The 421,122-nt window shown below is 31.5% G+C and overlaps 1 protein-coding gene across 1 annotated transcript; it reads left to right on the forward strand.

Moving 5' to 3' along the window:
• Window positions 1–102,505: 102,505 nt before the first annotated feature.
• Liprin-gamma (liprin protein kazrin) lies at window positions 102,506–419,011 on the forward strand. Its single transcript, XM_075381547.1, has 18 exons — window positions 102,506–102,594; window positions 183,051–183,095; window positions 239,683–239,825; window positions 253,873–254,386; window positions 260,973–261,278; window positions 271,026–271,153; window positions 280,552–280,701; window positions 287,450–287,699; window positions 308,413–308,503; window positions 311,906–312,081; window positions 316,781–316,980; window positions 322,040–322,228; window positions 328,822–328,980; window positions 329,380–329,503; window positions 333,388–333,532; window positions 397,554–397,788; window positions 411,086–411,298; window positions 418,105–419,011. The coding sequence occupies exons 3-18, from the start codon at window positions 239,790–239,792 to the stop codon at window positions 418,108–418,110; spliced, it is 2,922 nt and encodes a 973-aa protein (XP_075237662.1). The 5' UTR covers window positions 102,506–102,594; window positions 183,051–183,095; window positions 239,683–239,789; the 3' UTR covers window positions 418,111–419,011.
• The last annotated feature ends 2,111 nt before the right edge of the window (window positions 419,012–421,122 follow it).

Below are 421,122 nucleotides of genomic sequence, written 5' to 3' on the forward strand. Positions count from 1 at the left end.
TATAAAAATGAATATTTTAAATGTACACCAAAATACATATAACACAGAATGATAGGGATAATTTATTTTTATGTTAACAAATTTAATGTTAAAGAAAAACAAAAGAGGTAATTCAGAATAAAATAGAATTGGAAAAGAAAAAAGAGAAGCGAGAATATGTAAAATAAACTGTACTATTTACTTTAAAGCATAAATTTTCTAAATAAATCAGTTATCTATAAGCTGTATGAGGTATGTTATTGCATAGTAACTTTAAATGTTCTTACAGAACAGTAAGACAGTTCTGATGTCCAGGATTTTTCAGAAAAATATTATTTTTAAAGTTAAAGAAAAATCCATAATTTTTTCTTTTGAAAAAAACAATCTTTAGTGTTTCATTACTATACAGTCTTTTAAATCTTACATAACTACAACTGTGCGAATAATAGAACTGAATATATGATACTATTGTTGTTCAGAGTTCAATAATTCAAAAAAATCAGTTTTCTAAACATCTGAATCCCGCCTCCAGGACCACTGTTAGGTATTGCTTAAGAGGTTGAAATGAAATGACAATTTTGCAGCATCTAAAAATGCTATATCTGACCGGGATCTGTAGATGAAAGGCCAAGATGCTACCACTTGCACCCCAGAGGCTGGCTGAATCCTACTGTTTAAAAATTTTTTACTTTTTTCCTAATTGGTATTAGAATAATTTTTTTGAAAATCAAAAAAATTATTCTAATACCAATTTTCTATTTTTTTTTTTTTAAATTAACATCTAGATAATGATGAAGAACACTACTCGGGAACAGAGATAATATTGATGGTAATTTTAACCAATAAATTTTTGCTCTTGTTATTTTTAATACAATGATGATATTCAAAGTTTTCATAGGAATTAACTTTTGACTGTTTCCATGATGGGTATTGGTTAATATGAAAAAAAATTATAGTTAATTAAATTTTTTTAGGTTCAATTTTTTAAACTTTAATACATTTTCAGCATAAGTTATACTGTTTTGAATTATTGTTAAAATCATCATTTGGTTTTACATTTTTTATTAAAAGTTATATTTGTCCAGAACATGATAACAGTTTAATTTTTTTTACTTCATTTCATTTCTAATTTTTTTTTTTTACTTGATGACAGTTTTATTATTTCCTTATTCCTCGCTTTTCCATTCTTCTTGTTTTCTCCAGCCTTCTCAAAATCCACATCTCAAAAGTCTCAATCCAGTCCCTTTCCCTCATTCTCATTATCCATGCCTACCATACAGACCATACATAGTGTTTGGCTAACCTCTTTCTTAAGTTATAAGTTCAGATTTTTACTACATAGTAATCTTCTTTTCTTATTTATGTCTTCCTTTGTCATTGATATCCTTCCTTTTATTTCCATTGCGCCGTTGCAGTCCTCTCCACAAATACCTGTAAGTTTTTTTACTTTTTCTATTCTTGATTCACTTATATATATATGTATGTATTTATGTTATGGTAAATATGATTAATCACATCCAGTGTTGGGAGAATGTAATAAATATATAGTAATTTATTAAATATACATACTGGTCATTTTACATATTAAAATAACAATTCAACTATAAGCAGTAAGTACTAAATTTATTTTTTAAATAAATCAAAAAATTACTGTTAATTATATGAGGTTAGCAAGCGTAGGTTATGTTTGGTTAGATATGTTACTTCCGTATATGAATTGTACATATATCAATATAACTATTTTTTCGTTTAACCTCTGGCTCCACCGTTCGGTATTGCTTCAGAGGATGAGATGAATGATTTGTAGCATGTGTGAAAATGCCATGTCTGACCAGGATTCGAACCCGGGACCTTTGAATGAAAGACCGAGACGCTACCATTCGCACCACAGAGACTGGCTATATCAATATAACCTAACCAAACATAACCTATGCTAGCTTCGCTCACTAACCTCATCCAATTAACGTTAAATATACAAATTATATATATATATATATTCTCCAAGATTGGAGGTGATTAATCAAATTCACCTGTAATTACGTGTAATCACCAGATTAATCAAATTTACTGTAACATATATATATATATATATATATATATATATATTACATGTTTACATATAGGTAACAGCTGCAGGATAAACCATACTCCATTCTCTTTTGTTTCTGTTAAAAGTTGAATATATCTTTCATATCTAAATATTTTTATGTACATGGACCAGTCTCTTTAGGTATTATATGAAAATCAGAAAAATAATTTATCTTACTCTTTTTATACATTTTTTCATGTAGCTGAACAAATTTTTAAATGTAAAATATCAGTATCTATCAAAACATGAATAAAATTTAAGTTCTGATATTTTTTTGTTATGAGAATGTTTTTCGTTGTGTATTATTTACATTTGAAAAAAGAAATTATATAATTCTACAATTTATAAGTAAAAGGTTTAATTTTTTTATGAAGTAGTAATATTTTGCACATTAGTAACATTTTTGTTAAATTGATTCAATTTTATCTATCGAAAATATTTGTATAATTTTCGTTAATTTCACACAATAAAATTAAGAAATTTCTTAACCATAATAATCAAAGTAGTAAATTTCTATAATATTAAATATATTTATTAAAATTTGCAGAGGTTTTTTGTTTAAATTTATTAGGTTATTTTTACATATAAATTAGTAAAATTATATAATTATTAAGCTTATTAAAATTGGGAAATTTATAAGATGTAAAATGAAATTATGCGTCAAAAAATTGTTGTTAAAGCAGTAAAATTTTAATGATTAAAATTTGCTTAATTAAATTTGTTTTTTTTTTTTTTTTGAATAAGCAAGAAAACCATTAGGAAACAGTTAACAAATGATAATTGTTTGGTGCGAAGTCTGATATACCTAAACGTTCTACGTGAATGTTTGGTAGAACTTTTACGTATGCCACTGAATAGTGTGCAAATTGATATTATCATTAATTAGACATATAGACGATTGTGTTATAATTTGTTTTTTAAATTGTAGCCTAATCGTATCTATCTTCATAGAGGCTTTTACCTGTCCTGGATGGTTTTAATAATTTTTCATTGTGTTAAATTTTTCATTCATGTTAAGTTTTTTTTGCTTATTCACATCATTATAAATAGAAATAAGTTGTTATTGCATGATAAATTGTAGTAGTACTTTACTTTTCATATAAAGGAACTAAGTATATAAACTACATCGAAATTAGCTGGATATGGTATTGAAAAGCAATTTTAAATATAAACTATTATTTACTGATTTTTGATAATATAATACTGCCATATAAAAAAAAGCATTACCAACTGCAAAAAAATAATTTCTTTTAAATTTTTATTGGTTATTGTGTCATTAATTCTTTAAACTTCCTCAAGCTGTATAATTCTTTATAATATTAAACAATTCTTATCATTAAGACTGATTTTTGAATTAATTATGGTTTTTTCGTTTATTCACAATTTTTTTTATGATCTTTATAAGTAATAATTTCCAATTGACTTATCTTTTATTATTCCATGACAATAACATACATGTGACATTTTCTTCATTATTGCAATATAGATTATGAATTCCACATTTTATTGTTAATTACCTATATATATATAATGTTATTAGTGTGCAATAATGAAAACATATAAAATAATTTTCAAGTTTTTTATTATAATTGAAAAATATTCAATCAGTTTTTATTGTTTTTCTTTAATTTTGTTGTTAAATGTCGTTTGTTTATTATAACGTTTCATTTGTTATTTAAAAAACGAAATATTTAAAGATTTGTTAATGTAATTTTTTTCTAATTATGAACAATTAATTGTTAACGTTTTTTTCTTAAATGTTAAGCTTTTAGTAGTGTTTTTATATTATCCATAATAATTTAATGTTTAATTCCATTTAATACGCTTAATATTAATAACATTTAATTTATGGCCTAATGTACTTAAATTAACAAGTTTTTAACTATTTTTTATTTTTTTTTTAAATTCTGTGTTAAAAATATTTATTAATTATCTCATAAGAAGTGCCTGGATCAAGCATGGTAGTATTAATGGGTCTAAATGGTGTGGAAGTGTATTAGTTATTTTAAAATACTAACAGTTTTGAAAAAATAAATTATGTAATATAATATTCAGTGATAAAAAAAATTAAAACCGTTGTTAATTTTTCTGTAGAATTAATTGTCTAGTCTTTGAAACTTATCTATTTGTTCAGTTCATTTCTCTTTTACAGTATTATTGTAAGATTAATAAAAAAAAAATTAAATATTGTAAAATTTGGTTATATAAATTCGATTTCTTTGATAATTTGAACAAATTAAAAAGATAAAATTGTTCAAATTAATAATATGGATGACTAGAATTTAATAAACCAGTGTTTGATGAAATTAACCCTTTTAGTGCCTACCTTTTTAGTTATTATCTTACAAAAATTGTTAGAGATGTTTTTATTTGAAATACATGTTAACACAAGATAAATTTTAAGTTATGGTTTTAAACTTTATATTAATTTATACAGAATAGACCAAAGAATGCACATATTTTATTGGATATACAACTGTTTTTAAAAATATATATATATAAAAAATGAAAATTCTACTTAGGGAAAAGTTAGTTTATTTTTTTTCATTTTCAGCCCCTTCAGAGTGCTAGAAAAAAATATTTACGCTGTATTAACAACTCCATTAGAAAGAAAAATATGTTTTTTATCTATACAAAACTTTTCAGTTTGATATGAATTATAAGTAAATTTTTAAACTAAACAATCAATGGTCTGAAAGTATTATCACTTACAAGTGAATGCGATCTAAATTGTCTACTCATTTTATTAAAAATACATGAACATATAAATAAGTTTTTTAGTGTAATAAAAAAAAAAAACAAACAAAATGCATAGTTGAAATAAACAGAACACAAATGACAGCTTGATTGTAAACAAACAAGCAAGGCCAAGACAAATTACTGAGCTGTCAACACAACAGGTTTGCCAACACTGGGTTTAATTATGTTTAATTTAACTAAACTAAATGAAATTAAATTTATTTTTTACAAAAAAGATTTTTCTACAACATAAGATATTTCTAAACAGTTAGTTGGTATATTTTTAATTTTATAAAGAAACATGTTTGAAACGTTTGTTCAAATAGACACTAGCAATTTTCGCATAATTTACAGATGTCTATTTGATTAGATATTGGCATTAAAAAGGTTAAGGTATATGGTAATACTAAGGTATATATGCCTTCTTGTTTTAAAATATATATATAAATACAGAAATCAATGAATTTGCTAAAGTAGTAAAAATTTAAGGAATATTTTAACTAATAAGTTTTTATTTTGTATTGAAGAACATCAAATTTCATAATAAAATGTTATTAAAAATCATTGCAGATGTCATGTAGGCTAAATTTTATAAATTACTTTTTAAACTTAAAAATACCGTATATTATAAATGTTATTTAATTTGTTTTATTTCCCTTTAAATATTAAAACATATAATAATTATAGAAATATTAAAAGTATTGTAGATAACTTGTTGAAAACAAGAAAAGATATGCAAAAGAAGAAGTAAAATATACCTTTTGAATTCACATGTAGACTATAAGAAGAATATTAAAATTTTAACGAATAATAAAGGGATATTATTAGATCTTATTGTGTTGACTCTACTGTTAAACAGTTAAATAATTGTGGTAGTTTAATTATATAAACTTTTGACCATGTAACATGGTCATTTTTTTTTATTTGTGTTTGTATATCTACTTGTTTAGTTAAAAGAAAAAGATTTATTTGATGTTGGATGTATCTATGAAATAGATAACCCACTGGGGGGTAGTCTTAGTCTAGTGGTTAAATTCATTATAGCAAAATCAGCTGATTTTCGAATTCAAGAGTTCTAAGGTCCAAGTCCTTGTAAAGACAGTTGCTTTTATATGGATCTGAATGCTAGACTGTGGTTACTAATGTTCTTTGATGGTTGGGTTTCAATTAACTACACATCTCAGTAGTGGTCAGCACAAGTCTGTTCAAGACTACACATTTCCTGGTGCATTTACACTTAACACGCCAGACTGTGAATAGATGTCTTGGTATCTCTGCAGAGTACTGTTGACATCATTCACTGTGCTGTTACTCTGTAACCTGGTAAATGAAATAAAATACATTCAATATAAATATAATTTTTTTCTTCTTGAATTTGCCATCTTCTTGAACAAACTTTATTTTTCCTTTTAGATTTTGATCTTCTATCAACTCTGTCATCAAATTTTTTAATCTTTCTCTGTTTACTTTTATGATTCTTTGTTGTTTTCTCTTTCATCTTGCACCACTTTAAATCGTTTAAAACTCATGTATTGTGTGACAATCATCTTCATGAATCTGATTGACAGTTTTGATTGGGTAGGCGGTGTGAGAACGGCAATTATTATACACTATATCTACTGTACTAATTAAAAGTATCTTTACATACTAGCTAATAGTTTTATAAAATATAATTATACAATAATTAATATGTTTTCACAAACGCACTGCTACTCGCTGAAGGTCATTATATTCTATGACATCACGCTTACTATTACTTACTACCCAAATTCACAGAGCATATAATAGATCAGAGTCATATAATTCTTCTTTTTTTTTTTGAAAATTCCCTGTAAAATTTATTATTCGGATCTCTTGGACCAGTGGTTCCCAAACTTTTCCGAGCCGCAGCAACCTTTTTCAATTAAAATTTTTCCATGGCGCCCTACACTAAGTAAAAGTATGACTACTCGTAAGTAAGATATAAAAATAAATACAACTCGTGTATCTTCATTATTTTTTTAACGTTAATTTAATGTTAAATTAATAATTATAAATGTCTTGGTTCAATTAATTATGAAGCTTTTACAATATTTCGCAGCACCCATGTGAAGAGGCTGTGGCTCCCTGGGGCGCCACAGCACACAGTTTAGGAATCACTGTCTTGGACAATCCTTTTCTATCTCTAGAAGTTAATTGTTTTTACTTTTGAGTTTATCAAAGAAATTGAAAATTTTCATTTAGTCGCTTTTAACGGCCATAAAATATTATTCTCTGTTTTTTAATTGTGTTGATTATGATTTTAATAAATTTACTCGTTTGATCTTAAAAACATTCTTATTATTTTCGCACTGTGGGGCCTAATATTTTTGTTTGAAACTAAACTATTTTCTGTTCTTTGGTTATTTAATGTTGAATTTTCTGTCACGTAAAGACTTTTAATTTTATTAATGATAAAAATATTTTACTTAAATTTTCATGCCCAGGTGATTTCATTATTTTTTATAATATTATCATACAAAAACCAGTAGTTTTCGTTGTAAAATTTTTAATTGGAATTAAAAAGAAAAATCAACAATTTATATATAAAATTTACTTTTAATTTATATTCTAATCAATTACTGAAAATTTCAGTGGTAGCCTTGTATCTTATAGAAGAAATGTATGTAGTAGTGAATTATTTAAATTGATTGGATTTAACTAAATATATATTTTTTGTAGGGTTATCTTATGGGGTAATTAGTAGTAGTGTAATAAATTTTACTGAGGCAAAGGAAATATTTTTAAATCGTGTGACTAATTAGGAAAATATACATATTTTTTTTATTATTTATTGATAAGTATAGACAGAAAGTTACCGACCTATGCTTTAAAAATTATTTTAATTTTATATTTATTTTAATATACATTAATTATCAAAGTAATGAGTACTATTACTTAATATGCAAATCTACAGTGCTCTACATCGCACACTACTTTATTTTGAAAATCTCTATCTAAAATTTCTTCTTTTCTTATTTTTTTTTTAAAGTAATTTTTAGATGTTGATAAATCAACGTAACTCCCCTAGCATTTCTGTTCTAGATGAAGTTCATTCTGAAAATATTTAGTGGTTGTATCAATAACCACCTTAGATAAATACTAAATTTTTAATTATCTTAAATTTGCATGCTTTGAACTTCAGTTTGGTTTCATTAATAAATTTAAGATTGAATTTCGATGTATTGAATTTTATGAGAAGTAGGAATTTGCTAATAATTATGCGACTTGTTCAAACTATTAATTCTGGTATTTATTTTTTTCCAAAATTTTCCCTTAAGTGCCATAAAAAATTATTATTAAATTTATCTTTTTGTATAAATTCTTCACGTTTAATTATTTAATATTTATGAAAGTAATTTAAATTCTCATTTGACTATATCTTTTTTTATTTTTGTAATGTGTGATCGGTACTTTACTCTTTTGATAACACATTTTTAAGTAATATTTTTTAAGCTACTTTCAAAACGATTAGCGGAAAACTTAAAAATCGATAATCTTTTTTGACCTCCCCCAAAAAAAAAAAAAAAAAAAAATGTATGATCATTGTATTAATGTAATGTTATTTTTAAGTTGTACCAATAAATTGAACTGATGTTGCATAGAAATTATTGTATAAATGTTACAAGATAATATCTGCTATTCTATTAAATGATTCTTATTAATAATATTTTTTTTGTTTAATTTTTTTAATATTTTACTTATGTAATATTTCAGATGTTACTTATCTTTAATGGTGTCTTACAAATTGTATATAAACCTCCCCAACACAAATAATTTGCTTAATTGCATTATTTGGTAACTTTTTGAATATGCTGCTCCTATTATTCAAATTATTGTTATAAAATAACATTTTATATATATATATATATATTAAATTCTCTTTTTTCAATAATTAATTGTTATATAACTTATTTTATTAGAAAATTTATGTGCCATCTCATTCTGTGTAATAATTAAAAAATTGACACTTTAGATAGTTTATTATATAATTAAATCATAATAAAATCGTGCCTCAGAATTTTATGTATATTCTATTGAAACATTTAAACATTTTTTCATTATTTTTTTTATATTTTTTCCGTGCATGAAATGATATTTTTTGGAAACATTATGTAATTTAAAGATTTTATTTTGTACACAATTTTATATACATATATATATATACTTATTGGAGAGGTATCATTTTCATCTTTATTTTTTCCATTAACATTTTATATATATATATATATATATTGTATAAAATACATGCTCAATTATTATTTATTAACAATGAAAAATGTTGTAAATATTTTTTTTTATTATTATTATTTTAAATTTAATCTGTATTATAATAAAATAAGGCAATATTGAGTAATGTGGTCAATTTTTGAAATAAGATATAATTTTCCTGTTTATATATATATATATTCACTCTTCTATTTTGAAAATTGTTTGTAAAGAAAATTTTATTGGTTGTTTATAATTAAAAATTAAGGAAAAACATTAAATATAATATCGTAAATTTAAAATATTTTTTTTTCTCTAATGAATATTCTATAAATTAGTACAGTTAATTAAAAAAAAAAATTAAAGTAGTTGGACAGATATTCTGAAAATCGGCTCATGTATAAGATTTAATGAGAGGTTTTATATACATCTTTTTTTTTTTTAATACCGAACAGTTTATGTAATATTTTAAATGGCATCAATTGCTATGATCATTAATGCAGTTGACTATAACCAGTGTTTTTAACTTTTATGATCGACTAGAATCAATGAATTGAATGATTTTCTTTCAGCTGTTGGCATTTTATTGTTAGCAATTTTGAGAATGCTATTGATTGAGATGTTCTAGGTGTTATGAAATTATCAAGGGGTCGTCCTAGGCTCTTACTCAGGACCCGTATTATTTTTTCCTTTTTTTATTGTAATAAAAAAAGGTAATTAAAGTATTATTAATGTAATAAATAGGTAATTTAGTTAAAGTACATATGTATGATGAAATTACTAGATAATTTTGCTTTTTTCTGTAGTGCATGATGTAAAGTATCTTGATATAATACCATTAATTTTTTTTTAACCTCTGGGACCACCGTTTGGTATCGCTTCAGAGGATGAGATGAATGACAAGTAGCATATGAAAATGCTATGCCTGACCCGGATTCAAACCCGGTCAGTAGTACCATATTGAGTGAAATAGGGATATCGTAGAATATTTTATAGTTTTAACCCAGTGACAACTCAAGAAGAAAGTTTTATTTATTTTTATAGTTACTTAAAATCATTTTTGATTATATACAATAATAATAAAAAATGATCATATTATTAGAACATGTATTGATTTATTTTTTTTTTGCTTAATAAATTAATTTAGAGAAGCTTGTACATGGGAATATAGAAATGGAATTTTATAGCATATGAAAAATGCTATCCCTGACCATGGAATTCAAACCAGAGATCCCTAGATGAAAGGCCGAGACACTACCGCTATGCCATGGATATCAGTATATTTAAAAAAAAATTTATCATCTACCTTAGATTTTCATTAATTTAAATGATTTTTGGCATTTAAAAGATAATATTTTAAAAAGGGGTTTTTCTTTAATTGTTTTAATTTATTTTATAATCAAATTAGTTGTTTTTTTAAAATAAAATATAATATTTAAAGAAATACTTTTTTTTGGTTATTTTGTTATCACCTTAAATATATGAAATGAGCTTTTTTATCACAGAATGAAATTTATACTTTTTATGTAATACATAAACATTAATTGTGGTTTTGGGTTTTTTTTTCATAATACAAAAAACTGCATTTTTATTACACTTGTTTAAATTAATTTTGTCTTTTTGAAATCTTATTAGTAGATACAATAATCTGAATTAAAATTAATGATAATACATTTTAATTTTTTATTAGTGGAAAAATATCCATTCTGAATATCTGTTTAGATTTCAATATTATATTTAAATTTTATTAAATGGAAACAGATTGTATAATTTGTTCAATTTTTACTAATAATGTATGTTGGTTATTTTTTTTGTATTGTTTTAAAAGAAATTAAATTACTAATTAAAATAAAATAATTTGCTAATTATGTTTAGAGCCAGCCCTAGTGTTTTTAATGCCGTAGGCAAACCCCCAAAATTCCCCCCAAGCTTAAAAAGAAAAAAAAAACAGAATTATAAAAGAACTATGTTTACCAAAAATGACATATAATTGAATTAAAGACAAAATACTATTACAGATTTACAGAAAATTGTTTTATTAAAAAAACAAAATTTACATTTTTAACGAGCAAACGACAGCGAACTTACAACCTAAAACTGGTTCCTACTATTTTCAGAGATAATTTAAATATTCTTTTAAAACAATATACAAAACTAGTAATTGTACTAATAAATAGTTAATAATATTATTTTCTAGATTCAAGTAATCAAAATACTTTTTGTGGGTTGTGTTTATTTTTTTTGCGCTCTAGTTTAGGCTCCTAAATTTTGCCACCTTTGACAGTTCCCCTACCTTGCCTACTGCCTAGGACCGGCCCTGATGATGATACATTTATAATTTAAAAAAATAATAAATAAGAATATAGTAAGTGGGGATATCATTTTTTTTTTAATTAATATTTAATTGTTTTTTTTTTTTTAAGGAAGGGATAAAATTTCTAAAAAGATAAAACTTTGCTATAATTAAAAAAATAATAATATTTAATAATAAAATACAAGACGTGTTTCGAAAGTAAATACTATTTATGGAAGTGTTTTAATTATCATTTTATATATACCTATTAATATTTTTAATGTTTTTATTAAATTGTCACTGTTATATTAATAGTAAATAATATTTTTGTTTTATTTTCTAGTTTGAGATAAATCAGGTAACCATTTGACTGTAAAATACAATTTGTTTTTTACATTTTAAAAAACAAATCGAGTAAAATTTATTGCAAGGTAATTGGATTATATTTTTGTATAAAGGTTTTGTAAAAAGGTTCGTTAAAAGGTATTTATTGAATGTAAGAAATTCTTCTATATAATGGATAACAGATGATTGCGGTCAACTGGTTGGGATGAACAGCAGTTTTGTTTCTTAGTTTGTTTTTTCTTGAAATTTAAGAGTGATATACTTTCAGATTATATGAGATATCAGATGTTTTAATAATTATACTACTGGATATTGAAATTCTTTTTGTGTTGCATTTTACAAGCAGTTTTGTATTTTTTATGATGAATTGAAATTTTTACCTCATGAAAAATATTGCCTTGTTAAATAATTTTAATTAAATGATTTATACTTAATTAAATAGCAATATAATAATTAGTATTTTGTTAGTTTACTTTCATATTTAGTATAGTATTAATTTAAATAATTTATTTTTATGGTAATCTTACACAATAATTATTATTAATTATGACGTATTACAAAGAGCTGTGTTATTGTGCTTTTAAGATTAAGTTTTATTTAATAACTGTTATTGATTGGGGATATTTTTTGTATATAGTTTATTCTAAAAGTTCATGAACTTTTTATTTTTTTTTTATAGTTGTTATAATGAATAATAGAACACTTCTTTTTCTTTGTCTTTCAGGGTATAGGCACATCTGTTCCTTTTTCAGAAAATGTCACCAAGTTTTCCATAGTCTTCCCACCTCTTTTTGGTCTACAGGTTTGCATCTTCATATCTTCTTGGGTAATCTTTCATCCTGCGTTCTTTACAGATGCACAACCATCTTTTTATGGTAGAAACTATCCAGTCTCGGAACAATTTTTCACAGATCTCAGAAACAACATTTCTGATCCTTAAATTCTACTCTTATCCTTTTTACTAGACATTCTCATCTCTGAAGCATATAATAAAACCATTATTTTTATAAAATCTTCGTGATTTTTGTCCTAGTCTTCTTCGTCAATGTTCACCAGATTGTTCCACATATTGACTGGAAATTGTTCAGTTTATAGTCTGTATGTAATGTCGCAACCGAGGTAACAGAAACAAGATACTTGTTCTATTATTAACTTGTAAATATTTTTGTACGGACTGAGGTCTTGTGTGCATAAATATTCATGTTGTAATCTGTATATACCTCTTTGAAGCTCATATCTGTTGCTGTACAATAACTTGGTTGCCAGCATTCAAGACAAAATAATAGTAATTTTAGTAACTAATACTTTGATATAGGTTATGTAATCTTGTTGATTGATTGACTATATTCAAAATTTATTCTGTTATCTATTTTCTTAGAAAATTATGATCAAAAACACATAACTCATAGACTGGTTGGCATTAAATGGGTAATACATACTGATGTTCTTCAAAGTTAAATTTTGGTTTTTGTGTATTCAGTTATGGAATACTGCTCTTCAGTTAAATTTTTCATGAGAATGATTACTGGTAGGATTTCTTCTGTACATGTGCTTCCCAGTTCTCTGTAATGTTACTAGAATTAACTGTTATAGAGTTAGATTAAGACCCAGTTACTGCAGTAAAAAACCTCAGTTTTTAAGTTCTTAAATCTAGGAAGTGTCCACAACAACTTGCTAATGAAGTCACTGAACAAGAAGTTAGTATTGATAAATTAGAAGTCTTGGATGGCGGACAGCTGCATTCTGGATTTATTCCAGATCAAAGTACCATACTTCCTTGTTCTAGGTTTTTTTTTTATTTCCGAGAGGTTTATTATCTTGTTAAAGGATTTCATTTGAGGCTATTAGAGCTTTTTTTTTTGCAGTGTTGTACAAATTAATTTGAACAAGAGTATACTTTCAAAAATAATTAAATTTATTACATATAAAGAATATACGGTGTTTATTACAGTATTTTTTGGTAGTATTAATTTGTGCTTCTCACTCTTTAATAACCATTTCAATTCTTTTAGGCATTTAATCTATAAGTTTTTTTACATATTCTTAAATTTCTTAATCGTGAAACCGATTAAGTATTACTGTGATTATTTATCACAGCGCAAATCATCTTGTCATTGGTAGTGCAGTCAATTTTTCTCAGCTTTTTCTTCACAATTGCTCACAAATTTTTAATTGGGTTCAGGTCTGATGAATTTCTAGGACAGTCCAATCACTGAATCTCTTTTTGAGCTATGAAAAGCTTAACTTTCTTTGATGATTGGCAGGAGGCCAAAGCATTTTCAACTCCCAAGTAAATCTGCAACTTTTTGAAGTTCTTGTAGAGCCATATTTTCCAGTACTGGAATGTATTTTTTAATGTTCATCATCCCAGAGAAGGGTACTAAAGTTTTAGGTTCAAAGTAGCTGAAGTATACCCTAAACATCTTTTTTAAAGGATGCTTTACAACTTGTTTGATGTGTTTTGGTGAAAACCTGCTCATCATTGCTTCTTCGCACATGTGACACGCTTATGCTCTGAACTAGAAATTGAATCTCATTAGAGAAAAAAAACCTTTCTTCAAGTCTCAGCAATCCAGTTTTTTTATTTTTTGGCTCAAAGAAGCCTTTTCCTCTTCTTGGCATCGGTAAAAAGTTGTTTTCTTATTGGCTTTCGTGCCTTGCAACCACTTTCCAGAAGTCACCAGCTGATTCTAAGACTTTTTGTAACTCAAAATTATTTTTCCAATGATTAATTTTACTTATTCTTTGTAAAATAGAATCATTTTTTTAGGTGGTTTTACATATTTTCCCAGTGACCTTTTTGTTGGGTGAAATTGTACTCGTTTCAAGATTTTTGTCTTAATTATCTTATTAACTACTTCTATACTAACGTTACACTCTGCTACTATCTGTCTTTGAATCATATAAGTACGATCATCAAGTGTTATTATCTTGCTTCTTTTGTTAGGAGTTAAATCCATATTGCTACTTTTCTAAATTTATTAACGAAATCACAAGAAGATCATTTACACTAGAAGAAACCAAAATAAAATAGATGAGCAACACACATAACCTCTCAAAATAAAGATATTTTCAGGCAATATTTGAAATGGAAGGAAACAGCTGTACTACATCTGGAATGACGATACAACATAACTAGGTAAAAATTACCTCTTGTTCATATTAATTTGCACAAGACTGTATAAGCTACTTTCAGTTTTGAATTATGTTTATATGCTTTAGATTTTTTTTGTGAAATGGATTTATTTTTTTTATCACAAAACAGTTTGTCGTCTGGATTTTAAATTTATTCAACTGTTGTGTTTTATTTGTTATTTTGAATAGATATATTTTGTCATTATACATTAAATAAATGTACAAAGATAATTTTTGTACTGAAAGTGAGTACAAATTATATAAAATTATAAAACTATTTTTTATTTTTTTTATTAATAAACAGAATTAAGTGGTTTTTATTGGACAGAGTAACTTATCATTTCAGTGTTGTTAATTTCTCTTTTTATTGATTATAATGGTGTTTTATTATAAAAGTTCAGGAACTTTTTGAACAGTCTGTATATAAATACACGTATGTTAATGATAAGTTATCGATTGATATTTTAATTAATTATTAATTTTGTGTAACAAATGAAAAATTGTGATTACTGTCATAAAAAAATAAAAGATTGCTTTACTCTTTACATTAATTTATTTTTTAATTTTTAAAAATGTTTTATTTTTAGAATATTTTAAACAAAGAACATTTTAAAAAGTATTTATTAAGGTTGTTTTGTTTAATGGTATTATGTTTAAAAAAAAGATTTATTAATTATGTCTAATTGTGGTAATAATCAATAATCTTTCTGGCTTATAAAACTAATTTATTAACGTTATTGTATTAGCTTGTTACTCTCTAATTTACTGTTATTCAAGACTGATTCTTTCTTTCCTGTAATTGTTCATCCACTTATATCATTGTTGATAAAAATCATTAAGTTTTTTTTTATTATTATTATCAAAGCATGTATAAATTATATCATAATTAATAATAAAATTATTTATTATAAGTGCAATAAATTTAAATCTTCTTTTTTTCAACATTTATAAGAAATTTTTATGAATTATTATTTGTTACTTTTCAAGAAGTGTTAGTGTAAAGGATGCGACATAAAAAACCTGACGGTTTTGAAATAGAAATTATAGTTTAATTCCTCCACATATTTTTAAATTATTTTTTCCGATACTGTATGATATATATGCCATTTTTCAGTCACATAAAAAATATGAAATAAAATAATTTTAAGTTTTAAAAAATTACATCATTCAAATGATATTAATTTTTCACCAGTCATTCTTCAAGCGTTTTACTGAAGTTCTCAAAAATACAATTTAATATTACTTAGCAATTTCCTGATTTATGTCCTTTGTATGTTCATCAAAATTACAGGATTTATTCATGTATGCTCTGAATTTAAAAAACTCCAAGAAGAAAAATCACATATGCTGAGGTTCAGGGAACGAGCAAGTCAAGAAATAAATCCATTGTAAGAGATTAGATGACCTGGAAATTTTTGTTTCAATTAATCCATTGTAGTGGTAGCTATGAGGGCAGTTGCCTAATCTTGGTGGAATCAAATTCTACTTTGAACAATATGAAGTTGAAAAATGCGAAATGAACTATTCGAAGTTCGGGTATAAATTAATTTTAAAGCATGAAAAGGTGGGAGCTCGTTTTTACTGATTGTCTATTTTGCTAAATGTTCTTTGCGTTCTGCTGATCTTGTTCTTCCAGTTGGCTTACTTTTTAAAGCCTAATCTTGAAAAAAGAAGTTCCGCATCCATAACAAAAATATTTTGTGCGGATGGAACCCACACTTCTACGACCCACATTGAAATGTTGGCAGAAATTATGCTGGGTAGTAACACAGCAATCACATCTTTATCATTATTCAAATTTTATCATGCGTGCAGTTGGCCTCATCCCTTTCTCCCTACACCTAATATCTGGGTTTCAGCTGCATACTAATGAAAACCGTCCGGTTTTTATGCCACGTCTTATATAATACATACAGTACCAGTCAAATTACTTGAATATTCAATTAAAAACAAAAAAAATTCCTCTTAATACACAATTTATTAACAATAAAGTGTAAGATTTATAATTTGTAATAGTTAATATATCCTTCCTTGAACCTCCTAACAATGTGTAGACATTAATTCAACTAGTTTTTCTTTTCTTTTTTTTTTCAGTTCATCATCATGAAACCATATCTTGATTAATGAAGAAATCATAGAAATTTTTTTTGTACATTTGTCTTTGGCAAGTTTTTATTTACAGATTTACTACTGATTCTCAATCAGGTTTAAATCTGGTGAGTTGCCTGGCCACAGAGGAACATTTATGTCATTTTCAGTGAAGAAGTATTTGCATTTGTTAGATGTACAGCAGGATGCAATATTTTGCTGGAAAATCTTGTCACTAGTTGGAAACAATCTTTGTAAGAGTTGAACCACTCCTTTGTGGAGTAAAGACAAGTATTTATTAAAATTTATCATTCCTTCTTGCTGGAACTGATTGTCTTAGTCCATGGAAGGTCATATAGTCTCAAAACATTTTCTTTGGAGGATAAGTTTTGTTGTTTGAAGGATATGAGTATATGATGTAACCTCATTTGGACTTTTAAATGTGATTTATAAAAAAAAGAGAACTTTTTTCTGTTGTTCATTGAATACTGGATATAGATAAGAGCAAGACATTTCTTGTATTATTGCAGTAAGCAGTTGCTTTTTCAGTGGTCGTTGTGCTCTCAGACCAACTTCCTGGTATCTTCGTTTAACAGTACTCACTTAGATATCAACACCATTTTTTATCATTTCTCTGTTTAAATCTACAGCAAATTACCTTAGAGTCATTTTGTTTCTTCCTAATCAATAAATCGTTCGTTTAAGGAATTGTTTTCCTTTTACGATCACATTTTCCTTCTTTTTTGAGAGAAAAAGAATCAGTTACACTGTTAAATTCTGTTAGCTAACCCTTCCTTCTTCAGCAGTCATCCTCTGTAATGTGCTTGTATGCTGAAATAAGTAATAATTCTCTTATATTTTTGAGATGTTGCACCTATCTTATTCAGTAAATGAATAACAAAGCTTAAAAAATTATTATACTATAATACAGTGTGTTTCAACAAACACAGTAAACATTATACGAAATGCTAAACTTACATGTCTAACTATCTGAGATGATATATGTAACAAAAACATCTAATAAGAGCAGCTACAGTATTGCCAACTTAAGTTACAAAAAATATAGCAAAATTCCGATAATGTTCCAGTTAATTTGTGCTGTACTGTATGTATTTATAATGAGAAGAAAGTATGGTAAAGGGGTTTTCCCCAGATTTTTTTTTAGATTAAGGAAGTTATGAAAGATGAAAATTAAGTTATAATTCTCTACCTCCCTTTATTTGTTTATGTATTGACTGGTTTTTTTCATTCATTCCTTCGGCATTGGTTGGTTTATTTGTTGCTTTATTATAATTTGTTTATTAAAATTAAACGTATAAATACAATTTATTTATCACTGTTATCTTTTATATAATATATAATATTTTTTTTTTTAAATATTCAACTCTTGTATAGTACAAAAATTCAGATTTCTGTAAATAAACATATTCTTATCAATTATTACAAAAACATAAAAAAAATGAACTTGCATAGATATGCTGATAATTATTCTTAGGTAGCATAGCATTATTTAGTAGTTAGAAAGGCCTTAAACTGATAACAATCGTTAAATATGTAAATCAATTTATAAGCTTATATTTACGTCGAAATTTATGTGTTACAAGTTATTTGTTTTTCAAGTTTGTTTATATTTTAAGTAAAAATAATGTGATGTAAAATTTATACATGCTTTAAATAGACGTATTTATGATAAAAGCTCTGATATCAAGCATATTGCTTTTTATTGTAATTTTTCGGTTTTTTTATATTCCAAGTATCTCCAAGTAGTTTTAGATTCCAAGTATCTCTGTAGACTGCAATATGAATTTACTTCATATAGTATATTACCGTGTAATCTGTTTTAATAATAAATCAATTTCTCAATATTACATAATCATTTTATATAAATCTGTGAGAAATAACAAAAATCTGAGAGCATGGTGCGTAATAGAAAAGACCCAAATGACAAATATTTAATAAAGTTTTTATCATTTTTTAAAAAACTTTAAAATGATTTTATCAAAAACATTAGATCTAAATTTATATTTATTTGATATACATCATGTACATTCTTCATTTTGATGTTTTTTTATCTTAAAATCATTTGAAGTAAACGCACCGGGTTGATCTACTGATGAACTCGTCGTAAATTAGCTGGTCTTGAAGTCAGTAGTTCTAAGATTGAAATCCTAGTAAAGGCAGAATTTGAATACTGGGTTGTGGATGCCAGTGTTCTTTGGTGATTGGTTTTCAAATAACCACATATCTCAGGAATGATCGACCTGAGACCGAAATGTACACTACACTTAATTTACATTCATTTATATCATCTTCATTCATCCTTCGAAGTAATACCTTACGGTGGTTCCAGAGGCTAATCAGAAAAAGAAGTAATCATTTAAAGTAAGATTGAATATGTATAACTGCAATATTTCCTAATCAGAATAACTATGACTGTCTTTTAATTTCAATAATGTTTCATACGGTTCGGTTTCTTTATCCTAAGTGACTTTCTTATTAATTATTACATTATCTTTTCAGTTTCTGTATCTGCATTTATCCATTCTTTAATGTTATATTGAGAAATTTATACATTATGATGTAAAGAACCATTTTTTTTTTTTTGATAAATGAAATTTTTATTTTTTGCATTTTCTTCACTTATTTTTTAAAGTTACAATTTTTTTTAGACAATAAGATAATTCTCTCTAAATGATATAGACAAAAAACTTTTAAAATACAAGAAGGTATTTAATAAACAAAAAAAAAGAATGAAAAACTATATATCTATAATTAGAGCATTCCAAATTCTTTTTTTTTTTAAGATGCGCTAGATAACAGAGCTTTTAGTTTCAACAAAAAAACATATATTTATTTATATCTTAAAAATTTACAGTATTATAGATAATATTTTATATAATTATAAAAAAATAAAAAAAGAGCATTGAATAATAACCAAAATTTAATTATTATTGTATTGAAATTACTTATTTTTAGTTAATTTTAAAAAAAAATTGATTGATTTACTTTATATAATGAAATCTTTTTTATTACTTAGTAATACTAGTGCCTTATTAATATCATTGCGTATTAATTTTATTTTTAGAAAGTGTTTCAAAAGTTTATTGTTTTTTGTTTTTTTTTTAATTTAAAATTTATAAAGGAGTAAAATTTATAAAAAAAAAAAACACATGATTATTGAATGTCCTATATATTTTGGTATAACATTTTTGTGTATAGAGAAACAAGATTAGAAAAAACCAGAAATTAATTAACTAAAATACATTTTGTTTTATGTACATTATGTTTTATCTATTTATATCAGATGGAGTGGAATTGCCAGAGTAGGTAATGAATGAATTAGTAGGTAATGGGTTTCAGTTAACCACACATCTCAGAATTGGTCGAACTGAGACTGTGCAAGACTACACTTCACTTACACTCATACGTATCATCCTTTGAAGTATTATCTGAACGGTAGTTACCGGAGGTTAAACAGGAAAAAAAGATTTCAATGAAAGGTGTTCTTAAATGGGTCATTCACATTAACAGCGGTAATAGAAATGTTTATAGTTATCGGTGAAGAGAGAATGAGTTACCACCATTCATAGCCTTACTCTTGATTAGATATCTTATTCATGTGTTTTTCTACGCATTTATATATTAAAAATCTTTTTTATATTGCTCAGATTTACTTTATTATCTATTGTCGGCTGGTTCGACATTTAATATTGATGTAACTATATACCATGACTTTTGAAACACTCTGTTTAATTTATATAAAATGTACAGTATTTTGTATTTATATTATATATTTTTCTTCTTATTCTTTTATATATTTAAATAATTTTTTAATATTAATTCCTTATTTGTTATGAATATTTTTTTCTTTTAGCATTGAATTAGATTAAATAAGTAAACATAATATTAAAAAAATGAAATTTATTGGAACAAAGTCTTTAAGAATATAATATTATTATGTATTAAAGAAATATGTATTATACAAATTGTATTAATTATTATTATTATGTTAATCCTTTTGGTTGTAAATTCATTGTTACAAATTACCAACCAAATTTGGTGAGTTGTGATGATGAAATTTTTATTAATTTTGTTTCAACAATTGACTTGTTCTTTTTTTTTTCATTAGGCATTAAAAAAAAAAAAATATATATATATTTTTTTAATGTTTTATATATATATATATATATATATATATTATATATATATTTTTTTAATGTTTTATATATATATATATATATATATATATATATATATATATATATATATATATATATATATATATTATTATTATTATTATTATTATTATTATTATGAAAGATTATAATTATATTTATATATATATATATATAAGCTGGAATCTTTCATAATAAAAGAAACTTAACTGCCTTGTATCCAGAAGATCGCCTGGTTCGAATTTCAATCAGGCTTTGTATGCTACTAAATTTCCACACATTGTAAACTTACATGGTGAATTAATCGTACAGAGAATTCTGTCATTTTATTTCTTATTATATAATAAGTTATTGTGTCTAATGCATTGTTTCTCGACAGAATGAAATCAGTAAGGTGTTATATTATCTCTCCCAGTCTCTCTTATAGTTGTGATGCATGTAAATCATTATGATACAAACATGATTAATCACATTTGCTTTCTATAAGAGTAATGATGTTTAACATACATCCATTCTCTATAATGAATGAGTGATATTCTACCACTTAGGATAGTATATCAACTGAAGGTATATTTAGCTCAGTAAAGAGAGTAATAAAAACCACATAAACTGTAATTTACAGTAGTAAATTTATTCATTTGGTACTGCACTGTAGATTTTTGGAACTATTACTGTTATATAACGCAAACATTTGTGTTAATGATGTATATTACATAAATACAATACGACCCCTATATAAATAGTCCATCCAGAGACACCTGTTATATCCAAAGTTATTTTGAAGAAATAGTGAAGAACAAAAAAGAAAAACGGAGAAGTTTTGTGGAAGAAGACTGGCTTTTCGTTTCCTATGCCCTTGCTATTTCGCAGTCAAAAACACGCTGATTTTCAGAGTTCCATTAATCAGTAGATCCTACACACAAGCATTGAATTTAAACTCACTACTGTTACTCAATTCACAAACGTATGAAAAGTATAGAATTGCATAATCAAACTAACATCAAATTGAGATTATGTTTGCTGCTGTTGACATTAAATTGAGTGTAAACTTATGAACGACCAAACTAGTGTACACATGACAACTTCAGATACACTACCACAGCATATCTAAATTTCAATAAAATTAATCTAGTAGTTTAGATGATTTTCGAGCCACAAATGTTTTTTCATACACATAGGACTGTCCTCCTATCTCTACATATATATATATAAACAGGGTGTCCCATGAAGAAATAGAAAAACTTTCAGGTTCTACTGGTGAAAATAATGAAAAACGTTAATATAAATATAGGTGTGCAAACACTTTGTTTTCAAGTTGCAGCTAGCAAAAGATTTCTCTTGGATTTCAGCTCTTCTAATAAAAAGAAGCCGCACTGTACTTTTTGGGATCCAAATTAAGGTGAAATGTTGGTAATTTGAGCAGGAAATAGGGTAAAATAGTTCCCAAAAATGTAACTCCAGTAGTTTTTTAAGATATCTGATCTAAAACAGTATTTTTGTGTCAAAAAAACCTCTTTTTTAGGTTTGTATTACAACAGTTTTGTTATATTACTTATAAATGCGAAACATATTCTCTTAATGATTTTTTAATTAAAATATTAAAAATCTATTTTTTTTACACCCTGGTCAACATTTATGAGCACAATTACATCATTTTCATTAACGCCTTCTTAATTATGAATTATTTTGTAATTTTATATTTAAGGCTTTAATGTACCTACATTTATATTATTTCATGTGTTTATATCGTAAATAATTAATGTAGATGTTATAATCATATTTAACCCACCGCGTTCTATTGGTTAAACATGTCGTCACAAAATTAGTTGATTTTCGATGTCGAGACTTCTAAGGTTTGAATCCTTGTAGGCAGGTGCTTTTATATGGGTTTGAATGCTAAACTGTAGATACTGGTGTTCTTTCTTGATTGGGTTTCAATTAACCACACATCTCAGGAGTGGTCGGCCTGATTCTGTTCAAGACTACAAATTTACTGGTACATTTACACTTAACATGCCAGACTGCGAACAGATTCCTTGGCATCTCTGCAGAGTACTGTTGACATCATGTCACAGTTCAGTTACTCTGTAACCAGGTATTACATAAAATAAATATCTACTTTTTTTGTTGTATAAGTAATGTGTAGTCTTTGTAATACTGTTCTGATCAAGGTTTTGCTGTGGTTTCCCTTAGTTCAATCAAGCAAGTGATGAGAGTAATTTTTTTTATCATCTACATGGGTAGCACATCTATCCGTTCCTGATTGAACACTCTGTTTATTAATATGTAAAAGATTTAATTATTTTTATTCCAATTTCTTTCTTACATTATTTTACTCCAATTTTCATTAAAATTAAAAAAAAAATTAGTTCTATTGTAAATTATCAAATGCCTTTATCAGATTTAAACATGTTATATAAATGACTTTATTGTTCATAAAACTGACATTTAAGATTGGTTCGAGTACTAATGGAGGGGGGGTGGAGACTAGTTAAAAGCATGTTAACCTTGTTATTATCATATTTTTAAAACCTAAAAATTGTTCTTTATTTCTGACACCTATTACCATACACTATAATCATCTGTAAATTATTTTAGTGATTATTTTCCATGTAAGAATTGTTAATGATGGTAATTCTCACATTCGTTTTGTATGACACATTATGATTCTTTAAATATTGTTAAAACTTTTTAATTGAAAAGGATATTTTTTTAATAATTTATACAAGAATCATTTACAGAATAATATCATTAATACAAAAGATTAAAAAAAAAATTAATTTCATATTTCTGATAGTTTTATTTATCGCTTTATAAGAATTTCTTTCACTATATAATACTGTCATAATTTTCAGTGAAAGAAAAAACTGTCTTCTTTATATAATACTTCAGGGAAAAATATACTGAAAAGATGAAAAAACAAATCCTGAGATAATGGATGTCAACTTGTCAATAAGAAAGTCATTTGTTCAGAACAGCATTACATAAAAATGTTATTATCATTGTTCTGTTGCAGCAAATAAAGGATAATTAGAAGATAAAAAGTATCTTTATCAGTCAAAACTATTTTCCTTGAAGGTAAAAAGATATTACATTATAATCAATCCTTACAGTAAACAGAGTAAAGATATCACTTTATAGATTGAATACCAGAATGCTGGCTTTGCAGATCGCACATGCTTGTAGAACGGTTTCCAGCGAGGCTGTGCTTGTCATCGCCAGGGTGCCGTTCCTGAGTCTCAGTGAAGGAGAGGGCGATGAGATAACAGCTTTGCCAAGTGTTGCTCATGATTGGCTTATCGGACGGCAAGAGAGGTGGCAGGCGTCGCAGACAGGTGGATAGACAAGATCCTACATCCCAGAAATCAAGGCCTGGATAGGGAGGAAGTCTGGAAGTCTGTCGTACGAACTCACTCAGTTTCTGAGTGGCCATGGTTGCTTTGGCGCTTGCCTGCATAGGATTGGGAAAAGAGATCCCCCGTGTGTGGGTATTGTACAGTCACCGACTTCGTGAAACACGTGGTGTTCTGGTGTCAGCCCTGGTATGATGTATGGCGCCCAGTATTCAAGGAGTTCTGGGAGTTGGTGGCTGAAAGTGTGATCACCAAGATTCTCGAGTCGGAGGCTGTGTGGAAAGCTGTAGCTGCCATGGTGCAGCCATTGTTTGTGATAAGGAGGCAGACGAGGGTGAGTAGAGGCTGTGTGATCCCTCTTCATCCCCCTGCATGTTTGCTTGTGGACCTTAGGGGCTCCTTTATATAAACTGATGGAATCGACTTAAGCATGTTGCCATTTGATTAAATTTTCTGCTTCTTGTTCTTCATTATTAAGGGAAAAAAGTGTGGAATATAACATTATTCAGTATGTGAAAATACTTCAGAGCATACTTTTTTCGAGTGTCCATGTTGGGATGAGATAAAGGCTCAAGTTGGTTTGGGCTGGCTCGCTCCTGAGAGTAAATTATTTATTTATTTCTGTGTCATTTATTTTTTCATGTTTCTTATTGTATGTATTTTGTGTCATTTTTTTGGAATTTGTCTAATTTTGTATATTATGTTCTTTCTGTTTGTGTGTATGTAACTGTTGGGCCTTGTGAGCCGTTATGTGTATTTTTTGGTATTGCACCATTTTCTGGCCTGCATGTTGTAACTGAGAGGAGAATGATGGCAAAGGTATAAAGGAGTGGACTCTGCTATGATTTCATAGAGAGGCAGGTGGCATTGCTAGAATGCAATAAAGGCTGTTGGAATTGAGAAAAAAAAACTGGTTGGATAATATAAAACATAAGAAGTAAAAAAAGTGGTTGGGCAGACAATGGGCCATAAAGAATGAAAGAGCAGTAAAATCAAATGAAAAAGAAAAAACAAAAAGGCAGGTAAAAAAAAAAGAAGGAGAATGAAGTGATGTTGAGACGACGACATGTAAGGTTTGGCAGGTAACCCCATGCCTAGGGTGTCCTAGTCCGTCTGCATGCAGGAATGGTCAGGGCTCCCCAATGATAGTATGGGGGACCCTTGAGGTATGTGAAACCGTGAAGGGGTGTGCGGAATGCATGCCCAGATCTATTAGATTAGGGCGAGGCGGGTAGCCCTCTAGTGTAGGGATGCATCGGCTATCCAGGGAAAGAGGTCGGTGTGTTCAAATGAAATTAGGGGGACCCCTTGGTGAGGGTCGTAACTGGGAGGGCAGAGACTACTGCCACTCTGAGGCGACTGATTTTGCTTAATGGCGAGGGATCAGTTGCCTTGGGGGTGCGTAATGAATGATAACAAATAAACTTCAACCAGGAACTATTTGTTTTGTTGTTGACAAAACTGTCTATATATTTTTACAGATGTTCTAATAATTATTATTTGAATATATAAAGTTTATAGAATCAAAATTAATTAGAGTTTAATTTTGTATAATTTTACATTATTAAATTTTATTACTGATTGATGAAGTAGAACGGTTAATTAGATCAGGGTAACTTAAATTCATATATGATTGTAAAAGGTAAATATTTTATAAATTAATAGAAGATTTTATATACTAAAATTTTAAAAGAAAAAGCTTTTGAAATGATTGATTCAAATTAAGATTTGTGTCTGATGCTATGCAACATCTGTAACAGGCTGATGTATATTGGCCAAGTAGGTTTACATTTTAGACATTTAAAATATAAAATATTTAATCACATAAATAAATATGTGTTACATTAAACAATTTTATTTAATTATTTTTTTTTTTGTTTAATTATAAATTTTGTTCAAGCAATGTTTTTTTTTTAAATTTAATAAAAAAAATTAACTTTAATGTTAAACGAATAAATAAGGGTTCTATTTTTACAATATAAAATATGATATATAGTTTTTTTCACCCTAAATACCCATAATTCTGTTTCTTATCAATACGGTGTTGTTGATGCAGTTCCCTTCATACAATATATTTTCACACATGCAAAATACTTTCAGGAAATATAACAGTCATTCTATTAGAAAGATATTTACATCCAACACTACCAACTGATAAGAATTTATAATACATAAATATATTTAATTTATACCTGTGGTGTTTGCATATATGTGTATGAACACATATTTGAGGTAGAGTAGACGTTTGTAAAAAAGGATGGGTAAAGAGAATTTATTTATCTATTTAAATATTTTTGATTTTTAAATTGTAAATAATCAAATTTAATAAATATAAAATTTTCAAAACTTACAATGTTTTTATAGTACTAGCAACCATCTTCAGTGACTGATGCAGCTGATAATTATTGCTGGCATTTTTATTTTCCTTTCTAAATAGCGCTAAAGCTCTTGAAGGAAAAGTATTGTAATCATTCCAGTTTGGGCGTATATGGTTTTGACACCTAAGGAACCCAAAAACCAGATGGAAATTTTCCAAGTGTTAATATGTGTGTTTGTTTGGTGTTGGACTCTAAATCACCTTATATCTTGAGAACTACTGGACCGATTTTTACCAAACTTGGTCTGATTACTTCTACATATGGAACATTGATGCCATTAAATTTTCAACTTAAAAGGTCAAGATGGTGAGGCTCTACAGCAAGGTCACCTTCAATCTCGAGGGTTTCCCTAATTAAGGTCATAAAATTTCGTAGGCACAAAAAATAATGATATTTGCTACAAAAAAATTTTTCAAAATTGTACCCCTACCCCATGCTGTTGTAATCGTCTGCTAAATTGTGACATCACAGCTTAGTGGTAAAATTAAATGAATAATATTTAAAGTGTAAATTGTAACTCGGTCTGGCTGGGTCTTGAACTCAATCGTCCATTGACTCGGTACTTGGTGCATTAAGTCTTGCGGCGACACCAGACTGCCGACCTTACAATCAAAATTTATTATATGTAAGTTGTGAAATTACATTAACTTGTGCCGATCGTCGTCACTGTTACTGCCACACCTGCGCGAATTAAATACAGTATGCACAGGCACTTTAAAAATGCTGCCACTCTTAACACATTACCTCTAAATAAATCTTAGACATTACCTCTAAATTAGTTGTAATTCTGTTTGCCAGCCTCTGTGGTGCAAGTGGCAGTATCTCGGTTTTTCATTCGAAAGTTCCGGGTTCGAATCCCAGTCAGGCATGACATTTTCCCATGCTACATTGTCATCCATCTCATCCTCTGAAGCAGTACCTAATGTTGGTCCTGTAGGTTAAACAAAAAAAATAATTGTGTTTGAATGTTGTATTTGAAGTAGATTCTTGATTAGTATCATTTATTAACTGTTGTAATTTTCATTCTACAGTACACAAATCATGCTTGATTTGTTCACGATCCAATGATAAAACATCATCATCAAAATCCATTTCTTGATTGAATGTCATATTAGCCTTGAAAATCAAGAAGATTCCTTACCTTAATTTGCTAGTCGTTTCATTTCGGTATACCCCCTACATCCTACATCCCTAACAATTTGTTTTACATATTCCAAACGTGGCCTGCCTACACAATTTTTTCCTTCTACCTGTCCTTCCAATATTAAAGCAACTATTCCAGATGCCTTAGTATGTGGCCTATAAGTCTGTCTCTTCTTTTAACTATATTTTTCCAAATGCTTCTTTCTTCATCTATTTGCCGCAACACCTCTTCATTTGTCACTTTATCCACCCATCTGACTTTTAACATTCTCCTATAGTACACCATTTCAAAAGCTTCTAATCTTTTCTTCTCAGATACTCCGATTGTCCAAGTTTCACTTCCATATAAAGCGATACTCCAAACATATACTTTCAAAAATCTTTTCCTGATGTTTAAATTAATTTTTAATGTAAACAAATTATATTTCTGACTGAAGGCTCGTTTCGCTTGTGCTATTCACATTTTATATCGCTCCTGCTTCGACCATCTTTAGTAATTCTACTTCCCAAATAACAAAATTCTTCTACCTCTATAATCTTTTCTCCTCCTATTTTCACATTAAGTGGTTCATCTTTGTTATTTCTACTACATTTCATTACTTTTGTTTTGTATTTGTGTATTTTCATGCAATAGTTCTTGCATAGGACTTCATGTATGCCATTCATTGTTTCTTCTGAATCCTTTTTACTTTCAGCTAGAATTACTATATCATCAGCAAATCGTAGCATCTTTATCTTTTCATCTTATACTGTTACTCCAAATCTAAATTGTTCTTTAACATCATTAACTGCTAGTTCCATGTAAAGATTAAAAAGTAACGGGGATAGGGAACATCCTTGTCAGACTCGCTTTCTTATTACGGCTTCTGTATTATGTTCTTCAATTATTACTGTTGCTGTTTGGTTCCTGTAAATGTTAGCAATTGTTCTTCTATCTCTGTATTTGAACCCTAATTTTTTAAAATGCTTAACATTTTTTTTCAGTCTACGTTATCGAATGCCTTTTCTAGGTCTATAAATGCCAAGTATGTCGGTTTGTTTTTCTTTAATATTCCTTCTACTATTAATCTGAGGCCTTAAATTGCTTCCCTTGTCCCTATACTTTTCTTGAAACCAAATTGGTCTTCTCCCAATACTTCTTCCACTCTCCTCTTAATTCTTCTGTATGAAATTCTAGTTAAGATTTTTGATGCATGACTAGTTAAACTAATTGTTCTGTATTCTTCACATTTATCTGCCCCTGCTTTCTTTGGTAACATGACTATAACACTTTTATTGAAGTCTGACGAAACTTCGCCCTTTTCATAAATATTACACACCAGTTTGTGTAATCTATCAATCAAGTTTTTTGTAAAATTTTTTATTATTTTTCCATTAATGCCAAATTTAAATATGTTGTTTTTCTATTAAAAATATTTCTATTTCCATATAAACATATTGTTTTAACAATTTTTGAATTTTAAAATTATTTATTACATACATAATTGTGCATTCAATTAAAATTGTTTGTTATTTTGAATTTTTTGCACTAAAGATTAATATTCAAATAAAATTAATTAAAATGTTAAGGCATCTAACCTTTGATCTCTTTGGCAAAATGATAGTAACCGAATGTTTCATTCGGTAAGTTCCTGGTTTGAATCCTGATCAGGCTTGCCATTTAGTTTGCATATGAAGTTAAGCATCTTAAAAAAAAATGTTATGATAATGTTTGCACCATTAAAATACATGAAAATAAAAAATGTATGTATATTATATATAAAAAAATATATACAACCCGCGCGCGCACGCACGCATACACTTTTACATTTTTTGTGGTTAAAATTATAAGATTCTGCTTCCTTCAAGTTCATTTTACATAACATAAGGGGATGGTAGATCCCTTTTTTCACAGTTTGGCTTATTGCCTAACTTGTTATTTTGAAGGAGTACTTGTATAGAATGAAGTACAATGTGTTGCTTGCTTGATTATTAACACGTTATTAATACCTGCACTGCGCCCTAATAAGTGTTATCTTAATTTAAAAAAAAACCCTATTAATTGAAAAATAACTCATTTTATAACTAAATAATAATTTTTTTTTTTTTTAAGTAATAATTAAGAGAAATTACTGGAATTTAAATTCTCTTTATTAAAATAAAATTAATTATCATATATAAATAAACAAGCTAGTTTAAATTACATTATAATTTATGTAGTAACCCAATTATACTTCAGCAGTTTTTTTGAGATTCAACAGTCTACCCTTAATTTAACCCTAATTATCTAAATTACTTCATTAATATGGGAATTAAGAACCAAATGATAATAATAATAACAATATCATTATCATAATATAACAATTATCATTATCATAATAATGATAATGATAATAATATATGTACGGTCATCAACTGAAAGCCGGAATTATGTCTTCAGAGTTATCACAACTACTTTAAAAAGCTTAGGTAACACTAAAGGAGTGTACTAAATCCGTATTTAAGGAAAATATGTGATTAATTTTTGTTTTTCGTATCTTTAGCCATGAATTAATACGTACACCATAGTAATTAAATTCGTTTTATAATAAATGGTACGTAAGGAGGTATTTGATCAACATTTATAACTATTTGAAATTCTCCAGGATATTTAGACAAGATATATTTAAAAGACAATGAATGTACTATTTACACTTCTGAGATCCATATTAGTCCTATGAGATTTGCTTTTAAATTTTCTGTAGAATGAATTTTTACCACTTTGTTATATGCTAAACCAGCTGTATATGTTTATTATGAATGTGTTTTTATATATCACCAGCTATTTTTTTTATGCAATAGTTGGTCAGGGGGGGAGCCTCCTTGACACCACACGCGTTCGTTATCCTCATGGCTGTGAGGATTTAAATATTTATTATATATATATATAAAACGATGATTTAGAGAGGAAATTATACTGAAAAATTATCGATGTTATATAAATCGATCAAAGACTTTTTTTTTATAGAAAATTTAATTTCAAATACTTCATATGGTCTCCAAATTTGATTTCACCAACAACTTGACCATATTAAAATTGAATATCGGCAAGGAATATAATCCGGTTGTTACCGCAAGCCATTAAAACGGCCACCATCTTGAAACGGTGAAACATTTCGTAACGGCAATATTCCTATGTTCTTTTCAGATATAAAAATTATGATATTAAAAAATTAAACTCTTAGATTATCGAGCTCTGTGACGAAGCATTAGTGTATCGTTTTTTATCAAAGGGTCCTGGGTTCGAATCTCAGTCAGGTATAACATTTTCATACGCTAAAGAATTCCATTTCTATATTCCTGCGTTTAGAAATGTCCTGCTTTCAAATTTTCTACGAATTAATAAATTAATTCATCAAGCCAAAAATAAAATTAATTTAATACTTATAAAGTTAATTATGTAATTAAATTTTATTTTTATTTATTAATAAATATATAATATTAGTTATTTTTTATTTTGTAATAATAATATTTACTTTATGTAAAATTAATAGAAAGTGAATCATCATATTTTTTAAATGTTTTTGTGTTTCATTATAACATAAATATTATTTTTTTATTCGCATAAGCTAATAATTGTTGATGTCAATTTAACTACAGTTATATTTTTGGTATTTGAATATTTGTAAGTTAACAGTTTTTAAAGGTAGTATGGTTGTTTAGAAAGAGAATAATAAACTTTCAAGGATTTCTTATTGAACCATAAAGAAAAGGTATAGAAGTTTAAGTTTATTGGGGGAGAAAATTGGCCAAGGGGTTGGAGTTTCCTTTCTGGTAAATGTCAACCCTAAACCTCTTCAGCGATTTCACTTATTGTGCTTATGTATATATTTTTCTGGTTCATTTTACACAAAAAAAGATATGTAATAGATTTTCTATAGAATCAATTTTTAGAATTTTGTTTTAAATAAATAAATATATATATATATATATATATAGAGAGAGAGAGAGAGAGAGAGAGTATAAATGAACACAATTTAAAATTTGATAAAAAAATTAAAAAACTGAACTTCACAAATTTTACCTTTCACTTATTCTCCTTCCCTTTTCCCTTTCGCCCTTCTCCCTCACCCCTCTCCCAGTTTCTTTTTACCCTTGCCCGGTTTCCCCTTTTCACTTTCCACCATTTCCCCCTTTCCCCGTTTTCCATTTTCCCCTTTTGCCCGCGCTTAAATCGGTCCATTAGTTTTTTGGTCTTTAGTGGATACACATACGAACATGACTTTTATATATATATATATATTTATAGAATAAAAAAGTCTGTATATTTGTTTGTTTCGTAAATATCTCTCGACAGGTCGGCCCCACCTAGCGGGTATAGTTTTTGCAAAAATATTTCTTTTCACGTAGCTAATATTCATATTCTGAATATGAACCAAATCGGTCCATAAATATATTTTTTCTAAATATCTCAACCCCAGCGCCATCTAGCGTGTTCATTTTTTGCAGATATAATTCTTTCCATGTAAGTGTAACATGTATTCTGTATATGAGGCAAATCGGACCATAAATACAATTTTTTCGAAATATCTCAACGCCAGCGCTAACTAGCGGGTCCAAACTAATTCAGAAACCTTCCCTGGCATGCGTCCAACTATTTCCCAAAGTTTCATCGCTATCGGATGAACGGTTTAGGAAGACATAAGAGACATACAGACAAACAAACATTCATTTTTATATATATTTAAATAACGGATCGTTTAGAGAGGAAATTATATTGAAAAACTATTAATGTTATATATATCGATATTATTATAACCAAAGAACCGTTTAATTAAAAAAAAAATCTGTTGTGGACACCACATGACTTCATTTTACGCCTATAAAATTATATACACATCTTTTTAAAATGAAAAGTACATAAAGTTTTATTTCATTAATAACTTTTGATATTTTTTTAAATTTTTTTATTGTTATTATTATTATTGATTAATTATTTATCGTAAAAATTTTTATACAATCAGAGATTAATAATTATTAATAAATCAATATTTAAATTAAAAAAAAAAAAGAAAAAAGTAGACTCGTGAATATAAGGCAATTTGTTGGTAAAAATTTGGGGTCATAATTTTTAGTGGGTGAGAGGGTCATTTTTTTCAAAATTTTGCAAAGATATCCTTTTTTTATATTAAACTCGGTACTTGTGTGTATGCTTTATCTTACCGTTTTTTTTAAATTTCCCCTTCTCCAAAAATCGAAAAAAGTTATCTTTTTATTTATTGCATATTTTTTAACCATATCTTTTAAATGTTTTTCCAAGTAAAGTAGGAGATGTTGCCTCCGAATTTCGGCAGATTATCGTACGATCTCAAGAAAGGCTGCAAAGGTTCTTGCGGATGTTATGCCAATTGACCTGCTAATTGCTCACAGAAAGAAGCGCAGAGAATTAAGGATGCTTCCTTCTTCGGAGAGAAGAGATTAATTGTTGCCAATTTACAAGAGTTGATGAATACTTGGCAAGAACAGTGGGATACGGGATAGAAAGGTCGGTGGACCTTTTATCTAATTACATTCCCTGATTGGGAATTAATGAGTTAGTCTGGTAGGACTCGCGGATCAATTGATTATAGTCTTACGCAATTCCTGGCCGGGCAAGGTGGTTACAGGTCATATCTTTTGAGGTTCGCTCTTGACCATTCAGACCGCTATCTGGCCTGCGATGTGGAGGAAACTCCATACCATGTCTTCTTTTGTTGTACGAGGTTCTAGGATGCACGGAGATGTATGCTGGATGCCCTGGGTCGGGTGGACATGTTCAGATCTGATGATTTTCAGTAGATAATGCTTTAGGGTGTGAAGCAGTGGACTATTATTGTAAATTATAATAGAAAAGTTTTATCAGAACATAGAAATATAGAAAAAACTTGTAGGAGACGGCGAGCATTGGCGTGGCCCGCAAGGGAATGAGGCGTCGGAGAGTGCCGGGTTGGACAGGTCTGCAGCTGAGGGCCTTGAGGGCCCTCTTGAGCATGAGGGGGGTCGCTTTGGTGCGGTTAGGCCGTGGAGACTCCGCTCCTGGTTCCTGAGGGCGTTGCTCACGTGTGGCTGATGGTCGGGTGGGTAAGTAATAAGTAAGTTCAGTTGTGTGTGTGTATGTGTGTTAGATGGTGGGTGTGTGTACTCTGGGTGAGATTGTGGAAATTTAATTAACTGTTGAGTTTGCTTTGGTGGATATGTTACGTCTTGTGGCCATGTCTTCATGATTGTTGTGTTGGCTTGATTGTATGAATGTATAAATGCGTGTGGTACGTTTTAGTATCTGTAGGTGTGCTATGTTCCTCCTTTAGGTATTGTGGTGTGCGTGTAGCGGTTTGGTATGGATGATTTTTGCTGATAAAGACCGAATGTGTGTGTGTGTGTGTGTGTGTGTGGGCGCTTACCCCTCACCACCAGGGGTGGAGGTTTAGTCGGTAGTGCGCAGGATTACATACGCATTTTTGTAACAGCTTGCGGAACCTGTTAGCGAGTCCGACACTGCTTTGGAGCCCGTAAATGTGGTTCCTCCACCTATATAAAAAAAGAAATTTAAAAAAAAAGTATAGTAGTAGTGCAAGCAACCTAAAAATATACTTCGAGGTTAATATTGGGGGGGGGGGGCGATCAAAGTTTAAAAATAACAATTTTTTGAAGTTTTTCAAAACTTTTTTCATTAATAGTTAAAATAATATTATTACAATCAAATTTAATCATAGTCCATTCTTTGCCGTACTGCCAAAAAAGAAATCTTAGGTAATTTTTTATTGGATGTACATTTTTTAGTGAATTTTTTTTTAGTTTCTTCCATTTAACTAAGAAATTTGTGTATTTAGGGCAATTTTTTGGTAAAAGTCTAGGATCATCTCTCCAAGGGAAAGTGAGATTTCTTTTACTTCAACTTTTTTTAAATTTTGCAAACATAACTTCATTTTATATTAAGTTAGGCACATTCTCATACATGCTTAACTTACGATGAAATAAAATTTCTCCCAAAATCTTTCCTCCCACAAAAATCTAAATCTTTTTATTTATAGCGTATTGTTTAATCGGTTTTTTAATGTTTTCTTAAGCATAGTTTAGTATGAGTGGCATTAAAATACTTTAGGGATAATTTTGGGGGTTGAGGAAGCGATCAAAGATTAAAAATATTAATTTTTGAATTTAAAAAAAATTTATTTTTTTTTTCAGTTTATAAAAAGAAATGCGGGTAAGTATAAAAACTTTGTTTCAGATAAAAAAATATAATTTAACTTAACTAAAATCTGCAATTTTTTTTCCGGCTGTTTATGTTTATATTCGATATATTTCATACCTTAAGAATAAAAAAAAAGATAAGACTCCAATGTACGATTTTTATTGACCTACTGTATACATTACTCATACATTCATTGATAAATTAACAGAATTTAATGAAAAATATTTTTAAAAAACTTTTTTTTAGGTCAGAAAATTTATTTGACAAAAAAACTATTTTAAAATAAATTAAGCCCAATTATACAAATTTTTTCCATTAGATATCTATCCTTATGTTTATATAAAGATACCACTCCGCCGATCTCCTTGGCAGAATGGTAGCTCTCTGTCTTTCTTCCGGAGGTCCCGAATTCGAATCCCAGTCAGACATGGAATTTTTCTTACGCTACAAAATTACATTTCCATATTCCACGCATAAGTTTCAAAGCTTATGTGGCGATATCCAGCCAAAAAAAATTATTTTTTGCAAATGTTTTACGTTTTAGAGTCTAGTTGATCTATCCCAAAATTAACCGGTCATGGGCCTCTACTTCCTGGACCCGTGACGCGTTCATATCCTCATGTTTGTGAGAATATTAAGTATTTTACAGAAATATTTTAAGAAAAGAAATATTAGTGCGCAGAGAATATTTTTGTGTTTTTTTTAAAATTTAAAATAGGCTTAAGGAGTGAGTTGATATAGAATTTCATAGTTTTTTATAGAAATATAATGTTTAATGCTAGCCATATTTGTGTGTGTTCGTGTTAGGTTGTGTAGTTGCCAGTCCAGCTGCTGCTATTGGCGCAGAAGGGACTATGTAATGCGCTGGCGGGATGCGCGGCAACGACTCTTATTTTCTTAAACCTACAGGAGCGTATATATTTCAATTATCGATGTTATAGAAAATTAAATTTCAAATACTACAAATGGTCTTCGAATTCAATTTGACCAACATTTTGACCGTAGTAAAGTTGAATATCGGCAAAGAAAATTGTCCGGTTTTTTATCGCAAAAACGACTTCCATTTTGAACCTGTGAAATATTTTGTAACAGCAATAATCTTATGTTCTTTCCAGGTGTAAAAATTTATGCTCATGCAAAATTTCAGCTCAATCGGTTAAGTAGTTTTTACGTGAATGTGTAACAGACTCACAAGATACCACTAGAATTTCATTTTATATATAACAGATATTTATCGATCAGAATAAAGTTTTTATTTATTTTATTAGGTTTGTACTTATAGAATTAATATTAAAAAATTCAAATTTTAAGATTACAAATATACCGATCTCTGTGGTGGAGTGGTATTGTCCTAGCTTTTTATTACGAGGTCCCGGGTTCGAATCTCAGTCAGGCATGGGTATTTTCATATGCTAAAAAATTCCATTTTCATATTCCTTGCGTACAAGGTGAATTAATAAATTAATTCATTATATTTATTAACTAGATTATCCGTCGCGGCTTCGCTCGCGTTATACGGTTATTTGCGTTTCTCGTCATAGACAGTTTTTATTTTTATTATATATTTTTTAGTCAAGTAACCGGAGGCAAGTGAAACCAAGTCGCGTCACATGTAGAGTAATTATGCGGTGTTGATTGAGCTCTCACATTGTACACTGTTGTATTCTTTAAAAAAATCGAAATTTAAAACAATTAGAAAATGGTTTTTAAAAATATTTATTTGAAGAACTCGAATGAATATCTTTTTTAGCATAGTCAGAAATGGGTAAAATTTACAATCATTCATCAAAATTTTTTCACTCTTTTCAAGGTCAATTTCGAAAATTTTTTTTAGATATTCACGTGAAAATTACACACACACCAAAAATCAAGTCCATGTCTTCATTTGTTACCGAGAAATTAAAAAAAAATTGTTAAAAGTTATCCATTTTAACCCTTTAAATTTAGATAAAAAAAAAGTCCTTTCTTATAGTGCAATAATTATACGGTATATATAAATTTTAAACAATTTATCTTCAGTAAATTTTTCTGGGCGTTCATTATGAATCAATAACAATATATTATTTTACAGTTAGAGATTATATTAATTATTAATAATGCTTAGATTTTTACTAGCTTAATTGTTAGTTATTATATAAAGCCTAGTTATCACTGATATGGTGTACTAGATCAACAGTTATAGGGTAGTATAACCAGTTCTTTTCCATTGAAAGGTATCGTTGGTTAATGAATATTACAACTGTAGAACAAAATTGTATACTGTGAAATTAATACAACTAGTAATACAGTTAAATAATAATTATTTACCAGCTAGAAGCTTTGTACGTATGAATTATACATATATATATATATATATTATTAAAGAGAATAATACAGAATATATATATATATATACATATTATTGGCGTATCTTCTATCTCTTTCTTTCTGCACAGAACTGCGTATTGGTGGGGGTAAAATAAGGGGAATATATACCCACCCCTTGTTCACCACACTTCTTCACCAACGTTTCCCCTCTTCTGACTCCTTCTATATTCCTCTCCCTACAATATATCTACTCCCACGACTAGTACTACTACTAAACCACCTAGGCTTATATCACACAACCCCTTTTATACTGACCCCCTCACGTTCTACCGCCCCCTTCCCCCCCAAACACACACACACACATACAGAGCTTCTACATCCTTCCCTTATAACACTATGGCTTGTATGTCTACGCCCTGATATCAAGGAGATATTCACTACTGCGCCTGCTCAGTTATATCACGTGACCCATGGTGACTCCGTCTCTTGTTCTAATCTAGCATTAACTGACTAGGAGTTGTTATAGATAGAATTCGTTTTAACATGCCGCTGTCATTTTTTTAATATTGTGTTTGTTGGTTATTCATTTTTTTTTTTTTTTAATACATATATACATTTATTAATTTTGATTTATCAGTTTTTAGTTATATATTATTATATATTTTTTTTGAAATTAAAAATAAATCAAAATATGTGTTAATAAAGATATTTTTAGTGTTAATAATATTTTTTTTTTTCCAAAAAATAAATAAATAAAAAATTTTTATATTTATAAATAAAAATGAAATCAAATATACATTTATTCGTGATTAATAGTAGTGAAATTTATAATATTTTTTAATAATAATAATAATAATTTTTAAAAATAAATGTATTTATAATATAAATTTATTTTTTATTTTTTAAAAGTGCGTGAGTGTTTTAAAAAAAAAATTGTTCGAGTTTTATTTTTTTTTGGTTGTATTTATGTATAAAGATTTAGTAATTTTTTAATCGACTTTTGTATTTATATCCATAAATATATGATTTTTTTTTTTTTGTTGTGAAAAACGTTTAGTGTATCTGGTGATTTTTTTTTTATTTTTATTAAAATGATTTTTTAAATTAATAAAAAATATATATATATGTATGTATACGTACAAAGTTATAAATAATAAAAGAAGACGTCATATTTAAAAATTTAATAAGGTATGTTTTTTTATTTTTTAAATTACTATTTTATATGTAAATCTTACACACACACACACACACACACACACACACACACAATCTTAATTTTAAAAAAAGCTTATCCATTGCTTATGCTTATCATTTTTAAAAAAGCTTTATCATTTGTAATTATTATTTTAATTTGAAAAGAGTTAAAATTTTATTTTTACATATATATATATATATATATTTATATACAAACAATTCGTGTTTAACAATGAATAACCTTATGTGTGTATATGTGTTAGTAATATATACATATGTAGTAATATATACTCTATATATATATATATATATATATATATATATACTATAAATATTCTTACATTTAAATAAATTCCCAGTTCTATCTTCTTTAATAAAGTTAAGGTTTTAATTTTTTTTTCAACAAAGATGACGTAATTTTATCATAAATCTGAATTGATATTCTTAATTTGTAATAATGTTTTATGATTTTTAATAGTAACAAAAATATAAATTTATGTAATAAATGTATTCTTTTACTGACAAATTGCATAGCTGCCATCAAAATCGGAAAAATCAATTATTGAACATTTTGTTGTTATATGGTTTGACCTAGTATAATAGTTCTTTGTTTTATATATATATATATATATATATATATATATATATATATTAGTAAAGAAAACTGCAGAAATTACGTTTTTCTTTTATGCAAAAGGCTAACTTTTAGGGCCAAGCAAGTATCACACTTTTTTTTTTAGCTTTTATGATGAATTTTTCAGCATGATGGCTTCGTTTGTATTCATCTGTCTCTTTTTTTTGTCCTTATTTTTTCTTCCACAAGAAATTCTATATTGTAAATTATTCTTCGGAATTTATTTCTAACGCAAAATTCCTCTTCTTTAAAACTTAATTCTTTGTTGTTCTTCTACCATCTGTTTCAAGTAATTTTTTTTCATTTTCAGGCTTTATAGCTCGTCAAAAAATGTATTTATTTAATCTGTTTAGATGTATGCTGATCATATTTCCCAAGAAATTTAATCATATTTTTCCTTATCGTTGTTTTTAGGTTTTCTTTATTTTTTAGATCTTTTAGATTTTGTAGATTTCTTTTGTAGATTTTTGGTAGATCTTTTAGATTTCAGTTTGTATTCTTTCTTTGTTACCTTTTTGTATCAAGGATTTTCTTTAGCAAACTTCTTTCGATGTTGATAAATTTTTCGAGGTCGTTTAAGTGTAATTTTTCAGTGCGATATAAGATTCCTAATCTTATTACAATTGTATTATACCTTAATTTTACTATCTTTTGATCGTAAATTCTAAAGAAATTTTGAATTTTATTTCATAAGAATTGATATTTCTTTGTAATAACTTATAAATATTACATAACGTAGCAATAATTCTACAAATAAAGGTATATAAAAAAATATGATTAAACACTACTTTGGTTACTTTATTAGGGAGTTCTAAGTTCGATTCTTATTTTAGTTAAGATTTAAAAATGAATTCAAAGTATATATTAGTCCACCGAGATGATCTAGGGGTTTAGTTCTCATCGTAAATTAATTGTATAACAGCTGATCTTCGAAGTCGAAGGTTCTAAGTTCAAATCCTAATAAAAGTAAGTTGTTTTTATATGGATTTGATTAACAGACAGAGGATACCGGTGTATTTTGGTTGTTGGGATTCAATTAACCACATGTCACAGGATTTTTCGGATTAAGTGAGTTGAAAAAAGTATATATTATCAGTTATTTACCGATATTTCATTCGAACGTAAAAAAAAAAACAAGTTATTCTTTTAACTAAATGAAATAAAAGAAATATTTTGTTTCACCAGGGTTTTTTTTAATACAATAATTTTCGATTATTACTTTTCACCAAATGGACAGTTTTTTTTTTTTTTTGGTTTTTTTTCGTGTAAGAAATTCATTTGATAACCCCGTTCTAATTTTTTTTAGATGTAAAAATTAAATTTTCAATATTGCACTCGTATATTTCTCTAACCAGTTTTCCAGTTATTACGGGTTCAGGGTGTGTGTATAAAAAAGAAAATGCAATTACTGTTACAGGCACTGACGTAGCTGCAATGTAAGTTTATATGTACCGGTAAATATGTAATATGGAAAAGACTCAGGTCGACCACTCCTGAGACATACGGTTAATCGAAAACCCAGAACATCAAAGTACACTAGTATCCAGTAGCATTCAAATCCATATAAAAGCAACTGCCTTTACAAGGATTCGAACCTTATAACTATCTTGACTTCGAAAATCAGCTGATAATGAATTTAACCACTAGACTAACCCGGTTTAAATTGTCAAATTTATTTAAAATTTTTTAAAATTGTAACTATTTATCAGCCACCATATTTTATCATTGAATTCTGTTAATACTTAAAAACAAAAATCCGGTAAAAAAATTAAAAAATAACCTATTTTTACTATACGAAGTATAATGATCACGAAAAATTTCGGGTTTCAGATTTCAACGGAAATTTTGTCCATCACTGGATCCATTTTTACTAGTTTCGGCGTGACGTCTATACGTATGTATCTGGTATAACTAAAAAACGATTAGTCATACGATGTTGAAATTTTGGATTTAGGACTGTTGTAACATCTAGTTTTGCACCTCCCCTTTTGATTGCAATCGACTGGACCAAAAGTGTTCAAAAAAGCCCAAAATTAAAAAAAAAAAATTGTATTTTGGACTTTTTCTTAACTGCAGTAATAAGCCCTCATTGAGAGCTTTTCAACGATATATCATAAGTGGTATATTTTCATTGGTTCCAGAGTTATAGCCAAATAAAATTTTAATTAATGAAATATTTGGATTTTACAAGGGGAAGGTTCGAAAACGACTACATTTCCCTTTTTTTAATCTTTTTTTTAATCTAAATATATTGATTTATTAGTAAAATTATTAGCCTTTGATTTAAAAAAAAAAATACAATAAATAATAATTCAATAATAATAATAAAAATATATATGAAAAAATATTAGAAATTATTAATGAAATAAAATTTTATGTACTTTTCATTTAAAAAAAAAAATGTGTATATGTAATTTAATTGGCGTACAAGGAAATCATGTGTTGTTTATATAACATTTTTTTCACCAGGAGTTAGGTTCTTTCTTCTCTTCTAAGTTTTACAACATAATGTTGAGCCATAGCTCAGCTGTCCCATTCACAAACGAAATAACAGTATTTTGTGTATCCAAACTGCATACATAACGAAGAAGCTATAACTTTCAAATCTTCACACACGTTCCAGATATGATTTTTTTATAATTTATTTTTTTCAACAACAGTTTTCATAACGTCAAACGTTTCTTTTATATCAATTTCATAACAGATCGATATAAAAGTATATTTTTTACTATTGTGAAGCAGAAGTTGCTTTTACAACTATACACAGAAGAATCAATGAAAAGGCGTTACTCCTTAGGTTCATGAACTTGTCCTAATTGTAATTGCAATATTTATACAGCAATTTTCTAAGTTATTGTCTTTCAACATTAAAAAAGAGATTGATTTTATTTAAAAAAATAAAAATTCTTTTTTTCAGTGGAATCGAATGGGTATTAAATAAATGAGATGACGTTTTATTCATTGCTTAAAATTTTATATAATAAAAAATTATTTTATTGAATTAATTAAATTAGTTATTGCCGTTTTGAAATAACATTAAAAATATGAAAGTTATTTCGTTGAAAATTTTTGATTTAATACTTAAATCGAATTTTATTAAAAACGTTGAAACCGTTTTTGAATTATGATTTTTTAAAAACATTAAGAAGCGGATTGAAAAAAAATGGTTTAGGATAAATATTCAGTGACGGCTTGCGTATAGGCACTGTGAAACTGCAGCACCCCCTATTTCCACTTGATATTATTGATAATATTTAATATAATAATGAGTCCTTTTTTCTTTAATTCTATCTTTATACTCGTACAATATATAATCCTTAAGCTTAATGTAAGTAGCCATCCTCCAGTTTACGTAAAAGATACAAAATTTTTGTATGGAACTGTGCGATTTACAGTTCCAGCGGTGTGGTGTTTGGCTGTTGTGCGCATGCGCACATAGGAATCTGCACGCAAGGCTTCGAGGGAGAGAGAGCACTCTCGCTCCTGCAGTGGCGTGACCCTGGCGTGCTGGTGGAAGGTATTTTTTTTCCTCCGTGTGTGTATGGAACACGCCTTATTCGTTCCCTTTTCTAGTTTAGTCGTTGGAAGGAATATGAAGGCAATTTAGTTGTTTTTTCATTAGTGATCAGAAGTTAGTGGAAAGCAAGGATTCTTTGTTTACCAAATCTGTTTAAAAACACGCCTGGAAGAGCGAAAGAGAAAATAATTAGTAAAAACTAATTATGTATTTGTTTCTGTGTACATAGAAATTTAAATTAATCACCGTTGGTCTATACGGTTTTTAAGCGGGCATTTTATTAAGTTATTATGTAATAATTTTTTTTTTAACCTTTGGATCCGCAATTAAGCAATTTTTTCCGCAGAGGATGAGATTAATGCTTCGTAGCATGTGTGAAAAATGCCATGCCTGACCGGGATTCGAACCCAGGACCTCCGGGTGAAAGGCCAAGATGCTACCACTCGCTCCACGGAGGCCGGCATCTAATAATACTAAAAAAATATTATCTGTACCGCAGAGAATGAGATGAATTCTTTGTAGCAAGTGTGAAAAATGCCATGCCTGACCGGGATTCGAACCCAGAACCTCCGGGTGTAAAACCGAGACATAACCACTCGCTCCACGGAAACCGGCATCTAATAATACTAAAAAAATATTATCTGTATTAAGCATAATGTGCTTAAAAACCATGTATTATATTCTTGAGATTATAAAGTGTAGAATTAGGATCATTATCCTATCCACCGGGTTGGTCTAGTGGTGAACGCGTCTTCCCAAAATCAGCTGATTTGGAAGCGAGAGTTCCAGCGTTCAAGACCTAGTAAAACCAGTTATTTTTACACGTGTTTGAATACTAAATCGTGGATACCGGTGTTCTTTGGTGGTTGGATTTCAATTATCATACATCTCAGGAACGGTACAAGACTACAATCATACATATCATCCTCTGAAGAATTATCTAAACGGGTAGTTACCGGAGGCTAAACAGGAAAAAGAAAAAGATTATTATCCTGCTTCCAGATATTATTCTACTTGATTCATTTTTCTCGGTTCTTTTATTTTACAGAAAACTTTAACCATGGCCTTAAAAGGCCAAAAAAAAAATTTTCTGGACCAACACCCCCCCAAAAAATTTCAGCTCCGCTACTGTAAATACGTATTGGTATGTTTTTTTTATTACTATTTTAATAGAATAAATGAAGAGAAAAGATTATTAATCCTTCAGGATTTATGATATATTTGGTAATATACTAGATTAATATTTTATGCCGGCGTCCGTGGCGCGAATGGTAGCGTCTTGGTCTTTCTTCCAGAGGTCCTGGGTTCGAATCCCGATCAGACATGGTATTTTCACACGCTAAAAAATTGTGAATTCATCTCATTCTCTGAATAAATATTTTATGGGTTAATTTTTCATGAATATTTTCTTTCATGAATATTTTGAAATCAAAGTAAAATATTTAAATGTGTAAAACTTTAATATAAAAGTGAATAAGAAATAAGAGAATTTTCTAAATTCTAAAGAAAAAAAGAATTGAAGAGAAATGCTTTTCTGGAAAAAGAAGAGAGAATTGAACAGAAAAAAACAACTAGAAAGGAAATAAATCCAGGATTGCTGAATTTCAATTTATTATTTTTTTTCAAGTTCCTTTATAAGATCACAAGTCTTTTTATTACGTTAAATGTTCAATATACCAAATAATGGATCGTATTTTTTAATTAAAATACTCCATTATCTTATTTTTTTAAAAATATATTTAATTTTTAATTAAAAAATAGAATTTCCTTTAAATTCACTTCCAATTTTTAATTTTTAAATAGTTTGATATTTTATCTTTCTTATGCTCGCTTGCGTAATAGTATATTGTCAAAACCGCTCCGTTTCTATCATTTTTTGTTGTTGTAATTTTACTTACTCAACCACTCCGTGGATGAGCAGATAAAACTCATTCGTACAGATGTTCCCGGGTTCGAATCTCGGTCAGGCATAGCATCATTTCATTCGCTTCCAAGTTGAACTTTTGATATCCGCTCGTTCATAACAAGCAAGCACAAATTATATAACTGGTAAAAAAAAAAACTAAAATTTTTTATGTTAGAAATATTTTTGGCACGAGAAATCTCTTTCAATTTTTTTTCTTTAAAAATAAATTACAATTTTCGTTAGATTCAAGCCACAAATATGCAATAAAGTAGATGAGTCATTCCTTTTTTTTATACCGCATTCCTTTTCTTACCGAAACGTATCCTAGAAGTTTATATAGATTCCACTGAATATGTCATGTGTGCTCATTTTTAGAACAAAATTCGTTGAATATTTCATAGTGAAATATATATATGTCAAATAATTCGAGTATACATTTAAAGCTCTTTATATGCTAATAATTTTTTCATCATCTTAATTTTTTTACTGAATTTTTATGGGGATCGACTGCTAAGGTCATTTGCCCTCGTCACATTCTTTAAAAGAAATTACTATCACCATCTGGATCGTCATATGTAAGGGTGTAAAGGGCCCTTACATTCTATTTAAAAACACAAATATCACAATAAACATTAAGACATAAAAGACAAGGACAATCACAAACACTTACGGGGTGTAAAGGGCCCCGATATTAAAATTTGAGATATGGTTCTCAAAAGACCATGAAATTAAAATTAAAATTAAACTTATCAATACCATTTTTTCTTTATATACATATAAACTACCGCTTAGAGATTCTTTTTTCACAGCTTTAAACTTTCATTTTATAGACTTTTACGAAGTCCACTGGCGTGTAAAAATGCAACTATATTTTCTTCATTTCCATTATCCAGATCAGCACTAATATTATTTGTAAGACGAAACCTCTTTCTGAGGTCCTCATATATGGTACACTCTTCTATAAGATGCTTGATTGTCAGTGTTTTATTACAAACACCGCACATTGGTCTCACTTCGTCGGTTAACAAATATAAATTTGTTAATCGCGTGTGACCGATTCTAAGTCTGGTCACCGCTACTTGTTCACGGCGAGTCAACTTAAAGTCGCTTTTCCATTTCTAAGGAGAAGTTTTTACTGAGTTTAATTTTGTATTTAAACTCCTCCATTTAGCGTTCCACTTGTTTCTTACTATGTTTGTTTCATCTTTGTTTAATATACTTTTAAATTATTTACTGAAGAATTTCTCCTCTTTAGTTTTGGTAAAATAAACTCTTTACTTCACGAAAAATATAAACGATAATCCATATTACTGAAGGTAGATTATAGATAGATTATTTACTTAATATTTCTGTAGCTATTAGATTTTTTGAGAATTTAAGTATTTTACCTCATAAAGGAGATAAAATTCACCTTCTTTTTTTGAGCTTAACTCAGTGGCCTATCAATTACGTCATAACAGCAGAAAATTATACAGGGTTATCATAAAAGAATGGAACATTTATTATAAACTAGTAAGTTTAATGCACCTTGCTGTAGCTTACTGTTTCTAAATAAAATTCGAATTTTGCTAAGCGTTATTCGTTTTATTCAATTTTTCTTACACCAATTTGTTTATAATTAAATTCTCTATAAGTTTTGTTTAAAATTTTTATATATTTATTACCTATTTAACAAACTTATTGTACATCAAACATAAAAAAATAGTGTTTTCTACCCAAATTTATTGGTTTTAACGCCAGATTTCTCAAAAACTACTGTAGATACGGTTCTGGAACTTATTCTATTCGATTTTTCAAATGAAACAACATCATAAGAGAACACTAATATTATTCCCTAATTAACATCCTAAAAATTATAGTATGAAATTTAACTGAGGTAGCTAAAATCCGAGCGAAATATCTTTCTCTAATCGTAACTCCCAAACAAAACATTTTAAAACATATGTTTATATGGATTTTTCCATTATTTTCACGAATAAAATAGGTAATGAATTTCCTTATTTTTTCCTCTTTTTTCTGGTTTAGAACCCTATAAGGTATTACTTCAGAAAATGATATAAATGCAAGTAAATAAAGTGTAGTCTTGTACAGTCATAGGTCGACCATTCGTGAGATGTGTGGTTAATTGAAAACCAACCATCAAATAACACCAGTATCCACGATCTAGTATTCAAATCCGTATAAAAGTAATTGCCTTTATTAGGATTTGAAACTTAGAACTCTCGACTTCAAAATCAGCTGATTTGCGATGATGAGTAAACCACACTAAGACCATCCTGGTGGGCTAGATTATGAATGTCACGGAAGAACTTCGTGATACACTCTGTATAGAGATTGATGGTAAGAGAATTGTGTTATCATGTTATTAGTTGATGTTATGATTACATTTTGAAGGCTCCTCTAGTTTTTTTTTCATTAAAAATAAATATTATTAATATTTATATATATATTAATATAGACCCTATATAAAAAATCTGATGATTTTGTAGTAATTGTTATGTTGGCACCACTGTCAATGAGAAGGCGGGATTGTTGTACATCGACAGGTCTATTCATACTATTTCAGTAGCCAGTATGTCGTGGTGGGGAGAACAACGAGCGTTTGTGATTGAAGCCTATTTTAAAAATAATGACTCGGTTATTGTAACAGCGTTTATTTCGCAGACATTTCAATTTAAATCGACACTCGTCTGTTCCTAGTAGGAATACTATATTGTTGCGGGTGAAGTATTTTAGGAAAACATCGTCTGCTTTAAAAATGAAACCTATAGGACGAAAACGGAATGTGAGAACTCCTGAAAACATTAACGGTGTAAGGTTAGCTGTTACGCGGACTCCACAACGTTAAGCAGCGAGACATACTGCTGCGCTAGCCATTTCTGATCGAAGTGTACGACCAATTCTTCATGCCGACCTGAAATTCCATCCGTATAAAATGATGTTAGTGCAGCAACTTAATGCAAATGATTGGGCGTCTCGCAAAGCAACTTGCGAGGTCATCCTCGAAAATGTCCACCAGGATGCCATTATTCTTTTAAGTGACGAGGCGCATTTTCATCTGCCAGGATTTGTGAATAAACAAAATTGGGCTTCGCATAATCCACGGAAAATTCTTGAAAAATCACTTCACAGTCGATATATTACAATGTGGTGTGCGGTTTCAAAGTTCGACATAATTGGACCGTATTTTTTTGAGGAGTTAAATAGTAGAGTAACAGTAACATCTCATCGATACGTAAACATGTCGAATAAATTTCTGCGATCGTAACTGAATGACATTCAAGGACATGAAATTTGGTTTCAAAAGGAGGTGCCACCGCCCATACGGCGAGAATCGCAATGGATGTTCTTCGAGAAACCTTTCCTGGACGTTTGATTTCCCGATTTGGCGACATTCCTTGGCCAGCGCGTTCACCTGATCTGGCTGTTTGTGATTTTTTTCTATGGGAGAATCCCCCACAGAATCCAAAGACTTTAGTAGGCGACCACAGTCAATTGCAGAACTCAAGGAGGCAATTCAACGAGAAATTGAAGCGGTTTTACAAGTGATGATTGAGCGAGCGATGTCAAATTTTAGAATGAGGTTAAGTGAGTGTGTGAGGAGTAATGGAAAACATTTGGACGACATAATATTCAAATAAAAAAAATCTATGTAAATAATTCACTATAAATAGCAAAAATTTATCTTTAATTTGATATATTAAGTGTTTTAATAGTACGAAACACAGTTTAATTATTATCCTTCAAAAATCGTCAAGTTTATTTGCCGGACCCTGTAAATATATATATATATATTTCTTCTGTCCATGTGTATGTTGACTGAACTCCTCTTGAACGGCTGGACTGATTTTGGTGAAATTTTGTGTGTATGATTGATTCGAGAATGGTTTAGATTAAAATGTTTTTTTAATTAATGTATTTATTTATGTGTTGTTGATCTTGGGATGGTTAAAGTTCACAATTGGATCCGATAGGCAGAGCTGCGATCGGATTCTAGGATTTTTTTTAATTTTGTTCCTTTTACGCATATCAGTTACTTGCGTCGTAGCTTAGTGTTGTTCTTACATTAAAATTTGTATTTAGAGAATAGTTTGAATTAAATCCGATAGGTAGTGCTGTCCTGACAATTGGATTTATTTACATTGTGACTTTTATAAAGTGAAAGGTTAAATTTTATGAAGTTCTGTAATGTTTTGTAAGTTTCTTAATGTTCAGTATTAATTGTAATGAATTTGCAGTCATATCTTTTTTCGTTAAAAAATTATTTTACACTGAATACCGTGATAAGAGAGTGGTGTGAATTAATTCCGATAGGTAGCGCTGTTGTTTGGATTTATTTACATTCTGGCGATGATGAAGTAAAAGGTTAAATTTTGTAAAGTTCCTAATGTTCAGTTTTTTAAGGTTTTATGAAACTTTCAATCGTGTTCATTTAATCTGTATGTATACTTCAATCTAGCAATAGGGAAGCATTGCCGAGTCTGCTAGAATTGCGCGCTTATTGAGAAAATTATTATTATATTATTATTTATTGAAATAACGTTTTAAAGTGTAATTAAAAAATATACATGGTGTAAATTTGTAAGGTGCAGTATTGAAGTGAGTATTTTACATGATTTTTCATAAATTTTAATGATGTTTACACGTGCATTCAATAACAATCAACTTAACCTACAAATTTAAATGTCAGTTCTCATTTGATTCTATTCAACTTATGCAGTATTGAATGGCTCTTTGAAAATAAATATGTAAGTTTGTAAAATAAATTATAACATTTATAAAATTAAAATATTAGTTACTTAAAATAATAATTATTTTTTTTTTGTCTTTAGTCATTTGACTGGTTTGATGCAGCTCTCCAAGATTCCCTATCTAGTGCTAGTCGTTTCATTTCAGTATACCCTCAACATACTACATCCCTAACAATTTGTTTTACATATTCCAAACGTGGCTTGCCTACACAATTTTTCCCTTCTACCTGTCCTTCCAATATTAAAGCGACTATTCCAGGATGCCTTAGTATGTGGCCTATAAGTCTGTCTCTTCTTTTAACTATATTTTTCCAAATGCTTCTTTCTTCATCTATTTGCCGCAATACCTCTTCATTTGTCACTTTATCCACCCATCTGATTTTTAAAATTCTCCTATACACCACATTTCAAAGGTTCTAACCTTTTCTTCTCAGATACTCCGATCGTCCAAGTTTCACTTCCATATAAAGCGACACTCCAAACATACACTTTAAAAAATCTTTTCCTGACATTTAAATTAATTTTTGATGTAAACAAATTATATTTCTTACTGAAGGCTCGTTTCGCTTTTGCTATTCGGCATTTTATATCGCTCCAGCTTCGTCCATCTTTAGTAATTCTACTTCCCAAATAACAAAATTCTTCTACCTCCATAATCTTTTCTCCTCCTATTTTCACATTCAGCGGTCCATCTTTGTTATTTCTACTACATTTCATTACTTTTGTTTTGTTCTTGTTTATTTTCATGTGATAGTGCTTGGGTAGGACTTCATCTATGCCGTTCATTGTTTCTTCTAAATCCTTTTTACTCTCGGCTAGAATTACTATATCATCAGCAAATCGTAGCATCTTTATCTTTTCACCTTGTACTGTTACTCCGAATCTAAATTGTTCTTTAACATCATTAACTGCTAGATCCATGTAAAGATTAAAAAGTAACGGAGATAGGAAACATCCTTGTCGGACTCCCTTTCTTATTACGGCTTCTTTATTATTAAAATTAAACTTTATTCGGTAATTTGTAATCTATACCTATGCATTATCCATATATCTATGCATTTCTATACCTTTCATCCGATTGCGATGAAACTTTGATGAGTTGTGCGCACGCTGGCGAAGGATTCTGATTTAGTTTGGACCCGCTAGGTGGCGCTGGGGTTGAGATATTTAGAAAAATTGAATTTATGAGGCGATTTGACTCATATTCAGATTATATATTACTTACGTGAAAAGAAATATTTTTCCAAAAATTATACCCGCTAGATGGCACCGGTGTCGAGATATTTATAAAACAAACAAATATACAAACAGACTTTCTTCTTCTATATATTGTCACCGAATGGCTTCAACGGCACGTAATTCATAACCTTGTAGTGGCCCTGAAAAGGGCCGTTTTTTGCGTTAGCTCTGAGAAAAATTGTTGTTTCCTGAAGCTGGTCTCCGGCGAATTCGGGAAGTTGCGGCTCGTCCATTGAAGTCCGACCGGGCTTTCCCTCAACGGCAGTTGGGTCCCCACTACAGCGTGGTAGTGGTAGTCCCGAGAGCCACGCAATGTCGGGTCAGCGTCGATCATCCTTCGCCGGCGCGGCCGAGGCGGTTCTCCCCGAGCGATCCCACGCTGGGCCGGCTTCTGCTGCGGAGTCCACCGGCCAGGGCGATTTAACCCGGCAAGCTGGAGCTGGAGCGGGAAGGAAGCGTCCAGCGGCTCCTTCGGTGGACCGACCAGACCTACTGCTCCGGCGGGGACGTTGGCATCCGCCACGTTGAGGCGGTCAGGGAACTTTTGTCTACTTCCATCTTTATCTTCTTCTTCTTCTTGGTCTTCTCCAGACGGTGGTCGACGATGAATTGAAAATTCACTCTTGTGCATGCTCTTTTATTGGAGCCTGAGAATTGGGGGGCTGCAGCTACACTATGGTGGGAGAACTGCGTGGTGGAAGTGATGCTGTATCAGCGCATCCGTATACTGTGAGACAGCTCATATCGTTGTTACTGTTATCGCCCGCCGATATTAAATTAGGCATATATGTGGTAACAATATATATATATATATATATATATATATACATACAAACGAAATTTTCCTATGTATATCTGCTATAGATTAAAAACTACTGGACCGATTTACGAGCGGTTTTTTTAAAAATGGTTCGCGTTATCCGGTGAAGGTTTAAAGCTATTAAAATCCTCCATCTGACCAGTAAAAATAAAGTTAGGGGTATTTGAACCGACTAATGTATTTAGAGAGTAGTTTGAATTAAATCCGATAGGTAGTGCTGCTGTGACTTCAGTGTACCTGTGATATTCAGTGAAATCTAGGAATAGCGAAGCGCTGCCGGGTCTGATAGTATTTTTCATAAAAATTAGAAAATCATTTAAAAAATTTTTGATAAAATTACCTAAAATATTTTAAATTGAGGTGCTTTTAATTATGAAAAAGTTTTTTTTTTATATTTGTGTATGTGTGGTTTCGTTGGTATTCTGGGCTAGATGAGATAATTCTGCGGTAACGGCTGTGAAACTTGGGGAAAAAGTTTTTAAGCAGCTCATAATTCTTATGAAACGGTAATTTATACTTAACTAATTAAATTAAGTGTTAATGGGAATGCTGCTATCAAAAAATCAAAAAAGTTTTTTTTTTTTTTTTGTTTTTTTTTTTTTAAGGAATTATAAGAGGAAAATTCGTTCGTTGTTTTTAAAGATTACGTAATATAGGAAGTTTCTCTTAAACTTTAATTAAATTTGTTAGTAAACTTTTAGGATTTTCATCAAAACAAAATTTAAAAAAAAAAAGAAGAAATTTGAAAGTTTGTTAATTACTGTAAGTTTATATACACGAGAAGATAAGTAAGTGTGTTTGATTTTATATACGTTAACTTTGGATTATGTGCTTAACAAAATTCATCATAAATCCTTTTTATACATTTATTTATTATGAAAATAAAATTTTAATTTTAATATTTTTTTAATTTAGTAATAAGATTATATGTTTTTTCTTTGATACGGGTTGAAAGTATAGTCTAATAATTGAAATCAGAATTAAAAATAAAATGTAATTTTCTAAAAGTATATTAATTAAACGTATGAACTTTTACTTCTCCGTCTAGCGTTACAGCTTTAGAAGAGAAAGTATTGTAATCTGTCCAATTTGGGCATATGCGATTTTCACCGAATCTTGTCGTTTTGTATTTGTACAATATCCTTAAACTTAATGTCAGTAGCTATCCCCCAGTTTATGAAAAAGATACAAAAATCTTTGTGCGGAACTGTGTGATTCACAGTTCCAACGGCGTGGTTTTTGGCTCTTGTACGCATGCGCACATAGGAAGTTGCACGCGAGGCTGTATGGGCAGAGCACTGTCACTCCCACAGTTCCGACCATGGCGTGCTGGAAGGTAGTGTTTTTTACCATACGTGTACACGGAACCCTTGTTCGTTCCCTTTTCTAGTTTAGTTGATGGAAGGAATATAAAAGAGGTTTAATTGTTTTTTCAGTAACGATCAGAAGATAGCGGAAGGTAAGGGTTCTTTGATTGCCAAATCTGTCCAAAAACACGCAGGAAGGGCGAAAGATAAAATAATTAATAAAAATTAATTACCTATTTGTTTCTGTGTACATAGAAATTTAAATTAAGCACCGTTGGACTATTGGAATTTTAAACGGATATTTTAGTAAGTTATATAATAATAATAATAATAAATATTATTTGTATTGACATTTTATTATTTATTCGGTTAAACCGAATTCGGTTTAAGGACATTGTGTTTAAAAACCGTGTACCATATTCTTGAATGTGATAAAGTGTAGAATTAGATTATTATTCTGCTTCCAGCTATTTGATTCATTTATTTTTGGTTCTTTTATTCTACAAAAAAACTTTAACTATAGCCTTGAAAAGGCCCAGAAAATATTATCTGGAGCAGTACCCCCCACTAATTTTAGCTACGAGCCGCCATTGGGGAGCTGTCATTACATGGAACTTTTATGTATATATTAAGCTCATGTATACAAATATTTACAAAAAAAAAGTATGCAAATGAATATGCAAATTCTGATAAAAAAAAACTATTCATTGTTAAAAAAATTCCACCTCTGTAAAACTAAACAATAGAACTGTTTTGGAATAATTTAGCATAGTACTTCGGTTTATAAAAAGAGTTTTATTGTATTTCATTTTCCATTGCCATTTTTTAATAAATTACTGAATCATTTAAACAAAAACCTATCAATCTGTTTAAAAAACAATTACTCTTTTTATAGAAACAATATTATTACTCTCGATAAAAAAATGTTCGTTCAGTGAATATTACATCTCATTCAACCTGCATTTAAATATATGCTAAAATAATTTTCATTATGCCTTCTGAATTGTGATTTGTTTTTGTTATATTTAATATTTTCATATATCTTAATGTTATTTCATAGTTTATATTATTTTAATTAATATAAAATAAAAATACAGCGATTCTTTTTTTTTATATAACTAGTAAACACGTCGCTGCTTTATCCGTTCTATATGGTTACTTGCGTTTCCCGTCGCGGTCAATTTTGTTTTTTATTTTATATTTTTTAGTCGATAACTGGAGGCAGGTGCGGCCAGTCGCGTAGTACATAAAACAGAAAGTGGCAGTGGCTGTGTGGTTTAACCGCCGCCTTGATATCGTTGCACCCCATAAAAAATCGAAACCAAAAAAATACCCGAAAATATTTTTTTAAATATTTATATAAAGAATATTCTTAAAAGGTGATACCAAACTCTAGGAAGTGATTCTATTCAAAATACTGAAGAAAAAATGACCAGTAAACATAGGTCCGAAAACGCATATTTTTCTGTCTGTCCGCCATTTTGTTTTTTAAAAATAAATTATTTTTCAAGAACGCTTGGAGATAACGAAATAATTTTTTTTGAATAGGAAAAAAATAACGATACTCTTCGTTGAAAAAATTCAAAATAGCGGTCGTTTCAGTTTTTCAATCTTAAATATTTTAGGAAATATTAGGTTTATCAAATCTTATTTGTAAAAACCTGACGGGAAACAACAGAGTTATTTAAAAAACTAGGCCTTACCGATATGGTGACCATGTTGTTTTTTTATTATCTATGTTTTTTTAACTTAACTAGCCATGCATCAAAAATATTAACTAGAATTCTGTACAGAAGAATTGAGAAGAGAGTGGAAGAAGTATTAGGAGAAGACCAATTTTATTTCAGGAAAAGTATAGGGACGAGGGAAGCAATTTTAGGGCTCAGATTAATAGTAGAAGGAAGATTAAAGAGAAACAAACCAACATAGTTGGCATTTATAGACCTAGAAAAGGTATTTGATAACGTAGACTGGAATAAAACGTTCAGCATTTTAAAAAAATTAGGGTTCAAATACAGAGATAGGTTTTTGAAAGTATATGTTTGGAGTGTCGCTTTATATGGAAGTGAAACTTGGACAATCGGAGTATCTGAGAAGAAAAGATTAGAAGCTTTTGAAATGCGGTGCTATAGGAGAATGTTAAAAGTCAGAAGGGTGGATAAAGTGACAAATGAAGAGGTATTGCGGCAAATAGATGAAGAAAGAAGCATTTGGAAAAATATAGTTAAAAGAAGAGACAGACTTATAGGCCACATACTAAGGCATCCTGGAATAGTCGCTTTAATATTGGAAGGACAGGTAGAAGGAAAAAATTGTGTAGGCAGGCCACGTTTGGAATATGTAAAACAAATTGTTAGGGATGTAGGATGTAGATGGTATACTGAAATGAAACGACTAGCACTAGATAGGGAATCTTGGAGAGCTGCATCAAACCAGTAAAATGACTGCTAACATTTACAGGAACAAAACAGCAACAGTAACAATTAAAGAACATAAGAAAGAAACCGTAATAAGAAAGGGAATCCGGCAAGGATGTTCCCTATCCCGGTTACTTTTTAATCTTTACATAGAACTACCAGTTAATGATGTTAAAGAAAAAATTTAGAATTTTTAATTTCTCGGTATGAATTATTTGTAATTATTAACTCTTGACTCATTTTTGTACTATAATCATTAGGTATCATAATTTTAAAAAAATTTTTAGGCGATCCCTGGCATGAGATATAAATTACTTTCAAATTTGATAAAAAACATCATAAGAAAATAAGCATCTAATGCCAGGTTTATTAATAAAAATTATCTTTTTTTATCAAAATGGATATATATTTATACATAAAATTTGCCAATCCTACCAAAATATACTCCGAAATGTACATCTTTTTAAATAATTTAATTCTGTTAATTATATAAAGTGACTGTATAATAAACATCATTACTTCAAGGGAAAGTAATTATGATTAGTAATTGTTGGAAGATTAAGTAGATTTCATAAGAAAGCTACCTATTGTAATAGATACCATGATTCGAATTCGAGAAAATTTCGACATATCTTCGCGTTTAACATCCCCCAGACCCCAAAACAACCGTCAGTTCAAACGTTTATATATATATATATATATATTTATATATTTCACTGTCTTATGGAGACGATAACTGCCGTAATTTTGCTCCAATCACTTGATACATATAATATATGTATCAATGATCAATTGATACATATAATATAACGATCAAAACTTTCGGTCTAGTTCGTTAATGGGCAAAATAGGAACATGGGGGTGGAAATGCGGGGCTTTTTAAAAAAAAAAAAAAACAAAATATCTCGAATTTTTCTAATATCTTTAATTTTTATCTCTAATTCCTTTCTTGTTAAGTGAAATATCGAATTCCGACCAAGGGGTAAAAAAATGGGGTTTCAAGGACAAAAGAGTTTCAAGGACCTTCCTTAACAGGCACAGGAATCATAAGAAAGTCATGATAAATTTAGCAATAGCTTGTAATTTAATGAGAAAATATGGAAAGTAATGTTTGATACGAGCTCGTACAATGCGAGTTTGCCTAGCTCTATTTTGCCCCGGTGAAATCTACTTCCACCATCCGGCGTACCGTTAGGAATTTTTTTTTGTATAAATTACAGTTTTAAAAACGACAGACTATGTAAAACAACAAATTTATCTCTTATGTCAAATATTAATGTATTTTGCTTCTATTTCGTAGGATATTTAATTTTCAAATATTTTTACTTCCTTGTACGAAGTAAAAGAAGTATTGTGATCGCAAAACATTTCGGTTTTCAGATTTCAACATATTTTGATTATCTCTAATTCCATCTCTGACTAGTTTCGTCGTGACGTGTATGTACGTATGTATCTTGCATAAATCAAAAACGATTAGCTGTAGAATGATGAAATTTAGGATTTAGGACTGTTGTAACATCGAGCTGTGTACCTTCTCTTTTGAGTTTAATTGACTGGACCAAAACTGTCCATAAAAGCCCAAAATCCAAAAAAAATGGTCTTTTTATTAACTGTAGTAATAAGCCCTCATTGAGAGCTTTTCAATGATATATCATAAGTTGTACTTATTTTCATTGGTTCCAGAGTTAAAACCAAATAAAATTTTAATTAATGAAATATTTGGATCTTACAAGAGGAAGACACATCGGTTCGAATCCGACTTCATCTCCTTTTTTTGAACTTTTTTTTAAATTAAATCTATTGACTTATTAATAATTATTAACCTCTAATTGTAATTCAATAATAAAAAAAAGAAAAATATCAGAAGTTATTAATGGAATAAAATTTTATGTAGTTTTAAAAACGTGTATATGTAATTTAATAGGCGTACAAGGAACTCATGTGGTGTCCAGATCGGATTTTTAAAAATTAAAAATTAAATTAATCTGTCGTATGCATAATGTTAAAACCAAATATCATTTTTATTACCAGAAAGAAATATTTGATTTCTATTCAGGCTAGTCAATTCTATGTTTGTTTAAATAATATATTTTGATAATAGAAATTGAATAAGCCCTTACGAATCGTAAACGTTGTAGTATACATATATATAATGATCAACTTGATTTAGATGTGTGTACGTTTGTGTTGCGGTGTGTTGTGGGATGTCTTACACTAAATAGTTTGATTACATCCATCCTGTTTGAAATGTTGATGTAAATGTCCCTTCCCCTTCTCCAATCACCTACACAGTTGATTCTCTCCGCCACAAAATTTCATTCTGTAAAAAACAAAACCAGTATAAAATGAATTGGTATTGTTGTAGATTAGCGGCCAAGTTTAATTTAAATACATTAATATTATACATCCTCTTAATTTATGTTAATTGTTTAAAATTAATTATGTTAAACAGGATATTAAAATAGATAACAAAGAGAAAATAGAATCTTTTACTACAATATAAAAACTGGGAAATAGTTTTTCTATTGTAAAGTATATCTGAATTCGCTCGGAAATATTTGCAATTTAATCATTAAGGGTGGGATTTTTATTTTTAAAAAAAACCATTAAAAGAGAATTGTTTAAAAATATTAAAAAATAAATTTATAATAAAATTGCTTCTTATTTTGTGGAATATAATATAGATAAAAAAGTTACAAGTTTACAGTTAAATATAACAGTTTAATTTTAATAACCCTCTAAATTATGAAGAAAAATGTGGTGTAAACATCACATGACTTCCATGTACGAAAACGATTATAAAATTTGTCTTTACAAATTTCTTTGTCATCTTGTTATAAAATATCAATTCGCTGATACCCAAATAATTTTGTTAACATTTTATATTAGTTTTTTTTTTCTTCTAAGGCCGCAAAGGACCACATTAGTCAGAATAATTCAAGTCTTTTTTGCCGATCTTTTGGCCTTTAAGTTCTTAGCTTTTACTTTCTCCCAATATTTAATCATTCTTAATGATCTTGCTTTACGATCCTATTTTCTGAATAAACCCTTTTTGTATAATTAAAAGTTCTTACTTTAAAGTCGGTATTCGGATCTTTAATAACAAATTTTAATTTTTCGGATTTATTAAGTAAATTTTCGTAAGTCAAATTTAATTCTTGCATGTCTTCTTTAATTTCTTTGATCCATAATGGCGGATTTTTTAAAGACGAAAATCGATCGATAATTGTCTTAGTAATCCTATCTTGCGGTAATCTTAACAAGTGTGAGCAGAAAGAAATTCGCTTTTTTTTCATAGTATCGATTAAGGATTCCAAGTTTTCGTAGAGAAATTTATTAGGAAATAATCTTTACTGATTTTCGCGTTTATATTTTTTGGTTATGCAGGTTCTAAGAATCCTGCGTTCAACTTTAAGCAAAGGTTCAGTCCTATTTTTCTGATTTAATCTAAATAAAGTCTCGCTCGCTTAAGTAATTACTGGTTTAACCACAGTTTTGTAATGTCTAATTTTAGTGTTAATCGAGAGCGATTTTTATATTAGTTTATATATTAATTTTGTTTCATATCACAAGTAAGTAAACTTACTTGTTTCTTTATAAATACTTATTATTTAATAAGTACGTAATTTATTTAATACTAGCAGACCCGGCAATGCTTCGCTATTGCTAGATTTGAGTATATATATATATATATATATATATATATATATATATATATTAAATGAATACAATAGAAAGTTTGGTAAAACATTAAAAATATTAACATTACGGAACTTTATAAAATTTAACCTTTCACTTTATCTCTTTTTCCCAATTTCCCTTCTTCCCTTTCAACTTTTTTCTCTTTTTACCTTTTCCCTTCTTCTCTTTTTCACTATTTCCCTGTTCTTTTTTCTTTTCCTCATTTCCCCTCTTTCCTTTTAAATCGGACCAGTAGCGTAAATCGGTCTAGTAGATTTTTAGTCTATAGCGAACAACATACGAACACTGCCTTTTATATCTATAGAAGAAGAAAGTGTGTATATTTCTTTCGTTTCGTAAATATTTCGACACCGGCGCCACCTAGCGGGTATAGTTTGTGCAAAAATTTCTCTTTTCGCATAACTAATATGTATTTTGAATATAAGCCAGATCGGTTCAGAAATATATTTTTTCCAAATATCTCAACTCTAGCGGGTCCATTTTTTGTAAAAGTATTTCTTTTCATGTAACTAATATATATTCTAAATATGACCCAAATCCGAACATAAATGCAATTTTCTCCAAATATCTCAACCCCAGCGCCATTTAGCGGGTCCATTTTTTGCAGAGGTATTTGTTTCCATGTAAGTAACACATATTCTGAATATGAACCAAATCGGTCCATAAATACAATTTTTCGATATATCTCTACCACAGCGCCACCTAGCGGATCCAAACTAAATCAGAAACCTTCGCAAGCGTGCGCACAACCATTCCCCAAAGTTTCATCGCTATCGAATAAACGGTTTAGGAAGGCATAAGATACATACAGACAAACAAACATTCATTTTTATATATATAGATAATTCTATGATGTGCTCATGTTACTGTAATTCCTGATGAAATTAAAATAATTGTTTTTAATAATGGTACTTCTATTGGATTACTTATATTTTGATTGATTTTGGCGGTCAATTTATACCAATTTTAATTGATGGTGAAAGACTTGAATGAAAAAATATTCAGAAAAATGTAAAAAAGAATATTATTTCTGAGATAATAAGTATAATTATTCCTAATTTTTTATTAATGATTTTACCTTAATTGTGTGATTTCTTTGGAATGTAAATTTTTGAATAAAGATATGTGGTGTAAGTGAGAACGTTTCGGATCCGTAACCATGCATACATCGTTTCGAATCGGACTTATTTTGGAATAATTTTTTTTTTTAATTTAAATATATTGATTTATTAATAATTATTAGCATCTAATTGTAAAAAATGTTGAATTAAAATGAAAAGTACATAAAATTTTATTTCATTAATAACTTCTGATTTTTCGTATTTTTTTTGTTTGTGTTATTATTTATTGTTAATTTTATTTTTACAATCGTTTTATACCTTTAATCTCGGAATTTCATAAAATCCTTTCTTAGTGTGCACTTCCACCGTAAAAAGAACATTTATACAAATCTTTATCAATTTATTTTCAGTAGATTTGCTGGTCGTTGATGATTCTTTCAGTCAGTCAGAACAAGTTGCTTTGTAGGTCTGTACCTATATCTGTATACATATATATGAATTACTATTATATTCATTGTAACTGTCATACTACAGTGAACATAATTGTATAGAGATCTATTTATATACATCTTTGTAAGGGATATTTCCAGCATCAATTAGGTTATATATATATATAAAAGTCCTCTTATGAAAAGGGTGATATCTTTTTATTATTTAATAATCTCATTAATATTTTACTAAACACGATTTAAAACGTTACTAATACTTTTATTATTAGTGTTATGTTTTTAAAAGTTGTACGGTTGCTTATGGTCGAATAACTATAAAAAAAAATATTGTATAAAAATAATAACTATAAATATACAATCATTTTTCCCGCCGTGTGGTCCTTCTAGTTACGTTGGACGTGAAAAACGCTTTCAACTCTGCACGGTAGAGCGATATGATTCGGATCCTGGATAATTCGTTCCATATGCCTCTTCAGAATAGTAGACGCATACCTGAGAAACCGCGGTCTCATCTGCGAGACCGCTGCAGGCTGGCGTAGGACTCCAATTACATCAGGGGCGGCTCAGAGGTAGATTCTCGGCTCCGACCTTTGGAACGCCGTCTATGATGGCTTGCTGAGACTAGAGATGCCTGAAGAATCTACCTTAGCTAGGTACGCTGACGATGTTACCCTACTTGTAGCAGACCGCGACATGGAGCACGCCCAACTGAGACTCAGTCGAGCCATGCATAGAGACAATGCCTGACTGGACGATCAGGGGTTATCTTTAGCCCTCATCCCAACCCCCCTAGGGGAAGAAATTTTACTAGCATAATTTCAGATTACTAATAAAATATTTTTAAATTTCAATAAAATTTTTTTAGTAGTTTTGGAGATTTTCTAGCCACAGAAAATCTATTTATTTTTATATAAGGGAATTAAATTTTAAGTGAGGTATAATATTCGTGCTTCACATACCTCAAAACGTAAATCCAATTTTCTTTTTTTTTATATAAATAAAAAAAATTATCTATGATTTCTTTTTCGAGGGGGTATTCTACAATGAACTTTTTTTGAAAAATTATCCTATGTTTAAATAAATAAAAAAAATTTTTTTAATTCAAAAAACCGGTATTTTTTTATTTTTTTCTGCTCTGCCACACTAAAATCACCTTCCAAGAAAATTGTTTAATTTTTTCACACTTTCTACGTTAAATGGAAAAATGTAAAAACAAAAACCCGAATAAAAAATGTACAACCAATAAAATTTCACCTAAGATTTCTTTTTTGGGTTAGGGGGTGAATTATGATGAAATTTTATTGTAATATTGTTACTAAAATTTACCAAAAAAGAATTCAAAAATTAAAAAAAAATCGATATTTTTAAACTTTTATTTGAAGGTGAGGAGCTCTCCACCTTCTAATATTACTCGTATTGTTTGGATCGCTTACACTATTACTATGTCTAGAAATACATTAAAAATCGGTTAAAAAATATACAATAATTAAAAAGATAGCTTTTTTCGATTTTTGTGAAAGATGGAATTTTGGAAAAAAATTTTTTAAATTGTATGATAAGCATGCACTAAGCTTAATACAGAGTGATTTTTTAGTCCTGTTACCCAATTTTAAATGTAATTTAAGAAAGGGAAATTTAGGTGGAATAAAAAAATGTATTTGTTACTTACAAAAGAGATTTAATAAAAAGCTATTACATAATTGTTAAAGAATATGCTCAAAATGCCCACCCCTTGCGGTTATACACGCACGGACTCTTTTCAGCAAATTAACAGAAACCTTTTTAAGAGTTGAATTGGAAATATTCGTGATTAAGTCTGTAATATTGACTTTAAGTTCATCAATAGTGTGAGGATTGTTTTTGAAGGCCTCGGACTTAATATAGCCCCACAAAATGTAGTCAGAAGATTACTGGGGACCTTGGAGGCCATAAGCCCTTGCTTATTATTCGATCATCAAAGAACTCTTGCAGAAAATCCATGGTTTCTCGAGACGTGCGGCATGTAGCTCCGTCTTCCTGAAACCAGCAATACCGTTCTTGAGGTTCCAGGAGGGACACAAATTGGTGCACAATATTCCTGTATACTTCACCATTTACTGTCTGTTCGAAGAATACGGGTCCGACTATACGATTACGAGATATCGTACACCAATTTTTTCAGGATGCAAAGATTTGTCTTGTAAAGCGTTAGTATTTTCAACCGCCCAAATTCGATAGCTTTGATTGTTCACATAACCATTAAGATGGATCCAAGTAAAGAACACGGTGTTAAAAATTCGATTCCGTTATCATTTACGAGAGACCAAAATCAGCGGCAATATTGCATTTGCTTGTTTAAATCTGGAGGCTGAAGCTCTTGGACTAATCGTATGCGATACGGATACAATATCAATTTTTAGCGGCTTTCTGAACACTCGAATATGACAAACCGACTTGCGTGGAAAGTTTTCGTAAACTTTTTCGTGAAGAATTGAGCAATCTTGTTTTTACATTCTCTAAAACGTCATCTGTCAAGCGAGTTGGTCGACCACTACGTTTTCTGTCGCAAACACTACCTACCTGTCTCTTGATATCGGTTTGCTAGCCTAGAAATTGACAATTTTTCTGGCGGAGGAACACCAACAAATTTAAATTGAAATGATTCTTTTACACTCGCGTACGATTTCATAGTAAAATATTGTTCAAGAATGAAAACTCGTTGTTCTATGGTAAAAGAAATTCTGTTCGTAACACGACCGGAAACGGCACAAAAGTTTACACAGATCAAGGAGAATCAACTCACACTGCCGTATCTATATCGGTTGAGTAGTGCTACCAACTTCGTGTCACAAAACAAAATTTCCCTTTCTTAGGAAAAAAATACCAGACATTAACAATTTGGTAACAGGACTAAAAAATCACTCTGTATAAAGTGAGATTATGTTTGACAAATTCTAAGAAAAATTTTGAGAAAAGTTGCCGCCAAAAATTTACCAGAAAATTGACCAATATTCTCAAGTCTCTGTACCAAATTTCATCGAAATCGTTTCATCCAGTCAAAAGTTATTAAGCTTCAAACACGTCATCTTTTTAGCCCCAACGATTTTAAATTAAAATTTTTTAAATCGTGAAACGTCGAGAAATTAAAAAAAACAATTTCCATTTTCTTGATTGATTTCTTCGTACAGAATATAGTTATTGAGTTATGTTGCCAAGAAACCAAAAATAAGATAATTGAGTTAAAAACTTGATAATTTTTAAACTTTATTTAATTTTTAGTTATACCTCTGTCGAGTACGGATTAGAATAAACAAATTAAAAAGATGCCCACGATTTTTTTCCCCAAAAGAAGCGTATTCCGGAATTTGACGGGAGTTTTGGCGATAAATTTGGTATGGTGGGAATAGTTAGTGCAATATGAATTCCACTGTATTGATTTGAAATCGAAGTAAATTGGTGGAGACGCGTGATTGGGTGAATTATGCATTAGGGAACGGCAGTCCTCTCGTTCTTGTACACCTTGCTTTTAACTGAACAACATATAATGACAAATTTGTAAACAAATGTTAATAGCAAATTGTATCTACATATTGTATTACAACCAGACTGTTCTTGAAAAGGAAAACTACGCGAAAATGTTATTTTATACTTTCTTCGCGAACATGAAGCTAACAAAACGGATTTTCAAACTTTTTTTATGTATTACGTCTTATATGAAATATAGATCAGTTGAGTAACACTGATCTATTAAATATGAAATATGTTATTAGAGTAGCGATAGGGCAATATCTCAAAATGTTAAAACAATAGGGCGTGACTATGGCACGCCTCCGCAGCTAGGTCCTCCGGGTGGGTTGCCCTGGCGGGCGGCGTCTTGGAATTGAATTATTAGGTTTCCAAAACTGATTACCTCTGTGTAAAAATATTTTTTTTTTGAATGATTAAAATTGATATTTTTTTGTCATCAGTCATTTGACTGGTTTGATGCAGCTCTACAAGAATCCCTACCTAGTGCTAGTCGTTTGATTTCGGTATACTTCCTACATCCTAAACAATTTGTTTTACATATTCCAAACGTTGCCTGCCTACACAATTTTTCCCTTCTACCTGTCATTCCAATATTAAAGCGACTATTCCAGGATGCCTTAATATGTGGCCTATAAGTCTGTCTCTTCTTTTAACTATATTTTTCAAAATACTTTTTTCATCATCGATTTGCCGCAACACTTCTTCATTTGTCACTTTATCCACCCATCTGATTTTTAACATTCTTCTATATCACCACATTTCAAAAGCTTCTAACCTTTTCTTCTCAGATACTCCGATCGTCCAAGTTTCACTTCCATATAAAGCGACACTCCAGACATTACTTTCAAAAATCTTTTCCTGACGTTTTGATTAATTTTTGATGTAAACAAATTATATTTCTGACTGAAGGCTCGTTTTAAATAGTTTTAACTGGTAAATGTTCTATTTAAATGGTCACACTAATTAGCTCTATAATTCCTTGTACGCCTACGCCTATTAAATTACATATACACATTTTTTTTTTGAAATGAAAACTACATAAAATTTTATTTCACTAGTAACATCTGATATTTTTTCATATATATATATATATATATATATATATATATTTATTGTTATTACTGAATTATTATTTATTGTAATTTTTTTACAATCAGAGGTTAATAATTATTAATAAATTAATACATTTAAATTTTAAAAAAAGTTAAAAAAAAAGAAAATTTAGTCGGATTAGAACCGATGTGCCTTCCCTTTGTAAGATCCGAATATTTCATTAATTAAAATTTCTAAGTACCACTTATGAAATATCGTTGAAAACCTCTCAATGAGCGCTTATTTAACTGTAGTTTAAAAAAAGTCCAAAATCAAAATCTTTTGGATTTTGAGTTTTTTTTTTGGAAATGTTTTTTCCAGACGATTGTAATCAAAAAGGGAAGGTGCACAACTGGATATTACAACAGTCAAAAATCCAATATTTCAAAATTCTACGGCTAATCGTTTTTGAGTTATGCGAGATATGTACCAAAAATCGTATGAAAATATGTATGGGGCTGAAAAGCAAAATTTTTCGCGTTCATTATACTTTGTACAAGGAAGTAATACAGTTATTTCACGTTTTTTAAGGTCTTTTCTACGTGGGTTTTTTAAAATTAAAAATTTTATTTTTTATTGAGAAGAATTGAGAGGAGAGTGGAAGAAGTGTTAGGAGATGACCAATTTGGTTTCAGGAAAAGTATAGGGACAAGGAAAGAAATTTTAGGCCTCAGATTAATAGTAGAAGGAAGATTAAAGAAAAACAAACCAACATACTTGGCGTTTATAGACCTAGAAAAGGCATTCGATAACGTAGACTGGAATAAAATGTTCAGCATTTTAAAAAAATTACGGTTCAAATACAGAGATAGATTTTTGAAAGTATATGTTTGGAGTGTCGCTTTATATGGAAGTGAAACTTGGACGATCGGAGTATCTGAGAAGAAAAGATTAGAAGCTTTTGAAATGCGGTGCTATAGGAGAATGTTAAAAATCAGATGGGTGGATAAAGTGACAAATTAAGAGGTTTTGCGGCAAATAGATGAAGAAAGAAGCATTTTGAAAAATATAGTTAAAAGAAGAGACAGACTTATAGGCCACATACTAAGGCATCCTGGAATGGTCGCTTTAATATTGGAAGGACAGGTAGAAGGAAAAAATTGTGTAGGCAGGCCACGTTTGGAATATGTAAAACAAATTGTTATGGATATAGGATGTAGAGGGTATACTGAAATGAAACGACTAGCACTAGATAGGGAATCTTGGAGAGCTGCATCAAACCAGTCAAATGACTGAAGACAAAAAAAAATTTTTTTTATTAAGATTAGTCTTGAAAAATTGTTACATTCTTTATAAATCACCATGTATTTATAACTCACATTAATTTCGTATTGTTTTATTTTATTATTATTTTTTTTTATTTCATGTAGACTAGTTTTGAATTGTAATTAATAATCAGATTAGAATAATATAATTATTATATTACTTTCGTTAAAATAATAAAATTATTAATTATTAATATACCCAGCAGCATTCGTGATGTCTTGGGCAATGATGGCAGGGTTTTGGAGCGAATGTTTCTCTTTTTGCATAGTACTGGGTTACTGCAAAGGATTTAATATACTTATATATGTTTTTCTTTAAGGAGAGTTTTTTAATAATTTTAACCTTTATTTTCGATTTGATTGTTTAGTTTAATTTTACTATCCGGGGTGGGGATTTTTGCACAACCCATCAGAGTTAGGTAACTTTTTATACTTTCTTTATTCTATTATTTTATCTTTAATATTTTATCAACTTTGTGATATTAGTTTTGAGTTTTATTTTGCCTTCTTGGCTTGTTTTAGTTGGTCTTTATTATATGATTAATATTTCATTTACACCTTGTATCGCTTATTATTTTGGAGTTATATTACCCTTTAATTAATAACTACCGGGCGATGATAACACCCAGGCGTTTTTCGCCTACAAACAACCAAAAAAAATAAAAAAATAAAATTATTTACAATTAAATAAATTTTTAATAATTTTTATGATCTCAATAAAAAAAATAAAAATTATATTTTTCCGTTATATATTCCATATCTCAATTTATAAAACAGCCTACGTACTTGTATATGTGTTCATGTGTCTTTGTATAAAGGTATCTCAAAGGTAATTCTAGGAAGAGTAAAAGAAAAAAAAAATTGAACTCAGATCACGTATCTGACTGAAAATTTTCAGTCTTACATTGGATTATACTTGCTTCCATATCATCCCAGTTCACCTATGTCAAGAATACTGAACAGTTTTATATTGATAGTTGTGAGAGGGAAAAAAAGGAAGGGTGATACTGACATCCGCACATATTGGAAAATGGATAAATAAATAAAACCAAATTTCGATGAAAAACTAAAAAGGAAAAAAAGTATGATTTGTTTTATGTTTGTCTTATGTATAAATGTATGTTAAAGAAGGTGAAAGTAAAATGAAGAAAAAGAAAAAAATCGTTTGTTTACTTCAAGAAATTTTAATAAAATTATTACCAACTGTTTTTTTTTAATTTAGGTTATTTTTTGGTAATTTTTTTTTTTTCAGATGGTTACCTAAGAAAAATAGCCCTTGCTATATTCCAGTCACTTCTTCTGTATCTAACCTATTTTGATTATAACGGTACTTTTTACTTCCTTGTACAAATTAACGAAGCATTGTGATTGCGAAAAATTTCGGTTTTCAAATTTCAACGAAAATATCCATTTTGACCATCCCTGAATCCATTTTGACTTTTTTTTTCCTGTTTAGCCTCCGGTAACTACCGTTTAGATAATTCTTCAGAGGATGATATGTATGAGTGTAAATGAAGTGTAGTCTTGTACATTCTTAGTTCGACCGTACCTGAGATGTGTGGTTAATTGAAACCCAACCATCAAAGAACACCGGTATCCATTTTGACTAGTTTCGGTGTGACGTCTGTACGTACATAGGTGCGTTTGTTGTAATTTTGTGCTTAATTATTAGGTCTATTATTATGATAAAAATTATAACTTAATTTGATACTAATTTTTAATACTACAATTAACAATAAATAAAATCAATTAATATTTCATCGAATTGAACATAAAGTGGAAGACATGAAAACAAACACATAATTACAACATGAATTTTCTGTCATAACTCGACTATTTGTTAACCGATTTCTAAAAATAAAATGTCATTTTATTCAAAATAAATGCTTAATATTTTAGCAAAAAAACATATATTTTGATAAAAGTTATATTTATGTAGATATAACGGACTGAAAAATAAATATGGCCGCCATTTTGTAATTTGCGAAGTCCTGATTTTTTGCTAATTTTAAAACTTTATTACAAAGACGCTTACCAAATATTATTGTGATTCGTTTATTCGAACTTGAGATAGAAATTATTTTATAAAAATAATAAAATGGCGGACAGGAAGAGAACGAAAGAGAAATATCCATTTTTCCTAAGGATATTTTTTGTTTAGTTTTACAACTAGAATCCGAAAAAAGTATAGCCAGCCTACCATTTTAGAAACACTGTGTGTATTAGATTATTCATTACGGAGGTACTACTTTTTTAAAAGTATTATATATTACTAGCTGTACCCTGCCACGCTTCGCTGTGGCACAGCGAATTTTCTGCGACGTTTATCAATTGATCGTTTCTTCAATGGAGAACAGTATCTCTAGGTTGGAACTGATCTCCGACTATGATAATTGCTACTTCGTCTGTAGTTGGAGCATTATATCTCCGGACATGTTCTTCAGCGGGCGTTTTGTCTGCGTGAATGACAATCTTGTGGGTATCTGATGGCATCAAATCAATTGCCGTTTTGAACAAACGCACCAAATTGTTCCTTTCCTGCAAAATAATGGATCTTCTTAGGGAGAAGTACTATCAGAGATATGTGTACCCGCACATTATTGTGGTAAAAGAACAGTATCTTTTTGGCCAATGTGGCAGTACATATCAATCAGTCTAGTAAAACATCAGAACTGTAATGATCCTCGTACTTGAAAGTTCATGTATTACTAAAGAATAAACCAAAACATGGTAAAAAAATGCAATGAAGTCAAATTAAAAAATCAACATTAAGTGCTTACATAAAGTTTCACTCATATAACTACTCCTCTAAATACACTCTGAAAGGGCGAGTAAAACTAACTTACTGCTTCATGTTTGATTTTATGATCTTCTAATTTAATTAGGTTGGTCCCTTCAGTCACAAGAGGATCTGTCACTTTTTCAAAATTATCACACCCATTACTGATCAGCTGATCGGCTTATATATATATATAAAATATTGTCAAGTGAATTATTAATGCGATACCTGACATTAGACACATCACTAATAAAAATGGCACTAGTCATTCTCAAGAATGAAAAAGAAGAAGAGGTTTTGCAATATTTTCTTCATGCAACAAATATACACAAGTGTTACATAAACATGATATTACCACTGAAATAAAGGTGATAGTCAGCCACATACAAGTAGCTCAATTATTTATACCACAGAAATTTATGTACAATGGACATCAAAACCATCAGAGAACATTACCATGACTGTGCCCAGACGTACTTTAGTTGCTTCACATGAAATAAAATCAAACTTTAAAAAAAAACTAGGGAAGAAAGTTTAAAGCAACCGACTAATGGTCTTTTAAACAGAAAATTATAAATTATATATGACTCCATTCACTAAAAACATTAAAAAGCTGGAGCTACAATTTTAATACATTTTTTTTAAACTTTACAGTCCAGTACACTCTTCTTCAATTCTGAGAAGCCCCTTATTGAACAAAATGTTGTAATTCATCAAAGTCACTCCCAAAAATTGTAGGCTCTCTGTAGGAGATGATTCTCTCATACTCTGAGAATGACATTTCCTGTCGTATATTCCCGATACAGAATAAAAATTGCACCTAAAAGATGTATTGTTTGTTAAGCAAACAACATAAGAAAGGAATCACAGTATAACTGTTGGGAATGTGATGTTGGTATTTTTCCTGCCCCTTGTTTTAGAAATTTCCACACTAAGAAGGAAAACATTTTCATATTTCAAAAACATTAAAATTCATTTAAAAAAAAAAAAATGTATGACTAGTATTAAACTGAAATATAGTAATAACTCTGTGAACTGGCAAACATGAATCTAAGTTATTATTCTGTGATCTTGAACTCTGAATGGCTAAATTCATAAATATTTATGAACTATTTCCATAGAAAATAATTTAATCGTTTTCACAGTAACATTAGAAATAAATACATAGAAGATTCACAACATGTAAACTTATTTCACCATGGCTCAATGAGATAATGATATGTATCAGACTACACTTTGTTTAGTTTAGTAGAGACTCAGAAGATCCATTCCTGAGACATATGGTTAATTAAACCCCAACCATAGGAGTACACAGGTATTCACTGCTAAGTTTTTAAATCTGTATAAAAGCAACTGACTTTTACTAGGATTTGAACCTGAGAACTTTCGACTTTGAAAATCAGCTGTTAAAACAACTTTTTTGTGATGAGTTAAACACTAGATCACTAGGTGGGCTAAATATATATATTATTATTATCTTTTATGACCGCATAGGATCATTTTAGTCAGTCTGTTATGCATGTCTCTTTGATGGGACTGTTTGGGCCTTGTGGTCCTCCCATTACTTTTTTATACATTTTGATTTTTGTGCCCTTTCTTAGTAGTAGAGTATTCCACAACGTGCATCGACTTCATCTCTATCATCACTAATGAAGTACGTTTGAAGGAATTTATGGTCACTATCTGGGAACGGGAGCAGGTAGCCAGCTTTGTGTATATTTGCCCTTTGATTTTAAAAGTTGGCATGAATTGAGTAGTCACGATTTCCGCACCAAATGACGTCATTTGGAAGCAAGAGTTATATTTCCTGATGTTCGATAGGAAATGCTTCGATTCCGCGGTAGATCCAGCAAGTAGAGTTTTCAATGGCTCTGGTGGTGCATCAAGTTGAGGCAATTTGATTTTTCCGCCGGCGCAACACATCCCTTTCGTTTCATTATTAAACTTTAGAGCCTGGCAGTAGGTACAGACATGACTCATCTGGCCAATGACAACATGCCGACTTGAACTATAATCAACAGCTGGATTGTACCGGAACGCAAGACGATTTTATTGCAGATTCAGATCGGCTGTTCTTTGGGTTCGAGTTTCAGCTATCCTCACCCTGTCGCGTTCATTCCGTTGAGAACGAACCAAATCTGTTGCTGCAGAACGCGACTGACGTGCTCGCAATCGTGCATCCTCAAGCCTGCCTGCTCGTCTTTCTGCTGGTTCCACGTTACGTATCTGGATGGTGCTTAGTCTGTTCCTTTCTCGTACGGATGCCCGCTCTTACTCAGTCATATTCGAACGCCGTCTTCTTTATCCTTCCTTGTGTTTATTCTTCCTTCCTTGTGTGGCGAGTGATATGGCCCAAATTCGATTTTCTGCGAGGCATTATTTCGGTTTTCACTGGAATAGAAGGAAGGGATAAGATTATAACCTCTTATGGCTCTCACAGCACTACGTTGAAAACCTAGACAGAAAGGAAAAAAGTTTAATAACGAAAAATTTTCATTTTGAAAAGGCAAAAAAAATTTATTTAAACTTTTTTCACCTATCTCTCATGGTTCTCATAGCTGCAGCTCGACGACAATGAGACACAGGACAGACAGTATTGAAAAGTGGCTAAAAATTAATAATATTAACTAAATACATGAATTTAAATAAATAAGTAAAATATTAGTTAAATGAAATAGTTAAATAATAATTATAAAAAATTAATATTTTTTCTGACCATCTCTCATATAAAACATAACCTCTACTTACGATTTGGTGAAAGGCGCAGCTCAATCACGACACGATCACACAAAAGTACCTCGATTAAAGCGAATATTTAATTCAGATTGTATAATAATCTGAATCAGATGCAAGTGAATACGTTTTTTTTTGTTAATAAACAATGTAATTGGGAACATGTTTCACATGTGACTGCGGTTGTCGTTAGGTAGTATGGCGAGTGTTCTCCTTGCTTCCGGCAGATGGTGCGGTCACTGGTACACAGCTGACCGTTAAAAAAAACTGTTTTCTCGCGGTCGCGGGTATGTGACTGATGCGAAAAATAGATAAAAACAATCTTTGATGCGAGTTATATATCGTGATAAAATTTGAGCTCAATCGGTGCAGAACATTTTGAGTTTTTGAAGCGTACACAAACGAATTTAACATTTTTATATATAAAGATATTATAATTGATAAATATTAATTTTTATTTCAATAAATTATGTTGAAATTGCATATATATATGTGTGTAAAATGATGATTTAGGTAAAATAGAGAAATAAGGTTAGGTTAGACTGGAAAATATAGGTTAGGTTAGGTTATGTGTACAAAATATGCACTCATATATATTATATACTACTGTACAGAAAATCCAGTAGTATTTTATCTTTTTCTAATATAACAATAAGATAAAACGATTGCTGTGTCTTTCTCATGTAAATTATATCTCTGTCACTCTCTCAGATTGTATAAAACTATAAATATTAGATATGATGCTTTATAAAAAAAAAAAATTGATGGAATATACTGAACCATATGTGTATATAAAGATGAATAAAACAAGTAACTTGAATACGATTGGATAAGATAAAATGTTTTGAATGGTAGTGATAGAAGTATGGGGATGTGGGAGGGGATATTAAAAGAATTGTCAAAATTCATTTTGTATAGTCAAACTTAACGAAGATTTAACATTCAAATTTAAGTAATACATAATTAAAATACATATTCAATTTTGAAGTCTACATAAGTAATTAAATAACTTGTACATGAATAGATGAATTAAAACGTTTCTTTATTATTAAACGTTACTGTTACATTTCCCTTAACCCCCCACCCGGTCTTTCTCTGTCAATCTAATTTTTCGTTTATGATTTTTTAAATGCTCAGAATAAATTTTTTTTTTAATTTTGACAAATAAATTAATCTATAAATTTATTTATATTTTTTAAATATTTTGATCTCTAATCGATATAGATAACGAATCGTATTTTTTAAAATAAAAATACTCTATTATCTTAATCTTTTCAAAAGTATTTAATTTTTAATTAATTATTAAATTCCCTTGTAACATTTAATTGTTAAATAGTTCCATTTTTTAATAATCACTTTATGCTTCGCTGGGATAATGTATATTGTTCAATACCTCCTCGTTTCTCATTACTATTTCGTATGTTTGGTTTAATATTTTTAGTACAAAAAAGCTTAAAACTACCGGGTTGGTCTAATGGTGAACGCGTTTTCCTAAATCAGCTGATTTGGAAGTCGAGAGTTCCAGCGTTCAAGTCCTAGTAAATCCAGTTATTTTTACACGGATTTGAATACTAGATCGTGGATACCGGTGTTCTTTGGTGGTTGGGTTTTCAATTAATCACACATCTCAGGAATGGTCGAACTGAGAATGTACAAGACTACACTTCATTTACACTCATACATATCATCCTCATTCATCCTCTGAAGTATTATCTGAAAGGTAATTATGGGAGGCTAAACAGGAAGAAGAAAGAAGCCTATTTAACCTAGCCTGCCATTTAGTTGTCATGGGTCCTTGGAGTGGTGCGCAACGTGCATTTGCTATCAAAGCGTTTTACAAAAACAATGACAGTGCGGTGGGAGCGCGTACAGAATTTCGCCGTCATTTTAATCTGGGACGGCACGACCGTGTTCCATCAGCACATGCAATTAAAATACGGATATCTAATTTTGAGGAAACCGGTTCGGCAATGAAAAAGAAACCTCCAGGCCGTGAGCGAAACGTCCGTACACCACAGAATGTTCAAGCTTTACAAGATGCTGTCACACGAAGCCCACATCGGTCAATCCGTCGTCTCTCAACAGCTTTACAATCGCATAGTTCAAGTGTTCGAAGAATGTTAGTGAAGGACTTGCAATACCATCCGTACAAGTTGCAGATCATCCGGGAACTGAAACCGAACGATGCAGTTGTGCGAGCACAATTCTGTAATGTAACGCTTCAGAAGATAAATGATAACGAAGAGTTTGTTCACGAACTGTGGATGTCAGACGAAGCGCATTTCCACCTCAGTGGATTTGTTAACCAGCAAAATTTCAGATACTGGGAACAAGAAAATCCTACGCAGCTACACCTGCTTCCGAAGCACACCACACGGTCACTTTCTGGCTGTGCAATGTCATCTTACGATGTTATAGGCCCTTATTTTTTTGAGGATGACAACGGTCTTGCGATTACAATGACGTCGGCTCGATACGTAGCCGTGCTTGAAACCTTTGTTGTGGAACAACAAAAGAGATTTCCACCGATTCTTAACACAGCCTGGTTTCAACAAGACGGAGCAACGTCACATCCTACACAAATATCGATGGCAGCTGTACGCCGATTGTTTGGACAACGTGTCATTTCACGAAACGGTGACATTAGATGGCCTCCCAGATCGCCTGATCTCTCAACTTGCGATTACTTTTTGTGTGGTCACCTTAAAAGCAAAGTGTTTCACAGTAGACCTGGTACAACGGAAGAACTGAAGGCAAAGATCCGAGAAGCAATTGCGGAAATTCCAGTTGAAATGTTACGTCAAACCGTGAACAATTTAACGAAGACATTTCGTGTGTGTTTACGTAGAAGAGGAATTCACCTGGAAGATGTCATCTTTAAAAAATAAACTAAAATGTATGTATCCTAAAATGGCAACATTTATACAATTACATGAAATAAAATTCATTTTCTAAAAAAAATTTTTCATTAACGTTATTTAATTTTTAAAATTTCCCGTTTCCTTGAATCACTCTGTATATACTGGTAATTTTGTCCAAATATTTAATCAATTTCTTAAGACAGTTTTTTGAATCGGTGCCAAAATACATGATCATACTTACTTATGTACTAACTGAATGGAACTATAGATGGCATATATAAAAAAAATCCCTTTTGGCACACCGGAATCGGATATAGATTTCACCGGTGCTAAGTACGGAATAAATAAGATTTCCACCTTCAAGTTATGAAAAATTTCAAATTTACTAAATACGACAAGGGTGTATGTGAAAAAAAGGTTTACATGTTTAACAGACGACAAGCCGCATCAACTTACAATTCCAGCAATATTTTGGTCATCCTTTAACGTAAGGGTTATTCATATCAAAAGTTATTACAGACAAAATCTTAGGTAATGTTTAGAGGACTAAAGACCACATTAAACCGATTATGTGGTCGGTATGTTTTTTTTTTGTCTTAGAAACCTCATTTTTTCCACCCCTTGTATCAACGGTTGATGATATCAAAAAACTTTACTTAGATACGTTTTAGGCTTTTATCTAAAGAATAGTAGGAACTTTAAACGAATTCGAGATTTCACTTAATATGAAAGTTATAGCGACGTTTTGTTTTTTCGAGAAATCCCCCCACCCACCACCATTTCAACCTCAATTTTCCGATTTTGCTCTTTAACGAAATTCACTGAGATTTTGAGTCAATTTATCATATGTATCAATTTGAAAATGATAGGCGAAAAATTACGGCAGTTACAGTGTCCACAAGAAAGTGAAATATATATATATATACATTTATATTATACTAGCAGACCCGGCAATGCTTCGCTATTGCTAGATTTGAGTATATATATATATATATATTAAATGAATACAATTGAAAGTTTGGTAAAACATTAAAAAGATTAAAATTACGGAACTTCATAAAATTTAACCTTTCACTTCATCTCTATTTCCCTTCTTCCCTTTAAACTCTTCCCTTATTTCCCTTTTCCCTTCTTCTCTTTTCCCCATTTCCCCTCTTTCATTTTAAATCGGACCAGTAGCGTTAATCGGTCCAGTAGTTTTTTAGTCTCAAGCGGACACACATATGAACATTGGCTTTTATATCTATAGAAGAAGAAAGTCTATTTGTATAATTCTTTCTTTGTTTCGTAAATATCTCAACACCGGCGCCACCTAGCGGGTCCATTTTTTGTAAAAAATATTTCTTTTCACGTAACTAATATTCATATGCTAAATATTACCCAAATCCGACCATAAATGCAATTTTTTCAAAATATCTCAATTCCAGCGCCATCTAGCGGGTCAATTTTTTGCAGAGGTATTTCTTTCCATGTAAGCAACACATATTCTGAATATGAGCCAAATCGGACCATCAATAAAATTTTTCAAAATATCTCGACCACAGCACCACCTAGCGGGTCCAAACTAATTCAGAAACCTTCGCTGGCGTGCGCACAACAACTCACTAAAGTTTCATCGCAATCGGGTGAACGGTTTAGGAAGGCATAAGAGACATACAGACAGACAAACATTCATTTATATATATATATATATAAACTTTTGAACTTATAGTGGTTTTTGGATCTGACGGTTATGAAACGCGAAGATGTCGAAATTTTTAAATTGTTTATTTAGATAAATATCTTTTGATAATAAATAATAAATAATGCTTTTTGAAATTTTGTTTAATATTTTTATTTAATTGGAATTATTATAATTAGTTATTATATTATAATTTTAAATTTTTATAGATCTTGTAAGTATGCGTGCGGGCGTGCATATGTATGTTTGTGTGTTTTGCTAAAGTATAACTGTAAACAACTATAACATGAGGAATTTATATTAATCTATATATAAGCAAAATAGTCGTATGTATGTATAGTCGTATATACGTACGCCGAAGATGACCGATTCTACACGTAGATATACGAACACACATAACTATATTAGTTGAGCTTCAGTCGCTTATCACTTCGGTCGTGGAATGACGTTCTAATGATGTAATTAATATCAGTGTGTGTGTTATTTTATGCAAGTGAAAATATTATCTTATTTTAATTGACTGGTATGTATTTAGATGTATTTTATTTAACTAATGCGTTTATTTATTTTGTAATACTTTTATTTATAAATGAGATACGATATTTTTAGTTTAAGGTTAATTACTAGTTATAAATAATTTATTATTTATATTTTTAATTGTTAATTAACGTAGAATTTCGCATTTTGTGTCGTATTATAAAAAGCGTGTAACTTCATTTAACATTTTTGAAACTTGATTTTAATACATTTAGAATTAGAAATATTTTATATATTTTTTAAATATATTTTAAAATTCTATCTTCTAGAATTTTCTAACATAATTCGATAAAACACGAAATAGTAGTTTTGTTTTTTTATTTGTTTGTGTTTTATAAATATTGTTGTGTGTGTGTGTGTGTGTGTGTGTGTGTGTGTGTGTGTGTGTCATTATTACAGCTGTAAGTTGAAAGAGGGTGTTTTGATTTTATTCAATGATCAAAAATATCCAAAAATATTTTCAAATGATTAATTTTTAACTTTAGAAACATAAATAATTAATTAGTCTTCTTTACCGGCTATAGCGATATACACTGACATAGCTACATACAGAGTGTTTCGAAATTGGTGGGCCGGCTCTACTTTTTCGGATTCTACAGGGTGTCCCATATAAAACGCAACCCAACCTTATATTGGTAGGTATTGAAATAATAAAAAGGCATGTGTAAATGTAAATGTAATTTTTATTATTACCATCCATTACCTTACATTTAGAGTAAATGTTGGAAGTGGCCGCAATCTTCTTGAATACAAGCTTCAATTCTTTTTACAGCGTTTCTTGCAACTTTTTTCAAAGTTTGTGGCTGGATATTTACAGCTTGTTCATTATTGTCTTTTAATCGTTCAAGTGTTCGTGGTTTGTTGCTGTAGGCTTTTTCTTTGAGGTAACCCCGTAGAAAAAAATCCACCGCAGTCAAATCTGGAGATCTTGGTGGCCCCAAGCCTCGACCGATAACACGATTACCAAAGAATTCCTCGACGAAATCAGAAGTTGAACCTGCGTAGTGCGATGTCGCACCGTCTGTTGTAGCCGGCAGTGTCTGTCTTCCTCTTCCAAGAGTGCGATGAACCGAAATAAAACATCCTGATATCGTTCTCCATTAATGGTGTACTCGAAAAAAATAGGACCGATTATTTTCTTCCGCGATATCGCGCCCACACGCCCGACTTCTGCGGGTGTAATTGTTTTTCGTGATAAACGTGTGGATTTTCAGCACTCCAAATTCTACTGTTTTGGCTGTTTACGTAGCCATCCAAATGAAACCGTGCTACATCTGTGAAAAATAACGAATCCGTAACATTAATTCCCTCACGCAGAAATCGACGAAACCGTTGATAATAGCCGTTTTTCTTTGTTGGGCTCAAGAAGTCGATGAACCGTTTGAATGCGATATGGTCGTAATTGTAATCGTTTGGTCGCCGATGAACGGTTGATTTAGACAAATTAATTTCAGCAGACAAACGTCTGATCGATTTATTTGGCGAGGCGAATAATCGGTCTTTGATTTCAGCGACTGTATCTGTACACAGAACCGGTCTCTCTAAATTTTGCAACTAACCTTAATACTGATGTTTTGTTAGGAGCTGGTTTAGCTGGGTACTTATGGCGAAACAAATCTTGCACTGCAACCACTGATTTCGTGCTGAAGTACGATTCGACAATGAAAACACGTTCATCTAGCGAAAACACCATCTTGTCTCTAGCAATACACTGAACGTTATGATCGCATTGTTGTTACTATCGGTAGTGTTCTACTGCGTCGCCGCGATGTTCAGATGTTGGACGAGTCCATTTCAGTAACGAGTAGAGAAGTAAGCTTGACTTTTGAAATTTCATGGATGAGTGATTGATGGGTTGCGTTTTATATGGGACACTCTGTACTTATAAAATTTAAAAAAAAATTATCCTTAGGAAAAATGGTAATTTCTCCTTCGTTCTCCCTCTGTCCGCCATTTTGTTATTTTTATATAAAACTTTATATCTCAAGTTCGGATAGAGGAATCACATTATATTTGGTAAGCGTTTTGTAATAAAGTTTTAAAATTATCAAAAAATCAGGAATTAAATCACAAATTACAAAATGGCGGCCATGTTTATTTTTTAATCCGTTATATCTCCATAAATATAATTTTTATTAAAATATATGTTATACGCTAAAATATTAAGCTTTTATTTTGATCAAAATGGCATTTTATTTTTATAAAATCGGTTAACAAATAGCCGAGTTATGGCAGAAAATTGATGTTGAAATTTTTTGTATGTTTTCATGTCCTTTACGTTCAGTTCGATTAAATATTGTTTTTATTTTTTTGTTAATTCTATTATTGTAAATTAGTATCAAATTAAGTAATAATTTTTTCACAATAAAATTTAATTAAATAATAATAAAACAATTAATATTTATTTTTCACTTTTGAATAATTTTACACAGCGAATATTACTGCTGATCATGTTAACGGTGTAAAAATTAAGCTTCTTTCAACAGGAATGGTGTTCAAAATTATCAAAACCAGTGTATCTGGAGCGACGAGATTTTTCGTCGTACCTTGCAAAGTAGTCTTCAACAGAGATTTTCCCTTAATCAATGACTATCTTTTGGGTTCTGTCTTCCTACCAAATCATTCAAATTGTGAAAATTATTTCGCTAATTTGAGCTAAAATCTTACACATTTTTTGGAAGACCTACCTCTACAATTAAGATGAAATATGTGGTTTCATCAGGAAGAAGGTCCAGCATATTTCAGTTCAGTCAATTGGTATCAAATTTTTTACATGACAAATGGATAGGCCGCGGAGAACCAGTGCCCTGGCCTGCCCGATCACCTAACTTAAACCATCTTGATTTCTACCTGTGAGGCCATTTGAAACATATTGTTAATTCATCTTCAATACTCAACATTGAGTATCTTCAACAAAGGATCTAAAATTAATTTCAAGAAATTAGGAATACTCCCAGAATTTTTGAACGATTAAGACAATTTCTCAGAAAAAGACTGGAGACTTGTATAATTTCTAATAATGGACACTTTGAACATCTCTGATAAATTTTAACAATTTTTAACTGTTTATTTAAAAAAAGAAAAGTTCACCTAATTTTTTACAACAATTAACGTAAGATTATCACAGGTAGTTGTTTTATTTTATTTTTTTTTTAATTATTAGGTTTATTATTGTGAGAAAATTATTACGTAATTCGATATCAATTTATAATACAGGGTCCGGCATATAAATCTGACGATTTTGTAGTAATTGTTATATTGGCACCACTGTCAATGAGAAGGCGGGAATGTTGTACATCGACAGGTCTATTCATGATATTTCAGTAGCCAGTATGTCGTGGTCGAGTGAACAACAAGCGTTTGTGATTGAAGCCTATTTTAAAAATAATGACTCGGTTATTGTAACACAGCGTTTATTTCGCAGACATTTCAATTTAAATCGACACGCGTCTGTTTCTAGTAGGAATACGATATTGTTGTGGGTGAAGAATTATAGGAACACATCGTCTCCTTTAATAATAAAACCGACAGGACGAAAACGAACTGTGAGAACGCCTGAAAACATTAACGCTGTAAGGTTAGCTGTTACGCGGTCTCCACGACGTTCAGCAGTGAGACATACTGCTGCGCTAGCAATTTTTGATCGAAGTGTACGACCAATTCTTCATGCCGACCTGAAATTCCATCTGTATAAGATGATGTTAGTCCAGCAACTTAATGCAAATGATCGGGCGTCTCGCAAAGCAGCTTGCGAGGTCATCCTCGAAAATGTCCACCAGGATGCCATTATTCTTTTAAGTGACGAGGCGCATTTTCATCTGTCAGGATTTGCGAATAAACAAAATTAACGTTATTGGGCTTCGCATAATCCACGGTAAATTATTGAAAAACCACTTTACAGTCTATATGTTACAGTGTGGTGTGCGGTTTCAAAGTTCGACAAAATTGGACCGTATTTTTTTGAGGAGTTAAATCGCAGAGTAACAGTAACATCTAATCGGTACGTAAACATGTCGAATGAATTTCTGCGAACGAAACTGAATGACTTTCAAGGACATGAAATTTGGTTTCAACAGGATGGTGCCACCGCCCGTACGGCGAGAATCGCAATGGATGTTCTACGAGAAACCTTTCCTGGGCGTTTGATTTCCCGATTTGGAGATATTCCTTGACCGGCGCGTTCACCTGATCTGGCTGTTTGTGATTTTTTTTCTGTTGGGGTATTTCAAATATAAAGTCTTCAGTAGTTGACCACAGTCAGTTGCAGAACTCAAGGAGACCATTCAACGAGAAATTGAAGCGGTTCCACAAGTGATGATTGAGCGAGCAATGTCAAGTTTTAGAATGAGGTTAAGTGAGTGTGTGAGGAGTAATGGAAAACATTTAGACGATATAATATTCAAATAAAAACAATCTATGTAATTCATTATAAATTGCAAAAATTGATCTTAATTTGATATATTTATTCAATGTTTTAATAGTACGAAACACAGTTTAATTATTATCCCTCAAAAATCGTCAAGTTTATTTGCTGCACCCTGTGTATATATATATATATATATATATATATATATATTTCTTCTGTCTTTGTGTATGTTGACTGAACTCCTCCTAAATGGCTGGACTGATTTTGATGAAATTTTGTGTGTATGATTGATTCAAGAATGGTTTAGATTAAAATGTTTTTTTAAAATTTATTTGTGTGTTGTTGTTGTTGATCTTGGGATGGTTAAGGTTCACAATTGGATCCGGTAGGCAGCGCTGCGATCGGATTCTAGGAATTTTTTAAATTTTGTTCCTTTTTCGCATATCAGTTACTTGCGTCGTAGCTTAGTGTTGTTATTACGTTAAAATTCGTATTTTTAACAAATTATTGTGTTTAGAGAGTATTTTGAATTAAATCCGATAGGTAATGCTGTTCGGATAATTGGATTTATTTACATTTTGATTTTTATTAAGTGAAAGGTTAAATTTTACGAAGTTTCGTAATGTTTTGTGAGTTTATTAATGTTCAGTATTAATTGTAATGAATTTTCGAACTGAACGTAAAGTAGAGGACATCAAAACAGGCATAAAATTACTTCAATTTTCTGCCATAACTCAGTTATTTGTTAACCGATTTTCAAAAATGAAATGTCATTTTGTTCAAAATAAAAGGCTTAATATTTTATCAAATAACATAAATTTTGATAAAACTAATATTTATGGAGATATAACTGATTGAAAAATAACCATGGCCGACATTTTGTAATTTGTGAAGGTATTTAAGTCCTGATTTTTTACTAATTTTAAAACTTTATTACAAACACGCTTACCAAATATTAATTTGATTCCTCTATACGAACTTGAGATATAAATTTTTATATAAAACTAACAAAATGGTAAACAGTGAGAAAACGAAGGAGAAATTGCCATTTTTTCTAAGGGTATTTCTTGTTTAGTTTTACAAGCAGAATCAGAAAAATATAGCCATCCTACCATTTTAGAAACACCTGTTTATTTTTACCGGATATGAATCACGCGAGGAAAAATTCTAATGGAATAAAAAGCAGATAGTAAAATACGTATTGTATTGAACGCTATCATAAGGAAAAAGAATAAATCAACATAAATTTTTGATATCGTTATTTTTCCTGTTTATTCAACACAGCTCCGTGTAATTTCGTAGAGTATTAAAGTGCAGAGTTAAAGTTCATTTCTATACACCTACTAAAACGTTTTGTACGTGAAAACAGTTTCTTTTTTAAGGGATATTTTTCTATCTGCGTTATAGAAGGGTAATACTGTATTTTTATTTAACTACCAACTTAGAATTTTGAAGTCATTTTAATTAATATTCTTCAGATACAAATAATATAGTTGTGTTGAATGGTTGACCAATTGTTGACCAAGGTTCAATGTTTTAAGGCAGATCATTAATAAACAATAAGAAATTAAAGGAATGAGAAAATTTCCCTGAGTATTACATCTTGAAGTAAGGACCTACATTTTAGATGTATAAATTCAAACAGTGAAATTTTAACTGGTTTTTAAGGCTGGTAAAGTATGACTTTAATTAAATTTAAGTAATGTGTTTGATTTATGTACATGATTTATATACTAATTTTTTTTTTTTTCATAAGTAAAAGATCTGATGTGGACACCACTTGAATTCCTTGTACGCCTATTAAATTACATATACACTTTTTTTTTTTTAAATGAAAAGTACATAAAATTTTATTTCATTATTAACTTCTGATATTTATTCATATATATTTACTTTTTTTATTGTTATTATTGAATTATTATGTAACATAAACATTCTTTTACAATCAGAGTTTAATAAATAAATATATTTAAATTAAAAAAAAAAGTTAAAAAAGAGATGAAATCTGATTTGAAACGGATATGCCCTTGTAAGATCGATATATTTCATTAATTAAAATTTTATTTGGCTATAACTCTGGAACCAATGAAAATAAGTACCACTTATGATATTTAGTTGAAAAGCTCTCATTGACGGCTTATTATTGACTGCAGTTAACAGAAAGTTCAAAATCAAATTTTCTTTGATTTTGGGCTTTTTTGGACATTTTTGGTGTTGTCGATTGCAATAAAAATGGGCGATGCACAAATAGATGTTACAATAATCCTAAATCCAAAATTTCAACATCCTACGGCTAATCGTTTTTGAGTTATGCGAGATACATACGTACAGACGTCACGTTGAAACTAGTCAAAATAGATTCAGGGATGGTCAAAATGGATATTTCAGTAGAAATCTGAAAACCAAAATTTTTCGCGATTACAATACTTTCCTACAAGAAAGTAACTAAATTGAATGCTTTATTGATATAGAAAATAAAGCATTTTAAAATAGTTTCTATAAACTGGGAAATGGTTAATTAGTAGCAAATATTTTTCTAAAATTGTTGAAAGTTTTTCAACTATTTACTCTTTTTAAGAAATGTTAAATATGTATTATTTTTTTCAGGTACTTACGTATTAACGCCACCGCAGCTACAGCTTTATTTAAAAACAAAGTAGTCAATCGGATTTCGTTGGAAAATAGGCCGATATAACATAGATTCAAAACAGTCTCTTTATTAATTTTAATAAATGGTTATTTATATTTATTTATTTTATAAATATAATTTAACCAAACTTAACCTACGCTCGCTTCGCTTGCTAACCTTGACTAATTAACAGGAGTGTTTTGATTATTTAAATAATAAATATTTGCAATAACTACTGAATTTATTAAATAAATACTCAAAAAATTACGGTGTTAATTAGTCAAGTTTAGCAAGCGTAGGTTAAATTTGGTTAAATTATATTTATAAAATAAATAAATATAAATAACCGTTTATTAAAATTAATAAAGAAACTGTTATTTTCCACTGAAATCCGATTGTCTACTTTGTTTTTAAATAAAGCTGTAGCTACGGTGGCGTTAATACGTAAGTAGATATTTTAAAAATAAGTTTTAAATCCGTTAAAAATTAAAAAAACACGACTTCCAAAACAAAAAAAAATAAAATAAAATAGGATGTTCGGCCAGTGCAGATCATTATACTGTCGTGCAATGAAAATATGCGAAGCCCCCAAATTTTGGATCATTGTCGTTAGATCCGTGAAGGCTATACCAATATGGTTTGGTTAAAATATTTAAGTTGGTTAAAAAGCTCACAAGTTTTTGTGTGACACCTTCGGTGATAGAGGAAGGCGCATGGATCTCGTTTCCGCGAATCGGTTAATTTGTAGTTGAGGGTTGTAAGTTATATTAGTTGGTCGTGGTTCTAAGAGGCCATAGTACAAAGGGGATAGATAGTAAGTTGTGTAAATTGACTAATAGAAATGGGAAATGTCTGCCGAGGCGTTTGCATCGTTTACAGAGGCTAAACTGATAATTGTATTATCAGTTTTAAAGGGTCCAATGACGACCTACGGTTAATTCCATCAGGGCTAGGAATCGAAGAAGTGGTGTGGCAACTGGGATTGTCCCAAGACGGTGTCTTCTCGTACAGGGGGTCAGGATGATTACAAATTTAAGTAATTTCTGAAATTCCTATGCGTCTGACTTCTGAATATGATAGTTTAGGTGATTTTTGAAAAATATAATGAAAATTTCAACGATGCAAATCTACACCATTTGTTCTCTCCGATTTACATTATTTAGTCATATATATATATATATATATATATATATATATAAATGAATGTTTGTTTGTTTGTTCTGTATGCGTTCCTATACCATAACTTCTTTTTCCTGTTTTAGCCTCCGATAATTACCGTTCAGATAATACTCCAGAGGATGAATGAGGATGATATGTATGAGTGTAAATGAAGTTGTAGTCTTGTACAGTCTCAGTTCGACCATTCCTGGTGATGTGTGGTTAATTGAAACCCAACCACCAAAGAACATCGGTATCTACGATCTAGTATTCAAATCCGTGTAAAAATAACTTGACTTTACTAGGACTTGAATTCTGGAACTCTCGATTTCCAAATCAGCTGATTTGGGAAGACGTGTTCAGTACTAGATCAGCCAGGTGAATTGTACCTATACTATTCATGCGATTGCAATGCAACATTCGTGATTTATTGTGCGTACGCCCGCGAAGGTTTCTGATTTAGTTTCGAACCGCTAGGTGGCGTTTTTTGTTTTTTTTTGTCTTCAGTCATTTGACTGATTTGATGCAGCTCTCCAAGATCACCCTATCTAGTGCTAGTCGTTTCATTTCAGTATACCCTCTACATCCTACATCCCTAACAATTTGTTGTACATATTCCAAACTTGTCCTGCCTACACAATTTTTTCCTTCTACCTGTCCATCCAATATTAAAGCGACTATTCCAGGATGCCTTAGTATGTGGCCTAAAAGTCTGTCTCTTCTTTTAACTATATTTTGCCAAATGCTTCTTTCTTCATCTATTTGCCGCAATACCTCTTCATTTGTCACTTTATCCACCCATCTGATTTTTAACATTCTCCTATAGCACCGCATTTCAAAAGCTTCTAATCTTTTCTTCTCAGATACTCCGATCGTCCAAGTTTCACTTCCATATAAAGCGACACTCCAAACATACACTTTCAAAAATCTTTTCCTGACATTTAAATTAATTTTTGATGTAAACAAATTATATTTCTTACTGAAGGCTCGTTTAGCTTGTGCTATTCGGCATTTTATATCGCTCCTGCTTCGTCCATCTTTAGTAATTCTACTTCCCAAATATCAAAATTCTTCTACCTCCTTAATCTTTTCTCCTCCTATTTTCACATTCAGTAGTCCATCTTTGTGGCGTTAAAGTCGAGATATTTCAAAAAATGTATGGTTCGATTTTGCTCATATTCAAAATATATATTAGTTACATGGGAAGAAATACCTCTGCAAAAAATGGATCCGTTAGATAGCGCTGGGGTAGAGATATTTTGAAAAATTGCATTTACGAGTACGATTCGATTTGGTTCATATTCAAAATATATATTAGTTACCTGAAAAGAAAATTTTTTGCAAAAACAGTACTCGCTAGGTGGCGCAGGTGTCGAAATATTTACGAAAGAAACAAATATACAAACAGACTTTCTTCTTCTATAAATATATAATATTATATTCTATATATATATATATAAAAGGCAATGTTCCTATGTGTTTACGCTAGAGACTAAAAAACCACTGGACCGATTTACGCACGGGGGAAAAAGAGAAAAAGTAAAAAGGGGGAAAGGGGGAAATGTAAAAGGGAAAAGTGGAAAAGGAGAAGGGGGAAAAGGGATAAAGTGAAAGGTTTAATTTTTTGAAGTTCCGGAATGTTCATTTTTTTAATGTTTTATCTAACTTTCAATTGTTTTCATTTAATCTATATATATATATATATATATATATATATATATATATATATATATATATACTCAAATCTAGCAATACCGAAGCATTGCCAGGTCTGCTAATCCATTTATAAAAATTTGGACTGTTATTATACATTTTTATCATTATTTTAACACATTTTAGTGCTATTTCGTCCGGTTTTACATCTTCAGAAAATAATAAAACTTATTACAGTACACTGTTTTTCTGTGGTACATATTTTAATTGTTAAAAAGCGGGTATCTTCCCCTACAGTGGTGAGGATGTTACCTATATCTTAGAAATGTCATTGTTCATTTTTTTCGAAGTATTGATTTTGCTGCGTTGTTTTTAAATAGTATAATATATTTATTTTTTTAAAAGAATTATTTAAAATCTACTTTAACATATATATACATATTTATATAGCTTATGACAGTTCCGGTAACGTAAGGATTCCAGTACAGGGTCATACATCTAATTCGATTCAGCCGTTAAGATGCTACGGTGGAACATACATACATACACCCTAAATACATTACACTTCTTTTACGGCAATCGTATAAATACAGGAAATAATGAATTTTTCTTTTGCTTGCATCACATAAGCTTGTGCATTGGGATATGAAAATAGAATTTTATAGCGTATGAAAAATGCCATACCTGACCAGAATTCGAACCTGGGATCTCCGGATCAGTGGCGGCTCGCGTATAGGCACTGTGAAACTGCAGCACCCCCCTATTTCCTCTTGATATTATCAATAATTTTTAATATAATGAATCCTTTTTTGTTTATTTTTTTCTTTATGGTTTGTACAACATATAATCCTTAAGCTTAATGTCAGTAGTTATCCCTCAATTTATGAAAAAGATCCAGAATTTTTGTGTGGAACTGTGAGATTCACAGTTCCAGCGGCGAGGTTTTTGGCTGTTGTAGGCATGCGCACATAGGAAGCTGTACGCGAGGTTGCGTGGGTGAGACAGCACTGTCCCTCCTGCAGTGCCGACACTTGTTCTTCTCTTTTCTAGTTTAGTCGATGGAAGGAATATGAAAGCGGTTTAATTGTTTTTTCAGTAGTGATCAGAAGATGGTGGAAAGCAAGGACTCTTTGATCGCCAAATTGTCCAAAAACAAACTGGAAAAGTTAAAGAGGAAAATAATTAGTAAAAACTAATTATATATTTGTTTCTGTGTACATAGAAATTTAAATTAAGCACCGTTGGACTGTAGTGTTTTTAAACGGACGTTTTATTAAGTTTTTTTTTTTTTTTGTCTTCAGTCATTTGACTGGTTTGATGCAGCTCTCCAAGATTCCCTATCTAGTGCTAGTCGTTTCATTTCAGTATACCCTCTACATCCTACATCCCCAACAATTTGTTTTACATACTCCAAACGTGGCCTGCCTACACGATTTTTCCCTTCTACCTGTCCTTCCAATATTAAAGCGACTATTCCAGGATGCCTTAGTATGTGGCCTATAAGTCTGTCTCTTCTTTTAACTATATTTTTCCAAATGCTTCTTTCTTCATCTATTTGCCGCAATACCTCTTCATTTGTCACTTTATCCACCCGTCTGATTTTTAACATTCTCCTATAGCACCGCATTTCAAAAGCTTCTAATCTTTTCTTCTCAGATACTCCGATTGTCCAAGTTTCACTTCCATATAAAGCGACACTCCAAACATACACTTTCAAAAATCTTTTCCTGACATTTAAATTAATTTTTGATGTAAACAAATTATATTTCTTACTGAAGGCTCGTTTAGCTTGTGCTATTCGGCATTTTATATCGCTCCTGCTTCGTCCATCTTTAGTAATTTTACTTCCCAAATAACAAAATTCTTCTACCTCCGTAATCTTTTCTCCTCCTATTTTCACATTCAGTGGTCCATCTTTGTTATTTGTACTACATTTCATTACTTTTGTTTTGTTCTTGTTTATTTTCACGCGATAGTTCTTGCGTAGGACTTCATCTATGCCGTTCATTTTTTCTTCTAAATCCTTTTTACTCTCGGCTAGAATTACTATATCATCAGCAAATCGTAGCATCTTTATCTTTTCACCTTGTACTGTTACTCCGAATCTAAATTGTTCTTTAACATCATTAACTGCTAGTTCCATGTAAAGATTAAAAAGTAACGGAGATAGGGAACATCCTTGTCGGACTCCCTTTCTTATTAGGGCTTCTTTCTTATGTTCTTCAATTGTTATTGTTGCTGTTTGGTTCCTGTACATGTTAGCAATTGTTCTTCTATCTCTGTATTTGAACCCTAATTTTTTTAAAATGCTGAACATTTTATTCCAGTCTACGTTATCGAAAGCCTTTTCTAGGTCTATAAACGCCAAGTATGTTGGTTTGTTTTTCTTTAATCTTCCTTCTACTATTAATCTGAGGCCTAAAATTGCTTCCCTTGTCCCTATACTTTTCCTGAAACCAAATTGGTCTTCTCCTAACACTTCTTCCACGCTCCTCTCAATTGTTCTGTATAAAATTCTAGTTAAGATTTTTGATGCATGACTAGTTAAACTAATTGTTCTGTATTCTTCACATTTATCTGCCCCTGCTTTCTTTGGTATCATAACTATAACACTTTTTTTGAAGTCTGATGGAAATTCCCCATTTTCATAAATATTACACACCAGTTTGTATAATCTATCAATCGCTTCCTTACCTGCACTGCGCAGTAATTCTACAGGTATTCCATCTATTCCAGGAGCCTTTCTGCCATTTAAATCTTTTAATGCTCTCTTAAATTCAGATCTCAGTATTGTTTCTCCCATTTCATCCTCCTCAACTTCCTCTTCTTCCTCTATAACACCATTTTCTAATTCATTTCCTCCGTATAACTTCAATATATTCCACCCATCTATCGACTTTACCTTTCGTATTATATATTGGTGTACCATCTTTGTTTAACACATTATTAGATTTTAATTTATGTACCCCAAAATTTTCCTTAACTTTCCTGTATGCTCCGTCTATTTTACCAATGTTCATTTCTCTTTCCACTTCTGAACACTTTTCTTTAATCCACTCTTTTTTCACCAGTTTGCACTTCCTGCTTATAGCATTTCTTAATTTCCGATAGTTCCTTTTACTTTCTTCATCACTAGCATTCTTATATTTTCTACGTTCATCCATCAGCTGCAATATATCGTCTGAAACCCAAGGTTTTCTACCGGTTCTCTTTATTCCGCCTAAGTTTGCTTCTGCTGATTTAAGAATTTCCTTTTTAACATTCTCCCATTCTTCTTCTACATTTTCTACCTTATCTTTTTTACTCAGACCTCTTGCGATGTCCTCCTCAAAAATCTTCTTTACCTCCTCTTCCTCAAGCTTCTCTAAATTTATTAAGTTATTATCTAATAACATTAAAAAAATATTATTTGTATTAACATATTATTATTTACTCGGTTAAACCGTATACCATATTCTTGGTTGTAATAAAGTGTAGAATTAATTTATTATCATTCTTCCAGCTATTCTATTTCATACATTTTATTTTTCGGTTTTTTATTTTACAGAAAATTTTAACTGGAAAAAAATTTTCTAGAACAGCATCCCCACTAATTTTAGCTACGAGCGAACCGCCATTGCTCCGAATGAAAGGCTAAGAAGTTACAATTTCGTCACGGAGATTAATTTGAGTATTAATATACCTTCTAGAACACCATATTTTAAAAGCCATATTCTAACGTGTGTTTTTTTTTTGACGGGGGGTTTCTGATTGTACACGTTTCAAAAATATAAAACAATAAATTACACTCAAACATTTTTATGAAAACTTTTTTTTATTTTTTTTATTAATATTTTAATAAATACCATATAATAATCAATAACACAATTATAAATTGTTATTTTAGTGTAAAATAGATTTTTTAAATATCGTAGATTTGTTATAAAACTGATAAGAAAATAATAAAAAAATATTGGAGCTCTAAAATAAAATAAAAATTTAAGTGATCTTTACAGTCGGCCTCCGTGGCGCGAATGGTAGCGTCTCGGCCTTTCACCTGGAAGTCCCGGGTTCGAATCCCGGTCATGCATGGTATTTTCACACACGCTACAAATCATTCATCTCATCCTCTGAAGCAGTACTTTAACAATGGACCAGGAGATTAGACAAAATAATGTGATCTTTACAACGAATAAAAACCTAGATTGAATTACTCGTACAATAGGTAGAATGGAAAATAAATTGTTGTTAGAACACGTAATAAGAATTATTTAAAAAAAAAAAAAACTCTCAGGGAAAATTTAATCGGTATGTTAAATATATAATTACATGAAAATCTCTGCACGCGAGCGCGCGAATGTAAACACGTTCACACATACGCACGCACACAAAATTAAACCGTATTTTTATTGTACAATAATATGAATATAATGTGTTTGAAATTCAATATTAATGATATCTATCGTTTTAGATTACCTTATATCGATATAATGTCACCATCGATTAGTATTTAATACATTATATTAGATAGCCCAACCTATACAGAATATTATAATGAGATATAAATTATTCGTAACTTTGTATAACTTTCCTGGGTTGTGGTTTTGTGGTGATAAAATAGGAAATACTGCCTTTAGGCCTTGAATATGCATATAAGATTATTATTATTATTATATGTTATATTGTTCAATTGTTAATTGTTACGTAAACTGATAACTTTGCCCTTAGAAATAGAAGTTTATATTGCTTATATAGTTAGTATACATAAATTTTGTTTTTGATGTTGAATTATCAAAAAGAAATAATTTTTTTTTTTTGCAACACGAAACGATTTTGATTTACAACATATTTAAAGGATTCTCTTTTATTAAAATTATTTATTATTTTAAAGATTTGAAAACCAAATCGTTAAGTAATTTTCAAAACGTGAAATGTATTTTTCAAAAGTTTATTTTTTTAGGAAAAAAATTAACTATAGACTTTTTAAAAGCTTTTATTTAACTCGCTTTAGTTATAATCAAATCTTGCAACTGCTATATCTTTTGATCTATCGTATGAAAATCAATGAAATTTGGTACACTTATGTAACTTCGATGAAAATATTGCGCTACGGTGTCGGAATTTGAAATGAAATGAACTCTGATTTGAACCCTTGTAAGATCCAAATATTTTATTAATTAAAATTTGATTGGACTATAACTCTGGAACCAACGAAAATAAGTACCACTGATGACATATCGTTGAAAAGCTCCCAACGAGGGCTTATTACTGCAATTAAGAAAAATATCTAAAATAATATTCTTTTGGATTTTGGGCTTTTTCAGTCGATTGCAATCAAAAGGTAAGTTGCACTACTAGAGCTGCTGTTAACAACAGTTCTAAATTCAAAATTTCAACATTGCACGGCTAATCGTTTTTGAGTTATGCGAGATACATACGTACGTATTTTTTTTTTTTTTTAGTTTAAATATATTGATTTATTAATAACTATTAACTTGTGATTGTAAAAAAAAATGTTTACAATTAAATAATAATTCAATAATACCAATAAAAAAAAAATATGATAAAAAATCAGAAGTTATTACTGAAATAAAATTGTATATACTTTTAAAAATTTGTATATGTAATTTAATAGGCGTACAAGGAAGTCATGTGGTGTTCACATCAGATTTTTTTACTTCAATTGAATACATGAACTGTAATCATTTAACCACGCAAAAATCGAAAATTAAGAGACTGCTGTAATTTTGAATTATTTATGAAACCAATAATTTGATTAGTCATCATATAATTTGATAATTCGTGGTAGAAATTTATTATTAGATTATTTTGACCAATAGTAGATTGTAATAAATTGGAATTTCAAGGACAATCAGAAAATTAGCTTTTCATATACGGGTTAAATCCTTGTGGTGAAAAGCCGCATTATTAAACTTTGTAGAGTTCCTCTCGATGAGGTTTGTCTTGTTTAACCATCATCGTTAGATTAATTAAGGGTATCCTCTCTTTCTAGATATAAAAGCGGGCAAAGTCACGTACTAAATTCACATCTTTCATCGACGTAAACAGAATTTATATTATAGTGATATATATTAGGCTGCTTACTTTAGATTATGTACGCGTAACTTTAAATTAATTAAACTATATTATGTATAAGTTAGTTTTATGTATATAAATATTGGTGAACCTAAAATGGTAGACGAACTATACATTTTCGGATTCTACAAGCCAAATTAACGAAAAGTTTCTTAAGCAAAAATGTTGATTTTTATTGATTTTGGTGCCCTTAAATTTGTCATCTTTCGGAACACTTTTTCAAGTGATTTAGAACTAATTTCAACGAATTAAGACAATATTAATTACTTTTTTATATTTTCAATTATACGTAATATACAGAGTGTCCAATATAAAACGCAACCCAACCTTATATTGGAAGGTATTGAAATAATAAAAGAGCATGTGTAAATGTCAATGTAATTTTTATTATTACCATCCATTACCTTACATTTAAAGTAAATGTTGGAACTGGCCGCCATCTTCTTGAATACAAGCTTCAATTCTTTTTACAGCGTTTCTTGCAACTTTTTTCAAAGTTTGTGGCTGGATATTCAATACAGCTTGTTCAATATTGACTTTCAATCGTTCAAGTGTTCGTGGTTTGTTGCTGTAGGCTTTTTCTTTGAGGTAACCCCGTAGAAAAAAATCCGCCGCAGTCAAATCTGGAGATCTTGGTGGCCACAAGTCTCGACCGGTAACACGATTACCAAAGAATTCCTCGACGAAATCAGAAGTTGAACCTGCGTAGTGCGATGTCGCACCGTCATGTTGTAGCCAGCAGTCTCTGTCTTCCTCTTCCAAGAGTGGGATGAACTGAAATAAAATATCCTGATATCGTTCTGCATTAATGGTGTACTCGAAAAAAATAGGACCGATTATTTTCTTCCGCGATATCGCGCACCACACGCCCGACTTCTGCCGGTGTAATTGTTTTCGTGATAAACGTGGGGATTTTCAGCGTTCCAAATTCTACTGTTTTGGCTGTTTACGAAGCCGTCCAAATGAAACCGTGCTTCATCTGTGAAACATAACGAATCCATAACATTAATTCCCTCACGCAGAAATTGACGGAACCGTTGACAATATTGTAGCCGATTTTCTTTGTCGGGCTCAAGAAGTTGATGAACCGTTTGAATACGATAAGGTCGTAAATGTAATTGTTTGGTCGCCCGACGAACAGTTAATTTAGACAAATTAAATTCAGCAGACAAACGTCTGATCGATTTATTTGGCGAGGCGAGTAATCGGTCTTTGATTTCAGTGACTGTATCTGTATTCAACACCGACTCAGATCTTTTGTGTTCCTTGTTATTAACAGAACCGGTCTCTCTAAATTTTGCGACTAACCTTAATACTGATGTTTTGTTAGGAGCTGGTTTATCCGGGTACTTATGTCGAAACAAATCTTGCACTGCAACCACTGATTTCGTACTGAAGTACGACTCAACAATGAAAACACGTTCATCTAGCGAAAACACCATCTTGTCTCTAGCAATACATTGAACGTTATGATTGCATTGTTGCTACTATCGGTAGTGTTCTACTGCGTCGCCGCGATGTTCACATGTTGGACGAGTCCATTTCAGTAACGAGTAGTGGAGTAAGCTTGACTTTTAAATTTCATGGATGAGTGATTGATGGGTTGCGTTTTATATGGAACACTGTATTTATACATCCAACTAGCATCCCCATCGCGGCTTCGCTCTCTAAATATGTTCGCTTGCCTTTCCCGGGTCAGTCAATTAATTTTTTATTTTATGTTTTTTAGTTAAATAATCCAGAGGTTGGTGCAGCCAGTCGTGTCACATATACAGTAATAATGGCAGGGGCTGTGTTGGTAGAGTAATTGTCGCACTTCTTAAAAAATTAAAACCCAGTAAAACCCGAAAACGGTTTTTAGATATTTTGTCGCAGACGTTCATCACGCTGTTCTCGAGATTCTTTTCTACGAATTTCTGCTGTTCTGATTTGTTCAGCTGCGTTTCTTGCTGCAATTTTTTTTTTAGATTCATGAGCTCTCTTTAACATACATATGTCGTGCATCTTTGCTACATGCATTGTTAAGGTTAGATTTTTTCCGCGGCATTATACTGAAATTAATTATTTATAATGAAAAAAAAAAATTGATAATATTTATTATTTAAATAAATAAATTAGATCAAAATTAATGAACGAATTAATTAACAATTAACAGATTAAAAAATCCAAATAAAATATAAAAAAAAAATAAAAAATAAAAAGCAAGCAAGAAATACACGTTTTTGAGGTGGTATGAAGATTAATAGACAAAAAAGTTATGTATAAAGTTTTATGTAATTATTATTTTTCTGTTAAAAATTGTAATAATATCCAAACGATACACTGCACAATTATAACACAATACATAGTATAATTATAAAAATCATTCACGAAAAATTAAAATAGTACGGTTATAAACAAATATGTCGTAGATTAGAATGTATTATCTAGAAATCGAAACAACGCCTTCTACCGGATGTCTACGCAACCTAGATGTCAAACGATGTTAGAGAGTTGTATCGATGAATTAACTAACACCGCCATCTGTTAGGAATTTGTAGAACTAACCAATAAATACACACTATTGTATAATAAATATTTAATTTGAAATTCTGGAAAGGTCAATTAAAGGGCAAATTCCATTGTTTCTTATGGTATTTAAGCTGGGAAATCGAAAAAAATAGATTCCAGAACTGTATCTATCTTAGTTTCTAAGATATCCTATATAAAACGCCAAAAATAGGGTCAAAAAACACATTTCTTTACGTTTTACGTATAAATAACGTTGTTAAATTGGCAATAAATCATACATTTTTAAACATAAACGGTAGAGAATTTAATTATAAGAAGATTGATGATGTAAATAATGTCAACAGAAAACAAATAAAAGTTTAAACATGTCGACTTTTATTATCAACAAAACAGATTAATTTTTAACAGATTGAAAAAACTTGTTCCTTATGTACAGTAGAAAATAACTGGAGGAAGAAAGAATACTTACTGTTTTTTTATGATAATGATAAAATGCTGCTTACAAGAAGTATTTCATGTAGTTTAATAAATTTGTAAAATGCCACCGTTTGTTCAATACACTTTTCAACGAGTTGTACTAGATTTTTTGTTGCCAGGCTAACGGTATCTTTGCGTTCCTTGATTATAACTGCTGCGTTGAGAATGCGAACGATCAGTTCATCGCGTATGTCTACTTTTTGCTTGTAAACCTCATTTTTCAACCATCCCCACAAACAATAATCCAACGGAATCTCGGTGGCCAATTAACCGGCCCTCCACGTCCTATCCATTTACCAGCAAACTTTTCATCAAGACATTGCCTTACTTCATTAGTGAAATGTGTAGGAGCTCCATCAAGTCGGTAATACATTTCAATTCGTTTTGCTAAGGGGATATTTTCCAACAATATAATAAATTCATTGCGTAAAAATTCCAGATAATTTCTCCCTGTGACACTATGTTGTAGTATGAAAGGACCAATTAATTGGTCATCTATGATACCACACCAAACATTCACTGAAAATCGTTGCTGGAAATTTTTTTCCACTGTAGCATGTGGGTTTTCTTCAGACCACAGATGCGCATTCCGTGTGTTGTTTATTCCGTTACGAGTGAAAGTAGCTTCATCCGAAAATAATATAAATTGAATTAAACGTTGATTCCTATTAACCCACAGACAAAATTGCAGCCGGCTGGCTTAATCACCAGGCTGGAGATGTTGCACTTTCTGAATGTGAAAAGGATGCAGTACATTATTATTTAATGTCCTCCATACTCTACTTTGTGAAATATTGAGCCGTGTTGCAATTAATCGTGTGCTCGTTTCCGAATTACGTTGAACCATCTGCTGAATGTTTTCACCTTCATCAGTATGATTTGCTTGTCGTTCAGATGAAATATGAGCGCCGGGAAGTGTACCGTTCTCACGAAGATTATTAAAAATTCTAATAAATACTTTACGATTTGGTACAACACGACCGGGATACCTATGTCGATATTCCGTAACCGCTGCCGCTGCACTTCCATTGCAAAATCCATAGGTGAAAATCACGTCGGTATATTCAGCATTAGTGAAGATACGCGGCATTTTTGAATACAAAACTAAACAGAATTACACTGTTTTTAACAGACTTGATTTTTATGCACTGTAAAATGAATACAAAATTACACTTCTTAACAGTTTTCTGAAATTTTTACGATAAGAATTCGACGTAATACTGCAAACACGATTGATCAGCGAAAGGTTATTTAACACATTACCACAATTAACTGACAGAAATGGAGTAGTATTTAAACAAATTGTGATGAAAAAAATCAGTATTGCCAACTTGTTTTCTGTAGATGTAAAATTATTGTACCTACTAGACACATCTGTTTTCTTTTTTGTAACATTTTCTTCTAAGTTTTCGTCGGTTTTGTTGTTAATAAGAGTCGACATGTCTAAAATTTTATTTGTTTTCTGTTGAAATTATTTACATCAATCTTCTTATAATTAAATTTTCTACAATTTATGATTAAAGAATATATGATTTATTGCAAATTTAACAACGTTATAGTACGTCAAACGTAAAAAAATGGGGTTTTTTACCCTATTTTTGCAGTTTTACACGGTATATCTTAGAAACTAAGAGAGATAAAGTTCTGGGACCTATTGTTTTCGATTTCCCAGCTCAAAATCTATAAGAAACAATGGAATTTGCCACTTAATTCCCAGAATTTCAGAAAGCCTTAATTTATCTGGAGGAACTGAAACTCGGGCGAAATCTTTCATTCTGTATAACTCGCTAACGAAACGTTTTCGGACCTATGTTTATATGAACTTTTTTCTTATTTTTAGCTTCTAGAATGAGTTGTCAAAGTATTGCCTTATCATCCTGAATCACTCAGTATATAAGATAAAAGATTTAGTAATCATATAATTTTATTCGGTTAACGATTTATTAATATTAATTATTTAATTAGTTTTATTATTAAAAAAGAATTCACCATCTGACAATATTATTATTATTGTTTAAAGAAAATAATATTATACATCATAAAGAAAATTCTCATTGTTAAAAAAAAAAGAGAAAGCTTTTAAACTTTCCTTTTCTTCCTACACAGCATTCGTTATTAATGTAATTGTAGATTTGTTAAGCTTTCTATTATATATCTTTTTTTTTCCAGTTTAACTATTTATAGAATACTCTTTGTTGTATTTCATCTTTAATCATAATTTTGTTGTATTAAACTCTTTACCTGTTCATATTAAATGAAATATATATTAAAATAATCTAAAATAAAATATCTAATTATTTTTTGTAACTTTATAATTAAAAATTTATAAGAAAGATTTCTAATTATAGTTAATTCTATGTAACATAAAATCATATAAAATTACTGTTATTTTTTATAACGTATTTTTTTTTTTTATCTTCAGTCATTTGTGACTGGTTTGATGCAGCTCTCCAAGATTCCCTATCTAGTTCTAGTCGTTTCATTTCAGTATACAACTACATCCTACATACCTAACAATTTGTTGTACATATTCCAAACTTGTCCTACCTACACAATTTTTTCCTTCTACCTGTCCATCCAATATTAAAGCGACTATTCCAGGATGCCTTAGTATGTGGCCTATAAGTCTGTCTCTTCTTTTAACTATATTTTTCCAAATGCATCTTTCTTCATCTATTTGCCGCAATACCTCTTCATTTGTCATTTTATCCACCCATCTGATTTTTAACATTCTCCCATAGCACCACATTTCAAAAGCTTCAAATCTTTTCTTCTCAGATACTCCGATCGTCCAAGTTTCACTTCCATATAAAGCGACACTCCAAACATATACTTTCAACAATTTTTTCCTGACATTTAAATTAATTTTTCATGTAAACAAATTATATTTCTTACTGAAGGCTCGTTTCGCTTGTGCTATTCGGCATTTTATATCGCTCCTGCTTCGTCCATCTTTAGTAATTCTACTTCCCAAATAACAAAATTCTTCTACCTCCATAATCTTTTCTCCTCCTATTTTCACATTCAGCTTTATTCATTTATCTTTGTTATTTCTACTACATTTCATTACTTTTGTTTTGTTCTTGTTTATTTTCATGCGATAGTTCTTGCGTAGGACTTCATCTATGCCGTTCATTGTTTCTTCTAAATCCTTTATAATCTCGGCTAGAATTACTATATCGTCAGCCAATCGTAGCATCTTTATCTTTTCACCTTGTACTGTTACTCCGAATCTAAATTGTTCTTTAACATCATTAACTGCTAGTTCCATGTAAAGATTAAAAAGTAACGGAGATAGGGAACATCCTTGTCGGACTCCCTTTCTTATTACGGCTTCTTTCTTATGTTCTTCAATTATTACTGTTGCTGTTTGGTTCCTGTACATGTTAGCAATTGTTCTTCTATCTCTGTATTTGAACCCTATTATTTTAAAAATGCTGAACATTTTATTCCAGTCTGCGTTATCGAATGCCTTTTCTAGGTCTATAAACGCCAAGTATGTTGGTTTGTTTTTCTTTAATCTTCAATCTACTATTAATCTGAGGCCTACAATTGCTTCCCTTGTCCCTATACTTTTCCTGAAACTAAATTGGTCTTCTCCTAACACTTCTTCCACTCTCCTCCCAATTCTTCTGTATACAATTCTAGTTAAGATTTTTGATGCATGACTAGTTAAACTAATTGTTCTGTATTCTTCACATTTATCTGCCCCTGTTTTCTTTGGTATCATGACTATAACTCTTTTTTTGAAGTCTGACGGAAATTCCCCTTTTTCTTAAATATTACACACCAGTTTGTATAATCTATCAATCGCTTCCTCACCTGCACTGCGCAGTAATTCTACAGGTATTCCGTCCATTCCAGTAGCCTTTCTGTCATTTAGATCTTTTGATGCTCTCTTAAATTCAGATCTCAGTATTGTTTCTCCCATTTCATCCTCCTCAACTTCCTCTTCTTCCTCTATAACACCATTTTCTAATTCATTTCCTCCGTATAACTCTTCAATATATTCCACCCATCTATCGACTTTACCTTTCGTATTATATATTGTTTGTTTAACCAAATATTATATTGTTCGTATTATACCATCTTTGTTTAACACATTATTAGATTTTAATTTATGCACCCCAAAATTTTCCTTAACTTTCCTGTATGCTCCGTCTATTTTACCAATGTTCATTTCTCTTTCCACTTCTGAACACTTTTCTTTAATCCACTCTTCTTTCGCCAGTTTGCACTTCCTTTTTATAGCATTTCTTAATTGTCGATAGTTCCTTTTACTTTCTTCATCACCAGTATCTATATCTAATAGTATCTATTATTATCTAATATATATTCTAAATATGAGCCAAATCGGACCATAAATACAATTTTTTGAACTATCTCGACCCCCAGCGCCACCTAGCGGGTCCAAACTAATTCAGAAACCTTCCCTGGCATGCGTCCAACCATTCCCAAAAGTTTCATCGCTATCGGATGAACGGTTTAGGAAGGCATAAGAGACATACACTTTTACATATAACAAAAACTAAATAAATAAAATATACTCGTATATAGGTTGCTGTCAAATATATTTAACAGGAAATTTAGTGTAAAATTTACTGTAATATATTAAAAAGAAACAAAATTAATGGTACTAAAAAAGTTTGAATGAAATATGATTTTTATCGGTTGAACAAAAATAATTTGTCTTATGAAATTAGTTCCCAGGTGAGGGTGAGAATAGCAATTTACTTATATATATATATATATATGTGCGTGTATGTATATGCGAAACGTTTGTATTTTTATACGAATATAGAGCCGAAATGAAAATCTTTTTTGTTGAGCGTTTCATTTTTTTTTTTAACAAACACAAGTTTAATCCCTTGTGGAAAAAACAATTTTGTTACTTCGTAAAGGCTATTTGTAATATATAGAAAACCAAATTTTTATTATTATTTGTTTTTTTATACATATATATGTACAAAAGATTTATTCAATCACTGTTTACTCAACTTTTTTTTTATTTTTAGCTAAAATTGATTTTTATAAATGACTTTTTTTTAAAAAAAAGTTCTTTTTAATTTTTATTTTCATTCAACTTACTATTCAGCTTAATTACATCGTAAATCATTAAAAGCAATTTTTGTTTTTAATTTTTCAACCATTTTGAATATTAAAATAAAAAAAAAATAATCTCATTTTGTAGTCAATCAAAGTATAACTAATCCAATTAAAATTTTTTTTTTAATATTACAACCCACTTTTGATTAAAAGCATTATTTATTATTTCATAATATAATCATTATTTTACTCTGTTTGATCAATTTTTTATGTGTGTAAGGTATGTTAACTAATTATATGTCATAAGTAACATAAATTATATTTGTTTTCTCTGATAGTTTTGATGCTCAATGTAAATAAATCGAAGAAATGAAAGGTATTATTAGATGTACTTTTTTTGTGTAAATAACAGATTTGTATACAAAATCTTTCTATCTCCCTAATTTTAACAGAAATGATACATTAAATAAAAATTGATGTAACTAATGTTACGGGACGTCATATACATTTTTTTTTTACCTCCGGGACCACCGTTAGATATTTCTTCAGAGGATGAGATGAATGACTTGTAACGTGTGTGAGAATGCCAAGCCTGACCGGGATTTGAACCCGGGACCTCCGGATAAAAGGTCGAGATGATATCACTTGCGCTATGAAGGCCGGCAAAGGATGTTATATACTTATATTACAACTTCTTAGTAGATATTTACCTTTTGTAGATATATCACAAATTCCAGTCAAACAGTTAGCATAATAATAATCCATTTACCATTGTAATAGTTTTTCAACGGTGAATATCTTGGTGGAAATGTTCACTGTCTTCATCACTAACTACTCCGAGGTTTGACGGAAAGAAATCAAGATTTGATTACAGGAAATTGAGTTTTCATAACATAATAAATTTCATATTCTACAGAGTGTCCCATATAAAACGCAACCCATCAATCAATCATCCATGAAATTTCAAAAGTCAAGCTTACTCCCCTACTCGTTACTGAAATGGACTCGTCTAACATCTGAACATCGCGGCGACGCAGTAGAACACTACCGATAGTAACAACAATGCAGTCATAACGTTCAGTGTATTGCTAGAAACAAGATGAACCTATGTTTACATTAACTTTTTTTTATTTCCACCACTAGAACATGTCCTGAAAGTTTTTTTCTTCTTAAATCATTCTGTATTGCTTATATTTTTGTATATGTATATGTACTTTTTATTATTACATTGGACAGACAGGATGTATATTCATTAATAATATATACTTGTATATTAATTATTCTTCTTAAATATTTTTATTTGTATTTAAACTTGTCTTTTCAAACAATTTGATATTTCGGTATCGACGTTGTGAAATTACTATCCAATTTTAATCAGGTTGTTAAAATTAAAATCAGATCTAACATGAATATCAGCTTCATTTGTAGAATAATTAAAGATTTATTGGCGTGATAGTATTTATATCATTTTTTTTTTTTTTTTACTGTAATGTTGGCTGTTTATTAATTGCGTTTATCTCTTAATTAATTGCTGTTTAATTAATTGCGTTTATCTCTATGCTGTTTCATTACGATATACTTATTTTGGTGGATATTTATACAAAATATTACATCCCTTTAACATGCATGAAAGAGTCTATTATAAACATGAAATTCATTTTTTTTATTTTACTTTTATTTTTTATGTTTCAGATCAAATAAAATTGGAATAACCTATTGAATTCAAGAAAAAAAAACACAATCGAAAAAATCACGACTATACTGAAAATTTTCAACAATAACCAGAGGTAAATTTTTTACTTATTTTTTTTTTATTCTGTCATCCCTTTTGGTGTAAAAGCATTTTTAATTGTTCTACTTATTTTGTTTAATATCGCAATCATATACGACAAAACCAATTTATTCGTGTGTATATATATATATATATATATATACTAGCTATACCTGCCACGCTTCGCTGTGGCACATTGTGGATGCATGGATGAGAAATGAGAAACAAAACAAAGCATACGTTTCATAGAAGTTTAATTTTGCAATACTTGTGGATATACAATATTTTTCTGTTTTTCCACTGTCTGCGTAGATATAAAGGCTATCTGGTTTGCCGACTCGGGAACACACACATACAGTTGTCCATGTGAGAAGCAATCTGCATCTAAATCTAAACCACACAATTCTAAAGATTGACCTTGTGCTTTATCGATTGTGATTGCAAATGCCAATCGAATTGGGAACTGCAATCTTTTAAATTGAAATGGTGTATCGGTCGGGATCATGGGTATTCGAGGAATGAGGACATCTTCACCTTTGAAAGGCCCCGTTAAAATCGTTGCTTCCACTACGTTATTCATCAATTTCTTAACTGCAAGTCGCGTGCCGTTGCAGAGTTTTGGCCGATTAATATTCCGCAACAGGATAATTGGCACACTTATTTTCAATTTTAATATGTGTGGTGGCATCCCTGGCAGATCAAGTGAGTTTAAAAATTACGTTGGATAATTAACTACTTCATCTGCTTCCACAACGGTGTCTATCGACTTATATGCAATTTCCTCACTTTGAATGCCGGATTGAATAACATTATTAAGTCGATAGACATTTTTATTCTTTGCGGCAAGGATAGCTCGTTCACTGAGCCAATCGTGATTTCTATGATTAATTTGAATATCAGGAAATACTTTTCCTGATATATATATACACATACACACACATGGCGTGTTTGTGTTTGTTCTTAGGAGTTACAAAAATTCAGTACAAAAAAATATTTCACTTTCCTAAATGAAAGTTGTACGAGGTGATACAAGGCCTCACACAGTTTTTGTTAAAATCTATAAATGTTCAATATGTGTTCCTCTGGTGACACGGCACACATCAACACGAAAGTCTAGCTAGCTCTTGCCAAACTTGTTCTAACATGTCATTTTCGATAGATTTGATTGCATCGATTATGCGATCCTTTAGCTCAGCGATATCGTGCGATATCGGTGGGGTAAACATCTTATCTTTCACGTAACCCCAGAGTAAGAAATCACATGGCGTGAGGTCTGGTGATCTTGGTGGCCACAGCATAATATGTGGCCACCCCATATTATTATATATATATATTTTTTTTTGAACTCTACTCCCCTGGGCCGGTCCGACTGGTTGGTATTGCGCCACCCAGGGGAGTGCCTGTTCTACTCTAATGGGCCTTCCCACCTACCGGCTATAAGTCCGGCATGGCACGTCGGCCCACCGGTCAGTTCTTTTGAGTTCTTTTGCCTCATCCGTATATCGCCACGTCACGACAATACCATGCATTGTCGCGACGTGGCGATTGGGACTTCTCAGATCTTGATATTAACCCAACGAAAAAACCCTTAAGAGTCCCCAGTGGATCATCGGAACTGATACACCTCGGCATGTCAGCCCTCACCACTGAGGCTGTCCACCCTGTCCTATGCTAAAGTTTAAAAAACCTAGTCTTCACTCTCATCATTGTTTTTCTGCGTAAGTATTCTTTTGATGACCAACTCAACTTTCTTCCAAGTTTCTTCACTGTTTAACATGCTATTGATTAGTCTCCCAGTTTCATCAGATGACAGGTCAATACCTGTCATCATGACCTGCCATGCATATTATGCAGGTCAATACCTGCATAATATGTTGATCTTCTTCAGACGCACGTCCTATCCAGCGCCGAGGTAATGTTGTGTTAAGGTATTGTCGAACCTCGTTATGAAAACGGGCAGGACAACCATCTTGCTGGAAAATGAAGTCGTTGAGTAGCTGAGGCGTAAGCCATAATTGTAACATATCCAGGTATATCATACCGGTTACTGATGTTTCCATAAAAAAGAACGACCTATACACTGCCTCACCAGAGATCGCACAAAAAACGTTTACTTTCGGAGAATCCCGAATGTGTTTCACATAAGCGTGTGGGTTTTCAGTCCCCCAAACTCGCACGTTTACTTTGCTGCTAATATGGAAAGTTGCTTCATCGCTGAAAATTATCTTGTTTAGAAAACCTTCATCTAACCACATATTTTTTGTAATTGTATACAAAAATCGAGCCTACGTGTTTTATCTCCATCAGAAAGACGCTGGATTAATCGAAGACAGTACGGTTTGCACAATAAAAGTTTACGGAGAACTCTCCACACTGTTGTTTTCGGAATTCCTAATTCTCTACCTGCAGTCCTAGTCGATTTTGACGCGCTGCGAATGAAACTTGCACGCACATGTTCGACATAGACTTTTGAGGTTGATGGACGACCGGTTGATTTTCGCTTGCACACGCAACCGGTTTCACTGAATTGTTTATACCGTGCACGAATTAAATTGTCACTTTGTGTCTCTTTATGAAATTTCAACCGAAATGTACGTTGCACAGAAATTACTGACTCTGACAAGTGAAATTCTAACACACAAAACGACTTCTCCCTTCCCGTGGCAGCCAGTTTCTCTACTGTCGACGCCTAGCGGGGAAATAGTTTACTAACTGCCTAGTATATCTGGAAAAAAACTATTTGAAATACTCTTTCGTACAGTAGTTGTTTTATTCTTGTGATTCGAAATAGTTTTTTGTTAATGAATTTTCGAAACTCCGAAGAACATTATGAAACGCTCTGTACATATATATATTGTACTTGAACTTTGTACTTTTATATTTTATTAAACTTTTATATATATATTGTATATTATAGAACTTTTATTTTTTCATGGATCCATCAATCCAGTATATAATTATTACTTCACTATCCGATCAGGGCTCGTTTCGCTCGCCTATCCGTCTAACCAGGATCTCCATTGCGTTCATTATTCTCTTTCTTATAAAAATATTACTGATAAATAACAATTAAAGGCTGTTAACCTATAAAACAAATATTATTAGTGAATTGTAATTTTTTCGAAGCTTTCAGTATCTGAATTTTGCGGGTTTCAAAATATTCTGCCACAATATTAAAAAAAAAGCTGACAACATACTAGTAAAACTTTCTTACCACAAGGCTAAAGCCACGTTCCGATAAAGTCCTACTACTGTGGGTTTTTTATACATGTCTTACACATAGAACTTAATTTAAAATATTTATCAATTTTAAATATAGTATTTTTTCGTTTACTTAATTCAATGATTAAATAAATAGCGCTCATAGCGTATTTAATTCGCGCTAGTGTGGCGGTAATAGCGGTGACGGTAGGTACTAACTAAAGTAATGTAATTTGTTCTATGTAAGTTGTACATGAACAAATTTCGCTCGTATGGTCGGTAGACTGGTGTAGCCGCGAGGCTTAATGCATCAGGTCCCGATCGAGCTTGAAACCCAGCCAGACCGATTTACTTTTTTCACTTTAAATATTATTAATTTATTTAATTCTACCGCTCACCTGTGACGTCACAACATAACAGATGACTACAGCATTTTTTAGGGTGAAAGTGCATTTTGCAAAACAATTTTTTTTTGCCAAAAAAAAAGTTACTGAGGGTAACTTTGTTGTACAGTTTCATCCCCTTGACCTTTTAAGTTGAAAATTTAACGTCATCAATACTACATATATAGAAATAATCTTACCAAGTTTGATCAAAATCGGTCCAGTAGTTCTAGAAATAAGACGATTTAGAGGTCAACACCGAAAACACATATGTACGAACATTGACTTCGGAAAATTTCTATCCAGTTTTTGTTCGTTAAGATTCGGTGAAAACCGCAAATACCCAAATTGAATTACAATACTTTCCCTTCTAGAGCTATAGTGCTATCCAGTAGTTATAAATTTTTACTCCTGGTTATCCGTTCTTCGTACGGGTAAAAATGTTTTTTATGGTTCTTAGCGTTTCATGATAAATCCAAAGATGAGATGACCCTACTTCGATTCTCTTTTTTTTTTACTTTTTTGTTTCTTTTTTTTCTGAAATAGTTCGTGAACAGTGTAATCTAAAGAATGAACTTGTATACAATACTTACATTTTCTCTCTGGAGTATATTTATACAGATTGCTCCCACAGGAGACTCTGAAACAAGCTACAAATAACTTGCCCATGCGAGAAGCATTGACTTTCCAAGCAGAGGGAGCTTTCCATGCCCTTGTGACTTATTTATTAGTATCGAAAAAGAAATTTAAGTGAAAATTTAAGAAAATAAAAGACAAATCTAAAATAATAATACCGTACATAGTCAAAACTTTAAAGTCACTTTTCTCGATAATCTAAACAGATATTGAAAAAAAACAAAGAGATCATTTTTTATAGAAAACTAGCAAACCCGGCAATGTATATATATATATATATATTTATATTTAGATTAAACGAACACTATTGAAAGTTTTATAAAATATTAAAAAACTGTACGGTACGGAACTTCACAAAATTTAACCTTTCGGTTTATAAAAAATCAGAATGTAAATAAATCCAATCGGCAAAAAAACAGCGCCGCTACCTATCGGATTTAATTCAAACCATTCTCTAAACACAGTAGTCGGTGGAAAGAAATATGGCAGCAAAATCATCACAGTAAATACTGAACATCAAGAAACTTACAAAAAATTACGGAACTTCACAAAATTTAACCTTTTCCTTTATAAAAGTCAGAATGTAAATAAATCCAATTGTCAAAACAGCACTACCTTTTTTTTATCCTTATTAACCATCCTGGGAGTAACAGGCATCACTTTTCAGCATTACCTTCTAGTTACTACCGTAGTGACGTAGAAGCAGATTGCCCCACCATAGCTTACCCTCTTTCAGGGCCACGATCGGTCTTTTGTGTATCATCGAGACATTCCGACCTCATCTTCTGAATAGCTGAAACACTCTTCAACAGGAAAACAGCACTACCTATCGGATTTAATTCAAAGTACTCTCTAAACACGGTAGTCTGTTCAGAATATCCCTTACTTTCTCTTTAATGGTCAAATCGAGAATTTCAATAGCTTTAAACCTTCTCCAGACAACGCGAACCATTTTGCAAAAACCCACACATAAATCGGTCCAGTAGTTTTTTAGTCTAAGGCGGACACACATACGAACATTGCCTTTTATATATATATATATATATATATATATATATATATATATATATATATATATATTAGCAGAACCGGCAATGCTTCGCTATTACTATATATATGTAGAGAGAGAGATAGAGAGAGAGAGAGAGAGAGTGAGTGGGAGAGAGAGAATATATAAATGAACACAATTTAAAATTTGATAAAAAAATAAAAAAACTGAACTTCACAAATTTTACCTTTCATTTATTCTCCTTCCCCTTTTCCCTTTCCAAATTCTCCCTTTCACCCTTCTCCCTCACCCTCTTCCGGTTTCCTTTTTACCCTTTCCCGTTTTCCCCTTTTCTCTTTCCACCTTTTCCCCTTTTCACCTTTTCACAGTTTTCCATTTTCCCCTTTTACCTTTTTGTCTGCGCGTAAATAGGTCCATTAGTTTTTTGGTTTTTACGGACACACATACGAATATGCCTTTTTATATATATATATATAGAATAAAAAAGTCTGTTTGTATATTTGTTTGTTTATTTGTTTTGTAAATATCTTAACACGGGCCTCACCTAGCGGGTATAGTTTTTGCAAAAATATTTCTTTTCACGTAACTAATATTCATATTCTGAATATGAACCAAATCGGTCCATAAATATAATTTTTCTAAATATCTCAACCCCAGCGCCATCTAGCGGGTTCATTTCTTTCAGAGATAATTCTTTCCATGTAAGTAACACGTATTCTGAATATGAGCCAAATCAGACTATAAATACAATTTTTCGAAATATTTAGATCCCAGCGCCATTTAGTTGGTTCAAACTAATTCAGAAACCTTCCCTGGCATACGTCCAACCATTCCCCAAAGTTTCATCGCTATCGGATGAATGGTTTAGGAAGGCATAAAAGACATACAGACAGACAAACATTCATTTTTATATATATAGAAGAAAAAAGGCTATTTGTATATTTGTTTCGTAAATATTTCGACACCGGTGCCACCTAGCGGGTATAGGTTTGTTTTATATATATGTGTATGTATATTTAGTAAATCAAATAATAACTTTATACCGATCTCCGTGGCGGAATGGTAGCGTCTCGGCCTTTCAACCGGAGGTCCGCGGTTCGAATCCCGATTAAGCATGCCTTTTTTTTTTTAAGCTACAAATTTCCATTTGGGCTAATGACCAAAGCAGATGAGCCCGTAAGCTATAAAAATAAAACTTTCTGAAGAAGTTTATAACGATCGATATAGACAATGACAATAACAGCAACATTAAATTAAGAAAAAGAAGTTACCTAGTAAAAGATTTGAACTTAGGTAATACTCCGGGGGTCATAAGAAAGTTACAGTTAAAATTTCGTAATGATTGGTTCAGTAGCTTTCATGGTTACCGGGAATATTTCATTGATAAAAATATGCGTTTCATACAAAGTGAAGTACGTAAACTCATTATCTTGATATATATATATATATATATATATAATCGATTTATAAAAAAAACGCTGTATAAAGAATGATATCTTCCCCTTGATGAATGGATAAAGGAATCGAGATAATTACTTGGCGTTAAGACCTGACTTTTGGGAGGGTTTATAAAAAAGAATCACCGAGTTGAATTGCTCATTAATGACTTTATTCGACCTATAGAGTAGGGAAAATCTTTGCTATGCCGAATGATAAATTATCAATTCTAATTGGTTTGAATTCTTCAGCATTTCTGATACTCTGATTATTATTTCAGATTTTATGAATTAGTCCGCGAAATTTATATATGGTAATCTAAAAAAATCATAGCATTATATTTTATTACGGTCAGGACTCCCTTCGCTCGTCCTTCTCGTCCAGCTATGTTTATTTCCCGCTTCGTTCATTATTTTCATGTTTCTTCCTTTTAACGAATGTGCCTCAAAATTTCATGAGGGTTTTCGCTAACCCCAAATTCGGCAGTTACTGGTTTTCAAATGTTGACTCATCACCAATTATTACGTTATCTAAAAATGTACCGTTTTTTGCAATTCTATTCATAATGTCTACACAAAAATGCTGCCGAGCAACATTGTCGTTATCTGTAAAGTGTTAAACCACGGTTAGTTTGTATGGCTTCAACCCACCGGGTTGGTCTAGTGGTGAACGCGTCTTCCCAAATCAGCTGATTCGGAAGTCGAGAGTTCCAGCGTTCAAGTCCTAGTAAAGCCAGCTATTTTTGCACGGACTTGAATACTAGATCGTGGATACCGGTATTCTTTGGTGGTTGGGTTTCAATTAACCACACATCTCAGATATGGTCGAACTGAGAATGTACAAGACTACACTTCAATCACACTCATACATATCATCCTCATTCATCCTCTGAAGTATTATCTAAACGGTAGATACCGGAGGCTAAACAGGAAAAAAAAAGAAAGTTTGTATGGCTTCAAATGCAATCGTTTACGTAATATGCGCCAAACAGTAGTTTGTGGAATACCAGTCTAAAGTGAGACACGTCGAGTTGATTTCTTTGAACTACGTTCAAAGCTTTCTCTGAGTCGTTCCACAGCAGCTTCAGGGACGCGTGAGCATCCTGGTGGTTTTGTATGTTTAACAGAACTGCCTGTCTCAAGGAAGGTTTGATGTCAAGAGTAAATTTTATGCCTAAAAGACTCCTTACCGTATTCTCTAAGAAAATTAGGTTGAACTGCAGTCGCTGACTGTGAATCGTTAAACCAAAAACCACAGCGAGTACGTTCCGCACCAGTAAATTTTAACAATCTGGTAACAGCACTGGTGGCCGAATTCGGTACTAATGAGCTACGTGAGTCAAAATTTGATGTATTTTTCTATGAAATGAGAACTCAACCGAATATGTAAGTTATCTAAATAAATTTTTATATGCTTTTAACATTTTGAAGTCCTTTTTGAATCACCCGATATATTCTTCTAATTGTAAAGGTAGATCTTCCATAAAATGTGGAAGATTTTCGATCAAATGATAAAGATAATTTTCTCAATTTAAACGATTTGGTAGAATGACAGGACCCAAAAGATAGTTCAAGGAAAATCTTTATTGATGGCTACTTTGGAAGGTACCGTGAGGATTTTGGTCCCTCCAGATACGCTGGTTCTGACTGTTTTGAAAGAAGAATTCCTGTTGAAAGAAGCTTCATTTTTACATTGTTAACATGATCTGTAGTAATAGTCGCTCTGTAAAATTATTCAAAAGTGAAAAATTAATATCAATTGTTTTATTATTATGTAATGTTAAATTTTATTGTAAGAAAATTATTACTTAATTTGATACTAATTTACAATATTTAGAATCAACAATAAATAAAAGCAATTAATATTTAATCGAATTAAACGTAAAGTGGAGGACATGAAAACAGACACAATATTACAACATCAATTTTCTGCTATAACTCGGTTACTTGTTTACCGATTTAAAAAAATAAAATGTCATTTTGTTCAAAATAAAAGGTTGAATATTTTAGCAATGACATACATTTTGACAAAATTTATATTACGGAGATATAACGGATTGAAAAAGAAAAATGGCCGCCATTTTGTAATTTGAGAAAGTATTTTTAGTCCTAATTTTTTTCTAATTTTAAAACTTTATTACCAAGATGCTTACCAAATAATAATGTGATTTCTCAATCCGAACTTAAGATATAAATTTTTATATAAAAATAACAAAATGGCGGACAGTGGGAGAACGAAGAAGAAATTGCAATTTTTCCTAAGGATATTTTTTGTTTAATTTTACAAGTAGAATCAAGAAATGTATAGCCAGCCCATTTTAGAAACATTCTGTAATTTTTTCTTTTAATTTTCACAGCTTCTGGGTTATAAAAAAAAGGTACTTAGAAGAAATCAGATGCACATCGGGTAGTTCAGATAGACTGTGTGCCAAATAAAAATTTTACAGCTGGTATTGATTTTATAAAAATTATATAAGAGGCGGGAGACTCCATGATGTCTTATCCTTTCATTCAATAAGTTCCCGGTTCAAATCCCAATTATTTTCCTACATTTTTCATACAGTAATAATATATAATTTTATTCAATATTTCTGAAACTTCAAGTTTTTTTCGAAAATTAAACGTTTAAAAAATTATTTATTTATTTCATATTTGAAAATCTGACACGGGCGACCCATAACTTCCTTGTAAGCCTTATAATTACATATTTTTTTTGTCTTCAGTCATTTGACTGGTTTGATGCAGCTCTCCAAGATTCCCTATCTAGTGATAGTCGTTTCCTTTCAGTATACCCTCCACATCCTACATCCCTAACAATTTGTTTTACATATTCCAAACGTGGCCTACCTACACAATTTTTTCCTTCTACCTGTCCTTCCAATATTAAAGCGACTATTCCAGGATGCCTTAGTATGTAGCCTATAAGTCTGTCTCTTCTTTAAACTATATTTTTCCAAATGCTTCTTTCTTCATCTATTTGCCGCAATACCTCTTCATTTGTCACTTTATCCACCCATCTGATTTTTAACATTCTCCTATAGCACCGCATTTCAAAAGTATTCCGTCTATTCCAGGAGCCTTTCTGCCATTTAAATCTTTTAATGCTCTCTTAAATTCAGATCTCAGTATTGTTTCTCCCATTTCATCCTCCTCAACTTCCTCTTCTTCCTGTATAACACCATTTTCTAATTCATTTCCTCCGTATAACTCTTCAATATATTCCACCCATCTATCGACTTTACCTTTCGAATTATATATTGGTGTACCATCTTTGTTTAACACATTATTAGATTTTAATTTATGTACCCCAAAATTTTCCTTAACTTTCCTGTATGCTCCGTCTATTTCCATTTGTTCATTTCTCTTTCCACTTCTGAATACTTTTCTTTAATCCACTCTTCTTTCGACAGTTTGCATTTCCTGTTTATAGCATTTCTTAATTGCCGATAGTTCCTTTTACTTTCTTCATCACTAGCATTCTTATATTTTCTACGTTCATCCATCAGCTGCAATATATCGTCTGAAACCCAAGGTTTTCTACCAGTTCTCTTTATTCTGCCTAAGTTTGCTTTTGCTGATTTAAGAATTTCCTTTTTAACATTCTCCCACATTATTTTTTCATTATTTTTTTTATTGTTATTATTGAATTATTATTTATCCTAAAAATGTTCTTACTGTCAGAGGTTAATAATTATTAATAAATCAACATATTTAAATAAAAAAATAAAAAATAAGGATATGAAGTCTGATTCGAGGAGATGAAGTCTGACTTCCCCTTCCAAATATGAAATTTTATTAATTAAAATTTCATTTGGCTATAACTCTGGAACCAATGAAAATAAGTACCACTTACGACATATATCGTTAAAAAGCTTTCAATTAGGGCTTATTGCAGTTAAGAAAAAGTCCAAAAAAATTAAGAAAAAGTCCTAAAATCCAAATTCTTTTGGATTTTAGGCTTTTTTGGAGACTTTTGGTTCAGTCGATTCCAATAAAAATAGGAGGTACACAATTAGATGTTACAACAGTCCAAAATCCAAAATTTTAACATCCTACGGCTAATCGTTTTTGAGTTATGCGAGATACGTACTCTCGGCTAGAATATATCTAGCCGAGAAAAAAAAGGATTTAGAAGAAACAATGAACGGCATAGATGAAGTCCTACGCAAGAACTATCGCATGAAAATAAACAAGAACAAAACAAAAGTAATGAAATGTAGTAGAAATAACAAAGATGGACCACTGAATGTTAAAAATCAGATGGGTGGATAAAGTGACAAATGAAGAGGTATTGCGGCAAATAGATGAAGAAAGAAGCATTTGGAAAAATATAGTTAAAAGAAGAGACAGACTTATAGGCCACATACTAAGGCATCCTGGAATAGTTGCTTTAATATTGGAAGGACAGGTAGAAGGAAAAAATTGTGTAGGCAGGCCACGTTTGGAATATGTAAAAGAAATTGTTAGGGATGTAGGATGTGGAGGGTATACTGAAATGAAACGACTAGCACTAGAAAGGGAATCTTGGAGAGCTGCATCAAACCAGTCAAATGACTGAAGACAAAAAAAAAAGCGAGATACGTACTTACGTACGTACAAACGTCACGCCGAAACTAGGAAAAATGGATTCTAGGGTGGTTAAAATGAATATTTCCGTTGAAATTTGAAAACCGAAATTTTTCGGTTACAATTACTTCTTAATTACAATACTTCTTTTACATCGTACAAGGAAGTAGGAACATTAACGTTCCAACTTGCTGCATCATAACGAATCACACTTTTAACTTGTCCCAATCAAATCTTTTCGACCTTAAATTGAGCATAACTCAAGAATTAATAAATTAATCTTCATAAAATTCTCATATGCACAACTTCAGATATACTATTACAGAAATATATAAATTTTAATGAAATTGATCAAGTAGTTTTGAAAATTTTTGAGCCAAAACAGATTATACATACACGTATAATATAAATGTATAAAGCAACCTCGATTTAAGTTAATGGTATTTTCGTACTTCTTATACCAGAAAACGTAATGAGAATTCATTTACACCCCCCTCACAAAAAAACAAACACCATTCGACCGAAAGTAATATCGTACTTTTCTTCTAAAAGTCGGTAAATAAAATTTACTTGATTACGATTAAATACAACAAGTTTGAATATAAATAAAAATAGATAAATCATTTTTCACAAATACTATAAGTTTATTTCTTTGCCATATAAATGATAGGCTTATTCCGCCCACACCGACATCTTTCATTTATTCGTTCTTCCACGATCTCTCCTTCCACAAGGATTATATTAAATAGTTTTAACTGGTAAATGCTCTGATGATGTTCAATTTAAATTATTACACCAATTAGCTCTATAATTCCTAATTGTGTTTAACGACGGCGTCATATTTACGTCAGCTATTAGCAATCTCCTGTTGTTGCTCTTATCTATGTCAATTCCGCAGCATGAATCATAGATACTTCATTTTTCGATCAATATGTTTCACTCCCGTAAAGTAGAATTGGAACAGTTAATATTTTATACAGAGTAATTTTTTAGTCCTGTTACCCAATTGTTAATGTCTGGTAATTTTTTTCTAAGAAAAGGAAATTTTGTTTTGTGACACGAAGTTGGTACTACTCAACCGGTATAGATACGGCAGTGTGAGTTGATTTTACTTGAGCTGTGTAAACTTTTGTGCCGTTTCCGGTCGTGTTACGAACAGAATGTCTTTTACTATAGAACAACAAGTTTTCATTCTTGAACAATATTTTGCTACGAAATCGTACGCGAGTGTAAAAGAATCATTTCACATTAAATTTTTTGGTGTTCCTCCGCCAGAAAAAATGTAAATTTCTAGGCTAGCAAACCGATATCAAGAGATAGGTAGGTAGTGTTTGCGACAGAATACGTAGTGGTCGACCAACTTGCTTGACAAATGACGTTTTAGAGAATGTCAAAACAAGATTGCTCAATTCTTCACGGAAAAGATTACGAAAACTTTCCACGCTAGTCGGTTTGTCATATTCGAGTGTTCAGAAAGCCGCTAAAAAATTTAAATTGTATCCGTATCGCGTACGATTAGTCCAAGAGCTTCAGCCTCCAGATTTAAACAAGCGATTGCAATATTGCCCTTGGTTTAGGTCTCTTGAACGTGATAACGGAATCGAATTTTTAAACACAGTGTCCTTTAGCCATGAAGCTTGGATCCATCTTGATGGTTATGTGAACAGTTAAAGCTATCGAATTTGGGCGGTTGAAAATCCTAACGCTTTACAAGACAAATCTTTGCATCCTTAAAAAATTGGTGTGAGTTGTGCGATATCTCGTCATCGTATAGTCGGACCCGTATTCTTCGAACAGACAGTAAATGGTGAAGTATAGAGGAATATTGTGCGCCAATTTATGCCCCTCCTGGAACCTGAAGAACGGTATTGCTGGTTTCAACAAGACGGCGCTACATGCCGCACGTCTCGAGAAACCGTGGAGTTCTTTGATGATCGAATAATAAGCAAGGGCTTATGATCTCCAAGGTTCCCAGACCTCACATTTCCCGACTACTTTTTGTAGGGCTATATTAAGTCCGAGGCCTTCAAAAACAATCCTCACACCATTGATGAACTTAAAGTCAATATTACAGACTTAATCACGAATATTTCCAATGCGACTCTTAAAAAGGTTTCTGCTAGTATGCTGAAAAGAGTCCGTGCGTGTATAACCGCAAGGGGTGGACTTTTTGAGCATATTCATTAACAATTATGTAAGTAATAGCTTTTATTAAACCCTCTTTTGTAAGTAACAAATACAGTTTTTTATTCCACCTAAATTAATCTTTTTTAAATTACATTTAAAATTGGTTAACAGGACTAAAAAAGTCCTTCATCCTGTATAAAGTTTAGTTTACTTCTACTTTTTTAAATGAAACGTCTTTAAGATTACATCGAAATATATAGATACTAGAACAGAAATTTGTAGCCTAACGAAACCGTCTGTATCGTCCTGCCTTAATAACTCCCTAACTATTAGTCTCAGACGACTTTGAATTTGCATCACTGTCGAGCGGGTCGACGGGGAGGGGGCACAGCGCAGATCGGTCAAAACTGGCGCTCTCGCTCATTTCCATTCGGTGTAGTTTACAACTTAGACGTAATAGCGCGATTATTCGCGTGTTTATGTTTAGATTTTGTCGAGATAGATCGATTTACGTAATAATAATTTTATTTTTGGACAATATTTACGTGTAAAAAATGATAAAAATTCAATTTGTCAGCCTCAGCCCGCGCAAATGCCAGCCGGAAATATAAATTACGCATATCGTTGGTAAGGAGAGGTTATGGGCCACGCAAAAGTACCTCAATGTCCGGTGTCAAACGAGCGAGACCTTCGGGAGAGTCGCAAAGCTGGCACGGCGCGCTCAGTGAACGACGCCGACGGCGCGAGCACCTCTAACACTGCTTATTATTCCTTATGTGTCTTCTCATCTCACAGACCGATGTAGAAGAAAATTGTCGTCGAATATTAGGCGAAATAAATATCATGTACCTTTTAGTGTCTGTTTTATGTTAAATTAAATTTAGTACGCGGTCAGTGTCTCGTTTTTATTTCAATCTAACACACTAAAAGTGACTCGTTGACATATAGACCAACCAATTTATCTGTAGAGTTGGCCAAATGAAGGAACTAAAATTCTCCATTGGAGATTTTCTGTTTTGTTCAAAAAATACGATGGTGGCTCTACCATTTAACTCGTGGTAGCTCGAAGAAACTTCATCCAAGGTCTTTAACGTTTCATGTTAAACCAACGGCTGTGCACTTCGACACAGCCCCACCCGATTTTTTTAATTGTTCCACCGACAGGTGTAAAACATCTTAATCTCTATAATATGATATTTCACATTATAAATAAAGTGCGGGACCTGCTTAAGAATAATTTTTTTTCCAACTAACTGAAATCTTACTCATGAAAATATTGTCGTAAATTTAAATGGTTTTATTATCTAGCAATGAAAATTTTATAGATAAGTTAACATTTATAATATTCTATAATTTTCTTTTTAAAGTTATGGGGGGGGAGAAAGTTGCGTATATTTAAATTTTAGCGGTTTAAATATCATCGTAAAATACTTTTTAATAAAAAAAACTTTTTTTTTTTAAAAAAAACTTTTTTTTTTTAAAAAAAACTTTTTAATAAAACAAAAAAAAATAAATCTTTACGGACTTTTAAGTAAGGATTTGTTCAAATTGAGGAAAGAAAAACTTTCTTTAAGACTTTTGTTGCTTGTTTTTAAAAAAAGAAGAAAAATATTAAGTCTAGTGTTTTAACTTTTTAACACTTTTTTCTATATATTTTATCCTTTAACTTTTTAAAACTTTTATACTCGTCCAGCTTATATTATATAGTAGCAATACTAGTATTTTTTTTTTTTTTTACGTATAATAAATGTATGAATTAATTATAAAAGGCTAATATATTTTAAGAAAACTTTAATGGTTGTCGTTAAAGAGGTGTCTTCTTAATTTCTTTTTCAAACCTCTATAAATTTTCATCCGCTCCTTTTAAAGGAAACCTTAATCTTTTGTTCTTATAACTTGAATTGACTAATCTTTAACAAAAGGTTATACTATAAAGTTATAAAATATGATAAAATAACTGTCGACAAATTTATTAATAAATTTTATAAAAAGAAAAAGGTGAAAATAAATTATTATAACTTTTTAAACATATATAAATAAATTTTTTTGAGCGTAAAGATTTTTATTTGTTTATCTTGTTATTTTTTTGGGAGGAGGTGAATCACGGGACATATAAACTAAATAACATTAATTTAAAACAAAACTAAAAATAGAAACGTATAGTATCACAAGAAAAACAGTGAAATTTTAAAACGCATTCAAATAATTTTTGAATATTCCAATAAAGACGCACGGTCTTAAAAAATAAGAAGACATTCTATAACATCATACATAGAAATGTAATACAAATTTGATGGTGCTCCTACACATTTCACATTTCTTTTTTTGTAACATTTTCTTCTAAGTTTTCGTCGGTTTTGTTATTAAACTCGACATGTTTAAAATTTTATTTCTTTTTTGTTGACATTATTTACATCAATCTTCTTATAATTAAATTCTCTAAAATTTATGTTTAAAAAATGTATGATTTATTGCCAATTTAACAACGTTATTGTACGTCAAACGTAAAAAAAATGTGTTTTTTGACCCTATTTTTTGCGTTTTACATGGGATATCTTAGAAACTAAGAAAGATACAGTTCTGGGACCTATTTTTTCGATTTCCTAGCTCAAAAACCATAACAAACAATTGAATTTTCCCCTTAATTGACCTTCCTAGAATTTCAGAAAGCCTTAATTTACCCGGAGGAACTGAAACTCGGGCGAAATCTTTCATCCTGTATAACTCGCAACGAAGCGTTTTCGGACTTATGTTTATATAAACTTTTTTCTTATTTTTAGCCTCTAAAATGAGTTGTCAAAGTATTACCCTATCCTCCTGAATCACTCTGTATATGTAGTTTAATAGGGGTACAAGGAAATCATGTGGTGTCTATAACAAATTTTTTCTATATGACAAAACGTAATCTTGGATTTTCATTCCCTGGAAATCATGATACAATGATGAGGCGAAACATGTTGGAAATTCCTATGATAAATGTGTGATAAAACGGTAAATAAATTTACATATATGTTTTTAATAAGAAATAAAAAATTATTGTTTTATAAATAAATATATTCAAGGAACAGTCGATGATTACAATGATGTACTTTAACTTAATTATAATTAAGTAAAAGTTAATGATTTCTACTTTTATTTAAGGTATTTATTCTAAAACTACGGTAATTAAAAAATTACACACAATTACAAATTCTAGCAATTAATTTTTAAATGAAATGAACTTTTTAACGTGTGAAAGATGTTTTATTTGATGGGAGTCGAATCTAGGAATTTTTCGAATAAAGAGGCAATGATGTTACCACCATATTGTTATGTAGGTCGACAACTGTATTAACAATGTCTTTAAATGTCTTACGTATAAAGTATTTTTTTTAATAAAATCAATAATAAAATTTATTTTTAAAAATTATTAAAATATTTTAAAAGTGGATAAAGCCTTATCTTGATTCAAAATCTGTAACAAATAATCCATTTTCGGGTTTTCGACATCCTGAGGCAATAACTATAATATTTCTTTTATTAATTTACTACATATTTGAATAGAATCAATTTTATTAAAATGTACACCAGATTTTTTGTTAATTATTTAGTTGAGGTGTCACCCTTAAATCACAAAAAAACATATCAAATTCATTCAAAATAAATATTTATTAATTTAATGATGTACTTTGGGCGTCGGAAAATAAAAAAATAGTAAAAATTTACATAATGATACAAATAACACAATGAAAATCGAAAAAAAATACTTATATCATAGTGAAACATTATATTTAAAGATATAAACAATTAATTAAACAATTAATCTGAATCAGATTTCGATGATACTTCTGCAGAATCAATTTATACGAGGGTTATTTTTATTGCAAGGTCCGATCGGTCGCGAAATAAAAAACCGCGCAAAAATCGGATAAACCTTTGCGCATATGTGTTGCGCAGCGTCTCTAGTATGGCCTTCAATCACACCGCGTCACTTAGTTTAGTTCTGAACACGCAGCTAGCACGTAAACATGTTTACAACAATAGCATCTCCCACCAAGTGTAAAGTGCGTGCGGTAATTCGATTTCTTCAGGCTGAGAGGTGTAATGCGGCTGAAATTCATCGACGAATAAGTAATGTGTACGGTGAAACTTCAATGAGTAACAGCAAAGTGCGACAATGGTGCAAAAACTTTAAAGCAGGACGTACAGATGTTCATGATGGAGGCGGTCAGGGAAGGAAGCGAGTGTCAACCGATGATCTCGTTGAGCGAGTGGATGAGGCGATTCAAGAAAATCGTCGGTTCACAATTTCTGTATTGAGTGATTCGTTTCCTGAAATTTCAAGGTCAGCTCTCTACACCATTGTGAGTGAGAGACTTGAGTACCGCAAACTGTGTGCGAGATGGGTTCCCAAGATGCTGTCCGAACATCACAAAACAATGAGAATGGACGCCTCCCTAACGTTTCTCCAGCGCTACCACAATGAAGAAAAAGATTTTTTTAACAAAATTGTCACAGGGGACGAGACATGGGTCCATTTTGAAACTGAAGAAACAAAAGAACAATCAAAATAGTGGATGCATTCTCATTCTCCCAGTAACCAAAGAAGTTCAAGCGAACCTTCTCCGACAGAAAGCGTACGGCTACTGTGTTCTGGGACCGGAATGGAGTTCTCTTGGTGGAATTCATGGAACGTGGCACGACCATAACTGCAACCTCATACTGCGTGACTGTTCATCGTCTACGAAGAGCAGTTCAGAATAAGCGGAGAGGAATGTTGTCATCAGGCATTGTCTTTCTCCATGACAATGCTCGGCCGCACACTTCAGGTGTAACAAAGAAGCTCCTACAGCGTTTTCGTAGGGAAGTGTTTAATCACCCACCATACAGCCCGGACTTGGCTCCATCCGATTTTCACCTCTTTGCTCACATGAAACGCTGGCTAGGAGGACAAAATTTTGGCACTCACATCGAGCTGCAGACCAGCGTAGAAACATGGCTGAAAACACAGGCGGCTCCTTTCTATGATGAGGGTATTGGAAAGTTGGTACCACGCTACGACAAAGGTCTAAATCGGAGTGGCGACTATGTAGAAAAATAGCGTAACTATGTAAGTACTTGTTACAAATAAAACATTTTTCATTTTCACTGTGGTTTTAATTTCGTGACCGATCGGATCTTGAAAAAAAATAACCCTCGTGTTACATCTTCTTTTAATAATAAATGCTGTTATGTAAATGAAAGTACTGAAGATGAAACAATTTTTTTTAATTCCCATCATTTGAAAAACAAAAAAATAAAAAATAAAAATATTAGTTTACAAGAAATTATACTAGTTTTATTAAAAAAGGAATAAATAAAACAGAAGTAAATTCGATTGGTAAAATCGATTTAACGATAAAAATCGAGGGTTACACTTAAAAAGTAATAACTGCAATATTGCATCACGGATCTTCAATTCGTAAAGGTCACTCATTATACTAGTTTTATTAATTTTTTTGGGAGGTCCAGTGCATGTGAAACGCGAAGATATGTCGAAATTTTCCAGAATTTGAATTATGGTACCCATTCCAATAGATAGCTTTCTTTTGAAATCTACCAAAAATGTTATAAAATTGCAGAATGTTTCAAAATGTTGTAGAAAGTTTTCGAGAAGTTCTATAAATTTCCATAACGTAACAGTGTTGAAAAATATTCTATAATATTTCAGAATTTACTATTAAAATTTTCTTCCCAGAATGATAAAGAATGTTCTGGAATGTTTAGAATAATTTATAATTTTCAAAAAAAAATTATATAATGTTCTTGATTCTTCCAAAATTAAATAATGTTAAAAGATATTTAATAATGTTTTAATTTTAATTTAATTTAATTTTAATTTTTAAGTTCATGGTCTTTTGAGAACCTATCTCAAATTTTAATATTGGGGCCCTTTACACCCCGTAAGTGTTTGTGATTGTCCTTGTCTTTCATGTTTTAATGTTTATTGTGAAGTTTGTGTTTTTTTAAATAAAATGTAAGGGCCCTTTACACCCTTACATATGACGATCCTGATGGAGATAATAATTTCTTTTAAAGAATATGCGAGGGCTAATGACCTTAGCAGTCAATGCCCGTAAAAATTCAGTTAAAAAAAAAAAAAAAAAAAAATAATGTTTTAGTATGCATCAAAATGTTCTAAAAACTTTAGAAGTCTATGAACTTTCAAAATGCAATAGCGTTCAGAAATATTCTAGAATATTCCAAATCTTTCAGAATTTTAACATTTTATAATGTTTTAAAGGTACTCACTCCTACCACAACGGTTATGGTTGGGATGGTCTAACAACTTTGTATTTTTTTTTAGTTTTTAAGTAATAACTGTCCCAATTTTGATTGAAATCGGTCCTGTGGTTTAGGAGGAGTTTTGAAACATACATACACACTATAAGTACTCTCATACATACATACAATGACTTATTTATATTGAGATAATAACTAATTAGAGGGTTCCTCAAGTATCGATTTTAGGACCTAGTTTATTTTTTTATTATATAATTTTATATATAATAACCATGCTGTAATAAAATAATATCTTACAGTAATTATATATTAATGAATATTTTATTAGTTATTTATAAATTGAAGTCGTAAGGAAGTACTGATAGATTAACAGGAAACAGCGTTACACGAGAGTCAATGACTATCTAATATTAAACAACAATCCTGTGCTACTCTCGCTACAGAACGATTTAGTAGGCATTGAACAAACCTACCGTCGACGAGGAGACCCCATATGGAAAACTCATCCCTTCTTAATACTCTACTACTTGTTTTCCCTCCTCTTCTATCACTTTTCCAACTCTGTTCATTTATCTATCTTTCTCTGTTGTGTTCTCATTCCTCTTTACAACCCCTAACTGTCCTACCACCTCACCCTTACAATCCATTCAATCTACTTTCTCATTCTAATCGTATTTCTGTCTCGCTTGTAAACCGTACTTGTGAATATTGACTTTTTCACTAGTACCGCTCCTCATACCGACCTATTCCTTTACCTCTCTCTTCCCTTCTATTCAACAAACCGTTCCGCTATCTTTGTTCCACTATCATTCTTTCTCTCATACACACACACACACACACACACACACACACACACACACATATGTATATATAAATCCTTCACGGTGGACGATTATAAAAAACAAAAAAACAGCTGACTCTGCGTTTCTTTATCTATCTTTTAGAAAATACTGCCTGATGATATATATATATAATATTAAACAGTAAAATATATAGTGATATTATTTACCAGGTCCAGTTAGTTAGTACCATATTTTTTTCTATACGAATATACTAATTGAGCTTATAGAAATAATGTAAATTCTGTTATACAGTATCAATCTATATATATATATATATATATATATATTTTTTTTTTTTTTTAACAACTCATTCTAGAGGCTAAAAATAAGAAAAAAGTTCATATAAACATAGGTCCGAAAACGCTTCATTAGCGAGTTATACAGGGTGAAGGATTTCGTCCGAGTTTCAGTTCCTCCGGGTAAATTACTGCTTTCTGAAATTCTGGGAAGATCAATTAAGGGGCAAATTCAAATTCTGGGAAGGTTAATTAAGGAGCAAATTCAATTGTTTCTTATGGTTTTTGAGCTGGCAAATCGAAAAAAATATGTCCCAGAACTGTATCTCTGGCAAATCGAAAAAAATATGTCCCAGAACTGTATCTCTCTTAGTTTCTAAGATATCCCGTGTAAAACGTCAAAAATAGGGTCAAAAAACACTTTTTTTACGTTTGACATACAATAACGTTGTTAAATTGGCAATAAATCATACATTTTTTAAACATAATTTATAGAGAATTTAATTATAAGAAGATTGATGTAAATAATTTCAACTAAAAGGAAATAAAATTTTAAACATGTCGACTTTTATTAACAACAAAACCGACGATCCGATTGTCTGAAGAAAGCCCACATGATACAGTGGAAAACTGTAGCAACCCATTGCAATCGACTGGACAAAAAGTGTCCAAAAAACTACGAAATCCAAAAAAATTGGATTTTGGACTTTCAAAATCCAAATTTGGAAAGTTTTGAAAATTACAGTGAGGGTTTATTACAGTAATAAACCCTCATTGAGACCTTTCAACGATAGAACATAAATGGTACTTATTTTCATTAATTCCAGAGTTCCAACCTAACCCATCGGGTTGGTCTAGTGGTATCGCGACTTTCCGAATCAGTTGATTTGGAAGTCAAGAGTTCCAGCATTCAAGTCCTAGTAAAGTCAGCTAATTTTACACAGATTTGAATACTAGATTGTGGATACCGGTGTTATTTGGTGGTTGGGTTTCAATTAACCACACATCTCAGAAATAGTCGAATTGAGACTGTACAAGATTACGCTTCATTTATACTCTTACATATCATCCTCTGAAGTAATATCTGAACGGTAATTACCGGAGGTTAAACAGGAAAAAGAAAGAGTTATAGCCAAATAAAATCTTAATTAATGAAATTTTTGGTTCTTACAAGGAGAAGGTACATCGTTTCGAATCCTACTTCATCTCCTTTTTTTTTAATTTAAATGTATTGATTTATTAATTATTAACCTCTGATTATAAAAATATATTTATAATAAATAATAATTCAATAATAACAATAAAAATAAATATGAAAAAATGTCAGAGGTTATTAATTATATAAAATTTTATATCCTTTTCATTTAAAAAAAAAAATGTAAATGTAATTTAATAGGCGTACAAGGAAGTCATGTAGTGTTCACATCAGATTTTTTAATTTTTCTGTAAGAATTGAAGATATCAACTTGATTTTTGGCATGTCTAATATTTATGAGAATATCTAAAAACCAATTTATAGATTTTTTTTGAAATTCCCATTTTAAAGGGTTAAAATAGATCTTTAATTTTTTTATTTTGAAACCCGGCTATTTATTTTTTAAAAAATGGAGTAAAAATATTTGTAAAACTTTTTCTTTTGAATTATAACCTATTTACTTTTTAATAAAATTATGATTACTATAGGGACAAGGGAAGCAATTTTAGGCCTCAGATTAATAGTAGAAGGAAGATTAAAGAAAAACAAACCAACATACTTGGCGTTTATAGACCTAGAAAAGGCATTCGATAACGTAGACTGGAATAAAATGTTCAGCATTTTTAAAAAATTAGGGTTCAAATACAGAGATAGAAGAACAATTGCTAACATTTACAGGAACCAAACAGCAACAGTAACAATTGAAGAACATAAGAAAGAAGCCGTAATATGAAAGGGAGTCCGACAAGGATGTTCCCTATCTCTGTTACTTTTTAATCTTTAAATGCAACTAGCAGTTAATGATGTTAAAGAACAATTTAGATTCGGGGTAACAGTACAAGGTGAAAAGATAAATATGCTACGATTTGCTGATGATATAGTAATTCTAGTCGAAAGTAAAAAGGATTTACAAAAAACAATGAACGGCATAGATGATGAAGTCCTACGCGAGAACTATCGCATGAAAATGAACAAGAACAAAACAAAAGTAATGAAACGTAGTAGAAATAACAAAGATGGACCACTGAATGTGAAAATAGGAGGAGAAAATATTATGGAGGTAGAAGAATTTTGTTATGTGGGAAGTAGAATTACTAAAGACGGACGAAGCAGGAGCGATATAAAATGCCGAATAGCACAAGCTAAACGAGCCTTCATTCAGAAATATAATTTGTTTACATGTAAAATTAATTTAAATGTCAGGAAAAGATTTTTGAAAGTATATGTTTGGAGTGTCGCTTTATATGGAAGTGAAACTTGGACGATCGGAGTATCTGAGAAGAAAAGGTTAGAACCTTTGAAATGTGGTGCTATAGGAGAATGTTAAAAATCAGTCATTTGACTGGTTTGATGCAGCTCTCCAAGATTCCCTATCTAGTGCTAGTCGTTTCATTTCAGTATACCCTCTACATCCTACATTCCTAACAATTTGTATTACATATTCCAAGCGTGGCCTGCCTACACAATTTTTTCCTTCTACCTGTCCTTCCAATATTAAAGCGACTATTCCAGGATGCCTTAGTATGTGGCCTATAAGTCTGTCTCTTCTTTTAACTATATTTTTCCAAATGCTTCTTTCTTCATCTATTTGCCGCAATACCTCTTCATTTGTAACTTTATCCACCCATTTGATTTTTAACATTCTCCTATAGCACCGCATTTCAAAAGCTTCTAATCTTTTCTTCTCAGATACTCCGATTGTCCAAGTTTCACTAACATATAAAGCGACACTCCAGACATACACTTTCAAAAATCTTTTCCTGACATTTAAATTAATTTTTGATGTAAACAATTTTATTTCTTACTGAAGGCTCGTTTAGCTTGTGCTATTCGGCCTTTTATATCGCTCCTGCTTCGTCCATCTTTATGAATTCTACCTCCCAAATAACAAAATTCTTGTACCTCCATAATCTTTTCTCCTCCTATTTTCACATTCAGTAGTCCATCTTTGTTATTTCTACTACATTTCATTACTTTTGTTTTGTGCTTGTTTATTTTCATGCGATAGTTCTTGCGTAGGACTTCATCTATGCCGTTCATTGTTTCTTCTAAATCCTTTTTACTCTCGGCTAGAATTATATATATATATATATATATATATATATATATATATATATATAAACTTTTGAAGTGACGTTGGTTTTTTTGTCTGGGGGATATGAACGCAAAGATATGTCGAATTTTTCCGGAAGTCCAATCATGTTACCCAATACAATAGTAACTTTCTTATAAAATCTACCAAAAAATAAGTCTTTATTAAGGATCGAACCAAATTTCTGACAGTTATAATTTTTTTTTCCGTAATGTGTACATTGTAATCTGTTCAATTAGTGTACAATAAACAACTCCCTTTCCCCTCTCATAGTTACCCAACGAGATGATAATGATACGTATGACATGTAAATATGGCGTAGTTTTGTACAGACTAGGCCGATTATTCATTAGATGAGTGGTTAATTGAACCCCAACCACCAAATTAAACTGGTAACCACTGTCTAATATTCAAATACGTTTAAAAACAACTACTTTAAAAAGGATTTGAACCTTCGACTTCGAAAATTTGCTGTTAAAAAGTTGATTCGAGACGTCGAGTTAAACACTATATCAGCTGATATTTAATGTTTGATGGTATAAAATTACTACCTGAATTGCAAATTAAAATTTTAATAATAAATTATACATTCATAAATAAATATTTAACGTGTCTTAACATGAAACTTTCCTCTATTTCAAAAGTTGTAAATAAGTTGAATTATTTGGTTGTTACGTAGTATTCGCTTTGGGGTTGTAATTTCTAGGTTTAAATTTATTCTAACAAGTCTTTAGGGAGACGTAAGTTATACTACACACTAGACTTACAGTGCAAGTATTGTATAACTAATAATAATAATAATAAATTTAATAGTTATGGATAGGTTAAAATAGATAAGTAACTAATTTTTTAATTAAATTCTAAGATTATCTCTTATATAAAAGAGAATGTCCTGACTGACTCATAATCAACGTACAACCAAAACTATTAAAGGTAGAGTCTTGAAATTTTCAGGGTACCTTCGTATCTTTAAGTAAGCGTACACTAAGAAAGGATTTTGGGAAATTTTGATTTTAAGGGATTCAAATCGATAAAAAACTAAATTTCCTGTTAACAGCGCTATCTGTTGGACGTAAAACCAACATACGTTATACTAAATATTTTACGATTCCATTGCAGTGTTTCCAATATGTGTGTCCGCTATAGACTAAAAAACTACTGGACCGATTTACTCGCAGGAAAGAAGGGAGAAAGGGAAAAATCGAAAAAAGGAAAAACGAAAAAGGGAATAAGGGGAAAATAAAAATAAAAAAGGGGAAACCTGGAAAAAGGAAATGGAAAGGGAAAAGGGAAAAAAGAGGAAAGAGAATGGGGGAAAGATAAATGGAAAAGAGGAAGAGGTAGGGGAAAGGGAAACGGGAAGGAAGAGCGAAGCGAGCCATGACCCTTTGATAGTGACGGGAAGCGCAAGTAACCATAGATCACGAGCGAAGCCGCGATGGGGATGCTAGATTTGGGATTGTAATAAATTTTTTGTTTATCTTCATTGGACTTTTATATTGAACTATTTTAATTCGTTCATAAAATAGATCGATTCAATTTTCTTATCTTCCTTTTTTTGTTTTCCTTTATTTAATTTTTGAAAAATAATTCGTTGTTTATCGTATTTTCCTTCAATATTTTCCATAAAAATTGTTATTTAACCGTTTTATCAGGATTTAATGAAAATCTAAATATAATATTATTTATTAAATATTTTTTATTTATAAAAAAATAAGTTCGCTATTAAAAAAGCATTGCGAGTGATGTTACATTTATATTGTGGGTGAAGTCGCGACGGGGTTCGCTAGTTTGATATATATATAAGCTTGAAAAGATTATGTATCGGAATATGAAATAGAAATTCTTTATTGTATAAAAAATACCATGCCTGATTTGAATTCGAACCCAGAACGTCCGGATGAAAGGCCCAGACTACTGATCCACCACAGAAATTAGAAATTTAAATTTTAAATTAAAAATAAATTTTATTTAATTATATACTATACATTTATACGATATGGGTTATTTAATTATTAAAATGACAATTGGCAAAAGCGGAAAAACGTATTTTATAAAATAAACTGAAACTGTGTGACATTCCGCGTTGGCACTTGTTTATCTAAAGCATGCCAAAGCTTCACATAAAAAAAAAAACATCTTTCTTGAAATAAGTTTTATTTATTCAACCTATAAAAGAGATATGTACTCGTATTTATTCAAACGTATTAAAAACAAAAAATATCAAAATGAGGTAGATTTTTTTACTAGGTATTAAATAAAATAATTTTTTTAATATTACAAAACAAAAGAATTAAATATTTTAGAAAAATAACAAATGCAAGCATAAACAATAAAATCAACTTATAAACAATTAAATAAACTACTAAAAATATCCTTCGGCATAGCAGATACAGAACTCTGCCTGAAAATTTTTTTGGGATTTGAACCAGGAACTTCTGGATATAAGACAAAGGCAATATCATTCCGCTAAGTAAATCGACTAATATTATAACAATAAAAATCTTTTTTTTTTTGGTGGGGGGAGGTGGTAATGCATTTACGCACGGAGTGTCGGATCCCACTGATTTTATTATCCAATCACCCATCAGCAAACTACGGAATAAAACCACTCCCCTTTTTAACAGGATTCGACCCGGAACCGTTTAACACATTACTTCAGGACGAGTTCTCCTATCCTAGTCTGAGAAGGCCGCTACTTAATTTTTACGACTATCCAGGTCACCCTTCTTGGTTCTAAGAATGCTGCTGACGAATCGGTCCACACTCTCCCAGTTGCTCAGGTCACGTAGCATCATCACAACCATGTTTTGGTGGCTGAGTACTCCAAGATCCACGTCTAGCCCCCGTCGAGCACATTTGCAAAATATGTTCGGTATCGTCCCGTATACCGTGGCAATGCAGGCATTTGGGGGACGACGCTTTCCCTATGACTTTGTGATAAACGGAGGAGTATCTGTTGACCCATTAAAAACCGGGTCACGTAGTACTTTATCTCTTCATGCTGCCGCCCCGTCCACGGTCTGACCAGAGGAATAAGCCTTGCGGTTAATCGTCCTCTGGTCTAATAATCCCAGGTCTCTTGCCATGGAAGAAACGTGTGAGTCCGTTCCTCCTTGCCGATGGTCTTCCGATCTTCGTCTATCTGTCGCCTTCCTAGGCAGCTTAGCGTTCCCTTATCAAAAGAGCAATGACGACGGCGACCACCGTCGCCGTCCGATATGCGGAAGCGACTCACAAGGTCACGGTGTTTTGCATCTGGACAAACCGCTTCCGGTTTCTTTCGAATCTTAATACCTGAACCCACACTTCCGCCCCGTATAACAGAACGGAATGTACCGTGACATCAGTAGTCGCCGTCTTCTAGCCTTCAGTCCGCCGACATTCGCCATGAACCGGCTGAGAGCGGTTATAGCTCTCGTACCTTTGTCGACGGCTCTCCGAAGCTGCTCAGCAAAGCTGAGTTTCCGGTCTATCATCATACTGAGGTACTTACGGCGGGTTTGGTCTGAATAACCTCTTTTCAAACCCGCAGGGTGAGAAGGGTGTTGATACGCTTCTTCGTTAGAACCACGATCTCCATTTTTCTGAGGACTAGAGACAACCCATAGTCGTCCAACCAGACATTGACTCTGTGCATGGCTCGGCTGAACCTCAGTTGTGCGCGTTCTATGTTACGGTCTGCGATAAGTAGCGCAACGTCGTCAGTGTACCCAACCAAGGCCGATTTTTCAGGCATCTCAAGCATCGGCAAACCGTTATAGACGACGTTTCAAAGGTCGGGGCCAAGAATCAACCTTTGCCCCGCCCGTAAAGTGATACCGGTTCTACGCCAGCCTACCGCGGTCTCGTAGATGAGAATGTGGTTCCTCAGATACGCGTCTATTATTCTGCGGAGGTATCGAGGCATGTGGAAGGAATGAGCAAGGGCCCGAATCATAATTGCTCCACCGTGCAGAGTTGAAAGCGTTTTTCACGTTCAATGTAACGAGATGGACCAAACGGCGCGAAACATGATTATGGTTCTCTGCTCGCCGTACTGCTTCAACAACCTCTTGAACTGCATTTGGGATCGATCGACGCTGCCGGAAACCGTACTGGTTGGGTGACAGGCCACCTGTCTAATTCATCGCTGCAACCAGCTTTTTTTTCATTAACAGCTTCTCCAATACTTTCCCAGCTGTGTCAACCGTACACAATAGGCGGTAGAAGGTTGGCAACTCTGGGTCTCCTTTGCCCTTGGGAATATAATAGTAATAAATGCATCATAGCTCTAGAGATGTGCTGCAAGAAAACAAGTGTAGTAATCGGTTAAAAAATAGTGTATGGATTATTCGTATTTCTAGACTATTCAAGACACTCACCGGTTTGATCTAGCAGTGAACGCATCTTCCCAAATCAACTGATTTGGAAGTCGAGAGTTCCAGCGTTCAATTTCCTAGTAAAGTAAAGTCAATTACTTTTATACGGATTTGAATACTAGTTCGTGGATACCGGTGTTCTTTGGTGGTTGGGTTTCAATTAACCACTCATCTCAGGAATTGTCGACTTGAGACTGTACAAAACTATACTTCATTTACACTCATACATATCATTCTTTGAAGTAATACCTGAACGGTAATACCTGGAGGCTAAACAGGAAAAAGAAAGAAAATTAACTTTGTAGAAAATTTAATTCTGAAAAAAATTGATGTAAATAACGTCTGTTAAAATTAAACAGAAATTTGAGAAGAAGTTCAAGTTTAATAAAAAGCAAAACACAGAAACTGGATCAGAAAAATGATACGATTTTAAGCAAAATATTATATATATATATATATTTTTTTTTTTTTGTCTTTAGTCATTTGACTGGTTTGATGCAGCTCTCCAAGATTCCCCATCTAGTGCTAGTCGTTTCATTTCAGTATACCCTCTACATCCTACATCCCCAACAATTTGTTTTACATATTCAAACGTGGCCTGCCTACACAATTTTTTCCTTCTACCTGTCCTTCCAATATTAAAGCGACTATTCCAGGATGCCTTAGTATGTGGCCTATAAGTCTATCTCTTCTTTTAACTATATTTTTTCAAATGCTTCTTTCTTCATCTATTTTCCGCAATACCTCTTCATTTGTAACTTTATCCACCCATCTGATTTTTAACATTCTCCTATAGCACCGCATTTCAAAAGCTTCTAATCTTTTCTTCTCAGATACTCCGATTGTCCAAGTTTCACTTCCATATAAAGCGACACTCCAGACATACACTCATCTCAGGAATGGTCAACTTCAGACTGTACAAAACTATACTTCATTTACACTCATACATATCATTCTCTGAAGTAATACCTGAACGGTAATACCTGGAGGCTGAACAGGAAAAAGAAAGAAAATTAACTTTGTAGAAAATTTAATTCTGAAAAAAATTGATGTAAATAACGTCTGTTAAAATTAAATAGAAATTTGAGAAGAAGTTCAAGTTTAATAAAAAGCAAAACACAGAAACTGGATCAGAAAAATGATACGATTTTAAGCAAAATATTATATATATATGTATATATATATATATATATATTTATATACTTTTTTTTTTTTAACCTCCGGGACCATCGTTAGGTATTAGTTCAGAGGATGAGATGAATTACAATTTTTGTAACGTGTGAAAATTCCATACCTGACCGAGATTCGAACCCGGGAACTCCGGATAAAAGGCCTAGTTACTCCCATTCGCGCTACGAAGGCCGGCTATATAGTTAAATTTAAATATATATAATACTTAAAATTAAGAATAAAACAAAGAAATACAGTTAACAAAGAAATTAGTTACAAAGAAAACAAAGAAATACAGTTAATTTTAGCTAAAAAAATTATCTTTGATAAAATAAAAAAAAATAAAAAGTATTTTACTGGAAGAAGTTTATGATGAGCTATTTCCTCAATTTAATGGCAAAGAAATGTACATTTAAATTGGAAAAAAATAAGAAAAGAAAACTGAAAAGGAAAACGTCTACCACAATCGAATAAACAACCTTTTATCCGTTCTCACCTTCTAGTTATCCTTTCTTTATCCTTTATAGACGTCAACAACTAAATTACGAGCTGTTGGTCTAAGGGATAGAAAATTGCCTTTTACAGCATCACTTACCATCCATTTATTAATTTATATCGTAAACGAAAATTTTATTTTTTATTTTTTTCTATATATTACATTTTAAAGAATGTTTAGTGTGTGTGTGTGTGTGTGTGTGTGTGTGTGTGTGTATGTGTGTGTGTGTGTGTATGTGTGTGTGTGTGTGTGTGTGTGTGTGTGTGTGTGTGTGTGTGTGTGTGTGTGTGTGCGCGCGCGTAGTGCGTGCGCGTCAAAAAAATAATGGGCTATATTAAATGCAATTAGTTATAAATATTACATTTATTTTTGCAAAAAAAATATTGAGATAAAGTTTTTCATAATAAATGCTGAAAGTGTCCACTATTTTCATTAATGCAAGCTTTTACCCTCTTTTGCATATTCCGTGCAATCTTTCGAAGAGTACCTATTCCATTTTCTCATAACTCTTGAGTTACGATGGTTTTCATTTCTTCAATAATATGTAAATTATTTTTTAATACACAATATTTTCGAAATTCCTACAGAAAAAAATTTGATGTGGTCAACACATGACTTCCTTTTAAGCCTATTAAATTATATATATACAATTTTTTTTTTTTAAATGAAAAGTATATAAAATTTTATTTCATTAATAACTTCTCATATTTTTTCGTAATTTTTTTTTTTTTTTTTTGTTATTATTCAATTATTATTTATCATAAAACTTTTTTTACAATCGGAAGTTAATAATTATTAATAAATCAATATATTTAAATTAAAAAAAAAGTTTAAAAAAAAGGAGATGAAGTCTGATTCGAACCGATGTGCCTTTCCCTTATAAAATCAAAATATTTCATTAATTAAAAGTTTATTTGACGATAACTCTGAAACCAATAAAATAAATACCACTTATGATACATCGTTGAAAGGCTCTCAATGATAGCTTATTACTACACTTAAGAAAAAGTCCAAAATTCAATTTTTTTTGATTTTGGGCTTTTTTAAACAAATTTGGATCAGTCGATTGCAATCAATGTAAGAGGTGGATAACTAGATGTTACAACAGTCAAAATTCAATGTAAAAAAACAAATGTTGTTAGATTTTTAGTAATTGAAATTTAGCAATTGAAAGTTTGATAAAACATTAAAAAATTGATCGTTACGGAACTTCACAAAATTTAACCTTTCACTTTATAAAAGTCAGAACGTAAATAAATCCAATTGTCAAAACAACCGTACTACCTATCGGATTTAATTCAAACTAGTCTCTAAACACAGTACTCGGTTCAAAATACCCCTAACTTTATTTCTACTGGTTATATCGAGAATTTCAATAGCTTTAAACTTTCCCCGGAGAACGCGAAACATTTTGCAAAAACCCGCGCGTAAATCGGTCCCGTACGTTTTTAGTCTATAGCGGACACACATACGAACATTGCCTTTTCTAACCTTATCTAGCGAGGTGTATGAGAAAAGTAATGAGATTGGTAACACTGCGAGCGATCTGGCAACGCTGTGTCTACCGGTCTGTGCTAGACCGGTTTGTTAATCCCTTCCACATGCTCAGTACGTGTTTCAACTCCGTTCAGCCAGTACATTATTTTTGGTAGCACCATCAGTGAAGTTGTGTTTTTGTTGTGTGTTTTGAAAATGGAGCATTGGAATTTAGAGCAAAGTTATGCAATCAAGTTTTGTGTTAAAAATGGGGAATCCGCGAGTGTGATCTTTGAAATGTTAAAACAGTCCTACGCAGAACATTGCATATCAAGAGCACAAGTCTTCCGCTGGCAAAAATCATTGTTGGAAGGCCAAGAACACGTTGAAGATCAACCTCTCTCAGGGAGACCTTCAACTTCAAAATCTGACGAAAACGTTGAGCGTGTGAGGGTTCTTGTGAGATCAGACCGTCGTTTAACAATAAGGATGATGAGTGAACAGTTACATTTAAACGCTTTCACCGTACATTAAATTTTGATATGACGATTTTGACATGCGAAATTGGTGCCGAAAAACATCACGTCGGAACAGAAGGACAATCGAAGAAACGTGTGCGTTGATCTTCTTGAGAGGATCGACAACGACCAAGAATTCTTCAATCGTGTGATCACAGGTAATGAATCCTGGATATTTGAGTACGATCCTAAATCAAAGCGGCAAAGCGATGGGTGGCACACTCCGTCATCTCCTCAACCGAAAAAATGTCGAATGAGCAAATCAAAGATCAAAACCATGCCGATTTGCTTTTTTGACAGTAGGGTTAACGTGCATAAAGAATTCTTTTCTCCAGGACAAACTGTCAACCAAGTCTTATACATAGGTGTCCTTGAAAGGCTCAGGAAAAGAGTAATTCGCATGAGACCAGACATTGCAGACAAGTGGATGCTTCATCAATGCCCGTGTCACACGGCCATTTCCATCAGAGAATTTTTGACCTCAAAACGCATTCCTACAGTTCCACAACCCCCCCCCCCCCCCCTATTCACCTGATTTGAGTCCTTGTTACTTTTTCCTTTTCCCGGCATTGAAACGTGTTTTAAAAGGACGTCATTTTGGAACTCACGCATTAAAAGACTGTGACTGACCAGTTAAAAGCCCTACCAGTTGAAGCCTTCCAGCGCTGCTACCAGGAGTGGGAACAACGACTCCGCCGGTGTATAGAGCTGCCTAAGGGAACTACTTTGAAGGGGATAATATAGTTGTTTGAAAAAAATAAAAACTTTGGTAAGTAAAAAGTCCGTCTCATTACTTTTCTCACACATCTCGTATATATATATATATATATTTGATCAGGTATAACTCAATGTATAAATTTTCATATGTTGTTCTGAAAACAAAAAAAAAACGGTTCTTGACGTAATAATACTCGTTTATATTTGCATATTCCTCAAACAATCATAAACATTAATTAACAAAATAAATCAATGTAAACATAATAAAATCAACAATATTAACAATGGTTATGTAAAACAATCCGTAAATATTCAACAATATAGATTGCGACAAGAGAGAGAGTTTGACAAGCACTTTCAATAGTTTAATACAACTTGACGTATATTTACGTAATGCTATGATATAACTTAAGAAAATAAGCCTACGTTCTGTTCAATATTTAAGCTATGTAAACGCACACGTATGTACAGACAAATACATATTAATCTCCTCTACCTATCTATCTACAATGACTTAATCTTAAATCTCTCAAAGGGATATACAACATATGTTTCACAAAGAGGGTGATACGTTTTTGGTTTGGGTTGAAAGCGAAGACTGTAACAAAGGAAAATAGATAAAGATAGAACTATAATATTTTGAAATAGAATTAGACGAAAAGGGAAGATAACTTAAGAAGGATCTCAACATATAAAATATGAGGGATAAAAAGAATTATGCAAAGTAGAAATATTCTTTCATAGCATATAGTAAGGTTATACATAAAACATGTACGTCAACCATTATGTATGTATATATATTTGTAATGTACAAAAAGGTTACCCTTGTCTTAATTCTTTTTTTATTATTTTTCTTTTTAATACTTTTATTCTTAAAGTTATGAAATAGTATATTTACGTATTATCCAAGGTGTTTCATGCGGTTCAGTTTTTTGACTCAAACGAATCATTTTCTTACGGTCTTAAAAATTTATTCAATTATTTCTATGAAACAAAAAAAATCGGGTGGGGCTCACCCCCCTCATTTCGGGGCTCACGGCTGTTGGTTGGATGCACAGACCTTGGATGAAGTTCCTCCGAGCTAAAGACCGACCAAGAGTTAAATGCGAGAGCCACCAAAGTATTTTTTTGAACAAAACTGAAAGTCTACAATGGAAAATTTTAGTTCCTTCATTTGGCCAACTCTACAGATAAATTGGTCGGTCTGTATGTCAGCGAGTCACTTTTAATGTATCGGATTGAAATAAAAACGAGACGTCTGCGTACTAAATTTAATTTTAACATAAAACAAACACTAAATGGTACATCATATTTATTTTGACTAATCGTTGACAATTTTGTTCAACCTTGGTCTGTGATATGAGAAGTAAGAAACATAAGGCATAATATCGACATCAAAGTACCTGGAGAACATCGATATTTTATTGGCATCTATCGATTTACTACAGGTAAAACGAAATGCTACAACATTTCCACCTGGAAATTTAGTCTGAAGAAGTACAATGTTGTGAGCTTTCGCATTCTTTAAATCTCTGTCGAACGAAAGTTGATCATAAATGCTGCGAAATAGACTAAACATATTGTTTTCAAATACTGTTTTGAAACGTCTGTCCGTTGCACGCCAATGGTCCTGCATCGTATCAATTCGACTGATGTTGATATCCATCAGCCCGGGAACGTCTTCGACAGATGTTTGGGTGTTATCTTCACCTGTTATTTCTATCAGTTCGGGTACAGTAGTGGTAGAAGTGCTCGCGCCGTTGGCATCGTTCATTGAGCGCGCCGTGCCAGCTTTGCAACGCTCCCGAAATAGTTTCGCTCGCTCTGCACCGGACATTAGGGTATATGCGTGATCTATAACCTTCCCTTTCCAACGATGTGCTTAATTTATACAGAGTGTCCCATATAAAACGCAACCAATGAATCACTCATCCATGAAATTTCAAAAGTCAAGCTTACTCCCCTACTCGTTACTGAAATGGACTCGTCCAACATCTGAACATCGCGGCGACGCAGTAGAACACTACCGATAGTAGCAACAATGCAATCATAATGTTCAGTGTATTGCTAGAGACAAGATGGTGTTTTCGCTAGATGAACGTGTTTTCATTGTCGAGTCGTACTTCAGTACGAAATCAGTGGTTGCAGTGCAAGATTTGTTTCGCCATAAGTACCCAGATAAACCGGATCCTAACAAAACATCAGTATTAAGGTCAGTCGCAAAATTTAGAGAGACCGGTTCTGTTAATAACAAGGAACACAAAAAATCTGCGTCGGTGTTGAATACAGATACAGTCACTGAAATCAAAGACCGATTATTCGCCTCGCCAAATAAATCGATCAGACATTTGTCTGCTGAAATTAATTTGTCTAAATCAACCGTTCATCGGGTGACCAAACGATTACAATTACGACCTTATCGCATTCAAACGGTTCATCGACTTCTTGAGCCCGACAAAGAAAAACGGCTACAATATTGTCAACGGTTCCGTCGATTTCTGCGTGAGGGAATTAACGTTACGGATTCTTTTTTTTTTCACAGATGAAGCACGGTTGCATTTCGACGGCTACGTAAACAGCCAAAACAGTAGAATTTGGAGTACTGAAAATCCCCACGTTTATGACGAAAAACAATTACACCCGCAGAAGTCGGGCGTGTGGTGCGCGATATCGCGGAAGAAAATAATCGGTCCTATTTTTTACGAGTACACCATTAGTGCAGAACGATATCAGGATATTTTATTTCAGTACATCGCACTCTTGGAAGAGGAAGACAGACACTGCTGGCTACAACATGACGGTGCGACATCGCACTACGCAGGTTCAACTTCTGATTTCGTCGAGGAATTCTTTGGTAATCCTGTTATCTGTCGAGGCTTGTGGCCATCAAGATCTCCAGATTTGAATGCGGCAGGTTTCTTTCTACGGGGTTACCTCAAAGAAAAAGCCTACAGCAACTAACCACGAACACTTGAACGATTGAAAGTCAATATTGAACAAGCTGTATTAAATATCCAGCCACAAACTTTGAAAAAAGTTGCAAGAAACGCTGTAAAAAGAATTGAAGCTTGTATTCAAGAAGATGGCGGCCACTTCCAACATTTACTCTAAATGTAAGGTAACGGATGGTAATAATAAAAATTACATTTACATTTACACATGCCTTTTTATTATTTCAATACCTACCAATATAAGGTTGGGTTGCGTTTTATATGGGACACCCTGTAGTTAATGTATTAATTTTAAAGTGATTGGTGCAAAATTACGACAGTTATCGTGTCCACAAGAAAGTGAAATTTATATAAATGTATATATCAATTTTTGAGCTGACGGTGGTTTTGGGGTCTGGAGGATGTGAAATGTGAAATTTTCGAAATTTTCCGGATGTCGAATCATGTTACCCATTATAATAAGTAGCATTCTTATGAAATCACTTATTATTTCAGAGGATGAATGAGGATGTTATGTATGAGTGTAAGTGATGTATAGTCTTGTACAGTCTCAGGTCGACCATTCCCGAGATGTGTGTTTAATTGAAACCCAACCACCAAAGAACACCGGTATCTATGATCTATTATTCAAATCCGTATGAAAGTAATTACCTTTACTAGGACTTGAACGTTGGAACTCTCGACTTCCAAATCAAAACTGATTTAGGAAGACGTGTTCACCAATAGACCAACCCGGTATGTTTCTTATGAAATCTATCTAAAAGACAATATAATTGTAATAATTTCCAGGGATAGATTATTATTTATTCTTATATAATGGAAAAATAATAACATGAAAAAGTTACTTAAGATTTTGTTTTTGAAGTATGGTAATTAATGATGTAAAGTTTTATTCCATCTCATTTTAGATTTAAATAAACAAAAAAAAATTTTTTTAACTCAAAAAGCCAATTTCTTTAATTATTTTCTCCTTCTCGACCTCTAAAACCAATTACCAAGAAATGTTTTTCATTTTTAACTTTTTATTTTTTTAAAGATTTTTTTTAACCTAATTTTAGTTCCAATAAATTTATTAAATAAATTAGTTTTAGAATGATTATAAATTGATATATTATTTGTTTAAAGTATTAATCATAATTATTATTTTTAATATAAATATAATATATATTTTATATTGCACTTTCTTTTCTCATTACGTTGTAATATCAGATGTGTTATTTAAAACATCTATTCATAAATGGGTTAATTACTAAGATGCTTTTAAATACATTAAAATTGCATTAAAGAGTTTCTAATATCATTTAATATTTAAAAAAAAACAAGATATTTCATATCTAGTTAGTTGCATTATTAAATTCTTGAGCTAACGATTTTGTTATATTTTAATATCTTTTTTATTCGCTGTTCAGAATTCTAAATACGTAATTTCGATATTAAATACTGATTTAAAAAAAATAAATATGTTAATATTCATATTATTTTTAATTAAAAGTTACACTTTATAAAAATAAAAAAGTTGTAAAGTTAAAGTTTTCAACACAGTAACGCACAAAGTATAATTATATGATTATATCTTAACTTTTTTTTTTTTAATTTACATTTTACCGAAAAGGAATTTCTAATTACATCTTTATGAAAAAAAACCCAGGTATAATAAACGTTTAATAAACAAATTATAAAGATACTTCTTTTCAAATATAATGAAACTAAGAAAATGTCAAATTCCATCAAGAAAAGTTTTGGTTTCTTTTGTCCAATAACAATTATAATTAAAATCGGCTCTCCTGAAAAGCCATAATTAAGTTTCCTGACAAAATCACGTGATAAGAAGATCCTTAAGGAACCCCCAAAATAAATAATGTACAATAAATAGTTGCAAGTAAACTCCAATAAAAATTTTCATGCTTAGTCATAAATTACAAAACATTAATTTTAGCACCACATAATCCAAAGAACAAACATTAATAATAAAAAGAAAAAACAAGAATAAAAATAAAGGGAAGTAACAAATAAATTAGATACGACTCCACTGAACTTGACAGTGTTCCAAACTCTTACACCGATCCTAAGTCCAGTACATACCCACCGGGTTGGTCTAATGATGAACGCGTCTTCCCAAATCAGCTGATTTGGAAATCGAAAGTTCCACCGCTCAAATCCTAGAAAAGTCAGTTATTTTTACACTGATTTGAACATTAGATCGTGGATATCGGTGTTCTTTGGTGGTTAGGTTTCAATTAACCACACATCTCAGGAATGGTCGAACTGAGACTGTACAAGACTACACTTCATTTACACTCATATATCATCCTCTGAAGTAATATCTGAACGGTAATTCCCGAAGGCTAAACAGGAAAAAGAAGTCCAGTACATGGGCTCAACCATCGGACGTCCCTGCTGTTATCGAGTAGATTAATTGCAAAGTGGTTTACATGATTCTCAAGCCTCTACAGATATTTGACACTGCTTTGCTGTGCAATCTCATGAACCGACAGGAGCTCCAGATAATCGTGAATCTCATCATTCCGCGTGAACCATAATGCTTCAGCAATCATACTCAAAACTTTGTTCTGGAATCGTTGTATAATTTCTATATTACTAGAAGTACCCGTTCCCCACAATTCTACACCGTACGTCCAGATTGAGCGAGGATATCCTTATAAATTAAGAAATTAAAACAAGAAAGTCTGTTTGTATATCTGTTTGTTTGTTTCATAAATATATCAACACGGACGCATCTAGCGGGTATAGTTTTTTGCAAAAATCTTTCTTTTCACTTAACTAATGTATATTCTGAATATGATCCAATACGGTCCATAAATACAATTTTTCGAAATACCCCGACCCCTAGCGCCACCTTTATATATTTTTTTTTGCGTCGGAGGAGGGAAAATCTTCAACCAGACGCCCAGCAGCCCGTAATGCTGTCAGTGTGGGGTTTCCTGGCGAGACAGGGACCCACTTAAAAACCTCCCCCTCACGCAATGCGATGATAGAACCACCTAAAGGATATTGGATCATCACCGCGCGTCTCTACGGGCTCACCAGTACTGACGTCAAGCAACGGCTTCCAACGTCCCCCGGCGGAACCCAGCAGCAGTGATCCTGTTGGACCTCAGCTGCCCAACCCCGAAGGCTGGCATTTCACTCTTCGCCCAAACACCACCCGATTTTCTCACCTCTTCTACAAGCTTCCAGGAGATTACATCTGGGAGGACTCAAGCGCCACCTAGCCGGTCCAAACTAATTCAGAAACCTTCGCGGACGTGCGCACAACAACTCACCAAAGTTTAATCGCTATCAGATGAATGGTATAGAAACGTATGCGGGACAAAGAAACAAACATTCATTTATATATATATATATATATATATATATATATATATAGACAGAGAGAGAGAGAGAGAATGTAAAAAATTGTTTGCAGTGACAAATTCTATAATTAAACATCAACTGTAAGTATTTTTGATTTTAATTATTCCATGTTGAAAACCCCACCATTCTTTTATGAAGACCCGTATTTATTTACAGTTAGGGTATTTGATTCATAAAATCTATCCTTCAAATGATAAAATTGGAACTAGACAAATCTGTGGAATGTTGTGGACAATGTCCTTTTCTGACAGATGGTTCTTCCATAAAAGCAACATGAACCCATAGTATTGCATCAGTTAATGTGTGACACGTTGATCAATTTTGTTAAAATTGTTAAATTTCGAGCGTAGAATTCTTTGAAAATTGTACGGTACATTTTTTTGTTTGACAGTTCGGTCAAAAATATTGTCCCGGATACACGTTTACCAAAATAATTGTTCCGTATACAGATTTATCATCGTGAAGTGGACGCTTGAAATATCTGATGAGAATTCACGGTTATTCAATACCTAATAATATGCGAACTAATGTGACAAAATAAATGATACTGGCCTTGTCTGATAAGGAATAAAGGATCGGGTTTATCTGTCAATCGACAATGTTTTTGATAAACCAGTCGCAATAATTAAAAATTTCGTCCATAAAAATGTTATGGATTGCTGATGTTCCCGGTACATTCCATCCTATTATACGGGGCGGAAGTGTGAGCCCAGAAATTAAGATTCAAGAGAAACCGGAAGCGGTTCGCGCATATGCAATACACCGCGGCCTTGCAAGTGCTTCTGCATATCAGACGGTCTCCGAGCCTGCCGTACTGGGGGTCGCCGGCATTATACTCATTACTCTGTTGGCAAAGGGAGCGTCAGGTGGCTTACAGAAAGCGACGGACAGGTGAAGACCAGGAAAAAGAATCCCCGAAAAGGAATTTACTCACATTTCTCGTTTGGAAAAATATCTAGGACCACGAGATCAGAGGAAGATGGATCGCAAGTCTTATCCCTCTGGTCAGGCCGTGGACAGAGCGGCGGCATGGAGGGGTGGAGTACTAGGTGACCTAGAATTTAATGGGTCACGGGTACTTCCACGCTTGCCTCTATGCCATAGGAAAGCGCCATCCCCCAAATGCCTCTATGCCATAGGAAATCGCCGTCCGTCCCCCGAACGCTTCTATTGCCCCGGTGTACGGGACAACGCAAACCACATCTTTATCAAATCTGCTCAGTAGATCGAGAAACACTAGAGGCAGATCTCGGAACACTTAGCCCCCACAAATGGTTGCCATGTTGCTCCGTGACCTGAGCAGCTGGAAAAGTGAGGTCCGAATCGTCGGGAATATTCTCAGGACCAAGAAAGGCGACCCGGATAGTCACGAGCCAGATGAAAATTAAGTAGCGACATCTTCAGGCAGGATAGGAGAACTGGTCCTGAATTAATGAGTGAAACGGTTCCGGGTCGAGTCCTAGTAGAGGTTTTAGTCGATAATCTGCTGATGGTGGTTGGATAAGACCCCTAGTGGGAGCCCGACACTCCGTGCGTAATGCATTTCCACCTCTTTACCAAAAAAAAAATTATTATTATTATTATAACTGTTTTTACTTCCTTGTACGAAATAAAGGAAGTATTGTAATCGTGAAAAATGTCGGTTTTCATATTTCTACGAAAATATCTATTTTGACCATCCTTGAATCCATTTTGATTAGTTTCAGCGTAACGTCTGTTCGCATAACTCAAAAAAATTAGGCATAGGATGTTGAAATTTCTTATTTAGGACTGTTGTAACATCTGGTTTTTCACCTTCTATTTTGATTGCAATCGACTGAACTAAAAATGTCCAAAAAAGCCCAAAATCCAAAAAATCGGATTTTGGTCTTTTTCTTAACTGTTGTAAAAAGCCCTCATTGAGAGCGTTTCAAAGATATATAATAAGTGGTACTTATTTTCATTGGTTCCAGAGTTAAATAAAGTTTTAATTAATGAAATATTTGGATCTTACAAGGGGTAGACACATTGGTTCGAATTGGACTACATCATCTACTTTTTTTTCTTTTTTTTTAATTTAAATATATTAATTTATTAAAAATTATTAACCGGTGATTGTAAAACAAGTTGTACAATAAATAATAATTCAATAATAACAATAAAAAAATAAAAAATATGAAAAATTATCAGAAGTTATTAATGAAATAAAATTTTATGTATTTTTAAAAATGTGTATATGTAATTTAATAGGCATTATTACATATTTTTATATGTAAAAGATTTGGTGAAAGGTCTGGCCGGCCTCCGTGGTACGAGTGGTATCATCTCGACCTTTCATCCGGTGGTCCCGGGTTCGAATCTCGACAGGCATGTCATTTTCACCCATCAAATATGGTCATTCGTCTTATCTTTTAAGTTATACCTAACGATAGTCTCGGTGGTAAAAAAAAAGTGGTGAAACATTTGATAATATGATAACTTTTTGATAATTAATTAATATATTACTAATATATATATATATATATATATATATATATATATATATATATATATATATATATATATATATATAATCATACATTATTGTTATTATTATTATGATTATTCCGCAGCCTTGCGAGTCGCGTCATACCCATTGCTACTTTAGCAAGGGAGTGCCAGGTGATCTACAGGAGGCGACGGGCAGGTGAAGACCGGGTGACCATTGCCAACGAGGAACGCACTCGCAGGTTTCTCGCATGGCAAGAGACCTGGGACCACGAGACCAGAGGACGATGGGCCGCAAGGCTTATCCCTCTGGTCAGACCGTGGACGGAGCGACGGCATGGATAGGTGGAGTATTACATGACCCAATTTTTAACGGGTCACGGGTACTTCCACGCTTATCTCCGTGTCATAGGGAAAGCGTCGTCCCCCAACTGCCTGTATTGCCCCGGTGTACGGGACGACGCTGAGCACACATTTTTCAAATGCGCTCGGTAGGCGGCAGATCGAGGGATACTAGAGGCGGATCTCGGAGCACTGAGTCCCCACAACGTGGTTGCGATGATGCTCCGTGACCTGAGTAGCTGGGAGAGTGTAGCCCGATTCTTCGGCAACATTATCAGGGCTAAAAAGGTTGACCTGGATAGTCCTGAAAATTAGGTAGCACCTAATAAGGCTAGTATAGGAGGACTCGACCGGAAATAATGTGTTAAATGGTTCCGGGTTGAGTCCTGGTAGAAAGGGGGGTGGATTTAGTCGGTAGTCTGCTGATAGTGATTGGATAATACCATCAGCGGGAGCCTGACACTCCGTACATAAATTCATTTCCACCGAAAAAAAAAAATATTATTTATTAATATATTATTTTTTATTATTTTTGATAATTAATTTTTTTTTTTATTAATTGAGGATTATAATTTAGAATCGTATTATTTTTTGATTTTCTAGTTTAATTTCTGTTTAATTTTATTTAATTATTCTGAAATTTCTGTGTAATTTTATCTACATTAAAGTTAACTATGGAATAACTAAAAACTAGATCCTGGCAAGAACAACATTGAATTATACATGCCCGACCTTTAATAAATTACAAAAAGATTCTTATATTTTAGTTCATTACTCCTTTGATATTGTTGGACAATATTCTCCCTAAGTTGGAGTTATTCTTCATTTCGTTTATTTGTTTTTTATTGCCAATCATTTAATCGTTCTTTGATTTTATATAATTCTTCTGATCTTAATTTGTGTATATGTTCTCTAGTTTCAGTAATTGTGTAACTGTCCACTTTATTAAAGAATTGAAGGATAGTATGTCACTTTCAAATGAAATAAATTTAAATGAAATACAGCAAAAAAAAAATGTGTATTGTAATTTAATAGACGTACAATGAAGTCATGTACTGTTCACATCAGAATTTTTGTTATTGTAAAGATATTATTAATGTTCAGATGATTAATTCCAACATTAAATGTTTACCAACCTCCGTGGCGCGAGTGGTAACGTATTGGCCTTTCATCCGGAGGTACCAGGTTCGAATCTCGGTCAGGCATGCCATTTTTCATATGCGTTACAAATCATTCATCTTTACTCTGAAGCAATATAGTTACTACAAAGCGTTTTAATATTATTTTATTACTAGGGTGTTTTTTTTTTTTTCATTTTTGTAACGTTCGATTCCGTATATCATGAAAATATTTTCGGTTTCATTTTTTTTTCGTTATATTTTACCATAAAATTATATATCACATAACCATCTTCCTATTTAAAAAAAAAAATTTGATTCATTGTTGTAGATCCAAAATAGCGGACAAATATTTTAAACAACTTAATAACGTAGTAATTTTGTAATTATGTATATATATATTATATATATATATATATATATATATATATATATATATATATATATACTTGTTTCTACCTCGTAATATCTCTCAGTTATGAAATATGATGCCGTTTCAAAACTTTAATATCACATTGAATAACTAAAATTTCATTCAAAAGTTTATCCTACAAGTTTCATTAATCATTTGTTTTTCTTGCTTCATGTCACGTACAGACTACTAAGCTATAAATCTTGATATTAATTTTTATTTAAGGTTAATTTCATACAATTGTATACGGAATATAAGGTTATAGAGAAAATAAAGGTTGTTTCGAGAATAGTCAGCTGGCTTTTTAATCTTCTTGTAAAACTAAATAAAAAATATCATTAGGAAAAATTGTAATTTTCGTTCTCCCCATGTCCCTCCATTTTTTTCATTTTTATATAAACATTTATATCTCAAGTTCGGATAAACGAATCACATTAATATTTGGTAAGCATCGTGGTAACAAAGTTTTAAAATTAGCAAAGAATCAGGACTTTCAAATGATAATATGGCGGCCATGTTTATTTTTCAATCCGTTATATCTTCATAAATATTACTTTTATCAAAATTTATGTTTTACTAAAATATTAAGCCTTTTATTTTGAATAAAATGACATTTTATTTTTTTAAATCGGTTAACAAATAGCCGAGTTAAGTCAAAAAATTGAATTTTTAATTTTGTGTCTGTTTTCATGTCCTCCACTTGTACGTTCAATTCGATGAAATTTTAATTATTTTTATTTATTGTTAATTCTAGTATTGTAAATTAGTATCAAAATAAATAATAATTTTCTTACAATAAACCTTACTAATATTATAATATGAATGTGAGTTTGTTTGTTTGTTACGCTTTCACGCAGAAACTACTCAACCGATCATCATGAAACTTCGTACACATATTCTCAAAGGTATTGCGAAGGACATAGGACACTTTTTAGTAAAAAAAAAAAACAATATTTTTTTCGGGAGGGTAAAAAAATTTAAATTGGTAGGTCCGACAAAACATTTGACCAAATTCAACGCCATCTGGCGTTCCAGTAAGTAAATGAAATAAAATGCCAATCCAACACTGTAATACCGAAGGTCAAGTCACTATTCAATTGAGTATAGTGCTTTTGCTGTTTCGATTCCTTCTATATTTATTGTTATTCTTCTGTCACATCTAAGCAATACTAAAACTTTTTCAGTTTTTAAGGTTACGTGCCTGTTTATTGTTTTATTTCTAACGCTATTTTTCAGTTTTTACTCTGTTTTTTTTTTTTTTCTAAAATGCCTCGGAAGCGCAAATCTAACCTGTCCAGGGATTCATCACGGGCTCGGGCGGCAAAAGTTGCTCGAACTCAATAATCTTCCGCTCACGCAGAACTAAGACGGCAACAACAAGCGAGGCGACAATATGCTTTGAGGGATAGTGAAACAACTTCTCAGAGACAAGAAAGGTTAGATGAGCAAGCTGAATGCCAAGCTACCTTAAGACCAGCTGAAATGCCAATTCAAACACAAATTCGTTTAGAAAGACAAGCTGAACAGCAGGCAGCTATAAGAGCGAGAGAAACTCCAGAACAATCGCAGGCGAGGAGAATCGTTCATGCAGAAATGCAAATCGCGCGCCGTCGAAAATTCATGGGTAACAATCGGTCTGTATTTAATAATTCTGGATTTCAATATGATCTTTCACTCGAATACCGTAAGCATTTTTAATTGGTATTGACTCGATGAATAGAAAATGTCAGCATTGTGATGCTTTGAAGTGGACATCAAACTGCTGGAATGTGCTGTTCCAGTGGTAAAGTTTCACTTCCTTTACTTGGTGAACCAGAGGAGCCTTTGAAAATTCTATATTTAAGTGTTACAGATTAGTCGAAAAAATTTTTAAGTAAAATCAGAAAGTATAACTTTTGCTTCCAAATGACATCCTTTGGAGTAGATAAAGTGATAAGAATGCCCGGATTTTCACCAACTTTTACTGTACAAGGACAGATATATCATCAAATTGGACCATTTTTTCCAGCAGATAATGAACAACATACATTTTTGCAGGTGTATTTTATGGGTGATGAAGAAAATGAAGTAAACTGTTGTTGTAAGTATATTGAAGGAGTCGAAAGAGATACAGGATTGAAAATTTAACCCGCGAGCTAAGCCGCGGGAAAAAGCTAGTAAACCTAATAATTATGATACAAAATTATAATATCAATTTTCTTCCATAACTAGACTATTTGTAAATCGATTTAAAAAAATAAAATGTAATTTTGTTCAAAATAAAAGGCTTAATATTTTAGCAAAAACATAAATTTTGATAAAACTAATATTTATAAAGATATAACAGATTGAAAAATAAATATGGCCGTTATTTTATAATTTGTGAAGGTATTTAAGTCCTATTTTGCTAATTTAAAAATTTTATTACAAAACGCTTACCAAATATTAATGTGATTCCACTATCCGAACTTGAGATATAAATTTTTATATAAAAATAACAAAATGGTGAACAGTGGGAGAACGAAGGAAATATTACAATTTTTCCGAAGGATATTTTTTGTTTAGTTTTATAAATAGAATCCGAAAAAGTATAATCAGCTCATCGTTTTAGAAACACCCTGTATATACTACATGAATAAAAATAAAATATTTTTCTTAAGTAACAAACGTAGAAAATTTAATGAAAAAAAAAATACGGTGCATGTATTTATTATGTTAATGTAATCTTTTTCGTTATAATTGAAAAAAATAAATGAAAAAATTCACGTAATATTACGAATAGCATTACAAAAGGAGTACCCAAGTTATTTTGCCTACTTGTATCGTAATGTAGTCATTGTGAATACGTTAAGTAAATAGCCTATTATTATAGGACTATTGTGCTACTTTTAAAATAATTTTATTTTTTAATTGATTTTCTTGTCAGTGATTTTATTTTACAGCAAGTGTAGATTAAGAAGTGTAAATTAAGTTTAATTTTAATTTTTAAATTTTTCTTCCTTATTTTCCTCAATGGAAGGAAAAATAAGGCCTCCTCCACCCCGTTCTCCCACCACGGAACTGTCCGACGGTGGAGAGGAAAGCGGGTCTGGCGCTAGGAAGCGCCAGAAACGCCGGGACTCCGCGCCTCCTATGGAGGCGGAGCCCGTAGCGGGCTGTAGCAAGGCTGCAGCAGCCGCCAACTCGCAGCCTGATGATGGGGCCCCATCACAGCCTGCTACCGTCAGGCGGGAGAAAATCCCGCCGATAATGCTGGACTGCCCGAAAGAGTGGCCAGCATTGGCGAGGGACATAAAGTCGAGGATTGGGGGGCGCCTGGTGGCTAAAAGCACCGGGCTCTCGATAAGGCTGCAGCTGGGCAGCGAGGCGGATTACCGGGCGGTGCAGAGTTTTCTGCACTCGAAGGGAATCGCCTTTCACTCCTTTCAGCTCCCGAAGGACAGGGAGCTGAAGGTGGTTATACGGGGGATCCCCTATGGGGCTGCCCCGGAGGAAGTAAGGGAGGAACTGACCTCCCTTGGCTATGAGGTGGTTTCGGTTAAGAAGCTCCTCACAAGGGACGGTCGGGAAACCCCGACCTGCCTAGTGGCCCTTAAGAGGACCCCTTTGGCCCGGGCCATTTATGACCTTGGCAGTATTTTTTACTGCAAGGTCGCAGTGACTGCATTTGTGTCACGAGGGGGGCCACCCCAGTGCCACAGATGCCAGAAATTTGGACACTCGTCCAATTACTGCCAGAGGGCCCAGCAATGCGTAAAGTGTGGTGGAAACCACGACACTTCTGCCTGCGTCAAGCCGCGTGAGGAACCAGCCTCATGCGTCAACTGTAAGGGGCCACATCCGGCCAATTACAGGGGCTGCCCCTATTATAAGGAGCAGACAAACAAAGTCAAGGGACTTAAAAAGCCCGCGACTTTGGACGGCCGCAGCTGGGCCCGTGTTGCCGGTGGGGGAAAAACAGTCCCCAAACCGGAGGTGCCGGCACCCGTGGCCAAAGCGGTCGTGAAAAAAGGGGAGGTAACCTCCCCAACACCCGCCAAGCCAAAACCGGCGGCAACCACCAAGAAGGTGGTAAAACAAAAGGCGGCGACAAAGCCGGCCCCGGCGAAGAAGGCCAAGCCTTCCTCGACGGGAAAGGCAAAGCCGGCCCCGGCGAAGAAGGCCAAGCCTTCCTCGACGGGAAAGGCAAAGCCTGCTCCGGCTGGGAAGGCCAAGCAGGCTGTTAAAAACACCGCGGCCCCTGTGGCCCCGCGCCCCACCAAAAGGGCGGCCGCGCCAAAAGGCACCCCCAGCGGCAATCCGAAACCGGCTACCCCGTTGGAGACCACTGGCATGGACTTCCTGTCGCAGATGACAGTGAAGGATATCCTGCCAGATATCATGATGGTTTTGCCACGCCTGCTCCAGGCAAAATCTCTCAAGGACTGTATTCAGTCCTTAATAGAGTGCCTCATGGCTGTACTGTCAAGGTATGGTTAGGCCCACCCTCAGACTCTTGCAGTGGAACGCCAACTCAGTAGTAGGCCGGACGGAGGAACTATGCCGTCTGGCCGAGGATCTACTGATAGACGTGATACTGTTGTCTGAGACGTGCTTGAACCCAAACAAGCAACTGACCCTTCGGAACTATTTTACATATAGGACGGATAGGCCAGTTCGACCCGGATCTCGCACCTCTGGTGGAACTGCGGTTTTAGTCCACAGACGCCACATGCATACGCGCGTTGTTCTTCATACAAACGTGATGGAGCAAACGTGTGTGCATGTGGAGCATCTGGGCACGGTGTATCGGCTCGTTTCGGCTTATAGCAAGCCGAACGACGCGGTAACCGGCGCAGATCTGGATGCCGTGCTGGAAAATTGGGATGGGCCCGTGATACTCATGGGCGACCTCAATGCCAAACACGTGTCATGGAACAGCATTCTGACAAATCCGAATGGCAGATTGCTGTACGAAAGGGCGAGAGCCCGCCGCTTGGTCGTCGTAGGCCCTGAGGTGCCCACGTTCGTGCATCGCTCAGGCAGATCTAGGCCTGACGTGCTGGATATCGCAGTCATGAAGGGGGGTACCCTCCCATTCATGATTGAAACGATAGAAGACCTCAGCTCGGACCATTCCCCTGTCCTGTTGGAACTAGGTCAGGCAGGGGGTGGCCGAGATCCCCCGCCTATACCCCGAAGGTCAGTCAACTGGAAAAGGTTCTACGAGACCCTCCAGCGGGAGTACAGGCCGGTAAATCCTGAGCTCCTGAACACCCCGGAGGAAATCGACGAGACTGTCGGGCGCGTCACGTCGTCAATGACCGAGGCCCTGGCAGGCAGCTCATCGGCCAAAACTCGAGCAGTTGTTCGAAACGACCTCCCTCCTCATATCTCCGAAGCCATAACGGAGAAACGACGACTGAGGAGGAGATATCGAATCACCCTGTCCCCCGCTGATAAGCGGGCCTTTTATAATCAAACGGACAGGGTAAAACAACTGCTGACAAGCCATCGAGAGGATTCGTGGAACGAATACCTCGCCTCGGTCTCTGACGACATCTCCTCGGTGTTCAGGTTGAACAGGAGACTGCGAGAAGGGAAGAAGCCTCGCCATCCGGTTGTGGGGCAGCGAGGTTTTCTTGCATACTCGGAGGCGGAGAGGGCCGAGGTATTCGCCGATACCTTGGAGGAGCAGTTCACTCCAAACCCCCCTCCCTCCCCGAACGACGAGCACACAACCGAGGTGGAATCCTTTCTTGTAGATTATTTCTCACAGGTGGAGGACGCCCCTCTAGAGATTGACCAAGTCACTGAAGCGGAAGTTTCCGCAGCCATTAAGGCCACAAGCCCCGACAAGGCCCCGGGTGTCGACGGGATCAGCGCCCGTGCATTCCGGAACATACCGGCCTCCGTGATTACAGCAATTTCGGTGATATTCACGTCCATTTTGTACGTTGGATATTTCCCGAATTGTTGGAAAACGGCCAAAGTCGTATGTTTACCCAAACCGGGGAAAAGTTTACTTTTCCCACGGAATTATAGGCCAATCTCCCTGTTACCGGTATTGTCTAAGTTGTTCGAGAGGATTTTTCTCGAAAAACTGAGGCGATACATGGAGGGAGAAGTGCGGCCCGAGCAATTTGGGTTCAGGGAGGGTCACTCAACCACCCTCCAACTGGTAAAAATAATAGACGACCTTGTCGGAGGCCTGAACAGGAAACGGGTGACTGCAGCCGTTTTTCTGGATGTGGCCAAGGCCTTTGACAAAGTTTGGCATAGCGGGCTGCTTTATAAGCTAGCGCGATCGGCGATCCCGTACCGCTATGTCAGACTGATGCGGTCATATCTGCTAGACCGACATTTTGTCGTGCGCGTAGGGGAAACGATTTCCTCTACCAGAGAAATAGCCGCTGGGGTTCCCCAAGGAGCAGTACTTTCCCCGTTCTTGTACACTTTGTACGTGAACGATATGCCGCTGTCGGAAGGGGTCAAAACGGCCCTTTACGCAGACGACACGGCATATTTCTACGAATCCGCAAATGTGGATTACGCGGTCCGGAGGCTCCAAAGGCAGCTGGACTTAGTGGAACCGTGGCTCGACATGTGGAGAATCAGGGTCAACGGTGAAAAATCGGTGGCCGTGATGTTCACATGCAAGACACGTAAACCGACCAGAGAGCTGGAAATCTCAGGGGAGAAAATCCCTTTTGAGAAAACAGTTAAGTACCTGGGGGTGGTGTTGGACAGGCGGCTTACCTTCGGCGAACATGTAAATTATGCGACCCGGAGGGCTAAGGCCGCCAGAGCCTCGCTATACCCAGTGCTGAACAGTGCCAGCCCGTACCCACTGGCAACTAAGCTCCTCATTTTTCGGCTGTACGTACTGCCGATTCTAACATATGCTTACCCGGCATGGGGGGCAGTGTTGAGCTCCTCGCTTCAAAAGAAGATCGAGGCCGTCCAAAACATCGCGTTGCGGACGATCTTTGGAGCTCCGTGGTTCGTCAGGAACGCCACTCTCCGATCTGATGCGAGATTTCAATCCGTGTCCGAGGTGGGGGTGGCGCAGGCGCGCAGACTGTTCGGGAGAGCGGCTGTGTCCGAACACAGTCATCTTCGGGACATCTGCCGAGAGGACCCAACTCCGACAGTTGTAAGGAAGCGGCCTCACGCCGTACTGGACGAACCACCGTGATGGTGCGGTGCGGTAGCCGAAAATCGACAAACCAGGCTTAGGGGCCTCCATATCGCATGAGCCATAAACGGAATAGTGCGTCAGACGCGTTTCCGGGGTCGCGAGTGAAAAGTTTTCGCGAGTTATATAGTTTGAAGACGTCAAACACGGTAAGTCGCGCATAAAACAAAAACGCGGTCTAAATTTAAAAAAAAAAAAACTTACAGTAAGACAAAATATCCCAGCAATTGCGACTCCTCCGGAAAAGGGGACGCATTGCTCGCTCCTTATAGCTAGTGCCCCGTTGTGGCGTATTCCTGCTAGCCTATTAAAGAGTTAGCACCGAAAGGACTTCAGTGGACGGTCTGAAGGGGAATTACGTCGGGAGGACAGGCTTTATAAGCCTAGCCTTCCGCGGTCGGCCCATGAAATGGGTTCGATAACGCTGGTTTAACAACGGATTGGAATGCAATTAAATCCGTCTTAAATTCACTAAAATAATAATAGACAAAACTTGAAAAATTAGATCCGAGATTAAAAAAATAACCCTTTTAAAAACAAGCCCGATTAGAATGATCCAGCAGCAAGGGACTCTGTCCAGGTTCTGCGATAAAGTAGGGAGTAATAGACTCCTGCCAACTTTGCATTCCATTGTATCGTAATAAAATTCATTTTAACATTAAATAGCATTACATGAAAAAAAAGAAAGTTTTTTTTCTCTTTTAAGTATATTTTTCCTCTTTTTTCCTTATTTTTTTACTCTAATGCTTTATTCCTTTCCTTTTAATGTTTAATTCCACGTATTTTCCACCTGCAGTATTAGTTGTATGACTCTTCTACCACACTTCTTTTATTTTTCTACTCTGTACCCAACTTTACCACCCCTCTTTTACTTTAATCTTTTTTTTTTTTATTACTTTTATTTCTCATTACTATCACCCTCTTTTTCTCTTTCGTGTTGTTCCATTTTCCCCTTTTGAAAACTTTTATTCTTTCTTCTACCAGTTTTATTACATTTTCTCATTCTTATACTGACAATGTTTCTTTTCTTGTTTTTCATAGCGTGACTCACATTTCGTTGGTTTATATCTTATACCTAAGTTATTTACTAATATCAGTATTGTTGTTATTTTGCTGAAAGCTATTACGTGATCTAAGCATGCGCAATCTATATATATATATATATAGTATATAAAAGTAAAGTTTTGTCTGTATTTTCTTTAGAATAATCGCCTTTCGTGAAACTATTCCTTTACATTTTATAAAACTGAATTGATATTTTTACCTCCTATTTCTATCTATAAAACAAGATGGCCGACTTACATAACCAACGCTCAGCAAGAACCTGTTAAAAATTTGTATACGTATTATTATGGTGTAAGTACACGCTAGGAAAAGATTTTTTGAAATTCCGAGTTTAAAGGTTTAAAACGGAGTAATAATGAGATTTACTAATTTTTTAATTTCACGGTATAAAAACTGACAACACAGTTTCCCGTGAAATTCCCGTCACGCGGCTATGCCGCGTTCCGGGGTATTTCTCTGCACGGCTTATTTACACAAAAAAAGTAAAATTTTATTTCATTAATATCTTCTGATTTTTATTTAGTTTTTTGTTATTATTTATTGTAATTTGTTTTTTTTTTACAATCAGAAGTAAATTATTAATAAATAAATATATTTAAATAAAAAAAAAGTAGATGAAGTCGAATTCGAACCGATATGCCTTCCCCTTGTAAGATCCAAATATTTCGTTAATTAAAATATTATCTGGCTATAACTCTGGAACCAATAAAAATAAGTACCACTTATGATTTAGAGTGATTCAAAGAAACGGGAAATTTTGAAAATTAAATAGCGTTAATGAAATTTTTTTTTAGAAAATGAATTTTATTTCATGTAATTGTATAAATGTTGCCATTTTAGGATACATACATTTTAGTTTATTTTTTAAAGATAACATCTTCCAGGTGAATTCCTCTTCTACGTAAACACACACGAAATGTCTTCGTTAAATTGTTCACGGTTTGACGTAACATTTCGACTGGAATTTCCGCAATTGCTTCTCGGATCTTTGCCTTCAGTTCTTCCGTTGTAGCAGGTCTACTGTGGAACACTTTGCTTTTAAGTTGATCCCACAAAAAGTAATCGCAAGCTGAGAGATCAGGCGATCTGGGAGGCCATCTAATGTCACCGTTTCGTGAAATGACACGTTGTCCAAACAATCGGCGTACAGCTGCCACCGATATTCGTGCAGTATGTGACGTTGCTCCGTCTTGTTGAAACCAGGCTGTGTTAAGAATCGGTGGAAATCTCTTTTGTTGTTCCACAACAAAGGTTTCAAGCACGGCTACGTAACGAGCCGACGTCACTGTAATCGCAAGACCGTTGTCATCCTCAAAAAAATACCGTAAGATGACATAGCACACCACAAGGTCACTTTCTGGCTGTGCAACGGACGCTGGTGTAGCTGCGTAGGATTTTCTTGTGCTCGGTATCTGAAATTTTGCTTGTTAACAAATCCACTGAGGTGGAAATGCGCTTCGTCTGACATCCACAGTTCGTGAACAAACTCTTCGTTATCATTTATCTTCTGAAGCATTACATGACAGAATTGTGCTCACACAATTGCATCGTTCGGTTTCAGTTCTTGGACGATCTGTAACTTGCACGGATGGTTGCAAGTCCTTCACTAACATTCTTCGAACACTTGAACTATGCAATTGTAAAGATGCTGAGAAACGACGGATTGATCGATGTGGACTTCGTGTGACAGCATCTTGTAAAGCTTGAACATTCTGTGGTGTACGGACGGTTCGCTCACGGGCTGGATGTTTCTTTTTCATTGTCGAACCGGTTTCCTCGAAATTAGATATCCGTGTTTTAATTGCATGTGCTGATGGAACACGATCGTGCCGTCCCAGATTAAAATGACGGCGAAATTCTCTACGCGCTCCCTTCACACTGTCATTGTTTCTGTAAAACGCTTTGATAGGAAATGCACGTTGCGCACCACTCTAAGAATCCATGACAACTAAATGGCAGGTTAGGTTAGAGAGGCTGGCGCCACTTATCAAGTGGTACCAATCGCCCACGGCTACCAACACAACTTTCAATATTTCCCGTTTCTTTGAATCACTCTGTATATCGTTAAAGAGCTGTCGATGAAAGCTTATTACTGCAGTTAAGAAAAAATGCAAAATTCAATTTTTTTTAGAGTTTTGGCTTTTTTGGCCACTTTTGGCTCAGTCGATTACAATCAAAAGGATAAGTGCACAATTAGATGTTACAACAGTCCTAAATCCGAAATTTCAACATCCTACAAATCGTTTTTGAGTTATGCGAGATTACGTACGTACGTATGTATGTGCAGACATCACGCCGAAACTAGTTAAAATGGATTCATGGATGGTCAAAATGGATACTTCCGTTGAAATCGGAAGTAAAAATCGGTTAATTAATAAAAAAAATAGCTTTTTTCGATTTTTGGGAAAGGGAGAGAATTTTGAAGTAAATTTTTTTAAAAATAATAATATAATATTTCACTTGTTTACTGATCGTATTATAACGTGAAGTTATATTTGGAAAATTTTGAGAAAATTGATCTTTAAATTCTATATACTTCACTCTTAAGAGGTGTTGACCCCAAAAATTTTACCAACAAATTGCCCTACATATACGAGTCTCTTACCAAATTTTATCAAAATCGGTTTATCAGTCAAAAATTATTTAGCTTCAATCAAAAAACACACGTAATTTTTTTTCAGTAGAGAAATAATTACTTCCTTCATAGAAGGAAGTAAAAATAATAAATTATTCCATAGTATTGCCAAAAATGTGTTCATATCCCATATATTCACTTTCTATTTCCTTAATTTTAATTCAATACACCTTCCAATTTTTTTCATTTATGACAGCAATTTTATTTTTACATAGCTTTAAACATTTATGATATTAAAATTTACTTTATAACTTCCTATGTCTCCTTTAAAGTCTAACAAAATCATCTCGATAGGTTTTCAATCAGAGTTATATGGAAGGAATTGAAAAATGTATTTTTTTTTTGTTTTTTTACTTTTCGGTGCGAAATAAAGGAAATATTGTGATCGCAAAAAATTTCGGTTTTCGGATTTCTACGGAAATATATTTATTGATCATCCTTGAATCACTTTGATTATTTTTGGCGTGACGTCTGTACGTAAGTACTTATCTCGGATAACACAAAAACGATTAGCTGTAGAATGTTAAAATTTCGGATTTAGGACTGGTGTAACATCTAGTTGTCCACTTCCTGTTTTGATTGCAATTGACTGAACCAAAAGTGTCGCATAAAAGCCCAAAATCTAAAAAAAAAATGTGGATTTCGAACTTTTTCTTAACTGCAGTAATAAACCCTCGTTGAGAGCTTTTCAACGATTATCGTAAGTGGTATTCATTAGTTCCAGAGATATAGCCAAATAAAATTTTAATTAATAAAATATTTGGATCTTACAAGGGGAAGGTATATCGGTTTGAATTAGTTTTCATCTACTTTTTTTAATTTACATATATTGATTTTTAGATAATTATTAACCTCTGATTGTAAAAAAAAATTACAATAAATAAAATTATTCAATAATAACAATAAAAAAAAACAAAATGAAAAAATATCAGAAGTTATTAATGAAATAAAATTTTATTTAAATTTTTAATTTAAAAAAAAAAATGTGTATATGTAATTCAATAGGCGTACAAAGAAGTCATGTGGTGTCCACATCAATTTTTTTTGTTTTATGTCAGTGTTCTTCAAATACATTTTTTTTGTCTTCAGTCATTTGACTGGTTTGATGCAGCTCTCCAAGACTCCCTATCTAGTGCTAGTCCTTTCATTTCAGTATACCCTCTACATCCTACATCCTCAACAATCTGTTTGACATATTCCAAACGTGGCCTGCCTACATAATTTTTTCCTTCTACCTGTCCTTCCAATATTAAAGCGACTATTCCAGGATGCCTTAGTATGTGGCCTATAAGTCTGTCTCTTCTTTTAACTATATTTTTCCAAATGCTTCTTTCTTCATCTATTTGCCGCAATACCTCTTCATTTGTCACTTTATCCACCCATCTGAATTTTAACATTCTCCTATAGCACCACATTTCAAAAGCTTCTAATCTTTTCTTCTCAGGTACTCCGATCGTCCAAGTTTCACTTCCATATAAAGCGACACTCCAAACATATACTTTCAAAAATCTTTTCCTGACATTTAAATTAATTTTTGATGTAAACAAATTATATTTCTTACTGAAGGCTCGTTTAGCTTGTGCTATTCGGCATTTTATATCGCTCCTGCTTTGTCCATCTTTAGTAATTCTACTTCCCAAATAACAAAATTCTTCTACCTCCATAATATTTTCTCCTCCTATTTTCACATTCAGTGGTCCATCTTTGTTATTTCTACTACATTTCATTACTTTTGTTTTGTTCTTGTTTATTTTCATGCGATAGTTCTTGCGTAGGACTTCATCTATGCCGTTCATTGTTTCTTCTAAATCCTTTTTACTCTCGGCTAGAATTACTATATCATCAGCAAATCGTAGCATCTTTATCTTTTCACCTTGTACTGTTACTCCGAATCTAAATTGTTCTTTAACATCATTAACTGCTAGTTCCATGTAAAGATTAAAAAGTAACGGAGATAGGGAACATCCTTGTCGGACTCCCTTTCTTATTAGGGCTTCTTTCTTATGTTCTTCAATTGTTACTGTTGCTGTTTGGTTCCTGTACATGTTAGCAATTGTTCTTCTATCTCTGTATTCAAATACATAGAGAATAAATTTTTCCCTGTTTGCTTTTACCAAATTGTATAATTGTGGTTTCAATATCGAGAAAGAATGAGAAACAGAATTCTTCTGCAACCACTTTTCTTGAATTGGAAATTGGTGATTTTCTAAAACGGTTTTGTGATAGAGTGCGTTGTCATAAGAAATTACCACAGAATTATCGGGAAGTTTTGGAATTATCTCTTCTGTCCATTTGACGTAATTTTCCTCTTCATATGGCACCTCTTAATGTAGCGAGAGCCGCATTGTCGGACTGTGTGGGAGTTCCTTGATGTGGTTGTTTTGTTCAACCGACATCCGTAGTTTACCTATGAGAAAAGACTTCTACCGCGCTGCTGTAGGAAGCTAACCGAGAGATATGGCTGGTTATCAGCCAGATTAAAGCTCCAAGCGCTTTAATGGTGAACTTGCTGGCATTCAGCGGCCTAGGTGTGACAGCGAATTGCTATCTTTGACGAAATAAATTTAATTATTGATAACCATATATGTTTTAGTAGTTGACGGGTTACGCCTATCCATTTTAGTGATATATGACAAGTGGGCGGTGGGACACGCAAGCAAGTGATGTATGGTACCACGCTTATTCCGCTCACGCTTTTAGGTTAGCTTTAGGAGCTAGTTAGGACATTGGTCGCTAAACTGTTTCGAGACTCAGTTGCCGTTTGTGGCACAGACATTCGGTCTTATGCTTTAGGGCGACCGAATGGGGTGATGGCGGGAGAAATTCCAAGCAGATCAATTGAGCAAAAAATAACCAATTGATATAATATGAAAAATTCATAACTTATTTCTGTTGCCACGGTGATATAATAATGAAATAAGAGAAATCTTTTTTCTCTTTAATAAATATTTTTAATCTACAACTTCACTCCCCGCCCCGCTTCCATGGGTCCTTGAATCTCGATCTGTGGCTTAAAATCTTCCCTGGGATAACAGGAATATATCCTGTTAATTTGAAAGCGATTGGTCATTTGGTTTTCGCGTGATGCAAGAGCAAACAATCAGACGAATTTTCGGTTTTATATGCATAGTATTCCATGAAGAAACTTTCAGGACATGTTATACTGGTCAAAATAATGAAAAAGGTTCATATAAACATAGGTCTGGAAATGCTTTGTGTCCCAGAACAGTAACTCTAATAGGTTTACGATTTACTGTCTATTATTTGCCTGTTTTGTTTCAGTAAAAACCGGTTTTTAATAGTTTTTATTTACTTTTAATTGGCTATATTTATATTAATTTTCTCAGAATTAAATTCTCTACTAAATCTTCCGCATCTAATAATCATATAACAAAGCTATTTTACTACAAACCTAAAAACATTTATTTTTTTAAATCGAATTTTGTATTTTACGTCGTATATCTTAAAAAGTACGGGGTCACAGTTCTGAGATCTTTTTTATCCTATATCCCAGCTTAAATTTCATAAGAAACCTCTAATTTTATTGCTTAATTTGGCTCCCAAAAATTACAGTAGGGCTCCTTTTTCTTAAAACAGCTGAAATCTAGACGAAATTTTTCGCTAGCCATAACTCGAAAACAAAACATTTCCTGACCTACTTTTTATAAAACTTTTTTCATTATATTTACCCGTAAAATATATTTTGAAAGTTTCTCTGTTTCTTCGCTGGACACTATGTATATCTTATATAAAAGAGAATTTCCTGACTGATTCACTGACTCATAATCAACGTACAACCAAAACTATTATAGGTAGAGACTTGAAATTTTCAGGGTACCTTTGTATCTTTAAGTAGATGTTCATTAAGAAAGGATTTTGAGAAATTTTGATTTTAAGGGGTTCATATCGATAAAAAACTAAATTTCGTGTTAACAACGCTATCTGTTGGATAAAAGCAACATATGCTGTACTAAATATTTTACGATTCCATTGCAATGTTTCCGATATGTGTGTCCGCTGTAGACTAAAAAACTACTGGACCGATTTACACGCGGGGAAGAAAGGAGAAAGGGAAAAATCGAAAAAGGGATGAAGGGGAAAATGGAAAAAAGAAAAAAGAGAAAACGGGAAAAGGAAATGGAAAGGAAAAATAAAAAAAAAAAGAGGAAGGAGTAAAGGGAAATGGGGTAAGATGATGGTGATTAAATAAATTTAATTAAAATTAAATTAAATAATATTAAATTAAATTTAAATATAATTAAAAAATTAGAATATGTAAAGCAAATAATTGAAGATGTCAGATACAAAAATATTGGTTGATATTAAAAGCTTAGGTAAAGTATGGAAATGAAGTAATTCATTACATCTGTCAAATAATTAATATTAATACATCGTGTGCGCGCGCAGAGCGACAGAATGAGTGTGTGAGTGCTCCAGAAAAATGCCGTTAAATTTTACAGCTGTATTTCTCTGTTTAAAATAATGAAAAAAGTTCATAATAAACATACGTCCGGAAAAGGCTTCGTTTTTAAATTAGGAATAACAAAGAATTTTACCATGATTTCTGCTTACCGGAAAAATGAACTTATACCGAACGAAATTCATCGAAAACCAACTGGAATTGAAAACCGGTGAAGAAGGGGGAAAGGGAAAAATCGGAAAAGGGAAATAGGGAAAAATCTAAAAAGGTAAAAGAGAAGAAGAGGAAAATGGGAAATAGAAAAAGGGGAAAATGGGGGAAAAGAAAATAGAAAGGGAAAAAGAGAGAAAATAAAAGAAAAAAGAGGAAGGAGAAAGAGAAATGGATGAAGGAAAGCGAAACGGGAAAAAACGGGAAGGGAGAGCGAAGCGAGTCATGACCCTCTGATCGTAACGGGAAGCGCAAGTAACCATAGAGCACGGGTGAAGCCGCGATGAGAATTTGGGATTTTAATAAATCTTTTGTTGATCTTTATTGAACTATTTTAATTCGTTCATAAAATGGATCGGTCTAACAAATATTGTTCAATTTTCTTATCTTCCTTTATATAAGTTTTGGGCAACAATTCATTGTTTATCGTATATTCCTTCAGTATTTTTCATAAAAATTTTTATTTACCGTTTTATCAGGATTTAATGAAAATCTAAATATAATATTGTCGATTAAATATTTGTTATTTATTAAAAAAGCATTGCGAGTGAAGCTACATCTATATTGCGGGTGAAATCGCGACGGGGTACGCTAGTAAGATATATATTAAACTGTGTTTATAAAGAATTTTTTTTTTATTTTTTATTTTTTTTTTACTTTTCTTATAAACATTAAAGAAATATATTGTTCTATAAACTGCTTAATTTATTTATTTTTTTCAATTTGATATTAATATATATATATACGTTGTGATAGCGTGACTCGAATTCCGCAGGATTTTACTTCACATCTCTTACTGTATATTTTCACTTTGCCGCCCCTCTGATCAATTCCATTACTAGTAAGGGACGACTGACTATGTGATGGACAATGAGGGTGGCGTTTGATGGAGAGGGGTTCAATATATATACGCACGCACACAATTTCTAGATGACGTCACCCGCTGGGTAAACAAATGCTTTTATACGTCTATGTTTATACACAACACCCACATACACACACACACACACACACACATATATATATATATATATATATATATATATATATATATATAAACACTAATGTATTGAGTATTATGTTTATATTACATTGTATATGGAAGGAGGTGTATTCAAAATTGATTGCCTATTCGCAGTTGCATGTACTAACATATGTACACACATAATGTTATCATTGTACAGTAATGAATATCGATACCTACAAACGGTACTACCACATAGAATAGCAAATGTGGTTATTTTTATCAAAATTTATTTATGATTCTCTCGTATTATTTCAATTCATAACATTATAATATATTTTGTTCAATAGAAAATATTACTAATTACCTTTAATTCTTTAAGTAAAGGAAATTAAAAACTGTGATAAAATTATATAAAAATTTTATAAATATGCTTATCAACAAATATTTATATAAATTTATATCTTAGCGCTTTCGGAAAGTTATTTCTATCTTCAGAGACGTATTGTAACTAATTATACATATAATAATACTTTACGTATTAAATGAATTAGATTAATAAAAAAATATTTATATAAATATAATAATTGAGTGTCAATTATTAAAATCAACTCATACTTAATGCGTCTTGTCAGTACGGTTATTTCAATTATTATGTTTATTATAAGGAAATCAGTTTCGGTAACATAAGAATTAATAATTATCGTTTAAAACTTGCCTGAATAAAATACCATTTTCAAACTTGGTTTGCTCGTTTTATCAGTTTGTTGTTATTTAAGTATATGTGAAATATTTCTAAAATATTAGTTTTTTATATATATTATTGGAATAATTAAGGATATTAATAAAATTGTTAGGGTCATAATTATGAACTAGATCCAGGATATGTTTGGAAAAGTTCGATTTTTCTATGTATTCTTTGTTTATACAATTTATGTGTTCTTAATCCTGATTGAGAAGGATCGATTAGTCATACCGACGTATTTCAAATCGCAGCTTATACATCCCAAACTGTATACATCTTGTTTGACTACATTAAATTTATTATTATTTTTTTGTGAAGGTGAGGAAGCGATTGATAAATTATACAAACTGGTGTATAATATTTATGAAAAAGAGGAAGTTCCGTCAGACTTCAAAAAAAGTGTTATAGTCATGATACCAAAGAAAGCAGAAGCAGATAAATGTGAAGAATACAGAACAATTAGTTTAACTAGTCATGTATCAAAAATCTTAACTAGAATTCTATGCAGAAGAATTGAGAGGAGAGTGAAAGAAGTGTTAGGAGAAGACCAATTTGGTTTCAGGAAACGTATAAAGACAAGAGTAGCAATTTTAGGCCTCAGATTAATATTAGAAGAAAGATTAAATAAAAACAAACCAACATACTTGGTAATTGTAGACCTAGAAATGGCATTCGATAACGTAGACTGGAATAAAATGTTCAGCATTTTAAAAAAATTTGGGTTCAAATACAGAGATAGAAGAACAATGGCTAACATTTATAGGAACCAAACAGCAACAGTAATAATTGAAGAAAATAAGAAAGAAGACGTATTAAGAAAGGGAGTCCGACAAGGATGTTCTCTATCCCTGTTACTTTTTAATCTTTCCATAGAACTAGCAGTTAATGATGTTAAGGAACAGTTTAGATTCGGAGTAACTGTACAAGGTGAAAAGATAAAAATGCTACGATTTGCTGGTGCTAAAATAATTCTAGCTGAGAGTAAAGAGGATTTAGAAAGAACAATGAACGGCATGGATGAAGTCCTACGCATGAACTACCGCATAAAAATAAAAAAAACAAAACGAAAGTAATGAAATGTAGTAGAAATAACAAAGATGGACCACTGAATGTGAAAATAGGAAGAGAAAGGATTATGGAGGTAAAAGAATTTTGTTATTTGGGAAGTAAAATTACTAAAGATGGACGAAGCAGGAGCGAAACAAAATGCCGAGTAGCACTTGCGAAATGAGCCTTCAGTCAGAAATATAATTTGTTTACATCAAAAATTAATTTAAACATTAAGAAAGCATTTTTGAATGTATACGTTTGAAGCGTAGCTTTATATGGAAGTGAAACTTGGACGATCGGAGTATCTGAGAAGAAAAGATTAGAAGCTTTCAAAATGTGGTGCTGTAGGAGAATGTTAAAAATCAAATAGGTGGGTAAAGTGACAAATGAAGAGGTGTTGCGGCAAATAAATGAAGAAAGAAGCATTTGGAAAATTATAGCTAAAATAAGAAACAGACTTATAGGCCACATATTAAGGCATCGTGGAATAGTCCCTTTAATACTGGAGGGACAGGTAGAAGAAAAAAATTGTGTAGGCAGGCAACGTTTGGAATATGTAAAACAAATTGTTAGGGATGTAGGATGTAGGGGGTATACCGAAATGAAACCACTAGCACTAGATAGGGAATCTTGGAGAGATGTATCAAACCAGTCAAATGACTGAAGATAAAAAAAAAAGATTTTTTATTGTTTTTGAAGGGTCTTTATTATTTTGTTATTATATATACGTAAGCAGTTTTTTAATCCGAACGATTAAAATATTTTATTGAATTTTCTATAACTTATATTTGATTTTAACATATATATTCCCTTTATTATTATCCAACAAAATTACAATGAAATTGTAAACCGTACGATAAGAATCTTGCAGATATTTCTTCCACCTACCCGGTTGGTCTAGTGGTGAACGTGTCTTCGCAAATCAGCTGATTTCAAAGTCGAGAGTTCCAACGTTCAAGTTCTAGAAAAAGAAGTTACTTTTATACGGATTTGAATACTAAATCGTAGATACCGGTGTTTCTTTGGTGGTTGAGTTTCAATTAATCACACATCTCAGAAATGGTCGACCTGAGACTGCACAAGACTACATTTCACTTACACTCATACATATTATCCTCTGGAGTAATGCCCGACGGTGATTCCCAGAGGTCATACAAGAAAAAAAATCATTTCTTCCGCTCAAAAAACAAAAATTTGTTTATTATAAATTAAACTATTTTTAACAAAACTATAACAAATTTTTTATATAAAAAAAAGTAAGATACTAACTACATTTCTATTATCAAAATCTGTTATTAATTTAAAATTTTCATTAAAAAAAATACATGTTAATTATATGTAATAGAAAATAGATAATAAACAATGTTTAAGCGTTCCATATAATAAGAAAAAAGAAGAAAAATTTGTTATAAAACTCTTTCCGGGCCGATTTCATTTATTAAACAACGAATAATCATAAGAATTGTATTATTTCTGTAAATGTGATATGTTTTACATATAAATGAAATCGGGCCGGTAAGAATTTTGTAACAAGTTTTTTATTATTTTATTTTTTTATTTTTTATTAAATGGAACGCTAAAACATTGTTTATCTGTTATCGTATATCTATTGTCCATTACATATACAGAGTGATTCAGGAGGATAGGACAATACATTGACAACTCATTCTAGAGGCTCAAAATAAGAAAAAAGTTCATATAAACATAGGTCCGAAAACGCTTCGTTTGCGAATTATACAGAGTGAAAGATTTCGCCCGAGTTTCAGTTCCTCCGGGTAAATTACAGCTTTCTGAAATTCTGGGGGAAGTTAAATTAAGGGCAAATTCAATTGTTTCTTTTTCCGTTTTTAATAGAACTAGTATAATGACCTTTATGAATCGAAGATACGTGATGTAATATTGCGCTTTTTAGTTTGAAAGTGTAACCCTCGATTATTATCGTTAAATTCGATTTTACCAATCGAATTTATTTCTGTTTTATTTATTCCTTTTTTTAATAAAACTAGTATAATCTCTTCTAAACTAATACTTTTATATTTTTTTTAAAGAAGTGGTAGGAATTAAAATTATTGTTTCATCTCCAGTACTTTCATTTACTATTAAAATAAGCTGTAGTATTTAAATTTTATTATTTCAAGTACATTATCAAGTTTTTGTACGCTACTTAGTACTATCAAGTACTGCTATCTAGCGGCGCAATTTGTAAAGTTAAATTAAAAATGAATAAAATAAAATATGGAGTCCCGCGGTTCATCAAATGAAAAAAAAAAAAAACACCGCTGTATAACAAAATTCGAGGTATTTTTTGAAAGTATTTTTTATTTCAAATCTAATTGAACTGAAATGTAATGTTTTCACACTTATTTTTTACCCCTTTTCATTTCACTGTTAGGTTAGAACTGTCATGTTTAGAACTGTAAACGTAGTTCGATGACTTCGTCGCGTCTTACCGACGAAGTTCTAAAGAACTCCGTGATTATATGTATAGTTAGTTACAATACGTCTCTGAAGATGGAAATATTTTCCGAAAACGCTAGGATGTAGATTTATACAAATATTTTTGGTAAGTGGATTTATATTTATAATTTTTTTATATAATTCATATACCAATGGGCAATGTTAAATAATATTGTAATAAAATTGTTAGAATATAATCTTTGAGGTTCACTTTAAAACCTTAGTTAAACATCAGCTGTTTACCAATTGATTTGAACAAATTAAGCTTAATTTTTACTACACGATTGCCCAAAAACGAGTGTAATGTATTTACGGTGCATATATATGTTTGTTAACCGTAGTAGCTCAACGGTTGAACCTATTTAGATGTATGAGCCCTCGTTGGAACCCTTGCGCTATCGGGAGTAGCATAGGCTGCATATTTATATGCAGATGATTAAAAACGAAAAGAAAATAATCTGGAAACTGATTCTAGATTTTGAAATATGAAAAAAAGTGCATACGTCCGAAAACGCTTTGTTATCGAGTTATGGCTAGCGAAAAAATTTCGCGGGAATCTCAGTCCCCCCAGTATAAAATTTCAATATATTAGGAATAAATTTGATGGTTTGTTATGTTTTTTGACCTCGAAAATCGAATAAAAGAGTTTGCAGAACGGTCTTGTCAGTAGTTTTCAAGATTTCCAACGTAAAACAGAAATATTTTTTTTTACCTTTGATGTACAATAACTTTATAAAATGGCTGTTAAATGCGAAAATTTTATCATCAAAACGTGTATAAAATTTTATTCTAAGAAAATTGATTTAATAAAGTTTATAAAAAAACGAAAAAATGAATTTGAACTGAAAGGAGAGTGGAAGAAGTGTTAGGAGAAAACCAATTTGGTTTCAGGAAAAGTATAGGGACAAGGGAAGCAATTTTAGGCCTCAGATTAATAGTAGAAGGAAGTAATAGTACTAGATCGTGAATACCGGTTTTCTTTGGTGGTTGGGTTTCAATTAACCACACATTTCAGGAATGGTCGAACTGAGACTTTACAAGACTACACTTCATTTCCACTCATATATATCATCCTCTGAAGTATTATCTAAAAAGTAATTACTGGAGGCTAAATAGGAAAAAGAAAGACTATAAATCAATATGTTTACCAAGAAATTCTTGAAAGACTGCTGGAAATCTTTTCCCGCGTGAGACATCAAAAACAGTAGGATGACGCATCATGACAACTCAGATTTTCATACTGCATTCTCAATTAATGAGTTTTTGTAAAGAAAAGCATTCCTGTAGTTTCTCAATCATTTTATTCACCTGAGTCCCTGCGATTTTTCCCTGTTCCCGACTTTTAAAAAAATACCTCAAAAGAACCATTTTAGAACAGTAGAAAACATAAAAAGAAATGTAACCGATCACTTGAAGGATATTCCGGTTTCTGATCTCTAACACTGCTATGAAGTGTGGAAAAACCGTTTCACTCTTTCCGTGCCTTCCCAAGGGAACTATTTTGAAAGTTATCCATGGATAATTGGATTGTAGATAAAATGTTTTTCTGACCAGTCTTATTACTTACAAACCTCGAATATTAATTTTTGAGAACTTTTACTGGATAATATCTCAATCAAAGACATTTTATTGTCACCTGATTTAGGTATAGTTTTTCTCTACCGTATAAAAATTGAATACAAATAAAACTTAGCAAAAAAATAAATTCGTCATGATTAATTTAAAAACAAAAAAATTCTAAAAATTTACTACAGGAATCGAACGTAGATCTTTCAAACTGTTTATTCATTATTTTATTACTACTCTATTCCAGTTAATATATAGTATATATGAAAGGAGTGTACAATATAAAATTTTTGTTTCATCATAAATTTATTTCGTAAAAAAAAGGTTTTGCAGAAAAATTCATAAAATATTTCTACATAAAACTGTCTCCTTCTTCATGACCCCTCATCCATTACTATAAAATTTCATATGCACTGTAGTAAGCAAAAATATTATATTTACTGTTTTTTATCTAATATGCTGAACCGCATGACTGTACAAATACAACAAGCAACCTGCGTACCTCATCAACCCGACTACCACCAACCACCCTTTAAATAACCACCTTTCCTATCCCCACCACTAACTTATATACTCCCTCTACCAATTCAACATAGAGTAATGTACAGTATTACCAACTACCACAACTGAAACCATCCAAAAACTCAACTCACCCTTGTTTGCGTTGTCTCTAGGGGATTTTTAGGGGGTCATGTTATAGCAATACGAACTGTAAGGAAGGAACTGTTGTGTACGGTGAAATTACTCTGTTTGTTCAACAGACCTGTGTACTACTGTTACGTATTCATACAGGTGAAATACGTATATATATATATATATATATATATATATATATATACACACAACTCACACACACACACACACACACACACACACACACACACACACACACACACACACACACACACACACACACACACACACACAAACACAAAATATTTTGTAAATTAAGTTTCTAATTAATTGACATTAAATTAAATTGTCTTTTTTTAATCATTAATGTGTGTTTACGTTCATGGTTTATACTAGATAGCAAGATCAACAAATAATTCAAATGATGTAGGCAAGTTGATTCTATTAAATTTGATATGTTTCGTTAAAAAACACATCTTCAGTATGAATAACAATTTTATTTTGTTTTTACTTGAATGACTACAAACATTGCTTATTAAACTGCCATGTTGAATTTTATCAGAATTAATTAATTTATATATATATATATATATATATATATATATATATATATATATATATATATTCTACTTGTAAAACTAAACAAAAAATATCCTTAGGAAAAGTGGTAATTTCTCCTTCGTTCTCCCACTGTCCACCATTTTATTATTATATAATAATTTATAACTCAAGTTCGGATAGTTAATATTCATCACAATCACATTAATATTTGGTAAACGCTTTGGTAATAACGTTTTAAAATTAGCAAAAAATCAGGAATTAAATACCTTCGCAAATTACAATAAAGCGGCCATGCTTATTTTTCAATCCTTTATATCTTCATAAATATTAGTTTTATCAAAATTTATATTTTTGCTAAAATATTAAACCTTTTATTTTGAAAAAAATTACATTTTATTTTTTTAAATCGCTTATCAAATAGTTGAGTTATGGGAAAAAATTCGAGGTGTGTGAGAAAAATAATAAGTCTGACTTTTTACTTACCAATTTTTTTTTTTTAAACAAAAATATCATCCCCTTCAAAGTAGTTCCCTTGGGCAACTATACACCGGTGGAGTCATTGTTCCCAATCCTGGTAGCAGCGCTGGAAGGGTTCGACTGGTAGGGTTTTTAACTGGTCTCATCACAGTCTTTTAAATGCTCTCCAGAGTTCCAAAATGACGTCCTTTTAAAACACGTTTCAATGCCGGGAAAAGGAAAAAGTCACAAGGACTCAAATAAGGTGAATAGGGGGGGGGGTTAAGGAACCGCAGGAATGCGTTTTGAAGTCAAAAATTTCCCATGGAAATGGCCGTGTGACACGGGGCATTTTCATGATAAAGCATCCACTTGTCTGCAATATCTGATCTCATGCGAATTACTCTTTTCCTGAGCCTTTCAAGAACACCTTGAAGGAAAAATTCTCTTTATGCACGATACCTCTACTGTCAAAAAAGCAAATCAGCACGGTTTTGATCTTTGATTTGCTCATTCAACATTTTTCCGGCCGAGGAGAGACGAAGTGTGCCACTCTTCGCTTTGTTTCAGGATCGTACTCAAATATGCACGATTCATCACCTGTGATCACACGATTGAAGAATTCTTGGTCATTGTCGATCCTCTCAAGAAGATCAACGCACACGTTTCTTCGATTGTCCTTCTGTTCCATTGTGAAGTCTTTCGGCACCAATTTCGTACAAACCTATCACATCCACAAATTGTCTGTAAAAATTTGATGTACGATGAAAGTGTTTAAATTTAACTGCTCACTCATCATCCTTATTGTTAAACGACGGTCTGATCCCACAAGAACCTTCACACGCTCAACGTTTTCGTCAGATTTTGAAGTTGAAGGTCTCCCTGAGCGAGGTTGATTTTCAACGTGTTCTTGGTCTTACAAAAATGATTTTTTCCAGCGGAAAACTTGTGCTGTTGATAAACAGTGTTCCCCATAGGCCTGTTTCAACTTTTCAAAGTTCACACTCGCGGATTCCCCAAGTTTAACGCAAAACTTGATTGCACAACGTCGCTCTAAATTCCGATGCTCCATTTTCGTAACACATAACAAAAACACATCACTGATGGCCCTGTCAAAAATAATGTGTCGGCTGAACAGTGTTGTGAAAATCATACTGAGCATGTAGAAGGAGGGATGATGAACAAACCGGTCTAGCACAGACCAGTAGACACAGCGTTGCCAGATCGCTCGCAGTGTTACCAATCTCATTACTTTTCTCACACACCTCGTTGATGTTGTAATTTTGTGTGATAATTATTGTGAGAAAATTATTAATTAATTTGATACTAGTTTACAATACTAGAATTAATAATAAATAAAAACAATTAATATTTAATCGAATTGAACGTACAAGTGAAGGACATGAAAACAGACACATAATTACAACATCAATTTTCTGCCATAACTTGACTATTTGTTAACCGATTTTCAAAATTAAAATGTCATTTTGTTCAAAATAAAAAGCTTTATATTTTAGTAAATAACATAAATTTTTATAAAAAATTATATTTAAAAAAAAGAGGAAATAAAGCCGGATTTGAACCGATGTACCTTCCCATTGTGAGGTTATAAGATTATACAAACAAATGTTTATTCAAATAGATTTACTTTACATTCAATCACTCATTTTATTTAAATTAAATAGTACTTTATTTTATATAATTATTAAGATCATGAAATAATTTTAATTTTGAAACAATGCTGTTAATTTAACCCAAACCAATTGTAATATAAGTATTTAATTAATATAAAATATAAATACATTTTTAATACAATTTTTATTTAGCACATCAGAACAAGTATAATAGACAATGGATCAATAAAATATTAATTATTTTATAAAAAAAAAAAAAAAAAAACAATAAAAAAAACGTTTTTTTACTTATAATAGAATTTAAAACAATATATAATATAAAAACGAACTATTAAGAATGATAAAGGATTTTTTAAAAGATAAAAATATGGGTTAAGAATTTAAAATACAAGGAAAGGGTGACAAAAGATTCAAGTGAAAAGGGTTAAGGGTTTTTATAAACCCTTCTTCTTCATGTATTACTCATTATATCCTTTCAACACAATCTTTTTTTCTTTTAAGTATCGTTATTAACGAACGTGTGAACAGTAAACTACCCCCTCTTCACCGCGTAAAACAATTAAGTAATTTAGATCATGTTATAACTTTATTAAAGATGTTAAAGTAAATTATTTCTATAATTAAAATAACGAATAATATTACAGAACACATCCACAAACATGTACACGCGCGCGAGCACATATATACATTAATATTATTAAGAAAGTAACGATACATTTTATTTAATATTAGCTTTTACCCGCGGCTTCGCTCGCGGTGAACCTTTAAACGAAATACGCGAACAACTATGTCATATCGATCAGTGGCTTTTTGCCCGGGTATTAGCTCTTTAGTTACATCCTGCCACGAAGGATTTCAGGTAAAAGTTACAAAGAGGTCAGGCCTGCCGTAACTTCGTACGTAAGTGAAAGCGTCTTGAGTGCATTCATCCAGATAACGGGGACTGTTCACAAAAGTAGAAGGCAGAATAACCATGTTGCCTATGTCGTTAGTTCTAATATTACCATCTGCCCTAATCGCATCTTGTAGATGAATGTAATTTTCAGCTCGTAATTTCGGCTGGTTTATAGAAATGTAACGAAGGCGTTCGCTCTCTATTTTAATATACATATCTATCAAGAATTGATGAAAGAGTTGCCTTGACCGAAAAAGGAGATTGAAGTTGTGCTATCGAAGCGTCATGTGATACGCATAAAAATCCATGCAGGAAACTTTTTTATTGGGAACTGGCTGTCTTGTTGTTGGATTAATGACTGGAATATTGAAATGATATCCTGGCTCATCTTTGCTGAAAATAAACGGGTACTGCAAAGCATCATAAAATTTATGAGTATCGGCTACGCGTTTCAGCGTATTATCATGTGCCCGTAACACTATTTCTCGTGGAGAACCACCTTTTTTTCCCCGTGAGAGGTGTTTCGTTTAATACAACATGAGGAAATTTTCTTATACTTTGTGCAGGAGGTCCTCTCGGCAGATGTCCAGGAGATGGCCGTGTTCGGACACGGCCACTCTCCCGAACAGTCTGCGTGCCTGCGCCACCAACACCTCGGATACGGTATGTAGTCCCGCATTGTAGCGAAGAGTGACGTTTCTGACGAACCACGGTGTTTCAAATATCGTCCGCAACGCTGTTTTTTGGTACTTAATTAATGTAAACTAAAACCAAATTCTTTTTTTGGTGACGTAAAAAATTTGTAAAAACAAAATTTTAAAATCTGGAATTTACAATTATTAAATCAAAGTAAATTTAAAAAATCTGATTGGGACACCACATGATATCCTTGTACGCCTATTAAATTACATATACACATTTTTAAAAAAAATATAAAGTATATAAAATTTTATTTCACTAATAACTTCTGATATTTTTATATATTTTTTTTTTTGTCTTCAGTCATTTGACTGGTTTGATGCAGCTCTCCAAGATTCCCTATCTAGTGCTAGTCGTTTCATTTCAGTATATCCTATACATCCTACATCCCTAACAATTTGTTTTACATATTCCAAACGTGGCCTTCCTACACAATTTTTTCCTTCTACCTGTCCTTCCAATATTAAAGCGACTATTCCAGGATGCCTTAGTACCACATTTCAAAAACTTCTAATCTTTTCTTCTCAGATACTCCGATCGTCCAAGTTTCACTTTCATATAAAGCGACACTCCAAACATATACTTTCAAAAATCTTTTCCTGACATTTAAATTAATTTTTGATGTAAACAAATAATATTTCTTACTGAAGACTCGTTTAGTTTGTGCTATTCGGCATTTTATATCGCTCCGGCTTCGTCCGTCTTTAGTAATTCTACTACCCAAATAACAAAATTCTTCTACCTCCATAATCTTTTCTCCTCCTATTTTTCACATTCAGTGGTCCATCTTTGTTATTTCTACTACATTTCATTACTTTTGTTTTGTTCCTGTTTATTTTCATGCGATAGTTCTTGCGTAGGACTTCATCTATGCCGTTGATTGTTTCTTTTAAATCCTTTTTACTCTCGGCTAGAAGTACTATATCATCAGCAAATTTTTTCATAATTTTTTATTATTATTGAATTATTATTTATCGTAAAAATTTGTTTACAATCAAAGGTTAATAATTATTAATAAATCAATATATTTAAATTAAAAAAAACAGTTTAAAAAAAGGAGATGAAAACTGATTCAAACCGATGTGCCTTCACCTTGTAAGATCCAAATATTTCATTAATTAAAATTTTATTTGGCTATAACTCTGGAACCAATGAAAATAAGTACCATTTATAATATATAGTTGAAAAGCTCTCAATGAGAGCTTATTACTGCAGTTAAAAAAAATTCCAAAATCCAAATTCTTTTCGGCTTTTTTTGAGAACTTTTGGTTCAGTCGATTGCAATCAAAAGGGAAGGTGGACAACTAGATGTTAAAACAGTCCTAAATCCGAAATTTCAACATCCTACGGCTTTTTGAGTTATGCGAGATACATACGTACGTACAGACGTCACACCGAAACTAGTCAAAATGGATTCGGGAATGATCAAAATGGATATTTCTATTGAAATCTGTAAACTGAAATTTTTCGCGATCACAATACTTCCTTTACCTCGTACAAGGAAGTAATTTTCTTTTATAATAAATCTTACATAAAGAACAGAAATTTAATAAATTATTTGAAAAATTATTATTTCAAAATTGTCAATAAAATAACAATAGTTGATAAAAAATCCGCAATACTTTATTAGTGTTTAAATAATTCTGTAAGGTACATTATGTACGAGGTATGATATAAAAATACAGTGAATAATTTTTTATTAAAAAAAGTAATGCATATAATTCGATTTAATCTCCTCCTTAAAGTACTGTCCTTGGCTAGCAACGCACTTATCCCAACGTTGACTCCATGACTGGAGGCATTTCTGGAAGGCGTCTTTCGGAAGGGCTTTCAGCTGCTTGGTCGTGGCCCTCTCAATGTCAGCAATGGTGTCAAAACGTTTTCCTTTAAGGACAGTTTTAATTTTTTGGAAGAGCCAAAAGTCGCATGGTGCTAAATCCGGTGAGTATGGCATGTGGACAGACAGGAACACTTTTTTCGGCCAAAAACTCGCGAATGAGAAGCGAGGTGTGACACGGCGCGTTGTCGTGGTAAAGAATGAAGCCATCGGTCCATTTTTCTGGTCGCTTTCTTCGTACGTCGTTTCGCAAACGTTGCAGTACACCCTTATAAAATTCAGAGTTTGCAGTTCCCCTTGGAACGAACTCTTATCGCAGTATGCCCTCACTATCGAAAAAAACAACGAGCATGACCTTGATGTTGGATATTGACTGACGTGCCTTTTTAGGGCGAGGAGACGAACTGGTTCTCCATTGGGAACTCTGCATTTTGGTCTCAGGGTCATAGCCATAGACCCGACTTTCATCTCCGGTTACAATTTTGGCCATGAAGTCCGGATCTGCATGAAGACGACCCTTCAACTCCGTGCAAATTGACACACGATTTTCCTTCTGTTCATCACTCAAAAGTCTGGGAACAAATTTTGCACTCGCTCGTCTCATTTGCAATTCATTAGTTAAAATGCTTTGAACGGATCCGTACGAGATGTTAAGGTCTTCCGATAGCTCTCGAATAGTCATTCGCCTGTTTGAACGAACCATTGTTTCCAATCTTTGCACATTTTCAACTGTTTTTGAGGTTACTGGACGTCCCGCACGCTGCTCGTCTTCAACAGACTCATTTCCGTTTTTAAATCGGTCATACCACTTGTACACAGTCTTCAAAGTTACCACATTATCGCCGTACACCGATTCTAACATTTCGTGAGCTTCTTTGGCAACTTAAAACAAAACTTAATGTTAATGCGTTGTTCAAACTCCATGTTGCGCGACAGACACGATAAACACAATCTCACTCTAGCGGCTATGGCAGTTGATTGGCAAGCTCGAACGTGTTACAACTTGTCCCTGCCTGTCTCAGTTGATCACGCTATTGGGCAAATTACAGCATATGGATGTAGCGTCGACAGTTGCCGCTATAAAAATTCATTCACCGTATTTTTTGATCAAACCTCGTATATCGGGTGCTGTGAACTGTGATTTCGTTAACGAAGGTTTTCTATTTCAAGGGTGATCGATTTTCCATTGAAGTCATGCTGTACTTATTTCAAGCAAATAAAAATGAGCTGATATTGTATTAATTTTATGTTTGTGTAATAGTAATGCTACAAATCCTGTAGTAAAATATGAAAAAATTTTTTTGAATCGCAGGATTTCATATCCCCAAACATTTAGTTCGACTTTTCGTAATCCTGTTTTTGAGAAAACGTTTCCTGTTTTTGAGAAACAGGTTTACTACCAAAACAACTTTCTTTTACTTATAAAATTTGACATCGATGCTCTTTTCAACACATTTCCTTAGATTTTTTGTCGTTAACCTTCCTTCCTTTTTCCTGTTTAGCCTCCGGGAATTACCGGCAAGTATTACTTAAAAGGATGATATATATCAGTGTAAGTGAAGTGTAGTCTTGTACAGTCTCAGGTCGACCATACCTGAGATGTCTGGTTAATTGAAACCCAACCACCAAAGAATACCGGTATCCACGATCTAGTATTCAAATCCGTATAAAAGCAACTGTTTTTAGTAGGACTTGAACGCTAGAACTCTCGAATCAGCTGATTTTGGGAAGACGCGTTCACCACTAGATCAACTTGATCGGTTGAAGAAATGATATCTGGGAGTTTCTTACCGTACGGTTTACAATTTCATTGTAATTTTTTTGAATCGAAGATACCGAAATACGGTATTAATGTATTAGGTTATCTATCGCTGTAGTTAGTTAACCAGTTCTTAGATAGCGCCACTAAAACGCTATATTGAAATAAAAAATATTTAATGAAATTATAAATATAATTTAACTAAACTTAACCTACGCTAGATTCGCTCGCAAATCAAGATTAGCGAGCGAAAGTTTGGTTAGATTATATTTTTAATTTTATTTATTTATTTTCTTTATCAATATAGTGTTTCAGTGGCGCCATCTATTAACTAATTAACTAACTACAGCGGTAGATCGCTTACTATAATAATATCCGAAAAACTAATTTAAAAAATCTTTGGTAAAATTCATTACATTTTCTACTAAAAGACTACAGGGTCCGGCATATAAATCTGACGATTTTTTAGTAATTGTTATGTTGGCACCCCTGTCAATGAGAAGGCGGGAGTGTTGTACATCGACAGGTCTATTCATGCTATTTCAGTAGCCAGTATTTCGTGATCGGGTGAACAAAAAGCGTTTGTGATTGAAGCCTATTTTAAAACTAATGACTGGGTTATTGCAATACAGCGTTTATTTCGCTGACATTTCAATTTAAATCGATACGCGTCAGTTCCTAGTAGGAATAGGATATCGTTGCGGGTGAAGAATTTTAGGAACACATCGTCTGCTTTAAAATTAAACCGACAGGACGAAAACGGACTGTGAGAACGCCTGAAAACATTAACGCTGTAAAGTTAGCTGTTACGCGGTCTCCACGACGTTCAACAGCGAGACATTGTTGCTGCGCTAGCAATTTTTGATCGAAGTGTACGACGAATTCTTCATGCCGACCTGAAATTCCATCCGTATAAGATGATGTTATTGTAGCAACTTAATGCAAATGATCGGGCGTCTCGCAAAGCAGCTTGCGAGGTCATCCTCGAAAATGTCCACCAGGATGCCATTATTCTTTTAAGTGACGAGGCGCATTTTCATCTGTCAAGATTTGTGAATAAACAAAATTACCGTTATTGGGCTTCGCATAATCCACGGCAAATTATTGAAAAACCACTTTACAGTCGATATGTTACAGTGTGGTGTGCGGTTTCAAAGTTCGACAAAATTGGACCGTATTTTTTTGAGGAGTTAAATCGCAGAGTAACAGTAACATCTAATCGGTACGTAAACATGTCGAATGAATTTCTGCGACCGAAACTGAATGACTCTGAAGGACATAAAATTTGTTTTCAACAGGAGGTGCCACCGCCCATACGGCGAGAATCGCAATGGATGTTCTACGAGAAACCTTTCCTGAACGTTTGATTTCCCGATTCGGCGACATTCCTTGGCCGGCGCATTTACCTGATCTGGCTGTTTGTGATTTTTTTTATATTGGTGTATCTCAAACATAAAGTCTTCAGTAGTCGACCGCAGTCAACTGCAGAACTAAAGGAGACCATTCAACGAGAAATTGAAGCGGTTCCACAAGTGATGATTGAACGAGCAATGTCAAATTTTAGAATGAGGTTAAGCAAGTGTGTGAGGAGTAATGGAATACATTTGGACGACATAGTATTCAAATTAAAAAAATCTATGTAAGTAATTCACTTCATGTATAAATTGCAAAAATTGATATATAATTTGATATATTAAATGTTTTAATAGTACGAAACACAGTTTAATTATTATCCCTTAGAAATCGTCAGGTTTATATGCCGGACTCTGTATTATAAGTTTTAAGACTTAAAAATGCGTTTTAGTCTTTTATTTTGGAAAGACCCTAGTTCGAATACCGGTCAGGCATGGCATATTTCATACTCTTGCAACAATTTCGATTTCATATTTCCAAACACGAAACTTCGACTATATTTGACGAATTAATAACCGTCTAAAAAAAAATGTTTAGAAATATTTATTAAAATAATTAACAATTATTTTTCTAAATGTTAGAAAAACCAATAATAAAGTAATAAATAATAATAATAAAGTAATTATAAAAAAAGGAAAAATTATTTAATTTTATAAATTGTAGTTTATTTGTAAAATAATACGTTAACAAATAAAATGAAAGAATTCAACTCTACAGCTAAATATCAGAAATGTAATGAAAAGTGTGAAAGAAATTTTTTGAAATTGAAAGATGACATCTGTGAGGAACTGTGATCCTTTTCAACATAAGTACATTTTTTGTATTTTTATTATTATTATTATTAGACACGAAGGAAAACCGGGAAAAGGTTGAAAAAGAAAAAAAATTTCATCTCTTTACTTTCTCCGTTTATTCACTAATACACACATAAATATATTCACACAAAATATGTTTTTTTTTTTATTAATATAAAGAAAAATACATATACGAAATAAAATATAATTAACAAAAAAAGAAAAGAAGGGAAATTTTATTTTTTTAAATTGGCATACCTGTTATTTCTTTATTTCTTTTTTCCTCTCATCTCATTAAAATAGCGGGAAATAGTATACATCATCAGTAAAAAAAGTTAAAAATAAAAGAAAATAAAACGAAGTTTTTTTTGCAGTTAAAAAAAGATACCGGTAAAAGGAAAAACAAACAGTAAATCTTTTAGATCTTTCATAAAATGAAAATTATTATTACTTTTAAACGATCGATTAAACAAGAATTTTATTTGAGGGAGAAATATTTTATGCCCATATGTTTATAATACCTCACTTATCTTTAACCTATGATTTAGATAAAAAAAGTGTTTGTGTGTGTGTGTGTGTGTGTGTGTGTGTGTGTGTGTGTGTGTGTGTGTGTGTGTCCATATTGTCGTCGAATGGCTTCGACAGCACGTGGCAGTTACTAACCTTATGGTGACCCTGAAAAGGGGCGTCTTTGTCGTAGATTGGCTTCGACAGCTTGTTGTAATTACTAATCTTAGGGTAGCCCTGAAAAGGGCTGTTGTCGAATGGCTTCGACGGTTCGTAATCCATAACCTTGTAGTGGCCCTGAAAAGGGCCGTTTTTTGCGTTAGCTCTGAGAAGAGTTGAGTCCGGAAGCTGGTCTCCGGCGAAGTAGGGAGTTGCGGTTCGTCCATTGAAGTTTGACCGGGCTTTCCTTCAGCGGAAGTTGGGTCCCCACTACAGCGTTACAGTGGTAGCCTCCAGAGCGCCGCAGTGTCGGGTCGGCGTCGGTCGTCCTTCGCCGGCGCGGCCGAGGCGGTTCTTCCCGAGCGATCCCACGCTGGGCCGGATACTGCTGCCGAGTCCGCCGGCCAAGACGATTGAAGCCCGGTGAGCTGGAGCTGGAGCGGAAAGGTGATGCTCTGGTCTGAAGTGCGTCCAGAGTACTGTGGTTAGATTGCTATTTGGTGTATTTTGGCTGCTGGTCGAGTGTGAACCTTCCAGTGGTTTCAGTCTTGCTGAATAGAGTGATTGCGATCGCAATTAGTGCTTTCCGAATTAGACTCATTATCTCACTTTCTTCGGAAGGTGACAGGAGTAGCTTTGTACGACGCGTACCTGCCTCATCGGGGCTGAAAGCTGGCAACGACTTCTGGTTGTAAGTCCCCGTTACAAGCAAGGGAATATTTTTGGCTTTCCCTAGTCCTGCTTGCGCTCTTTTCAGAGCGAGGGCCGTTGTCCGTGGTTTTGTGCCGTACGTGTTCCGTATTGCACTCAACCGATCCAGAAGCGGCTAAAAGATACAAAGAGTGACAGGGGAATAAAGAAGGTCCCCGGCTGTCCGTGGCTCGCTGCGGGCAGTAGTCGCATGCGTGGGTTCGCCCAGAGTAATTGTAGAAGGAAGACGGCGAGTACGTTTCGACCCGATAGTAGGCAGGCTAGGGTATTTCTGGCCAGTTTAGATGACCAGCTGGTAGTTCGGCCTGGGCGCAAGAGGAGAGCGGAAATTTCACCGTCTCTCTCTTGCTCAGAGAGTGAGCTCTCTGAGGTAGAGATGGTTAGGGCTCCCACCCGGGAGTGTGTTAATGATCCTTTGGTGGAGGATTTCGTGGCTTCCCAGGGGGTACCTGGGAGCTCCGAGGCTATGCTGGCGGCTGCTCGACAGAGCTTGGACTATCTCTTCGATTTTATCGAAGGTCCCAAGAGCGTCAGCGCAAGTGCGAGGGGCAGAATGTTGCCCCGATTGCGGCATGTTAAGGGTGTGCTGTCTGCCTTGGCAGATGGTTACGAGAAGTTGGCCTCAAAGCCCACTGAGGTCAAACTTGTTAGTGTCCCGACGCCTGCCCCGAGGCAGCAAAGGCGTTTCGCCGATGTTGTCAAGGGGAAGCGTGAGGCTAGTCAGGCTTCCAAGCAGCCCGAGGTTTTATTCGTAAATCAGCCTCAGGGGTCTACTAAAACTAGTAGACAACTCAAGGAGGACTTTCAGGTTGCTATTCGTAGTAACCGAAAGTCGCTCAAGATTAGGGAAATTAAAGAGACCAGCAAGGGTCTGGTAGTGATTGCGAATGACAAGGAGACAGTCCGAGTCATCCAGGAGTCTCCGGAGGTGAAAAAGCTTGAGGTCCAGGTCGACCCCAAGCGCAAGCGTAGGCCCCGGCTCATTGTCTACGACATTGACCGGCGGTTATCCGATAAGGAGGTTTTGTCTCTCGTGGGGGAGCAGAACACCGAGTTGGATGAGGCTGCTTTTGCAAAAGAGTGTAGGCTACTCTTAAAGACCGGCCGCCGTGAGGCTCAGCGGTATCATGGCGTTTTTGAACTTGGCGCTGGTCTCTTTCAGAAATTTGTGTCTGAGGGTAGGTTGTACGTTGATTTTACTTCCTGTAGGGTTAAGGAGTACATTGATTTACAAAGGTGCTTCAAGTGCTGTCGTTTTGGTCACAGGGAAAAATTCTGTAGGTCACAAGCGCGACGACTGTCCGCAGAAAGCTGAGGCTCCATCTTGCGTTAACTGTAAAAGGTTGCGCAAAGAGTGCAAGCATTCGGTCAACAGTAAGGACTGTGGCTGTTACTTACGTGCGGTAGAATTGTATTTCAATTCCTTGGATAGTTAGTATCCTTCTTTGGGGCATTGTGTTTGCACACAGTTAGGATAGTTGTTGCTGGAGTCTCGGTGTTGTTTTTCAACACCGCTCACTGTAGTTGGGCGATCTGCCAGGTCGTTTAGTTGTTGTTTAAAAATTATCCACCTCATTTCTGATGTGGAAGGCTGTATTTTCTTACTGCGAAGCCAAATCGCTTCTTTGGCAGTTTTATTTCTCGACCGCGGGTTTCTATTGGTGATGCTCTGCTTGCAGAGTCGATTCCGCATTGGACAAAGGTGGATTTGGCGGTAGGTTTTTCAATCCCAGACTTGTCTGTGTAGCGGTATTTTCTTGATGGTGTTGGCCTGGCAGAGTGTAGTTATCCTAGCAGCTTACGCTACTGTATAATCACTGACTAGCCTATGGCTTCTCGTACTGTGTTGGCGCTTGCGAGGCCTTGTCCCGTAGGACTCTCGGGTGGCTAGGGCACCGCCCAGGCAGTTAACTGGCCAGAGATAGGCGCTTTGGCACCGGCCTCGGTTAGATTAGTCTCAATGGAGGTTGCGCTCGGGGGGTTCGCTTCCCGTGCACGATTACTAACTTTAGCATGGCGATTTGTCTGATCGGAGTGCACACCTAATAGGGGTGATGGGTGAAATTGGTTGCGATCGACCAGGGTGTATTCCGAGAGGACCTCCTAACCGGATCTGTAGTGGGAGATTAGAGGTTATACTCAGCTCCCGAAGGACCAAACTTTAGGACCTCTGGTACTTGGTTTGTTGTTTATATTGCGGCTGTGCTCCAATCGCTTAAATTCTTACGATCCGTTGCGGTGACTGAATTGCTGAAAGATATGCTGTCGTGGCATACGTGATGCATCTATGCGCTAGGGGCGTAGTATATTTTTAGGCCGATTATGATAGGCGCGGGGTCTTCTTCTCCGCGGTTTAGGCTTTTGCTTAGTTCCTGAGGGCAACGTGGTATATTTACTTAATAACAAAGGAAATAGGAAACCACTTCATTCCTCATTTCTCTACAAAGATTTTTCTTAGAATCTGCCTTATTTTCTTGCTTGATTAATTAATGTATTACAGAAAATTACAGAAAAGCTTGTACATGGGAATATTAAAACGGAAATTTGAAGCGTGTGAATATTATGTCTGACCGAGATTTAAACTTTACATCTGGATAAAAGGCCGAGACACTACCAATCTACCACGGATATTGGCTTTTTATTTTATTATAATTTTGATTAACAAGTTAATAAACGTCTATTGCACTATTTAAATATTATTTATTAATTTATTGGTTGGTTTTTGAATTTATATAATAATTTTGATTGTTTTTCTTTCAGGAAAAACCTAGACTACATAAATTTACTCTTTTCTGCATATCTAAGGTAAGTTTATTTAAAATTATTTTTAATTTTTACATGACTGCCCAGAAAGGAGTGTTATGTATTTAGGGTAAATCTTTGTTCCACCGTAGAGCAGTTCAACGGCTGAACCGATTTAAAGCCCTTCTAGAGCTATAGAGCTATCTAGACGGGAAAACAAAAATAACAATATTCATTTAAATTATTTCATACAAGTGAACACCTCTATTTCTGTATTTAGAATTGTTTTCTTTTAACTGAAAACAGTTCTTCACCTTTTGAGAAACGTCTCTGTTATTATTTTTTTATCTCTCAGAGATTCACATCTGGAATTTCATTATGAGGGGCCATTGGGGCATATATCATTCAATGCTGTGATGCATTTAACACATCACGTACAATCCTGTACGTCTCCAGAATTAACGATTTTTGGGCTTTTGAAATTATGACTTTAGGATCCAGTTTTAATTAATCCGTTTGCTGTTATAACAACGGGAATAACTTCTATTGAGTTCAATTTCTTTATATTCTATTGCCAGAGGGTTGTATTTTATTATTATTATTATTTTTTTTTTTTAACCGAAACATTTTTAAAAAGTTTTCCGACAATTTATTTAAAATACAATTTTAATTACGAATCCAGGAAGTCTCGGGTTCGAATCTCGGCAGGCATGGTATCTTTTCATACGCTACCAATCTCCATTGGTTTGCTTAGCATTTCTCCCGCCACCACCCCATTCGGTGGTCATTCGGGTCATTCGGGGTCACCCTAAAGCATAAGATCGAATGTCTGTGCCACAAACGGCTACTGAGCCACGAAACAGTTTAGCGACCAGTATCCTAACTAGCTCCTAGAGCTAACCTAAAACACCAAATAAGCGTGGTGCCAGACACCACTCGCTTGCGTATCCCACCACCCAGTTATCATATATTACTAAAATGGGTAGGCGCACCCCGTCAACTACTAAAACATATATGACTATCAATAATTAATTTATCTTGTCAATTCGCTGCCACGCCTAGGCTGCTGAATATCAGTAAGTACCTGTCCACCATTAAAGCACTTGGAGCCTTAATCTAGCTGATAGCCAGTCATATCTCTCGGTTATCTTCCTACAGCAGCGCGTTAGGAGTCTTTTCCTTTAGGTAAACTACGGATGTCGGTTGAACAAAGCAACCACATCAAGGAACTCCCACACGGTCCAACAATGCGGCTCTAGTCACATTGACTCACCGCTTGTGAGTGGCCAATTTTCCCCTTGACCTTTATGTTCCAGGGTGGCCTGAGTTTTATCCCCCTTCCCGAAGAGCTGGGCAATCGAACATTATGTATTCGTTCGATTGGATCTCCCGCCATCGCACAGCACATCAGCTGCCAGCTGGAACCGAAAGAAATATTAGTTTAAATTTACTTGCTTGGAACCACTCGGGCTTCCGTTGCCCTTAAAAACGAAGGAGAGACATACCATCCTTTCCAGATCCTGTATAAATTTATACAAGGACCTTCCCTTAATCGTGGCGTTCCGTTCTTGCTGCCATGTTTCCATCGCGAGGCTGTAAAGCCTCCTTCGCAAGCGGGAGATGACAACTGTTCGAAATACACGAACCGATGCATTGAGATCACCGTTCCGCTCCGGTACTGGGCCGTCTCGAAAACGCAACCCAAATACCTCGGCCTCCCTGCCTCTTCGCAATTTCCACATGGCCGCCCGAACTTTCACCAGTAAATCGATTGGGAGAGCCTTTCTCAATAGCCTTCTAGGAGGTTGTTTTAAAAACACCAGTGCATACAATTAAGACTCTGTCCTGGGCGCTATTTAAATTTTGAATAAGTGCTCGATTTCTTTCCAAACTGTGCGCCCAAACGGACGCCGCGTAAGAGGTCGTACTTTCGGTACACCATGAACAAAGGCTCGACAGTCCGTAATCCTTTCGAGCAATCTGCATAAGCTTGTACGTCACAGAGATGGCGTCCGCCGTATTAATCTCCATATATATACGTTTAAAAACTTTGAAAAAAATTTATATGATGAGTCACCTACACCCTCTTTAATTATCATATAAAGGCAATGTTTTTTTGTTTTTTTCAATGATTTTTTTGTTTTTTTATGTTTTTTTTCTTGTCTTGTTTCTCTTTAATTTTTTATAGTTATATGTAATTCTATTTTATACGCAATCTAATTTATTTATTTATATATACGTAAAATTAAAAATTAATTTTTAAGCAAAATATTTAAAGATCCTCTTTTTAAAAATTAAAGTATATATAAAAGTGTATATACATGAGAAAGGGTTTTTATATTATAGGTGTCGCGAATGGTACTCTACTTGAATAGTACTCGTTTTTTTTTTTTATTTGTTTTTTTTTTATACATGACGTAACGCATCATATCACTTTCGTATAAAAATGTCTGAGAAGGATTCCTTATACAGTTTAAAAAAACCTTATATTTTTACATGATATTTATATATGTATATCCGACACCGGATCAAACTAATCCGATTTTACAAATTAACGGAAATACTTATACTTTTTTTTTTATAATTAAAAAGAGAAAAAAACAGAATAAAAATAAAATTTTCCCTAAAAAGTAATAATAATATTAAATATTCTTAAATCATTACCTTATTTTTACACGACTTCCAAAAAAGGAGTATAATGTATTTAGGGTGTATGTATGAATGTATATTTGTTCCCCCTTACCAGCTCAACGGCTGAACCGATTTAGATGTATGACACCGTGTTGGAATTTTGACGTTACCGGGAGTGTCATAGGCTATATATATATATATATATATATATATATATATAGCCTATATATATATATATATATATATATACACTAGCTGCAGAGGCGTGCCATACACACGCCCTCCGCAGCTAGGCCTCCAGGCAGGTTGCCCCAGCGGGCGGTGTCTCGAAAAAGGAATATTATTTGTTCAAAATTAATTACCGCTTGTGTAAAAATATTTTTTTTCGTATGATGAAAATTAATATAACGAAAATTAAATTGGAAATTTAACTCTAGAATTTGATACTAGCATTTGGGTGACAATGCTATGAGTAAAAGTAAGTTTTTTTGTGATACAAACGATTCAAAGATGGACGAACGACAGTTGATGACGATGAGCATTCAGGAAGACCATCAACAAGCGCAACACCGGAAATCATCGCGTAAGTGCGAGAGGCTATTGTTGCAGATTGTAGACAAACAATCCATGATCTTTCTGCAATCGTACAAATGTCATATGGGTCCGTGCAACGCATCGTGTCAGACAATTTGAACATGAGACGCATTGCTGCAAAATTAAAACCGGAGACAGGTGTCTCCGGTTACTTAACCGGAGACACCTGTCTCCGGTTACTTAACTAAAAAATATAAAATAAAATTGATCACGAAGGGAAATGCAAGTAACTATTAGTAAGTAGCGCAATCGAAGCCGTGACAAAGGATGATGATAGTCTTCATAAACATATAACATAAAATGTTGTAAGCGATTCATAATCGTCGCCCAGCAAAATGAAGATAGATTGATGAATATTTGTATACACGTTCTTACGATGTAAGTGAAAATTAAGAAAGGATTTTTTTGTTGGAATTTTTAGTTTAAAGAATTAAAATGTAGTTTTTTTAAATATTTCAGTAACACCCAGCCTCCGTGGCGCAAGTGGTAGCGTCTCTGCCTTTCATTCGGAGGTCCATGGGGGTGAAAATGGGGGGTTTCGAAAAAAAATAATATCGCTATAACTTTCTCATTAAGTAAAATATCGAATTCGTTTAAAGTTCCTATTATTCTATGGATAAAGGCATAAAACTTAACTAAGTAAAGCTTTTTGATATCACCCACCATTGACCCCGAGGGTGGAAAAAATATCGTTTTGAAGACCAAAAAATATCATACTTCCCTTAATAGACACAGTATCGAATCGGTTTAAAGTGGTCGTTAATCCTCTAAACATTACCTAAAAATTGTATATGAAACTATTATGATATTACCAACCCTTACGGCAAGGGATGACAAAAACAAACAAAAAATTAAAAAAAGGTTGCTATAACTTTTTTAAGTAAAATATCGAATTCGTTTGAAGTTCCTACTATTCTTTGGATAAGAATCGTTCTTTCTTTTTCCTGTTTAGCATCCGGTAATTACCTTTCAGATAATACTTCAGAGGATGGTATGTATGAGTGTAAATGAAGTGTAGTCTTGTACAGTCTCAGTTCGACCATTCCTGAGATATGTGGTTAATTGAAACCCAACCACCAAAGAACACCCGTATCCACGATATAGTATTCACATCCGTTTAAAAATAACTGACTTTACTAGGACTTGAACGCTGGAATGCTCGACTTCCAAATCAGCTGATTTGGGAAGACGCGTTCACCACTAGATCAACCCGGTGGGTTTACCAACATAACCTCTCTCTTTTTCCTCTTTAACCCCCGGGAATTACCGTTCAATTAATACTTTAGAGGATGAATGAGGATGATATGTATGAGTGTAAATGAAGTGTAATCTTGTACAGTCTCAGTTCGACCATTCCTGAGATATGTGGTTAATTGAAACCCAACCACCAAAGAACACCGGTATCCACGATCTAGTATTCAAATTCATGTAAAAATAACTTACTTTACTAGGTCTTTAATGCTGGAATTCTCGACTTCCAAATTAGCTAAAACTTATCTAAGTAAAGTTTTTGGTATCATCAACCACTGGACCAGGGTGTGGAAAAAATGGGGTTTCGAAGACAAAAAATAATCATACCTCCTGTAATAGGCGCAGTATGATATGACCAACTCTTACAGCATGGAATGACCAAAATATTGTTATATTATGGGGCTTGTCGTATGCTAAACATTTGTAATTTTTTTCACATGCAACGATTGTCGTATTGAGTAAATTTGTAACTTTAAAATTGATATCTTTTTTATCCCCTACTTAGCACCGGTGTAATCTATCTCCGCCTTCCGGCGTGCCGAAAGGATCTTTTTTTTTTGTACTTCGTTAGAAACCCAGCTATTTTTGAATTTGTATGTAAAAAAAAATAAAGATATCAATTTGATTTTTGGTGTATGTAATCTTCATTTGAATATTTAAAAACCAGTTTCTTGATTTTTTTGAAATTTGATCTTAAAAGGGGTAAAAAAGGTAAAACGATTTTGAACAATGATTGAAAATTTTCCAAATTTTTTACTATACTAAATGATATATTGATTAGATCTTGGGTTGAACATATTCTCCAGATAAATATCAAAAAACAATTTTTGGGTTTTTTTAATTTCGATTTTTTAAGAGGTTCGTCGATGTACGGCAGGACCCGCCGTACACCGTCGAACCTCACACACAGTCAATGCCAGTGTTATTGTATCTGCGAAACGATTGGCTGCACGTGCCTCAAGTTACTTGACTAAAAACATAAAATAAAAATAATTGACCGCGACGAGAAACGCAAGTAACCACATGTAAGTAACATAAAACCGAAATGAACCGACTCGAACTCCTGTTATTTTATATCACCTTAAACTTTGCTGCTTCTAACGCCACCATTAAACATTACATATTAGTACTCTAATCTAGTGTTTATTTTAAAACAATAGTTGTAAACTCTTCATGCTTCAATTCAAGTACACTTTTTTTTTTTACAATTTTAATTTTCTAAATTCCCTTTTCCGGTCGATGAAATTGTTGCTATAATAGAAGCTTATGTACTTGGTAAATGCATTAAAAAAATCCCGTCATGTATTCGAGGAAAAATTTCCAAATGTCATTATTCCAGCAAAGATTAGAATACACGAATTGATTAAAAAATAGGGTAAAATAGCGCTGGATTCAAATCTAAAACGAGACAGCCTCTGTGGCGCGAATGGTAGCGTCTCGTCCTTTCTTACGGAAGTCCCGGGTTCGAATCCCGGTCAGGCATGAAATTTTTACACGCTACAAATATTGTCATTCATCTCATCCCTCATCATCTGAAACGGTAATCCCGGAGGTAAAAAAAAAATCTAAAACGAAATAGACAACCTTTCATTATTGTCCAGAGGTTCATTATTGCCGTTATTTAAAAAGAATTACTGTCGATACATCTGTACGTAGTTATATAATAAAAAATCTAATGTGAACACAACATGACTTCTTTTTAATAATTAAATATATATATATATATATATATATATATATATATATATATATATATATATATTTCACTTTCTTGTGGGCACGATAACTGCCGTAATTTTGCGCCAATTACTTTCAAATTGTTCCTTAAAAATAACTCGAACCCAAATTCTCCTTCAACATTGTTAACGGCCAAAATCGGACAAGGGGTGGTAGTGGGGGGACTTTTTTTAAAAAACAAAATACAGGGTGTCCCATATAAAACGCAACCCATCAATTGATGGGTTGAAATTTCATCCATGAAATTTCAAAAGTCAAGTTTACTCCCTTACTCGTTACTGAAATGGACTCGTCCAACATCTGAACATCGCGGCGACGCAGTAGAACACTACCGATAGTAACAACAATGCAATCATAACGTTCAGTGTATTGCTAGAGACAAGATAGTTTTTTCGCTAGATGAACGTGTTTTCATTGTCGAGTCGTACTTCAGTACGAAATCAGCGGTTGCAGTGCAAGATTTGTTTCGCCATAAGTATCCAGATAAACCGGCTCCTAACAAAACATCAGTATTAAGGTTAGTAGCAAATTTTAGAGAGACCGATTCTGTTAATAACAAGGAATACAAAAGAACTGCGTCAGTATTGAATACAGATACAGTCGCTGAAATCAAAGACCGATTATTCGCCTCGCCAAATAAATCGATCAGACTTTTGTCTGCTGAAATTAATTTGTCTAAATCAACCGTTCATCGGGCGACCAAACGATTACAATTAACGACCTTATCGCATTCAAACGGTTCATCGACTTCTCGAGCCCGACAAAGAAAACGGCTACAATTTTGTCAACGGTTCCGTCGATTTCTGCGTGAGGGAATTAACGTTATGGATTCGTTATTTTTCACAGATGGAGCACGGTTTCATTCGGATGGCTGCGTAAACAGCCAAAACAGTAGAATTTGGAGCGCTGAAAATCCCCACGTTTATCACGAAAAACTATTACACCCGCAGAAGTCGGACGTGTGGTGCGCGATATCGCGGAAGAAAATAATCGGTCCTATTTTTTTCGAGTACACCATTAATGCAGAACGATATCAGGATATTTTATTTCACTTCATCGCACTCTTGGAAGAGGAAGACAGATACTGCTGGCTACAACATGACGGTGCGATATCGCATTACGTAGGTTCAACTTCTGATTTCGTCGAGGAATTCTTCGGTAATCGTGTTATCGGTCGAGGCTTGGGGCCACCAAGATCTCCAGATTTGACTGCGGCGGATTTTTTTCTACGGGGTTACCTCAACAAAAAAGCCTACAGCAACGAACACTTGAACAATTGAAAGTCAATATTGAACAAGCTGTATTAAATATCCAGCCACAAGTTTTGAAAAAAGTTGCAAAAAACGCTGTAAAAAGAATTGAAGCTTGTATTCAAGAAGATGGTGGCCACTTCCAACATTTACTCTAAATGTAAGGTAATGGATGGTAATAATAAAAATTACATTAACATTTACACATGCCTTTTTATTATTTCAATACCTACCAATATAAGGTTGGGTTGCGTTTTATATGGGACACCCTGTATCGCTATAACTTTCTTATTAAGTAAAATATCAAATTCGTTCGAAGTTCTTGATATTCTACGGATAAGGGCCTAAAATGTACCTGAATAAACTTTTTTGATATGACCAACCATTTGGTCAGGATGTCGAAAAAATGAGGCTTCAAAGACAAAAAAAAATTATATTTCCCTTAATAGGTACAGTATCGAATCGGTTTAAAGTGATCGTTTGTCCTCTTAAGCATTACTTAAAACTTTTGTCAGTAATAATTTTTTATATGAGCAATCCTTACGAGAAGGCATGAGCAAAATATTTCTGGAATTTTAAGATGGGGCTTGACTTATGCTAAACATATGAAACTTTTTTCACATGTAACCATGTCATATTGTGTAAATTTGAAGTTTTTCTTAACTTTAAGGTGGAATTTTTTTTATCTCCTACTTAACACCGGTAAAATCTACCTCCGCCTTCCGGCGTACTGAAAGGGATTTTTATTATTTTACCTTGAAAAATCATGATAAACTTTGCCAGTTTTTTTTTCTTTCTTTTAAAATGAATATCTATTGTAGTTTTAAATGAACTGAAAAATTCTTTAGAAAAAATAAAAGTTTTAAAATAGAAGTTGTTTATACATAAGTAGTTAAAAGAAAAAAAAAATCTTTATTGTGAAATGAACGACAGCTCAGCTCATTTATCTAGAAAAACCAGTGAACCATATACAACTTCAATTATTTTTCTTTGATATCAGTATTTAAATTAAAGTGCTTCTTTTTTTACAACTTTTTTAACTTTGACAAAAAAAGCTGTTCAATTTGTTTTCTTTTTTTTTTAAAGTTAATATTTTTTTCTTAAATTATTTATCCCTCATTATTTTATGGAATGTAATTGATTCTATAATATCGATAGAAGTGTTTTTTTCTTCACCAAATTTATATTTTGAAAGAAATTTAATTTGAAAATTAAACAAAACAAAGCTAATGAAAGAAATAAAATACATTTTTTTATAGCACAAAAAAGTACAGATTTCATACAATAAATTCTTAAAAGACATAAATATGAAAATATTTTTTGCAAAACATTATAATTTGGCACCATTATATTTGGCACCGTTTATATTTAAACATTATATTTGGCACCGTTGGTATTGTACTAAAAATGAATTAAAAATAGATAAAAATATAATTTACGAAATAACAAATCTATTAGAATTATGTATGAGGTTTCGTATGTGCATTAGTTGTGTGTAGTGTGTTTAGTACATATATGAGGTAATTATGAGATTTAGTCGGTAGTGCGCAGGAACACATACGCATATAATAACATCTTGCGAAACCTTTTAGGGAGCCTGACACTGCCCAGGCGCTCGTAAATGGGTTCCTCCACCTCTTTAAAAAAAAAAAAAGTATGGGATTTACATTTTTCGCTATTTTACCAGGTATATTAATGAATAAACTAGAAAACACCATACAGATATATATTTTTTTTTTACGTCGGAAGTGAGAAAATTTGTCTCAACTAAAAGCCCAGTAGCCCGTACATACTGGTTGTGTGGTATTCTCCGCCTACTGCAGTGGGACCCACTAAAAAACCATTCCCTCACGCAACGTGATACTGAAATTGCCGCCGATGGCATAACCTCAGCATCACATGTGTAATGGGAATACCATGACACGCGTGAATGCAATCTTCTTATAATTAAATTCTCTACAATTCTTGTTTAAAAAATATATGATTTACTGCCAATTTAACAACGTTATTGTACGTCAAACGTAAAAAAAAATGTGTTTTTTGACCCTATTTATGGCGTTTTACATGGGATATCTTAGAAAATAAGAGAGATACAGTTCTGGGACCTATTTTTTCGATTTCCCAGCTCAAAAACCATAAGAAACAATTAAATTTTCCCCTTAATTGATCTTCCCAGAATTTCAGAAAGCCTTAATTTACTCGGAGGAACTGAAACTCGAGCGAAATCTTTCACTCTGTATAACTCGCTAACGAAGCGTTTTCGGACCTATGTTTATGTGGACTTTTTTTTATTTTTAGCCTCTAGAATGAGTTGTCAAAGTATTGCCCTATCCTCCTGAATCACTCTGTATATATACACACACACACACACACACACACACGAGTCCTACGAGAGGAACCCTACATACTTCATGGGTGTATTCCTCTCATAAAAATAATAAAAAACGTTTATATAAACGTAGGTCTGAAAACTCTTAGTTTTAGCCCGGAATTCAGCTCCTTCAGTGAAATGAGGCCGTACTGAAATTTTTAGGACGTTAATTGAGGAGTGAAATTAATGGTTTCCTATGCATTTAGATCTAAAAAGTTGAATAAAATAGGTTTCATAACTATATCTTCAGTAATTTTCATTATATTCGAAGTAATATGCGAAAGCGTTCTTGCTTGAATTATGGAATAAGGTAGGTGTCATTCTATTTTATTTTATTTTATTAATTCTATACTTGGATTGGTTGGATTAATATAATTTGTACAGTGCAGAGGAATATGATTCCCGAAAGGGATCGGTTTTAGAAAATATATGTATATATTTAAATACAAATCTATCAAATAATTATAATTCGAAATATTAACCAGGAATTTTGTGTACTTATTAATTTTATTTGAATATTTATTAAAACTCGAACAAAGTACAACCATTTATATAATAAATACTTTATGATTTTTAAATTTAATAAAATATATAAATATAATTTATTTTGTCAGTAATAACTTAGTTATTATTAATAAATAATTTCAGTTTTAAATCAAATTATTTTTAATTCGTTTTGAACATAAAATTTTATTTATTTATTAATTTTTAATCAAGTACGGGTTAATAATTTAATTTTGATTCCTTTGTTTGTGCAAATTTACAAATAATTTAATTTTAATAAATGAAATACTGAAAATAAGTAAACCCACGTCACTCTCTCGCTCATTATCTCTCTCTCTCTCTCCCTCCCTCTCTCTTTCTCTCTCATTGTGTATGTGAGCACATGTGCGGAAGTATGAAGACACACACGTATATATATATATATATATATATATATATGTGTGTGTGTGTGTGTGTGTGTGTGTGTGTGTGTGTGAGCACACGTGTGTTTGTTGTTTTGTAGCCGCGTAGGCGCACATCTATATTGACTCATTTCGTGCACGTTACTGTTCTATTATTTAGTTACTTCATTTTAACCGAATTAATTAATCTCATTATTATTTTAATTAACATAATGATTTGTAAATTTAAATACAGAAATAAATGATATCCACGTAGAATTAACCTGAGAGCAGGGTAATAGTTATAACATAGGCTATACATATAACTACAAAATACAATTAAAAATTCTAAAGCAACCTAAAACTTGAAAAATCCCTTTAGAAAATCTAATAAAAAAGATCAACCATTTTTTTATTTTGTATTCCTAACATCCGTGTAATAAAAAAGTTTCTTTAAATGTAAGTCCATAACTCCTTCTTATTCGACTAGATCTAAAAAAAAAAGCAAACCCGTTCTTATCCGTTTGTCATTTATATAGATATTACCGATCTCCGCAGCGGAGTGGTAGTATCTTAGCATTTCATCCGGAGATTCCGGGTTCAAATCCCGGAATCTCATATACATTTTTTTCATATACTAAAAAATTTTATCCATATTCCATATATGTAACTACAAAGTTTTCTGTGGTGAATTAATTAATTAAAAAAATATAAAAAAATATGGAAATTTGATATCTGTAAATTATTTAAAAGTTGTTACAACCTTAATTTTTTATTTTACGGTGTATAAATAATTACTAAATTTAATAAAATAATTGTTTTTATAAGATTCAAACTTTAAATGTTTCATTATGAAATAAAAAATCTGATGTGGATACAACATGACTTCCGTTTATGCCTATTAAATTACATATATTTTTTATTACATTTTTTTTTTTTTTGTTATTGAATTATTATTTATTGTAAAACTTTTTGTACAGTTACAGGTTAATAATTATTAATAAATCAATAAATTTAAATTTAAAAAAAGGAGATGAAGTTTGAATCGATTCGATGTGCCTTCTTCTTGTAAGATCCAAATATTTCATTAATTAAACTTTTATTCGGCTCTGGAACCAATCAAAATAAGTACCACTAACGAGTTGAAAATCTCTTCCACACGTTTTTCAGTATTTACAGGTAACAACTCGTAAACAACACGAATTCTAATAAATAAATTTTATACACGAATTCTGTATAAATAAATTAATATTTTACGAATATTAAATTTATTTATAGTGATTTTTTAGTCCTGTTATCCAATTGTTAATGTCTGGTAATTTTTTTTAAGAAAGGGAAATTTTGTTTTGTGACACGAAGTTGGTAGCGCTACTCAACCGGTATAGATACAGCAGTGTGAGTTGACTCTCCTTGAGCTGTGTAAACTTTTGTGCTGTTTCCGGTCGTGTTACGAACAGAATGTCTTTTACCATAGAAAAACGAGTTTTCATTCATGAATAACATTTTTCTACGAAATCGTACGCGAGTGTAAAATAATCATTTTAAATTAAATTTGTTGGTGTTCCTCCGCCAGAAAAAATGTTAATTTCTAGGCTAGCAAACCGATTTTGAGAGACAGGTAGTATTTGCGACAGAAAACGTAGTGGTCGACCAACTCGTTTGACAGATGATGTTTTAGAGAATGTGAAAACAAGATTGCTCAGTTCTCCACGGAAAAGTTTACAAAAACTTTCCACGCAAGTTAGTTTTGTCATATTCGAGTGTTCATAAAGCTGCTAAAAAATTGAAATTGTATCGGTATCACGTACGATTAGTCCTAAAAGCTCACCACAACGTTTTCTGTCGTAAACACTACCTGTCTCTCGAAATCGGTTTGCTAGCCTAGAAATTGACTTTTTTTCTGGCGGAGGAACACCAAAAAATTTAATTTGAATTTATTCTTTTACACTCGCGTACGATTTCGTAGCAAAATATAATGTAGCAAATAATATTAAAGAATATGCATTCTTTGATTCCTTCGTAGCAAATAATGTTCAAGAATGAAAACTCGTTGTTCTATGGTAAAAGCTATTCTGTTCGTAACACGACTGGAAACGGCACAAAAGTTTACATAGCTCAAGAAGAATCAACTCACACTGCCGTATCTATACCGGTTGAGTAGCGCTACCAACTTCGTGTCACAAAACAAAATTTCCCTTTATTAGAAAAAAATGACCAGCATTAACAATTGGGTAACAGGACTAAAAAATCACTCTGTATAAATAAATTAATATTTTATGTCTAACCGAGATACTTTTGTATATATATATATATATATATATATATAAACGATAAAAAAAATTGAAAGCGCATCTATATTAGTAACAATTATATTGTAACACTCTGGTGTCTGGTGATGTGGTTAAAAAAAAAACGAGAAAATATCTAATAGAAAAGAAAAAGAGTGGTTATAATATATTAGACGTGGAATCAGACAGTGGAATAAATGAGTACCATTGAACATTGAATACCGGGTTGGGATATTGTGTTAGTTGAGAGCAACCAGTGAGGGAGTAAGTTATAGGTGAAGAGGGGAAATGATGGTGAAAGGAAGAAATAAAGGTGAGAAATTATTGTATTACTATTATTTTTATTATTAAAGCAGTAAGTGGTGGGGGAAATTTTCTTAACCCCCCCCCCTCCAACACTTCTAATTATAAAAGAGTAATACAATTTAATATTCAATGATTCTTTATTAAGTTAAAAATGTAACAGAACGATTTCATATTCCTTTTTTGTGTGTAATTAAACAATACAATAAAAATATATTTATAGATTAAATTACAATTCTTTATACCTACTTTTTATATATTCATTATATATTATTTGGATTTATGGAAAGATACAGAGCTGAGAAAATATTTCAATTTGTACTAATAACTATCTTTAATTGAAGAAGGAATCAATATTTTCAATTTAACCTTGAATTTTTTTTAACAGTAGAAAAGAACATACTCTTCACCGTTTTCCCTATCTCATTCTATCTTTCTCTCTCGTTCTCTGGAAAGTAATATATATGTATTTTACCGGCGAATATAATTACAGTAGCTTTACGATTACAATATCTATTTCATATTAAAGGAAAAAGTATGAAAATCAGGTCAAAATGGGTATAGTTTTTTTTTCAGATTTTATATATTAGGATCAACTAATTTATCTAAACCAAAAAATATGATGTGGACACCACATGACTTTCTTGTACGCCTGTTAAATTACATATATACATTTTTTAAAGTACATAAAATTTTATTTCATTAATAACTTATGAAATTTTTCATATTTTTTTTATTATTATTGAATTATTATTTATCGTAAACAGGTTTTTACTAACAGAGGTTATAAATTATTAATAAATCAATATATGTAAATTAAAAAAAACAAGTTAAAAAAAGGAAATGAAGTCTGATTCGAACCGATGTGCCTTCGCCTTCTAAGATCCAAATATTTCATTAGGCTATAACTCTGGAACCAATGAAAATAAGTACCACTTATGATATATCGTTGAAAAGCTCTCAATGAGAGCTTATTACTGCAGTTAAAAAAAACTCCGAAACCCAAATTTGTTTTAGATTTTGGGCTTCTTTGTACACTTTTGGTTCAGTTGATTGCAATCAAAAAGGGAGTTGCACCACTAGATGTTACAACAGTCCTAAATAAAAAATTTGAACATCCTACAATTGATTAAGTCATAATAATCGATATGTCACTACAACAGATGTAATTATAAACAATATACATAGTGTATTTATGTATTAAGAGCATACCAAACCAATGATATATATATATATATATATATATATATATATATATACGAGGTGCGACAATAAAGTAATGAGACTGATGTGAAAAAAAATGTTGCTTACCGTTTTAGTCATGTTTAGTGTTGTCTTCTTCAAAGTAGTTCTCCTCTGATTGCACATACTTATTCCAGCGCTTCTGCCATTGATGGTAACATTTCTGGAACTCATCTTCTGTAATATCCTCCAATACCATCGTCACGGCTTTTTGGACATCTTGTGTTGTTTGAAAACGGTGTCCTTGACCGCCATTTTGACTCTTGGAAATAGAAAAAAGTCACACAGAGCGATATCTGGTGAATAAGGTACCTGTAGTAGTACTGAAATTTGTTTTGAGGTTAAAAATTGCTGTACTGACAGAACAGTATGGGATGGCGCATTATCGTGATGCAGAATCCAATTATCAGCAATGTTGGCACGGGCACGAAGAACTCGTTTACGAAGTTTTTCTAAAATTTCTTTGTAGAAATATCGGTTAACTGTTTGTCCAGGAGGCACCCGCTCTTTATGAACAATTCCCTTGGAATCGAAGAAGCACACAAGCATGCGTTTCACTTTTGACTTTGACATGCGACCTTTTTTTGGTCTGGGTGATCCCTTTGAGCGCCGTTGCGAACTTTGGCGTTTTGTCTCTGGATCGTATTGAAAAAAACCAACCTTCATCACCAGTAATAACACGGCTCAACAAATCTGGATTGATTTCCGTTTGCTCTAACAGATCGGCTGCCACATTTTTCCGTGTTTCTCGCTGTTGTGTGAGATTTTTGGGGACCATTTTTGCACAAATCTTTCTCGTACCAAGATCTTCAGTTAATATTAGACGAACCGTTTCTCGATCGATGTTGAGTTCTTCTGCAATCATTTTCACTGAGGATCTTCGATGAGATCGTACGATTTCACGCACCCTGGTCAAGTTGACATCTGTCCGTGAGGTTGATGGTCGTCCACTGCGGTCTTCATCTTCAACATTCGTTCTGCCTTCACTAAAAATGTTATGCCACCGAAAAACTTGAGCTCTTGACATAACCTCCTCTCCAAAAACCTTCTGAAGCTTACCGTAAGTTGTCGTCGCGTTTTCACCCGATTTAACGCAAAATGAAATGGCATACCGTTGCGCAATATTTTGCGGTTTCATTTCTGTGACGAGAGACACAAACACGTGTTCACTTATTACAGCACAACTCACGACTGAGCAGTTGCATCAATGTGCCGCTTGGACTAGAAGTAGCTTATAGACCAAGGTCAAAGATGGTGTGCCTACGCAAGCTGCAGGGTTGCCACATCTTGCAAAGAAAAATCAGTCTCATTACTTTATTGTCGCACCTCGTGTATGTAGAAAGAGAGAGAGAGAGAGAGTGAAAGAGAGAAAGGTCCTGTTAGACTACAATCAGTTCTACAACTGAAATATTTTTCAAAGAATTTTCTAAAATGGGATTTGAACGAATTAGGGACGTAAATAAGCTTTACTCCACACGGGTACCACCCTAATATTAATTTCAAAAAGATCAATGATCTAGAAAAATCGGACTGCAACCTTTCGTTTAATCTATTCAACAGTTATGAATATCAGCAGGATACGTATGAAGGGTGAATTAATCTATTGTGTAAACCTTTATTTTTATTCACTAAATTTCTGGTCTAAGTTTATTGAATTTTCATTAAAAAATAAGTTTATTTTTTTTATTCAATACTAGCAGATCTGGTAATGCTGCTTTATTGCTAGATTTGAGTATACATATAGATTTTTTTTGTCTTTGCTTTTTTTTGTCTCCAACTTCGTTATTTCTACTACATTTCATTACCTTCGTTTTATTCTTGTTTATTTTCATGTGGTAGTTCTTGCGTAGAACTTCATCCAAGCCGTTCATTGTTTCTTCTAAATCCTTTTTATTCTCGGCTAGAATTACTATATCATCAGCAAATCGTAGCATCTTTATCTTTTCATCTTGTACTGTTACTCGGATCTAAATTGTTCTTTCATATCATTAACTGCTAGTTCTATGTAAAGATTAAAATGTAACGGTTTGCTGATGATATAGTAATTCTAGCCGAGAGTAAAAATGATTTAGAAGAAACAATGAACGGCATAGATGAAGTCCTACGCAATAACTATCGCATGAAAATAAACAAGAACAAAATAAAAGTAATGAAATGTAGTAGAAATAACAAAGATGGACCACTGAATGTGAAAATAGGAGGAGAAAAGATTATGGAGGTAGAAGAATTTTGTTATTTGGGAAGTAGAATTACTAAAGATGGACGAAGCAGGAGCGATATAAAATGCCGAATAGCACAAGCTAAACGAGCCTTCAGTAAGAAATATAATTTGTTTACATGAAAAATTAATTTAAATGTCAGGAAAAGATTTTTGAAAGTATATGTTTGGAATGTCGCTTTATATGGAAGTGAAACTTGGACGATCGGAGTATCTAAGAAGAAAAGATTAGAAGCTTTTGAAATGCGGTGCTATAGGAGAATGTTAAAAATCAGATGGGTGGATAAAGTGACAAATGAAGTGGTATTGCGGCAAATAGATGAAGAAAGAACCATTTGGAAAAATATAGTTAAAAGAAGAGACAGACTTATAGGCCACATACTAAGGCATCCTGGAATAGTAGCTTTGATATTGGAAGGACAGGTAGAAGGGAAAAATTGTGTAGGCAGGCCACGTTTGGAATATGTAAAACAAATTTTTAGGGATGTAGGATGTAGAGGGTATGAAATGAAACGACTAGCACTAGATAGTCGTATCTAGATAGGGAATCTTGGAGAGCTGCATCAAACCAGTCAAATGACTGAAGACAAAAAAAAAACAGAGTGACTCAGGAGGCTAAAAATAAGAAAAATGTATATATAAGCTTAGGTCCGAAAACGCTTCTTTAGCAAGTTTTACAGGGTAAAAGATTTCGCCCGAGTTTCAGTTCCTCCGGGTAAATTAAGGCTTTCTGAAATTAAGGGTCAATTAAGGGGCAAATTCAATTGTTTCTTATAGATTGTAAGCAGCATTTTATCATTATCATAAAAAAACAGTAAGTATTCTTTCTTCCTCCAGTTATTTTCTACTGTACATAACGAAAAGGTTTTTTCAATCTGTTTTGTTGTTAATAAAATTCGACATGTTTAAAATTTGTAATTGTTTTCTATTGACATTATATTCTTATAATTAAATTCCCTACAATTTATGTTAAAAAAATGTATGATTTATTGCCGATTTAACAACATTATTGTACGTCAAACGTAAAAAATAAATGTGTTTTTGACTCTATTTTTGGCGTTTTACATGGGATATCTTAGAAAATAAGAGAGATACAGTTCTAGGACCTATTTTTTTTCGATTTCCCAGCTCAAAAACCATAAGAAACAATTGAATTTGCCTTTTTATTGACCTTCCCAGAATTTTAGAAACCCTTAATTTACCCGGAGGAACTGAAACTAGAGCGAAATCATTCACTCTGTATAACTCGCTAACGAAGCGTTTTCGGACCTATGTTTATGTGGACTTTTTTTTTATTTTTAGCCTCTAGAATGAGTTGTCAAAGTATTACCCTGTCCTCCTGAATCATTCTGTATATAGAATAATATTAATTAAAATTTTGTTAGGCTATAATTTATCTTTTTATTTGATAAAGAAATATAAAAATTATAAAACTTTACTATACAATTATAACACAATATTAAAAAAATAATTTTATTTATAGAATTAAATTTATAAATATAATTTTAACCTCGATGTTTAAAAATCAAATTTATTATTTATAAATAAAAAAGAAACACCCCGCCTACGAGGATGTATTGGTCTGTAGTGACCGGGTGAAGCTGGGGACAGCTGCTGTTATATAATAAAATTGATGTATACATCGATAGAAATGTTGTATGTGTGTGTGTGTCTGTGTGTTGTGTTTAGAAAAAGAAGAGTAATAAAAGCGAGATAGCTGGTAGAAGGGGGATGGATGTCTTCTGTTGTACTTCTTTTTATTCTTGTTAGGTCTGTGTTGTGTATATGTGTGTATGTATGTGTAAAAACCGGACCGAAGCAAACTCAACTCTATACCTTTTTTACTGTGCTATATACTCGTACACCGGTAACGCGGCGGTTTGGTCGGAGAAAGAAACGTTGTTGAACAGGGCAGTTGTTTTTAGTTTTACGTTCAGTAGTGTAAATCGACATCTGATCAGTGAAACTTAAGCGTTCTTTTAGTTTTGTTTATACTTTTTGTCTTATTATTTGTTATATATTGTTTGTTATATTACGTAAAATTAATAATTCTTTTTATAATAATACTATTTTTTAAATAAATCTTTGCCATCTTCGTATTTTTTTAAATATTAAATAGCAGTACGTGTTTCGTTCGTTATTGTGTTGTTATAGTTAAAATGTAAGATTTACCACCATATTATTGTGTTTAAAAACAACAATAAAATGTGATTCTGTGTTTGTGTTATAATGAATATATAGTGTTTGTTTTTATTATTATTATTGTTATTACATTACTGCCTTTGTTGTGTTTTTTTTTTTTTTTTTAATATTATATTTTGTTTAAGATATTACATTATTTATTTTCGTTTTCTCATGTTGTAACGTAAGTAAATAATTTTTTTTTTTTTAATGTCGGTAACTTTATTGATTTAATAATGCAGCTGTTTTTTTTTCTATACCATTCTTTTTAACACAATATATTATTTATGGTTCTTTACCTTTCATTTTTTTTTATATATCCTAATGAAGAGGACTTGAAAAAGTTGCAGTCGGCTGATTTTTACCTTTCATTACAAATTTTAATCCAGACTTATTTATTTTTGTTATAAAATTCCTTTTTTTAATTATTACAATAAAATTCTTTCAAAATATTTATCTTTTATTCATATTAATATTTCTCATTTCAAATATATTTTTTTTAAACCTCTAAAACTACTATTAGGTATTTCTTGAAAAGATGAGATAAAAGATGAGACAATTTTAACGTGTGAAAATACCTTGCTTGACTGGGATTCGAACCTGGGACCTCCGGATAAAAAGCCAAGACGTTAGCACCACTCGGCCGGCTTCATTTCGAATATTAACAAATCGTATAATTTTTTTAATATTATTATAAATTATAACAATTACAATAAAATAAAAAAATATTTTGTTTTATTTTTAATTTCGGCTATTTATCAACCATATTTAACAATAATTTTCTTAGCATTTTCCTCTCTTTCATTTCCGGCAAGTATTTTTTAAATCTCTCATTTGTATTTTCCCTGAATTCTTCTTACCATATTTTTTATTTTAGTTCCTTTTTACATCAAAAATTATCCTTTCCAAGATTTATTTTTTATTAATTTCCGATTTTTTTTTTTTGAGTTTGATATTTTAGGTAGATTTAATTAGAAACATTTTAATGGGTACCATGATTCGACTTCCGGAAAATTTTGACATATCTTCTCGTTTTACATCCCCCAAACCCCAAAACCACCCTCAGTTCAAAAGTTTATATATATATATATATATATATATATTTTTAACTTTCTTGTGGACAAGATAACTGCCGTAATTTTGTGCCAATCACTTCCAAATTGATACATAAAATATAACGACCCAAAATCTCGGTCAAGTTCGTTAATGGGCAAAATCGTATCATAGGGATGGAAATGGGGGTGCTTTTTCGAAAAAAAAGATATCGTTATAATTTTCTTATTAAGTAAAAATCGAATTCTATTAAAGTTCCTACTATTTTTTATTTTTTATTTTTTGGATAAGGGCCTAAAACTTAAAGTAAAGTTTTTTGATATCACCAACCATTGGCCCAGGGGGTGAAAAAATGGGATTTTGAAGACAAAAAAAAAATCATACCTCCCTTAATAGACATAGTATCGAATCGGTTTAAAGTATTCATTAGTCCTCTAAACATTACCTAAAACTTTTGTATGAAATATATTTTGATATGACCAACCCTTACGGCAAGGGATGACCAAAATTTTGCTGGAATTTTAAGAAGATGGGGCTTGTCGTATGCTAAACAGGTGAAACTTTTTTTCACATGTAACCATTGTCTTATTAAGTAATTTTGAAGTTTTTCTTAATTTTAAATGGAAATTTTTTGTTATTCCGTACTTAACACTGGTAAAATCTACCTTCGCCTTCCGGTGTGCCGAAAGGGATTTTTTTAATTTATCGCATACTTTTTAACAATGTCTTTCCAAGCATAGTAGTTGTACAAGCAATCTAAAAATATACTTTGAGGGTTATATTGGATAGAGGGGAGCCAATCAACGTTTAAAAATAACGATTTTTTTTTAATTTTTAATTTTTTTTTTGGTTTGTTTAACTTTAAATAATATTAAAAGTTTAAATAATACATTTTTTGTAATAATATTACAATAAAATTTCATCTTAATTCATCCATCCCCCCCTCAAAAAAAAGAAGAAATCTTAGGAAAATTCTTATTAGTTTTACTTTTTTGTTTTAATGGATATTTTTTGTTTACTTTCTTCCATTTAACGTAGTAAATATAGAGAAATCAAAAACTTTTCTGGGAAGGTGATTTTGGATATGAAAGGCAGCGGTAAAAATACCGTTTTTTTTTTTTTGTATTATTTAAACAAATAATGATAATTTTTTCAATAATCATAAATTACCCCCACCCCAAAAAAATAAATCTTAGGTAACTTTTTTCATGTACAGTATAATTATATTGTTCCACTATATAAGAATAAATTACCAATTCCAGAAAAATATTAAAAACTTTATTGTCAGTTTTTTTAGACATTTTCAACTGATTTATTGATTTAATATAGAATATTTCTTTTTTCTTACAATAATAATAATAATAATAAATAATAAGGTCGTAAGGGAATTAGATAAAATCCGGGTCTCCTAATCTCTCCTAAAATATAACAATATAAAAGAAATACTAGTAAAAGAGGTTAACGTAAAGTAGAAGATGTTTCACGTAGAAAAAGAAATCTGATAGCATCATATTATATTTCTACGTCTGTACATCATTCCGTCTCTCTCATTTTCTCTATTTCTATCTCTCTCATAAACGTACACAAAAACAATTCCGCTACAATGTAATTTAACAAATTACCGGCTAAAAATAAAACTGTAAAATACTGTTCAATGTGACAATTTGGTTTTGTATTACAAATATATAAACGTTAATTATGAATTGAAAAGTAATTTTAATTTTTAATTTATTTTTATTTACAAAAACTATTCGATTTAATTAATTTTAATTTATTGTTCCCTAAAAATATATATATATATAAAACACAACATACACACGCGCACACACACACACACACACACACACACACACACACACACACACACACACAAAATAATATAGCCCTAATTTCTTTTTCAATTATAATCTTCTGTTTCTTCTATCGATTTTCCTTTATTTTAAAAATCTAGGTCAAACGATTCTCATAGTAATTATCTCTTTATAAATAAAGACAACACACACACACACGTATATATATATATATATATATGTATATATACTTTTTTTTTGTCTTCAGTCATTTGACTGGTTTGATACAGCTCTCCAAGATTCCCTATCTAGTGCTAGTCGTTTCATTTCAGTATACCCTCTACATCCTACATCCCTAACAATTTGCTTTACATATTCCAAACGTGGCCTGCCTACACAATTTTTTCCTTTTACCTGTCCTTCCAATATTAAAGCGACTATTCCAGGATGCCTTAGTATGTGGCCTATAAGTATGTCTCTTCTTTTAACTATATTTTTCCAAATGCTTCTTTCTTCATCTATTTGCCGTAATACCTCTTCATTTGTCACTTTATCCACCCATCTGATTTTTAACATTCTCCTATAGCACCGTATTTCAAAAGCTTCTAATCTTTTCTTCTCAGATACTCCGATCGTCCAAGTTTCACTTCCGTATAAAGCGACACTCCAAACATATACTTTAAAAAATCTTTTCCTGATATTTAAATTAATTTTTGATGTAAACAAATTATATTTCTTACTGAAGGCTCGTTTCGCTTGTGCTATTCGGCATTTTATATCGCTCCTGCTTCGTCCATCTTTAGTAATTCTACTTCCCAAATAACAAAATTCTTCTGCCTCCATAATCTTTTCTCCTCCTATTTTCACATTCAGTGGTCCATCTTTGTTATTTCTACTACATTTCATTACTTTCGTTTTGTTCTCGTTTATTTTCACGCGATAGTTCTTGCGTAGGACTTCATCTATGCCGTTCATTGTTTCTTCATTGGTGCTTCAAAGTTGAGTTTCTGGAGCGTTTCAGCAGTGTGGGCAGCAGTATGTGGACGGGCATTGTCGTGCGGCAACACAACACCTTTCGACAGCAGTTCTCAGCGTTGGCTTCGAATTGCAGGCTTCAGTTTGGCAGTAAGCATCTCATTGTAACGCGCACTGTTTATTGTCGTGTGCCCCTTTCCTCATAATGTTTCAGTACTGGGCCTTGTGGCCTGCGGACGGTTGGGTTTTTAACTTTTTTTTGAAGGGTGAATTTGGATGTTTCCATTCTATACTCTGCCGTTTACTCTCCGGCTCGTAATGATGGATTCATGTTACGTCACTTATGATGATTCTGTCTAAGAAGATATCCCGTTCGTTACCGTAGCGATCCAAATGGTTTTGGCAGATGTCCAAGCGCGTCTGTTTACGCAACTGTGTGAGTTGTTTTGGGACCCACCTTGCACAGACTTTATGAAACCCTAGTCTGTTGCGGATGATTTCGTAGGCAGACCCGTGGCTAATTTGCAGACGATGTCTGCATTTGTCGCTTCATCGATAGTTACTCATCTGTCTAAGAAAACCATGTCACATCCACGCTCAATGTTTTCCTCATTTGTGGCGGTAACCGGCGTCCGGCTTCTTCGTCGTGCTTAACACTTGTGCGACCATTTTTGAATTTTTTAATCCGATAATAGACACTCTGTAACGGCAACACACTGTTCCCATACTGTACCGAAAATTTTCGATGAATTTCGGCCCCTGATACACCTTCCGACCACAAAAAAACGGATCGCTGAGGTGCTCTTCTTTGGTGCAGACAGCGGAATAGCCATGGTTAACGGCAGGGCAGCGATAATGGAACTAACCTAGCAGCATCGAACCTGCACAGATATAACAATTAAACCACGCATGCGTCATCTACGCAACACGATCGTACTACCAACATAAACAAAAATGTAACTAAATTGCGGATAATAATTGACTTACCCTCGTACAATATAAAATATTTCAGTTACAATAATAAGTTGAGTCTGTATTGTTATTACCAACTGTGGCGGCTGGCGTATAGGCACTGTGGAACTGCAGCACCCCCCCCCCGCCCCACTTCATATTATCGATAAAATTTAATACAATGAGTCTTTTTTTGTTTAATTCTTTCTTTATACTTGTGCAATATATAATTCTTAAGCATAATGTCAGTAGCCGTCCCCCAGTTTATGAAAAAGATGCAAAAACTTCGTATGGAACTGTGCGCTTCACAGTTCAAGCGGTGTGGTGTTTGGCTGTTGTGGGCATGCGCACATAACTAGCCGGGTTGCTTTACTGGTGAACACATCTTCGGAAATCCAGAGTTCTAGCTTTCAAGTCCTAGTATAGACAGTTACTTTTATATGGATTTGAATACTATTTCGGGAATACCGATGTTCTTTGGCGGTTGGGTTTCAATTAATCACATATCTCAGGAATGGTCGGCCTGAGACTGTACAAGACTACACTTAACATACACTCATACATATCATACTCTGAAGTAATATCTGACGGTGATTCACGGAGGCTAAACAGGAAAAAGGAAGGGCATGGACACATAGGAATATCCGCGCCCGCTAGGCTGCGAGGAAAAGAGAGCTCTGTCGCTCCCGCAGTGCCGATCTCGGAAGGTAGTTTTTTTTTTAGTCCGCGTTTGTATGGAATGTTCCTTGTTCGTTCCCTTTTCTAGTTTATTCGGTGGAAGGAATATGAAAGCGGTTTAGTTGTTTTTTCAGTAATGATGAGAAGATGGTGGAAAGCAAGGGCACTTTGATCGCCAAATTGTCCAAAAACAAACTGGAAAAGTGAAAGAGGAAAGTAATTAGTAAAAACTAATTATATATTTGTTTCTGTGTACATAGAAATTTAAATTAAGCACCATTGGATTATAGTGTTTTTAAGCGGACATTTTATTAAGTTATTATTTAATAAAAAAAAAAATATTATCTGTATTGACATTTTATTATTTATTCGGTTAAACCGAATACGGTTTTTAAGTATATTCTGTTTTAAATCGTGTACCATATTTTTGAATGTGATAAAATGTTTAATTAAATTATTATCCTGCTTCCAGCTATTCTATTTGATCCAATTTTTTCGGTTCTTTTATTTTACAGAAAACTTAAACCGTGGCCTTGAAAAGGCCCAGAGAAAAATGTTCTATTGTAGCATCCCCCACCAAATTAATTTTAGCTAAGAGCCGCCACTAATTATCAGTGCATTTTTTATTTTTGGATATATGCCAAATTAATATCTGGTAAAACAAGAACAAACAAGCAACCAAAAACAAATAGGCGTTACTTAAAAAGAAAATCTCTACAAAAAGAGGTTAAAATAAAACAATGCTATCGGAAATAAACACTTGAATAAAGGATAAAAAAAAGAAATTAGAAAGGATAGAAAAAGAAATTCCTGGAAAGTTTTCAGTTAACTTTTACTGCCCTTTAATAATGTTAAGGAAAGTTTAAATGTTCTCTTATTTTTTTTTTTTTTTTTTTTTTTGTTGGACTTTTTGTTCTTTCTTTTGTTTTGTTTGTATTTGTATTCTTTTCAAAGCTAAAATTAATTAACAATTTTTGTCTCGTAATCACAAAACATATACTTTATCTTCATGTCCGTTTTTTTTTTTTTTTTTTTTTTTTTTTTTTTGTTAGCTTATCCTTTATTTTGACTCAAAGGATTAAATTACATACGAAAAAGGATGCATGAACATACACTAGTATACATACGGATATAAACATTACAAAAAGTATAATTTTAACTAATTTTACTTTATATTCGGTAGAGTTTTTCCTCTCTCACTCACCCCTCCCCCTCAAACCCACCCACCCACTCACACTCTTTCTTTTATTTTCACACTCTCGTTAACTTTATTTTTATTTCCAAAAAAATTGCAATGAACTTATAAAACGTACGATAAGAGCCTCGTAGATATTTCTTCCAACCCACCCGGTTGGTCTAGTGGTTCAAGCGTCTTCCCAAATCAGCTGATTTGGAAATGGAGAGTTCCAGCGTTCAAGTCCTAGTAAAGCCAGTTATTTTTACACAGATTTGAATACTAGATCGTGGATACCGGTGTTCTTTGGTGGTTGAGTTTCAATTAACCACACATCTCAGGTATGGTCGAACTGAGAATGTACAAGACTATACTTCATTTACACTCATACATATCATCCTCTGAAGAATTATCTAAACGGTAGTTACCGGAGGCTAAACAAGAAAAAGAAAAGAAAGATATTTCTTCCGCTCAAAAAACAAAAATTTCTGTAATATAAATAAAACTGTTTTTAACAAAACGATACTGATATCAAAAAAGGTTATAAACTGCATTTCTATTATCAAAATCCGTTATAAATTTAGAATTTTGTTTTAAAAAAATACATGTTAAATGCAGGGTGTCCCATATAAAACGCAACCCATCAATCACTCATCCATGAAATTTCTAAAAGGCAAGCTTACTCCCCTACTCGTTACTGAAATGGACTCGTCCAACATCTGAACATCGCGGCGACGCAGTAGAACACTACCGATAGTAAAAACAATGCAATCATAACGTTCAGTGTATTGCTAGAGACAAGATGTTGTTTTCGCGAGATGAACGTGTTTTCATTGTCGAGTCGTACTTCAGTACGAAATCAGCGGTTGCAGTGCAAGATTTGTTTCGCCATAAGTACCCAGATAAATCGATTCTTAACGAAATATCAGTATTAAGGTCAGTTGCAAAATTTAGAGAGACCGGTTCTGTTAATAACAAGGAACACAAAAGATCTGCGTCAGTGTTGAATACAGATACAGTCACTGAAATCAAAGACCGATTACTCGCCTCGGCAAATAAATCGATCAGACGTTTGTTTGCTGAATTTCATTTGTCTAAATCGACTGTTCATCGGGCGACCAAACGATTACAATTACGACCTTATCGCACTCAAACGGTTCATCGACTTCTTGAGCCCGACAAAGAAAAACGGCTACGATATTGTCAACGGTTCCGTCGATTTCTGCGTGAGGGAATAAACGTTATTTTTCACAGATGAAGCACGGTTTCATTCGGATGGCTACGTAAACAGCCAAAACAGTAGAATTTGGAGCGCTGAAAATCCCCACGTTTATCACTAAAAACAATTACACCCGCAGAAGTCGGGCGTGTGGTGCGCGATATCGCGGAAGAAAATAATCGGTCCTATTTTTTACGAGTACACCATTAATGCAGAACGATATCAGGATATTTTATTTCAGTTCATTGCACTCTTGGAAGAGGAAGACAAACACTGCTGGCTACAACATGACGGTGCGACATCGCACTACGCGGGTTGAACTTCTGATTTCGTCGAGGAATTCTTTGGTAATCGTGTTATCGGTCGAGGCTTGTGGCCATCAAGATCTCCAGATTTGACTGCGGCGGATTTTTTTCTATGGGGTGGCCTCAAAGAAAAAGCCTACAGCATCAAACCACGAACAGTTGGAACGATTGAAAGACAATATTGAACAAGCTGTATTAAATATCCAGCCACAAACTTTGAAAAAGTTACAAGAAACGCTGTAAAAAGAATTGAAGCTTGTATTCAAGAAGATGGCGGCCACTTCCAACATTTACTCTAAATGTAAGGTAATGGATGGTAATAATAAAAATTACATTTACATTTACACATGCCTTTTTATTATTTCAATACCTACCAATATAAGGTTGGGTTGCGTTTTATATGGGACATCCTGTATATGTAACAACGTTTAAGCGTTCCATATAATAAGAAAAATTTGTTACAAAACTCTTACCGGCCTGATTTCATTTATTAAATAACGAATAATCATAAAAATCATATTATTTTTGTAAATGTTATATGTATTACATATAAATTAAATCGGGCCGGTAAGAGTTTTGTAACAAATTTTTCTTTTTTATGCTTAAAAACAAAATATGGAATGCTTAAACACTGTTTATTATCTGTTATTGTATATCTATTGTCTATTACATATATTTAACATGCTTTTATTTTTAAAGAAAATTCTAAATTAATAACAGTTTTTGATAATAGAAATGCAGTGTCTTACCTTTTTTGATATGACTATCGTTTTGGTAAAAACAATTTTATTTATATTAAAGAAAATTTTGTTATTTGTGCGGAAGAAATATCTGCGATACTCTTACCGTACGGTTTACAATTTCATTGTAATTTTTTCTGATATTACTGCATTTTGTTAGATTATTTTTTTTATCAATTACTGTATATTATCTTATAGATTTATTATTAAAATTTGTTGCCTTCGAACAAATTGAATTTCACGGCCAATTTTTTTTGTTCATAGTCATATCATTCTCTTCATACCATATTTTTCCTTTTTTAATAAAAATAGTATAATAACCTTTACGAATCGAAAATCCGTGACGTAATATTGCACTCGATTTTATCATTAAATTCGATTTTATTTCTGTTTTATTTATTCCTTTTTTAATAAAATACTTGTAAACTAATACTTTTATTTTTTTTAAAGAATTGATGGGAATTAAAAAAATTGTTTCATCTTCAGTACTTTCATTTACATATAAGCATTTACTATTAAAATAAGCTGTCGTATATTTTCTTAGCTGTAGTACATTATCAAGTTTTTGTACGTTACCTAGTGCTATCAAGTGCTACTATCTAGCGGCGCAATTCGTAAATTCACTGTAAAAAATGAATAAAATGACATATTCAAGTCCCGTGGTTCATCAAATGGAGAAAAAAACGTTGTCTAACAAAATTCGAGGTATTATTTGAAAGTATTCTATATTAAAAATCTAATTAAACTGAAATATAATATTTTCACGTTTATTTTTTTTCCCCCATTTGTTAGGGACCATACAGTCCCTACTGTAATTTTTTGGTACCAATTTAACGAATAATGTTGATGTTTTCTAATGTGATTCCAGCTGAGAAATAGGATAAAATAGGTCCCAGAACTTCAGTAATTTTCAAGATATCCGACGTAATACAAAAAAATTTGGCATGTCAAGGCTTGTCCTGTAACAGTGTTTCCCTCTTAAAATTTGTCCTTACACACTGCACACAATACGTTCACTTTAGGAGAATCTCTCTCGTATTCAACTATTACATGTGGTGGTTCAAACCCCCAAATGGTATCATTATGAAGATGACTGTGTCACTTAAGTGAATGGTCGGTTCATCAGTGAAAATTAAACGTGAAATGAATTTTTTCTCCAGGATCGATTCGTAAAATTCCAGTCGCTTTATTTTTATAAGAAGTGTTTAAACGAGCTACATACGGTTTCATTTGTAAACGTCTTATTAGTACACGCCAGATAGTTGGCTGAGGAATTACAAGCTGGCGGTTAGCTCGATTTGTGGACTTATGTGGGCTACGCTGAAACGCATCACAAATTCTCTCTACGTTTTCCTCCGAAACTTGTAGTCGTCCTGGAATTTTTTCCTCTACAGAGACAACCGGTTTCCTCAAAGTGTCTAAACCATTATCGAATGTTCTTCGTAGAAGGCGGATTAACATCGAATTGAGTTTGAAAAGCAGGCTGCACCATATCTACCGAAATTTTTCGCGAACTCGAGAACACAGAATATCTTTTGTTTTCGACCCGTCATTTTGAGGTCACTATAACCAACGCGCTCATGCGGTATTTATTCGAAACTTAGAAATCTACTCTTTCAAATGATCTGTGACTCATTCTATAACGGTTCTATCGAACTTAAAAATAGCATCTTGAAATCGGTTTATTATTTTTTTTTTAAATCCCGTATTTTCATAATTATTAAATTATTATAATTTATTACATGATAACATTAATAAAATTATTCCCATTGTGAACGTGTCGAGTTATTTAATTGTAATAGGTAGGAAATGAAAACTTGTTTTTATTTGCTTTCTTTATCTTCGTGTTTGTTTTTTTCTTTACATCTATATTCTCAAATCTTGAATCCTTACATACTGACATCTTAAACATACTTCCTGACTGACATTGCTTATTGTTGAAATTTTGCACAGTTACCAAGGTCGGATGATAATACAACATTCCACAATTACGTTTCCAAACATCCCTTCATACGGGAGTAAATTAAGGGTGGAAGTTAAGAGTGCGGTTGTAAAAAATTGCAAAATCTGCAAAACGGCTGTGCGAAGTTTTTGAGGTTGCAGATGACAAATCTAATCGCTGTTTGACATTAAAAAAATGATAAAAACTTGGTACGGAAGTCTTTGTGGTCTCGAATTTGAGAATATTTCGTCATCACTCACATATATATGTATACAGATGATTTCTAGCGGGCAGTATGTTAAGACCCACCTGGTTGGTCTAGTGGTGAACGCGTCTTCCCTAAACAGCTGATTTGGAAGTCGAGAGTTCCAGCGTTCAAGTGCTAGTAAAGTCAGTTATTTTTACACGAATTTGAACACTAGATTGTGGATACCGGTGGTTTTTTGGTGGTTGGGTTTCAATTAACCACACATCTCAGGAATGGTCGAACTGAGACTGTACAACCCTACACTTCATTTACACTCATACATAAAATCCTCATTCATCCTCTAAAGTAATAACTGAACGGTAATTCCTTGGGGTTAAACAGGAAAAAGAGAGAGGTTATGTTGGTAAACCACCGGGTTGGTCTAGTGGTGAACTCGTCTTCCCAAATCAGCTGATTTGGAAGTCGAACATTCCAGCGTTCAAGTCCTAGTAGAGTCACAGTTATATTTACACGGATTTGAATACTAGATCGTGGATACCGGTGGTTTTTTGGTGGTTGGGTTTCAATTAACCACACATCTCAGGAATGGTCGAACTGAGACTGTACAAGCCTACACTTCATTTACACTCATACATAAAATCCTCATTCATCCTCTAAAGTAATAACTGAACGGTAATTCCTTGGGGTTAAACAGGAAAAAGAGAGAGGTTATGTTGGTAAACCACCGAGTTGGTCTAGTGGTGAACGCGTCTTCCCAAATCAGCTGATTTGGAAGTCGAACATTCCAGCGTTCAAGTCCTAGTAAAGTCACAGTTATATTTACACGGATTTGAATACTAGATCGTGGATACCGGTGTTTTTTTTGGTGGTTGGGTTTCAATTAACCACACATCTCAGGAATGGTCGAACTGAGACTGTATAAGACTACACTTCATTTACATTCATACATATAATCCTCATTCATCCTCTGAAGTAATACCTGAACGGTAATTCCCGGAGGTTAAATAGGAAAAAGAAAGGGCATTATGTTGAGACACAGCTCTTGGCGAGTCACCCTCCTACGTACCATTAACAGGAAGAAAACCGTGCAATAATGATGCGTTATCAGAGATGGATGAAATGAGAAATCTTTTATAAAAACTCATAAAAACGTTGATAGTTAATAAAATACCTTTCCTATTTCGTTACTTTGTATAGTAAATATTTGACTAATATTACTACTAATTAAACTCATACAATGTATGATAATCATTTAATGAAAATATTACTAAAAAGTACAAAGCCAATTTTTAAATTTTTTAAAAAATTTATGTATTATTTAATCTAGAGTAACTTCAACAATTTTTGTCATAACTTTGTCATTTATGAACGGATTTGAATAAATGTGGTCTCATTTTATTTGTAATAAAACGCTTAACATTTTTTGTAATAAAATTACGTTTAAATAAATCAAGGTAGCAAAGATATTAACGATTAAAATATTTACATGGCCGCCATTTTTAAAAAGATTGAGAGATTAGGTTCGTTATTTTTATACAAGTTAACCTCTAGGTACTCTAGCAGTATAAGAAAATTTGAGCTCCATATGATAAACCATTCCAGAGAAATAAATTTTTATTTAAAAATGAAAAAATGGTGGTTATCCCGTTATACTAAACGTTTCCGGATATATGTGGATATAAAATTTATTCTTTATTTCAATGTGAGTGACATACACTGAATTCTTGAAACTGTGTCTTTTATAAACACTTTTTTCCCTCCGGTAATTTTTTTTTTTTGCCTTCAGTCATTTGACTGGAAGTCCTTTGACTATCGCTCCTGCTTCCTCATTTAACATGTTTTTTTTTTTTTGGTCTTCAGTAATTTGACTGTTTTGATGCAGCTCTCCAAGATTCCCTATCTAGTGCTAGTCGTTTCATTTCGGTATACCATCTACATCCTACATCCCTAACAATTTGTTTTACATATTCCAAACGTGGCCTGCCTACACAATTTTTCCCTTCTACCTGTTCTTCCAATGATAAAGCGACTATTCTCAGGTTGCCTTAGTATGTGGCCTATAAGTCTGTCTCTTCTTCTAACTGTATTTTTCCAAATGCTTCTTTCTTCATCTATTTGCCGCAATACCTCTTCATTTGTCACTTTATCCACCCGTCTGATTTTTAACATTCTCCTATAGCACCGCATTTCAAAAGCTTCTAATCTTTTCTTCTCAGATACTCCGATCGTCCAAGTTTCACTTCCATATAAAGCGACACTCCAAACATACACTTTCAAAAATCTTTTCCTGACATTTAAATTAATTTTTTATGTAAACAAATTATATTTCTTACTGAAGCCTCGTTTAGCTTGTAATATTCGGCATTTTATATCGCTCCTGCTTGGTCCATCTTTAGTAATTCTACTTCCCAAATAACAAAATTCTTCTACCTCCATAATCCTTTCTCGATGAATGAGGATGATATGTGTGAATGTAAATGAAGTGTAGGCTTGTACATTCTCAGTTCGACCATTCCTGAGATGTGTGATTAATTAAAATCCAACCACCAAAGAACACCGGTATCCACGACAGAGTATTCAAATCCGTGTAAAAATAACTGATTTTACTAGGAATTGAACGCTGGAACTCTCGACTACGAAATCAGCTGATTTGGGAAGACACGCTCACCACTAGACCAACCCGGTGGGTTTTTATAAACACTCTGTATATATAAAAACATTCGAAATGTTGTCAAATTCGACACTACAAAAACTCTCGTACCAAGTTTTTATCATTTTTTTAATGTCAAACGGCTATCGGACCTGTCATCTGCGACCTTAAAAACTCTACATAGCCGTTTTGCAGATTTTTTACAACCACACCCTTAATTTCCACCCGTACGGAGGGATGTTTGCAAACGTAATGGTGGAATGTTGTATTATCACCTGACCTTTGTAACTGTGCAAAATTCGTCAATAAGCAAAGCATCACTCTATAAAAATAATATTTTGTACAATAATTCATCACCCGTTCTAGGAATTTATCATTCATTTTTTTTTTTTAAATTTAATAATGTAAGTCATAATTTTATTTTAAAATAAAATATAATTTTCTATTAAAATGAATTTTTAATTTATTTTCTTTCGATAAAAATTTTAATTAAAACAGCTTTAATCATATGAGAAACAACTTTTCAGATACAGCGTAATTTTCTAAGTGCTAAAAAAATATAATAATTCTGTCACCAGGTTTCTTTTAATATTATTATTAAAATTATAATGTTATAGACAGTTTTAATGGAACAATATCGGTGTTGTCAAGTTATAACATGATATTTTACTCCGTCTACTTGTTCATACACTTCGTTAAACTTTGATGTAATATTTATGCAGTATCATTTATTAATATTTATTTTAAAAAAGATATCAATTTACTTTTCATATCTGATTAATATTTATAACGATATAATTTACTTTTTTCTCGAATTAAGTCATCAATAAAACCTCGTTAACAACTTTATGTATAGTTTATAATCTTTTCATTCCAGTAATTTTTCATTCGGCATTTGGGATTTTAATATCGCTTCTGCTTCGTCCATCTACCGATGGTATGCCGAATAACGCATACCTAATAATATTGTTCAAATACAGAGATAGAAGAACAATTGCTAACATTTACATAACCAAAAAGCAACAGTAATAATTGAAGAACATAAGAAAGAAGCCGTAATAAAAAAGGGAGTCCGACAAGGATGTTCCCTATCACCGTTACTTTTTAATCTTTACATAGAACTAGCAGTTAATGATGTTAAAGAACAATTTAGATGCGGAGTAAAAGTACAAGGTGAAAAGATAAAGATGCTACGATTTGCTGATGATATAGTAATTCTAGCTAAGAGTAAAAAGGATTTAGAAGGTATAATGAACGGCATGGATAAAGTACTACACAAGAATACCGCATGAAAATAAACAAGAACAAAACGAAAGTAATGAAATGTAGTAGAAATAACGAAGATGGACCACTGAATGTAAAAATAGGAAGAGGAAAGATTATGGAGGTAGAGGAATTTTTTTATTTGGGAAGTAGAATTACTAAAAGATGGACGAAGCAGGAGCGATATAAAATGCCGAATAGCACAGGGAAAACGAGCCTCCAGTCAGAAATATAATTTGGTTTACATCAATAATTAATTTAAACGTCAGGAAAACATTTTTAAAAGTATACGTTTGGAGCGTAGCTTTATATGGAAGTGAAACTTAGACGATCGGAGTATCTGAAAATAAAAGATAAAAAACTTTTGAAATGTGGTGCTATAGGAGAATGTTAAAAATATGATGGGTGGATAAAGTGACAAATTAAGAACTGTTGCGACAAATAGATGAAGAAAGAAGCATTTGGAAAAATATAGTTAAAAAAGAGACAGATTTATAGGCCACATATTAAGGTATCCTGGAATAGTCGCTTTAATATTGGAGGGACAGACAGAAGGGAAAAATTATGCAGGCAGGCAACGTTTGGAATATGTAAAACAAACTGTTAGGGATCTAGGATGTAGGGGGTATACCGAAATAAAACGACTGGAACTAGTAGAGAATCTTGGAGAACTGCATCAAACCAGTCTATTTAGACTTTCCCGTCTAAATATAGCTATATTTTTAGAAGAAAAATATTCTAATCGTTCCAATTTGGGCATATGCGATTTTCAAACGATTTTCACGTTTTGACATCTAAAGAACCCAAAAAACCGGATGGAAATTTTCCGGATGTACGTGTGTATTTTCGGTATAGTCCTCTAAATCACCTTATATATCCAGAACTACTGGACTGATTTTGACCAATCTTGGTCACATTACTTTTATATATGGAGCATTGATGCTATTAAAATTTTAACTTAAAAGGTCAAGGGAGTGAGGCTGTAGAGCACTGATTCTTAAACATTTTCGCTCACCGCCCACATTGAGAAATCAACAACTTTCTAGCGCCCCCAAGATTTTTAAGCTTACCATCTGTTAAAAATAATAATTGTAATTGTTGTTTTTATGATGCACTCTTAAAAATTTCAATTGCAATTGTTGTATTTAAACGCGTATTTTGGGTTAAGCTTTGAGCGGGCGATGCATTTTGCAGACTCAATCTTTAAAGATTTTAATAGCTCGGCACAAAATAAACAAAAGCCAAAAGCTGCAACGTTACATTAAATTCATTAGACAACAATTTGTCATTAGACAAATTGTGAGGTCTTTGATCTCACAAGAATTAAAGGGTTTTGATCTAGCTTTAATTAGATGAAACCCCTTTAATTTCCATATTTATTTGTACGTTGCTTAGATCGGAAAATATTCAGCATTAAAGACAAAAGTGGCCTTTTCTCTTTAAAGTGGAATATTCGGTTCTGAAAAATCGTAGATTTAAATTAAAGCTAAAGTCTTAAGCTTTTAAACGATTTTAATGTAGTTTACTGAAAAAATTTCGTTTCCCCCATGCGCTCGATCAAACACAAAGAAAAACTTAAAAATTTTCTTCTCACTGATTTTATTTTAATTTGATGATTTTTAAAATCTGATAATACTAATACTTTTTTTTTATTCGTCTCTCTGAGCCTCTTGGTTGCAAAGTTAAAAAGGTTTTAATACAATCAATTTTTATCATAAAATATAGAGGTCCCTTTAATTTTTTTGTACTAGTGTGGTATATAATTTTAGCTTGAAATATCAGGAAAACATCATTTTTGCTTTTTTTTATCAGCCATCGCCTTCCTAGACCGCCTGATCACCCCCAATTTTCTGTGGGCCTTGTACCGCCCCCCTGAAGACTTCCAGCGCCCACAAGGGGGCGTTATCGCCCCCTTGTGGGCGCTGGATTATTACGAATGCTGTAGAGCAAGGTCACCTTCAGTATCTCGAGATTTTGTATAATTAATGTTTTATTTTTCTTAGCCACATTTGTTAATAATTAATAAATAACAATATTTGCAAAAAATAAATTTCCAAAATCGTACCTCCACCCCAAAAATTTCTCTAAATTTTGAAGCCTTTTATGAACGTTATGATGGTTGTTTTACATTGTGGTTTCTTCTATTGTCGTCTAATTACGCGTATAAATTAATCTTTACTAGATTTATTTCTTTTTCCTGTTTAGCCTCCGGTAATTACCTTTCAGATAATACTTCAGAGGATGAATGAGGATGATGTGTATGGGTGTAAATGAAGTGTAGTCTTGTACAGTCTCAGTTCGATTATTCCTGAGATGTGTGGTTAATTGAAACCCAACCACCAAAGAACACTGGTATAATTTTTACTAGATTGGGAGTCCCGAACCTCACTAAGCAGCCGGACCTGACCAAAAGTCATCCATTTTTTTAATATTTTTTTTCTTCTTTTTTCCTTTGTAGTACTTCCTTGTAGTAAGTACAATGAAGTATTGTAATTGCCAAAAATTTCGGTTTTCAGATTTCAACGGAAATAACCATTTTGACTGGTCCTGAATCCATTTTGACTAGTTTCGGCATGACGTCTGATCATATAACTCAATAATTGATGTCTTGGTTTTTTACTGAGTGACGCTAGACTTCAGGGCAACCAACTTTACGCCGAAAGAACAGAATACATCACATAATTCCAAAACACACTGCACAACGACTTTTCGAATGTACTGTACGAATGGCAAATAATAAGAAATTAGACCTTCTGGCGCCATCTGTGAATCAAGTTAGAAACTTCTCAACCCAGTCTCGTATTTCGGTGAATTAATATGCAAGTTCTACTTTGCGTGCTCTTTCGTTCATTACTTCTTTTTTTTTAAGATTTTGGACGTGAAAGTTCTCCAAGGTACTTGAACGTGTTCATTTTAGAGATTATACTAATACATACGTATATATACGTTTACACAAGAGTATTATATGCAGGTCATCTGAATTGCTAAATACGCTGGTCTGAGCATGCGTACTTATGAAAGGCCGTACACATATATCAAATCAAGGCCCACCCACTCTAGGGAATATCATTCGGTCAAATGTTGGTCGCCAATTGATTGGCTTTATTAAGAGTGTTGTATACATTCATCCCAACCCATAAGGCCAATCGATTCGTTGACTTTCGCTAATAAGTTCTAAAACTGTACCTAGCTGTTCACCACTATCTTTTATTATACTGTTTACTTGTATACTACCGTCTTATTTTTTCATAATAAAACATGATGATTTTTAAAGCCAACTACGAAGATTTATACGCTTCGTCAGCTCATATTACACTCTTATTTTTGTTTTTCATAACAAAATGAAGTTAATAATAATTCAATTTCTTTTTCATTTCAACTGAATCGCGACCGAATAACTAATATAATTTCACGTGTCACTTCATTTCATTTATATACCCATTGTATGCAATTTCACAACAGTTGTTTTTTTTCCATACAATTGAATTAATGCTAAAAAATATGCGTTATACCACTCCATGATTCTACTACCATACTAAACGGCATTTGTTAGTGTGTCTGTCTTGTATGTGTCCTCTTTAGCTTAGCACCGAAATGTAACGATCACTACCGGAAAATCCCGATTCGTTAGTACGTTTCATGGTGGTCAGATTATTTTTTTTTTTTTGTCTTTAGTCATTTGACTGGTTTGATGCAGCTCTCCAAGATTCCCTATCTAGTGCTAGTCGTTTCATTTCGGTATACCCCTACATCCTACATTTCTAACAATTTGTTTTACATATTCCAAACGTTGCCTGCCTACACAATTCTTTCCTTCTACCTGTTCCTCCAATATTAAAACGACTACTCTAGGATATGTGGTTTCTTCTTTTAAATATATTTTTCCAAATGCGTCTTTCTTCATCTATTTGTCGCAACACATCTTCATTTGTCACTTTATCCACCCATCTGGTTTTTAACATTCTCCTGTAGTATCACATTTCAAAAGCTTCTAATCTTTTCTTCTCAGGTACTCCGATCGTCCAAGTTTCACTTCTGTATAAAGCGATGCTCCAAATATATACTTTCAAAAATCTTTTCCTGACGTTTAAATTAATTTTTGACGTAAACAAATTATATTTCTGACTGAAGATTCGTTTCGCCTGTGCTATTCTGCATTTTATATTGCTCCTGCTTCGTCCATCTTTAGTAATTCTACTTCCCAAATAACAAAATTCTTCTACCTCCATAATCTTTTCTCCTCCTATTTTCACATTCAGTGGTCTATCTTTTTTATTTCTACTACATTTCATTACTTTTGTTTTGTTCTTGTTTATTTTCATGCGGTAGTTATTGCGTAGGACTTCATCCATGCCGTTCATTGTTTCTTCTAAATCCTTTTTACTCTCGGCTAGAATTACTATATCATCAGCAAATCGTAGCATCTTTATCTTTTCACCTTGTACTGTCACTCCGAATCTAAATTGTTCTTTAACATCATTAACTGCTAGTTCCATGTAAAGATTAAAAAGTAACGGAGATAGGGAACATCCTTGTCGGACTCCCTTTCTTATTACGGCTTCTTTCTTATGTTCTTCAATTGTTACTGTTGCTGTTTGGTTCCTGTACATGTTAGCAGTTGTTCTTCTATCTCTGTATTTGAACCCTAATTTTTTTTAAATGTTGAACATTTTATTCCAGTCTACGTTATCGAATACCTTTTCTAGGTCTATAAACGCCAAATATGTTGGTTTGTTTTTCTTGTTTGTTTAACTTTAATTAGAAATATTTTATTTTTTCCATATCAAAATTTATTTTAAATTATGTTATTACAAAGCGATAGATAAGTAAAATAAAAAAAATTGGATATAGCGTTTTTCATGTTATATTTCATGTTCATGTTATCATGCAATAGTTGTTTCCTTATTTCATCCTTACGACTCCCATTTATGTATTTCCTGATATATTTTTGAGACACCAATATGTTTCTCACTAAAATTATGTGTCCCAAATATGTGTCTCTTTTTTTTTCATTAATAACACAAAATTTACGATAAAATGAAACTTTTGTTCCATTGCAGTATTGAAGTGTTGTTGTTTTCAATGTAGTAATAATGCTAAATCGGATTACTTTTGATCTAGTCCGGATTAACGTGTTATAATTAGAAAAAAATATATACATGAAATAAATTCCATTTTTTTTTTTGTCTTCAGTCATTTGACTGGTTTGATGCAGCTCTCCAAGATTCCCTATCTAGTGCTAGTCGTTTCATTTCAGTATACCCCCTACATCTTACATCCCTAACAATTTGTTTTACATATTCCAAACGTTGCCTGCCTGCATAATTTATTCCTTCTACCAGTCCCACCAATATTAAAGCGATTATTCCAGGATGCCTTAATATGTGGCCTATATGTCTGTCTCTTCTTTTAACTATATTTTTCCAAGTGCTTCTTTTTTCATTTATTTGCCGCAACACCTATTTATTTGTCACTTTATCCATCCATTTGATTTTTAATATTCTCCTGTAGCACCACATTTCAAAAGCTTCTAATCTTTTCTTCTCAGGTACTCCGATCGTCCAAGTTTCACTTCCATATAAAGTTACGCTCCAAACATATACTTTCAAAAATCTTTTCCTGACGTTTAAATTAATTTTTGATGTAAACAAATTATATTTCTGACTGAAGGTTCGTTTCGCCTGTGCTATTCGGCATTTTATGTCTCACTCCTGCTTCGTCCATCTTTAGTAATTCTACTTCCCAAATAACAAAATTCTTCTACCTCCTTAATCTTTTCTCCTCCTATTTTCACATTCAGTGGTCCATCTTTGTTATTTCTACTACATTTCATTACTTTTGTTTTGTTCTTGTTTATTTTCATGCGGTATTTCTTGCGAAGAACTATTAATGATTTAATTTACTAAACATTTGACACCGTTGATATTAATTAATACAAACAGATTTCCATTTACCAAGCATTTAAAAAGTGTAAATCCTAGTACTTTCGGGGCTGTTATTCCATCTTCAGGGATTTTCAAGGAAGTTAATTTAAATTCAAATAAATAATCTTTTTTTAAAATTAAACTGTTACGTTTATAACAGTTATTAATTCGTAACGAACGACGTTACTGTCTTATTGACGTACGAATTAATCTAATTCTTAACGACCGATTATTATAAAAACGATTATTGATTTGAATTTAAATTAACATTCCTGAAGATGGAGTAACAGCTCCGAAAGTACTAGGATTTACACTTTTTAAATTATTAGTAAGTGGAATTCTGATTTATATAGTTATTAATGAGCTAAAACTTTATGTACTTTTCAATTTAATAAAATGTGTATATGTAATTAATTAGGCGTACAAGGAAGTCATGTGGGGTCCACATCGATTTTTTTTTAATAAAATTTCCAATTTTCAAAAACTATTTATTTATAATAATACATAGATTGTAAGGATATTATTTGAAGTAAATAAAGAGATATTAAAGGTAAACGGAAGAGAAATAAAACAGTTAAAAAGGAAACAACAAAAAATTAAATTTAATCTCTTCGTGTCAGTTAAAAGTACTTTAAACTGTTAGAAATAATAGCATTCTTTTGTTTAATAAAATATAAAATCAATTTTTAATACACTAAAACATATTTACTCAAACATATATACATACACAATGGAAAATAAATTCAGTATTACCAACAAACAAAAGGAAATTTACCAACTTAAGTGTAAGTGTGCCCCTTAACACAACTGTGGTTGTATGAGTTATATCCACTGCATATTAAAAAGAGAAAAGAAAAAAAATAGAACAAGTCCTTACGTCAAATGCAGGAAAAGTTATTTAAAAGCTATATATATATATATATATATATATATATACATGCACACACATCTAAGTTTACACAAAATAATTTTACTTTGAGGGCAATTGGGAATTAAACGAACAAGTACGAGGGAATACGGGGGTAGAGACAACATAACGCGTTGAGTTGAATAGCCGACGGCTTCTGAAAAGGTTTTAAACCAAAACCTGAGACCAGTCGACGTCTACTCCCTTTTATCTGAACTTAAACCAACAACATTTACATTTCAGTTCTCCGTTTAATATTAATTATATGGCTGCCAGTTTCTCATAATAAAGTACCAAGCCTTTCCTTCCATCCGTTCACATTATTAAATAAATATGTACGCTTTCTATAACGTAAAAAAAAAAAAAATGTTTTTTTTGCGTGGGAGAGGGGAAATTTTTCACGCACTTCTTTTATGATAACAATATTTCATTTTTATTTAATACAATGGAATTTATTCTAATTTAGTCCTACGCAAGAACTACCTCGTGAAAATAAACAAGAACAAAACGAAAGTAATGAAATGTAGGAGAAATAACGAAGGTGGACCACTGAATGTAAAAATAGGAAGAGAAAAAATTATGGAGGTAGATGAATTTTGTTATTTGGGAAGTAGAATTACTAAAGATGGACGAAACAGGAGCGATATAAAATGCCGAATAGCACAAGCGAAACGAGTCTTCAGTAAGAAATATAATTTGTTTACATCAAAAATTAATTTAAATGTCAGGAAAAGATTTTTGAAAGTATATGTTTGGAATGTCGCTTTATATGGAAGTGAAACTTGGACGATCGGAGAATCTGAGAAGAAAAGATTAGAAGCTTTTGAAATGTGAAATAGAAGAATGTAAAAAATCAGATGGGTGGATAAAGTGATAAATAAAGAGGTATTGCGGCAAATAGATGAAGAAAGAAGCATTTGGAAAGATATAGTTAAAAGAAGAGATAGGCTACTTATAGGCTACATACTAAGTCATCCTGGAATAGTCGCTTTAATATTGGAAGGACAGGTAGAGGGGAAAAATTGTGTAGGCAGGCCACGGTTCGAATATGTAAAACAAATTGTTAGGGATGTAGGATGTAGAGGGTATACTGAAATGAAACGACTGGCACTAGATAGAGAATCTTGGAGAGCTGCATCAAACAAGTCAAATGACTGAAGACAAAAAAAAAAAAAAAAATTAGCGTACCCCGTCGCGACTTTGCCCACAGCATAGATGTAGATTTCACTTGGAGTGCTTTTTTAATAGCAAACTTATATTTTTATAAGTAAAAAATATTTAATCGACAATATTATATTTAGATTTTCATTAAATCCTGATAAAATTGTAAATGAAAATTTTTAAGAAAAATACTGAAGGAATATACGATAAACAATGAATTTTTGCCCAAAACTTAAATAAAGGAAGATAAAAAATTGAACAATATTTGTTAGACCAATCCATTTTATGAATGAATTAAAATAGTTCAATATAAAAGTCCAATAAAGATAAAAAATTTATTACAATCCCAAATCTAGCATCCCCATCGCGGCTTCGCTCGTGCTCTATGGTTACCCGTCACGATCAGAGGGGTCACGGTTGGCTTCGCTCTCCCTTGCCGTTTCCCTTTTCTTCTCCCGTTTCTCTTTCCCTTACTTCAGTTTCCCCTTCCACTTTCCTCTTTTCTTTTTCCTCTTTTCCCCCTTCCCATTTTCCCTTTTCCCGTTTCCCCTTTTTCCATTCCCCCCTTCTTCCCTTTTTACCCTCTTACCTCTTCTTCCTCTTCTCCTTACCTCTTCTTCGATTTTTCCCTATTTCCCTTTTCCGATTTTTCCCTTTTTCCCCGCGCGTAAATCGGTCCACATTTATTATTCAACAACTATCAGTCCCATCGTATTTTTGTTTGCAGATATGTATACTATTCTTGGGGGAAAACTTTTTAAGATTATTTTCAAAGGGGTGGAACCCACCTTCTCCTTATACCTTTCTTTCTTTTTCCTGTTTAGCCTCCGATAATTACCTTTCAGATAATACTTCAGAGGATGATATGTATGAGTGTAAATGAAGTGTAGTCTTGTACAGTCTCAGGTCGACCATTTCTGAGATGTGTGGTTAATTGAAACCCGACCACCAAAGAACACCGGTATCCACGATCTAGTATTCAAATCCGTGTAAAAATAACTGATTTTACTAGGACTTGAACGCTGGAACTCTTGACTTCCAAATCAGCTGATTTGGGTGGTAGAATTACTAAAGATGGACGAAGCAGGGGCGATATAAAATGCCGAATAGCATAAGCTAAACGAGCCTTCAGTAAGAAATCGCTTTATATGGAAGTGAACCTTGGACGATCGGAGTATCTGAGAAGAAAAGATTAGAAGCTTATGAAATGCGGTGCTATAGGAGAATGTTAAAAATCAGATGGGTGGATAAAGTGACAAATGAAGAGGTATTGCGGCAAATAGATGAAGAAAGAAGCATTTGGAAAAATATAGTTAAAAGAAGGGACAGACTTATAGGCCACATACTAAGGCATCCTGGAATAGTCGCTTTAATAATGGAAGGACAGGTAGAAGGGAAAAATTGTGTAGGCAGGCCACTTTTGGAATATGTAAAACAAATTGTTAGGGATGTAGGATGTAGAGGGTATACTGAAATGAAACGACTAGCACTAGATAGGGAATCTTGGAGAGCTGCATCAAACCAGTCAAATGACTGAAGACAAAAAAAAAAATATAAGTCCATCATAAGTTTTAGGGATATTATTTGCTCCGGGCAACTTCTCCATAGCCTAAATCCTCCTTGGTACTCACCAAGTTCCAGTTCAAGTTGATTTTTGCATCGGTTGTATGTGATTCTCGACAGGATTTTGTATGTGCAATCCAGGAGAGATATCCCTCTGTAGTTTTCCGGATTAGTTTTATCCCCTTTTTTATGTAATGGATGAATTAGGGCTGTGGTCCAGTGTTCTGGAAGTTTTTCTTCGTTCCACATATGTATATATATAAATTCTACTAAATAAAAGGTGGCTGGCTTATTTAATAGAATTTAAATATAGTTTAATAGTACAAAGAAATAATAATATGAATCTTTAATATTCTTTTTAATAAAATAATACATCTCTCTCTCTCTCTCACACTCTCTCTCTCTCTCTCTCTCTCTCTCTCTCTCTCTCTCTCTCACTCTCTCTCTCTATCTCTATCTGTGTGTGTGTGTGTGTGTGTGTGTGTGTGTGTGTGTGTGTGTATGTGTGTGTGTGTGTGTGTGTGTGTGTGTGTGTGTGTGTGTGCGCGCGCGCGCGCGCGCGCGTAGATATATCCAAAACATTTAGAGGTTCAGTTTAAAGGATTCCGGATCACTGAGTACCTTCCTTCTCACTGTGACATTAACGACTACCCTTGTCCCTTAAAAAGCATAAGCTTCCATTCCCTTCTCCCACATTCCCCCACTATCCAAGGAGCAGATCCCTCATCTTTTTTAACACACTTTAGTTTTCGTTTTTGGCCCTTACATTTTCATCGTGTTTTCAATCTCTCAAGTTTACACTCAAGGACCATTTCAGAATACTCATTTTTACCCCATACCCATTTTTTTTTGTACGGTAAACCCTACACTTATAACCACAAAATAAAACTTGGTTGCTATCAAGTTTATATAAAATTGTTCATAATCTACTTGTAGATTCATTTTTAAGTTTTTTAGATATCATTTAAAATTTATATGATTTTTCACGCTGTTATAAATACCTGATTTTGTCTTTCAACTGGTATCCTTCCTTTGTGCATTCCCTATCTTACTGATACGTTCCTGTAACATTTCTGGATACAGAAATCTAGTTATTATTTGCAAATATGCTTTTCTTTTACTATTATTCTGTTTTTATTTTTAAACTAAACTGTCTTTTTAATTTTTTTCACTCAAAAATCCAACTTCTTATTTCTTTAATATTCTTCCCTATCAGAACGACGTCATCTGTATATCTTGAATACGTTGTATATCAATAATCAAACTAAAAAAGCTACGGACCCAATTCAGATCCCTGAAACACTCTTTTTTTCTTTTTTTTTTAACCTCCGGGACCACCGTTTAGGTATTACTTCAGTGGATGATATGAATGATTTTTAGCGTGTGAAAATACCATGTCTGACGGGGAATCGAACCCGGAACCTCCGGATAAAAGGCCGAAACGCTACCACTCATGCCACGGAGTCCGACCTAAACAATCCTTCTTTCTTTCTTTTGTTTAGCCTCCGGGAATTGCCGTTCAGGTACTATTTCAGAGGATGATATGTATGAGTGTAGTCTTGTACAGTCTCAGTTCGACCATTCTTGAGATGTATGGCTAATTGAAACCCAACCACCAAAAAATACCGGTATCCACGATCTAGTATTCAAATCCGTGTAAAAATGTTAGTATAAGACTCGAACGCAGGAATTCTTGAATTTGAAAGCAGCTGTTGTGGGATGGCGCGTTCACCGCTGGACCAACCCGGTGAGCTCTGAATTTACGTAGGAACGTTTAACTTAATCTAATAGCAGACTAATGTATAATTCTTATACTTCCGTTATACTTTAAATTTTGTTTGATTTAAAATGTATAAATTACTAATAATTACTTTATTTATTTATTTGTAAAATTTTTAGTTGTGATAAATAAACAAATGAAATAACATATAATTGAACAATGAATGTTATTAATTATTTATTTATGAACAGTTATTTAATATTAAATTTATTTGAAAAATTTGTTATTAGTGGAAGTTTCACATATATTATTAGAACGTTTTTAAATTATTAATTATTATTTAATATATATATATATATATGTATACATAACCAACAAAATGAAGAAATCTACGATATTATTACATAAAAATAACAGTAATAAAATGGACAATAATAATGATATTGATTGTGAATCATCATATTTAGTGAATACTGATAAAGAAAATGTTTCATGTGATCGTTCAGTTCATCGTAAACCATTCAGTAAAGCTATTGCTCGGCAGAATAGTCATTTAGAAGCAGGTATAGTAATCATTTTTTTTTTTATTATTTATTTAGATTAATAATGTATTTATCTATGTACTTTAAATAGTTTTTTTTTATTTTAAATAGATCAGATTTATTTATAAAGTCTTCTATAATTTAGTGATTGAAAAAAAGAAACATTCAGAATTTAAAAATATTTAGGGTTCAAGTATAGAGATAGAAGAACAATTGATAACGTTTACAGGAACCAAGCAGCAACAGTAATAATTGAAGAACATAAGAAAGAAGCTGTAATAAAAAAGGAAGCTCGACAAGGATGTTCCCTATCCCCGTTACTTTTTAATCTTTACATGGAACTAGCAGTTAATGATGTTAAAAAACAATTTAGATTCGGAGTAACAGTACAAGGTGAAAAGATAAAATATACTACGATTTGCTGATGATATAGTAATTCTAGCCGAGAATAAAAAAAGATTTAGAAGAAACAATGAACGGCATGGAGAAAGTCCTACGCAAGAACTACCGCATGAAAATAAACAAGAACAAAACGAAAGTAATGAAATGTAGTAAAAATAATGTAGACCTCTGAATACAAAAATAGGAAAAGAAAAGATTATGGAGGCAGAGCAATTTTGTTATTTGGGAAGTAGAATTACTAAAGATGGACGAAGCAGTACCAATATAAAAAGCCGAGTTGCATTTCAGTCAGAAATATAATTTGTTTACATCAAAAATTAATTTAAACGTCAGGAAAACATTTTTGAAAATATATAACTGGGGCTCCCGCTGGTGAGAGTGGCTGCGCTGCATGGGGTACGGTAACCAGTGCGATCGGGGGCGTGGCTTCTCTCCGCCGCTGGCGGCCTGATCGTGACTTCGTAATGCCGCGCGTGATTCCAGGACCGGATGGTGGTGCGGGGTTTGTCCCCGGCTCCTGCGCGGACCGGAATGAGGTTGCGTTCCCCTTGTTAAGTGACCTAAACTGGTCGACTTATTTGGATGTAGATCTGAATTTCTATGTTGCGTAAAATATAATTTTAATTAGTATGAGTGTAACACTGATTTAACTTTAAACTCGTTCGTTTTCTGAGGCATTCACAGTCACGAACGGTGTTGGTAAATCCTTACTAGGCGCGGAGTTCGTGCTTCCGGCGGTTTTGATCAGTTAGTTTAAGGGAATCATGTTAGGTTAGATGTGAAGATGTCCGTTTGAGGCCTATGTGAAGGTGAAATTTGATTTGTATTTTACTGATGCAAATGTCTGCCGAGGCATTTACATCGGTGGTATCCCGACTGAGGCCTGGCTGATGACTGTGAGATGTAATCAGTTAGAGGGTCTAAAGACGTACTCCGGTAAAGCCCCTCACGGTTTGGAACGAAGGAGGTGGTGTGGTAACCGTTAACGTCACAAGGTGGGGATGTCTTCCCCCTACGGGGTTTTGACGGGGTGTAGCTTTATATGGAAGTGAAACTTGGACGATCTGAGAAGAAAAGATTAGAAACTTTTGAAATGTGGTGCTGTAGGGGAATGTTAAAAATCAGATGGATGGATAAAGTGACAAGTGAATAATCGATGAAGAAAGAAGCATTTGAAAAAATATAGTTAAAAGAAGAGACAGACTTATAAGCCACATATTAAAGCATCCTGGAATAGTCGCTTTAATATTGGATGGACATGTAGATGGGAAAAATTGAGGTAGGCAACGTTTGGAATATGTAAAATAGATTTTTAGGGATGTTGGATGGACGGGGTATACCGAAATCAAACGACTGGCACTAGATAGGGAATCTTGGAGAGCTGCATCAAACCAGTCAAATGACTGAAGACAAAAAAAAATTACATTTAATTTTCCGTTTAGACAACGTTATATCTCGAGAAGAAAAATATTATAATAGGTCCAACTTGGGCATATGCGGTTTTCACCGGATCTTGTCGTTTTGACACCTAAAGAACCCAAAAAAACTGATTTAAAAAAAATAAAATATCAATTTGTTCAAAATAAAAGTCTTAAATTTTAGCAAACAACATAAATTTTGATAAAACTAATATTCACGGAAATATAACGGATTGAAAAATAAACATGGCCGCCATTTTGTAATTTGCAAAAGTATTTAAGTGCTGATTTTTTGCTAATTTTAAAACTTTATTACCAAAACGCTTATAAAAATATTAATGTGATTCGTCTATCCGAACTTGAGATATAAATTTTTATATAAAAATAACAAAATGGCGGACAGTGGGAAAACGAAGGAGAAATCTCAATTTTTCCTAAGGATATTTTTTGTTTAGTTTTACAAGTAGAATCTGAAAAAGTATAGCCAGCCCACCATTTTAGAAACATTCTTTATAGAATGTGTCCCATGAATAAACGGAGAAACTTTCAAGGACATGTTCTGCTGGTGAAAATAATGAAAAATGTTCAGATAAACATAGGTTTGGTTGGAAAAACTTTGTTTTCAAGTAACGTCTAAAGAAAAATTTCACCCGCGATTTCACAGCTCTTCGAATAAAAAGAAAGTGGTTTCTTATATAATTTCAGCTGGGAGATAGGATAAAACAGGTAGCAAAACTCCAGTAGTTTTTAAGATATTCGACGAAAACACAAAATTCGGTGTTTAAAAAAAAGTTTTTTTTAGATTTGTAATACAATAGCTTTGTTAATCTGTATATATAAAAATGTTAAGTTCGTTTGTGTACGCTTCAAAAACTCAAAATGTTCTGCACCGATTGAGCTCAAATTTTAACACGATATATAACCCGCATCAAAGATTGTTTTCATCTATTTTTAATAAATCTATCTATCTATTTTTAATTTGTACATTTTTAATTTGGAAATGTAAACAAAGGAAAACCAATCAGATCAATGCAAGATTGCCGCTGTCAAACACAACGACCAATCACAAAGAGCCCGTATGGCCGTTGCCAATGTAAACAAAATCACAACTGATTAATTAACAAATTTCTTTGAATTATATTTAACAGCTAAAACATCTGTATTTTATTAAAAAAAAAAAAAACAAAAAAAAAACACCAAAGCAAAAAGAAAAGCCACCAAGAAGGATGACTTACAGTAAATAAATTAAAACACCAACTTTCTTATAACCCTGATAGACTTAAGACTACGCAAACAAAAAAAGCCGAAATAACCAAATACATAGAAAATAATATCCCTACATAATGACCAAAAAATCCTTTGTTAGGTTAAATATTCACTTTTGTCTGAATTTACAGAAGGCATTTACAACGAAGTATTGATAAATATTGAAGACAAGTGCTTAGCTAATGCAAATAAAGTTCTTAGTCGATTGGGAATGCCAGCACCCACCCGAGCTGCGATGGCTTCATTTGATGTGAATTTACGCCGTGAACAGAGTTCCAACATCGGTGATCTTCAGTCATATGTCCGATCAAACATTCCCAAATTAAAGCGTGAACAGAAAGGCATTTATGATCGCATAATGCAAATGATAAATGACGGAGTTGGGGGGACTTTCTTCTTGGATGCGCCAGGAGGAACTGGGAAAACATTCCTCATTAGATTGATTCTAGCAACGGTTCGATCGAAAAATGACAGCCTTAGCTCTTGCTTCGTCTGGAATAGCTGCGACATTGTTACCAGGTGGAAGGACTGCGCATTCAGCTCTGAAGTTGCCGTTAAACATGCAAATCATCGAGACTCCCACGTGCAATATTTCCAAAGCATCCTATACGGGAAAAGTATTACAAAAATGTAAACTCATTGTTTGGGATGAATGCACGATGGCGCATAAAAAATCGCTTAAAGCTCTTGATCGATCGTTATGAGATTTGCGTGGAAACGTTCAACCGTTCGGAAATGCTTTGATATTGCTCGCAGGAGATTTTAGGCAAACATTGCCTGTAATTTCTCGATCGACACCAGCAGACGAAATAAATGCTTGCCTGAAATATTCAACGCTGTGGCGACACGTACGTACATTGCAGTCGACTACGAATATGCGTGTCCAGTTGCAGAATGATCCATCAGCTGAGGTATTCTCACGACAGTTACTGGACATTGGAAACGGACAGCTGACAGTCGATGAGACGTCTAGACGAATATCATTCATTTCCTGATAATTTTTGTAATTTAGTAACATCGAAAGAAGAACCGATCGAAAAAGTATTTCCTGATATTCAAATTAATCATAGAAATCACGATCGGATCGGTGAACGAGCTATCCTTGCCGCAAAAAATAAAGATGTCTATCAACTTAATAATGTTATTCAATCCGGCATTCAAAATGAGGAAATTACATATAAGTCGATAGACACCGTTGTGGAAGCAGATGAAATAGTTAATTATCCGACGGAATTTTTAAACTCACTTGATCTGCCAGGGATGCCACCACACGTATTAAAATTGAAAATAGGTGTGCCAATTATCCTGTTGCGGAATATTAATCGGCCAAAACGTAGTGGAAGCAACGATTTTAACGGGGCCTTTCAAAGTTGAAGATGTCCTCATTCCTCGAATATCCATGATCCCGACCGATACACCATTTTAATTTAAAAGATTGCAATTCCCAATTTGATTGGCATTTGCAATCACAGTCAATAAAGCTCATGGTCAATCTTTAGAATCGTGTGGTTTAGATTTAGATGCGGATTGCTTCTCACATGGGCAACTGTATGTTGCGTGTTCCCGAGTCTGCAAACCAGATAGCCTTTATATCTACGCAGACAGTAGAAAAACAAAAAATATTGTATATCCACAAGTATTGCAGAATTAAACTTCTATGAAACGTATGCTTTGTTTTGTTTCTCATTTTTCATCCATGTAACCACAATGTGTCACAGCGAAGCGTGGTGGTACAGCTAGTTGAATAATAAATGCGAAAGATTTAATAAAAAAACTTGTAGAGAATTTAATTCTGAGAATATTAATATAAATACAGCCAATGAAAAGTAAATAAAAACTTCTAAAAATCGGTATTTTATTGAAGCAAAAATAGACAGAAAATCACATTATTTTTTCTATACTTAATAAACATTATTTTTTAAATATTATTTTTAAACATTCATCGGTGTTTCAGCATTTAGGAACAAAACAGTCATTTCCAACGTGTTCGTTTTCTGTGAAACGCCAAGTAAATCATCGTGTTTATGATGAATATGGTGTGTTTCAGCGTAGCCGAAGCACACCAGTACAAGGCGAATTTCACGTCGCACTGGTTTATCAAAAAACAAAGTGTGATGAATCCTACCGAAAGAAAGAATCTTCATTCTTTCCGCCTGCAGAAAGTTCAAAAATTGCGGCCAACAGATTACCCCTAGCGGTTAAACTTAGTTTCATTAGCTTTTAAACCACGCTGTTAAAGTAAATTATTGATGAAACCACTTTTACGAAATAATAAGTTAAAAAAGTTACAGTTTTGAGATCTTTTTTTATCTTCTTTTCCGCCTCAAATTACATAAGAAATCATCACCTTTACTTCTTAATTTCAATCCCAAAAATTGCAGTAGGGCTTCTTTTTATTAGAAGGGATGAAATCCGGGCGAAATGTTTCGCTAGGCGTAACTGGAAAACAACGCGTTTCCAGAATTATGATTATATGTAATTTTTTTATTATTTTCACCAGTAAAATATGTTCTGAAAGTTTCTTCGTGGGACACTGTATACAGAGTGATTCAGGAGGGTAAGGCAATACTTTGACAACTCATTCTAGAGGCTAAAAATAAGAAAAAAGTTCATATAAACATAAGTCCGAAAACGCTTCGTTAGCGAGTTATACAGAGTGAAAATTTTCGCCCGAGTTTCAGTTCCTCCGGATAAATTAAGGCTTTCTGAAATTCTGGGAAGGTCAATTACGGGGCAAATTCAATTGTTTCTTATGGTTTTTGAGCTGGGAAATCGAAAAAAAATAGGTCCTAGAACTGTATGTCTCTTAGTTTCTAGGATATCCCATGTAAAGCGCCAAAAATAGCGTCAAAAAACACATATTTTCACGTTTGACGTACTATAACGTTGTTAAATTAGCAATAAATCATACATTTTTTAAACATAAATTGTAGAGAATTTAATTATAAGAAAATTGATGTAAATAATGTCAAAAAAACAATTAAATTTTAAACATGTCGACTTTTATTAACAACAAAATCGAGGAAAACTTAGAAGAAAATGTTACAAAAAAAGAAATGTTACAGATGTGTCTAGTAGGTTCAATAATTTTAGACCTACGGAAAACAAGTTTGCAACACTGACTTTTTTCATCACAATTTGTTTAAATACTACTCATTGTTATCAGTTAATTGTGGTGTTAAATAACCTTTCGCTGATCAATCGTGTTTGCAGTATTACGTCGAATTCTTATTGTAAAAATTTCAGAAAACTGTTAAGAAGTGTAATTTTGTATTAATTTTACAGTGCATAAAAATGACGTCTATTAAAAAAAGTGAAATTCTGTTTGCTTTTATTTTGAAAAATGCCGCGTATCTTCACTAATGCCGAATATGCCGACGTGATTTTCATCTATGGATTTTGCAATGGAAGTGCTGCGGAAGCGATTACGGAATATCGACATAGGTATCTTGGTCGTGTTGTACCAAATCGTTAAGTATTTATTAGAATTTTTGATAATCTTCGTGAGAATGGTACACTTTCCAGCGCTCATATTTCATCTGAACGACAAGCAAATCATGCTGATGAAGGTGAAAACATTTAGCAGATAGTTCAACGTAGTCCGGCAACGAGCACGCGATGAATTGCAACACGCATCGATATTTCACAATGTAGAGTATGGAGGACGTTAAATAATAACGGATTGCATCCTTTTCATATTCATTAAGTGCAACATCTCCAGCCGGGTGACTACGCCAACCGGCTGCGGATTTGTCAATGGGTTAACAGGAATCAACGTTTAATCCCATTTATACTATTTTAGGATGAAGCTACTTTCACTCGTAACGGAATAAAAAAAAACACAGAATGCGCATCGGTGGTCTGAAGAAAACCCACATGCTACAGTGGAAAAAATTTCCAGCAACGATTTTCAGTGCATGTTTGGTGTGTTATCATAGATGACCAATTAATTAGTCCTTTCATATTACAAACATTGTGTTACAGAGAGAAATTATCTGGAATTTTTACGTAATGATTTTATTATATTGCTGGAAAATATTCCCTTAGCAAAACGAATTGAAATGTATTACCAACTTGATGGAGCTCCTACACATTTCACATTTCTTTTTTGTAACATTTTCTTCTAAGTTTTCGTCGGTTTTGTTTTTAATAAAAGTCGACATGTTTAAAATTGTATTTCTTTTTTGTTGACATTATTCACATCAATCTTCTTATAATTAAATTCTCTACAATTTATGTTTAAAAAATGTATGATTTATTGCCAATCTAACAACGTTATTGTACGTCAAACGTAAAAAAATGTGTTTTTTGACCTTATTTTTGGCGTTTTACACGGTATATCTTCGAAATTAAGAGAGATACAGTTCTGGGACTTATTTGTTTCAATTTCCTAGCTCAAAAACCATAAGAAACAAATGAATTTGCCCCTTAATTGACCTTCCCAGAATTTCAGAAAGCCTTAATTTACTCAGAGGAACTGAAACTCGGACGAAATCTTTCATCCTGTATAACTCGCTAACGAAGCGTTTTTGGACCTATGTTTATATGAACTTTTTTCTTATTTTTAGCCTCTAGAATGATTTGTCAAAGTATTGCCCTATCCTCCTGAATCACTTTGTATAAATAACTAGATTATAACAAAAATTTATCCGTATTAAAAAATCTATTAAGACAATTTTATATTTATTATATAAACTTAATATTGTTGAATAAATTATATATTTATTTGTGCAGATTGTAAAATGATAAGTAAAGTAAATTCCTATGAAAATAATCTTTCTAAAGGTTATAAATGTAATTACCGGCCTAATTCGTTTTTATTATTGTGCGAATGAATTACATTATATTGATAGAAAAAGAAGATATTATTTTTTGACGTTATATTGTAAAAGGATTTAGAAAGCTTGGGAAACTTTTTTTCTCAAAATATATTTTATTTTTTTTACTTTAGGTTGTAGTCTACAGTGAAAAATTGAATTCAGTATTGTACACTTCTTTCGCTATTGAAATATGAAATGATGTATTACTCCTACCTATTGCTTTATATTTACTTTCTTGGAGAAAAAAGTTTTCAGGCAACATTTACTTGCATTAGATCTACTTTAATTTTTATTTATAGAGAGAAAATATATAAATCAAAAAAAATCTTTAGAACCATAAAACAAAATTTTGTTGTTAAATTTATCAAGTGTAATGAATGTAGCGAATAACTATTTATGATATTCTGTGTTATATATTATTACAAATAGCTCTGTACAATATTTTATTCAAACAGACGTGCATTTGTTTGCTTGCTCCATCACATGCGTGAGATCATCCATTAAATATTGCTTTAAAAGCAGTCTGTAAAATATAGATGACATTTATTTCTGCGTAGGCTCTCATATTTCTACTATAACTAATAAATTTTTACACTTGTTGCATTTTTATTTTATGTACTTTTATCAATATTTTGTTTTTTAATATATATTTTCTTACAAAATTTTATTTTTTTTAATTTAAATAAAATTAAAAATTAACGTAACGTATATTTTTTTAACTTAACTAACCAGTTTATATACGTTAAATAAAATAAGTTTTAGTTTGAAGGTTAGATTACCGCTCGATACCTGTGAAATTTTTTATTGGTTACACTATAAATGAAATGTTTACGAACAGAATGCGCTGCTAGTCAGATGGAACAATAATAATATTTTTGTAATTAATTAACAATTGTAGGCAATATTGTTAATTTAATCATACATATAATAAATATATACTTTAAAATTCTCTTTTAAGTAGTACTAAAATAGAATATTAATTTGTTTTCAATAATATACAATTATTGGCCTTTATTGATTCAAATTTATGCATTTCACAATGATAGTAGAGTATGAAATTTTTATTAAAATTTCATAAATTAAAGATATTTTCATAATTACTATAAATAATATTTTATTATAAAACAAAACTAAGTTTATAAATTTAATAATATTTAGTAGAGGAGGGTAATTTTTAATTGATTATTGTAAACTGCATCATTGGAAAATTGCTACTTACTGCTATTTACTGCGATTTTGATTATACGATTATTGATTTTTGGTGTTTTATATTTTATGGTTAAACATTTAAGTTTTAAAAATGTTTTATTACATTACATATTCTACAAATAACAATAATGATTATAGTTATAAAATGTATTGGAAATTTAGAATATTTTATAAGAAATTTTGTTTCATATTTAAGGTTAGCAATAATTTTTTTAATTTGTTAACAGAATTTTTCTTAAGTAAATATTATGTTTTCCTCCAGAAGCAAGACTTTATGTAGGTAATTTACTCCAAGCACTTCAGCTTTAAATTGTTCTTTTAGTCATCTTTCCCCTTTTATATGATCTTAACATTTTCTCCCGGTCTCCTTTATCACTCACCAGTTTCCTGCAGCCGGTTTTTTAATCTTATTTTCCAGCTCTAAAATGTTGAATATCATTTTGTTTTCTCCTCTGATTAGTTCTATTATCCTTTTGTTTGTGTTACTCTTTCATCTTTATTAATTTTCTTCAACTTATTTGAATTTCTACCACTGTGCTTTTGTGGTTTGAGTTAATATGCCCTGAAGTGAAACTAAGTATTATTTAAACAGTTCTTGTCATGATTATAATTTATTATTTGGTTTTGTTGTATCTGTCTTATTCTAATCGCACCAGATCCTAGTTAAGAACCAAATGTTACGAGTTTGTTTTTAATAAATCTTAAGTGAAAGTTATTTCATTTTATCAGTTTCATTCATCATTTATGTTTTTCTATTTGTTTTTAATAAATCTTAAGTGAAGTTATTTCATTTTATCAGTTTCATTCAACATTTATGTTTTTCTATATTATCTAATTGAGATGTCTATTTTCCATTTTATCTTTTATCAGTTATTCTAAAAACTTATGTTTATCAATCTTTAGATGGCTTATTTATTCAAATAATTATAATAATTACTTTTTCTATTCTAATCCTATAGATATAACACTGAAAATCTGTTGTATGTATACATACACAATTCTTTTAATGTATTATATAATTGTGAGCATTTTTAAACCTACCTCTTAATATGCTGTTGTTTCATTTACACATGATCTTTTCTTTTATAGTAATTTATAACTACACATGCCTAAAGATTATATAACATTATAATTTGTTAGTGGGAGAAAATATGAACAAAATGCCTTAAAAAAAAGTAATAGCATATAAATATATTAAAATACATTATTATAATTAAACAGTAAATAATTAAAAGTTTTTTTTGGAAACGAAATGGAAAAATTATAAATTCAAAATAAATAAAAAAAAGAAAAGCAAAATCCTATGTTGTAAAAAATTGTATGATTTAATATTATAGTTAAATGTAATAAATGAAAAAATTCATGTCTGGAAAGGTGGTTTTTAGAAATTGTACCCAAAAAAAAGGTTGTGTAAAAAATTAACTTTATAACAATTGAGTGTCTTCAGTAATACAGTAACCTAAAATTACTATCCATTTGGTCATCTACTACTGTACAGAAACGTACAAAGTACTGTGTTTCGCACAGGATTTGATTAAACATTCACCATAAAATCAAATGAGTATAGGTTAGTCATGTTTGCTCATATGACCAACTTTGAATTTGTTAAACCACATCATATATGTTTATTTATTTAAAATTAATTATCCATTTATCCCATAGTATAATTAATATTATAGGTTCAATTCATAGTCAGCTTTTGAATTATCAATTACTATAGAATTCAATTTTAATCATAAGAAAGTAGCAGGAGGTAAACTATTTAATTGGACATCAGCCTACTGTTGTTGAAATGAATAAATTTCTTTTTTTTGTTACAGCGATTCATGTACTGGAAGGGCTGAATCATCAAATTTCAGCTACACTAGTGGATGAAAATTTAACCTGCTCCAAATATGGCCAGCAGGATTATCTTCAATATACTTCGATGTCCCTGATGAAACGTCTTCTTATAGACGCACAGGTTAGTTTTTGTAACTTTTTATTTTTTAATGTACTTGAAACTATGAAAAGTTAATTAAAAATATAATATAATTTTTAATAAAAAATTATACTTTTTTGTTAGTTCTTGTAAATTTATGTACATTTATGAGTAGACACTTTCAACTAATTCCTCATTCCTGTTTACATTATCTTATTCGTTAATAAACGGTGGCTTATTTGGAATGGATGATTTAAATAAATGTAACTATTTGATGTCAATAGAAACCACTTCTGTCTCTTTATAAATATGTGCTTCAATTTCATTAATGCTATGAAAATGATAAGAGAAGTTAAATTTTTTAAAATCGTTTTATAATAAAAAAAAGATGAGGTAATATTGCAGGCTAAATTATATCGCCATTCAGGAACATGGTTCATTTTTCAAAAATTTCCATTTTTCTTGATGTTCAGATATTTATTAATAGGCTTAAATGCTTCTTACTCATTACTGAACTTTGTAACTTAAAAATTATAAATCCAGTTCTTTCCAGTATTAGCTGATATAATTGGATTGTGATGTCAAAATTGAAGATGATAACAAAATTCTCATTCTGTTAGATTCATGATTATCACTACTTTTGTAAACTATGTTTACTCCAGATTGGGGATGCTGTCCCAACCAATTCTACATTGTAACTGAATGACATTCACTAGGGGACAAATTGACATCATAATTGTCCTGTCAGTTCAACTTTATATAACTTTGCAATAAACAATTCAAAATCATTTATTCCCATATGCCACCCTACTGTGTCGTATAAATAAATCTTTCATTCTGACCAGTACATTATATACATTTTATCAGGAATAGGTAAATAAGTAACTTTATGGATAAAAAAAAATGTCCCAGCATTTAACCTTGATAGATCAGAGGGGAAAACCATTGTGAAAACTCTATATATATATATAGTTTTATCAGTGGCAGCTCGTAACTAAAATTGGTGGAAGTGCTGCACCAGAAAAATTTTTTCTGGACCTTTACAAGGCCATGGTTTTCTGTAAAATAAGTAATCAACAAAAAAATGTATCAAATAGAATAGCTGGAAGCAGGATAATAATCTAATTCTGCACTGTATCACATTCAATAATATGGTATACATTTTAAACACATTGTCCTTAAAAACTGTATTCAGTTTAACTGATAAATAATAAAATATCAGTACAAATATTTTTCAGTATTATTGGATAACTTAATAAAATGTCCGCTTAAAAACACTGTAGTCCAACGGTGCTTAATTTAAATTTCTATTTACACAGAAACAAATACATAATTAGTTTTTACTAATTACCTTCTCTTTCGCCCTTCCAGCGTGTTTTTGGAAATATTTAGCATTCAAATAGCCCTTTCTTCCATCACTACTGAAAAAAACAACTAAACCACTTTCATGTACCTTCCACCGACTAAACTAGAAAAGAGAATTAACAAGGAACACTCCATACACAATGCGGAGTAAAAAAAAAAACTACCTTCCACCAGCACATTAGGATCGGCACTGCCAGAGTGACAGTGCTTTCTCTCCCCTCACAGTCTTGCGTGCAGCTTCCAATGTGCGCATGTGCACAACAGTCAAACCACACAGCTGCTGATAATAATACTGATAAGTAATAATTAAATTATTCAGACTTTATAGAAACCTGATAAAGAAACTAAATTACAAAAGACAGAATAGTAGTTATGGTAACTAAAGTATGCACACCTTTGACGATGAAAAATTCATAACTTATTTCTTTACCACGTAGGCAGAAATATAATAATGAAGTAAAATGATTAATCTTTTTTTCTTTAATGAATATCTTTAAAAGTTTACCGTACTGATGAATATTTTTAATATTTTAACCTTCATGGGAGCTAGGGCATTGGTCTGCAGCTTGAAACCTTCCATGGTATAATACGAATGTATGCTGAAAATTTGAAAGTAACTTATCGGTTCTTCAAGATGAAATATATCTAAAAATCTTCTCAGTTATGCAAAGAAACATGAGTAAACATTTAGTTTCTATTGATCAAGTAGTATTTTTGTTTATCCCAAACAAATAAAAACCCTCATTTTCTTTAATTAATAATATTGGTTTTTTCTAATGTAAATTTAATTTTATTATTTTTGTAATATTATTCACCCAATTTATTCAAATCATTCAATTCAAACTCAAACCCAGCTCACACAGTGATAGAGACTTGCTGTTCATAGTTCATTAATTCAGGTCATTAAAGTTTATGCTTCAACCAGCGAATTTCCACTACTACATATATATATATTTTTTTGTAAAAATTTGTTGCCATTGATTGAGTATTTTTTTTATTTATCCTGAACAAACAAAAACCCTCTACATCTTTATTTAATAATATATTTTATACTTAACAGTTTGACTGCTATGAGACCCGATTCTGGTTCTTAAGTTATACATATGACTTTGCTATGAGACCCATTTTGATGTCTTGAGTGTAATACTGATTTTCAATTTCTAAGGATCTTTATTGTTTAGATTTTTCAATAGAAAACATCATATTGTTACAGAGCAAATTATTGCCATTCCAGTTATATACTTAGCTTCTTTCTGCATTGCCAAATTCAAAAATTACTAAGCTACTTCCCAATAGTTACGAATTTTAAATTACTGTTATAATAAAATATCAGAGATTAAAAAGTAAATTTAATTGTCAAATAACATAGTCAGTTAGATTGGCAAACAAATTAGATACAGTGTCAGGGATGTGGTATACATATGTGCCTTTTTTCTTTTTCCTGTTTAGCCTCCGGTAATTAACGTTCCGGAATTACTTCAGAGGATGATATGTTTGAGTGTAAATGAAATATAATCTTGTACAGTCTCAGTTTGACCATTCCTGAGATGTGTGGTTAATTGAAACCCAACCACCAAAGAACATCGGTATCCACAATCTAGTATTCAAATTCGTATAAAAGTAACTGCCTTTATTAGGACTTGAATGCTAGCACTCTTGACTTCCAAATCAGCTGATTTCGGAAGACGCATTTACCACTAGACCAATCCGGTGGGTTATACATATGTAACTGAATTTTCTAAATCACGATAGAAATAATTATAGATTAAAAAAAAAAACTTGTAAATAGTATAAATAAATTGCTCTAAATTGTTACTTTCATTAGAAATATTTTGTTTTTTCTACGTCAAAGTTACTTTTGAATTATTTTATTATAAAAAAATGTTGTAGATAAAAAAGAATAGATAAGTGATATAAAAAAATAAGGCTGACAACACACTTATAGGACTTTCCCCTCATGCAACTAAAGCCATGTTCTGGGAAAATCCTACAACTGTGTGATGTTTCTGATGAAAGACTTATACACACAACTTAAATTCAAATATTTATCGTTTTATTTAAATGTAATATTTTTTCATTTATTTAATTCAATGATTCCAAGTAATGCATGCACATATACCGTATTTAATTTGCATAGCTATGACTCGGTACTAGCAACGACGGTCGGCACTAATTAAACTAATGTAATTTCACAACCTACATAAAACAAATTTCACTTATACAGTCAGCAGACTGGTGTAGCCGTAAGGCTCAACGCACCAAGTACCAAGTCAACCGGGCGATCGAGTTCCTGATCCAGCCAGACCGAGTTACTTTTTTACATTTTAAATATTATTCATTTATTTAATTCTACCATTCTCCTGTGATGCACAACGTAGCAATAGTAGGAACCTTTTTTTGGAGTGGGGTGAGATTTTCTTTGCATTATTGTTATGTTTTAATTGTTAACAATGTGCCTAAGAAAAATATGCCTTGATCTGTTAAGTGAAAATTTAATGCCATCAATGATGTATATGTAGAAGTAATGTGACCAAGTTTGGTCATAATCGGTCCAGTAGTTCTGGAGATAAGCTGATGTAAAACCGAACACACGTACATACGAACATTAACATCCGAAAAATTTCCATCCAGTTTTTTAGTTTCCTTAGGTGTCAAAATGTCAAGATCTGGTGAAAACCCCGTATGCCTAAATTGGACTGATTACAATACTTTCCCTTCTATAGCTATAGCGCTGTCTAGACAGGAAAGTAAAAATTGGATGTAAATTTTTCCATGTGCGTTGTGAAATAGTTTTTTCCTTATTTCAGCCTTTAAATAAAATGTAGCTATTGCAATTATAAGACTCCTGTTTATGCATCATTCCCTGAATTTATTTTTTTTTTTAATTTGTGACTTATTCACTAAAATTCTGTGACGCTCAAATTTATGTATCACCTTTTTTTTATTATAATTATAAAGAATTTAAGATAGAATGAAAGCAGCAGTGTAGAATGTAGTAGAGAATGTTAAGATAGAATGTAGCAATGTAGTCAAGTATTGCTTTTTGTGGGTGTAGCAGTGAACCTGTTAATATACATACCAATTATGAGCCATTACAAATTTGCTACTTTTGGTAAAAATATATGTATACATCTCAGTCAATGCAGACAATAGAAAAGCTATTTTTTTGTAATTTAGTGCAATATCTGAGTAAAAGAAATGATTATCTTTTGCTTTGGTTGGCATTTTTAATAAATTATTAACAAATTTATATTGCTCTTAAAGTTTATTTAAAATAGAATTTAGTAAATTTCTTTTACAGAAACCGTATTTGTTCTCTTTGTAAGTTTTTAATTAATAGTAATTGTTTTTTGCTTGATGAATTAATTCATTGCTGTATATGGGAAAAAGGAAATGGAATTTTGTAGCATATGGAATACACCTTGCCTGACCGGGATTCAAACCTGGGACCTCTGGATGAAACACTTCACCTTGGAGATCCACATTATATAAAATAATTGCAAATTTTCTGTTTCTTCATTTAATGTTTTTAAAAAAATATGTACTGAATTTTCATTAATGCTTTAAAAATTTATTTTTTATTTTCACGTACTTAATTTAATATTATTAAAAATGTATTAATTTTCATTAAGTAATAACTTCTACGTTATTTTTCATTTTTTAATTAATTGCAAATTGTGTGACACTGCTCTTCTCTGATCAAGTTTTTACCACAACTTTTTTGATCCATCCAGGCAAATTTTGGGTGTATTTCTTTTGTTGTACAAGATTTTTTAGTCCTGTTACCCAATTGTTAATGTCTGGTAATTTTTTTCTAAGGAGAAATTTTGTTTTGTGACACGAAGTTGGTACCACTACTCAACCGGTATAGATACGGCAGTGTGAGTTGATTCTCCTTTAGCTGTGTAAACTTTTGTGCCATTTCCGGTCGTGTTACAAACAGAATGTCTTTTACCATAGAACAACAAGATTTCATTCTTGAACAATATTTTGCTACGAAATCGTACGTGAGTGTAAAATAATCATTTCAAATTAAATTTGTTGGTCTTCCTCCTCCAGAAAAAATGTCAATTTCAAGAGACAGGTAGTGTTTGCGACAGAAAACATATCAGTCGAACCAACTTGCTTGACAGATGACGTTTTAGAGAATGTGAAAACAAGATTACTCAATTCTCTATGGAAGAGTTTACAAAAACTTTCCACGCAAGTCGGTTTGTCACATTCGAGTGTTCAGAAAGCCACTAAAAAATTGAAATTGTATCCGTATCGCATATGATTAGTCCAAGAGCTTCAGCCTCCAGATTTAAACAAGCGATTGCAATATTGCCTTCGGTTTAGGTCTCTCGTAAATGATAACGGAATCAAATTTTTAAACAATGTTCTTTAGTGTTGAGGCTTGGATCCATCTTAATGGTTTTGTGAACAGTCAAAACTGTCGAATTTGGGCAGTTGAAAATCTTAACGCTTTACAAGACATATCTTTGCATCCTGAAAAAATTGGTGTGTGGTGTGCGATATCTCGTCATCATATAGTCAGAGCCGTATTCTTCGAACAGACAGTAAATGGTGAAGTATACAGGAATATTGTGTGCCAATTTGTGTCCCTCCTGGAACCTCAAGAACGGTATTGCTGGTTTCAGCAAGACGGTGCTACATGCCATGTCTCGAGAAACCGTGGATTTTCTGCAAGAGTTCTTTGATGATCGAATAATAAGCAAGGGTTTATGGCATCCAAGGTCCCCAGACCTCACATCTCTTGACTACTTTTTGTGAGGCTATATTAAGTCTGAGGCTTTCAAAAACAATCCTTACACTATTGATGAAGTCAATATTACAGATGTAATCACGAATATTTCCGATGCAACTCTTAAAATGGTTTCTGCTAATATGCTGAAAAGAGTCCGTGCGTGTATAACCGCAAGGGGTGGGCATTTTGAGCATATTCTTTAACAATTATGTAATAGCTTTTTATTAAATCTCTTTTGTAAGTAACAAATACATTTTTTTATTCCACCTAAATTTCCCTTTCTTAAATTACATTTAAAATTGGGTAACAGGACTAAAAAATCACTCTGTATAATATTATAATGTTTTATTTATAAAATAATCAATGTAAAATATTTAACATCAATGATCTATTTCAAATAATCTATTAAATATTGCTTTGATAATTGAGATATTCTTTTTTTTTTCTTTTCGAATAGCCCATTTAGAGGGCACGCTTAATCAACCTTTTAGCCCATGCTTCTTTCATTTTTCTAGAGTGGTGTTCTTTATCTTCTTGAGTCCATTTTCTCCCTCTTCTACAAGTGAGTTTTTTCCTCTCCTGAAACTCTTTTTATTTTATTCCTAGATATTCTTTTTATTTTTATACCTTATATTTTCCAGAATGATGTAAAATGTTCCAAACACTCAGTGAACCGTGAAATTGGTAGAAAATACAGCTTATATTATTGTCTTGGATCATTTTTATTATTATTATTATTATTATTACTCACTGAAAACCTTATTTTTTTCATTTAATTTCCCGGTTATTTTTTCTTTAATTTTTAAAATGTGGGATTGCTAATGATAGCGCCATTACAGTTTATATAAACATACCTTTAGATGTGCATATCATTGTGGTGTTGTTTTTGGTATTTGTTTGCTAATCAAAACAGATTAGCTTTTTTATAGTTTAGTTTTGAAAGAACAGAAGGGTTTATACAGAATATTACAATTTCTTTAGACGTCTGAGGTTGATTGATTGTTTTATGATAAAACAAGGGAGAAATGTTTTATTAGAATTATATATACCATGAATCAATTGTGATTGGTTATACCCATGGGGGGAAGAGAAGAAGAACAAGAAAAAAAAAAGAAATAAAGAGATTTATCCTTTGTGTATGGGGTAGAAAGAACAGAGGGAAGTTATCTGATGTTTTTAACAACTTGTGCTTTATACTTTTATGGTTTTTTTTTAATATTGTACTTTTCTGTTAAGATTCTTTAAATTGGTATATTCTTTAGAAATACGATCAGGTGATATACAAAGCCTTTGCACATTTCAGTCACACAGATATTTTGATGGGAATCTATACATACTATGCCAGTTCCTTTCCTTATTAGATTATTTTAAGATTATTAGTCATTTAACCATTATTATACTACTATTCACATTCTTTAATCTCAACATAATAACTACTTCTTACAACCTTGATCAGCTGTGATTAAAAATTTGTTTAATGAAATATCCGCCAAATTTGGTATATATGTACTTGACAACATCTACAAAATAAAAGGTTTGAAGATTTTATCTTAAAAGTTCCAAAATGGTCATACTTAAAATTTTTTAATCATTATTAGCTCCATAAATATTGTAGTTTTATCGAATTATGTTTTATTAAAAAAATGTTAAGCATTTTATTGTGAACAAAATGACACTTCATTTGTTCAAATCGATTGATAAGTAGCTGAGACATGGTTGAAATTGGTTAAATGGATTCCAAAAATTATCCAGGCTGAAAATTTTGTGCCTGTTTTCATTTTTTTTACTAATAATTTCTATATATGTTACAATATTTTTTTCAATGTGTGCCTGGTGAATGTAGATTGGTGGAGCGATCGTACAATTTTTATTAATTTTTTGTCATTCATTTTGCCTTTATAATTATTAAATTACAAGTTAAAATTATTATTTATTTTTATAAATAAAGTTTTGATTTTGTACATTATAGATGTATAAAACTTATACACATCTGCACAACCAACTAACCACAAATTAACAACATTTGTACAATAGGCACATGATGTCTATGATTTGCGTTTACACATACACTGGCCAGTTCCGTAGGATTGACAGGCCTGTAAATTCATGGGATCAGCTGACAAAGGATAGATATACTCATAAAGTGGTCTTTGTTCTCCAGAGATCAATGGACTGAAAGCATGGGGAACTGGCATACAAGTTAATCAATTCCTGACCTGTCACAGTTGCTTTAAAGCATACCTGTGTACACTAAAATTGAGATCCTCTGCTGTGTGCGATTATTACAGGAGAGAGGATCCAACAATAATGTATTCATAATTAAAGCAGGTTTAGTCCTAAAAAAAATTGATAAAAAAATAAATGCCTGTGAATTTAGTAAAATATCAGAACTGTCGATATTGTACCAGGTATTTATGCAGTCCTGGTTTCATGTAGTAGTGATATAAATTGTCTCGTATATTGAAACGGTTATAAATTGATTTTAGGATTATTCAGTAACAAATTGATCCTACCTAGTTTTATGTATAAACCAAACCTTATAAACCTCTGCCAGTCTTTCTTATGGCTAAGAAATAACATAACGGTCGTAAGGTAAATGGTGTATCAGTTTGAAATGTTTTCTCTGAGAGTAATGATTTTTACTATATGCAAAGACAATGGTAAAACCCTACTTATTCTGATCTCATTCGTTTAGATTTCTCAATAATAAAGATTTTTTATTATTTTTAAATATGATTTCTATCCTGTAGTAACTAGAGGTTATGCACAATATAAAATTGATATACACAGTCTTCTTTCTGTAATTTAGATCAATGCAGTAGGGGAATTTGAGAAGTTATGATGGCAGCCCTGATAGCCTCCAACCCAAAAGTTTGTGTAAAAGCAATTCAAACAAACACACCAGTTTTTGTATTGTTGCTGAGCTGTGTTTAGTTCACTGTTCAAGAAAAAGCAAAGTGTGTTTTGTGGCAGGCTGAATTAAAGTTTATGGTTTTAGTTAAACATGCATTTTGATGTGATTTTGGAAAAGAGCTACAATATGAAAATAATATACGACATTGGTTCAAAAGGTGTTCAAAGAAATTGGATTTGCTTTCAAGAAAAAAATCAACCATCAGACCATGAGTATCAGACGAAACTGTTGAACGAATTACACAATTTTCAATTAGAAGTTGTAACAAATTAATCTCTCATTGAAGCCTCGACTTAGATATTCCGAAAACAACATTTCACAAAGTTTTATAGAAAAGATTGAAATTGCACGCACATAAAATCCAGCTACTACAGGAATTGAAACTTGATGATGAAGAAAAACATTTCAATTTCACTGTTGAAATTTTTTATAAAATTAATAAAAACGAATTATTATTAGACAATATTATTTTTACGGAAGAAGTTACATCCCATATTAATGTTAACAGACACAACAGACACAATTCACAAATATGGGAATTTAAAAACCCACTTGTAATCTTTGAGAAACGACCGCAACATGAATAAAGTTCATTTTTGATGCGCTGTGATGAAAAATCATGTAATCAGGTCTTTTTTCTTCACTGAAAAGATTATTAATGGCAATGTTAATCTCAATATGTTAAACAATTACTGCTTTCATCAACTGGATGAACTCAAAAACATACAACAAATTAATTTACAACAAGATGGTACATCCCTGCATGCATTTGTCAGCCAGGCTTTGAACAGAAAATTTGGACATCGGAGTATCTGAGAAGAAAAGATTAGAAGCTTTTGAAATGCGGTGCTATAGGAGAATGTTAAAAATCAGATGGGTGGATAGAGTGACAAATGAAGAGGTATTGCGGCAAATAGATGAAGAAAGAAGCATTTGGAAAAATATAGTTAAAAGAAGCGACAGACTTATAGGCCACATACTAAGGCATCCTGGAATAGTCGCTTTAATATTGGAAGGACAGGTAGAAGGGAAAAATTGTGTAGGCAGGCCACGTTTGGAATATGTAAAACAAATTGTTAGGGATGTAGGATGTAGAGGGTATACTGAAATGAAACGACTAGCACTGGATAGGGAATCTTGGAAAGCTGCATCAAACCAGTCAAATGACTGAAGACAAAAAAAAAACATCATTTAAAGGAAAGGATTAATGAAGCAATTGTAACCATTACAGAAGATATGTTAATTTGAGTATGGGCGAAAACTGAGTATCAGTTGGATACCTAGTAACTAATGGTGCCATATTGAAATTTATTAGTTATGAAAAAAAAACTGTTTGAAATGACAAATTCGATAAATAAACAAAATCATCTGTAAGTATTTGTTTTTTCATTTAATCCATGTTGAAAACCCCCACCATTCTTTTATGAAGACCTTTGTATTTTTATGAATAACAAGCTAATGAAAGGGTACTAGATGTTTTAGCTGTTTATACAATAATCCAGATGGATAGTTCACCTGGAATTCATGGATAGAGGGAATGTTTTATTTCCCCTCAGATTTAATTAAATGTCGATATAAAAAAGAATTAAGAAAAATTATTAATCTAGATGATACCCAATAAGATAAATATGACAGAAAAGGTCTTGGATAGTTATTAAAATCGATCAATTTGAAATATGTTATTTACTTAATTTTAATATCCTGAGGTAAAATAAAACAATCTATTATTGACAAATTTTAGAGAAAAAAAAGTTCGAGATAATTTATCGCTGTAATGAAAAAAATTCAATAGAAAATGATTTGCCAAAATTATTTATAATTGTTTTATATAATAGATGACTCTCTTTAAAATGGATGATAACAATTTAAATTTTTATTTACAATGTAATAATAATGGTCATGTAACTTTAACAGCGGTTGTAATTTCTATCAGTCCAAGTCTTAAAAATAAATTATTAAGGAATGAAACTTCAAATGATACTGAATACAAGGAAGAAAACTACTCATACGGAGGTAGCCCAGATGTTGAATAAAATATGAGCTTATACAGAACACTGGAAAATTTATAATTTGTTATAATCACTGTTCAACATTTATTTTTCTTGATATCATCACATAAGCTTGAAGGTTGTTCATGGGATATGGAAATTGATTTTTGTAGTGTAGGAATAATGCCTTGCCTGACCTTGATTCAAACCCAGGACCTCTGTATGAAAGGCTGAGACAATACCACTCAGCCACAGAGATTAGCATTTAAAAGATCAATGGGCACAACTTATAAATAATGTAATAAATTTAAAAAAAGTGAAAATCCTTTTTTTTAATGTAAAACACATTTCATAATTATATTAATGTTTACATCTGTGTAAGGGAGGCCTTCTTACTTCTGGGCATATGCAAAAAATTGAAGACCAAGATTTTGGCTCTTGGCAAGTTAGGTGGAACGACTTTTCTACTACATGCATGGTATATTTCCAAATGTTAGGGAGCTGCAAGCAGTTAGGTGGATCTCCGCCAATCTGTACACAACTCAATTCCTTTCAGGACATGGTGCTTTTAGGAATAGTTTGGTTTGACTGATTTGAGCTTGTGCCTGGATTGTAGGGTCAATGACTGCGGACCATGTCCTTTATGTTTGTTCCCGGTACAAGGCTGAACATACCAGAGTTGTTAGGGAGCTCGAGAGAGAGTAAATTCCTTTCTTGATCTGCGAGTCAGTTGGACGACTCGCATAGAATGGACTATCGTAGCTGGCTTCCTTTGTTTCCTCGCCCTGAGCAGAACGACTTAAAGGGTATAAGTAGAGCAGCACCCCGGGTAGCTAGGGACCGCCTGGACAGTTGATTGGCCGGAGGTAGGTGTGTTGACATCAAGCCATGGTTAGTCAGTAAAAGTAATGGTGATTATTGTTAAATGTTAGCTGTCAGCAGAACGACAGCTGCACTGCCAAGGATATGGGTAACCATGCAGCCATGAGGTGTAACGTCATTTTGATGAGGGCAATTTTTGATTGAGCAAACATCACTGTCGGCAGGATGGCAACTGCATTGCCGAGGGCATGGATCCCATGCAGCCGTGAGGTGTAGCGGCATTTCGACGATGGTAGTAGTGAAAGTAAATGTCAGATGGGACTGCGATTGAGCCGAGTGGGAGTATGAGGTCTGTCCACCTTTCCCTGGTAGACCAAACCGGATTCCACAAATGAAAATAAGTTAGGGGTACGAACTGAATGTTGAGTTCACTAAGGAAACTAGGACTAAATTTTGTTGCGAATAACATTTTTCGTGGTATGTTATTATTCTGTTGCCTCGAATATTATGAGACATTTACGAAATTGGCTTTATAAAATGTAGAACTAGGCGCGGGGTTCATGCTTCTATGAACACGGTTAGTTAGTTCAGAGGGAAACTGTGTAGGTCATGTATGATGTTTGGATGAGGCCTGCAGCAAAGGCAAAAGCTGAGTTTAAAAATCACTGATGCAAACACGTCTACTGAAGCATTTACATCGGTGGCATTCCAACGAGGTCTGGCTTATTACTATGAGATGTTAAAATTTAGAGGACGAAAGACGACTCCCATTAAAGCCCATCAGGGCTAGGAATGGCGGGGGGGGTGTAACAACAGGAAGCATCACAAGGCGAATGTCTTGTGATGGGGTTTTGCACTTCTGTATGCAGTGTTTTCTGACTTTTATGTTGATTCAAATTTATTTTGTTTTATATTTGATTTCTTTTAAAAGGTGTTTTTTAACAGAAAAATAAGATTAGTCGTAAAAAGTTGATTTACTAACATCGTCATACAAAGTGTTATAAAAAAACAAGGATTTTTTAATTCTGTGAATACATCCTTTCAAATGAGTTTCCACCCAATGGGAACACTTTTAAGTAATATCAGTATTTTCAGTTCTATTTTAGAAAGTATTTTATCACAAGTAGTGATTTTTATACTTTGTTTGAAAATTATCTAAAAAAGGATTTGCAATTAAATTTTGTGTAAAAATGAAATTAGTTGCCGTGCACTAGTGAAGATGTTTGAGAAGGCTTTTAGTGAGAGTGTTATGTTACCATCAGGTTTTATAAATGTACAACTAGTTTCAAGAAGACTGAGATGATATTAAAAGGGGTGGACCTACTGACACATCAACAAATGATAAAATAAAGGATATAGTGTTCAATAACTGAATCACTATTAGAGAAGTTGTTGAAGATGATTTTTTTGGCGGTTTTTACGCTGTTTATGTTAAGCAATTTGTAGAAAACTATCACAAATGGAACAAACGATTCTTGGATTGTGTATCATGATAACACTCCAGTTCACTCTTCACCATTAAGAGATTATTTAATCAAAAATAATACCATACTAAAGCCAAGCCTCTGTATTTTTCAGAAATTTCAGTAATGCAATTTTTTCTTGTTTACATTGATTAAACATAAAAAGACCAATAACTTAATGTTATACCAAAAACTGCTTTCCACAAATGTTTTGAGGATTGAAAGAAGCACTCCTATAAGTGTGTCATATCTTTGAGGAACTACTTTGAAGGGTATAATATCATTAGGGAAGAGTAAGTTTTTAAATTCTTTTTGATAAAAAAAAAATTTGTGTTGTTTTTTTAACACACCTTGCACTATTGCTAAGATTATCCAGCAAATTAATTATACTACTCCTAACTTATCAGTATTATTTTTTGTAGTCTGTATTTGTTTGAAATTATCCAGATGACTTTTGGTCCTGTTTAATCTGGATAAATACATTTTTTTTTTATTTTATTATAAAATATTACAGATATATATTACACTTGCTGGAATGAAATGATTTGCAATTTCTTAGGCTATTAATGCCTATAACTGTATATTGAACTCTGTCATGAAGGCTATTCAAAACTACTTTATTTGTCGTTTTCTCAGAATGCCAGACATTGAGATGTTTTTAATTTTGAATGATGGTTGTGTAATTTATTGAATGCTGATTGTCATTACAGATTGTTTACTATTACCACATTATTGCTTATAAACGGATATAAATTTATAATTGGGTAATTTTTAATCCGATTTTTTCCAGGCCAAATTTAGAAGGATGGTTGAAGAAAATCGTTCAGTAGGGGTACGAATTGATGGTGAAATTCGTCAAGCACAAGAAGAAATGGCTGCTCTTCGTGAAGAGTTAGCTGATACGAGTCGACGTCTCGAAGAGACGTTAACTGTACAATCTGATTCTTCGAATTCGAATTCAAATACGAACTCAAATTCCAACTGCGAGGTCACTTCAACCTCCACGACAACAACAACCCCGCAAACATTAACGTCTGTCACATCGACATCGACAGGCGATAATCCACCACAGAACAATCCGTCAAATATTAATGATTCTGGACATCAAAATAATAGTAATAGTAATGAAGCATCCGCCGAATCGAATCCGACAAATGAAGTTAATGTTACCAATAAAACTGATTCCAATGTTAATAATCCTGTTGATGATCACAATCCTTCAGCCAATAGTGATAATTTGTCAACTAGTCAAGTGGTAAGACCTTCATCACCTATTGCTGGACCAAGTAGTAAGCCTGATTTTGGTAAGTTTTAATTGTAATAATCAGTTATTTTATTGTTATTACTTGGGTTTTTTTTTTGTTGTTGGGGTTCAGTCAACATCACTGTTTCAGAACTGAAAAACATTTCCCATCAGTTTCTTTCATGAGGGTTTTGGACTCCCCATAGTAGCTTTCAACATTTTTTTTTAATTTTTCAACTTTTATTTATTAATTTTTGCTTTTTTTTAACTTCGTTTCTTTTTAACTTTTTTTTTATTTTTTTTAATAAAACTTTAATTTTATTTATATAAAAGGAACTTTTGTTATGGTTTAGAAACTCAGATGTATTCTAATATTGCAATTGTTTTATTTATCATAAAAAGAATACAAATCCAGTTAAGTTGTGAGAAAAATTCTGTAATCTTTTAAATGAATCCTGATACTATACGTCTCTAAAAATGTTAACTTTGTTGGTTGTGCTTTGGTAGATGGCAACAGAACATATACATTTTACCTTACCAGCATCAACAGTATTTTCACTGAGGAGCTGTATGCTATTAATAACACATTAAATGTAATTAGCCTAACATTTTGAGGTATACTTGTCTGCTAAGATTTCATGACTGCCTTACAGATGATTAGTGACATGTACTCCAGACACCCTTTGTTCTGTGAGATTCAGAGTGTTATTTCTCAAATGACTCAATGTAATACAACTGTGAGCTTCTGCTGGATCCCCAGTCATATTGGAATTTCAGGCAATGAGTGCGCTGATAGTGCGGCAAAAGAGGCTTGTTTCCAGCCTCCTTTCACTAATTGTGTTATTTCTAACGATCTTGTGTGTTTTCTGAAGAAGGTGGTGATCTGTGATGAGTGGCATATTTATTATACGGCATTGCATCTCAAGTATATACTAGGGGCTGACATGCGAAGTATGTTGGGAAACAATGTTATCTAATCTTTTACGATTTCTCATAGCCTTCCATTCATATTCAAACGTTTGAGTATTCATTGGCAGTTTCCATTATTTATACCATTTGGCATATGGCAGATGGTAATCTTAGTGTTTTAATTTAGTTTATTGATTTAATATTTCATTGTGGATATATTTCGCTTTTTGGGTTTTATTTTAATTTAATTTTTAATATTTATTTACATACTGTATAAATATCGCGTCTGGGCATTGATAATGACACTTTTGTTATGTGCCCAGGAAAACAAGAAAAAAAAGTATTTTATTTGAAACAATTCTCAAAGAATATAAATTAAGTAATTAAAAATTAAAATAAAAAAACATAATTATAAAAACCTTACAATTAGTAAATAAAAGTAAAAAATAAAAAATAAAATAAACCTAAAGGACGTGCAACCTAAAAATTTAAATTATTAATAAAAATTTTAAGTTGTCCGTTTTGAAAAAAAAAAGCCCTTAGTTTATCATCTGGAAAAAGTAGAAAGTATAAATTAGCCGCTGTACAAAAGGAAATAAAATGAGAAACCCAGTTCATATTTACCTGAAACTTCTAATGGAATAATTTTGGCAACATCTTATACATAGGAAAACTAACCTCACCATGATTTTTCCCCCCCTTTATTAGTTGATTTAAAAGTTTATTTTCCCATAATAAAAATAGCTCAAAGAATTCAAGTTGATAAATTTTATAAAATAGTATATTCATAAATATAAAATATGACAAGCCGTGTTTATATGTCAAATAGGAACAAATATAAAAAGTTTTATTAATCAAATAACAAAACTTCTGATTGAATGAAGTTGTAGATACAAAATTTATGGTGTGTTAAGTTAAATAGAATGAGGTAACCTATGTAATAATTTCATTGCGATTGGTGCTGTAGGTTTTTTAATGGTAAGCGATCGAGCTATGTGATAGAAGGATCAGAAAATGGTGGTTTATTTGTTCTCATCAAAATAACACTAGTTTAAAAAGTAATAAAAAATTACCATTTAACACCATTAAATGCAGAAAAAAGTTATCTAAAATTTGGTGACTTGTTTTTAATTTATAAAGCTTCAAACTCAAGTGTATGTTATTTCTGTGCCAAAAGTTGTATACTGTTGAAATAGTTTAGGTGAGATTGTTACTGTAGTAATTTGATTTCTAATTTTAAACTCTTTTTCATACCAGGATTATTTTCCAATATAAATAAATGTAGCAAAAATATTCTCAAAAATAGGTTTTGTGTGCTAATTTGTTTATGCCCATGTCATAGAAATAAGGCCCCTGTTTAGACAACCAGTCTTAAACAGTTTTTTTTTTACTTCTTCACTGGTGTCAAACCCTGCTGACCAACAAGAAATTCCTTCGGGTAGTGGAATATGTGGTAATCGCTTGGTGCAAGGTCTGAGCTGTATGGTAGTGATCTGTTTGTCCCCATCCAAAAGATCTAATTAACTCTAGAGTTTGAGCAGCAGAATGAGGTCATGCAGCAACTCCAGATGACATTAGGCCACATCACTTATTCTATATGGCACGCTGAAAGTTTATCAAGATCTTGCAGTATGTAGCTGAGTTTATTGTTGTCAGTTCAGACATGAAGTCGACTCTAATAGGACGCCATATTTATCCCAAATCACAGTTGCCATAATCTTGCACGTTTACATTATCTGTTTGGCGTTCACTTTGATTGGAGATGTTGTGTGTCGTCATTCCATTGAGTGTTGCTTTGATGCTGGAGTGATGTGAAAAACCCATGTCTCATCTCCTGTAACAATGTGGTCCAAACGTTCATCTCCTACCTCATTGCATCAGGTCAAAAATGTAAAAGCACTAGCCATTCCCCTTTTTTTGTGTTCTTCAGAAAGTAGTCTGGGAACCCATCGCATGTACAATTTTTTGAACTGCAAAATTTCAGAAGTGATTCTGTATAGCTCTGACCTTGAAACTTGTAAAAATATCAGTCAAAACGTGAATCGCCAAGCTTCACAAATTTTTGCATCAACTTCGCTTACTAAATCGTCTGCGATTACAGAAGGTCGGCCCAGTCGCAGTACCTCATGGACATTGTCCTGCCAGCCCTTGAACAGTCTTACCCGTTTATGCACTTAGCTGTCACCCATTGAATTAGGCATGTTAACCTCGTATATATGGCGATTAATGTTCGCTGCTGACATGTTCCTTGTGGTCAACAAATGAATCGCAGACCATATTTCACAATCGCATAATGTATAACCATATAGAATGATGCTATGACTGCAAATGGTGTCTGCATTTGTGCAAGGATGCCTGGAGTATGCGTGTTTTGATAGGTGTGCAAAATTTACATAGCTACAGCTAATCTGACCTTACTTAAAAAGCCCTTAACCTAAAAATGTTGTAAAATAAAGTTTTCTTTTTCCGAAATTTAAGTGTAAAATAAATAATATACTCTTATTTCAAACTGGAATCTGATTTTGTTTTAACAAGTTCTTATACAACAGTATTTTTTTTCATGGTCTATAAAATATTTTAAAGAAGGGTTTACTGTATAGTAGTAATACATTATTCAAGGTAATTTTTTAGAAATGGTGCCCGTTTAATTTTATTTTTTTCCAGAGCTTTAAAGAAACATTATGAACAACCTGTAGAATGCCTATGAATTACATATGCACGGTCAAGATAAAGGAATGAAACGTGTTGTTCATGTCATTATTGATAGGGACTTTTTTTTTACTTTTACGTTTTTTACGTCAGATATACAACAAAATTTAATTATCTGATAAATCCTAAATTAATTTTTTATTGTAATGATTACCTTTTATCATGGAATTTGTTCAATTAATTTGTAATTAAGATAACGTTTAAGAATAGAAAAGACGTTGGTAGTAAATAGAACTTAACTGAAAACTGAATATAATAGTGAAATATAGATGGAAATGCAATACTAGAATTGAGGACACTCTCTTGGCTTGATAGAAGAAAGGGTGAATGAGAAAGTTAGATAAAGAGAGAGGTAGAGAATTTAGGAGAATGGAATTGTTAAGCAGTTAGGGAAGCACAGACGTAATCATCTGAGTATAATTGAAAGACAGAGTAGGAAGAACAACTACAGCTACGGTTGAATGGTAGAGTGAAATGGAGTTATACCGGTGGGGGTGTGGTAAAATGAAAATGTGATCTCCTACTCTTGGTTTACTTCCAAAGAGTTGTATGCATCGGTTGATTCTTTTTACTGTACTCTTGGTTTAAGAATACAATTTCATACTCTTGATGCGAGTTTAAAATGTTCCTTTCTTTTCCTATACTTTGGTTTTTGTTTCGTTTTATTTTTCTTTGTTTTCCAGTTCCAGTTTATCACTCTTCTTTTTTTATTTTCTTTATCTTTCTTATTGCTTGTTGAATATGCTCTACAACAAAAAACATAAAAAACAAAAGTATATATATTTTTTTCATTTTTATTTTATCTTTAGAGATTTTTTTTCTTCACAACAGTTTGTCAGTTTGTTTGCTAAATTACAGTGTGGATGTTGCTCTTGTTCAATCTGTGACTTAGCGTTCCCGAGATATTTTCATTAACACATTCCAACCTGAAACCACTTTAACGTAAATGTGATGACATTTTAGTTACAAAATTATATCATTGTGACCTTGTTTCTTCATTTATTATTCAAATAATTATATTTCACCGACTTGAACAATGGATCGGTACGATCTCCGTCATTCATCTGAAACATTTTTTGTTTTAATCCAAATAGGGAATACTTATCATTTTTTTATATTATAACATTTCTACAATTTATGTCAACACCAAATTATTTTTTTCTTGTAAATTACTTTAGAAATGTGGATGTTTATAATTGTATTTGTTTTATTATATTAAAATACCGCTATCACTGTGAAATAATATATGTAAATGAATAAAGTGCATACTACACAAATGTATATACTCATCTGCATACAATTTGCACATAAATGTGTACATGAGGTAATCGTCAAACAAGAATCAAATTGGACCCACATTTTTTTATTAGAAATTTTTATTATATTTTTTTAGCAGTTTGCTCTAAATAAAGTATAATGTTAAAGTATAAATTAAAGTATATATTTAAAGTATAAATTTAAAATTAATTATAGGGTATCATAAACTAAGGAATAAACAACTGGTAGTGACTTTTATTGATTTCAAGAAAGCATATGGTTGTGTACATCGAGATCCCTGCGAAAAATCCTGAGAAATTTAGGGTTTCACCCAAAACTGGTCAAAATCATCAGACTAACACTAACGGATACCAAATCCAAGGTTAAATTCAGGGGAGAAATATCTGATCCATTCGACATCAAAACAGGACTGAGACAAGGAGATGGACTGTCACCGCTTTTATTCAACTGTGCCCTTGAATTTATAATACGGGATTGGAAAAAATTAAATAAAGACAACGTTAAAATTGGAAAAGGTATCTCAGTAAATTGCCTAGGCTTTGCGGACAATTTAGCCCTACTATCCCAAAATATAGAAGAGGCCAGATACCAACTGTCAACACTGAAGAGATTGCAGGAAAGATCGGTCTAAAAATTTCATACGAAAAAACCAAAATTATGGTGAGAGACCCACTATGCATAAGCAAAGTAAAAATAAACAATAATGACATAGAACTAGTAGAAAACTTTAAATATTTGGGGGAAAACATCACGAACAACCTCCAAGAAAATCCAAACTGGAATGAAAGAATAAATAAACTCATCAAAGCCACAATAAAAACACAAAACATCTATAACAAAAAATGCATGTCCATAAACACAAAAATAAGACATTATAACTCAGTTATCCAACCAGAATACTTTACGGAAGCGAAACCATATTTGGACCGTACCAGACAAGGTTTACTGACAAACTGGAAAAGATTGAAAGACAGATTCTACGACGACGCATCGGGAACAACATTAAAAAAGACAAGATTTGGAGAATAATTCCAAACGAAGAGATTTACAAAACGATTATCCCGATAACTAATAAATTTAGAAAGAAGAGAATTTCCTTTATAGGACATATTTTCAGAGTGGAAGAGACCAGACTTATCAGACGGATAATCAAACTTTTTTGGAACAAGAAAAGCAGACCGAACTGGTTATACAAAGTACAGAAAGATATGGAGGAATTAGACATAACCCGTGAAAACCTAAAAACGAAAACCGGAAACTATGAGAAATTAAAAAATAAACAAACAATATTACTATCAAAACCCAAGAAAACAATAAGCCGAGTGTACTCTGAACAAGAAAGGGCAAGAAGATCTGAATCCCTTAGAGATTACTGGCAAAAAAAAAGCTGAAAACCAACAAATCAGCAAGAAAAGAAAGAACTTGCCAAAAAAAAATGAACTAAAGTGATCCATTATGGTCTTAAAAGTAAAAAAAAAAAAAAAAAGTATAATTTTGTTAGGAGTTCAAATCAAACCACAATTTTTTTGTTTAACTATTATTTTTTTATCTTTCTCACAATTATAATGCTAAATTTGCCTAATTAAGTTATTAATATTTAAAAACCGTATGTAATATTTGTAATAAAAATCAAAAAACAAAACTGAGTAAGTTATTTGACTCTTTTTCTCCATTTTTTATTTATTTATTTTCATTTACATCTCCATAATTTTTTTTTGGATTAATGAATTATTTTATTGTTATGTTGGCAGCAATGAGTGATGTATCATCATCAGCTGGTCTATCTGGACCATCATCTTGTACTATTAATACAACTGCTAGCAGTAGTTCAAGTAGTAATATAACGACTCGTTTACGACTTGAAAATGAACGATTAAAACGTGAAGTATCAGAATTAAAGAAATTAGTATCGGCTTCTGGTGCACATTCGTCATCTTTTAGTACATCCTCATCGATACCAGAAACAAGCAGTCATCTTGAATTAGAAGGACTTTCTGATAGTGAAAAAATACAAGCGCTTGAATCGGAATTAGCTCATGCTAGAGAAGCGTTATCTGGTGAGTTTTATTTTTAACTTATTTCAATACTGTTTTTTTTTTCTTTTGATTTAATTGAAATGGATTTAGAAGGCAATCGGCTGAGATCTTTTTGATTCTACGTAGTTTTTATCCCTCCCCTTTTGAAGCATATTGTATATGAAAAAGTAGTTTAGAATATTTACTTGTATTTTGTTTTATATAGTGATCCATGAAAAATGTAACAAACTTTTAAGGTCATCCTACCCTACTAAATGGCATTTGTACGTGTGTCTGCCTGTATGTGCATCCCCCTTAGCTTAGCACCGGAATGTACCGACCACTAGTGGAAAATCCCAATTTGTTAGTACATGCTTGTGGTGGTCAGGTGTATACTTGTTATATTATTATATATCGATATATTACATATATATTAATTTTTTTTATTTATTTATGTGATTGTTTTTGTTCATAAAATTTATTATGTTAAGACTCAGGTTTCATTTCCTCTTTTTTATTTGTAAAAATAGAAATTTTTCACTTTTTTCTTACTCTATAAATTTTTACTCTTTCTTTTACTTGTAATAAATACTCACTTTTTTATTACTTATTAAATTAATTTCTCTAATTCTCTATTGTTAGTCAGTCTTGTAATAATTATAAAACAAATTAATTAATTGTACTATCATAATTCATTCCTTCAGTGTCATAAAAGATCTTAAAACACAACTATTTTTGATATAAATAAATAGGTACTGAAAATACTATCGAGATTATCCTTTTAGAATCATATATATGATTTTTTTTTTTTGGCCTTGTGGTTAAATTAAACATGCATATATCAAAACATGTGGGTCAAATCAAATTGTAAACAATAAAGGTCGAAATTAGAAGAATTTTGAATCATATATATACATATACACACCAGGACTTTTTTTTTCAAGGTCCGATCGGTCGCAAAATAAAAACCCGTGCAAAAATCCGATGAACCTTTGCGTATATGTGTTGCACAGCGTCTCTAGTATGGCCTTCAATCACGCCACATCACTTCGTTTAGTTCTGAACACGCAGCTAGCACATAAACATGACTACAACAATATCATCTCCCGTTAAGTGTGAGGTGCGTGCGGTAATTCGATTTCTTCAGGCTGACAGGTGTAATGCAGCTGAAATTCATTGACGAATAAGTAATGTGTATGGTGAAACTTCAACGAGTGACAGCAAAGTGCGACAATGGTGCAGGAACTTTAAAGCAGTACGTACAGATGTTCATGAAGCAGGCGATCAGGGAAGGAAGCGAGTGTTATGGAATGGAATGCAAAGTTGGCAGGACCGAGTGTTATCCGATGATCACGTTGAGCGAGTGGATGAGGCAATTCGAGAAAATCGTCGGTTCACAATTTCTGTATTGAGTGATTTGTTTCCTGAAATTTCAAGGTCAGCTCTCTACACCATTGTGAGTGAGAGACTTCAGTACCGCAAGCTGTGTCCGAAATGGGTTCCCAAGATGCTGTCCAACCATCACAAAACAATGAGAATGGACGCCTCCCTAAAGTTTCTCCAGCGCTACCACAATGAAGGAGAAGATTTTTTGAACAAAATTGTCACAGGGGACGAGACATGGGCCCTATTTCGAAACTGAAGAAACAAAATAACATTCCAAACAGTGGATGCATTCTCATTCTCCCAGTAAACCAAAGAAGTTCAAGCGAACCTTTTCCAACAGCAAGTGTATGGCTACTGTGTTCTGGGACCGGAATGGAGTTCTCTTGGTGGAATTCATGGAACATGGCATGACCATCACTGCAGCCTCAGACTGTGTGACTCTTCAACGTCTACGAAGGGCAATTCAGAATAAGCGGAGAGGAATGTTGTCATCAGGCATTGTCTTTCTCCATAACAATGCTCGGCTGCACACTGCAGCTGTAACAAAGAAGATCCTGCAGCGTTTTCATTGGGATGTGTTTGATCACCCACCATACAGCCCGGACTTGGCTCCATCCGATTTTCACCTCTTTGCTCACATGAAATGGTGGCTAGGAGGACAACATTTTAACACAGACATCGAGCTGCAGATCAGCGTAGAAACACGGCTGAAAACATATGCGGCTCCATTCTATGACGAGGGTATTGGAAAGTTAGTACCACGCTATGACAAATGTCTAAATCGGAGCGGCGACTATGTAGAGAAATAGCGTAACTATGTAAGTACTTGTTACAAATAAAAAATTTTTTATTTTCACTGTGGTTTTAATTTCGTGACTAATCGGACCTTGAAAAAAAAATAACCCTCGTATATATCCTTCTTAGTGATTTTTTTTGATTTTGAAGCCAACTTATTATTTCAAGGATGGTTAGTTTCATATTACAATAATTAGTTTCATAAATTGAATATAATATATAAATAATAAATAAATTAATTAAATTTATATTTAAACTTCCAGCTCTCGTATTGAGTGTATTTGTATATGGATATTATGGATGTTGATAAAAATGTTGAGAGTGTGCAAAGACGCCTAAACCAAATTTAATTGGGAAGATTTGCTGATATTTTTTTTCATTTTGCCTTGATCAATTTTCATCATACAAAAAAAAAACATTTATACACAAGAGGTAATCAATTTTGGACACCTGATAATAGCTTTCCGAGACGCTGTCCACCAGGGCAACCAGCCCAGAGGGCAGAGGCATGCTTTAGGCATGCTCTGCAGCTAGTATACTATTGATGAAAATAAAGAAGCAAATTCATATAAGCATTTGTTAGCAAGTGTCAGCTGACGAAAGATTTTTACCTGTTTTCTGTGCCTTTGATAAAATTAAGCCATCTTGCCTTATTAATACATAGCTAAAATCTACCACATTTTCACATGTTTTGTTGTCAATTTAATCATTACTTTCATCAGCATAACAGTCCTGAAAGTTTCTTCATAGACACCCCGTTTAATTTGTTAGTAGTTAAAAAAAAAAATAAAAAAATAATCTTTAAAAAAAGTAATATTGCATATAGAAATGTCTACTATAAATATTCATTTACATTTATTCTAAAAAAAATAAATATTTTATTTATTTATATATATATATATATATATATATATATATATATATATATATATATATATATAAAACATAATAAAAATGTTTATTCTTGTACTAATAATATTTTTTATTTTTTAACAGTGTATGTTTTATTACATTTATTGTGTATATGTGTTTTATATATATATATATATATATATATATATATATATTATTTTTATAGCTTGTGAGTTACTTTTTATTGCAAATTTATTTTATTATCGCCGACATTCAGTAAACACTTTCTCCTTTTTTTATTTCTTATTTTATACTTCATTTTATGACTTTAGTTTTCATAACTAAAATATCATGGGGCAGTTTTTTTCTTAAGTGTTTTTTTTATTTCTTTTTCACTTTCTTGTACGTAGCTGTTAGTCTTTAAATTTTATTTTTTTACCCCTACTAATTATGGAAATTTGTATAATACAGTCTGGTTCAGGAAATATGAAATATATGATTTTTTTTTTTATTAACAAGAATATACATGTGAATGGTTATGCTTTTTTGTTTGTATTTTTGAAAGAGATTATTAGACTTTACGTTTTACTTGATAGATATTTCAGCCATTAGGATTATTGTTCATCTATTTGATAGCCAACCCTCCTCTCTCCTTCACAGATAATACAAAGGACGCACTGGATATACAGGAGGTCCCATCATCTTCTGTAGTTTTATCTTCATCCACAATACTGAAAAAAAAATGGATAAGTTATGAAAGATAATAGAAAGGGATAGAGGATAAGAAAGGATGATTTGCTGGAAATGCAGTATGAGACAAAAAACCCCAGTCAGAGAAAAATTGAAGGCCTCCCTTTTCATGAAATCATTTGTCCATTCCTATCACAAACTTTCTTGAGAAGAGCATTTTTTAACAAACAAGAGTAACACATTATCTATTGAAAGATTTTGTGTTAATCAGCTTATATATATATCAGCTTAAATATAAATATATTACATAAGGTTGTATCAATTCCTGGACTGTACTTACTATGACAAAACTGCATTAAAGGTCATTTCTCTCGACTTATTTAATCAGTTGGCCAGATGGTGTCATATTATACATAAATATATTTTCGGTTAATATATATGATTTTGTAACTTTAATTTGGAACTTCTCTGTTGCAATGGCCGAAAAATTTGAACAACTACTTAAATTAAATTTTGAGTGAGCTTAGTAAAGTGGTTATTGAAAAACTTTCAGATTGTGAAAGTTTCTAATTCTAAGGTAGTTCTCAGCTAGAATTAGTATATCATCAGCAAATCGTAGCATCTTTATCTTTTCACCTTGTACTGTTACTCCGGATCTAAATTGTTCTTTAACATCATTAACTGCTAATTCTATGTAAAGATTAAAAAGTTAACGGGGTTAGCGAACATCCTTGTCGGACTCCCTTTCTTATTACGGCTTCTTTCTTATGTTCTTCAATTATTACTGTTGCTGTTTGGTTCCTGTAAATTTTAGCAATTGTTCTTCTACCTCTGTATTTGAACCCTAATTTTTTTTTAAATGCTGAACATTTTATTCCAATCTACGTTATCAAATGCCTTTTGCCTTTGCCTTTTCTTGGTTGCCTAGAAATTACCTAGAATATTTCTAGGTTTGCTTTTTCTAAATTATTAATTATAGTATTTAATTTATTTATTTATTTTATTTTATTTATACTATAAATTTTAATTATTATAACTATTAATTATTGTATCTATTGATATGGAAATTGGCTTTATCTATTAACTAACCCATGGTCAGGACATCAAAATAGTAAAGCCTAGTTTCACAATCCTGTTCACATGCGGTGATTTCCCATTCGCAAACTTTTTCATCATTTCACGGCACTATTAAACACGACATGTCATTTGATCATCATTCACATTATCCAACACCCAAAGGGACAAAGCTTTACTGAAGGTGATCTCACCAAATAGCACAAACTTCTAGTGCAGTGCCCAAGGACACTGCTGTTTGGTGGTAGGTCAGAAGCTTGTCTGTCTCGATCATTTTTTATATTGCAGCAACGTTTCCCTTGGTCACAAAGACGGTCAACCTGAATTTGAAGCATCTTCAAGGCCAAAATTTCATCTTTCAAATTCTTGGTACCACATAGATATTGTTGTACAGTAAGGACAATCCTTACCAACCACAGGAGTCATTTCTTCTAAACAGTGATTAACATTTAAACCTGTATGCAAAACTGTCTGGTATCCAGTTTACAATGTCATTACTACTTCTTTTCACTAACACAGCTAAAAAGCAAAATTTTATCAGCTAAAAAGCTGTATCAGCTTTGACACTGATACAGTAACTAGAACAGCTACAGTGCAGATGGGACCTGTATAAATACATGCTAACTTGTAACTGCCTATGGAGGAATCCTGTCGTTTTGCATAACATTTTTAGTGGTCTTTGTATGTGTATATACATATATATATAAAGTAATTTCAAAAATACATGTTAAACCATATGATTTTTATTTTTAGATGATTTATTTCACCATTTAAACTGAAGAATGTATTATCTTTATGTATTTTATTGGACATGTAAGTCCAATAAATAGGATGGAATTTTCCTCACCTTATTAGGTCTCCCCAATAAATAAAAGAAGACCCAAAAGTTGTATATGGGTCTTTCTGTCATGTCAAAAAAGAATAAGAGACCCCTCATAGCTGATCGAAAATCCAGATCAGTGAAAAGGAGAATAATAGTTGTATTTTTTAGTGAGAGGAGTTTTAGAATTAATTATTTCGGAAACCCAGAAGACAGTTTCAAGGTAGTGGTATATCAAGGAATGCCTGCCTAAAGTTGTTTAAGCTCTCTAGAAGCTGCTACCAAACAGAAGGATGGGCGTACAGCTTCTTATCAAAGTGGATGATTAACACAGTTATTATGGATGGACCACAATATGCTCCAGTGTGTCGCTTTTAAATATGTCAAAAATGACTGTGATTCAAATCCAAAACCTTCCATAACAATAGGTAGTAAGGTTTTTTGTTAATTTTACTGTTTGTGGAAATTTTTTTAAAAATTGTAATCGTATTCATTCGTAATCAACAGTAATCATTTGTTTTAATGAATATTGTTGTTATTAAAAAGTACTATTTTATGGCAATCAAATAGGATGATATATTTTCTGCTATCTTTAAGTGATGTTGTACTCTCAAATATCATCCCCTTCTCTCTTCCACCCCCGTCTGCTATCTCTTTCTCTTTGTGGTTGTCAATTTTTTTTTTTTTATATTACCGCAGTTTGCTTTATTGCCTATCATCTGTCTTTGTTCGTACATTTTCATTTTAAAATTTCTTTTCACTCTAGATTTATATTCATCTCTCTTTATTACTCACCCTCTATTTCTGTCTTCTTTTTTTAATCACTCTACATCTTTGTTACTGTTGTCTTTTTTCTTTTTATTAACATAAAAAGAAAAACATTTTTTTTGTTATCTTTTTTTCTTTTGTTTATTTTCTTTTACGTATATCAATATCAGTATTTTTTTTCTTTTTTATTAATCAACTTCGTCGATATTATATTACCAATGTATAAATTTATTCGATTATTGTGTAAAAAAAATTTAGTATTTTAAATATAATTTTATTAATCTTTATACAGATTTAAATATCGTACGAATACTCCCGGTACCTCTATAAGTATTCCAAAGATTGGTGACTGAAAGACTGTCTATGCAATATTTCATTATCGTAAATTACACTTACTGGTGTAATTTAGTTCATTTTTACTTTCCCGGCTATTGTGACATATGCTGCTATAGTAGCTACATTTATAACGGGAAAGTATACAGATAAGTGAAAAAAAAATCTAAAAATTGTTTTTTTTTAAAAAGTTTTCTGCTTTAAGTAAGACATCAATTTTTTTTTTAATAGATCTAAATAAATTGTCTGCCAAAAAATTTTTTACTTCAGTGCTCCCAATTTCAAAAAATGTATTTTTGTCATAAAGAAACTTAACAACATAGTGCTTACACAGTAGAGATCAGTTAAGCTTAAATATCATTGCACATTTATTTACACGACTGTATTTGTACAAATACATGATATATAATTGTATATGTATGTGTATACATATTGCATATTACATTACATTACATATTACATTTAGTGATACAGTTGGTCACCATTTCATTTTGTGCTGCTTGAGTAGTATGTGGTAAAATATGGAGGTGTTTGTTACACCAGTTGTTAGGTACATAGCATCATTAATTTTTTTACAAGTAGAAGGAACATCTATGGCTGAGACCCATTGTCAGTTACACAGAGTTTATAATAATAACGTAATGATGGTTGTATACAAGAATGGTACAGGAAATTCAGGGAAGGTGACTAATGTTCATGATGAAGACGGAAGGGGGCAACATTCCATTGTGATTGATGAAATTGTTTAAAAAATTGAACATACTGTTCATGATAAATTCCACTTCACAATTGCTGAAATCTGCAAAAATTTTCCTTAAATTTGAAGTCGATTCTTTAGTGAATTGTCATGAACAGACTGGATTTTTGTAATTACTGTACATGACGGATACCAAAACAACTTACAGATGTCCACAAAATGAAATGAATGGATAATGAAGGGAATCATATTTTGTATGACTACACACTGTCATACTTGCTGTTGGCACTGAGTCGACTAAATAACATTAAGGAAATGATTTTTTACCATTCCCCCTTGCAGCCCTGATTTGACACCTTATTTATTCACAAAATTGAAGAATTGGGTGGCTACTAAACACTTCAAAAGTAATGATGAACTCTATTTATGGTGGTGGTGTTCTTTCTTTAAAGAGGGAATAGATAAGCTAGTGTCACAATACGATAAATACTTGAATTTGGGTGGGCATTATGTCAAAATGAAATATAAATATGTATGGTAGTTTTGTATGTAGTCAATTTTTTTGACTTATTTTGTTTATCTTTATTACTCGACCAAGTTATTAAATTATAAATAGCACTCATAGTTGGAAAAAATTAAATAATTTCAATTTCCATAAAAAAGAATGGTGCATGGTTTTATTTGTTATATGTGCTTACATTCTTGTTTTAGTTGTTATTGGCACAGAGCAGATGAATGGTGGTGCACCAGGTGGTTGCATGCAGCGCACAAATGATTCATTTCTTTGAACAATTTATATTTCTCGAATGATTCATTCATTTGAATGATTTCTCTACTTCTTGTTATGAACTTTTTATTTAAAATTATATTTATTTTGATCATTTAACAAAATTATGTGTATTGAAACATAAACCCTGTAACATTTTTGTGGCGGGTCTTAGGCCCGCATTTTTTCTAGTACCATATAAAAGCAGATATGTAATTGTAGTTTTGTATCACTACATTAAAATATAAATATTTTTTGTAGATCAACATGATAACAAATTTAGAAAACTAACAACACACAAAAATATATGGAAATTATACTTCTAAATCTTTTCTGCAATAATTATGCAGCAGCTGCTTTAGTGGGGAGTATCTCCAGTAACTTCATGCAAGAAAAAAGTATAATTAACTCCAAAAATAAATTTTCTGTTTTTTTTTTGTCTTCAGTCATTTGACTGGTTTGATGCAGCTCTCCAAGATTCCCTATCTATTGCTAGTCGTTTCATTTCGGTATACCCCCTACACCCTACATCCCCAACAATCTGTTTTACATATTCCAAACGTTGCCTGCCTACACAATTTTTTCCTTCTACCTGTCCTTCCAATATTAAAGCGACTATTCCAGGATGCCTTAGTATGTGGCCTATAAGTCTGTCTCTTCTTTTAACTATATTTTTCCAAACGCTTCTTTCTTCATCTATTTGCCGCAATACCTCTTCATTTGTCACTTTATCCATACATCTGATTTTTAACATTCTTCTATAGCACCACATTTCAAAAGCTTCTAATCTTTTCTTTTTAGTACTCCAATCGTCCAAGTTTCACTTCCATATAAAGCAACGCTCCAAACATATACTTTCAACACTCTTTTCCTGACATTTAAGTTAATTTTTTATGTAAAAAAATTATATTTCTGACTGAAGGCTCGTTTCGCCTGTGCTATTCTGCATTTTATATTGCTCCTGCTTCATCCATCTTTAGTAATTCTACTTCCCAAATAACAAAATTCCTCTACCTCCATAATTTTTTCTCCTCCTATTTTCACGTTCAGTGGTCCATCTTTGTTATTTCTACTACATTTCATTACTTTCGTTTTGTTCTTGTTTATTTTCATGCGGTAGTTCTTGCATAGGACTTCATCCATGCCATTCATTGTTTCTTCTAAATTTGTTTTACTCTCAGCTAGAATTACTATATCATCAGCAAATCGTAGCATCTTTATCTTTTCACCTTGTACTGTTACTCCGGATCTAAATAGTTTTTTATCATCATTAACTGCTAGTTCTATGTAAGGATTAAAAAGTAATGGGGATAGGGAACATCCTTGTCAGACTCCCTTTTTTAATTACGGCTTCTTTCTTATGTTCTTCAATTATTACTGTTGCTGTTTGGTTCCTGTAAATGTTAGCAATTGTTCTTCTATCTCTGTATTTGAACCTTAATTTTTTAAAATGCTGAAAATTTTATTCCAGTCTACGTTATCGAATGCCTTTTCTAGGTCTATAAATGCCAAGTATGTTAGTTTGTTTTTCATTAATTTTCTGTTAGTACAATTCAAAAAAAATGTTATTAATAATTTTTAATATTTAAAATTTTTCTTTTATTACAGCTCTGAAAGCTGATAGAAAACGATTAAAAGCAGAAAAATTTGATTTGTTAAATCAGATGAAACAACTGTACGGTACACTAGAAGATAAAGAAAAAGAATTAAGAGATTTCATTAGAAGTTTTGAACAGGTATGTGTTGTTTTTGTTTTGTTCCTTTTTATAATTACAGTAATATAAACAGAATAGTAGAATCATTCAATAATTATATTTTATGAATATAGATAAGTCTATTCTTATCTTTTTTATCCATATGCATATATATATATATATATATATATGGATAAAAAAGATAATATGACTGCACAGTTTCTGTAAATGTATTATCTTAAATGGTAGTTATAAATATTTAAATAATATTAATAGTTAATAAAACTGTTATACATAATTAATTTTTAAATTGAATTATATTATTATTTTCACACTAATTTTACAGTTAGCTGGTATAGAATGCCTTTTAAGGTAAATTAAGGGGTTAATGGTTCGATGGTAGAGGATTAAATTATGAAAAGTATGCTTATAACTGAATTATTATTGCAACAAGTTCTTCAGTTAAAAAAAGACTTTTCAAGTTCAGTTATTTGAAAAACTGAGCGAGGGACAGAATAAAAAGAAATATAAATGAGTTTACAGTAGAGTAAGTACAGTTAGTAATATTAATGGTAATGAAACATGATGGTCGATGGTTAGTTATGTTGAAAGAATGACAACCAAATACAGAAGTAAAAAGGACCTCAGTTTTTAAGAACCACATGATGTGAAACGATTATAATTTACTAGAAAAAAATGGCCAAATTTTTTTTTCTAGTAAATTATAAGAAGGATATGAGGAACAAAAACCGTATTAAACTTTTATAAAATGAAGTTTATTTTAAAAATAAAAAAAAAAATTATTTTTTATATTTTTATTTTTTGAAAAATTGAAAGGTTTTTTATAGCTACAATTTAGAAATTAAATTGCATTTTACCTATTTATTATTTTTTTTAATTGGTAAAGGGTTTAATTGGTGGAAAATTGGTAAAGTAAATTTCCTAAAGTATTTTCCTAAGAAACATAACCATATATTTTGCATAATTTTTATCAGTTGAACAGTTTTTAAGGTACAGCTGTCGACACATTTTGCAGATAGACTGACACGAGTAATTTTTCTGTAATTTGTGATCTTTAAGACCTAAAACGTAAATATGCATATTATTTATTTTACTATGAATGATGCATAATGTTGATGTGAATGTAAAAAATGATTGTGCATATTGACTGTTATTGTATTGCATAATATAAATTTGTTACATTTGATTCTATCTGTATCAAGATACAGTGGAAAGTTATTTAGCAGTGAACAAATTATACATAACAAACATTTTGATATTTAAAGTCTTATTTTATTGATATATTTTATTAACTATTAGACATTTTTTTCTGCAGGTATGTATTTAAAAATCTATTGTAATTTAATATTAGCTCTGGTGATCATAGTTTTATTATTATTATTATTATCTTTTATGACTGCATAGGATCACCTTAGTCAGTCCATTATCGAAGTCTCATCGAAGGGACTGTTTTGGGCCATGTGGTCCTCCCAGTACTTTTCATACGTTCTGATCTTTGTGCCCTTTCTAGTGTTGAAGATGTTCCATGTAAAAATGTTTTTCTTGTGAGTGTGAAACAAGTAGTTTTTTGTTTTTTATTTTCTTGTTTAATTTTATCTTATCTGTGTATCTTGTGGTGTAAGATCGATTTCCTTCAGATCCTATCTTATTTCTGTGATCCATCTGCATTCTATCTTGGTGTTTTTCGAGTCAAGGTTGTACTGTACTTGCTGTTTCAAAAGTCTTGAATCTTGCATTCTCATGATGCATCCAAAGAATACTAGTCTCCTCTTATGCATGATTATCAGTGATGTGTTCTAACTCTTTGTACACGACTTTGTCTGACACAATCCACCACTGTCTGTCTTTCTGATACTTTTTATTAATGCAAGTTCTTCTAATTCTTTCGATTTTCTGGAATCTGTATTTGATTGTTCGTTCAGGTGAAAGAGTGTTTCTGCTTTATAAGTGGCTTCTGGATTTATAACGGTGTGTAGTGTCATATTTTTTCATTTATTGATTGGCATTTTTTATTGTAAATGTATCAGGTTAATTTTTGAGCTTTAGCTACTTTATTTCTTCTTATTTTGATAGAGGTTTTTTCGTTTAGGATGTTAGTTATTATTTCTCCAAGGTATTTAAATTGGGTTACTATTTTGATTTTATTATATTTTATGTTTACTTCTTTTAATTATGTTGGTTTTTTGGGCATAATTTCTGCCTTTTCGAATGATATTTTGATGCCAGTTCTATTTGCAATATTTTGAAGTTCCAATAACTGTCATTTAGCTTCGTCGATGCCATTTGCTAGCAGTAACAAGTCTTCGGTGAAACCAAGACAGTCAGTTTTGATTTTTCGGCATATTTACTTTGGGGGTATTTTTTGAGCCATTCCTTCATTACCACTTCTAGATCACAATTGAATAAGCGGCGAGAGCCTATCACCTTGTTATAGTCCTGTTTTGATCTCAAATGGTTCAGAGAGCTTCCTTCTGAATTTTATCTTAGACTCAGTGTTTATGAGGGTCAGTTTTGTCATGTTTATTAGTTTGGTATGTAGTGTGAGGTGTATTAGAATTTTTAGTATGGATTGTCTGTGGATACAGTCAGTCATAAGCTATCTTGAAATCTACAAGTGTTATCACAATGTCTCTGTTTCTTATCCTGTTGTAATCCATTATTAGCTTGAAATTCATGATCTGGTCTAGAAGCTCCTCCAGGGTCTGAACCTCCCTGGTATTCTCCTGGTTTTGTCTAAAGTTGTGAATTGTTCCTATTGAGGATGATTCTTGAAAGAGTATTGTTGTATGTTACGTCTAGGAGTGAGATTCTCCTGTAATTGTTAGAGTCTGTTTTGTCCCCTTTTTTGTGTATTGGATGGATGAGGGCTGTCATTCAGTGTAGTTTCGGGTAGTTCTTCAATCCAGATGTTGACAAGTTGTTGATGAAAGGAAATTTTTACTGATCTTCCTGGATGTTTTCAGATCTCTACAAAAGTATATGGTCTTCTCCCACTGCTTTGTACTTCATCTCACCCAATGCTTGGTAGACTTCTTTAATTCTGGAAGGGTTGAAGTTTTCTGGTGGTGTTGAGGTTTAGGAGTTTGTTTCATATAAACATCATGTATATACACAGTCTGTCCCACACGAAAGATGACTGAATTAACTAGCGTGGTATTCCTTCCATTTTAAATTTAACAACGCTGGCATCACAGACTGGTCATAATAACGAAAACTTTAACAGTATGTTTTGAACTTCATTCATGAAAGGAGCAATGGAGCAACGTGCAGACATTAATTTTGTTTTAAATTGGATAAAAGTGCCACAGAGACTTTCAAAATGATTCAGACTGTTTATAGTAGTGAAGCAATGAGTCAGAAACATTTTTAAGTGGTATGCAAGGTTTTGTGATGGTAGAGAGAGCATTGAAGATGATTCACGTCCAGCAGCATCATCAACAGTTCGAGTAGAAGAAAATGTTCAAAAAGTGGCTTCAATTCTTCGAAATGATCGTTGTGCTTCTACCAGGTTAATTGAGGAGGTCACTGACATTCCTAAAACAACTGTGCATCACATTCTAACTGAAAATTTGGGCAAAAAAAACTCGCTCACTCGCTCACTGACAATCAAAAAGATGGCAGAGACATGAAAAAATTGGCCGTTAGGGACCCAGATTTCATGTCTTGCATCACGTAACAGGTGATGAAACATCATTTTTTCAGTATTTCGAGTGTTTGCGACACGATTTCAGATATCCAGAGAGTTACGACCATGGTACTGGAAGCAGTTACAAAGGTTGAGTACCAGAATTGTTTCGAACAATTTTTCCAATGCTTCCAGTTGTGTATTGACTCTAAAGGAGCCTGTTTTCAATAAAAAGTCATATAAACTAAAAATAAACAATGTCTTGTATTTTTTTTCACATGAGTCACCTTTCTTGTGAGATGGACTGTATATGTGTTAACGTCACACATATACATACTTGTGTTAATATCACATATCGCATATATATATATCCAATTGAAACAAACAGGATTTGTCACATGATTTGTTACTGGATTAGCGTCTATAAATAGCACTTATAATATCATATTAAAAGTATATTTCTAACCTTAGTGTCATTCTTAAAGTTTCATATTATTTATTAAAGAATTTCCCGTTTTTCCTAAACCAATCTCTAAAATCTTTGTTTATGAAATAAGTTAATTTCTTGGTCGATCAGTATTGTTTATTTCATTCACTGCAGTTTAAATTAATGTAAATTGATTTTTAAACAGTGAAAAAACTTTAATGTATAATATAACTTGAGAGAAGTAAATTGTAATTGTTGATTTTTTGATAAGAATAGAAGGGCAGTGAAATGTAACACGTACTGGAACACAACTAGAGAACAAAATGTCACAAAGTGATAGTTGCTGCTATCTTTTCTTTCTTTTTACTGTTTAGCCTCCGGTAATTACCTTTCAGATAATACTTCAGAGAATGATTGAGGATGATACATATGAGTGTAAATGAAGTGTAGTCTTGTACAGTCTCAGTTCGACCATTCCTGAGATGTGTGGTTAATTGAAACCCAACTACCAAAGAACACCGGTATCCACGATCTAGTATTTAAATCCTTGTAAATAGTTGCTGCCATCTAGTAGTTTCATTTTCCTACTATTATTATTCCAAAGCTCGTTGACTCATCCTTTTTTTTTCTATCTGTCACCATTGTTATGAAATCACATACGCTCCTATATCAAAGATTCGTAAAATATGAATTTTTAACAACAGAAAAATTAAATGCTAGTAACATTTATCGTGTAAAAGCCATTTGTGTTGATTGAAGTATTGTGAGTAGCTTGGTAATAAAATTTTGTGTATCAGAACCTGGTAAAGCGAATGTTGAGAATGAACCTTGCAGTGGTTGAGACTGCTTTCTGTGATGACAAATACCAAAGGAGGAAGATAAATTGATGAAAGATTTGTCAACTGCAAATCTGTCCGATACGTAGAAATTTTAAAACCTGTAGGAGATATGTATGCCTATGCCATGTTCAACAATTCATGGAGCTGATAATTCTGCAATACGATAATGCTCAGTCACACACATTGCATGCAATTTTTTTTTGAGGTGTATTAAAGCATATTCATTTCACCAGGATTACAGTGAGATCTTGGACCAATGAAAGATCACCAGCATTCTTTATTGATGGAATGAGAAAATCTGATTCACCATTGGGAGGAATGTGTAGAGCTGTTAATGGCAATTAATTGAAAAATAAGTTTTTGTAGCAAATAAAATATTTTTTTGTGCCGTATTTGTTTGTTTGATTCTCTCTTTTATTTTCCAAGTTATGACCAACTGTGAATTACATTTCAGCCACCTTTTGCGTTTATTTTTATAACATTCAATATTTTTATCATTAGGTAATTGCACAATTCCTCCTCATCCTCTAAAGATTATCGCTACTTGAAGTCAATAATAACTCATCCAAATTAATAACAGATTAAATATTATTTCTCTTTTAGTAAATATTTTTCATTACATCGCTAGTAAAACGAAAAGTTATTATAAAGGTGTAACCAATGTAACAGCCTTTCAGAAAGTATAATTTGATCATTGTTAAATAATATTTTGCTATTATCCTATATAAAAAATATGGAATTTAAACTTTTACAACAACAATATTTATGGTATGTTTTTGCATGTGCATGCCTGCCTGCACATATCACATATCCATCAACTACTAATACAAAGAAAATTATAAGCAGTCAGTTTTACAACCAATTTTGTTTCTAAAATTCATTACGACATTTTAACCTTTTATACAGGGTATTTATAAAGTAATTTTATAAAAGTAATTTGTAATTTTTGAGTGCTAAGTATGTTTTAATCCTACCTGTTTCATTACCTCACAACACACTTACTTGAAGATGTATGCATACATTCATACATTATTTAAAAACTTGGCTTGTCAGTGTGAGGAAGTATACAGGTTCTGTGTGCTTAATTTTAATTATAGTTTCACTAGTTGTAATTGACAGTCGCCATCCAAAATAAACTGAAGAGCAGTGTTACAACATAATATAATTGTTTCCTTTAGATCTTGGTCGTTTGACCCGGTCAGAGCAAACTTCTTGCAGTTGTAGATGAGATGATGAAACAATTCTGATAAACATATGTTCATATTCATGAGAAATACACTAAATGTTCCACTTTTAGATAAGAACTTAATATTTTCATGTACATTGCACCTGATGAAAGCTTATGAGATATATTTATCTGTAGACAGTTTTCTTAAAAAGAAAAATTATTAATAAATACATAAAATAATACAAATATTTAGAAGTAACAACCCCAGCAGGACTAGAAAAAAAAGAAATGAAAGCTGGCAATAGCGTATCACTTAATTGTAAACTTGTCCAATAAGAAATTCATGTAAAGAAAAGCCAAATTAAGACGCTATAAAACAGTAACCCTTCCAAAAGCCTTAAACGGTTCGGATACACTACAAACATTCTCTAGAAAAAAACATAAACAGATCTCAAAAAAGAATTCTCAGAAAAATATATGGTCTGAAATATAAAAATGGAATGTACCAACTAAGAAAATCAGAAGAAATTTATCAAGAAATAGAAAATATTAGAACAGCATTGAGGAAAGTATAAAATTCTTATGAACATTATGTAGAATGAACAATATCAGACTGACAAAGAAAATTTCTTATTTTATTAATGAAAAAAGATAAAAAAACAAATTGGTACCAACAGATCGAAAAAGACCTTGAGGAATTAAAGGTAAAAAAAAAATTGATATATGAAAGATATACATTTAGGATATTGGTTAACAAGTTTCAAGGAAAAATGAACCTAAAAGAATTCCTAGTGGAACGAAGGAAAAAAGAAGAAATAAACAAGCAGAGATGAGGAGGAAGTATTTGGAAAAGATAAAAGATAAATTATGTTAACATGTTCCTAAGAAATAAAATAATAAATTTTAAAAAAAAGCCTATGCTTTAATAGACAGATAAATTTTATTGAATACCCTAAAAGAATTCGGAATCGATCTTAAAACTAGAAAATTAATTCAATTAACTTGGATTGATTACTATAATAAATTAAGTTCATGGGGGAAATATCCAAACAGTATTGATCAAAACCTGAAATGACAGATTATCATTGATTCTTTTCTGCATGATTTTAGAAAAAATAATTAGATTTTGGAATCTTCAATTAGAAGAATTAAAAATTTGTCTCATATTTCTAGCAATAAAAACAAAAAAATTCAAAATTAATTTTTAATTTTCACAGATAATTTAGCACTTCTAACCCAAAATATCAGATCAGCAGATATTCAATTTAATCCTCTCAAAGAAATGACGGAAAAAACCAGATTGAAAATCTTAAAAAAGAATTAAGTTCATGAAAAATATAAAAAATGCATCAAATTCATTAAACAAAAACTTGAAACAAAACATTTTTTTGAACATCATGCTTTTATATTTAAAATTATTGCTATTAATGAAATGTTTAAAAAATTTGAACCACAGTTGAAATTGTAGTCGAAAAAATTAAGAATCCTCTCTGTAATACAAAAAATTCTTATGACGAATATAAACAAAGATCAAGTAAATAATGATCTTTGCGTAGAATCACTGAGAAATCATGTTGACAGATAGAGTTTTGTATAGAACAAGTGTATTAACAAGATTTTATTATGATTTAACGCAAAAATTTAACAGGAAAATGGACGAAAATTAACCTGAATAAGAAGTGTGACTCATTTTGCACAATTCTGCAATATTTGCACTTGCAGAAGGTTGTGATTAATTTATTAAGTAAATAAAAGTGGGAAGTTTATCTCTTGCACCAGACATGAGTTTACTAAATTTTGATTAGCACCCCAAATTAAAAGAGCCAGTATTTCATGATACTTTTTTTCCTACTTGAAGGAGGTTTTAGCTTTTGAATGTAACTGCTACAAAAAATTATTCCTCGGAGTGAAAAAAAAAATGGTTACCTCTCTAGATTAGCAAATTTTTGAAAGACTGGTTAAAGGCCATTGAGAATCAGGGTAACTATATAGGAGAATTGAGAATAATAGAAATAATGTGGAATAAAATATATCTTTAAGTAAAAAAAGTGTGAATTATTTATGAAATCCCATTTATAAATTCAGAAATTAAAAAAAAATAATATAAATTTCTTTATTAATTAATTTATAAATGCCCTGTTCAAATCTGATGTTTTGTTTTATTCAGAATATTGTATTTAATGCACTTATTAAAACAATTATTTAACTTTTGATGTAATTTTAAAAAAAGAAAATGTCATACAGAAAAAAGTTGTAATTTCTAAAATACAAAGCTATGGATTTTTTTTAAAAAAAAGAAGATATTTGGTTAAGGTTATACCAAATCTTAATCTTCTTCTCTTAAATGGTTCTCAAAGATGATAAATTGTATTCAACCAGGTAATTCTGTGACACTAAAGGTATTTCAAGGAAAAGAATTCAGGAAAATTAAATAAGGAAGAGTGAAGTACGGATAATTTGGAACAATTGAAGCTATGTTCAGTAGGCTGGCTTTTGCTGAATAATAAAGTTTTAACTATGTTGAATGCTTCAAAACAGTCATTTTGACTCTATTGTGTCATAATGATTGCGATAGTTGTCATTCACTTGAAATAAAAGTTAAAAGATTTTGTTAAATCTATCCTTTGAAAGATTAAATCATCACTGATGGCAACTATTAACTTTCATTTTAATTTCCTTTTCCATTCAGATTGGAATAACCTCCAACTTAGATTCTTTTCAAAGCTACAGTTAATGTACTTCAGCATCATTATCTTATTTCTGGTGCCACTTCTTCTACCTTAAGTATATTTTTACCTTTTTATCTTGTGTTTATTTCATGTATTTATGGTCAAAGCCTGAAGTTCGGTGTGATCTCATTTTTACACTCTATTGGTATGCAATCCTAGTCTGCACAAGAGAGTTCTCATATCGACCACCAGTTATGAGGTGTAGCTAGTTCTTTCTCCCTCTCCTTCTCCATTAAAGCATACATATTACTAATGATTGATGCATGAATCAAATATAATTTAACACCATTAGAATTAACACCTTCACCATATTGTTACTAACAAACATTATTTCGTTTATTAATCTAATATTAAACGCTCTTTATAATATCGTTTCACAGTAAACATGTTACTGTATTGTTATTTTTGTTATTATCTTTTATCTGATTTTTCATCCTTTCCTTGTATGGTCTATGCTTTTTTTATTTAATTAACTGTCACTTAATAAGTATACCTCTGCATCGTGAGTTAAAACAAAGATATATATCACTCGCTTCTTCTGCTACACACAATTTCGCTGACGATCACCTAGATGGTAGTTATAGCAATTAGTTTCTTAGAATAAGGATATCGCTAATATCGCTGTGTACAGAGGATGCGAGATAGTGAAGAGTGCCTGTCGCAGGAGCGTTCCGAGAGAGAGAGGGAGAGATGGAGTTTACTGAGACATGCGAGAGACGAGGCCGAAAGAAGTCTGAGTTTGGCTGCCCAGCTTGATCTTAAGGAGCAACAGTTGCTTGAGGTAATAATTTTAATGTTGAGAGAGAGAATTTATGTGTATGTGTCTTAAGTCTATGTGCATGTACATATGTATAATTTTGCCCTTAAAATACCTTATTGCTTCAAATTTAAGACGCATCGTAAATTTAATATATAATTTCTGGAAAAAAAATATCCAGTAGAAATATTAAAATACTGTATAATTTATTTATTATAAATTACGGTAAGTCATGTAAGTATTTTGTATATATCAGTATTTTTCATTAAGTTCATCTTATTTTGAAAACTAATATAAAAAGTTAAATAGTTGCTGCTTTCAACATTTTATTGAATAATCCAATTATGCAGCAAAACACCTAAATCGAAAGTACGTAACACTGTATTTTATATTATAGTACCTCAAATGTAATATACTTAGATATATATATATTTAGCTTTATAAGTTCAGTATTTTATCACTAATCACAGTAATTTTTTGTGACTGAACAGTGTGTCTTGCTAGCTCTCTAGCAAGACTTGACAACAGTCGTTGTCAAGTCGTCATCAGTTTCATCTTGAGTCGGGTTTCGAAATCCATTCTACAATCGTAGCTGCTGATGCTCGTTTAATTTTGCTACTCATTATAACGGGATGATTTTTTTCAGTCAATCGCTGATTGTATTGTGCACAAATACGATCTTTAAAAGATTTATTAACCCTAACATCCAGTGGCAATTGACTTGTCATACCTCCATAAATTACAACATAATCAGATATTCCATTTGTCAGTTTTGTTTTAATGTTGTCAGACAAATGACCACAAAAAGTATCCAGCACTGTTTCATTTCAGAAGCCCCCGGTCTACCTTCCCATACATATCCTAACCAATTTTTCATTAGATTGCTCGTCATCCAGGCATTCTGATGAGCTTGAACAATTACACCATCACAGAGCCTTTTTTTGGAACAGTTTTCCTGTTCAGAATTTCATACGACTGTGATTTATTTATTTCTATTGTAGCACTCAATATAACAGTTACTCTTACTTTCAGATATCTAGTTGATTTGATGTTACCTGTTTTGTCCTTTTTCACATGACATAATTTGATGGCATATCAAAGAACACAGCACCAATTTGACTGAGGTAGTATTGTTTCTTTAATCGTAGAGCGATTACATAACATTGATATTCCACTAATTTTTGCTCATAATCTGCTGGTAACTTCTGGCAAACGGAGGTTCTGTGAAGCGGGGACAGGCATTGCCTTTACATGAATTTCTCAACCATCCACAGCTAGTTTTAAATTGAAGACCATTATTCCTGTCAATTTCCCTGGCCTTTAACATCAGACCGTCTCTTGTCATTGGAAGACCTTTTGTGCAAAGATCCTTGAAGTATCCAAAACAGCAGCATTGATTTCCAGATATTTTCTGTGTTTTGGTCTTGAAGAAGATTTGTTTGTTTTTACACACAGATAATTTCTGTTTCATACTGTACCACCGATGCACATTCGCTTCATTTACTGAGAACTGTTTACTGGTGGCACAGATTTCCAATCTGTTAAGTGCGTAAAATAATCTTGCATTTAAAGTTCGTCACAAGTGAAATGCTTTCCCATGATGATGAAATGGTTAGAAAAACACAATGAATAGGTAAAACAGAACGGTTATGAAAAAACGGACCAAACTGCAATAGTGTACCGTATACCTTATACCTTTTCAATATCGAATGGAGTTTAGACAGGAAACGTGAAAGAATGTTTGTCATCATGCATGGAGCACATGCATAAATTCCAGAATGATAACACAGCGATAAAGCTCTTTTAGATGAGTCATCTTTCTAGACATTTGTGTACGTTTTATACAATATGAGAAATGTTCTTTCACGTTTCCTGTCTAGTCTCCATTTGATGCTGAACAGATATACGAATTCAAAAACTTCAGCTTTACACTTATTAACTGTGTATTTATGTCAAATGGCGTTAGATATCCAATTGAAGACGCATCTGACATTTTTACCCTGTAATCTGTAAAAAAAGTTAATATTAAATTAGAAACAGTACGGTAATTTGGTAATAGATGAGTGTGAATATTGTAAAAACTGTGCATGAATTTATAAAAGTGATAAATGAACCTACAGGATGTGTGCAGTAAATATGTTGGTATAACAGATTATTTCAGAACAGAAATCATAAAGAACAGCATCAAACCAACCAAGAGAAGGATGATGAAAAATAGTATAACACTCCTATTCTGGAGTTGAGTAAAATGGTTTACTGAGTTGGATACTTTTACTTATGCCATAAAATCTTGGTGATATTATTTTATAAACGTAGTTTCTAAATAGAAGCAGTTTTGTTTCATGTATAATTTACCTATGCCATTCAAATTAACTGATTAGTAATGTGCTGTTCCCATCCTGGAACAAAATTATTAATGATAACTATTAAAATATTGCATATAAGCAGAATATACTTTTGCAGGTTAATTCATGAAGAATGTAACAAACTTTCAGGACATGTTCTGTTAGTGAAAATAAAGTAGAAAGCACATATACGAGGTGTGATCAAAAAATACGGTGAATAATTGTTTATTAAAAAAAGTAATAAGGTTACATAGAATTCGATTTAATCTCCTTCAAAGTACTGTCCTTGGCTAGCAATGCACTTATCCCAACGTTAACTCCATGACTGGAGGCATTTCTGGAAGCCGTCTTTCGGAAGGGCTTTCAGCTGCTCGGTCGTGGCCCTCTCAATGTCAGCAATGGTGACAAAACGTTTTCCTTTAAGCACAGTTTTAAGTTTTGGGAAGAGCCGAAAGTCACATGGTGCTAAATCCAGTGAGTATGGCGGATGTGGACAGACAGGAACACTTTTTTCGGCCAAAAACTCATGAATGAGAAGCGAGGTGTGACACGGCGCGTTGTCGTGGTGAAGAAGGAAGCCATTGGTCCATTTTCCTGGTCGCTTTCTTCGTATGTCATTTCGCAAAATGCTTTGAACGGACCCGTATGAGATGTTAAGGTCTTCCGATAGCTCTCGAATAGTCATTCGCCTGTTTGAACAAACCATTGTTTCCACATTTTGCACATTTTCAACTGTTTTTGAGGTTACTGGACATCCCGCATGCTGCTCGTCTTCAACAGACTCATTTCCGTTTTTAAATCGATCATACCACTTGTACACAGTCTTCAAAGTTACCACATTATCACCGTACACCGATTCTAACATTTTGTAAGCTTCTTTGGCACCCTTTTGCAACTTAAAACAAAACTTAATGTTAATGCGTTGTTCAAAATCCATGTTGCGCGATAGACACGATAAACACAACCTCACTGTAATGGCTCTGGCAGCTGACTGGTAAGCTCGAACGTGTTACAACTTGTCCCTGCCTGTCTCAGTTGATCACGTATTGGACAAATTATAGCATATGGATGTAGCGTCGGCAGTTGCTGCTATAAATATTCATTCACCGTATTTTTTTATCACACCTCGTAAATATAGGTTCAGAACTGCTTCGTTAGTAGAGTACTAATGAGAACTGTATTGTTACTTGTTATCAAAAATCTGGGGTAAAAGACAAAGTATTGTGGTTAAAAAAGCACTATTATATGTTGGCATAAAATAGCTTTGTTAAATTTGTAATAAACACTTAAATGTTTTAACAACCTAGTGGAGAGTTTTTACTGAATATAAATATAATCCATAGAAACTAAAATACAAATTTTGAAGTTTATTAAACAAAATGTGGCAGTTTTATCTAGGTGTTATACAAAACTAAATTTTCTATATTACAAAACAAAAGATTTCTGCAATCACAGAAATCAGGGCAAAATTTTTTGATAGCTGAAAGTTTACTAGTTGTCCTGAAAGTTGTTTGTTACATTCTTCATGAATCATTCTGTATATACCCTGATGAATGTATTACAATATTCAGAACAAATTTACATTTCATCTTCAATTTACAATGTTTATTTGGTGTCAAATACAAAATTCAATAGAAAAAATTAAATATCTTTTTCTTATACTTAGAGAAGTTGGACAAGTACTGACTAGTCCCAGCAAAACGTTTATGGAATGCCTTTCATAGATGTTATTATCCAAATATTGTTATGTTTTGATCCTTTTTTCTTTTATTAATCACAAAATGCATCCCTTCATGATGTACGTTTTAATTTTCTGAATATGTAAAAGTCAGAGAGGGTGAGCCTTGAGGCTGATAATTTCTCACCAGTAAACTTCAAAAGAGATGCAGAAATTTCTACAATATGCAGTCGCGCATTGTTACTTTGAGAACAATTTCACTTGAAGGTTTATACAGATGCTTTTGTTTTTGAGTGGTCAATTAAAAATTTCTCAGTATCTTTGTAATGAATTTAACTGATGTATTCCACATTCAAAAAATTACATTTTTGTTAATGCTTTATGAGATAGATCATTCTCCTGATACACAGGTCATGAAATCTGAAAGATTGAAACTGATATACAAAAGATATGAAAATAACAATATATACTCGGATATCCGAGTATATATTTTTTTATAATATTTTATTGTTTTTTATCCAATAAAAAACAAATTGCTGAATATATCTTTTCTTGGATGTTAACTAACTTTTGTATCATTTTTAACATTTTGTCAATCGGAACTGAAAACTTGCATCGTGTTATTTTATACTTGAGGAATTATACTTTTTCCTCCCACCACTTTCATGTGAAAGTTGATGTAATATTTATGACAGCATATTAAAAGCGAACATAATTTTTGTACTTTCTAACTATAAAAAAATCTAAAATGCTATTCTAATAAAGCTTTACTTAAATAGGAAATGTTTCTTTTTTACTGGATTTTTTAATTGACTTGCAATTTTTATTGCACAAAATACTTAAATTTAGGCGTGCATTAAACTAAATTTTAAAATTAACTTCTGAAAAGATTGATGAAAGCACAATAATCGATTGGTCACGCTCGAACTTTGATATAATGACTTGCATCCAGGGCTGTCACACAAAAAAAGCCTGTGAATGCTTGTCTGTTAAGACTGGTTGGAATGACAAAATGATTGATGTTCTACGCAGATTATTTATTAAAATAATGGAATCGTTTAGCTCAAGAACAAAGAACAATGTTAAAGGAAGTACAGATTTTTTTTTTATGAAGAAATGGTGTTTTTTTAACCTTTTAATTGCTGCACTTTGAATATTCCGAGCACAACCTTGTGTAAATTCAAACTGATAAAAAGAGGTGTTCCGATCGTCTCACATCAATGAAACTTGTCAGACAGCATCTGCCATCTCTGATGAATACAACGTACCTTGTTTCAAGTGTCTATCTGCATTCTGCTGCTTTGTGTGAAAAAAACATGTACATCAGTGTAAAAAGCACGGATGTCAGCTGCTCCTTCTCATGTGTTGACGGGGAATACCAGGAGTGGTCAAAGTGGCTGCTACGGAAGAGGAGCTTATAAAAGCTGTAAATACACGTTAATCAGAAATGAATATTCCGAATTGAGTGAATTTAAAAGCGATTATCATACCAGTGATAGTGATGACTATGATAGTTCTGTAGTTGACCAACCAGCTCCACCGCAAGCCAGGAAAAAAATTCATCCTGAACCTGCTTCGTTTCATCGGCATAGTAATGACATGTTCAATTCAGAAGGGTATAATTTTGATAACACTGTCAGGAATTTCAGATGTTTTTTTCCAAAATGAACCAACTACTTTGGACATTTTTCAGTTATTTTTCTCCCTTGAAATTATGCAAAAAATTTATTCTGAAACTAATAAATATTTTCTACTTGTAACACAAATGCCAACACCCAGTTCAAGGTTACAAAAATGGAGAGATTTAACGCCAGAAGAATTATATATATTCTTTGCTGTTACTATGCTTATGGTAAGAATGAAAAAATTGTTTTTAGTGTATATTGGTCCATTGATTTCTTGCTAGCCACCCCCTCAATTTTCTGATTTCATTTCTCATGACCGTTATTGTTGTTATCATTGAAATGATAACAATAATCAACCTGTTGGTGATCAACTGTATAAAATAAAGCCCGTCACAGATCATTTGAGTAAAACATTTTCTGAATTCAGCACAGAGGGTCCTGAGGGTCCCCAGAGGGTTACTATATTAGCAATGAAAATGTTAAAGATTATTTTTATTATTGATTCACTTAAGTTTTATTCTTTTAAACATGCCATAATTTTTAAGAAATTATATTTTATACAACACAATGTCTATTGTGTTGTAACTGTAACTGTTACAACTGTAACTTGTAAAACTAACTGTAAAAATGTAAAAACTTACAAAACTGTAAATTTAAAAACTAACTGTCTAAAACTTGTAAAAATGTAACTGTAACTGTCTATTCAATACTGTTTTGTAAGGTTTTAGTAAAAATTTTAAGAGATTTTTTATAAAACAGTAAAGTAATGAATTTTAATTTCTTTCTGATAATTTTTGAAAGTTTTACTTCCTTCTTTTATTAGCAAATTTTATTCTTCTCATTAGATCTTTTGTAATATGTTATTATATTTGTTTTTTTTTATTACATTGTACATATGTTCTGACGTGTTTTAATTTTTACTGTAGTACATTTATATTTTTATCCTTTTATTAAATGTAACACTATTAAACATTAAAATGATACGTCCAATACGTATGATAAACTTTTTTAATTTTAAAATTATGAAAGAGTGGTATGAAATACCGCCCTTTCATAGTCCAAGAAAAATATTGCATTTGAAAATATAGAATTTCATCTTCTGTTTCTTTCTTGTGAATTTTTAGGCTCGTCGACAGTTATCGACAGCTGGCTGCCTATCGGATCAAGAAAGTCTCGCTTCTGTATCAATATGTAGAGGCGTTAATGGTAGTAGTGTTGGTGCAATAACACCTACAGCTGGGACTGGTGGCGGTTTAGCTCCTTCTGCAGGCGATAGAGGTTCTTGTAGTGCTGATTCCGGTGTGAGAGGTAGTTCAGATCGAGAATCTGGTGCTACATCAACCGGTGGAAATTTGTCTGATTCGACTACTGATGGTTTGTATTTTTTCTCTCTTTTATTTTATAATTATCGGTATTAATTTGTTTTTTTATACAGATTGAATATTATTTTTGTTTTTATTTGTAAATATATTTTTTTTTCTCACGTACTTCTATTTCTAAAATAACATTATACGTTTTCTTGTTTCACTGTTTTTTTTCTCTAATCTAATTTTTTGCATGCGTAATAATTAACATGTAAAAGTGATGGTAAATGTTTTTAAGAAATTGTAATGAAAGGGTTTTAGTGTGTTCTGTTTTTAAATATTAAATTATATATATTTTAATGAAATACATAACTTAAATAAAACAAGTTTATTATATTATTTTACAAATTGTTGATCAGTTATGAAAAGGTCACATTTTCATGTTCCAGAGTTGAAATTCTGTGACATTATATTATTATTGAACCTAAAAATTATAAAAGTGAACGATGCATTAGACTCATCAATGTAGTGTATAAGTTGGTACTCTATTCATACACATCCATACTTTTTCTATTTAAAAAAAAAAAATTCGTTTGGTGTAAGAATTTAATGAAGGTGACTACGAATGATGATTTGAGTTCTGCGATTATGATAAACAATATTTGTGCAGATCGTAATTCATGTAACAACATAATTTTAATGATGAGGCCACTTTTTTTTAACGGCAATGTAAATCGCCATAATTGTCAGTACTGAACTGATATTTTCCATGCACTGGTATTATGAGGCACATACACAGTATCCAGTCAAAGTAAATGTACGGTAGATATTGTTTGTGGATGATCGATAGAGCCTATATTTATTGATGGAAATAAATAAACGCAGTGAAATATGAGGCTTTGCTTCTCAACCGTATCGTTCCAAACATTAAAAGCATTGTTGGCCTCAACTTCCAAAACATTTGGTTTCAACAAGACGGTGCCCCGTCTCATTTTGTTCTTCAGGTATGTGAAATTTTTAATGCATTTTTCCGGGGAAGATAGATTGGCCAAAGGGGTCAAATAAAAAGACCATTGAGATCACCTGACTTGTCAGCATCAGATTACTTTTATGAGGCCACTTAAAAGTATTGTTTATCATAATAAGCCTCACGATATCCATGATTTACAAAATGGAATTTGAGAATCAACACAAAATATCGCTAGGAAATCATTGAATAATGCAGTATCATCCTTTTACAACCGACTGGTGCATTATCAGTCAACAGAAGGATGACATTTCAAACATTTATTAAAGTGAGATGTAAGTAAATAAGCAAACGTTATGCTTAACATTTTTTATTTAATAAATTTATTCAATAATATCCATTTAATAAAGTTGTTATAAATTTATTTATTTGCAATTACAGTCCTTAAATTATCAAAATTTTTTTTTCAAAATCCATACTTTATCCCATTGCCATTTTGGGTGCAGACATCGTACCATTTTTCTATTTATATAGTTTTTCTTGTCTTAAAGGAACATTTAAAATGATGTATCACACAAAGAGTGTTACCATTTAAAATATTTGAGTTATAATCCCTGATCTACCCTACCAAGAAAGGGTTGACATTTATTTCTCGTCAAAAGGTTAAGTAGTTGACTGATACCTTATCTTGAAAGTTACAGTATTCTATCCGGAATGGTTTTAAAAAATTGAGGGGATTCTATACTTTTGACTCATTTTGTATACCATCTTCTTCATTGATGGGTGATGTTCCAGTAACTACATCAAACAAGGTGCTGCTTAAGTAGTTCTAAAAATATGCAGTAATACAATTTTTTATGCCTTTACAATTTCCATGTAATTTCGAAATTAAATTTTTATTATTTTTGAAACATTTTATAGTTTTCCAAAATTATGTAGTTTGAGAATTATTGTTTGTTTACTTAAGGTTCTTTGGTAAAAAGAGATTCAGTGATGTGCACCACTCAAATCCAGCCAAGTACAAATTGTACCTAACATTAAATAAAATAAGGTGATCTTCAGCATCCGGCTTTCTTAATAACTTTGTTGACATTTATGCTTATTATTAGCTGTATAGATGTTGCAAAACTTTCAGACAGTAAGGAAACACAGTTTACTATTTTGAACAGTAAGTTATTGTTTAATATTACATAAAGGAAAAAATGTGCTTTATGTTATGTATTTCATTATTTGATATATATTGAATTAATAACATGTAACATTACATATCTTTTACTTGTCACTCTTTTTTATTCTTTTTTTTTAATTATCTTTCTTGTGTCTACATTGTGACATGCATTTTTATTTTTAAGAGTGTTTTTTATGCACTTGTGATCTTTTGTTTTTTTTTTCATTTCTTTTTTTCACCGTTTCTGCACCTTTTTAAAATCAGTGTTGGGTTTATTTTCATGTTCATCTAAAAATCACATGTAACTAATGGTTAAAATTTTTATTAAACATTTTCCCTATGTTTTATTTTTAAAATGCAGTTGAAAACGTACTAAAATATTTATACTAGTAATAAATAGGAATTTTAATAATTAAATGAAAAAATTACAAAATCTTCTGTTTATACCAGTAATGATTGAATCTGGTTATTAAAAAAATTATGGCATTTAATTTGTTATTTTTAGATTGATATAAAGCATTCAAAACAACTAAAATTAGAATTTGTTTTATAAATTAGTTTATTAAAATAAAATTGTATTATTTTTATTTTTTTTATTAAAAATAAGTTATGAAAGATTATCTTACAGAAATATGTACACTAAAAGAAAAAAACTTGTGTTCTTATCTTTTGTTTACATCTGTGTTGATGGAAAAATTTGAGCTTTATACCATAATAAACTGAACTATTTCTGTGTAATTCTTTAAAGTTTTAATTTATTTGAAGAAAACTTATTAAACATTAGTAAATTATTATCAGTAAATTATTTTTATATATATATATATATATAAAATACTTCAATATTTACTTCTTTTTCTAGTATTGCACTAGGAAAAATAGCATAATAGTGATACGTATTATTGCAGGATATACAGGATGTCCCATATAAAACGCAACCCAACCTTATATTGGTAGGTATTGAAATAATAAAAAGGCATGTGTAAATGTAAATGTAATTTTTATTATTACCATCCATTAACTTACATTTAGAGTAAATGTTGGAAGTGGCCGCCATCTTCTTGAATACAAGCTTCAATTCTTTTTACAGTGTTTCTTGCAACTTTTTTCAAAGTTTGTGGCTGGGTATTTAATACAGCTTGTTCAATATTGACTTTCAATTGTTCAAGTGTTCGTGGTTTATTGCTGTAGGCTTTTTCTTTGAGGTAACCCCACAGAAAAAAATCCGCCGCAGTCAAATCTGGAGATCTTGGTGGCCACATGCCTCGACTGATAACACGATTACCAAAGAATTCCTCGACGAAATCAGAAGTTCAACCCGCGTAGTGCGATGTCGCACTGTCATGTTGTAGCCAGCAGTGTCTGTCTTCCTCTTCCAAGAGTGCGATGAACTGAAATAAAATATCCTGATATCATTCTGCATTAATGGTGTACTCGAAAAAAATAGGACCAATTACTTTCTTCCGCGATATCGCGCACCACACGCCCAACTTCTGCGGGTGTAACTGGTTTTCGTGATAAACGTGGGGATTTTCAGCACTCCAAATTCTACTGTTTTGACTGTTTACGTAGCCATCCAAATGAAACTGTGCTTCATCTGTGATAAATAACGAATCCATAACATTAATTCCCTCACACAGAAATCGACGGAACCGTTGACAATATTGTAGCCGTTTTTCTTTGTCGGGCTCAAGAAGTTGATGAACCTTTTGAATACGATAAGGTCATAATTGTAATTGTTTGGTCGCCCGATGAACAGTCGATTTAGACAAATTAATTTCAGCAGACAAACATCTGATCGATTTATTTGGCGAGGCGAGTAATCGGTCTTTGATTTCAGTGACTATATCTGTATTCAACACTGACGCAGATCTTTTGTGTTCCTTGTTATTAACAGAACCAATCTCTCTAAATTTTGCAACTAACCTTAATGCTGAGATTTTGTTAGGAGCCGGTTTATCTGGGTACTTATGGCGATACAAATCTTGCACTGCAACCGCTGATTTCGTACTAAAGTACAACTCAACAATCAAAACATGTTCATCTAGTAAAAACACAATCTTGTCTCTAGCACTACACTGAATGTTATGATTGCATTGTTGTTACTATCGGTAGTGTTCTACTGCGTCGCCACGATGTTCAGATGTTGGAAGAGCATTTCAGTAACGAGTAGGGGAGTATGCTTGACTTTTGAAATTTCATGGATGAGTGATTGATTGGTTGCATTTTATATGGGACATCCTGTACATTAACTTCATTAAAAGAGTGTATAAAAAGTAATAGTTAAGTACAATTGTAAGAACAATTTTATTTATTGTGAAAGTAATTTTTTGAATTTGACTAATGATTGCTTTCATTAAATCTTCTCTTTTTTTTTTACTAAAAAATTTGTTAGTTTTTCTGTAAAAGCTAAATATTTTTTTTATATCTATACTGTTTATATCAAAACAGTACTACTTTTGTACGAAGGACATTCAGTAATTAACAAGACAAGTTGATGTAGAGAAATAACGATTTATTTAATGACGATGAAGCTTACATTAGTTTTCAACATAGTCTCAAGCAATATTTAGGCACTTTTCCCACTGTTCTGTAAGCTTTCTGATTCGTGCAGTCTTTACCTTGCTGTTTGAACCATTTGTGTGTCGCTTTTTAACCCGCTTCATTATCATCTAACTTCTTGATGCATGAAAGGCCTTTGAGTGGACCAAACAAGTGAAAATCAGCCAGGGAAAAGTCTAGACCCCAACTTTTCGAGTATTTCTCCCGTTCTGTGAGCGATGTGGAGGTGCACATTGTCATGCAAGAGAATCACATATTTTGAGAGAGCACGCTGACGTTTTCACCTTATCGTTGGTCTCACTTTCTGTTGAAGCATGTTAGAATGTACTCATTGTTCACAGTACGTTGTTCTTCTAATCCCCAAAAATTGGGCCTTGCGAGTTCCAGAAGACTGTCAACATCACTTTACCAGCTGACACATGAGTTTTGAATTTTTTGTTTGGTGGGCGAATCCGTATGTTTCAACTCAAGACTTTGCCATTTGGATTCAGGCTCAAAATGGAGTATCCATTTTTCATCACAGGTTCATTACTGTCCGTTTCAAACCGTTCTTTGAGCTCAGAACAAATGCGAATCCGGGTGTCTGTATGTGTGTCCTTGAGTCAGCTGTCTTGGATCCCATCTCGAACACGTTTTGCGATAATTCTGCACATTATGAATGATTGAATGTGCAGTTCCAATATTAATATTACACAACTCAGCAATTTAGAAAATTTTTACTTGCCTGTCTTCACAAATAAGATTATTTAAGTGATTTTGCAGTGCAGTAGTCAAAACTTCAACTGGTCTTCCAGAACGATGGAGATCAGTCACTTGTTCTGTTCTAAAATAACTGTTCCACCCACTTATACATGTTACTGCTGTTTAAACACTTTTCATCATACTGTTTCAACATTGTTGAGTTAATTTTTGCCGGTTTCACAAACTGTGATACGAATATAAAAATCTTATCACTGAATGTTCCTCTTCCAACATACACATTTCAAGCGAAGCTGACATTCTGAAATCAACAAGAGATGTTATGTTTAGATAAATTATGATTGAATAGCTGATTAAATGTGTTCCCAAGGTTGTTAATTTGACCCTCAAAGTGTTTCATTATCATTGAATGAACTGTTTTTTCCCTACATCAATTTGTCTCATTAATCATTGAATGTCCCTCGTATGTGCATAGAAGAATTTCAGTTCAATGTATGTCGATTTTCTGTCTACAATGGAATGTATTTTTTCCTTATAAAGTTATGTAGAATCGTTATTGATTAGATAACAACTCAACTCATAATCACCAGATACTTACCTGAAATGTAGAGCTGTAAAGAACAGAGATAGGAGTGGATCTAGTATGTTATCATTCAGATTTACGGTTAGTACATGCCATAGAATCAAAAAATCCATTACAAACTAACAATTACAACACGTATTTAAAAAAATGTTTAAATAGCATGTTAACACAAAGTTGTAGCATTTTCTGATAAATAGTGCTGAGTAATGGTATCCTTTTCGATTAATCTGTCATTGGTTGCATCTTCCTTCTGTAATTATTCATTTATTCATTGATGTACATTTCTTCGTACATGTTTGATTATAGTAAATTTTGTGATAATCAAGAAGACTGATATGCATGAGCTGCAAGCTAATATTAAATTTCAATTAAAATTTGGGTTCACGTTTATGGATTCTCATGTAATGATGAAAGAGATTTATGATGATAATTTAATTACAGTTATATATTAACAGATGATGATCCAAATTTGAAAATACCTTTAATGATGTCTCTCAGTGATATATGTTTACATGAAAATGTGCATTTCGATTCTTCCATTTGAAAGCTTGGGAAACAGTAAAAACACTTAATATTGACTTCATGATATGAGGTGTGTTCAAAAAGTAAAGAATTTTTTTTTGGGAAAGAATTTTATTTATTCTTCTACATTAATGTTTACCCCCTTCAAAATAGTCCCCCATTAGATATTATACACTTATGCCAGCGCTTTTTCCAATCCCTGAAACACTTCTGGAACTCGATGTTTGGAATAGTGTTTAGTTCTTTCAGCGATTCGCTTTTAATCTCATCTATGCTTGTAAAATGACGGCCCTTTAAGATTCTCTTTATTTTTGAGAAAAGAAAAAATCACACAGGGCCATGTCTGGCGAATATGGCGGCTAAGGTATCATGGTAGTGTTGTTTTTGACTAAAAATTGATGAACAAGCACTGAAGGGTGAGCAGGTGCATTATCGTTGTGTAAAAGCCATAAATTGTTTTGCCACAAATCCAGGCATTTTTTCGGATTACTTCATGCAAACGGCGATAAACTCATAAAGAACTTATGATGCACTATATAGTTAAAATTGAAGAATATTGTGAACATAACTTCACATTCGACCTTTCAAATTGTCAAGCTTTTTTTGTTCTTCGTGATCCAGAATGCCCTCCACTGGGACAATTGAGCCTTAGTTTCAATATCATGTCCGTAAACCCATGTTTTGTCACCTGTTATGACATGTTTCAGTAGTTCTGCATCATTATTGACTTCATTTAGCAATTCCTGAGCAACTTCCATTTGCCACTGTTTTTGTTCAAAATTCAACAGTTTTGGAACAAATTTTGCTGTCACACATTTCATACCCAAAACATCCAAAAAAATTTCATGGCATGAGCCAGTTGATATCTTAACATCATCAGCAGCGACTTCTCTGATTGTCATTTGGTGATTATTGATAATCATTTCTTTCACGTTTTCATCGGTTGCTGATTTGCTGGGGCATCCGAGCCACTCATCATCTTCAATGTGTACAAACAACCTTCTTGGAAACATTTATACCATTCGTAAACCCTTGTTTTATTCATAGCAGACTCACTAAAAGCAATATTTAACATTCTTAAAACATTACTACACTTTATTCTATTCTTATAGCAAAATTTAATATAAATTTTCTGATCCATTATTTATACAAATAAAAAATCGCCGATCGTATCAAAACACATGTTATCCTTTTGACATCTGACAACAAACTAAATATCCAATATGGCTAAAAATGTACAGATACTTTTCAGACATGTTTACCAATACAATAATGAAAAAATCCTGAGAATCAGACTAATACAACACATGAATTTCAAAATTCTCGTTACTTTTTGAACACACGTCATATTTTACAGAAAAAATTAGAAATAATTGGTACCACAATGTTAGTTCCATAACAAAATATTTGAGAACCATTTTAAAAACATCTTATTCAGCCATGCTGCTCATCTGTCTTGAATTTAGTAGATCTTTATATTTCCCATACCGAGACCTGATTTGAAAGGATAACAGTTAAATAAAGTGAACAAAGATTAACTTCAAACTGGCTATTTTATTGGAGGTAAGACAAGACTCACTTGTTTTTTAAATATTTCCAATAATTTTATAATTAAAAAAAAAAGAAAAGATTTTGGGATTTTTTAGAACAGCCTCCTTGATATAATTATGTCCAGTGTTTTTTGTTTTTTTCTTTTTTTTCATAATTACATCTGTCTGTAAACCTTAAGAATTCTGCAAAAATAAAAACTTTTTAATTATCTTAACTATTTTGAAAGTTTTAAATATCTCTCAGAAAATAATTCCTGTGAACCCTTGATTTATGAAATCACAACGAATTTTGAATTTTTCCGTACAGTTAAACATTATATCATCTGCTAATTTACTACCTATCATATGATGATTGTACGAGCAGATAAATTTGCCAGTTCGAGTTTATTTCTTGATGTTATCAATAAAAATATGTTTACATTTAAAAAGAATTAAAAATGAATAGCAAACTGCCAACTTTTTACGGTCATGTTACTTTCCTATCTGTTAAATTATATAACATTAATTATTGTTGAAATTCCATTCCTCGATTTTTTTTTTCATATTTTTCAGTTCAAAAATTGTTTTGAAATCTAAAAAACAAAAACTAAACTCTTGATTACAAAATTCTATACACATGTGTATTTATATGCATGTATTGACATCCATTTAGTTTTATATTATTTATGTATTTCAGAAATGTTTAGTCTGCACTCAAAATTTGGTACGGTTGCTATGTTGAATAGAACGAATTATTCTGTTAAAATAGTGGTACAATTTCTTTATCTTGATGAGGGTTTAACTGTAAAAATTACTCTCTTCTATAATTTATCAAACATAATAAAATTCCTTATCAACAAATTTTTATCATTAGAGAAGTTAAAAAATGTTCATGAAACCCCCATCGCAAAAAATGTAATTTTTTTGTAAACTTTTAAGTATTTTTATCCTGGAATATTAATATTATATTTGACTTAATTTTTTTTAAATTAAGCTTTATCAAGATGGAATATTTTTTATTGTTACTTGAAGGTTAGGTTATTATAAAAAAAGTCCTTCCCCCAGTTAAATGTAAGGGTTTTCCATATGAAATGCAACCTATCTATGTCAGTAGATATATTTAAATAAAAAAACATTTCTTAAATTATTAAATTAAATATTTTATTTCCAAACTTTCCAATACTTAAACTCTAGAGTAAATGCTGGAAGTGGCCGCCATCTTCATGAATATACGCTTCCCCCTTCACAACAGTTGCAACAGTTTTAGGAGGTTTTGGGTTGATATTTAAAACAACTTGTTCGATACTGACCTTCAGTTTTTCAAGTGTTCATGGTTTACTCATGTAGGTTTTTTCTTTGAGGTAATCCCAAAGAAAAATCTGGTGCAGTCAAAGCCGAAGGTGGCCATAAGCCATGACCAATAACACGACCACCAAAGAATTCGTTAACAATATCAGAAGTTGAATTTGTGTAGTGTGATGTTACACCGTCATATTGGAACCAGCAGTATCACTCTTCAACGAGTGCGATGAATTGCAATAAAATATTCTGACATCGTTCTGCAGTAACGGTCTATCTGAAGAAAAGAGGACCAGTAAATTTTTTTGTGATATCACACATCGTAAGCCTATCTTCTGTAGGTGCAATTATTTTTCATGATACTATGGGGATTTTCAGTACTATAAATCTTACTTTTATGGCTGTTTAGTATCTGTCCAAATGAAACCACACCTTATCTGTGAAAAAAATCGAGTCCATAACATGAATATCCCCATGTATGAATTGATGAAACCAATGACAATATTCTAGCCACTTTTCTTTGTCTTGATTAAAAAGTTGATGAACTGTTTGAAATCAATCAGGTTATAGGTTTAATATTTTTGTCGCCTGATGAACGGTTGATTTTGGTAAATTAATTTCAGCTGACAAGCGTCTTATTATTTTTTTTGGCGAGGCAGTTAATAGGTCTTTGATTTCAGTGACTGTGTCTGCATTCATCACTATCATCGATATTTTGTGTTCCTTGTTATCAACAGAACCTGTTTCTCTAAATTTAGCCACTAACCTCAAAACTGATGTCTTGTTAGATGCTGGTTTATCACGGTAGTTACGGCAAAAATATTCTTCCCGTCCAACCACTGATCCATGCTAAAATACAACTCAAAAATAAAAACACGTTCGTCTTGTGAAAATACAATCTTTTCTGTAACAATTCATGAGCATTATTATTGCTTTGTTATGGCTATCAGTAGCAGTTTTACTGTATCTTTGCAATGTTCATTTTTTGGACCAGGCCATTCTAGTAAAATATAGCGGAGTTGGATAATCAATTCAAATATTATAGAAGGCGGAATGGTGGGTTGCATTAGAAATTGAACACCTATATATTCAACCTTTGATTGGCCCGTTAGTTCAATGTAAATACCTGCTTTGATTTTTAAATTCAAAAATTTATCAGATTATTAATGTTATATTAAATTTTTTATGTATCAAACTGAAAGTACAATGGAATATCTAATTAATGAATAAATTTTTCATTATTATCAGTAATTTGCTTCCATAATCTCAACATTTTCATCACTTGTCAAAATTTGTAATCGTCATACATTTTCATCAAAAGATATTAATTTTTTTTGTATTATATTTCTGTATTTCATCAACAGAAGTATTCTAATACGATATCGTAATAAAAAAAAAAATAGAAAAAAAAAAACAGAAAATAGAGATAAAATGCACATATACAAAAGTCCTGAAAAGTGTTTGGGAAACTTATCATACTAATTCAGGGCATTGAAATAAAGAAAAAAAATGTTCATGAGGACTAGTGCCTTTTCTCGCATTTTTTTTTCCTCTGTTTACCATTTTGTTTTTTATAATAAAAATTTATATATTAAGTACAGATTGAGATATTTTTAAAAAAAATATTAGTGTATATATATGTCCAACAACATGTACGAAATAAATAAGTTTAAAAATTAAACTAATAGTGCCCATTTAATTTTTTAATCATTAATAGCTCCATAAATATTAATATTAACTTATCAAAATATGTTAAATAAAAAGTTAATCATTAATTCAAATTGGTTGATAAACGACTGAGATGTAAATAGTTAAAATAGATCACAAATTACAGTCTTACAGTTTTGTGACTTTTCTATTATTATTATTAATAATAGAAATTATTAAATGAAGTAAAAAAGGACACATAATTGTTTGTCAACTAATTGGAACAAATAAGGTGCTATTTTGTTTGTAATAAAATGTTTGACATTTCTTTTAATACAACGTAATTCCATAAACTAATATTTATAGAGCTAATTAATAATTTTAACAAAAAAATTTTCAAATTTAGTGGAGAATATTTGTTGGCATGTACACCAAATTTCATTAAAATATCTCAATCTGTTTTTAAGATATATATTATTATGAAAAAAAAAATCGTGAACAGATGGAAAATGTAGCAGTTTAGGGCATTTGTCCACATGGATCGTTTTCTTTATTTTGATGTCCTGAATCAGTCCCTTAAGGTTGGCTAACACTTCCTGGTACACTGTATAAATGTAAATCACTAGATCAGTACAGATGGTGATCGCCTGGACAGGATAACTTTTGATGTTCCGTTTTATTATTTTTTTTTGTGAAAATTTTAGAATTAAAAATTATTTATATCTGTTGATTAAAGATCACAGCATGCTCATTATAGTAACAATAAACTTATATTTATACCAAAAAAAGTAAAAGACAAAATCATAAATATACAAAAAGTAGTGGATATAATTTTTTGTAAAATTGAAAATGTGTGATTATATTAATTAAAGGATTAAGGTAAATTACTTTTAATCAAGTTTGAATTTGTTTTTTTAATATTAAAAACTTTTTAAAAAAAATCATAGAAGTAATTATAATTTCAGGTTTACTATAAAAAAAATATTTATGGTCTAAACAAATACTGTTGGGAAAGTTCAAAATTGTTTCTATGGCATTTTTCATGGTTTGAGCTTTGTAATTAATTAAAGTTATGACATTATTTTGAGGTTTCATTTTTTTACTTATCTATTTTCTTAATCTATATCAAATATTTATTTTACTTTTTTTTAAAAAAAAACTTCGTAACACTTTTATAGTCTTCTTTTTAAGATATATTTTAAAAAAAGACCCAACACTGATAGTTTTTTAAACATATATCGCACTGTCACTGTTTGTGTTTTAGGTACCCCAACAATTACAGTAGAGACTAGCAATGTTGATATGGACTCTGTCTCACTTATGTCTTCCATAATAACACCACATATGTACACATGTGAGTAGTGTTCGTTTGTTTGTTTGTTCGTTCATTCGTTTGTTAGTTTTTCCAAACGAAAATTTTTATTTGTTTTACACGTTTTTGCACTACCCTGATTTTATTTTCATGTCTTGTTAAAAACCATTTCAGTTGTTTTTTTAATTATTAATCTAGATTAAAAATTAAATGTGGAATGTTCCAGTGTGAGAGCTCTAATATTAGTTTTTAAAAAGTATTAATAAATGTTTAGTAGCTTGATAAATAAATTTTGTAAGAAAAGAAACACTATTATACTTGTATGTTAATCTTTGAATATATTGCTAGTTTTTGTATTATATATTACTTTACAGTCTAGATAGCACTACAGCTCTAGAAGGGAAAGTAATCCGTCCATTTGGATACATGCAGTTTTCACAGGATCTTGATGTTTTGACACCTAAGGAACCCAAAAAAAACGGATGGAAATTTTCTAGATGTTTGTATGTACTTGTATGTGTGTGTGTGTGTGTGTGTGTGTGTGTGTGTGTGTGTGTGTGTGTGTGTGTGTGTGTGTGTGTGTGTGTGTGTGTGTGTGTGTGGTGTGTGTGTGTGTGTGTGTGTGTGTGTGTGTGTGTGTGTGTGTGTGTGTCTCTCTCTCTCTCTCTCTCTCTCTCTCTCTCTCTCTCTCTCTCTCTCTCTCTCTCTCTTATTCTCACTTGTGGAACCGCTTCAATTTCTCGTTGAATGGCCTCCTTGAGTTCTGCAATTGACTGTGGTCGGCTACTGAAGACTTTATATTTGAGATACACCAACAGAAAAAAATCACAGACAGCCAGATCAGGTGAACGCGCCGGCCAAGGAATGTCGCCAAATCGGAAAATCAAACGTTTAGGAAAGGTTTCTCGCAGAACATCCGTTGCGATTCTCGCCATATGGGCGGTGGCACCTCCTGTTGAAAACAAATTTTATGTCCTTGAAAGTCATTAAGTTTCGGTCGCAGAAATTCATTCAACATATTTACGTATCGATGAGATGTTACTCTGCGATTTAACTCCTAAAAAAAATACGGGCCAATTATGCTGAAGTTTGAAACTGCGCACCACACTGTAACATATCGACTGTGAATTGTTTTTTCAAGAATTTGCTGTGGATTATGCAAAGCCCAATAACGGTAATTTTGTTTATTCACAAATCCTGACAGATGAAAATGCGCCTCGTCACTTAAAAGAATAATGGCATCCTGGTGGACATTTTCGAGGATGATCTCGCAAGCTGCTTTGCGAGACGTCTAATCATTTGCATGAAGTTGCTGCAATAACATCATCTTATACAGATGGAATTTCAGTTCGGCATGAAGAATTCGTCATACACTTCGATCAGAAATGGCTAGCGCAGAAATGGTCGTGGAGACCGCGTAACAGCTAACCTTACAGCGTTAATGTTTTCAGGCATTCTTACAGTCCGTTTTCGTCCTGTCGGTTTCATTTTTAAACCAGACGATGTGTTCTTAAAATTCTTCACCCACAACAATATCGTATTCCTACTAGGAACAGACACGTGTCGATTTAAATTGAAATGTCTGCAAAACAAACGCTGTGTTACAATAACAGTCGTTATTTTTAAAATAGGCTTCAATCACAAACGCTTGTTGTTCACCCGACCATGACATACTGGCTACTGAAATAGTATGAATAGACCTGTTGATATACAACACTCCCGCCTTCTCATTGACAGTGGCGCCAACATAACAATTACTACAAAATCGTCAGATTTATATGCCGGACCCTGTATAATTAATGAGTCAACATTGAAAATACTATGTAATAGAATAAACTTAAACTGTTGATATCTATGACATAAAAAATATTTAAATTTCCATTATTATAACCACTTTTGTTTATTTCAAAAAGTCAATTCTACTTGACACGTGTACAATAAAGAACATTGCAGTGTGATAAGATTTTTATTTTTTGAAGGTGTAAAACCAAATTAAATTCATTCGTGGATGTTGAAACAGTATGGTAAATAGTGTATTAATTATTCAAAATTTTATAGATGGATCAAACAGTTTGTCAGGAAGAACAAATATCTCGCACAGACTTTCATTGTAATGAAAGATCGATGGAAGTTTTTATTGACACTTTACAAAGTCAAATGACCTGATCATTTGTCTTCATCATTTCAAGTTCATAAATGATCTTGTTTGCAAATCATCTTATTCGCAAGGACAGACTTATTAAAATCAGGGAAATTCTGAAATTTTTGGTTTGAGTATTAGCACTGTTGATTTCGTTATCTGTGATTAGCTGGATTACCACAGAATATGTTTAAAGAGAAGTACGAGATGGTTAAATCAAAATCACAAAGACAACTGAATTTACATTTATATGAAACTTAAGTCTGATCTCTATGGCAGAGTGGTAGCATCTCAGCATTTCATCTAGAAGTTCTGGGTTTGAATCTTGGTCAGGCATAGCGTTTTTCACATTCTACAAAATTCAATTTCCATATTCTATGCCACAAGCTTCAAGCTTGTGGTAATATCATCATGCCAAAAAAAAAAGAATAAGTTATTTCAGAAAGTAATTTTTATGTTTTATAATAATTTTTGGTGAAATTTAGATTGATCATTTTGAGCTGGAATCCAAGTATATTTGAGTATGGAATGGAAACATTTCAGTTACCGTACCAGGAAAACATTTTGGCAGCTGATAAAGTGATGCTAACAGTGTTTTGAACTATAAAAACCCAATTTTTTGTGATTATTTGTTATAACAATGTAAAATCAACAGAGAATATTATTGTGTCATGCTAGAAAATAAAGTGAAATTTGCAATAAGGAGGAGGAGATACCCCAGTTCTCTGTCAAGAGTTGTAATTCTAATTCTGCATGATATCACTTACCCAAGTCATACAAAAGACTTGGAAAGTTATATAAAATTCAGGTCAGGAAATGTTACCATGTCTAACTTACAGTCTCAATTTCACACCATCATATTCTTTTTCATCTCAAAAATGTGGCACAAAGTTCAGTAACAACGAACAGGTCAAGAATTTCTACAAAAATAGCTCATACCAATGAGGTGAACAATTCTTTACTGCTGGAATAAGAAAGCTCACAATTAGATATGACAAGTGCCTAAATTTAGCTGAGATTATTTTGAAAAGTACTTTCAGTTTTACTGTCATTGAATAAATCATTTTTCTACATTCATTTGTTTCTTTAATTATTGAACGACCCTCATGAATATATAAAAATTTGTTCTCTTGAATTTTAGTTTTGTTGAGCCTGTTAAAAAATTTTTAGGCACTTTAAGAATTTTTTTAAAGTGTTTTTAGCGTTCTTGATTCTGAAAGCTTTATTTTAATTATAATTAAAAATCCATAACAAATTGTTTTAAAATTTGAAGTATTATTCATTCTATAAGATTCCTTATAGGGTTAAGGTTAAAACTGTAGTTTTGTGATACTTTTTAACAGCAGAAATTAAAATGAAATACTTCTGATTATTTAATAAATTCATGTTATTGAAATAAATTTTACTCTATCTTTGTTGCAAAGATTTATATTCGTTTTAAAATAACTGCTATCTAAATGAGTTTAACACAGTATTTTGTACTAATCATTTATGATACTTATCATATTTGAATAATTTAAAATAGTTTATTTAATATATATATATATATATATATATATATATATATATATATATACGAGGGTTATTTTTTTTCAAGGTCCAATCGGTCTCGAAATTAAAACCACAGTGAAAATAAAAAATTTTTTATTTGTAACAAGTACTTACATAGTTACGCTATTTCTCTACATAGTCGCCACTCCGATTTAGACATTTGTCGTAGTGTGGTACCAACTTTCCAATACCCTCATCATAGAATGAAGCCGCCTGTGTTCTCAAGCAACTTGGGAACCCATCTCGCACACAGTTTGCGGTACTGAAGTCTCTCACTCACAGTGGTATAGAGAGCTGACCTTGAAATCTTAGAAAACGAATTGCTCAATACAGAAATTGTGAACCGACGATTTTCTCGAATTGCCCCATCCACTCACTCAACGAGATTATCGGTTTACAATCGCTTCCTTCCCTAACTGCCTGCATTATGAACATCTGTACGTCCTGCTTTAAAGTTCCTGCACCATTGTCGCACTTTGCTGTCATTCATTGAAGTTTCACCATACACATTACTTATTCGTCGATGAATTTCAGCTGCATTACACCCCTCAGCCTGAAGAAATCGAATTACTCCACGCACTTCACACTTGGTGGGAGATGCTATTGTTGTAGACATGTTTACGTGCTAGCTGCGTGTTCAGAACTAAACAAAGTGACGTGGCTTGATTGAAGGCCGTGCTAGAGACGCTGCGCAACACATATGCACAAAGGTTCATCCAATTTTTATGCAGGTTTTTATTTCGCGACCGATTAGACCTTGAAAAAAAAATAACCCTCGTGTATATATAAATTAATTAATATTTTTCAGAGTATTAGTAGAGCTGCAGGAATAGAAACTTGAAAAATGATGTAGATGCTGTTTGGAAAAATTTATTAGTTTTTCAAAGCCAGCACTTATGTAGTTTCGTATTTATTAAATAAAAAAAGCTCCTAAAATTGGTCTTTTTTAATTTTTACTTAAAAAAACCCATATCTAGCTTATTCATTTTTAGGAAAGGTAAATTTTGTGCATCTTATATTAAAACAACCATAATGGATGTTACAGATACATATGAATTTATAGCAGAATATAAATGTTTAAACTATTTCAGGAATCTTTTTTTATTGCTTTTTGTATTATCAATACGTGCATTTCACATTTACTTTTTTTAATATTTATGTTAAAATAGTGTTATTATCTATATCTTGGTGTCCTTATTTTGTGGTGCTGATTATTATACTGTTTATCTTCTCTATATCTGTCTGTTCCGTATTTTTTATTACAATTTTTTTTTTATTAATTTATTACTTGTTCATTTTATGTGTATTTTAAGTGTGTGTATGTTTCTTGTTTGAAATCCATTAACTCAATATGTTTATATTTATTTTAATTTACTACTAGCATATCAGTTTTAAACAGAATTGATAAGCTTTTGTCTGTAATCAATGATAAAAATGTGCTTCAAAGTGTCATACAGAATTATTATTATTTTCTAAAGAATTATTTTAATATTAAGGCCTATGTAGATACTTCTCTTTCTGCAAGAATTTTATACTATCTGTCCAATTAGAGGATTAGATATCTTGTTGGTTTGGCTTTATATAAGGTGATTTTTTAGTCCTGTTACCCAATTGTTAATGTCTGGTAATTTTTTTCTAAGAAAGGGAAATTTTGTTTTGTGATAGTTGGTAGTGCTACTCAACCGGTATAGATACGGCAGTGTGAGTTGATTCTCCTTGAGCTGTGTAAACTTTTGTGCCATTTCCAGTCGTGTTACGAACAGAATTTCTTTCAGATCAATGAGTTTTCATTCTTGAACAATATTTTGCTACGAAATCGTACGCGAGCGTAAAAGAATCATTTCAAATTAAATTTGTTGCTGTTTCTCCGCCAGAAAAAATATCAATTTCTAGGCTAGCAAACCAATTTCGGGAGACAGTTAGTGTTTGCGACAGAAAATGTAGTGGTTGACCAACTCGCTTGACAGATGACGTTTTAGAGAATGTGAAAACAAGATTGCTCAATTCTCCACGGAAAAGTTTATGAAAACTTTCCACGCAAGTCGGTTTGTCATATTCGAGTGTTCAGAAAGCTGCTAAAAAATTGAAATTGTATCCATATTGCATACGATTAGTCCAAGAGCTTCAGCCTCCAGATTTAAACAAGCGATTGCAATATTGCAATTGGTATAGGTCTCTCGTAAACGATAACGGAATCAAATTTTTAAACACAGTGTTCTTTAGTTATGAAGCTTGGATCCATCTTGATGGTTATGTGAACAGTCAAAACTGTTGAATTTGGGCGGTTTACTTTTGGGTGAATTTTACTTTTTTCAAGTTTTGAAAATCCTAACGCTTTAAAAGACAAACCTTTACATCCTGAAAAAATTTGTGTGTGGTGTGCCATATATCTCATCATATAGTCGGACCCGTATTCTTTGAACAGACAGTAAACGGTGAAGTATACAGGAATATTGTGTGCCAATTTGTGTCCCTCCTGGAACCTCAAGAACAGTATTGCTGGTTTCAGCAAGACGGCACTACATGCCACATGTCTCGAGAAACTGTGGATTTTCTGCAAGAGTTCTTTGATGATCGAATAATAAGCAATTGTTTATGGCATCCAAGGTCCCCAGACCTCACATCTCCTGACTATTTGTGGAGCTATATTAAGTCCGAGGCCTTCAAAAACAATCCTCACACTATTGATGAACTAAAGTCAATATTACAGACTTAATCATGAATATTTCCATTGCAATTCCTAAAAAGGTTTCTGCTAATATGCTGAAAAGAGTCCGTGCATGTATAACAGCAAGGGGTGGGCATTTTGAGCATATTCTTTAACAATTATGTAAGTAATAGCTTTTTATTAAATCTCTTTTGTAAGTAACAAATACATTTTTTTATTCCACCTAAATTCCCCTTTCTTAAATTACATTTAAAATTGGGTAACAGGATTAAAAAATCACTCTGTATTTACCCTACAGTGTAGATTTATTGGTTTTTTATGCTTTTAACTTAATCTTTTAATATTTCTTCATACTATTTTCCCAGTAACTTCCTTTCTTACATTATTAATAATTCATAGCCTCCATAGAAATGTTTTTCATCATTCCAATTTTTTTTATGTAATTGCTTTTGGGTAATCTCATTATTTCATTTTCTCAGTTTAGGTTTTCTTAATTTACGAACTAATAATAACTTGAAGTATTGTTACTGGAAAACAAAATTGGGGATTATCTCTTTGACCTCATGATTCAAAAAGAAATTACAAAGATCTCAGTAGTTTATCATTTTAAAAAAAACTTTAAACCGTAGAATCGATCGAGCAGTTATAAAAACATTGCTTTGGTGACATATTAATCTTTAATTAATAAATAACTTTTTTTATTCAATAAATGTATTTATTCTTTATTAAGCTTTAAGAAGTGAAATTAAAATTTTGATTTGCAATGAAAGGTGATAAACATAATACAAGGGTCATTCAAAAATTAAAAACAAATTTTTCTGGAGCTAAAATGATTTTTTTAATCAACGTGACATTTTTTTCACTTTTCAACATAATCTCCAGCAACATTAATTCACTTTTACCCATCTCTGAAACAGCTTATTTATGCCTGCTGCAAAACAATTTTTATCTTGCTGTCGAACCAATTTAGCACATTTTCTTTGATGTCATTACCATTAAACTTCTTTCCATGTTGCACCTCTTTGAACAATCCAAACTAGTAGAAATCTGATGGGGCCAAGTCAAGATTGTATGAATTAGTACTTCCCGATACAATTTATTGATGAGTTACCCAAGCTGTAATGAAGAAGGGTAATGTGATGAAGCAGAATAATGTCTTTGTACTGATATCCAGGGCGGTTTTTCAATACTGCTGATTTCACTTTATTGATAAGCATGTCATAGTATTATGCGCTCTCTATAATTTGCTTATCTTCTAGAAAATTAAAAAAAACCGGGCCTTTTGCATCCCAAAAGATTGTCATCATGATTTTTCATGCTGTTGGTCGAATTAGAAATTTTTTCTTGAGAAATGAATTTGTGTGCTTCCACACAATCCTGTCTTCTTGATTCCAATTCATAATGGTGAATCTTTCTCACTGTAAAAAACCTTCAGCTTCTTGCTGATACTTCTGTTTCAACTTTCTACAAATGCAAAGTCTTATCTCCTTATGGTTATCTATTTATCAACATTCTTGGAACCATCTGTCAATTGTTTTATGTACTTGAATTTGTTAAGGATAATGTTATGAAGTGTACTGACACTTGCTTATAATTATTCAACTGTAATCTATTGGTTTTTCTCGATAAGAGAATCTCTGCAAGTTTCAAGCTCTGGAGTTAAAATGTAAATCAGATGTCTGGGGGGTAGTGCTCATTAGTCACTGAAGTTTAGTGGTCTTTAAATTTTTCTACCTGCTTGTAAAAGTTTCTGAGATTTATACAACTTTTGTCCATATTGTTTGGTTATATGAGAATAAACGTTAACTGATTTTTCACCTTTGGAACATAAAAAACTGATCAGTGATTGCTGTTCAATTAATTTGTAAACTTCAAGAGAAACTAACCATTGTAAAATGAGACTTTGAGGTTGGTTATAAGCTTAACAACTTTAAACAGCTGATCAAGAATCAACACAGGATTACCAACTTACTGTTCTGAGAGTATCATAACCTTCATACCAACTGATTTATTTCCACAGCTATTTGTGTAATTTTTGTTTGACCCTCGTATGTTAATGTTTTGTTTTTATATTGAATAATTTATTTTATTTATTATATAATGTTTGTTTGTTTTAATTCTCTTAATTGTTGGCAGCAGTAACGACACCAAAAGAATGTAATAGTCCATCTTTATCACCGCTAAATGCCCATTCATTTTCAAGGTCATTGGATAATAGCACATTATCAAGGTAATTAATATTAGACTTTAGTTGTTTTGTAATCTAAATGCTGAAAGAAGTAACTATTAAATTTATTATTAAAATTATCTAAAGAATTTTTGTTCAAATTCATTTTAAATAATAGAAAATATGAGAAAGTATGTAGTATCTCTCTGGGATTCTTCATGAAATCTCTGCTGATATAATATTACGGTTCTGTCATAAATTTTAAGAAAATTAATCCAATATTATATGTAATTGTATCAGTTGTCTTATGAAATTAAATATTTCAAAAGTTCTTAATAACCACAGTTGGTAATGGACAAACAGCCATATTGCTTGATATGTAATGAAGTCTTGTTTTCATTATGTTGAGGTATTAACAATATGTCCAAGTATTTTATCATTGTGATGGTAGACTGAATGAAAAGTATTCTGTTTACATGTTGACTTTTTCAAGTTTTACACATCTTCAGTTATCACATACGAGATCTGTCCCAAATACTGTGGTAATTCACAGACCTAGACACGTAAAAATTTGCTTCATTGTTAAAGATGTGTGATTCCATGAAACGGTTAACTTTCAGACTTCTGTATGCAGAGAAGACACATTTCTTCATCATCAATACCCCGCACCAATTGAAGCTTACTTCTAACCTTACAATATTCTTAATAAAAAATTTACTGAACTATTGGTTGCAAGATGCTGAATAGCAAATTATAATGTGTCGTGAATTCGCTAGAATGTGCATGCAGGCTGTGTCAATCGAAGATCCTTGAGAAGTTTGAAATCATCACTATATTGTTACAACAGATGTAGTTTTCATATTTTCTAAAACATAGAATGCCTTTTCATATTCAGTTTTGCTGTCTATTGAAAAACCAAGGCAATTATATGCATGCCATTTCTTTAACAATAATTTTGTATTGTCTTTTTAAATTTACCCACTTTGGGGTAGATTGGATTAACTATTTTGTGTGTTTTGGCTGCTTTCTGTTTTATCCACCAATTTTTCATTCTTTCTGAGATTTCTTTCTTCTGAAATTTTCATCTCCTCTTTTGGTTTTTCTTGGAATCTTAGGTTTTCATCTTTAAGTACTTGTCCAAGGTAGATTCTATTTTGAATTATTTTGTAATATTTAATTCTTTTAAGACTACTTGGATTTGTGTGAACCATTTTTCTTAGTTTTTCTATATTTGAGGAATTCAAATATTTGTTTTGTTAGTTTGTTATTGTTCATTTTAAGAATATAACTGTAGAGAATGATTCTAGTTTTACTCATGTTGTCTGTAAGTAAATCAATTTTTAGATAGAAGTTTTTATTATAGATTAATTTTACTTAATTATTTTGAAATTTTGAGCCTAATATTTTTCTTTCTCTCTTTTCTTTTTCATTAAAATTCCTTAATTGCGTAGTATTAGGGTTTCTGTTTTACTTTTTTATAGTATCTAATCTTTTGAGTTTCATCATAGTGATTTACTATGTCATTTTGGTTAATTGAAATGCCTAGTTCCTTTTTTTGTATTCTATTGGATATTGTATTGTATTAATCTGGATATTTAAAGTTTTCTACTCTTTAGATTTTCTGATTATTAATTTTCATTAAATAATATATGAAATTAATTTTTAGCTTACAAATAACCTCATGTAAATTATTCCACTTGCATTGTCCCTGACTTGTGTCCTTAAAAAATATTTGATTTAATTTTCACGGATTTAGATTAGAAAAAACATGTTTAATAAAGAAGGTAATTTATTTTGGCATAGATGCTATTACATAACTATTGTACAAAACATTATAGTGAGGTAATATTAGAAAGAGAAGAAAAATATATGCCAATAGCGTTTTGTGTTACTAGTGTAAATATGATACTCGCATTGTGATCAGACTTCAAAACGTTTAAAAGGTGATAACACTTTAAATTTAATACCATTCAATTTAAGAGATTCAGGGTTTTGAAATTAAAATTCATTAACTAGAATGTATCTTAATGCAAAATTGTGCTATAAATTTTTTTTTAATAAAGAACTTGAAAATACAGGGTTATCATAAAAGAATGGTGCGGTTTCAGTAATTCATAGGAAGATTGTAGGGAAATTTCTAGATGTTATATTGGTATCCCTGAAAGCCTCCAACCCAAAAGTTAGTTTATCAGCAGTTGTAACCACAACATCAGTTCTTGTTTTGTTGTTGCGGTGAGTTTAGTGAGTTACTATGTTCTCGAATAAAGACAAAGCAAAGTGTGTTTTATTGATGGCTGAATTAAAATCCGTAATTTTAGTTCAACATGCATTTCAACGTGAATTCGGAAGAGATCCACCACACAAAAATATCATAACACATTGGTTCAAACGATTCTAAGAAACCGGATCAGTTAAGAAACAGAAATCAACCGGCAGACCAAGTGTACCAGATGAAACGGTTGAACTAATTAAACGATTGGCAATTAGAAGTCTTGGGAAGTACATCCCCCGTCAAAGCGTCGAATTAGGTATTCCAAAAGCAACAGTTCACAAAGTTTTACGTAAAAAACTGAAATTACACACTTATAAAATCCAGATACTGCAGGAATTGATACCCGATGTTGGTGTAAAATCTTACAATTTCGCTGTTGAAATGTCGGACAGAATAAGTGAAAACGAATCATTTTTAGACGATATAATTTTTACAGACGAAGCTACATTCCATGTGAATGGATGCGTTAACAGACACAATTCACGAATATGGGGGGGCTCTGAAAACTCACACGCAATTATTGAGAAACAATGCGATTCACCTAAAGTTAATGTTTGGTGTGGTGTGATGAAAAATCGTATAATAGGGCCTTTCTTCTTTGCTGAAAAACAATTAATGGAGTTGTGTATCTTGACATGTTAACCGATTATTGCTTTCCTCAGCCGGATGACTCGAAAACATTCATAGACTTCATTTCCAACAAAATGGTGCTCCCCCGCACTTCAATGCATCGGTTACAAATGCTTTGAACGAAAAATTTGGAGATCAATGGATAGGCCGGCAAGGACCCATACTTTGGCCTCCAAGGAGTCCAGAAAAGACCTTGCGATTTTTTCTTCTGGGGGTACATCAAAAGCGTTGTTTATACACAAAAAATTTGCGACCTAAACCGCTTAAAAAACAGGATTAATGAAGCAATGACAACCATTAACGAAGAAATGTTAACTAATGTTTGGAGAGAAGTTGAGTATCTTTTGAACATTTGTCGAGCGACTAAGGGCGCCCATATTGAAATTTATTAATTAGGTAAAAAAATGTTTGAGATGACAAATTTGAAAAATAAAAAACATAAACTGTTAAGTAATTCTGTTTTAATTCAAACCATGTTCAAAACCGCACCATTCTTTTATGATAACCCTGTATAAAGTACAAGTATTAAAATTTGTGTATGTGTGTGTGTGTTTTTTTTATAGATCTGTAGAACAATTAAGTAGTCCTCCAATGGAAGTAGAACCAATTAGAAGAACAAAAGATAGGATGTGTCGTGGTGCTGGTAGTCGGAGTAGTACTGGTGGACCTTGGGGAAGTATATCAAGAGTTTTTGCAAGAAGTAGACATCGTAAAGTACCTAGTCCTAGCAGTCAAGATGGTTAGTTCATTTTTAATATATATATATATGTATGTTGCCTTATGTTCTTACCTGACCTAACTAGGTTGATGAATGAAGTATATATACTTTTAACTCTGATTTTTGCCATTCCCCTATTTCTCCTTATGATTTTCTCTCGCTCCGTCCATCCATTGTGTGTTTTGTCTCGTGGTCTTGCCCATTTACATCCTATTAAAATGTTCTTTGAAGATAAAGGAGATTGTTGTGTGACGTCTCAATGTTATGTTGACATGCTAGAATGAAGTATATATACTTTTAACTCTGATTTTTGCCATTCCCCTATTTCTCCTTATGATTTTCTCTCGCTCCGTCCATCCATTGTGTGTTTTGTCTCGTGGTCTTGCCCATTTACATCCTATTAAAATCTTCTTTGAAGATAAAGGAGATTGTTGTGTGACGTCTCAATGTTATATTGACATGCTAGAAACATTTTTCACTCCTAGGCTCCATTCTCTTCTAAATCTTGACCTTCAGCAAACCTGATTCAACAGGACGGAGCCACCTCACACACTGGTCAACAGTCTATGGCAGCAGTGAGACATTTGTTATGGGATTGCATAATTTCAAGGACTGCTCACATTCCTTGGCTGTCCCAGTCGCCAGACCTTTCAGTCTGCGACTTTTTTTTATGGGGACATCTGAAGAGCATTGTGAACCGGACTGTACCGAGAAATTTTTGCAACTCAAAACACATATTGAAGAGGAAAACACATATTGAATGTTTTCTCTGGAAAACATTCCAGAGAACACATTGCACCATGCTATGCAAAATTTTCAGAATCAACTTACTAAATGTGTATGCAAAAATGTACAGCACTTAAGTGGATTAATTTAAAAAAAAAAAAGAAATAAAGGTAAGTATTTTGTAATTTCCACTCTTGTAGAACATATTTTTAATATAAAATAAAGGTTAGTAACTTTACTTCATTTTTTCTAATTATTTAAAATTTTCCTGTTTCTTTGCTACAGTCTGTATAACCCAACACAATACTTCAGCCTATAAGAAAGGACCTTATTACGCTTCAGTTGCTATTTTTAATAAAATTGCCAAACTATTTGAGAAATCTTCCCACCAGTTTATTTAAAATATAATTAAAAATTTTGTTGCTCGGAAAAATATTCCTTTGATGAATTTTTAAATATTACCAATTAAAAATGTGGTAAAAATAATTTTCAATAGCGGGTTCTGAATTGTGAATTATTTTATAGTAATTTTTACCTTCCTGGTTAAAGCGGTACATGCTGCTACAGCTAATGGGAAAAAATGTACATGGAAATTATATAAATTGTAAATTTTTTTTTTTTGAATTTGTCTTTTTTTTAAGTGTTTTGCATTAAGAAGATATTTAAAAAACTTTTTAACAAAAAATATATTTAAATAGATTGTAAAAATTTGTTTTTCCATTGTCCCAAAGTCAAAAATATTTATTTTTATCAGACGGACATTTTTGCATATGTACATATTTGTGTTGGCTTGTGTTTGGTTGTATAACTCTGGACCCTGTTGACTGAACCCACCGGATTGGTCTAGTGGTGAATGCGTCTTCCCAAATCAGCTGATTTGGAAGTCGAGAGTTCCAGCGTTCAAGTCCTAGTAAAGCCAGTAATTTTTACATGGATTTGAATACTAGATCGTGGATACCGGTGTTCTTTGGTGGTTGGGTTTCAATTAACCACTCATCTTAGAAATGGTCGAACTGAGAATGTACAAGACTACATTTCATTTACACTGATACATATCATCCTCATTCATCCACTGAAGTATTATCTAAACGGTAGTTACCGGAGGCTAAACAGGAAAAAGAAAAGGCAGTGGAAATCAACCCTTCTATAATCCCTCAGGACCCTGTTGGCTGATTTTCTTCAAACTTGGTAGACAGGTACTACTTTTGAAGGGGAAAGAAAGTATTAAATTTTTTCAAAAAATGAAAAAAGGATTGGGTTGTTTTGGATTAAATAAAATTTTAAATCTTTACCGGGGCACTTTAGCAAAAAACCTTTTTACAAAAGTTGGAAGTTTTTTTTATCAAGATCACAAAACACCAAAATTTTTAATTTCATATTCACCTCTGACCCAAAAAATGACACACATTCCTCCTTTTTTAGCTGTATCTTGCTTCAGAAAATGAATTATTCTTATTCAGAGAATGAATTTGGAAGTTTTTGTATCTGTATTTTCTATATCAATCAAAATCAAACCACTATAAATATTTTTTGGTCATCCCATTCCAATGGTCTGTAGTAACAAAAATTATTTTTTTGTATTTATTTTGTTTACTTAACTTAATATTATTTCATGTCTTTGAATTTAAATAATTAATATGGACTTTTACATAAATCTATTTTTTTAATTTACCCAAATTTTATTTTTTATAAAAATAAACAATTTAAAAGTGGTCGTCAGTCAATTGAAGATGACTGTCGACCAGAAAGGTCTTTGACTTCAACTGATGACACCCACATTCAGAAAAGCAATGATCTGGTGCATCTAAATAACCATTGATTGACTGATAGAGAACTTTCAGAGGAGGTTAGTCTATTTTATAATGGTTATGTGAAAAAATCTGCAAAAAGATTCCGAGTTGTAGCGGGACAACTCATGGTTCCTTCACGACAATGCATCTGCACACTTAGCTTTGTCAGTACTACAGTTTTGTGCCAAAAATCGGATGATTGTCCTCCCTCAGCCTCCCTACTCTCCAGATCTGGCTCCTTGGGAGTTTTCCTTATTTCCGAAATTAAAATCAGTGATGAAAGGATATCATATAGAGACTATTGATGACGTTAAAGCAAATTCATCATGAATCTTAAAGGTTGTTTCAAATGAAGCTATCCATGACTGTTTCACAAAGTGGAAACATCGCTGGGAAAGGTGTGTAAATAGCGGAGGGGAGTACTTTGAAAGAGACGAGGTTCAGTAATCTGTAAAATTAATGATGAAGAAAAATAGAGTTCCCTTATTTTCTGAACAGACCACGTATGGTAATATAATAATTAAAATTATATGTGTGTTTTTAGTAAAAAATATGTATGTATTGTGTACACCATATGATATAAAAAATTCTGATCATAAAGTTAATAGTTACATATACAGGGTGTCCCATATAAAACGCAACCCAACCTTATACTGGTGGGTATTGAAATAATAAAAAGGCATGTGTAAATGTAAATGTAATTTTTATTATTACCAACCATTACCTTACATTTAAAATAAATGTTGGAAGTGGCCGCCATCTTCTTGAATACAAGCTTCAATTCTTTTTACAGCGTTTCTTGCAACTTTTTTCAAAGTTTGTGGCTGGATATTTAATACACCTTGTTCAATATTGACTTTCAAGTGTTCGTGGTTTGTCGCTGTAGGCTTTTTCTTTGAGGTAACCCCATAGAAAAAAATCCGCCACAGTCAAATCTGGAGATGTTGGTGGCCACAAGCCTCCACCGATAACACGATTACCAAAGAATTCCTCAACGAAATCAGAAGTTGAACCTGCGTAGTGCAATGTCGCACCGTCATGTTGTAGCCAGCAGTGGTCTGTCTTTCTCTTCCAAGAGTGCGATGAACTGAAATAAAATATTCTGATATCGTTCTGCATTAATGGTGTACTCTAAAAAAATAGGACCGATTATTTTCTTGCCCAATATCGCGCACCACATGCCCAACTTCTGCAGTTGTAATTGTTTTTCGTGATAAACATGGGGATTTTCAGCACTCCAAATTCTACTGTTTTGGCTGTTTACATAGCCATCCAAATGAAACCGTGCTTCATTTGTGAAAAATAATGAATCCATAACATTAATTCCCTCACGCAGAAACCGACGGAACCGTTGACAAAATTGTAGCCGTTTTTCATTGTCGGGCTCAAGAAGTTGATGAACCGTTTGAATACCATAAGGTTGTAATTGTAATTGTTTGGTCGCCCGATGAACGGTTGATTTAGACAAATTAATTTCAGCAGACAAACGTCTGATCGATTTATTTGGCGAGGCGAGTAATCGGTCTTAGATTTCAGTGACTGTATCTGTATTCAACACTGACGCAGTGTTGAATCACAGAACCAGTCTCTAAATTTTGCAACTGACCTTAATACTGATGTTTTGTTAGGAGCTGGTTTATCTGGGTATTTATGGCGAAACAAATCTTGCACTGCAACCACTGATTTCGTACTGAAGTACGACTCGACAATGAAAACACGTTCATCTAGCGAAAACATCATCTTATCTCTAACAATACACTGAACGTTATGATTGCATTGTTGTTACTATCGGTAGTGTTCTACTGCGTCGATGTTCTGATGTTGGACGAGTCCATTTCAGTAATGAGTAGGGGAGTAGCTTGACTTTTGAAATTTCATGGATGAGTGATTGATGGGTTGCGTTTTATATGGGACACCATTATTGCGTTTTATATGTATACTTCATTGCCTGTATATTTTAAATATTTATTATTTTGATTTTACTCCTTTTTTTGTTGTTTTTATATCTAAATGAATTTGTTTACTGCGTACTATACTTGAAAAATTTGTTTTGTTTTTTGTTGTTTTTTCTTTCAGCTTTTCTCATAGATTACCTGACAGTTTTCCATCCTTTTTTTTATAGTGCAGCTTTTTTTGCTCTTTTTTTTTAGATAATAATTAGTTGGATATAATTATAAATACATATATTTTTTTTATATATATAGATGGAGCTTGTGAAGTTTACGGAAGAAGCTGGTCACCTTTAACTGAAGAAGGTTATGCTGAAAAATTAAGATTGTTAAGAGAAGCTACATCAATACCAATGGAGCGTTGGCGTGCACCAACTGTATTAGCTTGGTTAGAAATTGCACTGGGTATGCCGCAATATGGACCGCGTTGCGCCGAAAATGTTAAATCTGGCAAGGTATGTAATGGTGTAGATTATTATGGTAGTTTTGTTAGGTATGGTTTAAAAGTACCAAATAAAGGAAAATTTCATGTTGTTTAATTTTGTTGATCTCATGATGATTTTGTTGATTAATCGATGTATTAAGAAATTCTAATCAAAATAATTCTGAACAAAAGGATTGCTGTGGTAGTGTTTATTAAAATGTATAGTGACTACAGAATTCGAGATTACAATTTGTTTTGTATTTATCATAAAATGAAACATGGAAATTGTGCTTCCAAGAAGAAATCTTTTTGAACTAATTACATCCCCCATCAGTAAAGTTATAGGTGGAATGGAATGATTGTTACTAATCCCTCATCTTGAGATTGTTAGGAAACCCTTTTTTGCATTTTTTCAAAATATATTTTAACTGTATTGGATTTACCCATGGATTACATTGTTTTTATCAAGTCTAAAATTTATAAATTCAGCTACCATTCCACCAACTTCTGTTTGCGAAGTGTTATCATCTCTACTTTTCATTTAGGTGGTTCTGGGTTCAAATTTCTTTTTATGCACTGCAAAGCTTATTTCACATCTTCTGTAATTGGGCAAAGGCCTATTAGTTAACCAAAGAAAGAGTAAATAAATCTCAAGAGTTGAATAAAATTCCATGGGATGTCCAAGAAATCCAGTTTGTGAGGGATATATAGAAAGAGATAAAAGAATAAATTGGTGTTTGATAGATATGGAAAAGAAATTTGAACTTATTAGATGGAATAAATTTGTTGCGGGGTTATTAAATGGCCAAAGACTAGATTGAACGTAGGAGATTAATTAAAGAATTATTACCAAATCAGAAGTCAGCAGTTACAAGCCTAGGGGATGTAAAAAACTAAATTTTTAATCTAGGAAGAGGAATAGGGAAAGTGTGCTACTTATATCCAACTTTGTTTTAGTATGTATATTGAAGGTATGTATATATAACGGTTTTGTCATTTTCTAAAGCAACACTTTTAGAAGACATGGTATTTTAGGTGATGAAACAAAGGATATTAAACAAATGATTTCAGAATTAGAAGGCATTACGACAGAATATGCAGCTAAAAAAACAAAAGTAATCAAGGTAGGAGAAAGAAAGCCGATGAATGTCTGTGTAAAAAAAGGAAGAATTTTATGAGTAAAACAGTATTATGTTAATGAAATGAAAACTTCAATAATAAGGAAGCAGTTATAGAAAGAAAAAAGAAAGCGGTTATTATCTGGTAAAATTAGTTAGACTCGCTGAAGATTCTTATGATGTTACACTTTTAATGTACGTCTGTATGAATGTGAAACATAGACAATAAGAGTTTGATAATGTCTAAACTGCTCCTGCAGTACAATATTCTACTATGATCAAACAGCACATAGATTCAGAGTGTCAATGAACACTTAAAAATTCCCCAAAGTATTATCTAACTTTATCAACCATCTCATAGATGCAAATCACAAACCTATCAATTGAAAAAAAAACCTTGATATTCTACATATATTCAAAAATAAAGGATCATATTTTAAACAGTAAGTATTACAAAATATAAAAACAAACAGCTATAAACCAAATGAACCGGTAATTCTGATCCTTCGTACAATTTTAGTTTATTTTTAAAGTAAATATTTCTCATTAAAATTTAGAACAAATAATGCGCTCAGTTGATCGCAAGGTGGGATAGAAGATTGTTAGACCAGTAAGAAGTTATGAGAAGTATAAATGCAAATGCATGAATGTATATGCGCTTTATGGCAAACATACCACAACTGTGAACTATAATTGTAAATGTACATGCTATTATCAGGAAAGAAATCAGCTAACTCTGTGAAATGACAGAAGTTATTGACTAGATAATATTGATCTAAAAATTGAATATGTATCATATTATGAAATATACATATATGAAATAAAAGCCTATTGCATATGTCTGGATGATTGAAATGATTAGGTTCTTTTTATGATTTTGTATTGTTTCCTTAGATTGTTTAGTATAATAATGTTTCCAAATGCCAATAATGAACCCACCGGGTTGGTCTAACGGTGAACACGCCTACCTAAATCAGCTGATATGGAAGTCAACAGTTCCAGCGTTCAAGTCCTAGAAACGACAGTTTCTAGGACTTGAATACTAGATCATGAATACCGGTGTTCTTTGGTGGTTGGGTTTCAATTAACCAGACATTTCAGGACCACTCAAACTGAGATTGTACAAGACTTCACTTCATTTACACTGATACGTATCATCCTCTGAAGTAATACCTGAACGGTAATTCACGGAGGCTAAACGGAAAAAGAAAGAAAAAAATGACACATTGTAATTTGTTATTTTACTTATTCTAAGTAAAATAGCATCATCTTTTTAGGTGGTTTTACGTTTTCTGCCACAGCAATTTTTTCATTGGAGGGAAATTATACCCATCTCAAAATTTTTTCTAATTATCTTATTAACTACACCTTCCTTTTTTTCCTGTTTAGCCTTCGGGAATCAGAGGATGATGTGTATGAGTGTAAGTGAAGTGTAGTTTTGTACAGTCTCAGGTGAACCATTTCTGAGATGTGTGGTTAATTGAAACCCATCCACCAAAGAACACCGGTATCCACAATCTAGTATTCAAATCCGTATAAAAGTAACTGGCTTTACTAGGACTTGAACACTGGAACTCTCGACTTTGAAATCAGTTGATTTGCGAAGATGCGTTCACCACTGGACCAACCCGTTGGGTTTATTAACTACACCTAGACTAACCTTATGCTCTGCTGCTATCTGTCTTGAGTTATACGAGTATGTTCATCGACTGTTATTATCTTACTTCTTTTCTTAGGAGTTAAGTACATATTGCTACTTTTCTAAATTTATTAATGAAATAAGAGAGCAGTACACGTAACCTCTCAAAACAAACAAGCAATATTTGAAATGGAGAAAAACAACTGTACTACATCTGGAATCAGTGATACAACATAACTAATTAAAAATTACCTCTTGTTCACATTAATTTGTACAAGAATGTAATATAATGAGTTTTATGGTAATAAATCTCGTGATGGCGGTTATGATCAGGTCAACTACATTCTTTTAATGAAATTTATTCTACATATTTTATAAAATTAAAAGTGACAGTATGTTACAGTTACAGAGCAGAAAATAGATATTACTTTTACATGTTACCGTAATGATGAGTCCACTATTTTTATAACAAGGTCAAAACTCCCAATAATTGTGAAAGGTTTATTGTTGAATTGGCTAATTAGCTCATGTATCTGAAAACAAATTTCAAAATAATTTTGACTTTTGAATCTAAGATGACAATCTGTAAAATGTTTTAAAAAATGTATACTTAAATCTTACTTATTATTACTATATATACATTACTGAATAAATCTGTATATGATTTTTTTTTTTTTTTTAATTTATGTTTCAGTTGAAACATGCATACTATTTTGTTTAGACTACATTTAATCAATCATCTTACATAGCAACATTCTTGTCTTGCTCATTTCTGAATCAGAGCTACTCTCTCTTCGTACTATTCTGTTATCTATTTCTCGTAAAACTCGTAAAAATCATGTAAAACTCTTTACTTCACAAACATTTAAGTTTAAAATTCCCTAAATATTAAAATTTTTGATCTTGTATTATTAAATTTTGTTTTCTAATTTATAAATTTCATGTAGATTGCATCATTTTTTTAAATATTTTCTGTATTTACCTGTCAGATGATTCCTAATCATCTCTGATCTTATACCTGTTGTAAATTTTTTAATGCACGGTTCCTTGCATTATTTAATAATTTCCTTTTTTTGTTTTCTCATGTGTTTTCATCTACATCTTTGCTGTAGTATTTTTTATCTCTTTTAATTTTTTTGAATTTTAACCGATGCAATTTTCTGTTAGCCAGATTTTATCCTTTCAATAGTTTATAATTTTATTCGTTGATTTCTCAAAATTTAAGCTACATTTTATCATTACAAGGTTTTGATAAAAATATATGTCGAATTTTTTAATTTCCCAGGCTGTATAAGTCCAATTGTCATAATTCTTTTATGTTGTAAACCCATTTACAAGCTGTGGAATATCCCAGCTTGTTTAACCAGAGCCTTCCATCTCCTGTGACAAAATGATAGATCCATCTTCCAGATGGAATTTAAATAAATATGAGGGCTATCCAGAAAGTAAGGAACGTTTCCACATGACGCCGCCAGACGCACGCCAATCGCTATATATTGGTGTGCTCGTGTTGGCACCTCAGTCAGTGTCCAGCCGTGACATCGGGAACATCTCCGCACTGCCCATTTTGTTTTATATACAAATTTGAAAAGTGTGCTGCAATCGAAAATCCCACCAGTTGTGAGGTGCGGTGTGTGATTCGTTTTTTGTTGGCAAAAAACTTAAAACCAATAGAAATTCATCGGGAACTGTGCGAAGTGTACGGGAACAACGTAATGAGTGAAAGCTCTGTCAGGAAGTGGTGCATTCAGTTTAAAAATGGCCGAACAAACGTTCACGATAAAGAGAAGAGTGAACGTCCGAGCATTGTGATTGACGATCTGGTCTCTAAAGTTGACGAAAAGATTCGTGAAAACCACTGTTTCACAATAACTGAGCTTTCTCTATGTTTCCCACAAGTTTCACGGACTTTATTGTTTGAAATTGTTTCACAGAAGCTAGGCTACCACAAATTTTGTGCAAGATGGGTGCCAAGTACGCGTCACTGAGTGGTTGAGATCACAGGCGGCAGAATTCTATGACACAGGAATTTCAAAGCTTGTCCACCGCTATGATAAGTGCCTGAATTTGTATGGTGATTATGTTGAAAAGTAGTATTTTAGTCCCTATTTCACATGTATATAATAAAAGGTTTTTCTTGTACTTGGTTTTTTAAAATTCCAAAACGTTCCTTATTTTCTGAATAGCCCTCGTACATTCGGTCAGTATAATGTAGCAAATTTTTTTCATAATAAATCAAAATTATTTCTATAATCAAGGCAATCATAAACTAATAAAAATAATATTTCTTTGACATACTTAGTAAATAATACATAAAATTTTTTTATTAACAGGTATTATTAGAACTTAGCGATCTTGAATTGGAGTGCGGTCTTGGTATCACCCATCCTATGCATCGCAAAAAATTACGGTTAGCTATAGAAGAACATCGTCATCCATCTTTAGTAAGATATCCATGTATAGCGCAACTCGGTCATACATGGGTTTCCAGTGAATGGTTACCGGATTTAGGATTAGCTCAGGTAAAAAGTAATTAATTATACTTGTATTACTAGCTTAACAGTTAATTCTTTTTATTTTATTCCTTGGATTAAGTTTTTACAATTTTCTCCATCCTTTATGACTCTCCCATCTTTCTCAAATCCTCCTCTATATTGTCCATCTCCATGATGATTACTTTCCTTTAACACATGCTTCTATCTTCTCGTGTATGTGCATGAATACCACATTGTTGTTTAGAGTAATTTTTGTTTCAATTGTCTCTAGAAGGAGCCAGCAAGTTTAGAATAATTTGTTACAATTTAACACAGTTTTTGTCATATTTTAGTACACTTCATTTCTATTTTATTTGTGTATTTTGTATGTTTCTTTTTTTTCTATTAAAAAAAAATATATTTCTATTATCAGGTCAAGAATTATTTTTTAATTATGTTACGATTAAATTTAATTATATTTATATTAGCAAAACCAGCAGTGCTGCACTACTGCTAGATTTTGCTATATATATATATATATATATATATATATAATATATATAAGTACAGAACTTCACAAAATTTAGCCTTTCACTTTATAAAAATCAGAATGTAAATAAATGGAAAACGACAGCACTACCTACCAGATTTAATTCAAACTACTCTCTAAACACAGTAGTCTGTTCAAAGTACCCTAACTTTCTTTCTACTGGTCACATTGAGGATTTCAATAGCTTTAAACCTTCTCCCAACTACACGGACCATTTTGCAAAAACCCCTGCATAAATTGGCTCAGTAGTTTTTTAGTCTACAGGGACACACATATGAACATTATTTTTATAATATATAGAAGAAGAAAATCTGTTTGTATATTTGTTTGTTTATTTATTTCGTAAATATCTTGACACCGGTGCCATATAGCGGATATAGTTTTTGCAAAACTTTCTCATGTCACTAAATAATTGAATATGATCCAGATCAGCCCGTAAATAATATTTTTCTAATTATCTCAACCCCAGCACCACCTAGCAGGTCCATTTTTCAAAAAACTATTCTTTTCATGTAATATATATTCTGAATATGTGCCAAATTGGACCATAAATGCAATTTTTTCAAATATCTCAACTCCAGTGCCATCTAGCAGGCCCTATTTTTTCACAAGTATTTCTTTCCATGTAACTAACACATATTCTGAATACGAGCCAAATTGGACCATAAATGCAATTTTTTTTAAATATCTCAACCCCAGCGCCACTTGGCAGGTCCATAATTCAGAAACCTTCACAGGCATAACCACAACTCACCAAAGTTTCTTCGCAGTTGGTTGAATGATATAGGAACGTGTATGGGATAAACAAACATTCATTTATATATATATATAGATTTGTGTTATGAATTTCTATAAAAACCTATATAAATAATTAGATTGTTCATGTAGATAAACGTTTCTTCAATTTAGATTTATTTCTACAATACAAATAATTACGATAAAACGTAAACAGTAGCAATAAATTTCTTTCTCATCTTTATAAAAATGTATTTTTTTATTCTAAGTTAACTGATTATACTGGCTGTCCAAAAAAGAACTCTGGGATTTTAAATAGAATTTACTTTATAACTTGTAGAATTACAAATGTATGCATTTTATTACATGAAAGTACAAACTGAAGATTTTTGTTACTTTTTAATGTAACTCAATTTGAGCAGTGTTTACAAACAATCCTGTACATGTAAGACTGATAATCTACCTCATTGCACATTCTGGTGGGCATGTCTACAGAAATCATTTCCACAGCTGCAGTTATTTTTTGCACAGTTGGTCAAGCAACTGGATTTTTTCTTGTTACACAATGTTTTTTATTATCCTCAAAAGAAAAAGATCCATTGACATCAAATCAAGACTTCGCAGCGGCCAAATGGTGGGAGCTTCTCTGTCTATCCAGCCTTTTGGGAACTTGTCATTGAGTGCAGTCTGTATAACAACCTCTGCATGATGTGAAGGGGCTCCGTTACGTTGGAAAATTAGGCTCTCCATATTCTCAATCTGTGGAAACACAATGTTCTTGCATGTCCGAATGCAATATGCCTGTGAATGGTTTTTACCATGAACAGTCTGTTCATGGTAAAAAAAATGGCTCAAAAATTCAATTCATGGTAATACACCAGATGTTCACTTTGGACATTTGTAAACAAATTCCACTGATTTATATGGATTTCACAAGCCACATACTTGACAATTATGGCAATTCATGACTCCGTATATGTGAAATGTTTCTTCATCAGGAAATAAAATGCACTGTATATAGTTTTCATCAGCAGAAATAAAATTTAATATGGTTAGTACAAATTGAATTCTTTGTGGCGTATTGTTAGGTTTATTTTCATGGAGTTGATGCAGTTTATAAGTACAAAGTTTCGATCGCAAACAACATCATGGACACTTCTTTTAGTGATGTTTAGTTGACAGCTAACATTATGACTGAATATTTTGGAATTTGTTGGAAAGACCAGTTGAATTCTTTCGGTGTTTTCAGCACGTGTTTTAAACCTAATTGGTACGTGTCCTTTCAAAATGCTTCTCGTTTTCAAAAACCTTTCATTCTACCTACTTATGCTATTTGTCACTTGGAGAATTTCTATGATAGATGCACATTTAATTTCTTTGTATGATAGTCATGGATGTTGTTTCGCGAATAATATATGCATTGTGCTTTCTCTTGTGGTGATGCCACGGTACTGAAGCCCTGGCTCATAACAGTTTGGCCTGTGCAACAGTTTTAACGCAGCTGTTATGTGACAGTGAATGTGTAAACTAAAATTTCATTGTTGAGTACTGTAAAATAAAAAAATAAAATATTCTTACTTGAAAGCCCAGAGTTTTTTTTTTTTGACACCCAGTCAATAGGTACGTCATAAAAGGTATTTTTTTTATTAATAATCGATTTTAAAAGTTTCCTCTTCATCTTGTTTCATATTTATCACTATTTAAGAACTAATTCATCATACAGATAGAAAGCAGTCAAATCTAAAGCAATTTTGGAACCAAAAAATCAGTACATTGTAAGTAATAAATTCCTCAATCTTTAAAAAATATATTTTCTTAAGTTACAAAAATAATATTAACATAAGTTCTGAATGTTGAATAGTGATCATACACATATATCTGTTCTGCAGTATCTGAAAACATGGATCTTGAGGTTATTTAACATCATTAAGTAGTAATGAAAATGTGGTTGAATCTTGCCATTGTAAAAATAAGGTTTGATTTATAATTTAACAGTTTGGAAATTCTATTAAAATATCCAGCTTTTTTTTATTAATTATAAATTTCCCAGCTATATATTTATATTATATTGTATACGGACTGTACCAGGATATATTCGCTGAACTTCAGGAACTAATTCTGGACATTAAAATTAGCAAAAAAGTTCATATCGTCATAAGTCCTACTTTGCTTTGTTTTCCTTCTGGATGCCATTGTGTTATTTTCAACAAAAAAATTATTTCTCAAGAATGGGTAAACGTACTTTAATTAAATTTGGCAAATCAACGACTAATGTCTTGTTCTACAAAATAAAAAATTTTGAAAAAGTCATCTTCAAAAATTTCAAAATGATAAAAATAATTCTTTAATCTTTAATATCTTTGTAATTGTTTGATCAAATTTTTTCGTAGCATTTTATTTTGAACAAAATGACACCTCATTTGTAAAAATTCTGTTGACAGACAATTGACTTACTGGAAACAATTAACTTGGCAGTTCGCTTGCTCACTGTAATGCAAGCTGATAATTATTTTGTCTGTTTTTATTTCTTCCACTAAATGTAATAAAAATTATTAATAATAAATAATAATAGTAAATTATTAAAAATAAATTAATAATAATAAAAATGATCATTTTGCTCATGATAATCACTCAATCAAAATACTACTTTTTGTTTGCATTATGTTGTTTGGAATTTTCTGATAAGTAAATACATAATTTGATATTCTGCAAGTTAGCAAAGTTCATGTAGAAAAATTTGTGAGTGATGAAATGAGTAGAAAGTGAGAGAAGAGTTCAATGATGAATGCGGTAACATATACGACAAACAAGAAGTGTGGTACCCTTCCATTATGAATAACGATTTGGTTAAATGAGTGGATGAAAAAATTAAAGAAAATTGACAGTTTAAATCCTTTGTTAGTCAGCATTATGATGGCAATCCAACGTGAAAAATGTTGCACAAAAGTGGAAAAGTTGTTATCTTCACTGGCAGTGCCATTCTTTGTAGACAGAATGAAAAATATATTGTCAAAATATGAAAATTACCTTAATAATCGGGGAAATTATATGAAAAATAGTTTTAAGGTATCCTCTTCCATGTAATATTAAAACTATTCTGTTGAAAATTATTTTATTTTTTAGTAACTAAATGGTACTTACTTACTTACTTTCCACATACATCTCGTACAATAATTAAATTTATTTTTATTAAAATATTGGCATTTTAATTTTAGAATTGTTTTACCTTCACCACATCTTCAGCACAGATTAACCATACATTAATGTAGTTCTTAGAACTGAATGCCTTTTTAATCTGATTTATCATACAGATTAATTTTTTTAATATATTATCCATCCAGTAATGTTTCATTTTACCAGGTGATTCAAAAAGGACTTCACAATTTTGAAAGCATGTAAAAGTTTATTGATGAAACTTACCAATTTGGTTGAGATCACATTTCTGGCAAAACTTATCAAGTTTTTACTTGTATAGTTCATTATTACTGAATTAGACCATTAGCGCTGTGTCACCAGTGTTTTTAAAAATGGATATATTTACTGGTGTGGAACGTGCTTGCTCTGTGTTTTGATTTCACTATTTGCAGTCAGCAACTGCAGTTCAACATAATTTTCATAGAGAGGTAGGGTAAAGAAGCCTCCTAGTAGGCATACAATTTTGTCTTAGCACCAAACCTTTGTTCAGACAGGCTGTTCTGTTAAACATACATAGTCATCAGGATGCCCACATGTCCCTGAAACTGCTATCGAATAATTCAGAGAAAACTTTGCATGTAGTCTGAAGAAATCAACATGCATCACGTAAGACTGACATTCCACAAACAACTGTTTGACACATTTTACGTAAATGATTGCACTTGAAGCCACGCAAACTATCCATGTTTCAAGTCATTACAGATGATGACAAAGTTGCTCAGCTGCAGTTTTGTGCAGAAATAATGGATAGAATTGCAAATAACGATACATTTTTAGACAGTAGCATTTTTAATGATGAGTCAATGTTTCACTTCAGTTGCAAGTTGAACACCCATAACTGCTGAATGGATTTACAAAAACCCTCATGAAACTTTGCAGCACATTCATGATAACCCTAAAATCAATGTTTTTTATACCCTAAGCAAACAAAGACTATATGGCCGATTCTTCTTCCAGGACTCAACTGTAAATGGTATCGTTTATCTGGACATACATAAAAATTTTCTAATTCCTCAGTTAGACAATGATGACTAAGATGGATGCCATTACTATCAACAAGATGGGGCACCAACTCACTACAGTCTAGAAGTCTGAGATTTTCTTGATACTTGAATCAAGAAAATCCAGGTTGGTGGATTGGTCGTGAAAGTCCAATTGCATGGCCACCTTGCTCACCATACTTGACCCCACTAGATTTCTTCTTGTGGGTTTTCATTAAAGATCAGGTTTACGTACGGGTTTGTGTACTGATCTTTTGAGCCAAGACTTCAAATTAATACCACAGCTGCAGAGGTAACACCCAACTTGCCGACTGCAGTCTAGAATGAGATCAACTTCAGGTGGAGTGTATGTTGCATTACAAATGCAAATAAGCATTATAAATGTTGGGTGACTAACTTGATATTGTTTTCTATGAAATTAGACCTGAACCGAATCTGTTAGTTACTCTAATAAATTTATATGCTTTTAAAGTTGTGAAGTTTTTTTTTTAATCACCCAGTAGTATACTGGAAATTGTATAGAAGTCTTGCTTGACCTTACAGGTATCTAAATTTTAGATTTATTTTGTAGCCCCTGGACAGAACCCTAGATTGTTCACGGACTGTGGACCTATCAAGGATCAATAAGAATGCACTATTAGTGTCTATAAAGTTCAGGAATTATGACCAGGAGTCTTGACCAGTTTTCCAAACAGTAATTCAGATAAAGGGGAACTTGGATAGTGGTTAAATTAAAGATGATGATGTGAATAATTATTTACAGAAGAACTAAAGCTTTGGGAAACAGTTACCCATAAATAAAACTTTTAAGGTTCTCTCTATACAATGGGTGCCTATTCTGCTCATAACCCCTCAGGAAATTAAAGCATTTTTACAAAAGGTATCGGCACTAAATTACAGTTTTAAATAATGAATAGCTTAAATATATGTTACATTAGGTGTTGCTCTTCTTTTAGAAACTAAACAGATTCAAACCATCAAATTCTAATCCCTTTTCATCCTTAAAATTTGTCCAAAAGTAAACTATAAACAAACTATAAACACAAACTATAAACCTTTAACTTTAGTCGTACTGAAAAGAATGTTGCATTTTAAATAGATTATTTAAACCTCTTCATAAGTATTTATGAAATATTTTAATGTGTTTTTTCATTTTTCAGTATTCAGAAAATTTTGCGACAAATATGGTAGATGCAAGAATGTTAGATCATTTAAGTAAAAAAGAACTTGAAAAATTTTTAGGTGTGAATAGAAAATTTCATCAAGCATCTATAGTACATGGAATACATTTGTTACGTATGATGAAGTATGACAGACAAGTAAGTAGAGGTACACTGTTATAGTAAAAAAATTTTAAGTTATCAGTTTTTTACAATATACCTTTTTAAATACGTTGTATAAAGGCGTTTGTTTCTTAATTTGAAAAGCTACACCCTGGTGAAGAATGGGTTATTGAAGAACCAATATTGTTTTAAAAAATGCAACTATAAACTTAACTAGGATCCTAAAATTTGTTAATTCAGTTCTTTAGTTATAAAGAATACTTTTTTCACTTTGTGTTCAGAAAATAACTTTTAGCTTGAGCCATACCGGAGGATATTACATTTTAAATAAATTCTTTAATCTCTTTACAGATATTTATAAAGTAACCTAAACGATGCTAAATTTTCATTTCTATTTAAATGATCAAATTGTCATATGAGAATTTTAATTTTTAGGCCTTGGCAGTCAGAAGGCATCAGTGTGAAACAATAGATGCTGATCCTTTAGTCTGGACCAATCAGAGATTTATTAGATGGGCTAGAAATATTGATCTTGGTGAATATGCTGACAATCTAAAAGGTAATTTTAAAAAATGTAAAATAATCATTGTTGTTGAATGAATTGAAATTATGAATGTATAAAAAGATTGTAATAGATTTTTTAAATCAGAACATTACTTAAGTTTTATTTATATAAAATTTAAATTTGGCTCTTTAAATTGTTTCTAACATTTTTATTTTGTACTCCTCAGTGTTTTACGTGTATATTAATATTTCATTTTTAATCTAGCTATGGTGCCTTCACATAATGGCATAACATAATGGTTTTAGGTAATCTGATAACACCCACCACAGAAATGGTGTAGCCATCTTTATGAATAACAAGTATCTCCTGCCATGATAGTAGAAAAAGTGAGAAATTAAGTGTTGTTGCCTTATGGTCATTCTGTTCTTTTGTAAAACAGATACAAGGTCTGTTGAGAAAACAACGAAACATTTTTAATTTTGCGTCAGTGAAGATATTTAGTGACGTATGGTTCGTAGCATTGTGTTTCGCATAATCTCCTCTGTAACCACAAGTTCTTGGTTTGTTAATATCTCATTTAGTTTTCGTGTTATTGTTATTTAAGTGCAACATCTTTAATGTAATATGCTATTTTCGGAAGCAACAATACAACATAAAATTTTGCGTGAAACGGGGGGAAAGCTTTCACAGAAATGTTTCAACTTTTGGAACAAGCTTACGGCGATGAGGCTCTGGGTTGTACGCATTGTTACAAATGGTTTTCATGACTTAAAAGTAGTTGTCAATGAATCGAAGATGACCCTCGACTAGGAATGCCTTTGACTTCAACTGATGACATCCGCGTTCAGAAAATCAACAATCTGGTGCATGCAAAACACTGATTGACAGTCAGAGAACTTGCAGAAGAGGTTAACATTTTTTTTGGTTCATGCCATGATATTTTTACTGAAAAATTGAATGTGCATCAAGTTGTACCAAATTTTGTTCCTTGTCTGATGACTAAACAGCAGAAAGAACACCGAGTGGACATTTCCACTCGTTCTTGAAGCAAGTTCTTGAACAAGTCGATGATGATGAAACATTCATGCAAAGAATCATAGCAGGAGACGAAAACCAGATTTATGGCTATGACATCAAGACAAAAGTTCAATCATCACAATGGATCGGGAAATGATCTCCATGCTTCAAGAAAGCACATCAGTCTCACTCCAGTGTCAAAGTGATGCTGTCTGTTTTTTCGATTTTAATGGAATTGTGCATTTTGAATTCTTGCCTCAAGGTAAAAGAGTGAAATGTGCACACTCTCAAGGCATTTTACAATGGTTATGTGAAAAGATCCGTAAAAAGAGACCATAGTTGCAGCGAGACAACTCACAGTTCCTTCACCACGACAATGCACCCACGCACTCAACTTTGTCAGTTTTATGCCAAAAAATCAGATCACTGTTCTCCCTCAGCCTCCCTACTGCCAGACTTGTGATTTTTTCTTATTTCTGAAACAAATCGGTAATGAAAGGAAGCCGTTTTGAGATTATTGATGACATTAAAGCAAATTTGTCACGGAACTTAAAGCCCATTTCAGTTCTGGCCATTTCAAAGGCGAGAATTGTTTTACAAAATGGAAACAGCACTGGAAAATTTGTGTGAATAGAGGAGGGGAATACTTTAAAGGAGACAAGGACCAATAATCTGTAAAATTAATAAGAAAGATTAAAAAATAAAGTTGGGTTTTTTCTGAACAGACTTCGTATTCAGTTGAATATCACTAAGTCATACCTGCTGAAATGCAAGTTATTCAGCCATACAAGTTATTTTTTCATCCTTTTACTACAGAAACTTGGTGTACAGTAAACATTACTACTCAGAGAAAGTTATATTTGAATAAAAATAGTGTTTCTGGTTCTTTACATGCATCACAGTCATAAGGAGATTGGAACAGATAATGTAAAGCTACACATTATTGTACTCCTTTCTATTATGAAACAATGCTTTATACTGCTTCTACTCAGCAGTAAGGATTTATCAATTTAACAAAATGGTAGTTTTACACCTAAACACATATTCTATGAAACTTTAAACTTGTTAATTTTTTTTCTTTTAAACATAGTATGAAAAAGATGTAATAACTAATTTTCATATGCTTAAAACTAGCTAGTAATATTCTATGGCTTCTTATATTTTTAAATTCATAAATCTTGAACGATCCCAATTTTAGTCCCCTGGTAAAAATCTGTTAATTCATTGAGATTAATTCAATTCTTAATTCTATGAATGGATCTAATTCCATATCATAATTTTATAATTGTTTTGCTTACTTTTAATTGTGAGAAGTCTGGGTAATTCTGAGCAATCTCAGTCAACTTCTATTTTGTTCATACATTAATATATTACAGTAGATATTTTTAGGATTAGGAGAACACAAGATTTTAATATCAGAAAGCAGATTTGGACAACAGGTGAGCAGTGTAAAGTCAAGTCCACACTGTGTTATCTGTACTCTAGTCAATTAGTTAACAGTTTTGTGAGTTATTGAGATCTGTTCTGATATTAAGCCATTCTGTAGAGTGATCATTTAATAGAGCATTGCAAATTTTTGTGACAATTTCATCAGTCATAGTTTTTGGACACCCATGCATTCATCATCTTGAATGGATTTATGACTACGTTTAAATTTAGCACTGTCAAAATGAAGAGAAGGAATCTTTTAAAGCAGAGAATCGGAGTTAAACCTTTTAAAAAAAAGTTTTTTTATAACATGTCGAATTTCAATTTTATCCATTTTTCAGAAAATGTCATTTTTTACAATCGCCACATACAAGCAACTAAAAGCTTGTTAATCTGGAAATTCGCAGCATGCTTTCTTGTGGATAATACTCTATAAATATCAATTAGTTATACTTGTGGCATCTCTTTGTACGGCTGAGAACTTTCTGAACTAACATAGTATATATACGAGGGCTATTCAGAAAGTAAGGAACGTTTTGGAATTTTAAAAAACCAAGTACAAGAAAAACTTTTTATTATATACATGTGAAAGAGGGACTAAAATACTACTTTTCAACATAATCACCATACAAATTCAGGCACTTATCATAGCGGTGGACAAGCTTTGAAATTCCTGTGTCATAGAATTCTGCCGCCTGTGATCTCAACCACTCAGTGACACGTACTTGGCACCCATCTTGCACAAATTTGTGATAGCCTAGCTTCTGTGAAACAATTTCAAACAATAAAGTCCGTGAAACTTGTAGGAAACATAGAGAAAGCTCAGTTATTGTAAAACGGCGGTTTTCACGAATCTTTTCGTCAACTTTGGAGACCAGATCGTCAGTCACAATGCTCGGACGTGTCCACTCTTCTCTTTATCGTGAACGTTTGTTCGGCCATTTTTAAACTGAATGCACCACTTCCTGACAGAACTTTCACTCATTACGTTGTTCCCGTATACTTCACACAGTTCCCGATGAATTTCTATTGGTTTTAAGTTTTTTGCCGACAAAAAACGAATCGCAGACCGCACCTCACAACTGGCGGGATTTTCGATTGCAGCACACATTTCAAATTTTTATATAAAAAAAACAGGCAGTGCGGAGATGTTCCCGCTCTCACGGCTGGACGCTGACTGAGGTGCCGGGCATGAGCACACCAATATATACGCGATTGGCGTGTGCCTGGCGGTGTCAGGTGGAAACATTCCTTACTTTCTGAATAGCCCTCGTATATGGAATTATTTAAAAATTAAAAAACTGTTTTTTATTATTCGTTAATTTTTTTTTTTCTTTATAAGAAGTTTATTATAAATCTGAGTGAGCTCTGCCTGCAGCATACCTCTTACATGATATTTAATTTCATTCTATCTTGTTGAAAGTATTCATTAACTAATTGAAAATTATAGCTTAAAAAGGTACTGTTTTTGATAATTTTATTTTTATTTACAGATAGTGGCGTACATGGTGCATTAGTTGTATTAGAGCCATCATTAAGCGGTGATACGATGGCTACAGCTCTTGGTATACCACCATCTAGACATATGATCCGTAGACACTTAACTACTGAATTAGAAGCACTCGTTTTACCGGCAAGGTATGTTGTCTTCTGTCAACCTGACCAACAAGATCCACAATATCAACAACGTTCAAATAGATAGTCAGCATTAATTAATTAACACAATTAACAACCGATTAGCTTAAATTAAAAAGTATTTATGAGTTTTGATTTTTAACATTCTTATGATTTTTTTAATGATTTTTTTACATTTTATTATACAACGTCAACATACTTATCGATTTTTCTGATCTTGTCTGTTTTCTGATAATATGCCACATCTTCTGAATTTTGATAGTGTTATTTTTTTACCCAAAAATATTTAAAGGAATTATGAAAATCTTAAAAACAAAAATGTACTTTATAGGCTTTTTCTTTTATGTTTGATAATATTCCCTCCAATCAATTGCTGTTATTTGTTATATTTTTTCTACTGCTTTAGGTTATAGTTAAATTAAAATATACCAGATCTGACATCATATTTAAATATAAAAATGCTTCTGTTTCTTAAAAATAATTCTTTATTTCTCAGCCATTTAATGTCAAATATATTGAAGATTCATATTAATCCTTTGTATTGTTAAATTATTATAAATAAATCATCTAGTACAGAATATTGAGATAAAATATATGTTACTTTAATTTTTCACGAAAGAACTTTCACGGGATCCTGAATGATTGAGGATGCAGGATCTCGTGAAAGTACTTTCATGAAAAATTAAGGTAAGATATGTCTTACCTCAATAGAAAGTCTGTTTACAAAATAATCAAACTTTATTTTTTTTTAATCTTTATTATAATTTTTACAGATTAATCGGTCCTTCTCCCCTTCAAAGTACTTTTCTCCCCTATTTAAAAACTTTTCCATTGACGTTTCCACTTGGCAAAATAGTTCTGGATAGCTTTATTTGAAATGGCCTTTAAGGTTCATGACGAATTTGCTTTAAAGTCTCAAAATGATTTCCTAGCAGCACTAATTTTAATTTCTGAAATAAAATAAAAAAAATTGCAAGAAGCCTGGTCTGGCAAGTAGAGAAGTTGAGGGAGGGAGAACAGTGATCTGATTTTTGGCACAAAACTGACAAATTGACAAAGCTGAGTGTTCAGGCGCATCATCATCGTGAAGGAACCATGAGTTATCTCGCCACAGCTCTGGTCTCTTTTTGTGGATATTTTCACATAACCATTTTAAAAGCCTTGTTAGTATGCTTGGTTCACTGTTTCACCTTGAGGCAAGAATTCAAAATCCATAATTCCATTAAAATTGAAAAAAAAAATATCATCACTTTGACATAAATTGAGATTAATATGCTTTCTTCGGGCATGCCCATCCGTTGTGATGATTGAATTTTCGTCTCCCATTATGATCCTTTGCATGAATGTTTCTTCATCGGCTTGTTCAAGAAGTTGCCGACAAATTTCCATTCGATGTTCTTTCTGCTGTTCGGTTATCAAACAAGGAACTAACTTTGCTGTAACTCGATGCATGTTCAGTTTTTCAGTCGAAATGTCATAGCATGATCCAGTCAAGATGCTAACCTCTTATGCAAGTTCTCTGACAATCAGTCGGCGATTTGCACCCACCAGATTGTTGATTTTCCGAATGTGGGTGTCATCAGTTGAAGTCGTGATCGAGGTTCATCTTCAGTTGACTTAACAACCAAATTTAAATCGTGAAAACTATTTGTAACATTGCATATAATTGTTACAAATTATATGCAATCACTTTTATAATTGTTTCAAAAGTTGAAATGTTTCTGTGAAAGTTTCTCCAATTTTACGAAATATTTTACATTGTATCATTGCTCCCAAAAATTGATAGTAACACTTAAAACACATTGCACTAAAATAACAATAACATGAAAACTAAATGAGATATCAACAATCCAATAACATGGGATTACAGAGTAGGTTATACAAAAGACAATGCTACCAACCGCTTGTCACCAAATATCTTTGTTGGCACATAATTAAAAATGTTTGGTTATTTTCTGAACAGACCTCGTATTCTGTACTAGGTGATTTATTTAATCGAATTTAAATATATATACTTGTGTATATACATATATTTTGATCTTTACTTCATGCCCTTTTTAATGTACTGTTATAAATAGGTATTTGGGTTCTTATTATAATGATTTTTTTTAACCCTAATATGATTGCTGATATAGTAAAATTCGTCATACCACTTAAGGATAAAACAGGAAGTAGTTTACTATGTCAGATAAATTTGGTTAATCAATGATTGTACTGAAGTCTTTATCCAACAAATTTTTAATGTACTTAGGAAAGTTTAAATAGTGTAAGAGTATGTTATAAAATTCATAGTGAACTTTGATTTTTTTTTTTTTTCAAAATAGATGGACTGAACGAGAATGAATTTACTTATCATATGTTACGTACTTGTTACATATCTTATATAATTTCCCTGTGATTTATTTTTAAAAGTATTATATACAAGTATAAAGAGAACATTTCGGGGAATAATGTTGTTTGATTAAGATATAATTATAATTTATAAGAAATTTAATTTGATATAATGCACGGATAAAAATTTTTGCTTAGACAGTGTGCTCCTTTATTGTTACAGCATGTTTACTAATAATTACTTTATCTTGTTGCCAACTATAATTGTTTTTAGAAAAAAATAAAATGTAGTTATAAGAAAGTAAATTAATTTTATGTTGTCAATTAAGATAGTTTTCATTATAAGTCATAAAAACAAAACAGATACTTTAATTTTATTTCAGCAAAAAATTTTAAGGACTGATTTATACAGTGGGACATAGATTATCTGAATGCTGATTTTCCAGATGTTCGACAACCCAGACTTTACAGCTGCAAGGCAGTTTTAAAATACTATTGAGCTATTTAAAAAAATCCAAAATATTTTTCTAATAAAGCTTTGCTTTAACAGGAAATTTATTTACTCGTAATGGGTTTTTAATTGATTGTTTTAGCAGTTTGTATAGCACAAAACATGTAAATTTAGGCCTGTGTTAAACTAATAATAAAATTAACTTCTGAAAAAAATGAATGGAAACACGTTAATTGCTCAAGCATAAACTATATGATTAAATGATGTTTGTTTTTATTACGCTGTGCATATGCAGTAGGTAAAAAACAAATGACATCATTACTGTATTCTTTGCCTTACTCCTTTTCATCACTTTGTACAGAGTGATTATTTCATTTTCATGTCATAATGAAATTAGATATACTCATTGTAATATTCTAAGCCTATATATTAAATTTCAATACAATCATTAATATTAAAAATCCTGTATGCATAATTAATTAACTGTAGTGGAATTAACTTATGTTTCAATATCGTTACGGTTTGTTAACATCATGTCTACAGTAAAATAGAAACGACTTGTTTTATCATTGAAAGAAAAAGTAGTAATCTTAGAAAAATTAAAAAATGTGTATCTGGTAAATCAGTAACAGATTAATACAAGATGGGAACATCACATATTTTAGATATTATGAAAAATGGAACCACCGTAATGAATTATGTGTCACAGCTCAAAAAAGATGAATAAAGCATCAAATAAAGAAGTGGATCTGGTTTCTGTTGGTTTATTCAAAAGCAATTCTTGATAAGCCAATTTCTGGATCAATTCTAATAGATAAAATCATTATTTTTAATGAGAAATTAAGTACAGAAAAAATTTAAAAACAAATAGAGGGTTGCTTCAGAATTCTAAATGGTATCATGGAATTCAGATACTTGAAATTCAAGTAGACAAATTAGCAGCAAATCAATTTTTGTCAACACTTTGATGATTCTTTAGATTATGATGAACATTTTACTTATAACTTCGATGAAATGGGTATAAATTGAAAGCTCTTCCTAAGAAAACGTCCCTTAAAGAAGAATTAGTTCCGAGTTATAAAATGTCTTAAGAATATATGACATTGTTGGTTAACAATAACGCAACTGAATATCTCTGATTAAAATCGTATCACGAATCAAAAAGTACATTTTCAGTAGTTTTTTTATTAAGTAATGAATACTATTAAACATTAGAATAATATGTCTAGAACATATTTTCCAATTATCCAGATTCAGCCTTGTAAAGGTCAATCCAGATTATCGACGTTCCAGTGTAGTTACAGAGCTTTCAAATTATCAACAAAACTACATAAATCTATTATAGTAAAAATATATTTTACATTACTGTTCCCAATTATTGGGAAAAAAAAAGAATTCTACTCTAAGTAATAAATGATAAGTTTAAGATACTGATAAATGTGTTTGATGAAAGAAAAGACGATTCTATAGAGTTCAAGAAAAAATTACGTTTAGATACTAGAGAATATAGATAGATCAATTTTTTTTAAATAGTTGAAATGTAAAGTCATTACAGATGTTTCAGGTATGTTGGAGTATAACAAAAGAGATTGAGGTCACTTTGTAACAATGACATTAACATGATTTTTATCATTTAATGATTTTTGATTTGATTATAATAGTTAAAAACCATCATCAGATCATTGACTATGATTATTAGAGGATTGATTTAATTGATTAGCATAGTACACAGTAATTAGGATAAATCTTCTTTTTTTTATATACTATCAAGGTGTTCTGTCTCACTGATAATTTTTCGTAAATCTAAGTGTAAATATTGCGTGATCTAAGTGGTAAAACTAAATAAAATATGCAATAGTATTGCTGTACTAAGGGCAGTGTAATTGTTGTAGTCAACAATTAATTGTCAATCATAGGGCTCAAGTTTTTTTTTTTGTTTTTAAATTACGTGAACTACTGTGTTGATTTTAGATTGTAATAAATTCCAATTGTTTAAAGTAATACTGCGTCCAGCGTTGTTTGACTTTTTATAGTAAAACTTTCAATTTTGAGGATACTACTCCCTGAAACGTTCCAAGTGTTTAGAATCATCAGTTTGTTAAACGATACAATTTAACTTGCTTTTGAGCTCTTTCAAGAAATCAAATAAAAATTTCCTGAAGTCTCAATCATTTCAATATTTAAAATCTGTAAACTCAACAATTTTTGACTGGTTTTTTTTTTTTTTTTTTTAAGCAGAAATGAAATAATATTTTATTTGAGTGAAGGAAATATGTTATATCAACAAAAGAATAGATTCTTTCTTAGCTTTATTTGTTGTAGTTTGATAAAAATACAGTAAATTTTCCCTTCTTATAATATGGGATTCAAAACTAAATTACAATTCAATATGAAATGATTTTTAATACTGGATTGTCATCTTGAAAAAAATATATTACAATAGAAAAAGTATATTGACACAATTAAAGTAACATCATCATATTGTGCTTTATGTTTACCACTTATTTAAGTATTACATTAAATGTCCATCGATCTCTGTGGCAGAGTGGTAGCATTCTGTCTTTATTCTGGAAGTTCTGGGTTGAAATCCCAGTCAGGCATTCCATTTTCACTTGCTATGAAATTCATTATCCTAGTAACTTTTATAGGGAGTCAATCTGTTATTGCTATATGAATAAATACATTTAATAAAACTTGATTGGTCTTACCTTTGTGTCTTACAAATAGCTCTTTTTTTTTCAAATGGGCTCGAAGAATTTTTGTAGGTCTAACCATAATTTAAATGAGTATAAAAACTTAACCGTAAAAGTGGTAGTGTTAAATAAATAATAATTAAGCATGTTCAAGAAATTAACCTAAAAGTAAAAATTTACTTTTTGAGGTTTGTTAAAAATCCATGGTTAGTAGCTGTTTTTTAGTTAGTCAAAAAACAGTCAAAATTCATAACGAATTGTATTAATATTTTTAGTAAGTATTATTTTTCACTTCCAAGACAGTTTTTTAAAACCTAATTTTTTTTTTCACTAATTTTATTGGTTCTTGCCATCGTTGCATTTCTTCAGTGTTTGATAGGTTGTCATACGATGAGGTTTGTATTTCTTCTTCTTCTTTATTGTTCTAATTCCTATATTAATAGTCAATCAATCCACTTTAATATGTTACATGTTTTTTATTCCAATATTTCTCCTTACCAATCCTGTGCACCAATATTACATTTCTTCTTACCTTATCTTGTTTTTGCTGCTTGTATTCAAAATTATTACTTTTTTGACTTTTAGACATTTAGGATTTATATTTTTTGTGTTTTTTTTTATGAAAACAACACCTAACAAAATGTGTATGTTCTTCAACATTCAAAATGTAAAGATTTTCTTAGATAAATTACATTTACCCATTATTTTATTAATAACATTTTGAGTTATTATCCCATTCTTTAACATTTTCGAGGCTGCCGTCTCACTTACGTGACTACAATAAACTGTCTGCACAGACTACAGTCATGTAAACTCGTTTTAGAATTTTATTGTTTATCATCGTATTAATGCGACTAATATAATTCTTCCACGACATGTGCTGCACTATATTGGCTTTAAAAAGAACTGTGTAATGTCAAAAAGTTACAGCTAACAGCTGAAAATAGAGAGAATAAAATCGTTATTACCAACATTCTAAAAGCTTGTTAGGTAATCTTGTGATACACATGTTAATTTTTGTCTTTTATTTGTGGATTTGTTTCACTTGAAATTGTAATTGGGGTTTCAGATTTAATTTCTGTTTGTTGTTGATTATTCTTATTATAAATTGATGCAGTTTCAATACCAATAAACACAATACCTTTATAGTTAACCTTGTTCGCAGATGTGTTATTATGGTCATCAAAATGATCACTAGAATATTCAATTTCACATTCATCCACCTGATCCTTCATTTAGCAAAATTTCAATTATTTCACTTGTATTATGTAAATTCTGTGATTTGTCCACGTTAAGAGAAGTAATAAATCCTGGACATGAATGCGACGAATCTGCCATTTTTAACTTAGTCTGTGCAATAATTAGGATTTAAAGTATGTTAGTTCTAAAAAGATTAAACCTGGAATAAGTTAATCGTTGTAGCTCGCAGTAGATATTTTGATTTGTATGATATTCTAGAAATTTACTGATGTCTAGCACAACTTTCTTGATTTGTAGCCCATAGGCAACGAATTTATAAGTCTTGTCATGAATGTACCTTGTAAGTAGCTTGTTGGATTGGCATATGATATCAAGATTTGTTATATAGTATAGCCCAACAACTGAATGTTGACCAGGGACAATATTGACGAGAGCTGTTAATGTTAAAATATAATCGCTCTAGTTGGGCCTAACTATATCCCATGTGATAGGCTAGCTCTTAACCATCTGTATCACTCCAATGCACTCTAAAAAAATTAACATATTTTATATACGTTATATTAATGTTTTGTTCAAGATATGAAAAAGATGATAAGTGTATTACTAATATATACTACACAGTGTATTACTAATATATGACAAAACATACTACACAGAAATAAAGCTACATAAATTATTTTTACTCTTTCCCAACTTGTCTGTCCTATATTTCTCATAATTGAGACTATTTATAAAATTTATTTAATATATCAGGTGTGTAAATATGAAACTGATATTTTTGTATAAAAAATACACGTTTATTGTATGAAAATGATAAAAAATATTTTATTTGTCCGTTGCTAGCTGTACATTTTTCCCATCACGACAATTTATGAATCCCACACCAAAAAAACTGTTGCTCTTTTGAGGCAAACCAGTCATAGAGCCATTTTCATAAGAAGTGAAGTGCTGTCCCATTGATTCAAATAAATAGTAGTCTGACGAAGCTAAGTCTGGTGAGTAAGTCATATGCGAAAGTATTTCCCAACTGAACGCCTCAATCGTTTCCTTGACCAGTTTTGCTGTGTGTGATGGTGTATTATCATGAAGCAAAATCACTTTGTCTTGCCTTTTTTGATATTCTGGTCATTTTTCACGCAATGCATGATTCAAATCGATCATCTGTTGTCGGTTAGCGTTCAGTATTAACAGTTTCGCTAAGTTTTAGCAGCTCATAATAGATTATACCCTTCTGATCCCACCAAACACAAAGCATTGTCTTGTTTCCATAGCGATTTGGCCTTGAAGTTGATGTCAGTGGTTCGGCTGGAGTTACCCATGATTTTTTACTTTTAGGATTCTCGAAATATAACCACTTTTCACCACCTGTCAAAATTCAATGGAGAGATGACTTTCTTTTGTACCTGGCGAGCAGCATTTCACTAGTGGTTTTTCAGTTTTCTTGCTGTCTTTCATTCAGTTCATGTGGAACCCATTTTCCAATCTTATGGATCTTTCCCATGGCTTTCAAACGTATCAAGACGACTTCTGCGTTTGAGCATCATCTTCATCCAACAATGATTGCAATTCTTCAAACTTTTTCAGTGGTCTTCCACATTCTTCATTTCTCAGGTCAAAATGGCCATTTTTGAACTTTTTTAGCCACTCAAAGCGCTGTGATGAATTCATGCTCTCCATAAGCTTCGACAAGCATTCGGTGCAGCAGTTTTCTTTAAATGATAACAGAAAACCAATGCTGTCCACAAATCGTAGTTTGTAGGTACAAAACTCGACATGTTCAACGCTAATTAAAACTATTTTATTATATGAAACTTGTATTGTTGTGAGTTGAAAATCTTTGTCAGTTGTCAAAGAAAGAAAACTGCGCCAATGATGTGGTTTGAAGGTAACTACATTGACAGCTAGGGCCATCTATGGGCAAATTCCAATTTCATATTTACACACCTGGTAAAATGTAAAGTTTATTTTTAATGTAGTATTTTCTGTGGATTAACAGATAAGCAATCAAGTATAATTGTTGTTCATACTACAAGCTGTTAATCATGAATTATTAATTTATAATAATAGATATGTAATTTTTAAAATAAAATCATTAAAAAATAATAAATATATCTGTATTGGCTTCTAATTATAACTGTAGATATAATTATATATGTTTTATGTTTAATAAGGAAGAGTCTTTTCATAATTCAACATTTGTTGAATTTTTTTTGTTTTAACTATTTGACAACATTTTCTTCTCCCTAGTATATAAAACAATAGGGTGTTAAATAGATGGCAATCATCAGGAATGGCTGGTCAGTATATGCTGATACTGAAATCCATAAAGCACTGCATGTCAGTTGAGATATTAATGCACCACATTGCATGTGTAAAAGGTAAATGTGCCTATGGGTCTTACCTCAGAATGATATTTTAACACCTTGCTCAGATGCATGAACATGCAAATATCTTCTTTTGTCACTATATTATAGCCTTCAAATTAAAAGATATGTTTATTAAAATGTAAACCCATTAAAGTGGACATTTTTTTCCATGTTAAGTCTTTATTACAAGCACTTATTGATTGTTTTAACATTATAATTGGGATGCTCATTTTCATAAATATTTAGCGTAAAATAACTTTGTTAAATGAGTAATAAACAGATAAAGGTTTAAATATAATTTTAACATATATAACTATGTTTTTTATTATTGAAAATCTTGTTCCATTAACAACCTAGTTAAAATCTGTCACATTTTGATAGATGTAAGTTTTTAATAAATTTCAAAATTTTTATCTTTGTATTTCATTTGTGTGGTTTTATTCATACCATTTGCTCATAATCAAATCTCTATAAGTTCAAATTTTATTTAAAATTTATATTTGTTTTTTTTTACTTCAATCTTTTGTCTTTTACCCCAGATTTCTCAAAAACGATTAACAATACTGTTCTGGGACCTATTTTTTTGTTCTCAGTTTCTCAGGTCAGATTTCATATAAGACTACTAAATCTATTCCTTAATTTGAATTCCAGGAATTACAATCTAGCCTAATTTTACTGAAGCCCAGAAATCAGAGCAAAATCTTTTGCTAGCTGACACTTGCTAACGAAGCATTTGCAAACCTATTTTTACATGATCTTTCTTCTTCATTTTTACCAGTAGAACATGTCCTGAAAGTTTATTACATAATTCATGAATCATTCTATTTATTTTGTTTTACGTAGTATCTATACATTTTCTATGCAGTCCCCTTTCTTCTCAATAACTGCTTATCAATGCTTCAAAAGATATGCTATCTTAATGAGTTAAACACTTTTATTCAATTCTTAGATAAAACTGACACACATATGTACATTGGCTTTTATAAATATAGAATAAGAAAGTATGTTTGTATATTTGTTTGTTTTGTAAATATCTCTACAGCGGTATCACCTAACGGGTATAGTTTATGAAATTTTTTTTCTTTTCACATAACTAATATATATTCTGAATATGTGCCAAATCAGTCCATAAATATAATATTTTTTTTTAATTTCTCAACCCCAGCGCCAATTAGCTGGTCCATTTTTTGCAGAGGTATTTTTTTTCACGTAAGTAACACATATTCTGATTATGAGGCAATTCAGACCATAAATACAATTATTATTTTCTAAATTATCTCGACCCCAGTGCCATCTGGTGGGTCCAAACTAATTCAGAAACTATCGTGGGCGTGCACACAACTCATCAAAGTTCCATTGAAATCGGATGAATGGTGTAGGAACACATATGAGACAAAATAACAAACAAACATTCATTTTTTTATGTATATAAAATATGCAGAGTGATTCACAAAGAATGTAACAAACTTTCAGGATGTATTCTATTGGTGAAAATAAAGAACAAAACAAAACTCATGTAAAAATAAATTCGGAAAAGTTTCCCCAGTGAGTGTCGGCTGGCGAAAGATTTTGTCTTGTGTCGGCTTGCTTGTCTTTTCGGTGTATCTAAACGTTCTTATGCTAACAAAGCATGGACTCTTAACTTTAGTAACAACCCAGAGTCTGTTGGACTCATATCTAAACTGTATGATGCATCAGATATAATTTTCTTTTCATATGTATTCAACAAATCGTTATCAACTTTCAATCAAAGTCCAGATGTATATTGTCATATAAAATAAGCGGAAAATTTCTGAGGAAATAAGTTGATTTTTCCACATAACCTTTCCTTGGAATTTTTATAATTTATTGTTACCACACTATCTTGTTTTACCTGAAACTCCTATTTTCATTATGTCACTTATTTGTCTTTCACTTAAATTTTTTGGGTTTTTTGAGAAGATGTATTTTCCAATTGTTTGATTGCAGTTTCAACTCTGATTCAAAGTTTATAAGACACATTTCATCAATAACAGGAATGTGTGTGACTTTCTATGAAAAATATTTATTTCAATGATGTTACAGTAGCTAAGAGATTCTACTTTTATTCAGTCACCGAAGTAGCAACAGACTTAACAAGTCAAAATATTTGTTATCTGCATCAAAATTTCTTTTCTTATCGAAATACAAAATACTGGAATCTGGCAATTGATATATTTCTTTGTACATTGCCCAATAAATGTTTTTCAGAAAGTTTTTATCATAATTTTCACACTTCACATAACTATTGATACGTTCAGCTTATCAGACAAACTCAATCAGCCCAACAGAACTGAACTGTTTTCAACTTTCCACGAACTTCACGCATTGAAGTTACAATCTTGATTTATTAAGATCTTTAATGTTTAAATATCACAGTACTCATATCGCCTGTAGATATGGTTTCTAACTTTCATTAATTTAAATGACGTACACTAGAGGAATTTACAGACATGTTATGCTGATTCTTCACATTTTCAATTACAACTTTCCTCACTTTAACCTGAAATTCCAAAATTAACTTGTTTCTGTATTGTGCATTACTTATGTATCATGTTAAATATATGTCTTTATCTCCCTCAGCTAATATTTTTTTCTAATAATACAAATATACATGTACATATACATGTTAATATGAATTTTTTAATGAAAAAAGATTCATTATGACTGAAGAAATATGTACCTATGCCTGGAAAATTGAAGGTCTGTAAATAACAGGGTACATTGAAGTTTGGCATTTTGCATGTTTAATTCTTCCCACAAATAATGTTATACTATAGACTTAAACAGTTATACTTAAGTTTATTTATTTAACTTATAAAACTTCTATAAAATTGTTTTACTGTAACATAAATGTTATAAATAATTAACACGTTAAGTTCAAATAGTTTTTAAAATATATAACAAATTTTAATAAACTAAAAAATTTAATTAAAATACAGAATAAACACACCTAATAATTTTTTTTTTAATTTTTATCCAGTTATAAAAAAATCAATATAAAACTGAATCAGAGAAATTTATAAATTTAATAATTAATTTTAAATTAAATTACTTTTAAACAATCAGATCATGTGTTCTGATCTTCACGAACAGGTGTAATGGCTAGTGGTAGACCAGTTTTTATTAAATGATTGGAGTGAAACAGATATTTCATTAATCTTTTTATTGTTTTTAATATGGTTTTCTGATGAAATAGTTATTACTATAAAATGCTTTTGAGCATGTATAAACGAATTGTAAAACAGCAGTGTGAGTTTTTAATACAATAATTTTAATATTATTTTATTGGCAAAATCCTTAACCATATATATATATATATATATATATATATAGAGAGAGAGAGAGAGAGAGAGAGAGCTTCAACAAAAATTACCCATGATTAAATCATGCTCAATGCAAAGTTACCATTTTACAAGGGCTGTTCAGAAAGTCGTTGACCTCACAAAAAAAAACTGAAAAATTTTTCTAAATTTTATTTTATTTTTCAATGTACTACCCTCTGTAATTTGATACATTTTGACCAACAATTTTCAAATTTTATAATGCAATTTGTCCCACAAAATAAACTGTTGTCTTTTCTTTGATCTTATCATTTGAATTAAATCTTCATCTAGCTAGCCGTTTCTTCAGTAATCACTGGGAGGCAAGTATGGCACAATGGAGGCACTTTGAAGCATAGGTCATAGAGTTTGGCAGCAAAAACTCGTATGCAGGCGCATTATCATGGTGAAAGCATTTTCATTTTGGCCAGACATGGTTGTTCATGCTATTTAGCATTCGTCAATCAGTCCAGTATTGAAGTGTAATATTCTTAATTGATTTTTCTGCCTTTTTTCAAATAGTCTATGAGCACTATATTACCACTAGTATCCCAAAAAACTGTAGCCGTGACATTTCTTGCAGATGAAACCATTTTTACTTTCTTTGGCATACTTTCACCTTCTCCCAACCAATATTGCTTATGTTATGGTGAACCCATGTTTAATATACTGTTATAAAACGTTGAACAAACTAAGCAAAATTGCATTAAATTAAGTTTTAAATATCCTCAAAGTGTTCAGTCAAATTCGTTTTTGGTTATCCATTAACAAACACAACATCCATCAAGTGGGAAGCATCTCTTACCCAAAAAATCCAAAAATATGGTGATATATATCTTACCCAAAAATATGGTGGAGACAGTCTGTCAAGAGGTTTGCAATGTAAGCAAGCACATGTACCTTCATTTAATTTATCATAGTGGATTTTTGTGATAACTTCATTGGTCGAAATGATTTTTGGGTCTCTTAACTTTCATCAATTTGAATCGATTTACAACCAATTATAAATTTAGCAGTCCATGTTTTGTCATCAAAAATGTACAGAAAAATCCTTTAATGAGGAATAACTATTTTTGTATTCCTGTCAAGTTTAAACCTTTTAAAACGAAGTACGTTATGATTTTATGAGCTCAAATTTAAATTTTATTCATTTTTCAGAAAATTTCAAAACCTGTTTCCTTTATTCGATTATCGCAACCAACTAAAAATGCCTGTCTGAAACTTTGCAGAATGTCATCTAAACGATCTTATTTAACAAATATTGTAGTCATTTGGTCTTACTTGCAAAATCTCTGTGCCAGGCTGAGAATTTTCTGAATGACCCTTTTGATGAAAAACACTTTTCAAAACCGTGGAGTCATCATTCAATTATAACAGTTCTATGACAACCATTGAAGAATTCATACCTTTGTTATATGTTAAAACTGGTAATTGTCATAATCAGTTATCAATTTTAACATATATTGAAGGTGATATCTTATGTATCATTTTTATAAATGATAATGAACCTATGAATTCAAAAAACATCTTTATAAGATCTATTAAGGTTGCATTGTGTTTACTTTAGTGTGTTTTCAGGTGATTTTTTTTTTGTAGTAATTAATTACAACTTATTGAACATAATTAATAAAATTATTGGTCATTAAACATTTACTTGTGACTAAAAATAAGGTGTACGTTTAAATTATTTTTTAGATTTATTTTATACTTACTGACCCGGCAATGAACACAAATGAAATTTTGATAAAACATTAAAAAACTGGACATTACAGAATTTCACAAAATTTAACCTTTCCCTTCTTCTCTTCTTCCCTTTTTCCATTTTTCGCAAAAATATTTCTTTTCACATAAGTAATATAAATTCTGAGTATGAGCCAAATCGAACCGTAAATGCAGTTTTTCTAAATATCTCAACCCCAGTTCAATCTAAAGGGTCCATTTTTTACAAAAATATCCTTTTCACAGAACTAATATATATTCTGAATATGAGCAAAATCGGAATATAAATACAATTTTTCAAAATATCTCGACCCCCAGCACCACCTAGCGGAGCCAAACTAATTCAGAAACCTTCTCGGGCATGCGAACAACAATTCACCAAAGTTTCATTGCAATTGGTTGAATGATATAGGAATGCATATGGGACAAACAAACATTCATTTTTTATATATATATATATATATATATATATATATATATATATATATATGTATGTATATAAATATGAAATTTATAGGGAAAAAACACATTTATAAAAATAAATTTTCAGTTACGAACAGAATTTATTTATTTCAAAAATGAAATAACTAATTGTTAAAAAAAATAATAATAATGACTGAACAATTATTTGTTAATCTATAGGAGAAATATATATAAAAATGTACAACTTGTAGAAAAAATTAACTAGACACAAACTGCATTATTAAAAGAAATTTATTGGCCCCTACCAAAGTCAATTGAAAGAGAGATATTTTTTGACCATATCACTTTGGTTATAGGTATAGCATGGTAACCGTATCATCAGCATACATGTGGACATAGCATCAAACATGTTAAAAATAATTTTTTTAATTTCTGTAGATTTTCCAGAATTTTCTATCTCTGATGAAGTCTAGAAAAAACTATCATATTTAACGTGTTTTTATCCATTATCTTCCTCTTTTTTTTATAGTACTCATAGTATTACATTGTTTATCAACATTTTTCCTTTTAGAATAATTAAATGATCAGCATGTAAATAATTATAACATGTATTTTATATAAATGAATACAAAATATCAACTAATTCTGAGTATATTGACTATAACTGCTTATTGCTTTAAGGATTCTCATTTACATTATTATAAAGTAAATTTTGATGAAGTATCTTCATAAAAGTCAGTCTTTATACACATTTTATTACATTATAAAAGAAATTCAAAACATTGATTTGTGTATTACTTGACAAAGCAAACTAAATAAGGGAGCAGCTTATGTTTAAGTTGTTTTAGAAAGAATTTTTTTTTCCTATTTCTAATGTTTATTTTGCAATCTGGTTAACTTGTGTACAATAAACAACCCTTATAGACCAGTGAAATGAAAATGATAGGTACATAAGATGTAGTGGTTTATAGACTTAACCTGACCATTTTTGAGATTTGGTAGTTAATTGAACCCCAATCATCAAATTACACCAGTGTTTATTGTCTAATATTCAGTTACATATTTTTTTTTTTTTTGTCTTCAATCATTTGACTGATTTGATGCAGCCCTCCAAGATTCTGTATTTAGTACTAGTCGTTTCATTTCGGTATACCCCTACATCCTACATCCCTAACAATTTGTTTTACATCTTCCAAACGTTGCCTGCCTGCACAATTTTTTCCTTCTACCTGTCCCTCCAATATTAAAGCGATTATTCCAGGATGCCTTAATATGTGGCCTATAAGTCTGTCTCTTCTTTTAATTATATTTTTCCAAATGCTTCTTTCATCATCAATCTGCCGCAACATCTCTTCATTTGTCACTTCATGGTGCGCAGTAGTGTTACATAATATGTGTTTCTTAGTAAGGGAAACAAAAAAGAAAAAAGGTGTTTATATAGCCTGTATATATATCCCTCCTCCCATTTTATGGGAGAAAATGTAGGGAATAAACCTCAACCTATATTCTTGGAAGTTTGGTATTAATAAATAAAATGCTTTTTTACTTATGACACTCATTTTTTATTTAATTTTTTTGGATGATTAATAATACAAAGCTCTATTAATATTTTTTTATATAAATATACTAATATTTAATATATATTATATATTATATATTTACAGTATTTTTTACACATTATTTAACATCTGGCAACAGAAGACTGCTTTACAGCTTTATCTATCCCAATAATTTTTTTTTTATAAAATAATACAAAATATTTTTTTTTATTTTAAGATATAAAATCTAATTTAGCCTGATTTTTTTCTTGCTTGATAAATTAATTCACTGCAGAAGCTTGTACATGGGAATATGGAAATTGAATTTTTGTAGTGCATGAAAAAGTAGTTTTGGCTGGGATTCGAACCCAGGATTTCTAAATGAAAGGCCAAGCCACTATCACTCAGTCTCATCGATTGGCAATATTTTTATAAATTCATTAAATAAAACTGAAATAAGACAATAACCAATCCAAATTTTCATTATCATTAGGCTGGAGTATGATCTATTATTACTAAGGAGTTTATTTAAATACAAGATTATGTAAACTGTAGCTTGTAAGATGAAATTTAAATTATTTTTAAAAAATAATAAAACATTATAACAACCACACAAAGAAAAAGTTAATGTATATGCATATAATAGCTGAATATGGTTGTTTCTTTCCAAGATCCAAGAATGCTATGACAAGGCCATTCAATTCGCTGCCGTGTAAAAGAGAATGATATCACGTGCTATTGGAATAAAGTTTCTACGTGACAAATTACCAAATGCAAAGCCAAGTAAATTAAATTACTGTATTTGCTCAAATATACATTGAACCCAAACACAAGTTGACCCCCATTTTTTAATTTAATTTTCAGGAAAAAAGTTTGTAGAAATTTTTTTCCATCAAATAAAATTTTACCACCGATAAGAAATTAATTTTGAAATTTATTATATATAATAAAAGAATTCTATATTATTATTCTTGTTATACTTTTATATTTGTATAAGTATAAACTGTAATAAGTCCTCCATCATGAATATAGAAACGAAAATAAACTACGAAATAACTTAAAAGCCCTGTCGAATCAAATGTAAGTCAGCCCCACATACAGGTCGACCTTACCATTTTATGGAAAAAATGTAAAAAAAAACCTCGACCTATATTCTGGGAAGTACGGTATTAATAAATAAAATGTATTTTTACATACGGCGTACTATGTTAATTTTTATTTAATTCTTTTGGATGATTACTAGATTGTAAATCTGGCAAAAATCAGTATACTTTATGTAATACACTGATTTTAAAGCTAATATAATAATAGTTTCAACAGTCTGAAATAGAATATTTTTTTGTTATACTGTTAATAAGCATTAGTATTCTTAACCTCAGCATTGCGTGGAACAATTTTAGCAATGACTAGTTACATCTTTTCCTGAAATCATTTAATACACTGATGTAAATGTCTGTTGAGGCATTTGCATCAGTGGCAAAACTCCAATGACTGTGATGTGTTATCAGATTTAGAGGGTTTAAAAGACAATCTCTGGTAAACCTTATCAAGATTAAGAAAGGAAGGGGTGATGTGGTGATCGAAATCGTTATGTCTTTTCCTACTTTGATAGGGGGTGATCCCCTCCCTCTGGTGTATTATCCAGTATTTCTCTTCGTTTCTCATAAAATTTACAAAATAGTAACAGAATTTCTTTTTTATTCTTCTGTATTTTTTCAGGAACACCTTTCTTCATTATATTATTTACTCAGTAAATCTTAAACATTCTTCTTACAGGCTCACATCTCAAAAGTTTCTGATTGCCTCATTAATCCTTCATAGACCGTACAAGCTTCCATCTCACACACAAGTACAAAAAAGAAGCATTTTTTTACTAGTATCCGTAATTCTATTTACGTTCTCTACTTCAGAGATTATTTTTAATCTTTGTAAATTTTGTACTGTTATTCCTTCTTCTGTACACCTGATTTTGATGTATGGTTTACGTTGAAATTTTTGAAAATGTTCCACTTATTTAAATCTACTGTTACCCAGAATAGACCAGAACACCGTTCCAGTACTGATTTTTGAGAGATATAAAAAATTGTCCTTTTTACATAAAATTTGTTTCAACTTTTAACTCTGGCATATTTTATTTTAATATTAGGTATTTATTGTAATCATATTTCTTAATGAAAGATATTATCACTTTGTTAAATGACATGGGACAAAGGACACTGCTAATGCCTAAACATATGTAAGAAAACAGTGACAAAATAAGTCACTAAAATTCTAATGCAAAAAAAGAAAATTAAACATTTGAAATGAAAAAATATAACTTTTGCTTCTTAACAATTTTGATCATCAAAATTAATGTGTGCATTTTTCATAATATTTTCATGTAACCGTGCCACTTGTGACTATGGACTTTATTCTTGCAATTTACTATAAAAAAAAATTGATTGTTCTTTTCCTGGGAAATTTGTGAGTGCACCCTGATGTTTGTCTTTTTCTAAATTCATTCTAAGCTGTAATTCTCACATTTGAATGATGTCTATAACCAACTGTAAGCATAATGTAGTTTTTATGTACATTGTATCATCAGCATATCATATGTTAATAATATTTCATTCATTTGTTACAATATCTTTGCGTGTTTCAATATTTTTATAAATAAATATTGAAACAGAATTGGTGATAATACATATCACTGATGACCTCTCCTCTCAATGTTTGATTTCATCCATAACAGAACTTAACATTCTAACAACAGCCCTTTTACTCTGTTATGTAGATATAGAAATGGAATATATATGATAAATATTTGAATTTAAAAAAAAATTCCATAGTAGTCATTCAGTTGTTTGTAACAAAGATTTTAAACCAATAACATCAGTTATTTTGATTTGACATGTAAACAAGTTTTGTTATTCAAAATGCTGGTTATCAGTTGGCTTTGTCAAGTAATACTTAGTTACTTAAATCAGTCTTTTTTACATATTTTTTTTATTACAAAAAATTATTTATATAAATTTAGTACAGAAATTGTTACAATTTTGAAATTATTATATTTAATTACAGTGTATTAAAAATAAAATAGATTTTTTTATAATATTATATTATAATAGACTATATGCTTCTAGATAAAAGAAAATTTAATTCATTGTTATATTTTTCAATATAATTATTATTAAAATATATATATATAAATATTTGCTATTTATATGTAATGTGATGTATATAAATATCGTAGTAACATTTTTTGATCTCTGTGTATATATATATATATATCTTTAATTTTATGTAAGTCTTCCAAAATATGTTATCAAATAATTCCTTATTTTGGAATTAATTTAAAGGATTTTCTTATCAATTTTATTGTTTAATAATTAAAAGTTATATATATATATATTTACAATAGATTTTAATTATAGAAGCTTAATTTTGACGTTAATATTTTTTTAAATTTAATTATCATTTATTATTTGATTATAATCTATTTGAAAATAATTGGCAAGTGAAGGTTATATTCTGTTGTTCCTTCCATGTTTATGTACTCTTTTCTTTTTTAATACTTCACTTTCTTTATAATAATGAATTAATATTTCTTTTTATATATTTTATATATTTATAAGTACACACAGTTTCAATTGAACTGACAATATATATTAATATATGTCATGAAAGATTTGTAAAACTTAATAGCAAATTGCAGCTACGTAATACGTTGCAACCAGATAGAATTAAGAGAAGAAAACTACTGTGCCATCGTAAAATAGTTTCAAATTTATATCTCATCCATGCATTTCCATCATTTTATTTCAGTTTTGAATTGTTACAGTCAAATTTTTGTTCAATGATGACGATTCCATTGATATAGAATTTATCACAAAATACCCAATAGCTGGATGCGCTTCTTTTGAAAAATTATGGGCGATTTAAATATCATCTATCTGAACAATCCTCAGCAGAATGATAAATAAATTTAGATAAATGATGGGTTAAAATATTTAATTTCACACCAATAAAAAGAAGATGGATAACGTCGCCCAAGTATTTTTTTACACAGAAAATATTTATGATTTAATGGAGTATTTACATTTTTTTTTTACATCTATTGTTGAGTTACATATACCTAGTAAACTGGAAAGAATAAGTATAACCCCTTTCATCCAGATTAGATGATTCGACCGTGGTCTAGAAAATGAAAGTTCAGATAATCTAGAAATATCATACTATTGAAATTATAACTGTAAAGTTTAAAATTATTTTATTTATAATTGTTTTTAATGTATATCACTAATTATATCACTTTTAAAAAAAATTGGTCCATATAACAGGAAGTTCTTCTGCATTACTGCTGCACATCTCTCTAACACACATATACACACACACACACACACACACACACACACACACAGCTTTAAACAAGGCAAGTCCAATGTGGTATTATGGCTACAACAGCTTACATTTGTATGTAAACACATCCATTTAACTGACAGGTTTTTATAATTTAAATTGTTGGCACTTTTATCAGATCCCAGTCTCACTGATTATAGTTTAAATACCCAATTTATTTCTTTTTAATAATGAGGAATGCTGTTTAAAGATTAAATCCCTCCAATCATTAGAGTAAGTTTCCTTATAGTTGGTTCTGTGTCTTTATGCATGAAGGTAGTTTATATCTGTAAAAAATAATCAGGCGTTTTTTGGGAATATAACATTCACTCTTATATCTGCCACCAGAAATAATGTAGAGTGAATGTTGCCTGAAACTTTCCTCTATTGGCTCACATAAAGGCGAGCTCTAATCGGTCGATTACATTTTATTAGGAATTTTAAAGACAGAATTTAGTTTGTTGTATTTGTTATAGTCAAAGGCCGATTTTTACATTTATTCTTTTCATTTTATACCAGGAGATCTATGAAATAAAAAAACATTATCGATTCAACAATAAAACATGTGAAATTAAGTCAAAAAAACACATTGTCAGTTAAGTATTTAATGACAAAGCCGATTGTCTGATGAGTTTTCAACTTTGACTGGTCGATTTGGTCGCTCCTAGGATTGCCTAAAAGCATTTTAGCCAAAGGCCGAAAGAGAGTGTTTTCAGCTTTGACTACGAAGCTTAGTCAATATGCAGGTTTGACTAGTCAAACCTAGGAATGACTGTAAATCGGCCTTTGACTGTAACATATATATATATATATATATATATATATATATATATATATAGGTTAAGCTTAACAAATTTGCTTAAGTAAAGTTTTTTCTAAATCTAAAACCCTCCTTCAATAAAGAATAAAATAAGAAAAGCAAAATTTTCAAAAAATAACTAATTTGAGGTCTAGGGTCTATAATTTAAAAAAATTGTACAAATTTCTTGATAGCTTTATGTATGAAGCTATCAAAAAACGTTGAAAAATATTTAAACCAAAGAAATATAAGTTAAAAAACAAAAATATATCTTTCAATTTTAAGAGGAGGGGTTGATTTTTTGAGAGAAAAATTTTTTGTATTATTTATATATGCGTTGTACTTAACAATTTTTTTTAATTTTTTCTTTAAAATACCTCAGAAAAAACTAAAATTGTTTTTTTTATGATATGCCCCTATCCCCTAAACAAATTTTGAATAAAAACTAATATGGTCACTGCGTTATTTATTGAAATATTTGAGCCAAATTTGAAGAAAATCTGTTCGGTTGGTCAATCCTGAGATAAGGTCAAAAGTAGTGCAACATATACATACACAATTATATTTTTTTGATCTGGTTGAAACTAATTGGACCAAAAAATGTAAAGATTGCAAAAAACCTTTTTGATATGATCACCATACTTTACTCTTTAATATAACTATTGTAGCTAAATTCAACAGGAAAGTAAAAATTATTTAAAGGAACAGTGTAAACCAGTTAGGATTATTTTTTTTGTTATTATTGTTCAATTATCTCGACAATAAAATATTTTACCTGTCAAATTAAAATCTAGATTGTTTATTAATTTAAAAAATGGTTATATCTGTTGAAATTATAATTTAAAAGTACAGTATTTGAAATATGTTTTATATTAAACATTTAAACTAAGAGTAAAGATCATTTGTTTGTATGGAGTAACAAATTTTTGGAAAATATAAAGTTTAAATAAATAATTAATAATATGAAGCTGTTTGTAATCATTGATAAGCAAAATAGAAAATCAAAAATCAATATTGGTTAGATAGAAAAGTAAGGAAAAAGAATGAACCTTCATTTGCCAATTGATTTTTAATATAATACTACATAAATAAGAATAGCATGTAAATATGTTTTTTACATACACAGATGGTCTAAAAGTCATCCAAAAAATAATAAAATAATTAAAATACGTTTATTATTATATTTTCTTTTACAGTTCTTTAAAAACTTTTTAGAATGGAATTTTTCTAATAATTGTTGAAAATCTCTACCCCCATACTTCTATGGTGTCATGAGGTATGCTCCAATAGAATAAAGTTCAACAAATTTTTATTTTATTTTTCTACATAATCACTATTGATTTCTAACAATTTCTAGTATCTAAGAATAATCTTTTTACCAAACACCCTGATCATAAAATTCTGCTGACTGAGATTTCAGCCAGTTTAATTCAGCTCTGTCTTAGATATCTCATGACTCAGACTGATGCATCCGTTTGTGTTCGCTGTGACTGCAAAGTAATTGTACACCACATCCTTGTGGATTGTGTCTGTTATGCGGGTTGCATTGAAAGTTTAAACTAGGAGTTAACTTCCAAAATATCTTAGGAAATAGTGAGATGATTTTATCAAATGAATTATGATTTCTTTTAGGGCTGTCCGTTTTTATTCAAATATTATATTTTTACTATAGTATGTTTCATTTCACCTATTCATGCCTTTTGGCATATGGCAAATGGTAATTTTATTGTTTTAATTTAGATTATTAATGTAATATTTCACTTTGGTTTTGTTTCATTTTTAACATACGTCACACATAGGTTTTTCTATTTATTGAGTTTTGGATTATTGAGTTTTAGTTTTTAAGTTAATTTGTAATATTTATTTGTTTACTTTATAAATATTGTGTTCAGGCAATGACAGATGATACTTCATTGTGCGCCCAGAAAAAAAAAACTTGTACTGTTTCCAACACATCACTGTCCTCACAAACCATTGAAAACCTAGCCATTTTTTTTTTTTTAAAGAAAGACGAGATAATCAAGAGATTCAAGGTCTGGGCTGTACGGGAAGTTCCTATTCGTATTGATGAATATTCTTGACAGAACAGGCAATAGTGTGTGTGTGTTATTGTAAATAAACAGTTCTGACAATATCATCCCATATTATCACTTCTGAACTATACAATCACTTCTATACAATTTAATTTTGTAATTTTTTCACACTAGATCTATACAGTAATTGTTGTTCCTTATTCAGTGAAATCCACCATTAGGTCACCTTTTTTTATCCCAAAAAAGGTCTGGGATGATCTCAGGTTGACTGGGTTTGATTAAATTTATTTGGATTTGGTAAACTTGAATAATCCCATTCTATAGAATTGTTGTTTGAACTAAATATTGATTTACAAAATCCACATCTCATTGCTAGTTATGAGATAAAAATTTCTCCCTCTCTCTTTTTCTCTTACTAACCCAAAAATTATATCATCCATTAATTTTTTTTTTGTATCAGCATTTCCAGGATCCATTTTGCACACAGTTTTTCAGAATAATTCTCTACTCTGTACTCCATTAAGTGTGTGGAAATTCCAATGTAAGAATAGTAATTATAAAGCCTCAGTTTTTTTAATTTTTGCTACGGTCCTCATGTAACTTACGACATTACTGCCTAACTTTTTCTTCATTCATTATGGTTCATAAATTTCAGACAATTCACGATAATTTTCAAAAATATTAACTTACATGGAGAATCAAATCACATTTAGAATTTCACAACTGGCATGTTGTTTATTATCACTTCCGTCATTAATCGCTTTCAACAGACTGTTGATAATGTGCCTGATAGCTACCTAATGAAATGGTTGAAGCTTCTGCATATGAAATATGATTCATTCTTGCCAACCACTATTTATTTAACTACTGGCTCTTTTGAAATATGCTTGTATAAAAACAATTATTTAGATATATAAGGATTCGAATCTACACTTCTAAATTCAGTTATCCTTTGCAGTCATATAACTGCTGAAATTTAAATTATCTATATCTATACTATTATATAAAGAGAAAGAGAATTTTTGTTTGTTCTGGATAAAAAAGAAAAACTACTCAGATTTTCAGCATACATTCGTATTATACTATAGAAAGTTTTAAGCCACAAACTGAGGCCTTAGCTCCCTTGAAGGTTAAAATATTTAAATTATTCATTATTACTTCATCTCCAAGGAGTGTGAAGTTGTAAATTAATGATATTCATTAAGGAAAAAAAAGATTAATCCGTTTACTTCATTTTTATATTTCTGCCTTCATGGCGAAGAAATAAGTTATGAATTTTTCATCACCATCAAAGGTGTGTGTACTTTAGTTACCATAACTACTATTATTCTGTTTTTTGTAATTTAGTTTCTTTTTCAGGTTTCTATAAAGCTGGAATACTTTAATTGTTATTTATCAGTATTATTCTTACAATCGTGAGGTTAATGAACAGTGCGGTAGCCCGGGGGTGGAGCCCTCTGTAGTTAGAAATGGTGACCAAAACGAGTTCAGTGACCCCAGGGTAGGTCCTGTGGCCCAAGGAGCTCTGGGGTTCACCGACTTAAGCCTTGAGGGTCGAGGTTCTGGCTAGACGGACTGGCTAGTTTAATAATAATTCAAATACTTAATAATAAACTATTGAAATATCATGCAGTAATTAATTACTAATTTTATTTACTTCTAAGTTCGTGAAATATACTGATTTGTATTACGTCATAATTTCAGCATTGTTTTGCTATTAAAATTGTTTTAAGAATTCTTATCCATAAATATAGTTGATATAAAAAAACATTTGAATCTTCTACCTCACCCTTGTTGCTACTGTGCAAGTTCCGGGAAATTTATTTTAAAGAAATAATTTCTGTATCTGTGTATAAGAATTCATTTGCTGATAATTTTCAAAAATAAAAACTCATTTTACATCTTTACACAATAAATATTTCATTATATAAGTACGACTTAATGTTTTAATTGTAAAAAATGGATGCCACATTAAAAAAAAAATATTCAATGTTATTAATTATATTACAATAATTTCCCTCTTCATGTATATGTTTTAAAGACATATGTACCATGTATGTCTCTTCATACATATGTCTTTACTAAGAGGTGTTATACAATATAATAATAAAGTAAAAGGATTAATCTTTTTTTCCTTAATGAATATCTTTAATTTATAACTTCATCCTCCTTGGAGGTGAAGAAATAATGAGTATTTTAAATATTTTTACCTTAAAGGCCTTAGTTTGTGGCTTAAAACCTTCCATGGTATAATACGAATCTATCTTGAAAATTTGAAAGCAATCGATTAGTTGGTTTTTCAAGATGATATATATTTAAAAACCTTCTCAGTTGTGGCAAGAAACAGTAAAAATTTGGTTTTCATTTCCGGTGTGAATTTTAGATCATCTGTTATTATTTTTTCTTGTATTATATAAAAAATATGCTCTAATGCTCTTAAAAGAGTGTCAATTTAGGTGTGGACAGCACTTTTCAGATTTTTTTCCTAATATTTCTGTATAAATTTATGGCATAAAATTGTAAAAATTCCTTTACTTCAAATAACAGTTTATAACATACACATCCAGTGATATTCGTACAATACTACGTAAATGTAGTGGTTTCAGTGAGTCTGTTACTTTTTCGCGCAAATATTCAACTGATTGAGCTGAAATTTTTCATGAATATAGTTTTATACCGGATAGAAAAAAAAGACAATTCCTGTTACGAAATGTTTAAACATTTCAAGGTGGTGTCTGTTTTATAGGCTTGCGGTAACAACCAGATTATGTTCCTTGCTGATATCCAACTTTACTGTGGTGAAACCATTGATCAAATTGAATTCGGAGACTACTTACTGTATTTGAAATTAAATTTTGCACAAAAAGGTCTTTTTCTATATCTATTTTGGTTATTGTGAAAAGTAGCCTTAAAGGTGTGGCGATGTACAGCACAATGGCTCAATCAACACAGTCATTACCACCGTTACTGTGTGTGGGATGTAATGCACCTCGACTCTTTGCACCTTCCTCTAGCTACTTGACAGTTCTCAAGTTGACTTTAAGTTCTTTGCTGACCAAACTATTGCTCTGAAGAAATTACAATACACTGTTAGTTTATATAAATTGCTTTAATCGTTATTTATTAGTATTATTCTCAAGCTTGAGGATATTGCTGGTCAGGGGAGAGTCCCCTGACTGGCTATTATTTAATAAATTAAAGTGATTTATTTATAGCAGATGCCTTGGTTAAAAACATTGAAAGGGAAAGTAATATTTCCATGGTGACTGGTGGGGAAAAATGGATTTTTCAAGGTAGCAGAGGTTTTGGCTGTGGTCACATGACCAAAAAATATTAGTTTTATCAGTTATTGATGACATACTTTCATTTCCATACATTTATTGTAAAATGTGCATTTTCCCTTCTGTGCTAGCATAAATTTTTTTTTGTCTTCAGTCATTTGACTGGTTTGATGTAGCTCTCCAAGATTCCCTATCTAGTGCTAGTCTTTTCATTTCGGTATACCCCTTGCATCCTACATTCCTAACAATTTGTTCTACATATTACAAACATTGCCTGCCTGCACAATTTTTTCCTTCAAAGCGACTATTCCAGGATGCCTTAATATGTGACCTAGAAGTCTGTCTCTTCTTTTAGCTATATTTTTCCAAATGCTTCTTTCTTCATCTATTTGCTGCAACACCTCTTCATTTGTCATTTTATCCACCCATCTGATTTTTAACATTCTCCTATAGCACCGCATTTCAAAAGCTTCTAATCTTTTCTTCTCAGATACTCCGATTGTCCAAGCTTCACTTCCATATAAAGCGACGCTCCAAACATATACTTTCAAAAATCTTTTCCTGACATTTAAATTAATTTTTGATGTAACAAATTATATTTCTGACTGAAGGCTTGTTTCACCTGTGCTATTCGGCATTTTATATCGCTCCTGCTTTGTCCATCTTTAGTAATTCTACTTCCCAAATAACAAAATTCTTTTACCTCCATAATCTTTTCTCCTCCTATTTTCTCATTCAGTGGTCCATCATTTTTATTTCTATTACATTTCATTACTTTTGTTTTGTTTTTGTTTATTTTTTATGCGGTAGTTCTTGCGTAGGACTTCATCCATGCCATTCATTGTTTCTTCTAAATCCTTTTTACTCTCTGCTAGAATTACTATATCATCAGCAAATCGTAGCATCTTTATCTTTTCACCTTGTACTGTTACTGTGAATCTAAATTGTTCTTTAACTAGTTCTATGTAAAGATTAAAAAGTAACGGGGATAGGGAACATCCTTGTCAGACTCCCTTTCTTATTACGGTTTCTTTCTTATGTTCTTCAATTATTACTGTTGCTGTTTGGTTTCTGTAAATGTTAGCGATTATTCTTATATCTCTGTATTTGAACCCTAATTTTTTTAGAATGATGAACATTTTATTCCACTCTACGTTATCGAATGCCTGTTCTAGGTCTATAAATGCCTAGTATGTTGGTTTGTTTTTCTTTAATCTGAGGCCTAAAATTGCTTCCCTTGTCCCTATACTTTTCCTGAAACCAAATTGTTCTTCTTCTAATACTTCTTCCACTCGCCTCTCAATTCTTCTGTATAGAATTCTAGTTAAGAGTTTTGATGCATGACTAGTGCTTTGATGCATAAACTAATTGTTCTGTATTCTTCACATTTATCTGCTCCTGCTTTGTTTGATATCATGACTTTTTTTGAAGTCTGACGGAACTTCCCCTTTTTCATAAATATTACACACCAGTTTGTATAATCTATCAATCGCTTCCTCACCTGCACTGCACAGTAATTCTATAGGTATTCCGTCTATTCCAGGTGCCTTTCTGCCATTCAAATCTTTTAATGCTCTCTTAAATTCAGATCTCAGTATTGTTTCTCCCATTTCATCCTCTTCAACTTCTTCTTCTTCCTCTATAACTCCATTTTCTAATTCATTTCCTCTGTATAACTCTTCATAACTCTTGATAAAAACATTTAATATCATTTTCTAATTTGTTTGTATTTAATAAATTGCTCCATTAAATGTTTTTGCTATTTCTGTATGTCCTCCTGTGTTCTAAAATCTTTGCTTTAAATGATCAATTGGTTGTAACCATTGAAGTTGTTCATTTTATTTGATTGCTATCTTATAATATACATTTTACAGAATTTTTTCTCAGATTTTAAAAGTTCAGGAATTGTTTATTACCAAAATATTATAACCGTCTCTCTTCATTTCTTTATATTTTTGTAACTGTTAACTCAAATGTTTTCTTTCATTTGCCAGAATGTATAGTCCATGTTATTTTATTTTTCTCATTTTAACATTAAAAAAAAAATTATAAATTGTTTAAAGTCCCCTTGTAAATCTTATTTTTAAATCTTCAGATTTTCTTATTTGATAAGTTTGAATGGTTATATTCATTTTAAATTATAATATTTTCATTATATATATATATATTAATGTATTTATTTAATACCTTCCCCTAGAGATTGGATATTGGGTGTAGGATGGGTCAGAACTTGGAGTTAAATCTATCAAAAAATCTAAACTATATGTTGGAGAGATCTCTCTATATGGAGGCCAATTATTTTTTATTGTCAGAGCTACTAATGGCATACAATTTCTTTGTGAGTTCTACTATTATATAAGATGGATTAAAACAAATTAATATAATAGGACCATACAAAGTTGTTTTTTCCAATTTCTTGAGTCATAATTATGAATTCATAATTTTTATCTAATCTGCCTATCTACAACTGATTATTGCTTCAAAATCATAATATGGTACTGACAAGTAATAGTTTGTTCTATGAGAAACTTAAATTAGATTATTCCTTGTTAATTCAAAAAACTATTCTATTAAGTGGAAAAATTATTAAAAAAAATGGAGTTTTTAATTTTACGTGGTGTAAGATGAGTTAGGATATCACCACTGTATGTCTGCTTGTTTTGAATCTGGGATAAAATTGTGATAATCTGGGTGAATCTGGGATAACCCATGTTTCATCATGAGTTGTTATAGTCAAAAAATATTTTCTAACCTTTTTACATCACATAGAAGCTAAACAATAGTAACCAATCTTCTTTTTCTATTCTAGGAGAGCCACGTATTATCCATTTAACTAAATTTGAGATGATATCGTACTATTGTTTTTATTTTCCCATTTTTTTCGATTATTTAGAAATTTTTCTAATATTAATTTACCAATTTTTCTCAAATAAGTGTAACCTTGTCTTTATTGATTAAGGTTCTTCGCTTATAGATCCACCTCATTTTCAACTGACTCATACACTTCTCTGAATGACTTCTATCATTTCCCTAATCCAGAAAAAAAATCCCTAAACTGCTTTTTAAGACTAAATCGATAGTATATTTCCTACAATTGTCAAAAATTGAATAACTTGATGTATACCTCATATCTAAATATAGCAATAGCAAATGTAGATAAAAAAAGAGTAGCAAATGTTATTGAATATAAATTTGGATATGTAAATGTTTGTCCGGTGAGTGAACCATATCTTTTTTTTACACTTGTAAGAGCAGAGCATAAAAATCTTGTTTTTATTTATGTTGCTTTTATATATAATATATATATATATCTTGAAATTTAAATTGTAATTTATAGTAAACAAAATTTAGTAAAAATTCTGAATTAGCTGTATCTAAAATATCTGGGTTTTTTTTCAATATTTTTGCTATCTATATATATATATATATATATATATATATATATATAAAAGTGGTATAATTAAGTAAACATTATACCTAAACAATACAAATAGTTCAAATAATATAAAACTAAACATTATTATTTAATGTATGTAAATAAGAACAATATGTAATTATAAATATTAATAAATTATAATCGTTTAATTAAAAAAAAGAAAAAAATACTATTTAATTCTATGCTGTGACTTTATCATGTTATGTATGATTACAAGAGAGTTTATATTTATTTCGTTTTAAAAGGAAATAATAAAATAAAGTGAATACATATACTTATTTATATTTGTGAATGTATTTTATGTATTTATATATGTGGATAATATAAATAAAATAATTTTTAAGGTAATTTAATTCTTATTATTATATTACTGTAATGTATTATAATTATATGTAATTAATTTTAAGCGAATTAAATTTTTTTCTGTTTTTGGCAAGACTATTAATTATTGTTTATAATTATTCATAATAGTTATCAGATATATGGGGTGGTAAAAAAATAAAAACTGTTATTTATTATACTATTCATATTATATTTTTGCCGATGAGTTGGAAAATTAATAACGCTTCGTAATTATAGTAAAATATCAAAGATGGTCTTTAGTAGTCAGATTTTTTTTTTAATTTATTAAATCTGTAAACTTAAAAAATATCCTTTTTAATCTAATATGTCTGTATAAATGTATGAAATATGCAAAAGAATTCTAAAAATACTTCATAGAAATAAATTACCTATTTACATTGTTGTTGCCCAATTTTGACATTTTTAGATAAATTGTTTTTCAATTCTGCCATGTCACACATATATGTACCATGGGTTTCAAAATAAACATCGTGGTTTTAAAGTTAAGTAATTTTTATTCAGTTTTACTTACATTTATAAATTATACATGAAATGAAAGAGTAAATCAAACAGTTTTTGCTATAACTGTTCAATGTGAGCACCATTTGTCACACGGCACACATCCAGTTGATAGAACAGTTCATCCCGTACTTTAATCAGCAAGTTTGGTATAATTGATGTGACAGCTGTTTCAATACTGTGTTTTTCATGTCGGGTAGGTCAGCTGGTAATAATGGCGCATACACTTGATCCTTTATAAACACCCAAAGAAAAAAATCACACGAGTTCAGATCGGGTGAACATGCAGGCCAAACAAGCCCTTTTATCTGGTTCCTGGTAACTGATCCAGTGGTCGGGCAGAATTTCATTCAACCAATCACATACAGCATTATGCTAGCAAGGAAGCGCACCATCTTGTTATCAAATAAGTTCTGTTGTTCATGTTGCAATTGAGGGAAGAACCACAGTTGTAATATCAAGATAGTCCATTCCAGATACACTTGCTTCCCTGAAAAAAAATGGCCCATAAACTTACCGTTGGGATACAACACAAAAAAAAATCCAATTTTGGGGAGTCTCATTCAGACTGCAACATTTATGATGATTTTCTGATCCCCAGATACACGCATATGAGTGTTTACTTTTCCATTAACTAAAATGTTGATTTCGTCACTGAATACGACATGTTAAAGAAAGTCTTCATTGTCATGTTGCATCATTTCATTTGCAAAGCTAACACATCAATCATAATCTTTAGGCGTTATAGCTTGTAACTACTGTAAAGGGTATAGACGCAGTTAAAAGCATTTCTGTAAAACCCTCCACACAGATGTCACTGGAATTGCTAATTCACAGCTAGCCTTCCTAAGACTACATACAAAAGACTCTTACACATTCAACATTGTCTTCGGACACACATGGTCATCCTATACTCTTCCCTTTACAAATACAGCCAGTGGTTTCAAATTGGTTACATCATCTACAAATGTTGTCACTCAGGGATCACAACGGAACTTCAAACAGAACACATTTTGAATTGTAATTACAGATTCACACTTTTCTACCAGCGCTTTCAAGTGAAAGGTACAGGAAACTATGATCTTGCACATAGCTAAAACTGTTTGAGTTGCTCTTTCATTTCATGTATCAATGTTCGTGAAACTTGAGAAATATTACATAGCTTTAAAATCTTGATAATTCATTTTGAAACACATGGTAGATGAATTTGTATTTTAGCATCCCAGCAGCATGTAACTATTATCAACAACAAATAAAATTAAATTAAAATATTACTAACTCCTTATATTTTTTTAAAAATTCACATCAGCTGTATCTCACTGTGCATCGCTTCATCAGATGTATTAAAAGTAAAAAATATTATTTTAAAAGAAGGAAGTTATTTCTGTTTAGTCAGATTATTAAAAAAAATTTCAATAAATGAAATTACAAGGTTAACAGTAAACTTATTGAGATTAAGCTGAAATCATCAGCAATTTTTTTTTTTAAGAGAATTATTTAGTTTTAAAATTATAGATAAAGATACAACTGGTATAGATTAGTATTTTTAAATATTTGTTAAATAGAATTGTTTATATAAAGATCATGAGTAGATATTTTATTGTCCGTGGTAAAACCCAAATTCGGGTTTTGGTTTAATGAACCACACGTGGTGTTATTGAGAATTTTATCTTTTTTGTTCTCATTTTTATTTATTTTCAGTAATCAAACTTTTAGATTTCCTCATATCTTAACTAGATTATTTTATTGAAAAAAGATTTATGAAAAATAAAAGTTAAATTATATTTTAAATAACTAATAAATCATTATATCATAGTTCATAAGGTCTTTGTAGCTATGATTTTTGCACAGAAAGTTTTTATTACCTGTCTATTTTTTTGCAGGGGTGGTCTGTTTAGTAACCTTAAATTTCTTAAAAAACAAGCCTTAATCAATATGAAATTGTGCATTATTACAAACTGAAACACTTATTTTGACTATTATATTTTATTAACATAAGCATGCTGACAAAAAATAAAAAAAATAAATATACAAAAGTTGTTAAAAAAATAATTAATCATTTGACTATAATAGATTTCAAAAAAGTACTGATATGTATAATAAAAAATTCATTGTTTTCGATACAGTCATTATTTAAATTTAAATACTTGCCATTTTGACGCTAATTTATTTTGTTCTGTCATCAATTTCAAAATGCCTGCCACCTAAAAATTACTTTAATTTAGAAACACAAAAATATTTTAACCAGCTTAGATCTGTACAAGGTAATTCAAAAAGAATTTCACAACTTTAAAAGCATATTAAATAAATTACAGATTTGGTTGAGGTCTCATTTCATAACAAGACACATAAAGATTTGACTCATGTAGTTCATTAGTACCGAATTCAGTCACCAGTGTTAAAAATGGATACATTTACTGGTGCAGAACATGCTTACTGTATTTTTTGGTTTCACGATTTGCAATGAGTAACTGCAGTTCAACGTAATTTTCGTAGAGTAGGGAACCTCCTACTAGGCATACAGTTTACCCTCAGCACCATGGAACCAAACCTTCATTGAGACAGGTTATTTTTTTAACCGTACAAAATCACCAGGATTGTTCCACAGCACACCCCTGAAGCTGCTGTGGAACAACTCAGAGAAAGCTTTGCATATAGTCCAAAGAAATCAACTCTACATGCTGCACATGTGACTGGAATTCCACGAACAACTGTTTGGCACATATTGCGTAAACAATTGCACTTGAGGCCATACAAACTAACCATGGTTCAACACATTACAGATAACAAAGTTGCTCGGCTGCAGTTTTGTGTGGAAGTAATGGATAGAATTGTAGACAACAAAATACACTTTTAAACAAAGTCACTTTTAATGCTGAGTCAACGTTTCACATCAGTGGAAAGGTGAATACCTATAACTCCTGAATATGGGGTAAGGAAAACCCTCATCAAACTTTCCAGCATATTCATGATATCCCTTAGGTCAATATTTTTTGTCCTCTAAGCAAACAAAGACTACAACCCGTTCTTCTTCCAGGAGGCAACCATAAATGGTATCATTAATATGGACATGCCTCAAAATTTTCTGTCTCCTCAATTAGACCAAGATGGACACCAAAATGGGGCACCACCTCACTACCGCCTAGAAGTCGTACAAGATTCTTTTGATACTCAATTTTCAGATCAGTAGATTGATCATGAAGGTCCAATCGCATAGCCACCTTGTACCCCAGATTTGACCCCGCTAGATTTTTTCTTTTGGGGTTTCATTAAATATCAGGTTTATGTACCACCATTACATGCTCATCTTGTTGAGCTAAGACTTTGAATTAATGCTGCATTTGCAGAGGTAATGCTCACTTGTTGCTGCAGTCTATAATGAAATCGACTTCAAGTGGAATGTATGTCACATTACAAATGGAAGTCGTATCGAACCAAAGTGAATGTTGTGTGACAAACTTATGTGTTTTTCTATGAAATGAGACCTCAACAAAATCTGTAAGTTATCTCAATAAATTTTTATATGCTTTTAAAGTTGTGAAGTCCTTTTTGAACCACCCGGTACAATGATAGCTCTGATATTTTCCAGCCAAATTATCTAAACAGTGCTTTTCATTAGTTACAATGAAATAAAGGTGAGCTTTATCATAAAATAAATATTGCTCAAAATTGACCTTATTGTTTATATTACAACCTAGCCATTTTACTGATTTATTAAAAATCTGTAAAATTATTGTTGTTCTACTTTGACATGAAATCAACTGAGTAGATAGGTAGTCCCAGAAAACTCACCATTAATTTATGTAATTAGTATTTCCTTGAATTTTTTCAGTTTTAAAATAATTCTTGAATAACATCACTTTATTTAATTAGTGTAGTTTTATACACTAATCAGTAGTAGTTTTATAACAGGCACGTCTCACATCTCTAATAATGAAATTCATCAAGCCTTTACACGAGATGCTACCCAAAAGGTTGAGGAATTTTACCATAAAAATAAAATAGCTTACCATAACTTATAATTTCCACTGTCTCCTTCAAAGTAATCCCCTTGGGCATTGATACAGTTATCCCAGCATTTTCCCATGACTCCATGCATCCCTGGAAGTCTGCAGGTGTAAGTGTTCGAAGCACGTTATGTGTTTCTTCCTGAATCTCCTCAGTTATGTTAAAACAACGGCCTTTCAACTGAAATTCTATTTTCGGAAAGAGAAAAAAGTTGCACGGGCAAGGTCAGGTGAATTGGGTGGGTGGGGAATCACTACCGTATTTTTGGAAGCCAAGAAATTGCGAACGGCTAGCGATGTGTGTGTGGGCATGTTGTCATGGTGCAGAACCCAGCTGTTGTTACCCCACAGATCTGAACGTTTGCGCCTAATGCTTTCATATAACCGCTTCAAAACTTCACAACAGAACATCCCATTGACAGTTTGACCAAGAAGAACAAATTCCTTACGGATAATGCCTTTGATGTCGAAAAAACAATCATCATGGACTTCTCGTTGCTGTGAACTTGGCATGCTTTTTTTGGCCGCGGTGAACTTGGCGACTTCCACTGCGATGACTGCTGCTTAGTTTCAGGGTCATACGCGTACACCCATGTCCCATCACCGGTTATGATGTTGGAGATGAAGTTAGGATCATCTCTTGCTGAATTTTCAATTCACTACAGACAGCTATGCGATTTTGTTTTTGGTCGCTGTTCAACAGTCTTGGTACAAATTTTGCAGCAATGTGTCTCATGTTCAAATTGTGTGACAAGATGCGTTGCACGGACCCATATGACATTTGTATGATTGCACAAAGATCATGGATTGTTTGTCTACGATCTGCAACAATAGCGTCTTGCACTTTCGCAATGTTTTCCGGTGTTGCACTTGTTGATGGTCTTCCTGAACACTCATCGTCATCGACTGTTGTTCATCCATCTTTGAATCTTTTTACCGCAAAAAAGTTTTACTTTTACTCATAGCATTGTCACCAAATGCTTCCACAAGCATGCGATGGTTTCTGCACCAGTTTTTTTAAGCATGAAACAAAATTTAATGCAGGTTCTTTGCTCTTTAAAATCTGCCGTTAAGAACTTCGCCAAAGCAGTAAAACACAACATTACACAACCGCATGAAAGTCAACAATGCAGCCTTTCATCATCACAGCTGTTGGAACACTGATTCACAAAGAATACTGTTAGCCACATCTACCAGCAGCAGGTCGTCGTACCAGCAATGGTTCGCACATGAAATTCAAATTCCCCCAACTTTTGGGTAGCACCTCGTGTGTGTGTGTGTGTGTGTATATATATATATATATATACACACACACACACACACTATTTATATTTTTTCTATGTAATTTATAAAAATAAAAATTCAATCTTTAAATTCAGTCAATATTTGTTACAGTGGTTTTTTTATAGTCTATAAATGTATTAAAAATTAAATTAATAACTTTCTATTTATCAATTATACAAAATTTATATAAACCATCTCTCAAAAACTTACATATCAGTTTTCTTTAAATTAGAAATTTATTAATTTAAACAAAGATTTAATGTTTGTTTTAATAATTGTTTCTCACCTTCTTACTGATGTAATTCATTCTAGTCTAATCAAATTACACTTGAAAAATTGTTACCTGGACTTTTATAAGTGAAAATAATAAAGGGGCTTATAATAAACATAAAAAAAGTATAAATGCATTAGTGGAATTAGTAGAGGGTGATTTGGGGGTTAACCCACCGGGTTGGTCTAGTGGTGACGCATCTTCCCAAATCAGCTGATTTGGAAGTCGAGAGTTCCAGTGTTCAAGTCCTAGTAAATCCAGTTATTTTTACACGGACTTGAATACTAGATCGTGGATACCGGTGTTCTTTGGTGGTTGGGTTTCAATTAACCACACATCTCAGCTATGGTCGAACTGATAATGTACAAGACTACACTTCTTTCACACTCATACATATCATCCTCTGAAGTATTGAAGTATTAAACTGTAGTTACCGGAGGCTAAACAGGAAAAAGAAAAAAAAAAAAAGAAGAGATTTGGGGGTTGAAAAAAATTTTCCAATACAAAAATTGTAGATCATGCAAAAATTTACAAATTTTGTAGAGGTTACTTTTTAACGTAACCTCAAAATTTCTGGGAAAAATACGAAAAATCTTTCTTATTTTTCATTTCTGAAAAATAGTTTTTGACAAAACTTGGTGAAAGTATACCTTTCTGTGTTTTAAAAAAACCACAATGTTTTTGTTGTCAACTTTCATCGGAAAATGCAATAATACAATTTTTCACCCCTTTCATCCCCCCAAATCAATCCCTCCACTATCACCACTCGTTTATTTAAATTTTTTTACCATTTCCACAAAAGTCCAGGTAACATTTTTTTTCTTTCTAAATGTGTTATTTGAATCGGTCTATTCAGTGTAAATTTTTATTTTTTAACAAATTTTTTTTACCACTAATATTGCAATTTTTATTATTTTATATTGATATAAATATTTTTGAACATATACACTCACACATGCAAAATAAACATGTACAATATGTTAAAATTATCTTAATAGCATTGTGTAGATAAGCAGGGATATCAGAGTTACCTTCCTTCTTTTTTTATTTGTAACATAACCTTACCTTTCTTTATCCAGTGCTGCCAACTGTTCCCCACACATTTGATAACTTTAAAAAAAATATATATAATTTTGTTTTGTTGAGTATTTTATCAAAATTTATCCTTTACAATATAACAAGTATAATATTTTTAATTTTATCTATTTTCTAGCAGTTTTTTTTAATTTTACTTTTTTAAAGTTTTTATAATGATTATTTACTTTTTTTTTCTTTATTGAGTTACATACACATTTTTTTATATAATAGAGCTAAAAAACTAATTAATTAAATCTAATTAAACTAATTAATTAAATCATATTTAAATAAAATTTATATCATTTTCAATTACAATTTTTTTTTTAATTCATAGTAGTATAATAGTTACTGCTCAAAAGAAAAAGCACTAAAAAATACGTTGAATTATAATTAGATCAAATTTTTTCATTATCATCTTAAATATAATTGAATCAAACATCTTCAATTTAAATTACATTAAAATGTAATTGGTAAAATTTTGTTTCGACTGCAGTTATTTAAAAGCAAGAATGGACCTTGTTATCAAGATGCTGTCGGTTGTATGTTTATTTTTGTTGGATGGGATTTGGGGGTAAAGAAAAACCACCGATCTAGATAAAAATTATCAAAATTTATTTATTAAAAGTCATTACATTTACCAAAAAAAATTGTGTTATGTAATTCTCTGCTGCAGTGATCCATTGACCCCAGGATAAGTTTAAACACTACTGGAAGTTACTTCACATTTATTATCTTAAGTTAATGATAGGATACCTCTTGAATTTTCTCAGCCAAATCAAATTTTCTCTCTTAAATTTCATTTTTTTTTTTTTCATGAAAACATAATGTAAATTTGATACTCATTTATTTAATTGTTAGCATGCAATTCAAATACTTTTGACAAAATAAATGATTTAAAAAACACATGAAATTAATATTTTATTAATAAAAAATATTAATTAGATGAATTAATCGAGTAAAATATATGACTAATGTAGTTGAAATATAATAAAAATATATAAACTTTTAGTAAGTAATGAAACTAATCACATTTGTTGATAGAATATTATTTATCTTCCTTTAAATTATGTCTAACCATAATTTTTTAACTTGGAATGGTATTTTTAATAACATGAAAAAACAAAATGGCTCTCATAATGAAGAAAATTGTTCTTTGTATTTCCTGTAGGATGTTACACTAGATAGAAACCTTTAATCAACCATTACAATATGGTTTAAAGTAAAATGGAATTTTTTTGTATAAAATTCAGTTGCCTTGAAGTCAAGATTATGATGAACTATTGGATCTAGAGTAGTATGTTGATTTCAAAAAATAAATGAAGATAATTGTTTTATGTTATTATTTTAAAATATTAAACGATTCAGTTCATAATATTGTAATATTTTATTTCAATAACGTTTCAGTTCTAATTAGCAGCATCTTCTTCAGTGTAATTACGTGGAACATTGTTGGAAATGTGGTAATAACTGTGAAAAGGTTAAGAAATGCCTTACATATATAATGGAATAATATATTATTTGATTGTACACTGTAGAAATTAACTATTCTTTTTATAAAAAATGTCGTTAGCAACACCCCCAGTAACCACCAAAGCATAATGCTGCTAATTTACTCCGAACAGGGCTTTGAAAGAAAATATTTTCCTATATTATGAAAGAGATTCATTGAATATTTATACAACTTGATATAACATTTCATTATTCTGTTATACCAATTAATTTTATTAATTTATTGACAATTGCTTATTTTAATCAAGACAAAGCATTACAGGCTTCAAATGTATTGATGGACAGTCTGCTCAATTTAAAGTGTATGTATTATTTATAAAATTTAATTATTATTTTTTAATAATTTCAATGTATAAGCATATTATAATTGTTATAAAAAAGAAGTAGTAAATAAATAGATTAAGAGATAAAATAGAAGTATATTAATATTGGAAATATTTATTTCTCTTTGGAATGATCTATGTTTTTTTTTGTATGTCTTTGTATATGCTATAATAATGTTTCAATATGTTCGGAATGGAATGCATATACTTTAACCTTATTATTGTTTTATCTTACTTCGTTATGGCATAGTTTTTTGTTTTTTTTTTAATTAGTTGATGCCTTGCTTCTATTTTATTTTAAAATAATACATAATTTGATAACTATTTTCTAAAATGGCTTTACGTTTTTATTTCTTTTTTTTTTCAAAGATTCCTTGAGCTTAATATGAATCGATGTCTTTTTTATTCTTAATATATTTTTATCTTAATAATATTATTTACTTCGATATTCATATCAATTTTATAAGTAGATAAAAAATTTGTGGTACAACTAAATTCATCACTTTTCATAGATATGGATGAATAATTTGTTTACATGAAGATAATTTAGTCAGTCAGATATATGCTGTATATGATATTAAAAATAAACATATTTGTATGAATATTCATATACCTATATCTTCTACAGTTAAATCATCAAAAATCTAAAATTCAGTCATTTATGACATAGATAGATTATTTATGACAACAAAAAAAATATTTTTAAATTTTTTTGAGATTCCCCCAAAAAAATATACATTACAACAAAATTTGTGTGTATGAATGGGCGGATCATTAATTAAGCCAAAGATTAATGTAATTAAGATTCAAAAAGGTGTCAGTAAATGATGAAGTTTTAAAAATATCCGCATGAATAAGTAACAAATAAATAGATGTATATTTAAAATAATAATAATCAAGCAAAGAGGAATTGTGCTTATTTCATCTTTAATACTTAACTCTGAAGGAATTATGAGTTGTCTCACCACAGCTGTCTCTTTTTGCAGATTTTTTCACGTAACTGTTGTAAACTGTGCCTTGACAGTATGCACGGTTCATTGTTATCCTTTCCATGAGGCAAGAATTTAAAATGCATTAAAATTGAAAAAAAGAGAGCATCACTTTGACATTGGATTGAGACAGACGTGCTTTCTCGGGTGTGGAGAACTTTTACCTAGACCATTGTGATGATTGAACTTTTGTCTCGATGTCATAGCCGTAAATCCAGCTATAATTTCCCATTAAGATCCTTTGCATGAATGTGTCATCGTTATTGGCTTGTTCAAGAAGTTGCCGACAAACGTCCACTCAATGTTCTTTTGTGTTGTTTGGTCATCAAACGAGGATCAAACTTTGCTGCAAATCGATGCATGTTCAATTTTTCAGTCAAAATGTCATGGCGTGATCCAATTGAGATGTTAACCTCTTCTGCAAGTTCACTGACAGTCAATCAGCGATTTGCACGTGCCAAATTGTTGATTTTCTAAACGTAGGTGTCATCAGTTGAAGTCAAAGGCCTTCCTGGTCGAGGGTCATCTTCAATCGATTGATGATCAGTTTTAAATTGTGAAAACCATTCTTTACATTGCGTACAACCAGAGCATCATCTCCGTAAACTTATTTCAAAAGTTGAAACGTTTCTGTGAAAGTTTTCCCCAGTTTCACAAATATTTTATGTTTAATCATTGCTCCCGAAAATCCCACATTAAAAAAATCACTACCAACACTTAAATATGTTGCACTCAAATAACAATAACACGAAAACTAAGTGAGATAACAACAATCCAAGAACATGTGATGACAGAGGAGGTTATGCAAAATACAGTGCTGCCAACTGTACATCACTAAATATCTCTGTTGGTGAATAATTAAAAATATTAGGCTATTTTCTGAATAGATCTTGTATATATAGCCCTCTCACACTATTCCTTTTCTCTTGTATTGTCAGCATTGTGAATTTGTCAAAGGCTTACTTATATGGAACAGATTAATCACTGGTATTACATAGTAGGAGAAAAGTAAAGAGTGATGAATCAGGCCGAGGTATGATGTTGACAGAATTCTTCTTACCTAATTGATATGGATAAACAGATAAAGCAATTCAATCAGGTTTGGTGTTGGCGCTTTATTTTCATACATTCTAAATAATTAGGGAAGATTAGCAAATAGAAATATCATGTGTTTGACTATGTATACATTCTATTCTGATAAAAAATTTCTATTTGAAAATTTTTTTTTTTATTCTTCAAAAATTACTTATAAACAAGAAACTGTTGAACCGTGCTGTAACTGAAATAAGTAGTAATAAGGGCTTAAAGTTTTTCAAAGCCAATCAGATATTTTAAGTTTTATAACTTCATTATTATATGAAGCCTTTGTAATTGTAATGTGAAAATAGATAGATGCCGAGTAATCTACCAATTCAGTTTAAGGTAAATCCAGATTATTGACCCTCCAGATTTTGAGACCTGATTCAGATTCTCCATCAAAAATTAGGAGGGACATCTTTCAAGAAATTTTTATTGAAACTTCGCGCCCTATAGATGGGGTTGAAGTTTTATAATAGCATATTTAGCCCCATATATGTTTGTAAAGAGGCTCAAGTTTTGTTGATTCACGCAACTTGAGAAAGAGAGATAAAATACGCTATCTGAATTGGTAAATTACTCCATCACCCAACCGCTTGATAGAATTTATTGTTTCAGTGGTAAATAACAACGGAAAAAGATCTAATGGTAGACCACAGTATAATGAATTTTTTTATAATGGTGGGGGAACTTTTAAAAAGTTTTTAATTCTGGCAATGAACTCTTTCAAGTTTAAAATTCTTTTCATTGATTAGGTAAGTATTATAAATTCTATATTACTTATTGTTAAAATTAATTATCCTGCATAATACAGCAGTAATGTTACATGTGAAAAAAATTAGCATGAATTAGATGTTACTTTCATTGTTTTTATATTTGTTTCAGTCTAAAATCAATTAATGGAACTTATAAATTTTCAGGATTTTTTCCATACTTGTTTTCTTTAGCACCATTATTTTATAAATATGAATCTCCTTTCTGATTTTAGGTAGATTTCATAAGAAAGCTACCTATTGTAATGGGTACCATGATTCGACTTCCGGAAAATGTTGACGTATCTTTGCATTTCATATCCCCCAGACCCCAAAACCACTGTCGGCTCAAAATTTTATATACACATTTATATATACCACTTTTTGTGGACATGATAACTGCCGTAATTTTGCGCCAATTACTTCCAAAAATAACTTGTTCCAAAATATCGATCAGGTTTGTTAACGGCCAAAATTGGACCATGAGGATGGAAATGGGTGGAGCTTTTAAAAAAAAAAAAACAAAATATTGCTAAAACTTTGTTATTGAGTAAAGTATCAAATTTGTTAAGTACCTCTTATTAAGTAAAGTTGTTTGATATTACCAACCATTGGCCCAGGGGTTGGAAAAAATTGGGTTTTGAAGAGAAAAAAAAAATCATAGCTCCCTTAATAGGCACAGTAATCGAATCAGTTTAAAGTGGTCCTCTAAACATTACCTAAAACTTGTCTGAAACAATTTTTGATATGACCAATCCTTACGGCAAGGGATGACTATAATGTTACTGGAATTGTAAGAAGATGAGGCTTGTCATATGCTAAACATGTGAAACTTTTTTCACATGCAACCATTGTCGTATTGAGTAAATTTGAAGTTTTTCTTAACTTTAAGGTAGAAATCTTTTTTATCTCCTAATTAGCACCAGTGAAGTCTACCTTTGCCTTCCGGCATGCCAAAAGGGATTTTTTTTAATCTGTTTGAAAAATGATGTGGTTTATTTCATACAAACATTTCTACAAACGATATTTTACGTAGGGTATGATTTTTCACATGAAGTTTTCAAGTAAAGCTTTTATGTAAGTTGTAAAGGGAAATCGTACTTTATACTACAGAAAATATCTTCGAGTATTTTGCATCATTTATTTTTATTTGGTAAAAATTTTCTTTAAATTTTTCAATAGATTCTGTGCTGAATACTGTTTACCTCTCGTAGCTTCATTCTTTTATTATATGTTGACACATTTCAGAACAACTTGTCAAAATTTATTGTTCTGGTACTTTTAAATTTCTATTAGTCTTTACATAACTTTTAGTAAACGCTTCTCCCTTTTATTTGCTGTATCTGGCCTTCTTTTTGTTTATTTGTTTCTAACGGTTATACTTATCTTTAATTTTATTTATCTGTTTCCTGTTTTCAGAAAATTGAGGTTCTTGAAAAGGATATCCGCTTGATTATTGATCTGTTCATTTATGATTGTTTTATTGTTGCTTTTTAATTTGAAGATTTCTAAATTTTCTAAAATGTTCATTCTTCTTCCTTTAATATTTGTGATTTTATTGGGGGTATTTCCTTCTTTTATTAAATGCATTGCATAATTTAGGTCTTATTTTTAATTTTTAAAAGATCTCATATGTTTGGTATATCTTAATTTTCTTTCCGTTTGTCCAGTGTACGTTGCATTGCATTTACGTTTCATTTTGTATGTACCATTACCGTTAACAAATATCTTTTTATATTACTATTAAAAATCTTTTTCAGTATACTATTTGTATTTGTAACCATTTTTATATTGTATTTACTAAAGAATTGTTTAATTGGGTAAATTTCTTTTCCCATAAATGTTAATTTAATCGATTTGAACATTTGTTGTTTTAATTTTATTTTTATGCATTTTTCTGATAATTTTTTTTTAATAATGGATATTTTCTGCTGTATGAAAAATAGTGTTTTTTATATGGTGGTTTCTTTCATAGTAATTTATGAAGTTTGTAAAAGCCTCTAATTTATGCTCCATTGGATGATTCGAATTGTAAGCTATGATGTTATCTGTTTAAGTTTCTTTTCTGAATATTTCAAAATCTAAATTATTATTTCTTTTTATTGTTAGGTCTAAAAAAATTAATAGTTTTGTCTCTCTCTTTCCATCATATATTTAATGTTATGGTGAAATTTTTTCATTTCTTCCAGAATTTTTTTAGTTACTGATAGTGTCATCCACATACCTAATAAAATCTAAGCAAGTGTATTTTTTTCATGGCATCTACTATATTCTCTTTTTCTGTATTCTGTAGGAATACTTCTCTTAGTATCACTGATATTGGGTTATCCATGCCTAGTCCATCCTTCATTTTATATATTTTATTATTAACTATATATTTTTTTCAATGGACTTTTAATATTATTTTAGTCTCAAATCCAGGAATTCTACCAAAAACAGTCCCTTGTAATAATTTAAAAATTTGTTAGATGTAAGTAAAATACAAGTCTTAATAATAGCCGGCCTCTGTGGCGCGAGTGGTAGCAACTCGGCCTTTCATCCAGAGGTCCTGGGTTCCAATCCTGGTCAGGCATGGCATTTTCACATAGCTACAAGTCATTCATCTCATCCTCTGAAGAATGTCTAATGGTGGATCTTGAGGTCTTAATAATAACACACTTGAATAGTATGAAAACATGAATCCATGATAAAAAGTTAATACAACTTTATTAAATTCACGGACATCATCCAAATCTAAGAGATTTTTTTTTTATTGAAAAACTTATCCAACAAACATTTTAAATATCTAACAAGAGTCTTTTTTTATATTAAAATTATAATTCATTAATTTCTCATAAAGTTAATAAAAATTTCATATAACTGGCATTTTGATTAGTTCAACTATTAAAGTCTAACACAATGAATTCACTTGTTATTTATATTATCAATAAAAAATAAAATTCAAAACATCTTTTTGTTCAATGTATTTCTTCTTTACTAAGTATTTTTATAACTAGCGGTTAACTCATCATCAAAAATTAGTTATTTAACAATTGATTTTTAAAATCGAATATTCTGAGATTCAAATCCTAGTTAAAATTATTTGCTTTTTTATGGATTTAAATACCAGTCAGTGGATGCTAGTGTACTTTGGTGGTTGGGGTTCAATTAATCACATGCCTCAGGAATGGTTGGCCTGAGTTTGTATAAGACTACACCTTATTTCCATGTCATACATATATCATCTCATTCGGCCACATGGGGTTTGCTTATTGTTACTTTGTAACATACACATTAGGAAAATAAAAATATTTTTTTAGTTATGGTATGCCTTTTAGAAAATAGTTATTCATTTAAATTTAATTTTAAAATAATAAAAAATGTTTTCTTAAAAGAAAACATATAAAAATTTATTTGTAAAATGTTGGTTCTTTTATAGAACTTTTTGTAGATTTTAGTAGTACCTTATTTAATAGAGTTCTAGATGATTCTATTGTTAATGGTACCTTTTTTGTAACCAGTTTCTTTAATAATACTTCTACTACTGCTTGAAAAGGTTAATTAATCGTGAAATTTTTTTAAAAAAGTGATTCGTCTATAATATTTTTTCATGTTTTATGTTGTTTTTTTTTTTTTAAATTGCAATGTTTGTATTTTCAACTAATAAAGTGCATATACATATATATATATATATATATATTTTTTTTTAAATGACTGTCTGCTCGTATAAATGTATGTGTTAACTATTTTTAATACATATATATAAATGAGATACAAATAATATGTATTAAATAGCTACTGTAGAAAAGAACTGTTTGGCTTTTTTTTCTATACATAGAATTCTTTTGTTTATAAATTAAAAGTGTTTTTTTTTTTATTTATACCCTGCCCACTAACCTATATTAATAATTGCACACGCTGTCTCTTGTAGAAAATGCAGTGTTTTCTTTTTTTCGTTTTTTAATTATGAAATTAAAAAAAAATTATGGAAATGATGAATGTTGCACTAATCTTCTATGTGTTTTTTTAATCATTGTTTTAATAGTTTTTGTTATACAAAACAATTTTTTATGTATAAAAAAGTTGCTACCTGGCTGTATATGTTCATTAATATTGTTTCCTTTTATGTATTTTATCTATTTATATTTGAGAGTAGCTTGGATATTAATTATATTTTATAATGAAAATTGTTAATTCAATTATAATAAAACAATAATAACTTCTTTAATATGGATATGATAATATTTTAATACTCCAAGTTACGACTCAGTTTATTTGTCTATATGTATTTACTTTGTTTAAACTTTATAAACTCTCTATTACAATATTTTTTTTCATACTGTCATCAGCACTATTTAGATGTGTTTTATGTTAAAAATAATCAAATATTATTATGCTATTTTTATAGATTTATTTTTAGTTTGTTAAATTTTATTTAATATATGTTATTTAATTTTGTGCCTGTTACTTTTTATTTAAATAATTATAATGTATCGATGAAGTTATTATATATTTAATTAGAGGCTACCCATGGCTTCGCATACATACTTGACGTGTAGCTTGAGTTCTTTGACAGTTGTGTGATCTTCAGTTTCAGCAGTTCTATATGCTGCTTGAAACAGCTTGTGGATTTTTTTGTAGCCTAACACTGGTTCAAATGAGATCAATAATAAAGTATAAACTGGTGAGAAGAAAATAGTAGATAAAATCGTGACTCACACTCGCAACAGGGTTAAGAACAAAACAGTGTACCAATTTTCAACTTTGATTGTTAATAAGTTCAGAAATAAGAATACTGTCAGAGCCAGGCAAATTGTATTTTGTACAATTTTAGAAAACTTTATGTACTTTCAGAAAATCACCTCCATGTAGGTTGATTTCCTAACCGTTTTCAAGATATTCGCAAAAAAACCGCAAAGCTACAAGTTAAAATTTTGCTTAAGATTTTGGGAAGGGGAACTGTTAGTGTGCAAAGTTTTCTGTAGATCTGTATAAAAGACAAACGGATACACAAACATTTTTCATTATCGTGCTAATATATATATATATATATTGCTAATTGAACAATAATACGTAGTTAATACAATTAGTGTTACGTACTTTGACAGACATTTCTTTATAAAAATCAATTTTTAAAAGAATTTGTATATTGTTATTTCTTTAAAGAAAAATATCTATACAAGATGACTCACAAAGAAATAGAAAAAATTTCAAGAAGTGTTCTATAAGTGAAAATAAAGTAAGTTCATAAATGCACATGTCTGAAAACACTTCGTTTTCAAGTTGGTTACAAAACGTTTCACCTTGATTTCTGCTTGAAGGGTAAAATAAAAGCAATATTGAACTTCTTAAAATTTAAATTAAAGAATAAATTTGAAAAAAATTGCCACTAAATCAAATAAATCTTTCCAACAAAATTTATAGAGACTTTAATTCTGAAGGGTAGAATGATCTGTACATAAAACTTTTGTTTGCAACTCCAATTTTTTATCTTTTACAATAATTTTCTCAAAAACTAATAGAGATGTAGTTCTGAAAGTGGTTTTTTTCAATTTTTCAAGTAAAAAATCGTATAAGATGATAAAATTTATTTCTTCCAACAGTGTCATTTTGGCCTCATTTTACCATCGGAGCAAAAATCCGGGTAAAAACGAAGAATTTCCCCTGAAGGATTTTTATGAACTATTTTTTAATTATTTTCCCTTTTAGAAAATATTATGAAATTTTTCCATTTCTTTATGATGTGTAAAGTGAGAGGGGTTAATAAATTATGGAAGCTCGTAAATAACTTTTCACTGTTAAACATGGAAATTAGATTTAGGAAATTTTCACATTCCAAAATAATAATTTTTTTTTTTTGCCGTTTACATTTGCAAGCCAACATGGGAACGGACAGCTTACTAATTTTAAATGAAAAGAATATGATCATGACATCATTTTAAACAGCATGAAAAATTTTGATGTAAAACAAACTTTGAACGTTTGACAACCCTTATCAAAACAGCGACCTTTTAATATTTTTCATAGGTAATTTTAAAAGGCGGGTTTAGTAACATCCAAACTAGTGGTATCAAAAATTAGATTGTTTTGAGGTAGGAACATTCACAAAAAATGTTTTTCACCTTTGAGCTGTTATTGACCATTTTTTAAACTAACATTTTTAAATTGTGACAAACATTAAATGTTCACCATTTTGGTTAGAGTTGTCTTGAAGTTTTTTACATCAAATTTTTTTTTTTTTAAATGACTTAAAATTTTAGCATGATTTTAGTTTTTTAGTTGCTCTATCTAAGGCTTAGGATCATTTTGATATGAGCATTTGCTAAATTTCATTTTCCAATGTTTTAACAATTAAAATGTTATTTTTAAGGGTACCCATACATAATTAACCAATTTATTTATTAAAAGAATTAAATGCTTTATCATTTATGCCTTTTTATATTTTGTCCCTATTCAATATATATATATTTTTTTTTTTTTTAATATTATTATTTAGTATTTATTATACTATACATTGCAACATCACAATATTTTATGAGTAGAAAGGTTATAATATTAATAAAAATCATAAATCAGCATTCGATATCAATTGTGAAATTTGAACAGTGATATGGTTTTTAATTTATAAAATGTGATATCAACAGAAATTCATAGACATTCGGGTTATGTGCGTTATGCTAATATAGTTAACCAAAAAATCTATAAAATAGTATATTTTGGAATGGTAATACAAATAATGTATGAAAAAATTATCATTTATTACAAATAATTTTTGAAAAAATACATTGATAATGAACATAAAAAATAAATCTACATATTTTCAGATTTTAAAATTGATTTTTCTGCCTGTTTTACTACAAATATTTCTTGATGTAAGAAGTTTTGGGTATTCAATAATTCATAAGCGATAATGAACAATAAAATTGAATAAAAAATATTATTAGTACTCGTAAGTGATTAGTTTATGATAAATGTTTTAAGTCACCACTCATTAACAAATTAAAAAATATTTAATCTTAATTTATATTCAGTAATATAATTTATCAGGTACAAAATTTATTAACATCACAGTTACGTAATTCTTTAGAAGTAGGTTATATTTCTAGTTATCATATGTAGTAAAATTTAAAAAGTTTTATCATTTTTATTTCATTTGGATTAATAGTAATATTTAAAAATATTAATTTTTTTTATTTTTAATATATAATTTGCTATTTTAATGTAATTAATGAAAGATTTTTTTTTAATATAACCTAGTATTTCATATGTACAAATTACTATGATCATTTTTTTTTTTTTTTTCACTTATTCATTGTAAAAACAAGGTTTTGCATGCTAAAAAAAAAAACCCATTTTGTAATATTTTCATATGAGTATAATAATGTATAATCATCAAAAATTATTATCTGTGTTGCCAACATTCACGATTATTGGTACTTAAATAAGATAAACAGTGCCATCTGGATTTTTATTTTGAAATATACATTTTATTGTATATTATTTTCCCAATTGTTTGTTTGATTTGTTTTTATTACAGTTTTATTTACCTTTTGCTTATTGCAGTAAATTTAATGAATCTCGCATATATTATCCAATTTTGTTAGTATTCTATATATATTTAGACAATGAGATGTGAGCATGATTGTTATTATATTTTATAATTTAATACCATTTGAGAGATTAATTAGCGTTAATGTTTAAAACGATTGATGTGAACAAAGATAAAAGAAAAGGGTAAATACGATCATAAAAATTGATTTATAACTCGGCATGAATAAATTTTCAAATTGTAATGATTAATGTTATAAATTTCAACGAATGATTAATTATATTATTGTAAGTTGTATAAAAATTTATGGGTGGCACCAGTTATCTAATATATCTAATATGTTTATCCAATAATCATCAATTTGTGTATGGTGTGCATATGTATTTTTATTTTTTTTTGTTTGTATGGGCACAAGTGATGAAATCGTTGGAAGATTTTGAATATTTTGTTTTTCAAAAAGAATAATCTATAATATTTAAATTTCTTTCAATTCATTGTCACATGCATTAGAATATTTTTATTGTATGTCACATGCATGCTCTTAGATGATAGAAACGATTATATGCGATATGGCATGCGATGATTGCCATTTGTAGCAGTTAATTATAAGAATGTTCCTTTTTTTTTTTGTTTTTGCAAAAGCCTAAAAATGGTAGCTTTTAAATATATAATTTTAATTTTATATTGTGCTATTATATGTTTCTATATATTTCTATATGTGCTGTGTTATACAATTCTTTAAAATGTAAAAATATAAATATTTGTTTACTTTAGGAGCACCATGCTGATTATTTACTTCTTTTTTTTTTAAGTTAAATTTTTCTCTGCTCTGATAAATAATAAGATAATGTATTCAAAGGTAAGATTATGTTTAAAAATTTTACGATCTAAATATTGATGGTGTTAGACGGTTACATCAATAAGTGTATGGAAAAACTATTATTAGCAGGATAAATAAATAAAAGGAAATAATAATAAAAAATTCTAATTTATATTAACATAATACATGTTGGATTTTTGCAAATCTTGACATTTCTTGACCTCCTCTAACAAAAACAATTTTAACATTGAAAAATTCCAAAAGGATGGATGTATGTATGTTCACGAATATTTTGCTTAATATCTTTAGACTGGATGAACCAATTCAGAAGAAATTTATCATAATGATTTCTAAATGTAAATCATTCATCATCATTTTCAGTTCCCTTTAATCCAGTTTTCTTCGGGTTGGGCTTTCTACAAAAATGTTCCATCTGTCTCAATCCATAAACTTCCATTTCTCTCACCGCGTCTCCTCTCATGTGCACTTCCTTCTTACCATTTCATTCTTAGTTTATCCCTTGGTCTTCTATCTTTTTCCTCCTCTGCATGCATCATTCTGTTTGGTAATCCTGTTTCCTCATCAGTATGTCCAAACCACCTGAACTTTGATCTTCCAATCGACTCGACAAGGCTTCCCAATTTCAGTTCCTCTCCTTACTAGTCCTTACCCTGTCCATTCTTGTCTTCCTAGCATGCTTCTCTTGAATTTCATTTCTGCTGCCTGTACTTGACTCTCCATCTTTCTGCCAGATGCCCAAGTTTCTGCTGCGTAGGTAAGAATTTGTATGAATATATATTTTATATATGACTCTTTTACACTGCAAAGGTACCTCCGTGTTCCGTACCAGATTTCTTATACTCTGATGAAATCCGCTTGCTTTTTCTACTCTTGTACTTATTTCTTTAACCGTTCTTCCATCCGCAGAAAAAACTTTGCTCAGATTTTTACCTTTTCTATTTTTCTACCATTCATAGTTATATCCATTGAATTTCCTATTTTTCTGTCTTGCACATGAATTTCCCTTTTTACCGTCTCGTGTGTCTCCACATATTTATCGCACATTACATTCCTTTCAGACATCCCCCATATAACCAAATCGTCTGAAAATAACAAGTTGCTCATTCCTTCTGCTATTTCCTTTTTTGAAGATTCCATTCTCTATCCCAAACCAATCTGAACTTTCCAGTCTTGTCCTGACGCAACATTTGTTCCCCTCACTCATAATTTTAACCAACTGGATGTCCACTTTATCCTTATTTCTTTCTTCTAGCAACTGTCGCTCAACTTCCCTAACCACGCTATCGTATGCCTTTACTGTGTCCAGGAAATATAAAGTGTTATGTCATTTAATTTTGGTTATAATTGGTCGTGGGAGCAGGTCATAGGGGTCCCACAATTTTATTCGGGGGTAGATTTTTTTTCATAGTTTAATGGCCCTTAAATATTTTCTGATATTCGATTTTATTGAAACTCCCAGTAAGGGTAGAAGCAAAAATAATTTTGTTTTATGTCATTTCTGGACCCAAAGTCATATTCTTGTATTAATTATATGATTCCATTACATTAGTGTGTCACTTTTTTTAAATACATGGAATAAACAACACTCAGAATGCGCATCGGTAGTCTAAAGAAAACCCACATGCTACAGTGGAAAAAGATTTCCAGTAACGATTTTCAGTGAATGTTTGGTGTGGTATCATAGATGACCAATTAATTGGTCCTTCCTTACTACAACATCGTGTCACAGGGAGAAATTATCCGGAATTTTTACGTAAAGAATTTATTATATTGCTGGAAAATATCCCCTTAGCAAAACGAATTGAAATGTATTACCAAGTTGATGGAGCATTTCACATTTCTTTTTTATAACATATTCTTCTAAGTTTTCATCAGTTTTGTTGTTAATAAAAGTCGACATGTTTAAAATGTTACTTCTTTTTTGTTGACATTATTTACATCAATCTTCTTATAATTAAATTCTCTACAGTTTATGTTTAAAAAATATATGATTTATTGTCAATTTAACAATGTTATTGTACGTCAAACGTAAAAAATGTGTTTTTTGACCCTATTTTTGGGGTTTTTACATGAGATATCCTAGAAACTAAGAGAGATACAGTTCTGAGACCTGATTTCCCAGCTCAAAAACCATAAGAAATAATTGAATTTGCCCTTCCCAATTGACCTTCTCAGAATTTCAGAAAGCCTTAATTTACCTGGAAGAACTGAAACTCGGGCGAAATCTTTCACCCTGTATACCTTGCTAACGAAGCGTTTTCGGACCTATGTTTATATGAATTTTTTTCTTATTTTTAGCCTCTAGAATGAGTTGTCAAAGTATTGCCGTATCCTCTTGAATCACCCTGTATTTAGGCATTTAGATATGGGGATAATCAGCCTAGTTTTTTTTTTTTTTGCTTCATTTCATTGGTTATTATTTTGGTCGATATCTTTAAAATTAGATTAATCAGTTTTTATTAAATGACTTCTGAATATGAAGTGGTTCCTATATCGAAAACAGTAACAGTGGTTCTTGTATCTCAAAGTCTTACTCGAAGTAGTCTCTTGAGGTCTTTTCCCTTGAAATATTAATTTTCCGACTTGTTTATTTATATTTTTCCTTAATATTTATTGATGATGATGATTATCATATATAAATGTGTATGTTTTATATTAAAATAAATATTTAAATAAAATTTTACAAATGGTTTATGAGAGTAAACTTGTCTTACAATGTATTTCAATAAATATAACACAGCTCTATTTATAATAAAATTATTATTATAGTTATTAAATAATAGTTTTCTTTTGATGAATTGAAATAATTTATTGTGAAAGTTTGTTTCACTACAGAAATGAAAATATTAAGTTGTTTTACATTATCTTATTCCCGTCTTTATTTTCACTGTAATGCATGTAAAGGTTCTGTGATGAACTGAGTAAAGCTGTCATTTGTAGGATTGAATATCAGTTGCAGAGCTTAATAATCTAATATGACGTAGTATATTTAGCTCAAAGAAGAATACAATGGGAAACTGCTTCACTCCTTATTTTCCCTAGTAAATTTGGCATGAGATTCTTGTTATTTTTTAGAATGGATATGTCATTTTTAAAAGTAACTCGTGACTCATTTCATTACTGTTGCATCACTTAACATACATACAATATCTTCAGTTATTTTTGCCAACACCTTTAGTGACTGGTGTTGCTGTTCTTAATCTTGCATTGGCTATTATTGATTGCTGGTTTTTTTTTGTAAGTTAGGCAGACCCGCCTATATTGTTCTATAGTGTATTGGATTTAATTATATTGTTAAACAGTGAATATGACTACAAAAGGAACTGAAAAAAATTATAATTATTCAATTTTATTCAAATTGTAATTTAAAAAGAATTTTAGTAATCCTTTTAAAATAGTTTGTATACTTTCACTAATATATGATGTACCCAACTTATTCAAGTTGCAAAAATAAACTTTTTACTTTAACTGTAACGAAAGCAACTTCACTAATAAATCTTGATTTTTATTTAATGATTAATGGGTTACATTCTAATAACTTTTCTATAAACAAAATTTTACGTATAACTTAATATTAATTTAATTATTTTTTTTTATGAATAGCTTGACTGATTAAAATACAATAATTAATGGATATAGTTTTAAAATGGAAAAATGTTTAAATATATTACACCAAAAAAATTCTATCGTACAAAGAAAAATACGCTGGCAGAGAGTTACATAACTTTCCCAGCCTTGCCTTTAACAATTTTTTTATTTGAAATGTGCCGTCAGGTTTTAAAATATTAATAAATATTTTGTTATTATTTAAAATCAATGAAATAGACTATAAAATATGTAATGGAAAACAGTTTTATTAATTAGATTTAGAAAACAACCAGAAATTTCTAGTTTTCATTAAAGTTCCGATGTTATTTCACTAATGATAGGTTGGTCACCTGACTTCTACCTGGTAAATCTCAGATTCAATTGCAGGTTTTATATATATATATATATATATATGTATAGCTTTGTTAGCAATTAAATTTGTAAAGTAATTACTAATACTAATACATCATTAACTCATAATTTATTTATCACCTCAGTTGTGTTTATATTGATACAATATCAAATTAAACTTTTACAAAATTACATAAACTAAACATAAATTTACGATATAACTGATCCATACTGAATTACCAAAGTATTAAAATGAAATTTTTTTATGTAATATACAGATTTTACACCAAAATATTCATCATTAGCAAATAGAAAAATGTTAAAAAATATGTATGGTGCATTTAAAGTAAACAATTATCATAATTACTATGGTAGTTTCATTAAGGACCACTTACTATTCAGGCTTGTTTTAATATTACTTATTAAGCTTTTAGGATCATAAATGTGTATCATTTTTCTTCAATTTTTTTTTAGTTTGGAAATTATAATACATCATAAATCGTGACATGAAATAACTGATAAATTGTTTTCTTCTAAATTCTTGACAGACTACTTTCATAATTGCCAATATATATATATATATATTTTCATTATATTTATATAAATGAATAAATTCAGCAACTTTCATGATGCTTTTGATGCACAGTAGAAAAATATTAAGGTGATTCAAATATAAATGAGAATTTTGTTCTGGAAAAAGAGAAATTAACGCACAATCTTGTGGCTATACTGAGTGTGAAACTGGATTAGTAAATACCAACCTAACCTACCCCAGTTCTATTATGTTTGCATCGTCGAATTGGTCAGTAGCACAGTGAGCGAGCAAGAGGTATATGTGTTCATTGTGCTGTGCATTATCATTAAAAAATGTCAAACTTGCAAAAATTTACACTAGATTATACAGGTAGTTCAGTGGTGATGTCTTGAAGGCAGAAGTGTGTCGGTGACATAATTCCTTTAATGAAGGGAGTGAAGGATTGAAGATAAAGCCCATGATTGATGGCCGTCCACTAATGTCTCACCTCTGAACATTCACCATGTCAAACAGCTGATTCTTTGCAACAAACATGCACATCAAAGTGCAGGAGGTGGCAGTAAGAGTGAAAATTAGTCGTGGCAACATTGAAACAATTACACATGACCATCTCGTTTACACTAAAATTGCCACCATATGGGTATCTCACTTCCTTCTCTTAGAAGTAGAAGTTTACATGGGAAGAGGTCTGAGCTCATCTAATGCGTTATGAGCAGAATGAAGAAAGTCTATTGAATTGTATTATACAATGGGGGTTCACCACTATATACCTGAAAGTAAATGCCCGTCAATAGAATGGCAAAAGGAAGACAAGAGGCAGGTCATTTGAAACCGACGACCACCATGCCATCAGCCGGTAAGGTTTGTGTACCGTTTTCTGGGACATGAGAGGGGAGAACTATATTTTGGTTTTTTGTCTACTACCGTGACCTCTTATGGGAACACAGGAAGTCAGCCTGCAGATAGAAATGCAATCAGCATCACAATCTTGCTTCACATCAGCGTGGGACCTCACGCTGCTCATTTAATATGCGAGACACTTGGCTGGGAGTTACTCAAACTCTGGTCTACAGTTCGGCTTATTCAAGAACCCATGGTGGACGTCATTTTGCACCCGATTATGAGCCAGTTAGGGTACAAATTCTTTAATATCTAATTGGCTTGCAGCTCAGCCAAAAGAATTCTGTATTCGAAACCTTCCAAAATGCCAGTAAAAGTGTGTGGATGTTGTTGGAAACTATTTTAGAAGGTTTAAAATTCATTTTGTCGATTTTTGTAAATAAACTACTATTTTTGCAGACAATTTCTCATTTAGATTTGAACCACCATGACCCATATTTCAAAAGTGTGATTACAACTAACTTTTGAGAAGGGTTAGGAAGTTGGCACAAATTATTGGTTACAAGTAAATAAAAATGCATAATGAAAGAAAACTATAAATCAAATGGAAATGTTGCTTGTAAAGTTTATTGCAAGTCATTAGGATTAGTTCTTTGTTAACATATACTTATTTTGACAGTAGAAAAAAATAAATTTAATAATTATTTTCTTGTTGTAATATATATATTTCATAAATTTCTTAAAATTGTTTACAAGAAAATTTGAATTATCAAAAAACAACAAAAATTCAAATTATGAATGAATTTTTTATTTTGTAGTACAAATAAAATAATGCCCTTTGCGGTGCACAGTCACACAGTGTAGCTGTGCCAATGTACATTTTTTGATCAGTTTGTTGGCCCTTTTAAAATGGATGTAGCAGTTTTAATTACAAGATTTTTATCAGTTATTATAGTAGATTAGAGCCTGTTTTAAACATTATCAGCATATTCACAAATCTCATAGAAATACTTGTGCCATTCAAAAATGAAATTTTTATTCTCATTGCAATTACCGTATGTTTTTTCAAGTAAAAATAAAAATTATTAAAAAATTTAATTTTTTAACAATATATTGATTGACATTTTGAAATCAGTGTTACATAAACATTATCCTGACTTAAAGTTGGTACATTGTTGGGGACTAAAATGAATTCAACATTGCTAGTATATGAAATAATTTCGTAACATACAGAATTTCAAATAGTAGGCGTTTTGTCAAAAACTTTTTAAAGTTGCTTCATATGATTTAAAACAGCTTTTATCAAATGTTTTATTTATTTATTTATTTACAAGGCATCTGCCTAAATACACCTTAATTTTAAACAAATACATTGCTTCTCGCTTAAGTACTTATTTAAAAAATAATATATAGAAAAAATTAATTAAGAAAATTAATGAAACTATTTTTTTAAAAATGTCAGGATAATCCAATTTCAATGTTTTTGGACCCCCGTGACTGTACCTATACAAATTATCATTAAATAGTTTAATATTCCTATTACTTAACCACACAATATTTAACTGTTTAAGAGCAGAATTTAATGGGGAATTTGTGTACTACTAGTTTAGGATCTAGGAACAAAAAATTAAAACAATACCTCTATTTAACTTCAAATAAAATAATAATATATCGAATGTTAATTAAATTAATAAACCTTATATACATTAATAATTGTGATAACTCCCATCTAAATTTAAGAGGCATGATGTTTAACGTTGTGTGTAACCAAGACATAGAAAGATTAGAGGGACAAAATTTATTATTAGCCTTAAAAAAAAAATTACCAAAAACTGGTGCATCTGATAAATGGTGAACAGAATCTTATCTGTACTCAAGGCAACTTCTCACATAATCATAATAGAGAAATCTGTAAGCTGAAAAATCAATAGCTAAAAAATGTTTAATGTTTCTTATTATAAACCCCAATTGCTTAATAGCATCATTTAAAATAATAAAGATGCTCATCAAACTTTTATAAAGTATAATTCCCAGACCCTTAACAGACTCAACCAGACAGATAACACGTAATCACCAGTGAAATAATAAGCTACAGGTAGTAAATATCTCGTCTAAATTCAACTAACACTTTAAATTTCTAGATTTAAATAAAATTTATTTTTTATCACACCAGACCAATAAATTTCAAGTCTGAATAAATTAGGAGTCAGAATCGTTTCTTAAAACATGATAAATTTTAACATCATCCGCATGCATAGAACATTTATATATGGAAAACATTTACAACTAGTAGAAAAAACAATGGCTCAACATAAAAAAATTTTGAAAATGGTCCAAAATTAAGAATTTTGGGCCCTTGTGGATTGCCAAATATATATACAATAACTATCAGATATCAAGTCTGTGTAACTTAATGGAAAATTTGCCGTATTTAAAATTATTTGTAAAAAAATGCTAATTTTTTTATTCTATTTAATGGTTTATGCAATCATTTGTTTAGATAACAGCCCACAATATACCAGAAACTATTTAGTTTTCCATTTAAAGGATAACAGTTGTAGAATTTTTTATTATGTAAGGATGTTTGAGTTTCAGTTTATTTAATCACTAGTCCTCTGCCGAAAATATTTTATTTCCTAGGATGGTTCTCACCAATATGTTTTCATGAAAACAATCAGATTATAAGAGAAAATCAATTAACTGTCGTAATTCCTTTATATTAGCCATTTCCTTTTTAAAAATTTATTTATATCAATTTTTATTCTTCAATACAGCTGAGAATAAATTTTTAATTAGCAAAGCTTCTGTAGAGATAAAAAAATTTGATCATTTTTTTTTTTCTTTATTGAAGTTAAATGGCAGCATTATTATTTTATAATTTGCCGCACAGGATATGCTTTCTGGAATTTATCCTTTTTTTTTTTTTTTTTTAATAAAATTTCTTTTCTTACCCATTACTTTTTTTCTGATAAAAGAAAAACTGTGTTTAAGTTTTTTTGTTGCCCGTCACGAGTCTATCTTTTTTGCACAATATCAATACTGCTATTTCCCAAACTTTATTAAAGTTCTTAATAAAAAAAAAAAACAAATTTGATTTTGATTCCCAGTTAATTATTCGTATCCTGTTTTTTTTTTTCAACAAAATTTTTCAAAAAAGCTGACAACAAAGTTGTTATACTTTCATGGTATCAGTTTTTTTATTATTATACTAGCTCCCAGTCGCAGCTTCGCTCGTGCTATATGGTTACTTGCGTTTCGCATGGTGGTCAGTCTTTTTATTTTATATTTATTAGTCAAGTAACCGGAGGCAGGTGCAATCAGTCACACATACAGTAACGGTGGCATATCGCATTTCCCATTGCTCAGTTGTTTGTCAATTGGGCTGTGTGTATTCGGTCGCTTTCCAATCTTGACTGTCTTTCGTCTTCAGTCTCTGCCGCACTAACAGTTTTCATCATACTTGCTTTTTTTGTATTTCTCCCGATTGAAGAATGTCTTTTAGACATGGTATGATGTTTTGAAAAAATATCACAGAATTTAAAAGATTGCAGTTAAATACTTTACACACTTTAAATTAGTAACACACACATGATAAACAAAAGCGGCTATTTATTTATGTTTTTAAACAGCTGTGGGATAATTGTAAATGAATGAATCGTAAAAATTACATATGCATGTGTGCTAAATCAATTGAAACTTGGGAATAACTATACGTTAAAACCTCAGCCCTTTTCAAAATTAATCGATTCAAAAAAATGTTAGCTAAAAATTAAATTTTTCTTGAAAATCAAAGTCATTTTGAAAATTAAATAAGCTTTAAGAAAGAAATAAAGTGTTTTAAATTTCATTATGTTGTAGGTCCAAAAAAATTAGCCTATGTTTACCACAGGGCTTCAAAGTTTAGGCGTGCAAACTTTTAGACAAATCTGTCTGGTAGATCTCAGAGTTAAGTTGGAACCGACAGACAAACAAACATTGATTTTTATATATATAGATAATGGAAAAATAATGATAAATGAAAATACTTTAAAAATTCAAAAAATTGATATTTTGATTGGCAATCATATTTTGAAATCAAAATTTTGATTGGCACCTCCACCACCATTATGGCTTCCAAAATAATTTTTGGGCCACTTGCACTACTATTATGCTTACAAAAACATTAAAAGTATTTGGTTAAAAAATATGCAATAAATAAAAAAAAAGTTTTTTTTTATTTTTGGAGAAGGGGATGAATTTGGAGAAAACTTTTTTTTTAGAATGGTAAGATAAGAATGTACACATTTACTGAGCTTAATATAAAGTAGGGTGATGTTAGCAAAATTTGGAGAAAATTGTACCTGAAGAAAGTATCTATACCACACTGCCTGGAGATATTGGCGCTTAACTGTTACCAAAAAATTGCTTCTTATAAATAGTCTCTGTGCCAAATTTCATCCAGAACCAGTTTATCCAGATAAAAATTATTAAGCTTCAAACATGCCAATACATGTACGAACATTACCTCCAACTCTTTTCTTGTTTTTTTTGGGATCCCAGGATCAAGAAATGTAAAAAAGAAAAAACTCATACTTGATTTTTTTTTTACTGATTATCATATTTTCCTTCTTGCACCATACATTTAGAGCTATGATGCCAAGAGAGTAAAAAGAAGTATAGTACATATAAAAGGGATATTCTAGAAGTTAAGACCATTTAATTTTAATGACTTATTCTTTTTACTAAAACTATTTACTTAGCTTAGGGGCTAAGATATATAAATATAATAAATAAACTGCAACCTTAAACATAAAAATTTCTAAAAGAGTTATTATTTGAATGGGAAATTAAATAATTTTTGGATATAGTGGATTTTGATCTTAAACCGATTACAAAAACCATTAAATAAAATCCAGAAAAAGTATTTTGTATAAAAGTAATTATAATAAATATATAAACCTTCCATTAGATATTTAGTAACAGCATATTTAAATACTCGTACATTTAATTTTCATTTTTACTATATTTATCTATGAAATCAAAATAAAAATGAAGCAGTTTTAAAATGTTTCTGATAGACAGACACCTTGTATTTGTAAAGGCAACTGTGTATGGTAAATTAACAGTATTTATAAAGTTGCATTTATGTTTGACTCAAACAATGTGTAAGGTTTATGTTTATGTAATGTATACGTAACATTGTCCCATTCAAGTATGAATATCTTTCTACCCGTACACTAAAATTAAATGTTTTGATGTTTAAATATCAAATTGTTGAACAATCTTTATCTTTGCTTGAAAATATACAATTATGATAATTACAATAAAGAAAATTCAGTTTTAGGTAGATTTCATAAGAAAGCTACCTATTATAATTGGTACCATGATTCAACTTCTGGAAAATGTTGACATATCTTCGTGTTTTACATCCCCCAGACCCCAAAACCACATCAGCTCAAAAGTTTATACATATATTTTCACTTTTTTGTGGACACGACAACTGCCGTAATTTTGCACCAATCCCTTTTAAATTGTTCCTTAAAAATAACTCGTCCCAAAATCTCAGATGAGTTCTTTAACGGCCAAAATCGGACCATCGGGTGGAAATGGTGGGGGGGGGGTTTCAAAAAAACAAAATATGGCTATTAACTTTCTTATTAAGTAAAATATCAAATTCATTTAAAGTTCCTACTATTCTTTGGTTAAGGGCCTAATACTTATGTAAGTAAAGTTTTTTGATATCACCAACCATTGGCCAGTCATACCTACCTTAATAGGCATATTATCAAATCGGTTTAAAATTGTCATTATTCCTTTAAACCTTATGTTTGAAACAAGTTTTGATATGACCAACCCTTACGGCAAGGGATAACCAAAATATTGCTAAATTATAAGAAGAGATGGGCTTGTCGTATGAAACATGTGAAACTTTTTTCACATGCAACCATCGTCATATTGAGTAAATTTGAAGTTTTTCTTAACTTTAAGGTGGAAATCTTTTTTATCCCCTACTTAGCACCGGTGAAGTATCCTCCACCTTCCGGCATGCCGAAAGGGATTTTTTGATTGGTACTTTATTTCTAAGAGATGTTAATACTGATAATGAATGTCTATTTGAACAAATGTCTATGGATTTAAGACATTTGTTGTATTGTAATATTATAATCATATTCCTTTTCGTACCAGTTCATTTAACTATTATTTGAATTTTCTTTCAATTTATTACCTTTTGCTGATCAAAAATTTTAAAAAATTGCTTAAAAAAAACAAAAAATTCAATTCCAAATCCAACCTCTTACTTTACAACTTTATTTTGCTATAGTGAACGTTCCTCCTATTTCCAAAACATTGTACATAGTTTTCTTTCATCCAGTCATATTAACACTCCATATAACAACAACTTGTTTATACATTTACATTAGTATCATTATTTTTTAAATTTAAAATAAACATAGCTCCTCAAATTTCACAAATTGGCCAGCGGGGTTAATTCATTTTCTAGATTTTATAACTTGCATGTTAATAACTTCAGGAAGAAAATGGTAGACTTCAATAAACTATATTAAATTATAAAACAACTGATTAATCTTATTGTCCTTTAAAAGTAAGTCGCTTTTATAAGAGAAATATTTGAAAAAGAAATATTTCAGATAGCACTTATACAAATAGCAAATTTTTTTTATTTTTATAAATTTTCCTTTTACTGTTATGTCTTATATTTGTAAAGAACTAAAAATAATTTTTTTAAATGAAATTTTAATTATATACTAATCGTTATAATTTATTAAAACATCTGTTATAGTAGGTATAGTCTAGAATTAGTATTGTCTTTAGTATAAACTTATTGTTTCATAATATAAATGAATTTTTAGTTTACATCATTTTTAAAAATTCTAAACTAATAAATGTTTTTTATATATGAATTTAATACATTCAGTGATTTCAAATCCAATATTTCATTCAAATATTAGTTATGAACATATCGATAATACAGAATGTTCAAAAAGTGATGTAATCTTATGGGAAAATGAGTATATTACAATATTAGTTGAAATTGGCCTCCATTATGCAATTCACATAATTGAATATGATGTTGCATGCTCTTAAACAGATATTGTAATGTTTGTTGAGGAATTGCAGTGATACATGTTTAATTTCGCGCTGCAATTCAGACATGTTGTTAGGATGAGTTTTGTAAACATCATACATAAGTTATCCCCACAAAAAAAAGTAAGGAGGGGATAAATCAGGAGACTGAGAGGGCCACAACCCCTTCAAAATAACTTAACCATGAAAACACTAATCCAAGAAAGTCAATATTTTTAACTGCATGAGCAGTTAAAAATATTGTAATCAGCTTGGTTCTGCTGATTACTCTTGCTGGTCTGCAGGTATAGTGTTTACAAATTGTTGCATCATCTGTATGCAGCGCTCATTGTTCACTATGCCATGAAAGAATGTCATAAAGATTCGCATATGTGACATTGCACACCAAATACCCACTTTTTGTCTGTGTAGCTGATGTAAATTTTCCATACACCAAATGCATGAATTCTGTCTATTCATGTATCCATCAACGTGAAACAATGTCTCATCAGACCGAAACCAGTCATCAAGTTCTTCCCCGTCTGATGTTACAGATGACATGAACTGCTGACAAGAAGGTACAAGTTTTACAATGTCTATAAGTAAAAACTCGTGAACAATGCGAATTCTGTACGGAAACACTTGCATGATGTCGTGTGGGCACTACCAAAAAGAGACCAGACTGGCTAGATAGGTATCGTACAGACTTTTGGAATTAATAGAATATGTAGCTTGCACGTTTACCACTTTTGGCTACATCTGTCACATTTCCTGTCTCTTGGAACTTGTTGTACAGCTGCCTGATGGAGGACTTGTTTGGTGCATCCTTACCTTACTTTTCTGTGAAGTCATTCTGAGTCTGGGTGTAACTGGCACATCTAATGTATTGTGAGACAATGAATATTCTTTGCTGCATTGTGTAACCCATTTTTCCCCAATTAAACATGCAACAAAGAAAGGAAACATTCTTCTATAAGGTTGCATGACTTTTGAACATTCTATATTATTATTAAAAAAAAATTGACAAGTTTTTCATTTCCTTTTGTATATAGTTTTCTTCATGATGAACTGTTTTATCACGTTATGTTTTGTTGCTCGCTTATTTAAATATCGCTTGCTTATGTTTGTTTGCATGTAGGGCTGCGTTTGAACATTTTGTTCGTGTTTCGGCTGCTGAGAAACGTCGTGCCGAACAATTATTAGGCGGTGGTAGTTTAGGACGTAGCTTTTCAAGATCATATGCTGCTGGACTTGCTGATGTTAGAGCATCTGCTCCGCCTTTTATAACTAGTGCAAATACATCTAACATGTCATCTCCAATTCATGATATTGTTCATCCTGTTGAAAAAGATAAAAGACGAGCTAGTTTAAGGGTAAGTTTTGCTTCCTCTTTTTTATTTTTTATTTTTTGCATCGTAATGTAGTTTGTGCTTATTGTAATGAGTTAAATTATGTTATTTACTGTTTGCTTGTGTATATATTTATTTATTACGAGGCCAAGCTTTTCCTAGTAAACATCTCATCTTCATATTAATTTTTTCCAACCACCAAAAACAAAATTCCGGGATAGATATATTGTAGTGAAGCTACCTCCTCTGCCAAACTAATCAGATGTGAAAGTCCACACATTCTTAGAATAGATTCAATAAATATCAGATCAAATCAATACCAGGAATGAAGAAATCGGAATAATTTAGTTAGATATTATCTACCCAAAGAATGACAATGAAGTGATATAAATAACTCTGATTCAAAGGAGTATTTTAATTTCTCATCCAGCAGTCAGCATCTATCTGCCCCTATCTCTTAGGAAATCAAAGTATCTTTATCCAGAATGGAAACAGCACATTAATATACAATAATTTTGTCTTGATCAGCTGGTATATGTATTGCAACAAATTTCTTCTTCTTTTGTTAATTTTGTTGGTTGCGCTTTTGTTTTTGACAATAGAACATACTTGTTTGGCCTTCTCAGCATCCTCACTGTTTTCATTACAGAGCTGTATGGTATTAATAAGGCTTTAAATACAGTTAGTCCAACATTTTGACACGTACTTGTCTGTTCAGATTCCATGAGTGCCTTGCAAGCCATTAGTGATATGTACTCCAGACGCCCTATTGTTTGTGATTTACAGTCTGTCATCTCTGAAATGGCACAACATAGTACAACTCTGAGCTTGTGCTGGATCCCCAGCCAATGGCAATGAGCGCACTGATCGTGCGGCAAAAGAGGCTTGTTTCTGGCTTCCTTTCACTAATCGCGTTGTTTTGAATGTTCTTGCCTGTTTTCTGAAGAATGTGGTTCGCAATGAGTGGCAGAGTGAATGGAATGCTAACATCGATAATAAACTTCGTTCAGTTAAGAACACTGCGTCATCCTTGAACTCTTCATGTAGGAACAACTGTCACGAGGAAGTTATTTGCTATTTGCGAATAGGACACACTAGGCTCACTCATGGACATCTGATGACTCAGACTGTTGCACCCATTTGTGTTCGCTGCAATTTCCAAATGATAACACCACATAATTGTGGATTGTGTCTGTTATGTGGCAATACATCTGAAATTTAAATTTGGGTCTAACGTCAGAAATATCTTAGGAAACAATGAGAGATGTTATCAAATGTTTTACGTTTTATTAGAGCCATTCATTTATATTTAAATATTTGAGTTGCTGTAATATTTTTCAGCTATTTATGCCATTTGGCACATGGTAAATGGTAAATTTATTGTTGTGTCGATTTAATTTAGATTATTAATTTAATATCTTATCGTGGTTTTATTTTGCTTTTAGCACACATCACAGGCATTTTCAGTTTGTGCTGTGTTTTTATGTTACTGGGTTTTAGTTTTTAATTTAATTGTTAATTTTTATTTATTTACTATATAAATATTGTCTAGGCAAATATTGACACCTTGCACAATGACTTAAAATTTTCTTTAGTGTTAATTTTCAAGTATTTAGTATTGTGTAATGAGAAACTATCAGTCTGTGATTTATTACTCTTATAAATTTATTATCGTGAGCAAAGTTATTTAAGGAGTATTTTTTACAACTAAGGTTTACAATAAAAAAAATTCGTTAGAGAGGTTATGATCAATTATTATATCTAAAAATTTCATTAGAGATTGACTTTTATAATGTACAAAATCGGATTTATTTTAATTAATTATTAGATTATATACAACAAGATTTTTAATTAATTAGATAAATGTATAAATGAAATGTTGCATATATGATTCATTTTTGTTACTACTGAATTGCGTAAGTTTTGAATCATTTACATACAATATAGTTGTTTTAAATACTTTGACTTGGTTATTTTTTTTTTAATCACTTTTGTTAGTTCAATGAACTTTGCAGTACTCCAAATTATAATCTAATAATTTGTTAATACTACTTATATGTATTGTTTTAAAATAACAGATTTTTTCACACCTGCTGGTAGGAAACGACTGTAAATACTTAATTATATAATATTATTATTTTGTAAACTAAATCATTGGGTCCTTCTCACATTATATCTATTTTCTCTCATTTTTATAGGAGATAAAAATTCATTGTAAGAAATTTACTTAGTACTAATACTGAAAGGCATAACTTTTCTCCGATATCCATTATATATATATATAATAACTTTTGTTACTACTTTACAGAATTGTTCTAGTGCTAATCTATTATGTATTTCATTCAGATGAAATTATAACCGTATGAACATACTTTTTTAATAATTTAAAAAAGTTATAGTTCTGTAAATTTCAAGTCTTTTTTTTCTCATAAACTACAAGGGCTGTTCAGAAGGTTTTCGACCTGGAATACATTTTTCATCATCAGCTGTAATATGTGAAAAAATTTGACTGTCCCCCCTCTCACAGCAATCAAAAAATCCATCTGAAGACGCCATCCTTCGATTTTTTGTGTGTATCAGTCAACATTTTCAGGAAGCATCTTGCATACAGTTTTCAATAGTCTCTTCTCTTCTTTGACTTTGTCTGGTTTGATTCAGCTCTCCAAGATTCCCTATCTAGTGTTAGTCGTTTCATTTCGGTATACCCCCTACATCCTACATCCCTAACAATTTGTTTTACATATTCCAAATGTGGCCTGCCTACACAATTTTTTCCTTCTACCTGTCCTTCCAATATTAAAGCGACTATTCCAGGATGCCTTAATATGTGGCCTATAAGTCTGTCTCTTCGTTTAGTTATATTTTTCCAAATGCTTCTTTCTTCATCTATTTGCCGCAACACCTCTTAATTTGTCACTTTATCCACCCATCTGATTTTTAACATTCTCCTATAGCACCGCATTTCAAAAGCTTCTAATCTTTTCTTCTCAGATACTCCGATCGTCCAAGTTTCGCTTCCATATAAAGCGACGCTCCAAACATATACTTTCAAAAATCTTTTCCTGTCATTTAAATAATTTTTGATGTAAACAAATTATATTTCTGACTGAAGGCTCGTTTCGCCTGTGCTATTCTGCATTTTATATCGCTCCTGCTTCATCCATCTTTAGTAATTCTACTTCCCAAATAACAAAATTCATCTACCTCCGTAATCTTTTCTCCTCCTATTTTCACATTCAGTGGTCCATTTTTGTTATTTCTACTACATTTCATAACTTTTGTTTTGATCTTGTTTATGTTCATGCGATAGTTGTTGCGTAGGACTTCATCCATGACGTTCATTGTTTCTTCTAAATCCTTTTTATTCTCAGCTAGAATTACTATATCATCAGCAAATCATAGCATCTTTATCTTTTCACCTTGTACTGTTATTGCGGATCTAAACTGTTCTTTAACATCATTAACTGCTAGTTCTGTGTAAAGATTAAGACTTAACGGGGATAGGGAACATCCTTGTCATTCTTATTACGGTTTCTTTCTTATGTTCTTCAATTATTACTGTTGCTGTTTAGTTCCTGTAAATATTATCAATTGTTCTTCTATCTCTGTATCTGAACCCTAATTTTTTTTGAATGCTGAACATTTTATTCCAGTCTACGTTATCGAATGCCTTTTCTAGGTGTATAAATACCAAGTATGTTAGTTGGTTTTTCTTTAATCTTCCTTCAATAGTCTATTTTTGTAATAATAATTATGTACACTGTACTCCATGAAATGTATGGGAATGCCATTGCAAGAACTGTAACGATAAAGCATTGGTTTTCATGAACTTTTGCGTTTACTTGTTCAATACACTAGGGCTTCCACTTCTCTCTTCATCTTGAATATTTTTATAGCTTTCATTAAACGTAAAACATTTTCATTAATTATTGTATTCTATAAAATTCATACAATTTATTATGAATTTTAGAAACATTATGATGTTTCAAATTGAAAAATTAAATCACATTGGGTTTCGCAACTGGTAAATTTGCTTATTATCACAATCATTAATCAATCACACCAGCAGTATGGCAAACAACAATAGACTGTTGATAAGGTAGCAGTTAGTTAATGAAGCATTGAACATACTGTACATGCATAATGTTTCATTGTCGCCAACTACTTTTTATTAGAAACTGCCTTTAATTTTGAAATATGTGTCGTACTTTTTAACAATTGTTGAAAAATTAAAATGCCAATTTAATTTTTGATTTAAAATAAAATTTTTATTAATTTTTTTTATCATATTCCTGGTTTTCAATGTATTTAAATGATTAATTATAAAATAATTAATTAATTTTTTCTTCTTTTTTATTGCTTACATGGAATAGACGTACAGTTTATTGTATCTAAAGAAGGTCAGTATTCATATATGAATTAATTTATTATGTACTTTTATGTACGGTTATTTCTTGTTTATTATAAGAAAAAAAAATAAGCTTCATTCTCATTGAAAAATCAATAGGAAAAATATATATATATTAAATTATTGGTTATCAATAAAAATGTAGGAAATGAAAGCTAATAGGTAATATAAAAAAAGGAAAAACAAATCATTATGATTATTTAATTTTTGTAATTGAGCTAAAGTAAAAACAAAAAACTACCAATAATTTATCGATTCTGATTCTTTATTTGGGAGAGATATCTTCTGTAAGTCAAAATTTAAAAATTATCATGTTTTAAGATTGTTTTAATGTTATTTAAATTTACATTTTTGTATAAATTTACACAAATATAATATATATATATGTAATAGAGCTTCATGCAAAATGAAATTACGAGAAACTTGTATCTTGATAAAAATTTAAAAAAAGGAAAGAAATGACGTGAATAATCTCCGGAATGCTGGAAAATTAATTATTTTTTTTAACTTTAGTTTTCTAACTATTTTTTATAAATTTTCACATGAAAATACTTAACGATAATAAATTATTTAATTTATTGTTGTAATTAATATATATACAAAAGATGGTGAGTGAAATAAGTCATTAACGGACCACTAATTATTAATTGCTGATATAATGATATTATTAATGCTGAGAATAAATTACAAATATGGCTAGCTGGCCAAATGGTGCAAATTTCTAGATCATTTTGTCTGGTGTTCAATTTCTGACAAGGGTTTGGAATTTTTTTTATTTATCATGATTTCATCATCTACTCATCTTCCTTATTAAAATGCATAAAAATTTGTGTTCCAGGTTGTATAATTTAAAAAAAGTATGTGAAAATAGTTATATCAGATCATGTTGTCATCTGATAGTCTTGAGAAACAAATGTGTTCGTTTGAATTGAATTATAGCTTGGCTTCTAATTGAACTGAATAATCTGATTTTTTTTTAATACATTTCTTCCTCATATATATATATATAATCAATATCAGTTATATATATCACACAGGGTGATATTTAAGTATGGAAACAGTTTTACACTCCATATCTGAGAGGTATTTGGAGGCAGAAAGAAACGGGGTTCTACATAGTTTAAAAAAATCTGCATTATGGTGGGTTTTTAATTTTTGTATGCCATCATGGATCCACCGCATTAAATCAAACTTAATTTTTTTCTAATTAAGAAAGTGGACATATGACACATAATTATGATTTAAAATTTTACAAGAAACACAATGATGAAACCCATTTTTCTGGTAATACCTTTGCTGTAGAGTTTATAAGCATTAAAGCTGCAATAATGGAAAAATCATATTAACAATAAAACAAGGTAAAATGCACTGCATGAACAAATTTATTGTAATGCATACAATAACGAACTTTAAACAGTGCTATATTATTGATGTTGATAATAATAATAAACAACTAATAATTAACAACACAATAACAAATTAAATGGCTATATCAACTGATATTTTCTAAATAAAAATTAACTTCTAATGTTAATATCAGCTGATATTTGTTACTTAATTCTAGCTGAGAATGAAAAAGATTTAGAAGGAACAATAAACGGTATGGGTGAAGTCCTACGCAAGAACTATTGCATGAAAATAAACAAGAAGAAAACAAAAGTAATGAAATGTAGTAGAAATAACAAAGATGGACCACTGAATGTAAAAATAGGAAGAGAAAAGATTATGGAGCTAGAAGAATTTTATTATTTGGGAAGTAATTACTAAAGATGGACGAAGCAGGAGCGATATAAAATGCCGAATAGCACAGGCGAAACGAGTCTTCAGTCAAAATATAATTTGTTTACATCAAAAATTAATTTAAACGTCAGGAAAAGATTTTTGAAAGTATATGTTTGGAGCGTAGCTTTATATGGAAGTGAAACTTGGACGATCGTTGTACCTGAAAAGAAAAGATTAGAAGCTTTTGAAATACGGTGCTATAGGAGAATATTAAAAATCACGTGGATAGATAAAGTGACAAATGAAGAGGTGTTGCGGCAAATTGATGAAGAGAGAAGCATTTGGAAAAATATAGTTAAAAGAAGAGATAGACTTATAGGCCACATATTAAGGCATCCTGGAATAGTCGATTTAATATTGGAGGGACAGGTAGAAGGAAAAAATTATGCAGGCGGGCAACGTTCGGAATATGTAAAACAAATTGTTAGGAATGTAGGATGTAGGCGGTATACCGAAATGAAACGACTAGCACTAGATAAGGAATCTTGGAGAGCTGTATCAAACCAGTCAAATGACTGAAGACAAAAAAAATTTGTTTCTTATCATAAACAGTTCATCTGGAAATACTTAAAAAATGTATTACAAATTTAGTTGATTAAATCTGTTTTTAATTTACAAAGATGCAGTTTGTATTACATTGAAACAATACAACTTAACTCCTCATTTCACATTTTTACTTCAGCATACTTGTAATGGTAAAATTGGATAGTGTTAGTAAAAATTAAGTTGTAGGCCTGACAGTTCAAATTTGTTTTTTGGTGAAAGTTTTACTATTAATTTCTTTTCATTTATTTAGCTTTATTAAATATTAAATCTTCAAAGTAGCAGTTAAACCGAAAGAATAACTCTGTGATTTATTAAATAATATATTTCCAAACAGAGAACCAATAAGTAGATCAACTGTGACCAAGACATTACAGCGATTTGAAGAAACCGGTACTGTAAAGAATCGTCCTGGCACCGGTAGACTAAGAAATGTCACAACTGATGCATAGTTATTAATTGTATTTTAAAGACCTTTATTTGTTTGGAAAGGTGTTGTTCAATATGACATTAGTTATTTTTCAGTTCAAAACACTCTTAAAAGAATGAAATTTTACCTTTATAAGCTACACCTGATGCAAGAACTTTTGGAAGATGATCATGATCGCTGAGTTGAGTGTTGTGATATTATAATTTAAAAATTAGACAAATTTTTCTAATTCAATAATATTTACTGATGAAGCAACTTTTATGTTAAATGGCCTTGCGAATAAGCAAAACTGTCAATATTGGAGCGATAATAATCCCAGATGGATGTTGGAAGCTCATTCACAACACCTTAAAAAAGTGAACATTTGAGCAGGAATCATCGGTCATTGTATTGCAGGGCCTTTTATTTTAGATGACAATCTTAAAAATTTTTAATTTGGAAATTTTAAATGAACAATTTCTAAATCACTGGATAGGTCATAGAGGAGCCATAGTATAGCCTGTCAGGTTCCCAGACCTGTCTCTTCTGGATTATTTTTTCTGCGGGTATCTGGAACATAATGTTTACAAAACAAAACCTGCACACATTGACGAATTGGAAAGAAAAATAATTGACAGATCTGCTCGTGTACCGCCAGACATTATACAAGATGTTATAAATGGATATTACTTAAGGTTATCATACTACCAAGCTGTAGAGAGAAAGCATTTTGAACCATTATTGTAGAATGGTGTGCCTTCACAATTTATTTCTTCAGTAATTTACGATTGAAAACATTTATTTAAAATTTTTAAATAAATATTGTAATATTTAAAGTAAATAATATCAGTCGATATAGACGTTTAATTTGTTATTGTGTTGTTAATTATTAGTTATTGTTTATTATTATCAATATTATAGCACAAAGTTTAATTTTCATTATTGTAAACATTATGAATGTGAAATGCAATAAAATTGTTAATGTAGTAAGTTTAACCTTGTTTTATTTTTTAACATGATTTTTTCGTCATTGCAACTTTGAATGCTTGTAACTCTATAACAAAGGCATTAACAGATAAACATGTTTCACCATTGTTTTTCTTGTAAAATTTCAGATCGAAGTCTTGTGTCATATGTCCACTTAATTATTTAAAAAAATCTGATGTGAACATTAGATGACTTCCTTGTACGCCTATTAAATTACATATACACATTTTTAAAAGTACATAAAATTTTATTTCATCAATAATTTTTTTATATTCTATTATTATTTATCATAAATCTTTATTTACAATCAGAGGTTAATAATTATTAATAAATCAATATATTTAAATTAAAAAAAAAAAAGGAGATGAAGTCTGATCCGAACCGATGTGCCTTCTTCTTGTAAGATCCAAATGTTTCAATAATTAAAATTTTATTTGGCTATAACTCTGGAACCAATGAAAATAAGTACCACTTAAGACATATCGTTGAAAAGCTCTCAATGAGGGCTTATTACTGTAGTTAAAAAAGAGTCCAAAATCCAAATTTGTTTTTTTGATTTTGGCCTTTTTTGGACACTTTTGGTACATTCGATTGCAATCATAACAGGAGATGCAGAACTAGATGTTAAACAGTCCTAATTCCAAAATTTCAACATCCTGAAGCTAATCATTTTTGAGTAATGTGATATACATAGATATGTATAGAAGTCATGCTGAAATTAGTCAAAATGGATTCAGGGATGGTCAAAATGGATATTTCCGTTGAAATCTGATAACAAAAATGTTTTGTGCAAGAAGTTTACTTCATACAAGGAAGTAAAAATTAAGTTTTATCTAATATGCCGGATAAAAATTAAAAACCCACCATAATGCAAATCTTTTTTTTAGCTATGTAAAATTCCATTTCTTTCTGCCTCCAAATATCTCTCAGATAGGCAGTATAAAGCTTTTTCCATACTTAAATATCACCCGGTTTTATATACATATATTTTCATAATTATAGTTTACTTGTTATTTCTATATATTTTTAATGGTTTTTTTTTTTTTAATAATTTATAATTTTCTAATCAAAATATGTATTCTTTTCTCTAGTTTTCCTCATGGAGAAGTTCTCAGGTACTAAATATTATTTTTCAGAAGTATAATTTTGTAGTTTTCGCTCAAAACCTTTCTTTAATATCTAAATTATAATTTTTATTAAATTTGTATCTGTTAAAAATTTCCATTCCGCACTGTTGAATTAGCTTCTTGGTTAGTGTCCCAGAAAATATGTTTGCAGCCATTTACTTAAATTTGTATAAAATTACTACCTGGATAAAACTGAAGTGTTGAAACAATATGAAAGATTTTCTTTTTAGATTTCTAGTATCTACTTTTTAGATTTTTTAGTTTCTGTATTACGTGTCTATTTTTTTGTGAATGTTAACAAATAAACAGTTTAAAAAAAATAATAAAAAAGTTTAACTTTATAAATACTGCATGTTTGTTTTAAAATACAACTCAAGCAAAATACTTTTTAGAAAAATTAATACAATAATTTCAAATGAAATGGTTGGCAGCACTACCTATTGTTTTATAATCAGCTGATGTAATATTCTATTTCTTTTCTGTTAGTTATTTTTATAACAGTTAGTTATTTTTTGTTATCTGTGTTTTTATTAAGAAGATATGGTTTTGAACACAGAAGAAAGGATTTTTATTGTGGAAAATTATGTAATTACTAAATTATTTGTTTTGTACCAAGAAGCTTTTCAGTTACAGTTCCCAATAAAAATATACCAAATAAATCTTTAATTCATCATTTGATAAAGAAATATATAGAGACTGGTTCTGTTTGCAATCAGATACACAGCTGGAAACGTTCAGTACTTAATGACAAAACATTGGAAGATGTTAGGATAAAGTTTTTAAACTCATTTAACAAATCATTATGAAAACTTGTGCAATAAAAAGTAACATCTCTGTTTAGTGCCTTTAAAGCTACCTAGCCACTTGACTTAAAGCCATACCAAGTCATGTACCACTTCATGTATACACCCCGTTAATTATGCTGCTACGCTCCACTACTGTCAATGTCAGTTTGTTCAGGAGAGAATTAGAATGTTGGATAATGTATTTTTTACAGATAAGGCTTGGTTTCATTTGAGTGGTTAGGTTAATAGTTGGAATTATCGCTAATGGAGCTCCAATCACATTATCCATTCACAATTTCTACAACCACAGAAAACTGGTATGTGGTTTGTAATTTCCAGTTGAAGAATAATTAGCCCTATTTTCTTTGAAAATACTATTAATGTAAACCTCTACCTAGAAACTGTAACTCAATTTATTGCAAATCTAGAATTAAATGAGACAGATTCGTGGTTTCAACAAAATGGGGCCACATGTCACACGGTAAGAGCAACACTGGACCTTTTGAGAAATTTCTTTGGTAAAAGAGTAATATCGACTGGCTTATGGCCAGCTAGGTCACCTGATCTTTCTTCTGCAGATTTTTTTCTCAGGGCTTGTCTAAAAGGTTGTATATTCAAAAATAATCCACATACCATCAAAGAACTGAAAGCCAAGATAACTCAAGAATTACAGGAAAAGTGGAAGAAGTACACTTCGAAAGGTTGCATGGAATATGAAAAAGAGAGTAAAGTGTTGATGAAATGGGTGGACATTTTCAACATTTGTTATAAAAGAATTTGATCTCAATATTGTTTTGCACAAATAATCTTAATATTTATAACTGATCGCATTAAATATAGCACATTATTTTCCTCCTTATTAACTTCATATAGTCTGGTTTAATATTTGATTTATACTAACATATCTCGAGTTCTTTGTTGCATGAGCATTAGCAAGCATAAGTATCACTTTGTATTTTCTGAGGTCTTCGTTGGCATTTATCTACAGACTCAGTTCTTTCTAATAAAGCAACTTGTGTAATCCACGTGTGCCTTGGAATCTTCTGTTACCTAAAAAGATTTCATAGACTATTGAAATGAACAGATTTGTCTCCAGTTTTCAAATCATCAACTTCGAGTGAATTCCGTAAACATTAGCAGTCTTATTCTTTACATTGCTTTTGGCTTCGAGCACATACTTCCTAGCCAGTTGGCCTTCGAATTGATTCTTAATCCATGCCACTACCTGCAGCTTTTTTGTCGGTGTCTCGAGCATCTCTTTAGCATAACGGGTAAAATATGCTCTTCCATTAAAGAAAAAAGTTTTTTAGATGTAAGTACAACCCTCCTTTGCTCTGGCATCTCCGCCTCCAGTAGATAAGTAGGTGATATAAATTCTGGTGAAACAATCCCTTCAGTTTGCAACCGCTCGTTCAACTCTGACTGCTCACGTTTACTTACAATCTCTTTAGCAGGTTCAATCATTTCTTTTCCTTCTCTTCTCTTCATTGTAGCACGATTATCATCTACGCATACTTCATCATTGTACTCATATTGTTTTATCTTTCATAGCATGATACGGACAATCTATGGGAATTTCAGATTCAGCTTCGTCTTTAGGCTTATTCCCTTAGATTATTTCACATGTAGATATTTTCTCAACTAGTCTGGTGATCAATTTGGTAATACGTTTAAACTTCATGTACATCTGTTCTCTTTCACTCAAACCGAACTACAAGGCCGCTTGATTTCTCTTTATGTTCTTTTGAATCTTTGATCTCTTCAGTGATTTGCTTGTGATCCTTTATCATTACATAACAAAGCATAATGATATATACAAGATTTTCTCTCACATACATACTGTATATATATATATATATATATATATATATATATATATATTTATATTTGATGAAATCAAAGGACGAAAGCGGACAAGTTAGCCGCCACACTTTAAAGGTCATTATACTCCATAAAAAATTCTGTAACATAGATGTCGAAGTTAAAGAGGTAATGGACCTTTGGCTTTGCACTTCCTTTATTAACGACTACGTAGTAATTTTTGTTGCGATTCCACACAGTTACATAAATTTTTTAATTCATCAGATGTCATCTCTAGGGCTACGTGATCGTCCGAAACATGTCTTAAATTACACTCGTCTTGGCAAAATACCAAAAGAAAGTTTGCGTTATTTCCAGTGGTGACTTGTAGCTAAAATTAGTAGGGGTGCTGCTCCAGAAAAATTTTTACTGGGGCTTTTCAAGGCCGTGGTTAAAGTTTTCTGTAAAATGAACTGAACCAAACTCAAACATCAGTGCTATCATACAGTTCCTGGTGCACCGGTCTCGACTGGGACCTCGTCCATCAATTGCCGCCTCCTGGTGCACTAGCCACAACAGTCAGGTTAGCCCTTGGGGTACGTTTATATATTATTAATTTTTATTTTAAGACCCTTAATATGAATATTGGGTCATTTTTAGCACATCTTGGGAGCAACAGTGCATTTTTACGACATAAATTAGCTAGAGGAATTTAAATTAATTATTGATCACAAATTCCCTTCATGGTGATTCAATGAACAAGATACTTAAATTTTGTTTAATTTTCAAGCATTGTGCTTTTATAGGTTGTTGTTATTCTGCTCTTTTTGAATTAGAGTGTCGCATTGTATCGACACCTTACCCTGTATGTTACTTTGTTGCCTTATGCATGCTAGACCAAAGGTTTTAATCACATATTTCCCAAGTTTGATGAAGAATTTAAGTATGATTACATTCTACTAATATCCACAATAAAATCACAGATACATGTGGATATAAAAATGCTACGAACGCAGAGTGATCCAACTCAACATTCTGATTCATGTTCTCCATCCATGCCCTTGTTGCATATTTTTTATAGAAGTAGAGTCGTAGAATTTCATGAAGTCCTGAATCATTCATTATCCTTGGTATAGCAGGTTGCTTTTTGACATCCATTAACATTTAATGGATTATATGTTGTGTAAGTCATATTATGTATAAGACTTATTTTTTTTAATTCTTAGAGATAAAAACTGTTATCGTCATTTACTGTAATATTTTTATAACATGCTGTTAACCGTTCGATAAAATCCATTATTATTATTAAAAATGTTTTACTTCAAATGTACTTATATCCTTTCTCAAGTTAATACTTCCTGGAATGTTCCAGATGATACAAAATCATTAAGTTTCAAGAGAATGCAATTCATTTTTTAATTTATAACTAAAAAATGATGGATCGACTGAATGTATTAAATTTTTTTTTTTTTTGTTTTAGGGGTCACTTAGTCGCGCTTTGGGTCTAAAATCATCAAAAAATGATACAACACCATCGTGCCACTCAGATTTTATTTCATCAAGGAATATTACACAAATGGCTTCCCCTTCATCTTCATCAGAAAACAGTTCAACATTCAACTGTAGACCTGATTCACCACAATCTGCTATCGCTGTTACACATCGTAGAAGACCGCACCATAGGCATCGCAGGGTAAAATCAATAGGCGATATTGATACTATTACAGTTACACCTGTCTAATTAATAAATTATTATATCATTTAATTAATTAATTAATTAGTATAAATATATTAATTATATTTCTTACAACATTAGTCAGAGTTCTTTTTCTATTAGTATTTATCATTGTATGCTTTGTTGCTATCTAATGCAGTCTTGTATATTTTGTTAGTAATTTTGAAAGCAGTACAATACCTACTTTTTTTTTTAAAAGTGTTGGTATTTCTATTCAAACATAAGAACACATGCAAGGATTATTCAGTAATTAAAGAGACAAACTACTGCAGAAAAATTATTATTTATTCAATGATAATGAAGCTAATGCTACTTTTCAACATAATCCCTGACTACTTTTAGATACTTGTTCCATCTTTCTTTTAGATATCTTATTCCAGTACTAAAGAATTGTTCACCTTGGTGTCTGAACCATTCTTTTTCCACATTCTTGACATTGTTGATGAACTCATTGCCATGTAAAAACTTTTTGAGAGGACCAAACAAAACAAAAACATCTGAATGTAAGAAAATCTTTACTCTAAGTCAGATACAGTGACTTTTGAATAGTCCCATCTCTTTTGAGCTGCATGGGGATGGGTGTTATCGTGCAAAAAAATTACGCTTCTCGAGAGAGATTTTGTCATTAACTCCTTCTTATTGTGTTGGTTTCACTTTATTTTCTAGCTTGTCACAATAATACTCACTATTGATTATATGTTGTTCCTCTAATTAATTACAATAAATTGGATCTTTGTAGTTCCTAAACACAGGTAGCATCATTTTAATAGCTGACATGTACGTTTAGAATTTTTTCCTGGCAGGTGAGCTTTGATATGTTTATTGCATACTCTTAATGTTTGGATTCCAGGTCAAAATGATGAATCCAAGTTTTATAACAAGTTACTATGCAATCGAAACATGTATTATCTTCTGCTAAAAAACAGTCGTAAAAGTTCTGTACGAATGTAAATTCAGATGTGTGATTTTTAAGTTAACTGTTTTAGAACTTCTGGAACACATTTTGTGATAATTCAGATTATTATGGGTAATGGAATGGAAAGTCAAATACTTACATTACAAATTTGAGTATTTCCTGTATTTTTATGTGTCTTTCCTTGTGAATAAGATTAATTTGCAAAAGCATCAGTCGAAACTTCTCCTAATTGAAAATCTTCAATCTGTTTGTGAAAAGAAAAATTTGTGTGGGTAGTATTCCCTTTTTATTATACAACTTTAACTTCTGAGAGTGGACTTTTGCCAGTTTTTTACATCTTCAGAAATTTTATCACAGTATATGGTTCTTCTGCAGTACACATTTCAAGAAGATCCGACATTTTGAAATAAACAAAAGAGATTATAGTAATAGAAATTGTTTTCAAACAGTTGATATTTTCTATGTCAGGGGTGCCAACTCTAACCCAGAAGTTTCAGTTTATTAGTTCTGCTGTTCTCATTTATTTGTCTCTTTATTTATCAAATAACCTTCAAAACACCATGTATATCATCTTTATAAATTACCATTTAAAAACAAGTTACATGTACAATAATATTAATCTTAAGTTGAAAATTTTACTTGTAGAATGTAAAAATCATGAGTTCTCTCCACTTGAATAATATAAACCAATTTATAAAACATGTAAATTTTACAGAAGCAACAAACAGTTTAAAATGAATATTACCGCATCATTGTCTCAATTTTTATGTCTTTATATAATTCCAAAATTTCTTCAATTGAGATCTTATAAGTATGTTTTTAATTATTTAAGAAGTGACTCATGATTTTTATTATTTTTTGTTATAATTCCATAAACATCACATTTTTAATGCTGTTAACATTTTATCCATTGGCAGTGGCAGCTCGTAGCTAAAAATTAGTGGGGGTGCTGCTCCAGAAAATTTTTTTCTGGGACTTTTCAAGGTCATGATTAAAGTTTTCTGTGAAATAAATGAACCAATTAGAATAGCTAGAAGCAGGATAATAATCTAATTCTACACTTTATCACATTCAAGAATATGTTATACAGTTTTTAAGCATAACACACGCAGAGTAAAAGTAAAACTACCTTCCACCAGCAAGTCAGGGTCGGCACGGCAAGAGCAACAGTGCTCTCTCTCCCTCACAGCCTCACATACAGCTTCCTATGTGCACATGCGTAACACATCACCACATCGCTGGAACTGTGAAGCGTACAGTTCCAAACAAAGATTTTTGTACCTTTTTCATAAATTGGGGAATGGCTACTGACATTAAGCTAAGGATTATATATTGTACAAGTATAAAGAAAGAAAAAAGGACTCATTATATTAAACATTATCGATAATATTAAATGGAAATAGGGGTGCTTCAGTTCCACAGTGCCTACACGCGAGCTGCCACTCACCACTGGTAAAATTAATTATAAACTCATAGTAATATCAATTTTTTTAATTGTTAACTCTGACTAATGGTAAAAATGTTTACTTGACTGTTTATAACATAGTGTTCATGTTAGATTATTTATTTATTCTGTATTCATATTTACAGCTGTGTATATATTTATGTATTTCTATTTTTTAAATAAATTGCTTGCTGGACCAATTTGTATACATCATCAATCATCATCATCATCTTCTGCATTACAGTAATCATCAATATATATGTGATATATATGTTACCATTAAATTGTAATAGTTCTGTCAAATAATACAATGATATTCTGTAAAATTGGCGATCATGTCCGTTATTGTGTGTAATAGTTAATTTATTTAATACATGTAATTATATATTTTATGTGTATCTGTGTGTCTACATATTAGAAAAAATTAGAGACCTAGTTTTATCTAATAAGCACCTATTCTAAAATTGGAATTCTTGTATTGCTAGGCAGATCCAGAATTTTCATTAAGTGGTTCTATCTAATTCTTGACCAATTAAGAGGTTTTTCATCATTTAATAAAACTAAATATTAGAACGGGGATGTAACATCCTTACTGTGAAAACATTTTTTTCGAAGGTTTAGATTCATTTTTAATTTTGTTGTGAATTTTTTTCTTAATATTATTTTAAGCATTTTAATTTCCTCTGTCAAATTATTCACTTTGGATTTCAAGTTTAGGTTTCTTTATGGTAGTTTTCTGACAAATTTAAAGTTTACCTAAATTATTCTACCTGTTGGTCTGTGCATAATTTTTTCCTTTATTGTGTATTCATTAATTTTATTTTTAAATTTTCCATTCTTTTTTAACTTTACTGCTGGTTATGTTTACATAAAAGTCTCAAAGGGAAATTATAAGCCCAATTTTACCAGATAGACACTTTAACCGTTAAGTTTATTATGCAGTTATCTGACTGGAAACAGTCCAGAGTCAATCCACACAGAAATTACCCCCTCCAAGATACTAAGGATGCACTGCACTTAGATCGTAGATCATGGAATCCTCAGCATGAAGAACTTAGTAGTTACAGAATGGAGAAGAAGGAAACAAAATAAGGAATAATATTACAAGAATTTTTAAAAACTTGCTTTATACTTTTTAGTCATACATTAATGAAATTATTAACATACATTGCATGAATTTAATTAGTAGGTTAAGTTAGATTAACCTACTAACTTAACCCGCATAGCCGTTTTGCAGATTTTGCAATTTTTCACACCCACACTCTTAATTTATTCCTGTATGGAAGGATTTTTGCAAAAGTAATGGTGAAACCATTACTTTTATCCGACCTTAGTAACTTTGGAAAATTTCATCAATCAGTAATATCAGGAACTATGTTAAGGATGCAAGATTTGAGGACAAACATGAAAAAAAATGATTAAATATTAGAAAAAAACATTGTGAGTTAAAATAAAGCAAGTAAAAGAGGTGGGTGGTGGTAAGACAATATATCCATCAGGATAATTCACTAGTTTTTCCAGGATCCCATTTGTGTTTACATAACTTTCCCAGAAAGTATGTATTGTTGTTAACACCATTTTGTCAGCGAACACATTTCTAAATTAAATTATTTGTTTGTATTTGTAACTTTATAAGGTTAGATGTTAGTAAAATATCATCTTTTTTTGTAATAAAATTTTTTTGTAAAAAAATGCAGCCAAAAAATAGTTTAATTTAAAACATGAATTTAGTTGCTAGATGAAAACAAAGATGCTAAATCAGAATAAAATAACTGATGCAATTCTTTAAATTTGAAAATAAAGCTAAAAATGAACAGTACTATCCATTTAAAATAATTTAATTATAAAGGTAAATATTTGTTAAACTAAAATATACCAAGAAAAACACTTCATGTTTTCTGAAAACAAATTACATTAATGAAGATTTTTTAAATGTTTTATTTGCTAGAAAAATCATACTAAGCTTTCACAAATTGATGATTTATAAATATCTAAGAATTTTATTAAAAAATGTCAGGTTAATATTACAGATATACTGATACATTTTAAGATAAAATTTGTTTATTAAAATACATCAGATTTTATTAAATATAATTGTGTAGTTTAATGGAGGAGTTGTTATTCTGATAAATATGTTTTTTCTTCCTTTTTTTATTATGTTTTAATGGTAACATATTAAACATATATATTGTCTCTTCAAAAAGTTCCAAAAAAATATTTTTATAAATTATTTTGATCAATTCTACCTTTTGTACTTTGAGTAACTCTTCATGAGATAATTGCAACACCATAACACCTCTTTCAGGCTATAATGGATTGCATATAATTTATAATTTAAAAAAAAATATATTCTCATTCATTTTGTAACAATTTTTTTTTTCAAATTTAGAAAATGAAAAAGATTTACAGGAGTGAGGATGACTCAAGAAAAATAGTAGTAGTAGCCAAAAAGGTCATAATAAAAGACTGTTGTTTTAGCTGGTATTTGCAATATGGGACTAAATTTTTTTATTGTGAGGATATCATAGCATGATCCTGTTTATATTTTATACTCTTTTGCTGTTTCCTTACCTGTCTAGTATTGATCCGAATGCATGATTTCATAAACATATACGAGGTGCGACAATAAAGTAATGAGACTGATGTGGAAAAAATGTTGCTTACCATTTTAGTCATGTTTAGTGTTGTCTCCTTCAAAGTAGTTCCCCTCTGATTGCACACACTTATTCCAGCGCTTCTGCCATTGATGGTAACATTTCTGGAACTCATCTTCTGTAATATCCTCCAAGACCCTCGTCACAGCTTTTTGGACATCTTGTGTTGTTTGAAAATGGTGTCCCTTGACCGCCATTTTGACTCTTGGAAATAGAAAAAAGTCGCACGGAGCGATATCTGATGAATAAGGTGGCTGTGGTAGTACTGAAATTTGTTTTGAGGTTAAAAATTGCTGTACTGACAGAGCAGTATGGGATGGCGCATTATCGTGATGCAGAATCCAATTATCAGCAATGTTGTCACGGATACGAAAAACTCGTTTACGAAGTCTTTCTAAAATTTATTTGTAGAAATATTGGTTAACTGTTTGTCCAGGAGGCACCCACTCTTTATGAACAATTCCCTTGGAATCGAAGAAGCACACAAGCGTGCATTTCACTTTTGACTTTGACATGCAAGCTTTTTTTGGTCTGGGTTATCCCTTTGAGCACCATTGCGAACTTTGGCGTTTTGTCTCTGAATCGTATTGAAAAATCCAACCTTCATCACCATTGATAACACGGCTCAACAAATCTGGATTATTTCCGTTTGCTCTTAACAGATCGGCTGCCACATTTTTCCGTGTTTCTCGCTGTTGTTGTGTGAGATTTTTGGGGACCATTTTTGCACAAATCTTTCTCATACCAAGATCTTCAGTTAATATTAGACGAACCGTTTCTCGATTGATGTTGAGTTGTGCAATCATTTTCACGGATAATCTTCAATCAGATCATACGATTTCACGCACCCTGATCAAGTTGAGATCTTTCCGTGAGGTTGATGGTCGTCAGCTGCGGTCTTCATCTTCAACATTCGTTCTGCCTTCACTAAAAATTTTATGCCACCGAAAAACTTGAGCTCTTGACATAACCTCCTCTCCAAAAGCCTTCTGAAGCTTACCATAAGTTGTCGCGTTTTCACCCGATTTAACGCAAAAAGAAATGGCATACCGTTGCGCAATATTTTGCGGTTTCATTTCTGTGACGGGAGGCACAAACATGTGTTCATTTATTTCAGTACAACTCACGACTGAGCAGTTGCATCAATGTGCCGTGGACTAGAAGTAGCTTATAGACCAAGGTCAAAGATGGTGTGCCTACGCAAGCTGCAGGGTTGCCACATCTTGCAAAGAAAAATCAGTCTCATTACTTTATTGTCGCACCTTGTATACATATGTCCAGAATCTGGGTCATCTACTGGGCAGCAATCACTGTTACTTAAGCTAATCATAATGACGTGTTAAGCTTATGCACTAATCACCATAAACATTTTTATAATTTAAGGAGTGCTCATGAATGTTCCCCAGTTTTTAAGAAAAATTTTATAATTTGTTACTTATAAATATGTCATCTGAAATATGAACAAACTGATGACACGTTAATTTCAATAAGCATGTTGTCAATATGTATTACTGAATGGTAATACATATTGATATCACCTGTTGAATAACAGGTGATGTTAATATTTCATATTAACATATTATTTAAATAAGTTGAGAACTTTTTGAACAGACTTCAAATAAGTTAGCTTCAAAAAGTGACTGGAATATGTTTATTATATAAAATGATTCACATTATTAAAAATATCTTCAGTTGCTTTATCGCATGAGCAATTTATGTCAGTAATACTTTCACATTGCTTTCTTTTCAGAGGTGATTTCAAGTGATGAAACAAATACTCTGAAAAATCATCTGTTTCTAAGTCTGCAGAAGGAGTTTAGCATTTATTTTTTTTAGATCAGTATTGTGATAAATTATCACTGATATTCCAGTTTTTGGTATTAATGTAGTAGGTGATCTACCACTGTAGTTAATTAGTTAGTTCTGAGATGGCGCCATTGAAATACTGTATGTATTGAAATAAGAAAATAAATAAATCATATATATAAAAATGAATGTTTGTTTGTTTGTCCCATACGAGTTCATATACCATTCATCTGATTGCGATGAAATTTGGGTGAATTGTACACATGCCTGTGAAGGTTTCTGGCTAGGTGGCGCTGAGGTCAAGATATTTCAAAAAATTGTATTTATGGTTCAATTTGGCTCATATCCAGAATCTGAGTTACTTTCATGGGAAGAAATACCTCTGACCCCATTTTTTGCTAAAAAAAAAAAAAAAAAAAAAAAAAATGGTAGATAGCGCTGGGGTCGAGATATTTGGAAAAATTACATTTATGGTCCAATTTGGCTCATATTCAGAATAATATACATTAGTTACATGAAAAGAAAAATTTTTGCAAAAACTATACCCTCTAGGTGTCGAGATATTTACAAAAAAAGCAAACAAATATATATAAAAGGCAATTCTTCTATATATATATAAAAGGCAATATTCATATGTGTATCACCTATAGTCTAAAGAACTACTGGACCGATTTACATGCGGGGAAAATAGAAATAAAGGAAACAGGGAAAAAGATGAAACGAGAAATAGGGAAAAGGGATAAATTGAAAGGTTAAATTTTATGAGGTTCTGTAATGTTCATTTTTTAATGTTTTATCAAACTTTCTTTTGTGTTCATTTAATTTATATATACATTGCTAGATTTGAGTACGCACACAAAGTGTGTGTACTCAAATCTAGCAATAGCGAAGCATTGCCGGGTCTGCTAGTAAGATTTATAAATCTTACTAGCTTACTCAAAATTACTCAAAATTACTAGCTTACTAAATCTTACTCAAATTAACCTATGCTCGCTAACTAGCATTTAGAGTTTGGTTAGATTATATTTGTAATTTTATTTATTTTCTTATTTCAATACAGTGGTTCAGTGGCGCCATCTAAGAACTAACTAACTGCAGCAGTAGGTCGTGTACTACATTAATACTCAATTTATTTTTACTGTTTTCATTATTTCTTATTACACATTGAGGCTTTTTACAATTGTTAATATTAAATTCAATCCTTAAAGAAAACTTTTTTTTATAATATTTCACCATATATTTTTTCAAATAAGATTAATGTTGGTCACTTTTTAGGGAAGATAAATTTGCCAGTAAATGTCACTGAGAGGGTGATGAGTTGCAAATGATTTCATTTACATTTTGTTGTTACATTGATTATATTATATTATAAACTTTATGAACACTAACAAGTTATGAAATAATAATTTCTTTGTTATAATTAGTACTTCAAATAGAAAATATAGATTCTGGGAACTTTTTGAAGCTATCTTTATTAAATAAAATAAATATATATATTAATAAAATGAGCAAGTATAACATCAATGTGATAGTGATAGTTATCTGATTATATTTGTATTTCTGATTATGTAATTTTATTGAGAGAATGTAATCTTCTCTCTCTGCCTCTGTGATATGTATATTATTAATTTCTCTTTCAGCTTATAAATCAATAATTGACCACTGTAGTGAATTGTCTCAATCTTACTATTATCTCTTTTATATGTTCTATTGTGTTATTCTATTTTACTCACAAGTTATTTTACAAACTTTACATCTTAACATTTTAATGTGTTAAACGTGTTAACATGTGAATATGAATATATTACATTCTACTATTTCATTGCTAATTGTAATCTTTAATCAACAAAATAATACCTTTTACTAGTATTTTTACGCAATTGTCTATTAAATAACTCTTAATGACTGTTGGATCACAATAGAAAAAAGAATAATGATGGTAATGTACATCAACAAATGTATGTCACTTTGAAACATTTTTAATCAAATAAGGAGCAGTTTTGTTCTTTCTGAATTGTACATTAATTTTTTCATCCATTAATATATTAATAAATATAAATACATGTAATAATTTTGATTGTAAAATTCCTTTTGCTTTAACTAATCCACCAATACATAACTCATCTTGCATAAATCATAAAGAAATTTTATTGTGTATTATAGGATGTAAATATAATTTTTTTTTTTGTAACTTATACAGTATGAATCGTCTACCTTGACAAGAGATTTTATATTTAAGCCTCACAAAACTCAACAGTTTTATCAAATATCAGCACAATCACTTGTTTGTTCCCTTCAAATCAGGGCTTCTTTAACAAATTTCTTTATTTATTGTTAATTTATAGGCTAACTATATTATTTCAACTTAAAGATCACAGGAAATTTAATTACCCCACATGAATTCGACGAAGTAGGATTCCACATAATGCCTTGCAGTTACCGTATGCTTTTTATTCTCCTATTTTAAGGACCCCCACAAGTGTTTAATGGTTTGATATGAACATTGCTACGAGAATCAATAAAATTGTACCAATAATTCATAGTAGAATGTGTAAACCCTTATACTTCCCATGCATTGGTTTGATACGGTTACCAGAAATTTTAATAAAATAAGCTGCTGTCATTAATGTTGTCTTTGATTGCATTAAGCAGGGTTTGAATCGATCTTTCAGCAACTTTCACAATGAAACACTTAAAAAAAAATCCCCAACAAAACCCATTGTTGTAGATAGACGTAACCAGCATTTTTTTACACTTTGAGAACATCTCAATGAAATTATTCCAATAGACTACTATATTTAAATCCTTGCCTGATTAATTGTGACATCATTGACTTTTGACCGACCAATATGTTTGTTCCAACGCCATACAACATTATCAATTTCATAAAGATGCATAGTCTGCCGCTTACGACATGTCCTTGTTCCCAGTAGAATGCCACGAAATTGCAGAAAAATCATCA

Source organism: Lycorma delicatula, chromosome 13 (genome assembly GCF_047948215.1).
Source record: "Lycorma delicatula isolate Av1 chromosome 13, ASM4794821v1, whole genome shotgun sequence".
Lineage (NCBI taxonomy): Eukaryota > Metazoa > Arthropoda > Insecta > Hemiptera > Fulgoridae > Lycorma > Lycorma delicatula.

What these genes read in the sequence shown, in the direction of transcription:
- Liprin-gamma (XM_075381547.1), top strand. Translation starts at nt 239,790, where the DNA reads ATGTCCCTGATGAAACGTCTTCTTATAGACGCACAG. An exon ending in AAGTAGTAAGCCTGATTTTG is followed by an intron (nt 254,387 to 260,972) that starts GTAAGTTTTAAT and finishes TTATGTTGGCAG; the next exon opens with CAATGAGTGATGTATCATCA. An exon ending in AAAATGTTAAATCTGGCAAG is followed by an intron (nt 316,981 to 322,039) that starts GTATGTAATGGT and finishes TTTTATTAACAG; the next exon opens with GTATTATTAGAACTTAGCGA.